We start from the raw sequence: 569,918 nt of genomic DNA on the forward strand, positions 1-569,918 counted from the left end.
ATAAAAGTTCAAACTGGGAACTTTTAAGGGGAAAAGCAGGGAAAAGACCCAAAAAGGAAGCAAACATTTGGTTCATTTGAGCTCAGGAGCGTAAACTCTCTTTTTAGCTGTGTTTCCATGGTTTTATACGCCACGTGGGTCATAATCTGAAGTCGAATCACCAGAGTGGAAAGGGAACCGAGGTTACATCTAACTCAGGGGAGTTCTCATGATAAATGGTGCGCCCTGGGCCTCAGTGTGTCCTTGCAAATAGCCCTCCAACGGTGCTTTTCTTTCTTTCTCTCTCTCCGTTCTTTCTTTTTCCTTCCCTCCTTTGGCAAAAAGGTATAACTGGCTTGTAACATTTCCCCAAAGGCAGGGGAGCTGGGGAGCTGGGGTGAAGGGAAAATATGAAGATTGTAATCAATTGTGTAGCTGGTTTACTGAGCAGTCTCAGACTCAGGGGTATAAACAAAATGGTTTTACACTTTCTCTAATCAATGCTGTCAGCCGCACTCTGTCAAATTCTGCTTTCCTTCCCCTACTGATAGCCCAGGCAGATCCCACTGTTTCTTGATCACTTTCAGTTATTACAAATTCTGCTGGCTTTAAATCACTGCCTCACATCCAGTTCAAAGCTCTCGGGTCCCAGTCTCCCACCCCAGCCCAGTCGTGGCTCTGAGACAGCAGTGGAAGGGGCTCACTGCCCATCTACTCTGACTTGGTCTGGTCCATCTGCCCCAGGTAGTTTCTGCTCTCAAGGTGGTCTCCATGGAGACCATCACCCCCCCCCACCCGAGTTCTCTAGGGGGCTGTTCAGACTCACGCTGGACATCATCTCCATTGCTGAGGACGCCCTCTGAAAGGAACGCCCATGTATCACCTCAGGCCCTTCCCCAGTGGTCCACCTGAGGGCAGCCTGGGCGGTCTACGACTCCCGCCTCTTCACTGTCGTTGGCATGGAACCCCAGGAGGCGATGCAGGCCTCTACAATGCCTTCTAAGAACTGTGAAGATAGGGGTTGGGGATCCCATATCCTTTCTTCCTTGGCAACTGCGTCAGAGTGCCTACTTGCCCAGCCTCCACCAGCTGCTCCGGCCACATTCCTGCCCTCAGAATATTCCAGGTGGAAGCGGACATCTGTTTTTATGTTTTTTACACATGATACTCCAGTGCACCCAGGCCAAGCTCCCCTGGGCACACCTCCTCTGTGCCCCAGTCTGTTCTGAGAGCAGGGAGCAGAGAAGATTGCAGATCTGCAAAAACCCATCTGGGAGTGAGCTGCCTGCGGCCTCTTCTTATAGGGATCCCCAAGGCTAAGAGCCATCCCCTCGGAGCCTCACTTATTTGATTTGCTTGCAAGGGAATGACTCCGTCTCTTGGTTTGGGTTGAAAGGAAGAGCACTTCTCCCCGCCCTCTACTAGAATGACGGAACTGTAGAATAAAGTCATAATGATTCCTCATAATTAATCATGATTAACCATAATAGATTAAACGCTTATCATCAAAGCCATCCCTATACATCATTTCATTTCCCCAGAGAGAAATATTCTATTGTTACCTCCATCTGATGATGAAAAAATTGAAAACTGGCGGTGGGGGGTGGGGGGTGGAATCAAACCGTAGCCAGTGGGCCAAATCTAGCCCACCACCTGTCTTTCTATGGCCCACAGCTAAGAATCGCTTTCACATTTTTAAACGGTTAAAAAAACCCCAAAAACCCAGAAGAGGAATACTTCGTGACATGAGAGGATTATATGACGTTTAAATTTCAGTGTCCATAAATAAAGTTTTATTAGACCCGGCCTCACTCATCTGTTTACGTATTGTCTGCGGCTGCTCCTGTACCACAGTGGCAGGGTGGAGAAGCTGCATCAGAGACTGATGGCCTGCAAACCCCAGACTATTTACTAGCTGGTACTGTAAAGAAAAGTGAGCCAACCCTGCTAACATTTCTGTTTCTTTGTCTTTTAGTTTTCGGCCATGTTGCAGGGCTTGTGGGATCTTAGTTCCCCGACCAGGGCCCCTGGCAGTGAGAGCCCCGAGTCCTAACTGCTGGACTGCCAGGGAATTCCCCAACATTTGTTTTCCTTACTCACAGTTCTCTGGGTTGGCTGGGATTATCTCCAGGCTGCAGGATGGGTTCAGGTGGGCTCCATCTGCATCGTTCTGGGATCAACAGTCTCCCAGGGCATATTCTTCTCAGGGTAGATGGAGGACACGGAGGCAGGACAGATGGCACCTCTGAAGCCCTCGGCTGGACCAGGCTTCCACATCCCACGTACTCTGCCCACTCTAGCGGGAGGGGCTGCAAAGTCACATGCCGAAAGGGCAACAATGTCTAATTCTGATACTGGGAGTGAGTAAGGAATTAGAAGCAAAGATCTTATCGACTACAGTTGGGGATGCAGGATTTGAACTCAGGGCTGTCTGACTCAAGAGCCTGTGTGCTCATCCCTCTGCTATACTGCTACACTCTGGCAAACCATCATAGCTGCACTAAAGAAAAGAGAATAGAAAAACCATGGAGAAAAGGATGCAGAAAGATGTTGTTACCGAGTCCAAACTTGTACTGCTCACTACACAACAGGCCAATAAATTGAGAGACAAATTGTTGGGGCAAGGAGTAGCTACTTTATTCAGAAAGCCAGCAGGCCATGGACTCGTGTCCCAAAGAACCATCTTGCCTGAGTTAGAATTCAGGCTTCTTTTATACTAAAAGAGGAGGGCGTAAAGTCAAACATTTCCTGGTTCCAGTCAGCCTCTGGAGGGGATGTGTTCATTTCTTCCTTCTTGTAGTCATTCACAGGTGGACTTGGTCAGCATGTTTCTTGTGAGCTAAACAGAGGTATTTTAGCTTAATGCTCATTACCTGGGAGGCAGGGTTCCCAGAGATGGGCCATTATGTATAATTTAAGCTTATAGGCAACATCCCTTTAGTGATGAACTTGTAATAGAATACAAAGGTTCTTCCCTATTACAATGTTTCCATCATTCTCTATCCACAAGGACTCTTCCTGAGCACCGCTGGGTACCACCCAGCACATCACCATGTCGAGTAACCAGAAGAGACAGCCAGTGTAAACAAAGTCAAAATGGCTCCTGAAGACCCTTGGAAAACCTCAGCAAGTGCTCGCAAGAGCAGTATATCCTTCAGGAATGCCACTATTGATAACAGAACCCGTAATGACAGGAAGTGGAAAAATTCTGAAGACCGTCGTTTCAATTACCCAGCAGGCATTCGTGGAGCAAGCTTCTCTCAGAGTGAGAATATAAATGAGTCATGTGTGTCTGGAAGCCCTTACAGATGAGAAGAAGGAGATGGGTGAATAAAACTTTCCGATTACCCCTCTGCCAGTTTTTTTCACGAAAGCGGGAAAGAGCAGACCCACTGCAGAGCCTCCCGGTTGTGAAATGCGAAGCCTCGCAGGAGTCGGGGTATTTGTTGTGCTGAGTGACAAGGCTGGGAGCAGCATGGGAGAGGATGATGAATAAATGCCCCGGCATTACAGCAACTCAGGGAGCCTCCTGTGGCCCAAAGTTGATTCTCCATGTCAGGATGGAATCAGACGCTTGCCAAGAAATCGACAGGAGGGAGAAAGAATTTATAAAACATTACATGCTACTCGTCCTGTGACTGCTGTTTTGAAAGGAAGACGGGAGAAGAAACATAGCGAATAATATGGTGACACTGACATGCTGTAAAACGTGGTGAGATGGGGTGGATTTTCTTTTCAAGTTCCACTGAGAATCAAAGAAGCTGAGAAACAGTGGATGAAGAGGATCTTTGAATAACCACATGTCAGAAATATGGTACTTGATGAGATGTCTTCTCGGTTCAAAACCCTATGCTTATTATCCTTCTGAGTTGTGTTCCAGACAAAATCAAATATTTCTGGGCAAGTGTTTTTACTTACCTATGTAGAGGAATAAAAACTATTATTTATTGAGAACATACTTGTACCAGGCACAAACTGTCTTTTTTTTTTTCAAGAATTTTTTTAAATTAATTAATTTATTTATGGCTGTGTTGGGTCTTCGTTTCTCTGCGAGGGCTTTCTCTAGTTGTGGCAAGCGGGGGCCACTCTTCATCGCGGTGAGTGGGCCTCTCACTATCGCGGTCTCTCTTGTTGTGGAGCACAGGCTCCAGACGCGCAGGCTCAGTAATTGTGGCTCACGGGCCCAGTTGCTCCGTGGCATGTGGGATCTTCCCAGACCTGGGCTCGAACCCCTGTCCCCTGCATTGGCAGGCAGATTCTCAACCACTGCGCCACCAGGGAAGCCCCAAAATGTCTTAAAGACAGGATTCAACCCTACCTCCAAGGTGGGCATAACTATGCCCCCCAGTACACATGGAGAGACTGAGACTGAAACAGAAACGTCTAGTGACTTGCCTGAGGCAGCCTAGCTCATAAGTAATAGAGCTGAAGCTAAAAATTGGATTTGTCTGAGTCCAGACCAGTGTTTTCCATTCATTACATGGCCTCCCCAAAGAGTAGGTTAAAACACCTTACCCCCAAGTGGACATAATTTAGGCTATTTATGTTGCTGCAAAAATTTTTTTTTTGCGAGATTAAAAAGTCCTCCTCCCAGTTATGGGCTCCCTGCAGCCCTGACTCACCTACATATCAAACCCTCAAGGAGATCAGAACCAGCCCAAATCAACCCCCAATTTGCTCTGCTCCCTGTGTCACTGTGATGAACTCACTAGATGGAAGTGAACCCACTGGGTTCTCGCCACTAGCTATTTCCCACTCTTTTTTCCAACATTTTGTTATGAATGTTCTGAAATATACAGCAAAGTTGAGAAAATTAGACAGTGAACACATATATCTATCACCTGGTTTTACCACTAACATTCTACTACTCTTGCTTTATCTGTCCATCCCCACATCCATCTATCCATGCATCTTATTTTTGATGCATTTCAAAGTGAATTGCTGTCATCTGTACACTTCCCCTAAATAACTCAGCACACCTATCATTAGCTAGAGCTATTTATTTATAGTTTTTACTTTTGAGGTAAAATTTACACACAATGAAATGCCCAGATCTGAAGTGCATATTTGCTGTGTTTGGACAAATTCATACACTGTATCCCAAACCTCTATCACTATATAGAGCATTACTACTATCCCCCCAGAAGGTTCCCTTCTGTCCCAATCAATCCCCACTCCCAACTCCATGAGGCAAAGGACATGTGATAATGTACAGGTGACCACTATCAGATCCACTGGTCTCACCAGATACTCCATCATCTGGAAGCATCTGGACTCAGAGAACAGTAGGATGGCTCATTAGAGGCTTATCGAAGGCACCTGAGAAGGAGTTAACATCCTGCGGCACAGGTGTGCTGTCCTCCAGGATGTGGTGGATGTACCAGATCGATGGCCGATACATGGTACTGTGTCCACAAGTGCTAGAGGGCGCTGACCCCACACAGAGCCGTGAGTGCACGAGCAAGAATCATTGGGGGCCATCTCGGAGCTGGCTATCACAGCTGGGAACAACCCAAAAGTACTGTAACTGAAAGTGGGGTCCGGCTGCTCACCGCTCAAAAGCCAATGAAGAGGCAAGCCTGGTGGAAAGGAAAGTTTGCTTTATTTCAAAGGCCAGCAACTGGGATGGGGGAGGGCCAGCTCCCCCCAACCGACAACCAGTGGGCAAGAGCTTTTATAGACGGAGGGAGGGGGCTACGTGTAGAAACAGCACAGTCAGCTCTGATGGTCATCTTGAAATTGGTCATCGGTGGTCTGACCAGCATCATCTTGACTGTTTTAAGTACAGTTAATCTTCAGTTCCAGGGTCGGTTTGTTCCCATTTCCTTGAGGCCAATTCTCAGAATTGTGGCAGCTTCTGTTATGGCTCCTACAGCCTGGGCATCATGTAGTTAACCTCTTCCACCTGGTGGGGCTTTCAGTATCTATAAGACAGCTCACAGGATATGGCTCAGAATATTATCTACAGCCCTTGAGGAGGAACTAAAGGTCCTTGCCTTTGCTTAGTGACTAAACTGTTATTATTTAGTCTTGTTGGACTGTTTTCCTTTGCTTCTGTATTTTCTCATTTCTCTGATTAAACTTATTCTTCGGCCAAAGCTTTTCCACAGACAAAAGGCGGGCTGAGGACATGGGAGGCAAGGACCCTAGGGTCCTGCTCCATTTCAGCACCAGGGAGTTAATGCCCAAAAGTCAACTTGGACCATGGGGGGCAGGAGCCAATGGAAAAATGCTTCACCTCTGTCCTTCCAGGCAGACAGTTCTGAGATACATTTCATAAGGCTCCTGAGAAGGTCCTGGTGAAATCAAGCACCAGTCACCACTGGCAGCAGGAAATGGATGATGTGTCTTATATTGATTTTCCCACCTCCCCTGTTCCGCTCCCCATATCCCTCACTCCTGCTCACCGGGATTACTTCTCAAATAAATAAGCCTTGGGCTCTGGCTCTCTGGTTAGTGTGTGTGTGTGTGTGTGTGTGTGTGTGTGTGTGTTGAGGGCGGAGGGGAACTAAGGCTAAGACAGCTGTGTAGTATTTGTTGTTGCCTGTTTATTTATTTATTAAGGTATAATTATATATAGTAAAACGCACAGCTTTTAAGTGTCCAGTTTGATGAGTTTTGACATATACATATACACCCATGTAACTGACACCGCCCCCCCCCCCCGCAATCACTATAGAGTCTTGCCAGCACCCGGGAAAATCCCCTTGTATAGTTTTTCAGTCCATCCCCAGCCCCAACCCCCAGAAGCAACCACTATTCACCTATTTATTCCTGTAGATTTGTTTTGTCTGTTTTGAACTTTATATAAATAGACTAGATGGACAGTGTCTTCATTGTGGTGGTGGATGGAAGATGATGGAAAATTCTTTGTCACTCTCTGACAAGAGGTCGAGTCTATTTCCGGGCTATTTCTCGAATCCGGGCTGGCCCGGTGACTTGTTTCGACAATAGGATGCTGCAGAAGTGATACTGTGATCTCCAAGGCTATGACTTAAGGAGTCTGCAGCTTCTGCATTCTCCACTTGGATGCCCCTTCTGGGCAGAAGTGCTGGCAGCAGCTGGAGTAAGATGAGGGGCCACCAGGGGACTTCCCTTGTGGTCTAGTGGTTAAGACTCCGCGCTTCCAATGCAGGGGGTGAGGGTTCCATCCCTGGTCAGGGAACTGAGATCCCACATGCCGCACGACCAAAATATGATAGATAGATAGATAAATAAACAAATAAATAAATAAATAAATCTAAAAATTAATTTTAAAAAAAGGAAGGGGGGGGCTTCCCTGGTGGCGCAGTGGTTGAGAATCTGCCTGCCAATGCAGGGGACACGGGTTCGAGCCCTGGTCTGGGAAGATCCCACATGCCACGGAGCAACTGGGCCCGTGAGCCACAATTACTGAGCCTGCGTGTCTGGAGCCTGTGCTCCGCAGCAAGAGAGGCCGCGATGGTGAGAGGCCCGCGCACCGCGATGAAGAGTGGTCCCCACTTGCCGCAACTAGAGAAAGCCCTCGCACAGAAACGAAGACTCAACACAGGCATAATTAAATAAATTCTTAAAAAAAAAAAAAAAAAAAAAGGAAGGGGGGCCACAGAAGTGCGTAGGAGGTGTCCACTAGGTCATCAGAACATGGGAGATGCAGCTAACATGGTACTTAAAGGGCGCCGGAAACCCCTAAAAATAAGAAAGGTGGAAAATCTGAGTTAAGCAGGCAATTCAAGAAGCTAGAAAAAAAAGACAGCGGAGTAAAGCTGAAGAAAGTGAGATAAAAGAAATAACGAAGGTGAAAGCAAAAATTCATGAAATATCAATAGAAAACAAAGAGAGAGCATCAATAAAACAAGTTTTTTCTTTGAAAAAGTTTTAAAAAAAGAAAAACTCTAGCCAAGAAAAAAAGCAAGAAAAAAAGTAAAAGACAAACACTATCAGGAATGGAAAAGGGGATCTAACTCCAGATGTAGGAGAGATTTAAAAATTATATATAAATACTATGAACAATTTTATGTGAATACATTTGAGTATAGCTGGGGAGACAGGCAGGTCAGACAGCACAAGGTGATGGAGACAGCGGGATGGCGTGTAGGGGCTGAGGAAGCAGGAAGGAAGGAGCACCCCGCTCACCCTTAGGGGGGCTAAATTATAATTTTCAAAAAGTTGAAAACATTGACTTTCACATATAAAATGGATATATGTAAGTAACTGTTTCCAACTCATTAATTAATGAGGGAACCGATAAGATATTAAGACCAGTTGAAAGGAAAATTTGAAAATCAGCCATGTATATAGGCAATCAGGAACGCTAGAACAAATTTGCTAATAGATGCAAAACTGGTCAATGGGGCAATAAAATGTAATGTTTGAGGTCATCTTCTCCAGATGACAGAAACCAATTGTATCTCTGCGGGACAAAATCCATGTGCATTGTTGTGGACAAGAATTATTTCCATTTTCTACAGCTCAACTTCTCCCCCATCGAGCTGTAAAATAGCCTCGTCAAGAGAAAGGCAAGGGTCCAGGCTCGGCCAGAACAAGGCAGCCCCTGGGGATGAGTTGCACCCGCATGCCCAGTATCACTTTGCCCATTTTCAAGTCTTGGACAATTTCTGTAGACGAGGGGCTGTCTCCGTCTGTTCGCACCTGCAGGACACAGAGTGCCTCAATCCAGTGCATTAGAATGACCCGGGGAACTTCTAAACATCCGGATCCCAGGCCACACCCCAGACCCTTAAAATCCGTATCTCTGTGGGTGGTGCCTGGTGATCTTTAAAGTTCCAGGTGATTCTGACATGCAACCATAGTTGAGAACCACCCCCCAGAGGACATCCAAGCAGGAGCTACGGGCCGGCTGCCCTCCCTCCACTCCCCGCCCCTCCCACACCATCACAACCCTCCCCTCCCACCGCCCACTCCCTGCCACCCACCCCTCCCATCCCTCCACTCCCATCCCCTCCACACCCCCTCCCAGCCTCGTTGCCCACCCCCCACCAGCCCACCCCTCCCTCCTCTCCCTTCCCCGAGCCTGGCTTCCCTTGAGCCGGGGGGTGGGGGGGCAGTCATCCCTACCACCGGGCAGAAGAGGCCGAGTGGGTGCTGCCTGGGACAACTCCCCTTCCAAAGCCCCCTTCCCCGGGGGGTTAGTCCCAGCAGACGGCCTCTTTTGAAAGTGTTTTGCTCCCAGACACAGAAGGAACCGCAGCTTGAGAGCAGCAAATGAGAAGAAATCTATCATCCTCAGGAAATTGGTTCGGGCCGCCCCGCAGAGTGACAATAATCACAGAGGCCCATCAGGTGCCCGGCGAAATGCATAGGTTGGATAGTAACGCACCAGCTGTCCTCGGGACGCCTGTAACCACGAGGTGGGCGGGCCGTGGGGCGAGGGCTTAGATCAGGGGACGTGGGGGGAGGCTCAGTCCCCAGAGGCTCCTTTCACAAAAAAGCGGATGGAGCCGGTCTGCTTTCAGCCTCCAGACACGTCTTCAGCCGGGTGAGCCCAGTGCTAAGCTCCCCACGCTCGCACGCGGCCCACCCTGCAGAGCAGCCAGGGAGGTGGTCTGGGAGGGCAGGGCTGGCCTTGACTGGAACTGGCCAGCTGTCCTGGCAGCAAAAACCCTGAGCAAGCTGACCAGCCAGAAGGCTGAAGGGGGAGCAATTTGTCCAGTGACCTCAGGCAAGCCTGAGCCTCTAAAAATGAAGCACAATAGTACCTCGTTCCTGAGGTTGCTCTGAAGATTAAATGACACCACGGACAGAAGAGCCAGCCTCTGCGGTGTAATCTCCCTCCCTCCCTCCCTGTACACCCCCAAGAATCAGGGCATGGGCTTGGCTATCCTACAGGCCCTGGACGTGCACCTCCCGTGGTGGCAGCCACACGTGACCACTGAGCACTTGGAGCGGGGCTGGTGCAAACCCAGATGAGCTGTGAGTGTAAAATACACACTGGACTTTGAAGACGCAGCTTAGAAAAACAAGTACTCTCACTAATAATTTTTATATTGTATACTGAAACAATATTTTTGGTATATTAAGTTGAATATATTATTACAATTAATTTCACCTGTTTCTTTTTACTTGTTTTAATGTGGCTACCGAAAATCTAAAATTACTGGTGTGGCCCGCATTATATCCACATTGGACAGGGCTGCCTCAGATGGAATCAAAAGGAGTCCATCCCACGCCACAACTACTGAAACCCGCGCGCCTAGAGCCTGTTCTCCAAAATGGGTTCCCACGCCCAGAGACTCGACATCCTGGCCCTCACTCTGCACATCAATGTTATGCTGGTGGTACCTTCCTCGTCCCACAGCCACTTGCTCACACAGGGCTACGTGGTGGCTTTTGCCTTGCAGTTAGGGCTGCCAGGTAAAATAGGGAATACCCGATTAAATCTGAATTTCAGATAAACAACACAGAATTTTTTAAAAGTGTAAGTATATCCCATGCACTATTCAGGACATACTTATACTCAAAAAAAAATTCCTTGTTTATCTGAAATTCAAACTGAACTTGGGCAACCTTCTTTGTTTTGATTTGCTAAATCCGGCAGCCCTGCTTGGACTACTCTGGAGCGGGGCTTGGGGTTTGGGTGTGCAGAGTAGAGAGCATCCACTCTGGGTTCAGGTTCTGGCTCTGCCACCTGCCAGCTCTGTTTCCCTGACCTCGGGGCCTCAGTTTCTCATCTGCAAAATGGAGATGACAGTCATGGTCCCTGCTTCGTATGACTGTCGCAGGGAGGAGACAAGACAGTGCACAGGAAACCTGGCACGTTGGAAGTGCTCCCCTGTCGTGTCGCGGATGAGAAAGAGGGAACGCAGCAGTGGGCTGGGGTCCAGCTCTCACAGCCAGGGTAAGACGCTCTCCTCCCCCAAAAGGGGGTGTGCTGGGGGTGTCAGGTACAAAGGTGCACATTTCCCATGACACTGTGGCATTCAAACTCCGGGACCCCAAGGGGAAGTGTCCTGCCTGGCAGGTACAGAAGGCAGCCCTTGTCTGCTGGACCCTGGGCTTGCTCTTGCCCCTTGACCCCTGAGTGAGGAAAGCCAGAGCCAATCAGAGGGGTGACAGGGCTTTGCCAGGTTCTCCTGGGCCTCTCTGAACCACTAGACTGAAAGAGGGTAAAGAGATTTGGTTAAGATGAGCGGAAATCACCCAGCTAACCATCAGGCAGCATGCCAAGCATTCCCAGGCTTGTCTCCTCCTCCGGATCATAATTTCTGCGAGCCGTGTCACTGCATGATGACGTTGTTTGTTAAATCAAAGCAAAGGGTCCCGACATTCAGTTAATCACTGCCAGTCTGCAAGGTTCCTGTTACAGGTATAGATGTGCTCGGCCTTCAGAGGGGACACTTTGAAAAGAATGACACAGAGAAGCACGTCCGCTGCTTCAGCAAACATCATTTCCTGAGTGCCAGCTGCCGCCTGGCCCTTCCAAGCCCCAGCAAGCTCTCCACATGCCCTGCAAGGCATCGAGCAGAGACCCCTCCCAATTGCCACTCCCCCAACAGGAACAGCCAGGTAAAAGGCTGCGCTTTCCAAATGCCCTTGGAGCTAAGTGTGACACACCTAGATGCCCACAGGACTGTTCCCTCCGGAGGCTCCAGGGGAGAATCCATTTCCTTGCCCTTTCCAGCTCCTAGAGGCCGCCACACTCCGTGGCACGTGGCCCCTTCCACCCCCTTCAAATTCCGCATCACATCTCCTCTCTGTCTCTGACCCTCTGATGAGGACCCTTGTGATGACCCTTGGCCCACGTGGCTAGTTCATGATGGCCTCCATCCCAGATTTCTTAACTTCATCACATCTGCAAAGCCCCTTTCACCTTGTAAGGCGACATAGTCACAGGTTCTGGGGGTTGGGGTGTGGACATCTTTGGGGGCCATTATTCAGTTGACCACAGTAACTGTCCTCTTCATCCCACGCCCACTACACCCCTGTCCCTTTTGGCCTTGAAGGGTGACTGCAAAACCCTCTGGTCCTGGAATTCCCCAGGTGAGAGCCAGCACCAGGCTCTGTGCTCAGGTACACCCCACCTTCAGGGGACACCTGTCAACCTCTCCTGGGGACTCTCTCTTCACATCCCGGTGGTGGCACCAAGATGGGCTGGCAGGGTCTACAGCTTAGCAAGCATCCAGCTGGGGACGAGATGTTGGTTTCTGCTTCCTGCAGCCCTCCCCAACTCTGGGCGTTCTACTGGGGTACCACGCCCTCTCCCGTGTCGGTGGGAGGAAGGGGGGGAAGGCTCTCACTGCAAACCTGTCTTCCCCATAAGCCCGAGGATGCTGGCAATGTCCTGTCTTGAGAAAGAGAGGCCAGATGCAGGGCAGCTGGACCTCATGAAAAGGCGCAGGACAGACAGCCCCAGGTGGCACAAGATGGGTCAGGTGAGTAGGACAGAGAATTGGCACTAAAGAGCCACAGAGAGGAAACTGACAGCTGGGACCAGAGCTGGTCTCGAAGGACAGGTGAGCTCTGCTTAAGTGAGAACACGTGGGGTGTCTCAGGCTGGGCTGACCAGGATGGCCAGAGCGGGGCGTCTGTGTGCGGACAAAGGCGCTGACCCAGGAGGTCAGACTGATGAAGCCGGTGGGCGTGGGCTCTGGAGGGCCTTGAATGCCGAGATAACTCTGGAAACCACATACGTAACAACATGTGTATCATGCGTGTTTGCCCGAGCCTGGAGAATGGTGCACAAGGACCCACACAGGCCACAGGTTGTCTTGGCCTGAACTGGGGTGGGGCAGGGGACCATCAGCTCCTTCCCATGCCTCTCCCCTGCTTAAGGAACACGTGATTTATGTGTTTGTGTTGTTTCATTTTGTTAATACAACGAAGTAGAAAGGGAAAAAGATGATGGATTGGATTTAGCCTACAGCTCACAGAGACTGCGTAGGCGGCGCGTGGCTGGTTTGTTTCTGACCCCGCCTGTGGTCAGCAGCGCCACCGAGAGCCGTGATGGAGTAAAATTTATGTTTCTGAGGCAGGACAAGAAAATGTAAGCATAACAAACTCCCTGCCCAGGTTGGGCCTTCCCTAATGGGCAGTGTATACGTTAACCAGACCTCCTCAAAGGCAGGCATGTCTACTCAACCATAAAGATCAACTTTTCTTCCTTTCTTCAGACACCAGCGATGAATTCCTTAAGAACATTCCTATCCTAACGCTGTCAGGGGTCATGGTGACCTGCTGCTTGCCTCCGATGTGCAGATCTGGACTAACTATGTACCGTTGGTGAACTCTGTAAAATGTCAGTGTGTCATTTCGTCTCAAAAACACATATAACTGTGCCTTCGACTTCTAAGAAGCGAAGCACCCCTCAGAGTTTTCTGAGAAACTGTCTCCTGGGTTGTAATCCTCAGGTTGGCTTGAATTAAATCCTGTTTCTCTTTTCAACCGCCTATTGGTTAATTTTTGTCGACAGTGGCCACCAGCGAGCACAGCGGGGGCCGTGGAGCAGCCCCTCCGGTTTCCGCCCAGGACACCTCTCTCCCCCTGCCTCTGAGGCTCTGGTCCTCGGGGAAAGTCCTCACGGTCTCCAGGAAACTCGGACACCGAAGGCTGACGCTCTTCGCTGGGATGACCCAGGATTCTGCTCCAATCTCATGAGCTGAAGCCTTGCCAAAGCCACTTGTATTTGTTCCCAAACCTGTGCGTGCCAGCTGACCTTGTTCAATAATTACATGATCTAATAAAGGATGATGTAGACTGGTGAAATACTGTAAAACAAACAAAACAGAAGTGTTGCTCCTATTTGAAATAAAAACAAAACAAATCTGTGTCGACAGAAATGATTAATCAATTAACAATCTATAATAGGGATATAAAAAATTTTTATTTGAGCCAAACAGGACTACAGCCTGGGAGACAGCCTCTTAGATAACTCTGAGCAACTGCTCAGAAGCAGCAGGGTTTTCAGCAACATTTTGTATCTTGTCAAAACAAAACATTAAACAAGTCAGGGATACAGTCCTTCAAGGTTTCAAAAAAAAAAAAAACAAAACCTATCAGCAGGTACACAGTGAGTCAGTATAGCCTTGGCACCTGGGAAGGGAGTCTTATCATTGAAGGAGTACCAGCATTGGCCTCCCAGGAAGGGAGGCACTTCATCTTTATTTTTTGTTTATTTACTTATTGTTGGCTGCGTCGGGTCTTAGTTGCAGCACAGGGGATCTTTCGTTGAGGGGCGCAGGCTCTCTGCTTGTGGCACGCGGGCTTTGCTGCTCCGCGGCATGAGGGATCTTAGTTCCCTGACCAGGAATCGAACCTGCGTCCCCTGCACTGGAAGGCAGATTCTTTACCACTGGACCACCTGGGAAGTCCCCATCTTTATTTTTCACATGGACATTCTTTACTTCTGGCCAACGCACCTTTTTCTTTAATGATTAAAGCAGATATACAATGTATGTTTGATAGGCCACAAGCAGGCTGTTGTAGTTAGCATAAAATTCATGTTAAATCATGTATAAGCCATAATGATTTCCCCATACCTCAATATTGAAAATTTCTTCCATTAGTTGAATACTGTGGAGTCTATAAAGCTAAAAATATTTGTTTAATTAGGTGTGAGCGGGACAACTCTACAAGATTGGGGGGGGTCATAAAAATCTAGATGAATTTGCTCAGATTACTTGCAAGCATATTCAAGACCTCCCTAAGAATTTTTAGACCATGCCCACCAAAAATAAAAGGCCTCAGCTTCCTATCAAAACATTAGTGAATGGATGTTATCTTCTTCCATTTTACATTAAAATAAAATGTATGTACCATGTCTGCTTTTTTTAATCCCCGCTTTACCTGACCTTTTGGATAAACCTAATTCCAATCAGATTCCGCTGGTTTAGAAGGTTAAGAATCTCTACTCTATAGTCCCCAGCTGGCTGGGTGATGTGGGGCAGGGGCTGGAGGTCATATTTGAACCCTAGGGGAGGCCTGGATGATAAAAGGATGCAAAGTGCAAAGGCCAGAATCAGCAAATCCAGAGAGAGAAAACAGATTAGAGGTGCCCAGGGGCTGGGGGGAGAGGGCTGGGAATGACTGCTAAAGGGGAGGGGGCTTCCTCTCGGAGTGATGGAAATATTCTGGAACTAGGTAGGAGCTGAAGGTTTCACAACATTGTAAATATACTTTAAAAAAAACCAAACAAACTGAACCGCACACTTGAAAATGGTTAAAATAGTAAATTTTATGTTCTGTGGGTTTTACAAGAAAGTCCTGACTGCTGTCCTCAGCACCCTCTGTACCTCTCGGCTTATGCCGAGCTGTGACTATATACAGCCTCGGTTTTATGGATTTGATCTGCTCTTCTGACTTGTCCTCTCAACACGCCCTTCTTTCCATGTTTGTTTGTAAAATGCACTGAAAATCCAGGGAAGAACGTAAATGACCATCATGATGTGCCAGCTAAGACGTCTGAGTGCTTTACACAATTGGCTAACCCAACCCTCACAAGTGCCATCTGGCAGGAATCACCGTCATTATGACCATCATCCCCATTTTACTGAAACTGAGGCACAAACAGGGAAGTGGCCGGCCGGAGGTCACACTGCAGGCCAGCGGTGGAGCCTTTGGCTACGTCTGCCCGGCGGTACTGCTCCGTCCGGGTCATCTGAGCTGACGAGCTGCCGCTCCCAGCACTGCCCGTGGTGGCCATCCCTCCCCTGGCACCTGCAGCTCTTTTAGATTATTGGTCCGTAAAGACCCACCAGAGGCTGGTCTTGAAGTTGCAAAGCTACATCTCGGCCTTGGTGGGCACCAGCGGGCCAGACCCTCTCGGGAGATGAGCTGCAGGAACGAGGTGGGTGTGAAGTCGGGAGGGTCACCAAGTACGTCAGGCAGGTACCTGGCTCTGGCACGACTAGGTCCAAAGTCCAAGATAACTTTTCTACACCGCATAAAAATATGTATGTACTGTCTGTAACGCCCTGACCACAACACGAAGATAGCATGGAACGCTCTGAGGATGGAACTACGTGTAGAACCACCACCATCACAGCTCAAAAAAACACAGGCTGGTTTTTCCTTTCTGCACATCAACAGATGGCAAAACATTCAAAGACAGTGGGACTTGGGAGAATTCTCTGCTGTGAAGTATGGCCCCAGCCAGTGCCAGCAGAGCCCCCAACCTCTGTAACAAAGCCTCCTGACCCCGCGATACGTGTGCACACTAGGCGTCACGGGGGGGGGGGGTAGATTTCAGATCTTGGAGGGTATTTTATTGTGTTAACTTTTAAATTCTCTGAATGTTCAGACTTGTTGAAGTCGAACAAGTCTGACTCGGCGAGGTGGGGGGATTCTGCGCCCACCGAGAAGCCCGGGGTCGGGGTGCTCGGGGACTAACTTACCGGTCCAGGGCACTGGCAGCACTGAGGGTGTGTGATCGTGAGTCACTCTTCAGTCGGGAACCGTGCTGCCCGCTGTGCCCCTCAGAGGCCGAGGTGACACACTCAGCACGTGGTCACCGGGCGCGGAACCCATAACGTGTATGAAAAGTCTCCTTGGGGTCTGCCTCCTTTTATTTATATTCTCATACAAAACAGGGCGTTAAGCAGGTCAGCACTCAAAAACTATGTAGACAAGAGTTAAACCAAACAAACTTGGAAAGTGCTAAACAAAACAATTACATTTCAGGCACACAGAACCAGGCAGAAACGAACTCAGCAGTTTTTCACCCAGCGCACACACAAATCTTCCAGTGAACTCACCTTCAAAGACAGCACACTTCATCAGTTTTTATTTGACTTCAGCAAGTCTGAATATACAGAGAATTTAAAACTGTTACCACAACAAAATACCCTCCAAGATCTAAAATCTACCTTCCACCAAGAATCCGACGCAGCCGGTGCCCCGCAGCGACCAATCAGCCCCCTCCTTCCAAGTCTACGGGCTCCACCCCAGTGACTTCCTAACCCACCACTGCAGGCACACCTGGACATCTGCCCACCACCACGTGGGGCCCTCCTGGCCCACACCAGGCACAACAAGCCGAACTTTGACAAAGCCCCCCATAACTCAACACCAGCCCATCTATTCCTACCTATTCCTCCCTTTCTCTCGCTGTGCAGTTCCCCAGTTTCCCCCCAACTTTTGAGTTCCCCACACCCTCTCAAGCACTTTCACACTTCCTCCCTTTGGTCACATGTTTCATCGGCTGGAAACGGCCTTTACTTCCTCACAGGGCCGCATTCTGCCGGGTCCCACTGGCAACGCTCCTTCCTGGGGTCCAGGGCACTTCCTGCCTCTGCATCCCAAACCCTGGAACACCAGGGACCGCTTTTCTTGACAGCCCCTCCAAAGCAGAGACGTAACACTTTGACCGCTGTAGGTACTTCGATGAGTTGAAGAATCACTTCTCCATCTGTGTGCTGACAACAAAACAGGCAAAGGTAGAAGGAAGAATGCTGCTTCATGAAGGAGCAGGCTGAACAACACCAAGAAAATGAAAACTAAAAGCAGTTCCACAAGCAGTTACTGTGTGAGATCCCCAGGAAAGATCAACATGTGGATTCTCCCCAAAGTGGAACCTATCTCAGCCTTTCTTCAGGAAGTGAAAGGGCATCTGTGTGCCACGATCTGTCACTGCCCCGTCCAACAGGTTCTAGATCTGCGCGGTCCCACGCGGTCCCACACAGCGGCCATTAGGCACATGTGGCCACTTACATTTAAATTAAAATTCCACTCCAGGCTTGGGGCCGCTCTACAGGACGGCACAGATTATAGACCGTTTCCAGCATCGCAGAAAGTTCTGCTAGACTGTGCTGCTCTGTACACAGGGCTCTTTTGAAGTTATAATTTTCAGTACATCATCTTCTTGTTTAAATCCCGTACTAACCTCCCACTATTCTCTGGACAAAGCCCCAAATCCGAACATAAGCCACAGGCCCTGTGTCGTCTGGCCCTTCCTCACCTTTCCAGCTTCGTTTCACACCGTTTTCCACTTTGCTTTCCAGGCTACAACGGCCTTTTTCCAGTTCCTCTACTAGCCATATTCGCTAGGCCACTGGACCTTTGCACATGCTGCCCCCTGGCCTTCCCACCAAACTCCTACTCATTCCTGAGTCCTTCAGAGTCCAGCTCAAGGGTCTCATCCTCAGGAAAGCTTTCCAGTCTCCATCAGATTCTTTGAGACACATATTCTCATTAGACTATGCTTTCCTTCAGAGCACTCACCTCAGACTGAATTATACCCTCTTTAGGGTGATCACTTAATCTTATCTCCCCAACTGGGCTGTAGCTTCCTGAGAACAAGGGCCGTAACATCTCTGTATCCCTAACACTTAGCATGGTGGCTGGCCAAAGAATCAAAAAATATTTATTGAATAAAACAAATTACATCAACACTGTTTACAGGTTTTCTTCTTTCAGCGAAAGTCCTGTTTGCAGTATCATACATGATCATCAAACTGCTGCTAGAATGTTCACACCTGTTACTGCAAATTCAAAACCCAGGAAAAACCTCTCCTGGGAATTTACTTTAGGTCAGGGTCGGGCTGCCTGGTACAAGGTTGCACCCACAACTGGGCAGGTTCAACAACACAGGAGCCTCTCGCCAGACCATCGGCTTCAGGACACTGCGTCTCCACGCTTGACATACCTGGATCCCCCAAACTGAAGTCACTCCGAATACGCTCACCGACAAGAAGGAGCAAAGAAAGGTTGCATGCCTTCATCCAATCGCCGGGGTCTGGAGAGCTCTTATTGTCTGAGAAAAACCTGGGAAAAGAAAGTGATACCACGTGCTCTAGGCGGATGTCTCACTGGATGTTTACACACCTCCAGAAACTCATGCTGGCCCCCCAGCCGGGGAACCCAAGGCTCTTCTGCGGGGTGCAGTGCGTCCTACAGTAGCCCCTCACCCCGATTTTGGTGCCTACATTCTGTCTCCTCCGTCCAAGCCGCAGTTGCTATGCGGGGGGCGGTCCCTGAAGTCCGGGCCCCCAGAGCTTCGTTCCCGCCCCGGGGCGGGAACCGGCGCCGCGGGCCAGCATCACCCTGCGGGCCGAGGGTCGGCCACCCGTCGGGGGCGAGGGCGCACATCCCCTAGGACACCAGAGATCACGTGTCGCCTCTCTCTTCCTAATCCCGAGCCAAAGCCGTTCCGCACACGCACTTCCGGCCGTACGTGACGACTTACCATAGAGACGGCACCTAGAAGGTCGCCCTTAGCTTTGAAACTGGGTCCTCCATGGCCGCCTTAAAGGGGCCGCAGCCGCGAGATGTTGATTAAAGGGGGCGAGCGCCCTAGCGAGAGGGGAGGGTCCTAGAGCAAGGGAATCAGAAGGCCATCTAGGTGCCTGGTGCTGAGCGTGAATTATCCCTTTACTCCTAATGCAACCTTAGGCAGGGGGTAGGTACAATGATCACTCCTGTTTTCCAGGTGAGAAGAGCGCTGCTGCAGAGAAGATGAGTTACTTTCCCAAGCTTGGCCAGCCAGGAAGCCATCCGCCCTCTGCTTTCTATGTTAGGAATCACAACCCAGCAGTCTTGGAATCTGCCTTTAGGCAGGGCGGCGCTCTGGTTAGCCACAGGCCCCCTCCACTCCCTATTGCTTTTCACCTACTGTTCTCCACATTTACAGCACCCTAGGTCCCAGGAAGGTGGTTGAATTTGTGACTTGGGGCCTCCAGGCTAAAAATCCCAACTCACTGGCACTCAAATCCTTCAGAATCTAGCCTGGTGTGCTGCCGCTCTCTCCCTCCCTCAATTACAAGGAACTTCTCACCATGCCCCCTGAACACCTAACCCTGCCAGCCTCATCTTCCCAGAAGTCTTGAAGGACAGGATTTGTTTTTGCACGTGTAGTTCCTCACAGAGCCGGGCACCTGGGCGCTGCTCACTCCAGGTGCTGAGTGACATGGGAGGAGGTGAAGCAATCTGTCAGACAGGCTCTGTTTTGCTACTTACCATGTGGCTTAACCTCATGGGCCTCTGTTTCTCTGTATGTGAGATAAAAAGGCTGGACCGGGTCCCAGCCTTCATTTATCAGTAAACCTCTTTTTTTTAGATGCAATATTTTTTCAGAAATCCAGTAGTTAAGACAGATAAGCTTTCTAAAACCCAACAACGAAAAGACAAGAAAACCTATTTAAAAATGGGCAAAGGACTCGAATAAACATATCTCCAAAGGAGACATACAAATGACTGATAACCACATGAAAAGATGCTCAACATCATTAGTCATGGTACCACAGTGAGATACCACTCCTATCCACTAGGATGGCTAGAATCCAAAAATCTGAAAATAAGAACTGTTGGGGAAGATGTAGAGAAATTGGAACCGTTGTACATTGCTGGTGGGAATGTAAAACGATGCTGCTGTGGAAAATAGTTTGGAAGTTCCTCAAAAAGTTAAACATAGAATTGTCATGTGACCCAAAATTCCACTCATAGGTATATACCCCAAAGAATTTAAAATAAAGAGTCAGACAGATACTTGTGCACCCATGTTCATAGCAGCTTTATTCACAAAAGCTACAAGGTGGAAACAACCTGAGTGTCCATCAACAGATGCATGGATAAACAAAATGTGGTCTATACATACAGTGGAATATTATTCAGCCGTAAAAGGAACAAAGTTTTGACATATGCTACCACGTGGATGAATCTTGAAAACAGTGAAAGAAACCAGACAGGAAAGGTCTCATATTGTATGATTCTATTCATATGAAATATCTAGCATAAGTGGTTCTTAGCGACAAAGTAGATTAGAGGTTACAGGACTGGGGGGAGTGGAGAATGAGGAGTTACTGCTTAATGGTCATGGAGTTTCTATTTGGGGTGATGAAAAAACTTTGGAAGTAGATAATGGTAATGGTTGCACAACATTGTGAATGTACTTAACGCCACAGACTGTACATTTTAAAATGGTTGGGACTTCCCTGGTGGCGCAGTGGTTAAGAATCTGCCTGCCAATGCAGGGGACACGGATTTGAGTCCTGGTCCGGGAAGATCCCACATGCTGCAGAGCAACTAAGCCCGTGCACCACAACTACTGAGCCTGTGTGCTGCAACTACTGAAGCCCACGAGCCTAGAGCCCGTGCTCTGCAACAAGAGAAGCCACCGCAGTGAGAAGCCTGTGCTCCGCAACGAAGAGTAGCCCCTGCTCGCCCCAACCAGAGAAAGCCCGCGCGCAGCAACGGAGACCCAGTGCAGCCAAAAATAAAATTAATTAATTAATTAATTTTAAAAAATGGTTGGGAATTCCCAGGCCGTCCAGTGGTTAGGATTCTGCACTTTCACTGCTGAGGGTGCGGGTTTGATCCCTGGTCGGGGAACTAAGATCCCGCAAGCCGCATGGCCAAAAACAAAAAATTAAAATGGTAAGTTTTATGTCAGGTATATTTTACCATAATAAAAATTTTTCCTAATTAAAAATGCTTAAAATAGCAACTTTTATGTTATTTATATTTTAGCACAATAAAAAAAGAGAAAGTGGATAGAAAGTCCTTCAAGATACACTTTTTTAAAATTAATAAATAAATTTATTTATTTATTTTTGGCTGTGTTGGGTCTTCATTGCTGCGCGCAGGCTTTCTCTAGTTGCGGTGAGCGGGGACTACTCTTCGTTGCGGTGCGTGGGCTTCTCATTGTCCTGGCTTCTCTTGTTGTGGAGCACGGACTGTAGGCGCACGGTCTTCAGTAGCTGTGGCACGTGGGCTCAAGAGCGCAGGCTCAGTAGTTGTGGCTCACGGGCTTAGTTGCTCCACGGCATGTGGGATCTTCCCGGACCAGAGCTGGAACCCGTGTCCCTTGCATTGGTAGGCAGATTCTTAACCACTGCGCCACCAGGGAAGTCCCAAGATATACTTTTAAGTGAAGAGAAAAGCAAGGTGGAGAAAAATATGTTTGCCGTGCTACCATTTACTTTAGAAATAATAAAAAGAATATTTATGTGTGGGGGAAAGAATAGATAAAGTAAGAGTCGCTCTGGTGGAAACAGGACAGCCCCCTGAGGCCTTGAGCCAGCCTGGTCCCAGAGGTCTCCCGTAAGTTCTGTGGACCCCTCAGCCCACAGAGCAGAGGGTGCCAACCATGGGACACCCCCAGGGCTCTTCCCAGCTCTCAGGTCCTTGATCTCGGAGTGAAATGGCCTGAAAGGGAGTCCTTGATAGAGTCAGACACACACCCCAGCCTTGGGGGAAGCAGAGGCTTAAGGGAAAGATTGGCATGAAACCCAATGCTAGAAACGCTACAGGGGAGGACAGTTCCTGGGAGCTACTAGTGACTTGCAACTGTCCAGACCATTCTACACTATTCCCAGTGAGAAAGGACTTAAGGTCTCCAGTTGAACATTCTCTAGAGCACTGGACGTTAAACAAACATGTCTTTGCATCCTGTTTCCGTCTGCTGAAATGCTGCCCGGATGTGGGTTCTTAACATTGAACCTCCAGCCCTTGTCTGTGACCGCACCTCAAGACAACAGTTTTCGTTTGTTCTCCTACGTGATGAGTGTGCTGGTGCCTGAGGGGGTGATGGAGGGAAACTTCGAACCCACAGGAGGAGACTTGTGAGAACGTGTGTGGCGGATGTCACACCTGCGTGTGGCTCCTGGAATGTTCCCCAGCTGTCTCCTGCCCAGTCCATTCCAGCCCCTTCCTGGGGTCGGCCCAGCTGGTCGAGGCACGGTGACGGCATGCTTGTTTTCCTCCAGGAATACGTGTGTGTGTGTGTGTGTGTGTGTGTGTGTGTGTGTGTGTGTGTGTTATAGGAGGCTATGTACTGTGGATGGGCCTTAGCATTTATGATGTTTGCTCCTCTGGATTATGTAAGAGTGTTAAAGCTGGCAGGAGTCCACTCTTTCAAAAAGATGGTACACTTTAGTAGCAATGGATAATTAAACTGTGGTCTCTAAGAAGTAATTTTTTATGTTAAAAATGGCTGTGGGACACAAAAGCCCTATAGCAGAAAAGTTAATAAAAATTGAGCTAAAGAACAGTTCTATCAAGTCAAGATTTTGAGCTTCTCTTTCTGTCCACTAGAGGGTGGAATCCTACACCAGACTGTTCTCTTTTGTAACTTGGCGCAAAGTTTTTTGGATTTTGTGTTTTGGGTTTTTTTTGTTTTTGTTTTTGTAATTTAGCCAAGACCTTATTCACTGGAAAGTTATACGGAAGGTTGACCTGCAGGGTTGGGCTCTTTCTTAGGAAACTGCCAGGGAGTCCCAGCTACACACAGTTCCTGGGAAGTATTTATCATGTCATGGGTCAGCTGAACCAAGCTTGCTCATAGGACACTTGGCACTTGGGCGTCAGAGCACGTTGTATTGCAGCTTTCTGTCCAGAGTCACTCCCTGTGACGACAGGTGGTTCTACTCAGCATGAAAGATTTTCTTTGTTGAGGAATCCAGTGCAACACATACCAGTATTTGAAGTTCCAGGCAGGTTGTTAAGGGTTTAGAAGCATCTCTGGCCAGAACATTGTTCATGCTTGAACTTGAAAGGGACAAATCAAGACTGAAAAAAGTTTGTGCAAAGTCAATGTGGTTGTCTGTTGGAAAAGTGCTATTGATCTGGAAAAAAAAAAGAGTTACCACTCTGGAAGTGTAATTTTAAGTAGAGTGCTACATGTTTTCTGGTTTATGAACCTGCTTGACAGCTTCCGGATGGACTGAACAAATGCTGAACACTCACTGCTGGTCGAGTGAGGCCAGGACAGAAAGCGAAACAGAGGTAACTCCTTACCCTCACGGAGCTGATAATCCAGTGCAGGGGAGACAGCAACATAACTAGAGTAGTGGACAGTGTGATTGCTATGGGTGGGGGTGGGTAGAAAAGTGGCTAGGAAGGAGTCGAGGGTGAGGTTTGCAATTTTAGTTACGGTAGTCAGGAAGGGCCTGGATATTTGACCTTTAGCAAAATCCTAAAAGAAGTGGGTAAGTCATGTGACACCCTGGAAGAGCATCCCAGGCAGAGGGAACAGCCAATGCAAAGGCAGCCAAAGCAGCCAATACAATAAACGGTGAGCAAGAAGGGTTTACGAGGAGGGATGCAGGGGCCTGGGGACCAGGTCTTGCGGAATCTTGCAGGAAATTGTGAGACTTTGGCTTTTACTCTGAGTTAGCGTCAGTAGCTCACATTTTCTCTTCTCATCTTTTAGGGACCTTTTCTCACACTCACCCCCAATAAAGTAGTTAATATTAGAAGTATTGATATTTCCTGTTCTCATGTTAACAAATTTGCCCATTGAGCTGATCCCAGATCTGTGCAGAGAGAGTGTTATCTTTGCCCTGGCGCCTGAAGGAGCCTCTCACTCTTGGCTCTGTTGAACCATAACTTTGGTGTCCTGAGATGAGTGACATGGAAAAAATGTTTAGACGTGACAAGTAAAGTTCCTGGGACAAATGACCTTCTTCACATATGAAGGCCCTGTGCCCTTCACCTTGTAGACGAAGGCAGAGGCTGCCCGGATGTCTGCCTGTCTCAGCAGCAAGGATCCTGGTCCCTGGCCGCCCGTGCACGCCTCCACCAGAGCTGGCCGTGCTTTGTGATTATTTTCCTGCCTGTTTCCACCTGATAGGAACAGTATATTTGTCTTTTCAACAAAGAGTAGATGTGTGTCATTTAAATCATTCAATTACCATCAAGAAAACTACAAGAAGTACATCTCTCTATAATCTTTACGAGGTACAAGCCTTTTTTGGTTGTAAGTGGATACACATAAGGAATGCATTTTAAAAAATTCGTCATTCTGATTTTTTTTTTCCAATCAGTTTTGCAGCTCCAGCAGAAAAGGAGGTCTTTATTGCAAATTTAATTAGAGTGGAGCTGAGTAAGTCATTGGAAGCTCACGTGTCTCTTCGGCCTGTCAGCTCTGCAGTTATGTGATGGTTGCACAATGCTGCCACCAGCAGCAGGACATTGAGATTACTGTATGGAGGTAAAATAGGACTCCTGGACTTCCCTGGTGGCACAGTGGTTAAGAATCCGCCTGCCAATGCAGGGGACACGGGTTCTAGCCCTGGTCCGAGAAGGTCTCACATACTGCGGAGTAACTAAGCCCGTGCGCCACAACTACTGAGCCTGAGCTCTAGAGCCCGCGAGCCACAACTACTGAGCCCGTGTGACACAACTACTGAAGCCCGTGCGCCTAGAGCCCGTGCTCCACAACAGAGAGAAGCCACTGCAATGAGAAGCCCGCGCACCGCAATGAAGAGTAGCCCCCGCTCGCCACAACTGGAGAAAGCCCGTGTGCAGCAATGAAGACCCAATGCAGCCAAAAATAAATAAATTAATTAATTAAAAAATAAAATAAATAAAATAAAATAGGACTTCTGTTTTCTTTCAACAACAAATTCCTAGTTAACAAAACCAAGACGTGGGTTTTTAATAACTGACTTCCACCAGCAGCTATGTAAGCCGTATTCCACCTGTGTGGGCCGTCCCCGCTGAGTCAAATTTCCAACATTTGTGCCCACTTGCAAACTTTTCTTGGTTGTCATCTTCCGTCACGATGAGTTACCGTAATGAGCTATGGGCAAAGCTCCTGTAAATCCCCTTCACTAATGTGCCATCTTTGTTCCAAATTACTTGAAAGTTAATTACCCCTTTGAAAGTTAATGGGGGAGATAAAAAGAAGATATTAAGAAGTCAAAATGAAATAAAGGCCTCACTTCCTCTGGTCATGTTAGATCTGTGTAAACATTGCTTGGTGTTTGTTTTCAGTTTTTTTCTTAAGGTGATCAATAGTGCACTAGTTTTAAAAGTTCATAGGATGAGGGAATTCCTTGGTGGTCCAGTGGTTAGGACTTGGTGCTTTCACTGCCGTGGCCCGGGTTCAATTCCTGGTTGGGGAACTAAGATCCCTAAAGCCGTGCAGCATGGCCAAAAAAAAAAAAAAAGTGTTCATAGGATGAAAAGGCTGACACTAAACAGCAGTTCCCCACTTCCCACAGCCCTCCACGCTCAGCTTAGCTCCTTCCTAGTTCACTCATCTCCCTGTTTCTGAATAACCTGTATGTGCTGCTCTTTTTGACTCACCATCTTCATCCTGGCCTGTTGCCTTCCTTCCTGGTGGATTCAGGCTGAGCTTTCACCACCTCCCCTCTGCTTCCCTTTGTCCATCTTCCCAATGCAAGCATCCTATATCATTTCTGTTTTCACCATTCAGAGGTTACACTATCGTGCATGTGCAAAATCACTGTTTGCCTTTTTATCTTCCCCCATAGTTGTCTTGCCGTTTCTCTGGCTGAGCTTTCTTTGGACCTCTTGCTGATTCTTCCTGCATTTACAGTAGCCTCTTAGCATAACTTGACGTGAGCGAGGTCAACCACATTAAGTAATCTATCCATCCTAATTTTTTTTTAGATGAGTGAAAGAAGACTTAAAACAATTTAGTTATGAGTATGTGTGAAAGTTTTATCACTATCTCGTAGGCAAGGGGAGAGGCCCCTGTAGGCCAAATCAAAAGTTCATTTTTTTGGATGCAACTAGAGATGATCATACTAAGTGAAGTAAGTCAGAAAGAGAAAGACAAATACCGTATGATATCACTTATATGTGGAATCTAAAATATGATACAAATGAACCTATCTATGAAGCAGAAACAGAATCACGGACATAAAGAAGAAGAGACTGGTTCCCGGAGGGGGAGGGGGGAGGGGGAGGGATGGAGTAGGAGGTTGGGGTTAGCAGATGTAAGCTATTATATATAGAATGGATAAACAACAAGGTCCTACTGTATAGCACAGAGAACTATATTCAATATCCTATGATAAACCATGATGGAAAAGAATATTAAAAAACAGAATGTATATATAACTGAATCACTTTGCTGTACAGCAGTAATTAACACAACATTGTAAATCAACTATACTTCAATTTAAAAAAAAAAAGAAGTTCATTTTTAGGTAGGTATATTTTATAAGAAAATATCATTGTCAGGTTAAATACAGTAAGAATCAATGGCTAATGGTCCTGACAGTCAGTTGGGTGGGTAGGTAATTGGTTTCCCAGATAACACCTTATGAATTTTATCAGGGATGCCAATCTCTTCCCCGAAGGAAGATATGAATTATATCAGGCTAATAAGAAAGAGGGACTATAGTCCCTCTTTTTGGCCTGGGCATCATACCTGTTTTGGTTAAATACCTGACTTGGTCAAGAAGGGCCATCTAGTTGTGTTTTTGTTCTAGGAACAAAAATGAAAGTGTCCTAGTTCAGTGCTACAGAAAAAATGTGCACAAATCCCCTGCAGGTTTATCGGATGCAGAGTCTGGAGCTGCAGGTAGGTCTGGGGCGGGACTGGGACTCTGCCTTTCTCACTAGCTTCCAGGTGCTGCCAGTCTGGGGACCACACTTTGAGGAGTGAGGGAGGGTGTTGTTAGTCGCTTTGCACATTTCTCACGGATGGATGGTGGATTTAACTGTAGTGTATGACACAAGCACAGTTGTGATTACTGGCAGTATTTATACACATTGATGTTATTCCTTTGAGCCAGCGTTCTGTATTGGGGAAGAATTTCCCAGCACAGTTTGTAGTGGTAGCAATTTCTTATAGTCTATGCCCCTGGGCCTCTTAGAGTATGTAAACTGGGTTCTATGAGGCCTCTTACTTATGCGGGTGCAGCAAGAGGCAATGATAAACACCCAAAGTCTTCCTTGCTGTTTGCTTAAAAAATCTGGAGTCACGTGTTGGGGAAATATCATTCAAAACAAAATCTCCCGCCTTTCTGAGAAGCTGGGACTTTTCATCCTCAGGGCAGTGGCTGTGGAGGAGGAAGAAATTTTCCTCTGCCATTCTAGGTTCTTCTGGCTGGTCCAAGAATGAAAGTGACAGGAGACAGATTAACAGGAGAGAAATCACACAAAAGTTTAATAACATGCATACATGGGAAAGACCCAGGAAGACTGAGTAACTCGCCAAAATCGCCAAAACCCTCACCTTAAATACCATCTTCAGCTAGAGACAAAAGAGGATGCTGGGGGTAAGGGTTTGGGACTTCAAAGGGGAGGAAGGCAATTCACCTGGAGACGGGAAAGCAAATGTTTGGTGAACAAACGTTTGCTGGGCCGCAGAGACAATGTGACACAGCGTCGACTCTGACCTTCAGGCCCTGCCGAATTTCTCCATATTCTTTGCAGATACCTCTGGTGATACCTCAGGCCCTTTATCTAAATTCTTTCGGGCAGTTAAGGGGAAGGAAATAAAAACTTTGAGTCTTCTGTTTCTTAAAAGTAATCAGCCTAAATTAATCCTCATGCCAAAGAGACAACTTTTGCGGGGGGGGGGGGGGAGGTGGGGGGGCAAATTGTGTTCCTCTACAAGGTCAGAGGCTGAATTGATTACAGAGAAAGGGCTGAGAAGGAGGGTCCAGGGGTTCAGAGAACACAGAGGGAGCCGGGGGCCTGGAGTGCGTGGTGAGAGCTGGGGTGTGTGGGAGTGGGTGTAGGGAGCAGCTACGGTGCTGAGACCGATGTCAGGCAAGAGAAGCTAAAAAGTGTTCTTTAGGGTAACTTTGTGGCACCCACTCAGTGCAGGTTTGTCAGAGTTAGCAAATAAAAATACAGGACACACAGTGAAATTTCAGACAAACAATGATTTTATTTTTTTTAGTATAAGTATGTCCTAAATATTATACAGGCCATGCCTATACTATAGAAATGTGTTATCTGAAATTCAAACTATGGCTGGCGGTTCTTCATTTTTTCTGTCAGCCATCATTCAGTGAAACCCAAATGATTTGTCAACGCCCCCTTTAAGGATGCTTTTGGCTTCGTCACTAGGCTGAATGGGCTCTGACTGGGCCGGAGACTGTCTTCGATCCTGTTCACTCCCTCAGGACATTTATGACTCCATCTTGAACAAAAGGGGGGACTGAGCTCCTGAAAAACAGTGATGGTTCAGAAACACCCCCTCCACCCATTTTGTGTTTCTGGTGACAGACTTAATGCCACGGAGTTAGAGCAGATTTATCCATGTCCCCCTCCCCACTTCCGTTTGCCTGTGTCAAGGTCTGTCACGGACCCTCCAGTTTCCCCTTCTGGCCCCATAAGCGATGAACTGAACAGCTTGTCCCATTGATCAGTGGGAACAAAGTGCTCGTTAGTGAGACTTTGGTTAAGTCTCCCTTCCTCTCCCAGGCCCCTGAACTTTGGGGTGAGCCCAGCTAAAACCTTCTCTGACCTCCTTTCCCACCCAGCCACCCTTCCCTCCACTTGCGCCCAACCTGCTTTTTTTTTTTTAAAGCCTATTTTTAAAAAATTAATTAATTAATTAATTTATTTATTTATTTATGGCTGTGTTGGGTCTTCGTTTCTGTGCGAGGGCTTTCTCTAGTTGTGGCAAGCGGGGGCCACTCTTCATCGCGGTGCGCGGGCCTCTCACTGTCGCGGCCTCTCTTGTTGCGGAGCACAGGCTCCAGACGTGCAGGCTCAGTAGTTGTGGCTCACGGGCACAGTTGCTCCGCGGCATGTGGGATCTTCCCAGACCAGGGCACGAACCAGTGTCCCCTGCATTGGCAGGCAGATTCTCAACCACTGTGCCACCAGGGAAGCCCCGTGTGCTTTACTCTTTGAGGGGGTCGTTCCTCAGCCAGCTGGTCTGTCCCAGGGCTGTGGTGACTGTCTTGCTCACCCCTCTGTCCCCAGTGCCTGGCACAGTGCCTGAGGGTGCAGTCCATGTTTGTGAGTGACAAGCGGGCACTAACCCGGGACCCTGGGCAGGAGCTGGCCCTCACTGAGCCCATGTCCCCCTTGTAACATGAGAGGCTCAAGGAGGTGACATCTGCAAAGCGCATAGGACCTACTGGGCCTGCAATAAATTATACTTACCATCCTCTTTTCATTATATAGTATCTACTTTTCTCTTTTCATCATATTATATAATATGTTCTTTTTAGAGAACATTCAAATTAACCTCAAAAGGACTAAATGAGGGTAAGTTTATGACAAAGATTCTTTGCTTGACCGAACTTTACTCAGACTCCTGGACCTTCCCTTAGGCCCATCTGTGCACCTCCCTGTAAAATCTAGTTTTAGCAAGAGCCCCGCTGGGTCAGTTTAAACCCTAACCCCCCACTCCTGATAACTGATCAGGTTCCTCACCCTCTACCATCCCCCAGGTGATGTCTGAAGCCCCCTAGTTTGCCTTCAGCAAGAATCCTGTTAGGTCACTTCAGCCAGAACCCCCTTTACTCCTGATGTTTCCTCTTAGTAATTTTCCATAAGTCTCCACTTGCCCACACTGTATCCCGAGTTGAGTCCAGTCTCTCTTCCCCACTGTAAAATCTCATTGCAGTGGTCCCATTCCCACTGTGATAGTCTGGAATCAGTTCTCCTTACCATCTCTAACAAGGGTTTCGAGTATTTTTTTTTCTAACATTTAACAGTAAAGACGTGAACTCCAGTGTCAGGGAGGAAAAATGTTTCTTCTACCTTCTTAGGTCTGTTAATTGGGGGCCTGCAAAAGACAGTTTAGCAAAAGAAAAGACAGATTTTTAAAATTCACACAGGTCTGCAGGAGTTTATGAAAAATGTGATTCAAGGAGGTGGTTAAAATTGGGGGCTTATAAACCATCTTAATAAGGGAAGTGGCACGGGAGGGGAAGAAGGACAATTATGGGAAAGCAAAGGACTTTTAGGAAAGATAAATGGCGCTTTAGGAGAATAGATGGGAGTTATGGTAGTTTTATGTCTGTTTGGGGAATTTTCATCTGGGTGTGGGTGTCTCTCCAGAGAGAGGAGTCTTCCCAAGTTGTGATCCCAGCCTGGGGAGAGGATTTGTGACTGTTGAATTATTTTGGGAAGTTCTGCTTTTAGGCCTATAAGGGGGAGTTCAGAAAATAAAACAATAACAGAACTCTTATTCTGGATCCGTTCACCTGCCTTTGTCTTTTCTAATTTTGGTACAAATCAAGGAAATCACCCTCTACTTCCCTCTTCCCAAGTAAGAGGAAATTGAAATGACTCAGATCTGCTCTAGAGGCAGGAGGTGTCAGCCTCGGGGCCCCAGTCCTGAGTGTCCCCTTGCTCTGACCTCACCTCTGACATCTGACATGCCCGTGAGTCCTTGTGTGACAACAGAGTTCCACTCTGCGCAAGGCCAGGGACTTGTGCGTCACCTAAAAGTTCATTTGTTCCCCTAGGCATGCAATTTACCATCAGGGAATTGCTTACGAAATGGGGGGAAACAGCTGCTCCGTGTGCGGTTTTAATGACTTCAGATTCTGGGGCAGGGATGAAGAATCTTATTTATTCAGCCAACCACGCTGTAGACACACAGGGGAAGGAACCAAGACCTATGAACCTAAAATAGCTTCCACCTAAGGATCACCTAGCCCACGTCGTCGGACAACAGGCTCAGTGTGGCACCTGCATCTCATTTACTCCTGGGAACAGGTTTCTGAAGCCGGACGATTCTTTTCTCTACTTCGTAGAGAGAGAGGGCCAGGGACGCAGGGACGGCCCGGCAGGCAGCTGGTGAACTTGGAGCTTGAAGGTGGGCCGTACCCAACTCCCACCGCCATGCAGAGTAAAGAGAGAGTCTCATTCATTTGGTTTTAAGCCAACAAAATATAAAAGTATTAACAGTATTTTAAGTACAAAATATCTATTCTATATCAATATTTCCATTTTCTGTTAGGCCCAGTTAACGAAGCCGAAGCCGTAGAAGGAGAGAGAGAGGGAGGTTGACTGAGTCCAAGAGACAGGAAAAGAGGAGTGGACACTGTGAGGACCAGACCAGTACACCCTCCCCTCTGCACACATGGGAACAGGGACAGGGAAGGGAGAATGAATCATGACCCTGGGCTTGCTCAGACCTGGGGTGGGGGGTGACCCCAGTGACTTAAAGGGGTTGGTCTTTTTTTTTTTTGGCTGCTCTGCTTGGCTTGCGGGATCCAGGGATAGAACCCGCACCCTCACCAGTGAAAGCATGGAGCCCTAATACTGGACCGCCAAGGAATTCCCAAGGCGCTGGTCTCAGCTCTTGCTGACATCCAGGCTTATTCCACAGTGCTTCTAAAGGTTTTACACATGCAAACGTTCAGGTTGTTGTTTAAGCTTTACCTTGGAGCCCACTAGCTCTGCCAGCGACACCCGAAAGTCCCTTTGACAAGGGGCCTTTGCTGCTGGGTTCCATTCCACAACCTCTGCACAGGACAATTTGGGGTTGACATTTCTGTCATTGTCTTCTACCCCTTCCACCCCACATACTCCCGCAGGTAAAGGAAACAGGGGCCCAGAGGGAGGGGACCCGGTTTTATAAGATGATTTGTATAAACGTGACATTTCATGTTCTGAATGATGTTTCATCTCAGTTCTGCTAAAACCATGGTCATCTCAAGAAAAAAGTCCTGATGACACAGGAGTAAAGGATGTTTAATCAGATTTTCTAACTGCCTCCCTCTGAAAGGAACAAACCGAAACTAACTGTTAAAGGTCTACTTTTTTTCTTTTTTTTTTCCCTGGGCCGCGCCATGCGGCATGCTGGATTTTACTTCCCTGACCAGGGATCGAACCTGTGCCCCTTGCAGTGGAAGGACGGAGTCTTAACCACTGGACGCCAGGGAAGTCCCTTAAGGTCTACTTTCTATCTCCCTTCTGTACCGTTTGTTTTTTGTGCCTGGCATTGGAAGCATGTACTGTTCCATATAGTCTAAAAAGAACAAAATCATCCACAAGTGCTTAGTACTTACTCATTTTCAGTCATCAGAGCCCCCAGTTTCACTCCAGTCGAACAGATTGTTATCTACTACATTAACTAAATGCAGAAAATGCCAATATCCTATATGCACATTTTTGGAAAGCGGCGTCATAATTTGTCAGCCTGCAAACATTTTCCTTGGAATACTCTGGGCTCCCCTGTGCTTCTCGATTCCGTGCTTTCTGTGCAAACAACATAATAGTTGGAACCAACTGCAGGACAACTGCTTCACTTTAACTTTTGCTGTGTTACCCAGAATAGAGGTGCGGACTTATTCACTGAGGAACATTCTTTCCTGTCTAGAACATGAGGCTCTGAACAGTGGCTCTTTGGCTGGAGTAATTAGACAGTTGACTGAGCTCCAGGAGGTTGCTGGGTTGCAGGGAGAGGAAGTGGCCGGTATCGTTGGACTGTAAGAAAACAATTGTTTCAGCGGGGACGGTCCTCAGTGTCCTCCAGAGAGCCTGGGTCTTGCAGGGATCAGTTAAGGAAGTGACTCTGGGAAAAGGGTGATAATGACGTGTGAGGACTCAGCTAGAAGGCTGTGTGGGGGAGGATTTTCATCCCTGGTCCACCTGCCTCTATGAATAAAAGAAGCCTGATGCATCTTTGATATTTAATTCTTAAAATTATCCCCAAACTGGAAGCAACCATACACAAAAGGGGGAAACTGATTAAACTAATGATGGTCCAGCTGTACAGTGGAAAGGTGCTTATGATAATTTAATGAGTGAGGAAGAAAACAGGTTTCAGCATATTGCATGATTCCACTTATATCCACAAAGCCCCAGATCAGGCAAAAGTAATTCTATGGTGATAGAGATCAGCAAACTGGTTATTTGGGGGAGAGGTATATGTGCTGAGCAGAGGAAAGGGAGCTTTGGGGACAGGAAATGCTCCTTATCTTGATTCACAGAGCTGTTAATTGAGTGTCTGCATGTGTGAAAACAGATCTAAAATTTGTGCTTTTCAGTATGTGTAAGCTATACCTCAATAAAAAAGAAAACATTGTGTGCATACCATGTGGTTTCATTTATAAAGTTCATGAGCAGGAAAGCTAGGCTATGTGTAGAAGTCAAGAGGGGATTGCCTTTGGGGAGGGGGTGACTGGGAACAGAATGCGGGGGCTTCCGGGGGGCAATCGTGTTAGAGTTCTTGACTGGGGCTGTAGCCACACAGGTGTTTTCTCTTTGTGATCGTCCAGCTGTATGCTGGGGATGTGTGATTCTCTGTTTCGTTGCTGTACTTCAATAAAAGATTACCCGAAAATATTATGTACAGTATGGTCCTATTTTGGGGGGTTCAAAATACACATGCAAAGAAAAAAACCTGGGTGGAGGGGCACTGTATTCATTTCCTGTAGCTGCTGTGACAAGTTACCACAAAGTTAGTGGCCTAAAGCAACACAAATGTATTGTCTTACAGTCCTGGAGGTCAGAAGTGTGACTGAGGTCTCACTGAGCTGAAATCAAGCCGAAGGCAGGACCCTTGTGCTTACATTGGGCCACTTGGGTAACCCAGGCTAATCTCCCTTTTTTCTCTGATTAGCACCCTTAATTCCATCTGCAGCTTTCATTCCGCTTTGCCATGTGATCTAACATATTCACAGGTTCTGGTTTTAGATGTGGATATCTTTGGGGGCCATCCTTCTGCCAACCACAAGCGTACAATACAAAGTTAAGAATGCTAATTTCCTTATCTGTACCTTCAGAAGTTTTCCTGAGAATACACATACTGCTTCTGAGATGAGAAGAATTAAATCTCAGTTGTCTATATGGATGGTGTCTTTCCAAGGTGTGGTCAGCCTCCTGGCCAGGACAGTCCTGGGCAAGTAATAGTGTGCCCGAGATGTCAATGTTCTAAAGGATGAAACAAAAAGCACTATATATATGTATATATATATATAAAATATGTATATTTATATACTTATATATATAAATAAATATATATATATAATTATATACACATATAAATATATATATATAACCTTGCTGTACACCTAAAACGTAAATCAACTATACTTCCATTTAAAAAAAAGAAGAAAGGCTTCCCTGGTGGAGCAATGGTTGAGAATCTACCTGCGAATGCAGGGGACACGGGTTCGAGCCCTGGTCTGGGAAGATCCCACATGCCGCGGAGCAACTGGGCCCGTGAGCCACAACTACTGAGCCTGCGCGTCTGGAGCCTGTGCTCCGCAACGAGAGGCCGCGATAGTGGGAGGCCCGCGCACCGCGATGAAGAGTGGCCCCCGCTCGCCACAACCAGAGAAAGCCCTTGCACAGAAATGAAGACCCAACACAGCTAAAAATAATAAATAAATAAATAAATAAATTTTAAAAAAGAAGAAATAATAAATAAGAAGAAAGAAAAAAGCACCTAAGCCTTGAGCAGATCACTGCCCTTGGAGACTCTCTGTTCCTTCCAGGCACACAGAGTCATCTTCTTAACCAGAAAAACAGTTTTTCTGCTTAAAATTTTGATCAAACTTTAAAGTTGAAAATTGGAAGTAAAAGGATCTTTACTATGGAATTTTGAAAATATGTGAAACAAGCAAATTACATTTTGGGGATGGAGTATTGGAAACTTGCCAGTGGTACCTTAACATTCCTGTCCGCAGGGGGTTGCCTGGTCACCTTCCCAGGGTCTGTGAGGGGTGGCACGTCTTCTGCCCACAGAACCACTGAGAGTGTGAAGTTGGCATGGGTTTCTTCCAAGTCACCCCTTTGCCTTCCTTGCCAGCCCTCCTCTCTTGGGTATTTTCTGGGTCACAGGCTGAATGCACCCCAAAACGCATCTGCAGCCACAGACTCGATAAAGAACAAGTTAAGAAATGCCAACCGAGATAAGTTTGTCTCCCTGATCACCTGCCCCTGAAATACTGCCAGTCTGAGGTTATCACCGCCTTTGGGACAAACAACAATTCACAAGTGAAGAAGACCCTTAAGGCTTCATGCTTCCCAAGGAGTTACACCTGAGACACAAGTTCTTACTGCGTCTTAATGTGTCTTCTGCCATAGTTGCTCCCAACTCTGATATAATAAACACAGCCTCTTACCCTACTCACAGGCCTAACATACTCCCAGGCACACGCCTTCTGGTCTCAGAAGAGAGATCCCAGCTGCTAAATGTGGGTGCAAATAAGATCAGTAAAGGTCGCCCTGGGTGGAAAAGAGATGCAAAAGCCCAGCCTGCCGCCTCTGCCTAAGTGACATCTTTTTCACGACACTATTTGTGTGGCCACCTGGGTATCTGTGATAAAAGTCATTATCCTAGAGATCCTAGGAGCCACTCCCGCACCCCCATCCCTCATGATTCAAGAGTCAGGCACAAACTTCAAACAAAACATGGGGTCCCCGGAGCATCTTCTGGAGGCTCAAGGGCATCAACTGCAGAATCACAGGTCCTCTCAGTTCGCAGGCACAGAGCTGTACTCTTGTTTTATCTTTAGCTACTTATTTTATTTTATTGATTTATTTTTTAATTTTTATTTTATATTGGGGTATAGTTGATTTGTTAATGCTGTACACTTTGTGCTGTACACTATAGTTGATTTGTTAATGCTGTACACTTTGTGTACAGCAAAGTGATTCAGTTATACACATACATGTATCTATTCTTTTTCAAAATCTTTCCTCATTTAGGTTATTACATAATATTGAGCAGAGTTTTAGCCACTTATTTTAATCATTCACTCCAGAAGACTGCCCCCTGCCAGCTCCTTTCTGGGTCTGACCCTCCACCAGTTTCAAATGAACTGGTAAACTCAAATGTGGGGTCTTTACACCGGGAACAGTCAGGCTGAGAGCATCTGCAGATGCTGTTTGTCCTTTGCATTTGCCGGTGGCAACTAAGTTTGGGCTCAAGGTGTTTTCACCAATGACTGCACTTGTTTCAGGCCCTTTTGGGATCAGACAGACCCTTGCTCTTGGCTGGGGGTGGGAGAAGGGGTTCTTGGGGCCTTCACTCTGGGTGGCTAAAGCCCTTCTCTGATGCCACCCACCTCCAAGTAAAGGGACATTTTGCTCTGACTACCCCGTGAGTTACTGCAACCAAAGCAGCGTGTTCTCTTGCTTTTACAACCCAGAAAACAAATCACTGTCTCCTAAATGAAAAGGAACAAAATCAGCAACGGGAGAGGTCGTGGGAGATGTTTTCCAAGGATCTAAGAGTACTTGTCAGAATCAAGCAACACTTATATTTAAAATCCTCTTTAACAAGGCCTGTTTTGAAGTCAGTTCATTGTGTGGTAAAGAAAATGAAAAGAAAGGAGTGAAAAGTTTTGACTCACGTATTTTGAAATGTTACAAAAATTCGCATGGCTGTTTCGGGCTCTGGCTGCTGGATGGGATGTGTGAGGGGTCTCTATCCAAGGCGTTGTCTTATGAGAGCTTTAATAATGGTGTGAACAAAACCAGATCCAGAACCCAGAGGAAGAAGGAATGAATTCTGACCTTTACATCTGATGGATGGGATGGGATTTCAGAGGGCAGAGATGGGGAAAAGAGACATTCCAGGTGGAAGAAGCTCAAAGTCCTAGAGAGGCGTGTGGTCCTGGGACAGCAAGTCCTCAGATGGCACCATGGACCAGGTTTTCAGCCCTTGGCTCCTGGGACACAGCAAAACTAAAATCTCATATTTTTATCATTGTTTCTATACTTCAACTTTACGAGTTTGAAAACTAGCATAGGCATACATTTGCTTAAAAGTCAGGAGTTTTGACTTGGGATTTGAAAGGACGTTTTTATCAGTAATGGCATGTTCGAACAATCTTAGAATTTCACAGACTTTTCCGCAGAGGAGGTGCCCGGCAGGATACTCAGTAGCCTACTGTAGAATTTCTCACCCCACCTCATCTCGAATGCTGTGGGTGTGATGGGAGCTGGTCTGCGGGTAGGAGGAATTTTTGGAACGTGATTCCAGGCCAACACCCCATCTTTACAAAATTAAATCTTGAGCATCCTTTTCTTTTGCCACAGTTGGTTATCTCTGGGTCTGTGGAATGTCATCTAGCCGACAGTCTCCAGTCTTTATTTTCTGCAGTAAATGCTACTGAAATAATCTCTATGCAAAGGCACTTCTTGGGTGCATGTAGAAACCCAACCAACATCTTCGCAAAAGACTGGTAATTTTAAAAGCCCTAAGCTATTCTCATCAGCTGAATGAATGTTTTGACAGCCTAATGGTGGTCGATGTGCTCTATAGCTTTTACACAGAGCTGATGGATTAGAGAGTAACTTCAAGATCAAGCCCTAGATGAGAATTTTCCCCATGGAGTTGGCCTGTCACCAACAGATTGCCCAAGAAAACTCAGCCCCCTATTGGCACTGGCCACCTCATGCAGGAAGACACATTCGGAAGGGCTGAGGGATTAGAAAGTCCTACATCCCAGTGGATTGGAGGGAAAGGGTTTAGTTTGGGGGCATCAGATCTTTGAGACTCCCTTAAGGCTATCACCCAGTCCTTCCCCCTTCATTCTCATCACTCTAGGTGAGAATCTTTGTAGAGCGGGGAATGATTTGGCTTTTTACAATGGGCCCTGAAACAACCCAGCATGGGGAGAAGACTCTACAAACAAGACCAGCCCCACAGATGGTCAGCACCCCCTGCACAAGCCTAGTTCTGACATTCTCTTGAACTATGACCTTAGGCTTGGAGGCCAGCAGCAAGGTGACCATTTCACCTTGGTCAGCTCCAGGGTCAACTGGATGGCAGGAACCATTTGATTTTTCCAGTCTGGCCATACTGCCTAGGCCAACAGTTCTCCCTGGCTTAGTTTGATCACCCCAATGCCCCAGAAGCTGGGGGTATGTGGCCACTTAGAGCCATTGAGGATGGGTACAACAGACAGCTCTTTAGAAGGGTTTGGAAAAGCTGCTTCTCCCTATTCTTTCCTCAACCTAAAGCCCTCTTACCCAGGCTGGCTCTCAGGGGGTCCACACCTACAAAGCGGTGTTGTCTCCCTCCTTCTCCTTAAGGATTACAAATCAGTGATCTTAAAATTTATCACCCACTTCCCTGGCAGTCCAGTACTTAAGACTCCGAGCTTCCACTGCAGGGGGCAAGGGTTCGATCACTGGCTGGGGAACTAAGATCCCACATGCTGTGTGGCATGGCCAAAAAAAAAAAAATTTATCACCCATAGATTAAGAACAAGGACCTACTGTATAGCACAGGGAACTATATTCACTATCTTGAAATAACCTATAATGGAAAAGAATCTGAAAAAGAATATATATATATATGTATAACTGAATCACTTTGCTGTACACTGAAACGAACACAACACTGTACATTAACTATACTTCAATTAAAAAATTAAATTAAATTAAAATAAAAATTTATCACCCAACCAGGTCACTTCTGAGAGTGAAAGGGGACGTTATTGATAATTCCCTTGAGTCCCTAGGCATCAATTGAGACTATCTCAGGCCAACAGGGATGTCTGATGCCCTAATTATAAAGGATGGAGAAGGGAAGGAATGTGACTAATTAATGAGGCCTATTAATCTCCACCCATGTAGGACAGTCCTTTGAGCCCCACACATTTCCGAGTGACAAAAGACACTTTTCTGTTACGTAATAACATCCCGGGCACCACCAAGTCCAAAGGGTAACAAAGGACAGAGCATTTCCAGCTGCCCGTCCAGGAATGCCATTTAACAGAAGGAGAGCCCTGGGCCCAGCCAGAAAAGTTCATGCTTTCCTAAAGTCAAGGTTATAACCATGCAGCGTGGAAGGCTTCTTCCCGTAATTGTTCTAGTGTTTGTGCAGGCACACATGCACCTAGAAGCTGCCATCTATATTTAGCTGCCATTAGCATCGTCTCTGCACAGCATTCCTATCTTATTATGCAGGGAGCACAGGCTTTGACTGGCAATGTAATACCAGGGGGTTTAGAACAAGAAAGAAATAACTAGTATCTTCCAGTAACCATCCCATCATCTTCCACAAGATGAAGGAAGCCCTGGTTTTGCTGCCTTCCTAAGCAGGGTCCCAAGAGCCACCTCTGCATGCAGCGACGGGGGAAGAAAAATAGTCTAGATGATCACTAGGCCGCCTTTCCTTAGGGGTTATGAGTGAATTTCAGGCCTCTGTCCTACCCAGGAACAAATACCCGCTTCTTTCAGGAGTTGAAAGGATGACTCTCAAATCACTGCATCAGCTGGAGGAAAACCTCATAAAGGAGCTGGTATCCCTGTGGGAGAGCAGTCTGCGTTGTTGTCGAGGATGCCAGCTCTCTGGCAGGGCAAGAGGCAGCATTTCTTTTTATCTGCCCGTCAGAAAAACGAGTCACTATTCGATGAAATCGTTTACGATAAGTGAATGCAAAATATCATCTACAATCGCAGACAATGAATAGTGTCTTCATCTATAAGAAGAGGGCCGTGGTCTGGCTTGTCTCGAAGGGCTGTTACACTCCAGCAGTTCACACTCCTATCATGTGTGTAATCCCTGGATTACATCAGCCAGCCTGTGCTCACACCTACTGGCTCTCATCTCTCTGGGAGCAAAGGCTGTAATTATTAGAAAAATCAGAGCCTGTACAAATATGTTCTGATCCAGTTTTCCAGAGAAAAAGCAGCAGCTTAAAAAAGCAGGAACAGGATTTCCCTGGCAGTCCAGTGGTTAAGACTCCACACTTCCAATGCAGGGGCCATGGGTTTGATCCCTGGTCGGGGAACTAAGATCCCACATGCTGTGGGGCGCGGCCAAAAAAAAAAAAAAGCAGGAAAAATTTCAAAACTCTGCTCATGAGGACTTTTACACGCTGCTCTGACCCTCAGGCTGCATTTGCCCTTACTCATAATATTCTCCTTCACTGCACCGAAAACAATTTCAACTCATTTGTTATACTGCCCAAAATGTCATGAATCGGAGATTAGAGTTGACAAATGTAGGGAAGGAAAAAGTTTTCTTTGACTCTCTTAGGGTCCCTGGCTGGGTCTGAAAATTAAACTGACAAAGATGGATGAACAGGAGAAAAGCATACAAATGTATGTAATATCAATTTTATGTGTCATGGGAACCTTCCTACAGAAATGAAGACCCAAAGAAACAGTAAAACCTGAGTATTTCTTGCTAGGTTTGATGGGGTGGACAGTCGTGGAGGAATATGATAGGTCAAAGAGTATGAAGTGAGTGTAGCAAACTGGTGGAAACTTTGCATGGCCCATTTGGATTCTTCCTGGTGTCCCTTTGTCTTAGGAGGTAAGGATGCTCCTTTCCTCTGGGTCTAGGGTGGGCACCTCCTCCATAAGGGTTTTATGACCTGTTTCAGGGGAGAAGGAGGGGAAGGTCAGTGTGAACTTCCTGCTTCTGCCATTTTCTCAAACTCCTTCAGCTTAAAATATTTAATATACCCAGGGGCAGTATTGCGGGGGAGCATGTCCTGAACCCCACGTCCCAAGCATCTTCTTAAAAGTGCAAGTTGAAGGACCCATTAAACACTGTCCCTAGGGATGGATGTTGAATCACCTGGCTTTGCCTCTCACATATGAGCTCAGCCAAGGATGTAACTGGAGCATCTCACAATGCCGTCTCCGAGGAACAAGGACAGAGTGACAGCACTTCTGAGCATGTGTCCTTGGCCTGCTCCCCACCCAGAATCTGAGGCTGCCCCCAAGGTTTTGAGACTTCTCTCCACATACTGACCATAATCAGATTTCCAGACTGTAGGTATCCCCTTTCTAATGCAGAAATATAAAACCTACTGGGGTTCAGATGTGCGATTTAGATTCAACTAATCACATGCTCCTGCGGGGGGTTCTGACTCAGGACTGACACGTGGAGACAGAGACAGGAAACAGGGCATCATTTTGTTGGCATGGATCGTGGCAGAGGGAGCCCGGTTCTGGAGACCAAGCAGAATTGGCAGCTTCCTGATCCTGGTGAGGTGGCAGCTCCCTTGGTGAGCCAGGGTGACTCGGGGAGTCGGTTGTTCCTGGAAGCCTGCCTAGTGCTTGCAGCCCAGGTCTGCCCAGCAATTCCGTGAGCCCTCTGGCCCTTCAGAAACCCCCTCTGGCTTGAGCTAGCTAGAGTGGATCCTATTGTCTGCTACTAAGAACCCCCTGGCTAATACAGATGGAGTAAAGACAGCTGGGGGTGGTGCGGTGGGATGGGGGGGTGGGAAGAGACGTTCAGGATGTAGTAGAAGAGTCCAGAAAGAGAAATGGGAAGTTGGCAAATATTTTGAATAATGGCTACCATTTATTGCGTCTGTACCACGTGCATTATCTCCAACCCTTACAACTCTGTTAGGCATTACTATGCCCATTTTACAGCTGCGAAAATAGGCTCAGAATGGTTAAGGGACCTGCCCAAGGTCACAAAGCCTTCCACAGTGAATTAGGACTTTGAACCCAGATCCTTTGTGCTCGAGGCCCCGGATCTCTCCACTTTGTTCCTCTGCCCAGGCCAGCCCTGCTTGCAGAAAGGAGGGGAAACTCCTTCCCCCGTTCCTTTTACTCCTCCCGGTTTCCGGCTCTCACAGCCCAGACGTTCTGCTAGTCTGAGTCACACTACAGTTTACCTGCGTATGGGCTCAAGGGGTTAGGTGAGCAATTCATCCTTCAGGAACACCAATTACGTTAGAAAACACTGACATCGTGGGGGAAATTTCCATAATAGATGACAAACTGCCAAGAGTCCGTCACTGAGGGGCTGGGGTTACAGTGGCTATTTCTGTATTCTGTATTTCTGTATTTCTGTATTCAACTGTTGTTCTCTCTGAATTTTTTACAAAAAGCAAGTGTATGCCTTCTGTAGTTATATATCACAATTAGCACCACCAACAGGTGATGGAAGAGCAACAAAACATAAATTATGGTTGTGACTGGATGGTGGGAGGATTGGTGATTTTTATTTTCCTCTTTATGCATTTCTGCATTTCAACACGTTTCTAAAACAAGTGTGGGCTCAGGTTACTTTTAGCGACAAGGAACAGAAAACCCTTCCTCAAGCTGGACTGCACAATGCGGACATTGACAAGGGCACATGACGGGAAGTCTAGCAGGAAGGGGAGCCCCAGGCACGGCGGCGACGTGTCACCAAAGACCTGCTCTGCTCCCTCCACCTCTACTCTCTGTGGCCCCAGGACCACCCCCATCCCCATCAAAGGCCACTTCCCCTCGTGGGCACAGCACAGGTGTCGCAGTCCCAGGAAGCAGAGTGGACACAGCAGTGCCCAGACACAGAAATGGGCTGTCTTTTTCGGTGTCTCCTTTTTAGATGGCAGGAGCCCTTCCGGAACCCGCTAGCAGACTTCCCTGTGGGTCTCATTGATCAGAACTGGGTTACATGCCCACTCCTAAATCAGTCCCTGGGAGAAGGGGGATGCCTTAGATTTACCTGGTCTGCCTGCCAGAGCTGGGGCAGGGTCAGCTTCCCCTGGAGTTCCGCCGCCCCCGCATGTGAAGGAGGGTGGGCACCTGAGCAGAGTCCGGCCTTGGGAAGGAAGACATGGGCAGTGGATGCCGTGTAGACAGTCTGCTGTAGCGTATATTATTTTATAATTTAAAAAATTACATTGATATTTAAAATTTTTAAATCACCCTTGTTGTGGTTGGAACCACAGGTGAGAGCTTTGGCAGGAGCTGTGTCCATGGGTCCCCTCTGTTTATGAAACCTTTCTGCTCCTTCATGGAGAATAATCACGGTCTAAGCTGGAACAAAAGCCTTCTTTTTCTGCTTCAGAGTATTGTTTTATCTCTGGGAACATCAAGAGCCGAACAAGTCCCAGCTGGCAGTCATGGGGCCTGAATTTCCTCAGGTATGTCTATCAGTTGGGTCACAGGGCTCCCTGCCTTGGCTAATAAAATTCCTTTCTTAAGGTGTTATGGCTCAAAATTAAGTTTTATTGTGTCCCTAACCACGAAGAGCACTAAGCTTTTATCGGACATCATTTGAGGCAGACTTCTCAAACATCTAAAAATTTTTTAAAATTTATTTTATTGAAGTATGGTTGATTTACAATGTTGTGTTAATTTCTGCTGTACAGCAAAGTGATTCTGTGACACAGTATATACATTCTTCTTCATATTCTTTTCCATTATGGTTTAATCACAAGATATTGAATACAGTTCCCAGTGCTATACAGCAGGACCTTATTGTTTATCCGTTCTATATATAATAGTTTGCATCTGCTAACCCCAAACTTCCAGACTATCCCTCCCCCACCTCCTCTCCCCCTTGGCAACCATAAGTCTGTTCTCTATGTCTGTGAGGCTGTTTCTGTTTCATAGATAAGTTCATTTGTGTCATATTTTAGATTCCACATATAAGTGATATCATACGGTATTTGTCTTTCTCTTTCTGACCTACTTCACTTAGTATGATAATCTCTAGGTCCATGCATGTTGCTGCAAATGGCATTATCTCATTCTTTTTTATGGCTGAGTAATATTCTATCATATATATGTATCACATCTACTTTATCCATTCATGAGACTTCTTAAACATTTAAGGGCTTGGCCAAGATGAATGAAATGGTTTTGAAGATGTCTTGGATCCCAGCATTGCAAATCTGAGGGTGGGGGTAAGAGGAGCCACTTGGAGGTACGTCGGGTTTTCCTGCATCCATGAATTTTCTCAGCATCACTTTCAGCAAGTTTGAACCAGCTGCAGAGAAATCATCGGTTTCTTTCAGCCTGTTGTACAGTTGCTAAACTGTGTAATGCAAAGGATGCAGAAACTAAGACAGAGGGTTCAATGTCTTCCATCAGAGAGCAAGCTTTGCTTTGTATCGAGACCCCAGTTGGCCTCGTAGTCTTTGCTGCTGGGACAGAAAAATAAGTGGATTTAAAGAAAAAGAAAGGGGAATAAAACCTTTCTATTATTTTCACCAAGTTAAGGGTACCTTTAATTTCATTCAGCATTCTCAAACTTGAACTTAATCAGGGTTTTTTGGCCTCCATTACGTCATGTGCCAGGCGCTTGGGAACTCCATTATTATAAATCTCAGAACAATTAGCGGATGGAAGAATAAATGGAACATTAAAAAGTCACACAGGGACAGTTACAGAAAGATAGAGAAGATGAAAAGGCAGAGGGCTATGTCCCAGATGAAGGAACAAGATAAAAACCCAGAAAAACAACTAAATGAAGTGGAGATAGGCAACCTTCCAGAAAAAGAATTCAGAATAATGATAGTGAAGATGATCCAGGACCTTGGAATAAGAATGGAGGCAAAGATTGAGAAGATGCAAGAAATGATTAACAAAGACCTAGAAGAATTAAAGAACAAACAAACAGAGATGACCAATACAATAACTGAAATGAAAACTACACTAGAAGGAATCAATAGCAGAATAACTGAGGCAGAAGAACGGATAAGTGACCTGGAAGACAGAATGATGGAATTCACTGCTGCGGAACAGACTAAAGAAAAAAGAATGAAAAGAAATGAAGACAGCCTAAGAGACCTCTGGGACAACATTAAACGCAACAACATTCGCATTATAGGGGTCCCAGAAGGAGAAGAGAGAGAGAAAGGACCAGAGAAAATATTTGAAGAGATTATAGTCGAAAACTTCCCTAACATGGGAAAGGAAATAGCCACCCAAGTCCAGGAAGCGCAGAGAGTCCCATACAGGATAAACCCAAGGAGAAACACGCCGAGACACATAGTAATCAAAGTGGCAAAAATTAAAGACAAAGAAAAATTATTGAAAGCAGCAAGGGAAAAACGACAAATAACATACAAGGGAACTCCCATAAGGTTAACAGCTGATTTCTCAGCAGAAACTCTGCAAGCCAGAAGGGAGTGGCATGATATACTTAAAGTGATGAAAGGGAAGAACCTACAACCAAGATTACTCTACCCGGCAAGGATCTCATTTAGATTTGATGGAGAAATCAAAAGCTTTACAGACAAGCAAAAGCTAAGAGAATTCAGCACCACCAAACCAGCTCTACAACAAATGCTAAAGGAACTTCTCTAAGTGGGAAACACAAGAGAAGAAAAGGACCTACAAAAACAAACCCAAAACAATTAAGAAAATGGTCATAGGAACATACATATCGATTATTACCTTAAACGTGAATGGATTAAATGCCCCAACCAAAAGACATAGACTGGCTGAATGGATACAAAAACAAGACCCATATATATGCTGTCTACAAGAGACCCACTTTAGACCTAGGGACACATACAGACTGAAAGTGAGGGGATGGAAAAAGATATTCCATGCAAATGGAAATCAAAAGAAAGCTGGAGTAGCTATACTCATATCAGATAAAATAGACTTTAAAATAAAGAATGTTACAAGAGACAAGGAAGGACACTACATAATGATCCAGGGATCAATCCAAGAAGAAGATATAACAATTATAAATATATATGCACCCAACATAGGAGCACCTCAATACATAAGGCAACTGCTAACAGCTATAAAAGAGGAAATCGACAGTAACACAATAATAGTGGGGGACTTTAACACCTCACTTACACCAATGGACAGATCATCCAAAATGAAAATAAATAAGGAAACAGAAGCTTTAAATGACACAATAGACCAGATAGATTTAATTGATATATATCGGACATTCCATCCAAAAACAGCAGATTACACGTTCTTCTCAAGTGCGCACGGAACATTCTCCAAGATAGATCACATCTTGGGTCACAAATCAAGCCTCAGTAAATTTAAGAAAATTGAAATCATATCAAGCATCTTGTCTGACCACAACGCTATGAGATTAGAAATGAATTACAGGGAAAAAAACGTAAAAAGGACAAACACATGGAGGCTAAACAATACGCTACTAAATAACCAAGAGATCACTGAAGAAATCAAAGAGGAAATAAAAAAATACCTAGAGACAAATGACAATGAAAACACGACGACCCAAAACCTATGGGATGCAGCAAAAGCAGTTCTAAGAGGGAAGTTTATAGCTATACAAGCCTACCTAAAGAAACAAGAAAAAGCTCAAGTAAACAATCTAACCTTACACTTAAAGAAACTAGAGAAAGAAGAACAAACAAAACCCAAAGTTAGCAGAAGGAAAGAAATCATAAAGATCAGAGCAGAAATAAATGAAATAGAAACAAAGAAAACAATAGCAAAGATCAATAAAACTAAAAGTTGGTTCTTTGAGAAGATAAACAAAATTGATAAGCCATTAGCCAGACTCATCAAGAAAAAGAGGGAGAGGACTCAAATCAATAAAATCAGAAATGAAAAAGGAGAAGTTACAACAGACACTGCAGAAATACAAAGCATCCTAAGAGACTACTACAAGCAACTTTATGCCAATAAAATGGACAACCTGGAAGAAATGGACAAATTCTTAGAAAGGTATAACCTTCCAAGACTGAACCAGGAAGAAATAGAAAATATGAACAGACCAATCACAAGTAATGAAATTGAAACTGTGATTAAAAATCTTCCAACAAACAAAAGTCCAGGACCAGACGGCTTCACAGGTGAATTCTATCAAACATTTAGAGAAGAGCTAACACCCATCCTTCTCAAACTCTTCCAAAAAATTGCAGAGGAAGGAACACTCCCAAACTCATTCTATGAGGCCACCATCACCCTGATACCAAAACCAGACAAAGACACTACAAAAAAAGAAAATTACAGACCAATATCACTGATGAATATAGATGCAAAAATCCTCAACAAAATACTAGCAAACAGAATCCAACAACACATTAAAAGGATCATACACCACGATCAAGTGGGATTTATCCCAGGGATGCAAGGATTCTTCAATATACGCAAATCAATCAATGTGATACACCATATTAACAAATTGAAGAATAAAAACCATATGATCATCTCAATAGATGCAGAAAAAGCTTTTGACAAAATTCAACACCCATTTCTGATAAAAACTCTCCAGAAAGTGGGCATAGAGGGAAGCTACCTCAACATAATAAAGGCCATATATGACAAACCCACAGCAAACATCATTCTCAATGGTGAAAAACTGAAAGCATTTCCTCTAAGATCAGGAACGAGACAAGGATGCCCACTCTCACCACTATTATTCAACATAGTTTTGGAAGTCCTAGCCACGGCAATCAGAGAAGAAAAAGAAATAAAAGGAATACAAATTGGAAAAGAAGAAGTAAAACTGTCACTGTTTGCGGATGACATGATACTATACATAGAGAATCCTAAAACTGCCACCAGAAAACTGCTAGAGCTAATTAGTGAATATGGTAAAGTTGCAGGATACAAAATTAATGCACAGAAATCTCTTGCATTCCTATACACTAATGATGAAAAATCTGAAAGAGAAATTATGGAAACACTCCCATTTACCATTGCAACAAAAAGAATAAAATACCTAGGAATAAACCTACCTAGGGAGACAAAAGACCTGTATGCAGAAAACTATAAGACACTGATGAAAGAAATTAAAGATGATACCAACAGATGGAGAGATATACCATGTTCTTGGATTGGAAGAATCAACATTGTGAAAATGAGTATACTACCCAAAGCAATCTACAGATTCAATGCAATCCCTATCAAATTACCAATGGCATTTTTTACTGAGCTAGAACAAATCATCTTAAAATTTGTATGGAGACACAAAAGACCCCGAATAGGCAAAGCAGTCTTGAGGCAAAAAAATGGAGCTGGAGGAATCAGACTCCCTGACTTCAGACTATACTACAAAGCTACAGTAATCAAGACAATATGGTACTGGCACAAAAACAGAAACATAGATCAATGGAACAAGATAGAAAGCCCAGACATTAACCCACGCACCTATGGTCAACTAATCTATGACAAAGGAGGCAAAGATATACAATGGAGAAAAGACAGTCTCTTCAATAAGTGGTGCTGGGAAAACTGGACAGCTACATGTAAAAGAATGAAATTAGAATACTCCCTAACACCATACACAAAAATAAACTCAAAATGGATTAGAGACCTAAATATAAGACTGGACACTATAAAACTCTTAGAGGAAAACATAGGAAGAACACTCTTTGACATAAATCACAGCAAGATCTTTTTTGATCCACCTCCTAGAGTAATGGAAATAAAAACAAAAATAAACAAGTGGGACCTAATGAAACTTCAAAGCTTTTGCACAGCAAAGGAAACCATAAACAAGACGAAAAGACAACCCTCAGAATGGGAGAAAATATTTGCAAATGAATCAACGGACAAAGGATTAATCTCCAAAATATATAAACAGCTCATTCAGCTCAATATCAAAGAAACAAACACCCCAATCCAAAAATGGGCAGAAGACCTAAATAGACATTTCTCCAAAGAAGACATACAGATGGCCACGAAGCACATGAAAAGATGCTCAACATCACTAATTATTAGAGAAATGCAAATCAAAACTACAATGAGGTATCACCTCACTCCTGTTAGAATGGGCATCATCAGAAAATCTACAAACAACAAATGCTGGAGAGGGTGTGGTGAAAAGGGAACCCTCTTGCACTGTTGGTGGGAATGTAAATTGATACAGCCACTATGGAGAACAATATGGAGGTTCCTTAAAAAACTAAAAATAGAATTACCATATGACCCAGCAATCCCACTACTGGGCATATACCCAGAGAAAACCGTAATTCAAAAAGACACATGCACCCGAATGTTCATTGCAGCACTATTTACAATAGCCAGGTCATGGAAGCAACCTAAATGCCCATCAACAGACGAATGGATAAAGAAGATGTGGTACATATATACAATGGAATATTACTCAGCCATAAAAAGGAACGAAATTGAGTCATTTGTTGAGACGTGGATGGATCTAGAGACTGTCATACAGAGTGAAGTAAGTCAGAAAGAGAAAAACAAATATCGTATATTAATGCATGTATGCGGAACCTAGAAAAATGGTACAGATGAGCCAGTTTGCAGGGCAGAAGTTGAGACACAGATGTAGAGAATGGACATATGGACACCAAGGGGGGAAAACTGCGGTGGGGTGGGGATGGTGGTGTGCTGAATTGGGCGATTGGGATTGACATGTATACACTGATGTGTATAAAACTGATGCCTAATAAGAAACTGCAGTATAAAAAAACAAACAAAACAACTAATACTAAACTTTCATTGGGTTATTTGTATGGAAATATGTTAATATAAATGTTTCAGACATTACATGAAATTTCTAAAAATCTTATATTTGTATTTGTATGGAAATATGTATGGAAATATGTTAATATAAATGTTTCAGACATTACATGAAATTTCTAAAAATCATATTTGTATTTGTATGGAAATATGTATGGAAATATGTTAATATAAATGTTTCAGACATTACATGAAATTACTAAAAATCTTATATTTGTACTTGTATGGAAATATGTATGGAAATATGTTAATATAAATGTTTCAGACATTACATGAAATTTCTAAAAATCTTAAAAAAAAAAAAAAAAAAAAAAAAAGTCACACAGGTTATTGCCACTTGCTATTTAAAGAATGTATGAGTCAAGCCTATTTGACTGCAACACAGAGGTCATATGGAAATATCTTAAGGCCAGATACGTTCCCGGTTTGTGAGCTCAGCAGAATGTCCGGGGACTCGCAGGTGTGTCTGTCCATCAGGTGCTCCCACACTGCCAGTCGGATGCCACCTGGGCATCCACATGCCTATGTGCTTAGGGGTGATGGGCATTTCACCACGACACCTGGGCGTTCAGGTCTTGAACCTGGTGAGTTGGAAGAAAGAACAAAAAGGAGAAACAATGCGTTTAACCTCTGCAGAGAGAGGTTAATGCAACGGAAACACTCACGTGAGTGTTGGAGTCAAACAGTATTAGGGTCACATTCTCTGCCCTGGAAGTCACTGTGTGTGTCTTGGTGTCCCAACCTGTAAAATGGGCTCTTATGAGGATCCCTGCCTAGCGGCCGGCCAATACAGTCAGTGTGCAGCAGAGGGGGCTGTTATTAAACCATAACTAACTTAACTAGGGTACCATATTCAGTTACCATATGGGGTGAGAGGCACCACCCACTGCCTCCAAAGATCCGAATTCTCTGTGAGGATTAAGCAGGCCTCCTTGTGCCTCCGTTTCCCTGGGTGTAGAATGAGCCCAGGTTGCCAGCATCACAGGGGTTCCTGGAAGGCTCCCCCGAGCTGCCAAGAGGCTGGTCCTCAGAGAAGCCCTTTGTGTGCCCGAGGGGGTCCCCGGAGACAAGCTCCTCTGCAGATGCACATGGTGAGCCTCTGAGCAAGGCCCGCCCACCGCGGAGGCCGCCCCGGGAGCCAAGGACTTTTTTGTTTGTTTTTAATTGTTATTTATTTATTTACTTATTTATTTATTTGGCTGCGTTGAGTCTTCGTTGCTCCGCACGGGCTTTTTCTAGTCGCGGTGAGCGGGGGCTGCTCTTCATCGCCGTGAGCAGGCTTCTCATTGCAGTGGCTTCTCTTGCTGCAGAGCACGGGCTCTAGAGCGCAGGCTCAGTAGTTGTGGCTCACAGGCTCTAGAGCGCAGGCTCAGTAGTTGTGGCGCACGGGCTTAGCTGCCCCGCGGCATGTGGGACCTTCCCTGACAAGGGTTCGAACCCGTGTCCCCTGCACTGGCAGGTGGATTTTTAACCACTGCGCCACCAGGGAAGTCCCGAGAGCAGGGTCTTTGTTCTCTGGCTCTTTCAGAGCCCGGGCCCTAAAGTGGACTGTAGGCCCGCCTTGGCCTTCTTTTGGCCTCACTTTCCTTAAAGCCACGCTTGTTGGAGGTCAGGCAAGAGCACGTGCCCTCGGAGTCCTGGAGGCCCCCCCATGGGTTGCAAGCACCTTCTCACCTTCAGGCTGAACCAGTGATGCAGTGAAAGGGGAGCGTGCAGGAAGTGCCCCCTTCCCTCCAACCGGACTTCGGTTCTAACCAACTGTAGAGGGTGGAATGGGGGTTGCCCCCAAAAGATGTGTCCAAGTCCTAACCCCAGGTAGCTGGGAACATGGCCTTATTTGGAAATAGGGTCTTTGCAGATACAGTTAAGTTGAGGATCTGGAGGGAAGAGGAGCTCGTTGTGGATTTGGGGGGCGGGGCCCTGAATCCAAAGACTGGTGTCCTTATAGAGAAAGGACATTCAGAGACACACAGGGAAAAGGCAGATGCACAGACTAGAGGACATGAATGCAGCCCTAAGACATGGGATGCCTGGGGCCCGAGAAGCTGGAAGAGGCAGGAAGTGACCTCCCCTAGAGCCTCAGGAGGGAGCACGGCTCTGCCAGCACCTTGATTTTTCCTCCAGAACTGTGAGAGAATAGATTTCTATTGTTTTAAGCCACCTGGTTTGTGGCAATTTGTTACAGCAGTCCCAGGAAACTAACACACCAGCCCCAGGTGCTTCCTGAGCCTAGGTGGTAAACCTGCTGAGTAAAGTTCAGAGGTGTAGCTTGTGTCCCTGGGGGTAAGGAGTGAGGGCGAGCAGGCTCTTGGTTTTGCATCAGAGTGTTGCACGTTTCTGGGGAGCCGCAGAAGGTTGGCTGGTGTCCTGGAGGCAGCCGAGGGTCACTCTTTGGCAGGAGCACAGTACTTGTCAGAGGTCACGGAGGGAGTAAAGCTGGCAGGCACTTCCCTTTTAGGATCAGTTATGCATTCACACTTGGGCGTTTGCTCCAGTGAGCTTTGTGAATTTGGAGGGTGGCAGGGACTGTTGTATCCAGCTAAGCAAGATGACCGTCTCTGCAGGCGTCCCCTGATCCCTTCAAGTCCTATGTAGCTCGTAATTATGGAAAGTGGTTTACCAAGAAAGACCCCGTATTGTTTCAGCATGTCTGTGCTTACAGCCATTCAAGTGAGGACTGATCTTTTGAACAACACTCTTCATATTATTTTTCCGTTTGGGGGAAATTTAAGATGGGGGAAGGACTGATCTAAATAATAGAGGATGATGCCGGTAACCAACCACAGGGGTAGGCAGGAGAATAATCTATGCTTAGAGAACATTCCGGAGGCAGAGCTGTGTAGGATGTCTGGCTGTGGGAAGCATTTACATACAGCCTAACCATTTCCAAAGCGTTTTCACAAATATTTTCTTATCTCAGCTTAGCAACCTTGTGAGATACATTTTTCTGACACCAAATCCCGTCAACTTCCTACTTTAGAAAACTTGTTTTGTTTTGTTTTTTTTCCCTTTAGAAAAGAAAAATCCTAAAAGCTGCTTTGGGCTACTGAGGGGGCCCAATCAGGCACACAGGCCCTGCCATGGTGGGAAGGGAGGGGAGATGGAATTTTCAGCAGGTGTGAAATGAGCAGATGTGTGATTCTCAGCAGGAGGTCACAGAATATTCTGGAGGCAGAGCTGTAAGATGCCTGGCTGTGGGATGCACCCCAAATAAACACTCCCCCCACAGACAAAAAGTGGTTGGGGGGATAGGCGATTTGGGGGTCTGACGTGGCCCTGTCTTTCACCCACGTCAAGGAGGAAGCGGGGGAGCTCTGGGCTCCGACGGGTCCTGTCCATCTCTTCCCTGTGCAGTCCAGTCTCTGCCCACAGAACTGAGGTGGAGGATATTCTCGTCCATATTTAGCCTTGGGAAAATTGCTTTACTAATCGAATTTGGGGCGCTCTGCTTATCCTAACCAGGTCACCCCTTGTTCCGTGGCCTGTGGTCTGTCCCTTGTTAGCGCTCCTTTCCGTGTGCGAGGCCACCCCACCCTACCTGGTGTGACCCAAGGTGGAGTAGCCGGGGATGAATTGCTGACTTGCTAATCTAAGTCCCCATCTGGCCTATGAAAGCGCCACACAGCTGCACCAGGGTAGGAGAAGCAAGGACAATATTCTGTGAGAGAAACAAAGCAAAAAACAGTCTGATTGCGTTGCCTATTTTTATTCCTCTGAGCCAGAAGCTAAAAGGGCTCAGGTCATCCTTTCTTGTCCTAAATCTCATTGGATGAGTGCTATGCTTTCCAGAGCACACGGCAGCAATTCTCTTAAGCTGGGCTGCTTCCCTAAGCTTGATGTCCTCGCTTGGTGACACAGGGGACAGCACAGGGGGGTGGGGTGAAGTGCTGAGAGCACGGCTCCCAAGGACGTATCAGCTCAGTGCAGGGGGTGGAGAGACGTGTTTAACGCACACAGAATAAAGGCCTAATTGAAGACTCATCACTTCAACCCAACCAGTATTTAACAGGGTTCTGGAAAATGCCAAGCGCATAGGCGGAAGAACATGAGTGGATGTGATCCCAGGACCCAAGCAACTTACAACTGGAGGGGAGAGACAGACCCAATTCATTTACAGTCTCATTTCAGGCAGTGTGCCTTACGGTGGAAGTGTCAAGTGCTTAGACACAGAGGAGAAGAAGAGGAAAAGGAAAGGCTTTGGGGAGGGGTTACAGAGCTTAAGAGGCTGTGTGGTCGTCACTGTTTACATGTCTGTCCCATGCAGTAGGCTGAGCTCCTTGAAGGAAAATCTGTTTTTATATAGTGGATCTTCCCACACTCCTGTGCTAAATATGGTGTCTGAATAAATTACGGGGCTGAATACATTTTTGCTGAGTTAACGAAGGAATAAATAAATGAGCAGATAAAGTGGAGATGAAACTAAAATCATTCTGGACAAAGGAAAGATTTATAGAAGACCTCGGATGGCAGGCTTTGAAGCTTAAATTTATCTCTGTTGTCAGTGTTAGATTTTGAGCAAAGGAGTGAGTGTGTGTGTGTGTGTGTGTGTGTGTGTGTGTGTTTGAAAGAGAATTTTGCCAGCAGCATGGAGAGTGCCTTGGAAGAGGAAAGACTCTGAGGTGGGGAAACCAATTAAGATATGGGGAGCTTTGCCTCTCCAGGTTGAAATGAAATATTTTAGAAATATGTAAGGCTGGATGATAACTTTTGCAGATCTGGTTTCTTGGCCTGAAGTTTTCCCAGGTTGGGAATGATGCAATGGTATTAGCTCAAGACCACTGGATGACTGCCAGAGCAGGATGAAGAAATTGTGCCTGTAGGGTAACCTATATTTTTCGTACTTTTCCAGGCTGGAAACTTTGCCAGCTGGTCCATGTCAGGATAATCTGTCATGCCTTGCAAGGCTGTCTTTTACCCTTTTACTACCAAATGAGAAAGTGATCCCTTCCAGAAGTGGAAGAGACCTGACACGTCCCAGTAGCTGGCCAAAGTGCAAGGTGCAAATGCCAAGGTGGGTAGGGCTACCAGAGAATCAGAACTAGGTGTTCTCAGCACAGCCTAAATATTTCATTGACCCTGCCACTTAGTAATGTTCAAAGGGGTCATTCAGACTTACCTCCTATGTATCTCGCTGTTGTGGGGAAGAGGTTGGGTTCTGCAGGCTGAAATTTTAGCTAAGACCGTCACTTGTCTCCCAGTGTCTTTCCTGCAATGACCCAATCCTCTTGGTGTCAACAACTTCCCATGCTTTCCTTGAGATGACTCTTCATATTGTGCTAAGATCAATGGAGAAGATGTGGTCGGAGGGACCAGTAACAGCGTCCCCAGCTCAGGTCAATCCTGTTGGGGAAGAAGTAACAGGCCACAGGGTCTGTGTCCAGGCTGTAGATGCCGCATCCTGTCGTCAGCCAGAGTGACCACCAGGAACGGCAGCTTCAGACTCAGGCTCCTAGTGGGGACTCAGCTGAGCAACACAAAGGAACCAGAGTGTCTTGCTGTGGATGCCAGAGCTTGGGAATCCTCCGTTTCCATCACAAAGACACCTGATACATGGCCTTTACACAGTACCCGGCAGGGCTTCCATCTACCAAGTAAAAGGGGACACAGACACTCCTCAAGCTAGGGACTCACTCAAGGTGTTTCGGATACTCTCATAATATGACCTTAGAGAGAGTCTGTCTGAGGAAGAGAGCAGGTGCGCAGCTGAAGACAGGAGCAGCCACGTGGTCTGTGCTGCAGCACTGTCCTTTGCTCTGCTTGTCACACACCCACTACTGCACACACACACACTGCTTCCAAGGAAGCATCATTCGAGGAAGGACATTTGATCCTCTTCAGCCTTTCTTCCTACTTGCCGGAGGTACAGGATACATCATGATGATGGCAAAGCAGCAAGACAGAAGGAACCCATGTCCCTGATGATGAGACCTGAGGCCACCTGCATCCACATTCTGGTGGTCTTTTGGGAGCTGGCCATTGACAGTGATGGTGGAGGTGTCATTCCCACCCTGGACTCCATTCACATGCAAGGGACACAGACTTCTATCTTGTCAAGGCACTTTTACTTTGGGCTTTTGATCACTGGCAGCCAAACCTGATCCCGATACACGTCTCCACTTCCCCCTCCGTACGTGCTCATCTTTATGCCTCACACAGCATCTGACACATAATAAGAACTCCATGCACGTGTGTTAAAAGGACTGGATCTTTCTGCTTAACTCTGAAGCGTGGTGCTCAGTACTGTTTCTTATAGATTTTGGATACACACCCAATAGAACTGATTTTATTTATTTATTTATTTTTATTTTAAAATGTTTATTTATTTACTTGGCTGTGCTGGGTTTTAGTTGTGGCATGAGGGATCTTTCAGTCGCGGCATCCGGGATCTTAGTTGTGGCATGCGGCATCTAGTTCCCTGACCGGGGATGGAACCCAGGCCTCCTGCATTGGGAGCGTGGAGTCTTAACCACTGGACCACCAGGGAAATCCCTAGAACTGATTGTGAAACAATCAAACATACCATAACTTATGCATCTAGATGAGTATTGTTTCCTTCAAATTACTGGCCTTGGGAATTTGTTCATGTATCTTAATGATACTACTTAAAGATACTGTTCACGTGGGAATATAAATTGGTACAGCCACTATGGAGAACAGTGAGGAGTTTCCTTAAAAAAACTAAAAATAGAGCTACCATATGATCCAGCAGTCCCACTCCTGGGCATATATCTAGAGAAAACTATAATTCCAAAAGATACATGCACCCCAACGTTCATTGCAGCTCTATTTACAATAGCCAGGACATGGAAGCAACCTAAATGTCCACTGACTGAGGAATGGATAAAGAAGATGTGGTACATATACACACAATGGAATATTACTCAGCCATAAAAAAGAATGAAATAATGCCATTTGCAGTGACATGGGTGGACCTGGAGATTGTCATACTGAGTGAAGTAAGTCAGACAGAGAAAGACAAATATCATGTGATATCACTTATATGTGGAATCTAAAAAAATGGTACAAATGGATTTATTTACAAAACAGGAATAGAGTCACAGATGTAGAAAACAAACTTATGGTTACCAAGGGGGAAAGGGGAGGGAGGGATAAATTAGGAGACTGGGATTGACATATATACGTTACTATGTATAAAATAGATAACTAATAAGAACCTACTGTACAGCACAGGGAACTCTACTCAATACTCTATAATGACCTATATGGGAAAAGAACTTTAAAAAGAGTGGATATATGTATATGTATAACCGATTCACTTTGCTGTACACCTGAAACTAACACAACATTGTAAATCAACTATACTCCAATAAAAATTAATTTTAAAAAACCCAAAAAATAAAAATTATCAGACTTTAAAATTTTGCCATATGTTAAAAAAAAAAGTTTGAATGTTCTAAAAAAAATAAAATAAAGATACTATTCGTAGTATGGAGGTTCCTTAAAAAGCTAAAAATAGAACTACCATATGACCTAGCAATCCCAATACTGGGCATATACCCTGAGAAAACCATAATTCAAAAAGAGTCATGTACCACAATGTTCATTGCAGCACTATTTACAATAGCCAGAACATGGAAGCAACCTAAGTGTCCATCGACAGATGAATGGATAAAGAAGATGTGGCACATACATACAATTGAATATTACTCAGCCATAAAAAGAAACGAAACTGAGTTATTTGTAGTGAGGTGGATGGACTTAGAGTCTGTCATACAGAGTGAAGTAAGTCAGAAAGACAAAAACAAATACCATATGCTAACGCATATATATGGAATCTAAAAAAAAAAAAAAAGGTTCTCATGAACCTAGGGGCAGGACAGGAATAAAGATGCAGACGTAGAGAATGGACTTGAGGACACGGGGAGGGGGAAGTGTAAGCTGGGACGAAGTGAGAGAGTAGCATGGACATATATAAACTACCAAATGTAAAACAGATAGCTAGTGGGAAGTAGCTGCATAGCACAGGGAGATCAGCTCGGTGCTTTGTGACCACCTAGAGGGGTGGGATAGGGAGAGTGGGAGGGAGATGCAAGAGGGAGGGGATGTGGGGATATATGTATACGTATAGCTGATTCACTTTGTTATACGGCAGAAACTAACACAACAATGTAAAGCAATTATACTCCAATAAAGATGTTAAGATCACATGACCCAGAACTGCAAAGTGAGAGCTCTGGATCCCCCTGATCGAAAGATTGGTTCAGGGATGGTCATGTGATCCAGGTCAGGCCCTGGGATTACTGTTTGTGTATCTTATTTTCTTGAGACATTTTTCAATACCTCATTTGTGATTATGCCATGATTTGTCATCCTCAGTGGTGACAAACCATCTTTTCTGTTAAAAATATTTTCCTATAGGTAACTTCAAGCACATACAAAAGTGTACAGAGGAACATAATAAACAATGATCAATTTAGAACCAACCTTATTTCATCTAGGCCCTTCCTCCTCTCTTTCCCCATCTGGATTATTCCGACACTAATCCCAGAGATCACATCATTTCACCCCCAAATATTTCAGCGTGTACTCCTAAAAAGAGAAGGCTTCTTTAAGAGATATCAATATTAGCCAGAATACCATTATCCCACCTAAACAATTAATAATAATGTTTTATTTATTTTTTATTGACGTATAGTTGATTTACAATGTTGTGTTAATTACTGCCATACAGCAAAGTGATTCAGTTATACATATATATACCTTTTTAAAAATATTCTTTTCCATTATGGTTTATCCCAGGATATTGCATAGTTCTCTGTGCTATAGTCGGACCTCGTTGTTTGTCAAAAATAATTTATTAATTGTTAATAATGTTTAAGCTTCCCTGTTTCATAAAAGTTTCTTTTACTATTTTATTAAAATCAAGATGGAAATAAAGTTCATATATTGCAATTGGTTGCTACCTCAAGTATCTGGGTTTTGTTTTGTTTTTTTTAGAAATTTTAATTGAAGGGCGGGCACCACGGTGGAGGAGTTGCTTTCAGGAGTGTGGCAGGCAACCAACTTCAGGGAGCAATTCTCCCACTTAGAGAGCGAGAAGCAATGGAAGGTCCACATGGAATTCATCCTGTGTCACCTGTCCGACTACCGCGACCCACCCAACATCTACTGCTGCCTGGCCAGCTGCTGTCCCTCTCCATGGTCTGGGCCAACCACTTCTTCCTGGGTTGCAGTTACAGCAAAGACCTTTTAGACAACGTGATGGAAATGTCTGATGGCGTTGAAGTGGCAGACCAGTCCTAGTTTACTACCAGAAGTGAATTAATGAAAAAGCATCAAAGCTAAGGCAGAAGGTTCATCACATTTTCATCATCAGCTGCAGACTGGGACAGGAGGCTGGCATGAATGCCAACATTGACAACAATGGCTCTCTTAAGCTCTTGGTATCACCAAACTGTAGGAAAGAGGCATTGGAATGGAAGAAAATCTTGTCTAGATTGGCGTTTTAAAAAGTCTCATTCTGGGACGGCCCTGGTGGTCCAGTGGGTAAGACTCCATGCTTCCAATGCAGGGGGCCCGGGTTCGATCTCTGGTCGGGGAACTAGATCCCACATGCATGCTGCAACTAAGAGTCTGCATGCCGCCACTAAAGATCCCGCATGCCACAACGAAGATTCTGTGCTGCAACTAAGACCCGGTGCAGCCTAGATAAATTAAAAAAAAAAAAAAGTCTCTTTCTTCCAGTAGCTATCATTCTAAAAGTATGCGTGGGTATTTATGTATTTATAAATCCTGCCCTCTTTTTTTTTTTTTTCAGGTTTTGAGTGTCTAAATGTTTGTTAAAAATGCCTGTTTATTTAAATGTTAATGTAATAATGGCAGGTGATGATTTTCACAATTTGGATTTTTCAACAATGTACTTTTAGCTGTGAAAAAAATTTTAATTGAAGTATAATATTTACATAAAAAAGCAAACAAATCATAGGTGTATGGCTCAATAAATTTCTCAATCTCTTTTGATCTATAGTGTGGCCCTTCCCCTATTTTTTCCTTTGTCCTTTGATGAGGAATGTGTTTGTCATGCAGTATTTCCCATGATTTATGCTTGGCTGATTATTTCCCCCTGGTATTATTTAACATGTTCCTCTGTTCCTATTTCTTGTAAATTGGCCGTTGCCATCTAGAGGCTTATCAGATCAGGTCAATTTTGGGGCGAGATCATTTCATAAGTGCTGCTGTTTACTGGGTTGTCTCTTTCTCGGACCATCTTTTGAAGGTGGATGTGATTTTCACAAACAGGCAAAAGCCAGCCCTAGCTGAGTCTAGTAAGCAGGGTGGGTGATCAAGCTGGAAAATGATGGTTTGAGTTGAAAAACAAGGTGTGATCAAGTAATGAATGATTTTCTTGTGTGGCTGGTAAACTAGCCCTGAAGGAAATTCCGAAACTGTTCCAAAAATGTGCTGTGCACTGGCAGCGTCAAATGCACAGCCACCGAGGGTGACTAATGCAAACGGAACAACAGAGACATTGATGGAGAAACTGTATGTTGGCTATAAAACCATCCTTGTTGTGTGGGTGGACGTGCGTGCTGTCCTTCTCTAGTCATTAGCTCCTCTTAAGAACTCCTAAATGTCTCAGTGTGTATCACACTTGTACTTCAAAGTTGGAGCTCTTGCCGAAACGTCAGATCCACTTGGCTTAGGTCCATCGAACAGCTCGGACGTGTTGACAAGATGCTGCTGGGGCCCACCCAGCCCCTCCCCAGCCCTGGCGTTTGCCTCATCTGCATTACTCGGCGAGAATGTGGTCAGGACACCGCAGAAGTCAACAAAAAATGAGGAAGTACGGGGAGCCTCCTGCGCCGATCAGACAGACCAGCCTGGCCCTGGGCCCCCGCAAAGCCGGAAGGCCCCGGCTATTTTGATGCCTCGCAGACTTCCCAGTTCCAAGTCAGCGGAACTCCCCGGGGCCACTGCTGGACGCCCCTTTTGTGTCTCGGCAGCCTCCGCCCCGCTACTCGCGAGCCCCGCCCCTCACACTAGGCCCTCCCCGTGACGCAAATCTGGGTGGGGCCAGGCGCCTTTGGGCAGACCTGCCTTGCTTCTGGGCCGACGCCTACTCCGAGCTCCTCCCACGCCCGCCGGCCTGGAGTTGGCGCCTGCGCAGCTCGGCTCGGTCCAAGTTGTCACCCCTTCCCCCTTCCTAGCAACCGTCGTCGCTCCTGCCTCCGCCCCTCGGCCGCTTTCGCGCACGCGTGCCCCTTCTCCCGGCCCCGCCCTCCCCGTCACCCGTAACAACCACTGGAGCCTCGCCGGGCCCCTCCCGCTCCCGCCCCACGGCCCACTCCCCGGAACCGGCGGCGGGGCTGCCGCAGCCAGCAGTCGAACGGCGACGGCACCGCGGAGCCGCCGGCATGAGCACCCCCCGCCGCCCCGCGTCCCCGGCCCGGCCCTTCTGACAAGAGGTAGGCGCACGTCTCCGCGGCGGGCTCCGAGCGCGCCCCCGGCCCGGCCCCTCCGGGAGGCGCGAGGCTCTCGCGTCCGCCTCCCCGCCTTGCCTGCCCTTCCCCGGCCTCTCGGCTCCCCCCGGCTCTCCCCGGGTCCCCCCGGGTCCCCCCAGCTCCCCGACTCGGGAGCGGACTGTCTTCCCGCCCGCCTCCGGCCCGCCGCCCCCCGCGCCGCTCCTACTGTATTGGTCGCCCCCTCCCCGCCCCCACCCGCCCATATTCCCACCCGGGACCCATCCTGGGGGAAGCAGAGTTTGGGGTCCCAGCCGGCCTCTGGCGCACCTCCCCGGGTCGGCCGGGGCTGGGGGCCCGAGGAGCCGCCGCGCCGGACCCCCGGATCAAGCGGAGGGCCCGGCTGCCCCTTGAGCCTGCTCGGGGTGGACTCACTGGGTCTGGCCATTGGCTAATTTTTAAGCACCGATTGTCATGCAGTAGAGGTTGCCCTGGTCCACGGTGCCACTTGGCGGTTGTAACTCCGGATTCCCACGTAGGATGTTTCTTTGGACCAGAGCATCGGAAGCTGGGAACTGGCAGGAGTTCAGAAGCTCGTGAATTAGCAGGTTCTTGAGCGTAGTCGCTTTGGGTTCTGCCGGGCAGTGGAATCCCGAATGGGTGTTACCGAGTCTTAACCGAGCATTCCTCTTTTTTTTTTTTTTTTAACATTCTCCCCCCACCCCTTTTGATACCCCGTATCAAATCAGCCTCTCCTTCTGTGGGAGATATCCTAAAATTAATTTTCCTAATTAAAAATTTAAAAGGTTGTTGAATTCCTGCTGGGCACCAGCATTATCAGGTTGGCAAAGCTAAATAGAACACGGTCCCAGCGCACCAGGACCTGCCGGTCCCAGAATCAAGATTAATGGCAGCATTCCAGTTGATTGTGGTGGATTCAGGAGTTTGTCTCTGAGTCTCATGATTTTAGAGCTGGAAGTCTTTCAAGATTTTCTCACCCCAAACCTCGCTTTGCAGAGGTGGATCTGAGTCCGGGGGAAGTCAAATGACTTGCTTGAGGTCTCCCAGAGTTATTCTTCAGCAGTTTTCAGAGTGCCAGATATGGCTGTTTTCCGCCAGAACCTGTTCTCTCTGAGAGCTATGCGAAACATACCAGAGGAGGTTCCAGACCTGTTTAAATGTAATAATATAGGTAGGAATCTTATGATATAAAACATATCTTTGTAAAGTTTTCTTTTTTTACAGCTAGACTTTGGACTCCTTGAGGATATTACATTTGGTACTTCTGAATATCCTCTTACCATATTCAGCATAAAATAACATTCTTAATGATTATCCTCGGCAGGACAGGTATGCTCTTTGGATTTATTTTTCTTCCTCCCTTTTAAATAGGGAAGTGAAGTCCCATAGAGGACTCCAAATAAAAGTGTGTTTTCAGAAAAATCCAGGTAGGCTGCGGCCAGTGTGTAAATGTGTCCCTGGCAGGAGGATTCCTGACTTTGAAGTAGGCTTCAGCACTTAGTTGATTGCTTCCTGATATTACAGCTATTTGAGGCTGGAGAAGTCAGTGGAGCCTCTAGCCAGAGTGCTTGGTGGTGTCTCTGCCATTTGAAGATAGGTCCCTGAAGTTGTCTTTTTTAAAAAATATATTTAATTAATTAATTAATTAATTAAATTCTTGGCTGCGTGGGGTCTTAGTTGCGGCGTGGGGTCTTAGTTGTGGCAGGCGAGATATTTGTTGCGGTGCGCGGGCTTCTCTCTAGCTGCGGTGTGCGGGTTTTCTCTCTCTAGTTGTGGCGCGCAGGCTCAGTAGTTGTGGTGCGTGGGCTTAGTTGCCTCGCGGCCCATGGGATCCTAGTTCCCTGACCAGGGATGGAACCCACCTCCCGTGCATTGGAAGGCAGATTCTTTACCACTGGACCACCAGGGAAGTCCCTGAAGTTGTGGTCTTGCACTTAGAAAATGGGAATTGACAAGTTTCCTTTGAAAATATCTTTTGAGGAGTATCCCATAATTTGAGACACACTAGTGTTTTTTTCCACTTTTATTTTTGTGTGTCCTGGGCTTAATATCTTGAAGTGACACCATTTTTATTTGGCTTCTAATGGAAGTTGTTGAAGAGAAAATGATTCAAGAACTAATTGTATGGGTTACCAGAATAATGGAATCATGACATTTCACTGCTGGAAAGGACCCAGGGCAGCCCCTGGAGAGGTGGTGAGGCAGGTAGGGCAATGGGGTCCTCCAGCCCTCAGACCAGAGCTGCTTCCCTCACTCCACTTGGGCTTTCTTCACCTTTTCTTACTCTCTTTATCGCCTTCCCTTGTCCTTGTACAATTAAGCCTTGTCTTTTGACTTTTGCGTGCATAGAATTATGACCCACTGAGATTCCTTAGACTGTAGTATGTTGTGTAAATGCAGATTTAATTTTTTCCACATCTTATTTTTCACAAATGTTTGTGTTTTGCAGGTGTGAGAGGATTGCTGTTTTATTGCAATCATGGTGCAAAAATACCAGTCACCAGTGAGGGTGTATAAACACCCCTTTGAATTAATTATGGCTGTAAGTACTTTTCAGTTTACTCTTTAGCTTCTTATTTTTTTAGGTATTCAAATTTGGTGACCTGTTCCACTTTTACTTGTTCTGTTTTTATGCTTTTGAACTTTATCAAGTTTGTGAAATGTTTTTAAACTATAAGTCTCTGAAAATCAAAATCTGCATGTTTATTTTTAAAATAATTCACCTCAGGGTAATGTATGAATTTCAGTTAATTCTCCATTTGAAAAACACAGAAGTGGAATTGTGACTAAATAATTCCTCCTCTGGATTTTGCTCTTTTTTTGTTTGTTAAAGTAGAAAAGGGATGTGGAGAGTGGTTTTTTCCCTCTGCTGCTCATTTAGATTATGGGTGAATTCACCATGTGGAACTGACACATAGGATGGGGTTTAATGTACCAGATTCTAAGGACTCTGTTGAATGAATTTCCTCCGCTAATATCAAATTCATCAGTCATATTAGAATTCTACAAATGGGGTAACTAAAGTCTTAATTTCTTTGTTACCACCTAAAGAGTTTGGTTCAAAATAAGCATTTCACTAGAGGCAAAAAAATCCCCCCAAAACCCAAAACAAACTTTTTGCCAATCCCTTTTAGATTAGTATAAGGTATTCTTTCCTTTCCCTTCTCTTTTGTGTTATTGTTAAGGTGTAATATAAGTGGATGTACAGGAAGATGCCTCTGTCATGAAATATGCCCTGATGAAAGTGTCAGTCTGAACCAAGATGAAGAACCAGAACCTTCCGGCCCCATGAGGGTCCCTCTCGGTTCTCCTGGTCCCGCGTAGTTAGCCCCGACTCTGGCTATGACACGGAGATGAATTTCTCTGTGTCTGTTCCGTGTATAAATAGAAACTCAGGTGTTTTTGCATCTGGCTTCTTCCTACTCAGCATCGTTTGTGAGATTTATCCAGATCAATTTAGTTTTGGAAAACAAAACAAAACTCAAGTCTTCTCAAGGGAAAAATTTAGATTTAGGGCGTCTGTTTTTTAAATTGATGTATAATTTATAGACAGTGAAATGGTCACAGGTTTATAGTTTGATCAGTTTTGACTAAAGAGTGACACGCATCTGTCAAGATGCAGAGCCTTTCCATCCATTACCGCAGAAAGTTCCCTTGTGCCCCTTCTCTGTCAGGTGCGAGGTTTGGGTTTTTTGTTGTTGTTGGGGGCGTATTTTTTAGTTCTGTATGTTCCTTCAATACTAGGACTGTTCAGTATTTTATGTCTAGGGCTTATCAGAAAGGCTTGCTTCCTGTTTGCATGTTCTGGGTGCTGGTTTGGCATTTGGTCACAAGGAGCAGAGGCCCACTCCGGCCTGAGAGGGGGTATTGTCGGTGGAACACATGCTGTGTGCGATGAGATCGTGCAGAAATCCAGGAATGCGAGGCGCCACGGCTGAGCTCCAAGAGCCCTGCATCGGAGGGTGGTTCCCGGCAGCAGTTGTCCCCGGAACTCCCCCCTCTCCCGCCCCCCACCCCGGGACTCTGCCTCCTCCATCTGCCTCTCCCCCCACCACCAACCGGCTGCTTTGCTCTCTCCTGCCTTTCCCTCCCCTGCGGCTTCAGCTCCTGTGCTTTTTCAGCTGGTCATAACCCCTCTGGCTCCAGTTTGCCTTTGTGGCATTTCTTGTTGCCGTCTTTCAGTTTCTAAGTGACCGGTTCTTGTCACATTTCCTAGTTCAGATTCTAGAGAGACTAGATCTGGTCCTTCCCCCTGGGCCCAGGAAGTCGGTTGCTGGCCGGCCTGTGGATTCCTTGTGGGGCTCGGTCACCTATCCCTTTTCGGTTGGCAGGGGCTGGTGGCGCTGGGGGATTTGTGTGGGGCGGTGGAGGGCAGTGAGCCCGGGAGATGCCTGGGGGTGGAGTGGGCAGGCATGAGACTGGTGTCTTATGTTTTCCAGAACGCTAAGGACGATTTTAAAATCTTGATGCAACCCTGATCATTTGAGGCAAAGACTAATCTCTTCTGCAGACACTAGCTTTAATAAAGAGGTATTTTGATTGTCTAATGTTCAGCTTCCTTATTTTCCTTTCTTTACAGTTTTCAGAATGGTACAGTTTGCCTTGTCACTTTTATGCATGGATTTACAGAAGAAATTGAAATTGAAATTCTCAGCCACCCCTCAATCTTTTAAAATTAACTGATTTTTCACTTGCTTTTGTTTTAAGCAGTGGTAAATTTTTTTTGAGTTGTTAGAAATTATTTTTTAATCTGAAAATGAAATATGTTACCTTTTTCCTTCCAGAATTAGGTACAGACTAGAATGTTCGTTAAGCCTGTAGTGATTTTTGTGGTGTCACTTGCCGCTTTTCTGATTGTAATTGCACAGCATAGAATCCTCAGTATTTTCCTTGCTCTGTTTTTTCTCTTGTTGATGAAAACCAGTGGTATAAAAGCGTTACTCTAAAAATGTTCTTTTCATTTCATTCAGGATGAGCAAAGAGGTATATAGTTAATGCAAAAACGGAACTGTAGCTTCAACAGAAATATTTTTGAGAACCGCAAAAAGTGATTGTGCTTCAGTAATCACAGCATGTGACAGTGACAGAAGTGTTCCTCAGGTGACCAGCTTGTGGTATTGACAGGTGGATCCAGGTCCTAATTTACAGGGTCCTGTGATGACCGCTGGAGGAGATGCTGTTCCGTTCACTTAAGGCCTTTGTTTTAACCAAGAGTTTTGTTGTAATTTAGGATTGCCAGGATATGCTGAGGTAGGAAGTGCCTGTGTCAGTAGGTATACAGTGGGTATCAAGTATGTTAATTGATTTTGATTGATTTAATGACAACTGATGATTTGTTTTGGGGTCAATATACTGGTAGAATTAAGAAATCATGTAAATGTTAATGGTAAACAAACAGAATTGAAGTGAAGGTGTTTCAGGAGGCATTTGTGGCATCTGGGGGACATTCTGTTGTTAGATGTGAGCCCAGGAACAATTGTTGGAGCTTCAGTGAGTCGAGAAATCCCCCAGCTCAGCCCCCTTTGAGGGTGAGGCATATGAGCCTCAGAGAAGTTAAAGCTTCCACAGTTAGCTGAGGTAGAGAGTTTGGTGTTCTTTTTATCATAATGTGTATCCTGGAATGTGTTATGAGGGTTCTTGCCCTTGAAGATGTCTGTGACCTTTCCAAGCTCAACCAGAAACATTTCCTGGGGCTGCTCTGCCTGACTTGTGGGAGGAGAACTTAATCAGTGCAGAACATTCCAGTGAATTGTGCCTTCAAGGATCTGTGGTCTCACCCGGGCCTAGTGAGGTGCCCGCAGAGAAGGGACTTAAGGTGGGAGCTGTGGTTCCGAGATGCTTGGGTTTGAGTGTTTCATTTTGAAATTTCTGAGTTAAAATACAAATTTTAAAACTTACAGCTTTCTCCCTCCTGGTGTTCATGGCCCCTTCATAAAGGATACAGAGGGAGGACGAAGGAGAGAGAGTCCATGGAACAGAGTAACGTGCAGAGGCAGGGGGTCGGGCACGGGCCGAGGCCTCTGTGGTCACAGTGGCGGGGGAGGCGAGGACCTGTCTCTGATCCTTTTCTCATCTGGGGACAGCTGCCATTGGAGCGCGTGACAGGAGAGGCCCCACTGCTCTCTGTGACGTGCCACGAGTCGCTGCCTCGTCCAGCCCCATTTCGAGTGGGCTTCCTGTCATCCGACGGATTTGGTCACGTCGCTCTCTCCTCTCCCACCTGCACACTCTCCCTGTTCTCTCCGTCCTGTCATCGTGCCCCCAGACCCCCTTGGCCATCTGTATCCCTAGCAGATGCATCTTTTAGATTGTGCTCTCAAGTCACATCTCTGTCCCTTTCTCTCCTGAGCACCGCCTTCGGTCCAGCCTTTGGAGGGCGTGACCAGAGCTGTTATTTTCTTACTTATACATTCCTCCCTTTGGTCCGTACTGTGTTCTCCTGCCAGACACTGTTTCCACTTGTCAGCCCTCTGTTGAAGTGATCTCTGTTATCAGTCATATCCGTTCTAAACTGCTTTGCTTTTTCTTCAGGGCCCTTCATGTCCTACCCTCTCTGTTTAAGCTTATTTCATAATTATGCAAACTTCCCAGCATGAATGTTTACCTCTACTCTGTGCTGTCCCTGTTTGCCACTCGGGTGTCTTTTCCTGCCCCCCACCCTTTCTTTTGACACTTCCTTCCCCGCATTAGATGTTCACCTTCCCCAGCTGTCTAATCTTAATCTTACTGGCCCACCCGCTTCCCTGATGCTGCTAAGAAGCCCTCCGTGTTTCTCTCCCTTTCCTCCGACTCCTCCTTAACGGTGTAGTCAGTGGCAGGTAATCAGTTTCTTTTATTCTCTAACTATTTTGTATGTTCCTCGAGGGCAGAGGCTTTGTTTTTTCCCTTGTTCCCTCCAGTTTCGGTACCAAGCACATAGCAGGCACTCAGATATCTTTGATCAGCTGGTGGCTATTTGTTCACCTGAGCTTTTCGTGTGAGGAGATGGGAAGTGGGTTTGGTGGCTGAAGCTCAGATCTGTGGCCTGTCTTCAGACAAGGGATTTATGTTTTCTCCATGGAAAAAAAGTAAGATGCTCTGACCCTTCAGTTAACCAATGCCTCCCTTAGGAGCAAAGCCCTTTTGTGATGAAGTTGGCTTTTTTTTTTTTTTTTAACATCTTCATAAATTATGCAAAACCCATTTGACAAATTTCGTAGTAGTTTAAGTGATGTACTTTTACAGGTTGAGTAACCGAAAAGCCCTCTTTGCAAGCGTGTGGTTGCTGATTGAGTGGCCCCCAGAACAACATTTGCTTCTGTTCTTTTCATTCTCTTGTTTGTTTTGTTCTCTGGTTTTTTTCGTTCATTTTCTCTTTCCTCAGATACCTCATGTCTTGCCACCAAGACTAGAGGATGAAGGGAGGAGAAAGAGATTTGCTCTGATACTAGGTGCAGAGCTGGGCCCCGCCACAGACGTGCTCGGTAACCTAGTGACTAGGCCGGTCACTAATGGGGACTGTTGTGAGGACGTGATAGAACTAAGCAGACCACAGACGTGACGGTGGGTGAGGCAGGGCCTGGAAACATCCACCGCCTTCCCCATCCCTTTCTGACAGCCAGCCCCTGTCCCGCTCCCAAATACAAGGAGAAATGAATCAGCAGAGTCATATACTGGCATATAAACTCTGAATGTGTGTCTCTTTTAGATTAAATAGACATTTGTATTTATATTTAAGCTTTATTTCATCCATTCACAGCTTATACATCAGGACAGCTGGGGAGATATGTGGGGGACCCTGGGGTAGGCTCGTGTATCGCAGCACAGTCTGAGGGGAGCCTCACCCCAAGGGCAATCAAGTTGGCTCTTTCTGGGGCGGGGGCGGGGGCGAGGTGCACAGAAATCTGGGCGGTAGAGCGCTTCCCAAGGAGGCCTCCCCATGCATCCGTTTCCAGATTGTTCCTCTGTTGGTTGGGGTCCTGCCGGAGCCCGTCTTGCTCTGCCTTCTTGCTCCGAGGCGGGTGGTTGCCTCCTGAAGCTCCTGTGTGTTCACCCACCCCTTCCTCCTTGCCTGAAGATACTGGCAGCCCCAGTCCCCTTTTCTCTGATTTCGTTTTCTTCCTCTGACCTGAGTCCCATGCATATTGGGTTTTTACCTTTATTTCAGTTATGAAATATTTTCATTCCATCTTTTGCTTTTCTTTTCGAAGCACATCCTCTTCCTCTCATCCTAGATTTTATCCCTGGGCCGTTTTGTAGTTTCCAAGTTTCTGATGGTTAGGTGTGATGTTGAAATACATCTTTTTCATTAATTGAGGTTTTGTTAGATCTTCAGTGAGCCTAATATGCAATAGAATTTGTTTTTACTCAAAGGAATAAGCAGTCTGCATTTTGGGGTCGCTAACTTTAAAACCAGTTTTAGGGCTTCCCTGGTGGCGCAGTGGTTGAGAATCTGCCTGCCAATGCAGGGGACACGGGTTCGAGCCGTGGTCTGGGAAGATCCCACATGCTGCGGAGCAACTAAGCCCGCGCGCCACAACTACTGAGCCTGTGCTTCTGGAGCCTGTGCTCCGCAACAAGAGAGGCCGCAATAGTGAGAAACCCGCAGACCGTGATGAAGAGTGGCCCCCGCTTGCCGCAACTAGAGAAAGCCCTCGCGCAGAAACGAAGACCCAACACAGCCAAAAATAAATAAATAAATTAAAATTAAAAAACAAAACAAAAAAAGCCAGTTTTATTCAGTCTAGGAGTGAAGGGAAATGGTCCAGTTTCTCTAATGTTATATTAAGGATCCTGGGCAGTTTTTAGTGGGGGGAGATTGTACTCTTTTCATTTATCAAGTTTTTGAATGCCATAGTGTAAATGCTATTGCGTTTAATAAAAGCTGGGATTGTAGTCAGACTTGCTTAGCTTTGAAAATGAGCAATTATAGTATACTTCCATTGTACACTGTTTTGTACAGAACCAGGCCTTTTCCGTTCTCTTAAACCTACTCTCCCAATACATTATGCACTCTGAATTACTTTTAATGTGCTAGGGTGAAGACAGTTATGGTTCAGTAGTAGGAGATATTTCAAGAAGAAATAAAGCAGGATCTGATTCAGCTCCTTGCCTCTTTGATTTACCTGTTTTTGTCTAAAAAACCAAACAGGTAAACCCTATATTATGGAAAATTTCAAGCATACAGAAGTAGAGAGAAAGGTACCCATGGCCCAGCTCCAAAAGCATCAACATTTTGCCAATTTGTTTCATCTGCTCTCCCCACTTTTTCCGCTGCTGGTGTATGTAAAGCTGATTTCAGGCATCTTGTTAATTCATCCCAAAACACTAAAGCATGCACCTCAAACTATAAGGACCTTTTTCTTTTTAAAAGGTAACCTCCGTGTCATCATCCACCCGACAAGAGTACTGATAATTCCCCCATGTCATCCAATAGCAAGTCCATGTTCAGACTTTCTTAGCTGTCTAAAACAATGTCTTTTTCTTTTAAATTTATTTTTGGCTGTGTTGGGTCTTCGTTGTTGCGCACGGGCTTTCTCTAGCTGTGGCGAGCGGGGGCTACTCTTTGTTGCTTTGCGCAGGCTTCTCATTGTGGCTTTTCTTGTTGCAGAGCACGGGCTCTAGGCGTGCGGGCTTCAGTAGTTGTGGCACGTGGGCTCAGTAGTTGTGGCTTGCAGGCTCTAGAGCACAGGCTCAGTAGTGGTGGCACACAGGCTTAGTTGCTCTGTGGCACGTGGGATCTTCCCGGACCAAAGCTCGAACCCCTGTCCCCTGCATTGGCAGGTGGATTCTTAACCACTGTGCCACCAGGGAAGCCCCTAGAACAATGTCTTTTTACAACTTGTTTGGATCCTGCTTCAAATAAACCTTTGCATTTGGTTATTATGTTTCTTCAGCCTCCTCTGTTCCCTCACATCCTCCTTTTCCTTTGTTTCCTTTCCTGCCATGGCTTTGTTACAGAAACTGGGTCACTTGTCCTTTTCAATTACCTTAACCTTTTGCTGATTTAATTGTTCATTACGGCAAATAGGCACAGGGAGGAAGCGCAGACCTCAGACCAATCAGTTCATCTACTTTTTAGCAGCTCTGTTTAAACATTCGCTGATAGAGATTGAAGTGAGTGGTTAAAACCGGCTGCTCCTTTTTCATCCCCATGATTATCCTTTGTAATTTTGAGTTGCAAATAGGATGCAAAACATTTTTTTCCCAAATTAAACTGGGTCTTTCCATTTAAAGTTACTTTGTAACCCACTTCATTGATTCTGCTGTTTATAGTGAGCAGTTGAAAGGAGTTAATTTACTGGCAGGTGTGATTAAGAGGGTTTCTATGTAGCGTCTGCTGTGAGCGCTTGGGGACCGCTGAGGTGGGGGCGGGTGGTGGCAGTGGTGCTGGCCAGTCCTTTGTGCTCCTTTCATTAGAGCCCCGGGTGGGGATGTCAGTCTAGCTGGGGAAGTGCCCACAGAGAAGTTCACTGAAGAGAGGATTTGCGTTGGCAGGTGTGATAATTGATCCTTCTATCTTGATTTTTAACCTGTGCGAGAGTGAAACTGACAATTTAATATACTTCTAGTGGAATAATTTTACATGTTGCAACAGAAAGCATGTATCGCATTACAGTTCTCTTGAAAGGTACGATTTGACATTAGGAGTACTGGCCTTGTTTTTGTTTTTTGTATGTACGTATGTAGGTTTATGTAATTATCACTCTGTAAAATAATTGCTAAATATATGGTGATATGTACTGAATCCTTTTTCCATTCCGAAGTCTGCCACGAGTATTTCATAGATCTCTCCTACACGTTTTTGCACTAGAGTATCCCTAGTGCACCGTTCACATGCATAGTGCAGATCTGAGTGATTGATAAGTGTCCGGTTCTAAATGTCTCACATGTTTGATTAGACGGCTGGTGGTAGCTCTCTTCCTCTCGGGTCTCTGGCCCTCCCTCTGGTCGCCCTTGCTTTTGTTACTCCACCCACCTCCTTGCCTTCTTGGGTACAGATGGACTCTTCCTCTAATGATAACTTGTTTTGCTATTTTGAGACCCCCTAGTTGAATATTTTGTTTTCTGGACATCACAGGTGTTTTAATTGGTAGTTAATGCTATTTTAGGAATATCCAGCTCCCTCTCACCCGACATCTCCTCCTGGGCAGCCTCATTTAAACCCGTGGCTTCAGCTGTCACTTTATAAACCAAAGCTCTCAAAGCTTATCTTCAGCCTACACGCAGGAGCTTCCAGATTTCCAGCCAGCTCCCTGCCAGGACATCTCCCCCTGGCCATTCCAAGGCAGATTTAGTACATCTGAAACAGAGTCCACACCTTCCTCCTGCCCCACAAAGAGCACACCAACAGAAAACACACACGCACACACACACACACACACGCAATAAAATTCCTCTGAAAAGCTCTACTTTTCCTCTGAGCTGCTGCTTCTGATGAGTGCCACTGCCACGTACCCAACCCTCAGACCCGGAACCCAGACATCCCTGACAGCCCCCCTACCCACCTCAGCCCTGGTGATGGCTGGACCCTCGCCCGTTGAGGAGGTCTTCTGACCTGGGTCTGAATCTGCTCCTTTGACCCTGTTGGCTCAGCCTCAGATCACAGCTCGTCCCTTCACGTCCAGGTCCCTGCAGTGACCTACGGGCTCTGCATCTCAACCCTGTCTCTCCCACCCGCTCTTTCTCAGGGTTGCTGCCGCCGAGTCTCCCAGTTGTACATCTGACCATGTCACTTGCTAGTTTAAACTTCTCAAGTGGCTGCCCCTCACCTCCGAGACGAATCCAGACCCTTTAGCTCCATCCCGGAGCCCTTCGCCTTCTGCCTGTTAAGGTCTTCTCGTAGCCTCGTCTCTGCAGGCGAGACCCGCACGTGCTCCCCGCTCGAGTTCTGTGGGGTCACTGGCCGCTTCCCAAGTGTGCCATTCTGCTTCCTGGCCTTCGTGCCTAGAGGGCCTTTCTGCATCCTTCTCACCGGTCAGATCCTGTTCTCAGAGGCGTTCCCGCTCTGGGCTCTGGTGTCCCACTGTCACCTCCCTGGTTCCTGCCTTGCCGGGGTCGCTAGGCTTGTCACCTTCCCTTCCACTCGAGTGTCTTGAGGGTGGGAACCAAATGTTCTGCTTTTTACCCCGAGCATAGAGGAAGGCCCCAGAAATTGATGTGTCTAAAGAATAAGCGAGTCCTGGGATGCGTGCTCTCGCTTCCTGCATTACTCTGCTTCTGGCAGTGAAAATTTCAACAAAAGGTCACATTGGAACATACTCTTGTGGTTGGATTTACTGCTTATACTTATATCATGTTTTGAAGGAATCTGATGCAAATTGGTTTTTGTGAGTAAAATAGAGTTTATGTTCAGTGAACTGAAGCCTATAATTACTATAGTTGACTGACAAACGTGTCCTGGTTTATGTATTACTTGGTGTTTGAGTGGCTTTTTTCCCATAGCAGTGAATACCAAGTATATAAAAAATTTTGTTTCTGTGGTTCTCCTACAGAACATAAAATTCATTTAAAAATTCTTGACTCTGATAGAATGGTATTCTAATTTTTCTAATTCTTTTTGAGATCTCTATAGGTTTAAACCTGAGAGGTTGGTGATACATGACTTTTTTTCTTAATGAATAAGTTACTCTGTAACATAAGGTGGTCCTAATCATAAAATGTGTGTTTTTCTTTTTGCTAGTTTAATGCCTATATATGTTTTAAAAACCAAGTCCAGAACTGAAAGCTACAGGTACATTTTTTAAGAAGTAAATTGATTTAAGAGATGGTTGCATTGCAGGATGTATGCTATTAATATTGAGAAAGCTCTTCCCCAAATGCATGTTATCTTCATTTTACTGAACACAAAGTTGGTTTAGAATGCAAATTCTAACAGTCTAAATTCTGATTCTCTACTGAATCAGGATTTCTGGGGGCAGGCCCAGCAGTCTGGTTTCACAAGCCCTGGCGATGGTTCTGATGATGCCTGCTCAGGTTTGAGGACCACTGGTTTAGATGTCCTTAATTTGGTTTGTAGTAAATGGAATAGGAAGAGAGGAAGTTGGTTTCAGTTATAACTTTTTTTAATTTAAAAATTTTGAAAGGATAGATTGTTTAACAGTTGTGTAACAGAGACTCTTACATTTTGTTTTCTTTCGCAGGATTGAACATATACTAAAAGGAGACTATTTGCTTTATGTCCTTCTCTAGACTGCTGTTCTTGAGTTTATTTAGTGATAGCAAAATTATATTAACAAGCATGTGCTTCCTTGAACTGGTCTTAACTGAATTATTTGTATGGCTTTATTTGCTAATTTTCAGGTGGAGTAGATTTGTACTTTTTTTTATGTGGTAAAATATACATAACATAAAATTTACCATTTTAACCAGTTCCAAGCGTACAGTTCGGTGGTATTAAGTACATTCACATGTTGTACAGCCATCCCCACCATCCATCTGCAGAACATTCGCATCTTCCCAAGCGGAAGCTCTGTCCCCATTGGACACTAACTCCCCGTCCCCCACCCCCAGCCCCTGGCACGCCCCACCCCTTTTCTGCTTTCTGTCTCTATAGATTTGACTATTCTAGATACCTCACATAAGAGAAATTACACAACATTTGTCCTTTTGTGACTTGCTTATTTCACTTAGCATAATGTCTCCACAGTTTGTTCATGTTGTAATGTGTCAAAAGATTTTTCCTTTTTTAAAGTTGAATAATCCCACGTATGCGTGTATATATAGATATACACACTGCAATTTGTTTATCCATTCATTCATCAGTGGACACTTGGATTGCTTCCACCTTTTGGCTATTGTGTTTACTGTACATTTTTAAAGTCTAGTTTTTGACTATTATGTCAACCAAAAATAAGTGCATATCTCTCTAGGTTTATTTTTTTGGTCTTTTATATTTGATAGATTCCAGATCCAAAAGACAAGTTCCTTGAGGAGTTCAACCACTGTATTTCATTCCACCTATTCAGAATAGATCTTTAAAGTTACATCTCATGATTGCCATCGCTGTTAGTTTCTTAACAAAGAAAGACGAGCATCTGAAAGTAGATGTAGAATGCTGAGCTGGGGGGCATGCACTGAAGCAGAATGGGGGCTCCTGCCGTAAAGGAAGGGAAGTGATAGAGAAAACAGAGAACCGAACACGTCAAGGTCTGTGAGGTACAACTTGTATCTAGGTGTTTAATAAGCAGTGCTTGGTAGATATTTTCCTGATGGAGTAAACCAACTCCTACTATCAGCCTACTGACGATGGATTTTTTATTCTGGTTCATGAGACCGGATAATATTTCCATAGCTCATTACATTCTTTTATGTGGGCAAACACATGGCATCTTTAAAAGCTGACAGCTGCAGGTCCCTGGAATATCAAATGCTCTTCTGAAGTCCACGAATTTATTTTTTACACTCTGGAAAGTAAAACAGTTCTCTGCCAAATACAGCTTAATTTGAAGAAGAATTTGCAAAACTGCTATTTTTATTGTCACATATACTCAGTTTGCTCTCTATTAGACAAAAAATTTCATGGATTAGGAATATTTTTGGAAAATCATGGCATGTTTTGGATTCCGTTGGGTCATGGATCAGTCATGTGACTGTTTCAAATACAAAAAACGAAGAGAAGAGAAACCCTTCATAGCACTCCAGACATTCTTGTTTGCCTAGGGCTTAAGTAACTATGGCCTGCTAAACATTCGACCTTCAAGATTTATTAACAGAGACAAGATATCTTAAGTATAAAGATCTACTTAAAGATGTGTATACCTCTATTTTTTCTGACTATTTTCCTTTAATTCTCTAACAGGGATTGGTTAATGTTGTACTTTTACTTTGATAATTGGAAAAAATAAACACACTGAGATCATCTGGATACCTATCATATTCATAGCTAAGTGCTATTAGACAGAATATGTTGTGCTTTTAAGTTTATTTTGGGGGCACCAAACAGTACTTTTTTCTTTTTATTGATGTATAATTGATTTACAATGTTGTGTTAGTTTCTGGTGTACAGCAAAGTGATTCAGTTATACGTATATATATTCTTTTTCATATTTTCCATTATGGTTTATTACAAGATATTAAATATAGTTTTCTGTGCTATACAGTAGGACATTGTTGTTTATCTATTTTATATATAGTAGTTTGTATCTGCTATCCTAAACTCCTAATTTATCCCTCCTCCACCCCCTTTCCCCTTGGGTAACCATAAGTTTGTTTTCTATGTCTGTGAGTCTGTTTCTGTTTCGTGAATTTGTGTCATATTTTAGGTTCCACATATAAGTGATATCATATGGTATTTGTCTTTCTGTTTCTGACTTACTTCACCTAGTATGATAATCTCTAGGTCCATGCATGTGGCTGCAAATGGCATTATCTCATTCTTTTTTATGGCTGAGTAGTACTCCATTGTGTGTGTGTGTGTGTGTGTGTGTGTGTGTGTGTGTGTGTGTGCGTGCGTGTGTTTAAACACAAACCACATCTTCTTTATCCATTCATCTGTCGATGGACATGTAGGTCGCTTCCATGTCTTGGCTGTTGTAAATAGTGCTGTGATGAACATTGGGGTGCATATATCTTTTTTTTTTTAAATAAATTTATTTATTTATTTATTTTAGTTTTGGCTGCGTTGGGTCTTCGTTGCTGTGCATGGGCTTTCTCTAGTTGTGGCGAGCAGGGTCTACTCTTCGTTGTGGTCCGTGGTCTTCTCATTGTGGTGGCTTCTCTTGTTGTGGAGCACGGGCTTTAGGCACACGGGCTTCAGTAGTTGTGGCACGTGGGCTTCAGGATTTGTGGCTCACGGGCTCTAGAGCTCAGGCTCAGTAGTTGTGGCGCACGGGCTTAGTTGGTCCGCGGCATGTGAGATCTTCCCAGACCAGGGCTCGAACCCATGTCCCCTGCGTTGACAGGCAGATACTTAACCACTGCGCCACCAAGGAAGTCCTGCGTGTATCTTTTGGAATTATGGTTTTCTCCGGATAGATGCCCAGGAGTGGGATTGCTGGATCATATGGTAGCTCTATTTTTAGTTTTTTAAGGAACCTCCATACTGTTTTCCATAGTGGCTGCACCAATTTACATTCTCACCAACAGTGTAGGAGAGTTCCCTTTTCTCCACACCCTCTCCAGTATTTGTTATTTGTAGACTTTTTGATGATGGCCATTCTGACCGGTGTTAGGTGTTACCTCGTTGTAATTTTGATTTGCATTTCTCTAATAGTTATCTATGTTGAGCATCTTTTCATGTGCCTGTTGGTCATCTATACGTCTTCTTTGGAGAAATGTCTTCTGCCCATTTTTTGATTGCGGTTGTTTGCCAGACAATACTATTTTAATGGTTGAAAGCAAATACAAAAAGAATAGAGGTGGAATTAATATGTAAATGATGTGTTTGAGCCAAGTATAAGCTAAGTTACTTCACAGACAGGGGGCTGTACAAATACAGGTTTAAATAGCGAAAAGTGGCAGGAGTGGTGAATCATCAAACAGCATCCCTTGGTGTGGGCCTGCCAGGTTTGAAAGCAACTGTGCCTTGCTGATCAGTTCCGTATTCATGTTGAAGGAGGAATTCAGCTTCAACAAACTGTCATCCTTCCCGTTAAATGTATATTGTTAGTTTTTTTTTTTTTGGCGGGGGGTGGCCTTGATACTGTGGGTGGGGTTCATGCCATTTTCCTCCATCAACCCACTTCTGAATTTATTTACTTACTTATTTTTGGCTGCATTGGGTCTTCGTTGCTGCACACGGGCTTTCTCTAGTTGTGGTGAGTGGGGGCTACTCTTCATTGCGGAGCGCAGGCTTCTCATTGCGGTGGCTTCTCTTGTTGTGGAGCACAGGCTCTAGGTGCGCGGGCTCAGTAGTTGTGGCTCGCGGGCTCTAGAGCGCAGGCTCAGTAGTTGTGGCACACGGGATTAGTTGCTCTGCGGCATGTGGGATCTTCCTGGACCAGGGCTCAAACCTGTGTCCCCTGCATTGGCAGGCAGATTCTTAACCACTGCAATGCCAGGGAAGTCCCTATATCGATAGTTTGAATTTTATAATTGTATGAGTTTTTGCCCAGTTTGTTTGTACATATTTAAGTAACATTATAGTAAAAATAACTGGTTAACATTAAAGGTCCAAGGAAACTTTTATCTTTTAAAAGGAGTTTGTACGTTACTCAAACCGTTTCTCTGAGATAGATTTTGCTGTACTTTCATGAATCCAAATCAGTTAGGTCCTTAAATTGGGTTTTGTTTGACACACAACCAAGGTTGAAACCAACCAGAGGTTGGGGAGGGAGATAAACATTCACTTGAGTGGCTTGTTGGCTCAGCTGTTTTCACTGCTAGTGGGCAGCCCTTCCGCGCGACGGATCAGGAGTCATAGTTCTTTGACTTAAAATTGAGTATTGACTGGTGAGGCTGAGAATAGAAAATAGGAATAGCAGTGTCTTCAACTTCCGGGTCTGACTTAAATCTGTGGAAATTAACACAACATAAACATTTTGACTCTGCTTTGTCACCATTCAGGGGAATGGTGAGGAAAAAAATATCTTTTTATGTTTGTGATTCTCATGGTCATGTTTGTTTTTCATGAAGGAAATTTTAGATTGTGAATGGCCCTCAAATACAACTGTGTCATGTTTTTAACTTAAAGCTTAAAACTTTTTTTTTTTTTAAAGATTTATTTATTGATTGATTGATTGCTATGTTGGGTCTTCGTTTCTGTGCTAGGGCTTTCTCTAGTTGCGGCAAGCGGGGGCCACTCTTCATTGCGGTGCGGGGACCGCTCTTCATCGCGGTGCGCGGGCCTCTCACTATCGTGGCCTCTCTTGTTGCGGAGCACAGGCTCCAGATGCGCAGGCTCAGTAGTTGTGGCTCACGGGCCCAGTTGCTCCACGGCATGTGGGATCTTCCCAGACCAGGGCGCGAACCCGTGTCCCCTGCATTAGCAGGCAGATTCTCAACCACTGCGCCACCAGGGAAGCCCAAAGCTTAAAACTTTTAAGGCAGTTTTGTTGGAGAATGTTAGTCATGTAATGGGAAGGCAGAGTAGGCCTGGATGCCATAGGGGGATGGGCAACAATTTCAAAACGAGTTCTGCCATCAGAGGTCTTCTTATCTTATCTCCTGGAGGGGACTGGTCGGGCATTCCTCTGTGCTAGGCCTTGAGCATGCAGTGGGCAACCAGACGGTATACAGCCCCTCAAGGAGGCCTGGTTGCCTGGGCCCCTGTGGGCAGAAGGGGGTCTCACAGCTGAACCACCATTTAAGAAACACTTAAAGAACCTCTAAAAGACCTAAGAATAATGACGAGCATGTATCGGGTGCTGTATGCCAGTATCTCATTCATTGCTCACACTTGCTTTGTGGGGTAGGCTCTTCTCCCCTCTCCCCCCTCTTTTTTGAGATATAATTGATATATAACATTGTATTCATTTAACAATGTAATGATTTATGTACATATTGTGAAATGATTACCCTAAGTTTAGTTGACATCCATCACCTCACAGTTACACATTTTTTTTTCTTGTTATGATAACTTTTAAGATCTCTTACCAACTTTCAAATGTACAATACAGTATAGTTAACATTCCCCAGGACTTATTTAGCTTATAACTGGAAGTTTGTACCTTCGGGATAGGCTCTTCTCTTAATCCACTTTACAAATGAGGAAACTGAGATTTAAATTGCTTGCCAAGTGACCGTCCCTGCCCTGGCCGCCTCGCCCACTGACCGTGGTGCAGACGGCCCAGGTAACGTGGCTCTGATCCGGTTGCATGAAAGCCCAGACCGCCTGCAGCTGGCTCACCTCCAGGCAAACCCGGATCTCGCCCCTCCGCAGGCAGCGCTCAGACCCTTGGCTTTCCTGATTCTGGACAGGGCTAGTTTGCAGTCTTTGCTTTGAAGTTCCTCCCCAGTCCTCTTCCCGCAGCCTCATTCTCCCTCTGATCTGTCTGTGTCTGACCTGGTTCCCGGCTGGGCAGTAAGCTTTCCCCCTAATGCTCCACCTTTGGTGGCTCGCAGCCTTTCTTGCTCTTTTCTGTAACAGAAGGCTGGCGCTTGTAGGTGGTACCACTGAGATTCAAATCAAGGCCTGGTGATACTCCAGCCCCGGCTCTCCGTTGGCTCTGCCGTGTGGCTCCTTGGTTTGTGTCTGAGTCCTGAAGCGACAGTGCTGGAGGAGAGGAGGGGAAGGGCGCTGTTGTGCGGCTGAGGTGAATACCTGGTAGTTGGGCGGCAGGGGTGGCAGGGAGGGAGCGGACGGCGAGTCGCTAGGGGCTCTGCGTTTAAAATAGTGTGAGGCCGTGAGCGCTGGCGCCCGCAGGTAGACAGTTGTGCAGGGTTACCCAGAGAAGGCTTTTGTCCTTGGAACAGTAGATGACGTTCCAGGATTGTGGGAACAGCGGTCTGATGTTTACGTTCATTCAGGCCGTGATGGGAGCTGAGCAATTTGTTTCCTGACGCGAGTTCTTTCCCTTCCAAGTATACTGTGTTTGTTCATTCTGCGGAAGATGTTGATACCATTAGCATTAGGCCTGATTCAGGGCTACCTGTAACCCTAACCTTTCAGGGGACATCTTGTTCCTCAGCAACTCCCCTTCCCCCCGTTTATTTTATGAAAGTTCTCTTCCCAGCTTTGGTTGTTTATCTTTGGGGCCATATTTTCTGCTTCCAGCAACTGAGTATAGTATATTTAGCTAATTAATGAGTTATATAACTAAATCCATGTGTTTCTTGTATTTCATATTACAGAGGGAATATTTTACTCAGTGCCTAAATTGAAATAGTATCATCTCTATCTTTATCCCCTCTTGGCTTTTTCTTTTCCTTAAAGAAGGAAAGAGACCTATATGATATTACTTACACCTAGTTCCTTCTTTTTTTCAGTTGGCTAATTATAAACTTAAGATCATTAGTTTTCAACCAAGCCTCATGATATTTACATCCTGTGTTTTTAGGGCCATGGAGGATATAATTATCATTTTAGCTTGGTGAACACATGGATTTTGGGGGTGCATTTTCAAAGTATAGTAGAGAAGGTAAATGTCAAATGAAAATGTTTAGTTTTTAAAACCATTCACATTAGAAAGGTTCTCTTCCTCTTTTTGTGCAGAGCCAAGTTGGTTCCTGGACTGTGGGTGGCAGTGTCTTTGCTTAGTGATCACTTTTGTCTTTGAGAAGTTTGTGCGCAGCCTGGAACAGTAGCTACATTTTTTGAGTTTTGTAATTATCCCATGTCAGGGCTGCTAAACACTCTACATTTTCTTTTTTTAATCTTCCACAATTCTGTGCATTAAAGAAGATGAAGAAACTAAGGTGAATTGAAGATGAAGAAATTGAGGCTCAGTGAAATTGAGTAACCTTCCCAAGGCCCTCTTCTGATGGTAGGACTGGGGTTGAAGGCGGGTCTTCTCTTCCAGGGCCTGTGCTCTGAGGCATGACGTTGCTCTGGGACACGCCTGGGTTCAGATCCCGGGATGTGACTTCTCTCCTCCTCTGTTTCCTCATTTTATTTTATTTTATTATTATATATTTTTAATAAATTTATTTATTTTATTTATTTATTTTTGGCTGGGTTGGGTCTTCACTGCTGCGTGCGCGCTTTCTCTAGTTGCGGCGAGCGGGGGCTACTCTTCGTTGCCGTACACGGGCTTCTCATTGTGGTGGCTTCTCTTGTTGCAGAACATGGGCTCTAGGCACGTGGGCTTCAGTAGTTGTGGCACGCGGGCTCAGTAGTTGTGGCACATGGGCTCTAGAGCCCAGGCTCAGTAGTTGTGGTGCACGGGCTTAGTTGCTCTGCGGCATGTGGGATCTTCCCAGACCAGGGCTCAAACCTGTGTCCCTTGCCTTGGCAGGCGGATTCTTAACCACTGCGCCACCAGGGAAGCCCCTGTTTCCTCATTTTAAAGGGGGGAGAAACTTGTTTCACAGGAAGAGTCTGCCCAGTACATGCGTTAATCTTCATGAACCTGCTTATGGTACGGCCGTGGGGAGGCGGTGCTGCTCCTTCCCCCTTGCCCACGTTGGTGAGAGCTCTTGGCAGGGTGGGCCCTGGCCTTCCATTCCTGCGTCCCTGGTGCCTGCTCTGCAGTGCCTGTCATGGGCACTGGAGCGAATGTTTGTTGAATAAATGATGTTACGGATTTCTCTAGGTTCTTCTTAGAAGAAGTTTTTTTCTTTTCTTTTTGTTTTCTTATACCACAGGTAGTTAATAGGCTTTTACCTTTGGCCAAGGTGTTACTTGATCCCTTTCTTTTTTTTCATATTTAATAGATTTTAGAGCAGTTTTAGGTGTACAGAAAATTGAGCAGATAGTACAGAGTTGCTATATACCCCTCTACAGCTTCCCCTATTATTAACATCTTGCGTGGTGTGTTTGTTTTAATTGGTGAGCCAGTGTTTATACGTTATTATTAACTAAAGTCCATTGTCTACATTAGGATTCACTCTCTGTGTTGTACAGGCCTGTGGGTTTTGACAAATGTATAATGTCACGTGTCCACAAGGACAGTGTCCTACAGAGTAGTTTCACTGCCCTATAACTCCTCTGTGCCCCACCCCTTCATCCCTCCCTTCTCCCCTCCAGCACTGGCAGCCCCTGGTCTTTTTATTCTGTCGCTAGTGTTGCCTTTTCCAGAGCGTCAGATAGGTGGGATCATATGGTCTGCAGCCTTTTCACACAGGCTTCTTTCATTAAACAATAATCATTTAAGTTTCTAGCACGTCTTTTTGTGTCTCGATAGCCCATTTCTCTTTATTGCTGAATAAGACTCCATTGTGTGGATGTACCACACACAGTCTGTTTATCCATTCACCTTTCGTAGGACATCTTGATTGCTTCCAGTTTTGGGCAATTATGAATAAAGCCTTTATGCTGCGTTCCTTTTCATTTAACCTTGAGTTTTCCAGCTGTGCTGTTGATGGCGAGTCAAGCTTCTTTATCAGGAAATACTGGTCACTATTAGAAATGCTTCCCTGAGTTGGCCTGCCAGTTAAAACTATATGTATTTATGTTTTTATTGCTTTTTTCACTTTATTGAGGTGTAAATGACAAATAATAAACTATATGTTTTAAAAATACATAGTTGGATAAGTTTTGACATATGTATACCTGTGAAACCATCACCATAATTACCATAGTGAACATATCCATCACCCCAAAAGTGCTTTATGTCCCATTGTAATTTCTCCCTCCTTCCCATACCAACACACCTCCACCTCCAGGCAACCACTGATTTGCTTTTTGTTACTATAAATTAGTTTGTATTTCCTAGAATTTTACGGAAATAGAATCATAAACTTTTTTTTGTCTAGCCTCTTTGATTCAGCATAATTATTTTGGATTCATTCATTGTGGATGAAAGATAGTTCATTACATTGTATTGCTGAAGAGTGTTCCATTATTTGTATACATTGCAGTGGAAAACATAGGCATTAAAAAAAGATAATACTTTTTGATTCAGTAGTACCTTTCTAATATTTTGGTTGTTAGAATCAAGAGTAAAACCTATCATATATTTTCAAGTTAGGATTAATACTTGTAAACTAGAAAACAAAGGGATACTTTTCAGTCGGTAAACCAAAAAAGAAAAAGAAAAAGAGAAAAAACCAGTTACTGAGGTTATAGTCTAGGCAGAAAACAAAACTAGATCTTTAACTCTTGGGGAGCTATAGAGGGAGGGATACAGTGGGTAAAGTTGGGGGAAGAGTTGAACAGGAAGGGAGCTTGCAGGGGCGGGAGGTGTGGCTTCCAGAGGCGGGCAGGGCCGGTGGCCTGACAGTGGTCCCTGTGCCCCCAGAATCTCTTCAGAAAGGCCTTTGATCCACCTCAGTCAGCTGTCCTTGAAAGAATTAGCTGATGTTTACCTGTAAGTTGGCTTTATGATTGGTGTGCGTTCAGAGGCTGCCTGTTTTTTAAAAAATTTCCCTCTGATGCCAGAAAATTTTAAATAGGTAGCGCAGCCTTCTATTCTGCTTCTAGACAAAAGGCTTTAATTAAAAAAGCCTAGTTGATCAAACAGATTTGAAACTCATACTAGATTCATTTATCAACAAGTATGAATGACTCTTGGGTTTCATGGAGAGAAGAAATTTATCATAAGACTTATTATTTCGGGCATGTGCCACCACAGCCTTACAGACATTCTAAGGACAGTAACGAGGACAGAGATATGTAGTTGTCAGGTCAGAATGTTTGCTGCAGATTTAAGTTATTCATGGTGAGTCAGTCAAGAAGATCAGAGCAACTTCTTGAACTTGAAATGTGGCCAGTGAGACTGAGGGACTGAATTTTAATGTTATTTGCTTTTAATGAAATTTAAATAGCTGCATGTGGCTGGTGGCTGCAGGTTATAAAAGAGATGGTTCTGGAGCGCATCTGTTCATTGAGTGGAATGGTAGGAGTTACCCTCATTATTCACATTCATTCTTTCCTCTCCCCTCCTCCCCACTTCCTTTTTTGGGTTAAATGTACATAGTCAAATTTGTGTATGTAAGTTAGATGTGCATCTGTTGGGACCCTGCTGTATAACGGAGAACAGTTAAGTACAAGTACAGTAAGTGACAGTCCATTGGTTTTATAGTCCTTTCTATTTTATTTCAAGTTTTTGTCCTTCACAATTTTGACTGGTTGGCATTTAAAATAACTCTTGAATTTTTGTGAGAAGATAATTAAATGGAACCTGTTACAGTTAATCTCTTAGATCAGGAGTGGGCACACGATGGCCTGCTGTCTGTTTTTGTACACAAGCTAAAAATCATTCTTACATTTTTTAGCGGTTGGGAAAAATTCAAAAGACTATTTTATGACATGTGAAAAGTATGTGGAATTCAGATTTCAGTCTCTATAAATACAGTTTTATTGGAACCCAACTGTACTCAATTTGTTCACATATTGTCTGTGGCAGTTTCTGTCCTCAAAAGGCAGAGTTGAATATTTACCACAGAGACTGGCCCAGAAAGCTGAAAATATTTACTCTTTGGCCCTTCACTTATGGCAAAGGTTTGCTCACCCCTCTCTTAGATTTTTGAAGGCCTTTATGCAGAAATTGGAAACTTAACTTGAACACTGGACCCTTTGATGAAAGTTTGATAGTAGAGGATAATCACTTGGATTGAAGCTCATTTGCTTGCATTTTGAATAATGTATTTATAGGCAGAGGGATTTGTGAATGAATGAATAAAATTCAAAGCACTTGGAGCCACAGTTCCCAAACTGTGTTCTGAGGCACCCCAGAGCACCCCAGTGCTATGGGATATTTTTAAGTTTTGAGGAAGCGTAGGGATACTCCACATTTCTTAAACACTGCAGACTCCTAGTTCAAGGTAGTTCACGGGTCAGGATCACACTGCATTTCCCTTGATGGTGTGACATCTTGGTGAAGCTAGGGTTGCAGTGGTTGCTCTGCTAAAAGGCAAGTGCCACAGAGGAGTTGGTGTCCAACAGGAAATTAGGGCAGCAGTGTGGTTCCAGCTTGATTCTTAAGAGGTGCACACACCCTCAGGTAATTCTGGTCATTTAGGAATGAAACAAAAACATCTTTTCCTTCAACTTAAGTGCATTATTTCTTTCAAATGGTTACTAAATTATTAAGACACAAATGCTTTTTAAATTGTTTGGACCTAATAGTCTAATAAATGGTATTTCTTTTGGCCTTGGGGCACTGTGAAAAATTTGCTGAGATTCCAAGGGTGCTGTGAACCGAAATTTGGGAACCTCTGACATAGAGCACCAAGTGACAGTGCTTTAAAGGACAGATGACCCCAGATAAGCCAGTCAGAAATGTCATCAATGATTATCTTCAAGAAAATAAACCCACTGGAAGTATGGAGCCCCCAGGCTATTGACTTAGATGTCAATCTTGATATCTTTCAGAAGGTGACACAGTTGGACAAGTGCGGGTGGCTATAGTTTTCTAATCTAAATTAAAATGCAGAAGATGCAGTTAATCAAGCATACTGATTATCCTTTGAGTTTTATTTGAAAACCCAGTAACTCTGTCAGTCTATTAAATTGCGTTAACAAAAGTTTGCAGGTGGTCTTGCCTGGAAATTCTTGAAGAGGAACACATTACAAGAACTTTGAGGTACAATATTCTGGAAGGCCTTGCTAAGTCACGGCTTTCACGATACAGCATCCACATACGTGTTAGCTTTGGCAAGGAGAGAAGGGGTAATGTCTGCTCCGTCTTCAACCAGGGCCCACTTGAGACTGGCTTCCTGTTGTGCATTGTATCTAAAGCAAGAGCCCCGTGCTAGTCTTGCTTTAGCCAATGTAAACAAGCCAGTTTGTAAGTAGGTTTAGATGATTCTTTTTCTTCTAAGCAGAATTCTTTGTTTCCTCCTTGTTTTGACCTCATAGCGATGGCTCAGATACTTAGATGCCATGGTACTCCTTGCTGAACATTATAAAATATTGACATGTAGACATTTCCCATGAACCAGGAACAGTTTGTTAGCAGGACACGTGGCTGTCGTATGTGCAGTGTAAAATCACAACCACCATTCGCTGTATGTTGCAGGGAGAGTTCAGTGGGTGCCGGGCACTGTCCAATTATGCTTTATGGGTGACATCCCAGTTCTTTGCTAATATTTGCCTGCTGCTCTGTTGTACCCACTCCTTTGTTTCTTTGCTCACTGATATTTTTTTTGGGGGGGGGGTGGTAGGTCATGAACTAGTGCTTGTTTCTAGGACCCAAAGGATTAGGAAAATTTGTGGTAGAGAATTTTAAAATGGATAGAACTCTCTAGGAACAACTTGTGTGGCTGTTCGGGAAGAGACCATCACCCTGAATTTGGGTTCAGAGCACTTCCATCCCACTTGCCATTCAGATCTGCAAGAATGCTGCCTTTTGGAGTAGAGTCAAGTACATGGGCATCACGAACCAGATATTTTAAGAGGTCAAAAACCCTACTACTGGGACTTCCCTGGTGGCGCAGTGGTTAAGAATCCGCCTGCCAATGCAGAGGACATGGGTTCGATCCCTGATCCGGGAAGATCCCACAGGCTGCGGGCAACGAAGCCTGTGAGCTGCAACTACTGAGCCCACGTGCCACAACTGCTGAAGCCCACGTGCTGCAGCTCCTGAAGCCCGTGAGCCTAGAGCCTGTGCTCCGCAACAAGAGAAGCCACTGCAATGAGAAGCCTGCGCATCGCAGCAAAGAGTAGCCCCCACTCACCACAACTAGAGAAAGCCTGCGCGCAGCAACGAAGACCCAACGCAACCAAAATAAAACAAAAAACAAAAAAACCCTACTACTGTTTTTTTTTCTTTTTGGATACTATTTAAAAATATCATAGTATGGATAAATCAGATTATTGACCTCTCTGTGGAATTAAAACTTTTTACATGTGAAGTCTTTTGATTTTGTGGGTAATTTTTACCAGGTCCTTTAGAATTGTGTCACTGTTGCCTGCTAGTAGTCGTCTGAAGGTCCGTTAAGGGGCAGGTGGTAAAGGTGGAGTCCAGTGTGAGTGAAGGGCGGAGGACACAGACGGTCACTGGAAGTAGTGACTTTCCTTCATGCAGGCCCGACACGCCAATTGGCACAAATGCCCTGAGTCTGTGTGCTGTTTCCCAAGAGAAAAGATGTGGATTTTAGAAGCAGTTCTGAAGTTTCTTATCCTTTAACAAAAATATTTCATGTTTAGGACTGTTGAAGCAAAGGAGTGGATTTATGAGTGAGAGAAACTGTGACATGTTGGTGCAAAATTCCGCACGTTTCTTCTCAGTGTTTGCGCATTCCCCCTCTGTTGTACAGAGTAATGTATGTTGAAATGGCTCATTTATCAAAAGTAAACAGAGCTGGTTTATATCATTGTGCACTGTGAGAGTGCGTGTTGGGAGAAAGGGATACGTTCCTGGTAAAACTGTCTAAAATGTTTGGAGTTGCAAGAGTTTTGGTGCATGGTATGTGAGCAATGCGTTCACCATCTGTTCTTTCAGCTATAATTGTGCCCTCCACAATATTCATCAAAATCACATTTCAACGAGAAGGTTCTAGAAAAGAAATCAACTTCTTATTGGGTTATGTGATTCTGTTAGATGCCCTTTCCTTAGACATTATGGCACCATAGGTTGAACTCAAGTCTTTTCCAGACTAAATTATTACCACTGGAAAAAGTGTGTCATGTATGGATACCAAGGGGGAAAGGGAGGGGTGGGATGGATTGGGAGATTGGGATTGACACATATACGCTATTGGTACTACGTATAAACTAGATGACTAATGAGAACATCATGTATAGCACAGGGAACTCTACTTAATGCTCTGCAGTGACCTAAATGGGAGGGAAATCCAAAAAGGAGGGAATGTATGCATGTGTGTGGCTGATTCATTTTGCTGTGCAGTAGAAACCAACAGAACATTGTAAAGCAACTATACTCCAATAAAAAATAATTTTAAAAAAAGTGTGTTATCAGGACCATGGAATTTGAGGTTGTCTAAGATGAAATTCATAATTTAAACTTCAGATATGTTTGATCTTAAAGGGAAATGGCTTGGAGTATATTAAATTTTTATATATATCTTTTTAGTTTTAGTATAATCATTTTATTTTCTTGTTTGATTTTACCAGTGGGTATCCAGCCTGTTGTTATGACTTGATATATTGGTCTATCTGAAGACTGGTGATTGAGGGAAATGACTTTGGGTTAAATATAGCACTTACTAATGTAATTGTGTGTGCCATTTTACCATTGTTGGTCCTTTGTTGGTCTTGTACTGGTTTGAAAACAGCTAATCTGGTTGGGTTGTCAATAAGTATTTGGATGAATGAAGTATATCATGACTAACTGGATTATAACTTTTCTTTAAAAGGGCTCAAATTTCTACAAATTTTGGTTTTATCAATATCTTGTTAAGTATGAACACATTTATTCACAAATGGCATGTGATTTGGAACCTCGGTTTAGAGGTGGAGTGTGAGGGCCCACCGAGGGCTGAATTGTGACAAGGTGCAGTGCAGGGCCCCTGGGTTTCCTGGGTACTTGTCACTTTTCACGTCTGGAATTAGCTTGGGTGTTTATCTGCTTTTGAGTTTCAGCCACAGACGTGGAGCTTGCTGCTGTCGGGGCAGCGACCCCCGTGCTCTAGCTGCTCCCAGGGAACCTGGCAGCCTCCCTGGGGCTCGTCCAGCTTGGCTTCCTTTTGGTTCTGCTCCTGTTCCTCCCACCAGGGATGTTTCCTTCTCTTCGGGTTACTTCTGTAAAGCTGCCCACCCTTGAAGACCCCCGCCAGACCTACTTCCTCCGAGAAGCCTCTGGAACCACCCGGCCGGGGCGTTGTTGTCATACAGCCCCTTCCGTGTTGCTCACCTCTCCCTGGGGCCTCTCTGCTGCCCTGTGTACAGTCGTGTGTTTCTGTGTCTTCCACTCGAGTGTCTTCCAGAACCTTAGCCTAGGGCTGCGTTATGGTAGGCCCTCTTTACGTAGCTGTTGTTTTGAGACTCCGTGAATTGTAGAAATATAACTCTGAGGGACTTTGGTCAACTTGCCATGTTTTCTTTTTTTTTTAATAAATTTATTTATTTATTTATTTATTTTTGGCTGTGTTGGGTCTTCGTTTCTGTGCGAGGGCTTTCTCTAGTTGCGCAGAGCGGGGGCAACTCTTCATCATGGTGCACGGGCCTCTCACTGTCGTGGCCTCTCTTGTTGCGGAGCACGGGCTCCAGACACGCAGGCTCAGTAGTTGTGGCTCACGGGCTTAGTCGCTCCGCGGCATGTGGGATCTTCCCAGACCAGGGCTCGAACCCGTGTGCCCTGCATTGGCAGGCAGATTCTCAACCACTGCGCCACCAGGGAAGCCCCTGCCATGTTTTCTTGATATGTTGTATATTTCTTTGAACACTGGCAACTTCTAAGAGAGACTTAAGCCATGGTTAGCTTTTTCACTTACTGATTCTTTCCAGGGTAGAACCCTATCTGTTTATGAGGGTCAAGTCTGGTGCCACAGGATAGCCAAATTGACGGAAAGCAACTGGCTTAGTTTGTTGGCTAAATTGGTTATGAACATAGTTCAACTGAAAGGTAGGTTCTTTAAATGGAATTTCTTTTAAATGGGTTTTCCTGGCACTATGCAATGTTAAGCTCATTAATTCACAAGTTGAAATGTCTTCACTAAAATATGGTTTTCTTTAGCACAGGACTAGCTTTTAATATGTCACAATTGCATTCAAAGGTTGGTTAAAAACCGAAAGTACTGTTGCCAAGCTCCCAAATTGCAGGCTCAGAAATCCCTTTTGAAAGAGGAAGAGTGGGTGTAGGAAGGTAGGCGGGAGTTGTTACCCAGAAGCAACTCTCCTCTCAGGGGCAAGTGGAAAAGGCTTTAGTGCTGCTTTTACCGTTGAAATGATCGCTAAGTTAGACAAAAAGAGTGAGCAAATGACTACAATGGTTATTTCTCTTCCAAAAGTAATTTTTCCTTTTAAGAGGAGACATCAAAGAACATTTCTCCCCCTCTGAAGAAATTACTTCTGGAAGAGTTACTTTTGTTCAGCCTTTCTTGATTTTTGTATTTGTTAAATATCGAGTGTGATTAGGAAATGACTTGATAATATTGCAGATAGTTGGCAAAAAAATAAGACATTTAAAAGTTACCTCTGCTCTTCTGGCGCAGTGATTGGAACCTGGTGAGCGTTGAAACATGGGGTTCTTCCTACTTCTCTCCTAGAGATTTCTTCCTGCTGAGATAAAATTGAAGGCCTGCTAGTGTGGGCTCTTTGGCCCGAACAGGGTTTTATAAAAATAGGGAAGCTTCATAAAATCCGGATTGCTGGCTTCTCTTGAAAAACCATAAGCTGGAGCTCCCTGGGCCTGCGTCTCCTCCAAGCTGCAGTGCACGGCCCCGGGCAGGAGGCCCCACAAGGAGGAGCAGGTGTGCCTTGGGCTAGGGCTGTGGGCAAACCTAAAATTGGTGTACATTTTCACGTGTAAAATGTGACAATGTTGTATTTAATCAGTTACTTGCAAAAGCACTGTTGGTTTACACATGGACTTTTCCCCCCAGGGTTACCTTTTCCTATTAATATTTTTCCCAACTTTCTATTTTGAAAAATTTCTATTAAAAAAAAGTTGAAAAAGGGACTTCCCTGGTGGTCCAGTGGCTAAGGCTCTGCGCTCCCATTGCAGGGGGCCTGGGTTCGATCCCTGGTCAGGGAACTAGATCCCACATGCAGCAACTAAAGATTCTGCATGCTGCAACAAAGATCCTGTGTGCCGCAACTAAGACGCAGCGCGGCCAAATAAATAAATATTTTTAAAAAGCCAACAACAAATGTCATTAAAAAAAAAAGTTGATAAAGTATAGCGAGCACCTGTATACATTTCACCCAGGTAAATTAACACATTTGCTTTATCTCGCTTTTTCACACACACACACCATTTTTTTTTTTTTTCAGAACCATTTGAAAGTAAGCTGCGTATTAACACTCTTGCCCTAAATACTGAAGAATAGACGTTCTCTTACATAACTGTCATCATTATCACACCTGAGAAATTTGACATTGATAGAATAATATTATTTAATATGTAGTACATAGAGCTATTTTTATTCCAATCCAGGAACCAGGACAGCACTGCATTCCATAGTCCTGTCTCTTCAGTTGTCTTTATTCTAGACACTTCCCTGCTTTCTTTGTTCATCTTTCAAGACATGGACAGGTTTTCTTTTTTAAGAGTCCGGGCTGGTTATTTTGTAGAATATTCCATAATTTGGATTTGTCTGATTGCTCCTCATGATTAGCTTTAGTTTGCCATTTGCGTCATGAGGACTTTGTGGGTTTGTGTGTCCTTCCATTGCAACCATTGGATTGTCAGATTGTCCCAAGTTCAATCGTTTGGTTAAGGTGATGTCTACTAGATCTTTCCATTATAGAGGTACCATTGTGCCTTTGTCACTAATGATTGGCAGGACGATAATTTGAGACTGTGGTATCTTCCAACAACTACCTTTCTGTAGCAACCTTTGATGATCCTTGCCTGAATCAGTTATTATAAATTGATGGTTGCAGAATGATGATTTTTCTAATTCTGTCATTCCTTCTATGACTATTAGGTGATCTTTTTCTGTAAAATTTCCTCCCCTGCCCATTTTTCTTGAGTATCAATATATGATTTATAAAGCTTTACCACCTTTTTTCTTTCTGGTGCTCAAATTATCCCGGGATTGGCAAGTGGAACCCCTTCAGGCTGGTTCCCCATCAGTCACTGAGCACTTCCTTGATTTCTGGTAGGAAATACTTCAGACTAACCTTGACCTTTCCTTGCTCCAGACTTGTGATCAGCCATTTCTCCAAGGAGCACAGCTTCCTTTTTAGTAGGGAATGGTATTTAGGAAAGAAGATCTGGATGCCAAGTTTGCTCATTGCAACTGAGGTGTCATCACTTCTAGGCCCTTCCTATGGATAGAGCTAGAACATATATTAATGTTTTTCATAAAATCAGAATGCTGCTATTTTTCAGAGGCTTCAGAAACTTTATAGGTTGTAGTTCATGCTGAAAAACTAGGGTACTGGTATCCTAAGCAGTTTCAGAGACTAAAGTTTTGTCAACTTCTTGCAGTCTTCCTTTTCCTTAACCCTCTAGAAAGTTAGGGTTTTCTATGCTAACTGTACACAGGACTCATTAACCTCACATATCTCTGAAAGATAGGCCAGGGTAAGTGAGCACAGAAGCAAAAAGCTGAATTCATTGGTTTATTTAGGAAGCTTTTATTCCGTATTTCAAAAAATGTTTATTGAACAGTGACTCTCTTCTTACTAGGCATTGAGTAAGGTCCTTGTTCTCCTGGATAATCAAAGAGAAAAAGGACTTGGTCTCTGCCCTGTGGCTGAGTGTCACCCTGCATCTGGTGGCAGGGTGACGGATGTGGAGGGAGGAGGGTAGATGCTTACTAACCACTTTCCACAACGGCAGAGCTTTGGAGAGGAACATACCGATTCCTGTGTTAGTGGCTCGTTAGCCTGGATACCTCAAATGCCATTTGGTTGGGGCATACCGAGGTACAAATGAATGTCTCTGCAAGTATGAGTCTACGTGGAGGGATAATTTTACAGGGAATGGAAAGTTTTTACTATGTTTTAAATTCAGGGCTAGCTTGTGTGGGTAATGCCTTATGCTGACCACTCTATTTCAAGAATTTAAAGATGTGGGTATTTTGAAAATGATACATAATAGGTACTTAAATAGGAGAGATCCGAGCCTAGGTTGTTTCTTGCTAAGTACTTACTCTACCTTTTATGTAACTTAAAAAGAATTGTTTTGTTTGAAGCCCTTGTATTCTCAATTTCTTGATATGTCATAGTGCTGGAATGGACAAAGCCAGTTTTTTTTTTTTAACGTAGTAAAATTTAAAAGTCAGTTTAGACAGTGTCAGTGTGTAGAACAAATGATAGCAATTTTTTTTTCTAGAATTGTGTGTGCAGTACTTAATATTAACAAATTTTAGGGCCTCATGGAGGCCTAAATTATCTATGTTACGATCTCAGCAGCTGAATAAACTTCTTAAATGTTGTTTATTATAATATGCATTAAGAGAATTACCGTGTGATTTATCATCCCATGGTAGGAGTCATGGAATTCAGAATATATTTGAATGGCGGGGAGTACATAAGTATGAAGAATATATTTTCAACTCCCAAAGTAAAAACATTTAAAAAGCAAATGTAATCGGTCACCGTGTGGGTTTTGCCTCCCTTCCTGACCATCTGGTCACATGGTGGCGTTCCCTCCTTCCCTGCAGAAGAGGGCGGGGCTTTCTGTTGGTCCTGGTCTCCCCCCCCAACCCCCGTCGTGCTCTCGGGGCCTGGCTACGTGGCTGGTGCTGAGCAGGGATGTTCCTTGTCACGGCGTCACTGCAGGCCCCCGTTTCCCTCCTCTGCCGGCTGTGGTTCTGTGCTCACACCCCGAGGTATCCTCGAAGTCGCGCTCCTGGGTTCTCTTTCCTGGAAGTGCTCTCCCCTCATCACTGACTATGAACAGCCCTTTCCATGCTTTGAGGCCCGGTGTAAATGCCTCCTCTCCCTGGAAGCCTTCCAAAGCCTCTGTCTCTCTGTTCCTCTAAGCTGTGTGTTTTCTTCTCCTTAAGCCCTTACAGCACTTGCTTATTCTTAGGACACTCTTGTGTATTTCCCTGACACCGTTTCCCGAACTGTCCGCTTCCTCTTCCCCTCCCTCCCATGTTGCCTAGCTTGGTACAGTATAAATATATAGACAGCAGGCGGGCAGCATACATTTTTGAGATTGGGGTAACTTTATAATGTTATGGAGAGAAGATGAGATACCAGAAAACTGAGGATTACTTGGAATGAAATGGTCGTGAACATCCTGGGTGGAGGAATTGCTACGTCACTCTGGTGTTATACGGGGTCTTCTGTGACCGCTCGTGTGATGAGTATACTTACATTCAAATGGTCGAGCCTGTTGAAGGGGAACGTCAGGGAACTTCTCCAAGAAGGCCAACTTTTTTAGTATGATGGTGCTCTGAAACTACTTGCACCTTGTTAGAAGTGCAGTCAGAGCAATCGGTGCCATTTCCACACTTTCATTACTCTTTCAACACCGTAAGTTTCTTCCTTAAATCTGTGCTTGGTTGTCATTAATTTAAGATGGGGTGTCTCAATTCCCCTTGCCCCCGTTTGTACTCCCGCCTAAGAGGGGAGTGGCGTCTGTCAGTCTAACACGACAGCATCTCACGGTACCGTCCCTTATTATAGGGGGAGCAGAACTGCGAGGCAAGCCCTGGGCTTCCTTTTTCAGGTTTCTTCTTACAGCCGGACACTTTGTCATCCCATGCCCTATGGTTTCCTGCTTTTGCACACCTGTGATCCTTTGGATGGCTTAGGTTTGAGTGTGAATCCAACAGTATCTTTAGTTCAGTAATCTTCACAGATTGCTACAGAGCAAACTAAATCTGGTGCCTAAGTACATTTTCTAAAAGTTTGGACGAATTATGTAGCAAGTTTTTTTCTTTCTTTTTTCTAAATTAAGTTTTTTCATTTTGAGATAATGGTAGACTCATAGTATATTAATAACATGTTATTCCCAAGGAATATTATGGAGCGATTCCATGTGCTCTCTACCCATCTTCCCCAAATGGTAACATCCAGGGAAACTGTTGTACATCATCACAACCAGGATATTGACATGATGCAGTCAAGGCACATAACATCTCCCAAGTGTCCCCGTCTTGTTGCCCTATTGTAGTCACACCCACTCCCCTCCCACCCCCCACCCTTCTTTAACCCCTGGCAACCACTCATCTGTTTTCCATTTCTATAATTTTGTGATTTCAAGAATGTTACAGAAATGTTTAAGTTCATAATCCACTTTGATATAATTTTTATGTAAGGTGTGGGGTTATGTTGAGGGGTCGAGGTCTTTTTTTTTTTGCCTATGGGTGTGTAATTTCTCCAGTAATATGTGTGAAAAGGCCATCCTTCTTCCATTGAATTGCTTTTGCAGCTTTGTTAAAAAAAAAAGTCAGTTGGACATGTTTGTGTGGGTCAGCTTGTGGCTCTCTGCTCTGTCCGTTGACCTGTGCGTCTTTCCCTCCACCCGTGCACAAAGCCTGGACTCCTGTAGCCGTGTAGTAAGCTTTCATACCGAGGAGAGGGATGCCTCCCAATGTGGTCTTCTTTTTCAAAATTGTTTTGGCTGTTTTCGTTCTTTCTCCTTTCCATATAAATTTTAAAATCTTGTCTGTAAGCTACAGAAGAAAATCATGCTGTGATTTTGATAGGAATTATGTTAAAACTCTGTATCCATGTGGGGAAAATTGACGTCTTTACTATATTGAGTCTCCCAGTCCATTAACGTTGAATGTCTTTTTCTTTTTAAAATAATGAAAGCTTAAGGTGTAAAGATGAAGATAGCTGTGATGTAACATGTTGCCATGTATTAAGAGATGATTTTATTCCAGGGAGACTGTCAATGACAGACTGCCAGGTTGCATCTTTGTTCAATTCCTTTTTTAAAAATTTTATTCATAGGCCTATGAAAGGAGGTTCCCTACGTGTCCTTTGATTCCGATGTTTGTGGACAGTGACACTGTGAATGAATTCAGGAGTGAAGATGGGGCTATTCATGTTGTAGAAAGGCGCTGCAAGCTGGATATAGATGCCCCTAGACTGCTGAAGAAGGTAACACCTTAAAAAGCAGTCCCCGCAAAACCAAGATGAATTTATGCTTCTAGCTTCTGTTGCTCTTGGGTGTTATTAACCCATCTTCTTTCTGTTTCTGTTTTAAAGATTGCAGGAGTCGATTATGTTTATTTTATCCAGAAAAACTCACTGAACTCTCGGGAACGTACTTTGCACATTGAGGCCCGTAATGAAACATTTTCTAACCGCGTCATCATCAACGAGCACTGCTGCTACAGCGTGAGTAACCCGGCGCTCGGGCAGAGGCGCGGAGCGTGCTGGCGCGGAGCTTCTGAGAGTTGTTGGGCCGCTGCTTGAAGCAGTGCGCGAGGGCTGCCTTTGTCTGAGAGGGCAGCTCTGCGTCACGTAAAGCCCCTGGCTTCTGATGAGCGGAGCGGCAGCGTGGCAGGTGTGGTGGTGTCGCACTTCAGGCGGCCGAGTGATGGCCTGATTTCTTCTTTAATACTGATATGCCACGTCTTTTCTGGCCGCTCTAACACTTTAGAAATGTGTATTGAGGGACCCAGGCTACCGTGTCCCCCGAAGATTGGAGCCGAGTGTGTTTATCTGCCCCCCGTCTTCACTGCTCACCACCCTGTTTCAAGAACTTCTCTGACCAGATTATTGGAAAAACCTAATAGGTCTCTCCGCTTCCACCCTTACTTTCCTACAATGTATCCTCGACACTGAATCCAAAGTGATCCATTTAAAGTATGTCAGATCATGTCATGCTTTCTTTGGGCTCAAACCCCTGCAGTGTCTCTGCATTTCACTCAGAGGAAAAGCCCGGAGGCGTGGCAGTGGCTTACGAGGCCCTGTTTTCTCTTAATCTCTCCTCTGCTGTCCTGCCTGCCTTGGGCACAGCCTGCCCGCTGTCTCGCTGTCTGTGATCGTGTAGGCGAACTCCCCGAAGGACCTCTGCTCCTTCTGCCCCCAGACCTCCGCTTGCCTCCCGTCCTTACCTCCTCCAGGCTTCGCCCAGATCTCGCCTTCTCGATGAGGCCAGCCCTGAGCGCCCTGTTCAGCTCTGTAACCTGCCCTCCGCTCCTTTTAACCCTGCGCCAACTCTCCTTTTTTCCATAGTGCTTGTCTTCCAACAGTGATATAATTTCTTGCCTGTTATGTTTATGGCCAGTTGTCAGTCTCCTCCTGCTAGACTGTAAGCTTCACAAGGCAGGGATCTTGGTTTTGTTCATGATGGAGAACATGGCTTGATAAATATGGTGAATGAATGAATAAATGAATGACTGAACCAAGAATGAAAATGAAGCTCTCCTTTTAATAGTCATTTTTAGACAATTTTAGAAACATTATTTGAGCCTTTTCATGATTTTGAACCTCTCTGTGTAATTTTTCCATCCGCTGTTTTCATGATAATACCATCGTTAGTAAAATAAGTGTTTTTCCTGGGTACCAGTTGACGGAGGAGCAAATGATATTCTCACTTGTCAGTATAATCAGTGGGAATACTTTCTCTTTTACCTGCAGGTTCACCCTGAAAATGAAGATTGGACCTGTTTTGAACAGTCTGCAAGTTTAGATATTAAATCTTTCTTTGGTTTTGAAAGTACAGTGGAAAAAATTGCAATGAAACAGTATACCAGCAACATTAAAAAAGTGAGTCTGTCTTGGGATTTTAAGGAAGGGGGTGGGCGGGAGTCTCTTCGGGAGGCTGGGGATGGGTTAGTCAGGGCTCCCGGGGGTGGAAGGGGTGGGCGGGGCTGCAGGTGACGCTGGTCGCTGGGGGACGGAGGAGGAGGGGTCTGCGGGCACTGGCCTGGCGCCCCCTGTCCGGACTTTCTGGGAAAGGTGAGCGCTGCAGTCAGGCCAGGTAGCAGCCCCCAGCAGCCCCGGTGCCGGCAGGGCCCTGCTGGTGAAGGCGCTGCTGCCCTGAAGAGGCACTTCACGGGGTCTGTCGGGTCCCAGGCGCTGAGAGGTGAGGTCCTCTTCCTTGGACGACTTCCCTTCCTTCTCGATTTTATGCTGCTGCTCATGATTGTGGCAGTTGGGTTGCGAAATGTATCCGTATGGGATTAGGAGTGCTTTCTGAAGGCTTGTTTTAAATGATACTGGAAAGCATTTGGATTGAGACACAAAGCACATGTTGAGTACCAGTGTGGTAAATCAGTGCCTTTAACTAGTTATATAAAAAAATTCCATCTTAGATATGATTTGCTAGACCTTTAGAGAAGAGGAAGTAAGATTATGAAAAAAAAAACAAAAACAAACCCACAAAGGCATTTGGCTTTTCTTTTTCCTGTTTATGTAACTCAGTTTTTATCACGGTTTTAAAAACCCGTGAGGGATGAATAATTTGAAAGCTCAGTATATACTAACTTTAAAACCGGTTTTGCTTCAAAGGGAAAAGAGATCATTGAGTACTACCTTCGTCAGCTAGAAGAAGAAGGCATCACGTTTGTGCCCCGCTGGACTCCACCTTCCCTTGCACCCGCTTCAGAGATGTCCTCATCCTGCAAGAAACCAGCAGCGCCGTTGGCTGTAGTGGTCCCCGACCCTGCGCTAAAGGAAGGGCTGAGCAGCGAGCCCCTCAGCACTCCGAGCGGGGCGCCCGAGCCCGCCGTGGGGACCCCTGACGGTGGGTCTGAGAGAGGCTTCGCTCTGAGAGCAAGACTCCAGGCTTACCTCGAGCCATTGCCTCTCAGGACACTTAGAGGTCACACGAGCAGGAAATTGATCTCGTTACTGTCCCCTTTCCTCTGGCTTATACAACACATTGATTTTATTTTTCTCTTAGAATGAAGAAACTTCCTTCTAAGAAAAAAATAAGTTTTTCTTATTTTTATGAGTTTTTAAGAAATGGGCAGGAAGGGGCGTATCAAGTTATTCTTTTATTGAGACCAGGAAATGTTTTTCATTTTAGTTGAAGGTATCTTCAGGGAATTGTAAGGTAGGAACTGATCTTTTTAACACAATTATATCATCACCAAACACATTTTAGGCTTACTAGATTCAAGGCACCGTTCTGAGCACTTTATGAATGTTCACGCATTTCATAATCGTTCCTTTTAGGTAGGAAATGCTTACCGTCCTCATGTTATACGTGAGTTAACTAAGGCTCAGTGGCAGGCTCCACCATGCTCTGCCGCCTCTCTTGTGCGTTATGCCCGTGCGCGCGTGCACACATACGCGCACATGCCCCTTTTTTATTTCTCAACCTTGTGCCCATGGTAAAATAAGAAAATACAAGAAAATTCTGCCCTCATAAGTTTTGTTGAATTATTGGCATTTATCTTTCATACGTTCTTCTCTGTGGCTCAACTGTGCCCTTGGTTACTTTTCAACAGGTGGCAGGTGGCAGGTATTTTAGTTGGTTTGGCAATATGTTTTATTTTTCACTTTGGGAATTTTTCTTTGCTATGCTTAATTTGAAATCTCATTCTTCCAGTTTATGTTACCTTATGAGGACGATTTCTCGTGTTCTTGAACGTACAAAATAGGTCTAGATCCACTTGTTTGTTTTATTTCATAGTTTTATATGATGTGCGTCCTCCTTATGTAACTTTGAATTAAATATCATTAAATATCTGTTAACACCCGTCATTCTGTCATGAATAGAGTTGATAGTTTGCAAACAGAGGTGATCTGGTGGCAGTTGGGGGATGTAAAGGAATCGGCACGTTTCTGTGTGGCTCCGGCAGTGATTGGGCTTAAAGACTGTCATTGGGGGTCTCTAGGGTGGCTGGTTAGAGTCTCCCGTCCCTGTGGTCCAGTCACCTCTGAGGCTCCGGGACCACACAGGAACGTCACCAAGCAGGAGGACTTTGGAAGCCTTCGAGCTCCAGTGTTCTTTGTTGTAAATGATGTCCTGAAATTTATATTCCAGACAAACTAGACGCAGACTACATCAAGAGATACCTGGGTGACCTGACTCCGCTGCAGGAGAGCTGCCTGATCCGGCTTCGCCAGTGGCTCCAGGAGACCCACAAGGGCAAAGTGAGAATTCGCACTCGTGTGCAGGGCCACTGTTGTGAAACCTCGGAGCCCTGGTCCTGTCCATAGTGACTGGGAGTAAATGTGCCCGATTGCCATAGCTGGGAATGTCCCTTCCAGTCTAAAAGTCATTGAATCCGTATCCCTGGGTGTGGCATCCGAGTCCTTCGTGGCAAGTTATGATGCCCTACTGTGTATAATTAGCTGCACTTTTGTAGATGTTACAGAGAGTGGACTTGCTGAAAAACAATTGTATGTCAAGTTGCAAAGCAATACTGTATTCCAAGTATTCATACATTTTAATTTTCAGAAGGTTTGGAAGTGGTTCACAGGTTATTCAGAGGTTAGAACTGCTTGGGCTTTGATTTTGAGGTTTTTGGTGAGCAGCCTCATAAGGAGTTAGGTTTTTGTGATCCTCCAACTGATGGCGACTAGTGTGGAGCAGAGGCAGATTTGTGTGTCAGGTAGTTACTCACTTGCTGGCTTGCTCTCTAAGTCTGTCAGTCTTGGTCACTAGCGCCCAACATCTGAGGACCGTTTGTATTAGTTATCGAGAACACAACCCCTGTGGTAAGAGCTGCCATTTGTTGTGTGCTGACCGTGCACTAGACTCTGTTTTAAGATCTTAATTAGATCCTCCCAGCAGCCCTATGAGGTGGTGCTATTTTTATCACCCCTGTGGTACACACGGAGAAGTTCAGTCACTTGCCCAGGGCCTGACGTCTAGTGAGTGGTGGGCTGGGGTTTGAAGCCAGGCCTTTTGGTTCTGGAACCGACACTCCTAGCCACTTCCTTGTAACGGTGGTCCTTTCTAAGAGAAGGTGATGCCATCTCAGTGCTTTATTTTCCCAGGAGTGGGGTAGTTAGGGGGTGCCAACCACACGCCCCCTCATCTGTGCGCCAGCAGCATGCGGCAGTGAGTGCGTGGCCGGGGTCAAGGGCAGCCAGTCCACGGGAGACCCACACACAGCCTTGGCCTTGTGTTTTACTCAGGGAAGCCGACCTGTCAAACTTGTCGATTGCCAGGAGCGGAACCTGGAGAAGGTTCCTGTGTGTCAGGACACCAGCACCACTACCAAAACCAGCAACACTGTTTTGTATTCTGGGTTTTTATTCACGTGTAATATATACACAGAAAAACGCACAGATCATAATAACTCGTAGGTTAGCTCAGTGAATTGAAGCATCTGGTGTTTAAGAAATTACTTATACCTTCACTCTACTTTGCTGAAACTATAATGGGAGTAGCATGAAGATTATTCAGACTAATCATGCTGATTTTCTAAAGCATTAAGGAATGTGTTTCTGGTAATGGCTAATTTTACATAGTGCGATAGTGCAGCTCGCTGTTGATAAGAAGTGAGACTTTCAGAGTCTTATTCCGTTGGTAACTTGGTTTTTCCCCTTAGCAGCTTTTAACATTGCTTAGAAACATCACTTTCTCTCAACAGATCCCGAAAGATGAGCATATTCTCCGGTTCTTGCGCGCCCGGGACTTCAACATAGACAAAGCCAGAGAGACCATGTGTCAGTCCCTGACCTGGCGGAAGCAGCACCAGGTGGACTACATCCTCGACACCTGGCAGCCCCCCCAGGTCCTTCAGGACTACTACGCGGGGGGCTGGCACCATCACGACAAAGGTAGCCGGGGACTTGGCGTCAGGACCCGCGTAGAGACAGGCGGGCCCCTGGGCGCGCTGTCCCGCCCTCCCCCGGCTTGAGCAAGTGGAGGCCCGGTTCGTCACCGCCCCCCCTGGGGAACGCCCCGTAGAGCGGAGGGAAGGGCCTGAGGCTGCTGCTAGCTCACCCCTCTCGCTGCCCTCGGGCAGCTTGCTCCACTGCGTTCCTTAGTTGCGTGGAGTTTGCCTTTATTTAAAACACTTTGAAGGCAGAGGTTTTTCAGGAGCACAGTGCTGGTGAAGGTACTTTCCAGTGACTTAACCCCTGCAGTATCTGTAAAAACGTGGAGCCAGGTTTTGTACATCAGAATTTCAGCTCTACCTGGAGAGTGAACGAAACTTAAACCACGAACAGTGATCCCTAAAATGAACGATTAGGTGTGCGTGGGTTGGTCGGATTACCCGACCACGGCGCCCTGCGGGACAGCCTGCACCGTCGAAAGGCGTGCCCGGTGCTTCCTGACTTGACTTGGTGGCGGGTGGAGTCGGGTCACGGCTGAGCCCGGTGATGGCCGCGGTGTGGGCGGTAGAGCCGGGTGGAAGACAGAGCTCCGCTGGGCCCCCCTCGCTCCGTGCAGAGCGTCTCCGGGGCCCTGCTGATAGGCTGCTCCGTCAGCTGGCTTGGGTGGGGCAGGGTTGCGGGGCCCTGTGGGCACCACAGAAGGCAGCTGCTGCTTCTCGGCGGGAGAGCGCTTGAAGCTCCTTTGGAACCTCGGTGAGCCTGCCTCCCTGTCAGGGCCTCAGAGCTGTGTCCCCAGCCTCACGTCAGCGATGGCACTCACAACGCCTGTCCTTCCCCTGCAGACGGGCGGCCCCTCTACGTGCTCCGGCTGGGCCAGATGGACACCAAAGGCTTGGTGAGAGCCCTCGGCGAGGAGGCCCTGCTGAGATACGTGAGTGCTCCCGGCGGAGGACACCAGGCTCCGCTGTGGCTTCGCTTTCTTCCTCTGCCCGCGGGGGCGGGAGAGGACAGCTGTCCTGTTGCAACAGCATGTTTTACTTTCATAATTAGAAAGGAAGATCTATTAAAATATTTCAAAAACTTCAAAAGAGGGCACAAAAATTATAAAAGTGTTTTTCACGGTGGGGCAGCATGAACAAAAAACTCAGTAGAGCCACTTGAGAGGATACGGGGGAGCTGGTTCTGAGTCGCCTTCTCCTTTCTCTCCCATGCTGACTCGGGCCCCGCCCTCCCACCCTCGCGCTCTCTTTAAGATGCCTCTCAGATCGGACCCCTTAACAGTACCCTCTCCTCTGGCACGTCCACGTCCAGGCTCTTAGCGTCTTTCATCAGGGCTACAAATGTCTCCTTCCCTGTCTCCCTGACCCCTTCCAGGGCCGCTTCCACCGCGTGGGCAGCTATGAAGAGAAGAATATTGTCCTTAAATTAGAAACAAACGAGCAAAAACTTTAAAAGGCATATCTATAATCCATTATCCCAAAATATCCACTGTTGGCATTCTGTTGCCTGTTCTGTTAGCGCCCGCCACTGTGCGTGTGCTTACGTGGGCGTACGCATGCATCCACACGTACACACGCGTGTGCACACAGATACGGGTGGACTACATCTGTCCGGGAAGGGCTTGTTACTCCAGATTGAAGGGTTCCCTTCAGCTGGACTTCAAGTCAGTTCTCACACTGCCCTTTCTCTTGGCTGGTACGTGTGGCATCACAGTGTCCCCACTTGACGGACACTTACGTCCGACACTTCCGGACGTGCCTGCTCTGGAGATAGGTCAGCAGTTTGTGCCCTCCCTGCCCACCTGGAGGCTCCTGTCATCTCACTGGGGAGCTGTTCCCTTTGCCACACAGGACAGCGCTCATTCTCTTTGAAAGAGATGTTCTTCGTCCGTGCTGTGTTTTGTGTGTATGAGTGTGTCAAGATTTAAATACATGACTGGGTTTACACACCTGCCTAAAACACGCCGTGTTATTGTCAGTCGCATAGTTTTGATGCAGTCGTGGTAGCTTCTTAGACTCATCATGGAATCTTTATGACCCTTTTGTACGTAGGTTCTCTCCATAAATGAAGAAGGGCTAAGACGGTGTGAAGAAAATACAAAAGTCTTCGGCCGGCCTATCAGGTACCTGTGTGGTGCTGTTTGTCCTGCTAGCTTGTTGAGAATATGAGTTAAGTATTTCTAGTTGATTTTTAGAACCAAAATCTGGTTTGATTTTTTAGGACCAAGTTGAAATAGTTTACTGTTTACCATAATGCCCTAGGAGGCAGATTAGAGAGAAATATGTAGAGCATGTAATATAGTCAGTTGTGAGGGACCATTGCTGGAGTTTGGTGTTTCTGCCCCCAGGCATTGCCATCCCCTCGGTCTGAGTGGATTGGCGTGTCTGAGGTCTGCATGGTCCTTGGGAGCCCAGAGTCACAGGTGGTTGGTTTTTGCTCCTTTTTTTTTTGGTGGTGGGGAGATGGGACAGAAAAAAATTAGTCTGTGCTATTAAACCAAACTTCTAGCTATGGTAAACTCTTTTGAAAATGTGCAGTGGTTCAGAGGTTGGCATAGAGAAGGGTATAGATGGTTAACTAGCACATAAGTTCCAGGAGGGCAGGGACTTTGAGGGCTTTTGCTCACTGCTGTATTCTCAGCTCCTGCCACAGTGCTTGACTCAGTAATGTTTGTCAAAGACTAGGTCATCGCCGTTCAGTCACACCACGTATTTAAATGCCACACACACACCCCGCTGGGTCAGTAGAGGGGGCTCAGCAGGTCAAGGGCAGCACATGGCCTCCTTCGCTGGATTGCTGAGTGCGTCAGACTGAAGCTTTGAGTCACGGTCCCTTACTTAGCTCTTGGTGGCTTTGAAGTTTCAGGGGTTAGTCCTACTACACCCATCCCATGTCTTGATACAAGCAGATATAAATAGCGTTCATTACACTGTGATTTTTAAAACCTGGTGTATCTTTGGAAATGGATACAAATGACCGTATATAACATCGAAAAGAAAAGCAAGTCGCTCTGGGCCGCGGTTTGCCGAGTGTGCCGTGTACTGAACGGAGCTCATCTCACCTGCAGTTCGTGGACCTGCCTGGTGGACCTGGAAGGGCTGAACATGCGCCACCTGTGGAGGCCGGGCGTGAAGGCCCTGTTGCGCACCATCGAGGTGGTGGAGGCCAATTACCCCGAGACGCTGGGCCGCCTCCTGATCCTGCGTGCCCCCAGGGTGTTTCCTGTCCTCTGGACTCTGGTGCGTTTCCCTGCCCTTCTGCGTAACTGGTAGCCGCTTGGAAGGTGCACACACGTGCGTTCATGTACGTGTACGCGTCTGTGACTCGAAGTCATAAAGCAAAATAAGCACGGAGACATCAACGTTTCTCAGATTATTTAAGGAAAGAAAGAACTCCCGAGGGTCCTAATGTCACGCACTTGGACTTTACAGAAAAAGCGTATCAAACTTGAATCCGCCCCCCTGTAATATCACCGTGTAATTTTAATCTTTGAAATACAGACAGCAAAGGAAATATGACTGCATGGCTTTTTCTAATTATTTATAGGTTAGTCCATTCATTGATGACAACACCAGAAGGAAATTCCTTATTTATGCAGGAAATGACTACCAGGGTCCTGGAGGCCTGCTGGATTACATCGATAAGGAGATTATTCCAGATTTCCTGAGTGGAGAGTGCATGGTATGTATCTAGGAAAGCATCTGCACGTTTGGCTGCTTACGAGGGTAGCAGAGGTGGATGTTGGTTTGCACAGAGGATTTTCAGAACTTTTAGTTTGGATTATTTGATTGTCTTTCAGTTTTGTTTTGGCTGACATCTCTCTGATACTGGGTGAAACTAAACAGAACCATTTAGGTAATTTTTGATAACACACATTCTTCATTGTTAAATACTAATGAGAATTTGTTTTAGAATCGGTGTAATTGCAGCTTGCTTTTATTCACTCAGCTTTGTGTGAATCAGATTCTTTAATCGTTTTAGAGGAGCTGTGCATTTTTTTAAAACATTAAAAAATCAAATTGATTCTCAAAAAGATTTCCCCCTTGACAATAAATCAGGATAACATTTTAAAAGGGATAGTTTAGGGAACTAGTTCTCTTGTATGTGATGTGGGGTTTTAAATACATTGAGTTGCTAGGTTATCAGGCAGGTGGCTCCACTTCTTTACCCTGTACTGGGGCGAGGGAGTCAGAGAAGTTTAGTTCCTTGAGGACCGTACAGCCTCGGGGGCACAACGGCCTGACGGGGTGGGGGGTGAAGGAAACAGAAGCATGGGCCACGCACGCATCTTGCCGACGTGACAGGTGACGGGCGCCAGCAGAGAATAATGGTTCTTCTCAGAGAAGGGACTTCCATCATCCTTCATAGTAAATAAGGTTAGCCGTTGAGATGTTGAGATGTGGCCTCCCTGGCTGACTCATGTATTTAGCTAATGATTGGGCGCTCGGGGGAACCTCTCTGGATTGTTCGAGGAATTTAACCGGCACTTGAATCAGCTCTCAGGCCTTCAGTCCTGCTCCAAGGAATCACAGTGCAGCACAAAGGAGCAAGTGAGTTAGAGGACCTTCACTCACCCAGCGCCCGTGAGATTAAAGCGCGAGGTCAGATCTGTGGAAACCCAGAGACGTCGATTATATCAGAGCACGACCCGGTGAGGTCGCTCCCTCCAGCTACGACGAAAGCACCTGGGCTGGAGCAGAAGCAGACCCGACTCCCCCATGAGGTGTTCAGGATGCGAAGAGTCCCGTAATTAGCAGAGATCTCTCCACTCTCTGCTCTTCCGTGCCGCCGTCGGGCTGGCATTGAAGAGACAGTGCTCACGTCTGCCTGCCGCCGTCTAACGGGACCTCGGTGCTGTGGCGTGTTTGCATCCCGCTGCGCTGCACGCTGTCGGCGGCTGTGTTTCTTTCCTGTGTGGTCGCCTCCCAGGGCTGATAATGTAGGCAGTGCTTGGATTTTATGAGCTCGAGTGTTACGTCATTATATCCAGGTCAGTTAGGAAATTTATGAAATGTGCAAATTCTAATTAGCCTGTTTCAAGCAGATTCAGAAGTTGCTGCTCTTTATTAATTTTTGGCTGGCGTCATGGACTGATCATTTGATCTGGCTTAGACACGAAGCTTCCTTTATAGATTATATATCTTGACTGTAATTGTATATAGTAAGAATAGTGCCTGTAGCTGCGGAGAATAAAACTCTTTTCTTAACAGAATGTTTTCTTCTGCAGCTCAATATACGTACTTAACTATTCTTATATAAACCAGCTTCAGTAGTTGGATCCAGGCCCTCATACGCACTAGTGTGAATTCTGTGGCAAATCAGCTTCAACTTGTTCTCATTTATTTAAAGCTAGACACATGTATTTAAGTGGTTTTCCACAATTATTTTGCTAAGTAGTGCAGAGTGTTTTGCGACATGGCAGGTGTTGTCCATTTCCTAAGCGGCTCCGAGGAGTCGCGTGTGTCAGGACGTGGCGCTGCCAGCGTTTGGTTCTCAAAGGAGCGGCCTGCGTTGGCTCAGCTCGCACGACTGTGTTTCCATTTCCAGTGTGAAGTGCCGGAGGGGGGCCTGGTGCCCAAGTCCCTGTACAGGACCGCGGAGGAGCTGGAGAACGAAGACCTCAAGCTCTGGACCGAAACCATCTACCAGTCTGCGAGCGTTTTCAAAGGGGCCCCGCACGAGGTAGGTGCCAGGACGAAGCCACGGGGGCCGGGCCCCCCCTTCCCACCGAGGTTCTTCTGTGGGTCTCCCCAGTGGAGTGTCGTTCAGGAGAATCAGATGCTTCTCTCTGGTCTTGGTCTTTAGGTTTGTGTTGACACTTGATCTGCAGTTTAGGTAGATGTCGACACAGGAGAGCAGGCCTCTCTCAGAGGGGAAAGTGGCTGCCCTTGGTCAGGGCGCCCGGAAGGAGAGTGGGCAGCTCGCCGTCCAGCTCACCCGAGAGCCTGGACACACAGGGGCGCGTAGCAGGTCTCCCCGTGGGAAGATGTGTCACTCTTCAGTTTAATGTATTCAGTGATCAGGACCAGTCGCATCTTCTGTTTTTTCTTGACTGGATTTGGTTATTTGTTACTTTTAAGGAATTTGCCCATTTTTATAAATGTGATGGAGTGAGGAGAAACTAGCACATGTGTTTTCTCTCCTTGCTGTCACGTGGTGGTGCAGAAGCAAGAGTGTGCCTGTGTTTTCACACGCGTGTGTGCTGTGGCGTCATGAGGGACTCAGCACTGACTGGCCCTTCCTGGACTTCGGGCTGAGGTTTGTGGCTCAGGATCGCGGGAGGGGTGGCACCTGGCACGGAGAGGCCGCTCAGCAGGCTGCTGGCTGGGCGGACAGTGGTGGCCGGGAGCTGACGCCGTACTGCTTCCCCCACCCTCCTGGCCGGAGTGTGTCCCACACGGCCCCCCGTGCCTTGTGGGGCAAGTGGACATGGGGCTGTGGTTTGAACGAGCAAAAGAGACAGGTTTGGTGTGCCTTATTCACAGCCTCTGTAGGGGGAAGTCGACTGTGTCTTGAGGATTATTCGTATTAGTTTTTTATTTGGAGGCCGGCAGGCACGAGGAGGCCAAGTTCTTTCCTTAGGTCGTGGTTGCTCTCATCCAGGGTAGAGAACTCAGTGGTGTGATGTGTTCTTGTGAGTCACAGGGTATCTGTGCAAGTGTTTCTACATCAAAACTGAAAACTTCAGTTCTGCTTTGGGGGTTCAGTAAAGCACAAATCGAGGACGGCGGTCTCCTAAAATGAGGACTGAATTCCTCGTCCCCGCTGTGAATGCAGGAGCGAGAGTGCCGGTCCGCAGAGGGGTTGACGTCCAAGGGAGCTCGGCCCTCAGAGCCACTTTGGTGTCGTTGGTGCCACCGCTGTGCTTAGACACAGCTCTTGTGCTTATGGAATCCGCTCTTTAGGGAAATTCTGTGTGGGTCTGTCGGCGGTGAGAAGTGGCCGTGGTGGAACCAAAAGGGCTGCTCGACGAGAAGCAAAGCGCTAACACGCCTCTCGGAAGGCTCAGCGGGCAGGCTTCCAGGGCAGGGTGGGGCGCGGGGCCTGGCTTCTGCTGGAATTTTTTAGTGAATACATAACTTTTTACAGCTGGTTTTAATTCTCACATCCCTCCCACAGTAATCTTTTGAAACTATAACTTTGATCATTCCCTGTGGGGAAGCTGTATGGGCACCGCATGAAATTCAGCTTTTAGGCTGGCACTCGACACCCGGGGCCTTTCCCCACTCCCGGGCCACGTGGCGCCCTCTTCCCACCCAGCCCAGTGGCCACGGGCAGAGGCCCCTCAGCCTGCGCTCGCGTCCACCCGCCCTCCCCGCTTGGATGCTTCCTTCCCGTCCCTCCTGGGCTCTTCTGCGACCTTCCCTGTGCCCTTCAGCCCCGAGCAACCCACGGAACCACTTCTGTGGTGTCTAGCGTTATTTCTGTTTTGTACTCCGACACTTTTTACAGCCAGGACTGGGTGTCTTAAAGCCCTCAGGGAATTGAGGGGAAGCTTGGACCATAGGTGTAGCTGACAGAGCACAGAGCTTGGCCCTGACGCGTAGCAGGAGCAGTTGGGTGAAAGAATGAAAAGAGCGAGCAGAGGCCTGGAAGGTGGAGTGCGGAGTCTGAGTGAGGAGGCCCGGCCGTGCGTACCCCCCTAGCTAGGGGAAAGCCGCTGGGGGGACCTGCTGCCACGGCGTCAGCTCAGAGGCCCGTGGTCATTTTGGTGGGTTGATGCAACCTCTTTTTCCAGATTCTCATTCAGATTGTGGATGCCTCTTCGGTGATCACTTGGGATTTTGATGTGTGCAAAGGGGACATCGTCTTTAACATCTATCACTCCAAGAGGTCGCCGCAGCCACCCAAAAAGGACTCCCTGGGGGCGCACAGCATCACTTCCCCAGGAGGGAACAACGTGCAGCTGATAGACAGAATCTGGCAGCTGGGCCGTGACTACAGCATGGTGGAGTCACCTCTGATCTGCAAAGAAGGGGAAAGTGTGCAGGTAAGGTCTCCTGGGAGTCCCCACAGCTTGGCTCTTCTGTCTGGAGAAGGAAGTGTCGCTTCGGCCCCGTCCTGCGTCTGTAGACAGGCAGTTCAGTGTGTCCTCTGAGTTACGGTCAGAGTCACTCAAGAAACTGAGTGAATCCCAGAAGAACCTAGAGCTCAGCAGAATCCATTACTTGTATCTGAAGTCATGAATTATTTCTGGAAGTATTTTCACAAAAGCGACATGGAAGAAAGGAAAAGGCATTCGGTGCACGTACAAAGCTGGGATTGAGAAGGCTTCTGCTAAAACGGCCTTTGACCTGGCGGCGTTCTTCTCTTCAAGGAAAATCACCCCGAATAGAAGTGAGAGAAACAAGTAATTAGGGAACTATTAAGTCTCATTACTAAGCATCCTAATTTATTTTAAATGCTCCGTCAGCTCATTTAAAATTTTGGCTAGTTATTCTGAGTGCCTGAGCTCAGAATGGTAGCTCTCGGGTGCTTCTGGCCTTCATAATAGATGCATAATTTTGCTGTCTTTACGGTTTTCAGGGATAAGCCTGTCAGTGTTTTGGTGGTCTTAGAAACAGAGTAAAAGAGAGTATTTTATTCAGTTTTTAAAATAATGAACATTTTAATCTGTATCACAGTCTTTAGTTCCAGAATTAAGGGAGAAAGTAGTTTTCACAGACTGGCATTCTACTTTAGATTGCCATCCTTTTAACCCAGAATACACCGGTAAGGTCATTGGAAGCACATCAGAGAGAGCATTGCCTGGTCCAAGTGGCCTTTTTTGACCCCAGGCCCTCAAGGGTGAGCAGAGGACCCCCGGGCGCTCCCACCCTGCGGGCGCCTGCTTCCTCCTCCCGAGGCGGAGTCCTGGGGGCGGACAGCCTCTGAGGGTCCCTCCCGTGGCTTCCCCAGCGCCTGGCGGAGGCCTCGCTGCAGGGCCGACACCCGGGAGGCAGCGTGGGATGGACCCCGATTGTGAATCAGGGCAGCCGGTCCTCCCCCCGTCCAGATGGTCAGTAATCGGTGTTGGATCCGAGTGGACCCTGTCTCCTGGCGTTTGTCAGACCCGTTGTGGGAGGGCACGGGAAGCAGGTCCTCAGCTGGCACCGCCTGACTCGTTGCAGGGCTCCCACGTGACACGGTGGCCGGGCTTCTACATCCTGCAGTGGAAGTTCCACAGCATGCCGGCCTGTGCCGCCACCAGCCTGCCCCGCATGGACGACGTGCTGGCCTCCCTGCAGGTCTCTTCCCACAAGTGCAAAGTGATGTACTACACCGAAGTGATCGGGTCCGAGGACTTCCGGTGCGTGAGGCCGGGGTCCAGGCCAGGGCGGCCTCCGGGCCACCCGTCGCTGGCAGTTCACGGCGTTATCAGTGTGGGAGGGCGGTGGGGGGCTGTGTTCCCCTGGGCCCCGCGCGGCCGTCCCGGCTCTGGGGGGCGCTGCGGGGAGCGGGGTGGGATCGGCCAGGAAGGCGGTGGGCGGCCGCGGTGGGGTCCTCACGCCTCCCCCGCCCCGTGCTTCTTGCAGAGGCTCCATGACCAGCCTGGAGTCCAGCCACAGCGGGTTCTCCCAGCTCAGCGCCGCCACCACCTCGTCCAGCCAGTCCCACTCCAGCTCCATGATCTCCAGGTAGTGCCCAGTGCGCAGAGGGGACGGCCCGCCGCCTCGGACCGCCGCCCGCCCGCCCAGCAGCCACGTTGTGCGGACTCCTCTGGCCCTCTAGGTAGCACGTAGCTCTCCAGGTGGTAAACGTAGGCACTGATCGCGAAACGATCTCGACTGGTAGTTTTAACTCTAACTCAATAGCCATAGATTTTGTATACAGTGTGCACAAAATCCAACCAGAGCACAAGGGCTCTCTCTTCAAAGAAGTAGTTTATATACCAATTAAGAGGTTGACTTTGTCTCAAATGTTGATGCAAAAAATGTTTCCAAGCACCTCCACACCATCCCTTAGTGGATGAACTCCCCACCGCCCGTCAGAGGTGACCCACCTTCCTCCGCGGAGCAGAAGCTGCCAACCCGTCCCCCGCCCTGCATCCGGCCCTCGCCTCCTCCCCGCCGGTCGCCGACGCGGTCCGGGGATTCAGTGGCTGCCCGCTAGGCTCCTCTCTTCTGAGCAGACACCGCTTCATCAGAAGGGCTCAGAGGGGCCTGTGGGCACCCCGGCCCGGCTCCGGGGCCAGACGGACCCACTGTTGTAAAGTGGGTCTGGGGGGTCAGGGGCTCTCGCGGACTCCCCACAATGCCAGGAAGAACACCGCCATCATTAAACATTATTTTCTCTTTCCTCCTTTCAAACCTTTTGGTACTTTGAGAGCAGGCTTCCTCTGTCCATGAACTTGGGCCGACGGCGTCCTCTCCCTTTTCCTCCCGGTGTGTTGCTCTTCCTACCTGCACGCGTTAGTTCCGAACTCATTCTAGATTGGCCTCCCCTGGGCCCCTCACAGCTTGGTAGCGTCAGAGCCCAAATGGTTCTTCTAGTCACTAGGAGGGTATTGCAGAGACAGTGAGTCCCATCTGCCGTTTTGAAACTGTCCTGTGTTCACTGTGTGGCCATGTCGGGACGGCGTGTGGCCTGGGGGAGCCCTGCTTCTTTGTGACAGGGAACTGTGGGCGTGTGTGTGCCTGTAAGCATGTGTCTTGGAGTGGGTGTGTGTCAGTGAGGGAAGGGGCGAGCAGAAACTTAGTTCAAGTAATGAAGGGTTCGATTTCATAGAAGCAGGTCAGATTGTGAGGTTGGTCTGCTTTTTACTTTTTCTTTTTGATTCCAATTACCAAGCCTGGTCTACCTTTTATTGGCCCTCGTTTTCTCAGCTTGTTATGGGAAAAGCAGGTTCTTTGCGAATCTGTCCAGGTGTTGCCTTGGGTCAGTCTCCGTGGTGAATGAAGACGTGTGCCGTGGTGGGCACGTGGCGGAGGCTGTGCTTTTAAGGGTCTGGGCCAAAAGCCAGGCGGCCATCGTCAGCGTGTGACGGGCACGGAAACCCTGAGTTGCGTTGTTGTAAACCTGCCCTGGAGGTGTTAGGTGGGTGCCGCGTGGCGGGAGAGCTGTGTGGACGAGTGTGTGCCCGCGGGGAGGTGTCGGGAGGGCTCGGGAGGAGCGGAGCAGCCCTCCCAGGCAGCGATACTCGGTTGCTGCCTGCACGCCGAGGCCGTTCCTGGGCTTCTCCCGGGGCTGCTGGCCCGTCCGGAGCACGGCTGCGCGTTTCCTTCACAAGAGACGCTCACCATTGGCACCTAAAGGCTTGTTTCCAGAAAGCACAGTAGGGTTAGTTAGTGCATCCTTGCTGCTTCCTGTTTCCAAATTCTCAGGACCTGAAGACGGTCCCGTCTCTCTCTTTCTCTCTCTCTTTCTCTGTGTCTCAGATGGCGATTTTGCTGACAGCTGCCAAGAAAACACTTCACTCGACAGTCCACATGAGCCCAGGGGCGCTTGTAGAACTATCTGCATTGTGGCCACCCCTCCCCCAGTCTGAAGAGCGGCTCTTTTTGAGTTGACTCAGAAGTGGCACTGTTTTATCCCCAAAGAGTTGAATGCATCCTTAAGCGTTCACAGCACATCACTGCACAAAATACTTACAGGGTTACTCCTGAGTACCCATCGCCCTATCCTCCGTGGAAGGGGGCTGTGAGGCAGGTAGACTTCGATCACGCAGTTTATCGTGACTCTACTTCAGTGCCCTGCACTCTTTTTAAAATGCTGCTGTCATTTCACCTGTTTTCAGCACTAACGATCCTTTTGGTTTCCCCTCTATTACTGGTGTCTTAATTCACTTTCTTTCCTAATTTCATTATTTACGTATCAAATTCTGTAAATGTTTTGTAAACATATTACCTCACTCTTGGTAATACAATACTGATAGTCTTTAAAAGATTTTTTTATTGTTATCAATAATAAATGTGAACTGTTTAAAAAAAAGAACGTCTTTTTCTTACTGTGAATCGGCAGTCTCCCTTGAAGAGTGTGATGTCCTTAGGAGACTCTAGAGATTGAAGGAAGGGGGGATGCTGGAGCCACAGGACTGGTGTTCCAGAAGCTCGGGAACAGTGGCTAGCTTGTGAGGGGCCGTTGTACATTGTCCTGCACACAGATCGCAGCTGTGGGCTGCCGATTCCTCAGGCGTGCGGAGCCCGGTACTTACAGCTCCCTCGCTCCCGGAAGAGAACAGGCTGTAGTTTTCCTTAAACTCCATGCGGTCAAGCAGGACTCAGCCACGATGCGATGTTTCTTTAGTAACAAAATGGGTCCTTCCATCCGGTGGCTGGGGTGGACCTTCAGAAACGTGGGCCGCCTTTGTCCCCGGCTCCTGCAGTTGGGCCTGCAGGGGCGGCGCAGATGCAGGAGCAAGGCCTCCCCCCTCAGGAGCCTTGAGGGCCCATCCTTGGTGGCAGCGGCCATGGGAGCGGCCCGGCCGCGGGGCGGGAGCGGGTGATGCCTGCACGTGCCCCCATGCCCGCGGTCCGGCCTGGGTTGTGAGCCAGTGGAGACAGGAGGCGGGCTTCAGTCCTCCCTCAGCAGCACCTGCAGGACATGCAGCTGATGACTCCGCCAGCCTGTCCCCGAGGGAAGGGAAAGGCTTTTTCCACGAATTCCTTCGAGCTCTGCCATCTCCTGGGCCCACTTTACCAAGCCTTTGGTTTAGCGTCAGGTTCTCACAGTGGTGGCCAGAGCAATGTGAAAAGCAGGTGAGGCTGTGAGCACCTGTCCCCCGCTCTGCCCGTCTCTGACTGTCTCAGGGTCACAGTGAAACGGGGCATCCTGACAGCAGGCGTCAGGTTTTTGTACGGGGCCACTAAGCCGTAACATGTTTTGATCCGTAAGTGTGTCGTTCCCTTTAACGCCAGGTCTCATCAGACGTCGACAGAGCCTAACCACAGGCTGCATTGCAGTCCTGAGTCGTGGCAGGGGTGTTCTCGCTAAAGTGTTGGTGTGAAGCAAACCAATGAATCAGTTTTGTTTGAAAAGTTAGGGCTTTGGAAAGCAGGGGATTCTGGGAAGATTGTAGTGTCGTCCCCACATGAAAACAGAAAGACTGGATGTGGAACCTGAAACCTACGTACAACTGACTTGTACCCTAGAAAAGGGTTAAATGGCAAAGCTTAGGATATATATTCTCCACAGTTAAAAAAGAAAAAAGAAGAAACTATGGACATAATTTACAACAAAGCTAGGGGATAAGGTATCCTCATCAGCCCCAAATAGAGGCACAAACCAGCTATAGTCACAAGACTCATGTTAAACAATGGAGTGTCTGGGACTTCCCTGGCAGTCCAGTGGTTAGGACTCCACGCTTCCACTGCAGGGGGCACGGGTTCTACCCCTGGTTGGGGAACTAAGATCCCCCAAGCCATGAGGCGCAGCCAAAATAAATGAGGGGAGAGTGGGGACGGCATATGCAAGAAATTAACATGGTTATTCTGAGCGTCTTGGTATGTAATATATGTGTGTGTGTGGGTACACACACACATGTACACATACACAGACACACATAGGTCACATACTAAGAATAACCATGTTTATGTATATATGTGTGGATACATATATAACATGTTTGTGTGTGTGTGTGTGTGTGTGTCTGTGTGTGTATACAGGTATAGCTTGCTTTTCCAGAGTTCGTCTTACACCATTTTGCTTTTATGAAAGACCTACATTAATACCCATTTTCGGTAACAACTCCGAAGAGGATTTTTGCTTTCATGAAGAAAGGCAGAGAATGAAAATAGCATTCAGCGTTAGTTCTGCAGCAGCCCTTACAGAGGCAGCACATCCCGAGCGGCGAGAGTGGCACAGCCAAGCTCCTTTCCGGGAACCACACTTAGCATCTCAACATCCAGCCGCCGCAGCTTTGAACTGTGTCTGTGAACATCTCTGCTTTATCTCGATTTATTCTGTGCATCTGTTATCAAGATGTGTCCTAAGGTAATTGCTTCTTCCCTTAATGCCATTTCGACTTATGAAGGGTTTCGTAGGACCACTCTACTTTCAGATAGTGGGGGAAACATATACACCTAAAACAATGACCAACCCATAAACATTGAGAATCCCTTGCACCCAGATTGTGGTCTTTAAATACCATTCCTCACTGAAGAAACAAGCCATTCTTGGAGAAATGGTTAATTCTAGGTCTGGGACAGGATATGTATAAGAGGAGCCTGGGACATCTTGTCACATCAAAGAGAAAAGAAGTGATCAAAGACTACTAGGGTCATATCACAAGGACTCAGGAGCTGACTTGAGGCTTTCGCTAGTCAAGAATGGAACACTTTGGATTGCAATCAATTTCCACCCCAATGAATGTGTTAAAATCCATGAATTCATAATTCTGTTACTAAGTTATTTTCATATAAAATTGGTCACCTTCGGAGGATGATAGGGAACCAAATTTGAAAGCTGGTAAGTAAAGAGAAGCAAGGTTTATCCTGCCTTTCCTAAATTGACAGTAGGTGGAGAGAAGTACCCATGAGAGTATTCCAGCTAATAAATGTCAAAGGAATGATAGAATAACACCGTTTTGCAGCCCCAGTGAGTGAACAGCTACAGGTATCACGCATCGTCAGCTGCTAAGATCACAGAAAGGGAGACAACTGGATAGGCTGTGCCTCTGGAGACCTACAGTCCTGTCAGTTCTCCAGCCTGAGCTGATCCAGGCTCTGGATCCGGCTGCCGATTTGCAGGAAGCACAGAAGATAGGCAACAGTTGAACCGCACTGTGGAAAACAAAGGTCAAAAGGCTTGGGTTCTTCAACAGATAAATTGTGAGGGAAAGAAAGGAACTGGTGAGGGGGGGGGGGTCCTATAAATTAAAGAGACCTACTAGATTTTTAATAATGGGCAAGACCAAACTATTAACTAGAGATGCACGTAGCCAGTGTGGTGGTTCCTTCTGGGGTGCAGCCTAGGGAATGGGAGGCGTGGGGCAGTCTTATTCACTGAGTCGCAGATTCGACATGTGTGCTCTCCCATGTCTGTGTTTTATCTTACAATAGAAAGGTTTGTTGTTTTTTGTTTTAGTTAGGGCTTTAGGTGGGTTAGTTTGCCTTCAAGGAAAGTAATGCAGGTTCTTTAATTGGGAGTTTCCTTCTTTTACCCAAATCACCAGGTGGGGACTGCCGGCACGTATGGCCCAGGCACTGTGGCCGGGGACGTACCCTGCAGGAGCTAGTGTTTGATCCTGCTTTTGTTGTGTCTGTGCCCAGGACAGCAAAGCAGAGTCACCCAGCTGGTAACAAGTGACAGCAAGGCTCCTGCAGTTCTCCAGGAGAAAATCTGAGGCCAGTCCCTTTAAAGCTCTGCCCCTTGCCATGTGCTGCCCATGACCCGTCCTTTCTCTTCCTTCAAAGAGAAGCAACTAGACTATTTCCCACTCTGACCTTGCCTTTGGGTTTAAGAGCTCGGTCACTCACCAGGACCCAGTTTGACGGCGACAGAGAGCCAGCTACGAGCCCTGGGATATTCAAATCACTGAGCCTCTGTGCACCAGCCCCAAACCACTCTGTGTCAAAGTGAGACACAAGCACAGAGGGTTTCTGGGCTATTTCTGGGAACCAAAGAGGGGCAAGTGCCTGGCTGCAGAAAGGAGGACCCTCTCAGCTCCACCTGTAGAGCCTTCCAGATTTCCATGGAATTGTCTGGCTGCCAAGTCCTTCTCCTTCCCTTTTGCAAGGCTGGTCTGCACTCTAGATCTGAGTCCCTGGGGCTACAGCCAGAGAGTGAAACCCAACCTCAGCCCCCAGGTGGAGCCCCTTTCCAGCCGGCTGCAGGTGGTCACGGCTCCATCCAGGGAACTGCCTCCGCGGGCGCCACCTCGTGGCCACATGGGAGATGCGCATCCCGGTCACCGAGCTGGGGCGATGAGCTTGTCTTTGCTCCTTTCAGCTCCGCCCCTGGAGTCCAAGCCATGGGAGCAAAGTCTCCATCCTGCATGTCTACCGAAATCTTACCTCGGGAGGGGTGTGATGGTTAATTTTGTGTGGCAATTTGGTTGGGCCATGGGCCAGATATTTGGTCAAACTAAGGTTCTGAGTGTGTCTGTGAGGGTGTTTTTTTTTCTTTTTTTTTTTTTAATTTATTTATTTTTGGCTGTACTGGGTCTTCGTTGCGCATGGGCTCTCTCTAGTTACGGCGAGCGGGGGCTACTCTTTGTTGTGCGCGGGCTTCTCATTGTGGTGGCTTCTCTTGTTGTGGAGCATGGGCTCTACGTGTGCAGGCTTCAGTGGTGTGGCTTGTGGGCTCAGTAGTTGTGGCACGTGGGCTCAGTAGTTGTGGCTTGCAGGCTCTAGAGCACAGGCTCAGTAGTTGTGGCGCATGGGCTTAGTTGCTCCGCGGCATGTGGGATCTTCCCAGACCAGGGCTCGAACCCGTGTTGCCTGCATCGGCAGGTGGATTCTCAACCACTGTGCCACCAGGGAAGTCCCTGTGCGGGTGTTTTTCAATGAGAGTAACATTTACTAAGTAGACTGAGTAAAGCAGATTGCCCTCCCTAACGTGGGTGGGCCTCATGCAGTCAGTTGAAGGCCTGAATAGAACAAAAATGTTGACCCTCCCCCAAGTAAGAGAGGCTTCCTCCTGCCCAATGGCCATGATATGGGATACTGGCTTTTCTCTCCTTTGGACTGGAGCACCGGCTCTTCCTGGGTCTCAGGCCTGCCGGCCTCCAGACGGGAGTTATGCCATCAGCTCTCCTGGGTCTCCAGCTTGCCCACTGCAGGTCTTGGGACTTGTCATCCTCCATCGTCACGTGAGCCAATTCCTTATAATACGCCTCTTTCTGTATATATGCATCCTATTGGGTCTGTTTCTCTGTGGAACCTTGACCGATTACAGGAAGTCTGCTCCGAAGTCCTGGCATTGCAAAGCCTTTGACATTTACCAAAAACTGGTTAATCTGGAATCATCTCTCCTTGTTGTGTGTGTGTGTGTGTGTGTGTGTGTGTGTGTGTGTGTGTTTTGGTTTGGGTTTTTTCCATCAATAGGCTTATCCTTCTTTATTTTATGTAGAATAAAATTCCAGGCTGGGGACTTCCCTAGTGGTCCAGTGGTTAATAATCCCCCTTCCAATGCAGGGGATGTGGGTTTGATCCCTGGTTGGGAAACTAAGATCCCACATGCTGCAGGGCAGCTAAGCTGGCGCGCCACAACTAGAGAGAAGCCCACGCGCCACAACGAAGAGCCCACACGCCGCAGTGAAGATTCTGCGTGCTGCAACTAAGACCCAATGTAGCCAAAATAAATAAAATAAATTAAAAAAAAAAGAAAGCAGCCATTAAATTTTCTAAAAAAAAAAAAAAAAGAAAAAAAGAAAAAAAAATTCCAGTCTTTCAGAGCTGGGCAGAGAGCTTAGCCTGATGTGGTTCCAGCTCTTACAGCTTGAGAAGGTGCAGCCCAGAGGGGTGAGGGGGGTGTTCCCCGAGCAGGTGGCCGTGAGTCCAGCAGGGTAGCCTCCTCTGCCCCGATTCTCATCCGCCCACCGTGAAGGCTGAGCCGGGAGAGCTCCCGCGTCCCTTCCATCTCGCTGTCGTTGCCGCTGATCATAAAGTGGGAAGAAGCAGGTTATCTCCTCGGGTCGTTGTCAAGACGCAACAAGCAAGCGATACCGGAGCACGTCACACACTTGGAGGCGCTCTGCGAACGCGGGGAGTGCGGTACAGCCGGGGCGCACCAAGGACTTGGGGGCACAGCCAGGCCCCGGTCCGTGGAGACACCAGGGCCCGCGCGTCCCCGCCGTGCCTGCGCGGGAGGGTCCTCTGGGAGAAGGACGAGCTCGGCATCAACGGAAGGCAAGCCACCACAGGGGAGATCAGAAAGGGCAAGCAGTAAGACAGCGTCGTGGCGCCCTTTCTTCCCTCTTCAGGGGAGGAAATGAGACAACCACAGGGGATGATTAAATGCCCCTCTGCTCAGGCGCCCGTGAGAACCGGAGGACAGACGGCTTGCTGCTGGAGCCAGGGGCTGGGGGGGGGGGGGGGGGGGTAGGTGGCTGCCCGGGAGAGCTGCTCCCAGGCCTTCCGGCACCTTCTCTCTGCCCGCACGCTGGCCTCCTGCGGGCCTCACTCATCGCGCTGCGTGTGGGGCGCTCAGCACAAGGCGTCGGGGCGGGGCGGGCGGAGACGAGGCCCCCACGCTCAAGGGGCGGGGGTTCACCCCGCCCATGGCTCTGGCCCTGCCGGGGCTTAAGGACAGTGCCTGCCACGGGGCAGACATCCCGAAATATCTGTGCAGTGGGAGTGGCGTTCTCATCGTTCCGGCCTCGCAGTCAGGGCGTTGTTCTGACCCCACGGGCCGGGCACGTTCGCCTTCCTCTGTTCGACAAGGTGGCGGAGGACGTTTCTGTCTGGAGGCAGAAAGATGCACGTAATCCAGTCTGCATTCATTATACACTCAGCCCTGGGACACAGTCGGCCCTCCGTGGCCGCGGGTTTCGCATCCTCAGATTCAACTGGCCGTGGCTGTTTGGAGCGAATCTGCGGATGCGAAATCCGCAGCCGCGGGCGGAATTCTGGGTGAGGGATTCACGCAGCCGCGGGGTCTGGGCGCCACGGGGGCGCCTGGAGCCACTCCCCCCAGAAACCAAGGGACGGCTGTGCTCATGTTTCCTTCTGATTTTAAGAGAAGTTAAGACACGTTCGGGGGCCCCCGGAAGAATCCTGGGCCCTGGGTGCCGGCCTGCCGGGCCTGGTGAGGAAGGCGGTGCAGGCCCAGTGGCAGGGCAGCCCAGAGGGCGAGGGGAGGCACCTGCCGCGTTTCCGGAAGTCCTGTCCGGAGCCACCCGCTGACAGGTAAACCCTGAGCCCTGCCGGGCGGCCCTGTCCCTGCAGCGCTTCCCGGAGGGGATGTCACCCCCCTCGCGGCCCCAGGCATTGGCATGCGTGTGCATGCGTGTGCATGCATGTGTGCGTGTGTGTGTATGTGCGCACGCTGGGTCTGTGTTGACCCTGCGGAGGTCTCTGGAGGATCCGTGCCCTACAGACCATGTAGGAGAAGCCTGGAGGAGGGGAAGGGTCCCTGGTGGTCGGTGGGTGGGTGTATGTGGAGGGTGGCGCTCAGCTTCCTGGGACCTGATTACCTATTTCAGAACCGCTCTCTGCCGACCCACAGACAAGCAAGTAGGAGACCCTTTGTGTTTGGAAGCGAAATAGGGCAAATCGGAGTTCTGCACGGGAAAGAGAGCGAGGACAGGTGTGAGTCTGTGGACAGGCACCTGCTGCTATTTTCTCCCTCACCTGCACTTTGATTTTGGCACCGCAGGACTTGGCTGTTAGGGACGGGGACCTGGTACCGAGGAGATGAGCTGCCTCTGGACAAGCTCAAACAGTGATGGCCCCGTGCCCAGGATGGACTGGATCCCTGAGTCACCGCGTGGAGTGGCTGCTGCCTGCCTCTCACTGGACTTGGAGTGAGTGGGGGTAAATTCATACTGCATTACGCCTATGTGACGTCAGGGTTTATCTGTCACCACTGCAGAAAGGAGCTTGTCCTGGCAAATACAGGGATGAGGTCAGAGTCGGGGGGGGGAGGGGAGGCTAGGTCCCCAAAGGCTGTATGGGTTCTGCGAGGCCACCAGCTTTTTGGCTTAAGCTCTGAATGAGGTGGGAGCAGTTGTCTTTTCTGTCCTTTGGCCTTGACTCTTTTGTTTTGTTTATTTTTGAACAGAAAATTTTAACCTTTATGAGAGCAACTCTATTATCTTTTCCGTAGTAGCTTCTGGGTTTTACACCTTGCTTAGAAAGGAGTTCCCCATGCTGAATTCTCGTACATTCTTGGGGAGTTCCCTGGTGGCCTAGTGATTGGGATTACGGGCTTTCACTGCAGTGGCCTGGGTTCAACCCCTGGTGGAGTAACTGAGATCCTACAAGCTGTGTGGCATGGCAAAAAAAAAAAAAAAAAAAAAAGAAAAAAATCTCCTACATTCTTAAGGTGCTTTCATGGCTTTATTTTTTCACATTTGAATCTCTGATGCATCAGATATTGGTTTCTATGTAGTGACTTTTGATTCATCTTCAGTGACTCTAGATTCAGCCGCTGCAGGGCCAAACTCATTTCCAGCTCCTTGAGACCCTGGTGAGAAATCCTTTAGGGACTGGTGCCGAGTGGGGGGTAGGGAGGGCGGGGAGAAATAGGCGGACAGTAGCAGGTCCCCAGGGAGGGCCAGGGCCAGCTGGGCAGCTGCTTGTGGACAGACAGTTGGTTTTTTTAAATTAATTAATTAATTAATTTATTTATTTATTTTTGGCTGCGTTGGGTCTTCGCTGCTGTGCACGGGCTTTCTCTAGTTGCGGCGAGTGGGGGCTACTCTTCCTTGCGGTGCGCGGGCTTCTCATTGCAGTGGCTTCTCTTGTTGAGGAGCACGGGGGCTAGGTGCACAGGCTTCAGTAGTTGTGGCTCGCGGGCTGTAGAGCACAGGCTCAGTAGTTGTGGCACACAGGCTTCATTGCTCCGCGGCATGTGGGATCTTCCCGGACCAGTGCTCGAACCCATGTCCCCTGCATTGCAGGCGGATTCTTAACCACTGCACCATCAGGGAAGTCCCGACAGACAGTTTTAAGAGTTGAAAACTCGCAGTGCTAATGCCAGTCGGCTCAGGTGTTGACCGTGGACACTTTCCATACGCAGCGGCCACAGTCGTGAGCGCCCTCACGTGGACACACAGCTGGCAGCATCCCCGCGTCAGCGCTGAGTCCCAGAAACATGCGGCCAGATAACCAACCGGCTGTTGTCCGAGGACAAGTGATTTCTTTTATTGCCTCATTTTATGTATTTATTTATTTATTTAAATCAAGTGGTCTTTTAAAAAATATATTTATTTATTTATTTTGGCTGCGTCGGGTCTTAGTTGTGGCATGTGGGATCTAGGTCCCCGACCAGGGATTGAACCCCGGGCCCCCTGCATTGCACGGAGTCTTACCCACTGGACCACCGGGGAGGTCCCTTGCCTCATTTTAAAACACCTCAGTATGCTTCCCAGGACGCTGTTTGGTTTGGAAAAATTACAAGAGAAAGCTGAAGAGAAAATGCAAACTAGAGACAAGTGGGGAAGGCTTTGCCCCGAAACCTTGGCTCTACTTTGCTGTGGGTCACTTGTTAGGGGTCAGTTTTGGGCTTCTGGAGCAGGTGGCTGTTTCCTGGGCAGGGTCTGATTCCCAGTACAGATCTGAAAGAGGCACATGGGTTTTTATTAACCACCATCAAGAATATTGGTTCCACTGCCTCTGGAAATAGGCAGGGAACATCTATCAGGTTAAAGGGGTGCCTACCTGTCTCTGAAGCTATTAGGAAATGAACAAACGAAGGCAGGATGGAGGAGAGAGGGCAGGCCCCGGCCTCGGTCACCCTGTACTCTGCGGAGCCCCGAATGTGACATTTTGACCCCGAGTTCCCAGGGTTCACTGTCACGAGCTCCAGGCTTGGCTGCCAGCTCCTCACATCTTCTGTGCTGTTGCCAGAGCTGGAGGGAATCCCATTGGAATGTCACCAGATTCCCTGGAAAGCCTCAAGGACGGGACGGGGGAGAACTGGGCAGTGAGCCTTCTCCGCCTCCCCGGTCGAGTCCTGCCCGGCCAGGGCTGGCTACGACCTTGGTCCTGTCCTGTCATCCTGACAAGTGGCATCAACTTCAGGCCCACTGACGTCCTGGGCGGGATCATTCTTTGCGGTGGGGGCTGTCTGTGCACTGCAGGGTGTTTGGCAGCATACCGGGCCTCTAGCCTCCAGGTGCCAGTAGCACCCCCCTTTGTGACAGCCAATGATGTCTCCATACATGGTGCACTGTCCCCCTGTGGGGGTGAAACCATCCCCAGTTGCTGTTCTAATCCAACACTCTCATGAGTGGGAGGAAGAAACTGAGGTCCAGAGAGGTTAAGACATTTGCCCAAAGTAACAGCGAGTCCGTGGAGGCAGAGCTGGAGCTTGGCTTCTGGTCCTGGGCCCCCAGATTGGTGCTCTGCCCATTGCAAGTGCAGCAGCCGGTGTGAGGAGCGTGTTTTTAATGAAGGGTGCAACTCGGACTCCTCCAAGGTCCATTTCTCCCACGGCAGCCACTGAGATTGCAGACGCTTGGGACGGGCAGAAATTAGTCTCCTTGGCTGGACCAAGAGCCGAGGGAGTTTGAATTCCAGGCCCCAACGTGGACTCTCCCCTGCCTGATCCTGCACGGAGAACACAGCCTTGCAGATCCGGGCCGGGACATCTGGACCACACAGTATCGCGCTCACCTCCGGACAATGCCCGGGTTTGTTCCAGCTGTTGTGCCTCACGGACCGTCTTCATCCTCATCGTCATCGGTAACTACTCACCGCAGACTCCAAGGTCCAGACGTGACTGCAGGCTCCTCAGTAAACACCTTCCCAGTCGATCAGATCAGATTTGAAGATGTGCTCTGGGAAAAGGGTGTAGAAAGGAGCCCCCAGAAAGAATCCTTTAGTAAAGCCAGATTCCCCTTGTGGTTACTTCCTGATTTTCTGTTTAGTAAATGAAACTAGACACGGAGGGGAATTTCCTTAAATCACGAATACAGTTATTTGGGGGCAGCGATAGAAGTGTGTGCGTGCGATGTGGGGGTTCAGACGTACCCTAAGGCTGAGTCTGTCTGTCCTAGAACAGGGTGCGTGAATCCAGTCACGCATTGGACGTTGTCACCCAGACAGGGTCAGCGGCTCTGGCGCATGACGTGCACATCGGAGGGAAGTTGCCCCAGATAAGCAGAATGTCACTCCTGTTTTCAGCCTGTTCTCCCGACTCCCTCGGGACGGCCTTGGTCAGAGCCAGATGGGGATTTCTTATCTTCATCCAGGCACGTCCCACAGCCCTGGGGTCTGCGTGTGTCCTGTCTCACGCCTGCAGGCTGGACGTCTGCAGACCGAGACACGGGAGCCCAGGTGTCAGAGAGCCGGCGAGGGCTCGGGGACTGCAGGCCTCAGCTCTGCCACGGGCTACCTGTCCGGCATTGGGGAAGCTATGGGACCTCTTTAAATCTCAAGAGGGTTATTCTCCGGGTGGAATGAGCTCACGTGCATGGTGTGCTTAGCCTCGAGCCTGGCACATACACAGCAAGTCTTTTATAAATGTTTGCCACTGGAGGAAGCCCATGATGACGACGATTCAAGGTGACCTGAGGACCTTGCAGTCACACTCAGGGTTCGGTTCCTTCCTCAGATGTGATCAGAGCTAGTCTGAAACTTGCAGGGTCTCGGCTGCACCAAGGCCCCCAGAGCCATTCCGGGCTCCAGCTCAGCCCAGCCGGGTGTTGTCACAGGCTGTCTGCTCCGCTGTTCCTTCCCTCCAGCTTTCACAGCCAGAGGAGGCCTGCTTGGTCTCAGAGGGAAGACAGAAGTAGGGGAGCAGAACACAGGGTGAGGCCCTCCACGAGGCTGTGCACCCCAGCGAGGGCCGCCGGCTGCTTCTGTGGCTGTGGTCCTGGGAACACGGCCACACAGCCCCTCGGGGTCCAGCAGCCAAGGCTCCTCCAGGCAAAGGACTCAGACCAACTTGAGGGTCTCCTGAAACTTGAGAGACAAGCTAATGAACATAACACGGTAGAAGTCTGCATTCTCCAATACCTATAGCTGGATTACATTAGTTCTTAAATGTCAGCAAACCTGACCCCATAGGGCAGCACTCCTTCCTGGAGACCTTCCCCTTGATTTGGGGTGTCACATTATGCCTTGGGCCTTTCCAGAGGGCCAACTCCAGACTCGCCCACTCCCCAGACGGCTGAGCCTTCGAGAGAATCCCAGGTAGACGCATGGCCCCCGAGCTGAGCCAGGGCTGCTAGCGCATGTGCCCACGACACTCCCGTCCTCAGGTCTGGCTCCCGGGATGGCTGCCGTGGGGACAGCTCGCTGTGCCTCCATCTGTGGCCGAGGACGGCTGTGCACACTCCAGGGCAGTGACCTGGGGGCACCCACGGACCAGCCGGGCTGCTGCATTTGCCGCGGGGACCAGTGACCTTTCTCAGAGACCGCAGTTTCTCAATACTTTTCCTGGCGAGGCTCCCACACCCCCAGCCCCCTGGAAACGAATTGAGAAGGTAAATAGCACCTCTTCCATGAAAGTGGCTCAGGGAGAGCCTGCAGCGCACGTCACCAGACAATCCTGCCAGCCTCACACAGGCAGCTCCCGTCCGGAAACAAAGCAAATCCTCCCAATGGGACGATGAAACTGGAGGTGAGTCAGGGGTGACCAGAATCCCCCAGGCAGGGCGCAGACTGGCCTGCGGGGGCCTGTGGCTCAAGGAACACCTTGAACTGGCCGGAAGCCTCAGCAGGTGCTGTGATTGGTCAGGAGCGGAGGTCTCAGGTGGAGGCTGTAGTCTGAGCGCCGGGGCCTCCCCACCCACGTACTCCTCTATTGCTCCTTCCCTAAGTGTCCCCAGGCTGCCATGCTCTCCAGTTTCTAAGATTGTTGTTCAGCACTCAACTCCCTCACCTACTAATGATGTGGTTTGTGACAAGTCATACAATTCCTCCGTCTCCACTCTGGCCGTGGGGTGTGTGAGCCATGGACCGGGTGCTGAGCCCCGGAGAAGGTGCCCCCGGGGCCCGCAGGGCTTTCGTCCCCTGGCACCCGTCCCCACCTCCCAAGCACCCACGTGGAAATTCCAACACGGCCCCTCCCTGTACGTCAGGGTCATCGACTGCCCTTTATTGTTGCCACTATAGTTGTGCGCTATACAATGCCCACGTCCCCCGTGTGATCTGTACTTGATCTTTATTGGAAGTTTAAAAAAAACTATTATGAGAAATTTCAAACATATGGAAAAGTACAGAGAGTAGCATTCCAAATGCCTGTGCATCCATCCTCTCGATTTAGCAGTTGCTAACATTTTGCCATATTTGCTTCATCTGGTTTTTCCAAAATTATTTTAAAGTAAGTTGCCATCTTTGTGACATTTCCGCCCTTAGTATTTGAGTACGCGTGTCTTCAAAAAAGGACATTTTCGGGAATTCCCTGGCGATCCAGTAGTTAGGACTTGGTGCTTTCACTGCCGGGGCCTGGGTTCAGTCCCTGGTCGGGCAACTAAGATCCCACAAGTCGTGCAACGTGGCCAAAAAAAAAAAAAAGACATTTCCTGCTTCAACAATGCCATTATTGGACTTCGCTGGTGGTCCAGTGGTTAAGACTCCGCACTTCCACTGCAAGGGGCGCGGGTTCGATCCCTGGTTGGGGAACTAAGATCCCGCGTGCCACATGGCGCGGCCAAAAAACAAAACCAAGCAAAACAAAAATGCCATTATCACAGCTAACAAAATTAACAATAATTCCTTAATGTCACTGAGTGCCTGGTCCATGTTCAAATCTGTCCACTTATCTCCCAAATGTCTCTCAGAGCTGACTTGTTCAATCAAGATGTGATCAAGGATGGTGCCTTGCACTGGGTTGTTAAGTCTCATATGTCACTTGTAACCTAGAACCAGACCCGCCTCCCCTTTTGTTTTTATGACACTGACTGTGGAAGAGACTGGGCCGGGTGATTTGCAGAGTGTCCGACCTTCAGGATTTGTCTGCTTTCTCTTGCTGTCACTTGCTTTGTCGCCCCACATTGGCTGTGACATGGGTGTCAGATCTGAACGAGGTGTGAACAGAAGGTTAGACGTTTGGCGGGAACGTCTTGTAGGTGATGCGTCACATCAGGACACACATCGTGGCCAGTGGTGACACCCCTCTCGGGGATTCTAAGGTTGGTCCCTGGGCTCGGGGGTGAGAGCTGGCCCTCTCCATTCTTAAAGCCACAGCTCCCCTCTTGGGGGCCATCGGGTAACCCATGGGGGACACTGTGGCACAGGGAGAACATGTAGTTCCCTGCCAGTCTGTCACCAGCACCTGCTGATGACCCTGCTTGAATCAGTCGTTTCATTCAGAGTTACAAAATGGGGATTTTCTAGTTGCTCACTCCTTCTACGTGTATTGCTTGACGTTCTTCTGAAAGAAGAATTTGCCGCATCAGCTGGGCCATTCTGTTGTCCTTAAATACAGTTCCTACTTGAGTGGCAGTGTTGACATTTGATTTGTTCTCTTTATATCCTGTTTTCAAATTAAGGAGCAAGTGTAATCATTTCCAAGAAAGGCAAGGAAGGTTTTATTTGTTTGTTTTGTCTTTGCTTTTTCCTTGTTGATTATAATGGACTCATGGATTTTTATGTATCCAGTGTGTTTCAATCATTATTCTTTCTGATGCTCAAATGGTCACAGCTGTGGCCAGGGGTACCCTCTTTGAGCTGGTTCCTGTGTCCTTTTGACATGACCCTATTAGTCTTGGAAAGCTTCCTTGCTTTCTGGCACAAGATGTCCCATGATCACTTTGTACATTCTCTGCCCCTAGACCTGGAATCAGCCATTTCTCCAAGGAGCCCTGGTTCCTTTGAGGAGAGACTGGTTTTAGAGACCAAAATCTGAGCATGGGGGTGCTCGTGGTCTGCAAAGCATGGACACTCACAATTCTCACTGATTCCTGGTAATTGTACGTCCTTCTTGAGCCTGGAGTCTGGCTGCATCACACATAATATCACTTTTCCAGACCCGAGACATTGGGCCTGGGGAGCTGGCTGAACTCCAAGCCCCTCGGCCCATGCCTGGGGGTAGAATGCTGGCCCAGAGCAGGTGCACTGCCCTAGGCAAGGAGACCTAGTCATAGGAAGAGTAGCAGCTGTGTGGGTAAAGTGGCAATGCTGGTCACCGTGTGGCTAAGTGACACAGGACGGGTTTTGTCTGGCTCTGCAATCTTTCCTTCCCACCTGTAACCTGAACTTCCCAAGGCCTCACCAGGCCAGAGTACCAGCAAAAACCCCCAAACCTCAGAACCTCTGCCTGCCATAAGCCCGTGTCTCCCAGGTGATTCATTCACACCTGTTTACAGCAGGTGTGCAGGTGCGTTCTGTCCAGCTCCACTTCTTAGCGTCCGCAAGTGAAGGAAGAGGGCGCACACCTTCATGGCTGTGTCTCACCAGACCGGAATGCACTGCCCCACTTACCCCTAGCTGTGTCATGGCCGCTCTGTGTGCCGTATGGAAATGGGAGACCTCCTACCCACCAACACCTGGGGGCACTTCTCACCTGTGGCGGGAGTAGAACCATTTGTGCCCAAGTCTCACTGATTCCTGATGAAATCAGCTCATTCACCTTTGCCTCCAGTGCCAGGCTCTGTGGCCGTCAGACCCGGAGCCTGAAGTGTCCTCTCTGCATCCTCACCCTGCCTCCTTGATTGTCCCTCCTGAGAGATCCTGTTCCTGACCCCAAATCTATCCGAGGTAACGGCTTCAACAGCCCCTCCCCTACACTCATCAAGCTGGAGTCTGAACCCTCAGAGCCCCCCACTGCATGATGACTGTTCCCCCTGAGTTTTCTCAGTGGAAGGATCTCCCTCAGGGTATTTGCAGCCTTGGTTCCAAACCTCAGGCTAACCTGTTCATGATCTCCTGTAAGCTTGGTTCCTAAGGATCCACTTCAAACTTTTGTGACCCACTTTGGGTATGAACACTGGGGAATCTGAGCCGATCAGAACAGTGAGAGTGGATGGTGGGCTGGGCAGGGAACTCAGCCAGGAGGGGGCAGTGACAGGACCCAGGGCAGGGTGCTGGGCACCAGCTGTTGATTACAGGGCATCAATCAACCTGTTGATTACAGGGCAGCTGTAATCAACACTGTGTGCGGGGAGAGGGAGGAGTCTGGGGGAAAGGAGAGCGGAAAGTTCAGAGCTTTAGGAAGGAACTGTGGTGGGGGGACTTGAGCTTTAGGAAGGAACTGTGGTGGGGGGACTCGAGCTTTAGGAAGGAACTGTGGTGGGCAGTTAGACTCTGCAAAGTTCAGGGGAACGAGGGGAGCAGAGGCTCTGAGACAGCACATCATGGGGAGAGAAAGGCTGCCCATCCCAGGCCATGATTTTCTAGCTGCGAGGCCTTGGGAGAATGAATTTCTCAGAAGCTCATGCCTCTTTTTTTATTTATGTTAAAAATTTTGTTAATATTTATTTATTTTGGCCGTGCCGGGTCTGAGTTGCGGCGTGCGTGGTCTTTGTTGCAGCAGGCATGCGGGATCTAGTTCCCCAACCAGGGATCGAGCCCAGGCCCCCTGCATTGGGAGCGTGGAGTCTTACCCACCGACCACCAGGGAAGTCCCAGAAGCTCATGCCTCTTATCTACCAAAATGGAGAGAACAGTGTCCACTGGCCAGCACTGAGGTGGAAGATTACACTTGCTGACGCCTGGTCTCTTGTACGAACTTGGTTTGTGTGCAGCTCACCACACTAGCCCTGCTCATCAGCTCAGCCTCTTTGCAGACCCTCTCCCCTGCCTCCCTTCCCTCCCAGAGCAAGTCAGGCTGGTCTCTGCCCCAGGGCCTTTGCACCTGCCGTCTCTCCCCCAGGTCTTGGCCTGATGGCCCCATCTCTGACCACCTGATTTAAATGGCACCTCCTGCTCAGGTACTCCAGCAGTCTCCTTTGAAGTGACCCGCAGACTCGGGCCCCGTGAGAGCAGGGGCCCCGTGTGTCGTGTTCAGTGCTGTAGCCCCGGAGTCTCACAGGTGGGGGTGGTTGAATGGAGGATGAAGATGGATCGTCAAGGTCCTTACTACAGGAGAGGGCTGCAGGGCAGGGAGCTGGGGTCTCCAGGCCCTCCCAGGGTCCCGGGGCTGCAGACTGCGTGGTCGAGAGCATCGGGCTTGGGCTGGTGGGGTCAGACTTCTAGCCCTGCCTCCTAGTCACTGGCTGTGGGCCCTGGTGTGAGTTTCTCAGCCTCTCTGAGACCCGACCTTCTCACCTGCCTGACGAAGACCTAAGAGTAGAGGGAGGATCCCTCTGAAGGTGAAACCAAAGCCAGCTGAAGGCACCTCAGCCCCGGATGGGGGGCACGTGCAAAGGTCAAGGAATGCCAGACCGTTTGTTCCATCTGTGAGATCTCGAAGGCTCTTCTCAACTCCAAATTCCATGGTCCCGGGATAATTAGAAACGAAGCACTTGAAAATGGGCCTGAATTTTCAGCTCCCTCTTATCCGTAGGGAGGGACAACAAAGGATGCTCTCCCCACTTTGCAGATGAAGACAGGCCCGACCCCGCCTCTGTTTGGCTCTTGGTCTGGTCCGCGGGGAGGGAGCCCCGGGCCTCGGTCCGACGGGCAACAGCGCCACCTGCTGGAGTGCGGCTGGCGGGCACTGGGCCATCTCCCAGCCTCTGGCGAGGGTGCCGGGGGCTTACCTGAACCTTCCCACCGGCAGACGGTCCCGGAAGGAAGGACCAAGGCCAGGAGACTGCGCGACACGGGGAAGCGTCTGACACCCAGAGCTGGGCCTTGGGACCTTCAGTGGACACTCCAAAGGTCAGCGGGACTGGGCCTCCCTCCTCCCTCGCAGGGCTAGTCCTCACTGAGCCTCACTGCACCAGGCGGATGACACTGCACTCCTCCCCCCTACCCCCCCCTTCCCCATTGCTTCTCCATCTTACAGACAGGGAAACTGAGGCCCAAAGAAGTCACAGCCTGTGGGTGGGCAGAGGGCCTGGGATTCTGACCCAGGCTGGTTGGCTCCACAGTCACCTGTGGCTCTCTGCCAGGAATGTTCTCTCCCTCAGCCTAACCTGAGGAACTTTACCTCCAGGAGGCCACCTCCTCCAGGAAGTCTTCCCTGATCCCTCCACGTTAGGGCGGGTACTCCTGCTCTGTGCTCGCCTAGCAGCCTGTTCCCCATCCTCGCTCTCGCCAGGTTGGACCATCATTGTTCATCTGTCCCATGTTCACCTTATCCCAGTCTGTGAGCTCCTGAAGGTGTCACCATGTCTGTTTTGTTCACCTGCCTGCTGTAATGAACCAAACCTTTAATTGCATAATTTTAAGTTAATTACAAGGGGGTGGAGAACAGTGAAGGAGAAGCAAGGTCAGAGAACGCACCAGAAGCCCATCTCCTGCTGGGTTTGGCTGGGGGTACCTCTGGGGTTTGCCTCCAAGGAAGACGCTGAGCTGGGCTCTGAGCAGTACAGAGGTAGGACCTGTGTCTGCCGAGCTCACAGATGGGCACCAGGACCCTGGTCCCCCAGTGAGGTCCAGGGGCAGCCCCGTAGCTGGTCATATCTCAGATTCGGCAGGAGCACCTTATTGGTGCTCCTTGCAGGGTGCTGACTTGCAACCCAGATTCCCATCCTCCTCTGCCCTCCCCACCCCCTTTCTTTTTTTTTTAAAATAAATTTATTTTGGCTGCTTTGGGTCCTTGTTGCTGCGCGCGGGCTTTCTCTAGTTGCGGCGAGCGGGGGCTACTCTTTATTGGGGTGCGCGGGCTTCTCATTGCAGTGGCTTCTCGTCGCAGAGCACGGGATCTAGGCACGTGGACTTCAGTAGTTGTGGCGCGTGGGCTCAGTAGTTGTGGCGCACGGGCTTAGTTGCTCCACAGCGTGTGGGATCTTCCCAGACCAGGGCTCGAACCTGTGTCCCCTGCATTGGCAGGCGGGTTCTTAACCACTGTGCCACCAGGGAAGCCCCCCACCCCCTTTCTAACAGGCAGCACCTCTGGCTCCCATGCTGCTTCCAGGCCTGGTCTTCCCCCTCCCCCTGCCCCACTGAGGCCAGGGCTCCCACCTGACTCAGCCCCCACTGCCACACCCTAGGCCTTCGGGCCCTGGTTCACTGTGTTCCTTTCACCCAGATGCTGCCATCTTGATAAGCAACTTCAGTATCTGTGACATCTTAGCTGACACCCTCGGCTGAGTGACAGCCGCCTCCTCCACTCAGTGACAGCTGAGGGCAGACTTCCAAGATGCCCCAGGATTCCCAGCCCACCCGTGTGCTCACACCCTTGCCCGGTGATTCAGTCAAATGCCAGTCTAGACACTGCAGTGAGGGGATTCTGCAGGTGTCATTAAGGTCCCAAGAAGTTCACCTGAAGGTCGGGAGATTATCAGGTTGGGCTAATCACATGCATCCTTTAAATCCGGGTCTCCACAGCAAAGGAAATAACCAACAGCGTGACAGAGCAACCTGTGGGAGGGGAGAAAATATCTGCAAACCACGGTTGCCTTGGGATCAAGCCCAAACTCCTCACCGGTCTTGGAAGGCCCTTTTGCTCTGGGCCTGGCCCTGCCTGCCACTGTCTGCCTGCCCTGGCCAAGCTGACTGGGCCTCAGTGGGCCATGTTCGCCTTTGCCGGGCACTCCTGAGTGTCCAGCTCCCTGATCCCAGAGCTCCCTCTCCCCATTTTAGGGGTCTACCTCATCTGCCAGACTCAGCTCAGGATCACCTCCTCTGAGAAGACTTCCTTGGTTCCCCCAGCCTGGATCTGGCACTGTCTTTGCTCTCTTGGACCTCTGCACCACCCTCGATGGAAGCCTCTGACCACACTGCATGTGAAATCTTTATTTCCTTGCCTCGCTTTCATTTGAGTTGTAAGCCCCTTGGGTATTTTTTCTTTCTTTTTTTTTTGGCCGTGCTGCATGGCTTGTGGGATCTTAGTTCCCTGACCAGGGATTGAACCCATGCCCTGGGCAGTGAAAGTGTGGAGTCCTAACCACTGGACCGCCAGGGAATTGCCCCTTGGGTACTGGTAAGCCCCACTGTCACCCCAGCACCAAGCACAGGACTCATCTCCATAAACACTTGATTTGAGACTTCCTTCATTTTCATGCAAGCATCCAGGGTTATAAATTTCCCATTCAGCACTGCTTTAGCTACATCCCACATGTTTTGGTATGTGGCATCTTTATTTTTGCTCAGTTTTATGTATTTTAAATTTCCCTCTAGATTTCCTTTTTGACCCATAGATTATGTAGAAGTGTGTTGTTTAATTTCCAAGTGTTTAGAGTTTTTCCCATTGTCTTTCTGTTATTGATTTCTAGTTTGATACTATTAGGGTCAGAGAACATACTGTGTATGATTTTAATTTTAAAAAATTTGTTGAGGTTTATTTTATGGTCCAGGATATGGTCCATCTTGATGAGTGTTTTCTGGGCACTTGGGGAAAAAAATGCCGGCATAGGGAGAGAGGGAGACACTGATGGCAAAGGGAAACCCCACCACAAGAAGCACCGACCTGGGAAGCGCTGTCTGTCCCAGTGAGTGGGGAGGCCCTCCTTCCACCTGAGCAGAACCAGCAGAAACCAGTGGGAGCACCAGAAGCACCGGATAAACCAGACCGACCCAAACAGCACTGCCAAGGCTCTGAAAGTGAGATTGTCATTGGAATCATGGCCACAAAAGTACTGAAATAAAAGAACTGTCAACTGGGAATTTTAAATCTGGTGAAACTATCCTTCAGGAATGAATGTCCTCCTCTGATAAAGGAAAACTAAAAGAATTTTTGCTAGCTGACAGATCTAAAGAATGGCTAAAGGAAGTTCCTAAAACAGAAAGGAAATAATAAAAGAAGGAATCTTTTTTTAAAATAAATTTATTTATTTTATTTATTTATTTTTGGCTGCGCTGGGTCTTCGTTTCTGCACGCAGGCTTTCTCTAGTTGCAGCGAGCGGGGGCTACTCTTCATTGCGGTGCGCGGGCTTCTCATTGCGGTGGCTGCTCTCGTTGCGGAGCATGGGCTCTAGGTGCGCGGGCTTCAGAAGTTGTGGCACGCGGGCTCCAGTAGTTGTGGCACGCGGGCTCCAGTAGTTGTGGCACGCGGGCTCAGTAGTTGTGCCTCACAGACTCTAGAGCGCAGGCTCAGTAGTTGTGGCGCACGGGCTTAGTTGCTCTGTGGCATGTGGGATCTTCCCGGACTAGGGCTCGAACCCGTGTCCCCTGCACTGGCAGGCGGATTCTTCACCACTGTGTCACCAGGGAAGCCCCAAGAAGGAATCTTAAAGCATAAGAAAGGTATAAAGAACAATGGAAAGAGCAGAAATGTGGGTACATACGATAGACTCTCCTCCCCACAAGGGTTCTAAATCAAATGTGATGATTGAAACAGAAATTATAACACCATCTGACACCTGGCCACTTAATGTCAAGGACTCCCAGTCGGTCCTCTTGCTGGTTCTGCCTGGAGGAGCTTGTGTTTTGTCAGACTCTGGGTCAGTCCAGCAGAGCAGTGAGCCTGCTTAGGCTGCCTCCTGTTTCGCGGTCAGAGCTTGGGAAATGCACACCTGGGTCACCTGCTTCTGTTGGGTTGCGGGGGAGCGGATCATAGGTGCCCTGCCGTTCACTGTCCTGACCCAGCCTTGGGGTACCTGACCAGCTCGCCTTCTCCTTCCACTCGTCAGAACCCCCTTTGGTTGCCTCCTGCATCATCCCAGGGCTTATAGCTGTGCTTAGCAGCGAGGAGCAGGAAGAGACTAGTCTGCACCGTGCTCTCCAGGCTGGACGTCCCTAATTATTTGTCTGAGTGGTGGAGCATCTGTTTGAAGGACAGTGGTGAACACAGGACCTTGTCCCAGGCAAGACCTTCCTCTGTGAAGAGTGGACGAACTGCCTCCTGCTGGACCCATGAGACACAGGCTGGACTCGCAGGCTAGCCAGCTCCTCCCACCGTCCCACCGCCCGAGGGGCACCACTCTGGAGCGATGGGCGAGGATCCCAGGCTACGGGATGTGTCCTGAAGGACCCGCTACTCATCTGCCCTCCGCTGAAAAGCACTGGCCGGGGGGAAACAGCCAACTGCTCCCCAGCTGAGGAATGGAGAGAAGCAGGGAGAGGTACACCTGCAAAACCACCTCTGCCCCAGATGATGGTCACCCTTTCGAGTGGAGGGTTTGTGAGGATGAGTGTGCAGCCTTTTGGGGTGGGAAACAGAAAAGCTGGGGGGGCGAGCCCCACGGATCCCTCTGAGCCCAGGGACCTCTTAAGACCAAATCTCTTTTCTCTGCTCCTTTCCTACTGCCCCAGTGCCTGAGCCTGGGGCAGTAGGAGGCCGGGGTGGGAGCTGCACAAACCTCTAGAAAGTTCTGTGGGCCTAATGAAACTCAGAGCTCCGTCACGGGCCTTTGTTCCAGAGGGAATAGCTGCTGCCTTTCAGAGCCCGCCAGCTTCCCAGCTCCGTATGGCCTGGAGTCTTGGCCACTGAGTCAGTGTGTAAACACCCCCGCCGGGGTGGGGGCCGGAGGGGAGGCTGCGGAGGCAGGTGACTTTGGGGGGAGAAAGGGAGACCCCAGAGGCCACCCCTTTTTCGTTCTTTTCCATTTCCTTCCAGAAACATAGACAGTCCCTTTCTGTGTGCAACTCCGTGCTGGGAGAGAGGCAGGGTGTGGGGAGTGGGCACACGGATGAATCAGACCCAGCCCCGCTCTCCGTGCCAGTTCGCAAACCCTTGATCCACAGCCCAGCCCTGGAAGAGCACCGCAGGCTCAGGAATGCAATAAAGTGAGAATGCTTCCCAGTCCTGCCCTAGGTGGTCGCAGTTCAGAGCGCTGGAAGGTTCCAGATGCCAGCGTTCGGACAGGGCCAGTCTCTCTCTCAGTTGGCACCTGGCCGGGCGAGGGGTCCCCTCCATCACTGAGGGGGAGCTGAGGCCCGGCCCAGCCCCCAGTCACTGCCCCCAGGCCTGTCCTGTGCTCCCTCCCCCTCTCTCCTGCTGGGGCCTGTCTTCCGGGGCACCCCCTCCTGGGCCTTACTGTGTTCCCCTCACCTCCCTTTGCCGGGGCCCGTCTGTGGCTCCCGGAAGGTGTGACCCGGGTCGCCCTCAGCAGAGGCCCTGCCCCACCCCGGCTCTGCCCCGCTCTCCTTCCCCCAGCCTGTATTTATGCCCCTCTTGGGCCACCTCCTCCGACAGACGCCCACCGATCCTTGGAAGCCTGTAATTTCTGAGGGCTGAGTCACCGCCGCCTGCCCAGAGCCGGGTAAGCGTGCTGCCTACCATGGGCGCTGCAGTGAGCTGCCGGGTCCTGGGCCTGCGGTGAGGAGCCCAGAGGCCTGTTCCCAGGAGGCCTTGCCTGTGAATAAGTCTTTCAATGCTACGAGTCCAGGCTGAGAATAGCCACTCCTTTATTCCCTCACCCCGCCCGGTCAGGCAGCGCTGGGCTCCCCGCATCCAGCGGGCTTTCCCCGATGCCCCCCGGGGTCTGGATGAAGCCCGGAAGCAGAGAAGAATGGACAAAGCCTGCCCGTTTCAGATGGGGTGCTGGCCACGCCGTGCAGGACTCGCCAAGAGACTGCAGAGCGGTCAGCAGAGGGCCAGACAGGACAGCACAGTGGTTACGAGCACAGAGCCGGGAGGTGTGCTGCCCGCGATTGCGTGAAGGCTGCGCTGCTGAGCAAACGTGTGACCTTGAGTGGGTGACTTAACCTCTCTGTGCTTCTGTTTCCTCGTCTGAAATGGGACTGTGATGAGGCTTCAGTGAATTCTGCTCGTAAAGCACAGAGACGGGGCGTGCCCGAGCCAAGGCCACAGGAGCACAGAGGATGCTAGAATCTGACAGTGGGCTTAGCCGGAGGCAAGGTTTTAGGAACAGAGGTGAGGAGTGCGGAGGAGGAGGCGTGCTCCCCCCACCCAAGCCAAGAGAGGGAGTCCTGAGGGAACCACCGCAGAGGTCAGATCCTCAGCCGGGCGTTTACTGAGCTTCAGAATTGCGCCCCGGGACGTGAGAAGTGGGGCGTTCCTGGGAGGCTTGGCCGGTGTGAGTGGGGCTCCTGTGTGCAGACAGGCAGAGCTGGCTCTGCGTGCGTCTGGAGCATTCTGAAGGCTGCCTGGGTGGCCACGCTCTACATTTCTACTATTCTCCTCGTGGCACCGCGGGGTGGGCCAGGTGGGGAGTCTTTGGAGGACTGGCTGCCCGAGTGCGTTGAGCCTCCAGCCAGGGGCTGCGGTGGGGCCTGGAGTGGTCCCTGCGGGCATCTCCACGTCACAGCCTCTGCTCGGACACCCCCCGACCCAGGACTTGACGGGCAAGAGAACTGCACCGGCACCAGCGGAGTGAGCCTCGGCTTTGCCCCCCTTTCCTTCTCCCTCCTGCCCCACCAGAGTGAGGGGAGAGGAGGTGTGGAGGGGGTGGAGGGGGGCCAGTAGGTGAAGGGCAGTCCAGCCTTGGGCCCTGCGGCTTTTTTTTTTTTTAATTTATTTATTTTATTATTATTTTATTTTATTTTATTTATTTATTGTTTCTGGCTGCGTTGGGTCTTTGTTGCTGCTTCGTTGCTTTTCTCTAGTTGCAGCGAGCGGGGGCTACTCTTCGTTGTGGTGCGCGGGCTTCTCATTGCGGTGGCCTCTCTTGTTGCGGAGCACGGGCTCTAGGCACGTGGGCTTCCGTAGTTGTGGCGTGCGGGCTCAGTAGTTGTGGCTCGAGGGCGCTAGAGCACAGGCTCAGTAGTTGTGGCAAAGAGGCTTAGTTGCTCCATGGCATGTGGGATCTTCCCGGGCCAGGGCTCGAACCCGTGTCCCCTGCATTGGCAGGCAGATTCTCAACCACTGCACCACCAGGGAAGCCCAATATAATTTTATATATTTTTAAACATGTATAAATATCCATAAGGAATACCTAGAATTGTGTGTCAATCTTGCTGTTCGTATCATTCTGCATTATTGATATATTTGGACTTTGTTGTTTAATTTTATGTTTCCTATTTACCATGACGCTTTGTCTCCCCTTCCTATCTTCTGTTGGATTGATAAGGGTTTCAACATTCTCTTTTTCTTCTCTGTTTGGAAGTTGCAGGAAGCACCCTTTTGGTAGGAATTAATTAATTATTTAATTAATTATTTTTGGCCATGCTGCGCAGCTTGTGGGATCTTAGTTCCCTGACCAGGGACTGAACCCACACCCTTGGCAGTAAGAGCGTGGAGTCCTAACCACTGCACTGCCAGGGAATTCCTGCTCGGTATTGAAATATAGATATTTAACTATAAATTCTTATAACAAAGTGGAAGGTTATTCAGTATTTCTTTCCTTCTTTGCAAGCTTGAACTTGCCATTGAACATAATCCTTCATAGTCTTTGTTACTGTTTTTAGAATTTCAGTCCCACTGTTTATAACACATGAAATTAGTTATTATTTTCACAATCAACATGTACTAAATCAACCGGTATGTTTCTGTGTTCACCCTTGTTTCTTGCAGTCTTCTCTTTCCTCCTGGGTTGACTTTTCTTCTTGCTAAAATTCACCCTTTGGTAAATCTTTCAGGGGTGGTTTGCGGTAGGGGAACTCTTTCTTAGACTTTGCAAGTCTGAACATGTCTGTTCTGTACTCTCACTCTTGAATGATAGTTTAGCCAGCTATAGAATTCTAGGATGACGATTGTGTTCCTTTAGCCCTTGGAAATATTTCTCCAGACTACAAGAAATCTGCTGAATTTTATTCATTCCTTTGTGGATAATCTGTCTTTTTGTCTCTGTTACCTTTTTGGATTTTCTCTTTATCCTTGCATGTGGTACAGTTTCACTATTCAGTATCTGAGTGTGAATTGATGTTTATTTATCATGTGCTGCATTTTGTGTTCAAAAGATTTTGGCTATTATCTTTTAGAATATTATTTTTGCATCATTCCTTCTATTCTCATCTTCTGAAGTCCCTGTTAGACATATTCGGAAGCTTCTTGATCCACCCTTGTGTTTCTTACCTGTAACTTCTTATTTTGTCTGTTTCACTTATTTATTTCTGAGCCACATTCTCAGTAATATCTGCCAACTAATTCTCTCTTCAGTGTGTCCAACCAAGTGTATTCTGTTGAGTTTTTAATTTCAATAATCACACCTTTTACCTCTGGGATTTCTAGTTGATTCTTTTTCAAGACCACCTATTTTTGTTTCATTTAAGCCAGTTTGGGTTTCATAATTAAAAAATTTTATTTGATAATCCTACATATTTTTATTTGAAAATCATTTTCAGATTCCTCTGTTATTTCCATTTCTTATGGAATGATTTTATATCTCCATGGTTGATTTTTCTTGATAATCTTTATTAGCATTAACTATGCCCATGTTTGGGGGGTCAGGTTTGTAGGCTCATCTTGAGTAAATGTTTCTTTCTCTTTAATCCTCCCCCATTCCACCACCTTCCCCCATTTTCCAGTGGCCTCCACTTGGCCTCCTGGTGGTCCCAGTCCAGAACAGTGAAGTCATTTCCTGTTGGCTCAGAGAACCCATCTCCTGGGGGGATGTTGGGCATATTGGGGGCCCAGTTGCTAAGTCCCTGGGTGTCATGGCTTGGAAGCTATGCTTGCTTCCTCCTGCTTCTCCAGGTACACAGCTGAGAGCCCTGCTCCAGCCCCTGTGCCGAGCGTGGCTCCAGTCCCTGCTTCGTTTAGTGTCTGTTACATGGAGATGGGTGTCTTAGTTTTTATTGTGGTTATGTCTTTTAAGTTTCTCTTTTTATAGTTTATGTGTCTTTCTCTGTCTCTTATGTCTATATGGGATGACTTGAAAAATGAACTTAAAGTGCCATCTATTTTTTTTTTTGAGCTTTAAATGTTTCCTTTTATTGTAAGCCCATTAAAAATGGAAAACCAGTGTACATTTTTAGTTTCCTGGAATGTAATAGGTTTGAAGGTTAATTTTAAAAAGTAAAACCTCATTAAACTGACCCAAATGTGAGCTCAGCTGAACATTTTTGTTCCATAGTGGTTGGGCTCTGCCAGCTGCATGCAGGCGACAAATAATAAATTACTATTCCCACTTAAAAGTTGGAGGTAATAACATTTCCTAGCAAGATAAATCGTGTCAGTTTCTCTCTATTCGAAGCCTCTTTGCTAATTGAACTTAGTTGTTAATTTTTAATAAACGATTTTATTGAATTATAGCATTGACACTAGAAAAGTGCACAGATTATAAGTGTACGACGTGAAGAACACAGCACGTGGATACACCTGTGCAGCCTCTACCCGATCCTGAGCAACCCTGTGGCCTGGGTCATGGTCTCCATCCCAAGGTCAAGAAAGCAAAAGATCAGAGAGGTCAAGGGCTTTTTCCAAGGTTCCCAGCTAGGAGGGCACAGCCAGGCCTCATGGCTGGGGGGTGGGGGGTAGGGGGAGCAGGGGGGAAGGGCTGGAAAGGTGGGAAGTGGCAGCTGGGAGCAGAGAAATGTAACTTCTGACAGGACCTGGGGAGGGGCGAACCCACCGGACTCTGGTGTAGAGACAATCATTTTACTGCCCCTGGCTTTGGGATTTCACAGTCCAGTTTTGTTTGTTTTTTTAATTGGAGATTTTAAGATGGAGTGGCTATGTCTTCATTTCGCCAAAAAGATAAATTTTAAAAGACACACACTACTTCCTATTACCATTATTTTATTTTTTAAAATTTATTTATTTATTGGCCGCACCATGCGGGCGTGTGGGATCTTAGCTCCTGGACCAGGGATCGAACCCGGGCCCCCTGCAATGTAAGCAGAGTCTTAACCGCTGGACCGCCAGGGAAGTCCCGCCATTGTTTTATTTTTTTTAAGGACTTTTTCTCATGTAGGACATTTATACATGTAGGAAGGGAAAATTTCAGAATAAAGACCAGTCCTTTGAACATCTTCAGCTTTACTTGAAAAAAAAAAAGCAAAAACCAAAAAAGCCAGAAACAGAACCCCAGAACCTTACCTCTTTGCATTGTGCTCGCTTGTCTCATTTTGCCTCTGACAGGTGAGGACTTGTCACAGGCTGGCTCCAGTCCCCAGCCTGGTGTTTGGGAACCCTGAATGTGGGGATGATCAAAGCTCCCTTGCAAGGCTACTAGTCTAGGTCTGGGAGCTGAGGCCACATGGTTTCCAGCTTCAGCAAGGAAAATTACAGGATGATCGGTTAAATTCTAATCTCAGATAAACAATCATTTTTTAGCATCAGTATATCCCAAGTACTACATGGGACATACTTATACTACAAAAATTATTGTTGCTTATCTGAAGCTCAGAGCTAACTGGACATCCTGTATTTTATCTGGCCACTTCATGAGGGACACTTAGAGCACAAGAGGACTGTGGGATTGCCAAGGAGAGCCAGAAGGCGCTGCGGGGATGGTCATGTCCCCCCCCAGTCCCGACTCCCCTCCGTGACCCTCGGCCACGCTCAGCTGCAGCCCCTGAGGGCTGCCAGCTCTTTCCCAACACTCTCACTGGCCCTGTCTGGCAGGCCCTATATTTATTTATGTTTTTAATGAAAGTAAATGAAGATTCGCTTACTCTGGGGAACTGTACCGCGATTGCTCTCATGATAAGTGGAGACACCTGGCCTTCCTCTCGGGTCCTGCGTGGGGCCCGTTCCCACCGGCTGCCCTTCACCCCATCATCAAATGTGTATCAAGCGCCTCTGCACACCTGGCTCACCGTCCACTTGGGGACGCAGGGGCGTCACCCAACCCCAGGACAGTCCAGGACAGGCATCTTTATCCCCACGGAGCAGACGAGGAAACTGAGGTACAGAGGTTTGGGGTCGTGCACGAAGGCATAGTGCTGAGAGCCAGCGGTGCTGGGATCTCAGCCCAGACCTCTGGCTTCCTGCCACCAGGCCCGTGGGCTCAGCCCAGGGAGCATTGTAAAAGCTCCGTCCCAGAGATTCTGATCGAATGGGCCTGGGGCGGGGCCTGAGTGGGTGGCTGTAAAAGCTCCCTGGGAGATTCCAATGGAGGGAGATAACTCTAGCTTCTCCCTGCTACAGAGATAAGGTCAGAGGAAACCTCCCCGTGGGAGGGGAAGCCCCACAGAGGAGGAGGAGAAAGAAGAGGAGGAGGAGGAGGAACTCCATCCTGTTCCAAAGACCAGATTAGAGTCCTTGGAAAGGGTGTTCCCGGGGGAAGGGACAGCAGGAGCAAAGGCACGGGGGTGGGGGTGGGTGGGAATGTGCTTGCCGTTGAGTGAACAGGATGGGCAGTGTTGAAGACAAGACCCAAGATGGGGGGTTGCCTGCGCTCTCCTCTAGAGGCTTCTCGGAGATTCCCAGCTTCCCCTTGAGCCAAAGGCGCTGGTGAAATGTCAGTCCCTCCCCTTCCTCATTCCTGGGATGCAGTTTTCCCATCAGAAAGCTCATCCTGACTCCTTCTCCTGTGGGATAGTAGAGGGATAGAGTAGGAGTAGGCAAGGCCAGCAAGAGGGGACAAGGGCCAAGGTTCAGAAGAGTCTTCTAAGGTGTGTGTCTAGCCCTGGCTGAGATATGCCCTCCCTGCCCCCATCTGACCAAGTGTGGTGTACAAGCATCCTTTCCCAAAGGACGTCCCATGGAACAGTAAGGGGCCCTGTGATGAGAGTCCTGGAGTCCAATGAGCTTGGGAAATGCTGCATGCTGCAACCCAGAGATGGAGACTCGCAGCATCTATGAGCATATTAAAGGCTCTGAGAAGTCCTGCAACGAAGAGCAGCCCAGCAAGATTGTTTAATGATAAGTGTTGCCACTTTGTAACCTCAGAGCTCTCTTTTCTGTGAACATTATGGATTATGCCCCCCCCACCGCTGCTGCCCCCGACACCGCCCCCCCCCCCCCCGCCCCTGGAGGCAGGCAGTCGCTACATGAGGATAGTTAGTGGTTGTTCCCGGGAGTGCCACTGAAGGCTTCCCTGAAGAAGTGTGGGCAATGGGGGCGTCATCAGGGTCTGCGCTGCCCAGGCTGATCTTCCAGAAGAGCCGCCCCTTCCTCAGGCTGCTGGTGAGGGAGGGCAGCGTCTCCTCTGAGGAAGCACTTTGTGTGAATCCAGGATGGATCTCTCCCTGGAAGAGGCTCAGTCACTGTTTGAGGCCTGATCTGGGAGACCAAGGGAGTCTGAGTCCCAGGATTTGGGGGTCAGCCCTGGCTTTCATGGTCTGTGGGACTCAGCCAATGACAGGCCCAAACACCTGCTTCATGGGGACGGAAATCCTACTGTGTGTGCACTGGGTAACCTCAGACTCCATGTCATAGATTCTCTATAATGAGGACTTACATGGGAACTGCCCATCTGAAATGAGTGGTTAAAGGTGCTTTGAAAATTGGCGGGCCAAATGGCCCAAATCTAGAAGAAAAAGAACTTGCTTTAGGTCCTAATAACAAATATGTTTAGTTGTAAAAGATTTCAAGATAAAACAAAGAGGCTTTTACAACATACCAACATTGACCTCAAAAAAATGTGTCCATGGATAAAAATAATATTATCCATTGATATGTTCCTGTCCATATGTGTATACATAGCATGTAATCTATTTTTTTTTAGATTATGAAAGTAATATATGTTCATTATGGAAAACACAGAAAAGTACAATAAAGGGAACAAGTCACCCACAATCCCACGACTGACGGGCAGTGCTGTTGGCGCTCAATGTATTGCTTTCCTTTATTTTTATGTTTTTCTTTGATTATTATAAAATTATGTTTTATGTTTCTGTTTTCTACACAAGTAAAATCTTTTTGTGCATATAGCCCTTGTAGCCTTCATTTAAAAAAATAATTTATTGGACTTATCTGGTGGCACAGTGGTTAAGAATCCAGTTGCCAATGCAGGGGACACGGGTTCCAGCCCTGGTCCAGGAAGATCCCACATGCCGCGGAGCAACTAAGCCCGTGCACCACAACTACTGAAGCCCGTGTGCGTAGAGCCCGCGAGCTACAACTACTGAGCCCACGTGCTGCAACTACTGAAGCCCGTGCGCCTAGAGCCCATGCTCCGCAACAAGAGAAGCCACCGCAATGAGAAACCTGAGCACCACAATGAAGAGTAGCCCCCGCTCGCCGCAACTAGAGAAAGCCTGCGCGCAGCAACGAAGACCCAATGCAGCCAAAAAAAGTAAATAAAAGAAAATTAAAAAAATTTTGTTTTAAATTATATGTTTTATGTTTCTATTTTCTACACAAGTAAAATCTTTATGTGCATATAGCCCTTATAGCCTTCATTTAAAAAAATAATTTCTTGGACTTCCCTGGTGGTCGAGTGGTTAAGACTCCTCGCTCCCAACGCAGGGGGCCTGGGTTCGATCCCTGGTCGGGGAACTAGATCCCGCGTGCGTGCCGCAACGAAGATCCTGAGTGCCACAACTGAGACCCGGCGCAGCCTAAATAAATAAATAAATATTTTTAAAAAAATTTCTTGAGGTGAAATTCACATAACACAAAATAACCATTTTAAAGTGAGCAATTCAGCGGCATTTAGAGCATTTACAATGATGTGCGACCACCATCCCCCGTGAGTTCCAAAACATTTCCTGAAGTCCTCAGAGTTGTGTCTGCTCTTCTGCCAACTAAGAGAACTGTTATTATTTAAATCTCAACCTGTCCTTGAGCACTAGCTTGTTTTAAACCTCCCGGTATTGTCAGTAAGACTGCTGCCAGCACCTCTGGGTCTGCCTTTTGTTGGCGAGTCTGTTTCCATTAGGCAGGGCCTGGGCATTCGTGTCCCCTCCCGCACTTCAGTTCCCACCTCTCCCCAGCTGAGACCCCACCTCTGACGCCAAACCACACACCCTGACGCCTTGGATGCTTTAGAGTCTCCTCAGCACCGCGTACCCGGAACCCAGCCGGTCTTCTGTCATTCTTGCCTCTCTCTGCCGAGGGTACCACCTGCCATCCTGCTGTTCCCGTCAGAATCCTGAGCCACCCCGTCACCTCCCTCCCTCTTGGCCTCCCGTGCCGCCCGTCCCCAGGTCCCGGTGATTTTCTCTTCAGAATTCCTCTTGGATACTCTGGAATTTCCCTCTTCACATCTGTCCATCTCCCCATCATGGTCCAAGCCACCATCTCTTCGTGCTGGGAACACTGCTTTAAGGCACCCAGCTGGACTCTCATTCCCTCCTGTCGCTCCCCTGTTTGTCTATTTTTATTTGTTGGTTTGTTTACTTATTTATTTATTTTTTCAATTTTTGGGCCGCACCGCGCGGCACATGGGATCTTAGTTCCCCCACCAGGGATCGAACTCCCGTCCCTTGCAGTGGAAGCATGGAGCCATAACCACTGGACCTCCAGGGAAGTCCTCCCCCCTGTTCATCTAGAGCCTCATTTTCAAAATGCCGATCCGGTCACGTCAGCCCCACTCTTCCCCTCTCGGAACCTTTCCATGACTTCCCTTTTCTTGTAGGATCTTTATCCTAAAGATAAATCCAAGACGTTGCCGTGCCTACCGGGCCTGGTTCCTCCACCATCTCTCCAGCATCTCTGGGCCCCAGCCTCCTGGGTCCTCTTCCGGTTCCTTGTATGGACTATATTTCCTCCCACCACAGGGCCTTTGCTGTTCTCTGCCTGCAATCTCTTTCCCCTTGTTTTTCCTGGTTAATCTCTGTTCATCTTCCTGGCCTCAGCCCAATCTACCCTTCTCCAGGGAAGCCCTCCCTGACCCCAGACCAGCTGCGAACCTTTTAGTGTATACCCTCATTGTGCCTTCTTATGTGGTTATTTGGTTAATGTTTGTTTCCCCTACTAAAGTATAAGCTTTAGAGGGCAGGGACCATAATGAGTAATCAAGAAATATATATTGAATCAACCAACGAGAAAGCAGTATAATTACTGGAACAAAGCACATGGGCACTTTTTAAAAGCCATTTAAATTTTATTGCCAAGTGCTTTCTGGAAAGGTGGGAGCAGCGTACATTCCCACATTGCATAGGAGAACGTCAGTGCAGCCACACCTTTACCGTAAATTGTACACAGGCAGCAAGGCCTCAGTCATCTGACAAGTTCAAGCTTGGGGACTACCAGAAGTCAGAGAACAGTCAGCAGCAGAGATGCTAAGCCAAGCAGGGGAGAGAGCAGCTGAGCTGAGCTTAAGAAGCAAAGGTGGCCACACCCCCAGCGTGAGCCGGCCCCTCTTGGGTCAGGAGACAAAGGCAGTGCCCCCAGTTGGCCTGCGAAAGCCAAGTCTGACCATTCAGGTCTGGAAACCTGAGGGATCAGCTGGGGAAAGGACTAGAAAGAAGTGGACAGAAGAGAAAGAAGAAAAAGTGAACAGAAGCAGCAGAGCTCAGAAACGGAGGCAGATGGCAGAGGCCATGGCTGGGGCAGGAAGCCTCAGACCTGCTGACGATGGGAGAAGGTGCAGTGAGGGCACCCATGAAGGCTCTCTGCTCTCATTTCTGGTACCTGGGCCGGGACGACTCAAAGTCCAGGACTGCCCACCAGGGCGGCCGCTGTGGCCTCCCCATGGCAGGTTGCTTCTGAGATGGTCCCAGTGAACTCTGCCTCCTGGTACTCTGGACTGCCACTTCCATGGTCAGATCATGAGACTGTAATGTCCATTTTGCCAGCAGACCATCTTTCTTACTGGCTTTGATGGACAAGTTGCTACGTTGGGAGTCTCGCATGGCAAGGAACTGAGTTCTAGTCGGCTAAAAAGTGAGGCTTTCCAACTAAGAGCGTTTAGGGAGCTGAGTCTGCCAACAACCATGTGAGCTTGGACGTGGCTCCTTCCCCAGCTGAGCCTTCAGATGAGACCCAGCCTCCGCCAATACCTCGGCTTTAGCCTGTGAGATACTCTGAAGCTGATAACCCAGCTAAGTCGTACCCGGATTCCTGACCACAGAAACTGTGCGACAATAAATGTGTGTCATTTTAAGCCACTGGGTTTGTGCTGACTTGTTATGTGGCAATAGACAACTAATACACCGCAGTGCTCTGGCTTCCTTGCAATACGGAGGTCTCTGGGTGATCAGACCCTTACTGAGTGGCTCAGGGCTCCAAGTTCAAGGGTTACAATCAAACAAAAAGCCCTCCCGGATTCAAAGGGAGGGAACACAGAGAAGCATGCCAAGCTCATATGTGGAGGAGCAGGAGGGGCGGGAGATATTGTTGTGACTGTTTAGGGAAAACAGTCTGACACAACCCGCCCTCGGCCACAACAACTCACATCTCTCCCACGTGCAGAATACGCTCACTCGACTCCAAGACCCCGAAAGTCTCACCCACCATGGTGTGCATGCTCAGACTCGAGGTGCAGGATCTAGTCCTGTAAATCAGTGCAGATGGGTGCTGGGTGAGGGGGGCGTTCTTCAAGGCCTTCACCCCGGGGGTTGTTCTCCCTGCCTTGGCTCTGCCTCTGAGTCATACTTCCTTTTTCATAAGAAAACTGAGTTTGCAACTAAACAGCTTTCCCAGCCTGCTTCCTTCCTCTAATAGTTTGAGTCCAAAATCCTCTTTTTCATTTTGTCCTGCCTTCATCCCACTGAGTCAAAGAACCTAATTAATTCCTCTCAAAACCTGGGGGATGCCTATGTGTTAATTTAAAATCCATTCTATGAGATTAAAAACCTTACCCACAAACCTTTTTCTTTTTTTTAAATAGACTTTTTTAAGAGCAGTTTTAGGACTTCCCTGGCGGTCCAGTGTTTAGGACTCGGTGCCTTCACTGTGGGGCCCCAGGTTCGATCCCTGGTTGGGGAACTAAAATCCCACATGCCTCGCGGTACAGCCAAATTAAAAAAAACAAAAAACAGTTTTAGGTTTATGGAGAGTCAGAGAGTTCCCATACGCACCGCCCCCTTGTCGTTTCCTCTCTTATGAACATGTTGCATTAGTGTGGTATATTTGTTACAATTGATGAGCCAATATTGATATTTGATTACTAACTAAAGTCTGTAGTTTACATCAGGGTTCACTGTTGGTGTTGTACATCCTGTGGGTTTGGGCAAATGTTTCATGTCATGTATCCACCATTACAGTGTCATACAGAGTAGTTTCACTGCCCTAAATATCCCTGTGCTCCACCTCTTCATTCCCCCACCTCCCCCCACCCCTTGGCAACCACTGATTACTGTCTATAGTTTTGCCTCTTCCAGAATGTCATATAGCTGGAATCATACAGTCTATAGCCTTTTCAGATTGGCTTTTTCCGCTCAGCACCACAAACTTTTTGAGTTAAGCCCTCTCTACCCTCACATGAGGATGCAGTGGGTGGATCCCCTTGAGAGTTTAGAATCTACTGCAAGGTATGCTCTGAAGATCCTCAGAAAGCCTTTGTGAAAGCGTTCATGAGGCATCTCGACACTTTTCTCTGAAGTCTTAACAAAGGATCTTCTAGTCCCATTTGGACTTCTTTGTTCTGAAGCCCTTGACTTTGAGACTCCTTTGCTGGCTGAAAAGACTGTCCTGGTCCTTTGCATTCCCTCCTAATTCCACTTGGAATTGGATATTTTGCTTTTAGCTCATCTCTCTCCTTTTTAATTTTATTACATTGCCTTCAACATTCTGCCTGGAAACCTTCTTAGCTAGATCATCAGGTTTGCTGCATACACTTGGTGTCTATTTTCTGTGCTACCGCAGGCAACAGTTGTGCTAAACTTTCTGCCACCAAATTACGAAGGTTTCCTTTCTTCCCACGTCCAATAGCTTTCTCTTTGCTTCTCTTCAAGCTCTCGCCAACTTCCTCCAAGACAATCAGGCTTCTGCCCACCTCGCACTCTCATAGCCAGTGCCACATGTTTTAGGTCTGAGTGACAGCAGCACAGCAAGACACTTAATATACATCACTTTCCTAATCGTTACATCCGCCTTGCACACTATGTAAGGGATTGTAATCCCCGTTTATAGGAGTGGAAATAGAGACAAACTATAGGACTTGTCACAAATCACACAGTAGGTGAGGGAGCTGAATGTTGAAAAACAATTTAAAAATTGGATAGCATGGTAGCCTCGGGACACTTAGTGAAGGGGCAACGTAGTAGTATGTGAATCTGTAATGGTTAAACGTGTCATTTAAGATGATCTTGGGACTTCCCTGGTGGTCCAGTGGCTAAGACACCACGCTCCCAATGCCAGGGGCCCGGGTTCGATCCCTGGTTGGGGAACTAGATCCTACATGCATGCCACAACTAAAGATCCCAAATGCCGCAACTAAGACCCAGTGCAGCCTAAATAAATAAATAAAATAAAATTTTTAAAAAAATTTATTTTATTTATTTTTGGCTGCACTGGGTCTTCGTTGCTGCGCGTAGGCTTTCTCTAGTTGTGGCGAGCCGGGGCTACTCTTCGTTGCTGTGCGCGGGCTTCTCATTGCGGTGGCTTGTCTTTGTTGCAGAGCATGGGCTCTAGGCGCACGAGCTTCAGAGGTTGTAGCACGCGGGCTCAGTAGTTGTGGCACATGGGCTTAGTTGCTCTATGGCATGTGGGAACTTCCTGTACCAGGGCTCGAACCCGTGTCCCCTGCATTGGCAGGTGGATTCTTAACCACTGCGCCACTAGGGAAGTCCAATAAAATAAATACATTTTTTTAAATGTGTAAAAAAAAAAAAAGATGATCTTGAGCCACGAGAAAAAGGGTCACTAACATTTGGTATACTCTACTCATTGAGGCAAGTGATTACATCATACAGTTTACAGAGTTGTACATAAAATTAAAATTTCGTGCTTAAACAGTTTACCTTCATGCATCCTGAAAAAGCACTCATTCCCCCTCCTTCCCTCCCTCTCTCTTGTCTTTCCTTCAGATTTTTGGCAGTTTTTTAATGTGCAATATCACTACAACACAGGTGTCTTGATTCCTGGGTGCTCAGGTACTTGTGAATTATGACTCACAGGCAGAAATGCTAGCATTGAGAGGCCAACCAAACACAGAGGACACCCAAGGGTTCTCCATGACTCCAGGATCCATCTACTCAGAGGATGGAAGTGTACCAGAGCACCTTTGACTTGAGCTAAGCGAAACAACCAACCCCTAACGTGCCCATTAGACAGATTCGTTTTTAAAAATTGTTTTGAATTTTATTTTATTTTTTTATACAGCAAGTTCTTATTAGTTATCTATTTCATACATATTAGTGTATATATGTCAATCCCAATCTCCCAATTCATCCTCCCACCCCCCCATCCCCCCACCGCTCCCCCTGGCCACTTTCCCGCCTTGGTGTCCATGCGTTTGTTCTCTACATCTGAGTCTCTATTTCTGCCCTGCAAACCGGTTCATCCCGTTAGACAGATTCTTGAGAGGTAGTTGGGCCTTGGGAAGCTCAGGCATCAGTATGGGGGTGCTATCACCATGCCTACTGGCCAGAATGAGGACAGAGCTCAGCCTTCTGGCTTGGCCAGACCGAAATTTGCAGGAGCTGGTACAAGCAGCACTTGGGGGTGTGTGTGTGAGTGTCGATATCCCAGAATCCAAGGACAGCTGTTCACCGTTCATCTCTGCTCCCCAGGCCTGTGGCTATTCCCCTCCCTTCGCCTCCTCCCCAGGTCCCCAGATAAGGAGTTGGAGGTTGGCCCAGGTGGAGTCCAGTGTCCACTCTGGTCCAATCAGCTCTAGCCAGGGGTTAGAGGAGGTCACGTGGCTGGGCTGCTCTCTCTGCAGGTCTGTGGCTGGACAGATTTCTTTTTTTTAGAGGAGATAATTTTATTTATTTATTTATTTATTTATATTTATTTTTGCTACTCCGGGTCAGTTGCCGCTCGCGGGATCTTTGCTGCAGCACTTGGGCTCTTAGTTGCGTCATTCGGACCCTTAGTTGAGGCATGCGGACTTCTTAGTTGTGGCATGCATGTGGGATCTAGTTCCCCTACCAGGGATCCAACCTGGGCCCCCTGCATTGGGAGTGCGGAGTCTTACCCATTGGACCACCAGGGAAGTCCTGGACAGATTTCTTACGAAGGGGAACAGGAGAGACAGACAATCTGACGGAACCACATGTGCCTCGGTTCTTATTTATACAGGTTTTCTACACTCTGGCAGGAAATGAAAATGCTGCTTAGACCCCCAAGGAAAGTAAAGGAGAAAGAAAAGGGAAGAGGTGCTTTGGTGACGTTAAGTCTACTTTCGGTCTCCTGTACACTCTTTGGATTGTCGGGCAGAAGGCAGCGTCGTGCCCTTGCTGACAGTTTGCGGCGCTCCCCGACCCCTTTTTTCATCTGGGGGCCTCGCTGCCCCTGCGTATCTCTCTCCGCAGGTTCTGGGATACTACGAGCCTCTGGCTTGGCCACACCCTTCCCTCTGCCAGGAACAGCCTGCCTCCCCATCACCTTGGCTTCCTGGCAAATTCCTGCTCATTCTTTAAAACCTTGTTTTGAATCACCTCAGTAAAACTCTGACAACACCCTCTAGACAAAATTCATCACTTTTTCCTCTGTACATTAAAAAAAGTCGTTTTATTATGGAAAATTTCTTTAGCGTACAAAGGCAGAGAGAATTCTTCTGTACAATTTTTGCTCAGGAACGCACACTCTCCTCACTGCTTATATTACCCGGGCTGTAAAGACGCGTGTCCTTGTATCTGCTCTCCTAGGTCGAGGCCCTGTGCGCGCACAGTACCCGGTGCAGGGGAGGTGCTCAATATTTCTCAGATGGAACAGAAATTATCATCTGGTCCAACGCACCCATTTTACAGATGAGGTGCCCGAGGCCCCAGTTCAAGGAGTCAATGCAGTCTGCCCTCTTGATTACCAGAAAAGTAGCGGGACAAATATGGTACCTCGCCTGCCCTGCCCTGCCCTGGTCCACTAAGCCGGCGTCCGGTCCGACCCCCGGGGCTGTGCCGGCGCGCTACCGCCCGGCCCGGCGGCCGCTCCCTCCGCCCTCCTCCTGCTGCCACCTGGCGCGGCCCCGCCCCGCCCGGACTCCGGACTAGAAAGTGGCGGCGACGCCCCGGAAGGAACCATTCGCGCCAGGGGGGTGTGGCGGCTGAGGACGGCTGTCGCCTTGGCGACCCCCACCCTGGGACCGCTTGCGTCGCGGCTGCAGTGCAGGGGCCGCGGGGACGGGCCCGGGCCGAACGGGGGTCGAGCGCAGGGCCGGGCTCAGGGCTGCTGCCTCTCCAGGCCGGGCGTCAGGAGGCGCGGCCCGCGGGGCTCCGCCAGGTATGGGGCTGCGCGGGGCGGGGCTCAGCGCTCACCTCCGCGCGGCGGGGCGGGGCCGGGGCCGGGCAGGGCCGCCCGTCCTCCCCGCCCCCATCCCTCCCACTCCCGGCCCGGGATTAGCGACCTGGGAGCCCGCGGCCCGCGGCCTCGCCGCCTCACTTTCCTGGGAGCGGCAGCCACAGCGGCACCATGAGGAAGTCGTACTCAGGTGGGCGCCGCGCCCGGATTGGGGAGGGGTGTGTCCCGGGGCGAGCCCGTCTCACCTGAGCGGAGGCGGTCGCGGGTGGCCGAGTGGGTCCTCGAGGCGGGGACACCGCGGGGCTCCGGGCTCCCGGTTCAGATTTTGATGTGTGGGGCGTTCGCGCCGGCCAGTTGACGCAGCTCCACCCCGCATCGGGATCGCGGGGTCCTGGAGGCATTGAGCCCCTCGACGGACTTGGCTTTCCCCTTTGCTCCAAGTCGCCTCCCCAAGGCCGCGGGGCCCGCGCTGGCCCGAGACCACAAGTGCCTGGGGGAGTCCGGGTGCTCGAGACCTCCGACCCCTGCACGGTTGGGCCCCGATTCTGACCTTGGCCGAGGGTCTCCTGCCCCTGTACGTCGGCCACTACTCGCTCAGGTGTCTGGAGGGGCCACTGTGGGAGCCGCTGCCCTGGGCTGGCCGACCCTCCTGCTCGCCCTCCTCCCCCCTTGCACCTTCTCTGGAATCGCTGACTTCACAGGTGCCGCGGGTGCAGGCGTTTTGTGGTCCACCTCCCCCGACACCCCCCACAACCTCCGCGGGGCGTTTGTGTGCGTGGGTGGGGGCTGGGTGGAGGATTTCCTTGGGGTCAGCCTCCAGGACTGGTGGTCCAGGTCACAGCATCCTTTCTTCCCGTGATTTCCTGTTATTCCTCTACCCAGTGGAGCACGGGAACTTCGCCAAATGGGACCATCTAGCTGCACCCCAGCTTGGCAACTCGGATTCACCTTTTAGGTATCAAGATGCCGTCAGGTGTGCTGGCATCCTAGGTCCACTAGCAGGCCTGACCTCACATAGGTGGAGGGGGCCTGACCAGTTCTTATCATGTGCACAGGATCCTTTATAACCATTTCCCCCTTGGGTACTATGAAGTACCATTCTATGGATGGGTAAACTGAGGCCACGAGCCTTGAAGGGCAGGTTAAGTGTAATCCAGATCTCTGTTCTTTTTTTTTTTTTTTTTAATTATTTTATTTATTTATTTTTGGCTGCCTTGGGTTTTCGTTGCTGCGCTGGGGCTTTCTCTAGTTGTGGCCAGCGAGGGCTCCTCTTCGCTGCACTGCGCAGGCTTCTCACTGCCATGGCCTGTCCTGTTGCGGAGCACGGGCTCTAGGCGTGTGGGCCTCAGTAGTTGTGGCTCGTGGGCTCTAGAGTGGAGGTTCAGTAGTTGTGGCGCACGGGCTTAGTTGCTCCACGGCATGTGGGATCTTCCTGGACCAGGGCTCGAACCTGTGTCCCCTGCACTGGCAGGCAGATTCTTAACCACTGCACCACCAGGGAAGCCTTCTGTTCTTTTTTATTTCCCTTTTTTTCTTGGTGATATTTTCCCCAAAGGATCCAGGCAGGATCCTTTGTCTTCCTCAGTTGTCAAATTATAAACAGCATTTCTTCTTCTGCTAACCCTGAAAAATTTGTCCTCATGTTCCTCCCCTTAATCTATTCGGACATGAAGTTTTCTGCCAAGGACTCATGAATTAATTTTTCTTCATAAGAGGACAGAGTCATGGTACTTAGTTGGAGCTGAAGAGGTCATTTGGGCCATTTTGGGGGTCATTTTTTGACCCTTCCTTTGGGTCATTTTTTCCAGTCTCTTCCTGCTTTCCACATTCAGAAAGGAAAACAAGTAAAGAATAACTCGTCTCAAAGAGGGTTACTCAGAACTTCCCCTAAAATGGCCTTCCGGGCCAGTGGCATAGAATTTCAACTTTCACCCCCTGTTGCAAACAGCATGGCCCTCAGACACCCTGCTCACAGCTTGGTCTCAGGAGCGTGGGAGCGTTGATGTAATGGTGGGGGAGGAGGGGGCTTCCAGGTGGCGTGCGCTGGGGTTTGGCGCGCAGCCTCCCTCCCCAACATGCTCCAAATACTTGAGATGGCCCTTTTCCTGGGTTCTGCAGCCCAGTGTGGCCCAGGGACCCCAGCTGGCTCTTGCCCTTGGCTCTCGAACTTTGCCTCCTGCTGGTCAGTCTGGACAGTGGGGGCCACCAGGGCTCCCTCCCCCTCAGCTGGCCTTTTCCTGGGGGGACTTTGAGACCCTCCTACACAGATGCCAGAGGGCCTCTGAGGCAGGCTCGATGTCTGTTCTCCTCCACGCCTGCCCCCTCCTGCCCTGGCAAATTAAAAAACAAAAAAAGAAGACGAAGGTTTTTGCAGTAGTTAGAAGTAGAGTTCATGGGTGGGTAGGAATCAGCTCTTGTAAAGGCAGCCTCCTCCGTGGCTCCAGTGTTTACCTGAAGGGGCAGGGCCCTGGAGGATGGGCCTGGAAGGGCTTGGACCTCTTCCAGCTTGTTCTCCTCCTGGCGATGGTCCAAGGCGAGCTGGGTCACTCTGTTGCAGTTGTGTGGGGTCGGGCTGGAGGGGGCCGGCCCAGGGGCGGGGTGGCCGCTTGGACCCATTCTGAGGGGCTCTGGTTCTCTTAGTGCCGCCCCCGCCCGGTTCCCAGGAGAGGCGTTTTGCAGAAGTCAGACTGACCCCTATGTAGCATCAATGCCATGAAATTAAGGAAAGCAGCAAACTGTGAAAAATTCCCAGTGTCAAAAATTCAAGGACAGCCAACGAGGAGGGCTTTTATTTTTCACCTGGGTTGAGTGGGATGATTGCTTCTGGACCTGTTTAAGGGCTCCAAAATAAATCAAATATGTTCTCGGTAGAGCTGGCTTGAACACTCACGAGTCTCTGAAAAGTGGGGAATTTTCAAAATGTTTGAGGGGATCCCGAGTGCCTTAGATATACATTCACTGGACACACATTATGTGTTAGGCCTGTGCAGCCAGGGCCTCCACGGTACAAAGATGATGGAAAGACGTGGTCCTTGCTTGCAGGGAAGCTGCATTCTCACTGGGGAGGCAGGATGCAGGTGGGACCCTGGCTGGTTAACAGCCCCCAACCCCCTCCCGAGCAGTACGGGCTCCAAATGCCCAGGCGGGAGGTTTCCGGGAGAGGCAAGATTGAACTGGGCCTTGAGGAGTGAGCAGCTCTGAGAAGGTGGAGAATAAAAAGGGCCCTTCTAGGTGGGGAACAAAGCGAATGCCCAGTGGGGCTGCAGGATGCCAGGCGGGTGTGTGGGGGCAGGCTCTGTCTGGTAGCTCCAGTTCTGCTCCACGCCCTTCCTGGATCTACCTCACCTGATGCTCCAACGGGGCAGAGCTGCAAGCGGTGTGGCCCAGTGGTTCATAGCACGGGCTCCTGGAATTAAATCGTAGGCTGGCACCTCCTCGATGTGGGGCAAGGTACTTGATCTCGGGTGTCTCCTTGGCCTCATCTGTTAAACAGGGACGATGCCAACTGGTTGTCAAGATGAAATGAATTGCTGCATAAAAGGCTTGAAAATGCCTGCTCCGTCCATAACTTCCTGCCCTTGTCTTCATTACCCTTATCAACGGCAGGAAGGACGAAGGACGAGGAGGCGGTGTGTTACCGCCTTTGCCAGGATGCCTGGGGGCTGCCGGCACCCTCCCTGGGCCTCTGCTGGTTTGGAGGCCAGGAGGGCGGCCCAGGCTTCTCCCCCAGCCCCTTGGTGTCAGAGCGGGCTGCTCTCTGAACCCCTCCGGTGTCCTGAATTTGGGGCCTCTGGTTGCATACCAGCTCACGTGGAGCCTGCCTTTCAGTGGCCCTGGCTCCCCTGGGAATTCTCAGTGGCGCAGACGCTTATAGCCGAGGCCCGTGAGCCACAGAAATGGGGAGTAAAATCAGACCAGTGTGCACTTGGGAATTATTCGGAGATGCTTGGTGGCTTTCAGGAGATCCCCGAAGAGGTACCTGGCCTACCAAAGGTTAAAAAGCCCTTGCACTAGCGACTCGGAGGCCTGGGCAAGGCGGTAGGCTGCACCCAGAGGAGGCGGGTTAGAGAGATTAGCCAGCGAGAGGCCTTCCCCACGCCCGGCGCTCCGGGAGCTGAGTTCTGGGAAGGAGAGGAGAGCACGTCCCCAGAGCGCTAGCCCCGGGTGAGGGCGAGGAGGGGAGTGCGCGAAGGCCGGTTCCTTCCCCTTCTCGCCCTGCGCCTCCGCCCCCTCCTGCTGCCCCGCCTCCCTCTCCTCTCGCCCCAGCCTGCTTGCTCTGGCTCCTGCAGGGACCTGGGCGGAGAGGAAGAGCCAACTGTGGCAGTCAGTCCATGGCCCCCTTGGACTCGTGCCCAGGATCGTGGACCCCTGTGGACCTCGAGATCCCCCACTTCTTGGGGAGCTGGGGGAGCTGGCAGAGCCTGAATCCTTCCCGGCCTGTTGCAGAGGAGGGAGGCCAGCTCCTGTCTGCCCGCCCTTCTGGCTCACCCCAGACCACAGTCACCTGCCCATCAGCCTATCCCCAGCCTGCCCAGAGGGATTCCGAGAACTGAGTGCCATGCACCCGGCAACGTGCCTGAGTTTGAGACAGCCCACCTTCCTCCTGGAGCCCCCTGGGTGACCAGTTCAAGCCAGGACAGGTGCAGAAGGGACACCGGCTCGCTGCTCAGGAGCAGCGGTCTGGAGTTTATGTCCAGGTGGAAGGGCGGGCTGACCACGTGCCTGGAGCTCCCGTGTGGGTGTCAGCAGCAGAGGACATCTCCCCAGGGACCCCAACAGCAGGAAAAAGGCACTTCCCATCCTCCACCCAGCTGTTTGGGCTGCGCTCCTCTGGGACTCATCCCACATGGATGGGACGTGGGAGGGGGACCTCGTTTCCGCCCGCACTGCTGTTTGTCTGTGAGCAGCGTTGCATGGGCTCTGGAGTTTGCTTAAGATGTACTTGATAAGAAGGGTTCAGCAAACAGCAGTGCAGGGCCTGGCCCTGGGACAACAAGTGAGTGCCAGTTCCTGGGCGGATCCAGCTGGTGGCCTTGGGGGGAGGGGGGCTGGAGAGAGAGACCCCAGGCCTGGGGGGTGTGAGCGGTTGGGTGGGGAGGGAGGTGACATGCTGAGCTCCTACACCCTTGTTGAAGCTATTACTTTGGGACACCCCGGCCCTCGGCGTTGCTGGGGGATTTATGGGGGACCAGTGGGTGCTAATGGCCGGGTGAAGCCCCCAGCGGACCTGCGTGGGCGTGGAGCACACAAGATCACAGCCCCCACTGTGCTCCAGGAGAGACCTTGGCCAGAGAGTCCCAGTGGCAGCTGCCAGAGGTTGCCTGGTCCAGAAGCACTAACCAAAGGGAGCCTGCCCTGGTGGGCACAAGGCCCTGGGGTCGGGGGTACTGCGGTCAGGCCTGGGACCATGGCGCACTGAGCTTCGATGGGAGAGCTGAAGCGTCCCCGAGGCCGGTGGGCTGGCCGTCCCTGCCCCTTCCCTGTTGGGCAGCTGTAACTGGGCCCAGAAGCTGCAGCAGCCGGGTTGAGCTGGGGGGTGCCCGTCTCCCCAAGGTCCCTGGCCTGTTTTGAGTCTCCCTGTAGGTTCAGTCATTCATTCCAGAAGTGTCTGCCGGGTGCCACTGAGTGCCGGCTCCGTGCCTCCTTCCTGCATGCTGGTGGCTCTCAGCACTGCTCTGGAAGGGTGGCCTGGCCTCGCGTCTCCTGGGCTGAGTGTGGCACTCTGCTCCCAGCCCAGTTTCTCTCTGTCTTATCTCCCTGTGCCCGCCCTGGGCCCGGGCCCCTTTGCAGCCCACGTGAAGGGGGGCATTGAGCCGCTGCCCACAGCGGGCGAGGCGGCTCCAGGCGTCCTGCTGTCAGCGGCCTCTTGGAAGCCTTGCAACAACTGAGCTTTGTTCCAGGCCTAATCTGACCTGGTTCTGCGAAGCGTGACTGCTGGCAGCCTGCAGGCCTCCGGGATGGGGAAAGGGGCAACGGCGGGGAGAGTAAGATGATCCCACGTCTCAGGGCGGCCCTTGGCCCAGGCTGCCTCTGGCAGGAATGAGAGTCACGGTCATCCTCTGAACGATGCTGGCTTTGTGATGGGGAGAGGAACCCTGAATGGCCGCTCCGGCCTGCATGTGTGGACCCCAGCTTCCCAGGGGCCCCTCGAAGTGCTGGGTGGGGCAAGAAGGGCCAGATCACTCTCCCTGGGGAGTAGCGCCCTCCCTGGCCCAGGGTTTCAGAGGCGGGGCTGAGGGAGGAGTCTCCCTTTCCCGGTGAGGGATGGGGGGTCGTTGCCCTCTTTCTGGCTCCTGGGGAGGGCTTGCGCCTCCCCAGACTCTTAAAGGGCATGCAGTGAAACCTTGGCTGTGGCTGGGTCCCCCGGGTGCCCCAAGGCTGTACCTGGGAACCGGGGGCTGGCCACGTCCACCCTAGATCTCCCTGAGAGCCGTGCCTGGGCCCCTTGTCCCAGCCGGGCCAGGCGTGTCGGGACAGCAGTGGAGACTGCCCGGGCTGGGGATCACTCCCAGCGAGCGTGGTTACCAGGAAGACCTGGGAAGGGGCAAGCTGGCAGGCCGCCTCGGGCTTGTCCTGCAGATCAGTCTGATCTGATCTGCATCCTGGGGCTTTCACAGCCCTCCCCTGGACTGTGCCTTCTGTTTCCACCAGGATCGGGGCCCAGCGGGAGAATAATGCTTCTGTAACCCAAGCCACTTGGAAGTGGGTTAAATCCAGCCCCTGTCATCTTCCAGCCTAAGGACTAGGCTAATCAACCCGGAGGGATGTGGAGGGTGGTTTGCAAAACTCACTAATGAGCACGTGACTTTGACTCTAGCTACAGGGTCCAACGTGTGTGTTGAAGGACAGGTGGTGGGTTTTTGTGCAGAGGTGACCCGGTGTAGACACCGTGGGGACACCAGGTGGTGGAATAACAGCCGAGTACACACAGTGGCGACAGCATGGGACTGGAGGGGAGGAGGTGGTGGGTTTCTCATCAATGTTAGGCGCCTGAGGTGTGGTCAACAGACCCTCAGCAACGGGGAGTGGGTCATCCTGGTGGCAGCGCCTTCCTGGTAGCTGGGGATTGACACTCTAGCCGCCAAGCCTGTGCTTTATTTTTTAAAGGAAAGCTTTCTCAGATATGCTATGTCTCTCTTCTTTGTCTTTTGCCTTTATTTATTTGGTTGTTCACTTTGTTCATTACTTGTTACCAAACAGTGTGAGCAGGAAATTAAAAGGACAAATTATCCAATCCCATCGGTTACAACATTGCTTTCTGTGTTCCCTTTAGTACTTGTTTCCACACGCACAGGACGGCATCGTTTGATTTAACTATCAAAGGTATATGTTTTTTTTTTTTCACAGAGTTGCGTATTCTCTGTACAAATCGTTTTTAACTCTGCACTTTTCACTTGAAATCAGATCTCACGCATGGATTCCCTGATCACAGTTTGAACGGCTCTTCAGAGAGGATGGTCCCGAATTTACTTAGCCATCCTCTCACCAGAGCTCTTAAACGTTCTGCTGACGTTGGCGCTCTTCCTTGGTGATGTGCACCCACGACCCTGAACGGAGTGTTCCTGCTGTGCTGAGCGGCAGATGTTACAGTAGCCGTGCTTAGAGCTGTGAGACATGAGCTGGCTGGATACTGGAAATTTTTGCTGGCAATTAATTTAATAAAATATTGCCCGTGATGATTCCCTTTTCCAGCATTCCTGGGGTTGCTCCAAAAACCAAATAAGTGTTCTTAACACAGCATTTTATTAAGAGGTTTAATGAACAGAAAATGCCATTTGCCCTGATTATCAGCCTGCTTAGAGCCACTGAGAAGTCCCAGGGTTTACTTGCCCTTTAAAAGATGCACCCGTTGCCCACGGTCTGTGATTCCTCTCTGTGACTGGCGCGTAATGCCAGCGGCTCCCCCCCCCCCCCCACCGCCCTGCCTCTCCTTCTCTCCCTCTCTGCTTTGGCCCCTCCGGGATGTTCATGCACCCTAGGAGGTGTCTCTTTGCTTCCTTGGGCCAGCCTGAATGTCCTAGTCCTGGCGATGGGCCACCTGCCCCCAGGTGACCAGCCACCTCTCCTGGAGATCATTCGTTCTGCTGCCGGGTTACCTGGGCAGTGGTTTCTTCTGGAATCTCCAGGCTTCCCAGGCCAGTCAACAGTGCTGCCTGAACGGCCGACCCTCCATGGCCGCTATTTTGTTTCTCTCACCTCCCATCTTCCCTCCCAGGGCCTCCGCCCCTCAGTCCCTAATTGCACCTCTCTCTATGTATTAATATATCCTTGCATTATAATCTCACGACCGTCGACAGGTTGAGTGAAACACGTGTACCTCTTTGGTGACTTGGTGCCCATTAAACAGAAGGGCTTGAAGACTGATGCAGCCTTTCCCGTATTCTGGGGCGTGCCCTTGCGGCTCCGTTTGCTGTTGTCAGCTATTTCTGATCTCTAAGCATCCTGCACCGTATCCACGATTTCCCCCTTGGTCCATTGGCCCTACTTTGTCAGGCTGCTCATCTTTCTCACCTGTGCAATTTGTTCATGGCGTGTGAACCGGGGTCTAACCAGGAAACAGAAACCACTCCAGGATTTAGAACAGAAGGACTCAAGTGTGCAGATGATAGAAAAGCCAAATCAAGCAAAAGGAGGCAGCCGGGGTTGGGTGGGGGTTATACAGCTCTTTGAAGGTATGAATGGGATTGTTTGTTAAGGGTGAGAAAAGAAGTAACAACAAATTATAAAATTTAAACAACGGGCAAATTTCATAAGCATTCCCAAATCCAGAAAAATAACAATGTTTTTTATCAATCAACTACTTGTCCTATCTCCAAAGTAATTTTTTTCCCTACATCTTTTTGGCTGCATATTGTTTGGATCACTTCTTTATATGATGACTATGTAATATCATTTTCTGTTGAGTGAATAGAAAGTTAATTCATCTTCCTGGTTAATCAGAATTTAATTTTTACTTTTGGTAGTTGGGATGCATGAAAAAGGGTGGCTTAACTCAAGAGTTTGTGGTACTGCTGCTGTTTTTCACCCTACAAACACAAGAATTCTGATAAATTCCATTTTATGTGATTCCCATCCAGAAAGAAATAGACAAGTATGGGGCATTTGTAACTGTATGTGATGCATTATTGCATTTCCTTCTGACCAGAGATACTTCCTGTTTTGAGTCGACATTGAAGAGAATTGAATTCTCTGCTTACAACTTTATGTCTGGTGATTGGAATAATTTCCCATAGACCAGCTTCTGGCTCCATACGTTTCAAATCTTGCTCTCCCCCACTGCCCACGTTTTTCCGGCACCAGGTACTGCAGGACACGTTCGTATCTTATCCCTTCAGATTCTGCACAGTAGACAGATTTGGGAAAGTACACGGAAGGAGTACTCCTGGCCTTGCACATTGGGGCGACGAGTAGTCACTTAACTATGCATGGAAATAACTGTGAACTATGTAAATAAAACCCAACTAAATTCAAGCTTAATATCTTTCCAATTCAACTTTTCCTTAGCAGGAGCCCCCAAATGCCAACAATCCCTCCACTGGTACCTTACACAGGAGAAAGGGTGATGGGCAGGAACTCAGAAGAAAGGGACAGCAATCTTAACTGATTGGGGTTAAACTATCTTCTGTTTTGCAAGTTTTACAAAAATGCTATGGCCCTTCTCAGTGCCTTGAAAGGGATGCACATGAGCCAAGGGCCCTGGTGCTTGAGGTTCCTTAGCTTCCCGGGGACAACCAGAGATGAGCCTGGGGGAGCCACTACCGCACGCCACCACCCGCAATCAGAGGATCAGAGAGAGGAAGGCGTGTTATCAGAATCCAGGGACCAGGGTCACCTGACGGGAGGCTGGACAAAGGCCAGCCTGGTGGGAGCTGCAGCTGCAGAATAGACAGAAACTGCTGCTGGAAAAACCTTCCAAGGCAGAAAGCGGGGGAGAGATCTACCCTGGTTCTCCCTGGCTCCCACCTTCCAGTCTCCTCCCATAGGTTGAATCCAGCCAAAAGGCTACAGACGTGGGGACCTGGAGACCTCAGCCTGCAGAGGCCAGCTCTTCTGCCACTAAAGAGAGCCTGGGAAGGGCGAGGGATGCGGGGTACACTTATGCTTAAAATTGTTCATTGTTTATCTGAAATTCAGATTTACCTGAGTGTTGTGTGTTTTAGACGGCAATGTCTTTTATGGGAGTTGGACCCAGAGTCCAGACGCCCAACTGGTGAACCTTCAAGGGAAGGGCTCTGTGGGTCCTTGGTCAGCACTGATGCCGCGTGATGGACTTGGCCGTCTGGTGGTGCCGTTGCCTGCCGGGCAGAGCCCTCCACATGCAGGAGCTGCTGGCACTTCCCCGGCCTGAGAGGGGGATACCAGTGCTGGCTCCCCCCGGCCTCAGGAGAAGGGGGAAGACTGTGGTCCTGGGGGCAGCCAGAGAGACAGGAGGCTCCCGGCCGAGGTCCTTTCTGGAGGGACTCTCATGATTTTTAAGAAAAAATTGAGAATTGATTCCATTCTGTAGATAAGCTCCTGTCATTATTGAAAATGGGTATTTGTGCACGAGTTTGCACAGCGCCCCTTCCTGCAAAGCTCCCTTTTGAGAAAATGGTGGCTTTCTGACTGGGAAGGGCTGTCCAGCACCACTCATTGCTGGCACAAGAGCAGAAGGGTGTGTGTGTGTGTGTGTGTGTGTGCGCACGTGTGTGCGCACGGGGCCAAGTCACCCTCCACTGGAGACCGCCTGCTTCCTGTTCTGCCCCCCTCCTTGGGTTAAGATGTCTGGGCTGTGTGAGACCCCAGGAGGGTTGGGGACGGCCACCCTGATTATGGGTGGGGACGGTGGCTCTGCGACTCCGGTAGGAGAGGATGCTGGTGCGTGGGTTCCCCATCATTAACGTAATAATAACAATACACTACCTCCGGAGTCTAGTTAGATTCTCAGTGCCCGTTTAACCTTGTATCTTACGATACCAGGATCTATCATAAAAATTTGGCTGAAAGGGAAAAACAAAAGGTCTTCCCAGTAACTGTATCCTTCTCTCTCTTATCCAGGCTCCCCAAATTATATGCCCAGGGGAACTCCCATGACCTGGGTATCCAGGCTCCTAGACGCGGGGCCAGCACTGGTCTGCCAGGCTCCTGTGCCTGGTGGGGCCGCACCTGGCCCGTCTGTGGCGAAGGGGCAGGGAGGGCACGGGGCTGTTAACCTGGAGGGGGGCCCCGCCATCAGGCTGCAGTGGTGGCTCCCCACCCCGAATGCTGGTTCTACCAGGAGACGCTCCGCAGGGCATCCGAGGTCTCCTCCCCCTGCCCAGCATCCTCCCCTTTCTCTCCAGGACCAAGGAGCCCCATCTCTGTGTCTGGCCATCTTCTTTCCTATTTGAAATGCTGCCTTTTCCTTCTCTGTGGGACACCAGCCAGCAGTGAGTCCCCACTCCCTTCTCCTGTCTTTTGCTTCATCTCATCTGAAGTGTGTTTTAATCTCGTGGCCTCCACGTGGGAAACCTGACTGGTGTTTGTCACTGGCCTGTAGTTCATGAACATTTGTGAAATGGCCTTTGCCCTGGCCTAGGTGAGCCCAGACACCAGTTGGGGAGTTTCTGGTGTGGCCAGGTGTGGGAGGGCACCGGGATTCTGAGTCCCCCCCAAATCCTGACTGTTTTCTCTGGATCGCGGAAACTGCCCCCCGCCTCGCCCCCCGTCTTCCTCTGATGTGCCGTCCATCCTGGAGGCTGGGAGGGTTTTCAACTTCCCTTAGTTGGGAGGGAGTCAAATAAGACTCCTGGTAACCTTTCTTGGGGTAGCAGTGTCCTGGCTACAACATGCAAGGTGCCTTGGTTATAACTTACATTTCGTCTAATGCATTAGCACGGGGCAGCCAAGCTTTGTTAATTTCCGATTGTAGATCCCTGGGTCCAGGCTGGTGTATGTGGCTGGCGTATAATAATAATAATAATAATAATTTATATTAGTATATAATATATAATATGCTAATAATGATAATATCTACTGTGTGTTCATTTTGTGCCAGGCACTGTGCTGAGTGCCTACCATGTGTGACCTCGTTTAGTCTTAGTCACCTGTGAGTAATCCCCATCTCTGTCCCCATTCTGCAGATGGGGAAGCTGAGGCTTGGAAAGGGGAGGTTGTTTCCTGGGGCCTGCAGTGAGCACCTGCCAAGGTCTGGATTCGAACCCTGTTCATCTGACTGCAGGCTTTCCTGCCTCCTTGGCCTCTGAGAACTCAAATAATTTGGTCTGGGATGTTGCCAGAGAGCTAAACTTCAAATCATCTCCTCTCTTTCCGAGTATGTTTTATTTAAAAATCACATAAAAATAACTCAGTTCTCAACTGGAAGGACTGAGCCTTTAGATGTCTTGGAGGCTTTTCTGGCCACCTCTTCGCTGGTCTCGGACACAGGCCTCAGTAGTTAGGTCCAAGGAACTGAATTGCAGCTGCTCTTGTTCTGGGGTTTCTCCTAGGGCTGCGGTGGAGGCGGCCCTGGGCGGGACGCTGGTTGGAGCGCGGGAACCCCGGGCGGCTGCTTCCCATTCTTTATTAAGGGAGCAAGCTTGGCGTCTTCTCTGTGCCAGGGGCTGCCTGGCACCAGCTGCACGTTTTGGGAAATCTGAAAAATAAACAGTGTAAATAAAACATAACTCCACCGGAGAAATCTGAAACAGATGCTGTTTTCCTCATTACCATGTCTCCACCCTGACCATGGGTTTGGTTCTTGGGGATCAGATGCCTGGGGTTGGGGTTTAACCTGAACAGACCCTCTTCATTTTTATCTTTGTCCAGAAGCCAGAGGCGGGGGCGAGGGTGGGCGCCCAGCTGGCCTGGGGGGACGCGCGGCCGGAAGTGACTAGATCCCCAGGAATGTGTGGCCGATCCTTCTCCATTCCTTGCCATGCTGTTTCCATACTGGGGATTCACTGGATTTATGGGCTCAGCTGTCGCTCATTGGTGCCACTTTCAGCCCAGACAGCTGACCTCTAAGTAGCTCATCGTGTGCATGTGTGGCGTCGGGGGACAGATGTTGAGAGTTCTCATGTATCATTGTATGCAGTGCAGATCCCACTTAGGCGTGTGGAGGGAGGTCACAGCCATGGCGGAAGTGAGGCTGGAGCTGGGGCCGGGGATACCCACACTCACTCCTCTGCCCTCTCAACAGCCCTGAGACCCGTGCCTGTCCCCACCTCCCTCTCCTCCCCAGCCCTGGGCAGCCCCACTAGAGCCACTCTGGACCTGCCCTCTCCTGGTCTTAAGGGGCGGTCAGTTCTGGGAGCTGGAGGCTGGGCCCTCCTGCCCCCCGCAGGTCTGAGGCTGTGGTCCATCCAGCCTGTCTGTCTGGCAGGACCAGCCTGGAATCACCATTCTGATTGGACTTTTGAGGAAGGATGGAGCGTTCATCACTCAGCAGGGGGACAGACTTCTCATCAGTGTCAAGGGGGCGCTGGGGAAGGATGCTCGCATCTCTGCCGTGTGAGGCCGCTGATAGTCAGGGTTCGTCAGAGCAACAGAGCCAATAGGGGAGAGAGAGGGAGAGAGTTATCATGAGGAATTGGCTCATGAAATTATGGAAGCCGCTGGTGGATTCAGTCCAAGTCTGAGGACTGAGAACCAGGGGAGCTGGTGCTCAGTCCTGGGACAGAAGATGGGTGCCCCAGCTCACATGGTCAGGCAGACAATTCTCCCTTCCTCTGCCTTTTGTACTGTTCAGGCCCTCCAGGGATTAGAAGATGCCCACCCACACTGGGGAGGTGACCTGCTTTACCCAGCCCACCAATCAAACGTTCATCTGATCCAGAAACACCCTCACAGACAGGGCCAGATGTAGTGTTTAGCCAAATATCTGGGCACCCCATGATCCAGTTAAACTGACACGTACAGTCAACCATCATGGTCCCCGTCGTGGCTGGGGTGGGGCTGGGGGCTTTGTAGGAGACTCGACAACTTCAGGGCTTCTGAACCTCTCTTCCCTCATCTGTGAAATGGGGGTGGTGACACCTGCTTCGTGGGATGGTCACGTGGGAATGGATGTCAAGCCCGTGGTTGTCATGGAGCCTTGGCATTGGAAGTGGCTGTGAGAGCCCCGTGTCCACCTGGCCCTCCTTCAAGGGTCAGCTTGCCACCCCCCTTCCTGGCCCCCTGTCTCCTCGAAGCCTCGCCAGTCACCCCAGGCCCCGGTGTTCACCCCCCCATCAGAACTGCATGTCACGTGCATCTCTTGCAGTGTTATTTACATGGTGGGTGAGTTCAGCTAAAACTGGGGCCGTCTTGGCGTCCTCCCCAGCCCAGAAAGAGGCCAGGGCTTAGCGGCAGGTATCTGTCAATACCAGGCCCTGAAGGACAGACCTCTCCCGTCTTGTCAGCTGTTGAGTCATCCTGCAGATGTGGAGAGTGCGTGTGCCCCGGGGGAGCTGGGCCGGAAGACCAGGTCTGTAGGCTGCCCTGCTCAGGGCTCTGGAACCTTTTGAAACAAAGCTGACTGCATTCACTCCTGGTTGGTCATAGTTTAAGGGTGGGTTTGTGGAATGAATGAAGGCGTGAATAATCTCTCTGGAGGACTGCAGGGGAGGAGCCAGCCCATCTGACCCCGGCATTCTGGGTGCATGTTGGATGGCAGAGGCTGCAGGCGGGTGCAACCTGGGCCCCTCCGGCTCTGCAGGCTCTTCTCCACTGTGTCTCGCTGTCCGTGGGGAAGGCCTTCGCTGGGCCAACGTGGGTGTCCCTGCCGTCCTCTGTAGGACGGCCTGGTCATCCAGGCAGCAGACCCTAGAGCACCGTGACCTGGCAGTGATGGGGCGGCCGCCTGCCACTCCCTCTTAGAAAACTCTTGAAGTCTGGCTGGCTTAGCACCTCAGCAAATCTGCTCGAGTTGGGACTTGCCTGCCCTGAGCCTCCCCAAGGACTGAATGCTGGGCCGAGGGGTGCGTGTGGAGAGGCACGAGGCCGCGTTAATCTGGGGCTCTGTTCTTGCTCCGTCCTGGGGGGCGGGGGAGAGAACAGCTTGTCCTCCATGCTCCCCAATCCAGCCCGGCTTCCTCCATGTTACAGACCCTGGGACAGGGAAACCCCAATTCCCAACAAGGTAGATGCAGGTTATACCGGGGCTGGCCCGCGCCTGACCTGTGCCAGCACCTCTCCATCGCGCAGACAGTCCCGGCAGCCCAGCACGCAGGAGCCAAGCCCAGGTTTTGGAGTTTGAGGGACTTGTCTTTATCCTGGGCTCAACTCCTCATAGCTGTGTGGCTTCAGACAAGTGACTCAACCCCACTGAGACCTGGCTGTCTTATCTGCAAAATGGAGTACTGAGGGTTAGGTGGGAGAACGTGTGTAAAGGCTTTGACCCAGTGCCTGGCGCGCATCCGGACGGCGGCGGCTGTTAGCTGCAGGTGGCTGCCGGGGCCAGGCGTTACCTGGGAGGACTGGGGCCTCTGGCCCCACAGGGGACGGGTTTCTGGTTCTGGAGCCCCTGGCAGGAGCGGAGGTGAGAATACGCCCAGTGTTAACCTTCCCCCAGTGGCCTTGGGTGACCTTTGCCCTCTGCCCCTGTCTTTAGGAGTCGCGCGGACCTCCAGCGGCCGTCTCCGGAAGCTTGGCGACCCGACTGGCCCGGGTAAGTGCCTAGGTCAGCCTTGGCCCCCTTGGTTTGTCTGGGGCAGGAGTTACTGCTCACATGCTCCAAAGAGACTCTCCCAACCACGGCCCGGCCTGGGTGGGCAGGGGGTGGAGGGGGTGTGGAGCTCCGCCTCTCAACCTTGGTGCTTCGGGGGCGGGGTCTGTGCGGCTTCTCCCCACCAGCGGCTCCGGCCTCCCAGACCCCCGGCGTGGCCAGCATGGGAGCCTGCCTTGTGTCATTGTTGTCACGTCCAGCAGCCAGGCCCAGGGGCTGTGCCTGATCCGTGGTCTCTTGTCAGAGGACATTGGGGCCCAGAGGTGAAGGAGCTCGCCTCCCCTAGGAGGTGGGAGAAGTGTGTTGAGGACCTGCTGGGTGTCAGACCCCAGGCTGGACCGACAGAGGGACATAACAGCGACGTAGCAGCTGTTCTACAGGAGGGGATGTGCCCACCCGGAGCCCACGCCCCACCTTGTAGACCAACCCTGTCCAGTAGAACTTTCTGTGTCAGTGGAAGTGTTCCCTATCTGCATCGTCCAGTACGTTAGCGACTGTCCACACGTGACTATTGAGCACCTGAAGTATACATTGTCTGTTATTTATTCATTCATTTGCATAGAATTGTTTAACTAATTTATTTTTTATTAATTCCCACTTAATATCTACTTGTGGCTAGTGGTTATGAAATTAGACAATCCGAGCCCATGCTGGCTCTCTGGGACCCCAGAATTCTGAACCCGAATGCCCCTGGGGGCCAGCCCGACCTCTCTCCAAGTCTGTCCTCCAGAGGCAACCCCCGCCAGTGGGCTGGGCACCCTCAGGCCCGTGTGGTGGCCGATGGCGGCTCTTTGCTGGGAGTGGCGGGGTGGGGGGCACGTGAGGTGACATGTGATGTGGAGGCTGGACGTCCACATGAGTGTGTAGGAGGCCCTTGCGGTACAGGACGGGCCGGGTGTGGGAAGGGAAGGGTGACGCCGGCTGGAGGCCTTGGGGTGGTGAGTGATTCACGTCCGTGGTTAAGCGAGAGCTCCGCCCCCTGCAGACACGTTGGGCTGCTGACCACTGGGCTTCCCGGCTGCTGCTCTGTTCCTGGAAGCCTTTCTCGGAGCCCCTGGCCTCTGCCGCTGTCTGCCTCTCCGTGTCCCTCCCTTTCAGCCGCTGGGCTGCATCTCCAGGCCCCTCGGCGTGATGGGCTGGGGGAGACGCCTGCGCTCCAGGAATGAGGTCTCAGGAGGCCGGGCGCCCGGGGCTGCAAGAACGCAGCCTCCCTCTGGCCATTACTTCCCTGTGCTCAGAGAGGCCAGTTCTGTGCCATCAGCACTTGGCAGCCATGACCACGGCTCTGCTTGGAAGCCTAAGGCATAATTTGCCCAAGCGCAAAGCCGTGATCTGGGTTTCGCATGGGACCGCCTGCTGACACACGAAACCCACTCTCTGGGGGCCTCTGCGGGCTCCGGCCCAGACACCCCTCCTCATCTTCCTGCCTCCCTTTTCCAACCCCTGCCTCCCTGCGGCCAAGACCTTGGTCCAGGCAGGCTTCTTTCCTGGACCCCCAGTCCCTCTGACCTCACAGAATGCCCCCATTCGGAGCTGCCGTCCCCCTCCCCTCCTCCCAGCCTGACCTCTGTCCCGTCCTCTGCCTGAGCTCCTGTGTCTGGACCCTGCACCCCGTCTCCTCCCCAGAAGGCCAAGGGCCCTCGTCGTGGTGTTTCCTCCTTTATTTCAGGTTTTCACGAGGCTGGGTTTGGGACTGGGCCAGAAATGGCCGTTTCTGCCATGAGCCACAGTCTGTCAGCTCAGACTACACCCACGGTCACCCTTTGACCAGCTCACTCACTTTCTGGCCTTTTTTTTTTTTTTTTCCCCAAAAAATAGAATTGTTAGACATATAAAAAAATGTGAAGAATATAATAAGATACCTGTACACCCACCATCCCGCTTAAGAAATAAGGTGTTACAGGTGCAGCCCAGGAGCTTGGGTGACCCTGTTCCGGCCGAGGTGAGCAGCCGTCTGAATTTAGAACTGCTCGCTGCCGGGTGTGTCTGCGCCGCGCGCTGTGTGTCTGCAGACGACACGCCGTCTGCTCCTGACCCCGGCAGCATCGCATCACGTGTCCGAGGGGAGTCAGCTGCTGCCCTTTGCTTTTTCACGAGACGGGACGACCGAGATGTATCCACGCAGCTCCGTGTAGCTTAGTTCATTTGCTCTGACCGCGGGCAGGCGGGGGTTCCTCTGCGTAGGGGGGCAGAGTTTTCGCCCGCTCGGCCTGTTGCTGGAGGCCCATGAAGCTTTCCTGTCTTACAGACACTGCTGGACCCACTGTCATGGGTCCCGGGCCTGTGTGTGTTCCCCTGGGCAGATTGCCTGGGCTCTGGGACGCTTGCTCCGGGCCCTCCCAAGTGGCCTTCCTCTTTGCTCTCTCACCCTCACCCCCTTTCTGTGCTATGAGCAGCCACCCTGGGCGCTGCTGGCCGACCTTTGCCCTGGTTCCCACGGCACCCATGGCATTTCCCCTGCATCTGCTTCCTCACCTCCTTGCTGCCCTGCCCAGCCCAGCCCGTCTGTCCCCTGGCTGGGATCCCTGGGGCCTTCTCCTTCTGCCCTGACATCTGGTGTGTGGCCGGGTCCCGCTTTACATCCTTCAAGTACCTCTGGGGGTGGTGGCCTGAGCTCCAGTGCCACCCTCATCCCTTGAGTGATGGGTTCAACAGTGCCGAACCGCAGCCCTGCCACCAATTCATATTTGCTCAGAACCTCAGAAAGTGACTTTATTTGGACATAGGGCTTTTACAGGTTAGTTAAAGGCCTGGAGATGAGGTCATACTGGGTTAGGGTGGCCCTAAATCCAATGGCTGGGGTCCTTAGAAGAAGAGAGACACAGAGGAGGCCACGTGAGGACAGAGGCAGAGATTGGAGTTTTGCAGCCACATGCCACGGGATGCCTGGGGCCACCAGAAGCCAGAGAGGCAAGGAGGGATTTTCCCCAGAACCTCTGGAGGGACCACGGCCCTGCTGACACCTTGATTTTGGATTTCTGCCTCTAGAACTGTGAGAAAATCGATTTCTTGTTATTTTAAGCCCCTCTGTTTGTGGTGATTTGTTACAGTAGCCGCAGGAAGCTAGGGCCCCTTCCCTCTGTGATCGACACCCCACCCACGCAAGGAGCTCCCTGGTACGCTGCTGTCTGGGCTGTGTCCCTGCCCTTATGGGGGGTGCCCAACGTGAGGCCCTGGCGGGTGTCCCCGTGTCCCCCTTCCCCACCCCCGCCTTCGGTCCCGGCTCACACACCCCTTCCTTAGGGAGGGGCCCTGCTCCAGGCCCGGCTAGGGCCCCACCCCAGTGTCCTGTCACTCAGCTGTACCTATTGTCATCCCCGTGGACAATAGGCGCTGGAGGAGGGGTAGGGCCCCTCCAGCTCGTTGCCCACCCTTTCTCCAGGGCAGCACAGAAGAGCCGCTCGCTCTGTCACTGAGGGAGGGAAGGGAGTGTCCTTTGTGGAGGAGCTGGTCCGCCAGAAGGAAGAGGAAGAGGCCGCCAGAGTTTTGGCCGCTGTGCACCTGACACCCGGGCCCCCGCAGGCATCCCCAGCTGTTACTCCTCCCCATCCCCCGACACCCCCCCCTCCTCCACTTCTCTCATGTTTCAGCCTCGCCATCCACCCAGGCACTCAAGTGACAAGTCTCAGTGTCGTCCTTGACCTCTGCCCCACCCCAGCCCCCCCAGGTCAACAGGTGGCCAAGGTCTTGTCGACTCACCATCCCCCCAGATGGCCCTTGGACGGGCCACCCGTGATCTTGGCCGTGTCTCGGTCAGGCCTCTGTGTCTCCCCTCACCCCCACCCTTTCTCCCCACCAGAGGCTCCTCCTCCGTGTCCAGCGGGTGTTTGGGGGCTTTACTCAGTCCCGCCGGTGTGCCTGGGCCTGGGTGATAGGATCCACCCACGGGATTCTTTAAACCAGACCTGGCTGTGGTCCTCTGACTAAAAGAACCCTTGCTTCCCTTCTCCTCATAGGATAAGCGGTAAACCCAGCATGAGGCTTCCCTCCCCTGTCTAGCCTCTCACCCCTGCTCTCCCCTCCCTGCCCGGAAGGGTCACAGCTCTGGAAGCCATTCTCTTTCCAGGGTAATTTGACCCAGCCTGTCAATCCCGTTAGCAGGTGGGTGGCGGGGATTCCTCTATCCTCCCCACCCCGTAGGGCTGGGTGCTCTTATGGCACATGGCAGGCAGCCAGTAAATATTGTTGAATTGAACTTGATAGGAGAAGCTGGGGGGGATTGGCCAAAAAACAAGTTTAAAATAAAAATATCAGTCTTCTTTTGCCTTGGTTGAGAAGTAGATTTTCTCTTTGTTTGCCTTCTGGGGAAGGAATTTATGGAGAACTCCATGTCTCCAGGGAGGACGAGGAGGAGAGGCAGACGGGTCCAACAGGGCAGCCAGTAGGCACAGTGGCTATTTACATTTAAGTTATTTTTTTTAACACAAATTAAAAACTCAGTTCCTCCGTAGCACTGGCCCCACTGTAGGCTCTCAGCAGCCTCACATGGCTGCCATATTGAACGCGGCAGATACACGGCATTTACATCAACGCAGAAAGTTCTGTTGGGCAGGACTGGTCTGGATTAGTCTACACACTGGATCTTCAGATTCACTGTTCATCCAGAGAGCCTTTATTGGGTGCCACTGAGCAGACAGAATGTTGGGATCCCAGTGGAAAGTGAAAGACACCAGCTCTTCGGGGCGTTTTCGTGTATTCTGGAGAGTTTAAACACAGGGCCCTTGGGGCAGACTCTATCAAGGACCCTGGTCTCCACGCCCCTGGATCCTCCTTGCTCTGTACAGGCAGCTGGGGGCCTTTAGGAATAAAGCGCCAGCTCCCAGCTCCGGCAGGGCTGCAGCCAAGGATTGATGGCTGAGCGTGAGGGCCCTTAGCGGTGGAATTTGGCCCTGTCTGGGCTGCCTCTCTCCATTGTCTAGATTTCCTTCCACACTGACCTGGAAGAACTCCCAAAGCAACAGGCCGGCCCAGGCTGTTTGCACCAGTAAACCCTGCAGCAGTCCCCAGGGCAGAGAGTAGCTGGATCGTATTTATTTAGGAACAGCCGAAACTTGAGGCGCAATAAAAAGTGGAGAGAAGATTCCGGAGAGGAATGCAGCAGGCCCTGGGCCCGGAATTTGTCTTGCTCTGGAAGGCTGCTGGCGGCCAGACTGGGGCCGGCCCTGGAGGGTCTCGGCCGGCTGCCTGCTTTGCTGGCAGGTACAGTAGCAGTGACTGCAGGAGGGTCAGCGGGAGGGGGTCTGGGGGATGGAGCTTCTTTATTTTTAACTCAGGGAAGCAAACTCTGTGGTTGAATCTGGAGATGAGCAGGAAATGAACGGAAAAGTCTTTTTTTTAAAAGTGAGCGGTTGGCATTCCCTATAGCTTGGAGCTAACTATGGAGGATTTGCAAGTACCTGAATGAGGGGAGGGGGAGGGGGAGAGGTGGCAGAGAATCTGAGCCCAAAGCCTCAGAAAGTGTTTTCAGCTGAATCCCTCTTCCCCCGCCTCCTCACAGGCCCCTCCCCAGAATGTATCCCAGGAACAAGGTTGTGCCCCTCTTGTCAACCCCTTCCTGAGGTCTCTGCTGCCTGTGTCAGATTCACCTGGAGCGCTTGCCCCCTTTCCGCATGGCTGGGCCAGCCCAGGCCTCCTGGCTTGTGATGGGAGTTCAGGGGTCACTAGGATTGCCTCTTTTTTGTCCCCTCCCAGCCGTGGAAAGGGGCATAGCAGTGTCTTTAAAGATAAAGCAGGCCTCCCTCTTCCTCCTTACCCTGCACTGGGCCCCTCGCTGGTGATGGTGACGTCAGAAAGAACGTGGCTGGGAATATGCAGATCACAGGTACAGGTCTGTGGGGGTCAAGGGTAGAGATACTGCCTTTAGAACTGTCTGGAAGGGGCTGCTGGGCAACGGTCCCCATCCCAGGACGTGGGCAGGCTCCGGTGGCTGGGAGCTGGGGCTTGCTGGCTGGCACAAGCAGAGTTCCCCAGAACTGTGGCCCCGGGGGCGGGTCCTGCCTCCCCAGGGCATAAGGCGTTGGTCAATTTGGGGATGTGCTGAGTTCAAAAGCCAGCCCCCTCACTGGGGCTGCTCACTGGTTTACTATGCTAATATGCTTGGTGAAATCAAAGACCAGGACAAAGTTTTTCATAACCACAGAGCCCTGTCGTGTTCTGCTAGAAGGAGAAGCCACGTGGGGAGCCCTGACCTGGCCAGTTGCCCCCTGAGTGGCCGGTGCTGAGGCCAGGACTCAGTGAGCAGTGGGGGTCGGCTGCCCCCTTCTCGCACTGCCTGGCCTCACCCCACCTCTGCGCCTGGCCTCTTCTCGGCTCATGACTAACACAGCCCCGTCGGAGCCAATCGGTGCTGCCAGGTTTTCGGTTTCAAATTATCCCCCGCTTGGGCCAGAATGCTTGGAGTTTTAGGCATGATTGGGGAATGGACACTGAGCCAGACTATGCCAGGGAAAAACCGAGGGTCAAGCTGTGCTCAGCAGCTGCACCAGCCGCAGCGACAAAATCCACAGCGTGTGCAGCCGGCACCTGAAGCAGGTGGTCAGGATGGCTGAGGCCACGGCTGGGCTCCTCGTCTTGGTCCAGCCGTCCTCCCCGCTGGCCCGGTCTGCCGCCTCGTGGGGCCTTCCTGGGCCTGCTCACCGCAGCGGGAATTGGTGTCGAAGAGTGCCCTGTGGCATTAAAGGGGTTTCTTTTTTCATACGTCTTCTGTAGTTTCTAAATCTAATACAATGAACATATAGTACGTTTATAATCAGAGAAAAACAATAAGGAATATTTTTTTCAAAATCAGAAAGGAGATTAAACAAATCAAAAAACCTCCAAGATTCCCATTGTTCTAACTTAATTGTTGGTGGTTGGCTTAATGTAATGTGTTAGAATGAAACATAATCACCAGAAAACATCGTACAGGGAGCCCTGGCTCTTAAGTCTGTCTGTGGTGTCTGTTTGAGTGTTCTGTGGCTGATGTAACAAATTACCACAAACTTGGGGGCTTAAATCAACAGAAATTTATTCTCTCACAGTTCTGGAGGCCGGAAGTCTGAAATCCAAGTCTCGGCAGGGCCGGGCTCCTGGGGAGCTCTAGGGGAGAAGCTGTTCCCTGCCTGCTCCAGCTTCTGCGGGCTGCCAGGCTTCCTGGGCTTGTGGCCGCATCACTCCGCTCTTCAAGGCCAGCCTCTTCACGTCTCTCTCCGCTCCGTCTGTACATCCCCTTCTCTCTCTGTCTCTCTCTCTGTCAGATCTCCCTCTGCCCCCCTCTATGTGAGTACACGTGATGGCACTTAGGACCCTCCCAACCCCCTGATTCAGGATAATCTCCCGTCTCAAGATCCTTCACTTAATCCCACCTGCAACGACTTTTTCTCCAAATAAGGTCCCGTTTACAGGATCCAGGGATTAGGGTGTGAGATCTTTGGGGCCATTGTTCAGCCTACCACAGTGCCCACCTTCCGTCACTGGGCAGGCGGCCACCTTTGGAGCTGTCCTCCAGACTCTGCTGGGGGTGGGGTGTTGCTATTTGGTGTCTCCCAGAAGGTGTCACCCCCCCAACCCCCAAGAAGATGCCCTTGCTAGCTAGGAGACTGCATTTGGGATCCTGCCCTGGGCAGGAGGGGACGGGGACTTTGTGACATCCAGCAGAGAAGTGTGCATGGCCCTCTTGTGTTGACATGTGGCTCATGTGGCCCTGTAGGGCAGGATTGTAAACTCAGAGGTCACCTGGAGGAGGGGCTGGCAGGTAATGAAAATGAGTGACGGGGCGTGGGGACCACAGCAATCCAGAAAACGCGGTTTCATCTGAAGAGGGTAGCACCCTTCGAGGCAGCCCCTTGGGCCAGGCAGGAAGGCTCATTCCCTGTGGCTATATGCCCTCCCTTTTCCGAGAGAAGAGGAAAATCTGGAGTTCTCGGTGAAATTGCTCGTTTTCAACATGGGCACGAATACACATTTTCTTTAGACAGGGTCAGTTAGGCATACAAAACCTGCTTCTGTGTCTTGGGCAGAGGGCTGCCAGTCTGAACCCTTGCGGTGAACGAAGCTTAAAGGGCAGAGGGGCTGCCCCCCAGCCCTCGCTCTGACCACGTGCTGTCCCCCTCCACCCCCGAGTTGCCAGCTGAGCAGTCCCGGGACCCCAGGTGAATAGCAGGGAGCAGTGCTGGGCCCCCAGCCTGGCCAGGCCCCGTGTCCCCTCCCAGAGAGGCGCTGAGTCTGGGGAAATCGGTGGTGAGAAGCTGCGCTCCCTCCCAGGGGACAGCTGGAGACTCACTGACTCATGAGTGAGTGGTAGGACTCTTCCAGGAAGTCTCCATCCCGCGCTCCCCTCTCGGCCGGGGTGGGACGGCCAGCTGCCTCTGTCTCCGCAGGCAGACGGGACACCCGGGCGTCTGCAGGGGTGACTTCTCCGGGGCTCATCCCAGGCAGGTGTTCCTGAACCTTCCCTCGGCCCCTGCCTGGGGCGCGACTGCCCCTCCTTCCGGCCGGGTCAGGGTGGGAGTGAAGGGCCGGCAGAGGTGGAGGGTAGGGAAGGCGGTCAGGCAGGAACCAGGATTTTCAAACGCTCCAACCAAAGGAAATCGCAGCATCGCGGGCCGGGGGAAATGAAAGACTCTGGAAGTCTCCAGGAATTTGATTCTGTGAGCTGGTTTCCAAGAGGCTAAGTTAAGCTTCTCCAAGTGGATATTAAAAAGGAGCAGCGAGACGAGCCCGGGCGGAGGGGCTGGAGGGGGTGGAGAGAAGGCACCGGAAGCCGCCGCACGCCGCACCTCTGGAGCCACCGCACAAAGCCCCGCCGGCCGGTCCTCGGCCCGGAGGACCCTGGGGACCGCAGGAGCCTTTCAAGGCCCACGTCCGGCCCTTGCTCCCGCCTCTTCTTTTATTTCTCTCCTTCGCTGCCTTTCCCCTCCCGATTCCAAGAGACAATGCTACTTCAGTTTGGAGCACAAACATATGATCAGCACATGGAAATGTGGTAATTTGGATGCATTCGTGATTGCAACAGATTGAAGAAATTAGACCAGACAAAGAGTGTTTTTGGAGGAGGAGGAGAGGAGGCAGAAAGAGGGAGGGCGACGGGGTGAGAAAGGGGAGGACGCCTCTGGAAAGGGGGACGCCGGGACTCCCGCCTGCTGCTAAATATATCCGTAGTGATGGAGAGAGACCGGATCACAGGTAGGCAAGCGGCCCTCCTCCCCCGGCTGCCCCTTCCCCTTAACTCACAGCTTTCTTTATGCTTTGGGAAATAAGCACCCGAGGGTCACTTTGACTCATTTTTGTGGACATATTTCTTTTCCTCTTGACTGTTCTGAGGTCCTGGGACGTAATGTTCCAAAAGTGAAGCTTCGCTAAATTGGGCTTTTATTTAAACTCGGCTCTCCGTCCCCTCACTGTTTCTCTTTCATTTCCCAATGTGCCACTTTTGCATCTTAAGACGGCCCTGAATGCTGAGACTGTGGGCGCCGAAGTCTGGGAAAGGGTGGGGGGTCCTGCTTCTGGCGCTGGGGTCCGGGGTGGTGGCACCGGGATGCCGACTGTGGTTTGTTTGTCCACTGTGTGGTTTGTTTGCTGCCAGCCAAAGTCCGTCTTCAAGGCCGCCTTGGTCTCCTCCCTGAAATAGCATTTCGGTGCCTTCCCGGGTGTTGATTACAGGGCCGGGAACTCCCGGTGCCCAGACAAGATGTGCAAATGCGTGTGTGTGTGTGTGTGTGTGTGTGTGTGCACGTGCGCGTATGCACACGTACAGCGGAGAGAGCTTATTCTATTCTGCCAGAAGCTTGGGGGAGTTGACCAAGGTGACTCCCCCTTGGAGGTGCTGGTGTCATTCGGGTCCTGTACTCACCTGGGCACCGTGGACAGAGAGGGAGTAGCGATGATCATCCACGGTTGGATGGGATGATTTAGGACAGAAAGATCAGAGCTGTGGGCTCCACTCAGATTCTAGGGCAGAATCACTGATCAGAACATCAGAATGTCACGTTGGGGCAAGGAGTGAGGGCAGATGGCTGGTCCTTGGGCTGGAGGGAACTTCCAGGTCCCTGGATCCGTCCCCGCACCCTGTGTGGGATCCAGGCCAAGTGGGTCACTTTGGAGCGGGCTCAGACCCATCGGAGCAAGAACCAAGCAGTGGAGAGAAAAGAGGCCGCCCCTCCTAAGTCACCCCAGTTAGAAGCCCCTCTTTCTCCGGCTTGGCGTCCTGTGTCAGCATCTGACATCATCACGAATAATTCCCATTCATTACGGGGCCTGCTGCTTACGGCACACCCCTCAAGCCAGGTGCTGGGGTACACTGTGCAGGCCTGAGACGTCCTGGGGCATCAGCCTCTGGGCTTCAGGTGCTCCAAGATGACCCCTGGGTCAAAGTGAGGATAAGAATGTCGCTCCCCGAGTGCCACTGGCTTGGTCTGTTGTTTGCCGCTGTGTGCGTTGCAGGGGGGGCTCCCCAAGAGGCCAGAGGGAAGGAAGGCGCATGTCAGTGGCTCCTCTGAACACAGCCCCTTGCCTGCTGCTCCAGGGCAGATCAGATCCCAATGTGATGTCAGGGCTGATGGGGCAGCCACGAGCAGGGGAGCAGCTGGCGGGGTGCGTGTGTGCGCGTGCACATCTGTGCTGCAGGGCACACAAGTGGGCACCGCGACTGACCACAGGAGGTGGGGCAGCCACGGAGACCGGCGGAAGGCACGGCTGGTGGAACCGCATCTCACGTGTGTTTGAGCTCAGTGATGCGGGCCAGCTGGGGTGCACGGGGCGCGAGCCAGGGCGCCTTGCTCTCCGGCTGGCAAGGGCTGCAGGCTGTGGGACCAGGGAGGATGGTTACTCCATTGGCCTGGCTGCCAGGGGCCTCCGGCCCAGCCCTCATTTAACAGATGACCAAGCCAAGGCCCAGCTGGGTGACCACCAGGGGACCAGAGAGCCAGGGCACAGAGGCTGGGAGGGGGTCCTTGGGGAATCAGAAGCGGTGGCAGCGTCTTGGAACCTCCTGGGCTAAGCAAACTTGAGGAGCTTTTCATGAGCTGAACGGACAGTCCGCTTTGCGCCTTTATAACAGTGTTGAGCACCACGCCCTCCACCGAGGACAGCACAACGAGGGGTGAAGTAGGGACCTTCTCCCAGGATGTGCCTGAGGAAAAATTGGTGCTTTCTGTGAAATCCTCATTTGGACGCATTTTCATTAAAAAATACTTACTTCTTTCAAAGCTCGGTTAGAAACTGGTTCCAGAAGAGAGAAGTCCCCAAGCTGTCTCCCCATGTTTCTCAAACCTGGTTAGACCTTGACCTTGGTCTTTACTTGTAACTCAGCGCTGAAGCAGTCCCTGGGGAAGCGAATCCCACCCCGTCCCAGCTGGGACCTCGAGCAAGTCTCGCTCTGCAGCCCTGGGCTCAGTTGCCAACCTGTAAAGGGAGGGAGTTAGATCAGCACAGCCCCCGAGGCCGCGTCCCCACAGCCAGTGGGTGTCTGAGCCTGTTCTGGGGACCCCCGCCGGCTGCGGGCCTGCTTCTCAAGGGCACTGCCCCTTTGTGACACCGTAAGACAGTTGTGGCTGCCTCAGTCCGCACTGGGCGGAGGTGGGGCTGGGGGCCAAGATGCCGAGCGCGTGTGGACGGGGGCCTGTCTGGCCAGACGCCCCACCCGCCAGTTTCCAGAAGTGCCTGTCACAGCCACTGGGCTGGCATTCAAGGCGTGTCTGGCTGACTCTTGGCCGCTGCCCAGCAGCTGTCCAGGAGGGGCTGGTGAGGAGGGGGCTTGGGGCAGGTGAGGGCGGCCTCAGGAGACCTCAGATCTCCCTCCTCCGTCTCTCGCGAGCACCTGGCTCCCACCTGGTTTGGGACGTGGGCCCTGGGTCCTCTTCCGCAGTCAGGCAGCCTCCAGCCCTCTCGAGGCTGCGGCCTTGCCCTGGGAAGATGCCGGAGGGCTCGTCAGCAGGGCGGGGATGAGTCACGGAGCAGTGACTGGCCGCTGAGACACAGGCCGCTCCTTCCAGCCAAGGGTCGGCCTTTTTTCCTTGTTCTGGACTGGCTTTGTGGCTTTTACAAATCAAGCAGTTTTATCTTGTTCCAAGTGCTTGTGTTTCAGCAGGGAGACTCTCCAGGAAGGGAACTTTCCACTGGGGGGCCGTGACTTAGCTCAGCTGGGCCTCGGGGAGGGTGGGAAGGGCCACGCGGTGAGTTGTCTGCAGAGAATGTGGACGTTTCTCCGCTCGGTCAGGAAGGTTGGTGCTGCACCCGGGAGGAGAGAGCTGGCACTGTGCTTGGGGGGGTCCTGTGTCACGGTCATGGGGCGGGCAGGGAGCTGGACAGGCCCCACCGTGGGAGGCGTGCCTCTGCCCTCACTCTGCTCTACCCTCTTGTCTCTGGGTCCCCGGGCATGTCATACTCTTGGCCTGGACGGACGCTGCGGTCATCAGCTTCCTGGACCCTCTTTGCCAGAGCTTCACTCTCCTCGTCTCCAAGATGAGAAGCTTGGCCCGAGGCCCTCCTGGCCCTCTTCCTCTTCCACCTCTGACCGACGAGGGCCTTGGTTTCCCGGGGCTGCTGTAACCAAGTACCACCGCTTGGGGAGCTTACAAGGGCAGCAGTTGGTCCTCTCCCAGCTCTGGAGGCCAGAAGTCCAAATTCAAGGTGTCCGAGGCTTGGTTCCTTCAGGAGGCCCTGAGGGAGCATGCTTTCCAGGCCTCTCTCCTGGCTTCTGGCGGCAGCCGGCACTCCTTGGCGTCCTTGGCTGGTGGAGGCCTCTCTCCAGTCTCTGCCTCTGTTGTCACACAGCCTTCTTCTGTGTCTCAAATCTCCCTCTGCTTCTCTCTTATAAGGACACTTGTTCCTGGATTAAGGGCCCACTCGGATAATCCAGGACGACCAAAATTCTAGAACCTTATCCTAATGACATCTGCAAGACCCTTTTTCCAAATAGGTCCACATCCACAGATTCCAGGTGAACATGAATTTGGAGGGGGGGGGGCACCATTCAACCCACTCCAGTCCCCACGCATCCTGGATGCACAGGATGATTCCATGTCCCAAGATCACTTGCCGTCCCCCACTCTGGCCACTAGCCTTTGCCATTGGGTCCCCTACCCCTGGTGATGTGTGGGAAGCTCAGCCCCATGAGAACTGCAGGAGCCTGCCCACCCCCTTCCAGGCACCTTCTTGCTGGAGTTGCCTCGTGTTCCCCGCTGGTGGGGGTGAGGCCTGGGGCAGGCCCTGGGGACAGAGTGGACCTAGGATGGAGGGCTTTGGTACCTGGGTCAGCCGGCCCGATAAGGGCACCTTCGCCTGGTGCCTTGTAATTTTTTTTCTTTGAGCTCCAAATTGGTCTGTCCAAAACTTTTCCTGATTAGAAGATTTATTTCTATGTAAAGTCCTACTAAGGAATGGCATGACAATCACATTGTTATGCATTAAAGAACCGCCTTCAGTAACATCATAGTGTGAGATTGGGACTGTCCTGAGCCGCTTGTGAGTGGTCACTGCAGCCGTTCTGTACTACAAGGACCTGGGGTGCCTGGGGCTCTGGACTCTTTTTTTAAAAATTGTGGTAAAATGTACACAACATAAAATGTACCTTTTTAAAAAAAAATTTTATTGGAGTATAGTTGATTTACAATGTTGTATTAGTTTCAGGTGTACAGCAAAGTGAATCAGTTATATATATATAACTGATATATATATATCCACTCTTTTTTAGATTCTTTTCCCATATAGGCCATTACAGAGTACTGAGTAGAGTTCCCTGTGCTATACAGTAGGTCCTTATTAGTTATCTATTTTATGTATAGTAGTGTGTATATGTCAATCCCAATCTCTTAATTTATCCTTTCCCCCGTTTCCCCCCTGGTAACCATAAGTTTGTTTTCTACATCTGTGACTCTGTTTCTGTTTTGTAAATAAGTTCATTTGTCCTACTTTTTTAGATTCCACATATAAGCGATATCATATGATATAAAATGTACCTTTTCTATAATTTTTAGGTGTACAGTTCAGTGGCATTAAGTGCGTTCACATAGTTGTGCAACCATCCATCCATCTCCGGAACTTTTTCATCTTCCCAAAGTGAAACTCCATTAAACACTACCTCCTCTTTTCCCCCTCTGACCCGACCCTGGCAAACACCCTTCTGCTTTCTGTCTCTATGAATTTGACTATTCCAGTTTCCTCATATATGCGGAATCATGCAAATTTGTCTTTTTTGTGACTGGCTTATTTCACTTAATGACTTCATGGTTTCTCCATGTTGTGTCAGAGTCTCCTCCTGTTTAAGGCAGAATAATATTCCATTATATGATAGACCACATTTTGTTTATCCATTGATCTATGGGTAGACATTTTGGTTGTTTCCACCTTTTGGCTATTATGAAAATTGCTGCCCTAAACATGTATGTATAGGTATTTGCTTGAATCCTTGCTTTCAAATATTTTGGGTATATACCCAGAAGCAGAATTGCTGGACCGTATGGTAGTTCTATGTTTAATTTTGGGGGGAACCACCGTACTGCTTGTCACTGCAACTATACCATTTTACATTCCCACCAGCAGTGGCCATGGGTTCTAATTTCTCCACATCGTTCTCAACACATGTTATTTTCTGTTATTTTTTTTAATATATATATAACAGCCGTTCTAATAAGTGTGAGGTGGTGTCTCATTGCAGTTTTGATTTGCGTTTCCCTAATGATTAGTGATGTTGAGTATTTCCCATGTGCCTGTTGGCATCTATATGTCTTCTTTGGAGAAATGTCTATTCAAGTCCTTTGTCAATTTTTAAATTGGGTTTTTGTGTGTGTGTGTGATTGAGTTGTAGAAGTTTTTTTAAACATATTCTGGATATTAATTCCTCATCAGACATATGATTTCGAAATATTTTCTCCCATTCCGTGTGTTTCCTTTTCATTCTGTTGTGAGTCTCCTTTGATGCACAAAAGTTTTGCACTTTGATGAAGCTCAATTTATCTATTTTTTCTTTTAGTGCCTGTGCTTTTAGTATCACACCCAACGTCACAAAGCTTTTCCCCTATGTTTCTTTCTAAGAGTTTTACAGTTTTAGCTCTTGCATTTAGGCCTTTGATCCATTTTGAGTTAACTTTTGTACATGGTGTGAGATTAGGCTCCAAGTTCTCGTCCTGGGCTCTTGATTTTTTTATTTCACCCCCAGGCTGGCTTCACTGGGTGGGGTGGCAGGAAGTAGGGAAATCCTGGGTTGGGCTGGCCTTGACCATCCCCTCAGGTTGGCCAGGGAGCCTCAGCTCCGGCCCTGGGCATGGCTGGACAAGTGCTCTGCCCGGGGCAGCCCAGGCCTGTGTCCTTCTGGACTGACGAGGAAGCCAGCCTGGGGTCTCCTGGCATCCACTCTCAGGTGGGCCTCCTATTCTCAGTGGTTTCACTGCCCGGCCTGCATGTGAGACTGGCTGTCTGTGTGTCAGTGTCTGTTGGTCTGTCCCCATGCTCCATCTCAGGAAGCCTCCTCCAGCCCCATTCTCCCTCTTTGCTTCTGCGATCCCAGACTCTGTCTGCCTCCTGCTCGGAGCTGGTCATCCCCATTGTCTCCCTTCCCATCCGGGCACAAACCTCTGTCCGGAAGCTACCACCTAAACCGCCTTGCCCAAAGTCCCCTGGACCACCATCCCGCCTTCACCGCCCTCATGTCAATTCTGCTCTCCTTGGGCTGGGCGCGGGGTGGGGGTGGGACCCAACGGAGAAACTGGGGAGATTTCCTCTTAACCAGAGGCCCATGTTTGGAGACTGTTTTGGGCCCCAGGCCTTGTATGAACTCAGGACAGATAGCAACGCAGATTTCATCTCCTGGAGGCCCCTCTCTGCCTGCGGGCTTGGGACCTGCCTTAGATCTTCTGATCTTCCCTCCCTCTTTTTTTTTTCTTTTCTCTCTTTCTTTTTTCTTTTTAAGGTATGTACGTATGTATGTATTTATTTATTTTTGGCTGCGTTGGGTCTTCATTGCTGTGAGCGGGGGCTACTCTTCGTTGCGGTGCGCGGGCTTCTCATTGCGGTGGCTTCTCTCGTTGAGGAGCACGGGCTCTAGGTGCGCGGGCTTCAGTAGTTGCTGTGCGTGGGCTCAGTAGTTGTGGCGTGCAGGCTTAGTTGCTCCACGGCATGTGGGATCTTCCTGGACCAGGGATCGAACCCGTGTGCCCTGCATTGGCAGGGGGATTCTTAACAACTGCGCCACCAGGGAAGTCCCTTTTTTTTTTTTTTCTTTTTAGCAAATGAGGAAACTCTGACTTGAGCAAAGCTGAATAAACGAAACAACACACCCCTTGGAAATTAGCAAAGAGGCACCAGCTCTGAAACTTTTCTATGAAAAGTTGAGAATGCTTTTGGGCTGGGCCTGTCTGCTGGAGCAGGTGGGTGTGAAGAGCCGCCCAGCTCTCCGTGGCAGGAGCCCACACGCCCAGAGCCCGTTCCTCTGCATGGTCCCGATTCTCCCTCCCACCAGCGAGTGTGAACAATCAGTGACCTCTATCTCTGTCCTCCGCTTTGAGTTCACCTCAGGTCGTGATGTCTCCGGGTGGCTGTTCGCAGGACCACTAGACACCTGTTGTCCCAATTATCTGGCAAATATTTATTGAGGTCGTACTACGTGCAGCCATGTCCTAGGTTCTTGACCTACAGTGAGGAGGAGCCAGTCCCTGCTCCTTTGGGGCTGGCAGTCTGAACTAGATGTCAGACAGCTAACCAATAAACACATCAATTGATGACTTTAGATGAAGAAGCAAAGAACAGGTGATGTGATGTGATTGTTAGTAGGTGTGTGTGTATGTGGGTGTGTATTAATGGACACCTTCCTTGAGGGGGTGACATTGAGCTGAAACTTACGTGGCCAGAAGGACCTGACAGGTCAAGATCCAGAGGAAGGACATTCAGGCAAAGGGAACAGCAAGTGCAAAGGCCCTGAGGTTAGAACATCACGGAGGTGCAAGTGGCTGGACTGCATTGTTGGAGGAGAGGGGCAAGTCTGAGACCAGCAAGATGGGCAGGGCCAGGTCATGCCAGGCCTCGGAGGCCCTGGTGAGGGTTCGTTTCTTTCCTCGGTGTGATGGGTGGAGAAAGTGGCAGGACCTGAGTGCCCCGTGGCTGCTGAGACTCGCCTGTAGCAGGCAGGGAGGAGAAGCAGGGGGGCCTGGAGGGGTGGCCATCACCGTCACTCTATGCAGTTGGAGAGGGAGGACCTCTGATTGCTGGGTGGACTCTGGTGGTTGAAGAGGCCGCTGGACACCCTGACGTGTTGGCCAGCCTTGCCCAGCCCTGCCCAGTCCTGCCCAGTCCTGCCCCGTGGGCTGCTATCTTTAGGAGGGAGTGCTTGCAGCCTCTGAGCGCAGAGGCTGTGGTTTGGTGCATGCTTGGCCGAGGGTGGGGTGGCCTGAGTCCTGGGAAGGTGACCCGAGGAGCGGACGGCCTCAGGGGAAGCATGACTCTGGGCCTCCTCGCTTTGTATCTCCTGGGTCCTGACTCTCTGGCAGGGATATCACACATGCCTGCTCATGCCCCCACGTGGGGTGGTGGCCAGTGTGTCTGAGGACACCGTCCCATCCCACCGGCCCCTCTGAGCCTCAGGTTTCTCCCCAGCTCTGGGCCCCTGACTCTGGGGGAGGCATGGAAGTACGGAATGTTTTCCAGGGCATCCCACTGGCCCTCAGAGCTGGGGTGAGTCAGAGCCTCTTCCCATAACGGAGCAGTAGCCGAGCCCCGGGGATTCTGGCCTGGTGCCCGGTTCCTGGGGCAGGAGGAGCGAGGTGGCCAGGCAGGCAGGGCTGGGGGCTGAGCCTGTGTGACCTTGGGCTGCGGCTCCTCCCTGCCCGCTCTGTCCCAGCCCCAGGTCCCACTGGGGCTCCCTGTGTGCCTCCTCTACTCGCTGGCCTCTGCATTCCTTCTCTCCCCTCTGGGGCCAACCCTCTCCTCTGGCCCAGACTGGCCCTTCCGGCTGCTCTCCCTACCTCCTGCCTCTTCGCCTTCAGACCCTCCGCTGCTCCCCGGGGTCCACTGTGTCCCCTCCGTGTCCCTGGCCACCCAGGGAGGCAGGTGCAGGGAAGTCCGGGACGCACGTGCCGTTTGAGTGCCCGTGGGTGCCAAGCATCTTCCTCTCCGGCTCCGGCCGCTCCCTCGAGCCTGCGGCCCCTCCGCACAGAGCCTGGCCCTGTCCCGCACCCAGAGCTGGTGCAGCAGGAAGGAGCTGCCCTGGGAGCCCGGGCACCCGGCCTGCTCTGCTGGCTGCAGCCTCCAGGGCTCGGGTGTCAGAGAAGAGGTGGTTCTGGGGAGGTGTGACTGCGACGTGGCTCATGGGTCAGGGGACCGACCCTCCCCTCCCGCTGGAGTGGCCTGAGATGCTCTCCTCCAGCCCCTGTTTCCAGGGCACCTTGAAGTTGGCCCTTGGGCAGCCTGTCCCGGATTCTCCCTCTGGCCTTTCCTGGCACTGTTTCTGCTCACCTGGAGAAGGCTGGGTGGGACTTGGGGACAGAGGAGATTCAGGAGCTTCTCTGACAGGACACCCCACCCCACAGAGGGGACGTTTTGGTCAAAGCCCCAAGAGCCCTGCTTGCTACTCAGAGAGCAAGAGGCTCCACCACCTGCGGGGCATCTGGTGGGGGCAGTACAGGTGTGACTGTCAGCACAGGGGCTCAGTGCACGGCCCGAGGCCTCCCTGCCCGTGGCTCTGCTCAGGCCCGTGTCCTTCTCTGGCCCTGATGCCCCTGATGTCCACAGTGGGCAGCCCTCAGTCTGGACTTTGTCCCCCACCATCCGCCCAGCTCAGCTCTGGCCGGCTTGTCCCTCCCCCGGGGCCCAGGTTTCTTCTCCAGGCGGCGTATTCCATCCCAGGATGTAGGGCCCTCAGCCATGCCCGCCCTGGGAGATGTCGGTATATTGTTATCTGATAATAACTAAAGAACTATAGCTTTAGAATGACTGTTTTCCATGTTTTTCCAAGTTCAAGGGTCTTTAGAGTGTCCTAATCCTGATGTCGCCGTGTCCGAGGGAGAGGGAAGGGGCTGGGGGTGATTGCGGGCTGGGGGCTTGTTCACCACCTGGAGAGGGTGGTCTTGGGCTGTGCCTCTGTGATGTGTGTTTTGGGGGGGGGCGTATCTCCAGGAATGCCCCGTAGCCCTCGCCACCCCCCAGCTTGTAGAGAGCAGCTGGGAGTGGAAGGGGAGCACGCATCCCTCTGAGGAGGTGTGGACGGAGGGGCCCGGGTTCTGGAGACGTGCATCTTCCATGCATCTCACCCGCAGATTTACTGCAGCTGGGGCCTGGCTGAGCCTTGGAAGGGAGCGAGGGGACCGCGGTGAAGCCGAACCCCAAAAGGGGCAGGAATTCAGGTGCAGGAAGCCTTTCTTCCAGGAGGTGGCGGTGCAGGCCCTCAAGAGCCCAGTGCCTGCTGGGTTTTCATTTTCGCTGAATTTGTGGGAAGAGGCTGCCCAGGTGTTATTTCCACTCACTGCGTCTGCTGCAGCGACGGAAGTGCAGGTGGGGAGCACGGGAAATAGGTGAGGACGGCACCTCCCCTGGCACCGGGGCTGGAGCACTGCAGACCTCGCCCGGGGTGGTCCTAAACCGGGCCAAGCCAGGGAGGTTTGAGAGCTCAGGGCTTCGGGGAGGGGGGTCTCCGGCCACCTCTTCTTTCTTCCCTATTTCTGGTTGATAAATCTCAGTCTCTTTTAAAATTTCCCAACTTTTTACTATGAAAACTTTCAAACACACAGGAAAGATCACGGTGTGAACACTCCCACGCCCACCACCTTGATTCTGCGGTGCACATTCTGCTGTCTGCTTCCTCACACGCCCCTCCCTCTAGCCACCAACACCCCGTGTGGTTGTTTTGGATGCGTTTCAAAATCAGTTGCTGGCATCAGTCCACATTACCCCGTAAACACTTCAGCTCGCCTCTCCCTAACCAGAGGCCAGTATTTGTTTATGGTTCTTTTTCTTTCTTTGAGGTAAGATGTATGTAACCCTGAAACGCACAGATCTTAAGGGTACCGCTCTCTGTATCCCGGCTCCTATCAGAGTGTAGCACATCACCATCACCCCCGCATGCCCTTTCCCGGTCGGTGTCCGCCTCCACTGCCCCGGGAGCAACCAAATTTCTGATTTTTTTCTACTATAAATGAATTTTGCCAGTTTGACTATGTATATATTTTTCAGATGTACCCATGTTGCCACAGGTAACAGTAGTTGTTCCATGATTGCTGTATAGTGTTCATTGCATGAACTTTCTCTGGGTTTTTTTTTTTTTAGCCCTTCTGTTCGTGGGCCCCTGCCTGTTTCCATTTTGGGGGTGTCATGAATAAAGATTCTTGTACAAGGTTTTGTGGACATATGCTTCCATTTCTCTTGTGTAGATACCAAGGAGTAGAATTGTTGAGCCAGAGGATAGGTATCTGTTTAGATTTGTCAGAAACTGCTAGCTCTTCTCCCCAAGTGACTGTATCATTTTACACTCCCACCAGCAACGTCTGAGCGGTCTGGTTGCTCTGCCTCCCCACCAACGTTCGGTGCTGTCTCTTTCATAATGTAGTCACTCTGGTGGGTGTGTGGCGATCTCATTCTGGCTTCAATTTGCATTTGTCTGATGACTCATGCTGTTGAACACATTTACATGTTCTTATTGGCTTTTTGTATATTTTCCTTTGTGAAATGTCTTTTCAAATCTGTTGCCCATTTTATTTTATTTTATTTTTTTAAAATCCCTTGCAGCTCTGACAATCTTATTCCTTTTTTTAAAATTAACTAATTGATTAATTTATGGCTGAGTTGGGTCTTCGTTGCTGCATGCAGGCTTTCTCTAGTTGCAGTGAGCGGGGGCTACTCTTCGTTGCGGTGCACGGGCTTCTCATTGCGGTGGCTTCTCTTGTTGCGGAGCACGGGCTCTAGGCACGCGGGCTTCAGTAGTTGTGGCTCGTGGGCTCTAAAGCGCAGGCTCAGTAGTTGTGGCGCACGGGCTTAGTTGCTCCGCGGCATGTGGGATCTTCCCGGACCAGGGCTTGAACCCGTGTCCCCTGCATTGGCAGGTGGATTCTTAACCACTGCACCACCAGGGAAACCCTGTTGCCCATTTTAAAATTGGGTTGTTTGACTTGTTCTTATTCTTTCTGGATACTGGTCTTTTGTTAGATACATGAATTGCAAATATTTTTTCCCAGTCTGTGGCTTGCCTACTCTTTTCTTAATGATATAGCTTTTGGTGAGCAAAAGTTTGTAATTTTAATTTTGACTAAGTTTAATTTAACGAAGTTCTTTCTTTGTGGTTACCACTTTTTGTGTTCTTTGTAAGAAAGCTTCGCTTACCCCCAAGTGGCGAAGATATTTTCAATGATTTCTTCTAGAAGTTTTACAGTTAGAGCTTTTATGTTGGGTTTAGAAACCACCTTGAATTAATTTTTCTGTATGGTATGATGTAGGTCCATTTTGTTGTTGTTTTATCTGTATGGACATCCAGTTGTTCTAGAACCATTTACTGAAAAGACATTCTTACCCCATTAAATTGCCTTGGCACCGTTGTTGAAAATCAATTAATTTTGTATATGTGGTTCTATTTCAGGACTCTTGTGTTTTATTAGTATTTCGTCTATTCTTTTGCCAGTACCACACTAACTTGATTAATGTGGCTTTATAATAAGCTTTGAAATAAGATCTCCTAATATATCCAAAACATTGCTTTGGGTATTCTTGGTCCTTTGAATTTCCTTATAAATTTTAGAAGTAGAGTATCAACTTCTACAAAAATGCTATGTGAATTTTGATTGAGATTACATTGAATCTATAGGTCAATTTAGGGAGAATTGGCATTTTAATAACATTGAGTCTTCTAGTCTTATAAACATGGTATGTCTCCATTTTTTAAGTTTTTTTTTTGTATTTCTCTAATCTCTACAGAATTATGTTGTTCTGTAGTTTTCAATGAAAAGATCTTCATGTCAATAGTTAAATTTATTTCTAACTGTTTTTGGTGCTATTGTAAATTGAATATATATTTTAAATTTCATTTTCAATTGTTTGCTGCTAGTATATAAAAATTATATAAAAATACAGTGGATTTTTGTGTATAAATCTTATATCCCATGACCTTGTCCAATTCATTTATTAGTCTAGCACTTGTTTTGTAGATGTTTTATGATTTACTAAGTAAACAACCATGTTGTCTGAAAATAGGCAGTTTTACTTCTTTCTTTCTGATCTTGATGCCTTTATTTTTCATGCCATATTTCACTAGCTAGAACTGCCAGTACAATGTTGAATAGAAGTGGTACATGGACATCCTTGCCTTGTGCCAGAAAGTATCATGTTAAATATAGGTTTTCCATATATGCCTTTTGTCAAACTGAGGAGATTCCCTTCTATCCCTAATTTTCCAGAGTTTTTAATAAGAATGGGTGTTGACTTTTGTAAATACTTTTTCTGTATCTATTGAAATGATCACTTTTTTCTTTATTCTATTAATAAGATGAATTATGATTGACTTTTTTTTTTTTTTGGCCGCGCCGCACAGCATGAGGGATCCTAGTTCCCCAAGCAGTGATCGAACCCGTGCCCCCTGCAGTGGAAGCACAGGGTCTTAACCCCTGGACCGCCAGGGAAGTCCCACAATGATTGACTTTTGAATATTACACCAGGAAATAAGTCCAGGAAACTCAATTTATCTATTGAGCTTCCTTTTTATATATTGCTGGATTTGATTTGCCTAGTTTTTTGTTAAGGATTTTTTTTGTGTGTGTGTAGATTCATGAGGGATATTGGTATGGTATTTTCTGTTAGTTTGTTTTGATATTGTCTTGGTCAGGGTTATTTTGGCCTCAAGGTGATCAAAGTGCTCCTTCCTACCTATTTTCTGTAAAAATTTGCATAAGATTGGTGTTATTTCCTTCCTTAAATGTTTGATAGAAGTCACCAAGGAAGCCATCTTTCCCTAGAGTTTTCTTCTTGGAAACTTTTTTTTTTAAGTTACAAAATTAATTTAAAAATGTGTATTAGGGAATTCCCTGGCGGTCCAGTGTTTAGGACTCGGTGTTTTCACTGCCGAGGGCCCAGGTTCAAACCCTGGTAGGCGAGCTAAGCTCCCGCAAGCTGCACAGCGCAGCCAAAAAAAAAAAATGTATTAAATATATTAAATAAATATTTAATTAAATATATTAAATATAATTTAAATATACATTTATTTAATATATAGAGAGAGCCATTCAAGTTTTTTACTTCCTCTTGTATCAATTTTGGTAAGTTGTATTTTGAAGGAATTTGTCTCTTTCATGTAAGTTGTTGAATTTATCCATATAAAGTTGTTCATAATATTTATTATCATTTTAATATCTATAGGATCTTAGGGATAACCCTTCATTCCTAATATTGGTAATTTATATTCTTCATTTCTTTTCCTCTCTCTCTTATCAGTCTTGCTATGAGTTTGTTGATCTGTTGATCTTTTTAAAGAACCAACTTTTGGCTTTATTTTGCTTCTATTTTCCATTTCCTTGATTTCTGCTCTTATCTTCATTACTTCCTTCCTTCTACTTACTTGGTGTATCAGTCGGGGCCCAGGCAGGAAACAGAAACCACACCAGTAATTTGAAGAGCAAAGTGAAGTATAAAGAATTATTAACTGGTAAAAGGTGTTTAACTACTGCAAGGGTGAAAGAGGACTCTGAGGAACATAGAAACAGCAAAGATGAGAAATAACTACTTTAGAAGAAATCGTAGGGGAAAGCTTTGGAACGTTGCATTTGGCAGTGACTTCTTTTTTTCTTTTTTCTTTTTCTTTCTTTCTTTCTTTCTTATTTATTTTTGGCTGCGTTGGGTCTTCGTTGCTGCACATGGGCTTTCTCTAGTTGCGGCGAGCAGGTGCTACTCTTCGTTGCGGTGCGCGGGCTTCTCATTGCGGTGGCTTCTCTTGTTGTGGAGCGCGGGCTCTAGGCACGTAGGCTTCAGTAGTTGCAGCACGCAGGCTCAGTAGTTGTGGCGCACGGGCTTAGCTGCTCCGCGGCATGTGGGATCTTCCCGAGCCAGGGCTCGAACCCATGTCCCCCTGCACTGGCAGGCGGATTCTTAACCACTGCACCACGAGGGAAGTCCCTGGCAGTGATTTCTTGTATACGACACTGAAAAGCACAAGTAACAAAATAAAAAATAGGTAAATTGAGCTTCATCAAAATTTAAAACTTCTGTGACTCCAAGATGGCTATCAACAGAATGCAAAGGCAACCCACAGAATGGGAGAAAATATTTGCAAATCATATATCTGATAAGGAATTCATATCCAGAATATATTAAAAACTTCTACAACTCAATTACAAAAAACCAAACAACCCAATTAAAAAAGTGGCAAAGAGCCTCAACAGACATTTCTCCAAAGAAGACATACAGATGCAACAGGCACATGGGAAGATGCTCAACATCACTAATCATTAGGGAAACGCAAATCAAAACTGCAATGAGATACCACCTCACACTCATTAGAATGGCTGTTATATAAAAACAAAAACAACAACAACAAAAAACCCAGAAAGTAACACATGTTGTGGAGAATGTGACGAAATTGGAAACCTTGGGCGCCGCTGGTGGGAATGTCAAATGGTGCAGCCTCTATGGAAAACAGTTTGGTGGTTCCTCAGAAAATTAAACGTAGAATTACCACATGATCCAGCGATTCCCCTTCTAGTTATATACCCAAAAGAACGGAGAGCAGGATCCGGAGCAGATGCATGTGACAGTGGTCACCAGGGGCTGGGGGAACGGGAGGGGGAGTTCGTGTTTAATGGGGACAGAGCTTCAGTTGGGAAGATGACAAAGTCCTGGAGACGGATGGTGGTGATGGCTGCACAACAATGTGAATGTATTAATGCCACAGAAATGTACACCTGAAAATTGTTAAAATGGTACCTTTTATGTTGTGGATATTTTACCGCACACACAAAAGAAGCAGCTACTCCCTCCGGGGCTGAGAGAAGGTACATGAGAAGAAATGAGGAACTCGGGGTGTCATCCCCGCCTTGCTTCACCTTGGGCTCGGGCCTTGTTGGAGAGTCTGTGGCTGCCACAGACACCTGCGGCCTGCTGGTGGCAAAAAAAGTTCTTGCCGGAGGGTGTGGATGGAGTTGGTCTCTAGCAGCAGCTTACTGGGTGGCTGAGAAACTTCTGGAGGGGATGCGCAGGTTGGAGCTGGCGCACAGGACGTGTACTGGGACCAGGTGTCCCAGTGTTGGGCAGGTGCGGGGGCACTGGGGGGGATAGAGCTGGTCCACGGGAAGGGCCCTGCTGGCTGCTAACTCTGTGGCAGTTGTGCCAGAGGCCGAACAAGGCCCAGGACCAGGAAGAGAAGCCCCTTCCTCCGCTCGGCAGAGAAAGCCTCCCTCTCTGCTCCCCTAGCGCTGTGCGCGTGCGCGTGGTGCAGAGGAAATGGTTTACAGCCAAGTGCAAGGGTGGCGGTCAGAGCAGGCGGCCCAGGGATTGAAGGAGCCCGGAGGAGGAAACAGGGTGGGGTGGGAACAGGAGACGCAGCAGAAACTGGAGAAACGCCTTTCACACCTAGAAGGACCGATGGAGGTTGCCGGGATGCTCAAGACGGATCTTCAAATTCCTGACATCCGGTCTTGTTTCCCAAGCCCAGAGATCCTTCGAGGCGAAAGGAAAGGAAGGCCTTCCCTCTGTGGGGGTGGGGGGGTGTGCGTGTGTGTGTGTGTGCGTGCACGTGTATGTGCCCAATTTCCGTTTTTCCATCTTCCTGACACCAGAAAGAATTTCCGTGAGCTTCTCCACCCTTTCCCAGGCTGCATGTGGAGGGGGACACACACACACACACACACACGTATGCACACACGTGCACTCTCACACACACACACACACACACACATACAGGGAGCGCTCCTGCGCGTTGTACCTAGGCCTGACAGGAAACTGGACTCTGGGAAACTTCAGCCCCACCTTTGGCACAAAATCATGTTTTTTGTTGCTGTTCATTCAAAGGAACAGAAAGTAGGGTGGGTGGGGACAGTTTATGTTCAGAAGAGGAGATTTTGCCAGAAGTGTCCGGTGCAGTTGAGGGCTTGTCCTGGCGTTGCGTGCCCCAGCTCTGGGGGGCTCAGGGGACCCACCTGTGCCCCAGGGAGTCTCTCAAGGTCGGGAGGGTCCACACTCCAGGTTGGCCCTTGTCCTGGGGTCCTGGGCCAAGATCACCTGGCCCAGAGCCCCCCAAGCTGGCTGATGAAGCCACCCGGGAAACCTGCTAAAATGCAGGTTCTGGGCCTGCCCCGGGGCCCCAGGATGAGATGGGGTGCGGGAAGGGCACTGGGCTGCCCAGAGTGAGCCAGATGAGGGGCACCAGGATGGCGGGAGACCCCCGGCGGCAGGTGCTCGGTGAGCGGCTGGGCTGCCTTTACTGGGGGTGTGGGAAAATCCACGGATACTTGCTGACCGGAACTCGGGGTGAGTGGCCGCTTGATCTTGCCAGTGAGACAGGATGACAGATGAAGACTTTGGCTGCAGGGGTTGAGGGGCGCGGGGCACGGTGCCAACTGAGCCACCCTTGCTCAAGCCCTAGATCGGTACTGTGGCTGCCATAACAAATGACCACAATCCAGGGACTCAAAAAACCGAAATCAGGGTTGATTCCTTCTGGAGTCTGAGGGAGAATCCTTTCCATGCCTCTTCCTAGCTCCTGGTGGCTGCTGGTTCTCCTTGACCCGGGGCCACATCACTATAGTCTCTGCCTCTGTCACCACATGGCCTTCTCCCCTGTGTGTCTCTGGGTCCAAATCACCCGCTCCTTTCTCTTATAAAGAGACCAGGTACTGGATTTAGGGCCCCACCCTAACTCGGGGTGCCCTTATCTTGATCACATCTGCAAAGATCTGATTTCCAAATAAGGTCATGTTCACAGGTTCCGGGCAGTAGGGTTCCAACATATCTTTTGGGGAGCACAGTTCAACCTACAGCAGGGCCTGCCTACAGAGGGGCCTCTCCAGGCCTCAGTCCTGAAGGAGGATGTGGATGGACAAGTGAGGCCCCCAGGAGAGGGGCCTGCACGGCGAGAGGGCTTGAGACGGGTCAGAGAAGGGGACTGGAAGGGGGCTGGTGGTTGCTTGGAGAGGAGACACAGAAAAGAGGAGAGCTACAGTCACTGTCTCCAAATAGTTGGAGAGTTGTCACGTAGAAGAAAGAGAGGGCTTATTTTGAGTTCCTCCAAAATACAAAACCATAACCAGATACTTAGAAGGTAACAGAAAGTGGAGTTTGACTCATTACCTAAAGAGGAGTTTTTCTTGCAAGTTTCACTTTCTGACAGACGAGCGAGCCCTTTTGCAAAGTAGTGAGTTCCCCATGCCTAGAAGTATTGAAACAGGGACTGAATGGAGATCGTTCAGGATTGCTGTAGAAGGGACCTCAGGTTCTTGCCAATGCCAGGCGTCTGTTATTTTATGAGAACTTGAGCTTCAAAGTGTAATATTACTGAGACTATGTCTGTGACAAGGGCCCTCCACCATCAGGCTCCACGCACTCTGCTTTGTCTTTAGGGCAGGGGACCAGGCTGGGCATGAGCCTACCACCCCTTCTCCCCTGCTCTTTCTCTTTGGCTTCCTGTGCCGACCAAAAGCTCGCTTCGCCTGGTTCCTATGGAAATGGAGCCTCAGCCCTGTGGCCCACTCGCCTGGCCCCGACATTGTAATTCAGAGCTATGTCAGACGGGTTCTGGGTAAGCACGTGAAGAGAGTCACGCGTACGTATGAACACACACGCACCCATGCACTTGGAGGCTTGAGGCAACTCTACTCATAGAGGCAAACCCCTCTAGGTAGAGACCCTCCTGTTCAAGGGTCCCTAGAACAGGGCTCAGCATCCACGGCTTCTCCTGGTTCAAATGGGAGGATTCAAGAACACCAGCTATCCATGTTTACGATATGCCAAGCTCTGTTCTAAGCACGTAATAACACGTGTCTTCTGTTATTTTTTTTTGGCTGCGCCTCGCAGCATGCGGGATCTTAGTTCCCCGACCAGGGATCGAACCCGCGGCCCCTGCAGTGGAAGCGCGAGTTCTAACCACTGGACTGCCAGGGAAATCCCACATGTGTCTTATTTTTACTTATTCAGCAAACCTAGAGCAGTGGTTTTGTGCCAGGCCCTGTTCTAAGCATATTATAAATATTAATACATTTTCGTTTCATGACAACTCTTGGACGTAGGTAGTGTTAGCCCCATCTTACAGATGAGGAAACACGGGCATAGCGGGGTACAGGGCCTTACCCAGGTTCTGTAGCTCCCTTACCCACACCTGTTCCCCATTCATATACACTCATACACACTCACACACTCGCTCAGGGGTTGCTGTTTCTCCTCTGATGTGAAGCAGGTCTCCTGCCAGCCAGGGCCCTGTGTGGGTCTCCCTTTGGCCCTGTCCTGCTTCGGGCACTGAGGGGATATTCTGGCAGCCTGGTCCCTCTGGTCTGGCCCAGCTCCCAGGAACTGGATTTCTCCAAATGCCCCTGCGGAGCCTGGAGCCTCCCTTCCAGCTGGAGGAAGGGCTGAATGACCCCCTCCTCCCTGGAGGTCACCGGTCAGGTTCAAACCCGCTCCCGAAAGCCCCTCCTGCCCCCTGGAGCCCCGGCCAGTGGGCTTGCTTATGGGTCCAGGCAGCTGTCAGAGAAGGAAATGGCACTTGAGGCGATAATTTCTCCTCTGGGGGAAGCTTTGGGAGAAGCAGCTGAGGGGCCTGGCCTGCCTCCTGCTGCGATTTCCCTGTGCCTTAGGACGGCCATGGGTAGATCATCGCTGGAGTATTTCCCACCGGGAGCAGAGCACAGCACGAGGCCTGGCGTCTGCTTGTCATGCTCTTGTCCGCAAGGAATGGATCTAGTCCTGTGACCCAGGCCGGTGCTGGGTGTCTGCAGACATCACATTTCTGACACCAGCTGCGGCAGGCACGGGGACTGTTTTACGAGGAAACAGAGGCTCAGAGACATTGAGTAACTTGCCAGGACTCCACCAGCTAATAGTTTAGCCGATCCAGGAGTCCTCTTTAGGTCTGTGTGACACCAAAATCCCAGTTCTTCCTGTTACAATTAGGCCCAGGAAAGGAGCGAGATGTTTCTCACGAGCTGGGTTCCCCGGATGCTCTGGGCTGCTGGGTTCTTCGTAGTTGCTCAGTAAAAGTGCTAAACGAATGGGTTTGTGCTCCCCCGTTGACCTGCGTGACTGACTGCTGATGGCTTTGGCCCAAATGCCTGTCTCCATCCTCCGGTTCGGCATCTCCCTTTGGGGTGTGTGACCTTGAAAACAGTGACCCTCTCCTTTCCACCTTGGACAGCGTCTCCGAGTGGCGTCAGGAGAGCAGCTGGGGATTACCAGCGCCCTGATGCCGGCAGGCTCTGGGCCAGATTCCCAGGCACGGACGTGGGGGTGATCATCAGCCGCACGTGTACGAAGAGCTTGTGCAAACGCTCCCCATCCCCCGACCTCCCCCAGCCCCGTGGGGGGGGGGCGGCTGCCTGGATTCTGTTCCGGAACACTAGCCAATGGGGGGTCTTGCCTTGTGTCCTGGCTGCTGTGCCTGTTCATTTGTGTCACACAGCTGTGTGCAAAGAGCCTGAAGGTGGCTCGTGGGTCACGTGCCCGCCCCATGTTCCTTCTACCTGGTAGGTGGAGACCCGCGTCCCACGCACAATGGCTGCCACGTCTGAAAGGCCTTCACAATGAGGGATGTGATGGGATCCACGCAAAATCCGTGGAGCCTTTAGAAGCACTCCAGGCTGCTTCCTCCCATGTCGAGGTTCTGAGTTTCCATCCTCAGAAGAAAACCAGCCTCTGAATCTTCCAACCATGCAGGGTGGGGTCCTCGCTGCAGGGTGGAGGTCGTTCCCAGACCTAGGGGTACTGCCATGAACAAGGCCCCCCATCCTGGGGGACTGGAGTGCCGGCTGCCCGCTGTGGATCGTCCGGGGGAGGTCGTGCTGCCTCCAGGCCCGGTTATCCCTCTAGATCACAGACGCTGTGGGCACCCACCACACCCCCTCCCCCCGCAGCTTCTCCCGAGCATTGCGGGGACCGTGCACCTGGCCTGGCCTCCCGTCCGCTCTCCCTGGCCTTTAGGACCTCCTGCAGGGGCTCAAAGCCATGGCCCCTGCTGCCCTGGAGCCTTTTTAGGTCCACACGGATGGATGTGGGAGTCGGGCAGGTGGAGCCCATGTCCCAGAGGCTCTACTGGTACCTGGCAGCCTCGGCAGGCCCCCATCCTCCCCGCACCTCCGCTCCTGTGCCGAAACGGGGTACTGGGGAGCCTACCTCCTGGGGGTTCGTGAGGATTAAAGGAGTTAATAATGTAATTAAAGGAGATAATGAATGTAGGAGAGGGCCGGCTTTCAGAAAAGGTCCGCCTCCTGTTTTTCCTCTTGTTCTTATTCCCCCTCCATCTTTTCTCCCCCTCCAGTCTCACTTTCAAAATTTCTCACGGATGACCTAGTCCTTATACTCATCCAGGAAAACTTCTTACACAGCAAGGGCGCTGCAGGAGGAGTAGGGACCCTGGGTTCTAATCCTGGCTCTGTCAGTAACAGCTGTGTGACCCTCAGCAAACCATTCTGCCTCTCTAGGTCCAGTTTTCACACCCATAAAAAACAAAGGGGGTTAAACTGGATGTTATAGATAATAAGAGCTACACTTACCAAGCTTTTGTTTTATGTCAGACACTTTCCACTTATGATCACTAATCCTTTCAATCTAGGTATTGTTGTTCTTAACATAGTCACTGGGAGCTCGGAGAGGTGAAGTAACTTGCCCTCTATCTCATGGCCTGGGGAATGGCCGCCCTGAGTCTGCACCCACCGTCTGGCCGGAGCCCAGGCTCAGCACCTCCTGATGTCCTGGGCACATGCTTTGTTCCTGACGTGACTGGTTCCTTTGTTCCTTTGCTGCTCTGGTCTGTCCAGCACGCATCTGACTGTGTAGGTGACTTTCAAGATCTATCCCAACATATAACTCCCTGGAGCAGTCCCAGCCTACTCTGGGCACGTATTTATTGGGTGTCCTCTCTGCTTTATGTTAGTTAGTGTACGTCCTCAGATCTTTATGTTCTAGTTTCAAATACCAAAACAAGCAAACAAAACAAACCTTGGGTGAACTAGACTGTTCATTTTGCTTTAACTACACTGATCGTATTAGGCTCTGCTAGGGGCTCAGTGCATAATGCTAAGAGCCTTGCCCTGCCCTCTCCTGCCCAGATTGCCAGGATAATGGGCACATACTGTATCAGTCAGGATGCCGTCTGGCTGCATAACAAAGACTAACACAACAGAGGCTTTAAGCAGGAGAGAAGTTCATTTCTCTTCCACTTCCTAATCCAAGTGTAAGCAGTCATGGTGGCCCAGAGCAGCAGGGACACAGTTTGCTCCTCCTTTGCTGCTCTGCCATCCTCAACATGCAGCCTCCACCTCATGAAATAAGATGGTTGCTTCAGCTCCTGCAATCACATCTGCACTCCAGCCAGGGGGAGAGGAAGGGGCAGGAGTACCTTAAAAGTTAAACCTTTCAACTCCCCTCCCAATGGCCAGAACCTCGTTACGTGACCACTCCTAGCAGCAGGGGTGGCTGGGAAATGTATTCTTTATCTGGGCAGCCATGTGCCAACTGAAACTTTTGTTACCGTAGCAGAAAGGGAGGTCAGATACTGGGGGAGCAATTAGGGTCTGTGCCACACACACCAATAACTCCCTTTGTATGTACAGAGTGGTAGTAAATTCTGCGGTAGGGATTACTCAGGAAAAAGGTGAGACTGGGAAAGAGTTTGCCAAGGAGGTGACCTTTGCACTGAACTTTAGAGGCAAGAGAAATGTCTTAGGTCAGGAATGGCAAATGGCAAATACGTGCACCAATCTCCCATCCTGAGGCTGGGGCAGACATCTTCAGTCAATTATCATCACATTCTTTCTCCCTGAGCACTGAGGCAGCCTCAGAAACCTCCCTCACATCGTGATGGTGGGCCATTGATTGGGTTGGCCTGCTGGTTGAACCCTATTTGCTGTTGCTGTTCTGCCTAGCAAAGGGCTTCCTAGACTTCTCACCCTCCCAAGAAGAAAGAATAAGCTGTAGTGATCTGAGAGTTTCAGCTAGTGGTGTGCACATCTCTTGCCAACTCTGTGTTCAGGGAGGTCACGTTGGTAGCCTGAACTCAGCCATGGTGGGAGTATTGACATCACAGCAATTGGCAAACGTTATAAATCACTCTTTCCCTTGTCCACCAGAGCAGGTTGTTAAACATTTATGAGCACGCCACTGTTTCAGCCTGGTCTTTCAACGTTTCTTAACAAAAATCTTGCTGAAAGTTTGAGTACTGATTTCTGTTTTTATAGAGGGTTCCTACTGAACCCTCCTTGGAAGATCTTGCTTTGTCTTGGGGTCACCATTCTGAACGTCAGTTCCTGCTGAGAACTAAAGGTGTAGCGACGAACGGGGGAGATTTGGGAGACCTGTAGGATTAACAACTGTTGTTGCTGTGTTGTGTTCTGGACGACTGACGCTTTGGTGGCAGATGGGATGAGAGGGCGGCGCTAGGAAAGTGACATGGTTCTGCAGAAAGGGGACATATGTTCTGAGGTTTTAGGTCACTAGTTGGACAATGCTGGACTTTTTCCTGGATAAATGTTCTAGATTATTCATAATCAAGTGGTCAAACCTCTCAGCTGCTGGGTTGCACACCCTGCTGGCCCAGAAGACCACATGCACCATATGTAAGCTGCGTCAGTTTCCTTTTCTCCAGTGGTAGGGGGATGGGCCCATGGCCTGTCCAGATGTGCAGACATTTGGTGATTCACTGGCCTAGAATGTCCTCGTTCACCTCCTTGGAAGTGATGCCCCGGGTACCAAAGTCTCCACTTGGATCTGTGAGCAGGTCTGTTCTCCATTTGTGTGGGGGCTTCAGCTAACCAGGCAGATTCCCTGCCCTGCCCTGCCCTTTGGGCCGTGCAGCTCCAGGTGTGTGCTCACTTGGGCAGAGCCAGGTCTGTGGCCACGTGGATGGAAGGAGCCACGGAGACCCAGACTCCATGGTCCCTGTGACCAGACGAGGCCCCATCTGGAATGTCCCCAGCCTGTTCCCGAAGGTGAGAAGTTTCTCTCTGCTGAAGAACAGCTGTGCTGAGAAGGTGGCCCATCTGGCTGGCAGGACCGCTGGGGCGTGGGAGGGGTGATGCTTGTGGCTTCCTGCCTCCTTGGGCTGGGGGCTCCCCGTCTCGCTTCCTGCCCGGCAGTGTCCCTCCCTGGTGCTGATTCTCTGCTCCGGGAAGCCCACCTCCTGATCCCCGCTGCCTGGCTTCCCCCTCCAGCGAATGGTCTGGGTTAGAGGCTGACCCGGCCACTGGGAAAACCCATGGTAGGGCCCAGAAGGGAGTCCCCCCACCCAGGGGTTCCAGGGAAGCTCCCTAGAAGTGCCAGGGAGGCACCTGCAGAAGGAATGAGAATGAGCCAGGTCAAGGAGGGCGGGAAGGGCCTGCCAGGCAGAGGGAACAGAGTCGGACAGTCGCAGAGCTATGACGCCTGGCTTGTCCAGGAACCGGGAGCAACTGGGCATGAGCAGAGGGCAAGGAGAAGCACGGGGAGAGGAGGCAGGGGTGGCTGGCAGGAGATGGAGGCCTGGTTGTCAGCCCTGCTGGGCTCCCACTGTATCCGGAGGGTCACCGGTCACATCTGCATTTTAGAAAGGCTTCAGCTTGGGGGGAGCCAAGACCCCGGGCAGCGAGGCCAGCTTGGGGCCTCCCTCCCCAGAGCCTAGGGCTGAGTGGGTGAGAGAATCTGAGTGTTTAGATTAAGAAAAGCCAGCAAACAAACCCCCAAACCTGCTTCTCAGAGGTGGCAAGGGTGGTAACTGGCCCTCGGCAGCCTCGGCACTCTTGTTTCTGATCTCTGTGGCCAGTTTCCATGTGCGTTAACCCTCTCAGCTCCCTGCCTGCAGGAGTCTGCTGGAAGACGTTCTGTCCCCAGATGGGTAGGGGCATGGCTGCCAGGGTCCCCAGGCACCAGGGAGACACAGAGGGACCTACCCCTGGCTTCGGGGGCCCGGGGTATAGACAGTCCCCGGGAAGCTGTGTGAACCCCGGGCCACTGGCCTCCGGCTGGACAGCCTTTGTCCTCTGTGCTGGTCTCTCCCCTCACACAGCCCAGCCAGGACTGGCAAACCCCTGGCAAGGGCCCTGCCGGGCCGAGTCATCTAGGCGAGTGACTCATGCTGGTGGGGAGAGGGGAAGAGCGGAGGCGGGTGAGTTAATAGCAAACCCATTACGTCCCCGAGGTCACTTCACATGAGGGACAAACGGTCCATTGAGGTTGGTTTGGCTGCTGGCTGGCTCTAGCAGCACTTGGGGTAGGAGAGTTCATTATCCAGGAAAGCAATACCAGATTGTCGGGAGGGGGCCCCGCCAGCACGCCCCGCTCTTCCTCCCTCCCTCCCACGCGGATCTGGCTGTTCCCAAGGCTGCCGGCCAGGACCCGGAGCCTGCATCTCAGGTACCCTCTCCCGTGGGGGTCACGGCGGGCCAACGGGCGCGTCCAGGGGCACAAAACATCCTCTCGAATTCACGGTGGACTGGGAACGGGGTGGAAAAACATCCGGCCCACAGGGAACCCGCACACACATTTTGGCTATGAAGAGGGCGGACACTCCTAATTCCAGGCCCCCAGAAAGATCTCGCAGTAAAACTATAGTCCATGCCCCTACATCTCCTTTTCACTTTTGTATTCTGGAAAAAAGTAAAGTGGATATTTCTTCCATGGGCAAGAGCTATGGTCAGGCAGACTTTAATTCATTCCTTCCCTCCCCCCACCCCATCTCTTTTAAATAGCCCAAACTGGCTAAAGATAGAGTGAGCAGCATTGATAGGTACTGAGCTCCCCGTCACTGGAGGTGTGCAAGGGTAGGTGGATGAGCATTTAGGGGGCAGGCATTGAAGGGGATTCCAGCAGGGTTTGTGGTTGCAAGATAAGCCTTGAAGACACTCCTGAGAGGGTGCAGAAGAGGACGGGAGGGAGCCTGCTTCCTTGCCCTTTCCATGCTGACCGGCCACCGCTCCTGGCAATGGGCTGGGGCATTGTCAGAGCATGTGGCCGCAGTCCAAGGGGCCAGGCCGGCTGGCAGCTCCCTGGGGACAACATCGCCTTGGTCACTGTGGTGCTTTAAACGTGGCCACAGAGGCCCTGTTGTCCCCTCTTCTCTGCTCAGGTCCCGCTCAGATCCCGTTGTTCCCGCTGACGTGGAACTAGGGCAGGCTGGTGACTCAGCCTCGTCCCCACACTGCAGCAGTGGCGAGCTGCTTTCAGCTTTCGAGCCCTCGGAGCAGGGTGCCTGCTTGAGAAAAGTGGCAAGGAGGCCAGGACAGTGATGGCCCCTGGGAACCTGGGAATGTCCTATCCCCCCGGGAAGGTGGCCTGGCCAAGTCTCCTGGCAGCCTTGGGGGTGACGAGTCCGCAGGCTGGCACAGTCACTCGCTGCTTTGAGGCTGGGTCGGTACCAGGCCGGCCACTCCCCTGAGGCCCCTTGTGTGACTTTGCAGAGCCATCAGAAGGGCCTGAGGGATCAGCTGGGGGGTGTGGGAGGCTGAGTGTCCCCCACCCCATCTCTGTACCTACAGCCTCTACTGGTTGCTAGGAAGTTGGGGACTTTAATCTATTCCAAAGCCCTGTCTTGGGGGCTTGGAGTGGGAACGGAGGGTTGTGGGACTGTGTAAAGAGGGAATCATCAGGAATAAAACATGAGTCATCAAAAGAAGAGACTTCCTCCTCCCCCATCGTATCTGGGTGATAACTCACCAAGCCAGTGTCCCAGACAGCCGTATTCGCCAATCAAAAGCCCATTGGCCGCAGGAATAAACAAATGAGTCTCCAAAGCCACAGCCAGAGTTCAGCTGGTGAGTGGTCATCTTGCAGGGTCCTAATTTCCGCCCTGTCCTTCTGCCTTCTGTGTTAGGAGCCGCTTCCCCCTGCTCTGGCTCCCAGGGTCCCGTAGGGTTTAATATCATGGCAGTAAAATTTGCAGCGAATCTGAAAGATGGGAGGGGTGGGCAGCGCTACCCTCCTGGTCATGCTGTCATAGTCAGGACGCAGGGGAACTGCAGCTGATTCAGGCCTGAGCGTCTTGTCAGCTGGAGTCGAGGGCTCCGGCTCGCTGGGGGTGGGGAAGCCTGTTTGCTTGGGGCCCGAAGGCCAGGAGCTTCCTTTGGTGGCTCGAAAGCATGATTTAGAAGAGAAAGATTTTGTTTAAAAAGTCCCCTGCCTCCGAGATAAGGGCCAGGCCGCTGTGGTCAGAGTTTGCTGTAAATGTTCCGAGCAAAGCAGGCTGGAGTGAGAACTGGGAAGTTCGGGGAACAGATTGATCACGTGATAAGAGAACGGCATTCCCCTTTGAAGTGAAACCTTCTGGTTGCGTTTAAGCAGCCGGGCAGATGGTGTAAGGGTGTTTTGTAGCCTACACACCGGTTAAGTGTCAGCTGTACCCGCAGACGGGCTTCACGGGAAGATTCAAACTCAGGCTGCCTGAGAGACTCAGTGGTCTGAAGCACGGTTACTGCTGATTTTGATAAAGGGACACGGGTCCCGGAGGCCTGGTCCGGTGCAGGCAACGCCCTGCCTGCCACCCTGAATGCTGGGGCTGGGGCTGGTCTGTGTGAGGCCGGCAGGAGTGCAGGGAGTCCAGGGGAGTCCCAGAGGGCCCTCTGCCCCTTTGGGCCGGTTCCCTGTCAGGAGTCCCCGCGACCCTGCCATCCCGCAAAGGGAACTGAACTCTGTCATTCCACAGGGTCTAACAGGGTCTCAGGGGAGTCTCGGGGAGTCTCCGTTGCACGTCTGGAGGCAAGGAAGCAACTGGCTCAAGGGGTCTCCTGGGGGGCCCTGGGGTGGTCGCTCTGATATTTAAACGGAAATGACAGGCAGGGAGCCATCAGGGGCAAAACCTGGGGGAGGCCGTCCAGGCAGAGAGGACAGCTATGCAGGTGTCCGGCAGCAGGAGGCAGACCGGAGGAGAGGGAGGAGGCCGGGGGCGCCGAGTGAATAGGTGAGGCTGCAGCGGCGGGTAGAGGCCAGGCACCTGGCACCTCGGCGACCTCGGTAAGGAGTCTGCACTCGACTCTTAAGCTGTGGGAGGTGACGTAGTCTGATCTCACTTTTAAAGCCTCACCGTGAGTTCTAGGGTGAAGGGAAGTGAGAGCAGAACAGTAGATGTATATGGTATGAATTAAATTACTTACAAGTAATTATATTAAGAACAAAGATAATAAATACACAAAGCTCACCCCTTCCGAAGTATCTTACTACATTTAACCATCATCTTTGTTCTTTTTTTCTTTTTGAGTTAATTTATTTTTTATTTATTTATTGGAGTAACATTGCTATACAATGTTCTGTTAGGTTCTGCTGTACAATGAAGTGAATCAGCTATATGTATACTTATATCCCCTCCCTCTTGGACCTCCTTCCCCCCCACCCATATCCCACCCATCTAGGTCGTCACAGAGCACCGAGCTGAGCTCCCAGTGCTATACAGCAGGTTCCCACTAGCTATCTGTTTTATACATGGTAGTGTATTTATGTCAAACCTAATCTGCCAATTCGTCCCACCTTCCCCTTCCCCCTCTGTGTCCACATGTCTGTTCTCTACATCTGTGTCTCTATTCCTGCCCTACAAATAGGTTCATCTGTACCATTTTTCTAGATTCCACATATATGCGTTAATATATGATATTTATTTTTCTCTTGCTGGCTTACTTCACTCTGTATGACAGACTCTAGGTCCATCCACATCTCTACAAATGACCCAATTTTGTTCCTTTTTATGGCTGAGTAATATTCCATTGTATATACGTACCACATCTTAACTCCAAATGGATTAAAGACCTAAATGTAAGACCGGACACTATAAAACCCTTAGAGGAAAACATAGGAAAAACACTCTTTGACATAAACCACAGCAAGATCTTTTTTCACCCACCTCCAAGAGTAATGAAAATAAAAACAAAAATAAACAAATGGGACCTAATTAAACTTAAAAGCTTTTGCACAGCAAAGGAAACCATAAACAAGACGAAAAGACAACCCTCAGAACGGGAGAAAATATTTGCAAATGAAGCAACGGACAAAGGATTAATCTCCAAAACATACAAACAGCTCATGGAGCTCAATATCAAAAAAAAACAAACAACCCAATTAAAAAACGGGCAGAAGACCTAAATGGACATTTCACCAAAGAAGACATACAGATGGCCAAGAGGCACTTGAAAAGATGTTCAGCATCACTAATTATAAGAGAAATGCAAATCAAAACTACAATGAGGTATCGCCTCACACTGGTCAGAATGGCCATCATCAAAAAATCTACAAACAATAAATGCTGGAGAGGGTGTGGAGACAAGGGAACCCTCCTGCACTGTTGGTGGGAATGTAAATTGATACAGCCACCATGGAGAACAGTATGGAGGTTCCTTAGAAAACTAAAAATAGAACTACCATATGACCCAGCAATCCCACCACTGGGCATCTACCCTGAGAAAACCATAATTCAAAAGGACATATGTGCCCCAATGTTGATTGCAGCACTATTTACAATAGCCAGGACAGGGAAACAACCTAAGTGTCCAACAATAGATGAATGGATGATCTTTGTTCTTGAGTTCTTCACCTCTGCTGTATCTCTATGGTAGAAACACTGTATAACGGCAGCTACTGCAATCTCTTCCCAGCCCCAGTTTCTTTTCTTTTTTTTTTTTTAATTAATTTTCATTGGAGTATAGTTGATTTACATTGTGTTAGTCTCAGGTGTACAGCAAAGTGATTTGGTTATACATATACATATATCCACTCTTTTTTAGATTCTTTTCCCATACAGGTCATTACAGAGTATTGAGTAGAGTTCCCTGTGCTATACAGTAGGTCCTTAATAGTTATCTATTTTATATATAGTAGTGTGTATATGTCAATCCCAATCTCCCAATTTATCCCTCTCCACCCTTTCCCCCCAGTAACCATAAGTTTGTTTTCTACATCTGTAATTCTATTTGTTTTGTAAATACGTTCATTTGTACCATTTTTTAGATTCCACATATAAACAATATCCAGCCCCAGTTTCAACGGTGTCTCATTGGTAGCCCCAAATTGGCCAAGATGGGAGTACTTACACCACAGAAATAGGCAAATGCTACATATCAGGTAGAGTTGTTTTTGCTGGTTGTTAAACCTTAGGCAGCATACCTCTGGCAGAGGGGGTGGGCTGGAGAGGGGGAACTTGAGGAGGGCAGAAGTAGACTGATCCACGGATATTTCTGAGGCAGACACTTCCTGATGGCTTGGATGTGGTGGGGAGGGAAAGGGAGAACTCGAGGGTGATGCCTTGATATTTGGCTTGAGCGGCTAGGTAGATGGTGGTGCCATTTACCGAGATGGTGGGCTGAAGGGGCTTGGGGGCTGTGGAAGGCTCAGCAGCTGCTGGACCCGAGGCTCTGCGGCTCAGGAAGGCCCTGCTGGGCGCCAGGTGCACGTAGAGCTGAGACCATATGGCCCCTGCCCCAGAGGAGCCAGATGGTCCACTGCATGGGGTGTCCGGTCCAAAGGCCCGGTTTCGCTGGGCAAAGAGCCACCATCCTCCGTCTGCTCCCCATGCCACCCCCCTGGAGCGTGGGGTCAGGGACACTGACGGGTGAGCCAAATGGCTGTTTCCGCCCATCCATTTCCTCCCGTTCTTCCCATGCTTTGCAAGGGTCACGCCACCTGGGCTGGACCTGTGGGGTTTCCCTTCAGGCCTGCTCTTTCCATCTCCAGAAAGGCTTCATATTTACACCTTTCTCACCCAGCCCTGGCCTCCAGCTTTTCTTATGAAAACTTGCTGTCTTGAGTGCCCCCGAGCCCCCTCAGGACTGCCACCTGCTGGCCAACGTTCATTGCTGACTGCAGGTTTTGTGGCTTATGAGACATCTTTGGGAGAGGCAGCTTTGGCCTAAAGGGATGATTCAGATGGGAATTTAAGGTCTGTAGGAGCGTCCTGGGGCTGCCGTAACAAAGAACCACAAATTGGGGGGCTTAACATGACAAAAAATTATTCTCTCACAGTTGGAGACCAGAAGCCTGAAATCAAGGTGTCAGCAGGGCAAGCTGTCTCCGAAGGCTCTGGGGAAGAGTCTTTCCTTGCTGCTTCCAGCTTCTGGGGTCCCAAGTGTTACGTGATTTGTGGCTGCATCACTCCCACCCCTGCCTCTGACTTCACGAGGCCCTTTTCTCTGCGCCTCTGTGTCTTCTCCTTTTTGGTCTCTATAAGGACACTGGTCATTGGATTCAGGGCTCACTGTAATCCAGGGTGATCTTGTCTCAAGATCCTTAGCTTCATTCATCTGCAAAGATCCTTATACCAAGTCAGGTCTCATTCTGAGGTTCGGAATGGACATATCTTCTGGGGGAACCACCATTCACCCCACTACATGTCTCATGGCGGACCTGTGAGGTAGGTGGCCCCTCTGATGTCCCCCTGATCACACCTTCCCCTTGGGCCAGGCCTACAAACGGTCTTGCCTTCCCCCCATGACCTTGGGAGAGCGCACCATCACAGAATTTGGACGCATTGCAGTTCTTTTTCTCTCGCCAAATTTAAGCTCATTTTCTTCCCTCTGCTGCTGCTGCTGCTGATTTTATCTGCCCAGCACCCCTACCAGGATTGTCTGTCCAGACCCCGGCCCTGACTGCGCATGCCCTGGGACAGGGGGTCAGGGCACCCTCCCCATCCTACAGGGATCAGGCCTTATTAAAGTCCTGGAGCCCCAATTTGGACACAGTCATCAGAAGTGATCAAAGGATGGGGGATGATTAAAGGGCTGGGGACAGATGATTTAAGCTGAGAAAGAGAAGGCCGAGGAGCAACTGGATTGTCTTTGAGTTTGGAGGAGGTAATTATTACTTGAAGAGTGGTGCCCAGCTGTTTCCCATCTCCTCTGAGGACAGAAAAAAAGAGGAAATAAATGATGTACAATTAGAGCGGTTGGTTAGATACAAGGGTGAACTTCCTGGCTGGGAGTGTGGCCAAGTGCCGGGGTCGGTTTCCTGAGGGAACATGGGGGACTCTCCTTACCTGGAGGTGTCTAGGCCTGGCAACGGCAGCCTCAGTGGTTAAGTGAAGGGGGGCCAGAGGCAGGCAGGGGGATGGACTGGATGGGGTTTGGAGCACAGTCGTGCCAACATTCTGGCCTCGGAGGTCCGCTCCCTCCTGCCATTGTCCTTTGGGTTCCCATAGGGGAGCATTTTGGTGAGGCGTGCGCCCTGGCTGGGCTCCCTGAGGAGATAAGCTTAAGTGTGTTTGGCTCCACTGTGAATGGAAGTGAATAATGCACAATAAGCTGAACCTATGCGAATCTGGGAGCACTCCAAGCCAGCTCCCTGGGAGAACAATCGCATGGGTGTGTCTACACTCACCAGGTGCTTCTGATAAAAACACTGGAGAATAATGCTGTGGCCCAGGCTGGATGCTGCCCTGTCTCTGAGACCCAGCATCTTCCCAGGGGGTTATGGCATTAGGCTGTTTCTTAGGGGCAGTGGACCACCAAACCCCCAAATACGGGCTGGGCAGGTGGCCAGAAGATTGGACTATCGGGTGGGCCCAGGTGCTGGTTTTCAGACAAGAAATGCCCCGGGCTGGTGTGGATGCCACCAGGGGTGCTATTAATGACAGTGGCGACTCCATTTCTGAAACCCCAGCTCCCAGGCAGAGGGTGTGTGCACATCTGAAATGTCTGTGGTTTTGCAGTTCCTTGTCCACAAACTCACTTGGTTGAAAATAGTTCAAAATATCCAAAGCATGGGGGAGGGAGAGACTGCTTTTCTTAAAAAGGAAGGACTCGATTTCATCAACTTAAAAAAGCTCCTCATGCCTAGCGCATTGCATTCTCCGCGAGAGGCCCTGAATAACGCAAGAGGCCCTGAATAACCGGGATGGCGGTCAGGCCTCAGCATCCGCTGCGCATTTGGGATCTTTCAGAACTGGGGGCGTGGGGGCTGGGAGGGGAGTGGCACTGACCAGTCTGAGACCCAGGACGAGCTCTCGGGCACTCGCATGCCACCCGGAGGGAACCGTATTGCCGAATTGCCCACCGGCTCAGAGAGCGTCTTTCCCTGCTATTCTCACACGGGCCCCCGACTTGGGGCAGAGGCCCTGGGTCTAAGGAAATGAGGGGAGGATAGGCAGGAGTGCCTAACTGGCTGGGGGGATTGGAAGAGACCCCCCCTCCCCCACATTGTTGGTGCCAGACCTGGAGGGCCCTTCCTGGCTACTCTTCAAGTTCCAGCCCATCCTTTTGTCCCCAGGCCCTGGGACCTGCCTGCCTTGTAGGTAATAGGGCTTAATCAATGTTTGTCGAATGTACGAAGGGTAGAAATTAACTGCCCAGGAGGGCAAGGCCAGGCCTGAGGTGTGGGCCAGATGGGGCCGAGCCTCACCGGCAGGCCCCTTGCTCCCCGTCCCCTCCCCCAACTCCTCCCTTCAGATACTTTGAAATATTTGCTCCTTACCAGGGAGAACACGGGGTCTACGCTCTGCCTTCAGGAAGCCCCTTGTTGTGCAGCGTTGGAGTGGCACGTGTCCCTGGCGGTTCTGACAAGGGTGTTCCGTCCCTGCCCCGCGTCCCCGGTGGGCCAGCGCCTTTTCTGACACCGCCCCCGAGGGTGCAGCAGCGACCTCGGGGGCGGTGGGCTGGGGGTAGGGAGCAGCTGGAGAGGTGCCCCGAGAGGGTGGGATTTGGCGCCCCCCTCCCCGCCCCAGGTCACGTGACTGGCGATCGCCCCTCGGCTCTTGGCCAACAGGCTGGGCTCCTGCCGGCCGCCAGTCCGAGCGCTTAACCCTTGGAGGCGCTGCGCGCGGGAAGGCGGCGGCGAACTTTGTTTGGCTGCGTAAATAAAACCTCCCGCAGAAGGAACCCTGCGCCCCAGGGAAGGGGAGGAATCTCTTCCCCCCTCGGCGCCGCCCCCGCGCCGCCGCCCGACCTCCACATCCGCCCACATCTGGCCGCAGCGGGGCGTCGGGGGGGGAGGGCGCCGGGGCCGCGTCCGTCGCCGTCCCCTGGGCGCGGGCCCGGCGGGGAGAAGGGGGGCTCTCGGGTCGGGCGCCCGGGACTCGGCGTGTCCCCGCGGCGGCCGCTCGGGTCCCAGCCCCCCAGGCCCAACCTTGACAGGCGGGCGGAGCAGCCAGTGCGAGGAGTGGAGGCCGGGCCGCGGGTGCGGGAACCTGATCCGCCCGGGAGGCGGGGGCGGGGGCGGGGGCGGGGCGGGGTGGCGGGGCGGCGGCGCGGGGAGCAGGGAGCGCCGGCGCCCGCCCGCCTCCCCCATTCATTCAGCCGAGCCCGGGGGCCGAGGGGCTCCGGCGGCCAGCTCTGCACGGCGGGAGCGCGGGCGCGGCCCCCCAGCCAGCGCGCAGGGCCCGTGCCGGCCGGGGCGCTTCCTCGCCGCCGCCCTCCGCGCGTCGCGCCGCCCGCGAGCCACCATGTCCGACCCCGCGGTCAACGCGCAGCTGGACGGGATCATTTCGGACTTCGAAGGTGGGTGCCGGCCGGCCACCGCGGCGCGGGCGTGCTCGGGGGCCCCTCGGGGCGGACCTCAGGCGAGACGGGGGCGCGGACGGGGAGGCAGGACCCCGATGGGGCGCCCTCCCGCCGCGCCCCCCGCCCCGCGCCCGCGTCGCCTCCGTGGAGCACCCCGTTAGGGGGACGCGGGGACCGCGCGCCCTCGCTGGCCCCTGCGCTCGCCCTGCGCGCTGCCGCCGGGTTTCCTTCCTTTTATTGTTGTTTGTGTTTGCCGAGCGACGACAGTCTCCTCGAGGGCTCGCGGGGCTTCCTCAAACGGCCCTGGCGCGCGGTTTCGCTCTCAGCTGTCGCTCAGTCCGCTCCCTCCCGCGCTGCCCGTCGGCCTCGGGGCCCTGGCCCTGCGGCGGGTTGGGGGAGTTCGCTACCCGCCCCCGCGTCCCGCCCGCAGGACAGCCCCCTCCCCCACACCAGTTTCGGAGCCTGGGCTGAGCCGAATCCGGGCTGGGCAGGGACCCGAGTGGACACGGCCCAGGCCGCGGCGAGTCTAGAGGGGGGCGTCCCATCGGCCCCCATCCGGGCCTGGGGACCTCCTCCTCCTCCTCCTCCCGGAGTCCGGCTATGGGGGGAGGAGGGGCCTGCTTGCCGGTTGGGAGCGCGTTTTGGTCCCCTCCCCCCTCCGGGGTTTACAAAGTGTTGAGAGACTTGGGGGGCTTCTCCCGCCGGATGCGGTAGGGCATCCCGGTCCTGGGCTCGTGTGTGTGGCTTTCGTGCGTCCTCGTGACTGCCTGTGGCTCTGCGTCCTGCGTCTTGGGGAGTAAATAAAGCGGTCGGAAGGGAAGCTCACACAATAGTCTCCAGCACTTAGGGGCCGGATTTCTGAGGGGCGGGTCTGCCTCTGCTGGGATCTGGAGCCCCCGCCCCTCGGAGGGGCTCCCAGGCAGCCTTGGGCAGAGCCCTCTGGTGGACCTGGCCTTGGGAAGGCTGGGCTGAAAGGAGTTAACAGACGTCCAGGTGCCAGGCCTCGCGGGGAGGTACCCCGCCCCCAAGGGCAGAATCAGGACTGGGATCTGGGGGTCCAGAGCCCAGCCGTGCACGTGGCCCACCTGAGGTCAGCCCCATCTGCGGGGGGCACTTCTCCAGGACCAGAGCCTGGCTGGGCCCCAAGCAGAGCCCCAGAGGCTGTGATTCTGGGCTGGGCCTGGACTGGCTTAGCAGGGGGTGGAGAGACAGGAGGGGGTGGGGTCCAGTGGCCGGCTTGCCCTTTGCGAGGGGTGGGTCGGCTGGGGGCTGGCTCTGTGGTTGGAGCAGTTTTCCGACTCTGACACTGAGCACTGAACACGGGGAGTGTGGGTCTGCAGAGCTGCGATGGCTTGTACCCCAACGTCGGGACCTCTTGGGGCGCATGCTCATACCCAGCACCCTCCCCGAGTCTCCTTCCTTCTGTTTCGCCTTCCGCCTGCCCCCAGCAGCCCTCCCGCAGCTCCTCAGGGGCCTTTCATCTCCTGAGTGTCCGAGCGGGAGAACTGGCCAATCTGGAGACTGCTGCCGCCTTCAGGTTGTGTGCTGTGTGTACTTTTCTCCTGCGGCCTGTGGGAGTTAGGTTGGCTTACGGTCCCTGACCTGGAAGCAGAGCTTTCTGGTGTTTCTGGGGATGCGATGGGAGCCCTGAGGCAGGATGGGGGGGAGGAGGTTTGGGGGTTGTGTGGTCTGTCACAGTTCGTGCCACGTAGGTTGTTAGTGCCTCTCCCTCCCGGCCCCGCGTGCGACTCCATCCTCACCCTGAAGTGCCCCATCTGGAGACGCTGGTGGCCTCTGAGGCTGCTTCCCAGGCGGCTTCTCGAGGCTGTCATTTAGTTGGAGACAATGGCCTCATTGAGACCATCCTGGTGCAGCAGTTGGCAGCCCTGTGCCTTCAGGGGGAGATTTCTCACTCTTAGGGAGCGCGGCCTCGGACCCCCCTGGTTCCCTGTGTGTCAGCCTCTCCATTGTGTGCCCTGGAGAGCCGTTGTGCTCTGAAGACAGGAGAGTTAGAGCCCCCCGAGTGCACCTGGGCATGAGTGTGTGTCTGTGTGTGTGTGTGGGCTCCGCACGGCCAGCTTGGGGACCAGAAAGCCGGCCTCCCTAAGAGCCCCAGGAACTTGGAGTTATTGGGTTTTGGGGCTGATAGCCTCGGACAGATAGACGTGGGAAGGAGCGAGCAGGGAAGGAGGAGAGTGTCTGACCCAGAGCAGCAGTGGGTGATACAGGCTGGCAGAGCCAGGGCAGAGGAAGGTCGTGTGGAGGAGACACAATCTGACTGCAGTGGGAGGAGGAGCGCATTCAGGCAGCGACAGAAGCGGAGGAGGCCGGAATGAGCTGGTCCATTAGGACTGGGGCATAAAGAGGGGCCGGCTTGCCACGGTCGGACGGCGAGGCCACGGAGGCCCAGGTGTGCCCACCCGCCGGGAGCCCGGACCGTCCTGGGGAGGCAGCCGGAGTGGCCGAGATCGGAGCCGGAGAAGTGCTGGTCTGTTTCTCTGGGGCCAGTGGGGGGCCTCAGCCCGGGCTGCCCACTCGGTGTCTCAGTTTCCGCAGGTAGGGTCAAGGTCCCGGTAGTTCCTGAGGCTGGCGGACCTGGCCCCGTCTCAAAGCACACGTCAATGGCCGAAGGATGGAGGCCCCAGGGGCCACCTCCAAAGCCGGGCGAGTTCTGAGCCACGGCGTTGCTGGGGCTGACTGTAAGTCTGAGCAGACTGGAATCTGCAGCAGGGGGTCGACGGGCTCTGATGGGGTGTTTCCTGGAGGTTTGGGGCGATGGCAGTACCCAGGCCAGAGCAGCATGCCCTGCGGGGCAGACAGATAGCTGCCCCAGGTGGATATGTGTGGGGGGGGGTATGGAGCGGGCACCCACAGTTAAATTCTGCTGATGCCCCACGTCCCGGGCACATCCACCCCCTTCCCTGAGGAATGCTCTTCTCTTTTCATCCTATTATTCCTGCCCCGTCCCCTTCCCACCCTGGAGGATTGAGGGCGAGATCCTGAAGCTCCATCACATCACCGAGGTGGCATGGGGATTCAGCCCGTCTGCTACTTTGGACGCGTCTGTGGACTCAGGTCTCCCGGGGGACTGAGAGGGTGGCAGTGTCCTCCATGGATGCAAACCTCCCACACTGGTCTTTGCCCTCGCTCTGAGGAGGGTCTCAGGGCTCCGTGGAGACCCCCGTGTAGGGGCAAGAAGAGTATTTTGTGTTTTGCTGATGCGATTTTTTTTTAGAGAGTCTCATTTTCCACTTTCCCCTGTTTGAAGATGGGCCTCAGGTGCTTTCCGTGCCCGTCACTCCCTGGGTGATGCGGTGGCCCGAGCGGTGACGTAGTCCCCTATCTGGCTCCCAGGCACAGAGCAGTCGAACGGCGTGTTCTCTAGTGAACGCAGGCCAAATCTGCTATCGCAAACGCTATTACAACTCTGGTCTTTGTGTAACAAAAGCCCTTCCAAGTGCCAGCTGTTGGCCTACTTTCCCTAGCAGTGTTTGCTGTAACCAGATTTGCACGCGGAGAAAGAATCCTAAAAGTCCTTGATGTTGGTTGAAACACTCTCTGGCCCAGGACCCAGGAGCTCCGGACCCAGAGCCTTGTTCTCCCGCCTAGAGGACGTGTCTGCCCTTCTGAACCCTCTGCCATCTCCTCGAGGACCCTGCCAGCCAGGTCCTGGAGCCCAAGTAGGCTCTAGGCCCCAGAGCATGAGAACGGGCAGAGGGCAGGGAGAGGGTCTCCTGGGGAGACGAGACCATGCAGATGCACTTGCTCGTCTGGGAGCCCAGGCACCTACTAGACAAGGGCTCCCTCGATGGCTGGATTCAGGTGCCCGTTTCCTCCCAGGAGGACACGGCCTAGCTTTGTGACAGGTGCAGATCTGCCCCTAATTAATGCCAGTTGGCCTCTTGAGGGATGAGTCCTGCTTTTCAGCAAGACTCAAGGCCTCTTGTGGATACAGCCTCCCGCAGTTCTCATCTGGTGGCAGGAGACAGGATCTCTGGTGGCGTGAGGTTACTTGGTGGACCGGAGGAGCCAGCCTTGCCGGCATTCTGCTGGACTCTTGAGGGATGAGTCCTGCTTTTCAGCTACGAGGGGACGGCTCTCTGACGGGTCCGACCACCACCGGCTTCGTTGGCCTGCTGCTCTTGTGTCCAGGGCCCGGGACTAGGCTCACCCACCGTCCTGATTGTGAGGCAGAGGGCGGACACACACGTGCCAGGTGGCAGAAGCGTCCCTCTCATCGGCTGGGCTGAGGGTCAGACGTGGGCCAGGTAGGTGGGTCGAGCAGGGAGGGACACCCCGTGCTGTGGGGCGTCGATCTGGAAAGGCATTCTGGAGGACATGGATCTCTAGGAAGGTTTTTTCTTTTTTGGTTGTGCCGTGTGGCTTGCGGAATCTTAGTTCCCGACCAGGGTTCGAACCTGGGCCCTCGGCAGTGGAAGCGCGGAGTCTCAACTGCTGGACCGCCAGGGAAGTCCATGTAGGAAGGTCTGAAAGAGACAAGTGGGCAGAGTTTGCATCCCAAGGGAGAGGGCCTTTGGGGGAAGTGATGGGTAGGGCAGCTGGGAGCCCCGCGCGGTGTAATGCTTAGGAGGGCAGGCTCACTCTGCCATTGCACAGCTGGGTGGTGGAGGGTGTCTTGGCCCCTGAGCCTCAGTTTCCCCTTCTGTTGAATGGGGTCATAAACACCGCTGTCCGCGGGTCGTCTTGGGGAGATAGCCGACAGCCTGAGCCTGGTGCCTGCTCGCGGGAGCATGGCGGGAGCTGTTGGAGCTTGAGGTGGGGGGTCAGGTATTTGCAAGGACCGGGTGGGCGTGGACGCCTAAATGCGAGAATCTGTGTGATGGAAGGGAGGGGTTCAGAGGCCACCGGCAAGGGTCTCCCCGAGTGGTGACGGGGCAGTGAGTGAGACTGTGTAGCGTGGTCAGCACAGCAGATTCGGAGCCTGCCTGGAGGTCCCCCTGAGTCCAGCAGATACTTGGGCTGCTGGCCAGCGTGGGAGCCCTGGCCCCGGCCCGGTGGACATCCCATCACGCTTTTTCACTGTCAGAGCTTGGAGGCTTGGGTCAGGTGGGCTGCAGGGTTCCTTCACTGGGGAGGTCATTCCAGTCTCCTCTGCATCCCCCCACCCCAGAGCACCCCAGATGGGTGGACCAAGGGCCCATCCTACAGACAGCGACACAGGCGTACGCTGGACGACCTGACTTTGAAGACAGTGGGGTCTGCCCGTGGCTCTGCTGGCTGCCAGCCTTCCTGAAAGGGAGTCGTAACTGGGAGCTGGTGTCGGGGACGGGGCGGGCTGACTGGGGCATCCTCTTCTACCAGCAGCCCTTTGCGACTTCTGATTGTGTTGCAGATCAGGAGCTAGGAGGATGGTCCCATCGGGGGCCATTGGGGAGAGCCAGGGCTCAGAGGCCAGAGCTTTGTGCCTCAAGCTCGCCCCGGGGGCTGGTTAGGTCTGCACCCCTGCGCCGCTGAGGCTGAGGGCTGGGGGGAGGGTGCCTGGGCACGGGCTGGGGCCTCTGTGCCTGGAGGAACGAGCCCACCAGAGTGTGAGCCCCCAGGCTCAGCGGCAGCCACGGCCAGCACTGTGCCCAGCACGTGGTGGGTACTTGCTCAGGCCACGTTTCTGGGCGAGGCTGGCCTGCTGGTGGAAGCAGTGGCCTGGCAGCCCATGCGTGAAGGGACGTTGCCAAGGAAGTACTAACGTGCAGGTGGCGTGCTTGCCTTGCAGGGGCCGGGGACTTGGCAGCTTGGTGACTGTGGCCTTGGCATGCTTCTCAGGGGTGCTGCAGCCCTCATCCTGGCACTGGCTGAGCAGAATGGGGCCTCCCCTTCTCTTTTTCCTTGAATGTTCAGAGTTCGGGGGTGTTGTCACATTCTGAGATCAAGCCCCCTACCACGGTTCAGCTCAGCCATCACTATTGTTGCACACCCCCCACCCCCCATTTCCCAGCTGAATGCCCCTCACTCGTTGTGCTGGGGGTGGGCTGGCTGCTATCAGAAGAGTCTCCCTGGGGTACAGACAGGACCACGGGGCCAGCAGCAAGGACCTGGGGGCCAGGCTCAAGGGATCCATGGTGGCCCCCAAAGCCAGGAGTCCCACCTTCCTGCCAGGCCAGGCGCTCCCGATGGGCAGGAACGTGGGTGCATGCTGTAGACCCTCAAAGACCTGGCGGTGTGTGTAGAAGGGTGGGCTGGGGTAGAGGTAAGGGGTACCGGGCTACCAGATTTATCAGAGATGAAGGCCTCAGGGGAGGTCAGTTTTTTGGTTCATCCCAGAAACCCAGCCAGGAAACCAGTTCCTTTGCTTTCTCTTGACAAAGCCACTGAGGAAAAATGGTCAGACAGTGGCTATCTTTCCAAAGTTCTCTCGGTTTTTCCCAAATTTGGAGGCTGAGTTGTTATGAGACCAAACAGACTGGAACTCTCTGGCACATGGTCCCAGAGGCTGAGGATTTGTCATCTCTCCGGCCAAACAGACCCAGCGCTTGGCCCCTAGACACCCCCGGCGCCTGGGGCATTTCTGGGCTCCGGCTGTTTAATTTGGTCTGGACAGAGCCCGGAGGCTCCGTTCAGCCTGGACCAGGAGATGGTGTAGAAACTTCAAGTTTGTTGTCATTTTTTAAAGTGCTGCCAATGCCCAGAAATTTAGGCGAAGGGACAAGAGGATGGTGGCCTTAGAATATGCACAGCGAGCCCCCCGCCCCACAGGACAGAGCAGGGGCTGCAGGGGAGGCGGGGGAGCCCCTGGGAATAAGGCTCCAACCTGCCTCTGTCAGTTTTGTGTTTGGGGTTCTTCTCTGTTGACGCTCTGTCTCATATTCCTGAGTCGCTGACAGCCCCCCCGGATGCTGAGCCCCCGTAGTCTCCAGCCTTCTCTGCCCGCCAGGGTCTCTGGGCCGGCTGGGGAAGCCCAGGTCTGCCCCAAGTTGCAAAATCCAGAGAATCAAGGGACCTGGCCTGGAACACGTTAGTGTGCCCTCCCCACACACGGCTTAGAGCTTCCTGTGTCCCTGTCCCCAAGAGCGGGAGTCTCTGCCTTCAAACACTGGGAGGGACGGGTGGCATGGGGGAGGGGAGGCAGGCGAGGTGACCCCCCCCACCCCACCTCCTGTCCATTCCACTTGTCCTCTGGCTACAGCCTCCAAGGGACCATCTGGTTGGGGGTTCGATGGGTGTTCCCTGGGTACAGAGGGGGGGCAAGTGTACCTCCAGGGCCTCAGGAGGGTCTTGCGGGGGATGGGCTGGGGTAGGGAGTCGGGTTTGCCTTGCTGCCTGGGCCTTTTATAAGACTGAGTTGGGAGTTCCTGGGTCTGGTTTTTCCCTCTCTCAAACAAGGAGAGATTGGAACTCTGAGCTTTTTGCAGCCAGTGACCAGTCTTTTTTGATAGTTCTGTCTGGCTTTCTACCCCTCAAACCCACAGCCTTCCCCTGCCCTCCGAGGAGTGCTGGCTGATGGTGGCTCTTCTGGCTGCTGGGTTTTTGACTGTCCCCTGGGGCAAGGCCTGGGGGGGTCCCGGACACCTCCTTGTGGGAGGTACTGTGGCTGAGGGTCCCCCTGGGAATGGGGAAGGAAGCCACTGGAACACAGATGGCCCCCTCTCTGTGGGAGGCTAACTGATGGAACTTTTTGGCAGGAAGAGGGTGTGGTGTCCTAGGCAGAGTGGGCCTAGGTTCGGGCTGCCTCGCCGTGCCCCCTCCCCCGTCTCCTGTGAGATGGAGATGTTTCTGGTTCTGCCCATCAGTGGCCAGCAGTCTCTGGCTCTGCAGACTCTTCTAGGCAGGATCTCAGCCTGGACCCTGCTGGCCCCTCCCTGGGTGCAGGAAGCCGACCCTGGGCAGGGCTATCTCTCTGGCCCTCCTTTCCACGTGGGTGGGCAGTTTCCCTGTGAGGGGTAGGCCAGGCCTCTGCCCTGAGCCCCTGGAGACTGATATTATCTACAGTAAAAGCATACCAGTTTTCCTGGCTCCATCCCAGGCCCAGAGGGGTGGCCTTCTCTGCTGTCCCCTGCCTCCTGTCCCCCATCACAAGTCAGGGGAGGAGTGCTCTGTAGACTAGCTGGGTTTGGGTTTTTTCTTTCAGTTCAAAATGAAGTAAGTGCTGGAATCCCTCTGTCTCTGATGGGCCAGGAGGAGGATGGCCAGGGTGGGAGAGACAGTCAGCTCATTCGTTTGTTTATTCAACAGCTGTTTGTGGGCGCCAGCTAAGTGCTAGCTCTGTTCTGCGTTCTGGGGGTCCAGGCATGAGCCCAGGAGAGGGGTAGGTTCAGGAAGGCTTCCTGGAGGAAGGGACACCCAAGCAGAGTCCTGGGTAGGAGCTTACTAGGTAGGGTCTCCAGACAGATGGTGCTGGCTGGCTCCCGTTGCAATTTCTGCCAACTTGTAGTTTGTTTGGAAGACACTGTTATGCCCACACCTGGCACAGGTGCCCTTGGCACCGAGGTGGAAGGTGGTGGGAGGGGCCTGTGCTTTCAAGCATAGGTCGGGGCATGAAGAGGCTCCAGGCTCCATCTTTCCTCCTGGTCAGAGAGCTGGGAGGGACTTGGGTGGTGCATAATCCAGGTGGGAGAGGGGCACGTGATGTATTCCTGTAGAGAGGGTGGAGTGGGTCTGGAGTGGCGAACTTTACTCCCTAGGCCTCCATCAGAAGACCTCAGAAAGGGCTGCTTTGCTTTTCTGCTAAACTACAAAAGAAACCCTGGGGCCCCTTGGGGGTGACATGGGGAAGGCCCCATTCATACCTTGGCAGGTGCAGTGCAGAGGAGGGGGGAGAGGTGGGCTTGTGTCCCCTCCCTCCCTGGCTGCTGTGCCCACCCCCGCTCCTGGCCCTGGAGGAGGAGTTTGAGGGCAGCTGGGGGAGGGATGGGGACACTGGTGAGTGCAGAAATCTTGCCCCTGCCCTGGCTGCAGCTCCAGTGAGGCTGGGCTTGGGTGGGGCCGGGGAGAGTGGCACTCACATATTTACATCTCTCCTAATATTTACACGATGGAGCCAGCTGGTGGGCTCCGGCCTCCCTCCTGAATTTTTTATCTCTGACCCAAGTCCCAGCCCTTCCAGCTGTTCCCCCTTCTCTCACAGGTACTTCCTTTGACTGTGCTGGTTCTTGCTCTTCGTAACCGTCTCCTTATTGAGCACCTACTACATGCCAGGCCCCGGGCTGGGCACTTTGTATCAAGGGCTCTTGGTCCTCCCAGAGCTCAGCAAGGTGGACAGGTCATGCAGGTCATGGCTGGCCCAAGGCCACGCTGGAAGGCAGACCCCAGTGCACCTGCCCCCCCGGCCCTTGCCTGTGCCACCTCACAGGGCTCACCCTGCCTGGCTGGGATGGAAATCTCAGTCTACCTGGCAGTGGTGGGTGGCGACAGCTGTTTGTCCAGAGCCTGGGGTCTGGCAGGGGTTCCCTCTGCTCCCGTCCCTGCCTCGTTGCTTTCCAGCTCCATGGCCACGTTTGTGACATGGGAATCACAGGGCCCATCTTGCAGGTGTGTGTCTGGGGCTCAGCACAGTACAGGTGCAGTGCTGGTGTGTAGCAGGCGCTATACGATTTTCGAGTCTGGCTTTTAGGGGGCGGGGTGGGGTTTGGAGGCAGTGCGGTGTGAAGGTTCAGCATGCTGGCTCAGTTCGGCTTCACCCTTGCCCACGCTGTGATGTTGGGCTGGTCATGAGGCTCTCTGTGCCTCGGTTTCCCATCTATAAAATGGGGATGAGAGTGAAATCTCTCCGTCTCCTGGAGATCATGGGAAGTGAATGAGCTAATGTAACAAAAGCCCTTAGGGTGGTGTTCGGTATGTGGTGAGCACTCAGTAAACATTGACTGTTAAAGATTCAAGGCAACAAACACTTTTTAGAGACTCATAGGACATTCCAGGCAGGGCCCAAGGCCCTAGTGGAAAGTGGAACTGTCTTCGTCTGTAACAAAAAGACCACAGACTGGGGGGCTGACACAGCACACGTTGACTTCTCTCAGTTCTGGAGGCTGGACATCGGAGATCAAGACTCCGGCAGATTCCTTTCATAGATGGCATCTTCTCACCGTGTCTGCACAGGTCGGAAGGGGAGAGAGAACTCTCAGGGGTCTCTTTTATAAGAGCGCTAATCCCATGACGAGGGCTCCACCCTCATGACCTAATCACCCCAAAGACCCCCACCTCCTAATGTCATCACCTTGAGGGGTAGCGTTCAACTTGTGAATTTGCGGGGAGCACATTGAGTGTGTAGCAGGGGCCAACATGGACGAGCCTGGCTCCTGCCCTCAGGAGGGTGACAGCCTCTTGGGAGGAATGTGATGGCCATTCTAGGGAGGAGGGGGAGGCTGGCTGGAGTCTGCCTGGGGTACTGGACGCTAGCGCTGGGCCTCTCTCCTGCCTGTTTCCTGGAGCAGGTGAGTTAGCGTGGAGGCCCTGGGTGGCTTTGACCTTCTCTAAGGTGCACACACCGTGGGCCTTGGGCAGATTTGGGGGCCTTGTGACTGACATGCCCGCTCGTCACACGGGCCTTTGCCCCAGCAGAGCCCAGTATACATCCTTTGGTTTGTGACCGACCCAGGGGCTGAATGGTGGCAGCTGAGGCTGGACAAAGACCTTGGGTGCCTTAGGGGAAGGTGGGGCGGCGAGCAGAGCTGCTGGCCAGGGATGCTTAGGGTTTCCTTCTTGTAGGATTCTCAGGAGGGGGATGGAGAGAAGGCTTGTGAGCCCACGGAGGGCAGAGGTCCTCACCCACCTGCCCCCCAGACATACCCTGGGGTGCCAGGCCCACCCAGCCCTCCTGACAGAACCTCCAGGAGGCGGGGACAGTCTATTTTTTAACAAGCTCCAGAAATGATTCTGATCATCAGTTGGAGCTGAGAATGATCTGGAACCAGAACTTTAGAACCACAAAGGAATCTGGATAACGAGTGCAAGAATATATAGAGATGTGGGCTGCGGGATGCTGCAGGAGAAAAGCCTGGAGCCGTGTCTCCATGAGCCTGCTTTAAAAATATTCATATATACACACAGTGAAAAGATTGGAAGGACGTTTGCCAAAATATTGATAGTGGTTATCTGGGTCATGGGTTTATATACGTTTTTCCCTTCGTTTCTCCGTGTTTTGCAGATTTCCTGCATTGCACATACATTTTCTGTATTGCTTTTAGAGTCAGGAAAAAAACAATAGATATTATTTTTTAAAGTTCATTGTCAAAAAGAAAAACAACTCACCCAACCCAATCTCCCACCCCAGTTTGAGAGACTCAAAGTGACTAGTCCCCTGGCTGATGGTGGCCGAGCCAGGACCCCCGAGTCCCGCTGGCTCTTTCCAGCTCTGGGTTGGGGTGCTGGGTGGAGTGAAGCTTTTGCCCAAGCGCGCAGGCTGTGGGACCACCTCTGCAGGCACCGCCGGCAGCTGCATGTTTGGCTGCAGAGGAATGTGGCCAGAGCCTTGGTCCTCGACCTCGGCCCAGATGGGAGGTGGGCTGGCCGGGCCCCTCCAGCTCTGCTGAGTGTTTGGAATTGCCGGGCCTGTGTCGCAGGAACGATGAGAGAAACTTGGAGCTGGTGGCAGACCCCAAAATGGCCCTCATGGGGTCATTCGGTGTCGCAGCTGGAAGAGACCAGGATGCTGAGGCCAGAGGGGTCAGCTGCCTGGCCCGGGTGGGGCGTAGACGGTACTCGTGACAACTCTGTGCATCGTCCGGCAGCCCCCAGCTCTGGGCTGTCTGCAGAGGCCCCCCGCGCACCGCCCCCCAGACCCTCCTACACCTAGCAGTTCTGCTGAGGACAACTTGGCTGAAATCCTCCATTTTTAGTTAAGAAAAGAATTACTCCCACCTGCAGCCCTGTTTCCTGCAGGCGCTTTCTCTCTGCTGCTCCAGACCTCCCCCACCCAGGGGCTTTCAGGCTGGGGGGTGGTTGTGTCCCTGGTGATGTAGGGGACCCGGGCAGTTTCCTGCTGTGTGTATGAGGGGGGGCTTGGCCCTCTCTGCCCCATGGCCGCTGCAGCTGGTGGCTGGAAGGGCCTGGCTGTCCGGGGGCTTTGCAGGGTGGGAGGTGATGATTGGCAGCTTGGGCCCCACGTGGCCGGCGGCCAGGTCAGAGGTTATGGGGCTGAGTTGGCGGCGCTGGGTGGTAGGGGCGGGAGTGGAGCGTTCTCTGGCACAGAGGGTTTGGCGTATACTGTATACAGCTCTCATCTTTTCCCGCTCCCTCAGGCCAGAAGCGGAACTGAGAGGTGGTCAGTTTTGGGGGTGTGGCTCTGCGGGGGGTGGGTAGTTTACCTGTCCCCTGCAGCTGCGCAGGCCGGTGGCGGAAGGCTCCCACACTGCCTGCCCCAGAGGCCCTTCCTCTCTTGGGAAGAAAGTGTGGGGGGACCGGAGGCCGCCTTACAGGCTCATATTTAAGGCTGGTCACCCTCCGAGAATGCTCGGGGCACAGTGCCCGCCCTGCCCAGAAGACAGGTCTGTTCTGTCCTTCGGGAGGTTCTACCCCAAACCTGGGGGGGGGGGGGCAGGTGAACACTCAGAGGCTCAAAGAACAAACGTAAGGAGAAAAGAATAAGTGGGTCGCTGCCTGGAAGCCGCGGCTGGGTGGCCCCTGGAAGGTGCAACAGAAGAACAGAACAGCTGCGTGGCCAGTTCAGGGAGGCGGGGGGCAGAGATGGGTGAGGGGCTGGGAGTCCGAAGGAGCATGTGAGTGTCCTTTGGCCGCAGCAGAGACCACAGGCCGGGGGCTTAAAGCACAGTTCTGAGTCCAGAAAGTCCAAATTCACGATGTGGGCGGGGCTGGTTCCTCCTGCCCAGCCTCTCCCCCCAGCTCCTGGAGGGGCTGGCCAACCGTGGTGCCCTGGACTGGTAGACACATCCCCCCAGTCTCTGCTCCCTGTGCCTCCGTGTCTCTCTCTCTGCCTTTTTTTAAAAAATAAATTTATTTATTTACTTATTTTTGGCTGCGTTGGGTTTTCGTTGCTGCGCGCGGGCTTTCTCTAGTTGCGGTGAGTGCGGGCTACTCTTGTGTGCGGGCTTCCCATCGCGGTGGCTTCTCTTGTTGCGGAGCACGGGCTCTAGGCACGCAGGCTTCAGTAGTTGTGGTGTGTGGGCTCAGTAGTTGTGGCGCACGGGCTTAGTTGCTCCGCGGCATGTGGGATCTTCCCGGACCAGGGCTCAAACCCGTGTCCCCTGCATTGGCAGGCGGATTCTTAGCCACTGCGCCACCAGGGAAGCCCTGTCTCTGCTCTTATGAGGACACTCACTCTCAGATTTTGGATCCATCCTAAATCCAGGGTAATCTAATCTCAAGGCTCTTAATTACATCTTTAAAGACCCTATTTCCAAATAAGGTCACGTGCACAGCTTCTGGGAGTTAGGACACGGAACAATCTTTGGGGGGCCCCATTTGCCCCTCTGTATCAGCCCACCTTGGGGGCAGCAGAGCGTCTGGGTGTGGGTTGGGAGAGCAGGCTTGGACGGGCTTAATGGCGTGACTTTGACTGATGGTCTCCCCGGGCCTCGGCCTCCCCGTCTGTATCCCCAGAGCGTGAGGGTGCCCCGTCTCCGATCCTCTGCCTGGTGGTGCAGCCGGGCCTAGAGGCCTTGCCCGGCTTGCTTTAGGTTTCCAGGGGTCTCCCCAAGTTCCAGGTGGCTGTGTTGAGTTGGCCAGGATCTGGCTGTTCCTGGTGAGAGCCTGGCAAGGCCTTGAGAGGAGCCCTGGAGGGGGCCTCACTCAGGCCCCACTAGGGCTCTTTGGAACAGCTGGGCAGCCCCTGGGAGCCCCTTCCAGAATCTCCTCAAGGTCCAGCCGTGGCCTGTCTCACACAACAAACCCACTTCCTCCTGTCAGTTTTCTGGACTCTTCCTTCTCTGCCAGCCCCCTCTAGCCCTGTGTCCTTGAGGGTAGAGACCAAGCCCTCCTGAACCCTCGAGTCGGCCTTGGTGCCTGCAGGGCCTTGTGGTCACGGAGACTCCGTCCTCTGGCCCAGCGGAGCTTGGCTGGTCTGGGGTCATGCGCTGTGAGCCGCTCCATTCCTCGGGAGGCCTGGGGAGCAGCTGGGCTCCTGGGTGCCGCTGTGACCGGGGCCTGAACTCTGCTCCCTCGGGTCACCGTCCCCTGTAATTAGGTCAGAGCTCATATGGGCCCGGGCAGCACCCGCCTGCGCCCGCCCTCAGGCCACAGCACGGAGAGCTGCAACTGTCCCTCTGGCGTGATTAATGGAGGGCTCCAGCTGGGCCCAGCAGCCCCTGGTATTAGGCTTTTTTTTTTTTGCATTTTTAAGTGTTTCTACCATTTCCTGCAGTAGTCAGCGGGGTGGTTCCTCTTCCCGGTGGGTAGGGAACAGCCACCACCCGCTACGCTGAGAACAGAGAAGGGAACAAACAGCAGCTCCACCAGGATGGAGTGTCACGCTGACCACCAGCCTGGCAGCCCAGCCCGGTGCCGTGGAGCTGAGACCGCCCGGTGCACCCCGGGGCTCTGGGGTCCTGCTCCGCGCCCAGCCCAGTAGTGTGGGAAAGAGCCAGCAGGGGCGCGGACGGCTGTGAGCCGGCCGGCTTGTTCGCAGAGTCTTTTCGGGGATGGGATGATCCTTGCTCTGTGGTCGGGGGGGTGGGGCTGGGGGAGCATCCGAGGAACAGCCCTCAGCGGGACCCTCTTGTTGCGGGAGGGGCTGTGCTCCAACCTGGAGCCAGCAGTTCAGTTCTCCTCAGTCCGGACAGGACCCCCTCGGGGCATCCGGGGCAGCCCGAGAGGGGCGTTGTGGGTTAAAGGGCCCTGTAACCTTTGAGCCCTCGGAGCTGCAGCCTGTGGCTTTGGTTTTGAAGTCAGTCCCCTCCCAGGGCCTCCCTCCTGCCCTCCTTGGCTGCCATTTATCAGGGGACCTTTGACCCTCGGAGGCCAGAAAGGTCCTCTGTCCCCTCCTCTCCCCCCAGGCTGGGCCGCACCTAGGCCCTCCTCCTCGGCCTTTCAGGAAGCCTGGTCACCACCACCCCCAGCGTCCCCACCCTGGGCCAGGAAATTCTTCCCCTATCTGGCCCGCATCTCCTCACACGCGCTTCAGCCCCGTTCCGTCTGTCCTCTTAGTGGAGAGAGCCCACAGCTGGCCTAAGAGGGGGAGGACAGATGGGTCTACATGTGCTCATGTTCCCATAACTTTAATTTCATCAAGGAAAGAAGGAAGTCCAGTGTCTTAGGGTGACTGTTAAAGTCTGCCCAGAATGACCCCAGTGTCGCCAGAACCAGGGGGACTGGGAGATGGAGGGAGCGAGAAGAGGCCCCAGGTTGAGAAGTGGCTTCCTCGGAGCGTTTGTTTTGGTTTTTCTCTGTGTTGAGAGATTTCTTGAAGCAGAAGTTGCTATGTGGCTGTCCCATGATGCTTGCCAGGGTCTCCACTGTCAGGCTGCTCCCAGCCCTGAGAGCTGTCACCCCAAGACCCTTCTCTGACGGCAGGGAGGGGAACACCGGTAATGAACCCGCCTTAGGTAGGCCGACCAGATAATTCATTGCCCCGATGGAGACCCTGTTGGGAATGAACAGGGTGCCCTGATGGATGACAGTGGAACAACGGGTGTGAGCTGGGACATCCCAGGTGGGCTGGACACAAGGGCCCTGCCCCAGGAAGATGGGGGGGGAGGCTCGGAGGCCAGGGGGCAGCCAGCGGCAGGAAGGGGCTGCTGGCCCAGGCGTTGACAGCTGTGAAGGTCTGGGGTGACCTGATGGCTGACTCAGGCTGAGAGGAGAGAGGTCCTTCCTGCCAGCCAGCCCGATTCCAGGGCACCCATGTGCCCCTCCCAGAGCTGGTGAGTCACTGCGGAAAGTGGCTTCGGCATCAACAGAGGCTGAGGAGGCTGAACAGAAAGGCCACGGCAGCCGAAAAATCGGTTCTCTTGATGCGTGAATTTCCTGCGGCTGCAAAGTGCCACAGACCGGGGATCTTCAAACATAGCAATGTGGTCTCTCCCAGGTCTAGAGGCCAGAAGTCGGATGTCAGGTGTGGGCAACGTTGGTTCCTTCTGGAGACTCCGAGTGAGAGCCTCTTCCAGGCCCTTCTCCCAGTTTCCAGTGACGGCCGAGAATCCTCGGCGTCCCTTGGCTTGTGTATGCGTCCCTGCATCTTCACACGGCCTTCTCCTCTGTGTCTTCCTTTCTGTCTCTTACAAGGACACCTGTCATGGAGTTAGGGCCCACCCTGATCGAGGATGATCTCACTTCGAGATCCTTGCCTTAATTACATCTGCAAAGACCCTTTTCCCACATCACTTTCACAGGTTCTGGGAGTTAGGACTCAGACCATTTTGGGAGCCACTGTTGGACCGGTGTCCTCTGCAGACAGCATGAGATTTGGAAGCCCTTGTGAAGGAATCAGACAGGACCCATTCTGGGTGGATTACACTATGTAGCTGGGCTGGGGAGGGCTGGTTCTGCCCGTGTCCTTGCTAGCCAGGGCGCTAGGGAGCTTTTTCCAGGGAGAAATTAACGTAATGAATTTGGGGGATTAAGAGAAGGTCTGGAATCCGAGGGCTGGCTGTTGACCACAGCTGCCACTGCGCTCCCTGCCCGTTGTGAGGGGTCTTGTTCGTGTCCCGAGTTGAGGGGGCCAGGGATCACCTTTGCACTCTTTTTGTGCCTGGAAATGTCATGGGCGGGAAGGGCTGCGTGGAGGGTCTCCCTGCGGTGAGTGGCAGCCTGGGAAGGGAGGAGGGGGCCTGTTGCTTTCTCTTGGCCCAACTTGGGAACCCAACTGGCAGGCACAGCAGACCTCCTTCCCACGTCGCTGGTCCAGGGTGGGCCGTGGGCCAGGCCTCCTGGGGGGGGGGGGCTGTGAGGAGCAGGAAGTCTCCCTGGAGTGCCCGTGTCCTAACAGCCAAAGTAAAAGACAATCCTCAAGATAAATTGCGGGGTGGAGGGGTTGACCTCACATCTTTCACCTGGGCGTTAAGACCCCCTGGTGAACCTCCAGTTCTCAGGGACACCGGGCTCGCCCCACGTGGCCCCTCAGGGCTGAGTGAAGGTGGCTTAGCTTGGTCCTGTTGTCCAGAGGGCACAGGCCGTCCCTGTGGGACTGTGCAGGGTGCTGAGATGCGGGCCTGCATCTGGTCAGGGCCGGGAGCAGGGGCTGTGTGCCGCCTTCAGCCACGTGTGCAGCTAAGCCCAGGGCGGCCAGTGCCCTTGGCCAGCACGCCGGGACCCGGAGCCGGAGCGGGAAGCAGGATGGGGCTGGCACTGGATGGGGTTCTTAGGCTGCCGCTGGCCCTGCAGCCCAGCCAGGCCTGCCCAGGGAGGGCAGGGGAGAGGCCCGAGGGGAGGGTTTTGAGCTGTGAGTGCCAGTGCTGGGCCTTGTCTCTTCCTTTGTTTGGACTTTGGCTGGTGTCTTGTGTTTCGCAGTGGGAAACCCAGGGCCACCCGCTGACAGCGCTGTTTACCGATGTCCCTATCCAGGCTCTGCTCAGCTGCTGTGTCTATTTTAAGCCCTTCCTTTTGGACTATTTTACTTCCTGAGGGCACCCCCCTCCCACTTTCCCCATCTGCATCCTCTTCCATGCCCTGAGCCTGCTGCCCCCCACCTGCTCTCACCTGCCCTCTTAGCCCTGCCCCTCCTCCACTGGCTGCCCGAGGCAGTTCCTGAGACAAGGATTCAGGTGGGAGGTGATCCCAGGTGGTCCCCAGGCATGGGAGTGAGCACCACTGGGGGTGCTGGGGGACCCTGCACCAAGCCCCCCAGAGTGTTTACCCTCCAGTTACTGCCTAAAGGCTGTGTGCCAGGGAAGCACTGTTAACCCCTTCCTGCCTTCCGGGCCTGGGCACCAGGGGGACGCCGGGGGAGGCCCTCGGGCACAGGGGAAGATACTGGCCGTGGGTGTGATGGACACGGGTAAGGCACGTGCAGCCTCGGCCGCCAGTGGGGTGACCACGCATGCACATGTGCACACCCACCCCCCGGGGTGCACACACAGATGGCAATTATACCAGCAACAGTCGTGATTGCTGCCCGGGCACCACTGTGTCAGCGCCTCAGCATGACACATGGGGAAGCAGATGCCCGGAGGTGACTGTGCTTGTGCCGCCCCCTGTTTGAGCCCCTGCATTAGGCCCTGAAAGCAGGAGCCCAGTGTGTGCCCAGGCTGCAAGGCCCCCACGTCCGGCCAGCTCTCTGCTCATCCGAGGCACGCAGGGCCTTTGTCCTGCCCTGCCCTCTGCCTGGGATCATCCCCCTGGCCCTGCCCTGCCCGGTTTTCCCCAGTGAATTTGTTCTTTCGCCGGGACCAAATCTTGCTTTTGTGGCCTTGGGTTCCTTTCCTTCGGAGGATTGTTATTTCAGGGACCGGCCCGTTGGCCCACCGATTCCTGTTCCATCTTCCCTGCTGCCCTGGAGGGAGCTTGTCCGCCCAGCTGCAGCCCCAGCTCCCTGTCCTCACGGGAGAGCAAGAACTGGGGGGTGGATCCAGCCCACCCCAGGGGTCGCACACGCTCCGGACCCACTCTGTGAGTCTGATGGCCCACGCACTTAGCTTCAGGGTTGAGTTTTCCTGTGACCTTTCCCTGCAGCCTCAGGCCAGGGAGCAAGGAGGTGACCTTCACCTGGCACCCTGTGTTCCCTGGGTGTCTCACCCTGGCTCCCAGGTGGCCATTGTTTCTCAGGACAGAACCTGCTTTGCTGCTGCCTGGAAGAGACTCACTTTCACCGGGGCTGTGCTCCTGGAGCCTGAGCCCAGAATCAGACCCCTGAGCTGGGCAGTGGCCACGTTGCTCCTCCCACTGGAGCTGACCATGGCTTTGTTTTGACCTTGTTCTCTAACATTTCTTTGCATGACATTTGTCCCAGGCTGGAGCAGGGCTTTGTGGCTCACCCCGTCTCCCCTCCCCAGACTGAGGCCCGCGGTGCGCTCCAGGAAGTGTTCCTGGAGCGGGGAGAGGTTTGCGGGCAGGCAGCGTGCCTGCGGTCAGAGCGGGGGCCCTCACAACGGCCTCTTGTGTGCGGCACATTCCTCCTTAAACAGGCCCAGATCCAGGCTGCTCCTGCCTCGACCCCCATGCGCGCGACGATGGGAGGTTTGCATCTGGCCGGGCGGCCCGGCCTCTGCAGCAGCCGAGACTGTAGGTGATGGACCAGGTGATGGACCGGGAGAGGCTGGGCCGGAGGTGCAGTTATCCACACCCTCCCCCTCTTCTTAGCAAGGTTTGTTTTGTAAGAGCAGTGTTGATGGTTTTATCCCCTGAAAATATGAAGTGACCCACATTAGCATAGGCACTTTGGGAAAAGGCAGGAAAGCGTAATGAATTAAACGGCCACCTTAATTCCATCCAGAGACGGCTGTTTTCCTCGAATGTGCGTGCACCCTGCACATGTGTGTGTGAGATGAAGTCAGGCCCCGTGCATACATCTTGGATCCTGCTATTTTTACTTAGTATTCTCAGCATTTCTCATATTCAGAACTGTGATTTTGATGACTTTGCAGGACTCTGGCATATGGGTTCAGAAAAATCTACGTAAACTCGAATTGTTTCCAGCATTTGCTGTTTTAATGCTGATGCAAACATCCCGTACATAAATCTTTCTGTACGTCTGATGATTTCCTGGGGGTAAATTCCCAGCAGTGGGCCAAAGGGCACGACAGTCTTCTGGCTCATGTGCTCGTGGGGAAGGGCTGATTGGGGCCGAGGAGGGCTTTGGGGAGCAAGCAGCGTTCAGGCCCGGCTTTGGGGGTTCTTGACTTCACGAGAGGGAGAACGGGGGCGTTCTTATTTGGGAAATGGTGTGAGGATGGGTGGGCCTCCTGTGCCCTGTGGGAGATGTCAGTCCTTTTCCCTCCCAGTGGCAGTTCGGGGACCCTCCCAGTACAGCCTGGTCCCATGTTTGTTTGGTGCCCCACAGCCATGCAGTTTGTCCTGTCCGCTTCGGGCGGGGTTGTGGGGGGGGGCATCTCTTGCCTGCCCTCTGAGGGCATTTAGCATCCTGCAGACAAAAGAGGAAGCAGCACAGCGCCACTCCCCACTGCCCTGGTCCAGTGAAAGGCCACTTTTCTGCCTGTCGGTCCCCCATCAGATGCGGTCACGTAGGGGCCTCCAGTCTGCACTCTTGCTGGCTTCCTCGGCCGCACTTGGACCCCCTGGGCTGCCTCTCCGCAGGGAGGGGGAGAAGGGTAAAGTGCAAAAAGCATCCACTGCCATGGTGGGTTATAGCCATTCTCCACGGAGGAAGTGGAAGGAGTTTCCAGGGTGAGTTTGACCATGGGAAGGGAGGGATGGCTGTGCGTGTTGGGGCAGGACCCAGAGCGTGTGTTTAGGACTTCCGCTGGGGGACGGGATGCTGGAGGACCCTGTCCTGCCAGCTTCGTGACAAGCCGTCTCCTAATTCTTCCCAGCTGGGTGCTAATTGTGTCATGACATCCTCTGTATAGAGGCGGCTGCTCCTAGGGCATCCCTCGCGCAGCCTGCCTTAAAAAATGATCTTTGGTTTCATCACCAGATATTCCGGTGTAAATCTAGAGCAATGTTATTCTCGTGACGACTTCTCCCACCGTCCGGGGTTTTGTGTGATTCCTGGAAAAGGAGGCAGCTTTTCCTCCTCTGGGTGTCTGATACAGCAGTTCTGGAGCTCGGCCACGCTTCCATTGGTCCATCCGTTGGACGTTTCTACTTCTTTTTTTTTTTTTTTTACGTTTTGGCCACACCTAGCGGCTTGCGGAATCTTAGTTCCCTGACCAGGGATTGAACCCAGGCCCACGGCAGTGAAAGCGCCGAGTCCTAACCACTGGGCCGCCACGGGAAGTCCTTGGACGTTTCTTGAGAGGGGCTGGGTGCAGAGTGGACGTGACAGCACCAGCGGGAAGGGCCCCAGACAACCTTGTAGCCCAGAGGTTTCATCCCTCTAACGGTCCCTGTGTTAACTCCCTGTGGCTGATGTAACAAATAACCACAAACAATGTGGCTTAAACAACAGAAATTTACTCCCATGGTTCTGGAGGCCAGAAGTCCAAAAACAAGGTGTCGGCAGCGCCAGCTTTCTCCAAAGCTTCTAGGAAAGAATCCTTCCTGGCCTCTTCCAGCTTCTGATGGCTCCAGGCGTCTTTGGCTTGCAGCTGCATCACTCCAGTCTCTGCCTCTGTTGTCGCATGATCTTCTTCTCTGTGTCTCTCAGATCTCCCTCCTCTTTCTCTTATAAGGACACTTACCGGACTTAGAGCCCGCCCTAAATCCAGGATAATCTCATCTTGAATCCTTACCTTGATGACATCTGCAGAGACTTTTTCTAAGTAAGGTCACATTCACAGGTTCTGGGGGTTAGGACTTGGACGTAGCTTTTGGGTTGCCGGGGGACACTGTTCAACTCCCTACAGAACCTTAGAGGAAAGTGAAACATCTCAGGCCTGGTGCCTCCCTGCTCTGGGCCCACAGTTACAAACCTGTGATCCGGTCTGGCCTTTATGTTGTGCTTAGAAGAAGCACCCGAGGCCCAGGAAGGGCTGGAGGGCTGGCTCGCGGTGTAACAGAGGAGAGGACTCCTGCTGTCTTCCCAGGGAGCCCCCCTCCCCCAAAGCCAGTCCCAGCAGACTGGGATAATCAGGATGACACGGGAGGGAGTGGCGTGAACTGCATGGGGCCGCCACTGCAGGCTTTGGGAGGAGGCAAGAGTGAGCCTGGCTTTAGAGGGGGGACTTGAAATCCTTGGGTGGGGGCAGTGCTTGTTTGTGGGGACGGCGTAAGCCATCAGGAACCCCCATCAGCCCTGGATGTTTGCTGAGCAGTGACCATCCTGATGGTGGGAACAGCCCTTGTCCTCTCAGAGAGAACTAGACTAATGGGGGTGTTGGTGCTGGCCAGTGAATGCCTGGGTAGATAATATAGCTGAGTGCTAAGCATGCAGATAGTATGGGCCCAGGGAGTGGCATGTGCCAGGAAGAAACACAGAGCAGCCGAAGAGAGGAGAGGGTGGCGGATGGGGCCGGGTGTGTGCGTTCTGGGTAGAGCTTGTGTTCCGGGGAGCAGTGATCTGTGTGCCGGCCAGTCTGGTTCAAAGTCATTGCCGAATCGGGCCTCCCGACTCGGGGAGGCCTTTGCTTTGGTGTAGGGTCTGAATTCATGAGTTGCAGTTGGAGGTGCATTCAAATGGGCTCCCCAAGGAGGGGGCTCTCCAAACAGGGGCACAGACCTTGTCGGGACTCCCAGGAAAAGTTCGTCTTATTCCCGTGGGGCAAACCTGGGAAAGAGCCCTCACCCACCTAGTTCCTGTTCTCCCAACTTGGCCTCAAGGAGCTAACGCCAAGTACTCCTGGACATGCACGTGCCTAGGTGGGTGGGGTGTGGACCCCTCCTCCAGGGAGCTCACAGACAGACAGGAGCCACCATCGGGGACAGTTTGGACAGTGCTCTCGGGGTGGGGGTAGACCAGATGTCTCGGGAGGCCCTGGGAACCATGAGAGGACAGAGTTCCGGGCACTCAGCCCTGGACTTTCTGGCCAGTTTAGCAGGCACTTGACCTCTCCCTGGGCACTTGAGGCTTCTTTGGATGGGCAGTTTGTGCCCTGCGTATCTTGCTGGACAGCCCCCGGTGAGAGGCAGAGCTGCCCCAGGTGGGGTCCTTGCACAGGCACACCCCTGCCGCACTTGGCCATGTGCCTTATCAACCCGAGGTCACGGCAGGGCCCGCTGGCCGAGTGCAGCCCTTGGATGTGATTTCCTTTGACCGCACAGTGTTTTTAAAGGGGTTGTTTTGCTTTGTTTGTGCCAGCATTTAAAAATCAGGAGATAACATATAAAAAAACATCCAGATTTTCAGATTCTCTTGAATCAGGAGCTCTGGCCACATTGCATACACATGCCTGCTTGGCCGCAATGAAGCTGAACAGCAGGTGTGTCCCTGAGTCAGTGTGTGATGACGCGCCCGCTCCCGAAATCTGCACAGCTGCCTCCCTCGGAGGACATTTCCCATCCCTGCAGGGCCTCTGGGACCGTCGAGCTTTGTGACCCAGGATTTTGTGCCCTCTGTCCACCGAGAAGGAGGTGTGCCCAGGGCTTAGACAGGGTCCCCCAGGGGTGTCACGTTTGGGGAACTGGTAGTTCTGGCAGCCAGGTATCAGGGTCTGGGGTCTCCCTTGCTTCCCCCTACATCCAGTGCTTCAGAGCATACACGCCCCTTGCCACCCACCCACTCAGCCACCCACTACACCTTGGTCTTCTGAAGGAGGTAATGTCCACGGGGAAGAGACGAGGGCTGTGTTGGAATTTGGAGGAAGGAAGACTGGAGGGAGGGGCTGCTCAGAATGGCCCTGAGGGCTGGTGTTGGGGGCTGGAGACCAGCTGCGGGCTGGGGGAGGAAATTGAGGGGGGGGTCCCTGTAATCCTGGGCTCCTGGGGCTGTGAGGTGAGGTGGGGAGGGGGGTGGGAGAGACACTGTGGGTCGCTGAGGGCCCGCTGTGGGCCCGGCTGGGGAGGAACTGGTGCATGTTCCTGCCCCGCGGGCCCCTTGCCACTCTGGTCTTTATAACCGGGAGCAGCTGGTTCTCGTTTGCAGCACGCTGCAGGGACTGTGGGGGTAGTGGCTTCTCAGGCACTGTCCCCACCGCCTGGGAGGGAGCAGATCCTGGCGGAGATGGCGGGTGGCCGGGGGGAAATGCTGGGCTGTGGGGTGGGAGTTGGGTGGTCAGCGTCCTGCGTGGGCCCAAGTCCGGCTGGGGCAAGTGGTGTAGGATGGAGGCAGAAGCAGCCGGTGTGAGGACTAAGAAAGGCAGCGGTGTGAACTTTGCCCAGGATCTCCATTATTCCACCAGAAAGGAGTAAGAACCCTGGACCTTGGAGTTAGACACATCTTCCGGCTCTGCTACTCACTCCACGCCACTGGGCACTTTGCTTAAGCACTTGGGCCTCGGTTTTCCCATCTGTATCAGGGGCTTATAGCATCGTTTACACCATGGGGTTAGGGTGGGGAGTAAATGTGCTTACGCACAGTAAGCCCAATGCCTTGCCCGTGTTAAAAGTTCCAGCGTTGGCTGTCCATGCTGTTATTGATTTGGTGGTGACATTCCCATCGAGATTCTTTTTTTTTTTTTTTAATGAATTTTTGTATTTATTTATTTATTTTTATTTATTTGGCTGCGCCGGGTCTTAGTTGCGGCACGTGGGATCTTTTTAGTTGCGGCATGCATGCAAAATCTGGTTCCCTGACCAGGGATCGAACCCGGGCCCCCTACATTGGGAGCGCAGAGTCTTAACCACTGGACCACCAGGGAAGTCCCCCCATCGAGATTCTGATTGGTTATAGTTGTGGCTGTTATTATTGGGGACATCTTCCCACCGCTGCTGCTGCTGGTGGTGTTTGCTGATGGTGTCTGTGTCGGGTGGAGGTGAGGAGGGAAGGAAATCAAAGGCCCCTCCCTTGAGCCAGAGCATCCTTATAGAAAATGTAGCTGGCGGGATCATGGCCACGGCAGGACAGAGAGGACAGAGGGCGTCCTCCAAGCTTCCGCCTTTTCTCTCTCTCCCAGAACACGTGGCTGCTGGTGCCTCAGTCCCCTCGTAGAGTGGGGCTGTCCTCTCTTCTTCCTGAGAGGTGACGGGCGCAAGAGGCTTCCCGGGGGCCCCTTGCTGTAGCATCCCCGCCAGCTGCCTTCTGACGTTCACTGTTAGCGGGATGTTCCCAGGGGTTCCCAAGCCGCCTACTTACCACATTCTCCTCGCTTTCTCTTTCAGCCTTGAAAAGATCTTTTGAGGTCGAGGAGGTCGAGACGCCCAACTCCACCCCAACCCGGAGGGTCCAGACTCCCCTGCTCCGGGCCTCTGTGGCCAGCTCCACGCAGAAGTTCCAGGACCTGGGTGTGAAGAACTCAGAGCCCGCGGCCCGCCATGTAGACTCCCTCAGCCAGCGATCCCCCAAGGCTGCCCTGCGGAGGGTCGAGCTCTCGGGGCCGAAGGCAGAGCCCGTGTCTCGGCGCACTGAGATCTCCATCGACATCTCGTCCAAGCAGGTAGAGAACGCCGGCACCGCCGGGCCGTCCCGGTTCGGGCTCAAGCGGGCTGAGGCACTGGGCCACAAGACGCCAGAGCCCACCCCTCGGAGGACGGAGATCACCATAGTCAAGCCCCAGGAGTCAGCCCACCGGAGGATGGAGACCCCCACCTCCAAGATCCCTGAGGTGCCCGCCATCCCCACCGCCGACGCAGCCCCCAAGAGGGTCGAGATCCAGGTGCCCAAGCCAGCCGAGGGGCCCGCCTCCCCCATCCCACCCCAGACCCTGGAGAATTCGGAACCCACGCCGATGTCTCAGCTGCAGAGCAGGCTGGAGCCCAAGCCCCAGCCGCCCGTGGCCGAGGCCCCACCCAAGAGCCAGGAGGGTGAGTAGCAGGTGCTGGTCATCTGTGCTGCAGTGATTTGGGGGGCGGGGAGCTGGCTTTGCCCTGGAGTCTTGGAGGAAGAAGCTGAATGTTGAGGAGTGGGGGTGCGTATACTTCCGAAGGCTGAGGAGAGGGCACTGGCAGCTCTTTCTGTCCACGGGGGATGGACCGAGATGCAGCAAGTTGGATTTGAGTTAGACTTGGCAAAGAATCTCTGGGTTGTGGAGGGCCCCTGTTAATTGGTCCACAGGGCCGTGGTGTAACCTCTGCTGTGAGCCCAGGACTTGAGGGCAGGAACCGGGGCAGGCTCGTGTCGGGGCTGGATGGGTTTGAGACCCTAGGACAGGCTGTCACATTCTTGGTGGCTGGTGGTCACTGGGCCGCGGGGAGGCAGGCTCCTGCTCGGGAAGGCGTTGTGACTGCCCTGCTGGTACCCCCGGGGCAGCGGGTGAGTAGGGGTTTTCTGCATAGGAGGGTCTTCCTCTTCTTCCTTCCCAGGTAGGGAGGGTCGTGGCCAGATGCAAAGGGAGCACGAGAATGCCTCACCTCTGCATGCTGAGGTTTTCAGGGCTGCCTGGAGGGGGTCCCAGGCCAGGGAGCCCCATGATTCCTGCTCACAGCTCCATTCGGGGGTGTTCTGCTTGGCTACCATCCTTGGAGGGTCCAAACCCGGACTTGTGCTCACGGGGAGCTCCCAGGGGAGGTGGTGCCGATCCCGTGGGACACCGTTACTGCCCCCCACAGGGAGGGTCTTGGCCCCATGGGCTGTGTTAAGGTGCCGGCTGGGTTGTAAGCCCAGTGAAAGCTGGGTCCAGTTCTGATCCCAGGACTCGGGGCTCAGTAAATGTTCAGTAAGTGTCCTTTGGGTTGAACAGGCAGAACATTCTGGCATTTTGATATACCTTTTAAAAATTATTTTTAATGGTGGTAAAATACACATAACAACACTGACTGGAGTAGCCATTTTTAAGTGTACAACACATGGGCGTTAAATACGTTATGCTGTTGTGCAACTGTCACCGTGACCCATCTCCACAACTTTTTCATCTTCCCCACCTGGAACTCTGTCCCCATAACGTACTAACTCCCCATCCCCCCCCCCCCCCATCCCCTGGCACCCACCATCCTACTTTTTGTCTCTACAAATTTAACTACTCTGGGTACCTCATGTAGGTGGAATCCTAAATATTTGTCCTTTTGTGTCTGGTTTGTTTCTCTTTGCACATCTTCAAGGTTCGTCCATGTTGTAGCAGGTGTCAGAATCTCCTTCCTTTTTAAGGCTCAATAATATTCCATTATGTGCAGACCACACTTTGCTTATCCATCCATTGTTGATGGGTACCTGGGGTCCTCCTACTGCTTGGTTCTTGTGAATAAAGCTGCTGTGAACATGGGTGTGCAAGTATCTCGAGTCCTTGCTTTGAGTTCTTTCAGGTTTTCCTTTTTGAATGAGAATTCTCCTGTGGTCAGTGGACCTGGGGGCTTGTGATGGGGTGGGGTAGGGGCGTTGGTGGAGCAGCTGCATTCTGCCCAAATGCACATTTGACCGAGCAGGTTGGGTGGGCCAAGGGGCTGACTGAATTTCCTCTGACGTTGGGCCACACTGTGGGCAGCAGGAACCAAGAGGTCCCTTCCAGCCCTGGTGCGTGAATCTGCATCTCCCCAGACGTGACCCTGCAGAGCCACGCCACCCCCCAGGTGCGCTGGTGCCGATGTCAGGATGCATGGCTGGTGTTTGGGGAGCGGCCAGGAGGCTGTTTCCTGCGATCTTCTGCTGGTCCAGGGCCTTTGCTGCCGGATACAGCCCCGTCACAGGGGGGAGGTGTTGGCGCTCAGCTGAGTCAAGCAGGATGTGGCTGGGGAGACGGTCGTCACCGTCCAGATCTTGATGACAGTTGGCACTGCGTGCCCGAGGAGGTGGTCCTGCTCTGGGGGACAGGCAGGGGGTGTCTGCTCAGGGTGGCACCGGCTTGGCTCGTCAGGGCGGGCACGTCTAAGAACGTCTTCCTCCAGCGGCAGCCGCTGGTCAGGCCGGTCCGTGGGGACCGGTCAGGCCAGCTCTGCCTCGGGAGCGGGACGTGAACAGCGGCCGTGGAACCAAGTGGGCGGGGCTGTGGGAGAGCCCCCGGGAGCCCGGGCCTCATCAGCTGAGTTTTGGAGAGGGTGGGATTGAACCAGGGAAAGACGGGCAGAGAAGAGCATTCCCAGCTGAGGCCGCAGTCCAGAGGTGTTGGGGAGCCTGGTGCTGGGCCTGTGCGGTTTTTCCAGGGAAAAGCATTTCAGTGTCTGAGCTGGGCGCCAGCACCCTGGACCCGCAGCCCCTCTCTGTGCAGATGGAAGTCCAGCTCTTCGTGGAGAGGTCCACGGGCTGGGGTGGGGTGGGGGCTGCCTTCCCGCCCCTGGAGCACGAACTGGGGGTCGGCGTATGTGCCAGTCATGGGTGTGCACACGTGTGAACTCACAAGTGTGCTGAGCCCGCCCCTCCATGTCCTATTGGCTGGATGGGGAGGGGGCTGTCTGAGACCAGGACTCACAGGTTGAGAACCTTGAGGTGCATTTGAACCAGGCGGGGGCGTTGGACAGATACTGCAAAGGGGAAGGATGCTCGGGTTTGGAGGAGGTGGGGGCTTGGATGACTCTGGGAGGATTCTCCTCATTTAAAACAGAAGTCACTGTGGGGTGAGCCTGGAAGTAACGTGGGGTGAGAAGTGGGCTGGGCGGGGAGGAAGCAAGGCCCTCTGTGGGCTGGGAAATTTGGCCTTCACCTGCTCACTTGGATGTCCAGTCCTGAGGTCCCGGGCAAGTCCAGGTGGAGGGTAGGGTCTTCCCGAGGGAGGGGTGTTCCCTGCATCTATTGCAGTGGCTTCTGCAGAGCCCCGGGTCTTAGCTCCCCGCCAGCCCCTGTTCTGAGGCTCCATCTGCTTCTCCCTCCCTCCCCCTCCTCTGGTCTCGGCCTATCCAGCCCCTCCAGGCACAGATCCGGTTGTCCCTCGGCCTCATTTCCTGTCCATCTTTCCTGCAGACCTGGCACTCCCATCCCCTTCCGCGCTTCCATGGCGGGGCTGGGTTGGGAGCTCCCAGGAGCCCCCCAGCCTGCAGGGCCTGCTCTGACTGCCCTCCATGGGCTCACTATCCCTTACCCATGAGGGCCAGCTGGCGCTGCAGGGGCAAAGGATCAGGGAGGTAGGGAGCTCTGTGCCCTCTGATCAGACTCAGCCCTTTGCCTCTACCTCCAGGAAGCCTTCCAGACTGTGACTGTGGGCGCAGGACAGGGTCTCCTGGGACCTCAGCTAAGTTGTTCCTAGATTGACCTCCCTAAAGCACAGCACTGATGAAATACGTGCCCACTCTGAGCCTTCACTGCTCACTCGCCCGGGCCCCCGCCCCCCACAATGGATTCACCCTCTTGTCCAGCTCATACCTCCCTGCTCCCCAGCTCCTCCTGCTCTGGTCCTTTCATGGTCTCCCACTGGCCACCTTTCCTCACAACGGTTCTGCACTGATCTCCTGATCCCCAGCCCTGCTCCTCTTCACATCACTGCTTTTCAAACTCCTACGCATCCTTCAAAGTCCTGCTCAAACGGCACCTCTCCCACTAACTGGAAATAGCCTCACTTCGTCTGATTCCCGTGCCTTTTTGCATCTTTCTCATGTATAGTATCATGTGTTTGTCTTGGAATGTAAATTATTTGTGTATGAACCCTCTTTCCTCTGCTAGATGTCTTTTTTTAATGCAAAAACAGTTTTTCACAGTACTGTTTCTTTAAAATTTGGAAACTATAGACATTAGAAAGAAACTATAATTCACCTGTAAGCCAGCGATACCCACTCTTAACGTTTGCTGTGTCTTCTTCAGAATTCCCTCCATGCCCTTAACTGGATTCTAGGTTACTTGAGGCTGGGGCTGTTGTCTTTTTTTTTTTTTTTGAAAGACTCTCATGAGATACCGAGTGACTTGGACATAACAGGTGCTCAATAAAACAATGTTGGAGGAGTGACATGGGGATGGCTTTGTGGTGGCTCTTGTAGGCAGATGCAGGGGCTGCAGGGACCCCATGGGACTCTCCAAGGATCAAGCAGATACTTTTTTGGTCAACCAGGAACCCACAGGTCTGATCCGCTCCCTCTGGCGTGCCGGGTTCTTGGTTTCCGAGGCTGCTGGCCCCTGTCCCTGGGCCTGGCACCCTCCATCCCGGCTCCTCTCTCAGGCTCCGGGTGGGAACGGCCTTGCCTCCCCTCCCAGGTCCCCCGGCCCCCACCTGGGTGGCTCTGGGTGGGGCTGGGCTGCAGGGCCCGGAGCCGTGTCTGTGTGGCAGGCTCCCCGCTCTCCCTCCCCCGGGAGCCACCCCCCAGGTTCCACCGGCCAAGTTTCCCCAAGGCTGCCTTATAAGGCGGGCGCTGGCCGCTCACTCGTGGGTCTGGTTCTTTGCCGTCTCTGGATGCTCATTGGAGGCCATGGGGGAGGCAGCGTGGTGAGTGGGGTGTCCCCGGACTGGCGCCCAGCTGAGTTCTTGGGTTCTGAGCCATCACTTCGCGTCCCCCCCCAACCTGCCCCCCACTCCCCAGCCTCAGTTTCTTGATCTGTCAAACGAGGGAGGTGTCGGGCTTGCTGGCCCGAGGCAACAGTAGTGGTAGGGGGTCTGAGCTCTCCAGGTACAGCTGCACCTACCCGGCCCCCAATAACCAAGACAGGTATCCAGTCCACGGTGGTGCCAGGAGTCCCTGGTGATGTGGGCGTGACATTGGGGGTGGGGCAGACGCAGCGAGTGTCTTCCTCCGGTTTCCTACGACTAAAAACATCTAGAAATATCCTTGGTCGTGGGTAGAGCCTTGAGGAAGGTGGACGTCAGGCCCCCTACGCCTCTGGTGGTGAGCGTGGCTTTTTGGCAAACAAGGTGAGCCTGCTGGCCTTCCGGGTGTACCTGGGTGCCTGCTGCACCAGGCCTGTGTTAGGGGCTGGGGCAGAACGGGGAAGATCTCACTTCCACGGGGAATCGTGGGAGGCCACAAGCACAGGGACATGGGGACGGAGGGGGCTGGGCAGAGAAGGCTTTGGGGAACGTGAGATCTGAGCTGAGTCTGAAGGGTGGGAAGGCGTCAGCCAGTGAAGTGGGGGGACCGTGACGTGCCCCAGAAGTGTGTGTGGGGATCAGAGAACGTGAAGGTGGGGAGAAGGGGACTGCCATCTGCTTAGGGAGGAAGGGCCAGCTCTGCAAAGGCTCCCTAGACACCCCCCGTGTTCGCAGGACGCCTCACTAACCAGGGTCCACTCTGGGCCTGTCCCTGGACTGTGGACTCCCCACTGCCGGGGTCTGCACCTTGTCTACCCTTCATCCCAGCACCTGGCATAGGGCAGGAGCTTCATAAATGTTGAGGGTCTCGTTTGTGTCTGGCAAAGCAGAGCAGTGAAGTTGAATCTCTCTGTGCCTTGGGCCCTTAGCCTGGAGAGTTTTCTTCTGTGTGGGGCTGTGTGTTTCTATTCTGGTGGGAAAAAGGCTGTACCTTTTTCAGGTAACAAATAACATATTCCTGCAGGAATGTTCCCGCCTGGCTGTCTTGCCCGACAGACCCCTCTGCTCTGGGCTCCTCCCCGTTCCTGTCGTGGCCCCAGAGGGCATCCAGGGACCCTCTCACCTTTGGGGATTGGGTCCCTCTCTCTTTCTGCCTTTTAAGAACAGACGCTCTCCTCTGAGTTGACCCTGAGGCCTGTGCACACCTCGGTCTGAAGCAGGAAGTCCCCATGCATGGGGGGACAGGAGGATGTGGCGGAGGGGTGGCCAGGCCCAGGTGTGTCTCCTTCAAGGTGGGGCAGAGTAGGGGGCAGGGAGGGCCCGGGAGAAAGCACCCACCTCCCCCGCTGGCCCTCCAGCTGTCTGCCAAGCCCAGCCCAGTGGTGAGGAGGGAGGAATGCGGGCCCATCCAGGGAATGCAGCCGAGCAGCTGCGGAATGCCTTACATAGAGCTGGGCACAGCTGCGGGAGCGGGCCGGGCAGGGAGGCTGGCGCTGCCTCCCTGCAGCTTGGGGGCTGCAGCCCTGACCAGGGATGGAGCCCGGGCCCCAGACACGTGGTGCTGGGTGAGGCCTCCTGGGTGCCTGACCTGGGAAGCCGAGCAGCTGCCAGGAGAGGGGCTGTGTCTGCAGCCGCAGCCTCTCTGCCCAGGACAGCTGCTGGGAGCCAGGGTCGGCACAATGGGGCTGCTGTCCGGGGGACACGCCTGCGCGGACAGCCACGCTCTGTGGACAGAGGGCACATTCAACACCGGAGGAGTGGCTCGGACCCCCGCCTGGCGCCCCGAAGTGTGGGCGGCCCTGCCCAGACCCTGGGTTCCAGCAGGCAGCCTGAAGGATGACGCCACGTGGTTCCCACTGGCCTGACGTAGCTAAATGTGGACCTGGGGCCGCATGTCTGAGAGCTGTGGGTGGTGAGGAGGGGACCCTTCTCGGGTCCAGGCATGACTTCCTTTCCATGTTTTATCCACTTTGGCTTTCCCTGACCTGGGCCTTTCTGTGGGTGTTACAGACGCCCCCCTGGAATCCCAGGGGCTCCCGGAGTTACCGGTTGTAGTTAATGAGCAAAGGCAGCTCGTGTCCAGAACTGAGCGTCCAGTTCTCTGAGCAGGGAGGCCTCCCGTCCCCTTTCCCATGCTGTCACTGGGCACACCGCTGTGGAACCCCAGGGCTCTAGGGAACTTGGTTTGGAAATCCCTGGTCTGTCCAATGCAGATCAGAGAGACCAGCGCTGGTCCCAGCAAGGAATTGGGAAGTGGAAGTGGCCTTGAAGGTCACCTCTTCCATCTCCCTCCTAAAATATAACACACAGAGGGTACAACTTAGAAGCACAGAATGTTCCAGCAGGAAGCCACTCGGGAGGCCTTGCCCACTTGTTCGTGGGGGAAATGGCCCTCAGACTGCCCTGGCCTGATGACCTATGCTCTCTGAGTCCTTTTTCTCATCATCGCAATGGGCCTCATTCCTCCTGCACAGCGTTGTTAGAACGAAAGTGCTAACGTGTGAGGACCGCCAGTGCAGGCCCAGCACCCGGGAGGTTTTGTTAAACAAGCTCATAAATGAAAACCAAATGCAGCCTCATTTAACGAACGGGCGCAGCTTGGCCATTGCACGGCGCCTCTCCCTCCCCGAGCTTGTAGCCCATGCTCTGGTCTGTATCCCTGGCTCCCTCGGCCCCGTCTGCCCCGTTGCCTTTTTCTCTTCTAATTCTCAAAAGCAGTGCGTGACCATTGGTAGAAGAGAAAAAGTCAAGGTCACATGAAATGTGAAAAGGAAATCTGTCTCTCCTGATCTCCCACCCTTTCCCCGGGATAGCCCATGTGGATGGTGGGGCGCGCTGTGTGTCCTTCTGGATTTTGCTTGTGTGTGTTTTCCCCATTTAATGACACCGTGGATGTAGATTGGGCACATTCCTCCTAACAGCTGCGTCCTCGGCCCTGACATGGTCCTGCCATTCTTTTTTTTTTTTTAAAGCAAACATCTTTTTTAGGGATATACTTTTTTTTTTTTTTTTTTTAATTTTTATTTATTTATTTATGGCTGTGTTGGGTCTTCGTTTCTGTGCGAGGGCTTTCTCTAGTTGGGCGAGCGGGGCCACTCTTCATCGCGGTGCGCGGGCCTCTCACCGTCGCGGCCTCTCTTGTTGCGGAGCACAGGCTCCAGACGCGCAGGCTCAGTAGTTGTGGCTCACGGGCCTAGTTGCTCCGCGGCATGTGGGATCTTCCCGGACCAGGGCTCGAACCTGTGTCCCCTGCATTGGCAGGCAGATTCTCAACCACTGCGCCACCGGGGAAGCCCGGTCCTGCCATTCTTGCCTGGCTTCCTCTGTGATAAATGAGGCTTCCAGGAACATCCTCACGCTTATATATGTGCACATGTTGGATAAACCTTTAGGAGTGGAATTTCTGCACCAAAGGATGTGTGCATTTAAGATTTTGGTCCATGTTGCCAAATTGGCTTCTAAAGCAAATACATCAGTTTCTGGTCGTGACAGAGAGAGGTGCTGTGTGCCTTGCCCTGGGCGGAGAGGTAGAAAGCTATCTGATGGGTGTTTTATTTTGTGCATCTCTTACTAAGTTGGGGTGGGTGGGTGGGGATCTTTTCCTCTGTTTACAGGCCAAAGGCCCTAGGTTCCCTGCTCATTCCTTTCCTAGGTTCCTTTTTTTCCCAGTTGGGTCGTTAATCATTTTCTTGTTGATTTTTTTGTTTGTTTAAGAGTCCTTGGTGCACCTTTGTTGTAGCTGTTACAAGTGCTTTTTCCCAGTTGTTAACTTTTCATTTTGTGTCTAGTGTGTTCTTCTAAACAGAGATGTTTAACCCTTAGGTTGTCAAGTTTATTCTTTTTCTTTTCTCTTGTGGAAGTTTATGTCCTGCTTAGAGGCCTGCTGCATTCCAAAATCATAGAAAAAAAATTCACTCAGGTTTTCTTCTGGTACTTTTATGGTTTCATTTTTATGTACTGAAATCATTAATCCATTGGAATTTATTTGGGTTTAAACAGCGAGGTAGAGACGCACAATTCTTGCATGGATATACACGCGTGAGCTTGGTCTACAGCGTGTCGGGCATGTGTGCGCCTGCTATTTTTATCAATTTTGGTGTCAGTGTCGTGCTGGCTTAGCAAAAATAATTTGGATGCGTTTCTTTACCCCCCTCTGTGTTCTGGAACATTTTAAGCGGCTACACGATCATCTCTGTGTTAAAACGTTTGAAGAATTCACTAGTGAAACCATCTGAGCCGGATACTTTTGTGGACGCCTCATCCTTTAAAAAGTTTTTTCCATAGGTTTGTTTGAGTTTGGGGTTTGTTTCCTCCTATTTTATACGTTTCTTTCCTAGAAAATCATCCTGTAAGCTATTTAAAATCCCTCAGATCATTCAGAGGTAGTGGTGTGTAGAGGGGGTGGTGAGGGGCCAGCCCCCCATGATTGCCACCATCAGTCTGTGCACCTGGGCTGCTGCCCTGGGCCTGGCACTGTCCTCAGAGGAGAATACGCGTCAGTGGCCAGGACACAGCCCATGTTCTGGGGACGCTCCCTCCAAAACATGCGTGCAGTGCAGTGTGACAAGTATTCTGAGAGGGACGAGTCCAGAGGGCCTTGGCACCCCAAGGAGGGAGCCCCCCAAACCCTGCCAGCAGAGACCTCTTGGAGGTGGGGGGCGGGGGGTAGGGCCCTTGGTCTTGAAGGGGGCAGAGTGGTCCAGGCAGGTGAAGGGCCATTGGCTTTCTGGAATCCTGAGTTTGATGTTGCCCGGAGGGTGGCTTTCAAACTTATTTTGGGCTGCAGCCTCCAGTAAGAAGTACGTTTTACACCACAAACCAGGACACACGTATGTGTAGATGTGTGTGTGCGGTGTGTATACAAATGAAACAATATTTCCATGGAGTACTTCTTACCTTTATTGTGTGCCTGCTACACCTTCATACTTGCTGTGTGTACTTCTTTGGATGGGGGAGCTTTTCTTATTTTCTAAAAACAGCTCTATTGAGATACAATTCACATAATACCATTCAGTTCTTCCATTTAAAGTGTACAATCCAATGGTTTTCAGTTATTTATAGGGTTGTGAAACTGTCGCCACATCCAATTTTAGACCGTTTTCATCACCTCAAAAAGAATCTCTGTCCCCATTAGCTGTCACCTCCTGTCCCCCACCCCCGTTTCTCCCAGCCCTAAACAATGACCGTAGATTTGCCTGTTGTGAACCTTTCTTAGAAATGGGATCATACAGTGTGTGGTCTTTTGTGACTGGCTTCCTTCCCTTTGCATCGTGTTGCAAGGTTCCTGCGTGTTGTAGCCTGGGTCAGGGCTGCATCCCTTCTTCTAGCTGAGTAATATTCCATTTATGCACTGAGCACATCATGTTTATCCGTTCATCAGCTGAGGGACATTTGGGTTGTTTCTACCTTTTGCCTAGTACGAATGTATTCTTTTTAAATGTAAAAAAATAATGCTGGTTATGACCCACTAACTAGCCTTCAGGACCCATTAAAGCGTCAGGACCCACAGTTTGGGACACGCTGGCCTAGGAGGTGGGCTGAAGGCGGGCCGGGCCAGAGGTGGGCTGGATGCTGTGTTATGGGGCCGATCCACCAGAGGTGTTTCACTAGGGCCTGATCAGATTTCCTAGAGATTATTGTGCCGGGAGTGTTTGTTTATTCAGGAAGGGTTGAGCGTTGACATGTACCAGGCACTGTTCGCAGCGCTGAGGAATTCATCGGTGCTGAACATACAGAGAAAAATCCTGTCCTCCTGGGGCTTATGTGCTGATGGGAAGAGGCAGAGGGTAAACAAAGCAAACAGTAAAACATAAAGCCCATTAGCCGTGGTGAGGGCCAAAGAGGAAAGTGAAGCAGGCGAGGCGGCTCAGGAATTATCGCTGGCACCAGGAGGTTGTGACCCTAACCAAGGTGGTCCTGGGTTCAAGGTCGAGCTTGGGTGTGGACCCCTGGAGGTTGGTGGGTGAAAACAAGAAGAACACGCCCGAGATTAGGGCAAGTGGGGCACTCCTCTGGGGCACAAAATTTAGCGGGGGGCGGGGAGCGCCAGAATACTCAGGAATCAAGAGAAATAGTATTTTTATGCAACGCTTTTAAAAATCAAAATTGTGCCCCACAAAATCCTTCATGAACAAATATCCACATTTTCAAGAACGATGGGCCAGGCACGTGCACAACCCTGCTGCGCTCTCCTCGCCCGAATCCCGCCCTGTTGGATTGTGCTCATTAAGGATTTTTTGCAAAAGTTTGATTTTCAAAAACTATTGCATTGAAATATTATGTATCTTGATTCCTGAGTTTTCTGGCGGTCCCTTTAAAATTGGCACCCCCTGGTCTGGGCCCCAAGAGGGTTGAGGTTTGAGGGGCTGAGGACTTTGAACTTGCAGAGTGCAGCACCTGCCAGGGATGGCAGTGGGGAGGGTGGGGCAGGGTGGGGAGTGCCTGGGGGCAGGAAGTTGCTGGCGTTTCTCCTCTAGAAAGCTCGGTGGGGTGGGGATGGGGGGAGCAGTACAACCACCCTTCCAGCCTGTGATTTTGCTGTTGGACGTCTGGCATCTGTGTCGAGGCATCGCCCCCCTAAATGGAGTGTGACGGGGAGAGGAGGGTCCCTTGCGCACCCAGAGATCCAGTGGGAGCAAGAGGAGTGATAAAGGGGGCCCAGAGCTCGGGCCTGGGCTGGGCCTTCTGCTGACGGTGGGAAGGCAGCCCTGCCCACTCGGACCTGCTGACCCGGCTTCTACTGCCCGGCTGGCCTCCAAAGCCCCGAGGATGCAGCAGGGCCTCCTTTCCTGTCTATCCCAGTGAGGTCTCCAGATGCTCTGCCCAAAGCGCCCTTCTTCTGGGGGCTCCCTGAGCTGGCCGAACAGCATATTCGGTTCCAGGCGGCCTCAGCTCGGCCGGGCCCTGGCGGGAGCACAGCCCTGACCATCGTCTGAGACCCGTGCGTCCTGTTTCCCGTGCAGGGCCGTGGGACCGGCTGCGGGGGGCGTGTCTGGTCTGAGATGAGGCCCTTGTGGCCCGGGAGGAGCTGGAACTTTAACCGTGGCGGCCACAGCTTGGAGGTGGGGAGGGCTGGCTGGCATGTCGCAGGGAGCGGCCCGCCCCTCCCTTCTTCTGAGCCCCCCAGTCGCCCGGTCCCTGGGCCGCGAAGGCCAGCCTGGAAGCCCGTTCTCCTAAGTCACTGTCTCCAGGCCCACTTCCTCTCATCTGTCGTCACCCAGACTTCACGCCTTGCCTTACCTCTGACGGGGCAGAAACAGGAGATCTTGGGGGACCCCCGAGGGGTGCGAGGAGGCTGCTGTGGGAACAGAGGGGCTCTGTCCCTCCACGGGGCGGGTCACCCTTGCAGACGCCGCCTCCTGCTCTGGCAGAACTTGCTGTGTCCACTCCCTCCTCGGCACGGGGATGGGGAGCCCAGCTGGGGGGTAGGTAACACCCATGGTCACCATTGTCACTGGTGACCCCAGGGCATGCCTGAGTCATGATGTGACCCCTGCCCGTTCCCCTGGCAGTCGGGTCCACTTCCTTGCACAGTCCAGTGGCCCAGCCCAGGAGGGGGGGCTCTATTTTCACCCCTGGGATGATGCCCTCTCTCCTTCTTGCGGGTCTGAGGCAGGCCTTCCTGAGGTCTGTGGCTCCCTGCCTGTTTACCTGCTGACTAATGCCTATCTGGTGCCTGACGGGAAGAGCTGGCTTGGTGAGGCGTCCAGGGCTCAGGTTACAGAGGGTTGGGGCACCTCCTGAAACAAGGCCCTGCAGTGTCGGCCTCCACTGCCCGCCTGGGTTTCAGGCACCTCTGTCCCCAGCCCCCACCAGGTGAGTTCGGCCTGGGAGCCCCAGGACGTGGCGGGGGGGCTGTGGTTTTCCGGTGGGGGGGCGGGGCTGGGGAGGCTGGGATGGAAGAGGCCAAGCGGGGAGGCGCAGCCCCGCTTCTTCCTGTGGCAGCCGGGGGGCCTGGCCACTCCTGTGTCTCTCAGGTGGGTGACAGGCGGCTGGGCAGAGGCTGTAGGGCAGCTGTATAGACCAGCTGATGCAGGAACGGGGGCGGACCTTGAATCCCAATACCAGCTTTTCGGGAGGGGGGTGGTTTATTTAGTGACTCTGTCAATGGGCTTTCTGTTCAGGCGAGAGAGCCTAGGTCAGTGAGTTGGAAGCTGAATTTCTTGATATTTAATTTAGCAGCAAGTTTGCCTCCCCACACCCCCCCGCCCCAAGCCCTTGCTTATTATACGTGCTTGTTCGGGGCAGGTAGTTGCGCTGTGCTCTCCGTGGGTGGCGTGGGTCCCCCGGCCTTGGTACCTGCCCCCGTGATGCCTGGGCAGCCCCACCTGGGCCTTCAAGCCAGTGAGACTTCTGGCTCCAGTGGTGGGTGGCTCTGTTTGGACCCAGAAGGTCCGGGACCGTTCCGCCTCAGTATCCAGACGAGGCTTGGGGGGGCTAGGGGAGTGTTCTGAGCCGCCTTCCTGTTGCGTGGTTGGTGCGGCCTTGGCGGGGGCCCTCGCTGTTGGCTGTTCCTTCCTTCTGCATGCTTCGCTCCTCCCTTGGCTTTCCCCTTCCCTGGCCCCTGCGCGGGCCAGCTGGCACAAGCACTTTCCGGATGGAACTTTGAAACTGGAAGACTTTCCAGGTCCATCCAGGTCCAGATCCCTGTGGCAACAATGAGGGAAATCCTTATCTCAGCTGGAGAAGGAGGCCGAGTGGTTGATAATAACCACCAGCCTAACAACTCCAGCAGGATAAGGCTAGCTTCCAGGCGCTCTCATTACCCCATTTTCCAGATTAGGAAATCAAGGCACAGGGAGCTCCAGCCACTTGCCTAAGGTCCCCCCAGTTGTTAATAGTCTGAATTTGAACCCTGGGGGATGGAGCTCTCTGCTGGGCGCTGGCCACTCAGGGCTGGGGACCAGGGCTGAGGCATGAAGCTGGATCCCTGCCCCGAAGCTTGGGCTGGAGTGTGGAGCAGCCTAGGCTGGCACCCTCCTCTGGCCTCTTTCTTTCAAAAGGTGCCATGAGATGATGAAATGAAAGAAAAGAAAACTCCAGTTAGAAAGGAGGGACTCTGGTACTCCCCTTCTTCCTCCAGCCCTTCAGCTGCCCTGGACTTTGGAGTAAGATGCTGTTTGTCCGGGGTGAGTGGGAGCAGATTGGAAGTCCCGTTTCTCGCCCGATCACAGCTGCAGGGAACCTGCTGTGGCTGCTGCCACCACCCCAGCCCAGCCCAGCCCGGCCCAGCCCAGCCTGTCTCATCCTCTCTCCTCTTTCTCCTCCCCATCCCGTTCCTCCGCACAAGACCAGCTTGAGTGTTGCTGAAGAACCGGCCAGAGATGTGCTGGCTGGGCTGGGGGCGGAGCAGAGGGGCGGTGTGCCTTCTTGGTTGGGAGGGGCTGAATTAAGACCCCTGGTTGTAGTCTCCTGGTCGGCACTGGAAGAGGGGGAGACCGTCGTCCCTCCCTCGCCCTGGAACAGGTCCCTGCGGGTCCCAGAGAGGCTGTCCTTATGTACAGCATGGCTTCTGCAGGCTCGCCCGGGCTATTGATCTTTCTGGGGCTTGGAGTGGTTCCCCTGATTGGGCTGAGCAAGGCGCTGAGATGGGCGGAGGAGGGATCCCGTGAGTGCGGGCGTCTCTCCCTGGGGGCTTCCTCTAACTAACCTCACTAGGGCACAGGTCTTACTCCCAGGGATTGGCTCAGCTCTTGATTGCCATTACTTTGGACAGCCCAGGCCCTGCCCGTGCTTGCTGGACACCATGGCGGGGGGGGGCGGGCGGACGGGTGGGGGAGGGTGGTGTGCCCTCAGGGCATCAGAGAGAAGGAGAGGCAGGTGGAGAAGCAGTTGGAAACACAGCATCTTCACTCTCGTCAACGCTCCGTCGGGGCCGGGCAGGGCGGCCAGGACAGTAGCGGCCACCGCCCGGCTTTCTGGGAGGTCAGCCCATCAGCACGGCCCAGGGGATGAGGAGGGGAGCTTCTGTCCCCAGTTCCCTTCATTTCTGGCCTGGGCCTCGGGAGCAGGTCCCCAGAGTTCTGCCTGGGGGCCCGAGGTGGGAGCAGCTGAGTGAGAGTAAGGGCCTGGAGGGGCCAGGGCACCCTGGCAAACTATCTCCCCCCACCCTCGCCTGCCCCTGCAGCCCTTCCTTCCCCAGGATTGCTTGGGGTTGGTCCCAGGGAGCGAGGCTGCTGGCCACGTGGACATGGGGAAGCTGATACCCACGGGGTGAGACCCCACAGCAGAGGGCTCTCTTAGTACCTGTTGGGTCCGAGCTCTACCCTCCAGGCCTGTATTTCCAAAGCCCGGTGGGCACCTCTGAATCCGAATGCAGCTTCCTGGGCCCAAACCCAGCCTTTTGGGGACCAGGGTCTGTGAGGGAGGCGTGGGGGCAGCTCTGCAGAGAAAGTTACTAACGTGGCTCTAACCCCTCCCCCGCGCCTTCTAAGGCTTTTCCCTCCTCCCTCTGGGACCCTGGTCAGGGCTCGGCTCCAGGGTGGGCACCGGGAAGACCTGTGGGCTCTGAGGTCACATCTGCCTCCTGGCTACGCCGTGGGTAGAAGATGAGAAGCTTCAGTCGCCCTGAAAGTTCTGTGTACTGATTGCTCAGGAACCTAGCCCTAACCCTGAGCACTACCCCACCCCCGAAAATGGCCGACTTGACGCAGCGCCTGTGACCATGTGTGTGCAGTCTGCCCAGGAGGCTTTAGAGATGTGGCCCCAGGCCAGGCCCTAATGGGGGGGGGCTCGTGACCCCCACTGTTCCCCACCCCACCCCCCGCCGGCCCCCAGTCCTTGGCTCTGCAGTGAGGAGCCCTCCCACCACCACACGCCCTGCAGTGTAACTGCCACCCGGTCACGCTGCAGAGAAACTTTTCCAGGGAGCCAGCTGTCACATTTGGCCTCGATTCTTTGTTTTTGAACAGGAATGAAAGGAGAGAGTGAGTAAGAAAGTGTGTTGGGGGTAAGTGAGTAGGGGAAGGTCAGAGAGAGGAGAGGAAAGATCTGGAAAGTCCAACCATGTGCTTGCGAAGCCGGTGCCAGCTCTGAGATTATCTGGAGGTGGCGTCCTGCCCTGGGCCCTGCCTGCAACCAGGAGGGAATGTTCTGCCGGGGAATTGCCTGACGAGCTGGAAGCGAGACCTGGGAGCCTGCCCTTGGCTTGAGTTCTGCTGCTTTGAGAGCTGCACAGATTTGTTTCCATTTTAGGGACACCGCGGGGAGGCTGTCATTCCCTTCCTAGCCTTTATTAATTTTTCATTAATCACAGTGACCGCTTACTGCGTACTTACACGCTCCAGTGCTGGGCTGGAAGCAGCTTTATGTGCTTCCTGGGATGTTTCTGCGCAACAACCTTAGAAACAGTTACTGTTACGGTGTGTAAAGAAGGTACCGGGGCACAGAGAGGCTGAGTAACTTGCCCCTGGCCACACAGCTGGAAGTGGCCGATCCATCTTTGACTCTGAACACAGGGCCGTTTGACCCCAGAGCCGCGGCTGGTTTGTAACTAGGTGCGTGGTCTCTGTGCCCCTGGGGCAGCCAGCTCGGCTGAGGCTCCTTCTGTGCACAGGCGGCCCCCCCATGGCTAAAATGGGGCCAGGAGAGGCGGGGGCTGCAGCCAGAGTCGCACCCCGGGCGGGCAGCCACCCTGGGGACACAGCCACATCCCCCCTCCTGGATCTCTGGAGCCTGCAGGTGTGGGTCAAGGGCTCCCGGCTGCAGGCAGAAGAGGGCCCCACCGCCGCAGGCCCTGGGAGTCCAGCCTGCGAAACCCTGAGGCTTCTGGAGGCCTCTGGCCCGGCTTCCTGTGCAGCTGGGTCCTCCTGCACGCTCAGTCCCCAGGCAACACGACCTCCCACAGCCGGGTCCATCTTCCCAGGCCCGGGTCACATGGTGCAGGTCAGCCTGCTCTGGGGGAGGGCAGGGCGCCAGGAACAGCAGGGGGGCAGGATTGGGGGGGGCGGTGGTCACACTTCCCGGGAATGGAGGGAGAGCTCACTCGGGGCAGAGCGTCCACTTTGCACACTGCACTTCCATATGCGGTCAAGCAAACTCCCCAGCCCTGCGCACGATCCTCCAGTTACGCACAGGCCCACCCCCCCCCACCCCGTCCTTCCCCCACCCCTCAACCCGTCCAGCAGACATTTGCACCATGCTCGGGGTCTATGCATGGAGCACAGCCCTCTGTGTAGCTTGGAGCCGGAAAGTGTAGCGGTAGCCCAGCTCTGCCTGCCCCTGGTCCTGTGATCTGGACAGACCCAGGCCTCCTGCCTGTGTGTCCTCATCTAGGAGGAGGTGTGACGTGAGGGGAGGCGGTCCCTCTGAGAAGTTAGGGTCTGTGTTCACCCAGGTGGGCGTGGCACAGAACAGTGAATGGGGATGAGCAAGGGTTCCGGGGATGGGGGGCAGGGGAAGGGGGCGGCTCCAGAGTCGCCTCCTCAGGCCCACCCCTCCCTGAGCTGCACTGGGCGCCTCCCAGCCTTCTCAGCCCAGCACAGCCCGGCTCAGCCATTTCCTCCTGAGTCCACACCCCCGGCCGCCTGCTTGGGAAACAGCACCCTATCCGCCCACCAAGTTGCCTGGGCCTCAGAAGTTTGGGAATCATCCACCAGGCACAGCCGTCTCCAAAACAGACCCAGATCTGCGCCCCCTTGTCTGCCTGCTCCAGCCCCGGGCCTGGGAGACGGTCCGCCCCGAACTGCCCGCTGCGGTCTGCTCCCCACAGTGGCCCCCAAGGCCCCTACGCCTTCCCCAGGAGCGTCCACACCTGTAATGTGTGTGAAGGACGCCCCCTGGAGGTGTGCATGGGCTGGACATGGTGAGCCTGACAGTCCCAGTGATTTCCTGGATGGAGAATCGGTTCAGATCATTCCCATCCCCGTGGGTGCCTCCTATACTTGGGACACCTACTCCCTGCTCATGGGTTTGCAACCCCCTGGCCTGGCTGCTCCTGGGGACACAGACGTTTGTCCCCAGCAAGCCTGTTCCTTCCTGGGACATCATTCCCCACATCTTTTCCTGGCTGCCTCATTTGGGTCCCTGCTTATACACTTGTCTGCTTGCTTATGTGGGATCCCAAGACTCTTACCACTGATTTGTTCACACTGAGTGTGAGCTCCAGGAGGTCTGGGGAAGCTGGCTGTGTCCCCAGGGCCTGACATGTCGGCGGTGCCCAGTTCATGCCTGTTGGGTGCCTACTGAGTGCTAGAGGAGCACCGAAGGGCGGGCTCTGTCCAGCTGGAACAATCAGGGAAGACTTCCTGGAAGAAGTGGCATCTGGGGGGCCTTGGAAAGTGGGAGGTTTGGTGCCAAATTAGGACAGAGGGCAAAGGGGCATTGTCATAACTCAGCAGACAGCCTTGAGCAGCGACAGCTGGCACAAGTAAGAGGCAGAGAGAGAAGTACCTGTGAGTCGGAGTCCCCAGGGAGGCTGAGCTCCGGGCTGAGCAAAGGCTGGAGGTAGTAATGACACCCGTGGGTGCAACTCAGTGTGGAGTGGGCCTGTCTGCTCAGGCCGCTGGAGCCCTATCAGATGAGGGGCGGCCCTAAAACCACCAACCAACTAAGGTGCCTCAGGAAGGATGAGGGGGGTGTTTCTGGGGGACTAATCCAGCGCGGGTGGACAGTGGAACAGAAGGGAAGGGACGGGAGCGGGCCCTGAAGCCTGCCCAGCCTGAGGTTCTGAGAGGCTGAGTGAGGGTAGAACCATGGGAACCAAGAGGGCAGGGTGAGTTCCGGAAGCCCCCAGAGGAAGAAGTGTCTGGGGCCGGGCGTCCTACTCCTTATGGGGGATACACCGCTTCACCTCCCCCGGCCGGCCCGGCTCTAGCTCTTGGTGAAGCTGGGTGAATGTGTTTGAAGTGCAGGGCTGGCTCCAGTCCCTGGGTCGTGGCTGCCTGAAGCACTGTGTTGAGAAGGATTCTGAGGCCAGAAGGAAAACCTTCTGCTCTGGTTTGGCAACGTCTGCCTTGGGTGAGGGAGAGACTACGGGCGACCCTGAGTGATCCCATTTGCAGAATATGAGGAGACCAGGCGGGCGAGGGGTGGGGAGAGGGGGCCCTGGACAGCACCCAGGGCCTTGTCACCCCAGGCCCTACCTCGGTTGCTGTTTGGAGCTCTGCTTGACATTTCAGAGTCCCGATCAGCTCGGCTTGGTTTAATCAGCATCCCACCCCAGGCTCGTCTGCCTTTTTGGTTTGATCCATTTATCCTAGTCTCCGTCATCCCTACCCCACACCTGCCACGTGTCCAGCCTTTCCAGCGTGCCAGCCACTGGGCTCATTGCTCTCCATGCATCTCCTGTAGCCCTCATAGCATCTCAGGAGGCACAGAGAGGCTGAGTTGCTGGCCCATAGTCACACAGCAGGCACCAGGATTCAAGTGGGACCTCTGACCTGAGGGCCTTTGCAGGGCCCCAGGGGGATACTGGTGAGGAAGTGTGAGGTATGAGAACTGGCCCCACCTCTGAGCACCAGCAGGATGGCCCAGCAGGCCCAACTGATACAGTGACTGCAGTAGGCTGGTCCGCTGACAAACAGGAGTGTGGGCTCTGAGCTCCGTGCACCCACTTGCAAACCGGGTGACCTTGGGTGCCTTCCAGAACCTTTTAGCTTCCTTATCTAGGAAAAGGGGAACTAACTGTCTCTACCCCGCAAGGCGTCTCTACCCCGCAAGGCAGGTGGGGGAAGCATATGCGGGGTTCAAGGAAAGCTGTGCGCCCTCAATGACCTTTTGAAGCAGTCTGGTGTTGCTGTGTCCTCATTTTCAAGATGCAGCCCTGAGAGGTTAGTGCACTGACCCCGGTCACACAGCAAGAGCCTGGGCTGCAGACAGCAGTGCTGGAAGGGAGAATGCTGGAAGCATGGGGGCGGGGGTGGGATGTCAGTGGAGGGAGGGAGTGCTTCCCAGCTGGCGGGGTTCAGCAGTTCACGAATATTTAATAAGCGCCTACTTTGGCCAGCGCCTGATGGGCTCAAGGAAGGCAGAAGGAGGGAGACTGGAGCCGGGCCTGAGTTCAGATTCTGGTTCTGCCACTGACTCTTCCAGGCTGGTTGTTTAACTACTCCGAATTCATCTCATCGTTTGTAGATGGGGGACACATGTGGGGATTTAACGGGATAACGTAAGAGATGGCCATGGCGCAGCCCTGGGCATACAGTCAGTGTATGATAGATGCTAAGTGCTGCTACTGTTGACAGCATCGGCCACGTTTCATGGGCGCGTCCTGGCAGGCCTCTCGCCCCATGTGCCTGCTTCCCGAGGCTGAGCGTGTGGGTTGGTGGCTGTTAGCTGTGTCCACCTGCGGCCTGACCGGGCCAGTGGGCACATGTGGAAGGCTCGCTGTCTCTGCCGCTGTCGCCAGCACTCACGGGCCCTGCCTGGGCTGCCCACTGGTTCCTGCAGCCGCCTGGCGGGGCGCTGGGCTGGCACCGGCGCGAGCTGTGTGTGGAAGTTGCCGGACGCCTGGGCTGCCGTGGCTCCGTTGGTGGAGGAGCTGCGGGATGATTGCATCGTCGGGGTGGTGGCAGAGAATCCGAGGGGACCTCAGAAAACGCCATGGCACGTTGATGTGGATGGGCTGCTCTGGGCTTCGGGCACCCAGGTGATGTCTATCCTCTTGGAGGGGCCAGGAAGGCTGGAAGCTGCGTTTCAGTTTTCTGTGATCAGAAAAGGGTGGCCTCTTAGGGGATATGTTTGGGGACAGTCTCCTTCCTGGAGGAGGAAGGGTTTGGGGAATAAAAGGCTGGAGGCGAGCTGGCGAGGGAGGCGTCGGCAGGGTTTGGTTGGCACTCTAAGCAGTGAGGGCGGAAGCCACGCAGAGATCCTGAGAGCTGATGGGACGCAGGTCCAGAGAGGGGAGGGGCGTGCGGTGGCCACACGGCGGGCGGGGGCCGATTGGGGGCAGGCTTCTGGTACCCACTCCGTGCTGCCGTTTCGGGGTTCGCCTCCAGGGTTGTGGGTGGTCTTGCTGTGCCGGCTGCTCGTGGAGCCAGGGAAGCCCGGCATCACCACTCACCTGTGAGCTGGGCTTCGTCCCGTGACACGAGTACCGTTCGTTCCCCCGTTGTTGTTCAGGAGGAGTGAGGCTGCGACATCACGGGGCCCACCCAGGGCTGTCTCTGTGCCTGACTGTCCCCGCACAGGGCGAATGGAGGGTCTGAGCGTGCTGGCTGCGGCCTGCCTTCCTTCCCACTGAGGCTCGTAGCTTGTACGTGCCTTGCAGGAGCCTGGCCCATCAGGGTGGTCCAGGCCAGCCTGGAGCCGTGACGGTCACTAGGACAGTGGACGAGAGCTCTCCTTGCCTGCTTTCTCTCCCGCTGCAGAGCTGTGACCACCCCTGTCCCATCCCCCCACCACTCACAGTTGTCAAATCCTTTCCCGGCACAGCCTGGGAACGGGCTTGAGCGTGGGCGCTTCTGGGCTCTGTCGACGCCCCACATCCTCTTCCGCGGCAACAGCAGACCCTGGGAGCCTGCTCTCGAGGGCTTGGCCGTGGGGTGCACTGCCCAGGCAGAGCTGGGCCTTCTCACCCGGGAAGTCGGTGTTCAATCCCAGGCAGCCTCATTTTGTGGCGAGAGAAGGAGGAACAGTGACTTTTTTGGAGACAAGAGCTGGTCCAGGTAAGAAGCTGCCCTCCCAGGGCCCCCAGCTTCTCTCCCTGCCCCGGTGGTGCCACTGTCCCCCCAGCTGTGGTCTCACAGGGCACTCTACCTCCAGCTTCCTCTCTGAGCCTCGGCTGGTCAGTAGGGGGCAGTGGAGGCCTCAAGTCCTCCTAGAGGGCTGGGCACAGTGGAGTTTTTACAGATCTGTCCCTGGAAAGTCTCTCGCATCACACCCACAGTGTCTTCCCTCCCTGCTAACATTTTTCCCGGGGTTGTCATGCCGGGTGGAGTCGGGGTGGGGGGCCACCAGGCTGTGGACAAAGCAGAGCTGTGTTGACACAAACTCCGGTTGAACCCATATCCTCCCTGCAACCCAGCGGAAGTAACCTCATGGCAGGGCCGGCAGAGCCAGGACTCAGCTCTGCACATGGAGGAGGGTCCTGGCCCCTCGGAGCCACCCGGGGAAGTGCCTGGCTGACAGATCCTTGGAACGTTCCATCCACTTGTCTAGGTGATACAGTGGGCAGGTGTTTGGACTTCTGAGAAGCTAAGAAGCATCCATCTTCCTGGTTGAAAAACAATTTTATTGCGATTTTAAAAATTATGCCTCCTTACGACAAAAATAATTTACTTCGAAAGCCATAAATAAGACGATCAGTTATAATTGCATTCTGCAGAAATAAGCACTGTTCACGTTTTGGGGTTTTCTTCCTGTCTTTTCCCTACACATATACTTAATACAAATGATTTTTTTTTTTAAAGAACAAAAGTGGGATCTGACACTTCTCCCTGCCACTGACAAGACCGCCCCTCACTGGGAGATTTTCCTCACTCTTGGCCCAAGCCTTGCCTCATAAAGGGATGGGGATAAATTGCCCTAGGAGGGTATGGGCAGTTGAAGAACCATCTCGCGGCTGGTGGGACTTGGAAACAGGCTGGGGAGTTTTGGCAGAGGGTGGACCCCAGCGCAGGGTGGTGGGCAGGGAGGGGATGCTTGGATGCTGTCACTTTGTATTCCAGGGGGTTATCTGTGAGGCGGTGTGAGTGAGAGTGTGGCCAGTGTCTGGGCCATGACCTTTCCTGGCAGCATGTCCTTGGCCAACATACTTTGTTTCCCTCTGTAAAATGGGCTAATAGAGACGCCCGCTCAAGAGACGGTGTGAGAAACAAGCTTGCTCATACACGCAAAGGGCTTAGGGCGGGCCTGGCATCGCCACCGCCATTGGGGTAAATGGTACTTTCACTGTGTTCTGTCTGCATCCCTGTTGCTCTCCTCCATGGTCAGGCTCTCATTCATCTGTTCATTCATTCATTCACCTGCTGAGCCCTCCTCTGTGCCAGGCCTGGAGCTGAGGATCATGCCCTACTCCCTGACCCCGGGGTTTCTGGATGGGAATGTGATGATCTTGGAGACTGGCCCACCAGGCTGCGCCACTGCCCCCTCCTCAGGGGGGACACTGGAAAGCTAGCAGGGAAGGGGGCCAGCTCTGGAGGGAGCCAGCTCTATCCCTTCTCGCTGTGTGACCTGGGGCAAGTTGCTTAGCTCCTCTGTGCCCGTTTCCAAATCTGTTAAAGGAGGAGAGCCATAGGGAGGCTCGAATGGGGCTGCCCTGAGGACCTAAGGGGGCTGCGTGTTGGGGCTCTGGGAACAGGGCCTGCACTGAGTGAGCACTCACTCAGTGTTAGCTTTGGTCGTAGTTGCTGTTCTGAGAATATTCTTGGATCTCCGGACACTGACAACTGTGGATGGAATGCTGTTTCTGGAAGCCATCAAGGGGGGCACTCAGCGGCTGCAGGAACAGTTACTGGCTTGGGAGCCACGGCCCAGAGCACAGTCACTTTTCTCGAGAGGGAGGCTGGCTCCCCTGGAGTCCCTCCTCCCAGAAACTTCTGTCCTCCTCCGCTTGAGCAGGGGGCAGTGGGGGCAGGTGGCGGTGTGTCTGGACGGCCCTTTGCAGGAGTCTGGTCATCTCCTGCTCTGATGGCCAGGGCCTTTCCTCCCTCGCTGCTCTGGCCTGCTGTGCTCTCAGCTGCTACGACAGGAGGCTTTGGCTTCGAGTAATAGAAAAACCCTAACTCAGAATGGCCTGAGCTCCAAGGAGAATTTGCTGCTGCACAAAATGAGAAGTCCGGAGCCTGGGCAGCCCAAGGATGCTATGGAGGACCCTGCGTTCGGCCATCCTCGGGTGTGGCTTTGTTCCCGGCTGGTCCCCACGGTCACAGACGCTGCAACATTTGCCAACACGGCCGCATTCAGAGGAAGCCGAGCCCCCTTCCTGTGGGCCTCGTCCGCAAGCCGGGAAACCTTCCCCCCAAGCCCCCGGGCGCCCTCCCTTAGACCCCGGGCATAGGCTGAGCCCCAACCTGATGGCTCCTGCCCCGAAGCACACAGTGTTTCCGGGCAGCTCAGGGAGGAGAGTGAACCCCTGAACCAAATTAGGGTCGGCCGGGCAGGGCGGGGCCGGAGGAGGGAGGGACCGCGTGTGCTCTGTGGCCACTGTCCCTCGGCAGAGGGAGCAAGGCGGGACAAGGCCCTTTGACTAGCTGGGGTCCGAGTAGAGACGGTGCCATCAGGACCGGGCCTTCCTGACCAGGCCTCTACAGCTACCACAAGCGGGTGAGCCAGGCCCCACCTGCCACCCCAGGCTGAAACGGGGGCCGGCCAGCCACGCTGGAAGCAGCAGCTGCGGCTCATGGCACCAACCGGCTGGCGTTCTGGGGTGAGAGGGTTGGCTCGGGCTGGAGCCTGACCCCTGAGCGGAATCCAGCTGTCCCAGCGACAGGCTGTAGCTAAGGAAACGCTGGGACAGATCGGCAGACGAAGGGGGCGGGCTGCCCTTCTGCACCCCCTTCCCCGCGGGGTGGGTGGGAGGGCACCCCGCTCTTTCCCGGCCCCCAGCCTGCCCTCCCTGGGCCCTTCGTGTGCCTGTCGGCTTCCTTCCCTGCCCCCTTCCTGCTCCCTGCACGAGCGTATGGTACCAATTAGGGCCTTCCGCCCCCTGCTCCGTGGACGGCCAGAGCCAAGCTTGTGTGCTGCCTCCCCGACCAGCGGGGTGGGGCTTCCCCAGCGCACAGCCCTCGTCTTCTGGGTTTAAAAACCAGACTGTGCGTGTGCACGCGCGTGCGTGTGTGTGTGTGTGCGCGTGTGGGGCAGGAGAAATACTAAGCTGCAGCCCATCTGCGTGTGTGTTTCTCACTTTTCCCACTTGTTCAAGGGCCTTTGGCTTGGTGTTTGCAGGCCGAGCTGCCTTTGCTCGCTGGGAGAGGCAGGCTCCTTCCCCCTTGATCCGGGCTGTTCCTCTTTGGCCTGCTTCCTATAGGAGCTTCCCTAGAACAGGGCCACGCAGCATGGTGGCAGGACCAGCTCGGGCTCTGGGCTCCAGCCCGTTAGCCGTGTGCCCGGGGCTCCCCCGCACTTCCCCTGCCTGGGCCATATTCATCCTGTCCTCCCGGCAGGGCTGCTGGGAGCATCGCTGGAGGGAGGGGCAGAAGGGGACAGGGAACATTCAACATAGAGGGAGCGGTGTGGCGGGCAGGGGTGGCAGGGCCCCATCGGCCTGCGGGGAGACCCTGCACGGCCGCGGGCAGCTCCGTGCCGCCCTGGCTTACTCTGGCAGCCTCACGTCCTCAAGTCCGAGGCATCCCTGTGTCTCCCCCCGCAACCTCCCATCACACACACACATGAAGTAAAGACTCGTTGGGAGGAGGGAGTGTAAGGCGTGGGTTTGATGAGGACGAGGAGGGATGGTTTGATCTGGACTTGACGGGCTTGGTGCCTCTGTGACGGCTAATTCAGGAGGGTGGTGGGTCACTGGGAACCACGGCTGGGCTCCAGCTGTGGCCGCCATCAGCAGAGGGCCTAGAGGACAGGAGGGCAGCAGAGGACCAGGGGTGCTCCGCCTCCGTTCTCCAGGGCTTCGGGTTGCCAAGGCCGGACAGGATCTCTGATGACCGGGACAGCAGCGGTCAGTAACCAGGGCTGCCTGTGGAACCTGCACGGTCGCAGAGCTCTTTACCGGGAGTAAGTACAGTACCTCATTTAATCCTCTTATTGGTCCTGTGAAGTCCATTCTGTCATTGTTCCCATTTCACAGATGAGGAACCCAGGGCACAGACAGGTTAAACAACATGCCCAAGGCCACACAGCTGGTGGGTGTGGCAGAGGAGGGTTGGAATTCAGCAAGCCTGACTCCAGAGCCCCTAAACCTCCTCAGACCTCTGGTTTCACTCCCTCTTGTCTCTGAGGCTCAGAGAGGGCTGGTGACATGGCCAGGGTCACACAGCGGGTTAGTGGCAGAGGTGGAGTCACGTCTCCCAGGCCCTGGTGCTGCAGCCTTTCTTGAGCCGTTGCCTCTTTGGAGGCGGAATGGCCTGCCCATCCTTGGGGTGGGGCCAGAGGTGCCAGCAGCGGCTGGTCTGCACAGCCCAGTCTCCCACACGTCGTTCCAGAAAGACATTAATACCAGATCGATGTGGGCCCGCTGTGGGGAGATGGACGCCTTCGCGCCAATGAACTGTTACAGTTCTGCGGGTGCCTTTGCGTCTCACAGCTCTTCACCTCTTGCATTTGTTGTGTGCGTGTCTGAGAGCAGCACGCGTTTGCAAGCAGCTCCATGGGTGTCTGAGCCCTGCCTTTGTGTAATCGGTGAGGCGCCAACCTCTTGGGGCTTCCTTTCTTCCACCTGCAAAATCCGCGCCCTGTCTGCCTCGTGCAGGGCAAGAGCAGAAAAACCCTTTCCCAACAGAGCGTGTGTCCTCGTACGTAGCCTTGACCATGTGCGCTTTCATGCCTGGGGCGTCGGGGAAGGGCGGCGGCCTCTGCTGTCCACGCTTGGCTCCTCAGCTCGGTGGCCGTGGAGTCCACCGGGCCCCGCTGCCTTCCTGCCCTGCCGGCCTCTATGGGGAGGATGCCCGCAGGAAGTGAAAGAGTTAACAGTGGATCCCTCTCCAGCTTTCCCAGGAAAAGGGCAGGAACTGGGAGGCCTCCTCTTCAGAGGAAGGGGTGGGCGGGGGATGCGAGGAGAGCTAGCTCTTCTGCTCAGGCACCTCCAGCCACCCTGCATATTCAATTCCACCGACTTCTGCAGACCAGCTGTTCAGAGCGAACCCAGAAGGCGGAGGGAGGGTTTCCAATAAGCAAAGAGGACGGAATGAATGTGGGATTCATTACTGGAATTTGGCAACGCAGAGAGCCTCACTTTCTCCCCTGAGATAGGATGGGGGCAGGGTCCTGCAGGAGTCGGAGGCCCTGGGTGGGAGCCAGGGGGGGGGGGGCGGTGAGGCCAGAGTCCCTTCCCTTCCCCCACAACTGAGCTCCGGGGCCCCTGCTTCCCTTTGCTGCGGCTCGCCCTTCCCCTGAGAACCGCAGGCTGGAATCACGTGCCTGCTTTCCTCCACTTCCCTCCTGCCCCTGCGGAAGAGAATGGCTTGGCCCCGTTGGCCCCTGCCACCTACGGCCTCCTGTTGGCAGAACTGGCCTTCCTCCGTGGAGGCTGCGGCGGGCGTGGGCAAAAGCCACTTCCCGGCAGCCAGGCCAGGTCCTGGGAGCAACTGAAGGCCGCCGATGCCCCTGCAGGGAGGGCTGACTGTCCTGGTGTTGGGAGGACGCCAGGGGAAAGGCCAGGGGGCCACTACGTGGCGGGGGGGTGCCACTGGGTTCTGGAAGCTTTGTCTTCCAGACCAAAGCTGGAAGGGGCTGGTGAGCTGGTCTCTGTCCTCTGTGGGTGCAGGAGGCAATGCATCCAGGTACGATTCATGGGATCCCCTGGCCTTGATGCCACAGTTTATGGAGGAGGAAATGAGAGGCCCAGAGAGGCAGAGTGACTTCCCCAAGGCCACACAGCCCAGCACCCCTCTCTCTCTCTCTGCCTCCCTGTGTGGCAGCTACTGTGATGCTGTGACGTGGGGCCCCTCGGCCTGTCCAGCGTGGATGCCTGATGCAGCAGTGGTTGGAAAGTAAGACCGCTGGGAGAGAAGTGAGGTCTGTGGTTCGGGCTGTCAGGAACCAGTGGCCTGGTTCCCAGGAGCAGAGCACTGATCCCTCGCCCACGTCCCGCACCCCACACCCCCGGGACCTCTCTGCCACAAAGCGGGAGCAACCTGGGCTCGGGGATCCCAAATTCATCTCGCTGGACACGAGGCTGCCTTACTGTGAACTGGCTGTGACCAGTTCTCTCCGGTGGTGGAAGGGGGCTCTCTGTGCTCGAGAGGGTCCCACGGGGAGGTGGGAGGAGCTTGGCATCCAGGGAGCCAGCGAGGGAGGCAGACTGCACTAGCTTCCAGTGGTTCTGGTGAGGGAGGAGACCGCGGACAAGCCGGCTGCCGCCATCGCTGTGGCCGTGGCCTGTCACCCTTCTGGGGCGGCCAAGCACCACGCTGGGAGAGCCGAGCTGAACCCCAACATTGTCCTGGAAGAATCATTGGTCACGAGCTGAGGATGGAATTTCTGGAGAGGACCTTCTGCAGCCCCCAGCCCCTCTTAGGTACATTATCCCATTTTACAGATGTGCGTAACTGGGTCCCTCAGCTACTAAGTGGTGGGGCCAGGATTTGAACACAAGCAGGCAGCCTGCTGGGCCTGCCATCCTCCCCTTCATCTCCTTTAAGGACCTGGGTTAGTGGGGTCGGCAGAATGATGATTCCTAAAGATGCCCCTGTCCTAATCCCCAGAACGTGTGACAATGTCTGGTCACAAGGCAAAGGGGAATCAAGGCTGCTGATCAGCTGGCCTTAAAATAGGGAGATTATCCAGGATAATCTAGAAAGATTATCCTGGCTAATCCACACAGACCCAGTGTAATCACAAGGGTCCTTAGAAGTGGAGGGAGGAGGGAAGCGAGTCAGCATCAGTGATGGGGTGTGGGAGAGATTCCACTGGCCACGCCGGCTGTGAAGATGCTGGGAGGGCCAGGAGCTAAGGAATGCAGCGGCCTTTAGGAGCTGGAACAGGCAGGGAAACGGATTCTTCCCTGGAGCCTCCAGAGGGAACCAGCCTTTGGTTTTAACTCGGTGAACCTGTGTTGGACTTCTGACTCCCAGAGCTGTAAGATGAGGAACCTGTGTTGTTCTGAGTTACCACGCTGTGGTGATTTGTTGCAGCAGCAGCATGAAGCAGATACGGTTAGGAAGTGGTGATCCTCTTCTGGAAGAATTCAGGAGGAATTCCCTCTGTATCCTGAGCCCTGGAAGATTCTGGGTTCCCCTAGACGCTTCCAGCCCTGGAGTCCACAGGATGCTCCCCCAGGCAGGGCAGGAAAGAAGCCAGTTGTGAAACTGTTTCCCTTTTTTTTTTTTTTTTTTAATTCATTTAAGATTAATACATTTATTTATTTATTTTTAACACCTTTAATTTTTATTTATTTATTTATTTATTTATTTATTTATTTATTTTTTGGGGCTGTGTTGGGTCTTCGTTTCTGTGTGAGGGCTTCCTCTAGCTGCGGCAAGCGGGGGCCACTCTTCATCGCGGTGCGCGGGCCTCTCACTATCATGGCCTCTCTTGTTGCAGAGCACAGGCTCCAGATGCGCAGGCTCAGTAGTTGTGGCTCACGGGCCCAGTTGCTCTGCGGCATGTGGGATCTTCCCAGACCAGGGCTCGAACCCGTGTCCCCTGCATTAGCAGGCAGATTCTCAACCACTGCGCCACCAGGGAAGCCCTGTTTCCCTTTTATACAGACGAAGGCAAGGGTGTGGGCTTGTGCACCTGCCTCCTTTTTGTGGCTTTTTTCCCCCCTAGACTTAGAACTCTTTAGCTGCAAGAGACTCCAGGGTTCATCTGCTTGATTTGCAAGTGAGGAAACTGAGGCCCAGAGAAGTGAGCCTGCATGGCCAGGGCGTGCCTGGTGGTGGTGGAACGTTTGCGGGTGTGGACTGCCAGGGAGAAAAGCGGATTGGCCTTGGGGGGTGGTGCGGGGAGCTGGAGGAACAGCTGCTGCAGCATCTTCCAGGTGCCCCTGCCTTGGCAGCCCTGGGAGCCCCGGGGACCAGAGGATGCCCAGGCTTGGAGGCCGTGGCCTGAGATAAGAGATGGGAAAGTGCCAGGTGTCCTGCCTGGGGTGGAGGCTTCTTCTGCAGGTGCCGCCCGATTGCAAGCCCTGCCTTTCCCCATCAGTACCCGTGTCCAGCACCTTACAAGAGTTAGGCTCTTGTCTCTGGCCATGAAATAGTCATTTTCTGAGCTGCGTAGGGCCCAGGTGAGCAAATCTCTGCCCCCTGACCGCTGTGATCATCCTATCCTGGGGTCTGGAAAAACAGCCCAGATGACACGTAGTGATAGTTTTCCAGCCTCATCACTTGCCCCTCCGCAGCTCACACCTCCCCTGGCTTCCTGAACGACTTCCCTGAGGCTCCCCTGAGGCTTTGCTGCCAGACCTTTGCCTGCAGGTCCCTCAGCCTGGAAGGTCTGCTTTCCCACAGGGGTGGGGCCTCTCTTCGGATTCTCTAAGAACAGCCTTAATGCAGTGTTCTCAGGCGCCGCTGGCCCTTGCTAATTGTTGCCAGATTCCTTCGCTTTGTGTCTTCTCCCTGAGGCCAGGATCTGAGTGGGCAGGGCCTCTGTCTGTGAGGCTCAGCCCCATCCCCATACCTGACGAGATGCCTGCACGCACTACACGTGTGCATGGGATGAAGGAATGAACAGTTAGGTTGTGAAATCATCCAGTTCCCATTTCTAACTGGTACATCATGATAAAATATGTGTGGCATCTCACATTTTGAATATACTTTTGTGGGTGTGTGAAAGAGCAAAGTGGTTTTATTGCGCGATTCGTGAATCAGGCAGTAGTATCCCCTTTAGCAACTAGACGGGAGCTCCCTTGAATGTACTTAAAAAAATATTTTTTTATTTTGAAATAATCTTAGGCTCACCAGAAACTGCAAAAGTTAATAGGAGAGAGTTCCTGTGTACCCTTTTCAGCTTCTCCCCTAATGACATATCACAGTACATATCAAAACCAGGAAGCAGACGGTGGTACAAGAATGTTAACTCAGCTACACACTTTACTCAGTTTTCACCGGTTTTACAGGCGCCCCCCCTTTTTGGGGTGTATGGTTCTTTGAAATTCTATCATGTACATAGGTTCATGCAATCACTGCCACAATCAGGAGACAGAAATGTTCCATCACCAGTGGAGGTTTTGCCTGGTTTTGAACTTTATCTAAATGTTACCATACAGTAGTATACTTTTATTTTTGGCTTCTTTCACTGAGTCTTATGTTTGCAGGATTTGTTCCTTTTTTTTTTTTTTTTTTTTTTAATGTACTTTTAAAAGAGAAATTTCCCAGAAGATCTTTTGGATCCACCATTAAGGTTTTGAAAGCACAGTTACATGAAACTCATCGGTAATCCAAACTCTTCATGTCCATCAGTAGTCTCTGCTGATTCTTCTCTGCGCTTCCGCCAGAGAGCTGGCAGACACTGCGTTCCTGCAGGCTGTCTTCCCTGCTCCCACGCCCGTGGAGGTACCAAGAAGAGGCAGGGAGGCATCTTTGTGGAACGTCTGCTTGGGTGCCAGGCTCAGCGCCAGTCTGTACCATCTGTACCAGGCTTAGATGGCTCAGTGCCATCTCCTTCCTTTTCATCTTCCTTGAATTCTGGTGACGGAAGAACCCCTTCCCCTTTTCGACAGATGTGAAAATCACTCCCAAGAGATAAAGAAATTTACCCAAAGTCACTCAGCTGATAGGTGGTGGAGTCAGATTTGAACACCCATCCTTCTGACCTCAAAGCCTGGGTTTCCTGGATAAAATGGGAACTTGGGTGGCTTGGACTGCAGGCCCTGGAGCTCTCATAAATGGGACTGCTGGCCCCTGGGCAGGGAGGGTCTGGCACAAGGGGATGCCCAGGTTTGTGAAGCCAGCTGGGAAGGGTCAGTGTCCCCTGTCTGAGTAAACAGCCGGAGGTCATGTGCCCGCTGTTTCACAGCCTTGAATTTCCTGAGCTGCCAGTTCTGGGAGGAGAAAAAGGAGAGGAAAGATCTGGGCTGGGCTGGTTTGGGCAGAGTTCCCAATTAAACAAGCTGCTTAGTTTCCCATGAGTGGCGGTTTTACCTGCCCCAGGGTCTTTGCTGAAGGGAAGAGGGGTTTCAGGCACCCCAGTTAAAAGTGGGTCTGGGGCTCACAAAGCCTCATATCAGATGCCCTAAGCAGCCGCAAAAGCCCTCAGCCCTCACGCCTGACACCCAGGCCTCCGCCCCGAGGGAAAAACAAGGCTTCTTGGGCTGGGGCATTTTCTGCTAGGTCGTGAAAACGGGCCTGGAGTCGCCAGCTCCCCTTGGTTAGAAGTTTCATGTGGTTTTCAAAGCACTTTGACACGGTTAGTGCAAACCACCCTCCCCAAAACCCCACAAGGGAGGGCAGGAAGTTTGAGCCACCTCCTTACGAGCAGCCAAATAGCAGGTGGGTTCATTGCCCTCGGTCTCAGTTGGGTAAATGGAGGCTCAGGGAAGTGACGCCTCGTCTCCGGGGCCCCCTGGCCAGTTAGCCATGGGTAAGCTCAGGACTTTGATTCCCCAGTGCCTGCGAAGATTGCTTGCATTTAAAAAAACACAGGCACTGTCTCAGTGAACACCTGGGTGCCTCTGTCTAGCCTGAGAAGCAAACATTTAACAGTAATCCTGTTTCCTTCTTCTCACCAGACACGCCCTGCATCCGTATTTATCTATTTATCGTTCCCATGTTTACTTTAGAACTTTTGCTACACGCCTCTGTTTCTCTCAGTAATGTATGCTATTGTTTTACACGTTGCAAAACGACATAACCAGGAGCATGTTCTGTAAGTAGCCTTCTGAAGCTTATTCTGTTTGTGAGTTGAGGTCATCTGCACCAGTGCCTGTAGTTCTGGCCTGTGCATTTTCTCTGCCAGATGGTAGTCAGTGGGCAGATACACTATAGCTTTCTATGCTCCCCTTGATGGACATTTGGGTTGTTTTCATATTTTTTTGCCTTTATAAACCATGCTGCTCCGACCATTCTTGTGTCCCCTGGTAATTTAGGAATTTGGACTTAAAAATCTTATTCCAAGACCTGTGGCTGCCCCAGGTAAGCTACCCTCCCCCTCTTTGGGACTCATGTTCTCCACTCCCACCCCTCGCTAACCTGTGTCCAGAGAGGCTGGATTGGTCCGATGTCTGACCTAGAGCAAGAGCAGAGAGCTGATGGGCTTTTAAGTCTAAACCAGGGTTTCCCAAACTGTGTTCTCTTCAGGCTCATTAATACGCATTAGAGAGGCAAAGGGGGTTCCACAGTCCAATAAGTTTGAGAAATAGTTAAAGAATTTGAACTTTTAAAAAACTCACATTGTAGAATTTAATTAAAAAATATATTGAAATGTATTTGTAAATATCCAAAAGAAGGACTGTAGAGGGTAGCAATTGCCAAATCTGTTTGACTGCGGAAACCTTTTGGGATGGGAGCATCCTGCAGAGCAGGCTGTCCTGCTTTAACAAACTTTGAGAAACAGGGGTCTAAAGTGCTGGCTGTGGGTGGGGAAGGTGCCAGTCTGCAGTGAAGAGGGTTTTTTTGGGTAAATGCTGGGGAAGGAAAACTTTTTCTCTACCCTCTTAGGTTCAGTCTTTGGGGGTCTGCAAATTAAACTGACAAGAGCCACGTTAGCAAGAGAAACGACAGACTTAAGCGTGTACATAAGGGAGTTCACAGAAAACTGTGACTCAAAGGGGCGTTAGAATTTGGGGCTTATATACATACCTTCTTAGTAGGGGAAGGGGAGGGGGAGAAGAGCACTTACTGGAAAACAAAGGACTCTGGAAAGATAAATGGGCCCTTAGGAGGAGAGATGGGATACAGGATAGTTTTGTGAGAGTATCTGGTAGGTGTGGTATGTAGACTTCTCTGCTGTGATAGAGTCAATCTTCCCTGGGTTGCTCAGGGGAGGGGATTGATGACAATTGCATTCTTCTGGAAGGCTCCGCTTTTAGGCAGATAAGATTTAAGGAACTCGAATGCCTTCTCTCCCAAATCTTATGTCGCAGTAGTGTATCCTGGACCCCTTTCTGGGTGTCCTCTTGTTCTCTTCCAAGTGCCAGCCAGGCAGCAGGCAGTATGGAGACCCTTAATAAAAAGGCCAAGCCTTGCGCACTGAATTGGCCGGGGCGACTCTGGCCCGCCCACCCCCCCCCCCCCCCGCCACTGTGGGAACTGTTGACCCTCCCACTCCCACCCCACTCACCCCCTGTGTGTCTCTTGGGCACACCCAGCTCTAAAATGTTGTCAAGATCTCACCAAATCTCAGGGGTATGTATGTGTCTGTCAGTCCTAACGGTAGTTGTCAACCTAGGCTACCCATTAGAGTCTCCTGAGAAATCTTTTTAAAATTACCAACCCCTAGATGAGTTAAATCAGAATCACTGGGGTGGGGCCCGGGCATCTGTATTTCCTAGAAGCTCCCCTTGGAATGGTAGTGTGCCACCAGGCTTGAGAACCTTTTTTCAGAGGCCAAGCAAATACCCTGCCCTTTCTGCTTGCTTATCCCCTACCCCCGGGTAGAACCTCAGTCCCCCCTTCTAAATACTGAACCATGTATTGTTTGACTCAAAAATTTACCATCTTAGCTGCTAAGGCTTTTGTTTCGGTCCTTATTTCTGTGAAGGGTAAGGAGGTCCAGAGTGTCACACGTAATGCCAGCCTGGAGCGCCCCCGCCTGGCGGTCCTCCCTCCTGACACCCTGGAGAAAGCCCTCGGGGTTGGACACCCCTGGTGCGATAGACGTCCTCGGTTTCTGTTTGAAATCAATGCAGGATCTGATTGTTTTGTTGCTGGGTGTTCAGGATTCTGGAAGGAGGATGGTGTGGTGGGGTTGGAAATGTGCCGGGGGCTACTGCTCAGCTACAAAGTATCCGTCACACCAGAGTAACAGAGTTGGCTGCCAAGGAGAGTTAAGATATCATCAAATAATTTCTGACACATTGTTGATTTAATGATAGCTTTTCAAGAGGAAAAAGAAATGTGTATTAAAGGTGCCTGTGAGGGGAAGATGCAGCCTGACAGTGGGGGTGGGAGAAGCACTTCTTAGAAAGGAGGAAATGGGGCCTTCCTGCCGCTGAGTTCCACAAACATTTATGGGGCCACTACCTAGGAACCCAGGAGGAGGTAAGTTAGCCAGGCAAGTGCTCCAGGTCAAGATGTGAGGCAGGAAACACGAACGGGGGCGGGGGTGGTCACATCTGATGGAGAAACATCCGGAGGGCTTCCTGGAAGTGGTGACTTCTAACGGGATTTTAGATGGGGTTTGGGAGACTACAGGGCCTGGATGAAGAGCATAGGGTCCTTAGAACACAGCATGTTTGGAGATGTGGCTGGCGGGAAGGTGGTCAGGGCCAGAGGCGGCGGCAGTCTGGGGGTCGTGGCTGAAGCTGGTGATGGAAGTAAGGCCGGCCTCTCCTTTCCTCGAATCTCAGAGGAGACCCCCGTGTGCTGTCTAAACCCTTGCCTTGGGGGCTGAGAGAGGAAGGTCGCCCGGAGAAGTGCCCTTCTAGGAGGAGGGGTGCTTAATGCATGCCACGTGCTGCCTCTGAGGTCAGATGGGACGGAGGAACTGGAGGCTGGCCATGAGGATTGTTTCAAGAGGTCGGTTTTAATGGTGAAATGAGCAGAAGCCAGATAGCAAAGGTTAAGAAGTGAGTGGGTGGTGGGAAGGTGGAAGCCGCAGTGTAGACCAACTGTTAAGAGGCTGGATTGTTCAGAGAGGAAGAAAGCAAGCCTACAGTGGAGGAGGGAGCTGGGCCAAAGGAAGGGGGCTGGCCTTCTTTTTGAGATGAGGGGCAGCCTGAACGTTCTCCTAGTTCAAGTTGAGAAGGAACTGGAAAAAAGAAAGATGTCAACCCAATGTGACAACTAGCCCCTGCAAGCATTGCTCTGCTGCAGAGAGAAGCTGTGCGGTAGGGCCCTCTCTGCCCCGCGCATGCCGGGGCCTTCGCTCTGGGGCTTTGGGGGTTACCCCCAGGGACGGTGGGGGCTTGTGTGTGTGTGCCAGCACCTCTCTGAGGTCTGCCTGCCTCTAGGCACGGGGCTCCCCACCCCCCCACCCCTGGGGGCATGTGGCTGCGCATGCTCCCTGCCCACTTCAGCCCCCAGACCCACACTTCCAACCCACCCAGCCCTTCCCCTGTGCCCCTGTGGGGGGAGCCCAGCGAGCTGCCCACAGAGGAGAGGGAGGGATATTTTTCTTGGCAGTTGACAGGAAGCATCTGCTGCGTCCCGTGGGGGTCTGCCCGGGGTGGGTTGGAAGAGAGTTGGCAAGTGGGCTGAGCTTTGTGCTCACCACCGGGCTTCGGGCTTGGCAGGAGGAACGTTTGGGACCTGGGAACTGGGGTGGGGGGGGCGGTATGTGTGTGCGTGTGTGTGTGCGTGAGTGTGAGTGTGCGTGAGACAGGGAGGGAGGGAGGGAGGATGCAGTGTAACCACTTCCTCCCCTTCCGCTGCTGCTGCATGCTAGAGCAACCGTCTCGGGCATCACGTGAGTGCCCCTGTCCTGCAGGGCGGGTGACTCCCACAGAGGCTGCTATGCTCTTCACCCAGTTGGCCCAGCTGGAGGTGGGAGCCCCGACTCTCTCTCTGTGGCTTCCAGAGTAGGACCCTGCTGCAGGACAGCTGATCAGTGCTGCCGCCCCTGGCGACCCTTCTGTTGGGGGTTCCCCGGGGGGGATGGTGGGCTCTGCTCATGGGCAGGTGGAAACGGCCCACAGCATCCTTGTCCAGGACACCATGGGACCCCCCTCTCCACTGCACGTCACCTGGTGCCCAGCGAGGGGAGCTTCCTTAGTTTTGTGGGGGTGAGTCCAACTCCCTCCCCAAAAACCTGACTTACACCCCATCGGGTCTGGGAAGGGTCCCGCTCATGGATGCACGGCCTGGAGCAAGTTCCCTCCAGCTCTGAGTGTTTGTTTCTTCATCCTAACTTATACGGGTCGAGTTCCAGACTGCAGGGCTGTATGAGTTTCCTGTGGCTGCTATAACAAATTACCACACGCTCAGTGGCTTAAAACAATAGAATTTATTCTCTGGCAGTTCTGTAGGTCAGAAGTCTGAAATCAGGGTCACTGGGCTAAGTCAAGGTGTCAACAGGGCTGGTTCCATCTGGAGACTCCAGGGGAGAGTCTGTCCTCACTTCCTCCAGCTGCTGGTGGCTGCTGGCACTCCTTGGCTTGTGGCCGCATCACTCCACTCTCTGCCTCCATCATCACACGGTCATCTTCTCTGTATTCTTCAATTTTCCCTCTGTGTCCCTCTCATAAGGACCCTTGTGATTATGTTTGGGGCCCACCCAGATAATCGGGATAATCTCTGTATCTCACAATCCTTCATCACCTCTGCAGCGTCCGTCCTGCCATGTAAGGTAACATTCACAGGTTCCAGGAAGAGGGGGCATGATTCAGCCTCCCCCAGGGCTCCTGATTTGTCTCAGGGCTCTTCTGGTTTTAAGGTCTAAAACAGGAGAAGAAACTGGCTCAAGTGAAAAAAGGACACGTTAAATTCTTTTCTCTTTAATCTACCATGAACATATTCACATTGTTGTGCAACCATCACCAGTACCGAGTTCCAGAACATTTTCATCACCTCAAAAGGAAACCGCATATCCATGAAGCAGTCACTCCCCAGCCACGCCTGCCCCCACCTTAGCAACCACTGCTTTCTGTTTCTATAGTTTTTTTTTTTTTAATATTATTTATTTATTTATTTATTTTCGGCTGTGTTGGGTCTTCGTTTCTGTGCGTGGGCTTTCTCTAGTTGTGGCGAGTGGGGGCCACTCTTCATCGCGGTGCGCGGGCCTCTCACTATCACGGCCTCTCTTGCTGCGGAGCACAGGCTCCAGACGCGCAGGCTCAGTAGTTGTGGCTCACGGGCCCAGCTGCTCCACGGCATGTGGGATCTTCCCAGACCAGGGCTCGAACCCGTGTCCCCTGCATTGGCAGGCAGATTCTCAACCACTGCGCCACCAGGGAAGCCCTATAGATTGTTTTTTAATCACTGTAATTCCGTGTGACTTTGAAGTAAATAAAAAGAAGCATGTTGAGGTACTTAGGGGAGGCCGGTGCCTAGATGCCTGTGCACAGGACGAGCAGGAGTTGCAGTAGCTTGGGTGTCTGGAAGGGATCCTGGCTCCACGCTCCCGGGGAAGTTCCAACAGCCCAGCTCACTCTTGAGCCGCTGCTTTTGAGTCAGGGGCGCATCCTGGCCTGAGCACCTGTGAGCCAGGTAAGTGAGGGAACCCTGGAAAGGGGTGGGTTGACAGTCGCAGGAACCGACATCTTTGGAACCGTCTGACGGATGCTTAGCACACATCTGGCAAAGTGATTTCTGAGGAGAAGCTCTGTTCTTTCTGATGGTCGAATCTGAGAGTAATGTCCCCATACGTTCCCAGCAAGGGGACACTGTGATGTAGGGATCAGTGGCCTCAACAGTATCTCACAGTAGACGCTGCTGTGTGTCCTGTACCACCCCCCACGTGGCTGCATGCACGGTGCTAAAAATGATGCAGACAGACCGCTCCCCGAGGATCTGGCGTCACCTCAGGATGCAATTGAGGGTATTGAGAGCTGCACTGTCCAGGACAGTAGCCACTGGCCACGTGTGGCTACTGACCACTTGAAATGTGACCAGTCCAAATCGAGAGGTGCTGTACGTATAAAACGCACGCTAGGTTTTGGTACGGGAAGAAAAAAGAATGTCAATATCTCAAACGTTTTTATGTTGATTCCATGTTGGGTTGATGATATTTTAGCTCTTTAGGTTAAGTAAAATGCTTTAAAATTAACGTCACCGGTTTCTTCTTACGTTTTTTTTTACTGTGGCTACTAGAAACTTTAAAGTTATGTCTGTGGCTGGCCCGTCAGTGGACGGCCTTCCGTTTCGGCCGGAGGATTGGATGGGCAGCCGTACAGGCGTCAGGCTGCTCTCTCTAGATGCCGAGTGTGTGCTGAGCAGCAGTGGGTTCTGAGCGGTTCCGGGGGGGCAGATGTTCAGTGTTGGAAAAGCCCCTGGACTGGGGGCTTGTCAGGCGCAGGGATTCCCTCTCCTGTACTCTGGGGGCCGCCGTCAGTGACAAGTGAGGGAAAGGTACAAGAGGAGCTTGTCACGTGTACAAAGCACCCAGGCCGCCTCCTGGGCCAGAGATCTGGGGGTTGGGGGAGACGGCGGGCAGGGCGAGGGGTGGGCTTGGAGAGCAGCTGGTTGGCGCCCAGGAAGGGGTGGTGGGCCCTGGGAGTGGACTCTGGGGCCAGAAAGCTGGGGGACAGAGTGAGGCCAGAGGCGAGAAGGAGGCTCCAAGGGGAGCGCTGGGGGGCAAGGAGGCTGCCAGGGCAGGCGTGGAGTGGAGGCTCTGTGTTAATTAACCCTGACACCTGGCCTGGCCTCCTTTGTGCTGGTTCCTGGAGCTGCTTTTTAGGGCCCAGTGATGAGGGCCCAGCCAAGTGGGCAGGGGTGTCAGCAGGGGCTGGGCCTTCCCCACTCTCTGCCTAGGATGTATTTTTTGAGTGGCTGCCCATCCTGTTTCTGGACACACATCCCACTTTAATTCTTGCAGCTGGAATTGATTACACCCATTTTACAGATGGGGAAGGTCCAGGCCAGCAGATGTTGAGTAGTGGGCCAAAACTAGTTCTAGTGAAGGGGCCTCCATCTCGTTTTGACTCTGAGGCCCATGTCTCGGATCCACCACGGCCTCCCGCCCACTGAGGTGGCCACTGAGATGCGAAAGAGGGCTCCGGACATGCATTCCCTCCCGCGGACAATCCCCAGGCTCTGGCCAAGTGCCTGGAGACCCATGGCAGCAGCTCTCCATGGCCACTCCACATGAGGGTGTGGAAGGGTGTGGGACACAGCCCCCTGAAGCCTTTGTGGCAAACCCCAAGACCTCGGAGGCCTTTGGGGAGCAAGTTGGCTGTCAGGGGTGGGAGTGGCCGCTGCTGGGGAGAGCTGCCTGCTGAGGGACATGGTGGTGGACGTGGTCAGCCTGCCCATGTGGCTGGTGGGGCGGGTGCCCCGGGGCCTTGCCCACCCACCACGCGGGGGCATTGGGGAACGGGAAACCCTGGGTGTGGCCTGGCCCACGAGGGCCGGGCTGGAGGTCTTTATCCCGGAGGCAGGAGGATGGGCTGGCTGGTGTCACTGGCCTAAGACAGCCTTGCCAGGTGTCACTCAGGCTCTTGTGCCCTTGAACTAACCACTCCCTGCCCCAGGAAGACCCCCACACCGGCCCCCAGCAGCTCTCTCCTCCTGTGGGAGGCGGCCTGAGCGTAGTCAGCCCCGCCTGTGCCTGGGAGTGACTCACTCCCTCGGGGTCAGAGGTCATGACACAGGATGGATCTGGCCGATCCCAGCGTCCAGGCCCAGGCCCAACAGGGTCGCTCCCAAGCTCCCTCCTCTGGGGACCACCTAGCCCATCCCCTGAGGGGGTCTCGGCACTTCCCAGGGGCTTGCAGGGAGGGGAGAGAGGAGGAGACTCCGTGACTCATTCCCAGGCCCTTAGGGGCTGGAGAAGCAGGAGCCGGATCGGAATCGGAGTTCGGAGGCTCCAGGAAGAAGAAAGAGCTCTGGGTGAGCTGGCCACCACCTCTGGCTCCCCAGCCCCTGCCCGTTCCTCTCTTCTCCCTCCCGGGGTCACTGCCACCACCGCACACACAGCAGGGCTGGCTGTGCTCCCACCCGCAGCTGCCAGGAAGCCTGGACCTCCTGGGGAGGGCGGCCTGTCATCCGAGCTGCTAGGGGTCAGGACCAGGTGGGGGTTGCACCTGGCAAAGAGGGAGCGAGGGCGGGGCGGCGGGGAGAGAGGGTGCCTGTGGGCAGCGTCAGATCCTTGGCGTCGCCCTGAACGGACGGGCTGGGAAAGGAGGGCAGCCTCGCTGGCTGTCCAGGTGAGCCTCTTTCCTTCTCTCTCTTTCCCCGACTTCTTCCCCGGGGACCATGTCACTCCTTTTGGGGGTGACTCAGGCTGGCTTGGGAACTGGGCTCCTTGGCATTTCCTAGGCACCCGGGGTGGGGGTGATTGCTGGGGCCGCCCCTTCTCTCCGCCTGCCCCCCCTCCCTCCGCAGCCCCTCGCCCTGCCCCCTCCGCAGGGAGGCCGTCGCGGTCCCTCCCTACCTCGGCCCGCGCTCTGGGAGGCTCCTTGTTCCTCGGCCACAAAGCCTCTTTGATCCTCTGCTCGGCTCCGAGCCATGTGACCCGGTGGGCGGGCCGCGCTCTCAGGCGGCCAGCGCAGCCCGACTCAGCTGCTGGGTGAGTCCTCGCTCCCTTTGTTCCCTCCAGCCTCGCACCGCTTGCAGGGGCCCCTCAGGTGGTCCGGCTGCCCGGCAGCCCCCTCGAGGGCCGGGCGGGAGCGGCGCCTCCCCGGGGGCCCCCGGGTCCAGCCCCCCGGCCGGCGGGACAGCCCCCGGGCCCCAGGAGCGGGACGGTGGGATCTCGGTCTTCACTCGGGGCCCAGATTTTCGGCCGCGGAGCAGAAGAGAAGGGCTTTGTGTGCCACAGCCGTGTCTCTGTAAATATTTGGCCAGCTACCCGAGTGGTTAAGTCCTTCTCGGCCAGGAGTTTCTTGGAGCCCATTTCCCTTTCGCAAGGGGCTTCCCTGACTTCCAGGAGGGCTGGGAAGATCTGCGGATTGGCCACCGCTGCCTCTTAAAATCGTCCCGTCCAGATGGTCAGCCGTTAGGGGTAGGCGGCTCCGAGGACCTGCTGGAGATTAGTTTCAACAGACGCTAGAAATGCCGGAATCAGAGATCTTGCGGCCGGCATTGCGATCTGGGGAGTTTCTGCTGCAGCTTGTCTGGAATCCTGGGAGGTGTTTGGGATGTGCGCGATGTTCCTGGGAGCGGGCCGGGGGGCGGTGGAGGGGTGGCGGTGCCGGGGGCTGGAATGCGAGTGCTTTGCTGGAGGATGGAGCGAGGGCGTCCACCACGTCGTCACGCCGTGCTGAGGAGCAGGGGTGAGGAAGCGGCTTCTCGGGGACGTGCCTTCCAAGGGGCTTTCCGGCCCGGCCAAGAAGTTGGGAGAACCCCCAGACTCAAATCCCACAGCCAGCCCGGCACGTCACCCTAGGCGCCAAAGCTGGAGGGCCGAGGTGCTTCACAGGCAGTGCCATGTGCTCTGAAACTTCATCCCAAACGTCCCCTGGGTGTTGACTCAGCTTCCAGGCTGCTGTCCTTCATCCTTGTCTCCCTCCTTTTCTTCTGCGGTGAAATCTGCTGGCATTTTTGTCCGAGGTTTGGGGAAGCATCTCTGCTCACCAAAGAGACGTTTGAAATTCCTTTCCTGGAGAAAAATGTGCTGCCCAGCAGCGGTCCGTACAGCGGGTTTCTGGTCCGTACAGCGGGTTTCTGGTCCGTACAGCGGGTTTCTGGTCCGTACAGCGGGTTTCTGGTCCGTACAGCGGGTTTCTGGTCCGTACAGCGGGTTTCTGGTCCGTGGGGACAGCACCCTCGTTGGGATTCAGTTTGGATCCCGCATGGGAAAACCTGTTGGGAAGGAGGGAGAAAAAGGCCCTGTGTCCTCATAATTGTGTGTGCTTCCCCCCCCCCTTCATTCATTGTTGTTTTGCCTTGAAACTTAGGGCCTTTTACACAAATGTCATTTCTCTTTGGCAACCCGGGGGCTCCTTTTCAGGAAATAGAAAGAAGAACAAGTTTGTTTAACCATCTGGGGGTGGGGAGCCAGCATCCACATGAGGCCTCTTTGGAAAGGGCGGATTCCCACCTCTCTCCCCTTGGGTCTCTTCTGGGTGAAGACATGGCTGGGGAAGGAGGCCGCTTCTGTGGCTGAACTCTCTTTACGCCCGTCTCGGGGGGACCTGCGTGGTCGCTGACCCTCGCCCACCCCTCCCGGGCGTCCCTGCCGCCCCCATCATTTCCGGGTTGTGGCACCTGCAGTACTATTGGGTCTACTGGTTTGTGTCTGCGTTTCCGCCAGACTCCGCTCCTCGTGGCCGGCGCTGTGTTCGGGATGCCGTCTGGTTCAGCTGGCGCGTGGGGAGGATCGGGGCCCCGGGCATTCGGAGATGGAGGAGACAGAGCCCTGTTCTGATGGGAAGGGGAGGAGCCAAAAGGCAGAACACAGCCAGCGCTGTCATTGGGCCCCACCAACCCCAAGCCTTGTGGGGCCCATGGGGTTACCCCCTGAGTGCCGGGCCCAGTGGCCCAGGCCTCCAGGATGGGGTTCACAAGGGCTTTCACCCCAGAAGCCCTGAACACGTTAGGGTAACCAGGGTCCCTAGGCCGCCTTGCCTCCCCACCTCCTCCCTGATCCCCCGGGCCACCGTGCCCACGCCACTTCCTGTTGTGTCACCACCAGCCTGAGCTGCTCTGGTCAGATAGGGCAGCTTTGCAGAAAAGAGGTTTCCTAGGGGCTGAGATGCATTCGGCAGAAGGAGAGACCCCCACCAGCCTGGAGCAGTGCCAGCTTCCTACGGTGTCAAAGGTCTCTAGGCTGTTTTAGGAAGCCTGTTACCCCCTGCACGGTTCACTCTTGGGCTGGCTTTCCCATACCACCAACAGCTCTGGGCTCCCTCACTTACCCATTGGCCATGTAAGTGTGTAGGAAGGAGAACTTTATTTTAGCGTGTGAGGGTGAGGACAGACGCTTGCAGGCCACCACACGTCCCTGGCTAGGGTCCTCTCAGTGGCCTTCTACACCTGCTGTTCCTGCCCATCCCTCTCTTCAGCCCTCCTCTCCCCAACCTTGGTCTAGACCACTGATACCACTGGGCTTCAGAAAGATGCGGGGTTGGATGTGGCCTGGTGCTGAGGTCCCGGTGGCCCAGCTCCTCACAGGAGGGGCGTCTCGGGGAAGATGACTCCAGCAGAAGTCATAGCCCTTGGCTGGAACTCTCTTCCCAGACTTCTGCCTTCCAGCACCGGGCTTTGATTTGTTCACTGAGTGCCAGCCTGGCTCCTGGGACAGGTAGGGACCTGTTCTCAGAAGCTCAGTGGAGCCCTCTGACGCCTTCCCAGGAGCGCTCCTGAGGTGGCAGCCGGGCACAGCCAGCTCCGAGGGCGAGCTTGCTGGGTGAGCAGGCTGGGGGCCCAGCGACGGTGCAGGTCTAATCACAGCCAGGAGGGCGCCTTGCCCCACCTGGCGAGCCCTCCAGCCTGCCCACCTCCCAGCGGGCTCACCAGGAGCCCTGTTTGGGGCTGGCAGAGGTGGCGGGTGGAACATCTCGCCCTGGGCGTGGGTGGATGGGCGGGGTTCAAACCTGCCACTCTCTTCTCTTTTTATCTGTGTCCTGTGGAGAAGGGCTGAATCCCGAGAGGCCCACGGAGCTTTGATTCCAACTCTGCAGGGGCCTGGGTGGCCACTTGTCCTCATCTGGACTCACCGGTCCACCTTCAGAGCAGAGTTAATAATCAGCTCGTGGGAGCAACTTCACCCCACCCACCCTTCTGGGGTGCGGGGCTGGGCCTCGGTTTGGAGGGAGGGGCGGCTCAGCGCAAAGGTCCTGAAAGATGAAGATGAACCCGTTTGCTCACTCCTCTCTTCCTGGCCGTTCCAGCTTAAATGCAATTTTTTTAACCCTTTAATCTGGGTTTGGTAGCCGGATCATAGCAGAAGCACCAAGTTTCTTGTCGCTCTCCTGAAGCTGGGGGTGGGGTGAAAGGTCAGCTCCTGAGCACCCAGGCCGCCCTCGGAAGCTCCGGGTTGGGGTTCAGTCACCGACGCTGACCCCCACAGGGAAGGAGGTCCACCAGCTGCTGGGGTGCCCCTCCCTCTGTTCCTTTGCGCCTGGTGTGCGGCACCCCCTTCTGGGGCCATGTCCCCCCAGAGGGAATGCCAGCCCCTGTCCTGCTCTGTGAGTGCCAGGCACCGAGTGCCCAGTGAGGCGGTCACTCCCGTGGCACTGGAAGAGCGTCCTTGCTGGTGTCCCTGGTGGAATGTGCCCGTACCTCCTCCAGCCTCCCAGATCCTTATCGCTTATCTTATCTCCCAGGCCTGTCACCAGGCCTGTCACCGGGCTCTGACAGCAGATAAGGTTTTCCTTTCCTGGGAGCAGGAAAGTGAGTTTCCCTCCTGCGTGGAGGACATCCCACACCAGGTGGGGACGTCCGCGTCCTGTCTGTGTGTCCTTTCCCTGGACTGTTCTTGGTCTTGGTGGCGGCCTGGACGCCCCAGGTGCTTGCTCAGTTGCTGTCGGAATGGATGCACGCACCGCGTGGTTGCAGCGTTTCATCTTTTGTCCAAATACTCTTGTGGTTTCTGTGAGACAAGCTCGAGAGAGCCTTATAAGAACAGACATTTGTTTTGCTCTCTTCATACAAGCTCTCCTTGGAGGCTTTTTTTTTTTTTTTTTTTTTAAAGAAAAAGGACCAAAGAACAGCATTTCTTCCATGATTTGAATACATTCTCCTGGGGCAGGGGACTGGACCAGATGACCCCAGGCTTGCCCCCATGCTCTGGTGCTGGGGGAGCCGTAGGGGAGTGAGGACAGGATCCCAGTCTTTTGTTCCTCGTCTGCCGGGAACAGAGGAAGAGCTGCCCGTTGCTGGGGGTCAGTTGTGGGTCCCGGAGACAAACGGCCGCTGGACAGAGGCCCCGTTGAGTCAGAGGGAGAATCGTTGTTGACTGTAGCTTGGGGGTCGGTGGGGGCCAAGGATGGGCAGGGGGTGCAGAGGGCGGAGGGGGTGTCGCAGCCCCCATGGGGGAGCAAGTGGGCGATGCACCACCTCTTGGCCTCACTCATCTGCCCCCAGCCCTGCGGTGACGGAGGGCACACAGCAGAGGCACTGCGGCCACTTTGCAAACCGCATGCTCTGCTGATGTCACTCTGGTCACCCCGGTGGCTTTGCAGTCAGCCTGCCAGGCCCCGAACCCCACAACCAGCTCTGTCCTCCAACCACGGTTTACTCTGGGCCAGGTGCCCGGGGCTCCCAGTCTTAATGTCGAGGAGTTTCATTGAAGCGACCTTTGTCACCAACTGCTGGAGCTGCCTCCCTCCCTCCCCACGTGACGGAGGTGGGGACCAAGGCCGAGGCGAACGGTAGGTCGGGACGTGTCCACGACAAAATGTCATCCTCCCGGACTTTTCCTCGTGGGAAAAAGAACACGTTTTACGAGACTTTTGTTTGCCGTTGGTTTAAGTGTAGTTGTTTAAAAAGTGGGAAGACAGAAGGATCTCCACTGTGTCACCTGCTGCCTGGGAGGTGCTGAGGGCAGGTGGGAAGGGGCCTTTCCGTCGTCTCTGGGCTCTGGCCGCTTGCCGTCCACCCCGCCTCCACGGCCACCCTCCGGGGCTGGAGTGCTGGTGAGGAGCGCGGTCGGGGCAGAGGAGGGGACCCCGGGGGGTGTGGGGCTGCGTGTCCAGGTGGCAGCGGGGGGAGGGCCGATGGGGCAGCTTCTGCTCAAATCGCTCACCTCCGGCAGGGCCACCCCGGCACGGCACCCGCTCGGCAGATGCCCGCCTCCTGCTTCCCTGGCACAGAGTTCCTCAGCTGTCCTTTTCCATCTTCCCAAAGTCTTGCCTGTCTCCCCAGCGTCCTCCAGGGCTCCCTGTGGAACTGGATGGCCTGGTCCCGTCTCCCCGAGGCTCCTGGGACGCCCCCCTCCCCCCGTGCACCAGCGGCCACCTCTGTCCCCATTCACTCATTCACTCCCTCGTGCGTTCATCCACCAGTGCTTTTGGGGGCATCTGCTCAAGTCCTGAGCGGAAGAGGTGCCACCGTGCTTGGGCGCCAGGCCCCCCGTGGGCCACGGAGGGAAGGACAGGAGACCTCTGTGTGCACCTCAGTTTCTGCATTCAGCCTGAGGCCACTTCGTCGGGTTGTGGGGAGACGTGTGAGCTGGGCATGGGGGGTTGGTCCTCCGGTTTTGTGGGGTGGGTGGAGGTGAGGCAAACCCCCCTCCGTGGGTGCCCCCTGAGCCGGCTCCCCGTGGGGCTCTCCGAGGACGGCTGGGGAATAAAGAGCTGATTCACACCACGGGGCACCCGGAGACCCGAGTGCGAAAGTTATAATTAAAGTTGCTCTTGAGCAACCCAGAGGCCCGTCTCCCTCTGCGGCCCGTGCCAACCCTGTAAAAGTGGGACTGAACTGAATTCCCTCTAGTTGTGGCTTGTTTGGCATCCTTAGGGTTTGGGATGGGGAGGGAGAGGACTTGGGCTTCTAGCAGATTTGGGGTGGGTCCTACCAAGAGGGCCCAGGAAATCCGGCAGCGGCCCCCCAGCAGCTCCGGCTCCCCCCATCAATTCCTCCGGGCCTGCGCTGAAGATGCTGACCAGACTCAGCCCCTGACCAGTCCGGCGGGGCTGCAGGTGGGTGCCGGACCTGAGTCCTGCTGCGGCGGCCGCTGCACCCCGCTGGTTCAGGTATGTGGAAGGGGTCTGAGTGGGTGTCTTGGGAAGCAAAGGTTTTCCCCTCTTGTCCCTCCTGCCCAGGGATTCAGGATGAGCCAAGTTCAACCTTTCTGATTGCTGACGGGCTGTGTTTTTATTTCCGCTTCTCCCTCCTTTCAGGGTGAGGTTTACGGCTTCCTTCTATAAAAGGGCCCTGCTCCCAGGTCATTCTGTGACTTGACAGGTTCCAGCCCATGACACTGAGGGCCCTTTTTAAAAATTCACGTTGAGTCCTTATGAGCATTGGTGGTGCGAGAAGGAGGCTGGGCAGGTATAGAGGTCACCAAAGTCACCGGGCTGAGGAGCCACCCACCTCCCCTGGGCTGCAGAATTGTAAGGGGGTGCCTTGCAGGCCAGATGCTGGGTCAGTGCTGGGGGTTGGCCGTGGACCAGAGGACACAGTCCCTGCTCTGGTTCCCTGGGGAGCTCAGTCGCCAGCCTTCTTGTTGTTGATAATAGCTTTATTGAGAAATAATTCACTTTCCAGAAAATCCACTCTTTTAAAGTGTACAGTTCAGTGGTTTTTGTATATTCACAAGGTTAGGCAACCATCACCACTAATTCCAGAATATTTTTATCACCCCTCAAAGAGATCCATTAGCAGTAGCTTTCCATTCCCAACTCCCTGCTCCCAGCCCCTGGCAACCATGAATCTGCTTTCTGTCTCCATGAATTTGCCTATTCTAGGTATTTTATAGAAGTGGAATCATATAGCAGGTGGCCTTTTCTGTCTGGCTTCTTTCACGTAGTGTAATGTTTTCAAGGTTCATCCATATGTAACACGTCCATGCTCCATTTCTGTTTATGACGGAATAGTATTCCATTTTATGGCTGCATCACATTCTGTTTATCCATTCATCAATTGATGGGCCTTTGGGCTGTGTCCGCTTTGTAGCTCTTTTGAATCACGCTGCAGTGAGCATTGGTGTCCAGGTTTGGGTGTGGACATGTGTGTTCATTTCTCTTGGGGAATTGCAGGGTCACTTGGGAAAGCTTGGCTCACCAGCACTGAGTCGGGGGTGCCCTGTTGGTCCCTCGGGCCCCACCCCCAGTGGCTGTGAGCATCTCGCATATCATGTCTCGAATCTGTGTCTCTGTGCAATTTGCTGGGGGCTGTTTTGTTTTCACTGTGAGTCCAGGGCCAAGCTCCGTGGAACAGGGTGAATTGACGTGGAATCAATGCATGGATGAGTTGGGGGCGGGGGGCAGGAGCAGAGGAGCCCGTTGGGTCTGCAGCTGGGGCCTGTCGCTGACTTCTAGTTTCCTTTGCCTGCATGGGGCCCAGAACAAGGCAGAAAGGGGAAATGGAAGGCTTGTGTGTCCTCTCCCAGGGAGACAGGGAAGCGTGCAGCAGTGAGCTAGTCGCAGTGTGAGAGGAAGTGGGTGGATGGAAGGAGTGGGTGGGTTTGGCGTACCCTCCCCCAGGGGGACGTGCCCCTCTCCCCACCAGCCTTGGCCCCGAGCGGGGGTGGGGGGGAGGCGTTTCCTTCCTGGGAGGGTGGAAATGTGGGGTGGGGGGCTGCCTCTGGGATCCAAGGCGGGGGTGAGGGTGGCCGCAGTCCTCCCAGATCTGCAGGAGCTACATGCTACAGCGTTTCTGGACTGTTCTGTGCATCACACGCAGAAAAGTTAAGCTGTAGAGAGAATGCATGTCGGTTGTCTTTTTAAACCACCGCACAAGTGCAGCCGGGAAAGGCCCACCCCTGCACGCGTCTGGGCGCCCGCTGTGTCCACTCTCAGCGTCGCCGCCCGGCAGCGCGCTGGGGAGGGCCCACTGGCGCGGTCTCGCGAAGGCGGCAGCGCGGCCAGGCTCCCTCCCTCCTCCTCTGGGCCCTCCCCGCCCGGCAGCTGGAGGGACCTCTGCTTCTCACCAGTTCTCAGGCAGAAATTACCATATGAATGTGGCTCCTTCCCGGAGCCGGCGGCTGGGGAGACCTGGGAGGGGACAGGCTCCCACCCTCGGGGGCCTCCCGGTTCTGTGCTGACCGTGGCACAGATCGATCCGGTGGAAGACGCCGGGCATTTTCGATCCACAGTAGGTCCCCTCTGGATGCGGAGGGTGCGGGGGGTGGGTTGGGGTCTGCCTGCGGGCAGGGCAGAGCCTGCTGGGTCCCAGCAAGTGTGGGAGGCCCCGGGGACAGGCGTGCTCCCTCCTTTAACTTTCGTCTCAACTTGTAAGAGAACGTGTTGTTACCGTAGCTCTTGTTATTTTGGTCTGATGTCAAAAGGCTCAGCTAATTACAGCAGGAAATGTAGACTCTAAGGAAGGATGTGAGGACGAGGATCGGGAAGGATAAAGCAAATCTGAGCGCTCTGTAAACTGTAAAGTGCTGTGCACAGACCAGCCCAAGGGTCAGCCCTCCTCTGATGGCCCAGCCCGGTCCCTACTTGTGTCTCGATGAATACCCTTTGGCAGTTGACCAAATCACTCTTAAGTTTGGGCTGGTGATATGTCACATTTAACTGCTGGACAGCAAATTAATGGACACCTAGTGACTGGAAGCCTGGCCACTCCACGTAGGGGACCCACGGCTCGCCACAGCACCGGCCAGGCAGGCCAGGCCAGCTGCAGCACGGGTGCAGCGTGCCTGAGGTTTCAGAGTTAGCACAGAGCCCAGGGTGGGTCCAGGTGTTCGGACCTGAGCCCCCTGCACACCAGCCCTGCCTGCCTCAAGCTTCTGGGAGAGACCCCACGTGCCTTGAAGCCCCAGTTAGGGGTGGGTGAGGAAGGCGGTAGGGATTAGGGACCACCCGGTCTCCCCGCCCCAGTGGGCGCCCCCATCCCCCCACTGACTGTTTCCTGAGCGAAATGTCCTGAATGGGCAGGAGCTGTCCCAGGATGTCCATCCATCCTTCCGCCGAGGTGCTTTGTGGCTGCAGGACGATGGAAACCGGAAATTGTTCACATCTCATTCACACGCTGCCACACACTGAAGGCCGAACGAGGGGGAAGCCCATGGGAAAGGATGCAGGCCAGCACTGCGGGAACCTCGCAGAGGGGCCAGGGCGGGAGAGGCGCCCCCTGGATCGACCCGGGAGCAGTGGCCGGCCCCGCGATGCTCTGGGAAGAGAGGAGGGCAGGAGGAAAGGGCAGTGAGCTCACCTTCCATTCATTCATTCATTCATTCATTCATTCAACATCTTACTTACTGGGCGCTTGGATGTGTAAGGTTTTGTGAGCAGCAAAGGAGACAGACCCAGGCGTTCAGCAGAGGAAGACAAAATCTGCAATTACACGTTGTGCGCAGGGCCACTCCGGAAGAGAACCACGGGACCCAACGGCAGTCCCCCTGAGCAGTGCTGAGGGAGAACCTCTCTCAGGAACCTTGTTTGAGCCGCAGAAAGGAGCCAGGGAGACGGTGCACATATCAAAACTGGAGAGGTGGGCGTGTGCTTGTATTTTATTAACAGATGCTTAGAGCATTTACAGTGCCAGGCACTATTCTCTGTGCTTTGTAAATATCTCGTTTGGTCCTCATCGTACTCTTACGAGGCAAGTATTGTTATCCCATTTCACACATAAGAAAATTGAGACACAGAGAGGTTAAGTTACTTGCTCAGGGTCACACAGGGAGTCTGGGATGGAACAGGATCCGAGCCCCAGGATTCTGGGGCCCCGGGATCTCGTGTTTTCCCAGGTGCAGGGAGAACTAGTTAGGGTTTCGAGCCAGGGGAATGGTGCGATTAATTTGTTTTAAACAGGCCTTCCTGGTGCTTTGAGAAGGATGGACTGCGGGGGAGGGCAGTTGATGGCGATGGTTTGGATTGTGGGAGCCGTGGAGGGAGGGAGGCAGGGCGACTGCCTGCAGACGTGTTGGATTCGGATTGATAGGACTTTGGGGTGGATGATTGGATCTGGGGAGATGGAAGGGGGGGGGACCAAGGCTGGCCCCTGGATTTCTAGCTGTCATAAATGGATGCATGGAGATGCCATTACTCACAGGGGCGGGGGGGTGCGGTGGGGAGGGTAGGCTCGAGGTCCAGAGTTCAGTCTGGGGCATGTTCAGTGGGAGACATCTAGACTTCACTAGGGCAGGGGCCACAGATACCCAGTTCTGGACAGGGGGCCTGCCATAGTGGGACATCTCTGCTGAGTCATCAGTGCCCGTCAGGTTGGCACTGGTGTATGAATCTGGACAGAGTTTGGCATTCGATGCCCAGAGCATGGGCGAAATCACTGGGGAGGGTGTCCAGCTGGGACCAGACCTGGTTCTATAGGTGGAGGAGAAGCCAGCGAGACGGCTGAGAACCAATAGCCAGAGACAGCGGAGAATCAGCAGAGGAAAAGCTGGGCCGTCAGGGGCTGCATCCCTGCGAGTTGGGGTGAGGGGTGACCCCTGTGCGTTTGCTCTTCAGAGGATGGGCGGCTCCATCTGGTCAGAGCCCCAAGTCCAGAGGTACACCCAAGCTTCATGCACAGTGGGGGCATGCAGGGGCCGCAGGAAGCTGGGCCCTTCCTGCTTCGCTCTGGTGTCCGACCTGCATGGGGCTCAGGGCTGTCTGTGCACCCTGCCCGCAGCCAGCTTCTCCCCCGGGCAGTGTTTCAAGGATGATGAACGTGTCTCCCAAGGGGTGGCCAGGCGGATGTGTGTGTCTCTGAGGCTGCTTGGATAGGCGGGCCATCCATCCGCATCCTCACCTCAGAGAGTGTTTGAAGTCGTGGCTTAGGGTGTGTCCTAAGATTTCACAGGCCTGCTCTGGCGCATCCGCTCCCCTGAGTGGCCCCCTTGGGAGAACAGGGGCTCAAGGTTGTGTGGGGCGGGGAGCAGTGGGGTCTTTCCGATAGGCAGGGCTCTGAGCAGCCCTGCGGGCAGGTGGGCACAGTCTAGGTGGGCCGTCTGCAGAGCGCACACGGAGGGAGCCATGTAAGGGGCCTTGCAGGTGCCCAGGCCATGAGCACACTGCTTCCTGACCTGCTGCCCGGAGTTGGCAGGGCGGGGCGGGGTGGGGAGGGGGGAACATGACTCCAGCTTCCCCAGCTCACATCAGCCCGGAGCTGGGGCTGCCATTGGATGGCTGACATCGTTCTAAATGGTCCAGAGCTGCTGACCCTTCATTTCTTCCCCCCCAACCTTCCCAGACCCTCCAGCCAGTGGTACGAAGTGTCCTGCCTCCTTAAGGGGTCATTGGTCAGGCTTCCACTCCTGTCCCAGGAATTCCCCCCTCCCCGCTTGTCCCCCTCCCTGGCCCTGCCTTCAGCCTCTGCCTCTCTGAAGGGACCAGGGCAGGGGGAGACCTTAGGCAGCATCCCGGAGCCTGAGTGGACGGATCTGCATAAGAGAAGGGCATTGCTTGATACCTTTGAGGGGAAAAGCTCTTTTCCTGCTTAGCTCCTGGCAGCGGGACGCCCTGTTGCACCCCAGAGACCCCTGTCTAGTTCATGTTATTTTAAATGATCTCATCCGTTGCAGGAGGTGGAGCCCCCAGCGCCCCCAGCCTCCCCAGCCACGGAGCTCTGGTGTGCATCTACTGACAGTCCTGCTGATAGCAGAGGGGGCTGGGGGCGGGACGCTCTGCCCCTCCCCCGCTTAGGGGGACATCCCTGATAAGAGGAAATTCCACCCTGTGACAAATGGCTACTTTCCACCCATCAGAGGGGGAAGATCTTTTCTTTCTCTCTTTAACTTGGCAAGCATTTGCCAAGAATTAACGGAGGAATCTCTCTGTGGCCGGCTGCTTTGGACGCGGTGGGCGGGCTGGCCAGGGCCGGATTCTGGGTTTGCCTTGGGGCAGGGGCCCATCATGCTGGAAGGTTCCCTGGGGTGGGAGGCGGCTCGGGGCCACATTCCCTGATCCTGCGAGGTGAGTGGGCGGTGGAACAGGAAATGAAAGATAAATCCCTTGACACAGGAAGTCGGAGGCCTCTTCCCTGGCCTTCACCGCAACATCAATTCTGCAGAGGCCGCTTTTTAGGAAGTGAATGGGACGGAGTGCAGGTTGGAGCCTGCTCTGACCAAAGATTGATGTCTCAATAGGCCGCTGAGCCCGAGTGAGGAGCTCAGCTGGAAGAGGAGGCGGGAGGCGGGCTGGAAATGAGAGAACAGAAGGGGCCTCTTCCAGAAGGGGGGGCGGGCTCAGAGTTGGATGCCGTCCAAATCTGGCTCTAACGACCGACGCCAATTGAAACCGTGTTGGCAGAAATGAAGAGCTTCTTGAGATTCTTTCCTAGACAAAAGAGAAGAAGTTTGCTTCAAAGGATTTGGCGAGAGAAAAGGGCAGCCAGTAAGAGTGGAGAACAACCCCCTCCAGGACTTTGGGGCGCCCTGGGCCCCTGAATGAATAGAGTCGGGTGAGGATGGCGCTGTTCCTGCCGTGACCTCTCCCAGGTCCCGCAAAGGGCGCAGGGTCGTGGGAACTCTTTCCACCCAATCTCTCCTCATACAGAAACCGTAAAACTGCAGTTTCATTTTGGGTCTCCTCTTGGGAAAGAGCAGGGGCTCCAACGGGGAGAGATGCAGCCCTTGCATTTGCCAACCCTGTCTTTCTCTGGAGAGGCCTTCACCTTTGTGCTGGATTTCTAAGCTGGGTTTCAGGCCAGAGGGCAAAGTCTCAGATTTCTGGCCTCACGCTTACTGATGAGGCGGGGAGACGCTTCCTGCCCTGTACAAAGTGTGAAGTGTAATTCGATTTGGAATTAGTTATCAAATTAGATGAGCCATGTGCACTTTAAAAATTCATGCCTTGATCCCTGCCTGCACAAATTTGCAGAATTTGGTCGTTTATATTCAGTGTTTCCATCTTTAGAAGGGAACAGGAAGTTCCCCTGTGACATTTATGGGGAGTTTGTAGTGGCTTGGCTAGGTTAACGGGGACACAAGGAAAAGCGGAATCCAGTAAATGGGAAAAGATTCTGTTTCAAAGCCCTGCAGAGAATGGCACCCCTTACATCCCTGCCCGGCCCCTCCCCCCGACCCCCCGCAGCTTCCTCCTCGGGCTCAGGGATGGAGACCAGCTGTTCATAGCCTCTTTTCCCGCCTTTGATCATTTTAAAAATTATTTATTATTTATTATTATTATTAAAAAAATGTTTTTTTTTGACTGTGCCATGTGGCTTGTGGGATCTTAGTTCCTTGACCAGGGATCAAACTCATGCCCCCTGCAGTGGAAGCTCAGAGTCCTAACCAGTGGACTGCCACGGGATTCCCTGATTTTTTTTTTTTAATAAATTTATTTATTTATTTACTTATTTATTTTTGGCTGCATTGGGTCTTCATTGCTGCGTGCAGCCTTTCTCTAGTTGCGGTGAGCGGGGGCTACTCTTCGTTGCAGTGTGCGGGCTTCTCATTGTGGTGGCTTCTCTTGTCGCGTAGCCCGGGCTCTAGGCACATGGGCTTCAGTGATTGTGGCTCGTGGGCTCTGGAGTACAGGCTCAGTAGTTGTGGCGCACGGGCTTAGTTGCTCCGTGGCATGTGGGATCTTCCCGAACCAGGGCTCGAACCTGTGTCTCCTGCATTGGCAGGTGGGTTCTTAACCACTGCGCCACCAAGGAAGTCCCTCCCTGATCATTTTTTTAAACTCTTTCTCACCCTTCTCTCACCATGGAGCCCAGAAAATCTTTGCATGTTGAGAAGTTCAATTCAGAGATAATGTGATTAAATTCTAAGTTCTCATTAGACCAAATTAGTTTCATCAAGAAAGCTAGGGGTTCTTTGATGAACCCCCCCAGATTGTCCAAATTTATTTGCATGTGTATTTTTTTTTTAGGGAGAGTGTCCTTACCTTTCAACAGCTTCTAAAAGAGGTTTGTGATATATACACAAAAATCCTGAATTGCTGTGCCAGACTGGGTTCCTTGCATGTAAGGGACTACTGTGAATCTGCCTGGAAGTTTTAGGCTAATAAACATTTGAATAAATGAACTTCATGTTCCTATGTGCCACCACTGTTTTCATTCAGACTGATTTTAAGCCTATAGTGTCTTCTTTTTATTTGTTACTAAGTAATAGGTACTCAATAAATATTTGTTGAATTAATCATCGTTGTGGTCCTGGTCCACCAGGACCCCAGGATCTTTTTCAACCATTATCGTTTATAGCAATTTTTAAAAATTGAAGTATTGTTGATGTACAATATTACATAAATTACAGGTGTACAATATAGTGATTCAGTTTTTAAAGGTTATACTCCATTTATAGTCATAAAATATTGGCTATATTCCCTGTGTTGTACAATATATCCTTGTAGCTTATTTTATATGTAAGAGTTTGTACCTCTTAATCCCCTACCCCTATCTTGTCCCTCCCCCTTCCTTCTCCCCACTGGTAACCACTGGTTTCTTCTCTATATCTGTATCTGCTTCTTTTTTCTTATAGTCACTAGTTTGTTGTATATTTAGATTCCATGTTTAAGTGATATCATACATTATTTGTCTTTCTCTGTCTGACTTATTTCACTTAACATAATACCCTCCAAGTCCATCCATGTTGTTGCAAATGGCAAAATTTCGTTCTTTTTTGTGACTGAGTAGTATTCCATTGTGTGTGTGTGTGTGTGTGTGTGTGTGTGTACACACATACATATGCACCACATCTTCTTTACCCATTCACTTGTTAATGGACACTTAGGTTGCTTCCATATCTTGGCAGTTGTAAATAATGCTGCTACGAACATTGGGGTGTATGTATCTTTTTGAATTAGTGTTTTTGATTTTTTCAGATATATACCCAGGAGTGGAATTGCTGGGTCATATGATAGTTCTATTTTTAGTTTTTCAAGAAACCTCCACACTGTTTTCCACAGTGGCTGCACCAGTTTACATTCCCATGAACAGTGTATGAGGGTTCCCTTTTCTCCACATCCTCTCCAGCATTCGTTATTTGTGTTCCTTTTGATGATAGCTATTCTGACAGGTGTGAGATGGTATCTCATTGTGGTTTTGATTTGCATTTCCCTGATGATTAGTGATGTTGAGCATCTTTTCCTCTGCCTGTTGGCCATCTGCATTTCCTCTTTGGAAAAATGTCTACTTAGTTCTTCTGCCCATTTTTTAATCAGGTTTTTTTTTTTTAATGTTGAATTGTATGAGCTGTTTGTATATGTTGGATATTAATCCCTTATATGTCATTATCATTTGCAAATATTTTCTCCCATACAGTAGATTATCTTTTCATTTTTTTGATGGTTTCCTTTGCTGTGCAAAAGCTTTTAAGTTTGATTAGGTCTCATTTGTTTACTTTTGCTTTATTTCCTTTACTTTAGGAGACAAATCCAAAAAAACATTGCTACCATTTATGTCAAAGAACGTTTGGCCTATGTTTTCCTCTAGGAGTTTTATGGTTTCTGGTCTTTTAGGCCCTTAATCCATTTTGAGTCATTTTTGTATATGGTGTGAGAGAATATTCTAATTTCATTCTTTTACATGTAACTGTCCAGTTTTCCCAGCACCACTTATTGAAGAGACTCTATACCCCATTGTATATTCTTGCCTCCCTTGTTGTAGATTAATTGACCATAAGTGTGTGGGTTTATTTCTGGGCTCTCTATTCTGTTCCATTGATCTATGTGTCTGTTTTTATGTCAGTATGGTACTGCTTTGATGACTGTAGCTTTGTAGTATAGTCTGAAGTCAAGGAGTGTGATTCCTCCAGCTCTGTTCTTCTTTCTCAAGATTGTTCTTATAGCCATATCTCTGACATCTTCTCCAGGGCAGTTTCTTCTCCAAGGTCCACCCGCCTCTGTACATGTGTCTGGTTTCCAGTCCCATCGCTGTCCTGTTCTCTTTCGTTCACCCGCATCTCCTGAGCTGGTTAATAACAGTGTCTCTGTCAACTTAGTCCCTTGTATGAGAAGTGGGGAGTCGTCTTTGAGGCCCCTGTGGGTTTTGTCAGTTCTAGTTGGGGCCTCGTGGAGGTGGAGGTTTAGGATGAGGATGGACATTTTGACATCTGCTTGGCATCGATCCACCTGGAACCTCTGGCTGGGGCACCAGGTGTGTGGGCCTCTGATGTGCCAGGGTTTGCCTTCATCAGCACTGGTGTCTTGGGGGAGCTGTAGGTAACCCCGAGAGGGCCCTGGAATCCTGGACCCTGTGCTGAGCCTGGCGGCTGGCGTTGAAGAGCTTGACCCGCCAGGCTTGGCCTGCAGGCTCCTTTTCTCAGGAGTTCATGGAGACTAAGATGCTAATGCACTCAACAGGCCTGTCCAGGCGGCTGGGTGGGATTCCCTCCCGGCAGCTCCTGGGGAGAGCACCCAAAGGAGGGAGGGGCTGGAGCCCTGAGGCCTCAGAGCGCTTACCCCAGCATCTGGCACTTTCTGGGTCTTTGCTGTAGGAAACCTATACTTCTTTTAGCCTTTTCTTGGCCTGTGGAGTCACCCTGCCTGCCATTCACTAGCTCTGTGACCAGAATAAGTGACAAAAGCACTGTAGGCCTCAGTTTCCTCATCTGTGAAATGGGGAAACTAACAATACCTGACGTATAGGCTTGTGATGTTCCCTAAGTTGGTGCGTGGAAGGCGTTTAGAATAGCGCCTGGTGCAGAGCAAGCCCAGCAAAGTCTGGCTGTTGTGATTTGCGTCATTCCTTTGTTTGTTTGTTCATTCGTTCGGCAAACATCTAGTCTTGGACTTGCCACGTGCCAGACCCTGCTCCAAATGTGGCAGCACAGGAGTGAGCATCATGGCTGAGGTTTGTGGCTTCGTGAATCTTACGTGGGGGGGACACGTGGTAAAAGTAAACCACACACATCACTGTTTGTTTATCATTGTGGAGACTGTATAAAGTGGAGCGCAGGCCCAGCAAGAGAGCAGTGAGGCCCGCCGATCTGGGTGCCAGGCCGGGCCCTGCAGGCCTGTGCAGCACCCAGGGAGGTGGGAGGGAAGGAAGGGGCAGCTCTGGTCACTCTGTCCCCCTGGCACTTCCTCCACCGGGGACACGCCCGTCTTTAAGAAGCCTCTTTGCCGGGGGCAAGGAGCATCAGCTATCTGGTCCTGGCCATGGGCTCCGGTGCTCTGGTGGGGGCTGCGGCTGTCCCCTCTGCCTGCAGTGCCGCCTTCCCCGTGGTCCCAGAGGGTGAACTCCAGGGCCGCTGGGGATGGGGGCCCCTCTGCCGTGTGCATAGTTGCCAGATGAAGCCAGGAGACTGCCTGCCTGCGAGGAGCACCTGGGCGAGGGTGGGATGGGGGAAGGAGGGCTTCACTGAGGGCGGGGTACTGGCGGGAGACACAGTTTCCTGCAGGAAGAGCACATGGTGGTCGGCTCCCTAGGACCCCCAACATCAGACCTCTGAGTGGGTCCACCTGGATCTGCCTGGTGACACTGGCTCCTGTTGGGTGGCCTCGTGGGTGTCTGTAGACAGGTTGGCTTTGCCTTCTGCTTGGTCACTGTGGGCAGTGACTGAGCAAGGCCTGTGCGGGTGTTGGCACCGCTGTGCCTGGGGAGGATCGGGTGAGATCAGGAGCACTGAGTTGGCTTTACCCTGAGAGCTTTGTCCTGGGCTGTGTCCCTGCCTGTGACACGGGTGCCACGTGGCTGCCCCCTCTGGCTGGGAGCAGCATCAGGCAGCGGCCCAGGGGCCCTTGCTCCCATAGAGCCGCCTCTGCATTTGGCAGATGGGGCTGATGCTCGGGGAGGATGGAAGCTGCGGGGACGTTTCTGGGCAGCAGGACAAACAGGGAGGGGCGGGCGGAGAAGGGTGACCCCTGGGTGCTGCAGGCCTGCCGTGCCGAGCCCCCTCCCACGGCCGCCTTGGGGCTGCGATGAAGTGTGAACCCCCCTGGGGGGCGTCCCACCTGGGAGCAGGCTTCTCTCTGGGCGGTACCTCCCAGCCAGATGTGCGTCCCACCGCCCTGGTCCCGGCGAGCCGAAGACAGCGATCCCAGCCCTGGGGGCGGGGGGAGACTTTCTCACTTGGAGCAGAAGTCCGAAGCTGGCGCTGGTGACTTACAGTCCCCGTGAAGGCGTGTGGAAGAGGATGGGACTCCTGCCTCCCCGATTTAGAAGCACCGACCCCTGCCCCCCATCAACTCCTAGAACAGGTGGCCCAGCAGGCCCCTGGGGGGAAGGAGAGGGCAGCCCCATCACCGGCGGGACCAGCTGCCACCAGCCTGTGGGGACAAGGGCTCCCCACCAGGGACGCGGGCCTGGGCTCAGAATGGCGGCCTGCGGAGAGAAAGTGCCAAGGTTTCCTCTGGCTGGTCTGGACATCCTTGCAGGGTGATGACGGGCTGCTTCCACAGCCAGACAGCACGGGGGGTGCGCAACAACCTCAGGCCTGAGTGGGGGCGTCTGGGCCTCAGCTGTCCTCCAGTTGTGCAGCTGGCTGGTGGGCACTCATGGGCACAGCGGGTTCTTTTCAATCCGTCTCTACCAGCAGCGTCGTCGCTTCTGTCGTAACATAACAGCTCATTGAGATATAATCCCCATCCCATACAATTCACCCATTGAGCGTGTGCGGTGTGCGTCAGTGGCGCTTCTTCACAATGTTGAAACGCCGTCCTCGTCACCTAGCTCCAGAGCGTGTTCGTCACCCGAAAGGAAATCCCATAGGCCCCTGGCAGCCACGCATCTGCTCTCTGTCTCTATGGATTTGCCTCTTCTGGACATTCATTTAAATGGACTCATACCGTATGTGGCCTTTCACGTCTGGCTTCTTTCATTGTGCGTAATGTTTTCAAGGTTCATCTGTTGTAGCCTGTCAGGACATCAGTGCTTTTTTTTTTTAATTTTTTTTTTTTTTTTTTGGAGTATGGTCAATTTACAATGTTGTGTTCGTTTCTGGTGTACAGCAAAGAGATTCAGTTTTTACATAAATATATTCTTTAGCATATATATATGTTCTTTTTCAGATTCTTTTCCATTTTAGTTTATTACAGGGTATCGAATATAGTTCCCTGTGCTCTACGGTACGACCTTGTTGTTTATCTGTTTTATTTATAGCAGTTTGTATCTGCTAATCCCAAACTTCTAATTTATCCCTGCTTCCCTCCCCCACCCTTTCCCCTTTGGTAACCATAAATTTGTTTTCTATGTCTGTGGGTCTGTTTCTTTTTTGTAAATAAGTTAGGTCATTGTATCATTTTTTTAGATTCCATGTAAAAGTGATATCATGATATTTGTCTTTGTCTGACTTACTTCACTTAGTGTGATAATCTCTAGGTCCATCCACGTTGCTGCAAATGGCATTATTTCATTCTTTTCTTATGGCTGAGTAGTATTCCATTGTATACATATGCCACGTATCCTTTATTCATTCATCTAAGACATCAGTGCTTTTTTTTTTAACGTCTTTATTGGAGTATAATTGCTTTACATTGTTGTGTTAGTTTCTGCTGTATAACAAAGTGAATCAGCTATACATATAATTTATATCCCCATATCCCCTCCCTCTTGCGTCTCCCTCCCATCCTCCCTATCCCACCCCTCTAGGTGGTCACAAAGCACCGAGCTGATCTCCCTGTGCTATGCGGCTGCTTCCCACTAGCTATCTGTTTTACATTTGGTAGTGTATATATGTCCATGACACTCTCTCACTTCATCCCAGTTTACCCTTCCCCCTCCTCGTGTCCTTAAGTCCATTTGCATCTTTATTCCTGTCCTGCCCCTAGGTTCTTCAGAACCTTTTTTTTTTTTTTTTTTAGATTCCATATATATGTGTTAGCATACAGTATTTGTTTTTCTCTTTCTGACTTACTTCACTCTGTATGACAGATTCTAGGTCCATCCACCTCACTACAAATAACTCAATTTCATTTCTTTTTATAATAAATGAGTAATATTCCATTGTATATATGTACCGCATCTTCTTTCTCCATTCATCTGTCGATGGACACTTAGGTTGCTTCCATGTCCTGGCTATTGTAAATAGAGCTGCAGTGAACACTGTGGGACATGACTCTTTTTGAATTATGGTTTTCTCAGGGTATATGCCCAGTAGTGGGATTGCTTGGTCATATGATAGTTCTGTTTTTAGTTTTTTAAGGAACCTCCATACTGTTCTCCATAGTGGCTCTATCAATTTACTTTCCCACCAACAGTGTAGGAGAGTTCCCTTTTCTCCACACCCTCTCCAGCATTTATTTGTAGATTTTTTGGTGATGGCCACCCTGACCGGTGTAAGGTGATACCTCATTGCAGTTTTGATTTGTATTTCTCTAATTACATCAGTGCTTTTTATGGCTCATATTCCATTGTGTGGATTTACCACATTGTGTTTATCCTTTCATCCGTGGGTGGACCTTTTAGGTATTTCTCGAATAGCTACTTTGTGCCACTCCCTGGGCTAGGATTGGGGGTACCGCTGAGCGAGCCATGGCCTCGGGTTTGAGGAGCTTGTGGGGTAGGAGCTGGGGGGGAGTGCAGGGCAGGCTGGAGGGACCCGCAAAGGACCACGTGGAGCCAGGACGAGAACCCGAGGCCCCTGGTTCCTGGCCTCGAAGCCTTCAGGGGGGCGCCGCACCTCACTTTGACTGCAGGATGACCGTGTCACCTATTGTCCAAACCGCAGCCTTTCTGAGCACCACCTGGGTTCTGTTAATAATTAGGCTGGATACCAGAAAAATTGAAAGCAGGGACTCAAACAGACACATGTCCACCCATGTTCATAGCAGTATCATGCATCATAGTCAAAAGGTGGAAACCACTTAAGCATCCATGGACAGATGAATGGATAAACAAGTACTATTCAGACGTAAAAAGGAACGAAATTGTGACACAGGCTGCAACAGGGAGGAACCTCGAGGACATTATGCTCAGTGAAAGAAGCCCGACACGAAAGGACAAATACAGCATGACTCCACTTATATGAGGTTCCTAGTGGAGCCTGATTCACAGAGACAGAACGTAGAACAGAGGCTACGAGGGGAGGGGGGAGTTAGTGTTTGATGGGCTCAGAGCTTCTGTACAGGTTGATGAAGGCGTTGGAGGTGGGTAGTGGTGGCGGTTACATGCCATCCTGAATGTATTTAATGACGCGGACTCAAACACTTAACATGGTCAAAATGGTCAAGGTTGTATGTTGTGTCTGTTACTGCAGTAAAGAAAGTGATTAGGAAGTGGAGGGAGGGCTTAAACTGGCGTGTTAAGGTCACCCCCCCCCGACCCTAGGTGGTCACTTGGGCTTTTCTTCCCCAGAGGAGGGTGGTGCTGTGGTGGGCAGGGATGTTGCCCTGGGCCTGGGAGCCTGGGGAGAGAGCGGCTGACCCAGAGTGGCCGACCCGGTGGAGCAGGGGGTGAGGCTGCCCCAGGGGTCACCACCCCCACCGCAAACCTACATTCCCTCCTCAGAGTGTGGCTCTAGGAAGGAGGGGATATGGTGGTCCACACACCGCCCCCCCCACCGCCCCGCCATCCCCTTTCCCAAGGGGTTCCCAAGTAGGAGCAGTGAAAAGTAGCAGCAGCTCGTGCTGTGTGACCTTGGATAAGTTACTTAACTTCTCTGAGCCTGAGTTTTCCACATTTAAAGACCAGGGCTCCCTCTTGCTCTACTTGCCTGAAGTGAGAGTCACCTTGGACATAAATGTGAAACCTGTTATTTTTCTGTTAAGAACTTCCCTTTCCTATTAATAGCATTTGATGAAGTTTGGGTGTGAAACAAAAACAGGTAACAGGGCCATGGGGAAGAGGGTGAGGCCTCAGCCGCAGGCAGGTCACTGGAGGAGGTGGATTGGACATAGGTCTGGGGGGCGGGTCAGGAGGTGGCGTCTGGCCTTCGTGGAGGGTCTGCGGGCAGCCTGGGGCAGCACAGCCCTCCTCCCTGTCCCCCCCACCCCACGCTGAGGGGAGACTTCTAAGACCCCATTCGTTCAGGAGTATTGGTTGAGTGTCCCCTCCTTGTAGGTCTCTGGAGGCTCAGTGGGGATCCATACATGTCACTGCCATACTCACTGGAGCTCACGGTCTGTGGGGGGACATGGATATTAATCAAATATCGCAGAAGTGAATGTGAAGTTACAGGGCTGATTAAATTCAGTGAAGGTCTCAGGTTGGCCAGACCACTTCCAATGCATTTCAGAAAAAAATCACTCTGGGGACCTCAGTTTCCTCATTTGTACAATGAGTAGGTTGGACAAGAATTCTGTGCTGTCCAGTATAGTTGCCATATGCCATGTGTCATTCTTTATTTGAAGTTAATTAAAATTAAATAAAATAAAAAATTCTGATCCTCCGTTGGACCAGGTGCATTTCAAGCACGCCAGTCACATGTGAAAGCAGTTGGTGATTCTGCAAAAAATTAAACATACGATTACCATTTGAGCCAGCAATCCCACTTCTGGGTTTACACCCGAAAGGTTTGAAAGCAGGGTCTCGAGGAGATATTTGTACACCCATGTTCCCAGCAACACTATTCACAGGAGCTGAAACATAGAAGCAACCCAAGTATCCATCAAGGAATGAATGGGAAAGCAAACTGTGGTCCATCCATACAGTGGAATATTACTCAGCCTTCAAAAGGAAGGAGATCCTGACACGTGCTACAACATGGATGAACCTTGAGGGCATTAAGCTCAGTGAAACAAGCCAGTCAACAGAAAGACAAATACTGTATGACTCCACTTATATGGGCTACCCAGAGTAGTTAAATTCATAGAGACGGAAAGTAGAATGGGGACTGGGGAGTTCGTGCTTAATGAGGACAGTTTTAGTTTTGCAAGATGAGTTGGGAGCTTGGGTGCACAACATGAATGGACTTAACACTCCTGATCTGCACACTTAAAATTGGTTAAGATGGTACATTTTGTGTTATGTATATTTTATCACAATTTTTGAAAAGTCACACGTGGCTGCCACACTGGATGGTTATGGTGCTGGAGTCGCCGGTCTCCGCCGTCCCATCCAGCCGGCTGGAGCCCCCCGGGACCTGCAAGGGGTCGCGGACAGCGTCTCTGGGCGAGCTGGCCTGCCAGGGCCTCTACTCTCGCCCACGGGGTCCTGAAGGCAGACCCCAAAGCCTCCTGGCTGGGTGGGCATAGAGGGAGGGTCCCGTGTCTGCGGGCCATCGGGGTGGGCACAATTGGGGTTGCCCACCAGGGGGCCTCCCAGAGGAGGAGGGACCTTGCAGGAATGTACCCTCACCTGTGCAAAAGGCCAGGCCTTTCCCTCAGCGGGAGGGATGGTGCTTGTCATGTTTTTATGATTATTTCTCAAGCAGGGCCCTGGTGGGCAGGATGTTTGCTTTGGTTTGAGTTTCTGCAGTGGATGTTGGTGCCTGTGGAGGGGCCGGCTGGAGTCTCTCTCGCTCTGCTGCTCCCAGGGCCCGTGGAGGGAAGTGAGGGGGTTCAGGGGACGCCTCCCACCCCCCCGTGCTGCTCGGGAGGGGGCGAGGGATGGAGGGAGATGTAGGGGTGGGGTGGGGGGCTGGCCCAGTCCCGGGCAGAATGGCTCCCAGACCCGCAGACAGATGGAAGCAATTTTCAGTCACGTGGGGCAGGGCTGAACTGCCATCCTGAAAGACAAGGCCCCATGTCTGTCTCCAGGAAACAGCCCCAAAGCCACACGTTCAGGCCAGATGCAGCTCTGGTCTTTGTTTATTTAAAGATGCCGGAGCCCGGGGGCAGAGTGTTTCTGAAGAGCGAACAGAGGCACAGCCCTTCCGGGCCATGCAGGGAGGAGGCCCGCGAATATAGCGGTCGAACGGGGGTCCTTGCCTCCTGGGCCCTTCGCCTTTCCCCGGCCTAGGGCGGTAGTGGGGGTGGACCTGGAACCGAAGCCTCAAGCATCAGCCTGTTGTTAGGAGAGATGCGTGGGCCCCCTGGCAACCCCTGGCGCTTTTATATGCATTATGTTACTTGCTCAGCACCCCCGTCCTGTGAAGCAGGAATGGCTGTGCTTGGTCAAGGGCAGAGGAGATGGGGAAGTTGCTGGCTGACTTGAGGATGAACCAGCGACACCCCAATTTCTCGGATTTGTAAGCAAACGGTGCCCGTCATCTTTCCTGTCTTACTGGCCTGGGCCTGGGCGTGGGAGGAGAGGGTGCTGGCCCCCATCTCGGCTCCCTCTGACGCTCCTGAAGACACATGTGGCTGCAGAGGTGCGAGCCTGGGGACGGGGTAGAGTCTGGTTTTTTCCCCAGGAAGTGGAAAAGCAGTTTATCTGAAAGCTCAGCAGTGACCTTCCTGACCTGGCGACCTGTGTCCTGCTGCTTCCTGGGGCAGGGTCGGAGGGGGTGGGCAGGAGGGCATGTTTGGGAAGGCTGCTTGCCCACCCTGGCGGTGGGGCACGCCCCCTGGAGCATGGGGCACCCGGAGCCGATGCCCACGGAACCAACAGCCTTTCCCCAAGGGCTAGCGGGAGGGGCTCGCGGGGCTGGGGGAGGCATCTGGACTCACTGTGTGGTCGCTTCCCATGAGCTCAGGGTGCCCCAGGAGGAGAGACGGCGATCCTTCCTGGGAGGTAGGATGAAGCCGAAAATCCTTCTTAGTGGGAAGAGCTTGGACCCAAGGGGGCAGGGAAGGGGAGCTGGGGGGCCAGTCGGGGAGGGTGTGGCCTGGGCATGTGCCACGTCGGGGGCTCAGCGGGACGCGGCCAAAGTGCTCCAGCCGGACCCTGGTGGGGAACCTGCACCATCCTGAGCGCCCTGACCAGCCCTGCTGGCCGGGTGCACCTCAGGTCCCCACTGGGGGTCTTCTGGGTGGCATCCCCCCACCCCCAGACCTCCAACCTGGGCATGTGGATTCTTGAGGGCAGCCCGGGAGGAAAGGAGGAAGGCTCTAACCTATAGACCGCAGAAGCTTGAGATATTTCGAGCATCTCAGCCCCGGCTGCCTGTCCGCAGACATGAAAGCAAAACCTCCTCCTGGCCTGTGGGTGTGAGGCCCACAGGTGCTGGGCGGCCAGAGAGAAGACTGCCACCTGGATCCAGTCCAAGGGGGGGAGGCGGGGGCAGTGCCCCGGGTGCTGCCCAGGGCCCTCTCCTTCCTGCCATCTCCCAGGAACGCTGGGCCCGGAGGAGCTAGTTCTGCATCCAGGCCCTCCTGCCTCGAAAGAACGCCCCTCGTCCCAGCACTCCTGCCGCCCCAGGGCTATTGGCTGGTACCTGGGACTGAGCCAGTGCCGGCCCCCTCCATCCTTCCTTCAGAGGGCTGTCCTCTCCTTTGTCCTGGCTCATGGGTTCACCCAAACCCTGGCTGTTTGACCCCCAGGGCCCCTTCGGCCGTCAGGCTGCAGCAGGTGTTGGGGCCAAAGGTGAAGGAGATGGGGGGGGCCCACCTGGGTGCCCCGGGCAGGGCAGGAGGGTGGGGGGAAAAGAGCGCTCCCCGCCGTGCTCAGGCTAGTTCTCCTGGGTGCAGCTCAGGTGAGATAGAGGAGGGTTCAGGGGTCAGCCCTGCCCTGGAGCCTAGGGGAGGGCCCCAGCCTAGGCAGGGCTGGTGGCTTGAGAACTGGAGTGAGGCTCTGTGGGCCAAGCTGAGTGGCTGCAGGACAACGTGGGCCTCCGGCTGCAGCTCCGGGGCATTTCTCAGGGCTCTCCCGGGCAGCTGAGCCTCAGTTTCCCCGCCTGAGGATGTGGGGGCTTAGCAGACGCCTGCATGTGACCCCCTAACGCGCCCGCTCCTCGTCCCGCAGCCACCGAGGCAGCTCCCGGCGGCGCTGGCGACATGGCCGACACCCCCAGAGACGCCGGGCTCAAGCAGCCGCCCGCGCAGAGGAATGAGAAGGCCCCCGTGGACTTCGGCTACGTGGGGATCGACTCCATCCTGGAGCAGATGCGCAGGAAGGCCATGAAGCAGGGCTTCGAGTTCAACATCATGGTGGTCGGTGAGTGCCCAGTCCCCAGCACTGCTCAGAGCCACACGGGAAGCCTGTCCCCGGGCCAGCCACACGGGCTCTGGTGCATCTTCTCTTGTAAAACGGGGGCGACAGACCTGGCCTGCAGGACAGATTGCGAGTGGCGTCGTGTGTGTGTACGCGTGCCCGCCGGGAGCGTCTCAGCCTCCATCAGCTCTTCAGCAGGGCCTCTGCCCATTACATTAAGAACCCCGGAGACAGCTCGGCCCCGGGCCGGGCAGGGGCTCAGGAGACGACACCTGTCTGACCAGTGGCCTCCGCCTTCTGCTTTTACCTTCTGCTGAGGCATCCCCATCGCTGTGGCTCAAGCCCTGGGTGGGCTGACCCCCGCACCCAGCAGGCCTGGCTGGAGGCTCCCCTGTGCCCTCTGCAGAGCTGGATGGATGGTCACGGGGAGGGGGTGGTCATTGATCAGCCCGGCCCAGACAGGGTTGGGGGGCTAGGCTGGGGGAACAGTGGGCAGCCCTTGTTCCCGAAGACTCTCAGGTCCTGTTCAGTCCTCACAGTAACCCTGTGAAGGGAGCGCCCATTTTACAGGCAGACATGAGGCCCAGAGAGGGCATGATGAGGTCATTCAGCTCACAATCCGGGCTCCACGCCTCCACCCTCCTTCCCACAGCAGTGCCCCCGCAGAAGATGCAGCCGGGGTGGAAGGGCGCCTGTGGGGGGGTCCGCAGACAGGGGGAGAATCCCAGCCTTGCCCCTGCTAAGCTGCCTGATTCTTGCCCAGACTTCCCTGGGGTTTCTATCAGCCTCAGTTTCCTCATCCATAAAATGGGATAGTCCTGGGGCAAATGGGAGAACGTGTTCGGCCCCTGGCACGGTCAGGGGCACTCAAGAAGATTTCAGAAGCAATTATGAGGATGGTGGTAATAAAAATAATAATAATTACAGGATAAACTTTAAAATATCCTGGGTGGCATCTCCCAGGTGTCAGGGGCCATGGCTGGAATATTTGATGTAGCCCCTGGCCTGAGCTTGGTGGGGACACAAAACCATTGGGCAGAAGGGGAGATGGATGAGGAGGAGGGCCAGTCCTCGGGCTGGTAAACAGCTCAGGCCAGGGATTACCGACGCCACCCTCTGGGGGATCCACACTTTTCCTTGAAAGGCTATCAAAGTTGAAAAATCAGTGTGATTTAATTTTTAAAAATAACGTTGGTTACCATGGCCTAACGCCAGCTCGGCGCAGAGGCAAAACGATGGGGCCCCAAGTCTGGAGTGTGTGAGCCTGTGTGCATGCGTGTGCGGGTGCGTGCATGTGTGTGCACGTGTGTGTGCGTGTGTGTGCACGTGTGCATGGTACTGAGGTGTGCCTGGTTCATAGGAGGCATCTTATAAGTGTCAGTGGCCATTGCCGCTCTTAACCCCGGAGGTGGAAGGTCCTGGCTGGGGCCCTGGAGCTGGGCTGCTGCTTCTAATCCTCAGTCTGGACTTGGCCTCAGTTTTTCTCATCTGTCTGATGGGCTAATGACAGCACCTGGTTGTGAGGGTTAAACTGCCGCTCTTAGGACAGTGCCTGGCGCACGGCGAGGTCTGCGTGGGTGGGACGTCGTGGGTCAGCAGCCGCGAGGCGGACCCTAGATTCAGGGTGACTTAGAGCAGGAGGGGCCTTCCAGTCATGACTGAGTCCAGGTCCCCTCCCTGTTGTGCCCTCTGCCCTCGTCCCTCTTGCTGTAGGAGGGGACTGTGGGTGACGTGAGGTTTGGGCTCAGCCAGGCCAGAATCTCTTCTGGGGCCACACCAGGGGGCGGCTGATGCCCCGGGGGCTCACTGGCCCCTCGGCCCCTCAGCTGCCAGGTCTGTTGATGTGGGCACTGGTCAGCGCTGTCCCTGCCCTTGGCAGTGAGGCACAGCTGCCCACCATCCGGGGGCCCGGTCAGGCCTCCTGTACCAGGAAGAACTGCAGCAGTGGCCTTTTTTGGAGCCTGGCGGTCACTTGGCTGCAGGCTGTGTGTGCTGAGTGTGCCGACTCTTCAACCGAGATGATCCTGGGAGGCGGGGAGCCCGGCCCCCGGGGCTTTGGACTGGAGCCCCACAGTGTGGGCAGCCTGGCCCTGGGGGATGCAGACCCTCCAGCCTGAGGTCCCAGGGTGGGGGGCTCTGTAGGGCTTTTCCTTCAAACCCCACGTCGATCCCAGTATGCCCAACAGCTAAGGGTGGAGCTGCACTGGAGGGGCCAGCCCCCCACTTTGCCTCCCCAACAGTGTCCTGCATCTCAGCTCCTCCCGGGCACCCCAGGACCTCGCGTGGGGCAGTTTGGCCATCCCTGTGGTCAGAAGGCGAGGGGTCCGTGTCCTGCTCTGCCACAACGCACTGTGAGGGCTCGGCCACCACCCGGGCACCCTCCTGCCTCCTGACCTCCCCCTGACCCACCCCCAACCAAGGTGTGCTGGGGGGCGATGCCCAGGCATCACTGCATCGCGGGCCCGTGACCTGCCCTCTCTGGAGCGCCACGCCAGCCAGCCCCGTTCTCTCCCCAGGGCAGAGCGGCTTGGGAAAGTCCACCTTGATCAACACCCTCTTCAAATCCAAGATCAGCCGGAAGTCAGTGCAGCCCACCTCGGAGGAACGCATCCCTAAGACCATTGAGATCAAGTCCATCACACACGGTGAGTGCCGGGCGGGGCCTGGGGGGAGGGATGCCAAGTCAGGGACCTCAGGTCCCCTGAGCTGGTGACTCTCGGCAACACCTCTGGGCACGTTGAGACTCAGGGTGAAGGGTGAGGGGTCGGGGCTGCTCTCCGGGACCCCTGCAGGCCCTGGTCAGAGCCCCCTGGAGATAGCTGAGTTTTCCACCCAAAATCATGGGCAGGGGGTGCCCAGGATAAGGGTCATCAGCTCTGCTGGACTTCCCTGCTGCAGGCTGGCATCTCCCTGGCAGCACCCTGGGGGCACCCCAAGTGGGCTTCTTTGGGGCAGGGTGGTCAGGGAGCCTGGCTGGAGTGTCTGTACGGGTCCTGGGTCTCCCCCTGAGCTCGATGGGGCTGGGATTCTGTGCAGATATCGAGGAGAAGGGCGTCCGCATGAAGCTGACGGTCATCGACACGCCGGGGTTCGGGGACCACATCAACAATGAGAACTGGTGAGGGGCTCCGGGGGCCACTTCCCTGGGTGGAAGAGCCCTAACGGGGCTGCTGGGAATCTTGCCCCTCCCCCCGACCCCTGAGGTCAAAGGTCAGCATGGGAGGCTAGTGCGGGTCTCTGCTCTGCTCAGAATGTCAGACGCCTCCACACGTGTACGGGCGTTGGGCTGGGACTTGGGGAATTACGGACCTGTGGGTGGGGACGGGGGCCTGCCCCCCAGCTCAGGTGGTGGGGGTCCCGCGTGCAGGCTGACTGGGGCCTCTCCATGCAGCTGGCAGCCCATCATGAAGTTCATCAACGACCAGTACGAGAAGTACCTGCAGGAGGAGGTCAACATCAACCGGAAGAAGCGCATCCCAGACACGCGCGTCCACTGCTGCCTGTACTTCATCCCCGCCACCGGCCACGCGTAGGTGCACACAGCCGAGGCCTGGGGCTGGTCTGCCCTGAGTGCAGAAGGGCTGGGCGGGCCGTGGTCAGCAGCCTGTGTGCCCCAGTCTCCCTCTGCCCCCAAACCACGTCCCACCCACTTGTGCACCCTGCAGCTTGCCTGGGAGGCTGGAGGACCAGGCGGGCCCAGGATGGTTCGGGGCCTGGACCTGCCTTCTCAGGCCAGCCATCCTGGTAGGCCTGGCAGGCGGGTTAAGACTCCGGCTGTGTGTCCTTAGCACCTACCCGCTCTTCCAGGGTGGCTGTCGGTCCCTAAGGGGGGTGATGACGATGTGATAACAGTCCCCGGCGGGGACCACCAGGAGGGTTTAAAGCACAGAGAACGGGCTTGGCCCCTGGCAGGGCTGGATAAGGGCTGTCGGTCGAGGCCACCTTGGTGAGAGCTGTTTTCTCCTGCGGGTTCTGTCTGCAGCTAGAGGTGCACGCACAGGTCAGCGAGGCTGGCCTGCGGTGGGTGCCCCGGAGCAGGGGTTGGGGGGGGTCTCCTTGCCTCCTTTGAGCAGGGGTGGTCTCCCCTGTGAGGGCAGCTGGGCTCTTGATGGCCTCATAGACCTTTTGTCCTTGGCTCCCTGTGGCTCTGTCTGTGCCGGATACCTTAGTGCCTTTCTGCCCGCTGGTGGACACCCTCGGGCTTGTCCTGAGTCAGGACGTGGGGAGGAGGTGGACCCAGCACCCAGAGAACAGCAGGAGCAGTGGGGTGGGGAGGCAGCGTGGGTGGATGGAGAGGGAGAGCTGGGGCCCGGCGTCCTGCTGGTCACCACGGCCTGAGGCTCTGGCTCTTTCTGGCTGTTCTACCCTCGGTTCTACTCGGAGCAGGGAGCCCAGGGGTTGGGGGCCTCAGCCCCGCAGGCACGTCCAGGAAGGAGCCCGGCAGGAGGTGGCAGGCCTCGGCTGGGGCCTCTGTGGGAAACCAGGCCAAGTCCCCGAGCTGCCCGCAGCGAGGGTCAGCTCAGGGGCGAGGAGGCCCGGCACCAGAGCAGGGACCGTGGCCGAGCCTCTCCCTCTGGGGGACAGCGGGCTCAGCCGTGGGCCCCATGGCAGCTGGTCCAGCTGGTCTAGGCTTTGCTCCACCGAGGCCGACGCTGGGAAGCAGAGCCGGCCGGCGAGCTGAGGGTGGGCACCGCTGCTTCCGCAGGGACCCAGCTGGGCGCTGTGCCGTCCCCTCCCTCGGGTCCCGGGCCCGTGGGGCTGGGGTGGCCCCTCGCCCCCCTCGTTCGGACTTCCTCCTGGAACCCGCCTCAGCCCCACCCCATGTCTGCGACTGACTGAGCCTTGACGGGGGAGGAGAGCGGACCAGCTCTGCTCCTGGTGGGAACGTGGTGCCCGCCATTCGGGGGTCCTGCGGCCCTGCCCACACACCTGCTGAGCAGAGGTTTCGAGTCGGTGGGGGGCAGGGAGGGGCTGGAGGGTAATAAGCCTCTCTCCACGTCAGATCTCAGGCGCACTGGAGCCTGTGGGCGGGGGGCTGGGACCGCCCCAGAGAGCAGCCTCCCAGCCCCTCCCAGGAGGTGGGGCCGAGTGAGCTCCCATCCCTCCTTCCTCTCCCCCGTAGCGAGGACCCACGGCACGATGGCCACCTGAGCCGGGGTCAGGGGCAGCACTTCTCCGAGTGGACACACTGGGGGCTTTGGGAGCTTGTGTACGAGGGTGCTTGGAGCAGGCCTGCCCCTCCGCCCCCTGCTGCCCGGGCTCAGTGTGTCCCAGGAGCCCTTTTCCTTCTTCTGTCCCTCACTCCTGGCTTGGCTGGAGCCCTCAGCCCACAGCCTTGACCTTGTCGGCGTGCACCCACCTGGGAGCCCCTGCAGGCACCCCAGGGGCCTCCCTCAGCTCCATCCAGGCTGGAGTAGGCCCCCCTCCCTCGTTCCTGCCCCCAGTTCCCACGTCCCTCCAGCCACACCCTCACCCATGTCCTTCCGCTCCAGCCTCAGGCCCCTGGACATCGAGTTCATGAAGCGCCTGAGCAAAGTGGTCAACATCGTCCCGGTCATCGCCAAGGCTGACACGCTGACCCTGGAGGAGAGGGTCTACTTCAAACAGCGGGTAGGGCTCCATCTCCGCCCAGCTCCCTGGCCCCCTGCCCCTCTGTGGGAGCGAGGCGGGTGAGGGGCCATCAGACAAAGCATGCCACGTTTTTATTAGATGGAAGAGATGGTCCGAAAGGGACGGTCTCCGCTAGGGGACAGCTGGCTGCTTTCTTCTCTGCCACTGTCCCGCTTTGGGCTGCTGTCTGGGCAGGAGGGTGAGCCCAGGGCCGCTTCTTCCTAACAGGGCCGCACGTCAGAACCACCTGGGGAACTTGAAAAACCCAGGTGCCCGGGCCCCCGCAGAGCCTCCGCCTCAGTGGGCGTGAGCAAGGAGGCCCCTCAGTGTAATCCCCAAAGCTCCGCCCTCCCCCCCCCCCCCCACAAACCGCCCCACGGGCCTCCGCTCACAGCCCAGGTGCCAGGGATTTTCCCAGCATGCTCAGGGGAGGACAGTGCCCTAGTAATGGGTGCGTCTGGAGGAAAAAGGAACGAGAAAGCTCCCAAAGCTGCACACAGGCATTTGCGCTCAGGGCAGAAATGACAGCTGTTCACCGGGATGTTATCACTGAACATCACCCATATGGGTAACTGTCGCTGCAGAGGGTGGTGACGGTTTAACACAAGCAGGTGCACCTGTGCAGGATGGTGAGCTGCAGGGAGAGGCTTTCCAGGTAGAGCTCAGGGAGGGGAGGACTCGGCAAGCCTGAGTGATTTTCTTGGGGGTGTGATGAGCTGGAGGACAAGGACAGGGAGATACCCGGGACAGAGACCCGGGTCCCTTGGGCGGCTGCGGCCTCCGCTCCTGGCAGGCAGGTCTGCAGCTGCCCCTCCTCCACTCGGGAGGCACAAGAACTGGAGAGTAGCAGGGTCACCAGCCCCCCAGAGCCCACCCCTGATCCCGAGCCTGGGGCCACTCACTTCGTGGAGGCTGTGGCATGAGCAGATGCCCCAAAGCTGGGTTTGTCCTGCTTGCTGCGTGGACGGTGCCCGCATCTCTCCCCTCTGGACCCCCAGATCACCGCAGACCTGCTGTCCAACGGCATCGACGTGTACCCCCAGAAGGAGTTTGACGAGGACTCAGAGGACCGGCTGGTGAACGAGAAATTCCGAGTAAGTGGACCGACCAGGATGCCGTTCCCAGAGGCCTCTCACTTCCTGCTAGAGGACATGGGTGGGGGTCTTCCCGCCCCCTCCAGGGCGTCTGGGGAAACGAGTGGGAAGGGCTTGAGCCATGAGAACGCGATGTTCTGGGCTAGGAGGAGTCGGTGCCAGTGTCCACATGCAACCTTCTCAGGCCAAGGGTCTTAGTGCTGGGGGCCTGGACTCCGGGCAGCTCCACCCAGGGGCCCAGGGAGTGGACTGGCCTTTGCACGCTCGCGTGACCAATGCTGCCTGCCCTTCCCCCAGGAAATGATCCCGTTCGCCGTGGTGGGCAGTGACCATGAGTACCAAGTGAACGGGAAGAGGATCCTTGGAAGGAAAACCAAATGGGGCACCATTGAAGGTAATCGCTGAGCTGATGTCTGGGGCCTCCAGACAGGTCAGAATAGAAGCTGCTTCTGCTGACTGGGAGCTGCGTTCATCTATTGCATTGCCCACCTAGCCATGGCGAGGGGTCCCATGGTTCCCGCTCGGCTGGGGGGAAATGAGGGGGCAAGTGGCTCGTCTGGGACCCACAGCCGTTAGCTGACGGAGCTGCGCCTCCACTCCCATCTCCCATGGGCGGGGAAATATCCAGGGAGGAAGGAGGTATGACGGGCACTGTCAAGTTCTATGTCCTGGTGCTGGGGTTTCACAGGCGTGCTGTGTGACCCTGGACAAATCACCCCGCTTCTCTGGGCCTAGGAAAGGGCTGGGCTATAGCTCTGTCCAGCTGAGAACCAGATGCCCTCCCCACTTCCCACCCCCAGAAGTTCCTGGGACCCCCATCTTAGTGTTCTGGGGCTGCTCTGACAAACCAGCACAGTCTGGGTGGCTTAAAACAGAAGTTTATCCTCAGAGTTCTGGAGGCCCTGAGGGAGAATCTGTTCCCTGCCGCCCTCCTGGTAGCTGCCCGCTGTCCTTGGCATCCCTTGGCTTGTAGACATGTCACTGCAATCTCTGCTCTGTCTTCACACAGCCTTCCTCTGTGTGCCTGTGTCTTTCTTTCCCTCTTCTTATAAGAACACTTGTCACTGGCCTTAGGGCCCACCCTAAATCCAGGATGACCCCCTCTTGAGATCCTTACTTTAATTATACCTTCAAAGACTTTTTCCAAATAGGGTCCCATTCACAAATGCCCAGGGTTGGGAGTTGGACGTTGTTTGGGGGACACAATCCAACCTACTACGGTGGCCATGACCCTGGGTGGGGTGGACCTGGGCATTTCTTTACCCCCCCCCCCCCCGACTCTGTTCTGTTGTCCCTCTTTAGAACAGAGTAGAATAGGCCACTTTGCTCCTTGTTCACTTGGCTGAAAGGCCCAGCGTAGAGAAGAAGCAGAAAATCCAGCAGTTGCTTTCAGCTCCAGCTGCTGCCACCCCAACCCATGCCCAGCTCACGACCTTGGGCATGTCCCTTCATCCCCCAGGGCCCCTGTTTTCACCATCCATAAAGTGGGTACCATGTGCCAAGAGTTTAATAAAATGAGAGAATGTCTCAGAGACCATTGGAGCTTTTGGGGAAGCAGATACTTTTAAGTAACTGATATAATGGAGCATTCCCAGGCTGGCTCATTTTTCCTGGATTAATTGTTAAGTTCCTTTGCCTCCCTGACCCACCTGGGCAGTCTCAATTAGGCTTCACCCTGGGCTCATCCCGCCTTGGCTCCACCTCTTCCATTTCCTCTCTTCCTGAAATCTTGCTGTTTAGGAACCTTTTTGTGAAGGTATGTTTTGGAGGGTGGAGAAGTTCAGGATAAGAAAGGGCCAAATGGTGGGGGTGGGGGTGGGGGGACTTCCCTGGTGGTCCAGTAGTTCTCTGCGCTTCCACTGCAGGGTGCTCAGGTTCGATCCCTGGTCGGGGAACCAAGATCCCGCACGCAGCCCAAAAAAATTAAAAAAAAAAAAAAAAAAAAGGGCGGGCCAGTGGGGACCTGGGAGGGGCAGGGAAGAGCAGCCTGGCAGCTGACAGGCCTCTGCTGCCCCCTGGTGGCCAACTAGGGCCCTGCAGGCAGCCGGTAAAGGAAATTGTCAGGAAATGAGCGAGGCTGGTTTTCTGTGTCCCCCTCTCCTGCTCTGGCCCGGATACCACGCATTGAATGACCTGTGCGTTGTTGTGGTGCCACCAGCTCACGTTAAGGGTGGTGATGAGAAACAGCCCCATGGAACCTGTAAAGACAGTGGTGGGGTGGTGGTTCTCACATCCCAGCAGCCTTCATGAGGCCCTGGAGGGAATTTCTGCCCTATCTTAGAATAGTTGAACTTCCCCAGGACCTGGTGGACTTTTTTTTTTTTTTTTAATCTCTGGGATCTTGTGAATTGGGAGCTGACCAGAGAGCCGGCCACTCTGTGCTGGCCCTCAGCCAGAGTTATTAAGTGCTTCTCCTCATCCCCACCCCCACCAGTCCTAGTTCTTTGTTCTTCCTCCGACTTGGTGTATGTACACCAGCGTCCTGAGGTACTTTACTCATCCTTAGAAGCCTTCTGAAATGTTTCAAGAGGTAGGCTGGGGTCATAAAGCACACAATTAACTCATTTAATTCTCTCATGTCCCTGAGAGGTGGTGGCATTATTATCCCCATTTTACAGATGAGGAAACTGAGGGTCAGAGAGGCCAGAATAACTTAACCTAAGCCAGGAAGCGGCAGAAACGCACTCACTCCAGGTTCGGAGCTCTGTTCTTCCCACCAGCTCTCACTGCTTCTCCAAGTTAGATTAAAAGGCTGCGTGAGAGTCAGCCGGCAGAAGGTTCTAGTGTGGGCACAGCCCTGTAGGGGTGGGGGGTGTGGGAGAAAGGAGGGCAGGGGTGTGGAGGGCAGAGCCCAGGCAAGAGGCAAGTGAAATCCAATCAGGAGCACTGGAGGCCCTGCGTGCTGGCTCATCAACCCTTTAAGCTTCAGAAAGACCCTGCTGCTCTGGGATGGGGAAGCCTGGACCAGGGAGCCAGGCCTCACGGACTGTGGAACCCGGGCAGACCTCTTTCGCTCTCTGAGCCCCATCTCCCTACAACCACAGAAGAGGGAACCTTAGTCGCTATCCTGTAGGGTGTGTGAAGGTCGGATTAAGTCCCCCGGGCTGGACGCCTCCACAGAATAGCAGAGAATAGCCTCTCCTTCTGCCTTCTCCGCCCACCTCCCTCAGTCCAGGTGATGCCACTCACCACCCTTTAAAAGGTGTGCTAGTACCTGCTGACCACACAGCAGGCAGAGTGTTCCCACGTAGTTCTGGAGTGTGGCAGTAACTGCCACCAGCTTCAGCCCCAAGGCATTACCTGCCTGCTCCAGGGTGCCCGTGGGGACCTGGGGACCCCTCCCTGCCCTCTTCCCGCGTCCCCAGAGCTGTCCGCTGCTCTGCGGCTTGTCAGTCTGGGAGGCTCTTGTGTGTCCTCGTGTGCACCTCCCCAGGCAGCGTACGGCTCAGTTATGCTGGTTCTTGAGCTCAGTGTAAACACTCACCCCCGGTGCCTGGTCTCTGTACACGGGTGTCCTTGTGTGTGTCCTGAGCACGTGGGGGAGAAGTCCCAGCCCTGATTCCTGCCTCATTCCGTTCCCAGCCCCCCTCTCGTCTTCAGGTCTCCCCTGGGGCATCCCCCGGTCCCCCCGGCATAGCAGCCGCCCCACCGCCACTGCCTTCTTAGCCTAGCGCTCTCCCCCGCGGCCGTCTTGGCCGGGTGACGGTGCCATCTCCCTGCTAGAGCAGAACCCTCCAGAGGGCAGGAGCCAAGGTGCCCACTGCTCACCTGTGCGCGGTGGACCCCTCCTCCGCTTGCCTGCCCAGCACTGGGGGAAAGGGGCTTTGCCTGACGTTAAAGCCCCTTCTGTCTCTCCGCAGTCGAGAACACCACGCATTGTGAGTTTGCTTACCTGCGGGACCTCCTCATCAGGTGAGAGCCGGGCTGGTGCTGACAGCGCCGGAGGGGCCTCCGTCAGGGCCGAGGGAGGGGTGGGACCGGGCGGAGGTCTTGAGCAGCAGTCGGCACGCCCCACCTATCTGCCTGCCTTCCCGGGAGGGACCTCGGAGGCCCATTTTTTCTAAAACACCTTCTTGGAAATGAAGCAAGAAGTGAAAATCCTTTCTACTTCTACTTGAAAAGGGTTGAGTCTGCATCACGGCAGCCTGAGCCCATTAGATTCAGGGCCCCCGGAGGTCTCGTACGCTGGACGTGTGTTGGGGGTCCCCAGCTCCCATCCCAGCGTCCTCTGACCTGGGAGGCCCCTCTTCAGTTTCCTTGAGCCCAGGCAAGGAGTAGCCCATCCTCCGCCCATTCGCGAGGGTGCCAGGTGGGTGGGTCTGGGCCTGGGCAGGTGAACAGAGAAGGTAGGGGCTCCCACCAGGGTACCAGGGGCTCCCAACTTCTCAGCCAGCAGGATGGATGCTAGGGGCAATGTCAATAGGAGGGACGGGACCATCTCTCGTGGCCTCCAGGTTGGGGGGCTCTGGCTTCCAGGAGCAGCCCTGCCATGCTGGAAAGCCTGGCTGAGGAAGGACGCCCACCTTGGGCCCTTTCCAAATCTCCTGCTGAGCTGCAGAGAAGGGAAGGTTGAACACAGGACTAGCGGGGTGCCAGCGCCCCCAACCCCGGCCGCCTGCCGCAAGCCGCTGCCCCTTACCTGCCAGCACACCTGGCTGCCGGCCTGGCTCTTCTAAACTGGAGCAAGGACACTCCAGCCCTGCGCACTGCCCGGGGGCCTCTGCACTCAGCGCCTGTCCCTGGACTGGCCACTGGGTTGGCACAGAGAAAGGGGGACATGTTAGAACACTTGGTCCCGAGAGCAGCTGGGGTTGCCCTGGAGACCCCACACACACACCCCTGCCCAGGCTTGGTCTATCTTGGTGGGGCTAAAGCGCCCCACTGGGGGACCCCCGGGAGCCAAGCAGTGGGGATTGGGGGTGTGGAGGGCAGGCCGAGTGAGCGGGCCAGCCTCCTGCCCTCGCCCGTGGCCCTCCTTGAGACGCCCCCCCGGCCCCTCCCAGGACACACATGCAGAACATAAAGGACATCACCAGCACCATCCACTTCGAAGCCTATCGCGTGAAGCGTCTGCACGAGGGCAGCAGCGCGGTGGCCAACGGCGTCGAGGAGAAGGCGCCAGAAGCCCAGGAGATGTAGACACCGCCTGTCCCGGGACCCCGCCCCGAGTCTTTTCCGTCTCCCCCCACCCTCCCCCCACCCACCTGCCCCGTTTTATTTTATATAATTTTCTCCATGTGTCCTCCATCTCCGCCCCTTTACACCTGCCAAGTAACAAGATGACGAGTGCCCTCTGAGTATGTTTGTTATTAGCCCGCTGACTACGGGGACCCGGGCTGGGGGGTCCTCGGAGTGGAGGCCGGCTCTCTGGCCGTCCCTGAGGTCCAGGAGGGGCGGGAGGACCACTGACTCAGTCCTGACCCTGCCCCGGGGCCAGAGGAGTGGCCTCCAGCTCTTGGTGCCCCTCGGACACAGCCTCTGCGGCGTGGCAGAGTGGTGCCCGTGGGAGGATGGAGCCATCCTCGTGGACCTGGAGCCCCTGCCTGCCCCTGCCTCCCCACACGGCCCTGGCCGTAACTCAGAGCACCCCACCCCGCCCCTAGGGGAGAGCAGTTCATTCCATGAGACCCAAGTTGCCAATTGCTTAGATGCGGCGAGGCCATTGGCTGCTGCCCGCCCACCTGCCTGCAAGCCTGTCCTGGAGCAGGAAGTGCCTTTATCTCAGCCGTCCTCGCGAGCCAGCAGCTCTGCCCCGCTGTCCCCTTGGACGAGAAATTGGGACAAGTTGGAGAGAGGGAGGTGTGTCTTCATCTCCCCTCGTGTCCCACCACCCTCCCCCCACCCCCGGGATCTGATTGCGGATTCACAGGAAGGGAAAAGATGCACCCCAGCCGCCTGGTTTTTGGGAAGGTCCAAGTGAGTGAATCAGGAGCAGGAGCTAAGGGAGGAAGTGCTGGCAGGTGCCCGAAGGAAGGGGGGTGCCGTGTGGACCATGGCTGGGGACGCTCAGAGTGGCCCTTGTGGCCTTGGTGGCTGCCCTGCCCCACCCCGTGTGACTGGGGAAGCCTGTGTCTGTCTGTCTGTTTAGACATCCATTGGGCCCAAGATGCTCTGGTTAAGTGAATGCACCCCAGATGCACACTCGGCCCTCGCAGCCCAGGCCGTGCTGATGCCACCACCAGGGAGGTGGAAGGCCAGGGAAGCCTGACTTTGTGTTGCCCTAAGTTTGCCTGGGCCTCTGTTCACCCCCCGCCCCACCCTGGAGCCCATCATAACGACCCCCAGAGAGGGATTGGCCAGGGGTCAGGTGTGCACGGCCCACTGTTGGGCTGCAGAGCGGGCTTCACGTCTGCACGGCTCAGGCCTGTGAGATTAGACACGGGGAGATGCACGGCCGTCCGCAGACCCCTGGCTTGGTGAGAAGTGTGGTGGGAGGGGTGGGTGCAGACTGACCTGGCACGTGCGTGTGTGTGCACGCGTGTGCGTGCGTGCGAGTGTCATCGCTTTGCGTGTTTGCTCCCTCCCCACCCAAGAGAGGAAGGACCCCTTAGCGAAACAGTTTACTTGCCGACTTGCCATTTTTGCCAAAACCAAGATGTTGAAGGACGCGTCTGTCTCCAGCGTCGGGGTCCCAGCCTCCGTCCCGGGATGCCTTCGCTTTCCTCCTCTGTAGCCAGATTTTGAAACATTGTTAGTTTCCCTGGGATCTGTTCCACAGTGGCCTTTCGCTATGTGCCTCTTGAGAAATTCGTCTCTTTTTGTATAAATAACAAAGTGTTGAAAATGTATTTCCTGAAATAAATGTTCCAAATGCAAACCCGGAAGACTCTGGAGTGGGGAATTTTTTCTCTTTTCTGACCCCGGAAGTGCAGATGAGAGTGAAGATAGCATGAAAGTGATCACTGGGGAACTGTTGAATCTCCTTTGAGGGGGGAAGAAAGGTTTCAGGGACTTAGAAGCACTGATTTAAGGGGATGATTGAAAAGAGAACAGAGAATCTTAATTTATTCATTACAAGGAGGCTTTGCAGGGTTTCCACAGGGTAGTGCTGCTTAGAAGTGAGCTGCTTCTATTACTGTATCCCTGGAAATGTTTTTCTTCTTAGAATTGAAATCTGTTGCAGTGAGCTCTATGAGCTGGTCGATATTTGACAATAATTTCATACCAATTTATTCCAAGAGAACTTGGCCCCCAAAAGACTAGAATATAAGAGGCTGCCATGCGAGGTTTTCTCTGCGTCCCAAGAGCCGGGGAGTGAGGCCGGGGGTCCGGGTCCAGATTCTTAGCCGTGCGCAGGCCTCACCAGCCCCTTTCTCCCTCGTGGCGGGGTGGCCTGGGGCTGCCGTCACAAATCACCACAAACTGGGGGGCTTAAAGCAACAGAAATGGATTCTCTCATAGTCTGGTGGCCAGACGTCCAAGGTCATGATGTGGGCAGGGCCTTCCTGCCTCTTCCAGCTTCAGTGGCTGCATCACTCCAATCTCTGCCTCCGTCTTCACGGGACCTCTGTGTCTCTTTCTGTCTCTCATTGGATCTCGGGCCCACCCTAATCCCGGGTGACCTCATCTCGGTCCTTATCTTAACATCTGCAAAGACGCTGTCTCCGAATAAGGCCGCATTCTGAGGTTCCAAGTGGACATGAATTTGGGGAGTCAGGGGTCACTGTTCAACCCACGATACCCCCCATGCCTGCCCCCACCCCGTCTCAGGCTTCAGGACAAGGCAGGCAGCCGAGGTGGGGAGCAGGAAAGCCCTGAATTGGGACTCTGGTGACTTGGGCTCGAGGCTCTGCCACCAGCAAGTCGGGTGGCCTCAGGATTGTCTCAGCCCCTCGGGGCCTCCCGGGCCCTTTTGTCAGGCAGGTTGGCTCATTCTGGAGAAGGCAAGTGGATTTCATCTCCAAATGAGCCGATGGGCAGTGGCCACACGGAGCCTCTACTTCCAGGATCCGAGGCATGTCATCGATGCCCACGTCTGCTGTGGGCTCAGGAGGGGAGAGGAGGGGAGAGTTGGCCCATGCGCGGGGCCGCGACCCTGCTGGCCAGCATCTGAAGGCGCTTCTGGCTCTGCCGGCTTTGCCCAATCCCTCGATTCGTCGTCTGTAGCTCTTGGCAGTTCCTGCACTTGAAGCCCCCGTTCCTCCTCCAGATTAAACCATCCCCGTTGCGCCCCTGCCGGCCATGCCTGTCCAGCAGCTTCTCTCTCTGGCCCTGACCCTCCGGGGCTGACACCGTCTCTGAGCCCTGGTCTCAGCTCAGAAATCCCGCTCCGCCTCCTAGGGGCCCACTTACCATGTCCAGCCGGCTCCCTGACCCTTACACTGCTGTCACCTCGATAGCCAGCCTGACTCCAGGGCCAAGAAGGACCCGGGCCATCATCTCCACCCAGCTCATCTGCACCTCCCGTCCAAGGGCAGCCCAGGAAGGCCCAGTGATGAGTTCTCCCGCCTTCTACCCACCCAATCAAATCCCCTGCTGTAGATCCAGGTGACTGAATGTCCCAGTTTGCCTGGGAATGAGGGGTTTCCAAGGACACAGTACTTCCCGTGCTAAAACCAGGGAGATCCTGGGAAGACTAAACGAGTTTGTCCCTGCATAGGCCCCACACCATCTTCTCCTGCCCCTTGGAGCCCCGGCCTCAGGCTCCCTGGCCCAAGGGGCTCCTAAAGGACCTCAAGATCCAGGCTGGTTTGTTGCCAAGAAGTCCCAGGGGGATGAGCAGGAGGCCCTAAGGATGGGCCACAGCCTCCTGCTGGCCTGAGCACCTGCTTGGGGGTGGGGGTTGGGTTGGGATGTCCCAATGGGGCTGCAAGGCCCAGGTGTCCCGTGTCACCTCCTCCCCTGCTCTGGGCTGCAGGGTTTGGACAAGCCAGAAAATCAACAGGTAGCCTTTGGGCTTGCCCAGACCTACTTCGCCTTGTGTGCATCCGGCGAGAACCCAAGGCGGGTAGGCTCCACCTGGGGAGGAAGCCAGATGGAAATCAGCCAACTCAGGGCTCTCCTTCTGGATCTGTATTTATGGGTGTGCCCCTCCCATTTGTAAACACTACTTTCTGACTACAAAATTAGCACGTACAACATAGGCCATCCGGAAAATGCCAGACAAGAAGGCCCCAAGGGCCCGATGGTTATGTATTGCCCGTGGTGGTAAGTGCTGGATGGAGGACTTCGGGGCTACAGGGTCATATAATGGGGGGACCCAACGCATTCTGGGGCGGCATCAGGAAGGTCCTCCTTTGTGCAAAGATCTGAGACACGAGGGAGCTCAGAGTTGGAGGAACCAGGAGGCCAGAGAGGCTGGAAGGTGGGGAGAGGTCGGGGGCCAGGCCGCGATGGGGGCCGATTCTCTCCCAGGCCAAGCACTGCAGGGCGAGCGCCCACCTGCACCAGGCTCTCCTCCCCGCGCCCCTGGAGGTGGGAATCATCCTCTCACAGGTCCAGCCAGCCAGAGCCAGAGCGGGGTCTGTGTGAGCCCCCGTGGGCTCGCCTCCAAGCCTCTGCCCCGCGCTCCCAGGACTGGCTCCGGGGCCACGCCTGCTACAGGCCATCCTCCACGCTCGGGGGCCTGGCCAGCCCTTGAGGGTCCTGTGGGCAGCCCCGTCCAGCTGCGCAGCCGCTGCTTCCCCGGCAAGCAGGGGGTTCCGCTGGGCCTTGGAGAAATCACAGCTGCAGGAATGCCAAGACCCCGGCGGAGAAAACATCTTCCTTCCAGTTCAGAGAGGACGACTGTAAATAATGAGGATAAAAAGGGAGTGTAAATAATTAAAGCTGCCCAGAGTGAGTGGGTCTTGAACCGTCTGCATGATTTAAAAACTAATTACTTGGAGAGTCTGCACTGCCAGGAGCTGCTGCCCGTCGCCCACAACGCCTCCACCTCCTCTTCATCCACCACCTCCCCTTTACTCCCCTTTCCCCCTCCCCCTCCCCACTCTTGGGTACCAGGGGCACAGGCATCACGCAGTCCCGGCGCGTGGAGGACAGCCATGGCCTCTCCATCTCCCTGATTAGTAACGTCATCAGAGCCCGTTCCATGGAAAAATATTAAGTCTCCTGAAGGAAACAGCCATGTGGAGTGACCACGTGGGAGGGATGCCAAGGACACCATCCAGGAGGAGCTGAGTCTAGGGCCGGGACACTCAGGAAACCCCAGGGGCGACCTCGCCGGCCCAGCCAGTGTGGGTACCACTTAGAATCAGCCTCTGCCTCCCATCAGGGGCCCCATGGGGGGTGGGGTTTGGGGCTGCGCACCAGGTGGCATCCTTCTCAGCCTCGTCCTGGCTGGGCATCTTCAGAATTTCTTACCCTCAGAACATCCTTGGCTAGAATGGTGGGTGCCAGGGGCTGGGGCAGTGGGCAAGGGGGAGTGTTTAATGGGGACAGAACTTCAGTTTGGGAAGAGAAAAAGTTCAGGAGGAGGATGGTGGTGATGGTTGCACAACAGCACAAATGTGCTTAACGCCACTGAGCTGTACAGTTTTACGTGGCTGAAATGGTAGATTTTATGTTACGTGTATTTTACCACAGTTTGCAAAATGAGTGTTAAAACAAAATGTCTGTGTCTCAGCCCCACTGGGCCTGGAGCAGGCCCATCTCACGGCGGCGGATGTGGCTCCAGGTGTACTCCTTGGGTGATGGGGGTGCAGGGAGGGTCCCCCGCACCTCGGCAGGATGTGGTGTGAGAGCGGAGGGGGGCCTGTCTCGGAGTAAGAAGCAGCCCAAATCCATGAGGGCCTTGGGAGAGGCTGCTGAGAGCAGGGCTGGCAAAGCCACGGGGTCCCTGGAAGGCACACAGAGATTGAGGGAGTGGGAGGGGTGACTGGGTGGGGTGGGGTGTGTGTGTTGGGGGGTGAATGGGCACCTCCCAGCCGAGTTCCTAGGGCTGCCAGATTCAGTGAATAGAAATGCAGGACGCCCAGTTAAATCTGAATCTCAGATAAGTCACAAATTTTTTTTTTTTTTTTTTTTTTTTTTTTAGTATATGTATGTCCCAAATATTGCAGGGGATTTACACTACACTATTATTCATTATGTATACAAAGTTCAACTTTAACTGGGTGTCCTATGTCTTGTGTGGCAACCCAAGTTTTGGGTGTGACCTCTGGAAAAGAGCTCTGATAAGAGGGGTGAGGAGGTCTGGGCTCTGACATGACAGAGGGGGACGCTCTGTCAGGGGGACATCCTGGGGGACGCTGAGCTGACTGATTGGGCCTCTTGGGACTATAAAGTCACATATGTGCAGGAAAGACAGTGTGTATTGGGTGCGGGTTAAGGTGTGTATCGGCAGTCTCTCTTGTCCTGAGCTGTATCTAATGCTGGGTTTTAAAATAAAATGTAGGGCTTCCCTGGTGGTGTGGTGGTTAAGAATCCGCCTGCCAATGCAGGGGACACGGGTTCGATCCCTGGTCCGGGAAGATCCCACATGCCGCGGAGCAACTAAGCCCGTGCACCACAACTACTGAGCCTGCGCTCTAGAGCCCACGTGCCACAACTACTGGAGCCCGTGCTCCTAGAGCCCGTGCTCTGCAACAAGAGAAGCCACCATAATGAGAAGCCTGCGCACCGCAACGAAGAGTAGCCCCTGCTCGCCGCAACTAGAGAAAAGCCCACGCGTGGCAACAAAGACCCAATGCAGCCAAAAATAAAATAAATAAAAATAAAATAAATTTTTTAAAAAATTAAAAATAAAGTAAAATGTAACCCACAAATCTGGTTATAACACACAAGAGAACTGGAAAACAGTACGGAGGTTCCTTAAAAAACTAAAAATAGAGCTACCATATGATCCAGCAATCCCACTCCTGGACATATATAATATGTATCTGGAAGAGACTAACACTGTAATTCGAAAAGATACATGCACACCAATGTTCATAGCAGCACTATTTACAAAAGCCAAGACCTGGAATCAACCAAAGTGTCCATCAACAGATGAATTGATAAAGAGGATGTGGTATATATATACAATGGAATATTACTCAGCCATAAAAATGAATGAAATAATGCCATTTGCAGCGACATGGATAGGCCTAGAGATGATCACACTAAGTGAAGTAAGTCAGATAAAGAAAGACAAATATCTTATGATATCACTTATATGTGGAATCTAAAAAATAGTACAAATGAACTTATTTACAAAACAGAAACAGACTCACAGACAAAGAAAAACTGGTTACCAAAGGGGAAATGTGGAGGGGAGGGATAAACTGGGAGTATGGGATTAACAGATGCACACTACTATATATAAAATAGATAAACAACAATGTCCTACTGTATAGCCCAGGGAACTATATTCACTATCCTGTAATAACCTATAATGGAAAAGAACTGAAAAAAAAGAATATAGATATACACATATATGTGTGTATAACCGAATCACTTTGCTATACACCTGAAACTAATACAATATTATAAATCAACTATACAATATTATACAACTAATCAACTAATACAATATTATAAATCAACTACTTCAATTAAGAAAAAAAAACCCAAGAGAACCGAGCTGCCTGGTGGAAGGAGGGGACAAGGGCCCAGCCCCCCACCTGCCTGGCCCCCCACCAGCCCACCCGCCCCGAAGGCTCTAGGGGAGGATCCTTCCTTGCTTCTTCCAGCTTCTGGTGGCTCCTGGCATCATGTGGCTTGTGGCAGCGCCGCTTCAGTCTCTGCATCTGTCCACGCTGTGTGTCTCTCCTCTTCTCATAAGAACACCTGTCATTGGATTTAGGGCCCCCGAATCCAGTACGACCTCCTCTTGACTTAACTAAGTACATCTGCAATGACTCTATTTCCAAATAAGGTCACATTCTGAGATTCCGGTAGACGTGAATTTTGGGGGACACTGGCCGACTACACTCATCATCGGCCCCAAGACTCCTGCACTAGAGCAGAAGCCTCATGAGAGCAGAAGCCTGTTGGACCCGTGGAAATGTCCTAGGATTTCATTTAAAGGTGCCTAGAAGGCCACTTCCTTAGGGGTTAGGATGGTTTAGAGGGGGCCGACGTGTAGGTGCTAGTCTTGAGAAGCAGGCAAGGACCCAGTGTGGGGCTGGCCTCCACTTGGCAGCCCTTCAGGAGAAGCTGTGACCTGAACCTCTCCCCCACCCTCCCGCATGTGACCTGCTTCCTTGCATGTCATTTATTTTTTTTGGCCACACCAGGTGGCATGTGGGATCTTGGTTCCCTGACCAGGTATCGAACACATGCCCCCTGCAGTGGAAACACGGAATCCTAACCACAGGACTGCCAGGGACTTCCCTGCATGTCATTTTTTGTTTACTCCATATATCATGTGTAAAAAAACAGTAGTATGTAAAATAGATATATTTTCCCTGGAAAAAGAACCTGCCCCTTCCTCCATCAGGTCCTGACCGTGAGGAGCTGTCAATCTAATATGCAGGTGAGCTGCGTCTGGGCTTTGACGAAGCTTTAGGTTCACCTCCCCACTCACTATAAATGTTTTGAAGGTGGGATCAGGTCTTTCCCTTTAGTGCTTGGAGACAGCATGAAAAGCATAATGTGTGTCTATATGAACGACGTAGGCGGGACACATCTGTATGTAGCTGGTGTGTCCGGAGCCACCGAGGATATGAACATGGTGTGTGGAGGGGGGGCGTGCTATTCAACAGGAGACCGCTGGTGTGCAGAGATGGGTGGTAATTCTCAGGGGAGGAGAGAACTTATCCTTGAAACTTTAGATGTTACAGGTGGGAATGGTGAAAATAATGATGGAGACCGGCCTGAATTCAGTGCCTTCAAAGACCCTGGAAAAATTCTCAGGATTTCCAAATCAATTGGCCACAGGCCACTGCTGCTTCCACATACAGGAAGTCCCCTACATACGAACCTTCAAGTTGCGAACTTTCAAAGATGTGAACGTGCCTTCGCATGTCCAATCACGTAAGTTAGTTTACGTGTCTGGCGCACATTGTCACTTGTGGGCATTCTCTACAAGTGGTTGTGCTTTTGTGTACTTTACTGTACAGTGCTGTATAGAGTACAGTAGTACAGTATCTTTATTTCAAGCCCAAGATGTTGGAAGCAAGCGTAAAAGCAGTGGTGATGTAGCTGGGACTACTGTACTTTTCAAGGTACAGTACTGTACTGTGAGATTAAAAATGTTTTCTTTATTTTTTGTGTTTGTTTTTTATGTATGATTTGTGTGAAAAGTATTATAAACCTATTACAGTACAGTACTATATAGCCGATTGTGTTAGTTGGGTACCTAGTCTAACTCTGTTGGACTTATGAACAAATTGAACTTCTAAACGTGCTCTCGGAATGGAACTTGTTCGTACGCAGGGGACTTACTGTAGTCAAAAAAGGCCAACATCCCAGTTCTGTCTGCAAACCCCAGCGCAGGCTGCACCGTCCCCCGCAGAAATTTGCTATTACAGAACAGAAACTTCCCTGGTCCTGGCTCATCTCTGTATTCCAGCTTCGCCCGTAATGGGGGCTCCCAAAGCCCCACTCAGCTCCCTGCCAGACTTCCCACCGAGCTTTTTGGCTTTTGTCAACTTGAGACAGCCCTTGAAAACTGGAAGCTGAGGGGGTGTGTGTCTAATAAAGTTGGAACTCTGTAATTTAGCAATTACTGTAACCCACACTTGTAATTTAGGGGGTTTCTTGTAATTCTTCTTTGTACTCGCTCTTCTAAAAAATATGCTGCTTTAATAGTTTTCTCTTTAACGTGCCGAACCAAGGCTGGCATTTGCCATCTCCACCCCCAGTCAGCTGCAGAGCACACAGAAGTGCAGATCAGGGTCTGTGCTGCTTTTCGAGGATTACAAAGGTTAATTGAATGTTCAGCAGCTCCCAAAGGAAACCCCACTTGCTCTTTGCCACCGTGCGTCCCTCCGAAGCTCTGAATTCAGCTAGTTTGATCATCGGTGTGGATGGAAGCCCACTGAAAGGTGTAATCTACCCATCTCCCCAGGTTCTATTATTCAGCCAGTCCCTTTACTACTCCCTGACGCACGAGTGCCCCACTTTTGCTCCTTTCTCTCTCTCTCTCTCTCTCTTTTTTTTTTTTGGCTGCGGGATCTTAGTTCCCCAACCAGGGATTGAACCTGCACCCTTGGCAGTGAAAGTGCAGAGTCCTAACCACTGGACCTCTAGGGAATTCCTGCTCCTCTCTCTGCATTCATGTGATTAGCTGTTTATTTGTTTATTTAAAAAAAATTTTTTTTAGATTTATTTATTTATTTTTGGCTGCATTGGGTCTTTGTTGCCACGCTCTGGCTTTCTCCAGTTGCGGCGAGCGGGGGCCACTCCTCGTCGCGGTGCTTCTCATTGCAGTGGCCTCTACTGCCACGGAGCACGGGCTCTAGGTGCACGGGCTCCAGTAGTTACTGCACTCGGGCTCAGTAGTTGTGGCTCGCTGGCTCTAGAGTGCAGCCTCAGTAGCTGTGGCACACGGGCTTAGTTGCTCCGTGGCATGTGGGATCTTCCCGGACCAGGGATTGAACCCATGTCCCCTGCATTGGCAGGCGGATTCTTAACCACTGTGCCACCAGGGAAGCCCAGCTGTTTATCTTAGGAATATTTTTAGGGGGGGAAACTCCATGTGCCAGGCAGTACGATCCCTATGGGGAACCTAAGTCATAAAAGATGGGACTTTGTTGTCTGGTGGGGAAGACAGATGACTGTATCATGACTACAGTTGCAGATGGAGTTGGCATAGAGGGCTGAGGAGCCCAGGGCATGGCACCCAAATCAGGTGGAGCTGTGCTGTGCAAAGCAGTGACGTGGGGATGCGGGAGCTGGGTTGTGAAGGATGGAAAGGGGGTGAAGAGATGAAGCAGGGGAGGCGGGAGCACTCAGTTGAGGGGAAGGGGAGCCTTAGGACCTGAAGGCGTGAAGCAGCACAAGTTGATCAAAGGTGAGTTAGGAATTCCATGGAGCTGGAGGGGCGGCTGGAAACTGGCAGGTGTCGGTGGGGGGTAGAACGTAGGCAGGGATCGTATTGTGAAGAGCCTTGAGGGCTCATAACAGATACGGAAGGAACCTTTGTTGCGCGCTGTGTACTTCTTGTGATTCTACCGCGATCAGCTCAGAGAACGTTTAAAAAAATAGTCAAACCAGTCTCAATGACTAGGGCTTCCCTTTCCCTGGAAGTGGGCATAAGGGAATGTCAGGGAGCTTACCAGGGGAGGTCCACAAATGGGTGAGAGACATCTTGCTTGGAACCAGATTGCAAAACTTTTGCCACTTGCATTGCCACACCTAATGTCACCTTCGAAAGCATTCTTGACCACATATATCTGCACAGGTGTTCAAATGTTTCAGGAGCATAGGTTCCAGATGGCGGAATAACTGAGCCAAAGGGCATGCATTTATAATTTTGATATATATTGCCAAGTTATTCTCCAAAAGGGTGGACCTATATATATGCCAAAGATGGATAGGACAGATCATCTTCCTATATTCTTACCGCGCTGGATGATCTCGTTTAAAGAGTAATTTGCCAAAAAAAAAAAGAAGAAGAAAAAGAATTTGCCAAACTGGGCTTAAACTCGTATTTTGACATTGAGATTTATTCTGTGGGAGTGCGATATAACTAGCCCTTGGGTCTTGGATGACTGGGCACCTCTGAATAGACTGAGAATTCATGAAGCCTATCAGAGCAGCTGCCATGGGATGTTCACACTGGTTATAGCCGCTATTGAAACTCTTTATGGAGTCATTTTATTTTTGGTACGTTTGATCTGCCCGTTCCTGAGACGTGTGTTGAAGTTTCCCACTGTGATTACGATTTTGTCAATTTTGAAAATTTCTAATTATATTTGCTTTACCCAGTCCGTGCTATGTCATTCAGAAAGTGAAAAGGCATGTCACCAACTGAGAGAAAATACCTGCAAAACATACGTCTAACAAAAGGCTTGAACCCAGGATATATAAAGAATTACTAAAATTCAATTAAAAAACAATCCATTCAAAAATGGGCAAAACAACCAAAGAAAATATTACACAAAAGAAGATACAGGATATAGATACAGGTCAGTCGGCACATCAACACCTGGGCAACATCATTTGCCATCAGGGAAATGTAAGTGAAAACCACAATGAGATACTGATTCACATCCAATAAAATTAAGGCTCTGATAATGGTAAGTATTGGCAAAGATGTGGGAAGAGCAGAACTCTCCTAATTTCCTGAAAGTTCCTTAATGGAGTTAAACATACATCTACTCTGTAAATCAGCAGTTCCGTTTCTAGGTAGTTATTGGTTGTTTCTATGATCTCAAATCTGCTGTTGAGTCCATCTTGTGAATTTTTCATTTCAGTTATTTTACCTTTAATCTCTAGAATGATCATTCCTATTTCTCTACTGAAACTATTTGTTGAGTGGTCATCACATTTTCGTTAATTCTTTGAACATAGTTTCCTTTAGTTCTTTTTTTCCCCTCCCATATTCAGGTTAAAAATAGTGGTAAAGGATACATAACATACAATTTGTCATTTTAACAGTTTCTCTATCCTTTAGTTCTTTGAACAGATTTCTAAGAGCTGCTTGGAAACTAATCGCAACATCAGGGCACAGAGCCACTGCTGTGTTTCCCTGGATGTGGCTCATGCTTCCCTGTTTGTTTGCATGTCTCATAATTTTTTATCAAAAGTGGACATTTAAAATAATACAGTGCAGTAACTCTGGATTCTCTTTCTTTTTCTTTTTTCTTTTTTTGTTTTTGGCCACGCCACGAGGCGTGCAGGATCTTAGTTCCCCAACCAGGGATTGAACCTGGGCCCAGGGCAGTGAAATCAGAGTCCTAACCGCTGGATCTCTTTATTTTTCTGAGTTTTGTTTTTTGACTCACCTGTAGGATCTGTTCCCCCATGGTGTGTGGTGCTCATATCTGTTCTCACATTTTTGACTTTTCAGCCTGCCTTTCTCAGAGTCACCCCTGAGTCTGCATTGCTTAGTGGGCAGCCAGTGATTTTGACAGTTCGTGCTCGGACACCCGGAGCCCTAAGCCTCTTCCCTCTGGAGTGGACTCAAAGCCCAGCCTCCCTTGGCTCGTCCTTTATGGCGGCCTCCCTCTGGCCTCCCTCAGGTGTCCTGCATGCACGTGGTTCCCCATTCAGCCAGGTATTTTGGAAAACTGATTTCAGGGCTCCCAGAGCTCTCTGCTTTCCAGGTCCTCCCTGGTAAATTTCTGAGTGGTTTGCTGCTTGTCTCAGCTCAGAATGCATTACAAAACTGTGGTTTATCCCCTTGTCCCAAATCAATCCCCACCCCCGATACAACTGTACTGCTGACCTCACGCGGGGAGGGTGGGGTCAGCCCCAGGTAAGAAGACCACAGCCCTTGCTATTCTTACCTGAAACTCTAGCAGTTTTCCAAGAACAAGAGCTTCTCAGCTTACTGTTTGCCTTTACTTGACTCCCAGTGCCCCCAAAAGGTTGATTTTTTGACAATTTTGTCCAGTTTACTACTTAAAGCCCAGAACCCCACCCTAGCCCAGAAGTACCTCCCACAGATTCAGGTTTAAACACCATAGGACTAGACAATCTCAACAGATACAGAAAAGGTACATGGTACAATTCAATGGCCACTTTTGAATCATTATAATGAAGCCTTAATCTAATAATAATGGTGGTCTACCCAAAACTGACTGCTAAGTGTTGTACTTACTGATGAAATCTTAAAAGTTGTGACTTTAAAGTCAGAAACCACTCTGGGTGTTTCAAGTCAAAAGGGATTGAATATGGGAAAGTAGGGGCTTATAAGATTAATGGAAGGTGGAAACAGTGGGAATGAGGGGGCATCACTAATTTCAAGCCCGTGCACTGCAGCTGTGGTCCAGAGGTCCTGGCATCACCACTGCTTCACACGTATGGAGCTGGAGACCAGGCAGTGAACGGTGGGCTCGGGAGCCCAGAAACTCACTCGTGAATCTCCACCACCACAGAAAAGAGTTAGGACTTCTCTGCTCAAATATTACACAAGTGCACCTGTTGGCAGCCCCTAAATCACCCTAATCTGGTGTTCTACAAAAGTCAGGCAGTCTGGGAGATGTGGCTTTTAGCATTCTATCTCCCCTGACACAAAGTGGTAGGAATGGGTGCTGAATGAGAATATCCAGTACAAACGGGCAGAAAAATTCTCCTTTGGTCTTTGGAGAGAATAATAGGATCTGCTTTACCTCCAGATCTGTCTTGAATTTCCCTGGGTCCCCAGCCCAGGTGATGTAAGGGAAACGGCTTGTGAACACACACGCAATGTCTGACATTTTATGGATGGTGCTTCAGAACATTTAAGCCCTGGTTCAGTCTGGCAGAAAGAATCCCTCTTAGTCCGTTTGGGCTGCTTTAATAAAAATACCATAGACTAGGTGGCTTATGAACAAGACACTTAACTCCTCACATTTCTGGAGGCTGGGCATCCAAGAACAAGATGCTGGCGGATTTGGTGCCTAGTGAGAGCCTGCTAACTGTTCATAGAAGGTACCTTCTCTCTGTGTCCTCACAGGGCAGAAGGGGCAAGGGTGCTCTCTGGGGTCCTTTTTGTAAGAACACTAATTCCATCTGTGAAGGCTCTACCGTCATGACCTGGTGCTCTCTCAAGGCCCCACCTTCTAATACCATCACCTTGGGCGCTGGAATTTAACAAATGAATTTGGGGAGAACACAGACATTCCGTCTATAGAGAATCCCTAATATCAAATAAAGCAGAGACCTTGTACCTAAGCATGATGTTAGACTCTAGCATCTGACCAATGTTCATATCAAGGAGAGAGAAAGCCGAGGGGGCTTCCTGGCAGAGGAGGAGGGTGGATTACAGGGGACCGGTGTGCTCTGCTCCTCCCTCTTCCTTCCCTGCCCCCACCTGGTGACTTAGTAGTTTCCACCTGCAGCCGCAGGCCTGTCCCTGCAGTGACGGTTGTGACAGCGTTAACGCAAGAGTCCCTTCAAGCGGGGAGCCTCTCCAGCTGTGTCAAAGCAGTACTTGCTGCAGGCGCTCCCCTCCCCTGAACTCAAGTCTTGCTGCCCCCTGCTTCCCTCACCTTCCAGGTGGACCTAATTCAGACAGACCTAACCCCACTACCTACACCCACAGCTCATGCCTTTGGGGGGGTCTCTGGACCTGACCTCTGGCTCCCTTCTCTGCACCTGCCGTGTCTCTCCCCGTCTGGCCCAGATCCTGCTGGTGGGCCCCCCGCCCCGCGGGTCTGCTCAGCTCCCTGAGGAAATCTCCTGAAGGTGGAGGTGCTCAAGTTGGAAGTACTGGGAGGGGTGCCAGTATCCAAGAGCCACCTGGGAAGTGGCCGCTGACAGCTGAGCGGTTTAAAGCCCAGGCTGCGGCGTCCTCCTCCTGATTTTCAAGTTCAGTCTTACATTTCTCCTCAGAAGTGTCTTTTGGTGTGTGTGGGGGGTGGCAGGTTTCTGTGGCAGCGGCCCCGACCCCAGGGACTCAGAGTTGGAGAGGGAGGTTTAAGAGGCCCCTGCAAAATATTTTGGAGAACAATCTGCCTCTAGCCAGATTTTTCTAAATGGCTCTTAAAAAGCAGTGAAGACCCTACTTGCTTGAGCCTTGCAGGGTTCAGGGCTGGGAGCAGCCGGTTTAGGGCATATGAAGTGGGTTTCGACCCCATGCTGCCAGTGAGAGGAGATGACAGCCTGTGCCAGGGTCCTCCCTCCTCTCCCCCCTCCTCCACGCGGATGCCACCCCCAGTGCCCCCGCTTTCCTCCTCTGTAACGGAGCCAGAAGCTTTCAACCCTGTATAGCCGCATCTGCAGCCGGCAACGGGCCTCCACGTTCTTGAGGGAGAAACAATAAGTACGTTTCTACAGCATCCCTTCCTCCCCGGGGTCTGCGGGGCATTCCTATCTCTCCACCCCCCTCCCCTCTCCCACGTGGATTTTCATGTAATTAATTAATATCACATTCATCAGAGCTTAATTCGTGTTCTTGTAATATACAAGGATTAAAAAAAAAATCCTACCAAGAGAGCAGTAACAGGCTCTGGCTTTCTATCTGGGATCGAGGTTAATGAGCCCCTGTGATAATATTTCTCACATCCCGAAGCCTCCCCATCTCAGGGCGCGGAAACGTTTACCACCGTGAGTGCCTTCCATGTTCAGAAGCACCACAGCCTCCCCCTGGAGCCGTGGCCACCCTGGGGCCCCTCCTGGGGATGCAGTCAGCAGCGGCAGCCAGCCGGGGGCCCCGGGGTGCTGCAATGCCGGGTGTGGCAGGGGCGTTTCTGGTAGAGCTGATCTGAGGCTGGGGCGGCCCTGCACCTTGCTCCTCCCCTCCCCGTGCCAGGTATTTTTTAACCACTGTTTACATTCCACTGCAGCCTGAGGGCTCCTCTGCGCCAGTCACTCTGTTGGATAACGGGAAAAGGAGAGGTGGCATCTTCAGGGTTTAGATTTTGCTTTATAATTAATCGCGGGCAAATGAACTTAGAAGACCAGCATGGTGAGGGCTGGGCTGTTGAGGGCGATTGGACGGCGAGTCCCATCTGTGTGCCCAGGGGCAGCATCTGGGCACCGGAGCATCAATGCTCTTGCTGCCTGCTTTGCTCAGAGCCTGAGTCGTGCTGGTGAGTGTGGGCACAGTCTGAGGGGGACCCGAGGGGCCAGTCAAGGGCTCTTGCTTCAACCAAGCCTCTTCCTGACATCCTCCAAGCAGAAGAACCTCTGTCCTGTGCGTGGTCCCTGCGGCCCTTGTCCCCACTTTAGAACAAAGCACGGCTACTTTGGGAAGAGAAGAACAAAAACTGGGAGGGCGGCACTCCGAGTGGCAGTGGCCAGGCAGCGTGCCCCATGGTCACCCAAGAGGCAGGTGCACCAGGCTGTGGGAAAGCGCCCTGGGGGTAGGGAAGGCAATGCCAGGGCCCTGCCTTTGTTTGCCCCTCTGCTCCCCTCTGGGGTTCAGTGTGGCCAGAGAGGATCTCCTCTTCTTTCCCCACTTCCCACCCTGCAAGCCCTTCCCTCTTCCCTCCCCTCTGCTTTTTAACTTCTTCTTTTCTGCAAAGCTTTTTGTGTCAGCGCCCTGGCCTCCAAGTTGCCTGTCCTGGGTACTCAGGGCGCCCCTCTTTCCTCCACCCGCTGTACACGCAGCCACACTTGGTGCCCGTGAGCTGTTATTTCTTCCCTCCCTCTGCCCCTTCATCTCACCGTCCTCTTTCCCACGAACTTCCCAGGGGGTGGGGCCCCCAAAGGAGAGAGGGGATGGGGGGCAGAGGGACCATTGTTGGGAACGAAGGCCCGCCCACCTGCCCTGCAGTAGCAGCTGCCAGGACGCAGAGCACCTGGACGCCCCTCCAGCTGCCCGTGCGAGGGCCAGGGCCAGTGTGGCCGGCTGAGGAACCTGCTGAAAAGCCAGTTCATACAATAGCAGAGAGCATTCAGGAGTGGGCAGGGGGCACGCACGCAGGGGCTGGAGCATGCGTCTCTGTCCTGGTGCAGAGTCTGAAATGCCAAGGTGGCAGCAATGATAATAAATAGAATAAATTCGGTGACAATGATACAGAAAACAGGGCCATGGGCCGCACACACAGGTGGGGGCCACTGTGGACCGGGGCTTCAGAGATGCTGCGACCATGCAGTCCCCTGGGAAGCGGGTCCCTCCTTTTCTCTCTGCAGCTTGGAAGTGCTGGGCCTGCTAGAAAGCGAGGGTCCTCACCCCTCCAGCCACGCCACTCTGGATGCCCCGCTTTTAGCCATGCTTTGTTCTAAAGTGGAGGTGTGGGCCCCAGGGACCACACCCTTCATGGTGACTATTCCGCTGGCCTTTGGAGGGCCAGGAGGACACTGCTGTGGGGGCCGCCTGCCTGGCATCATTAGGGGGCTGTCTGTCTGTCTGTCTGTCCACTGCTGGCGCGGGCTGGCTGGGGGTGAGGGTGACAGATGAGGAAGATGTTTTCAGGAGAGCTGGTGATTTGACCTGACACATGTCACATAGGCACTGGTCTCCTGCCTGCATCCCCGCGGGGAAGAGCCGCCAATTCTCCCGGAGCAGGAGAACGGCCCCCAGGAGCAGGGATGGCTGCTAATGAGGCTGCAGAGGGGCCCGCGGGGGCGAGGCTGGCCTGGGGGTGCCGCCTCCTGCGCCCTGCGGCCGGGCTGCCCTCTTCCCCTGCCCTCCCGGCCACCTCATGGGGCGTCTAAGGTTGACTCTGGAAACCAGCTGCTTGCCTCTCTTATCAGGACAGTCCTCCAAGTCTGGGATTTTCTGGAATGTTCCTTCTTCCTTTGAGGCATTTATTTTATTTATTATTATTTTAAAATCACCCTCTGGCATATTTCTCCTTAAAGATAAATAAAGCCAGTGGTCAAAACCAGGAGAGCTCTCGGAACTGTGCCCCACACCATTCCCAGGAAACCCTTCCTTCCCTGGGCAAGGCATGTTTGCAGAAGGACTCTGTTACGGGCTGGGCCATGCTCCCCCCAAATTCATATATTCATGTTGTAACCCCCAGGACCTCAGGTGTGAGTGTATTTGGAGAGGGGGTCTTTAAAAAGGTAATTGGGTTAAATGAGGTCCTTAGGGTGGGCCCTAAGGCAATAGGACTGCTGTCCTGATAACAAGGGGAGATTAGGACACACACGCACACTCTCAGAGGGAGGGTCACGGAAAAGGAGGAGACGGCAGTCAACAAGCCAAGGAGAGAGGCCTCAGAGGAACTGACCCTGAGGGCACCGTGATCTTGGTCCAGCCTCCAGACTGTGAGACAATACATTTCTGTTGTTTGAGCTGCCCTGTCTTGGTGCTTTGTCATGGTAGCTGGGCCAACATGTGCAGAATCTGTTGAAAAAAAATGAATCCAAAATGTATCTCTGAAGACACATTCCAGGTCCCTAAAAACCTCTGCTCTGATCGGAGGGGAAGCGCTTCACGAATGTGTGGCCGGGAGACACCAAGATGCTCTTAGGAACAGTTTCCACGCCCCACGCCCCTGACCAACAAGCTCCCCCTTAACGACGGCTCCTTAAAAATGTGGCCTTTTAAAAAGTTATCAACCCAGGGACTTCCCTGGCGGCGGTCCAGTGGTTAAGACTCCGCACTTCCACTGCAGTGGGCACGGGTTTGATCCCTGGTTGGGGAACTAAGATCCCGCAGGCCACACGGAGCAGCCAAAAATTAATTAGTTAATTAATCTAAGAATACAAAAATGGTATCAACCCAACAAATCAACATTTCAATATACGTTTAAAAAACAATTCTGAATCAACCCACCTGTCAGAGGGGTTGGTTTCGCTCACGTGTTTCCAGTTGGTTGCATAAATAATCAGCTTTTAAACCTGCTGCCTGCTGTAATTATGTATTTACCTTTATGATAATGTCACATCACTCTCAGTTTTAGCTACTAATGGGAATGAAGTTATTCCAGTGAAAGACAGAGGAATGAATTTGTTAGAGGACTGACCTGCTTCCTGCCCACCCCTATCCCGTCACGCAATGTTTTGTTTTCCCAAACCCTGGGGAGCAGTTGAGAATGTTAATGCCCTTCCTCAAGCAGCTTTTTGTGTCTGTGACCCACTTCCTGATGGGGCCTCCAGTGTGGGGACCAGAGGATGTGGCCCTGCCATCCATGCGGTCACTGGAGAGGGAAGGGGGCCTGTGAGACACAGCCAAGCATGGCTGCTCTGGGGGCCTGGGGCAGCCGGCCCTGAGTCCTATCTCCAAGCCTTTCAGAATCACGTGATCTCAACTGGTCCTCACAACCTCCCTCCTTTTCTCATGGAGGATTCCATGATGGTGCCACACCCAGAGGTACCCTTGCCTTCGTTCAAATTTCCAAACCACTCGGGATCTTGTGCCCTTACCTCTTACCCTAGACTCCAGAGCACCTGAGGGTTGGGGAAGCAGATTCCACTATCTCCGCAGCCCTGGCCGTTCAGCACCTCTGCCCTCCACCCATTCTTATTGTAGGAAACGAAAGAGGTCATATCATGCCCATTTTACAGATGGGGAGAGAGAGGCAGAGAAGTTCAGTAACGTGGCCCTGGTCAGGTGTTTGCGATTTTTATATCTCACATATAATCTGGTGCTTTCCCAAAAAATTCCACGTTGGAAATTTTGAGACATGAAGCCATTTGACCATGGGGTCATCTATCTAGGGAGGCACTAGTGCTGTAGATGTCAAGAAACTTTGCTTTAAGAAAATGTTCAGTCCTCATCTACTTACCAAGTAGGTCAGAGATGGCTGCTTTCATTAAGAAAGCATATCTGTAAGATATCTTGGAAGGATGAATTCCTTAATGTACTTTAGATGGCTGAGGTCACACACAGCCCACTGGAGGGAATGCCCTCCTACTTGGCAGCCTGCTAGCTGAGCTGGTGTGTGTGTCGGGGGGAGCACAGGTGAGGTGCTGTTAGTTCTTATTACCTGGCCTTTCACAGGCAGAGTGATTGTGATATGAACCAGGAATGCTAAAGTCAAAGGAAATGGGGGAAATTTTTTTCCCTAACAGCAAAAGCAGGCAGGAAAAAAACCTCCAAAGTTTTACTTCTTAACGAGTCGTTTTTAGGTAAAGGAGAAAAACACTCAAGTTGGAATCTAAATTCCAGCCAGTCTGGGGCCTGGGGGAATCTCACTGAAGGCTTCCTGAGCGGGTTTGGAAAGTCTAACGAGATGAACGTGTCTAAGTGCCTGGCCTAGTCCCAAGGAGGGCAGGAGAGGTGACCAGGCAGCAGGCTAGGCTGGGAGTGGCCTGCCCAGCACCCAGAGGTGGGCTCAGCTGACAGCATCTCGAAGGCCGGGGAGCAAGTCCTTCTCTGACCATCACACCAGCCAGGTGTCTCTGAGGACCTCTGGGGCTTTCACAAATATTCCCAAAGTCAAACTCATCACAATGAAACCCAGGTCACTCAACAGCATTAGTCATTAGGGAAGTCCAAATCAAAATGAAAATTTGATGTCACTTCACACTGACTAGGATGACTTATTATTTACAAAACAGAAAATGACAAGTGTGGGAAGGGATGTGGAGAAACTGGAACCCTCATGCATTGCTGGTAGGAAGGTAAAACGGTACAGCTGCCGTGGAAAACAGTTTGGTGGTTTCTCAAAAAGTTAAATATAGAATTACCATATGATCCAGCAACTCCACCCCTAGGTATATACCCCAAAGAATTGAAAGCAGGGACTTGAATAGACATTTGTGCACCCATGTTCATAGCAGTGTTATTCACAGTAGCCAAAAGGTAGAAACAACCCAACTGTCTATTGACAGATGAATGGATAAACAAAATGTGGTCTATAGATACAATGGAGTACTATTCAAATATAAAAAGGAATGAAATTTTGGCATATGTACAATGTGGATGGACCTTGAAAACATTATGCTAAGTGAAATAAGCCAGACACAGAAGGACAAATATGGCGTGATTTCACTTATACGAAGGAACTGAGTCATTAAAATCGTAGAGACAGAAAGTAGAATAGAGGTTCCCAGGGGCTGCGGTGGGGCAAGGGGAGGTAGTGTTTAACAGGGACAGAGTTTCAGTTGGGATAACGAGAAAATTTTAGGTAGTGGTGATGGTGACACAACGTCGCGAATGTATTTAATGCTAATGAATTGCACTTTTTTTTTGGGCCGTATCTCACAGCTTGCGGGATCTTAGTTCCCCTACCAGGGATCGGACCCGTACCCCCTGCAGTAGAAGCTCAGAGTCCTTACCACTGGACTGCCAGGGAAGTCCCTGAATTGCACTCTTATGAGTGGTTAACATGATAAATATTATGTCATGTATATTTTACCACAACTTTTTAAAAAAGGAAAACAAAAACCCCAGGTCAGTTATCTAGTGAGATCTCTGGGAGGGGTGGCTAGATGGGTGGATGGGAGAGAGTGAGGTCAGGGGCCTGGAGACCCTTTGTGCTTGGGTACGGGGTTTGCTATACCTCCCTGCTGTCGGTCAGGGTCTGGACAAGAGCCAGCCCCTGGCAGCGGAGTCTGGCAGCTCTGTCCCTAAAAACCTGTAGTCTTCAGAAGGAAATGACCTTGATGTTTCAGAAGCCCAGGAGTCCCTGACACCCTGCTGCCCACTCAGCAACCCCTATCTGTTCCCAGGTGCCTGCTGCATCAGAGTTCATTGTTCCTCACGGCCAAAAGCCGGTTTACTCAGGGTTCAAAGTGGATCATTTAAACTTGCCCTGGGGCGTGCATGGTAGAAGCAGCTCTGAGATCCTTTCAGAGAGACGGGCTTCCTGTAGAAGCTCATCATCAGAACCAGCAGAAGTGCTTCAACATGCAGATTCCCGGGCCTCATGCCAGCCTGCTAAACAGGAACGGCAAGGTAGGGCCCCGGTTGCTGCTCCTAAACGCATCTCTGCTGACTGGTGCACAGCTGTGGTTAACAGGGAGGCCTGAGGGCAAGCTGGAGGGCGAGCTGGACGGGGTGAGGGTGCCGATACCAAACCTTGCCCGGGATCCCCCCAGGAAACTTGTGGCCTGGCTCTCTCCGAAGGAGGGCTGGGGAAATCTGACCTGCCTGAGGATGCCGGGGTTGCCATAGCTGCCCCACCTGACAATGGCTAGTCTGAAAAGGCAGGGAGTTTGTGGGCAAAGATTATTCTTATCTCTGAATGCAAAACTTATTCTCTGAACACAAAACTCCTTGGGCTGAAAGTCGGAGCCTGGAGAACCATGGGTGCTGGCACCACTCACCACCCCCAGCCGCTCCCCTTCCAGGCTCTGAGCGAGGCAGCCAAGAACAGAGCACCAGAGGGCCGTGGGCTCCGCGTGCCCTGGTCTCCGGGAAGCAAGGAGAATGCGGCTCACATCCCCCCGGAGCAGGGGGTGCTGGGCTGGGCGAGTGGCATGTGCCATTTGGGGAGCGTGGTCTGGCGGTAGGGGCAGCAACCCCTTGAACACCCACCCTTGGTTTCCAGCCTAGCTTGAGGTGGGGGGGTCTGATTGAGGGGTCCTTTCTGCTGTGTCCTTACATTAACCACTTGAGGAGAAAATGTAATTTGTAATAAATCTGTGTCACAGTGGAAGTTCCACTGCTCCAGTGGCTATAAAAATTAATTCCTGATCCTAAACATTACTATGTGGCTTTAAAAATGAATTGACCTGTGGTTGGGTTCCTGGTTTGGGCCATTATTAGTAATTAGTGTAATCAAACAGCATCTCTGTTATGTCCCCCACTCCCACATCCAGCCCTTTGCTGGCCTCACCCCCGTGTCTTGTTGTGAACTGGATTCTGTGAAGTAATCAGACCTGGAAATGGGATGTGATGGGTCGAAGCTGCCTGATGACTTGGATGACTAAGAAAGATGTTTTCTTTCTACTCCCAAATGGTCAGTTTTGCTCGCTGCTTTTTTTTTTTTTTTTTTTTTTTGTCTTTCAAAGTACTGTGTATGCTTGGGGATATCATGACAATTTTCCTCTTGGAGTAAGCTGCTGAGTGGTTAAGGATTCGGACGTCTGTTTAAGGAGGAGGGCTCCTTATTCTGGAGTCTGAGCGGGGAGTCTGAGGGTCTGGGGACCACCTACGATTGTCTGGCAAATGCTGTGTCCACGCACATGGATAAGCATTTATGTTCCCCTGAGGAAGTAAGTCAGTCGTCTTCAGCAGAAGTTCAAAGGGAATCCACGTCCCAAAGAATAGTAGCTGACGTTCATTGAGAAGCAATAGAGACCTGTGGTCCCTGACCTGGAATTAAGGTCTGCAGAAAGAATTCGGGAAGTCCAGGAGCTTGGGTGAGGCAAATTTACATCTTTAGTTTCAGGAAACTTCTGAAATCGAGCATTTCCTTCAATTGTAAATGGAATCAACACAGCACCGTGGTGTTCACAGCTATTTCTCCACTATATTAAAATTGTTGCAGATATCTCAAAATATTCTTACGCTCGTCATTACTAAGAAACTGTGGTGGATTTAAACCAGCAGCTATGCTTTATTTAATGCATTACTAAAGGAGAACATATATTATAGTATCTTGCTTTTTAAAAAATATTTTAAGAACTGGTATTCAGGATCATTGGTTACCATTGCAATTCTATGTATTTAATTTTATACATTTAAATGGGTCCATAGGCTTCACCAGATGTCAAAGGGGTCCATGGCAGAGCCACAGTTAAGAACCACTGGTGTGCACTAAAGCAAGTATGCCCATCTGAGGGTGTATCGTGTCTGGGTTTGAACTCTACTCTCCCACTGCATAGCTGCTTGATATGGGCTCTGACCTCTCATTGCTCACCTTGAAATTGGAATGACAGCCACCACACAAGGTGGTTGGGGTGATTCAAAGAACTAGTACTGGTATCAGGCACTACATCATACTCTTTACATGGGTTATCTTATTTCATCCTCCTGCAACCCTATAAATTTTGTCCTAGAATTATTCCCATTTTACAGATGGGGAAATTGAGGTCTATTTTAAGTAAGTGCCCAAGGTCATATAGCTAGGAAGTGGTAGAACTGGGATTAAAGCCCAGCCCTTTGGACAACTGGTCCCATGTGCCACACCGTACGGCCTTCCAAAAAAGCCAAGCACTCTGGGTCAGTGGAGATTATCATCTGGGCCACACAGAGTCTGGAGAAGGCCAGGCTAGAGTTTCTAGGCTCCTGGAGCCCTTATTTGACCTTGAGCTCTAATTCGGTGCCCACAAACAAGTGCTGTTGTGTGAACGTGAGGTCCAGACCTGCCCCTGATGCCCGGCCTCATCTCCATCCACTGCGCTGTGTTCTCTGCCCTCTCCCTGTCCTGGTTTCTCAGTAGTTCTCAGCCAAGCCATGGGATTTGAAGCCTTGCTGCTTTCTCCAAGGACTTGCCTGTCAAGGGGACTTAGTTTGAGAGGAAAGGGAAATAAGGACTCGATGTGAATTTAAGGTAAAAATCTCCTGGATCTGAAGACAGTAGGTGTGACAGCCAGCGTGGGCCTCAGGGACCCCGAGGGAGATGCTCACACAGGTGCTTCACTATCGCGCTGTTGTGCTGACCCCGACCAGGGAAGCACCTGCTGGGACCAATTAGAATCCTTCCTTCTGGACTGCGTTCTTTTGCATAAACCAGAAGGCCTCCTATTCTTCGCTAAATGAAAAAGGTTCTTTTTCTTTCCCTAGCTGTCAGCTCACACATGGCTTCCCTGGGAAGCTTCTGCTGGCTCCTCAGACCAGGTTCCCCTCGTTTGGCTGCATTCATCGCCCCCCGCCCCCCCGCAACCACCCCTCAACAACACCTCAACTCACTCTTAATAGTTCATGTTTACTCCCAGACTCCAGCACCAAGGACAGGGACTTTGCATCGTGTTGTCACCATTAAACAACCAACACCTAGTGCATAGTAGGCATTATTTGCTCAAAGAACACATGGATTTCATTACATGACACCCGTCTGCCCCCTTGTGAGCCAGACGCTCTGCAAGGGCCACTCTTGGGCCATTCAACAGAAGGCCTGTTGGTACTTTCTTTAGCTCTTACCATGGTTTAGTCTCTCTGCTAGTTTCTGGGCCCGCCCCTTAAGGAGCTTACAGCTGAGCTGGGGAGATAAGATGCAAGTCCTTGAAAAGATTATTTTTCATTTGGAAAGTTGAACGTTTGAAGCCAGCATCCCATGAGACTGTGGGGTTAGGCTAGAGGTAGACCATGCTTATCCAATTTGGAATCACTGAAGACTTCCAGAAAGGGCTTAATTCTCCATCCATTAAAAAAATATATATTCTGCAGAGATTCTGAGATGCCAAGGTTAGGCTTGGGAGAAAAGCAAATGTCGAAGTGTCAAATGATGTGTTGGAGGGAGCGAGTGGGAACTTTGGAGATAACGCCAGAGGGGTTGGGGCTGTCTTGGGGTCTGGCTACGCATCTGGTAGAGCACGGCTTGTGATAAGCTGTGTGCACATCCTGGCTCCCGACTCTTAGCTGATGGTGCATCCGGCTGCTGGAATTCGTGGTATAAAGGGCACACAGTTGACATGTTCTCAGGTGCTGCCTTTGTCCCCAGAGCGTAGCAGAAGATGATGGCACATCTAACGAGGAGCGAACCGCCCCTAAACTGGAGGAGCATGAAGACACCGCCCCCACGGTGAGGAGATCGCAGGTTGCCGGTGTGGGAACTTGAAGACACCAGCTGAGGCTTGTGTCCCAAGCAAGCCTCTGAAGGAGCTGGGGCAATTGCGCGGAGTGGCCATGGGGTGGCAGTGTGGAGCCAAATCCCTGATTGTGTTCAGGAGATACACTGCTGTCTTGAGTTAGATGCTCCCTCCTGAAGTCAGGCAGGCTGGGAGCTGGGGCAGAAGCCGGGAAGGTTCTCCCTTAATTTAATCGACCTGGGCACTGAGCTGAGACCGTGACTGCCATCCTCTCAGGCTGGGTAGCCGCCCTTGTACAGAGGCTCCCGGGCGCTTATTCTGGGCTGGGAACACGCTGATAAAAAGTTAATTTCTATTTGCTGTTGCTTGGTAATTGGATGAACATGAAAGCAATTAAATATTAAAACATACAAACAAATAACTAAGTCACTGTAATTAGCCAAAGTTTGATCACTGTCATATTTATTTAAGAAGAGGTGATATGTCTCAGCAGGTGACATTTTAAATACCCTGGGCCTCTCTGGTGTTGCCTTTGGAGAATGCTGAATAATGTACTGAGAATTTAATTAAACCCTGTTATAAATCAGCTATGATGACAGGGAAATGACAGCCACATGTTGAAATGAGAATTAGTCCACAGCAAGGGATATTAATTAACTCCTTTTCTGAAGGCCTTTGGCACAGAGTGGCGTTAAAAAAAAAAAAAGTGGCAGCCAGCGCTTTGACACGGGGAGGGACTGCGCCTGTTATTTCTATAATCATCATTATTATTTATGGCTGGAATTTCTTCAATGGCCAAAGTGCAGCTAATAACCACCATGCCATACAACGAGATTAAATAATTCTTTCCCCGGGAGCTAGGAGATACAGGTAGAAAATAGCAGCGTAAAAGGCTGCCGGGGAATGAGAGAGAGTCCCTCTGGAAAACACGAGCATGTGTATTATTCTCTTCCAGATTTGGACTCAGGGAGAATATACAGAGAGATATTAGACATGTATGCACGGACCGCAGAGCTGGGAGACACCATGGAAATCAACTAGCCTAACCCCGCCCCCCTCACAGAAGAGGCTCGGGGAGATGTGAGGATTTGCCCTAGGTCACGGGCTTACTGGGGCTGAGTCAGGGTGCGCTGCGACCCCGAGCCCAGGTCAGTGGAGTTTCTGTGAGCTCTTCCCCTGAGTTTTTTTTTTTTTTATAATTTTATTTATTTATTTATTTATGGCTGTGTTGGGTCTTCGTTGGCTGCACGTGGGCTTTCTCTAGCTGCAGTGAGCGGGGGCCGCTCTTCCTTGCGGTGTGCGGGCTTCTCATGGGGGTGGCTTCTCTTGTTGTGGAGCACGGGCTCTAGGTGCGCGGGCTTCGCTAGTTGTGGCACGTGGGCTCAGTAGTTGTGGCACACGGGCTTAGTTGCTCTGTGACATGTGGGATCTTCCCGGACCAGGGCTCGAACCCGTGTCCCCTGCATTGGCAGGCGGATTCTTAACCACTGCGCCACCAAGGAAGTACCTCCCCTGGGTTTTGAAAGGCAAACTGCACAGGATGCGGATGTGGTGGGAATGGAAAGATGCTTCTGAGAAGGACGGGGCAGCAGAGAGGCTGTGTTTGTTCCTGATGTTGAGGCTACTTGTGCAAATTGGAGCAGGTGTCTCCACACCCATGAGGACGGCGTGAGGTCTCTCCCACTCGGACTCTGTTGGCCTTGGCCCCGGAAAGGAGGTTGGGATTGAGGAGTTGGTTCAGTCATTCTTTGCCCAACTGTGAATACAAACACTCAGCAAATAGGAGGTGTCTTGTGCAGTCCCTCTGCAGGAAGGGAGACCTCATCAGTCAGAGAAGAATTGGGGCCTTCCCTGGCAGTCCAGTGGTTAAGACTCTGTGCTTCCATTGCAGGGGGCATGGGTTTGATCCCTAGTCGGGGAACTAAGATCCCACATGCCCTGTCATTTGACCAAAAATTAAAAAAAAAAAAAAAATCAGAGAAGAAATGGACCCTTCACTGAGGGCCGGGACCAGTGAAACCACCTGTGCCTCCCAAGACCTTATAGGAGCCACGTTACTTACTCCTTTGGTGAATGCGAACGGGGTCAGGGAACGTGCACTTTCCTTCCACCAGGAATTACAGTCACACCAACGTGTATCTAGAGGTGTGGATGCTACGTCTGTGAGAGTCCTGGGCACTTGCTCCAGGAGCCATTAGCCAAAGCAGCCACACCTGGACCGCAGACTGTCACCCTATTGGCTCCCTGGGTTGGTGATGGACAACTGTATCAGCCAATTAAGAACTCAAAAGGCTGGGCTGTCAGTTGCAATAGAGATGGTTGTAGGTGGTCCCGACCTCACGTAGAGGTAGAGGCTTCCTGAATGGCTAGAGCAGCGGTCCCCAACATTTTTGGCACCAGGGACTGGTTTCGTGGAAGACAAGTTTTTCCGCGGACGGGGGAGGGGATGGCTCAGGCGGTAATGCGAGCAATGGGGAGCGATGCGGAGGGGCAGATGAAGCTTCCCTCGCTCCCCAGCTGCTCACCTCCTGCTGTGCGGCCTGGCTCCTAACAGGCCGTGGACCGGTACCGGTTGGGGACCCCTGTTCTAGAGCATCTCCTGAGCGTCCCACAGAGATGAGAATCTGGCCTTGAGGAAATTATCAGGACACAGTCTTTACAACGTTCCCCAGGGTCGGAAGTGGTTGGTTCAGACAAAAGCCTGGTGTTTCAGAGAGGCAGCTGCACTGACTCCAGCGTTTCAGGTGTGTGTGTGCCTAAGTGTGTCCCCAGACGGTGGGACCCCCACAGATGCCCAGAGGAAGAGCGGCTGACGGCAGATGGGGAAGTTATCCTGAGAGATTTCTTGGCGGAGTCTGAGAAGCATTTGTGTTCAGAGGAGAACCACAAATGTCCCGTCGGTTTAGTTTGGATGATGTTATCTGGAAGGTCAGGGACTTAACAGAAGCTGAGCTTAATCCCCGGGGCCCTGCAGTCCTTGTGTCAGAGTCACCGACACAGAGGCCCAGGGTCTTGGCTTGTGGTGGGGAGCCCATCTCATCTGGGCCAGCCAGAGCCTACAACACAAGGCAGTAGCGTTTTTGCCGCTTCCACATGAAGTCTGACCGGCAGTCAGAATTAAAGGTTCAGGTTACTATTTTCACCCTAAGCTGTAGTTCCCATCCTGGCTGTTCCAGAACTCGGCTGCTATGTGGCCTTGAGTGACATCTTCCTGGGCCTGGGACGACTGGCAGGAGGGGAGCACGGGAGGAACCAGAAGGGTGAGAGAGTCCCACTCTGTGTTCCTAACCCCAGTGACCTGCAGAGCTCTGTCATGGGGTGCCAATAGTTATGGCAGAAAAAGGGATTCTGGGGTCACACGTGTGTAGCCATAAGTCTGCCCAATGCCATACACTATAAGCCTTTCTTAGAAATTCCCCAAGCTCATTAGCATAGGAAAGGCCCTGAACAGTCCTGCAATTGTGTTAACTTGGATTAGTAGAGTGAGTCACATTTAAATGATCACCGAAACAGCCCCACCCACTTTTGTTGTTGTTCGTAGTACACTGTGATAGGCGGAATAAAGGCCTTCTGAACGTGTCCACATCCTAATCCCCAGAACCTGTGAATATGTCACCTCACATGGCCAAAGGGACTTTGCAGATGTGGTTAAGGACCTTGAGATGGGAGGTCATTTGGATTTTCCTGCCCCCTAATCAAATCATGGGTCCTTAAAAGCAGAGACTTTTTCCTGTCTGTGGTCAGAGGCAGATGTGGTGACAGAAGAGTCAGAGACATGCAACGTTGCCAGCTTTGAAGAAGGAGGAAGGGGCCAGGAGCCAAGGAATGCTCTAGAAGCTGGAAAAGGCAAGGAAATGGATCCTCCCCAGAGCCTTCAGAAGGGGCACAGCCCTGCCAACACCTTGATTTTAGTTCAGTGAGACCCACGTCAGAATTAGAACGTAAAGAATTTGTAAGATAATAAACTCATGTTATTTTAAGCCTCTTAAGTTTGTGGTGATTTTTTTTATGGCAACAATAGAAAGTGAACACATGTACCTACCACACACTATTACACGCTGACATCGTTCTGAGAATGATGCCTGGCTGGTAATCCAATCAAGCAAGTACAAATGATTGACTTCTCATCACCTGGGTACCGGACACTGTGGACCAAACCAAGTTGCACAAGACACACTCCCTGCCCCTGAAGGGTTTGCATTTCACTTGGGAAGTCAGGACACACATGTACAGAAGGGAAGTTCTGTTTTGTTTCTAGGGCATTCTGACTCAGTTACAGAATACAGGGAGCTAGGCAGCGAGCAGACCACACCCACCAGGGTGAAGGGGGTGGTTTCCTGGAGGAAACATCAATTCCAGGTTCCTGGGGTGGGGCTCCTGTCCATCCACCTGGCAGGAGGGGCTCCTGTCTGCCCACTTGGCATTCTGTCTGTTGGCTCCTGGAGCCTCACCTGTACCCAGGGTGGTTGTGAGCCAGGCAACCCCCCTGAGTGTTAGAGACACCCTCCCCAGGCGAATGTGCATCCACTTAATAAAAGCAAGACGCTGTGTTTGGAGACGATGGGCCCCCAGCGCGGACAGAGATCTGGGTCTCCCTCCTGCCTGTTCCCCCAGCGCCTGCACCCTGGCCGGGCACCTGGGCCGTAGGGAAGTCTGCTCCTCTACGTGGAAGGAAGGAGGTCTCTTTCAGGGCTCTGGGCTTTGCAGACCTTTCCTTAAACAAGCAGGAGAGCTTATTTGTCTTCGGTCAAGCTACACGGAGGTCAAAGGGCTGGTGACCCCTTTTAGTTGGAGTGACAGGGTCACGAGGTTATTTGCTCCTGGGCCGGGATGATCCCCAGTGGGGGGAACTGGCTTGTGGTAGATAGACCTCAACTCCGCCCGCTTCGCTCATGAAATCCCGGTGGAGGAGACAGCCCGGGGCTGCTGAGGGACACACTTCTCAGCCACGGTCTCTCTTAAGTGTCCCCTTCCCCTCTGCCTAGTCCCTCCACACCTGCCCCCCCCCCCCCCCGCCTGTTCACCTAGGCTTTCACCAATCCTGGGCCCTCGGTGAGTCTCTCCTGGCCCGATGGATGACCTTCAGGATGTTGGCAGGTGAAGACGCCCCCTCCTGCCCTGCTCGCCCCGTCTCAGTGGATGGCACAAACCATCACCACCAGGAGCGGCACGAAAGATGCTGCCCCGGGACATCAGCCTGCGGCCCCGCCATCCGGCTCCAAGTGCACAGCCCACCTGCCTTCCCCATTTGCACGTGTGAGAAACAAGAAAGCCTGTGAGGCTGTAGAGACCACGCAGTACCACTGCAGGGTAAACCGTTTTGAAAATAACTTGAGTATCGCTAAGATTAATTATTTGACTCGGTATTAGCACCCTGACCTGATCACGTGCCATATTTATTGATAATAAATTGCTTATATTCCTGTTACAAATTTATATTTTAACGTGGTCAATCTGACCTACTGTATTCTTTTTTTTTATCTGGCAGGGTTATTGGGGGTCTAATTTGCATACAGTAAAATTTACCCTTGTTAGTAGACAGTCCTGTGAGCTTTTTTCTTTTTTAATTAATTTATTTATTTTTGGCTGTGTTGGGTCTTCGTTGCTGCGCACGGGCTTTCTCTAGCTGCGGTGAGCGGGGGCCACTCTTCACCGTGGTGCGCGGGCCTCCCATTGCGGTGGCTTCTCTTATCCACGGAGCACGGCTCTAGGCGCACGGACTTCAGTAGTTTTGGCATGCGGGCTCAGTAGTTGTGGCTCGTGGGCTTAGTCGCTCCGCGGCATGTGGGATCCTCCCAGACCAGGGCTTGAACCCGTGTCCCCTGCATTGGCCGGCGGACTCCTAACCACTGCGCCACCAGGGAAGTCCAGTCCTGTGAGCTTTGATGAATGTGTACAGTGTTGGAACCAGCACCACAATTAAGATGTGTAACCATTAATTCTCTTAGCCCAGAACATTCCCTCATGTTCCTTTGTAGTCAAGAGCTGCCCTCCCCTTGGTCTCTGGAAACGAATAATCTGTTATCTTTCTCTATAATTTTGCCTTTTCCAGAATGTCCTATGAATGGAATTAGACAGTATGTAGCCTTTTGAGTCTGGCTTCCCTCACTTAAAAATATGTTTGAAAATCAGTCATCTGTGTTGTGGGCATTTATGGGTTGTTCCTTTTTATTGCTGAGTAGTATTCCATTGTGTAGATGTACTACTGTTTCTTACATCTGTTATCAGTTGAAGGATATTTGGGATGTTTCCAGTTTTGGATGATGATGAATAAAGCTGCAGTAAACACTCACAGACAGGATTTTGTGGGAATACACGTTTCCAGTATGGGTTGCGTAATAAGTATACGCTTAACTTTATAAGAAATTTCCGCACTGTCTTCCAGCGTGGCTGTACCATTTTGCATCCCCACAAGCAGTGTGAGAGTTCCACATCCTCACCAACACTTTGCTATTGTCAGATTAAAAAAGAATTCCAGGCTTTTTAATATCTGTGTTGTGATATCACATTGTGGTCTTAATTTACATTTCCTTAATAATTAATAATGTTGAACATCTTTTCATGTGTTTATTTGCCATCTGTGTATCTACTTTAGTGCAGTGTTTTTTCAAATTTTTTGCCTTTTTTTCCCAAATTGGGTGGGTTCTTTGTCTTTCTATTATTAAGTTTTGAGAGTTCTTTAAATATCCTGGATATGAGTCCTTGAGCAGATACGTGTTTTGAGAATATTTGCTCCCAGTCTGAGGTTTGTCTTTTTTGTTTTCTTAACAATGTCTCTCAAAGAGTGGAAGATTTTAGTTATGAAGAAGTCCAGTTCATCCCTTTTTTTCCTTAACGAATTGTGTGTTTTGTTTTATATCTAAGAAATCTTCCCCTAATCCGAGATTTTCTCCTATGTTTTCTTCTAGAAGTTTTGGCTTGTGTTCCATTATGAGTTAGTTTTTATATATGGTGTAAGGTATGAGTTGAGATACATCTTTTTTGCACACGGATGTCCAGTTGTTACAGCACCATTTCTTGAAAAGACTGTCCTTTCTCCACCGGAATGCCCTTGTACCTTTGTGGACAATAAATAAACCGTAACTCGTTTGTTTGGAAAACTTTGGCTTAACGCTGAATGTGATTTGAAGGTCTACTTTTTCTTTTTTCTTTTTTGGCCGCGCCATGCAGGTTGTGGGATCTTAGTTCCCCGACCAGGGACTGAACCCAGGCCCCCGCAGTTAAAACACCGAGTCCTAACCACTGGACCACCAGGGAATCCCCTGAAGGTCTACTTATAAATTGTTTATTTGAACACTTATTCATGGTGATCATAGGTGAAAATGACACCTCACAAAGATGTGTAGATCCAACCAGAAGAATCGAGTTGGTGGCTGAAGCTAATAAACCAAGACAGTTGTTTTTCAATCCCATCTGACAATTGTGTAAAGTTTTTTAAAATTGAAATTTGGTGGTTTAATTTCTATCTTTCCTTACGTCAACCAATTGTTCTTGCAATCTTGGAAAGCGTTATACATTTCATATCTTTAATAAGTGAGTTCAAAACCCACAAAACTCTTCATATGAAATATTTTTGAAAATGTGTTAGGAAATTGCTTCCAGGTCATATATGCAAGCATGAAAAATCATATATGCAAGTATGAAAAATCTTTTAAACAGGTGTGATGCATTGCTTTCGTAATAATGTTGCCAGCCTGACTCTGTTGAGGACTTTCTACCTTTCCTTCAGAACACTCAAGACCATGCAAGAAATGCAGCACATGGATAAGGCGAGGTGCTAATGCCCGAGCTCTAATCAGTAACAGTGATATCTACGTTCTTTATAAGTGTGACCTGTTCCACACCTGTAGTGTTTAAATTTTCTATTCAACACATGGCCTTTTTTTTAAAAAATTTATTTATTTTGGCTGTGCTGGGTCTTAGTTGTGGCTCACGGGATCTTTTTGGTTGCAGCATGTGGCTTCTTAGTTGTGGCATGTATGCGGGATCTAGTTCCCCGACCAGGGATCGAACCCAGGTCCCCTGCATTGGGAGCTCAGAGTCTTACTCACTGGGCCACCAGGGAAGTCCCCACATGGCCTTTTTATTTTTCTAACCTGTTAAATGTTGATGGCAGGTTGAGTCTCCGCATTTGGAGATTGGGGGTCTGATGGTCTCAATAGCATCTCCCAGGTTCCCTGCTCTTCCTTCCTTGGGAGACTGTGTGTTCCTGAGGCTCTTGCTTCTTTGAATCCTGCTCTGTTCCTCCTTGTGGTCCCCTAGAGCCTCTATTGAACACGAGCGAGTCTGTCTTTGACCACTGAGCGAAATGCATCAGGCAGTACTAACTACAGAGGCCCTTTCTCTCACCCAGCAAGCACCGGAGAGCTATCAGTCCCGCAGGGGCAGCTCTGAGCACTCCAGCCTGGTGGCCCCTGTGGCCAGCTTCACTGAGAGCCACACCCCCTGCAGCTGGGTGTCTGGGAAGCGGAGACGGAGCTCCTCAGCAAGCCTAACTGTGAGCACCGGAGTGATGCGTCTGCACATACGCTCCTGGGTTTCCTATGGGTCACATCCTGAATTGAGGGTTTGCAAACTTTTGCAGCATCTTCTCACAGCCCTTGGGTGGGAGCCAGTAGATTTCACAACACCAAGTGCAAACTTGCTTTTCTCTGGATCCTTTTCTCCCCTGGACAGCACCTCAGTTTTTGGAAAGGTGCCCTGGGGATCTCACTGTACTTTGGCTCGCCTGAGCTCTGCGAACCCCCGTGAACTTGTCAGGGTCCAGCAAGCGCTTGAGTGTGGACTTTTACGAGCTCTGCAGGCTTAACGGCTCAGGGACTCTGGAGCGGCGCGGTGTGGCCAGAGGACACAGAAATGAAGCAGGGAATGAAGAGAACTTGGTTCTCCACTTCTGGAACCATCGGGAGGCTGGGATTTGCTTTGGAGGGGGCAGCCTTTGGCCTCTCCTTGCCAGGGGATGAGAGTTCTTCCTAAGGAGGCCTGTCTGCTCCAGCCTGTCTAGATGCCTCCTGCTGTTCTTGAACACAGAGAACGGATCTGGGAGCTGCCCAGCTTTTGAGGAGCAGGCTGAGTTGGGGCCATCTGCTGGCCACTTTCCCCAAGGGGGTCTGTGTGTTCTGCAACCAGGACCCTCTGATGCACGAAAACCACGGCAGCTATCATGGGTGTGTGCATGCAAGTGGGTTTTCATCTCTAAGTTCTGCCTTCAGCAGGTCCCAGATTGCTGCTGGCACCTGCTGGGGGCTCCATGCTTCCTTGATCATATCCAGTAAGGAAGAGCGAGGCTCTTGTTCTAACATTCCAAGTAAAGGTTCTGAGTTTGCATTAATTAGGCTGCGTTGGTTAATGAACCCATATTTGGACCACTCACTGTGGCAAAGGGATGGGAAACACACTCGTTGGCTTAGCCTACATCATGTGCTTTATCCCTGTACCCAGGAATGGAGTTGGGTTCCTGGGACCCGCATAGACCCCTGACTTGAGAGGTGGAGGCTGTTGGGGAGAGGGGATATAAGTGCCAAGGAGGCAACCAATAGGTGTCTGTCTTACTAAGGTTAGGGAGACCAAAGGTTGTTAGTCAGGTGATCGCAGGAGTCGGGGAAGGGTCACCTCAGGAGAGTGGACATTGGTGAGTTTGTGATGTGCGAGGGGGGTGGTACCCTGGCCCCGGGCTGCTGGCACATCATCCGTTCAATACCGGCATAAAGGTGGCCTTGGTCCAGTGACCTTGTGCAGGTGGGATGAGGGAGAGCACATAGATGGAAGCCAGGCTTGTCTCAAGGGAGCTCATCCAAGGTGCCCCAAGGGGAGACGAGACTTCCTTTTCCTGGGCTGCTCAGATCCACGGTTCTGTCCACTGGCAGCGTGGCTTCTAGCAGTCCCATCTCTCCATGCTGAGAGGGTGTCTTTTAGTCAAAGCAGTACTTGTGCATAGGAACAAATCCCAGTGCAGAGGAGCCCATGATGAGAGCACAGCCCCCTGCCGCTCCCCACCTCGAAGATTTACTTCTTCAACATTTCCCTCCATGATTGCAAACTGGATGCTGAGCTTCGCACATCCGAAGCATGGCTGTGGATGACGAGTTTTTGTCCACCTCCCACCCAATTCTCTCCACATTCCTTTACCATGTTTGACAGTTATCATCTCATTCTCCTATGGTCTGTCTTTGCAATGAAAATATTCTACCTGCTGACATTTCTCTGCTGCTTATTTCATCAGCCTCATGTCGTGATACTGGGATGGATAATGCAGACGTCCGCTGGGCATGAGATCAGACTCTCTGACTTCAAATCCCAGGGCCTCGGTGTTCTCCATGTGAAATGGAACTATCGATCCAACCTACTTCTGAGGTTGTTTGGAGGCTTCAGTGGGCACATTGTCTCAGTGTATTCGGGCTGCTATAACAGAATACCATGGACCATGGAAATTTATTACTCATACTTCTGGAGACTGGAAAGTCCAAGACAAAGGTGCAGGCAGATTCAGTGTCTGGTGAGGGCCTGCTTCCTGTTTCGTAGCCGTCTTCTTACTGTGTCCTCTGATGGTGAAAAGGACAAGGCAAGTTTTGGGGGTCTCTTTTATAAGGGCACTAATCCCATTCATGAGGGCTCCACCCTCATGACCTACTCACCTCCAGAAGGCCTCACATCCTGATACCACCACATTGGGGGTTACAATTCAATCTACGAATTTTGAGGGGGGACACAAATATTCATTCTGTAACACATGTCAAGGGCTTAGCTGGGGGAGGGGGCGTGATCTGAGCACCAGAGGAGCAAGGCAAGCAGGATTGAGGAGAGAGAAGGGGAGGGAGAGAGAGAGAGAGAGAGAAAGAGAGAGAGAACCCCTGGGAGCCGGGAGCCCGTGCATACTTACCCTGTCCTCCCATGTACCTGATGCAGCCACTGTTAAAAATAGAATTGTACTTTGCAGAGAGAGCCTCAAATGACACCCACCAAATGCCCATTAACTCATCAAAGTGGTGATTCCAAATTGATTACTTCAAGTATAAGACATAATAACATGTTCATCATGGAACATAATTAGCGGGGGAGTGGGGCCCAGGATGGCCTGCTGCCTGCCTGCCTGGCTCTCCAACCCTGCGGCCGAGGGGCGGGGAGAGGGTGGGTAGAGCGCACTGCTGGCTTTCACTGGGGGGGGTTGGTTGGTGGCTGAGGATTAATCCTTGTCCTGTGACCCAGTCCTCCTTCAGCCCCACTGGCCCAGCCAGGCCCTCTCCCCGGGGCGGTTTAGTGCTCCCCGGCCCCTGGCCCCTCTCCAGCTCCGCTGTAGACCAGCCCCTCCATGTTCTGCTGCACCAAGTGGGCAGTAATTGGCTGGGCTCCAGCTGGGAGCCGGGGCTACCAAGAAGTGCATTTCTCACTCGCTGAGCGTGGGCAACAGCCTGTGCACCTTCACACCGTTTCCTTGGAAACCAAATTGCTCTGGCAGCATTCCGCAGCGACACACGCGTGCACACGCGCATGCGCGCGCGCACACACACCCGCATGCACACACACTCCCCACTGGAAAATCAAGTGCCACAGAGAGCTGTCACTGACCAACCCCCCCCACCCCCCGCCCCGTGCTCACCCTACTGCCCCCTGTGCACCCCAGCCCCAGGCTCAGACCCCACAAAGGGATGGTCAGAAATGCCCACCCCCTAGGGAAGGGAGATGAACAGGGCTGGCATCTGCTGGGGTAGCAGATTGAGGAGGAGGATTATGGGCTCTTGGATGGGAAAATGGCTCCTGCTGGTGTGGAGATGAAACAGGTCAGACTCTGGAAGAACCCCCGCTCCTCTGGGGGCTTTGGTCCAGAGCTGCATCCTCTGGTGGGGGGGCAGGCAGTGAGACCTGCACAAGAGGGGTCTCTGCAGCCATCCTGCCCCCCCCATCGCTCACCCCCCTCCCTCAGCCCCTCACTGCATTGCATGCCTCAGGCAGAAAGCATCCATAGCAGGAAATGTTTGGGAAGAGGCTGTCCTCCCCATGACGGTGTGAAAACTGCAGGGGACGTGGGTTTGTATAGTAGATGCTGCGGTCCAGGCCCGGGGGGCTCATTCCCCCGCTCAAGCTCTCAGCTGAGTCTTTCCCCTGGACTTGCCTTCAGTTGGAGAGTGGCCTCTGCAAAGGGCCGGGCCTACCTGGGGCAGCCTGTATCCCAGTCCTGGCCAGCGCAGGGGCACAAAGGCCAGGCCACCTTGACTCAGCTGAGCAACTCTGGGGGGCCGCCCAGCTCAAGCTCCTAGGACGGAGGGCCGGCTGAGGCTTCACTAGGGCTGCTGGGAAGCTCTGAGGTCCCAGACCCAGCACATAAAACTCCATCTCCCGGCCAGCTTCCCGGACCCTGACCGTGACCCTGACCGCGGCCGCGTGTAGGTGTGTGATTTCTGAGCACCTTCTTTCCTTCCATCCCCCCTTCCAAAATCTGTTGGATTTGTGCCAGGCACTGTCAGCCAGACAGGCACAGTTTCTGCCCTCGTGGAGCATCTATGCCGACTGGCGAAGACAGAAAAGAAACACACAGTAAGAAATATCCCACCCCAATGCTCATGGCAGCATTATTTACAATTGCCAAGATATGGAAGCAACCTAAGTGTCCATCGACAGATGAATGGATAAAGAAGATGTGAGATATATATATATATATATATATATACGTATATATATATATATATATATATATATACACGTATATATATATATATATATATATATATATATATATACAATGGAATATTACTGTCATAAAAAAAGAATGAAATAATGCCATTTGCAGCAACATGGATGAACTTGGAAGGTATTATGCTGAGTGAGATGAGTCAGACTGAGAAAGATAAATACTGTATGATATCACTTATATATAAATCTAAAAATACAACAGACTAGTGAATATAACCAAAAAAAACCAGACTCACAGATCCAGAGAACAAACTAGTGGTTACCAGTGGAGAAAGGGAAGGAGGAGGGGCAAGATAGGGGCCGGGGATTAAGAGGTACAAACTATTATGTAGAAAATAAACAAACTACAAGGATATATTGTACAGCACAGGGAATATAGCCAATATTTTATAATAACTATAAATGGAGTATAATCTTTAAAAATTGTGAATCACTATGTTGTACACCTGAAACTTACATAATATTGCAAATCAACTATACCTCAATAAAAAATAAATTAAAAAAGAAAAATATCTGGTAGAGAAATGTGTTCTGTGCAGTTAAAATAGGGTGATGGGCTAGAAAGTGGCAGGGGTGGGGCTACTTTATACAGGGTAGTCAGGAGGGCCTCTCTGAGGAGGTGACATTTAAACTGAAATTTGAGTAACCAGAAGCCAACCCTGTGAAGAACTTTCCAGGTAGAGGGAACAGCAAATGCAAAACAGCAAATGCAAGGTAAGGACAAGCTTGGCACATTCAAGGGACAAAAAGAAGTCTCTGGGGTGCAGCAGGTGGGGGAGGGGAGAGAAGAAGGAGAGGAAATGGGCGGGGTTGGGGCCAGGTCTCTGAGGTTTTGTCCTCCAGCAGAAGGAGTTTGGGTTTCCTTCCAAGTGTCCTCCTGGGCAGGCACTGCAGGACGGGGCTAAGTGACGTTATTGAATTTGTGTTATTTAATTTTTTATTGTGGTAAGATACACATAATATAAAATTTACTATTTTAACCATTTAAAAATGTATAGTTCAGTGGCATTTAGTACATTTACATTGTTATGCGACCATCACCCCCATCCATCTCCGGGACTTTGCATCTCCCAAATGGAAACTCTCTCCCCATTAAACACTGACTCCCCCTCCCCTCCCCCTCCTCCCCCAGCCCTGGTAAGCTCTGTTCTACTTCCTGTCTCTGTGAATTTGATTATTCTGGGTACCTCATATAAGTGAATCATACAGTATTTGCCCTTTTGTCACTGACTTATTTCACTTAGCTTAAGGTCTTCAAGGTTCATCCATGTTATAGCAAATGTCAGAATTTTCTGTTCACTGAGGGTCTCCAGCCTGCAGAACAGCATGAGGCACATAGTAGGTCCTCAGTAAACCAACAGGAAACTAATGGGAACAAGGAGATGTGATCCTCCCACCCCCTCTCTCAGACCCCTCAGTTTTTGCCCATTTTAAGAATTGAATTATAGTTGATTGTACAATGTTGTGTTAGTTTCAGGTATACAGCAAAGTGATTCAGTTATATATATATATATATATATATTCTTTTTTCAGATTCTTTCCCATTATAGGTTAGTATAAGATACTGACTATAGATCCCTGTGCTATACAATAAACTCTTGTTTATCTATTTTATAGGTAGTGGTGTGTATCTGTTAATCCCATACTCCTAATTTATCCCTCCTCCCACCTTTCTCCTTTGGTAACCATAAATTTGTTTTCTATGTCTGTGAGTCTGCTTCTGTTTTGTAAATAAGTACATTTGCATCATTTTTTAGGTTCCACATATAATAATATCATAGTATTTGTCTTTTTCTGACAGACTTCACTTAGTATGATAATCTCTAAGGTCCATTCAAGTTGTTGCAAATGGAATTATTTCATTCTTTTCTATGATTGAGTAATATTCCATTGTATATATATATATATACACCACATCTTCTTTATCCATTCTTCTGTTGATGGACACGGGTTGATTCCATGTCTTGGCTATTGTAAATAGTGCTGCCATGAACACTGGGGTGCATGCATCTTTTCAAATTACAGTTTTCATCTTTTCTGGATATATGCCCAGGAGTGGGATTGCTGGATCATATGGTAGCTCTGTTTTTAGTTTTTTAAAGAACCTCCATACTGTTCTCCATAGTGGCTGCACCAATTTACATTCTCACCAACAGTGTAGGAGGGTTCCCTTTTCTCCACACCCTCTCCAGTATTTATTACTTGTAGATTTTTGGTGATGTCCTTTCTGACCGGTGTGAGGTGATACCTCATTGTAATTTTGATTTGCATTTCTCTGATCATTAGCGATATTAAGCATCTTTTCATGTGCTTGTAGGCCATCTGTAGGTCTTTTTTGGAGAAATGTCTATTTAGGTTTCTGCCCTTTTTGCCCATTTCTTAATGCCATGGAAACACAGTCTATATCAGTGTGGAAATGGGAGTGAAATTGGATGGGGGAGGACTGTATCTCTTGACTTCCACTTACGGAAAATAGAATTGCTCCTGGACCACTGTCTCTAGCGGGAGTGCCTGGACCAGCCCTGCATGAGTCCTATTGGGCTTCCGGAGCCTGCTGTGGGTGCTGTGGGTTCCGCAGCTGTAGAGGATCCTGGCTGGCGGAGATAACACTTGATAAGCAGGGAGAGCGGGCCGTCCCCTCTGCCCTCTTTTAGATATCCAGCGTTCTTTATAGCTTTGCTCAGGTAGATCATTCATTGCCGTAAATTTTCTTATCTCCAGTGCTTTTCCAATTATGGATAACAACAGAAAAGCAGTCATTGGTTTCTAAAAGGTCATCAAGATATAGAGCCCACTGGGGAAGGGAATGACTTATGCAGCTGGCTGTATAAATCTGGAGAAGTTTTATGCACAAGTCAGACAAGAAATGTAAGTGAGATTCATAAAACATATAAAAATTTATGGTGTCTTGGCTGATGAAAATCGCCTCCCCTTTTGCTGTTTGTGTGGGAATTATTTGTTCCTTCCAAGTGTTTTACACATGGCACACGAGCCAACAAGTCCTCATGAAGCCCCCGTGAGTGGCTAGTGGCCTCCTAAGGGCACAGTGACAATTAGTCATGACATCTTTGAGCAGCAGGCTGGAGGGGATCTTAGAAGCCATTGCTCCTCTGAACGCCAAAGATGCTCAAATTCCTGCAGGCAGCTGTTGCACTTTTAGCGTCTGTGGGCAGAGAAGACAAATATGCACATGGATGCCCAACTAGCAGGTCATGTCATCACTCCCCTGAGATCTGGGGGGTGGGACACGTAGGCCTGGCTACCTGGCATTTCCCAAGGTGGCTTTGAGAGTCCCGGGCTTGGACTCAATGCAGATTCCCAGCCTCACCTCCTGAGAGTTGGATTTTTTTTTTTCATGCTGCATGGCTTGCAGGATCTTAGTTCTCCGAGCAGGGATGGAACCCGGGCCCCCTAAAGTGGAAGCATGGAGTCCTAACCACTGAACTGCCAGGGAATTCCCAAGAGTTGGATTTTATTAGTTGAGGTTGGTCTGGGAATCTGCATTTTTATTTAGCAAGTTGTGCAGGTGTTTCACATGCACGCTAAGGTTTGAGAAGGACTCGTATAGCGCCCTGTCTTCCCTTTTGTGGACATGGGGGTGACGGTCCAGGGAAGTAAAGTGGCACAGTTAGGACCTTCTGCCTTCCAGGGACTCAGAATATTATAGAGGAAAGAATTATCAGAACCTGCAAAGCTCTTCCATGAAAAAGATGCAGGCTGATTGCGAAACACCATTTCTCCGGGAAGACCCTCTGACCCAGCCCGAGAGTCTCTCCCTTGCCCTGCCAGATCAGCAGCTCTGCTCACCCTGAGCCTGGCACAGTGGGAAGCTCGCTAGCATCCTGTATGTGTGGTGGCGTGTTGCTAAGTCTCTAACAACTGGCTCTCGCCGGGGGCAGGGGGGAAGCCTTGACATTTGCCAGTTCCTCTGGTGTAAATACTCCCACCACAGCCAATTTCAAGCTTAGGAATAGGACTTCACTGATGGTGGAGTTGGGAAGAGATGTACAGATCCAGCTCTCATAATGGTCTGAGTCACCTCCAGCAACCACTGCATCTTTGTGTCCCAGGAAAAGAGTTGGATGCAGCCAGAAACGGATCAGGCCAGAGGAAGGGTTATGTCCAGGAGGCCGGTTACCCATATGCCCGGGGTAACTCCAGGGGACGGGTACCTCCAGGCCCAGGATCCAGGGGAACCTAGGAAGCCCACGTGGCACTGGTGCTTGGGGTTCAATGCTCCCCCAGGGCACAGGAGGGTGACAGCCCAGCCCCCTGACCTCAACCACAGGGCTGCTGGTCACCAGGTCACGGGTGCGGGCGTCTTATGCTTCCGGCCCAAGAGTCAGGGAGAGGTCAGGGGTTTCCTTCCTGATCAGGCTGATGCCCCCCGCGGGTGTGAGGCAGAGGTTAGAACCAAGTGCTAGCCCCTCCGCCTTGCATTTGAGGTCACCCCTTCCACGAACTGGCCCCACCCCTGTTCCATCCGGTGCCGCCGTCCTTCTCCGCCCGCCCCACACCCTGGCGAGAAGCCAGGGCCCAGTGAGCCCCCCGGCAATGTAGCAGACGTGTGCCCATCTCCTGGGTCTTGCTTAGGCTGTGGCTTCCCCTCACAGTATCCTCCACACCCTGCCTTTTGGTCTGTGGAAGTCCTGGGCTTTCCCAACAGCCCTCTGCAAATACACTGTCCCGTGGGACCTTCCCGTCCCCCTCCGCCACGGAGAGCCCCTCCCTTCTTTGACCCCAAGACACTGTGTGCCTTTCCAACGGCATCGATGACATCTGCCCTGCATGGTCACGTGGCCTTTCCGGGGACAGCCAAGGCGGCTGTTTATTTGGCCAGAGCCTCTGGGACAGGCAGCTGGCCCATCCCTGTGGCCACCACAGCCCTCGCCCTGCATCCTGGGACCTTGCTAAGGTTTAGTTTTACCCCCTAAGGACCCAAAACAGTTTGCCGCCACTAGCAGTGCCTGCTAAGGTCCTGGATGGCTGGTGGGACCAGGCACGTCCACTTGAATCCTCATGGCCCCCCACGCCCTCACGTGTGGCTACTCCAGGTAGCTTGTCCTGCTGACCAGCGTCTGAGACTCACGGCGATGACGGTTGGGGGCTGCAGTCCGAGGCTCGGGCCCGTGTCCACCTTTCTCTGGAGGCCTCTGGTCCACCTCCTTCCCAGCTCTCCTTTCCTGAGATGCTCCGCAGGGCAGGTTCAAAAGCCAGCTGCTGATGTCAGGCTAAGTGTGGGTGTCAGAACAGGTTTTGGGACCAGCTGTGGCCACGTAGAGATGACCACGGCCCCCGTCACCAGCCAGAGCCTCTTCTCGAAGGCCAGGCCCGTCCCTCCCGCCGCGGCTGCTGGACGGGACCCCGTGACCAGCAGTGCCTGTTGATGCCACATGGTCTGAGGTCACCTTGGAAGCGGTCGGTCCTTGGGCCGTGACCTCCTTCTTTCCTTCTTCCCTCCCTACTTCCTCTCCTCAATCCATCAGAAGGAAGAGTAGTTTCATAGTTAAAAACACAGGCTCTGGAGCTCAAACCTCAGCTCACTCACTTGCGATCTCCGTGACCTGGACAAATTCTCAAAACTGTGCTCAGTGGCGCCATCCACGCGGTCAGTGTTAACAGTAGTATCCATCTGATCGGTTTCTGTCGGCCTTAAGTGAGACAACACAGACGAAGCACGCAGAGCCGTGCCTGGCACACGGCAAGTGCAAGGTGCATGTTATCCAAGAGTATTGTCCTGATAACGACCATGACCATCACTGTGGGGCAGCCCAGCTTCTGTGACGGCAGTTTCCCTCATTGCTTCTCTGCTCCACCTCTTTTTTTCCTCTCGCTTTCTCATGTGTGCGCCTTATTACTATTTGCTGAAATTCAATCAGGACACACAGGGACGTGCGTAACCGTGCCCGCACATAGTAGGCACCTTATAAATTACTGTTGCTTTCCAGGAGTCCCGGCACAGCCTCCCCTTGGTACCTGGCACGGTGCTGGGCATGTAGTAGGTCCTCTGTGATGGAGCCGAGGGGTTAGTCTGGCCACCCTCTCTTCCTCTTGTGCCCCCTCCTCAGTCCCCGGACCCTCACCCGTCATCAAAGCAGCAGCGCAAATGAGCTCTGTGTCCCACGAGGGAGTGTGGCAGGGAAACCTGTTCTCAGTTCTGGGGGTGAAGGGGCTCATTTTAGCAGAAACAGGGGACGTGACTGTGTTTTGGATTGCCTGCCTGTTTTAATAACGGGCCCAAGGGGACTTCCCTGGCGGTCCAGTGGTTACGACTCCGCCCTTCCACTGTAGGGGACGCGGGTTCGATCCCTGGTTGGGGAACTAAGATCCCGCATGCCGCGTGGCGTAGAGTGGCCAAAAATAAAAATTAAAAAAATAACGGGGCTTCCCTGGTGGCGCAGTGGTTGAGAATCTGCCTGCCAATGCAGGGGACACGGGTTTGAGCCCTGGTCTGGGAAGATCCCACATGCCGCGGAGCAGCTAGGCCCGTGAGCCACAACTACTGAGCCTGCGTGTCTGGAGCCTGTGCTCCGCGATGGGAGAGGCCGCGATAGTGAGAGGCCCGCGCACCGCGATGAGGAGTGGCCCCTGCTCGCCGCAACTAGAGAAAGCCCTTGCGCAGAAACGAGGACCCAACACGGCCAAAAATAATAAATAAATTTAAAAAAAAAAAGAAAAAAAAAGAAAAATAACGGGCCCAAGGTCAGGAGGCAGCTGGGTGGCCCACCCACTCAACTGAGTCCTTTCCCCCCCGTCCGACTCCCCAGCTCCTCACGGGGTTCACAGCTCTGGCCCCCATCCAACACTGGGCTGGAGTGAAATCTCTGACTGACGCGCCTTCATAGGATGCAGGATGGAGGGGACAAGCTGTCCCCACCAGGCTCTTCCCTGGGACAAAGCCCAGCCGCGAGGCTGTGTTGGCCAGCAGGCAAGACCCTGGGAGTCAGTGTGCAGGGGCATTTGTCACGTTGGAGAATGACAAAGAGGAGGCGGGTGTCTGACCTGGGATGACAAAAACACAGAGCAGTGAAGGGCCGCCCCCCGAGGGGGGAGGGGGCAGAGACCCAGTGTCATTTTTCAGCACGATTTTCCTCCATTTAATGTTCCCATAGATTATGGGGCCCGATCATCCGATGGCCTGTAGAGATGGTTTATGCTGTCAGGGTGTAAGGTTTTAGGAGAGGGAAAAATTAATTGTGAACTTTCTGTTCTACAAAGACCCTCATCATCTGTAGAATACAAAGTTGATTTGGTTTTGCTTTTCTTAGAAATGTAATCAAGGTGAGAAAGATAAATAGGATTTACAAACCTCCTTCTGCAAGTAAAAAAGATGAAAAGGAACTTCCTCTCTAGAAACTTCCTTTTGGCTTGGAAGAAACCAAGGATGTGTCTTCTCACGCTCATGAGTGGGAGGTTTAAGAGGTTCCTGGAACAGCAGAGAATTTGATGCTAAATATTTTTCAAAACCTTAGGGTCTTCTGTTACAGTTCTCTGTCCTGGTTCTGTGATCAGGAAGGTCTGAGGAAAGAGGCAGAAAGTTCTCTCTCTCTGATGGACCCTGGTCTGGGCCACATGTGCCCCAGGGTCCAGTTTGTAGTTCTTGACCCTGTGAGTGAAAATCTTTATTGAAAAACCACACTTCTTTGCAAAGGAGGAAAAAAAGAGAAACCAATATCACATCCTAGTAGGGGCCAGTGAGCACATGAAAAGATGCACAACATCATTAATCATCAGAGAAATGCACATCAAAACCATCCACCTCACACCCGTTAGGATGGCTAGAGTCAAGACAGATAATAGCAAGTGTTGACCGGGATGTTGAGAAATTGGAATGCTTTCACATTGCTGGCAGGGATGGAAAATAGTTTGGTGGTTTCTCAAAAAGTTTAACACAGAATTACCATAGGACCCAGAAATTCCACTCCTAGATACATACCCAACAGAACAAAAGAAATGTATTCAAACAAATACATATATGTGTATGTTCATAGCAGCACTATTCACAAAAGCCAAAAAAGGTGGAAACCATCCAAGTGTCTGTCAACAGATGAATGGATAGACAAAAAGTGGTCCATCCACATAATGGAATGGTATCCAGCCATAAAAAAGGAATAAAGTTCTGATGCATGATAAAGCTCAGAAACATTATCCTAAGTCAAAGAAATCAGTGTGATTCCATTTATGTGAAATACCCAGAACAGGGAAATCCAGAGACAGAAAGCAGGTCGGTGGTTGCCAGCAACTTGCGGGAGGTGGGTGGGAGAGGAAGTAACTGCTTAATGAGTAGGTGCAGTTCCTTTTGGGTGATACAAATGTTCTGGAACTACATAGAGGTAGTGGTTGCACACCACTGTGAATGTACCAAAAACCACTGAATTGCTTGTTCACTTTAAAACGGTTAACTTTACGTTACGTAAAATTCATCTCAATTAAAAATATACATATAAAAAATTGCAAGCAGAGCCCCGAGAAGTAGCCTCAAAGAGCCAGGCCGACTCAAGGGGAACTGCCGTGAATGGGTGAAGAGTCGGCTGTTTTCTCCTCCAGAATTTCTTGCTTCCTCCATCTCAGTAGTGGTGGTTTGGGGAGGGTGTCAGGTAATAGATAAACGCTCCCTTGGGAGAATCTTGGGACCCAGGCTGGACAGAGCCAAGAACCCAGGGGGGACACAAAGTGGCAAGCTCCCCAACCCTACTCATTTCCCCTGCAGCTAATCGCCCCCCACGACCCCATGCACATACAAGCGCCTGCCCAAACTGCCAGACCCTTCCGACAACCCCGTCAGTGAGAACCAGTAAGGTGAGGGTGCTGGCAGCCGGTCAAGGAGAATGATTCTAGGAAGCTGGGCATATGGGACACATGCTTAGCCAGCCGGGGACTGCAGTGTCCCTGTCTCCTCCCATCTGTGGGCTCCAGGAGGGTGGCCCGCTTTACCTGGTTCCCTCCCTGGAGCTGGTACAGGGCTGGCCCACAGGCTGGCTCCGTAAATGGTGTCTTGATGGTGCTTGGGTCCCAGGCAGCCCCTAAGCTCTCCTGGAGGGATGGTGGATGTTTTCCCGCCTGCTTATCGCCCTGCCCTCGGAACATTCCTCAGAGCTCTCTTTCTGGCTTGGTCCCAGGATGGCCTGGAGTTCTGAGCCGGCTCCGCCTGAGGGTCCAGGGGGAACTGCAGGTCCTCAGTGGGGGCTGGACGGGTCCAGGAGGCAGAGGTCACTGAACTGCTGGAACCTGCAGGCCCTGATCCACCCTGGATGCCTGACACCCTCCCCCACCGCCCCCCCCACCCCGGCTCCCATCATCACCCCCATCTCGGGACTGCCGAGACTGTCCCCTATTACAGTCTTTTCAAGTGGCTCCTGGTACCCTGGGGACTCCCTCTTTCCTCCACTACATCCCTGCGTCGGGGGGAGGGAGAGGCAGGTCCCCAACTCCCAGGCCTCAAAGAAGCCTCTCAGAACAGAAGTGGCTCTTGAGGGTCGTGCTAAGAGCCCACTCTCCCTGCATTAACCAGTGAAGAGAGAGACGCTACAATGGACGCTGCTACCCCGCAAGCTGGAAGACCCAGGTACGGATACAGAGGAAAATCGTACTTTATCTTCATCTGCTGCAGCCCCCGCCCCACCCCCTCTGCCCCTGGCATCGGAGCCTGAGTTATCCGTGGCAAGAGAGGATAATTAATTCAAAAAGGCCCACATCCCCGGGCCTTGGCCCTTTGACAGAGAGAGGAGGGGAAGCGAGGGAGAGGGGCTGAGCGTCTGCTGGAATAATCCCTGTCTCGGGGCTAGATCGTTCCAGTCCTAATGAGACCCCCAGCCATTATCCCTGCGTGTATTGTCTATCTCGGCCAGGAAAAGGGCGAGACCAACTTTATTTCTGAATTTGGACTGACTTAAAGAAGTGGCATCACATTTGAAGGGCACCCAATCAATCTGTTACTCTCGCTGCATGAAATTGTATTTGCTTGCCACTTCCTATCTCGCTGGGCGCAGCTGGGCTGTAAGTCATTGGTGATAACATTCTTTATTATGCCATCCTGTTTATGAACTGCGCCTGGAAAGAATGATAGAAATATGCAGCAATATGCAAAGGGATGGGGCGGGGGGGGGGAGGAGAAGGGGGGGCAAATGCTAGTTGCCAGGGCAACAGTGGGGCTATTTTGGGCATCGGATTTTGCAGATGATGAAAACCATTTTCCTGCGAAGGTTGGACTCTCTCTCCCCCCCTCCTGGAGGCCATAAATGCAGAACTGAATATTTAGGAAGGGGATGGCTTAATTTCTTAATTAAAAATTATTATGTATATTTTTTCTACCTCCGTTAAAAATGGATGAAAAAATCTAAGGGTGTTGATAAGCATTCTTGAGTGGAAGGTGAGCTTTCGTCCTGGTAGAAAGAGATGTGTGAATAATTTACTAATCTTCACTGATCCCCTGCTGCCTCCCCACCACACACACTCACCTCTTTTTACCTACAGCTGACTTAGCTCTGATAAACTCCCCAAGCAAAATCCCCAAGCCCTGGACCTCAGCAAAATCTCAAAACTTGCAGGTGTTTACGAGCAGCCTGAATTCCAATGAGTCTCAGGCAACCTGGCTGCCAAGGAGACGGCTGGGGCTGGGCAGATTCTCCATCTCTGGGCACACATGTCCCAGAGAAACAAAGGTTTGGGAGCACACCTTCCTCCTGCCCCCTCCGTCCAAGTCTGAGATTTCCTGGAGGACTGGGGTTTCTTCAGTGGTTCTGCAAGTGGGGTCCCCGACCAGCAGCAGTGACACACTGCCTGGGGACTTGTGACAAATGCAGATTTGGGAGTCCTCCCTCCAGACTTGCTGAATGGGAAACTGGAGGTGGGCTCGGTACCCTGTGTTTTAACGAGCCCCCTGGGAGATGCTGAGGCCGGTCCGGTGTGAGAAGAGCTGTGTTAAAGAAAGGCAGTGACCGGGTATTTCATACACCAGCACGCAGCACGTATGCACCACAGGGTTGTAGGTGCCCAATAAGTAGGGGCTGGGTGATTGGAGCTGGGGAAACGCTCTTGGAATCTGCCCTCTCCCCAGCGGGTGTGCAAAGCAACAAGGGTGGTGAGCAAACAGCAGGTGGATTTCTGGGGGTCACAGTCCAAGATCTGGGACTGGAGGGAGGTGGCTCACAGCAGTCTCTTTCTTTCTGATCTGGGCGGGTCTTTGGCTCATCCAGCTCTCCATGGCCAGGCCCCGCCCCCCTCGACCCTGCCCCCGGGGCAGGGGACTTACCTCCCAGGGGGACTCCGTGAACTGGGACACCCAGATACGTTCTCCCTGCCTGTTGAGCTCTGGTATCAGGTCTAAGACATGCTCCTGGACCTGGGGAGCATCTTGCAGGGCTGGCTGGGTTCTGGAAGATTCTATAGGTGTCAAAGTTGGTGGGATGGGGCTCTTATTCTGTAACTGAAATGGGTTTGTACCATTAAAGTACTTTTGTGCCCCTGGCTTTGTGGCAGAGCCATGTGTGTTCTCCCAAGTGGCCCCTTCTGCCCACTCCTGCTAGCAGAAAGAAGTCCCATGAAGATGTCCTTTGTGGGCTAATCTGCGGGAGGTTCTTTGTGATAAATTAGAGGAGAAGGTAGCTGGGCTCTTCTTGTGGGGATATAACTTATAAAAGCATCATTGCCCTAAGCCTGAAGAGAGAGAGAGGATTTAAGCTTTCTTTTTTTTTCTTTTTAAATTTTTATTGGGGTACAGTTGATTTACAATGTTAAGCTTTCTTTTTAAAATGATCTTTTAATTACATATTATCCAAGTAACATATACTCATGTGGAAAAATGGGAAAATGTAGAACAGTGCAAAAAAGTAAACAGATTATACTTTTTCTGTCTGGAGATGAGAGATAATGTTTTTCTGCTTTTTTTGTTCTATGCTTTTTTTTTCTCACTCTCTCCCTGTTTATTTTTACAAACTTGAGATCATATCGTATTCTGCTTTTTTTTTTTCCAGCTAGCATCATAATGTGAGCATTTTTCCATTTCCTTAAATAGTCTTCAATGCTTTTTTTTTTAGTGGCTGCATACTATTTTATAATGAGGATGTATCATAGTTAAGCTTTTTCTGCGAATAAATTATTTTCCACGTCTCTTTCAGGATGTGGAAGTGGCAGCTTGTGATTTTAATAGTAAAGGAAGCCAAAAGCGCAGAGAGGCAGAGGCGAGTCCCTTTGTCTCTGACGCCTGGCATTCGAGTCGGTGCTGAAGGAGGAGAAAGCAATCAGTCAGTGGGGTTTGAAGTGAGTTTCTGCGGTGACATTCAGGGTAAGAGATGAAATTACTTCCCCCGGGGCAAGTGGCAGCGTTTGGCATTTTGAAGGTTGGCAATGAGATAAATGTAGTAAAATCGAAGTTCACGCAAAGCTTCCTTTTAATGCACTGGAACGGGGCTGTCACAGGAGGGAAATGGAAGAGGTGCTGGTCTGGCAGGGCCCGCGCTCCGCGGCTCGTGGACCACCTACCCCCTCAGGGACGGGGAAGCCCTCGGCTGGGCTCTCTACAGGCTTCTCGTGGACCTGCTAGCAGGTCCTGTGGAGAGAGCAAAGATCTGCTCGGAGTTTCCTGTGGTCTCACATCTGTTCCGTATTTCCCCTCTGCTATTGCATTTTGGGTCCATACACCTGTGAATAAGAGTGGGAGAAATGAAATCCCTTTCATAAACAAAATAATGGGTGTCAGCCTGCAGAGTCAAATTTCCTGCCCGGTGACACTCCCTCGGCTCCCCAGTCACGCCTCTAACTTTTCATGACCCTTCGCTGCTCTGCTGTGCAAGAGTTTGGACTTGGCATTGGTTTCCAAAGCCCTATCAGGCCGACTCCCCTTCTTTCCATCATGCCCGTCACAGCCACCTCTGCTAAAAGGGAACCCCCAGAGCCAGTTGCTGTGGATAAACAACACTCGGACCATGGGGACTCTTCTTTATAAGCAGTTATGTCAGCAGAATTTATTGCAGCCTAAGTGCAAATGCTCCCTTGATCCTCGGGGCAGGGGTTCTCAACGGTGGCAGTGTTGATCTTTGGGACCTGATGCTTCTGCATTGTGGGGATTGTTCTGTATACGATAGGATGTTGACAGCATCCCTGGTCCCCTCCCACTTCGTGCCACGGCACCCCCTCACCCACAGCCATGACAACCAAAAAGCTCTTCAGATATTGCCAGATGTTCCCTGGGGGCAAATCACCCCTGGTTCAGAACTACTGGTCTAGAACAGTGTTTCCCAAGATGTACTGTGTGAAACCCAAGTTCAGTGGGATACCAATAGGTATTTTCTGGAAAACAGGGTTCCAAGATGAGCTAACCCTGGGCAACCACCGATCTTTTTACTGTCTCCATAGAGAAAGAGCTGCCTTTTCCAGAATGAATCGTACAGAGTGTAGGCTTCTCATATTGGCTTCTGTCACTTATTAATATGCATGTAAGTTTCTGCCATGTCTTTTCATGGCTTGATAGCTCATTTCTTTTTAGTGCCAAATAATATTCCAGTGTCTGGATGTACTACAGTTTAGCCATTCACCTATTGAAGGACATCTTGATGGCTTCCGAGTTTTGGCAATTATGAATAAGTTGTTACAAACATCTGTGGGCAGGTTTGTGTGTGGACATAAGTTTTCAGTTCCTTTGGGTAAGTACCAAAAAGCACAATTGCTAGATGGTGAGAGTATACTTTGTTTTGTAAGAAATTGCCCATCTTCCAAAGTGGTTGTACCATTCGGCATTCCCACCAGTAATGAATGAGAGTTCCTGTTGCTCTACATCTTCACCAGCATTTGATGTTGTCAGCGTTTTGGATTTGGCCACTCTAACAGGTGTATAGACCTCATTGTTATTTTTGCCTTCCTCTGATGAAATATGTTCTGGAGCATCTTTTCATCTGTTTATTTGCCATCTGTATGTATATCTCCTTTGATGAGGTGTCTGTTAAGGTCTTTGGCCCCTTTTTAAATTGGATTGTTGTTTTCTTTAATCGTTGAATTTTAAGTGTTCTTTCTTTACTTTGGATTACAGTCCTTTCTCAGATGTGTCTTTGGCAAATATTTTTCTCCCAATCTGTAGATTCTCTTCTCATTCTCTTGACATTGTCTTTCACAGAGCAGAAGTTTTCTAATAAATTTATTTATTTATTTATTTTATTTTATTTTTTTAAATTTTTGGCTGAGTTGGGTCTTTGTTGCTGTGCGCGGGTTTTCTCTGGTTGCGGCGAGCGGGGGCTACTCTTCGTTGCAGTGCACGGGCCTCTCATTGCAGAGGCTTCTCTTGTTGCGGCGCACGGGCTCTAGGTGTGCGGGCTTCAGTAGTTGTGTCTCACGGGCTCTAGAGCGCAGGCTCAGAAGTTGTGGCACACGGGCTTAGTTGCTCTGCGGCATGTGGGGTCTTCCCGGACCAGGGCTCGAACCCGTGTCCCCTGCATTGGCAGGCGGATTCTTAACCACTGCGCCACCAGGGAAGCCCGAGCAGAAGTTTTAAATTGTAATGAAACCCAGCTTCTTTATTTCTTTCATGGATCAGACCTTTGGTGTTATGATATAAACTTTTTTATTTTGAAATAATTTTAGATTTATAGAATGGTGTAAAGATAGTACAGAGAGTTTCTGTTGGCCAGTGATTCTCCTCACGGGACATCTGGCAGGGTGAGGAGACACTCTTCATTGTCACATCTGGGGGGCGGGGGTACTTCTGGCGTCTAGTGGGTAGAAGTCAGGTATGCTGCTCAACACCCTGCAGTGCACAGGGCAGCCCCCACGACAAAGAATGATCTAGTTCAAAACATGCCCTTCATCAGCACCCCTCCTGTTCACATCTTACAGTAACCATGGCACATTCATTAAAACTAAGCAATTGACATGGGTGCAATACTATTATCAATTGGCTTCTTTCTTTTACCCTCTTAACAAATTTTTAAGTGTACTGTATATTATCATTAACTATAAGCACAGTAGTTGTACAGCGGATGTCTAGAACTTTTTCATCTTGCACAACTGAAACGTTATGCGACTCTCCATTCCTCCTCTCCTCTCAGCCCCTGGCAACCACCATGCGACTTTCTGCTTCTATGAGCTTGATTACTCTAGGTTCCTCACATAAGTGGAATCACACAGTATTTGTTCTTCTGAAGCTGGCTTATTTCACTCCAACTAATGTCCTCAAGGTTCATCCATGTGGTAGCATGTATCATAATTCCCTTTCTTCTTAAGGCTGAACAAATAATATTTCTTGTATAAGTAGACCATATCTTCTTTATCCATTCATACATCAATGGACATTTAGGTAGCTTCCACATCTTGGCTATTGTGAACAATGCTGCAACGAACACAGGAGTGCAACTATCTCTTCGAGGTCCTGATTTCAATTCTTTCAGATTAATTTCCATACATAAGATTGCTGGTAGTTTAATTTTTTGAGGAACCGCCATACTGTTTTCCATGGTGGGGGCAGCAGTGCACAGGGGTTCCAATTTCCCCACATCCTCACGAACACTTGTTATCTTTTTTTTTTTTTAAGTGGCCATCCTGACAGGTGTGATGTGGTAGCTCATTGTGTTTTGATCTGCGTTTCCCTGATGATTAGTGATGTTGAGCACCTTTTCATGTCCCCGTTGGTTGCTTGTATGTCTTCATTGAAGAAATGTCTGTTCAGATCATTTGCCCATTTTTTAATTGGGCTATTTGTGGGTTTTTTGTTTTGTTTCTTTTTTTTTTTTTTATAAGTTTATTTTTATTTATTTATTTTTGGCTGCATTGGGTCTTCATTGTTGTGTGCAGGCTTTCTCTAGTTGTGGCGAGCGGGGGTTGCTCAGCAGTTGTGGCACAGGGGCTTAGCTGCTCCGCAGCATGTGGGATCTTCCCGGGCCAGGGCTCGAACCCCTGTCCCCCGCACTGGCAGGCAGATTCTTAACCACTGTGCCACTAGGGAAGTCCCTGTTTTGTTTCTTGCTATTGAGTTGTAGGAGTTCCTTGTGTATTATGGATATTAATTAACCCCTTATCAGATCTGTGGTTTGCAAGTATCCTCTCCTATTCTTAGGTTGCTTTCTCTCTCTTGATTGTTTCCTTTGCTCTCAGTTGGCTTTTTAACACTTTTGTTTTATTTCTTTATGCCCCATATCCTTCTGCTGTCAGTTCAGCCACTGGTGGCCTGAAACAAAATGTAAGCATGTGAAGGAGGCTTCTTCTGGGGGGGGTGCATCATTTTATCAAATAAAACCTCTGTCACATGGATCACCTTTGCATCATGGGTTTGTTTGGTAAAGATCACCTTAGGTCAGGTGTTATGAAATCAGAACCCAGGTGTACTTTCCATGAAAACATTAACAAACCTGCGTTTGGGAGGCGAGAGATCTGAGTGGCAAGACTTGGAGTGGTGGGACCTTCTCAGGGACACAAGTCCCCTCTCTTGAAGACAGGCCATCATCTAGAACTGGGGCCCACGGGGACTCTTTGCATCCGTCAGGATGTGGATGTGAAGGACCATCCCATAGTAATGACCAGCAAGCTCACCCCAATGGATATTTGCTGAGTGTCCCTCAAGCCCTGGGTTCAGAGGGGGTCATGGTGAGGGCAGGTGCTCCCTGACCTTGGCTGATTGGGCCTCTGTGGTGCCCAGTGCAGTAGGGTGAGCTCTCAGGACCCCCCACCAGGCCAGGTTGAAGAAAGATTTGGGGAGAAACCAACAATGGCTTCCATTGTTTTCACTGGCTCTCCGTGGTCCCTGGTGCCACTGCAGATCCCAGAGAAGGAGAGCCCTGAGCCCTTGTCCCAGGGAGCTGATGCCAGGAGGGCCAGAGAGAAGAAAAGCTCATTCAACCGGACGGCATATACCCCCAGAGAAAAAGCGCTGTGGATCAGGGATCTCAATTAGGACATGCACATGGTCCCCCGGGGTTCTTGTTTAAGGCAGGTTCTGATTCAGTGGGGCAGGGTGGGCCCGAGAGTCCGCATTTCCAACACGCCCGGTGACCGGTGCTGCTGGTCCTGAACCGCACGTTGAGAAACTGAAGGGAAGGGCACAGTGAGCCGAGTGATCTTGAGATGCTGCCCTGGGCCTTGAAGGATGAACAGGATGGAGGTTGTACTGTTTGTACTGGGACAACCTTGCAATTTCCGGGAAGCAGAGGTCTGCCTTGTGTGGACCCAGAATGTGAAAACCAGAGTAAGGTGGGGTGGGCCAGCTCCTCCTTGCTTGATTCATCAGGATTCACCTGAGACACTCAAGTGTCTGGCAGCAAAGCAGCGGGAAGTCGGTGGCTACTTAGGGACTTTGCAGTGCAGGGGAGGGCTTTCTCAGCCAGGCAGGGTCCTCACAGCTGGAGAGTGAGGATCCAGCTGTGTGCAGCCCAGACCTGGCCGCGTCATTGCCCTCGGGCAACCAGTGGGGCCACGTGCCATCCAAGGGCAAAGTTTATGCTTTCAGAAATTTCTTTCCAAGGAAGCGATTAGCCAAACAGACCTGTTGTCCTTTTGCAAGCAGCAAATTACCCAGGAGAATGTAATTACCCGTTTGCTTTGTTATTAGTGCGCAGCTAAGAAGATTGAAGCAATCGCCCCTTTCATGGTATTTCAAAGCTTACTCACATGATGCGTCCCTGATATTAAACACAATGAGACTTTTTTGAATTCAATTAAGCATTTGCCTACTGTGACTCTTTATTCATTGCAAATTGTCTCAGTAAATAATCTTCATCAAAAGTCAGAACCAATCCCCATTAGTTGTTTAGATTAATTAATGGGTCCCCCCGGAGCCACCCAAATGAATTCAATTTGAACGTCAACAACTTGCCGATGGAGTTTCCCAGGTTGGCATTAAGACAATATTAAACCTGCAATAAGTCACATTTAAAATGTTAATTCAGAGAAGCTCTCCATTTAGAGCATTTAATTAAATCCTTAAATAAACTGCACGGGCTCAGTACCAGATGGTTCTGCGTTTTCATTGCAGCACCGAGCAGGCTCGGTGAAGATAACCGGGATATATAGAGTAATAAAATCTAATCTCGTTTCTAGCGGGGAGATTCAGTGTATGTACACAACCCGGGCTCAAATTGTAAGTTAATTACATTAACCCTGGTGTACTCCGGGATCTGAGCAGCCAGAGATGAAATTAGTCTTTTTCCTATCATAAGATTCTTTTCAACTTCACTATATTAATTTTTAGCCAAACACTAACTCATAAGGAAAATGGAAGTTAATGTAACCAAAGATAAAGTAATGCAGCCTTAATATTCTGAAGGGATTATGGAGACCCGTAAAAATACACTCTGCAAATGTCATCAACTTGGAATGGATTTATGGGGCAGGAGAGAAGAGATGAAGATGCCAGGCAGCCTCTTGTCTCCACCCATTTCCCCCCTCCCAACCTGGGGTTAATAAAGGACCTAATCTAGAAAATCCAGTCCTTGGAATTAAACAGTCTCACAGGGGTAGTGGAGAGTGTCTGTTGGGGGAAGGGAAAAGTTGCTCCTTCATCTGAGATGCGAGCCTTGGGGCCCAGGGGTCCCCCGGCAGCAGGAGTACCTCTGCCTGCCCTGCGAGCTCCGTAAATCTCCATGGCTCAGCCTCTTAATCTCCCCGTCCCGAGATCATCAGTCCTCAGTGAGGAGGGACTAGGAAAATTGCTCTTCCTAGCTTCCTTTTCGGACCATTGGTCCCCCATTTGGCAGCCCAGAGACCCTCGGGATCACCCTGAGTTATCACAGCGATGTCTAGTCATGTGGTGACTGCAGATCTGGGGCAAACCTTCTGAAGGAGTTTCCCCCAAAAGTCTATCAATTCTCAGACAACTAAGAAAAGCCCTCCACTTCATCCACTTGGCCCTGGGAGCCTGGTGTTCTGGAGTAGCTATATCTCGAAGGACACTCTGCCCCCTACAGGAGTGGGGAAACAAGGAAACCCAAAACCTTTTAAATTTGTTGTCTCAAAGGCACAACTTTCTGCTCCTAGGGTTCCGAGAAACACAGCAGGAAATGTATTGAATTTCCAATGGCCTCGTCCTCATCCTAGACCATCTCTGGTCCCCGCCGATGGGCTATCACAACCCTGCACCTGCCTTGCATTTGACCTTCTTTGATTTGAGCTACTGAACTTCCACTTAGCTCCCTTTTTCCTCCTGACCTTGACTGTTATCCTTATAGCGGAAGGATCTCATACTGAGACGACTAGTAGATTTCATCTGACTGCCCACTGTAATTGACAGCGGCTGTTCAGAGGGCTGTGTTGAGAAGGATGCTGAGTGTGAATGCAACCTCCTAGAGGAAAAGAAGGCTGCATACTATTAGCAACACCTGTCATGTACGTGGGTGTGTTTGTGTTTATATTATGAATAATTTCCAATGTTTTCGAGTATCATTGAAAACATTTTAATGGCTATGTCATAATTTATTTTGGTTATATCCATTTGGGGGGTTATTTTTGCCTTTTTATCTTTGCTAGTCAGGATAGATGGCTCATCTTTGTATATGAGTCTTTGTCTCAATGCCTCACCCTTTATTCAGACTCCTTGAAGTGGAATTACTAGATCAAAGATAATAATAAGAGAACAAATTGTTTGAAAGTTGAGCTCTTTATTATGACCAGCATAATAACTTAAACAGATATCCCTAATTATTCGAATGAAGAGATCACACTGGGAGAGCAAGATTTAAAGAAATAAGCAGGCAGCCTCATGTGTTCTTTCTACTAATCCTTATTTTCTGTCTATTCCTAGTCATCGAATTAGATTTTAGAGCTGGAAAGAAAACAGGAGGTCAAGTCCAGCCATCTCATTGGACAGAGGAAAATGAAGCCCAGAGAAGTTAAGTGACTTAACAAAGCCACACAGCCAGGCTGTGGCAGCCTGAGTCCTACTTTGGTGTCCCACCACCTCAGCTTGCTTCCAACCATGCCTGTTGGTTCTGCTGCATACCCGCTCAGGGTCCAAAGCACCCGCTTTTCCTTGCACCTCCAGCTGTGGACACCTCACTGCCCTGCCTCCCCAAGTTGGGGTCGAGCCTAATACAATTGTCCCCACATTCCTCTTGCTCTGTCTCTCTGCCCAATTCTACATGGCAAAATGGGAAGAAATAGATCCTGGTCACGCTGTGTCTCCATGAAGGTAGTGTGTGCCTGCTGCACTTTTTAAGGTAAAAAAAATAAAACAGGCTTGGCTTGTATTTGGCTTGGATTGGTTTTGCAGAGAGTGTCATCTCCCCACTCCCCTCCACAGGAACCACCATGAAAGGAAATGGCAGGCACTTTCCAACAGCAACCTAAGTGTGACCGGAGCTGCAGTAACAAAGATGCCCTCTTCTGCCAGAAACACTTTTCTGAGCAGTCAGGGCAGCAAAGGGGCTGAGCAAGAAGGAGCACTGGCAATGCACGTTCAAGTCTGGGGGGCTGAGTCTGTCCTGGGTGGGGAGGATGGGGGCAGCTGGAGGGTGAGACACAGCACCCACATTAAGCTCTAGTGTCCTGCATCGTGCGGGAGACTCTTCCTGGGGGAACTCAGCACAGGGACCACTCTTGTTCCACCCAATCCAGGGCAGCTCTAGAAGCTGCTTGTGGCTGCAGGGCCTCTCATCCCAGCCCCGCACAGGTCTGTGCTGTGGGAGGTTAAGTACAGCAAGAGCTAAAGCTGCAGAATTGTCATCGGTAACGACACGGGCAGTGGGACTTCCGCAGTTAGCATTGAAGAGCAACATCCACCCCCCCTCCCCAGGCAAGGAGTTGGCTATTCCATTTCAGGCCAAAGCGAACCCAGCACAGCTTGGACCCCAGAAGGGGACCAGCAAAAAGGGCCACCCCTGCTGTTTCAGGATGAGCCCAAAAACCGTTCCTCTGACCCCACTGGGCTGAGGTCTCACCAGGCGCCTGGTGGGGGAGGCCTGGAGTAACAGTGGCGGCAACCTGTCTGTTGTTTGTAGTTTGGGGTGTACTGATTTTAGCCTGAAATGAACAGCTCGGCCTCCAGCTCTCCATGCTGTGGGAGCATTTATTTCGGAAGCAGCTGCCCTGGCTCTGTCTGTCTCTGATTAAAGATGACGATTATTACCCTGTCACCTTTTCTTCTCCAGGGAGACTCATTCCCTCCTTGAATATTCTCGCCCTCAGCAGCCTGTACCTGCGTCTGTCGCTGGAGGAGGTGCAGGAGGTCCTCCTCGGTCACATCAACGCCTCCGCCTGCAGCCCGGGCCGCGTCTGCGTGACAATCTCCTGCTCCCGCTGCCAGCCTGCGTGGGGCTGGGGAACTGGGCACCCCTGGCCTGCTGCAGGGCTGACGGGGCTCGTGGTCCTCCTCTGTGCAGTCTCTGGGGTGGTCCCTGTGACTTCAGCCCCGCTGCCTAACAAGCCAGCTGGAGCTAGATTAGCTGGCACGAAAGAGAGCAAAGGCATGGGTGTTTTTGTTTGTTTGTTTTGTTTTTAAAATATAGAAAAGGCATGAGACTCAAAACTTTTTTTCTCCTCCTCTTTCTCCAAAGAGAACACACAATAACAGTGTCCATCCTGTGGCTGGTGCAGGCCTGAGGTTGACAGATAATGAGGTTTCTTGGCTTGTGTTCTCTCCAGCTGCCTCTCCCCAGGACACGTCCTCAGGTCCAGGTGGTGGGGGGAGGCGGGGTGGGAGGTCACATAAGCCCTCTGTCCCCTGGCATTGTTTTGACTGCTCCTCCCTGAGCTGGGGGACACCTACAGCCGTCAGACCTGGCGTCGTGGTGACAGGTGGTAGAGACAGAGGTGAGCAGTTGGTGGAAACCATGAAATAAATGCTGCATAGTTTTTATGCACTTAGCCTAGATGTAGGCTGCCCAGGGGAGGAGGGCCATTGGTCTCCTCTGGACGAGAAACAGGCGTGGTGGGTGGCCCTGGAATGAGCCAGTCTTCAGGAGGCCCCGGATGGAGGCTTCCTGGCAGGGTTGTGTGCTGGGATAATTTTTGCTTTGGAGCAGAGTGGGCTGTGCTTCCCTCTCAGACTCCACCTGCTGGGAGCAAACCTTCCCAGAGTCGCAGAGTAGGTTCTACCTTCCCCGAGGCTCCGCCACGCCCCCTGCTCTGTTGTATCCTAGGCCAGGTGAGTCTCGGTCCTGGGCAATGCCATGCGGCTCTCATTCCCCAGCAAAGAATGACCCCCTCGGTGATGGGACCACTGCTCTGTCAGGATGCACCATCAGGAGCTGTCTCTTCCCGTATCCCTGAGTCGGAGGGAGGCTGCTCTGTCCCCCAGGGCGGGCGCTGCAGTTAGGAGCCCCGAGCTGAAGCAGCCTCCAGGAGCTGCGCCAGTCAACAAGTGTTAATTGAGCGCCTCTGGGATCCCCTCCTGGTGACGGAGTAAACAGATGATCTGGCCGCCGTCCCCCAGGGCCTTGGGCACAGGCGAGTTTGGCGCCTGGAGTCGGAGTTCCAGCTCCGACCTGTCGCCATGGCTGTCAGGAGGCCTCTCTGCACAGCTGTGGCCCCAGCGTTGTCAGGTCAGGCAAGCGAGTCTTGTCATCAGGGGCTTTAGGACCGGAAGGGGCTGCAGAGACGGTGCCATCCAGGGACAGGCTGGGCTGAGGCAGATCTTGGTTGCAGGAGAGAGTCACGCTGAGGGCAGATGTTACCAAAGACGTGCTTCTCCTTCTAGGAGAGCCGGGCACCGACCAGGTGGATGACGAGACAGAGCGGGGCCTGGAGCCAGGCTGGGCGCTGAGCTCACGTTCTTCGTCCTCCCGGTGGCCTCTTGCTGCAGACACCTTTGCTGGTCCGGATGGTCGTGGGAGGATTCGCCCCGGGATGGTTTAAAGGGCTGTATCCCTGACATTGCTTTCCCTCTTGGACTGTATCTGCTGGGGGCAAACTTCCCTCCTTTCTCCCCCGCAGGGTGCACCCACACTTCCCACCAAGCAAGGCAGGATTCCCTCATTCAAGTGCGTGGGTCTCAGACAGCTTGGTGTGGACTGTTCCTGCGCGAGGTTGATGCCACTTGCCTGGTCCCCAGAGGCCAACTCTGTTGGGATCCGGGACCTTATCCCCAAGTATGCAGTGGTGCCAGTTAGAGACCCAGATGTCGGGGTAGCCACCAGCAAGGAATAATAACACCTCAAGGCAGATTGTACTTGATCTTGGCTTTTTAATCAGAATTGTGTTTCATTAAAATAAAAGAGATGCCAAATAAACAGTAATCACCTACAGCCACTTATTGATAGTGGGAAAAAGCTAAGATTTTAGGAATGTCCCTCTTAGGCTGAGAACAAGGCAGCACCAGCCTTGCTCTCTTATTAGCTATTTTCTCAGCTTAGCCCAGATCTGGAGAGTGAGAAAAATGGTCATGAGCTTTTGAATTAGACCAAGCCTGAGTTCTGACCCCAGCTCCATCCTGTTCTTATCAAGGGGATTTAGTGAAATGATGCCTATGGAGCTCCTGGCACACAGCAGGGGCTTGTTACTAATCAGGAGCCTTTGTTGCAAGGAACCAAAATACCAAACTCAAACAAGGAAAAGGAAAAAATCATTGACTCCTATCCTGAAACAGAAACTTTAAACAAATCTGATCTTATTAAAGTCTTTTTCTGGTTGTTTTTTAAAAAAATCATTGACTCCAATAGCTTCAGGTATGGCTGGATCCTGGTGCTCCAACAATGTGGTCAGGAGCAGGCGCTGTCTGTCTCTCTCTGATCTCTGTGTCAGCTTCATTCCCAGGTGGGCTCTTTTCCCATGATGAAAGCTGGCAGCTCCAGACCTTCACCTTCCCACCTCTAAGACCATCATCTTTTCCAAAAGTCAGCTGTTCTTTCCCAACAGGTCTTTGGGGAGACTTTCACCAATCACAGAACCTGCCTGACCTATGGGGCCACATGGGGCCAGGCAGGTAGCGAGGGAATAGCAGACGCTTTCTGGGCCCAAATCCTCTTGGCCCACCTGTGAGTTCAGGTGCAGCTGTGGCGGCAGGTCTCACCTGCCCCCTGCCCCGCCGTTCTGCCTCAGGGCATTTTCCCAAAGGAGTTAACATTCCCAGGGGCAACCATCTGCCAACGTTAGCTGAACGTTAGTTCCCATCTTGGCCTCCCTGTCTGTCTCAGGGTGAGCAGGTCACGTCCCATCTTCCTCTGGCCTCCATATTTCTAGGCCAGATCACTCTGACCTCTGCAGGTGGTGGCCGCCTCTCCTGTTTACAGGTTGGACAGAGGAGGTTTCTTTCACTTCAGGGTCTTTTTCCAGGAATCATGAAAGGGAACACAGCTAGGAGTTCTAACCCCCAAACCCCGAGAATGAAGGGGAGCCCCAGGTGGACCTATCCCATGTTTGGGTGTGTTTTGTGGTCCCCTCTAGTTCACCAGGTGATCGGGTTACTAAAACTGCAGTTTGGGGAGCGCTCTGGGAGATGTGGGCGGGGTGGGAGTGAACCTGGGAGGAGATAGCTGCTAAAGCCCCTCCCACTCTCTCCCTTCTCAGGATGGGTGCTGACTCCTGCTTAGTCCCATTTGGGGAATGACTCCTTGAGATGAAATTGTTTCCCCCCTTTGCATAAGTTTCCTCTTGCTGCTGTAACAAATTACCGTCAACTTGGAGGCTTAGAACAACACAGACTTGTTCTTTCATAGTTCTGGAGGCCAGAGTCTGAAATCAAGGTGTAGGCAGGACCACGCTCCCTCCAGAGGCTCAGAGGGAGGATCCTTCCAGCTTCCAGGTATCCTTAGCTTGTGACTGCATCACTCCATTCTCTGCCTCTGTGGTCACAGAGCCTCCTGTGTGTCGCTGTTTCAAATCTCCCTTTGCATCGCTCTTATAAGGACATTTGCAGTGGCTTTCAGGGTTCACCCAGATCGTCTAGGGTAATTGCCTTATCTCAAGACCCTTAATCACATCCGCAGAGATCCTTTTTCTAAATAGGGTAACATCACCAGTTCTGGGAATTAGAACGTGAAGGCATCTTGGGGGCAGGTGGGTATTTTTCGACCTACCACGCCCTTCTAGAGCATACTTCCCAGAGTTGTTTATAACTTGGAGGCCAAATTTCCAGTCGATTTCTGTCTCCCATTTTCTTTGGGGATCTTGTTTTTCATCTTTCTGGAACTTTCAAATATAATTTTAACTGTAACCAAATGTAAAGCCCCAGGCAGGGCGCATGGCACCCCCCCCCCGGTATGTAAATGAGTTGGGCTCATCTAGCTTTCGTGGAGCATCTGCTCTGTGCCAGGCTCCCTCACTCCTCACAATGACCCCATTTTCTAGATACAGACACAGAAGCCCGGAGTGTAAGGAGGTCACCCAGCTGGTAAATGGCAGGGTGGGGACTGGGGTCTGGGTCCTCTACCTGGAAGTGCAGCCCCTTGTTCTGGATCTGCTGGGCCTGAGTTCCCTCGCTGCACTGGACCCATGTAAAGCATTCCTTGGTCTCCTTCAGTCCAGACTGGACTTTCTATCCAGCACTGGTCACTTTCCTTCCTCTGGACTTTCCAGCAACAGGCTGGGCTACGAGATCCCCGAGCAGCAGACATCTCCCTGTATAGGCACAGACTCCCCTGTCCCGAAGTCCCTGCTGGCGTGGGGCTCCCTCAGCGGCAGATGGGTTCACAGCTCTTCCCCCGCCCCGCTCGCTGCCCCCGTGGACCCCCCGTGTGAAGGGTCCTCTCAAAGCCACCAGCCCACCCGCAACTCTGTCCCCGTTTTACCACTCTAAGTGACAGCGCTCACCCTTCCCTTCCCCTCTCAAACCCCAAGCATCACCTTCTAGGGTTGTCCCTGCCCATCCGGGTCACATCCCCTGCCAAGAACATGGAAGCATCAAATTCTCCATCCTCATCAAATATCATTAGCCAGGAGCAAGCTACACATGGATTTTCTTTTACTTCTGGTTCTGGCGACATGCAGGGGCCTCGGGCCACCGTCAGGGAGGGCGGGTTCCTGCTCTGAGGCTCTCCGTGCTTCTCTGCCCTTTCTTTCTGGCCACCTCATGATTCCCACGATGTGATGCTCCCGGAAGTCCCAGGGCCCGAAAACAAGACCGGCCTTGAGCTCCCGGGCAGGGGTGGGCGGCGGGTGGGGATGGAGAGGTAGCTGAGCTGCACGTGCTTGCTCTCCTCCCACCGGGCCCTACACCGAGCCGCTGAGAGGTTTCTCTTATTCTTGTGATGTCCTTTTCCCAGATGTCCCCCATGACACACCTTTTCTCCAGGATCTTTTATGCCATTAACAAACCTATCAAACCGAGTGCCCTCAGATCATTTTAAATTCTCCTTCTGGTCCTTGTGCTGGGGATGAAGGGCCCTAAACTTGCTTTTCTGAAATGTGGCCTGGCCTGTTCCCCAGCCTGGACGATGCCAGCTTTCCGAGAGGTCTGAGGTCTGGCCCTGCTCTGAACTTCGTGCTGGAGAACGGGTGCTGGCACACATGCGCCCTGTGCCCTTAACCACGGCGGGCCAGCGGCAAATAAAGCAAAATCGGATCCTCCGCTCCGCCAGGCAGCCTTGGCCCTGGGTTTCGGAGCCTGCGTGCCAAATAAACTTTTTGTCCAGCTGTCACATGCTCCACGTGTAGATTCCGTGGTGGTTCCGAGGAGACCCAGGTGGAGGCCCCCAGGCTCTTGCAGACCGCCTCTATAAATAGCCAGCTTCAGGAATTAACTAGCACTATGGGCTGTTTTTACAGGTTTGCGTCTTTGTTTTTTCCAGCAATCCAGCTGAGTGCTCCTGGGCCACAGCTGGGGTAGGGACAACCCCACATCTGTCACAGGCAGAGAACACCGGGGGCAAGGGAAGCTCTTTCCCCGCCTTTTAGGAGGGAAAATTGGAGGCCAGGGCTGCTGTTGGCTCACGAGTCCTGGACTGTCTTTGGCGCTGTGGCCAGCACGTGACCGTGGTTATATGGGACAAGCCTTGGTCCCCAAGTCCACATGCATCTTCCCCTGGGCCTGTCCCTTGCCGATACATCTGGTAAGCATCACAGTGAGACAGAGAACACTGTGTAACAGGAACCAACTCTGGGCCATTCCAGGCATCCCTTATGAGAAAACCCTTTCTACCAAGTCGGAATTCTGCTCTTAAGTAAACTGCGTGAATTTCTTCTAAGCAACTGGTTACCAGCCAGCTGTGGGATTTGGGCAAAATCACCAGGGTTCCTTTCCTCCACAGTGAAACAGGGGTGCACCCCAGGGGGTCTCCAGTCCTACGCGGATTCAATTCAATAGCCTTGTTTGAGCGCTGGTGCTCCAGGCACCAGCCAGCCGAGAGCCGGGACCAGGAGTGGGGTCCTCTAGGCCCTGCAGACGGAAGGTCAGGGGTGGCCAGAGCAGGGCTGTACCTCTCACAGGAGAAGGAAGTCTGCTCTCTTGTGAGCGAGCGCTGCTGGCTGGCCCTGGAGAGGAAGACTTCGAGGGAAGTGAGATTGTGCTCCTGAGCGTGAGAACAGGAGACCCTCCCGGCCTGAGCAGAGGGTCAGGACAGCACAGTTTTGCACCCGAGACGAGTGCAAAGGTCAGGCAAGGACTTGGGGCCTGGAAGGTCAGACAAAGACTGGGGCCTGCACCTTGGATCCCTGGGGCCATGACTTGATGAGAAAGACCGGCGCACCCCCGTGTACCATCCTGACTCTGAGCCTCTGGCCCTGAATCTCTCTCACTCTCTGCCTTGGACTAGTCCTGATCTCCCAGCTCCTGTTCCTTGGCTTCATTCATTCGTTCATTCACCCACTCATTCATTCATTCATTCTCCCACTCATTCATTCATTCATTCACCCATCCACTCAGGAAGTATCTACCCAGTGCTTCCCACTCCCTGTTCATCCTCGACCCGGACCTCAATGCCCACCCCCAAACCCAGTGATGACCCTGGCGTCCCTCCCCCAGCCGCGCTCACCTTTGCCCTCACCAGCCACTTGCATGGGGAGACCCCTTCCTGGTCTGGTCCAGTCCCACGGGAGCAGCTGGAGATCAGAGCAGGCCCGGCAGACGGGAACGCAGGCTGCCGACAGGACAGTGACCTTCCCTATCCCTCCCTCTGGGACCAGAGGAATGAATGGTTTTGGGGTCACGTGGGTTCTATAGCAGAACAGCAAGTGATATTAAAGGGGAAGAAGAAATAAATTCAGACACAGACAGCTAGAGGCTGAGATAAGCCAAATTTTTACTCTGAAGAAGGCCTCCTCCCTTGTTGGTGACCTGTCCCCAGTTCCCCAGGCGACGGCTCTGCAGGGCCTCAGCCAGCCTCTGGGAGAGGCTCCCTCTCACCTAGCTTGATGCTTGGCAGTGGTAGGCGATCTGTGACTGCTGTTGATTTAATGGTTGAATCCTGCAAAACAAGGACGGTACCCCAGACCACAATCACTCACCTTGCACTGTAGCATCCTCTCAAAAGGAGCCCAGTGGACTCCAGTCCCTGTTAGGTTGCAGAACTATCTAGAAAGCGGCTAAATGTGTCCCCTTTGGGGGCTGAATGCCAGTTCTGCCATTTGCCAGCTGTGTGACCTTAGCCCCTCACCTGATTAATGGCGACAGAGGTGGCCACAGTGCAGGGCTGTGGATGGACTAAATGAGATAAAAGATGGAAACTGTCCAGCACAGGCCGGGCCTGTACAAACATCCAGCAGGCGACATTTGCCAGCTTAGTAAATGGCTGTCATGGGAGTGGGGCTCTCAAGCACCTACAGACAAGAGGCGGAGGTCCTGGTGGAGCAGGGGCAGAGGATGTCAGCCCAGAGGATGCCCAGCAGGTCCCTAGGGTCACAGGCGTCCCACGGAGGCTGACAGAGAGCAGGAGTGCGTCAAGGCTCTGGGGGCGCCTGTACCCCTGGCCAGCTTGGAGGTGAGGTGTCACCCACTTTTCAGAGTGACACCCGTGAGGGCGGACCTCCTTGACATGTGGGCAGCCCTCACTTCTGGTCGCCTCTCCCGCCTTTGACTAATGGCTGACCTGACATCTTTCAGTGAGTGACCTTGTTGCAGCTGGTAATTCAAATATCTTTCAGTGTCAGAAATAATAAGCACCACCATGAGATGAACAAGCAGAGCTTAAGCTGAGCGCAGATTAATGGGGTTTTAATATTCCTAATTTAATCACTCCTTTCTGTCGCACTGTGGGCAACATGATGTAGCAGCTAATTATTTTTTTTAACCATGATGGGGATCTTTCCTAATCAATTTTATATTTAACATGAATGAAGGGAGGGTAGTGATTAATGAGAGAATAAATCTCACCAAACAGGCACACGCAAGCAATCAGTTAAAAATACGACGCGATGATATTTTTTTTCTTCTTCCCATGTAGTAAATTCTTCAGGGATGGGATGGGACACAACTTTGAGTCCATTTCATTGTGAAAAGGGGAAATACATCCAAGTTTTTAAAAATGTGTTGATTGGATGGGACTTACCTGGTGGTCCATTGCTTAAGACTCCGAGCTTCCACTGCAGGGGGTATGAGTTCAATCCCTGGTCAGGAACTAAGATCCCACCTGCCGTGTGGCGCAGCCAAAAAGAAAAAAAATGTGTTGGTTGGAAAGGAATACACACGCCTGTGTTCATAATCTGAACCAATGCCTTCTGGTAAGTAGAGTCACATTTCATAACTGCTGTCTTTTGTAGGGAGCATCGTACAGAGTGGTGAAAGTCACGGACATTCACGTCGGGACAGCACTTATATTTGAGTGTTGGTGCTGCCCTTTACCATGGGACCGTGGGCCTCGGTTTTCTCATCTTTGAAATGGGTGTCATGGTGTCCCTTCCTTGGAACATTGTGAGGACTCTGCAGGTGAAGGCACACAGCATAATGCCTGGTGTGTACATGCCCTCAGTCTAACTTGAATTCTCATGACCCTGGAAGCTGTGCCCTCGGCTGAGGTCCCAGGAGCAGGTCCTGGGATGAGGAGCCACACACAAAGGGTTTGTTAGGAGGTGTTCCTGGAAATAGAGCTGTGGAGTGGGAAGTGAGACCAAGGGGAACGGGGCCACATGAGGGCACGGGATCAGGCCAGGCCTGATCAATTTGGAGGTGATGGTCACAGCCAAGAGTGGTCCCGATCAAGGGCTCGGGAGCTGAGGATGTCTAGCTCACCCTGTCAGTCAGGGGCTGAGGGAGACAAGTTCCCAGTCCTCCTGCAACTCAGCCCCCGATAGCTGGAAGACAACCCTCCCAGCGAGAGGCCAGGTACATGGAAATGGGGAAGGGACTCCCAGCGAAGTGGGCGGAGGTGGACAGCCACTGCCCAGGTGGTTGGGCCCATCGCTCCAGGTCACTCGGTGGGGCTTGAACAGGCACAGACCCCTGAGCAGGGGAGGAGATGGTTGGGTCAGATGGGAGCTTGCACCAGGTGAGGTCTGTGCCCTCGCAGCACCCTCACGAGGGGCAGACGCAGGACCCCACAGGCCGAAGGAGCCCAGCTGAGCATTTCTCCTAGCTAGCAGAGTGGGAGGTCTTTGCCAGTGTTGTCTTCATTCGTTAATTCACTCATTCATTCACTCATTCATCCATTTAACCTTTACTCAGCAGATGCCTATGCTAACCAGTGACTGTTCTAGACACAAATGAGGCAGCACAGCAAATAAGGATCAAAAAACCCCTGCTCCCATGGAGCTGGGGAGAAACTCCATAAATACAGTACATCTCAGAAGGTGAGAGTCTCTGCGCAGACAAGTCAAGCAGAGAGAGAGCAGAGGGGGCCGGGGATGGCGGAAGGAATGCAGTGTTGAGGTGGGCGTCGAGGGGAGCCTACCAAGGAGGTTTGAACCGACACAGGATGGAGATGGGGAGTTGCTGCGGGATGTTTTGGAGAAGAAGTTCAAGGCAGTGGGAACGGCAAGCACAAAGGCTCAGAGGCAGGAAACTGCCTGGCCCGGGGAGATGCAGGAGGGGGTAAGGGCTTGGTGAATGGGCAGGTCTGGGTGAGGCCTTGGGTCCCCATTGGAGGGTGAATGATGTGGTCTGATGTAACTGGCTGCGAGGTCAGAGAATAGCCTACGCGGGGTGGGCAGGGCGGCAAGGAGACCCACAGGAGGCCTCTAAGAGCATCCACACCGGGGTGGGAAGGGCTGCATTCCGGGGGGAGGGGGGGAGGGGAGAGGGAGCCAGCAGATAGGCTGTGGGGTGTGAGCTACAGAGAGCAGTCAAGGAGAAGGCCAAGCCTTCTGGCCGGAGCAAGTGGGGGGCTGGAGCGGCTGTTAATCCAGATGGGAAGACCTGGGTGGAGCGGGCTGGAGTGCCGGGGAGACCAGCGGCAGGGTAGGAGTGTGCGTGTGTTAAGTCTAAAACAGCCCTCGGGCATCCAAGTGAAAATGTTGAGGACGGAGTTGGATGGAGGGGAGTCTGGAGTGTGGGGGGAGGGAACGAGTGGCAGATATGCAACTTGGGAGTTGCTCCTGGTGGGTTCATTTTTGTGGAAAGCGGGGCTGCAACCTTGCGGTCACACCTGCTTCAGGCCCTGGGTCCTGTCCTTCGCAGCTGTGAAGCTGGAGCATGTCATGGAAACCCTCTGAGCTTATTTTCTCCAGAGGAGGGAAAGAAGTTGGAGTGGAATGAGGAAGGAATAGATGAAAAATAAATAAATCATGGCTGTCATCACCGGGGGCACTGGAGCACGTGGGCGACACACCCTCCGCAGGTAACAATCATGAACATTTGCACCGTGTTTAATCATTTTAAAAAAATAACGCTTTCATATACACTTAGCTTTCTAAACTCAATATTATTTCACCTTCTCTTCCCCAACATTCCAGATGGGAACTTAGTGACGCAGTTTGCCTGAGAACAGGCCCGTGAGTCGCTGAGCCTGGAGGGCACCCCAGCCTGCGCCCCTCCCTCTCGCCAGAACGTGGGACACTGTGGAGGGCAGCCTTGAACTCCTCATTTCCTTCTGCACTTGGAGCTGATGGCTTGTTTCCCATTGGACCTTAGAATTTTTATATAAACATTGTCTTGTGTTTAATTTCCTTTGTTTGGGGAGGTCAATTAAAGGTCTCAACATAATTCTGTTAAAACACTCTTGTCTCCTGAGTGAATTGTTGAGGCCAAGTCATAAAACTTTGCAAGGGGGAAATGGACATTTGCTTTGAAATCCCTTCCTTCGCCTCAGGGAAAACCAGAAGGAAGAAAGCTTTCTGCAGAGAAAGAGCCCCAGGATCCAGTGGGCTTGTCTGTTTCATTTCTTTGTTTGTGTCCTTTTTGCCCAAAGACAGTCCACATGAAAGCGGGGGCCTGTGTCCCCGCCCGTCCCCCTGGAAATGAGCTCTTTCCTTCTCAACCCCAGGTGCAAGGCAGTGGGTTAGCACGCGATACCGCGGAGTCCTCTCCCTTTGCCAAGGCCTGGGGGGTGGGGGAGGGCTCTGGCGCCATGGGGACCAGTGCAATAGCTCTGCCTTCCTTCCCGCAGGCTTGGGGATCACAAAACTCAGAGGCGATTCGTCCCTCGGCATTTTTCTCCCTTGCTCTTGAAGCCATTTCTGTTTCAAGGAAATTGAACCCATGTGTGTTTGGATTAATTGCTTCATTCCTAAAAATGTTATTTTGTAAGAGCAACTCGAGGTCCAGAAAGCTTTTAATTTACTCTCCACGTGGCCCCGGTTGAGGCATCTGAGCAGCCCTCTTGGGCCAGCGCTGTGCTTACAGCAGGATCGGGCTAATGAGTAATTAGCAGCCCAGGAGGTGTTCAATTCACCCCTCGATCAGGTGGGCTCACAAGTCCCACCCTGACATCCAGGAAGTGCCCTGGGTCCTGCTGGGTTTGGGGCTTTGGAGAACCTCCTGTGGTCTCACGTGTAATTGGAAGTTTCCTTTTCTCCAGGTCTGATTTCCAGAACTTGGCCGCTTCTCTGGCAGTTTACGTTGCCCTGGAAGAGCTTCTTAACATAGGAGGTGCTGCTAAGGTGAGTCATGCCTTCTCCTCTAGAAATTATTCTGATGTTCAGGCCTTGAGACGATGGGCTGGCCCTCTGTCGTGAGTTGAAGAGGAAGACCGTGGCTGCTTGAGTGGTCACATCCATCAGGGGCCCGGGGAGTGAATGCCTAGCGAGGAGCCTTCCTTTAACATCCCTGGGCCTCGGTTTCCCCATCTGTTAAATGGGAATAACTCCTGAGCCCAGGGCTCTGAAAGCCAGTGCTCCAGCCCTCAGGCCAGCCTGTGCCTGCACCCTCCCAGGGGTGCCTTGCTCAAGCCGATCCCTCCCTCCTGGGCCGTCCGCAGACCCTCCTTCTCTCTGATTTCCTCTTCCATCTGCAGCCCCACCTGGCCTCCGACACCTTCCCCGATGACTTCACTGGGCAGCCTTCCATCCCGAGCTACCACTGCAAACTGCAGAGATTAGCACCAGAGTGTTTTTTATTGGCTTCCTGCACGCCCTGTTCTCTTTTCAGCACCCGTTCTCTCTCACACCCTCCCACACACACCCAAGAGCAGACCAGGACCTCAGCACCTTCTCATTAAATTCCTTTCATTGATAAACTGCTGGGGGTGGGGGGGGAGACTAACGGCGGTGGGGGCGGGGAAGGGGGGGCGTGATGGTGACACTGGTTTGCCTGCCCTCAGGTTCTGCATTCTGACCTAAGGAGGTAAAAGCGTACAGTTCCTCCTAATGACTTGGCCCAAGTTCAAAGGCTTCAATGTCCATCTTTATCTGGATTTCCCCCTCAATCCTAGCCAGGAGTTTGCTTTTTAGCAAACAAGGAAGGATTTCTCAAAAGGGCCAATAGGCATAAAGCATGAGTATCTTCCCCTGCACCCCCTGCCCATCTCCCCTACTTCTGTGCAGCTTTATATTAAAGGCATCAGGAAGAGGTGGTCTGGGGTGATACCTGTAGTGCGATGCTGTCCCCGACTACCCGCAATTAGCACCGACTTCACAGGTCAAGGGGTCAGTCCTACAAGACTGCCCCCCTAGGATGCCAGCCACAAGTCTCAGGGGGTCTCAGGCCGCCCAGCCTCCCAAATCTGAGATGTATTCCCTCAGGTTCAGAACTCGGGAAAGCACTACACGGGTGACTGCAATTTTATTACAAAGGATACAAATCTGAGCCAGCCACAAAAAGAGACACTCAGCCTGAGGTCTGGGAGAGACCCAGACACAAAGCTTCTGTGTCCTCCAGGCACATGGTTGTGTGATCACCAACCAGGAAACTCACCCAATGTCCAGAGCTTCTACTGGGGCTTCATTACATAGGCAGGATTGATTGAACTCAATTTCCCTCTAATCACGTGGTTGGTCTTTCTGGCTTGGTCTGCCCTCACCAAGGGTCACCTCCATGGCATAAACTATCAGGCCCCCCCATGAATAACGATGGCATGCCTATCACTCAGGGAATTCCAAGGATTTAAATGTCACCTCCCAGGAACAAAGGCCAGCCAATTCTTCATTATAGAGCAACACACCTGCATAAGTAGGTGATACACTCTTACCCCCCCTTGTCACTACCCATCCTGACTCCTGTAAGGAGGTGTCCCTGACCCAGCTGGCAGCTGGCAGAAGCAGTGTCCCAAGCGCCATGCAGAGACAATAATGGAGATCTTGTAATGAGGCCACTTCAAAGGCCAAGTGCTGTGTTCTGAAAGAAGTTAGAGCTCAAGTTCACGTGGCCATGATGAAATTTCAAAAACATTTTTTTTCTAAAAACATGGTTCCCTGAGACCTTCCTGTCAAAGTTGTATGACATTCTGCTTCAGAATTAAAAGTCCCTAAAATAGACCTCCTGTACCTCAGCCCAATAGACTAATGAGTCTTGTTTCAAGCTGGACACCTCTCCGTGGTGGGATGGATTTTCAGATCAGGGCAGCATCCACTGTGCACCAGGAAGTGCGGACAACATGGGGGTTCAGAAGGAGGCAGACACGAGTCCCCACCAAGAAGGGCTGCAGCCTCCTCGTCATGTGGAGAGTGAGACTAGGGACATGGACCCTGAATAATAAGTTCAGTTTGGTCTGGTAAGAGTTGTGCACGCAGAGCCCTGGGAACACGGGGCATGGACCCCTGGCTCAGACAGGAGGCTAGGGTCGTCTTGGAGGATCTAAAGGACAAGGGGGCTTGGATGGAGGAAAGTGAGCTGAGGGGACAGTAAAAGCAGAGAGGAAAGAAACAGCAAACATAGGACATTTCAGAATACAGGAGCTTCGAGTCAGGGGCAGGTGTATCAGGAGACAAGTCAAGGGAAGCTTGGATTGTCCTGTAAGATGAGGTAGAGCCATAAATGGATAAATGGTTTAACACATTGTGGTAGACACACACAGTAGAATGTCATTCAGCCTTAAAAAGGAATAAAATACTGACACATGCTTCAACATGGGCGGACCTGAAAATATTATGCAAAATGAAAGAAGCCAGACACAAAAGGCCATATATTGTAAGATCCCCTTTACGTGAAATGTCCAGAATAGGCAAATCCATAGAAATAGTAAGCAAATGGGTGGTTGCCTGGGGCTTGGGGGAACGAAAAATGGAAAGAGCTGCTAACGGGTATAGGGTTTCCATTTGGGATGATGAAAACGTTTTGGAATTAGGTGGTGGTGAAGGTTGCACAACATTACTTAATGCCACTGAACTGTATGTAATGCCCCTGAATTGTACACATTAAAATGGTTAATCTTATGTTATATGCCTTTCATCTCAATTTTAAAAAGAAGGTGGGGGACTTCCCTGGTGGCGCAGTGGTTAAGAATCTGCCTGCCAGTGAAGGGGACACAGGTTCGATCCCTGGTCCGGGAAGATCCCACATGCCACGGAGCAACGAAGCCCGTGCACCACAGCTACTGAGCCTACGCTCTACAGCCCGTGAACCACAACTACTGAGCCCATGTGCCACAACTACTGAGCCCACGTACCACAGCTACTGAGCCCACGTACCACAACTACTGAAGCCCGTGTGCCTAGAGCCCGTGCTCTGCAACAAGAGAAGCCACTGCAATGAGAAGCCCATGCACCACAATGAAGAGTAGCCCCGCTCGCCGCAACTAGAGAAGGCCCGCGCACAGCAACGAAGACCCAATGCAGCCAAAAATAAATAAATAGATAAATTTATATTTTAAAAAAAGTGCGGTGAAGCCATGGAAGAATTTTCAGAAGAGGAGGGGTGGCCACAGTTGACTTTGAGAAAGCTCACTCAAGTGGCAGTGTGGGTGACAAGTTCTGGGGGCAGGGGAGCGGTTGGGACATTAGACTGCTCACCCAAGAAACAGTGAGGCTGGCACCAGGAGAGGGTTGCAGGGACAGGATGGTGTTAAGAATATTCAGGGGCTTCAATGGGTATATATTGGTGATTGATCAAGGAATACCTTTCTTCGGGCAGGCCGACTTCACTAGGATTACATTTTTTCCCAATGGGGTGTAAATTGAAACAGACCCAGTGAAAAGCTTTACCTGATGGACCTTACCGTCTGCTCCATGTCAAGCCTTTATCCTGTGTACCCCAAGGGTTCACGCCCCACCTGTAACAGGGCCACCTGCCCTGCTCTGCTCTGGGGCTAGAGCAAGAGATATTCACACCCTTTCTGAGATGCTCACTGGTTTTAAAAAGTATGACCTTGAGAGCAGTTCTGGGAAAGGTTAGATCTTTAGCATCCAACATAGACACACAGGTAACTTCTGAGTCTCCCTTACCTTGGCCTCCAGCATCAGAGCTGGAATCATTTCGGCACAGAGTCAAGCAGCTGTGGCACAATAATGATCCCTTTCTTCACCTTCCTCTGAAACGCCCTCTGTTGTATAGTCTGAAACCTTTGTCTAGCTCTGCCCAGTCTGAAACCTTAAGACTCTCCTGGAGAGTACTTTGTGCTAGTTCTGTGTGCCAGGAGTTTTGAAAATGGCATTGAGCCCCAAGCAAGAAAGTTCTGGCCTCATCTTAGTAAAATTGTTTTTAAAGTGGGGAGGGGCAGTATTTAATTATGCACAAGAGACCCTAACTAATTTGAATATCAAGTCTGATAAGAATGTGAACAGGGACTACAGAAAATCAGGTAATGTGTTTTGTTTTGTTTTTTAACATCTTTATTGGAGTATAATTGCTTTACAATGGTGTGTTAGTTTCTGCTTTATTGGTAATGTGTTTCTAAGTCAACTAACCCATGATTTGCTCAGTTTTTGCTATGTCTTTGGCTCTCTTTTGGGTCTTGGAACACCCAAGAGGTACAGAGTCCTTGACTCTGAGATGGAAAGTTGTCCCACGTCATCCGGTCAAGCCCCAGGCGCAGGGGGCTGTTCTCTGCCCTCACACTCACACCTGCTCCAGAGACGGTCACCTGGCCCAGGCCTGGCCAATCAGAGAGCCCCGTCCTCCTGATGTATTCGAGGTAGAGGCATCAGTCTAACATGGGTCGGTCCTGGGACCTCCGTGGAAACGAAGAGGAAAGCCTTGGTCCCTCGCATGGGCTTGCTGGGTCGGTGGGATGGAAGCCTGGGGCCGCTGTTTCTACTACTACTACTCGGGTAGGAGCTGCCTGGAATGAGGCTGGCACAGAGGAAAGCAGAGGTGAGAGACAGATAACGGTTCTTGAAGACATGTTTTCCACATTTGGTCCAGCCATGTGGAACATTTGGGACTTTCAGTTATGCAAGACAAAACATCCTGGTCCTTTTTTTTTTTTAACTTCAGCCAATTAAGCTGGTCTTTGGCCCTTCATCATCAAGCATCCCCTCCAGCACCTGCATCAGGTGGCGGCTGTCTTCTACTGAAACCGCGCAGGGCTGGATGGCTGCTCACAGGTGGTCCGACCCATCATTGGATCCCTGCACCTGGTGTCAGAGGCTTTCCCTGCCGCGGCCTCCTTCTGCATCCTAATTCTCTCTAGGGGACAGCACCAAACTTGGATCAAACCTCTTTGTCCTCTGAACTTTGGAAAAACTTGCCTCAAACTCCCTTCGGCATGTGGTGGGACCCCACCTCCCTCCGGAACTTCCTGGGGACATGGTGGAGGGAGGGGAGGGAGTAGCATCTGTTTCCCCCTCCATCCTGCCTTGGCTGGCTGGGCCCTGGGTACCGATCATCTCAGTATCCCGCACATTGTCCCCATACAGTCCCGTGACCCAGAAACACAGGGCGTTTCCTCCAAACATTATCACAGGAGCACCTGTGTGCCAGCGAGGAAGGAAGGCAGTCCACGATGCAGCAGCACCTGGACTCAACCCAGATTCAAGCTTACTGAGCCAGTTCCTAATCCTCCTACGGCCTCCCTCCGAACAGGCACCCCCTCCCACCCCACCTGCCCCCCGCACACGGTGGCCCAGGCACCTGCGTCCCTCTTCTTATGCTGGAGCCCTGCCTCAGGTGGGATTTATTTTCCCACCAACAGGGTTTACACCACCCTCCCTGGGAGGCGGGTCCAGCCACAGTCACGTTGGGTTTTCAATAACCATTTGTTTTCTCTCTGCAGCCCTTGATATACTCGCAGCCTGTGGTAAAGTCCCACCTCGGCTGTCCCTCCTCCAGGTCCAGCTGACGTCGCCTCTTCATCATCCCTCCTGCTTCCAGACCCTTCACCTTCCAGCTCCTCTCCCTGGAATGCGCTCTGGCTTGCTCCTGTCCTTAAACAAAGCTGACTTCCAGCTGCAATATGCCCGGTGCACGGAGTTCCTAGGAGCTGGTTCCATGTGTTAGTGATACAACCCAGGCTGTGCTGGCTTCTCTTCCCATGTGTCCCCAGTGACCCCTGTGAAGGCTGCCACCTCTATACATTGTCAGCAACTTCCTTCTGCCAGGTCAGGCCTCCCCGGCTTGTAATGGTGCAATAAGAAATGTGAATGATCTCAGCAATGTTTGACCCACTGGTTCTGGGACTTCATCGTCATTCATTTTAAGCATCCCTCCCAGGTTTATACCATTTCCAAATTTGAAGAGCATGCCTCTGCTTCTCTCCAAGGTGCTGTAGAAGTGCTGACTGGCTGTAGAACAGAGCAGAGCCCCGTGGCCCTCCACTACGGCTCTGCTTCCAGGCTGACTCATTGAGTGCAGTGTTCAACAAGCTATGGATTTCCCTACGGTTCCATCATCTAGCCCTTGTATGACCACCTAATTTACACATGTTTATGCAAATCAGTGTATTGCCTGAGACATTCTTTGCATCCATCAATCTGATAACTCATTGAAAATGGAAATGAGATTCGTGGGGTGTGTTTTAGTTTCAGAGCGTTTCCAGCATTGTGTTGTGTCTCCTTCTGCGTTCATGAACGAACTCTATAATAGTCTTATCCTTTTCTAAAGATTTACATCACATTCACTGGCCTATTATTTCTAGAATTTTCTTTTTGAGAATCAGGTCAGGAGTGGTTCATGGCCAGTTTTCCGACACCTCCCTTGCCCTCCATAATTTCTCGAAATTACCAGTAAGCCGCTCTGAGATGATGGCTGCTGGCTGCTTAAACACGCTGGGATGTGGTTCATCGGGCTCTGGGGAAAGAACGCATTTCTAGCAGCTCAGGTTGCTGTGTTTCTCTCTTCACCTGGGTCTGTTGTAATCCCCTCTTTGCATTTAATTCGACAAGCAGTTCCCAGCTCCTGTAAGATGCCTGGCATTGGGCATTGTTAACCCTGCCAGTTTGAAGACCATTTTCTTTACTGGAACAGGCAGAAACAAGATGAGAATTGAGCTTTTCTACCTTCTCTCTCTTCTTGAGGGGAGACCTTGGGTATCCTTGTTCACTTTGATCTGAAGGTTGCTTTAGAGCAGTGGGCCCCAACTTTTTGGCACCAGGGACCGGTTTTGTGGAAGACAATTTTTCCACAGATGGGGGCGGTGGGGAGCAGCAGATGAAGCTTCGCTCACTTGCCCGCCGCTCACCTCCTGCTGTGTGGCCCCGGGGAGTGGGGGGTTGGGGACCCCTGCTTTAGAGGGTGTGTATTTGTGTGTTGTGTGTTAGTACTTTGAAGGTTCCAGGTTGTTCCCAGCTCTCTGGTGCTTGTCATCAAGTTCATACCCTCTTCTCTTCCCTCCAGCTCTTTGGGTTTATTTTTATTTTTTTTTTTTAGTTTTTTTTTTTTTAATTTTTAAAAACATTTTATTATAGAAAACAACAAAAACAATAAAATATAAACAAAAATAGCAGTATAATGAACTCTTCTGTATCCATCATCCAGGTTCAACTCATAGTTAATCTTTTTTATTTTATTTTATTTTTTTTATTTATTTATTTTTATTTCTGAGATATACATTTTAAAATAATAACTAGAATTATGACTTATAACATTATACCAGAACATATAAGATTTTTAGAAATTTCATGTGATGTCTGAAACATTTATATTAACATATTTCCATACAAATAACCCAATGAAAGTTTAGTATTAGTTGTTTTGTTTGTTTGTTTGGTTTTATACTGCAGGTTCTTGTTAGTCATCAATTTTATACACATCAGTGTATACATGTCAATCCCAATCGCCCAATTCAGCACACCACCATCCCCACCCCACCGCAGTTTTCCCCCCTTGGTGTCCATATGTCTGTTCTCTACATCTGTGTCTCAACTTCTGCCCTGCAAACCGGCTCATCTGTACCATTTTTCTAGGTTCCACATACATGCGTTAATATACGATATTTATTTTTCTCTTTCTGACTTACTTCACTCTGTATGACAGTCTCTAGATCTATCAACGTCTCAACAAATGACTCAATTTCGTTCCTTTTTATGGCTGAGTAATATTCCATTGTATATATGTACCACAACTTCTTTAACCATTCGTCTGTCGATGGGCATTTAGGTTGCTTCCATGACCTGGCTATTGTAAATAGTGCTGCAGTGAACATTGGGGTGCATGTGTCTTTTTGAATTATGGTTTTCTCTGTGTATACACCCAGTAGTGAGATTGCTGGGTCATATGGTAAATATGAACTCTTTGGGTTTATTTTTAAAAAAACACTTTATTGAGGTATGATTGACATACAAAAAGCTGTACATTTTTAATGTATACAACTTGATGAGCTTGGAGATAAGTGTACACTGTGAAACCATCACCACAATCTATGCCATAAACATATCCATCCTCTCCAAAAGTTTCCTCCCACCTTCTTTATTATTGTTATTACTATTATTATTAGAACACTTAAGATCTACCATCTCAGCAAATGTTTAAGTCTACAACACAGTATCATTAACTCTACGCTGTACAGTAGATCTTAGGACTTACTCTCTTGCATACCCAAATCTGTGTGCCCCGTTTCCCTCTCCCCCAGCCCCTGACAACTACCCTTCTAATCTCTGCTTCTATGAGTTTGACTATTTTAGATTCCTCAAGAAGTGGTTTCATGCAGTATTTGTCTTTCTGTGTCTGGCTTATTTCACTTAGCATCATGTCCTCCAGATTCATACATGTTGCCACAAACGGCAGGATTGTCTTCTTTTTTAAGGCTAAATAATATTCCACTGTATGTACATAACCACATTTTCTTTATTCATTTGTCTGGGCTCATCTTTTACAGGTAGGCGCCTCACACAGCCCCATCTACTTCTGTAGCTATTGCTCCCATCTCCCGCCAAAGAAGATTTACAGGTGCAAGGCCAGATATCATGTACAGAAACGTTCCATGAGTCATGCATCTTGGGAGAGCCTCAGACCGTGGGCTTCTGTCTCTCTTTAGAATCTGTTTCCCTTCAGCTGGGGGGACAGTGTGGTCCACACCAGTTCCTTTGCTTGTCATTTTGGAATGAAGTGGTTAGAGTCATTTTCTCAAGGTTTCTGTCACTTCTTCATTGCCAACTAACCTTATTACACAAGTCATGGGACAGTCCGTTAATCCCATTTATGAAACACTCTGCTAAGTTTGTGCATATGTGTATAAATAAATGCAAAGAAAAGTCTGGAAGGATTTACACAGATGATGTTAATACAAGCGGCTTTGGTAAGGGGTGGGGTTGGGGTTCAGAAGACAAGGAGAGGGGGCCGTTCACTTTTACTGTATATTTTTTTAATTAAACTTTTAATTTTGAGATAATTGTAGGTTCACAGTTGTAAAACACAATGCAGAGAGATCCTGTGTACCCTGTAGCCAGGTTTCCCTAACGGTAACACCCTTACAAAACTCTAGAACCATGTCACAGTTGATACGGTCAAGGTACAGAACATCTCCAGGGGGCTTCCCTGGTCGCGCAGTGCTTAAGAATCCGCCTGACAATGCAGCGGACATGGGTTCGAGCCCTGGGCCGGGAAGATCCCACATGCCGTGGAGCAACTAAGCCTGTGCGCCACAACTACTGAGCCCGTGTGCCACAACTACTGAAGCCCGCATGCCTAGGGCTCGTGCTCTGCAACAAGAGAAGCCACCGCAATGAGAAGCCCGCACACCACAACGAAGAGTAGCCCCCGCTCGCCACAACTAGAGAAAGCCTGCGCGCAGCAACAAAGACCCAATGCAGCCAAAAATAAATGATAAATTAATTAATTAATTTAAAAAAAAGAACATCTCCATCAGCACAAGGACCCCACTGTTACCTTTTTACAGCCACACCCACTTCCCTCCAGCCTGATCCTCTCCTTAACACAGCAACCATTACTCTGTTCCCATTTCTATAATTTTGTCATTTCATGAATGTTATATAAATGGAATCATACAGTATGTAACTATATGAATCATGCTTTTAAAATTTTTAATTTATATTTATTTATTCACTTATTTTTGGCTGTGCCACATGGTTTATGGGATCTTAGTTCCCCGACCAGGGATCGAACCCAGGCCCACGACAGTGAAAGCATGGAGTCCTAACCACTGGACTGCCAGGGAATTCCCTGAATCATGTTTTTTAATTTTTCTATATTTTATGATGCTTTGACATCTCAGGGCTTTGTGGACCCAGAGACGGACTGCCTCTCCCAGGGTTGGCTAATTACTGGAGAAAGGGAGGGTGCCTTTGATATGCAAACCAACCAGTCCTGAGTTCATATCCTCCTCTGCCTCCTCTTATCAGAATCCTGCAGTCTGGGATGCTATCTGCTTGCCCTAGATCACCCAGGGTCAGGTGCCAGATGACTAGGGACCACCTCTAAAGCCCAGAGCCCACCAAAATTATTCAAACTAACCAAGCCTGAGACTGCTTCCCATGCCTGCCTTTTTCCCCCCATGGAAACAGCACTAAAGGCTCATGCCCATGCTTCCCCTCGCTCCTCCTGCCTACTGATCGACGCTGTGCTTCCGTGTGTAGCCCTGTGTGGTGTACAGCGCCTCCAATTTCCAGGAATCAGAGTGTAAACTTCTTCCTAAACGACAGTCATTGTCATGTCTGCGTGTCTTGCCATACCTGATTAAAACAAATCCTGGGTACATTTTCAACCAGTTACTATTTGGGATTGGCTTCTTTTACTCAGTATAATTTCTTGGAGATTCACCCAGGTTGTCGTGTGTATCAAGAGTATGCTTCATTTTATTGTGAGTATGTCCCATGGTATGGATGTCCCTGTTTGTTTAGACATTTACTTATTGACATAATCTGAGTTGTTTCCAATTTTTCACTATTTGGAATATTTCTGCAATACCTATTCATGTACAGGTTTTTGTGTGAACCTAAGTCTTCATTCCCTTGGGACAAATGACCAGGAGTGCAATTGCTGGGATGTGTGGTAGCTACATATTTAGTTTTTAAAAGGAACCACCTGGACTTCCCGGGTGGGAAGTGGCGCAATGGTTAAGAATCCGCCTGCCAATGCAGGGGACACAGGTTCGAGCCCTGGTCCGGGAAGATCTCACATGCCGCAGAGCAGCTAAGCCCATGCGCCACAGCTACTGAGCCTGTGCTCTAGAGCACACAAGCCACAACTACTGAGCCTGTGTGCCACAACTACTGAAGCCCTCATGCCTAGAGCCTGTGATCCACAACAAAGAGAAGCCACCACAATGAGAAGCCCCCGCACCGCAACGAAGAGCAGCCCCCACTTGCCTCAACTAGAGAAAGCCCCATGCGCAGCAACGAAGACCCAACACAGCCAATAAATAAATAATTAATTTAAAAAAATTATATATATAAAAAAAAGGAACCACCAACTGTCTTCCAGAGTGTTTGTACCATTTTCCATTCCCACCAGCAATGTAGGAGTGATGTAGATTCTCTGCATCCTTACCTGTATTTGGTGTTATATTTTATTTTAGCTATTTGTAAAGGTACGTAGTGATATCTGATTGTGGTTTTAATTGGTATTTCCTTAATGCTTAATGATGTTGAGTATCTTTTCATGTGCTTATTTGCCATCTGTATATCCTCTTCAGTGAAATATCTCTTCATGTCTTTTTCCCATTTTCTAATTGGGTTTTTTCTTTCTTTCTTTCTTTCTTTTTCCTTTTTTCTAATTGGATTTTCAGTTGTCTTTTTTTTTTTTTTTTTACAGTTGGGTTTTGAGAGTTCTTTATATATTCTAATTACTAGTCTTTTGTTTGGTATGTAGCTTGCAAATATTTTCTCCCAGTCTGCAGCTTTTCTTTTCATCCTCTTAATAGGATCTTCCATGGAGCAAAAGGTTTTAATTTTGATGAAGTCCAAATTATCAGTTTTTCCTTTTATGAATTGTACTTTTGGTGTCAACTCTAAAAGCTTTTTAGCTAGCCCTAGATCTCTAAGACTAGATCCTAGAATTTCTTTTTTTTTTTCTAAAAATGTTATAGCTTTACACTTTACATCTAAGTCCATGACCCATTTTGAGTTAATTTTTGTGTAAAATGTGAGAACGAGGTTTTTTGTTTTTATGGGTGTCCCATTGTTCCAGCAACATTTGTTGAAAAAGCTGTCTTCCCTCCGTGGGTTTGCTCTGGCACCTTCGTCAAAAAATCATTTGGGCACATTTCTTTTGGTCTATTTCTGAGTACTCTGTTCTGTTCCATTGATATGTGTATCTAATTCTCTGCCAATACCACATAATCTTGATTACTGCAGGTAGATAAAAAGTCTCCAAAATAGGGTAGAGTGATTCCTCTCATTTTATTGTTTTTCAAAATTGTTTTAGCTATTCTAGTTCCTTTACTTTTCCATTTAAATTTTAGAATAATCTTGTCTATAGCTACAAAAAAATCATGCTGGAATCTTAATAGGAATTACATTACCTCTGTATCAGTTTGGAAAGAATGGACATCTTTACTACGTTGAGTCTTCCAATCCATGAACACGATATGTCTCTCTACTTATTTAGGTTTTCTTCTATTTCTTTGATCAGCATTGTATAGTTTTCAACATACAAATCCTACACCAAGTTTTGTTAAATTTACACCTAAGCATTCCTCTCCCTCTTTTTTTGGAGTGGTTATTAATGGTATTGTTTTTTAATTTTGGTGTCCCTATGGTTATTGTTAGTATATAAAACTATGATAAATTTTTGTATGTTTGTTTTGTGTCTTGTCACTTTGCTGAACTCACTTATTAGTTCTAGGAGGGTTTTTGTTTGTTTGTTTGTTTTTTAATTCTTTGGGATTTTCTAAGCAGACAATGATGTCATTTACAAATAAGCACAGCTTTGTTTCTTCCTTCCAGATTTGTATGCCTTTTATTTCCTTTACTTGCCTTATTGCATTGGCTGGACTTACAGTATTATGTTGAATGAATAGTAAGAGCAGACATCCTCACTTTATTCCCAATCTTAACAGGAAAGCATTTGGTCCTTCACTAGTAAGTATAATGTAATCTGCAAAGACCTTTTTTCCAAACAAGGTCCCATTCACAGGTTTTAGGTAGACATGTCTTTTGGGGGCCCCCATTCAACTCACTGCAGCTGGTGACTTGCCTTGGTTGTGCTTGGGTCCAGTCAGGGACTGACCATGGTGGCCTAGGAACTCAGCAAACATATGAGGTGGGCTTGTCTCTGAAGAGACACCATGTCCTACCAGTACTCAAGGTGGAAGTTGAGACCTAGCTGTGCAAGGTGGGGAAGTTCTTCAGGCAGGAGGGATGGGCAGCCTGCTGTTCCAGGGGCCGCTCCATCTGAGGGGCAGTGACGGAGAAGCAGGAGCCTCCCTCATCAGGTACAAGGGGTGCCGAGCTGGGGCCTGGGCAGGCCCAGGGGAGACTGCAGTCATTCAGGGGCCCACCTGGGAGGGCTGTGAGCTGGGCCAGGAGCAGGCTGGGTGTGGATGGCTGGGCAGTTTTCCCAAATCAAGGTATTTTAAACCAAGACTTAAGTCCTGAGCTGGACACCAAGAAAGACTCTATCTCCTCACCATCTGTAATTGCTTGTGACCTTATAAGTCCCCTCATCTCCTGGGGTCAGGTTTATCTCTTTCCTGTTAGCTGGCTGGAGGCTGTGTCGTTGTCCATCCTTGGCTATCAAGACTCTATTTCGCAGCAGACAGAGATAAAGTACAGTCCCTGTCTACCAAAAGTCCCTACCCTAGGGGAGAGAAACGAAGGAAGCAACATTAAAAGGCAGCTTGGTAAGTGCTGTGACGGAGGCTGCGTGTGGATGGCTGCGGGGTGCCAGGTGACTTCTGCATGTTGACTCACCCCCATTTTATAGATGAGGAAACAGAGACTCCCAGAGGCAAGGCCCCTGCTGTAGTCACACAGCTGCTAAGGGGTGGGGCTGGAATTCCACACACCATCTTCCTGACCCCAGAGTCTTGCCCTTTCTGGAACTGCATGCTGCTCATGAGTGTGAGAGGGGTGATGTTGTTTGGGGTGATGCCTGCCAAGGGAGCAGGATGGGGCAGGGTGCTCCCCAACCCCGTGTTGCTTTCTGGCAAAGCCTGGGGTCACCCAACAGGGAGCTCCAGAGTAAAGATGGCCCTAGAAGGGCCACGTGAGTGGTGCACCTCCCGGCTGCCTCTGTGATGGACGTGTGGCCGGAAGTATCGTGCTCATATCGGGGGTCCCTGTGTAAGTGTCCTGGGGCTGCCTGATAAATTACCACAAGCCGGGGAGCTTGAAACAACACAAATTTATGCTCTTACAATTCTGGGGACCAGAGGTCCGAAATCGAGGTGCATGCAGGGTCATGCTCTTTGTAAAGGCTCTAGGGAAGAATCCTTCCTCACCTCTTCTGGCTTCGGGGGGTTCCAAGCACTTCTTGACGTTCCTTGGATTGTAGCTGCCTCACTCCAATCTCTGTTCTGTGTCTCGTGGACTTTTTCCCCGTGTGTTTCCAATTCTCTTTCTTCTTATAAGGACACCCATCATTGGATTTAGGGCCCACTGTGATCCGGTACCGCCTCATCTTAACGAATTACATCTGCAAAGACACTATTTCCAAATATGGTCACGTTCTGAGTTTTCAGGTTAACATGAATTTTGGGGAGACGTTATTCAACCTGGTATAGTCCTTATTCAGAACTGGAAGAAGTTTTCAGAAGAACTGAGCTCTAAAGGAGACCTAGAGCAAGGAGAGGGAGGAACCAGTGTATGCAAAGGCCCAAAAGCACAAAGCTGTTTCGGTATGATTAGAACATTCTAGAAAGGGGGCAGAGTGGAGGTTGCATTACAGTAGGGCCAGGTTAGGAAGGGGCCTCCAGAGCCGTGTTCTGGAATCTGGCCTTTATCCTGAGCTGTGGGAGGGCCCTAACTTGGGTGAGAGGGCATCAGCTTCTTCCATCTCCCCAGGGGGCTGGGATATCCCTGGGATACGGCAGGGGAGCAGAGTCTGACCCTGCTTGGCTGCCTGGCCTCCCTCCAGGGGACAGACACTGAATCCAGCCTCCTACCAGCTCCTTCCACCTCCCTGCCCCCAGTGCCCAGGGCACCAGTGACCCACACTCCTAATTAGAGCACCGGAAGGAATTGGGCCAAGAGAGCAAAGACGGAGGATGAGTGTAGCAGTGCAGGGGTGGGGGTGGGGGGTGGCTGGAAATGATGTGACACCCATCCTGCCTCACAGAGCAGGTGGCAGTGCAGGTGGCAGTCAGCCTGGACAGCAGCCCACAGGTAAGGAAGTGGAGGTGTGTGGGCTCAGCTGCAGGAGTTGGAAACCATCACCGTCCTGTGGGGCCTCCTCTCTGAGTTGGGAAGCAGGAGAGGAGCGATTGGGAAATCTCAGGGTGGAGCCCTTCTTCCCAGATGGTGGATGTCAGATCAAGCAGCCTGTCTCCGGCCTCTCTGTGCCCCTCTTGCCTCCTTGGGGACTGGGCTGTTCCAGGGCCTGGAACGGGAATCCCTTTTCCTCTTGGGGGATATGCGCTGTTTTAGAAACTGGGTTTCCTCCTGCTGGTTGATCTCAACCTTGAGAGGTCATGCAATTCATATCCTGCCTGGGGGTTAGGACCAGACCCAAGCTAAGCCAGGGCGGCGAGGCAGCCCCCCCTCTGGGTGCCCCCCGAGGAGACGTTCCTGAGTAATCAGCAGCAGCAAGCCACCACACAGCGCTGAAAATGCAGACCCCCAGCCGGCTCTGCCTCCCTGCTCAGCCAGGCAGGTTGCCATAGTGACAAGCCCATGTTAGTTTCTCCATCGTAATACCAGAGTCTTCCCAGGCTCTGCCCAGCCTGGCCCCAAACACAGCCCGGGGTGGGGAAGAAACCCGGGGAATCCCCACGCAGAGGCGATTAAATAGCAAGGAGAGGAAGTGGGAAGGGGCGAGGGCAGGGGAAGTGTCAGAGATGACCGCGTCTTTGCCAGTCAAATCCTGACACCGCCCTGAGTTATTTCCTTGGTGGGAAGTGGACAAAGATGTCCCGGAACACAGACTATGGTGCTCACCAGACTTTTATTTGGGGGGTAGGAGGTGGGGGTAGAGGCTGTGGGTCTGTCTTTGAGGTTGTAAATGTCTGTTTGAGGCCTTACTGATCGCACAGGGGCCACGGAGGCGGCCACCTGTGGGTGGGAATCGTTCACTTCTGCAGCCCCTGGAGGAGTAAAGGGAGCGGGAAGGGGGAGCTTTCGACCCTGATCTGATGTCTGCAGAGAACTGAGCCCCAGCTTGAATTCCGTGCTCAGTCCTTCTGAATGTAACAGCCTCTGCAGATTCAGGTTTGTAAAGTGATAAGGATGGTACAGGAGAAGAAGGCTTTTCCTTTGCTCTCCTGCCTTTCCAGGCATGAGTTAGTCGCCCTGGGAGACCACCCTCCAGCTGTGGGCTACCCCCGAGGGGGTGTGGTGAGTCACAAAGGGTTGAGGTGCCGACAGGAGGCAGCAGAGCTGGACCACCCACCCAGCCCTCATCCAAGGAGGGCAGGTCTCTGAACAGAAGCCAGGGCCCAGGGGCCCAGTCTCCAGACAGTCGGAGAGTCCGGATCCGACAGCCAAGATGGATTATAGGGGATCCATTTCCTAACCCCAGCCGTGCTTTTTGGAGCCTCCAGTTTTCCTGTATGCAGTCTCTAACTCACGATGTGGTGATTAGTCTTGTGTGTCAATGTGGCCGGGCTGTGGTACTCAGCTTACTTAATCAAACATGAATCAAGGTATTGCTGTGAAGGCATTTGGTAGATGCAGTTAGCATGTGCAATCAGCTGACTTCAAGAAAAAGAGACCACCCTCGATGATGTGGGTGGGCCTCATCCAATCAGTCGAAGGCCTTAAGAGCAAAAACTGAGGTTTCCTGGGGAGGAAGAAATCCGGCTCCAGACTGCAGCAGCTCCTCCCGCCTGAGGCCTGGCAGGCCTGCCCTCTGAATTTTAGACTTGTCAGTCCCACAGTCACCAGAGCCAGTTCCTTAAAATAAACCTCTCTCTGCAGAACACTGGCTGATATTCCGATGGCTCAGATGCCTGTCCCAGCAGCCGTCAGTTCTCTCTCTGCTTTCACTGTGCCTGGGGCTCAGTGTGGACATGGGGTGGCCGGAGAAAAGACCAGGAGGGGTGCTTGGGCCACATATGGACGGCCTTACAGTTACGGTGGCTGAGTTTGAGTTTAGTTTGGTAGGCACTGGGGGAGTTGAAGGTTTCGAGCAGGAGACTGGCATCCCTGGGGTAGGACAGGGTGGGGACAGCCATCGGGAGGAGGAGAGGGGCGGAGGGAAGACATGGCTTTTCCAGTTGGAGCTGTTCAGCCACGGCAGAGGGAGAAATGCAACTGGGGAGTCACTCCCCAAGAGGTGAAACTATATTAGGAGCAATAGATTCCAGCAAGAAACACAAATCAATAGATACTTGAAATGGACAAAGGGGTTTCTGTTTAGAAGAGGCTGGTTGTAAAGCAAAGAATCATCTTACAATTAGACTAACCATGACATCCCACGTCCTTGTTAAGCTTGGATTCCATATTTAGAATTTTTAAAAGATCAGAGCCTGTCTGCATTCATCCCCAATGTCACTGGCCTTCTCTTCCCCCAGGCCTGAGCCCAAGTGATGGAACGGGGATCCCCGCTCCACCTCACTCCCCCGCCGCCTCCCTCCCAGTAGATAGGGTGGTGAGCCCCCAAGCACAGGTGTTGAATGCTATTGCAGAGAAAGGGGACTGGCGGGGTCTGGCATAACTGGGGGTGGGAGCAGGCTCTGCCCGCAGCATCCTTCCATGACATTGTCACAGAGAGGGGACAGGTGACTTCCTTTGGTGCTATAGTTGTTTCCTGTGGCTGCTGTAATGAATCACCATGAACTGAGTGCCTGAAAACAACAGAAATGTCTCCTTTCACAGTTGTGGAGGCCAGAAGCCCGATATCAAGGTGTCCGCAGGGCCGTGCTCCCTCCAGAGGGTTTAGGGGTGATTCTGCTCCTGGCCTCTTCCAGCTTCTGGTGGCCACTGGCATTCCTGGGCTTGTGGCTGCAACACTCCAGTCTCTGCCTCTGTCTTTTATGTGACCTTCTCTCTCTGTTTCTCTCCTCTTCTGTTTCTTATTAGGACACTTGCCATTGGATTTAGGGGCCAGCCAATAATCCAAGATGATCTCATCTGAGATCCTTAATTACACCTGCAAAGACCTTTTTCCAACTAAGGTAACATTCTCAGGTTCCAGGAATTAGGATGAGGAATTTGGGGGGGACTACTATCTGCCCGCTGTGGGCTTGGAGAGGGGTGGGCCCGTGGCGGTGCCAGCCTCCTGGAAGGTTTACCGCAGACCTGTCTCTCCTGTCTCTCTGCTCAACGCCCTCCTTGGCTGTTCAGCGCCCTCCTTTCTCCCTGGGAGGTGCCCCCACCTGGGTCTCCCTTTCTAAGCTGCACCCGTTTCCTCACATGCTTCCCGCCAATAAAATTAACATATCTTCCATCCTATCCCTTCTCTAGCCTGAGAAATCATTCCGTTCTCATGTCAGGAAGGGGAAACATGTTTTGTCTGTTCCAAACAGGGGGCTGGATCTAGGAAATAAAGAGATGAGGGTTTGAATCCCATCTCAGAATTGTTATCAGCTGTGTGTTCCAGGGGGCGTCAAATCCTTCAACTTTTTGCGTCTTCCTCTCCCCACCTACAAAATGGAGATAATAAAATGCTATACCCTTTGGACGAGAAAAATAGTTTCTGGAATACATTTGCTCCCAACCCCATCCTGGCAATCTCTCTCCGCTAATAATAGACTTAATTATTTAAATTTAATTTGTTAGAGGTTTGATGTTTAATTTGAAAATCCTCATGAATTATTAATATTTAATAAATAATAAAATTTAATACATATTAACTGGGGTTTAAATACATAAACTATTTGATTTCTAAATTCAGTGTCTATTTAAAAAAATAAAACAGATAAGAATTACTCCTCCGATACGTCAGACCCTGGGGTCATCCTCGTGGAAATCACAGCCCCTGTTCTCTGTCCGTGAAAGCAGCACGAGTGGGCACCCCTGTGTCTTCAGGCCGACTGCACGCAGAAGAGGAGATTGGGAGGTCACTCCCTTGCCTCCCCGCAGACCCAGACCCGGTCTAAGTGAGCCCACCGCCTGCTGGGCCCCTCTCTCGAAATTTCCCCCATGGTAGCTGCCTGCAAAGTGGACCACCGTCCAGGGAAGGAAGGAGGCTGTCTCAAGAAGGAGGTTTCTTATAGGGAAATCGAACTGCACATAAATAGACACACCGTGCTTTTTATTTGAATATTAACTGGCACTGAGATACAGCGTGAGTCTAGTTATATCAGCAATTAGTTACTGGCAAGGTTCTGGGACGGCCGCGGCCCCTGATTCTGACACAGAAGTTCCTGTAAAGTGGGCTGACTCTGTCCCCCAGCAGCCGTGCCATCGCCATCCTCGGGCGAACGGGGTCTTGTGTGTCTCCCCAGAGACAATACCTTTGCCTCTCACAGGGACAAGGAGCCAAGTGACCACCCACAGGACTGGTCTAAGCGTGTCTCACCCTTTGGAGGGAACCACTCGGGGCGGGCGAGCCCTTGGGGCTCTGGGCCCACTCTGGGCCCTGGCGGCTCTCTAACCGTTCCTTGGTTCAGGGGTTCTCCTGCTCTCTGAAGATGCACAGGACTCTCCCTGGTCTTTCCATCCTCCGAGGAGGAGCGAGGCAGCTGGACACGGGTGCCCAGAATCCCGGGCAGGGCAGGGTCCTGGTCAGGGCACGCCTGCGATGCCGGGTCAGCTGCCCCAGGACCTCCTGTCGTCTGGCAGCCCAGCTGGCGTGGGCTGCGCTGCCATCTCATGTCACAGCCTGCATGTCGGCCTCCTGCTCCAGACTGGAAGCCCCTTGAGGGCACCTGCCTGGCCTTGCCCACCTGTGCCTGCCCAACCCTTAGTGCGATGCCTGGCACACAGGAGGTGCTCAGGAATTCTCCAGTAGTGGAGCGTAAAAGATGGGGGGACGTCCTTTCTCACAGCTTCCCTTGGGGCGGCAGTGCCCGCAGCCCTTCCTCAGCATCTCCCTCCATCCCCAGGTGCAGGTCCCCCGTCCTCCCTCCCGGCACCCCTACCCCACTGGCTGGGGCAGGACTGGCTGAGGTAGCCGGAGAAGGAGCCGGGCCGCAGGTGTCCTGCTGTAGGGGAGGATCTGCGGGAGAAGCCGATTAAAAGCTGCCTCTCCGGGTGCTAATTCTCTCACCCCCGAGCTTCCTGCGGCTGCCTCGCTGCTGCGTCTCAGACTGAAGGATTGCGTGGAGTTTTAAATGGGAGAGAAGGAGCATTTCTGATCTCATTTTCCAGTATTTCAGCTGTGCCATAATCTATTTACCACACAATTTGTGTCACTTTGATAAGCGGCTGCTTCAAGAGTGCATTTATTAAAATCAAGAGCCGGGACAGCTTTCAAGTCTCTCAAGAATTGTAATAAATGTTTGAAATTAGTCATTATGGTGTTTGTCATGGTTCACGTCATATATTCCATCGCGGTGACAAACAATCACAGCCTGCACACGTTCTCTTTGGTGACGATGGTGGCGGCCTCGCTTTGATGCCCGCATGCCCGGAGTGTCAGGGCAGGGCTGGGTTGGATGGTGCAGGAGACCCGCACCGGCAGCTCAGCCTGGTGGAATGCTCTTTTAGCCTAAGCTTTCATCCTTGAAAAGGAGCAAAATGGCCTGGAGCAACTTTGCCTCCCACCCCCCTCGAAAACCCTCAACTCTTCTTTCTCTCTGGGCCCCAGGGCTTCCCCTCCAGCCCCCACTCCTGCCCAGCGGTGCTATCTGAGGATATTGTAACATCATGGCTGGTTTACCATTTTCTTTGGGGTTTTTATAGCTTTGGGAAGTAACCCTGACCTCAAATATGTCACCTTCTGAGAGGCTCAAGTTCTGCAGGCTTTTGAGCCCCAGGAAGTGGGGAGGAGGGTCATTGAGGCCATTAGAGGGATTGGATGGGATCAGGGAAGAGCCGTGTCCTGCCTCTGTGGTGTCTTGGGGTGCATGGCCTCAAAGTGACACCCCGGAAATGAGGATCAGAGCGTGAAAACCATTTTTATTAGAGACACCGAGAATGGGCCCAGGGCAGCCGAGGCTTGGTGCTGGGTGGGAGAGGTGGGAAGGACCAGGGGACATACATTTTCTGGTTGGCTAGGGGACGTTCCTTCTGAGGGGTCGTCAGAGCTGGTGGCGAGGCCCCTGGGTGCCCTGGGAGCCCCCCAGGCCACTTGCTGTGGGTACCGTCCTGCTGCCGGGCCTAGGTCCATCCACAGAGGAAAAGCTGAGGGGGCAGGTGTCCCCAGGTCCCCTGGGGAACAGGAGACACGGGGACACAGGGGTTCAGGGTGGGTAAGGGAATGGTGGGGCCCCTTTGGGTGACAGGCTCTCTCCTCTGGGGAAAAGCGTCCGAATTTTGTTTGTGTTCAAGGGCTGGTGAAAAGTCCTTTATGTTCTACTAAAAGTATTGAAAGCAGTCATTCAACCTCCCTTGAGAAAAGGGTTTTAGTAGCGCAGCGACTGAAGCTCACCTGTTGCGGGGGGTGTGGGTGTGTGTGTGGCAGTGAGACAGACAGACAGACAGACAGAGACGTGTAACTAAAACCCCACAGTGAGAGATCTGAACCATTTGCTCACGTCCTGTGTTTCTCAGGTGAAGCTCTTTCTCACAGATGTGAACAGGAAAAGTGGCTTTTTCTCTACTATAGTTTTATATATAAAAAAGGAAAACAGTCAACCTTTTGTGAGTCTGATTTTAAAGGAGACATACCCTCATTTGCAGATATTTTGAAACATATAGAAAAGAATAAACATAAATATATTTTTCAAAGAAGAGCCATGATTCACTAGACAAGGTGGGGGTGACCCTTATCTTACTCAATAATGGCCCCAAAGCACAAGAGTCAGCAATGCTGGCAATTCGAATAGAAGCCGTAAAATGCTTCCTTTAAGTGAAAAGGTAAGGGACTTCCCTGGTGGTCCAGTGGTAAAGAATCCGCCTTCCCATGCAGGGGACACGGGTTCGATCCCTGGTCGGGGAACAAAGATCCCACATGTCGCGGAGCAGCTAAGCCTGTGCGCCTCAACTAGAGAGCTTGCGTGCCGCAACTACAGAGCCCTTGCGCTCTGGAGCCCGCGTGCCGCAACTAGAAAGAGAAAACCCGCTCGCCACAACTAGAGAGAAGCCCACGCACAGCAACGAAGAGCCTGCATGCCGCAACTAAGACCAGACGCAGCCATAAAAATAAAATTAATAAATAAAATAAACATTTTGTGAAAAGGTAAAAGTTCTCAACTTACTAAGAAAAAAAATCGTAGGTTGAGATTGTGCAATCTTCTACCTGTGAAGTTGTGAAGAAAGAAAAAGAAATTTGTGCTAGTTTTGCCGTCACACCTCAAACTGCAAAAGTTACCGCCATGCTGCGTTATAAGTGCTTAGTTAAGGTGGAAAAGGCATTAAATTTGTGCAATGAGACATTTTGAGAGAGAGAGAGAGAGAGACCACATACACAAAACTTTTATTACAGGGTATTGTTATAATTATTCTATTTTATTATTAGTTGTCGTTAATCTCTTACTGTGCCTAGTTTATACATTAAACTTTATCATAGGTATGTACTTACAGGAAAAAACAGTCTATGTAGGGTTCAGTACTATCTGTGTGTTCAGGCATCCACTGGGCATCTCGGAAAGTATCCCCTGCAGATATGGGGGGACTCGCGTACATTTTTCAAAATGCAGATCTGATCATGTCACTTGTCCCTGCTCAAAGCCCTCGGTGGCTTCCTCGTAGCTCGGAAGATGAAGTCCAGCCCACTAACCTTCCGCTGCAGCCCTCGGCACAGGCTGGGAACGCTTCCTGCCCTTCACTTCTTCTGATAAGCCTCCCTGGCCCTCCGTCGCTGCGGAACCCCTTTCTCTTATTCCTCCGGGCCCCCAATCCCCGGGCCCTCTTTCCTGGCCAGGCACAGCTGCACATTTTCATGGCTGTAGGGATCATTCGGTGAATGTGTCTCTACTTCCCCTGGGGAGCATGCATCCCAAGGGTGAGACGGGGCTGTCTCGCAAAGCCCTGGGCCCCAGCTCCGGAGGCACCAAGGATGGCAGGGGGTTAGCCCTGCTCAAGGGAACAAATTGGCAGTTCCCGGTGGCAGCTGACACCTTGTCCTCTCACTGCCCTGGGGCTCACGTCCAGCCGGCAGGACATCCTGGCAGCACCTCCGCTGGGGGGAGGACTTGTGCCTCCCAGAAGTGTGCAGGTCTCTGCCCTGAGCAGGGCAGAAAGGGCCAGGCCCCACCTTTCACCCCTGACTCTCATCTCAGGCCCGTGTATTGAGCTCAGGTCACTCTTGACAGTGGCCAACTCACTTTCTGTGTCACTCTCGCCCTCACGCCCGCTCCCTGGGTCAACGTCTCGGGCAGGTCCTTCCCAGAAGCCCCGTCTCAGGTTGTTTCTGGGTCACCCAAGCTAAGGCACCAATTTTTAACTCTCACCCTTGGCTTTTTACCCATTCAGATGCTCAGGCTTCTGTGTGGAAAGCCCACTTTGTAGCCTTTGTTTGGGGAGCAGGGGGCACCCCAGGTTTTCCGGCTGAGTGTCCCCCTGTAAGCATCACTATAACCTCACCTATGTTCTTTCTTCCTTCCCCTCCATGAGCCCTTTCGTCTTCTCCCTTTTTGCTTCCCTCTTCCTTCTCCCCTCCCGCTTTTCAAAATTGTCCTTCAGGCCTTCCCGATGCTGGTGTTTAGACATGCAGATCTTGGCTCCTGTTTTGCATGAAGGTTTGACCTTGGGCAGAGCTGCCGCCCAGGATGGATGTGTTGTGGCTGCATTTAATCATCAGGAGCGGCTCAAGCCTTGAGAAACCACGGAGACCCAATTCCCCGTCCCCTGCCTCGAGATGACAATGAACTTCCGAGAAATAGCTAATCAATAAATTGAACAAACCATTCAGGCAGTTAACCCTCTCTGTCAGGACCTTCATCACAATTGCAGAAGTAAATCGGGGGGTGGGGGGTGGGGGGTGGGTGTGGGTGGGGATCCACACCTGGGAGTCGGGGGTGGGGAGCTTGTATTAACCCTTGATGTCTTCGATGGTGGTGGGGGGCTGGGGTGGGTGGAATGAAGCCCTGCCCTCTGGGGATTTGATTTCTGAGAGGGGACGAGAGACACAGCTTGGTCTAGCCATCTGTCTGGCTCTCTCTACCCACACTGAGCTAGGAGCATGGATGATTTTCTCAGCTGCCCCATGAAATTATTTTTGAAAACCGTAAGGTGCCTCTTAGCTGTTCAGAGCTGATGACTACATCAACCGTCCCCTCGGCCAAGAACCCACCAAGTCTCCCCTCCGCCCGTCCGAACCTCGAGGTCTGCCTCCTCCCTGTCCAAGAAAGGATGATTCTAGACGGGTCAGCTGGAGTGGGGGACTATTGCCTTTCAATAAATATTTTATTTAAAAAAGTAAAAATTCTGTAAGACAAAGTAAAATTCAGCTGAGCAAAAAGAAAAAAGAAATTAAATGTAAATCATTCTCAGACTCACCTCCCAGAAAGAACTGATAAGACAGGGGGTGTATGTTTTAGTGTAATTTTCTCAGGGTCTTTCCTGCTCCCAGCTTTATAATCATAGGAGTGTGTGTGTGTGAGTGTGTGTGTGCAAGAGAGAAAACAGGCAGCAGCAGCAAGCAGCAAGATGCTGAGACGCTGGGTCATGGCGAGCTGCCTGCCTTGGGGCTGGAATTTTCCATGGCAGTAAATAAATCTCCTCTGCGAGGTGGCAGGCACAGAGAAGACATGAGTGAGGTGCCAGCGTCAGCCCGGTGTTTACTGCACAGAGAGAATATTTACAGCTCCATCTTTGGTGTGAAATGTGGTTCTTCCAGACCCCACGAAGGTCACTGGAATGTCAGGAGAATTTATAGGGTATTTTATGGCACATTTGTGCTGGAGAGCAAGGCGATGGGATTCTGTGCCTCAGTACCCAGAGCAGAGAGACACCCAAAGAGGGAGAGAGGGAGCAGCTGACTGAGAGTCCCCTCCCCCCCCATCACGCTCATTTATGCCAGTGTGATTCTATTTGTCCGTGTGTGTGTAGAACATATGTTACTCTAAGGCTGGGGAGGGGAGGTTAAAATGTGCAGAAGGGAAAAACAATTAGAAGATTCATGAATCACGATTCTGTTTCTGCTTCTACTGTCAGGGCTAATTATTTCTTGGTTTTACGTAAAGGATTCTGCATTCATTAAAGCCAGGAAAGTCCCAAGTAGATTATAGTTTTAGATTCCAGAATCCTAGCGTGGGGCAGGGACCTCCAGATAATAAAATTTATTGTCATTTTCAGTTGAGAAAGCCGAAGGCTGATGACTTTCTGTTTAATAAGCTTTCATGTTATCAGAATTATGGGGGGGAGTGGTTTGGAAGGTCTGAGGGAAGTAGGTTGGGCTTATGTCTCCAGAGGGTCTCCTGATAACCTGCAGTTGGTCCCATGCCAGGTGCTTGCACGCTTCCTATGGTCTCACTGGGTGGTGCTTTAGTGCAGGTGCTTGTCTGGCTCCCCTTGAACCAGTCCTGTGTTTATTCATTCATTGGCTCCCCACACATCATGCTGGAGGGCATCCTATGTCGAGGGTCTATGACATGGCACTGAGACCACAGAGGAGAAACCCAGAAAGCCTCTGCTCTGGAGTTTCCATCTCCCACGCCCTGCGACCACGTTGCTAAGTCAAGGGCAATGCATCCTGATCAGCTCATAGCTCTGTCCCTGGTGCTTCTTAAAATACGATGCAGGACAGGCGCCCAACTCTGCCCTGGAGCTGCTTCTCTCGGCTGGCAGCTGTGTGACTCCGGGCATTGCCCTTTTCTCTTTTCAGCCTCGACTGTGCTATCTGTAAAAGCGTGTTCTTGCATTAGTGATCCTTTCCTGATTCTGGGTTTTTCTAACTCCCTAGAGGAAGCTGTCACCCAGGATGAAACTCCCTGGAGGAAGCGGTCACCCAGGATGAAACATTCTCGACGATTGAGTCTGTGTTAATGTTCATAAGTGTAGTGTTGGTATGGAGAAGAGTTTGGAGATGACAGAATTGTCAAAATACATGAAAGCACACAAATAGGGTGAAGGGAAAGGTTTTCTCTACAGCAGATGTCAATTAATAAGTATGGAAGGGACGATGGAGTGATGTAGTTAGAAAAATCATCCACGGGTGCTAAAACCAGTGGGTGAAAGTATGATTAGGGTCAGGATATTTATATAGTCTCCATGTATCTGCCCATAAATTACATATCAAATACAAAGAGTGCAGGGTGACTGGACAGTGAGAAGGTCTGGCAGACACTTCCTGGACTAAGGGATCAAGGCTAATTTCACCAACATGGGGACAAACGTGTAGGGTGTGCCACCTGCTATGATGCACTGAGGACACACACCATTTCTGCGGTCGTCCCTCAAAAATGCACAACCTGGGGGCTTCCCTGGTGGCGCAGTGGTTAGAAATCCGCCTGCCAATGCAGGAGACACGGGTTCGAGCCCTGATCCGGGAAGATCCCACATGCAACTAAGCCCACATGCCACAACTACTGAGCCCGTGTGCCACAACTACTGAAGCCTGCACACCTAGAGCCCGTGCTCCCAACAAGAGAAGCCACCACAATGAGAAGCCTGCACACCACAATGAAGAGTAGCCCCCACTCGCCGCAACCAGAGAAAAGCCCACGTGCAGCAAAAAAGACCCAATGCAGACAAAAACAAAATAGATAAATTTACAAAAAAAGAAAAAAAATGCGCAACCTGCATGTGATTGTGAAGAAACATCAGAAAAACCCAAATTGAGGGGCTGTCTATAAAATCACTGGCCTGTGTTCTTCAAAAACTTTATGGTAAAAGAAAGAGAAAGAAAGACTGAGATGTTATTTCTAGTTAAAGAAGCGAAGGAGATGTGACAGCTAAATGCAACTTGTGAGCCCAGGTTAGGGCCTGGACCAGGCAGCAAATGGCAATAAAGGACATTATTTGGATAACTGATGAAATTTGAATAGGGTATTAGTTTGCTCAGGCTGCCATAACAAAATGCTATAGACTGGGCAGCTTAAACATAGTTCTAGAGGTTAGAAGTCTGAGATTGGGGGGCTGGCATGGCTGGGTTCTGGTGAGAGCTCTCTTCCTGGCTCGCAGACAAGCCACGTGTGTGTCCTCACATGGGAGAGAGGGAGAGAGAGAGAGAGAGAGTGAAGGAGAGGGCTCTCTGGTGTCTTTTTTTATTAGGGCACTAATCCCATCATGGGGGACCCATCCTCATGACCGCATCTTAAACACATTACTTCCCAAAGGCCCAGCTTCTTACTACCATCACATTGGGGGGTTAGGGCATCAACATACGAATATTGGGGGGAACATTAACATCCAGTCCATAACAAATATGGACTGTGGATTAGATAATAATATTTTATCAATGGTAAATCTCCTGATTTTGATAATTGTCCTGTGGCTATATAAGAGAAGGTCCTCATTCTTAGGAAAATGCCCACTGAAGCATCCAGAGGTTAGGGGGCACGTTGCCTCCAACTTACTCTCAAAAGATGCAAGAAAAAAAAAATAATGCGTTCAGAGAATGAGGGAGTTCATGGTAAAGCACAAAGTAAATAAGCAGTGAATCTGGTAAAGGGTATGGGAGTTCCTGTTGCTATTCTTACAACTTTTCTCAATTGGAAACTATTTCAAGATTAAAATTTACCCCAAAATAAAAAATAAAAATAAAAGCAGCTCAGTACACTGTGTAACTGAAGTTATTGGTCTTGAATCAAAACCGACCTGATTTGGGATCTGAGTTCCCTAGTCTTCTAAAGTTCATCTTTTTGTTCATGACCTTCCAATGAAACCATTAAAAGTATTGATATTATTCCAAAGGAGCAGTCGACCAGGTCATCAAGATCACTTTGCTCATTTGCCCTTTCTCCTGAAAGTACTCAGGTAGCAAAAGAAACAATTATGAGGTGCTTCCACCTGGCCAGCTAAAAATTTGTCCCAAATATGCCTTGAACCAATCATCTTCCACTCCCCCCTCTGTTTCTCCCTTCCTTCCTTCCTCCCTCCCTCCCTCATTCCCTCCTGCCTTCCGTCCACTTAGCTTCCAAATCAATAATTACTTTGATGTGAGAGAAAGGTTTCTTCCTTCTCATCCTTCTGGGCTCCAATTTTTCCAGATAAATGTGGAAGAAACAATCTTGAAAGTGTTCTGTGGGACAAAAAAATTGCAGAGTTGAAATTAAATATTGTAATGATGTAAAACAGTAAGCAGCTCTGCTTGACAGCTCTGACAGCTATTTGTTCTAGAAAACAGCATTTATGATGTCAGTCCTATAAGGGAGTATGTTTGAATTAAAATAATTACAGCTGATAGCACAACAAAGATCCCTCATCGTCAATCATCCTTCACAAATACCCCGGGTAGAACTTTCCGAGTGGCAGGAAAAGTCTCTGTCAAGGGGAAGAAGAAAGTAAGTGCTTGCTGTCGGTTCCTTCAGAAACCTAGAGTCCTCCAGACGCCCGTGCATTTCACCCTTGAAAGGAGCTCAAGTGTGGGGACGTCTCTTGGGTCGCCGTGTCCGTTGGACTGAGTGGACGGTCGCTGCCACTTCTGGGATACAGTTCTTCCTCCTCTTGTCAACTGTTTTGGCTGAATTGACCTGTTCTTTTGATGACACCATGTTGATGCTCAAAGCGAACTCCTTTATCTGCAGCTCCTTTTGGAATTCTGAATTTGAAATTACAGAGGGTTCAGTTTCAACTCCTGGGTGAAACTGATGAAGGACCTGGTCGAGTCGTTGTGATGCCCAGAGAAACTTCTCTGCCCGCAGGTAGATCCCTTCCTGCTTACCCCTGTCTAAATTCTTCCCAGAATAAAATGCCCCTGAGAGGGTCACTCCTGGGAACCCATTTCGGCTTGAGGGAAGTTGCTGGCATCAGGACTGGGGAGTGTTGAAATCTGGAGCCTGAAGGGCTGAGGGCGACGGAGCAGGAGGAAAGCCTAGAAGGGGTCCAGGAGCCAAGGCAGAGGAGGGGAGGGCTTCTTGGGCCTGAAGCTGGGCCCTGGCTGACAGGAGCCCCTCCCCTCCGTTCACTCAGCTCGGAGCTCCTGGACGGGGAGGAGCTTCCTGACTGTCACCTGGATCAGAGCCCCCACGAATGCTGCCCCCTCCGCACTGCGGCCTCTCCCTCCCTGGGCCTCCGCATTCTACACCTGCTCCTCCCGGGGCCGAGCCTCGGGGTTCAGCTCAGGATGATCAGTCCCTCTGCATGTGGGTAGCTCCCCTGGCGTGATCACCGGTCTCCCGCTGCACTGGGTTGGCACGTGTCCCCCAGATGCATGACCACCTGGAACCTCAGAATGGGACTTGGTTTGGGAAAAGGTCATTGAAGATGTTACAGATGTAATTGAATTAAAGATTCGAGATGAGATATTCCTGGACTGGGGGATGGGAGGCTCTAAATCCAGTGACTGGTATCCTTTTAAGAGAAAGGAAAGGGAGATTGGAGACACAGATACAGGGGAGAGACGCAGAAAAGGCCACGTGACGATGGAGCAGAGATTGGAGCGATGTATCTACCAGCCCAGGAACGCGAAGGATTGCTGGCAACCACCAGGAGCTGGAGAGAGAAGCCTGGGATGGATTTTCCCTCAAAGACTCCAGCGGGGACCAACGCTACCCTTACCTTGACCTTGGACTTCTGGCCTCCAGAACTGTGAGAGAATACACTTCTATTGTTTAAAGTCCCCCAACCTGTGGCCCTTTGTTACACCAGCCCTAGGAAACTTTCCTCTTTTCATGACTATTTGTTGACCTATGTGCCAGGGGTTCTGCAATGCCCTGGCAGCAAAATCAAGACCAGACTGTCTGGGCCAAGCCATTGCTCCACATGGAAGGGTGGGGCTATAGGGGCTGGAACTCTAGACCCACTAGACTTCAAATGCACCTTCTCCAGACCTGGGCTGGGTCTGCCGTAAACAGATAAGGGCATCACTTGGCTGGCCCGTGGGCACTAAATAAATCGTAGCATTATCCTTCTTATTCCAGCAATGTGATGCTTGTTCTTTCCCTGGTCATAAACTGTCCTCCTAGTGCTTTCATGATGCCCAGCTCTCAGCTCTTAAAATTAAATGCTTTTCTTTTACAGAGCCAAGGAAATTGCCCAGGAAGACCAATAAAATAGAATAAAAATGAAAACTTCAAAAGATTTTGTTTTTTTAAATTTGAAGCCCACTGTTTTGTTTTGTTTTTATTTTTTTTAATTAATTAATTAATTTATTTATTTATTTTTGGCTGTGTTGGGTCTTCGTTTTTACGCGAGGGCTTTCTCCAGTTGCGGCGAGCGGGGGCCACTCTTTATCGCTGTGCGCGGGCCTCTCACTGTCGTGGCCTCTCCCATTGTGGAGCACAGGCTCCAGATGCGCAGGCTCAGTAGTTGTGGCTCACGGGTCTAGCCACTCCGCGGCATGTGGGATCTTCCTGGACCGGGGCACGAATCCGTGTCCCCTGCATTGGCAGGCGGATTCTTAACCATTGCGCCACCAGGGAAGCCCTTCAAAAGATTTTTAAAGGGCAATCTAGGAAAGATGTAAGATGGTGATAATCATGCAAGAGACCATTGCTGGAGACCACTCCACCAGGAGGCATAGCACTTTGAATGTATAATGAACAATGGAACAGGAAGAAGGGCCATATCGAGCGGAGAATCAAAACCCAACTTCTGAATGTAGAAGTGGTCCCAGATGAGCCTGGGTAGTAATTGAGGGAAGAGTGAATAAATCAGGGAAAAGAACGTTGGCTGGCAATGATCTTGGGTCTTAATCAGGCATTGCCATGCCTGGTGGAGGGAGCTGGGTCGAGGGAGGCTCACTGCGGGGCGGGGAGGGCTGCAGCGGCCTCATGTCTGTGTTTTCGACATTCACGTGCTGGTGGGGCAGAATAAACATGTGTTTTGTGGCTCCTCTTGCGCACACTGGCCTCAGGATGTCATCAGCTTAATGCTGTTTGTATTCGTCATTTGTCACTGGGCATTAGCGTGTTGGAGGCTGTATCACTTCCCTAGGGCTGTCATAATAAGTACCACAAACTGAGTGGCTTAAACAATAGAAATGTTCTCTCTTCCAATTCTGGAGGCCCGAAATCTGAGATCAGGGTTGGTTCCTTGTGGAGCCCTAAGGGAGAATCTGTGCCAGGCCCCTCTCCAGCTTCCGGTGGTTTGCTGGCCATGTAGGGCATCTTTAACCTGGAGATCCATCACCCAGTCTCATCCTTGATCTTCACAGGACCTTTTCTCCCTGTGTGGAGTTTCCGTGTCCAAATATCCTCTTTTTGTAAGGACACTCATAAGATTAGGGCCCACTTGAATGACCTCATTTCAACTTGATTAACTCTGTAAAAACCCTCTTTCCAAACAAGGTCATAGTCTGAGGTTCTGGGGGTAGGACTTCAACATATGACTTTGAGGGGACGTAATTCAACCCATATCAGAGGGTGTTGGGGAATTTCCAGTTCCTGTTGCTGTGTTAGAAACTACCCCAAAATGCAGTGGCATAAAACAATAACTGCATTATGCTCTCAAATTCTTTGGGTCAGGATTCAGACAGGACCCAGCAGGAATAGCTTTTCTCTGCTCCACAACACCTGGGAATCGGCTGGGAAGGTTTGCTGGGGGCTGGGATCAACCTGGGGGGGTGTCCCTGACGCACACATCTGGCGTCTGGCGGTTGATGCTGGCCGTTGCATGGGACTTCCCTGCTGTGGCCTCCTCACGTTGCCTGTGCTTCCTCACACCATGGCAGCCTCAGGGTATGGCTTGTTTTCGTGGCTGCTCAGGGCTGCAAAGGTGAGCGTCCAGTGACCAAGGAGGAAGCTGGGGGTCTTTTCTGACCCAACCTCAAAAGCCCTGCAGTGTCACTTCTGCCTCAAGCTGTTAGTCCAAGTGAGTCACAAGCATGCTCCAAACTTCACTAACCTGGGGGGAGAGTTTTCAATTCCACACCCCGCTCCAAGGAATCTGGGCTGGCTTCCTTCTCCCTCCCCACCTCCCCAAACCTCAAACTGTGCCTACAACAGCAAAGTGGAGAGGGGAAGTGTGCTCCGATCACTCAGAAGCAGTCAACTCCTGCTGATTCCCTGGACCTGAGTACTTACCAGCCAAGAAGGTCATTCCTTCCTTCCTTCCTTCATTCAAGACATGTTTCCTGAGCCCCCGTTACACACCAGGTGCTGTTCTCAGCACGGAGATTCAGCAAGGACCAGGACAGGTGGATCCCTGCTCTCATGGTGTTGAAATTCCAGCAGGAGAAAGCAGACAAGAAACAAACAAATAAATAAACAAGACGATTTTAAACAGCAGTAAGTGCAGGAGAAAAATTAAATTAGATAAAAGGAGAGAGCCACTGGGCAGGGTCCTTTAGGTTGGGTGTTCAGGGCAGGTTCATCTCTAAGGCACAAGGCCTGAGAGGTGGGTACCAGCATCTGGCCGGGAGGACCCTCAGGCCCTGGGGAGGAATTTGAGTTTTATTCTAAAGGGGGTGATAAGTCACTGAGGATTTTAAGTCAGGACCACAACCCCTGCCCTGGGGGCTGGGGCTGGGGGTGTGGGGTGGGTACGTAGAGCCCAGGACCCTCGGAGAGGGTCCATGCCTGTGTACACGTGGGCGTTTGCTGAGTGAATGGTTTAATTATTGCAGTACTGGGCCCGGGCTCCCCTTAATAATGCAGTGAATTTCAGCGGCAGATTAAATTCTGTGAAGGAGTAAATGGCCCAGGAAAGTGAAGCGAGGCCATGGTGGAGGACGGTCAGTACGTTATAGCTCTTTATTAGACAGAAGCCCACAGCAGCGGGCAGTCGGGCTCTTACAAACGCACACATACAAGAAACACAGAAACTGCCTCTGTCAACTTCTCAGAGTCACTTGGAAGAGCTGGGCTTGTGCGGAAGTGTCAAGGGCCGGGGACGGATGGGCTGGCCCTGGAGGAACGTGGCCCTGGCATCAGCACCAGGCGGGACTGCAGCTTGCTGCCCGGCCAAAGTTCCACCGAATGTGCCTTTAAAAACTTTATTTTTATAGCCGTGTTAGAAGAACACCATAAAACAATGTTAGAGGGAAGAGCTGGCTGTTTCTTGATCCGTGTGGCTCCTGACGCCAGAAACACACCGCAAAAGGGCGGCCTGAGTGAGGATTTTCTGGATCCACTCTGCTCCCCACGGGAGGAGTGGGAAACAGGGAGCAGCTGCCCAGGCCTGTCCTGACTCTTGGCCCGAGGGACGGAAACCCAGCCCAAGCAGCTCTGGCAGTTCCATATTGGTCTTGAATTCCAACTTGGAGGGAATCATAGCAACGAGGTTCTGGGGGTAAGACGTGGGTGGCAGCTCAGAGGCAGGGAGCTGGCAGATGGGGTTGAACTCAAAAGGATGCTGGAATGTCAGCCCCTGAGGGCAGCAAGGTCTGGTCCTCTCACTGATGTTCCCACTCCAGGAACGACTCCTGGCATAGAGTAGGCACTGGGCAAATATTTGTTGAGTGAATAAATAAATGAACAAACTCCCAGCAGCCGAAGACGGAGAGACAGAGGAAGAGGTAAGAGATTCATGAAAGCGTTCCAGGGTCTCGCCCTTTCTTTCCTTCTGGTCCTTTGCGTCCTGGGTCTGGGTGACATGCCCTTGTCCCGAAATTCTAGATGGCCCATCCAACAGAGAAGCCACTTGCCACCGTTTATGAAATACCAATCCGATCAATCGTGACCATGTTTTTCTAATCTGCTGTCTTATATTGAGAGCCTTTCCTGCGTACGTGTTTTGTCACCCTGGATTTTATGCTCCTGAGGGCAGAGGATGGCCTTGTATCCCAACATGTCTCCAAGACAGCGGTCTTAGAGAGGGTGTACATACTCTAGGGCAGGGGTCCCCACACCCCAGGCCACAGACCGGTACCAGTCAGCGGCCTGTGAGGAACTGGGCCGCACAGCAGGAGGTGTTGCCACTCCCCATCGCTCGCATTACCGCCAGAGCCATCACCCCCCGTGCCCCACCGCCACACCGGCTGTGAAAAAATTGTCTTCCACGAAACCGGTCCCTGGTGCCAAAAAGGTTGCGGACTGCTGCTCTAGGGGCCACACCAGGGCATCCGCTGGGATGCCGGAAGGGAATGTTAAAACTATGAGTTACATTTAATTTTGAGTATTATGCTTTACATTTTTCCATATTCTGTGTGTATATTTTATAATGTGTATCCTGCTAGTTACTTTAGGCCAGTGGTTCTCAACAGAGGATGATTTTGCTCCCAGGAGGCATTGGGCAATGTCTGGAGATATTTTTGATGGTGACACCTGGGGTAGGGGGAGGGGGTGCCACCGGCGTCTAGTGGGTAAAGACCAAGAGTGCTGACAAACATCCTACAATGCACAGGACAGCCCCACAAAAGAGACTGATCTGGCCACAAGCGTCAACGGTGCTGAGGTTGGTCTAGCCAGCTATTTAAATCTCCCTGTCCCCCTTTTTGTTCTTTTTTTTTTTTGGTCTTGCCACTTGGCTTGTGAGATCTTAAGTTCCCCAACCAGGGATAGAACCCATGTCCCGTGCAGTGGAAGCACTGAGTCCTAACCACTGGACCACCAGGGAATTCCTGAATCTCTCTGTCGCTTAATGTTCACATCTGTAAAAAAAGGATAAGACTAGTGCCTACCTTCTAGATTCCTATGAAGAAAGTGAGCTAGTGCATGTAAGACATTCAGAACCAACAGGACCTCTTACAGTTGTACATGTATTAATTTATAAATAATTGCACACATATTGCTAGTTGGGTTAAAATTTTTTATCCTATACTCCAATAAAGATGTTAAAAATAAAAGCTACGAAGCCTTTCTCCAGAACACGACATATGCATATGCGTGCATATTTTTGCATAAAATTTCATGAATCTCCACATTCTTTACACACAAATATACCTCTTGTTTCAAAAGTTAAACTATAGAAGCTATAAGCTTTCAAATCTTATTAACAACCAAGAAATTCTGAAAAATTCTTTAATCATAGCAACTTTTTTATATTAAAGAATTTTCTTTCTCCAGAAAAAAAAACAATTGGAAATTGTTACCACTCCTGGGGCTAAAAGGGGAGAGGGCAATATGCAGAACTCACCAAGACCTGTAGCTATAGGGAGGGTGGTCGGACAGAAGCTGCATCCTGAATCAGCTATGGCCAAGAAGAGATCCAGCAGGGAGGGGGGGGGGGGAATAAATACCTTGACCTCTTTCTCCTCCTGACCTCTACATCTGCTGGTGTTTCCCACTGGCTGAAGCCAACCGGAAGACAGAGGGCAAGGGAGACTGACTGATGCAGTTCCTAGAGGCCAGCCTCCAGGGACACAGAGCAGGGTGGCTTTGGGGGGCGGGTGGGACAGAAAGAATATCCAGCCCATCTGGAAACTTGGGAAGAAGTAGATGTCAAAAATAGGAATCACCATCAGCAATGTAATTATTGGATTATATTACCCTATGCCTATGTCGGCAAAGTGAATTTTTATATTCAGTATTTCGTTTATTTTTACCCTTCAAGTATGTTTCGTCAGCCCCATTTTCGAATGAAGAAACTGGAGTTCAGAGAAGTTAAGTCCCTCACCCAGAGTCATAGGACCAGGAAGCCGTAGAACTGGACCCAGCCCACCTCCCTCCTGATGGATGGATAGATGTGGAGGGACTGGACACAGCTGCTGAGCACCCGTGGAAGTTGTGGTTTCTGAATACCCGCCAAGCACGGTAGGATGAAGATCTCTCTCTGGATCAAGGGCGTCTCAGTAGAAATGCAGTCAGCGGCCTCACTCCCAAGTATGCAGGGCCAGCCTGGTCTGAGCGTGGTGTGAGTACAAATGCCCAGAAATGTAAGGAACGTGCTTCCTTGCCCTCTGATCAAGAAATTCTAGAGATTCCACTTGTAAAGCTTATTGCCTTTAGTGGGAAAGTTTCTGTTCCTGTTTCGATACGACATCTAGGGACGCTTTGAGGCATAAAGTTTAAGCTATTTTTTTCTTCTCTTGCATTCAATAAGCATTTCTTGAGCTTCTGCCTTGTGTGTTCAGCCCCTTCTCCTGAAGAGCTATGCAAATGAAGGGCCCTGGTCCACCTCAGATGTTCTCGCTTGTTGGATACGGATGTGCAAACCAAACTCCAGTGGCAGCTTCTGAGAGGTGGAGGAGAGGGGCTGCCAACACAGCAAAGGGCACTGAGAGTAGGGACTGGGGTGCAGCCCAGCCAGAGAGCCTGGGATGCATGGGGGCTCTGGTCGAGGGTAAGCTGGCTCTGGGCTCCTGTTTCATGTTCTTGGCAGATGGGCTGATGAAATGCAATAAAAGACAAGCAGCAAATGTCAGCCAGTGACACACATCCTTATGTGTGATCAGAAATAAAATCACGGGCAACCCAAGTACTGTTTTAACTCAGTGTGGGGACAGCTGTACGGAGCAAAGGTGATTGTTTTATACATTCAGCCACTGGAAAGCCCTGCTTTTATATGTTCGCTTTCTAATTGTGTCCTGTTTTATTGGCAGCCACAGTGGACAAAGCCCCCAAGAGGGAAGTAAATGGTACCTGTGATCTGGGAGATAAAAAGAATCAAAGAAAAGCAGAAGTTGCTGTTTCCTGCTCTCACCACATCCCTGCTGGTTCCATGGAGGGATGTTTGTTCAGCCATTAGATCATTCACTGGCTGATCCAGTCATTCACTGGTCCATCCATCCATCCATTCATTAACTCATTCTTTGTTTTTCACATGCATTGACTAATCTACAACTTTCCTTACTCACTGGTACTGTTGACATTTATTGAACTGCTGTATTTGATTTTAGGCAATGCAGAAAAGATCAAGATCAAGACAACAGTCATGACCTCAGTAAGCACCCTGGTGGGTCCATTGTTCTCTGTGCTTTCCATCTTCTCTGCCTGAATTGTGTTCTGGTCCAGTGGCCAGTGCCACATGCAGCCAAAGGGAGTACAAGCGACGCTGTGTCTCCCAAGACCAACTCACTGGGACTTCTATGGAATTACAAACTGAACACAAGCACTCTCCTTTGCAAAGCTTGAAAAATCTTGTAATCAGATAATGTTAAGTCCTCCAAATTTGTTTTTTTTTAAGATTGGGTTATTCTAGGTCCTTTGGCTTTCCATATAAATTTTAGAATCAGTTTGTCAATTCCTACAAAAAAAGATCCTGCTGGAATTTTAATTGGGATTTTATCTATAGAGCCATTTAGATGGAATTGACATCTTAAAATATTGACTCTCTTAATTCAAGGTTATGGTATATCTCTTCATTTATTTAGGTTTTCTTTATTTTCTCTCAGCAATTTTCATAGTTTTCAGTGTAGAGTTCTTATATGTCTTTTGTTAAATTTATCCCTAAGTATTTTATAGTTTTGGTCCTCTTGTAAGTGAAATTGTTTTGAAATTTTCATTTTCTACTGTCTCTTGCTAATATAAATATTTGATTGACTTTTGCATATTGACTTTATATCCTAATACCTTTATAAATTCATTTATTAGATGTGGTAGTTTTCAAAAAATTATTCCTTAAGGTGTTCTGTGTGAACAATCATGCCTTCTGTTGATGAAAGACAGTTTTATTTATTCCTCTTTAATCCAATACCTTTTTTTTTTTTTCTTGCCTTGTTGCACTGACTGGAACTCCAATACACTGTTGAATTGAAGTAGTGAAAAAGGACAACTTTACCTTATGTTATCTGATCAGAGTTTTGCCATTAGGTATAATGTTAGCTGAAGTTTTTCTGTTGTTTTTGTTTTTTGTTTGTTTGTTTGAGAAAGTGTCCTTCTATTACTAATTTGCTAAGAGTTCTGATTATGATATTTTCAGATTTAACTGCAGCTATTGAGATGACCATATATATATTTTTAAGCCTGTTAATATGGTGAATCACATTAGCTGATTTTAGGAAGTTAAACAAATCTTGCATTCCGGGGATAAACTCTATTTGTTCGGGATGTATAATTTATTTTATATAACGATGGATTAATTTTGCTAAAAATTTTTAAAGGATTTTTATATTTGTGTTCATGAGGAGTATTGGTTTATACATTTCTTTTATTATAATATCTTCGTCTTGTTTTTGTATCAGGATAAAGCTGTCCTCATAAAATGAGTTGAACAGTATTCCCTCCTCTTAAGATTTGGGAAGAATTTATGCAGAGTGTGTATTATTTCTTCCCTAAATATTTGTCAGCATTTACCAGTGAAACCAACTGGGCCTGGATTTATTTTTTCGTGTGTGGGAAGGTTTTGACTAAAAAATTTAATTTAAAAAATAGGTATAGAGTTATTCAAGATTACCTATCTCTTCTTGAGTGAGCTTTGATAATTTGTGAGCAGCATTTATTTGGGGGCTAATTTGGTCCCAAATTACCCCAAGGCTATGTTAAAAGGTAAAACCATAAGAAATTATCTTATTATTTATTATTTCTTAATTTTTATTATTTTTATATTTTGCTTTATGTTTGAAGAATATTTTCATTGGGTATAAAATTCTAGGTCAATAGGTTTTTCTTTCAGCCTTTAAAAATGTTATTCTTTTGTTAACTGGCTTCTAGTTTTTCTTATAAGAAGTCAATGGTGATTCTTGCTGTCTTTTTCCCTTTATAAAATTCATCAGTTTTTGGACTACCGTTCAGATATTCTCTTTATATTTGATTTTCAGGAATTTGATTCTGATATATCTTTGTGTTTAACCTGTTGGAGGTTTGCTGAAATTGTTGAATGTGTGGATTGATATTTTTTCATGAAATCTGAAATTTAGAGTTCCTATTTCTTAAAATATTTTTTCTGGCCCATTTTATTTCTCTCTTTCTTCTGGAACTCCCATTATACATATCTTAGGTTACTTGATATTGTCCCACAGATCTCTGAGATTCTACTAATTTTGCCCACTTCCCCCACCCCCACTCCCATACTTCAGTTTGGAGAATTTCTATTGACCTGCCCTCAAGTTTACTGATCTTTTCTTCTGCAGTGTCTCTTTTGCTGTTAAGCCCATAATTTTTAAAAATTTCTAAGTTCTAGAACCTCCATTAAAAAAATATATATAGTTTCTGTTGAGATTCTCTCTCTCTCTTTCTTTCTCTCTCTCTTTTAAAAATCTTGCTTGCCAATTCCAGTATCTTTGTTACCTCTGGGTCTGTTTCTATTGACTTAGTTTTTCTCCTGAGAATTTCATCACATTTTCCTACTTCATATAGCTAGTAATTTTCGACTGTATGCCAGATATTGTTGAGATTACATTATTGGTCATCTGTATTATTTTGTCTTTAAAGTGTTGCATTTTGTTCTGACAGATAGTTAATTTACTAGTGGATCAGCTTAATCTTGTCGTGGCTTGGTTTTAAGCATCATTAGAGAGGATGTAAAGTAGCTCTTACTCTAAGGCTAGTGTAGCCTTATTCCTAGGGTGTAGCCTTTCTGGAGTCTCAACAAAATTTTTGAGTATTCAGTAGTGTGTCTCCACTTTGGGTGGTCAGAACTTCAATGTCTGTCAGCACTGTACAACCTTTGGAATCTCCATTTAACTCACAACCTCCTAATAGTTGTTCTGTGTCAGGTCTCACGTAGTCTTGCCCAGTGCATATTCTGCTTAGTATTTGGTTCCAAACTCAAGTGAACTCCATGCCAATTTGGGGACATATTTCTCTGTGTAGCTCCCTCACCTCTGGTATCCTGCCCTGCAAATTCAAGATTCCTCAGCAATCCTGAACTCTGTTCTTTGCCTTTTCCACCCAATGATACTATGGCTCTACATGCCTTAGTTTGGAAATGCTCCTGGGAAGAAATCCCAGGTGAAGGTGGAGCTTACCTTGTATGTTTCCATTCTGTCATGAATCTCAGCCCTGCACTGTCTACAGTACAAAGCTTGTGTCCAAAGCCCATCCAAGGTAAAACTGTTGCTTTACTTATTTTACCCAACTTTGTTGTTATGTATAGCAGCAGGGTTAGTCTGATACCCATTATTCTGACATGGCAAAACTGCAACATCTCCTTTTAATCATGGAAATGTTATTTCTCAGAAGCCACCCCACCCCCATCATACTTACCTTTAAATCTAATTGGCTGGGGTGGTATCACAGGACCATGCCCAAAACAGTCATTGGCAAGGTGGGTGGAATCCCCATGATTAGCTTTGACTAAACTGAGCTCCCTCTTGGGCTGGGGAGGTCCCACCTCCCGAAGCACATGCATGCCCAATACTGGACAGAATCAGTTTCCGTTAGCAAGGAGAAGGGGACAATGGGTGTGAAGTGGCCCAACAGTGCTGCCACCCACGGTCCCCCAACTTTCCAGTCTCCAACTCTAGCTTCAGGGAAGTGCAGCTCTGCTCTAGTGTCAATCCCAGATTGTTTGTATCTTTGTTATACTCTTCTGTACTGGGTTGAATGGTGATGTCCACCCAGAACCTGTGAATATGATCTTATTTGGAAGAAGGGTCTTTGCAGATGTAATCAGGTTCAGATGAGGTCATACTGGATTAGGGTGGCCCTAATCCAATGGCTGATCTTTACAAGCAGAGGGAAGTTTGGACACAGCAACATGCATAGAGGGAAGACCATGGAGGACCCAGAAAAGCAGCCATGTGAAGATGGAGACAGAGACTGGAGTGATGCCTCTATAAGTCGAGGAATGCCGAGGATTGCTGGCAGTCACCAGAGAGGATTCTGGAACAGATTCTCCCTCAGAGCCTCCAGAAGGAATCAACCCTGCTGACACCTTGAACTCAGACTTCTAACCTCCAGATTGTGAGACAATACATTTCTGTTGTTTTAAGCCATCCAGTTTGTGACTAACACATCCTCCAATAGTAGACCATTTTATTGAGCTGGTTTGAGTAGGTTTCTATCCCTTTCAACCAAAGGGAATGTCTTAGCCATAAGGCTCCCCTTTCTCCTTCACGTGACTTTGGAAATTCTACTTCCTCCTGACCACAGTTCACGCACACGCAGTGCCCTCACCAGCCCTCCCTCTCTCTCACTAGTGACCTACTCTTGCCCTTCGCATACCCTTCGGTCACATGACCTCCTCTCTGGGCAATGCTGCAGACCCCAGAGGACACCTGTGCCACCTTCTGCCTCCCCCTGTTAGCCCACAGGGAGTAGAGGCTGGTGGGCAGCCCGGGGCCTCCCACAGTTTGACATAGACAGGCGTCTCTTAGGAACGGTTTAGGGAGGGTGGATGATGAAATTGTCTGTGGATCTGAAGCAAGTCAACCAGGTTGAGTCAAGAGAGGCCAAGAGTCCCTGTGCCCCAGGGCCCTTCCCCCACCCCCAGCCTCTGCGTTTGGGGCCGAGGCCCTTCATCTGCCCAAAGCAAACCCAAAGTGAAGGACTTCTGGGACCCAGGATTATGGACACTTACAACTAATGCCAAATAAACAAGACAAAATTATATGTGATTACTTCTAAAGTCATTTACTTGTCCTAGTAATTGACCTGTGCATTCTTTAATCTTTAATGCTCTTTTAAAATTCAGCCTCAGGGAGTCATCACTGTTACTGACGTTTGTCATGGTGAGGACTCTGGAGGCGTGGGGCTTTGGTTAAGACGTCTTCAAAAGAAATAGCCAATTTAAGAAGACATGACACTCACACCCGGGGGTGAAGAGATGCAGGGTGAGGGGCTGTGGATGCCTGTATTTTCCTGGGTTGGATAACAGTGGCAGTGACGATGATGATGGTGATGGTGATGGTGATGGTGGCAATGACTATGACACGAAGATTTATTGGTGGCTCAGCATGTGCTATAAATGATCTCCATACATCCTCTTAACAAACCTTTGCAATAGGTGCTATTATTCAGTAACCTGCATGAAGATACACAGCTCTTAGGTGCTGAATTCAAGCGGGACCTCATTTCTTTGGGATCCTCAAACCCTTCCCCGCTATTCCCCATAGGGTGGCCCACAGCCACTGCCCTGCAGAGACACCCTCCTAGGACGCCACACCTACAGGTAGCCTTGGACAAGAGAGGTAACTTACCTCTCTAAACTTGGTTTTCTCATCTGCAAAATGGGAGCAATGGTTCCAATTTTATTGTATGTCGTGAGGATTAAATGAGATCCTATAAATGCAGGTGCTTATTATAAGGCAGTTCTCTCTGCTTCTTTCCATGCAAGATGGGAGTAAGGGATTCAAGCAGAGGGCCTAGCTTTTCCTTCTCACCTGAAGATGAAAATGTGGAGAGACACCTTGCTAACTTCCTGTTTTACTCCTTTGAGTGTTGCTAAGCCGGTGTTCTGAATGGGCTAGCTCTGTGCGGGCGTTACAGATTTCCTTTCAGATAGATTTGCAATATTAGTGATATCAGATAAATTGCCTTTGCATCCCTATCTCAGCCTCTCAGCAGCCAGGTGTCATTAGTGCCACCTTATCTTACCCCATCTTATCTTATTATGGTGAGAACATTTAACAGAGATCTACCCTATTGACAAATTTTCAGGTGTACAGAACAGTATTGTTAACTACAATCACAATGTTGTAAGCAGACCTCTAGAACTTTTTCATCTTGCGCAACTGAAATCCTGTACCCCTTGAAGAGCAACTGCCTCCTCTCACTTCCCCCTGGCCCCTGACAACCAGCATCCTACTTCCCGCTTCCATGAATTTGATTGTTTTAGGTCTTTCATCTAAGTAGCACCACGCAGCACTTGTCCTTCTGTGGCTGGATTATTTCACAGAGCATCATGTCCTTCATGATGATGACTCTTCAAGAGTCATCTATGTTGTCCTATTTGGCAGGATTTCACTCATTTTTAAGGCTGAATGATATCCCATTTTATGCATATGCCACATTAATTTATGCATTCGTCGAGCTATTTCTCCAAAGAAGACCTACAGGTGAGAAAAGGTGCTCAGCACCACTAATCATCCGGGAAATGCAAATCAAAACCACAATGAGATACCACCTCACACCCGTTAGGATGGCTATCATCAAAAAAGCAAACAATAAGCACGTTGGTGAGGATGTGGAGAAACTGGAACCCTTGTGCACGATTGGTGGGAATGTAAAATGGTGCAGCCGCTGTGAAAAACAACGTGGAGATTCCTCAAAATATTGAAAATAGAACCACCACATGGTCCAGCATCACCTTTAAAGATGCCCTGTGATCCTTCTCCCTCTCCTCCTGGTTCCAGGTCCCGAAGTCAAGGACAGGTGGAGGCCGAGGGTATTAAGCAAATGAATGGAGCTGATGGACCGTTATTTTGGCTCTGCTATTAAAGCTCAGTCAATTAGGAAAACGAGCATCCGAGCCTCTGGAATTTGGACTCCTCCTCCGCCAAGGTGTGCTTTGAAGAGGGTCAGAGAGGAAAGGTTCCTCCTGAGGATGTCGCCGCCTGAGGGTGGGTGAATCCTGAGCCTCTGGACCCCACCCGGGGCCCATACCTGCCCCTCCTCACCCTCGGCATCCAGAGCACGTTGCTTTCCCCATGATCACTGGCTCCCACAGAGCCCACGGAGCAGCTCTTACCCCAAAGCCCCTGCCATCCTCGCCCACATCCTTTCTCCCTGGTGGATTCCCTCCTAGAGAGTCGGCTCAAACCCCAACACCTGCCTTTCTCTGAGCCTCATGTCTAATGAGGCGCCCAGCTTGTGATTCTTCCTTTGAATTCTCCCTTGAGTTCCTCCCTGCCTTCCTCTCGGCCCTGAGACCATCGCAGGCACTTTCTTGACCAGATTCAGCATCAGCTTCCTTCCTGGTCTCTAACCTGGGATAAGCAGCACACGTGTGTCCCTCCCTTTGCTGAAAACACCTGGCAGGTCCTGCGTCCTCCTGGAGCTGGCTCCCGCCCAGCCACGCCTTTCCCACCCTTCCCATCATCAGTTTACACTCCATCACTAATAGGACCATGCCGTACCCAGGCCAGACTCCTGCTTTTACTGCTCTTACTTCAGAGATAACACCCGCTCCCCCTGTTTCAAGCAGGGCATCCTCTAGCTTTCAGCTCAATTCCCCCATCCCCGGTGCCAGCTTCAGCGTACATCTCCCACCATCCACGTCCCCGCCACCTTCCACGAGAACCAACCCATCCTCCTCCCTGGGCTTCCTCAGGAGCTTGGAGTCCGTTCCACGCTGGCCACTGAATCCTTTTCCTCATTCCCCCCTGGACAGCAAGCTCCTCGAAGGCAGCAGCCGCATCCTACGTTCATCTTGCCTCCCCTTCAGCCCCGAGCCCTGGGCTGCACGAGTACGCAGCACACAATGCACGCCTGCCTAATGAATTGGCTGAATAAATTAATTTGGGGCTCGTTTTCCCGGCTTCCTGCCTGTGTGAGGAAGCCACCTCCTTGACCCGTGGGGTCAGGCCCCCAAGGGTGGGACGTGCACCGCCTGGCACATTAAGCCCGGCCCCAGAGCCTATTAAACGGAGGGGGAGGGAGGGCTTGCGGCAGAGACTGGCCCCAGAGACCCCGCAGGGGGTCGGGCTGGTTAAGGAGGTGAGCACGCAGGGGCAGGCTCTGCAGATAGCTGCCCTCGCGCATTCATCACAGCTGCTGCTGGGGGCTCGCCTGCTAGAATGTGTTAATTTGGTAATTACTGAGGAGGGGGGAGGCTGCTCTGTAACCTCTGTCATCATTTTTGAGCTGAAATATGAAATGGAAATGGGCAGAGTGAGACATTCCAGCAAGGGTTTAAGCATAGGTGCCCTTCCTCTCCAGCCGTGATTCCCTCAGCCTGGGATGTGAGCTGTCTCCTCCCGCTCTGTTTCTGCCCAGCGTCACTGTCTTTTCCCCCTAAGAAGGGAGCGGCCCCAACACGGAGAGGGGCCCCAAGTCAAGGTCAAGTTCTGTTTCTTGGAGTGACAGGACTGGAGCCCACACTTCAGGGCAAATATCACAACAGCCAAAAGATTCCAGACCCCAAGGCCTCCAGCCCTGCCTACGTCCACGACAGACTTCCCTAAGGGGCTGGGGGCTCCCCACTCCCCCAGTTGGGGGTCTTCATCCCAAATCCCTGCTCCGACAAAGCTTTCCTTCACCCCCTGCCCCAACCTTTGCCCTTGAGTCTCTCTCTCTCTTCCCCGCCTGCCCCCCACCCCACTGACGGCTAGGTGACAACCAAGACCTCTGGGGTGCTTCGTGGGGACCGTGCTGGGTCTTTGTATGTGGACCTTCAGCGCTCAACAGTGCTGCAAGCAGGTGTGCAGCTTTACAGATGCATGCAGCAAGCAGCTGGAGAGCCCCGCTCTCCCACCTAGATCACCCAGGCATGATCTGTTTTCCGACCCGTCAAGCCCTCCATGCACCTTAGCTCTCCTATCTTCTAAAGAATCACCTGCCGAGTAGAGAAATGGGTTTTATACTATGTCTTGTAGGGTCGTTGAGAAGACTAAATGAGATACTGTTTGTGAAGCTTGACATGTAATAAATTACTTAATAAATGTGAGTTCCCTTCCCTCCCCACATGCCCCACCCCCTGCATTCCTCAGGGGCCATGTTCCTTGGGGACAGTAAGCACATCTTCTATACTCCGCCCCCAGCAGAGAGACTGGCATGTAGTCGGAACTCAATGCATATCAGGATGATGAAACTCACATTTCTGGTGCTGTCCACCTAGTTCCCGCAATGTCAGCACTTTTCTCCTCCGTTCATCCACCTTTCCATCCATCTACTGATTCATCCAGCAAATTAAACACCTATCGTGTGCTGGACACCGTTCTAGGCATAGGTCCGTGTCCTCAGAGAGCTGACACTGCAGATGGGGAGACAGAGACCTGGCTGCAGAGTATAATCCCAGGTAGTGAAACAGGCGATTGATAAAAATAAAGACGATGAGGGGATGGAGGTGGTTTCCTTCCCTGCAGGAAGGGGAATGTTTCCCATACAGTACTGAGAAAAGTCCTCTCTGCAAAGGTGATATTTGGTCTTTTTAAAAGTTAATGATGGGCTTCCCTGGTGGCGCAGTGGTTGAGAATCTGCCTGCCAATGCAGGGGACACGGGTTCGAGCCCTGGTCCGGGAAGATCCCACATGCCGCGGAGCAACTAGGCCCGTGAGCCACAACTACTGAGCCTGTGCGTCTGGAGCCCGTGCTCCGCAACAAGAGAGGCCACGATGGTGAGAGGCCCGCACTCCGCAATGAGGAGTGGCCCCCGCTTGCCGCAACGAGAGAAAGCCCTCGCACAGAAACAAAGACCCAATGCAGCCATAAATAAATAAAAATTAAAAAACAAAACAAACAAACAAAAAAAAATTAAAAAAAAAAGTTAATGATAACTTTTCAGAAAGTACAGAAGAACATAACGTTCTTCCATAACCATCATTCAGAAATCACTCCATTCCCAACACCTTGTCTTTTGTCTTCATATTTAAACATGCAGATTTGTATCTTACTCTTCAAAATTTAACATCACACTGGAATCATTTTGTAGCTATGTTTATGTTTTTCCATTTCCTGTGTATCGATATATAACATGTATTTTTAAAAAATTGGTACCATAAATATATATGCAGTTTCCCCACCTTTACATAGGAGGTGCGTATTATTGTACAAATTCTAGAAAATCAAGATAAGGAAGAAAAGAAAAACAACTTCTAATCCTTCCATTTAACATATTGGTCTACATTCTTCCCATTTTTTCCCCATCCTTATAAAAGTGGGAAGACGCTAGGCAGAGAGTACATTCAGTTTTTGCACCTGGCTTTTTTGTGATGGTGTTTTAAAGCGGGGAGGCGGTTGGATTCAGGTGGCAGAAGAAGATATCAAAGTCCAGGAGGAGTCATGCAAAGTCCAGGACACAGCATCAGAACCCACACGCTTTGGTCCATTCTCCACGACTGACTGCGCCAAGTCCTTTCATCTCTGAGTCCAGGTTCCTCGTGTGCAAAAGGGAGTCAGAAGCCCTCCCTGGATCACAAGCCTGGAATACACACTGGAGACCAAAGGATGCCTGCCCGCAACCTGCCCTGGACGAACATGCAGAGAGTTCAGTAAAGACCCCGAGCACCAGGGATGGGACGGCAGGAAGCCCCTCCAAGAATACATTGTTAAGTCACACTTTACACTTTCTTCTTTACCCCTCACACCATCCCCTCAATGTTGGCATTACTCTGCCCATTTTACAGATGGGGAAACTGCCTCAGAGAGGTCAGGAAACCTGTAAGTCCAAGAGTCCTAAGCTTGAGAGCAGTAGGGCGGTTCGCACCCACTTGGCCCGAGGCCACGCTGTAGAAGGTAAACTGGCCCAGCACATCTATGAAGTGTGATGGGCAAAGTGCCCAGGGTGTCCTGGAGAACAGAAATTGTGTTTGCGGTAAAACTACTCAAATTAAATTGTGGGAGAGAATCTTGCTAAATGAATCCCAGTGTTTACTTTCTCTGAGTTGACGAGGGCCCACCTGGAAACAGGATTCAGGGTCAACGAGACATCAGCCAGATGAGGCCCTGGGCTCTGCTCCAGCCCCTGCCCCTTAAACACCAGCGCGCGGGGTTCTAGTGTGAAGCCCAGCCTGTGAAATCCTGATCCAGACAGGGAGGCACTCACCTCTGGACCCGCCTCAGCTCATCTATTTTTTAAAAATTCTTTAGAAATACTAATTTTATTACTGAAAAAAGTAACACTTGCAGAACCTAAAAATTAAAATAGTGAAAAGAAACATTTACCTAAGAGTCCCTCTCCCTCTTGCCTCCGGCCCCCCAGAAGGAACTATTGAGACCTGTTTGCGTATCCTTCCAGAAACTCTGTGTACACGTCATCGTGTATGTTTGTGTATCTTTATACAATATACACTGCTCTGCATCCTTTCTTTTCAAACAACGTATGTCTGATATCTCCTAAAAGCAGCATATTTGGATCTACCCCCAACCTTTTTATTGGCTGCATAGTATTCCACCGCCTGGATGGGCCCTGGTTGATTTACCCAGCCCCACACTGATGGGTATTTTGGCATTTTACAGGGTTTTGCTGTCGCAGATGCTACTGTAATGAATGTTCCTGCACAGGCATCTTCACATACATTGTCCAAATATGTCTATCTGTAGAATAATTCCTGAAAGCAGAACAGAAATCATTATCGCTCTGGAGGTCCTCGCAGAGGGAATGGGAGATAAGAAGTAGAAAGGAGAGGTACACAAACTAGAAAGCACAAGACTGATCTGTCATTATTTGCAGACAAGAGGATCTTCTACCTAGAATATTCACACAAATTATTAGACCTAATGGGAGGGTTCAGCAATACGACCAGATAGTAGCTCATCGTAAAAAATCAATTGTCTTCCTATTCTCCAGCAGTAACCATTTAGAACATGTAATATTAAAAAAAAGTAGTGGAATTTTGAGCCAAACTGTCCTCTAAGCCAGTGCTTTTCTTTAGACTACATGAGCATCACCTAAAGGGCTTAAAACACAGATTGCTGGGCCCCACCCCCAGTTTCCAATTCAGCAGGTCCAGGGTGGTACCTGGGAATCTGCATTTTGACAAACTCCAGGTGATGCTGGCCTTTGGACCCCACTCTGAGCAGCAAGCTCTAAAGTCACTGTTCCCATTTCCACTGCACCCAGTCACGTGTGAGGGAACACATCCCGCCCCCCACTTCTTCACCAAGGCTGGCTACCGTCAAAGTCTGTGCTGTATAGTCAATTGGATGGATGAAAATCTTATTTTATTGTTTCAATTTGCATTTCTTTAATTATGAGTGAGGCTGGGCATCTTCCCACACGTTTGGTCTTGGCCTTAATTTTCATGCCACCAGATGTTAAAGGGCCATCCATTGGTGATAAAGTGTTCACATCACAAGGTGGCAGTGCCATCTCCCGTTGAGTCCTGCCCACGCCTCCAGCTATGTCCCCCCCCCTCATGGCAAAAAAGAATGTAGAAGGCCCTGCTGGCCAGGGCCCTGCCTCCAGCCCGGCACCCCGTGATTCACAGCTCTCACGAGAGCACTTTCCAACACTGAACCATCTCTTTGGTGGCAAGAGCAAAGAATGTGAATCAAGAAAACTTAGTATCTCAGACCACAATGTCTTCACTGAAAATGCAAAGTGATGCCAGAGAGGCAAGTCAGTGGAATTGCAGCAACGCCAGCATCTTAACCAAGGGCTTGATTGCATATTTAAAGCAATGCTCTGACACTCAAGAAATAGTAAGATGGATCGTAGGAAGCTGGCGAGCCGCCCTGTGTGAGGTGGGGGTCTTCATGCCATTCCAATCGTGCAGTTTTAGCAATGCGTCCTGGCATGTTTGTTAATAAAGACACAGAGCTAAGGAAACACATCAGGTTTTTGTTTCAGCCCATTGTCTATCTCCAGAGAAATGTTATTGGAATCATATTCCATTTTCAGGTCCGATGAAGCTGCAGTAATATAAGCATTTTATGCAAATGTGTTATAGTGGAGAGAAGAGCATGTCATGTACCATAAATCTTAAGGTAACGGAGCCCTTGTTACTTCTCAGCTTTAACACATCCTGATAGGAGGCGATTATTTTGGACCAACAAACTGCCTTTCATGGAAGTTTGTCTCTGCTTGAAGCTAGAGCCTGTTTACTAGTACAGATCTATGGGGTGCGATGACAGGCAAGCCCAGGTGGCCGTGAGCAAGGCCACGGGAGGAGAGGAAGGCTCACCCGCTCACCACGTGCGCACCCATCCGTCTGTCCTCCTGGGCGGCAGCATCCTGTCGTGGGCACGAAGGCGGGCTCTGAACTAAGGTTCTGGGGTTAGAGCGACTGAGGTAGAGACTTTGCTCTGCCTTTTACCACCTGGATGGCCTCGGACGGCTTTCTTCACCTTTCTCAGCTCCAGTTTCCTCATCAGCAAAACAGAGATGATGATGGTCATTGGGGGGGGTCAAGTGGGGCAATGCACATGAGATGCTCAGGGCAGGTCTGGCATTGCACACAGTCAGGATGTTTGCCGTTATAACATTTGTCCATTTGACAACAATGCCATCAAGTGCTTATTCCTTAGACAGCCTTGTGGGAAGAACCTACGGAGTGTGAGTGTGAGTGTGAGTGTGTGTGTGTGTGTGTGTGCGCGTGCGTGCTGGGCTGGCTGGGGACGCCCTGCAGCTTGGTGAGGACTCTGCAGGCTCGAGGGCTGGGTCCCTCACTGTTGGCACGTGTATGGCTCTTGCCATACATTGTCCACAAATCACCTGCAAAGATTTGTCACCAGGCCGGTCACTCCCAGTCCCCTCTGTTCCACACCACGACCATCCTTTATTTGGAAAGCTGTGCTGACAGAGCGAAAAACTGAAAGATCGTCTGCCGTTGGGACTGTCATGTGTCCGCAGCTGGGCAACGGTCCCCCTTACGCTGCTGCCTCAGCTCACCTGGTCCTGGGACCGAGGGGGCTGTCCTCTTGGCACTGTGCAACCCATCTGGAGATATCTATTGACCACCTGGTACGTGAAGGTCACAGTGTTAGAGCAGGGATGACTCACAGGTTGACAAGACCAGCCTCTTCCTGATGGGAGGGGTGTCCCAGGTGACCGTGACACCTCAGGGTGTGCAGCATGCGGGGGTGTGGGGGGTGGGGCGGTCAGGAGGGAGCGGTGCTTCCAGCTGGGAAATCGGGGAGCTGCCTGGGCAGTGGTTCCGGAGCAGCCTTCAAGGACACGGTGGTCTGACTCTACCCCGGAGGCGCAGAGCTGCCCGACGCTCTGTTGAGCCTGTCCCGTCCTGACTTCGTTCCGTGTCCTTCTCCTGCCCCACAGCCGAATCTGAGAACCCCTTCGTGTGTTCCAGGATGGAGGAGAGAAGGATGAGAGCAGAGAGGGGGTCTGCCCTCCCTCACTGGCGTCACCCAAACCATCCTTTACCTTTCCTCCATATCCCTTCTGCTGTCTCGGGTCTTCTTGAATTAAAAAAAGAAAAAAAGAGAAAATCCTGAGTGCTCAGGCTGAGACATGTAGAAGGCAAGGAGAGTATGAAAGAGGCTATAGTCGGGGGAGGGGTTAACTTAGAAAAGTGGTTTTCAAACTTCTTAAACCTTGATTCATAGTAGGAAATAGATTTTGAAAAGCAATCCAGACTCCATAAAAATGTCTATGAACCCCCAAAAAAATCTTTCATGAAATATGACCCTTTCTATGTGGGAGACACACTGAGAGTTTCTAGTTCATGTTTTAAAACTCTGCCTGCTGCCTGTGGCTCCCGCGGGGAAGTGGGAGCATTGCCGGCAGTCACGTGGGCAGGATCCAGATGGGGGCCTCTTGGCGGTCACGGGGGCAGAACCCAGGTGGGAGCAGAGTGGGAGGTCACGTGGGCAGGGTCCAGGATGGAGCACAGTGCAGGTCACATGGGCAGAACACAGGTGGGAGAATAAGGGAGGTCACGTGGGCAGAACACAGGTGGGAGAATAAGGGAGGTCACGTGGGCAGAACACAGGTGGGAGAATAAGGGAGGTCACGTGGGCAGAACACAGGTGGGAGAATAAGGGAGGTCACGTGGGCAGAACACAGGTGGGGAGGCCCCAGTGGGAGGTCACATGGGCAGAACCCAGGTTGGAGGGGTGCCCAGCAAGAGGTCACGTGGGCAGCGTTCAGGCTGGGACCCAGTGGGAGGTCACACGCAAAGGCCTCTTACACGTGGACGTACAGTGTCACTTGTGCAAACTGAATCCACTTCCAGTTCCTTCTCCCACTCCTAGAACCTCCCAGGCATTTCCCGCCCTTAGCCACCTCTTAGGTGGACCTTTGGTGATGGAACTTCAGGGCCAAGGGTCTCTGGAGCCCCTGGGAGGTGGCTTCTGTAACTCTGTTAGAGCCAGCCCAGCAGGGCGGGAAGTGTGTCCTGTGGTCAGTGTGTCTGCCCGGTGAGTGCATTCAGGCCAGGCCCGCCAGCTCCCGGCCCTCCTCTCGGCTTAGAGGCAGGAGGGGCCCCCTCCACTCACCGACCCAAATTTGGGTAGCTCAGAGGACCATGGTGCCAGCCGGAGGAGTTCCTCACTCTACTAGCCCCTGTTTTGCTTCTCTTCCGGAGTTCTGACAATTTGGAAGCTTTTTTTTTTTTTTTAATTGGGGTAAAAATCACATGACGTAAAATTAACCATTTTAAAGGGAACAGTTAGTGGCATTTAGTACCTTCACAATGATGCGCAGCTGTCACCTCTATCTAGTTCCAGGATGCTGTCATCACCCCCCAAAGAAACCTCACACCCATTAGCAATCACTCCCCATTCTCCCCTCTTCCTAGCCCCCAGAAACCACGAATCTACTTCCTTATTTCTATGGATTCTCCTATTCTGGGACATTTTATATAAATGGAATCATACAATATTTGTGTTTTTGTGTCTGGCTTTTTTCACTCAGCATAATGTCCTCAAGCCTCATCAGTATCATAGCCTGGGTCAGTACTTCACTCCTTTTTATGGCTGAATAAGATTCCATTGTGCGGATGCACACATCTCGTCTATCCATTCATCATTTGGGTTGTTTCTACCTTTTGGCTACTGGGAAGAGTTGTCATCATTTTACAAATGGGGCTGAGGCTTTACTTTCTTGTCTATTTCTCTGCTGGACCGAAGGCTCATGAGGTAGGTGTGGGTTTGGTGTCCTTGTTGTTGCAACCCCCAGGTTCACAGGTTGTACAGCGAGCCCACGATGAGTGCAGGTGGGATGGGAAAGGGAGGAGGATGGCTGCTACCTTAGCGCAGAAGCAACCAGCTTGCCCAGCACCCGCCGTGCAGTCGTTCCTCCATCCTCCCGCAGCCCCCGGCTGAAGAAATAACAGCCTTCCCAGCCTTCCCTCTGCCCTCTACCTGGGCACCCGGGATCCAACAAATGGAGGCTGGACCAGGGCAGGTGTCTGCCCGCCCACCCTCTCCTGACCTGGGGGGACTTAGATCCACGCCTCCCTTTTTTCCCCACACAGAAATCATTGGGCTAGACTCTTGAGGAAAGCAGCCACGTGCTTGTGGAAAGAGACCCCCACGAAACTGCGTGACGTGGACAAAAATGCATCTGGAGTTCTCAGGAGGGAGAGAGTGGCCACTGTCATTCGCAATCTCGAGAGACGTGAGGCAAAAACGGTTGTGGCTCAGACCCCCGCCTCTAAGAGGAAACCAGAGATCTTTTCTCTAAATGTCTTGCTGATGTGGTTTTTTTTTTTTTTTTTTTTTTTTTTTAAATCAGTGCTCTGTTGCCGTAGATGAGCATGTCTGTTCTGGTTAGGGAAGGCTGCTGCAGTCTGGGAGAAATACGGGCGGCTATAAATACGGAGAGTTGGCAAGTTAACCCCATTTGTGGGCACTGAGAGCCAGGCACATGGGGGCGCTGAGGGCCCGAAGGGGTGCTCTCAGCTTAGAAGGGACAGAGTGGTGATAAGTGAGCATCGCCTGGGACCATACATGGGCCGGGAACCGAGATAGATGCCTTTACCCTGCATCTCCCCGAGGACCCTGCTGGGCAAGTGCCTCTCCATTTTACGGATGAGGAAAATGAGACACGAAGTGAATGAGCAATAGCCAAGCTCACATAGCTCCCTAGAGGCAGATCAGCCTTTAAACCCTCCGGAAATGCTGAGTTCTATTTACTGCATCACGTCCCCCAGAGGGAAGAGGCAAAATTTCCCTTTCCAAGACCCAAGATGCTGCCTCTGTCACCCCAGCTCCATCCATCCAAGGCCCACGCGCCCAGGAAGCCCAAGGAGGCCCTGCCCCGCCAGGCTTCAGCCTCTTTTATTGCACTAATTTGCAGTGCAACGTGCTGCCTGCCACATGGTTGCACGGAGCTTATATAAATTACCCCACCAGTGCGATTAACTGTTTGTCCAGGCTAATCGTCAGTATTAAATCTCGCTCAGTCGCAGTTTTAAAGCTTAATTTAAAATCTCTATCTTTACGAAATCCGTACTCCCTCCCACCAAGGGGAAAAAATAGATTTAACGGGTTTAGTTCATTTCCATTTGTAGCAGCCCAAGTCATCATTAGGAGGGTACCGAGTGGATGAGGAAGGAGCCTGCAGACCAGCTCCTCTGCTCGCTGGCAAGTCCTGCCGGGAGATGCCCTTGTGTCCGCTCTCGTGGATGAAGCTCTGAATTAAGAGTTATTGCTTGGAGACCCCCGAGCCTCTGTGGTGGCCCCTCCTCGATTCAGCATAAATCTTCTCTGCATGCTTAGAGACAGGGACGGAATTCATCCTCGAAGGCAGGAAGGCACAGCAGGCACGAGGAAGCGGCCAGGAACCCCCTGTGCTCGCTAGACAAGGACTGAAGGGCAGCCAGGGAGGGAAGCGGGTAGGCGAGGCGCTCCTCCTTGCTGGGAGGAGTCAAAGACCCCAAGAGTGCACCCGTTCCCACCGCCTTCCTGAGACCTGCGCCCCTCCCTGCACACCCCCCTCCCTGAAGACTGATGTTGCCCTTGCAGCTTCTTAGGAGTGAGGAGAGGTCCCTTTCCTCTCACGGGACCAGCCCTTCCTTCCTCTTTCTTCCTGTTACCAGATCCCCCCTCAGAAGCAAGCAGGAGCCGCCCCTAGGGGAAACCAGGAAAAGACAGAATTCACTGGAAGGAACCGTCAAAGCCCCTAGTCTCCACCTCTTCATTGTCTCGGGGGGGAAACTGAGACCCAGAGAGGGGCTGTGACCTGTCCAAGGGCACACAGCTGGGTTGGCTTCAGGCTGAATCCCGGTGGCGTTGACACCCATCACCCTGCTATGATGGCCATGCAACTCATCATTCCAACAGACAGACTTGGGGGATGAATATTACTAATGCTCATTACTAATGATATGCATTATATATGCACACATGTACCTGTATTTGTGCCCACTGTCCGTCATCCTGTCACCTGGGTGTGGAGGGCGGGCTGCAGGTAGCAGAGAGAGGGGATAGGGCGCTCAGAAGTCTTGGTCTGTGGGGGGAGGACGTGGACCAGCATGAAAAGAGAAGAGATGGGAAAGAGGGCAGCCCCCAGGGAGACGGGCAAGACACGGGCATTGGGGAGCTCCAGGGAAGACTCAATAATAACGTTAGGGTTTGAGGCCAGTGGTACCAATGACCCCATGGAGCCAGCGGTGGGGACCCAGTTTGCTGGGAAAGGTGAGGCTGCCGGCGATGGTGCTACACGGACCTCTGCCAGGCTTCTAGACTCCTGCCAGGCAGGCCCATCTCCACCTTGGTGTCCCTAGTACCTGCCAAGCAGCCAGCAAGGGTCCCACACTCAGCAAATGTTGGTTGAATAATCTGGGTGGAGAGCCCGGCAGGAGCCGAGGAGAGGGGCCGGGGCTGCAGGAGATCGGCAGTGTGCATGGCTCACTCTTGAGTTGCCCTCAGCCTCTGAGAGCGTCTACGCTTAGACGGTTGAGGCTGGGCTCTGGTGGCAAAGCAAGGTGGCCGGGAAGCAGGAGAGGGAGTCGAGCACAGCCACGCACGGAGGGAGAGCAGAGCGCCCAGGAGAAGGGGTGGCCAGCGATACCCAGTGACCGAGGTAGATGAGGCGGAAGGCCAAGGCCAGGACCTTGGATGTGAGGTGTGGAGCATTGGGGGCACGCTCGGGTCTGCTGTACAAGTCGGCGTATATTCAGGGTGACCAGGTTAGAAGCAGAATTGCTTGGATTAAGAAAGGAGATTGGGAAGAACCTGAGTGCATGTCTCTCTGGAGAAGTTGGGGGGTAAGATGGACGAGGCACAGGATGACGATTTGGGAAAGAGAGACATGAGGGGACCATGAGGACCATGGATGGAAGGAAGGAGGGAGGGAGGGAGGGAGGGGGAAGGGAGGAGGGAGGGAGGGGGAGGGGGAGGGGGGAGGGAGGGGGGAGGGAGGGGGAGGGAGGAGGGAAGGGAGGAGGGAGGGAGGGAGGGAGGGGGAAGGGAGGAGGGAGGGAGGGAGGGGGAAGGGAGGAGGGAGGGAGGGAGGGAGGGGGAAGGGAGGAGGGAAGGGAGGAGGGAGGGAGGAGGGAGGGAGGAGGGAGGGAGGGAGGGGGAAGGGAGGAGGGAGGGAGGGGGAGGGAGGAAAGGGGATGATGGGGCAGCTCACTCTGGAGGCTCAGAGCCCCAGGAACACTGGAGTGAACGAGCTTCAGGGCAGGATGGAAGGTGTTGCTGTCCTCAGCTGCAAGCATGCGGGAAGGTGGGTTCCTGCCCCTTCAGCAGTTTTCTGTGTTGAACCTGATGCCCTCAGAGGGTCAAGGAGGGGCTCACCGGGCAGGGAAGCAAGGTGTCTGGTGCTCCCACTGATTGTAGGCATTTTGCAGCACAGGAGGAAACAGCCTCCTAATTTCCTGCCTCTCAGGGCAAAGCCAAAAGAATCAGAGCGGCTGCCTTCCCCGTGGAGCTCGTACTGCAAAATTAGGGGAAATGAGGAGGAGAAATAACAAGTGAGGCTGGAGGAGAAAAAGCCTTAGAAACAGTGTGCTTGGCAAAGGTGAAGGGGGGAGGAGGGAAGGAGAGGGGACGCAGAAACCTGGAAACGTGGTCCTCAGGCAGGATGCTGGTGGCAGGATGCTGGTGCCCGCTGGCAAGGGAGAGAAGGGCCTTGGCTGAGAGGTACCGTGAGGGCAGGAAGCAGGGGTGCCCGCCCACACTGCCCCCCTTCTCTCCTGGCTCCTGGTGGCGGCCACACAGTGTGGGGGGCACCAAAGCCCACCATTCCTGCCCCAGCGGGTCTCCCCACGGCCTGGCCAGCCGAGCCTCCCTGAGCTGCACCACAGCCTGAGGCCCTTCCCCAGGCCACGCTCCTTCGGCCTCTTCCTTCTCAGGGTCTGTTCCTCCGGTCACCCTTCGCAGGCATTTCCCCCAGCAGAGCTCCTGCACGTTTGATTCCATCCTGGCATCTGCTTCCCAGGGGACCCAAACTGACACCTTCCTCGTGGCTCAAAGACAGCAGCTCCTACTGACCGCCCCCCCCCCCAATTCCCTTCCACCCCCAGCAACACGCCTTGCCCTTGCCAGGGCCACCAGACCTTCAGTCCGCCCGAGGGCACTTCAGCACCTGTTAATTTCTCAGGGGTCTTGTCTGGTGCTGGGGTAGGGTAGGGGTCCCGGGGCTCCTTGGCCAGACCTTGAGGAGGTTGCCAGCTGGTCGGTGATGTGGGCATTTAAGGTAGCAACAGAAGTGACTAGTGATTTCTACTCTGGCTTCATTGGGTCAAAGACCCATATGTGAGGAGGAAAAAGTCCTTTTCTGCCACCTCAGGGCACGTCCCAGTCCTGAGTCAAGAGGCAGTGGGACAGAGAGCTCACCGGCGGGCACCCCGGGAGAGGTGGCAGCCCCAGCCCTGGACCCTCACTGGCCTGGCCACACTCCCCCTGAGGAGGGGAGGAGAGAGAAGCCTGCAGTGCCCTGGAAGCTTCTGTCCTTTCTCTGCCCAGGAATCTGGGGTATAGGAGGTCTCCAGGGCTTGGACCTGAGCTGTTTCTTGCCGGGAACCCCAGCATTCACAAGGAAGGGAGGAGGCAGGGTTAGGGTCCTGGGGCTGCCAAAACAGAGTACCCCAAACTGGGAGGTTTTTTTTTTTTTTTTAAAGTTAACACCTGGTGGGGGAAGTAGAGTTTTTTTTTTTTTTTTTAATTAATTAATTATTTATTTATTTTATTTATGGCTGTGTTGGGTCTTCGTTTCTGTGCGAGGGCTTTCTCCAGTTGCGGCGAGCGGGGGCCACTCTTCATCGCGGTGCGCGGGCCTCTCACTGTCACGGCCTCTCTTGTTGCGGAGTACAGGCTCCAGACGCGCAGGCTCAGCAATTGTGGCTCACGGGCCTAGTTGCTCCGCGGCATGTGGGATCTTCCCAGACCAGGGCTCGAACCCGTGTCCCCTGCATCGGCAGGCAGACTCTCAACCACTGCGCCACCAGGGAAGCCCAAACTGGGAGGTTTAAAACAACACAAACATGTTCTCTCATGGTCCTGGAGGGCAGAAGTCCAAAATCAGGGTGCCTTCGGGGTTGGTTCCTTCTGGAGGCCCCAAGGGGAAGTCCATTCGAGGTCTCCTGGTTTCTGTTGGTCACTGCAATCCCTGGTGTCCCTTTGCTTGTGGCCACACCAACAGATGTTGCCTCTGTCATCAGGCGGCCCTCTTCTCTGTGTCTCTGGGTTTCCTCCTTGTCTGTTTCTCTTTGGACTTCGGGCCCACCCTGAATTCAGGATGATTTCATCTCCATCCTTACCTGAATCAATTCTGCAAAGACCCTTATCCCAAATAAGGTCACAGCCTCAGGTCCTGGGTAGATGTGAATTTGGTGGGGGGGACCCCTATTCAACCCACTGCTGCGGGAGAGGGTCCTGAAACAGTGGGGTAGAGCTATGGTCCCCGAGGGCAGATGGGGTACCCACGTGGGTCCCAGCAGCAGGAATGGGCCTAGCAGGGCGTGCCAGGGTCCAGAGGGCAGAGGGAAAGTGAGCCCCTACCCCCCACCCTGTGCAGCTGGCTGAGCACCCCCTTCCGGAGCCTTCCACCAACCCCACTCACCCCTGCCTTGTGGGGCGGGGGGAGGGGACTGTGATGGCGCCTTTTGATTTAATCAAGTTATTAAGACTCAGTGATTCGGGAGCAAAGACAAATGCTCTTCAGGAAGGTGATCAGGACCCCAGGCAGCTGAGAACAAAGGATGACGTGCGCCCTCCACCACCGTGGGAGCCGCCAGGGTTGGCTGACGATGGGGGGAGGGCAGAGGGAGGGGAAGACTGGGGAGGGGGACGTGGAATCTCCCTTCACAGCCAGGCAGGGAGGAAGCCCACCCTTCCCTTCCCTTCCAGGGAAGCTTGGCCACGATTTAATATGCAAAGGTGGAGAGGCTGGCATCGTGGCGTGCCATATTTCAAACAAAGAATATACAACAAAGGGCCAGAGGACGTGGGGATTTGTCAGAATTCAGCGATGGGAGAGATTTATCTAAGCAAGCCGAGTGGAGGGGCCTGTGACCTTGGGCTTGAGAGCTTTAGAGCGGAGAGGCGGCTGTTGAAGACGGAACAAAGAGATGCTTGTGATTACATTATTTAATAGAATGGTCTTAAACTGTTGGGAGGGGGAATTAGGTGGCACAAGAGAATTGTTTTTTATTCCAGGAGATGTAAGGAAGATGTAATGGAGGGGAAAAAGCAGGGGGGAGGAGGAGGGAGAGGGTGGAGAGATTTCTGAGAGGGGAGGAAAAGAGAGAGAGCAGTGAGGCAGTGAGAGGCAGCAGGAGATAAACACGGAAGCCTCCTTCCCTCCCTCTCCGCCTCCTTCCCTCCCTCTCCTCCTCCCTCCCTCCCCCCCTGCAGGTTCAGGCTCAGCCCCAAAGAGCTGCGGCGTCAGGGAGGAGCTGGGCCCAGAGGAGAGGGGCTGGGGCTTGGGGAAAGTGATCAGGGATGTGGCAGGGCTGTCAGCTCCCCAGGCTGGGGGGCCAGGTGGCCGGGAAACCTGGGCATCCTGCTCAAGGAAGCTTGGCACAGGGGGAGGGGTGTGTGTGCAGCCTTAGGGTCAGTGAGGACAGGGTCTGGGAAACAGAGCTGGTAGGAGGCAGGGAGCTGTGGGGTCCTCTCATCAGGTCCCCGAGAAGCGGACTGGGCCCCCTGGTGCAGGCGTCCTGGAAGTGCCAGCCCGCTGAGCTGTGGCATGCAGTGGGACTGTGGGCGCAGGAGGAGATGGCTGGCTGGGCCACCTCGCTGCCGGGTTGTCCCAGGATCGGACCCATCCGCGTGTGCCGGGTGTCCCTGGCTTCCCGGAGCCTGAGCAGAGGATCCCTGCTAGGACAGAGTCCAGGCCCTTCACTTTCATGGGGCTTGTCCCCCCTCTCACCATTTGTAACTTGGCATTCTTTTTCTTAAAGTGCCCCGCACTCTCAAATTGTCTAAGTTTCAGGTCCCACTAAGACTGGAACCAACCAGGTGGTCCTCCCAACCCATCCATGGCAGAATGGCTGTGGTTCTTCCTGGAATGTGCCAGAAGCCTGATCCCCATGCCGGTGGGGCTCAGTAGAGGTGGGGATGGGGTAGGGGTGAGGGAGGGAGGGCCGGCAGCTGGAGCAGCTCCGTCCCCAGCAGTGGCAGTGGAGACGCCCAGGTGGGCCAGACAGGGACCCTCATTTCCCACCCCGGGGTGGCCAACCACCTAGAATATATTTCCACTAGAATGATTTTCCTCATTTCACACTAGCTGCTCAGGCCACAGGCTAACTCACACCCCCGAGAGCTGGGAAACTAGAGGAGAAGAAAATAGAGTTTCTAAGTCACACTGGGGGGGATGAGGCCGGGCAGGACGAGGCTTCTGGTGTTGGGGGGGGGGGGTCCCAGCTGTGGGGGGCATGCTCTGGGGAGGCATGGCACGGTACTGAAGAGGGATTGTCTCTGCTCCCAGACCTGGCTGTGCCCCAGGGGCGCTGGACTCGCTGAAATAAACCCTGCAGTGGGGGCGGGTCTCTGTGTTCTAACAGGTGCTCGGGAGACTCTGATGCCCCCGGCCCAGCACCAGGCCAAGCACTGATCCTGGGGCCAGTGGCAAAGGGCCCTGTACCTGGCAGGTGCCCTGCTTCGCTCCAGAGCAGGTGCTTTTGGGGCCTCACCCTTGTTCCCGGGCTCTTCTCCCAGCAGCAGGAGGGGCTGGGAAGCATGGGACCGGGAAGAGGCAGCTGTTTCTCCTTCTCCTCCACTCACTAGGGAGTGGGGGGTCAGGAAACAGTAAGGGAACGTGTGGATGCGAATGGTCCAGGAAATCCCCCTTTAAATGGGCTGGGACTCCAGCCATGGGGCCCTGGGGTCCCAGAAGCATCCACGTTAGAGACCAGCTCCAGGAGACCAGGATGATGTAAACGACACAGCATGAGGCCTCCCGCACAGGTGAGGGACACCCAGGGCTTTTTTGGTGGGTGGCAGTGTGGCCTTGGAGGAAGAGCAGGGCTGCAGTCAGGGCACCTGGACCAGTCACCTACTCCAGGTGTGGCCTTGGCCTCAGTCTCCTCTTCTGCAAAATGGGGGTAAGGATGGGACCTACTCATGGGGTAATGGTGAGAATGGGGTGAGGTGATGTGCGGGAGAGGGCTCTGCAGGCTAGAGGGGACTCTCACCCACCTCTGTCACTGCTTCCGTCACCCGTGTAGTGGGTGACGGTCATAGATCATAGATCATGTAGTAGATCATGGTCATCATCTCCAGAATCAGCATAAGATCAGCTCCCTCCGTCAACCCAGAAGGAAACCTGGCTAGGGATGGGGTGGGGGGTTGCGCTTACCAGAGGGAAGACAAACCTGTGCTTTTTCCTGCATCACTTTAACCTTTCTAGAGCCCAGGTTCATTAAGTACTCCATAAGGCCACCTGGGGAGTGTAGCTAGGCCACTGGAAACCTGGTCAGTGGTTAGAAACCAATGGTTGAGCCGAAAATAAGCCCCTGTATCTCTCTCTCTCTCTCTGATTCTCTCTGTCTCTGTCTCTCTCATCTATTCCTTACCCCAATGCCCCCAGGACATGTTTCTAAAGCTATTGGTGGGTCTGTGAACTCCTTATTATTTGGTCTTTTAGCTGCTGTCCTGGTGATTTTCTGTTCCCCAGGATAGAAATTCCCTCCAAAAGGGAACTTCTCCCCAGCCTGGTTGTGAAACATCCTGCCCCCCGGGGAGAGTTGAGCGTGTCTGCCCTGCCCCCTCCCACTGGAAACCCCTTCTCCTCTAAGCCACATCCTTCAAGCCGTCGCTTAAACTTATTTCATGTTCTGCTTTTAATTTTCATTCATTTCTCTGCTTAACAGACTCTGATAGGCGGGGAACAGTCCTTTACCAAACTCTTAATTCTGTCTCTGGACCTTTTGTTCTTTTCTGTTTCAGAAGAGCCCAAGCCCATGGGGTCTGGTGCCCCGGGATCCTGGCTGAAGCCTTCAGCTTGGCCATCACCTGGCCTTGGCAGGATCCAGGCTCAGGGTTCCTCTTGCCGTGTCCAGGGTCCTCTCTCCCTTCACTTTGCATCACTATTAAGAGATGATGCTGGTCTGGGAGCAAGAACCCTTTGGCTCTGGAAAAATTATTTGTGACACTTTGCATATGGATCAGGTAATTAATGGACGCCCTGATCTCCTCCTCCAGAACATAAAGCAGGCGAGGACACGACTCTAATTCCAGATAATTAAAGAGTGATCAAGTTCGCTCGCGCTGCTTGGGGAGTGCGGGCTGCTGTCATTAACACCAGCGAGGCTTCTCCATCCTCCACACCTCACTGCAACCGCGGGGCCTCGGCTCCCCGGGGGCTGAGGAGCTGGAGAGCCCACCCGCCCGCCCATCATGTAATTGAAGTGGCCACATCTGCGGCACCAACGCAGCTTACGGAATAGGGTGGAGCATTCTGTCACCAAGGGGAAGCGGCCTGCTGCCATTGTCCCCTCCAGGGTCGGCCAGCCTCTCTCTGCCCTCCCCAGATGTGCATTTGCCTGTGTGTGTGTGTGCGTGCATGCGTGTGTGTGTGCGTGCGTGTGTCTGTGTGTGTGCGTGCGTGTGTGTGTGCGTGTGTTGTGTGCGTGCGTGCGCGTGTGTGCGTGTGTGCGCACGCGCGCGTGTGTGTGCGTGTGTGTGTGTGTGATAGAACCCCAGAATGACCTCTCTGGGGCAGCCACACCTGATCTTAGAGCCTTGGCTCCTGGGAACTGCGCAGAGCTCAGAGTCTGCGGCTGCCACCTGGGAAAAGTGAGTTGCACGGTGGCAGGGCGGCCCCAGGGAGGGCGCAACGTCCCCACTCCAGCCCCAAGTCACTGCCCCTCGCCCCGCTCGGTCACAGGAGACTTCCAGGACATCTGAGGCCATTGCCGCCCCGAGAGCTAAGGGCTCCCTGGGTTTTTGAAGTGGCCATAATTGGTGCTCCATGAGATAAACAACAGACAACCCTGGTCCAAAGGGTCATCATTCCTGCTGACATCCAGGGTCACCAGGCTGTTGTTCCTCCGGGGGAAGGTGCAGTTGTGGACGGGCGTCCCGTGGCGACCATGGGCCAGTCCTCCGCAGCCTCCCAGGAAGAGGGGAGCCGCGGCTAATTGTGGCTGAGAGGACTGACAGATCCCCGTTCGCTCTGCGCATCTGTCACGTTTCCTGATAAATATCAGCCGTTACTCTGTCAGCCGGGGCCTCTGGGGTCTCCGTGCTTCTTTGCCTGTCTCCGCTCACTCCTGGTTAGTGGCCTCCAGAAATACGAGTGTGCTGGTTTCCACAGATACTCACTGAGCGTCTGCTGGGGGCCAGGCAGGCACTGGGCTAGTCACCGGGCCGGAGATGGACAGAGCGAGCTGTGGGCGACTGGGAGCAACCGTGGAATTGAACCCAGGCAGCAGAGCTCGGCGGCCGTGCAGGGTGAGCAGAGCTGGGTCTGCTGGGGAAGCCTGCGGAGGAGACGGAGCTGGCCCGGTCCCTGCCAGGCAGAGAAGGCCAGGGGAAGGGAGGGAGCCCACGCAGGGTGTTCACGGCGGGCATGACGGTGTGCGTGCCAGGATCCGGGCGTGTGCGAGCCAGCGTGTGCGAGCCAGCGTGTGCCTTGGGAGCTCCAGAGATCACCCCTCTGCCTCCGGTGGCTGACTTCCTCCTCCAGGAGGGCCATTGGCCACTCCTGCTGGGAAAAGGCCTTGAGAAGTTTCAGGGCCTGGCTGGCTGGTTGGCAATCACTGCCTGGTTTCCTACAGATTCAGGACAGTGCGACGTTTTCACGGAAACCCCCTTTCCTATAAGCCTGGATACAGGGTGGGGGGCAGTGCTCACACAGAGTGAGATTTTTGTTTCAGCCTAGACCTGTCCTCCAAACTCCAGACTCTTATGTCCACCTGCCTATTCAACACGTTCACGTGGACGGCATCTCAAATTCAAGGTCAAAGCTAAACCTCTTCTTTACCTGCTAATCTGCTCCCGCCAAAAGCCCTGGAGTTATCCTTACCCACTTCCTCCTGATTCATCCCTAAACCCAATGACAAGTGTCCTTCATAAGAGAAAGGCAGATCTGAGGCTCTGAGACACAGGGAAGAGGACCACGTAAAGTCAGAGGCAGAGACCGGAGTGATGCGGCCACAAGCCAAGAACCCCTGGGTCACCAGAACCTGGAAGTTACGAGGAAGAATCCTCCCCCGGAGCCTCCTTGGGGGAGTGTGGCCCTGCTGACACCTTGATTTCAGACTTCTGGACTCCAGAACTCTGAAAGAAAAAATTCTTGTTATTTTAAGCCCCCAGTTTGTGGTGCTTTGTATGGCAGCTCTAGGAGACTAATACAATCAGCACAGGGCCCAAGGAATGTCCTGATAATTATAATATTGTTTACCATTTGTTGAGAGTGTATGTGCTTTAACCTGACAAGGAAGGAAGTACTGTTGTCCCATTTCACAGATGAGGAAGCTGAGGCTCAGCAAGTTTACACAACCTTGCCAAGCCCCTCCTCCAGGAAGAGGAATCCCTGGTCGAACTGGCCTGAGTCTGTGGGCACAGCTGCTATGCTCTGCTGCACACACCTGTGGGCTCCAATGAGCCATGACATGTTGGCTCTAGCTTTGCAGAAGTTCTAGAACTCTAGTGGCTGAATGGAGACCCAGGGCATGGGGTGCTGGTCTCTGATTTTAGGTCCGAGAGCCTCTGCAGCCCAGCCTTGGTACCAGGGGCTGCCTTGGCCAAACGCCATGCACACTGCCCTGGGCCAGGGCCTTAGGCAGCTGCAGAGATGAGTGGAGTTTCCAAACTGCCCATCTGTCCTTCCAGCCTTTTCCCCACCTGGCCCTGTACCAACTGCTCAAAATGAACAGTGGGTCACTTGACTCCCAGCCTCTCCCTCCTCCCCAGCCTGAACGGCTATCTTATTTGTTGCTCTCAATGACCACATTGCATGGAAGCAAAGAGGAAAATGGTTTCAGACTCTGAAGCCACGACCAGGGGTGGAGGTATTAGGAGGGATTCTGCAATGATTTAGAGCAGCCATTTCCTGGCCTCGCTCAGTCCTGTATCCAGCAGACCTGCCCTCCAATATAAGCATCCATGAGGTCCTTTACCATATCACCACCCCCGACCTCTGAGAAAAATGCTGCAGCAGTCAGCGGGGGAAATTGTCTTTGTAGACCCTCGTACACACAAGGTGCTCAAGACATGTGGGCTGCATCGATCCAAAACCAGCATGAGCTCCCCTCCGTCTGCCGGAAGCCTGGCGTTTGAAACCCTCCTCCTCCTGACAGTCTTTTCCCAAAGCAGCAGGAAGGCTCACCCAGGGCACCACTCCTTTAGGGCGGGTGTGGAAGTCATTGGCAAAGCAAATGCTCTCAAGAGAAAGCTTATCATCATGTCAAGTGGGAAACGCAGGGTACACAACTGCTCTGGCAGTGTCATCTCAGCCACGTGAAAAAATATGTGCATAGAAAATGCCTAGAAGAAACCATCCCTTTGTGCAAAGAAAAAGTTTATATAAATAAATGCATAACTGCAGGTGGATGCATTTTTAAATTTTCTGGAAAAAAGAATCACAAAACTGTTAACACTGGTTAATTTGAGGGAAAGGGGAGGGGAGGTAACAGGAAGGCAGCTTTCACGGTGCCCCTTCTGTGGCCTCTCTTCTCTAACTCTGTGTGTATGTGTGTGACTTTTCAGATGTCGGTGGGGTTATCCGGGTTGCACAATGAGGTTTCTTTTGCTTGTTTTCTTCTCCACACCTCTGCAGAGTAAAAGCATTTTTAGAGAGAAATACATTTTTGTTCATGTTGTCAAATGAACGAAATAGAAAATTAAGGAACCCCCCTCCCAAAAAAAAGACCAGAAAAAATATGTTAAGGTTTTAATAATGATTTTCTCTGGTTTGGTAGATTATTGGATTATAACTTTATTTTTTCCCTTATAGGTGATCTTCCTTGCAGCCAGAACCAATAAAAGTCATTTTAAAGCGAAAATGATATACTTAGGGAGCAGGCAAAACCATGAATTGGTGAGTTTATTTGCGGGGAAGGCTCCCAACCTTCCCATCACCTGCTGTGTCCTTAGCTGCAGATTACCTTTTGGATCTGAATTCATTGCACCAGAAAATCCAAATTCAAGGTAAAATCCTACCAGTCAACTGTGGCCCCTAGGGGGTGACACTAGATAGGGGAGCAGGACAAAAAATGATGAAGAACACAGAGTTTGCAAGCAAAGCGCCTGGACTGAAGTCACAAGCTGTGTGACTTTAGGCAAGTTACTTAACTTCTCTGTGTGTCATTCCTCATCTGTAAATTGGGTATCATCAGAGTTCCTAACGTACTGAGTCGTCTGTGAGATGTTCCATAAACCCTGGAGACGATGGGTGGCGTACACCGGGTGCCCGCTGGAGGGTCGCTGCGGTTGTGATGAGTAGCCAGTGCGTGTGGGAGGGCTTCCCAGCAGCGGCTCTCAGCATCACAGCACTGGGTACCCACACTCATGCCCCTTGCACACAGAATCCAGCACCGGGCTGACTGCATACCGAGCCAAGGGCCCAAGAGAGAAAAGCAGGATGTCCGGTGTGACTTCTGTTGCCTTGGGGTGGGGTCTCTGAGGATCTGCGGGTGACAGGGAAGGCCGCCCATGTGTTGGGCAATTTCCTCCAGCCCAGGAGCAAGGGACAGCCTGGGGGAGGCTGCCTGCCGTCCTGGAGTTGCGGAGGCTGCAGACAACGGTCTGTGCATCTGCAAGAGGCGATGTCCTGCTGTGGGTTTGTTTTACTTTTTGTTGTTTGCTTTTATTTCAGCAGAATCAAGGTTGTCCTTGCACAGAACAGCCACAGAGAGAAGCTGAGAGGTTCAGATCTGGAGGTGTGAAGGGTGCAATTTGCTCCCCCCGAGGGTTGCAGGAGGCGGTGGGGGGGGACGTGTAGGTTGACTTCTCTGCAGGCCAGTGGTTTCAGCAAGAGGCTGTGTCTCAAGGCCCCCGACCCAATCCATGGGGCCCAGGACGGATCTCTGGTCCCTTCACCTCTCAGCATCTCTGCGGTCAGCAGGGCGGCCGGGGAGCTCATTTCTCATCCACCTCCGTAGACCCCTGCCTTCCAGGACCTCAGGAGCCCCACAACTAACCCAGACCCGCTGCATCAGCTTAGGGCTGGGGCCTGGGGGGGTCTGTATTTTAGTGCCTCCCCCAGGCAGGATCCACCACAAGGGCTCTGGACAGCTCCGGCTCCTCGGCTGGCACGTCCTGGGGAGAGGGCTGGGCCTGTCACCCTGTGTGTGTCCCCAGGCCTGTCACCCTGTGTGTGTCCCCGGGCCTGTCACCCTGTGTGTGTCCCCGGGCCTGTCACCCTGTGTGTGTCCCCGGGCCTGTCACAGGACTGGGCGAGCAGCCGGCTCCCAGTGGGTGTTTACTGGGTGAACCAGCGCTGTCGGTGGCCTACAGAGGGACTTGGAAGGGAGAATTCAGATCCAGGGACCCGGCATCGTCCATACCACAGGCACCTCTGTTGGCAGGAGCCGATGAGCCCTGGCGGCTGAGGGTGGGGACACGCACATTGTACAACAGATTGACAGAGGGCCGGCTGGCTTTGCGCTCTTTAATTTTTATGGGGTGTGTCTGCATGCCTGTGTGTACATGTGCACGTGTGTAAGTATGTGCCTGCGTGTGTACATACCCGTGTGCATGTGCGTATGTGTTTGTGTGTGCATCTGTGTACCTGGTCATATGTGCATGTGTGGCAAGAGGCGAGGGGCAGGAGGATGGGGGAGGCGTGGAGTTACTTTTGTCCCTGAGTTTTGAAATCCCCATTGTTCCTCCTTCTGCGAGGTACAAGTCCAGGAACCCCCAGTTGGGTTTAGGTTGCTTGTGCCCAAAGGTCTGGGGAGGGGCAGGACATAGAGAGGGATAAAGGGACACGTACTCAGAGCAGCTGTGATGCGGGGCCAGCGGGGCAGAGGCTCGTGGAAGACGTGGAGAGAGTGGACCATGAAATCATCATTGCCTCATGGAGCTACGCTGGTGCCCGCCAGATCTGAGGCTGCCAGTTCTGCCCAGGCCGGGGGGACTCCTGGCTCAGCCTTGACCTCCCCGGGGCCTTCCCCAGGCTGGGGTGCAAGCGACCCTCCCTGGGACCACAGGGCTCTCGGGACACCGGGAGGGGAGAGGGAGATGGCAAGGCCGTAGCCCCGGCTTCTTTCTGGAGGAGCCGCCCTGGGATGGAGGTCTCCAGGGGCAGATCAGAGAGTTTTCCAGTGGCTCCTGAAAGGGGCAGGCAGGCTTCTCCGACCCCTTTCCTCCTGCCCTCCCCAGCCTCCCAGCCACTCTGCCCTCTCCCGCCAGCATTCCCCTCTCTCCTCCCACCTCTCTCTCCCCCTTCCCCTTTGGCCCCTAGGTCTCCGTCTCCCAGTCGCCCTCCCTCCCCTCCCGCAATCCCCAGCCTGCCGCCTCCTCTCTCCCCTCTTCTCCATCCTGCAGCCAAGAGAAGCACGACCAAGCTGACAACGTCAGCTGTGCCTCTAATGAAAAGCGAGTATCCACGGGCTGCCTCTGCCTCCTGCCTTATTAATGCAAACTTTCCTGAGACGCCCGCCTCCGCCTTTTTCCTGGGATCTGTAAATAAACGTAATTAGCCGGCAGCAGGCACTTTCATCTGTGCTTGCCCAGCGAGCTGGGTCCATCGGGTGGGTGCCAAGGTCTTCGTTAGCTCCCCAGGGGTTGATGGGGCCCGTTGATGACCCCTCCTCCCCCGTTGCAGGCCTGGGCTCTTGGGCCCTTGCAGGACGGGCCACACCTTGCTGTGATGCCCGGGCCGGGACGCAGCCAGCACAGGCCAAACCCGTGTATCTGGGCTGAACCTGGGCTCTGATGGGGCTGGTGGGAGTAGGTGGGTGAGCTCGGGGTAGGGGGCTGGGCCCATACCCGCCTGGCCCGCGAGGGGAGGGAGGAGGTGGTTGGCTTTGGAAGGAGGGGGGCTATGTTTCTAGCTCTGGTGTTAAGTCTCAGGAGGTTTTACCAAAGGGGAGGTGTCCGACAGGTGACTCCAAACGGTGGGGGGTTTCCAAGCCCATTCCCTTCTGGTTTGGGGGTGATTTTCTTGGCTGTGCCAGGGTGATGGTGCAGCTCTTCCGCAGCCAGCCTGCATGCTTCCCACCGACAGGACAGTGCCAAGATGAGACCTAGGGAAGCCTAGCCATGGGCTCATTTAAGTGGAGGGATCCAGGAAGCAGGGGCTGCACACAGGGTTTTGCCCTGAGACACCTGGGGTTTGCAAAGGTGGAAACAGAAATGTATATTCTGTACGTGGGCATCTGTGTCAGTGTCCTGTGGCTGCCGTAATAAAGCACCACAGACCAGGTGGCCTAAACACAGAAACCTATTGTCTCCCTGTCCTGGAGGCCGGAAGTCTGAGGTTTCTTCTTAGGCTTCTCTCCTTGCCTTGCAGATGGCGTCTTCTCCCTGTGTCCTCACATGGTTGTCCCTCTGTGTGTGTCTGTTTCCTAATCTCTTCTTATAAGGTCACCGGTCATACTGGATTAAGGCCCATCCCAATGACCTCATTTCAACTTAATCATCTTTTAAAAGACACTCTTTCCAAATATAAGCTGAGGCGCTAGGGGTTAGGACTTCAACATACGAATTTGGGGGAGAGATAATTCAGCCCACAACAGCATATATATGATAACAATACATTCTTAAAAACCAGAAATTCCCTTTGATCATTCTGCACAAGTTAAACGAGCTGCCAGTTTTCTTACTTTGGACGCGATTGTTGTCTGATGACGCATGCTCTAGTGGACACCCAGCCTTTCTTGAGCCCCTGCAATGTTCCAAGTCCTGTCCTGGGCACTAGGGCACATGGAAGATATTATGATTCCACTTTACAGATTGGGCAACAGCAACTGAGGTTAGGGGACATGCCCAGCCAACAGGTGGCAAAGCTGGGATTCAAATCCAGGTCTTTCTGTTCACGCCTGCTCTGTCCACACTGCCTTAACAGGCCACCTCTCTGGCTAGCTGCTGGCCGATCAGAGCTCTCTCCCATCTGCGCCCTGTCTCCGGATCCAGGTGTCACTCCAGGTGTGGATGACTCGGAGTCCCATCCACACTGAGATGACTGGCTTTCTCCCTCGTGTCCTACCTTGGATAGCCATTGGGTCTGGGTTTGTTTCTGCTACAGATCTTCAGTGGAGCAGAGGTTAACTCTACTGGAAAGTATATAATTAAGGTGGCAACGGAGGAAAGCAGGCAGAGCGATTAACAGATAACGGCCTGATGAAAAATCACCCCATTTCAGTTCGTCTGCTAACTTCCCTCCAGAATGTGGTTATATGAAAGGCCACGGTAGGTCTGCCTCTGCTGTTGCTTTGTTGTAACCTGCTTCCAAAAAGGACTCAAGTAAGGCGAGCCCCCCCACCCAGGCCGAGAGCCCCCAGCTATTCAAAGTGGATATTGGTATTTGGGGAGAAAATTGTCCTGGTTTTATAAAATAGGAGAGAGCTCTCCAGAAGGAACCTGAGACTAATTTTCAATGACTACCAAGGTGTTTGGGAAATTCCCTTGTCATAGTCTGGGTTTATGGGAAACGTACTCTAAGACAGAGATTTGTGTGACAAAGTCTGTTGGGGAGCGGCCTGAGGACCAACATCTCTGGGGAGTGAAGGTAGCAGGACTGAGCAGAGGGAGAAATGAAACTCTGATGCAGTCACAGCAAAGGCCCCTCTGATCCCGGGGAGCTCCAATGATTGACGATGCTGAGCTTGGCTTCAGCTGCTTTTATATATAAATAAATAAATAAATAAATATATAATATATATTTTTTTATATATAAATATATATAAAAATTTGGTGAAGCATCTGTCCAAATCATTTTCCCATTAAAAAAAAATCGGGGGCTTCCCTGGTGGTACAATGGATAAGAATCCGCCTGCCAATGCAGGAGACACCGGTTTGAGCCCTGCCCCCGGAAAATCCCACATGTCGTGGAGCAACTAGGCCCATGTGCCACAACTACTGAGCCCGTGTGCCACAACTACTGAAGCCCGTGCGCCTAGAGCCCATGCTCCACAGCAAGAGAAGCCACCGCAATGAGAAGCCCACGCACCACAAAGAAGAGTAGCCCCCGCTCGCCGCAACTAGAGAAAGCCCGCGCACAGCAACAAAGACCCAACACAGCCAAAAATTTTAAAAATTAATTTAAAAAAAAAAAAGGGTTTCCTGGTTACTTTAAAAAAAAAAAAAATTGAATTGCACCTGAAACTAATATAACATTGTAAATCAACTGTACTTCAATTTTTTAAAAAAATCCCTAAAAATTGAAAGAAAGAAAGAAAACTTAAAAACCGAATTGTTGATCTTATTATTGAGTTGTATATTCTGGATACATGTCCTTTATCAGATATGCATATGCAAATGTTCTCTTTCAATCTGTGGATTTGCCTCTTCTTTTTGTTTCTCCAGCACCTCCAACAGTGCCTGGCACTTAGTAGGTGCACAAAATCCTTGGATGTTGAATGACCAGAGGCAAACCTCTCCCGCTGGGGGCTGGATGGAGAGCAAGAGCTGTAGGTGGCAGGGACAGATGTCTTTGATTAATAAAAATGGGGAAACACATGTCCACTTCCTTAACACATTCAGTTTTGTTGGCACCATATTTCAGAATATAGAGGCCATGCAGGGGAGGCAGTAAGGGTTAGAACAACCATAATTGGGAACATTGGGCTCAGAAGCAGAACAATCAGCCCTGGATTTGAGGCCCGTCCTGCAGCCCTGATCATTCACGAGGGGCTTCCTGCAAGTCCCGTTCCCTCCTCACTTCCCCATCTGTAAACGGGGATGCTGACATCCACCCTGCGGGCCTCACAGAGGCATCATAAGGATTCGAGGAGATAATCTGGGCAAAAAAACCCATGAACTTTACATAAAACTGTAAATTCACTACCTTAGTCATTTGGGAAAGAGTGATGTCAAGGAAAGACTCTGGATCATTCTGCATTTGAAACCAAACTCTCCCTTAATGAATTGTGTAAGCCTGGGTAAGGTAGACTAACAATAAAGCACACTCTTGGCCATGCCAGGCATTGTGGCAGCCGGGGGTGCCACTAACACATCCGACAGTCCCGGCAGCACGTGGGGTCTAGCAGGTATTGGTGCTGAACAAATGCGTGAGTTAAAATGCAGCCCCCTGGGCTTCCCTGGTGGCGCAGTGGTTGAGAATCTGCCTGCCAATGCAGGGGACACGGGTTCGAGCCCTGGTCTGGGAAGATCCCACATGCCGCAGAGCAACTAGGCCCGTGAGCCACAACAACTGAGCCTGCGCGTCTGGAGCCTGTGCTCCGCAACAAGAGAGGTTGCGATAGTGAGAGGCCCGCGCATTGCGATGAAGAGTGGCCCCCCCTTGCCGCAACTACAGAAGGCGCTCACACAGAAACGAAGACCCAACACAGCCAAAAAAATAATAATAAATAAATAATAAATAAATTTAAAAAAAAATGCAACCCCCTGTGACGCAGTGGCCTCGATTATAAAAAATACCAATTGCACAGGCACAGAGGTCCCTCTTCTCATAATCTGGTAGTGGAGAATAATTACCATGAATGAGGAAGCGAGGAAGAGGGCAAGACCCGGGGCCTTTGTCCTAACCAGACCCAAGTTCCTACCACCCTGCCACGTAACAGCTCCGTGGCTTTGGGCAAATGACCACCGCTTTGTCTCCATTTCCTTCTCTGTTGGGCAAAAATGCAGTGCCTGCCAGTGGTGGCTATGAGGACCAGGCTCATGGTTTTGGAATCCTAGTCTCCATCCCTGATTTGAGAGATAGAATACAGCAAACGCAGCTGGTCCTGCGAGAAATGCGTGGCCTGTCACCTTGGGTCCTGCCACTGTCGTCGGGCAGCGTTTCCTGGGGCTCTATACGTGCTGTTCAAATTTTGCAAGTGTCAAAACCGGCCACCCTCCGTCCCCGATGAGGGCACGTCAGCGGCCAGCCTGGGTGATTTAATTTGGAAATAGCACCATTTCGACTTCTCAGACACCACTGCTTTTGCTGCTTTTGGCCCACGCGGCCCAAGCTGTGGGTCACTTGCCAAGTGAGCAGTACCCTGGGTGGAAGGCGGCTTTGTGCTCCCATCTCCTGAGACTTGCACGGAGACTGAGCGAGGTGAGCCTTTCTCCCTTTGGACACGTGCGCACACGCCCCCGAGAATCCCTGCCCCTCTTCATCAACAAGGAGCCTCCGCAGTTGCTGGTGGGTTGCCCGCTCAGCTCTCCAGCTCCATGTCTGCCCTGGTGCCGTTAGTCTGGGCGCCACTGCCGGGGTGCTGTGCATCGGCTGGCCCAGAGGGATGCTGAATGTCCGTCAATGTTGGGGAGCCCGGGTCCCAGTTGGAGTGGGTGCCCAGGTTGCCCAAGAAGCTGGCAGCAGGGTGAGCCCCCAATCCCTACTCGTGAACCGTCAGGCTGGCGAATTTGAGGTTCAGGATTCTGACCCCTGCGGTTTGGTTCCCAGGCTGTGCTTTAGCCACTCCACTGCCCAGCCACCTCGTCCCACCCAGTTATAATTCCTCTTCCAGTGAACCAAACGTTTCCATGGCCATTCCTCCCTCCCCTGCCTCCTTCATTGACCATCGTTATGGCAAACTTAGCCAGACACACAATGCCCGAGACTCCCAGAGGAAGGGACCCCATCAAGCTCAGTGGCCATCCCAAGCCACCCAGACAAACCTGCCAGAGCCAGGGGTGCTGGCTGCAGCATGCAACAGACCTGAGTGGGGAGCCTGGGTTGCAGGGTGACTGTGACGCTGAAGGGACGGTCCCGCCGCTCCCCAGCCCTTTCCGTCCTTCTAGTTTCGGCCCTCACCAGTTGGCCGGGCTGAACCACCAGAGTTCCCAAGGCTTCCTGGAGTCCTCCTCAAGGTCGAGGTCACCTTCTCCTCTCACCCGGCCTTGCCCCCTCGTGACCTCTCCTACGCACTTGCCGCCCTGGGCCCAGGACAGTCAAAGTTGTGGATGCCAGGGTGTGTGGCTGGCCTTCCTTATGCGGACGGCCGTGGTCTGGAGCGCCCAGCGCAAGTGTCCTCTCTGTTCTATTAGCCTGGGAGAGAAAATAGAGAGGGGGGTCAGGGGTGAGGTATAGAGTCGGTCAAGGGTTTCTTCAAGGTGGGATGCAGACGTGCACATTTGTAGAAAGAGGACGGGAGAGAGAGAAGCAGGAAGGAGCATCACCGAGATGGAAGAGAGAAGAGACTGATGAGGGTCATAGGGTAGGCCGCAGGTGAGAGCGGGGGACACGCCGGAAGCTGAACTTGGCAAGGGAGGGGACTCGGCCATCACTGCCTGAAAAGCCATCGGAGCAGAGGTGCTCCCTAAGACCTTTTCCGGCTGAGAGGCAGGAAATCCCTCTGATTGTCTGCCTTCCCTGTCCTCATCGGGGACGTCTTACCCTGTGACCACAGTGACTATCCCACTGCCTTCCTGCAGCCCAGCTCGGCTCCCCAGCCGCTCCTTAGTGCCCGCATATGGGTTCCTGCAGGTGTGTGTGTAGGTGGCGGGAGGGACCTGCCCAGCTTCGCTTTGCACCTGGAAATCAGCACAAACCCTGCGGGCAGCCTGGGAGCTGAAACCCTGGGGTATGGGGAGGAGAGCGTGGAGATGAGTGGGGCAGATCCTGGGGGGGTCCAGGGCAAAGTGAAGGCCCCCGGTGACATGCAGTGGCAGCAAAGGGACTCGGGGAGCCCCTTCTGCTCAAGAGACATTAAGGGGCGAGAAACTCCATTTCTGGAGCCTCAAAGCAACAGGAAAATCAGTCTCCTGAGCCAGGTGATGTCTCCAGTTGGACAGACAGCTGCCATGTGCCCTCAGCAAGCCCGTTTCTTGCTGTGAAATGGGGGACTGAGACTAAGCGTGGCCCCGGGCCCCTTCAGGGGCTAAACTGCCCGGCTCTGCAGCTCGGAGCTTCTCCTCACTCCCCTAGAATTCTCTGTGCTCCTTTGAAGGCAGCACCAGGCACCAGGCCCACCTGTTGCATTGAGGGGACACAGGTGCTGCTGCCGGGGGCCTCGCATCCTGTTACGCTCACCACCGAGGTGAGGAAATGGAAGAGTCCTTGGCTGCAGACACAGAAGCCTCCCCGGCCAACGGAAGCAAAAGAGATTTATGGGCAGGCTCTGGTGGGGGAGGGGTGCTCACAGAGTTTGGGGTGCTGGCAGCAGGGGCTGCAGCTGTGGCAGCACCGAGAAGGACATCACCCAATTCCTGACCATCCTGAGCCCCCTGTTCAGGGATCAAAGTCCCAAGAGATTGTCTGGCTAAGCTCAGGACACGTCTACCCCTGGCTGTCCCAGGGCAGGGGATGCAGAACTGGTCCCTCTGTCTTCTGTGAAGGGAGGTGGGCACCCAGCATCACACTGCCCTGGGTACTACACCTCATTGGAGGAGGAGATGACACCCCTGGAGGAAAGCAGGATCCCCTTGTGGCAGCGTGAGCTCGGAGATGGTGACAGGAACCCCACGTCCGTTTGGCAAGATATCAAAAGAGGAAGCCTTGAGAGCAGAGACCAGGAAAGCAGGACCAGGTGAGATGCAGGATGTGGGCGGGGTGGGGCATGGGGGAGAGTGCAGAGCCGGGCAGCGACCCTGCGGCAGACCCTCGCCGGTCCAGGTTCCAGCAACTTCTGCAGACCGTGTATTGTATTTAGAAGCTTTGGCAGCTTGGGTTGAAGTTCAGACAGCGGCTCCACACTGAGGACTAATCTCTGCTTCACAAAACATCCCTGAGAACACGAGTGCTTGTTCCCACACTCAGCCTGGGCAGGGAATCAGCGGGGCTCTGCCTTCTCTCTCGGTGGCTTCTGAGGCCAGCGTCCTGGGGCCCTGGTTTCACGCAGCCAATCGGAGCGCATCTGCCGTGGCTTGGGTCAGCCTGGATTGGGAAACCTCTAGGAAAAAGGGGAAAGTCCCGCAAATCTCTGTTCCACGGAGTCAGTCCTTATTTCAATCAAGAAGCCTCAGGTTCACATATTTCTATTCTTGGGGGCTGCGGTTTTTCCTCTTGAAAACTGAGCTGTTCAGTTGCCTCTTTGCACAGCCAGACGCCGGCGGAAGAGGAAGGGCACAGACTATTTCCAGAGGGAGGGCGTGGAGGGGCCTGGCCAAGCCTGGGTTTGGACCCGGGTTTGGACCCGGGTTTGGAGGGCTGATCTTTCCTGGCTCATCCCAAAGTGGCTGTAAGGCAGGAGTCTCCTGGCCAAGAGGGCCTCGCCTAGCGTGGGGGTCTTCTCCCAAAGCCAGCTCCCCTCTGCGTGCCCGGCACCCACTCCCAGCCCCTGTTAATGCTTGAGGCTGGGTAGGGGGAACCAGCCCCTCTCTTTGCATTTTCCCAGGCTGAGAGGTCTTCGTAGCCTCAAAGTCCTCCTTCTCCCACTGGAGTCTAGATTGGAGCCTCCTTGACCTGTGCCCAGACCCTCCGAGAGCCTTTTCTTCCTCGAGCCCCGAGCCCCGAGCCCCGATGGGTGCGGGTGGAAGCATTCCCGGGCCCTCCTCCACCCGCCCCACCGCCTGCTTCTCCCTGCCCTTTCCCGCTGTTATTGCTTGTGTTGATTTGCATGCCATTTTGCTTGTGGTCTCCATAGCAACAACTACCAAATGGCCTAAGGATAATAGAGGGGCTCTGGGGATGGTGCGGGAGCCCAATGACGAGGGATTTGACTTTTAAAAAATGAACACGGTGACTCCACTGCATGCTTGGCACGAGCTGGCAGCCCCTCCCTGGCCTTTCCATCCCTCCAGCCCCCTGGTGTTCCTCCGCCAAGGGCCTGGTCCCTACCTTCCGAGGGGGAGGGGAGGCAGGATCCTACAGGGAGCAGCGCCTCTGGCTCTAGAACAATGGAAGGAACAGAGGGAAGCAGAGGAGGCCAGGGAGGGGATGGGAGCACCCACCGAGGGCAACCAGAACCCTCTGAAAGCGGCTCCATCTTATGATAAAAATCTCAAGCCAAAGTCTCGTCTTTTCTCCGCTGTCCATTTTGTCTCTGGTCCCACCACTTCCTTCCACCCTTTCCAGCCTCCTTTCTGCAAAGAAAAACAAAACAAAACAAAACACAAAGCATTACTTCATGTCTTAGGGCCTAGCTTCTAGGTCCAGAATCAAGAAAAATAACCCTCTAATTCCTTACATGTGTCCAGCCCTGAGCTGTTTACAAAATGCGTTCATAGCCGCAGACCTCAAGTCCTGGTGAGGCTGGAGCCAGGACTGGGGGGACTTTCCTCGTTTAAAGATGAAAAAGTAGAGGCTTGGGGCTGCAGGGCAGGCGGGCGGTGGGGGGCCTGGCCTCCCCCAAGCCTGTGCGTCTTGCCACAGGAAACTGGAAACCTGTTCCCTATTTTGAATGTTTTACATATTCCCAGATAATTTCTCACTTCCTAGTCCCAAAGCTCTGTGAGTCAAGATCTACCCCGGACAGGGCTCCTGTCACCCCCTCCAACTCTGCCGTCCTTGGCCTCTGCCGATGGCACTGATGTCATCTGGGACCGTGATGAGAGTGGGGGACGGGGAGTGGAGAACGTGCTGTAAAAAAACAAAAGAAGAAAACAAGCATTGCTTGGGGAGCGGGAATAAACCCATGCGTTGATCATTCCCTTAACAGATGCTGAAATGAGGCCCAGGGAGGTTAAGCAACTTTTTTGAGCATATGTGTGAGTGGACACAGATGCACACAAACACACACATACAAACACACACACATGCACGCACACACACACACACACACACACATACAGTGTTTCTGTCGGGACCATAAGTGACCAAAGGACAGGCCCCACCTGATAGAAGTCTTCCTACTACGTCCTCAAGCCCAGCCGTGTTTAGTGTAGGGCAGGGGAGGGCAAAGTATGGCCTGCAGGCCACATCCAGCCCTCTGCCTGTTTGTTATAAACAGTTGTTGGGGGCTTCCCTGGTGGCGCAGTGGTTGAGAGTCTGCCTGCCAATGCAGGGGACACGGGTTTGAGCCCTGGTCTGGGAAGATCCCACATGCCGCGGAGCAACTGGGCCCGTGAGCCACAACTACTGAGCCTGCGCGTCTGGAGCCTGCGCTCCGCAACAAGAGAGGCCGCGATAGTGAGAGGCCCGCGCACCGCGATGAAGAGTGGCCCCCGCTTGCCACAACTAGAGAAAGCCCTCGCACGGAAACGAAGACCCAACACAGCCATAAATAAATAAATAAATAAATAAATAAATAAATAAAATTTAAAAAAAAAAAAAAAAAAAACAGTTGTTGGAGCAGTGTGCCCATTTGTTTGTGTATAGTCCACGCCTGCTTTCATGCTGCAAAAGCAGAATTGAAGAGTTGAAGCAGAGGCTGTATTGCTCACAAGTCCTAAGATATTAATTATTTGTCCCTTTAAGAAAAAGTTGCCCGACTCCTGGTATAGGGGATTGATTACAGGACTGTTCTCAGGTTCATTAGTTTTCATTTCTACACAGTTGGGTCACCTGTTGTCCAACCACTATCTGTCAATCACTATTTGGGGAGAACTACTTATTTAAGGAATATTTATTGAACCTCTGCCACGTGCTAAGAACTAGAATAATCCAAGAACTACACAGAAGGAACACAGTGTCCTACCCTCAAAGGGCTCACAGGATCCCAAGAGACTGACCACAGACACAGACACAGGATACAACACGGAAGGTGGATGGATGACCCAGTGCAGGCTGGGGCTGTGGTGGGAAAGGCGGGAAAGGCCAGGAGAAGTTAGGGGAAGTTCCCAGTGGATGTGACAAGGAGTTGAATCTCAAAAGACCACTAGCCAGCAGCAGAGAGGAGAGTCAGATGCAGAGCTGGAAAGAGGCATGGGTGTGTTCAGTCTGGGATACACGGAGTATGAGGTGCTAGTGACATAGCCAAGTGGAGATGAACCCAACACCATTGTGTGTATAAGGGTCTGGCGTGCGGAAGCGAGAGTCTGCAATGTAGATGTGGGGTTATTACTATGTGGCTGGTGCGGTAGAGCATGACCAACGTGCTAGAGAGAGGTTACGTTGGGAGAGGAAACTTTTTTTTTTAATTTATTTAATTAATTAATTTATTTATTTATGGCTGCATTGGGTCTTCGTTGCCACGCGCAGGCTTTCTCTAGTTGCGACAAGCAGGGGCTACTCTTCGTTGTGGTGCACAGGCTTCTCATTGCGGTGGCTTCTCTTGTTGCGGAACACGGGCTCTAGGTGCATGGGCTCAGTAGTTGTGGCTCGTGGGCTCTAGAGCGCAGGCTCAGTAGTTGTGGCACACGGGCTTAGTTGCTCCGCGGCATGTGGGATCTTCCCGGACCAGGGCTCGAACCCGTGTCACCTGCATTGGCAAGCGGATTCTTAACCACTGCGCCACCAGGGAAGCCCCGGGAGAGGAAAACTTTAAATGGGAAGTTCAAGGTGGGTTTTTCTGCAGCACAAACCGTGTCACAGCCTTACACAGCCTTCGTGGTGATCTTCTCAGTAACCTGCCAGAAAACAGAGCAGAGCCTTGCAACACCTCACAAAAATCCAGAAGTCTGACTCTGAACCCCAGGTTTGGCCAAACAACTCAGCCCCCATAGATTTCCACACTTGCCTCCAGGACAGCCCTTGCCCCACAGAAGCGATGGTGACATTATCGCTGTGCACGTCGGGGCTCCCAGCTCTCTGAGAGTGCGGGACGGTCTCCCTCAGCCCAGCAACCCCAGGGCTCTGCACAGCGCCTGATGTATACATAACGGGGGCTCAACAAATGCACCTCAGTTGATTGGCGCGGTCTCAGTGCAGGGTGCATGTTCGCTTCTTCTCCTAAGGTTCCATAAGAGTAACGTACGTGGATTTAGGCTGCAGTGAAAACAATTGTTAGGATGATCGCTGCAGGCATAAGGTGGGCCCGTTGCTGAAGATTAGCCAACAGGATATTCTGTGACAATGGAAAGGTCCTGTATCTGCACTGTCCAGTATGGTGGCCACTGGCCTCCTATGGCTACCCAGCGCTTGATATGTGGCTAGAGCAAAAGGGGAACCGAATCTTACATTTTATCTCATTGCAGCAGATTTTAGTTTAAAGAGCTACATGTGGCCAGAGATTACCGTACTGAACAGGACGGCTCTGGAGGCTGTTCTCGTGTGCCAGGAGCTTCTAGCAGGGGGCCTGGGTCCCCTTCCTCCTGGAAGTCCCTGGGAAGTGCCGGCTATGGGGACAGACACCCCGTCTGCTGAGTTGACAGATGCAGGCAGGGGAGGGGGAGTTGACCTCGAAACAGCTGGCTTTGCTCAAGAAGGATTCCCGTTCCCCCACCTCCCACTGCCGCCCCCCAGACCTGGCACGTGGGCAGCGTGTTGGACACTTGGCAAATGCAACCACTCTGCTTGCCAACTTCCACCCGCCGGCCTCCCTGCCTCCTTAATTAGCTCAGGGGCAGCAACTTCATTTCCCTTTGCCAAGATCAGGAGCCGGTATCCTGGCATGTGCCAGACCTGATGGAGTGGAGAGGAAGCAGCTGGCACAGGCCGGGCACCACCCCCTCGTTGGGGCAGCCTCCCCATCCCACCCTCCCTGCACCCCCAGAACCTCCGCCAAGCTCAGACCCTGGGCTCAGGGATTTGCATCTCCGTTAAGGGCTGGGTTCTGGCGTCTCCGGATCAGGCTGTGCTGAGTGACATCTCCATTCTGGGAAGGCGATCAGCCTGGGGGAGGGGCTGAGCGGAGAAGGGAGAGGCAGGGGGTGGAGGCCAGCTGGACCCCTCTCCTTCTCTGTTCTGCCCTCCAGTTTCTAATGGGCTTGGATTCACTCTGCAGGAGAAACGGAGGTTCCTCTCCAATTAACAAGGGGCACCCCAGCCTGCACTGCCTGCCCAAACCTCTCTGCTGCCTCCACCCCGGGTCCTGCCCTTGAAGCATCTGGTCCTGCAGCCTCACCAGAGGGTGCTGGTAGGCCTGCAGATTTCCAGGCCCCAAACCCAGCCATTTCAGCCCCGAGATTGGGAACAGGGCCTGGGAATCTGCCTGCTTAACAATCCCCCAAGGTGCTCCTGCAGCTGGAGGTCCAGAAGCCACTCCGAGAACCTTAGCTCTGCCAACCAGGGCGTGGCCGGGCTGGAAGGGACCCCGGCCTCAGCTCACCAGGCCGCTGGTACAGACAGGCAAACAGTAGAGGGACTGACCGTGGCAGCCAGCTGGAAGGGGCGGAAGAGGAAACTGAGGATCCTGGGGCTCCCCTGCCTCTCAGAGGCAGGACAAAGTGTCCTGAGGCAGAAGGAGCCCCAGGAGGGGTCATGTGGCCTGTCCCCTGCCCCTAATCATCAAGGAGGTGAGGAGCTGGCCCGAGGACCGAAGCCCCCTCTGTGTCCCCGCCCCCTGCAGGTTAACCGTGTCTGTGCTTGCTTCCCCTCAGGGATGACGTAGAGAAGCCGTCTGACCTTGGTGTGTCCCAACCCTCAGGTGACCCTTCCTGGCCCAGGCCCTGACTGGGTCCCGGAGGCCCTGCTCTGACGGGCAGGTGCTCCCCAGGAGACGGGGACGTGTGGACAAGGTTAGGAGCCAGGAAGCAGGACCACAGCAGAGCAGCGTGCCTCCAGACCTCCCGCCTTCCGGGCCCTCCAGATACTGCTTCTGCTACATGCGGCTCACCCCTTGAAAGGCCCCAGGTGGCCGTCTGCAAACAGGGCTGAGTAAATAAACACCAGGGAGTACCTGGCATGTGGAAGGCTCCCTGCTGTCTGTGAAAAGGGAGGGAGAGCGGGGAGGTGAGGAGGGGGACGGAGAGGGGAGGGAGGGGAAGGGGGACGGAGGGGCCATTTTGTAAAAGCTGGTGGAGGAGCAGAAAAAAATGCTGAACTGGAAACTAGAAGCCTCGCATTTTGGTCTCTGCCCTCTCCTTAACTAGCAGTGCAACCTCGGGCCTCCTCGCCTCCAGACCCTCTGCTGAAGGGTGGGGGACTCTCTCCAGGCCTCGGGTGGGCCCAGGTGCCCTGACATTAGCTTTGACATCCTAGGATTCCAGCCTTCTCACTGCCACGGGGACCTTCTCCGGAAACGGATGGCGTTTCTGGCATCTGGGCCCCCTCCCAGGCTCCCTAGTGGGGCAGGGAGGAAGCACCGCCTTCCAGCCCCAGGCAGGTGAGGCTCATCAGTAATGACAGGGAAGGATGTCAGGCTGCGTCTGAAGCCACCAGAGGCCCAGCAGCCTGCCGCGCTTTGTCATAAAATATGTTGTCACCTGGGGAAGGATCATCACCGATGAAATATTTCAGGAGACAAAAACAAGAGGTGCATTGATTTTTCCATGAGGTCAGACAACTTCTGGGAGGCCTCTTGTAACTCAGTTGTCACGGGGTCTCTCCCTGAACATCCATTTAGCCTGTGATGTCAGCGGCCTCTGACCCAGGTGGGCTGCCTTCCCTGACCACAGGCTGCTCTTTGCAGAGACCAGCGCCATCCTCTGGCCTTCCCGGACTCTGCGGAGCAGAGATGACCCAGGTCCAGGGAAATTTTCCTCTCCGGACTCACCCAAAACGGTGCTGAGAAAGGTCTGCAAAGGTGACTCCAGGACGACCTCTGCTGATGAGCACAGTTTGTCATTAGTTAAGTTAATGACTCAGGCAGAAGCACCTGCCAGCCTCCCCGACCTCCACCCCCATCTGCAAAGCTGAAGCCAGAGTGCTCTAACATACAGTATAGTAAGAGAAAAGTTGAGGCATAGTGAGGCCAACAGATCAGGAGGAAACTGCCATTGAAAAGATAGTTTGTGACTCACTCATGGTTCCCAAGAGGACGGGGCACACCAGGCCATGCAGGGCCACATGGGAAAACACCAGAGGCAGAGAGGAGAAATGTGGGCAAGAGCCTGTACTGTGGTTTCCATGGGAAGGGATGGGCGAGGCAGGGTGATCAAGCTTAGGATTGGGTAGTTTGAGTAATTTCAGGAGGCTGTGGGGCATAGGGGCTGCCTTAGTTGTTTGGTACCTGGCCCTGGGGTGATTAGGGCAGGTGTTCAGGGGCCCAGAGTGTGAGAGCCCCATAGAGGAGGTGGTTGGAGGCATGAGCTCTGGATTGGTCTGTTTGTATATAAAAGCACACTCAGGTGAGTTGTTTACAATCTCTAGAAACTGGCTAACCCTGGAAGGGTGTCTCTCCAGTACCTGCAAAGACCCAGATGTCAAAACATCAGAAATCCAGACCATAAAAGACATGGTTAATACACAGAGCTGAAGTGGCTGTCCTTTATTTGCAGATGGAAATTGGAATCTATACAATATGGCTGACACCTAAGCAGACTTTCTAACCTTTTGTGGGTCACAACAGGTCCCTTTCAAGAATAGGATGGATGTCGAAAAAACAAACAACCCGGGACTTCGCAGGCAATCCAGTGGTTAAGACTCCGTGCTTCCATTGCAAGGGGCACGGGTTGGATCCCTGGTCAGGGAACTAGATGTATGCCGCAACTAAAGATCCCGCGTGCTGCAACTAAGACCCGGCCCAGCCAAATAAATAAATATTTAAAAAAGAAAAAAAAGGGCTTCCCTGGTGGCGCAGTGGTTGAGAATCTGCCTGCCAATGCAGGGCACACGGGTTCGAGCCCTGGTCTGGGAAGATCCCACATGCTGCGGAGCGACTGGGCCCGTGAGCCACGGTTACTGAGCCTGCGCATCTGGAGCCTGTGCTCCGCAACGAGAGAGGCTGCGACAGTGAGAAACCCGCGCACTGCGATGAAGAGTGGCCACCACTTGCCACAACTAGAGAAAGCCCTCGCACAGAAACTAAGACCCAACACAGCCAAAAATAAATAAAATTAAAAAAAAAAAAAAAAAAAAAAGAGTAAGCCCAAAGATTTGGGCCTGACCTGAGCTCTGGTTGCATGGTTGCCACTGACCAGCTACTGGACTTGGAGCAAGTTACTCTCTCAGCCTCAGCCAGCTCTTGGTTAAATGACAATGATAAGCCCTCCATGGTATAATGAAGAATATATCTGGTCTTTGTGCCCAGTTCCTGGCACAGAACTTCAAAAACTCTTGGAATTTTCTGAATGATGGGAGAGTCTTTGTTGCTAATGAGATGACCCAATGGTAGGTTCCTAGATGGCTTCAGGATGGGGGCTGGTCACCAGAAAGACAAACCATGTGAATAGAGGGTTGGAACTTTGGACCCAAGGTTTGGAGAGGGGAGGGGAGGCTGGAGATTGAGTTCAATCATGCAATTAATGATGTAATCAACCATACCTATGTAATGAAACCCCAATAAAAATTCTGGACACCAAGTTCTTGATATATTCTGGATATTAATCCCTTATCAGATACATGATTTGCAAATATTTTCTCCCATTCTGTACCTTTTTACTCTGTTGATAGAATCTTTTGATGCACAAAAGCTTTCAACTTTTATGAAGTCCAGCTTGTCTATTTCTTTTTTTGTTGCCATGCCTTTGGCATCATAAGAAGTCATTGCCAAATCCAATGTCATGAAGCTTTTGCCCTATGTTTTATTCTAAGGGTTTTATAGTTTTAGCTCCTACGTTCAGAACTCTGATCCATTTTGAGTTAATTTTTTGTATGCGGTGTTAGGACTGTCATTGGCCTTGACAAATTTGTCGAAATCATTTGACCACGTGTGTGTGTGTGTGTGTGTGTGTGTGTGTGTGTTTATTTTTAGGCTCTCTGTTCTATTCTATTGGTCTATATGTCTGCCTTTATGTCAGCACATTGCTTTGATCACTGTAGTTTTGTAGTAAGTTTTGAAGCTAATGGAGCTTCCCAGTTGGTGAACACATGGATGTACCAGGAGAACGATGTGTCCTGATTCCACAGAGAGAGGGCATGGAAGCTGTGTATCCAGGACCCTTCTGGATCTTGCCCTATGTGTAACCTTTATAATAAAACTTTAAGTAAAAGTATAGCACTGCCCTGAATTCTATGAGTCATTTTAGAGAATTGTCAAACCTGAGGTGGTCATAAGATAAAACCCCTGAATCTATAGCCAGCTGGTCAGAAGTGACAGTGGCTTGGGGAGCCCTGGCTGGCCTCTGACATTGGAGCAGTCTTGTGAAGGACTCAGCCCTTAATTTGTGGGGTCTGACAATAACCTGGGGTGGGTAGTATCATACTTGAGTTGGAGTCCTCCCAGCTGGAGTGGAAACAGAATACTCATGAGGTGTCATAAAGATTCAATGAAATAATGAAGGTAAAAAGTCAGCCCAGTGCCCTGCCCACACTGAAAACTTTGCAAATGGTAGCTCTTACATTTGATTGTTTTAACAAATTTCTTCTTCTGTTTCTGTCAATGGAAGGAGGGCTGAACACTAAGGCCAGTCGTGGCTTCTAAATGACCACAAGGCCTCGAGGGGGCCACACCACCTCTTAATCCTCTGTTTCCTTGTCTGTGAAATGAAGATACTGAACAAAATCACTTCTAAGTTGGCCTCGGGCTCCAAAATCTATGAATTGGCATGCCAAATTTTACCGAGAAGTGTGCTTTTAAATCTCAGAAAGATAGCATTCTATGGTATTCTGGGCTTCCTCATTAATAAAGAATTCCAGTTCAAGAAAGAGATCCATTGTCATGGGAGACCATAATTGAATGACGGCGTACTCATCCCCTCTGTAACTGATGCTGATGTTCAAACCACAGGGGAGGCAAAAGCATGGCCACTCTCCAGGTGAGACTCCCCCAGACTGCAGGCAAAGTACCTGAAAAATCCAATGTTATGGAGACAGCTCCTTTCTTACACGGGAAAGTGTCTGTTCTCCCAGACTCGAGATAACGAGGTGCCCAAGCAGCCGGGATTTGAGCAGGGCTCTTCTGCAGCCCATATTTGACGTCCGTCATGGGGGTTAGCATGATTTTAAAACACCATGCAAATCATCCAAGACTGAATTGGGCTCTGCTGAGTGTGCTAAATATACTTCATTGCATTCTGATCCTTTTAAGCCCGTAACTGTGAGCTCTTCAGACGCAGGAGGCCTACGTGCCCCTGTGAAGTGCTGTCTCCCCAGGTCACCACAAGCATCCCCTCCTCACCCTCCCGCTCCCTGTCACCCCTTCTTTGCTGCCACCCACACGGCAGACCTGTCTCTTGCTCTCGCCTGGCTCCCTTGGGCCAATGCCTCAAAATCTTCTTTGCTTCCGGTCCAGGCTCAAGGTTTACTTGGGGTCCACTTCCCTGCACAGCTGACCTGGGGTGCAGGCCGGGGCCCACTCCTCACTGTGGAGGGAAGGGTGACCATCAGGCAATGGGGCTTCCCTCCATCCTAGAAGGTTTAGTGGGGATGGGACAGTGGTTGTTTCCACTGGTGACTATCCCGGCTCCCCCAAATCATGCCACAGATTCACACTGTGTTCCTGCTCCAAGGATCTGAGGCACCTTCTGGGGGAAAAGAAAGTGTTTACCAATGAGGAAGGGGCTTGAAGCCTACAGAGGGGAAAGGCCTGGCCCCAGCTTACATCTTCTACATGGGCAGGTGTGAGTTCCGGGGTCCCCAAGGCCAACCTCAGGTTCAATAATTCACTAGCAGTACTCACAGAATTTGGCAAAGCCGTTACACTTCCACGAGTACAGTCCATCCCAGGGAAAGGACACAGATGAAAGTCAACAGTGGGAAGAGGCACCCAGGGCAGCGTCCAGGCAAGACCAGGCATGAATGTCCAGGATCCTCTCCCAGTGCGGTCGTGTGGACGTCCCCCAATCCTCCTACAACAATGTTCGACGGTGCTCACCGAGCATTGCCAACCAGGGATGCTCACCTGAGCCTTGGGGTCCAGAGTGTTCACTGGGAGTTGATCACGTAGACATCACTGACCACCCACGTGGCTGACCTTTGTCTGCGGCCCCTCCAGAGCCAAGCAGATGCCATGCAGCCCGAGACACCCACCATTGTCAGCACGGACTATCCAATGTGGCCCAAGGTCCCCAGGTAAACAAAGACCCTCCTATCAGGCAGGACCTTCCAAGCCCTCAGACATGACCTCCCAGGAGTCAGCACCAAGGCTCAAACCTCTCTCTGGGTAAGGTTAACCCTTTACTGCACAGAAGGGACCCCATGGTCCTCCTGCATACCTACTAGAGCCTGGAGGCACACAGCAGATGCTTAATAATAAATGCTTAGTGAACTGAAGGCATTACTTATTGGTTCTTATTTTCCTCTGGACTCCTCAAACGTGATTCTCTTAACTTCCTTCCCAGACTGTCAGACATCTCCAGCAGCACACTGCCAAGGAACAGGAAAGAGGGGGGAAAATGTCCCTAAATAGCCAAAATCGGTGTAATACAGTCACATCCTTATCAGCCAGAAACTTGGGTCTCACTCACAGACTACTCATTTTCATATCCCTGCTCTGTTTGAGTACAAATGGTTGGGTTTTACAACCCACAGCACATTAATTACGGGGGAGAGGAAGAGCCAAGAGACAGGGCAGAAGCATTCATCTCGGTACCAGCAAGAATTGAAAGTAGACAAGATGGAGGAGGGAGTTGAAATCATGAAAAATACTTGTGAAAACGAACATCTTGAGTCTGGGACCGTTTTGTGTAGGGGCGGGCAGTTCCTTACAATTCAATCACCATGGGCGTGAGTGGGACCAACCAGAGGGTGGTAATGAATCACCAGAAGCATCATTCCTGAAACTTCACCGAAAGGTTAAGTGTGATTTGTCATTTAGGAAGGTCATGCATTTTCAAGGGATGATGGTAAACTTGTGGTTGGCGGGAAATCCTCGGGCCTGGGGTATTTACCTTCCCAGCAGCGCTGGTTAAGAGCAGCCGTGTGTACCTTCTACTCTCTTAGAAATTTCTGCTCCTCTTCCACCTACCATTGCATGTTACTGTAACTGGACACAAAATCTACTGCGAACTCAGTCCCCAAGCACCACACACGCTTCTGCCTGGAAGGGCTCCCCTCCCAGCTGGGCCAGCCTTGGCTATTCCCGGGATAGTACCTGTGAAGGTCATTTCTGGACTGCAGGTGACCATCAGGCTCCCAGGAAATTGCGTGTGTGTGTGTGTGTGTGTGTGTGTGTGTGTGTGTGTGTGAGGGGGGATGATATAAAGACAGACAAGGGGCCACACAACGTGTTGAGGCCTGGAAACGCCTCTTGGTACCATCGGCCCAGCCCCTGGGCCCCCCCCTCCCTCCCCCGTCACTTTGGGCCAGCATCCAGCAGGGTGACAGGTCTGGTACATTTTCAAGCTCCCAGGAAGAGTAAAGCTGGCTCCCAGAGGACCAAGCAGAAAGTTCTCACTGCACTTTGAAGCTTTGGGACTTAGATTCTCTGAAACAGACCCAGAGCTCTTGGGGGTGACTGAGGCCTAAACCCAGGATTGGGGCCAGCTAGCGGACAACAGTCTGATGCCACCCAGACGGGCCATGTTTCCCTGCTGGGGAGCGAGCATGGCTGTCTTCCAGCCCTGACTTCCTGTCGTCCTGCTCCTGGTCCCCAGCAACATTTTCCTCCCTCGAACCCTCTTCTAAGCAGCCTCCGATCCTCTCCAGCCCAGACCCAAACGCCCTTGGATCTGCTCAGACCTTGCCTGTCACCGGCCCCTTGGCACTGGCCTCTGTCCACACGGCACCCTGCCTGTGTCCTTAGTCAAGACTTCTGTTTAGCAAACTCATCGCCTTCCCACCCATCGGAACCCTGTCTGCATCACGGACCACTGTGAAAATGTGATGGACACCATAGACCAGAAGAGAGCCACACATAGCATTTCATGTGTAACCTTAGGGGGCCTCAGACCTCCCCAAAGTTCATCCACAAGCCCCTGAAGGTCTACAGACCCAACTCAAGGCCAAGACCCCTGAATCCAGCTCAGAGGTCCTTTCTACACGAACGTCTCTGTGGCCCATCTCCTCATCAGCCAACTTTTATCGAGGGGCTGCTGTGTGCCACGGATTGGGGTGGGCACCCCTGGAACCGACTGACTGAGGGGTGCCCCTCCCACTCACTGGGCCCTCGGCTCAGGCCTTTATCGGGGCCCCGCTCATCCGTTCGCACATTCTGCGTTCATGTGACCATCTCCCAACCACACCACCAAGTCTCCTAGGGCGGGCATGCAATACATCTCTGTCTGAGACCAGCGCGGGGTCACCGCTCAGGAAAAGTTCTCCAAGTGCATGAGCGAATGCAGTCACGGGAAATGTTCAGTTGGGGGTGCTATGTCCGAGGCTAGTTCGTTGGAAGGAGATTCCCTTCAAGGCCTCTGCCTGCACTTCGCCTGACTACCACCAAGGACCCAGCAGTTCCTGTTAAGAGGCGTGGCGGTCTGGCTCCAACGCTGCCTTCATTTCTCGCTTGTGTGCTTTACCCAAAAATGCTCTCTATTATGTTATTATTTTTACTCATGTGTGGGTATATAAATCGTTCTCTCTTTATGTTACAGTGCAGTCAGGAAAATTGAGTATTTGTCTCTCCTTTTAGCTTGTGATCATAATACCTTTACGGGGGTAACTCTGCAGTTTTGCAAAGTGATCGTAGACACATCCCAGCCTCCCAACAGCTTTGTGAAATACGTGGGTGATGGCTATTCTCTCCAGTGTTAAGACAGGCAACCGGCAGCTTCCAAAGGTTAGATTACTTGCCCAGGTCTCACTGTTACTATGCAGCCATAGTAAAGACCCCCTCCCGCCCCTTAGCTCCCTGGCAGCTCTCTGCCCCCGGCCCACAAAGCCCCTTCCCCTCTTTCTCTGCCCTTGCCCTCCCTCCTTGGAGAACTTGATCATCCCGGCCGCCCACCCCCAAGATTCCACCTTGCAAGAGCTGATTCTGCACATCCAACGCCGTGTTCAGTCATATCACGTTGGCAGTGGGGATATTTACACCATGGAAATTGGCAAAGGCCCGGTGTCCACCCCCAGCCTCTATCCAGTTCCCTTTATCTCATCCCTCTTCCACCAGCTGGTTCTGGTCAGAACCTGGAGTTTTTGTGTCTCAGAGAGAAACGCACCCTTTCCTGGAGCCCCTTGGAGTAAGGGCTAGGCTAGGCTGTGTCGGGAAAGGTGGGCCTGCCAGCTGGAGGTGAAAGGAGCCTCTCTGGGAGGGGCGGCAGGCAGCAGCCCGGAGTTTAACCGCAATGAGCCCTTGAGCTCATTTTCTCCCGGTCAAGCCTCCTTTAGAGCCTCCTTGTAAATGCCAGTCAAACCTTACGATTTTCCGCTTTCATTATTCAGCGAGGAAGAGGCAGATTAAAAATACATGATGGCATCTTCCAGGTCGGATCGCTCAGCGTGGCAAGGGTGTTTATCAAGGGTCCTTGTTCCCGCTGCGACGTCTGGGATATGAAGCTGGGCCCCCCTCCCTCCCAGCCCCCTCAGCCTCTCCAGACCTCATGCGGGCGTCTGCCGTCTGGGAAACGCAGGCACAGCTCCTGCCAAAAGAGGCAAGGCCTTTGTGCTTTATTGAAAGAGACAGGATTTATTTTCATTTTCCTTTGCCTCCTATGCTTTGAGGTTCCCTAAAGCCAGGGGATTCGGGAATAAGCAGAGAAATCAGATCCCCCATCAGAGTGGCTTTCTGGCTAATTGCCTCGTGAGGATTAGCTGTGCATCCTCTCCTGCTTTGAAATCTGCTTTCTCATTAGGCCTTATTGATCCTCAGGTAGGATAATTCCCAGCTCCCCTCCCCTTTTATTTTAGGGAAACTTCTAGGAATCTCACTCTTGCTTTGGACAGAGGTTCTGTGCAGGGGTGGGATGTGATGCTTTAGGACGGCCTGGGCCACGCTGGCTCTGTTCCCATCCTGGGCTCACCTTTGCCCCCAGCCCCTGCTCAGGCCTCCCTGACTGACGGACCCAGCACAACTTGGCCCCAAAGGCACCAGGCAGAAGAACAAAGGCCCCTTGTGCGCCAGGCAGGGGGCGCCTGGAGAAGTTGTGGTGGGTTCTGGAGCAGGGTTTCAGGACCATACATCGCTCTTGGACCCACCAGCGTGTCGCAGCTGCTCGCACAGACCTGCGAGGGCCGATTCTGCACGTCTCTTTCCAATTCCATGTTTAGTGACATCACGATGGCAGTTTGAAATTGGCCGTGGTGGGGGCATTTACACCACGGAAATTGGCAGACACCACCACCGGGGCTTGCATGTTTCTGGAGAGCCAGTTGTTGGGCATTTACCAGCACACCACCTCATTCCTATGCATCTCTTCTCCCCACCCCGGGGCATAACCCTCCTGCCAGGCACTTCTGCATGGAAGCAACAGGGCGGGAACTACAGGAGACAAGCTGGAGCCACGAAAGGCCAGTGGGTGCGTCTGCTTTTCCAGGTAACAGAGCTGGGACTTAAATGCTCCTGACCAGGCTTCTCTATTTACCCAAACTGATGTGAATGGGGGCAACTGAGTAAGGCTAAATTACAGCCCCACCCCTAGCCCCCTGCAGAGGCCCCCATGGGTGAGACAGAGAGAGGTGAGGCCACAGAGAGACAGGTCTCCTCCCTCAACCACAGGCTTTGGACCATCTTCACTCCCCATGGGGAGGGGGGGTCTCTGGGCCCAGGGTTTTGGAGCAGTGAGGTAGGGGCTGTGTTGGGGCACTGCTGCTGGAGGTCCCACCTGGGGACACAGAAAAGGATTAGGGAACTTAGTTCCATTTTGGTCTTGCCCACCTTGGGCAGCCCAGGGAGGTTCCAGCAGAGGAGATGGGGACACGCCCAGTAACCAGACCAGGATAGAAGGTCAACTGGGCAGCCAGGGCCCCAGAAGGAACAGGAGGTATCTGTCTCTCCATCCCCTCTGGCCATGTCGACCAGTGGATCATCTCAGAGCTGCAAATCACTTGCAGCTTCCAGGAAGCAGCGGCCTAGATAAGAGACCCGCCCCAGTTTATTCCAGTTAAACGGAGGCCCAGGGCTGGCTCCTAGGAGGAAACAGCCCCACAACCTTGTGACGCCTCCAACCTCCTCCGCCTGCCCCCCTTTAAATTAAAGGGGCCCTGAAGTCCGATTACGGCAGAGAGGACGCTGCCTCTTTAAACCAGAGAATCTGACTCTGCTCAAGGGATATTTGCGACTGCCTCCAGCCTCCCCCCGAGCTAAAAAATTATATCCTTTCTCTCTTTGCTAAATTACCACATCCTCAGATTGGTACTGAGGGGGTCCCTACCGGAAAACCCAAGTGTCAATCCTCTTTGCAAACTCTGAGCCCGTAATTGGTTTGGAAATACTGAGTGAATAGCTCAAAAGGCTTCAGGGGGATTAATGTCAAATACTGAGTCCCCTTGATGGCGTGGGGAGTGCTGTGTGGGCATAGGTGGTGGCAGGCACTGTTAACGTCAGCCCATGGCACAGAAACATCATTAGGATTCAGGTTCGGGCACGTGGCTTCCAAGCCCCAAACTAGCCCGTGGAGCCAAAGGATGCTGCAGACATCTTCCAGCCACACCCTCTCCTTTCCTCAGAGGGCCTGGAACAGCGCCAGGGGCTGGGACTCACCTGGCGCCAGAGCAGGCCACATCCACACCTGCCTCTGAGTGGCGTTGGGCAGGAATTTCCTTTGCCCAAAGATTATTCCCTGAACAGAGTGGCTGTAAGCAACTCAAGGGCAAGGTCCTTTCTGTTCTTCCTCCTTGAGCAGGGTCCACGCATGCTGGAGAAGAACGGTCGTTCATGTCAGAGACAAATCACGTAACCATTCAGAGCCTTGGTTTGTGAAATGAGAAGAATGCTTCCAGTGAGTCATTATGAGGATGAGATGATTCCTTAGACCTTCCCCCAAATCACCCAACCAAAGTCCGTATCCTATAATAGATTCTTCCTAACATCCTGTACTCAGTCATCTCATGATTCCCCAGGGTGTGTGATCTCTCTCTGCAGCAAGTAATAAATCCGACTTGTTCAGCTGCAAGTATATTCCTGGTGGTCTTTGGCTGGAGGACATTGACCCTAGCTACATTTCAAGTGTTCAATAATCACGTGTGGCTAGTGGCTACCATGTTGGACAGCACAGATGTAGAACAATTCCATCACTGTAGAAAGTTCTATTGGGCAGTGCAGGTTGACACTATGTGATTCCAAATCTCAGCTCTGCAGGTAACCCACGCACCTAGAGCCCGTGCTCTGCAACAAGAGAAGCCACCGCAATGAGAAGCCTGTGCACCGCAACGAAGAGTAGCCCCCACTCGCTGCAACTAAAGAAAAGCCCGTGCGCAGCAATGAAGACCCAATGCAGCCAAAAATAAATAAATTTATTTTAAAAAAAGGATTGTGTCTTCCTCCTTGTCCTCTTCTTGAATCACTCACTCTGGGGGAAGTTGGCCACCAGGTTGTGAGGACACTCAAGCAGCCCTGTGGAGAGGTCCGCATGGCGAGGAACTGAGGCCTTCAACCAACAGCTGTGTGATCTTAGGAGTAGCTCCTTCTGCCCCCGTTAAAGCTTTAGATGACTGCAGCCCTGGCTGACATCTCAACCACAGCCTCATGAAAAACCCCAGGCCAGGACCACTCAGCTAAGCTGCTCTCAGACTCCTGACCCCCAGAAACTGTGTGAGATAATAAATATTTGTTATTTTAAGCCACTGAGGTTTGGAGTAATTTGTTACACAGCAACAGATAACTAATACACATGGCCTATGGTAGCGCTTAATTCATGTTAGCCGTTCTAGCCAACTGGCCATAAAGTTGGCCTCCAGGGAAAGAGCCCAGGTCTGCTGGTTCAAGCAGTATGGTTTGCCCAATCCTCCTTCTTCTAATTGTAAATGAAGAAATTGGTCCTCGGGCCTTGGATGTCAATCTGTGAGTATGGTCAGTACAGCCATTCCAAGTGTGGTCTTTGGACTCAAAACATCAGTTAAGAAATGAGTGGACGCTGGCAAGTTGGGGATCTGGGTGTCCAGGGCCAGCCCTTGGGTCCAGCCCACTTTGGGAGGCGCCTTACAGCCCCAGAGGGCCTTTTTAGCAGGACTTCAGTGTCATCCTGTGTCCACACTTCAGCCCTGAGCCTGTAGGAGGCTACCCAGGGGCCTGTGAGTGAATTCACACTTTGCAAGGGAAGGTGCTATGAGGCTGGAAGGGGAGAGGGAGGTCCAGTGCTCCCCAGCTTTGGCACCAGCCCTTCCTTAGCTCTGTCCTCCCAGAATTTCACTCATCCCAGGCCAGGCTTCAGACCTCATCATCTCGGTGCCCCCCACCCCACTACCTGCGACACCACCAAGTCCCAAGCAGATAAACAATCAGAGACGGTGTGTCCTACCCCATACCACTCAGGGACCCCAATGGCTCAGAACAGGCAGAATTCCCCAGGACCCCTCCCTGCCCCACTGAGCAAAGACCCTGGAGAGAAGAAGGGGCACCTCCAAAAGTAAGAAGACAGATGGGACCCGTGTGGCCCTCTGCCCATAATTCTTGGAGAGCCATAGTGTATCCTTTCATAACTGCGTGTGAGCATTCCCGGCCGGGGAGGGGGGGTGATCCTGCCAGCAAGCACTTAACAAATTGGCCTGAAATGCCCCATCCTTGGCTCCCAGACCTCCAGACGCCCAGAGAGAGTAAGGAGGGGAAAGCCGAGAACACAGGCGAGAGAACTAATTGAAGGTTGAACTCGGCTCTCAAAGGAAGAGACCGTCCTCTCGGGTGAGTGAACATTCTAGAGGCTGCCACCTCCTCCATGGGGCCTCCCTCCCCTGATGGCTACGCAAAGCAGGGGGCCCCCTCCTTTCTGAGTAAGTGAAAGTAAGCCGTCTACACCGGGGTGAACAATATATACTTATGAGATGTTGCCAGCTGCTTCTGTGTTTTCACATGTGTTTGTTAATGAAATGTAACCTAAGGTCAGGTTATTATGTAAATAACTGCTGGGGGAGTGGAGGTGACCACTCCCCCCATGAAGCATCTCTCTGCAGCTTTCAGGAGGCACTAATGAATATTGGATCTTGTCACTTTACTGAGTAGAAGGATGGAAAGGTCCGGCTCAGCTCCACCTGGGCTCCAACCAGCCACTTCTCCCTCCACTCCCGCAGGACCAAAGTGAATTCGAATTCTCCTGCATCCTCTTCCCTGCTCTGCCAGACTCTCGCATCCCCACGCAGACAGAGTGGGGCAGACGGGCCATGCTGGCTGCGGGCCCTTCTGGCTGTTCGCGGTTTGCAGTGTGGAAATCACAAACCATCTCCACTGCCTGGACCCTGAAACCATCACCCTAGGCCTCCTCAGAAAACAGAAGGAAAAAGCTTGGCCAAGGAGCGTGGCATCCAGGGTCCCAGGCAGGAGGCTGGACACAAGGTGGCAGACAGAGGTGACGGGGGTGGGGTGGGGGGGAGGAGGTGAAGCCCTCAGTGCCCGCCGGAAGCTGGACCCAGCGCCAGGGGTGGTGGGGCCCTGGACACCGGCAGCCCACCCCAAGAAGAGATAGCCAGCCCCTTTGCAGGAATGTCCTGCAGGCAGGAGCAGCGAAGCAACGCCAGGCCACGGGGAAGGCCATCCGTGCCTGTCTGGCGGGGACGGAGACACAGGAGCTGGGTGGCCAGGAGAGGCTGCGTGGAGGAGACCGGCGTGTCGGGGAGGTGGGTCCGCTGTGCTCTGAGGGCTCCCGGCATCTCCCGGCAGGCTGGAGGGTATTTTTCCAGCCTTCGAGCTGGAGAGGCAACCGGTGCTGATGGCAGAGGGGTCGCCCTGCCCTGCCCTCCCCTCGCACTGTCTGTGCCAAGCTCACACAGGGCTCTGGGTGATGGAGTGGTACCACTGGGGTGTCTCTGCAAACGAGATACTGTGACCTCCCTGGGTAAATGAAAGCCAAATATAAATAATGTGCCTGCGTCGCACTCCAGCTCTGCCTTTGACTAGAGGGAACACACTGAAATGGTTGATTAAAGATAAATAAAATTAGGCTATTCCAGCTGCTCCAAACAGCAAGGCAGGGCTCCCCTCTCTCTGTGTGGCTGAGATAAAGCGCCCAGCGCACTGGGAGCTCTGGGCAGTGGGGGAGGGGGGTGCTGACTGCAGCTGGCTTCGTGGTTACCAGTGTGGTTTACGCAGCATGCAGGCCTGGAGCAGACAGAGACATTTTTAACCGGTAATTGTCACGTATATGGAGTCCTCGGGTGTCTGGTTGTCGGAGAACCATCTCTCCAGAGGAAGGTGGGTGTTCTCATCTCTTCTGTCAGGAGAAGGGATGGCAGGAGACAGGTAATGCGGGGTGGCTTACAGGGGCCACCCTGGGAGACTAGGGGGTCAGGGCCACAAATGAGGCCAGCCTGGCCTTCCTCTGTCACTTCTTGGACAAACAACACCTTCCCCACTCCACCCTCCACCCCAGCCTCCAAGACAGGAAGCCCCTCCACTGCCGCTTTCTCCAAAGCTGGTGGGAGGGCACCTCACCTTTCTGAACAGGTGCCTGGCTCTCCTGTGTGGCTAACTCACCGACGGGATGGAGACACCCAAAGGAAGCAGCTTCCTTGTGTAATAACAACGTGATGATAAAACGAGACTCATGGCTGACATTTGTCGACTTCCCCGTGTTGCCACATTTAACCCTCGCCACCGCCCTTAACGCAGGCTCTGTGGGTGCAGACACTTAAGCAGTGTCAGCTTCGAGAGCCGACAGGGCGTGTCTAGGATCCGCAGATAACAAGCGGGAAAGGCGCATCCGGACTCACATTTATCTTCCACCAAAGCCTATGCTTGGGACCAACCAGGCTGGAAGCTCCAAGAAAGAGACTGTGCATCCAGCAGATGCCCAATCAATGTTCCTTGAATGAGATGTTTGATATCCAGTCACTGCTTGGGCTTTGTCAGTACGTGTCTTGCTCTCAAGTTCTAGATGACATGAGATCCACTCTGTTTCGTTTCCGCCTCGTGGCTGCCAATCCCGGCTCCGTGTCTTGTCCTTGGGAAGGTCTGCTGTGTGAGCTCGGATGGGGCACTCCACCTGGCTGGGCCTCAGCCTTCCCATCTGTAGGATGAAGGGGTTGTATTATGCAGAATGAAAGGAGCCAGACACCAAAGGTCACATACCGAACGATTCCATTTATATGAAGTGTCCAGAATAGGCAACTCCATAGAGACAGAAAGCAGATTCAGTTTGCAAGGGCTGGGGGGAGAGGGGGGGGTTGGAGAATGACTGCTAATGGGTCTCTCTCACGGTCTCTCACAGGGTCTCAGAGACCTCCCAGGGTCTCTCTCCGGGGAGATGGAAATGTTTTGGAACTAGATAGAGGTGATGGTTTTACAACACTGTGAATGTACTAAATGCGACTGAATTGTATACTTTAAAATGGTTAATTTTCTCTTACGTGAATTTTACTTCCATATAAGAAAAAGGAGGGGATTTGAGGGAGACAGGTGCAATCTTCCACGGTTTATTATTTTGTGTGGTCCTATTACTGCTCCCCTCCCTTGGCCAGACACCCCTCGACATCCTAATGGCGCCCCATTGGAATGGAGCAACTGGTCCTAACGCCTCACTTATGGGAGGGGAGGGGCTCCACCTGCACGCTTCAACGTCAGAAGCCGCACGACTCAAGGTACAAGTGGTACAGGAAGAGAGCACGCTCCAGGATGTCAGAGAAGGTGGATAGTGACATGACAACATCACGAAATGAAGGATGCCAGCTCTGCTGGGCACTGTGGCATCTGGGACGGGTCAGGAGCTGTCTGTGCAGCCAGGAAGCAGGACGAGCCTTTAGCACTGAGGGATGCGAGCCCCAGGCAGGGGGCAGGGACAAGAATGGAGGCTATAGCAGATATTCAGACTGGCAGGAGGCTGGGAAGGGAGGTCAAAAACACCCTGAGTATTCTGGTTCTTTCTATCACACCCGGATGTTTTGTGGGAAAGCGTGACATTTTCTTTAAAAGGTTAGGATTCTGTCCCTAAGCATCCCTGATTCCCCTCAATGGCCCACTCGTGCATGAGGGAGACACTTCTTGGATCGACAGTTACATAGTGTTATTTGTCCAGAGACGGCTCACGGGGGGAGCTCTTGACACTTTTCTCCTGCGACCCAGACCTTCAGATGTATCCTCATCAAGCCCCAATTTCCCTTTAAAACAAGTCAGTTGATGTGCGGGCGAGGAACCGGTTCTCCACCCTGCAATCTTCATCCCAGATGACTCGAGTCAGGACGGGAGGTCCGTGAGCCCTGGTGAAGGTCGGGGGGCGCTCACTCTGCCCACCACACCTGCCCCCACCCACCCAGCCACAGAGGGGGCTGCGCTGTGGGTTCTGTTTGTTTTAAGACATCCATCATCCTTTTCTTCTCTGACGAGAGCAACACGTGTAGTGGCAGAAAATTTAGAGCTTATAGAAAAGCATGAAGAAGAAAATTAAAATCCTCTCCAGTCCTACCTTTTAGCCCTTTGGGGAGCATCTCTGTACACAGATGCCGGTGGCTTCACGTAGGGAATTCCTGTGCAGAGAGGTTTCCAAGGGCTACACCCCCTCCACCTCCCACAGCTCACACCCAGGGAACAGCCAACCGGAGACCTGGTTTCTACCTTTTCCAGAAACTTCCTTAAGTTTTCAACTCTAGCTCATTGTTTCATCTCTGGGGAGCCTAGATGAGGCAGGGGTGCCATCTTCCATGAGTTTGAGGAAGGCACAGAAAAGAGTGTTAACGGATGAGGCAGGACAACTTAACAAACAATGAGCTCCACCCCTCCCCCTCCCCCCTCCCTCCTAATTTACATGGAAAGAGCCCCAGCTTCCTGGGCTTGCAGATTGGATCTGCCAGGGCCCCTCAGTAAGCACAGGTGAGCAGGGGCTCAGGCACCATAAATAATGGGCAGAACAGGGATTTGCTGATGATGGAGAGACCTTTGGAGAAGAAAAGCAACAAAATTCAGAAGGAACCTGTGTTTGCCCAGCAATACAGATGATCGGCGTAAGTGGGGTGGACATGTCATTAATATCACCTTGGCAAAATAATTACATGCAAAGGGAACCCATCAGCAAAAAATGGAAAACAGGTAACAGCTTTGCGATGCACGGTTTTAAGAAGCATTGTGGATTTCCCAAGTCTGCTGGTGTTGTGCGCTAATGCCTGGGCAGACCGTGAGAGTGGGTGGGATGTGCTCAGCGTTCCACCCCAGTGGATGAGCGAACAGCACCGCTCTGGGAACCAAGAGACCTGTGTGGTTTGGGACTAGTTACTAAACCTCTCTGAGCATCAGTTTACTCATCAGACGTGTATATTTACCTCAAAGTGTTGTAAGCATCAGAAGTTGACCTGGGCATTTGGCTGGAAGGAATGCGAAGCTTCAGTTCAAGTTGAAAGGGGTACCTCTACCAGTAATAATCATGATAAAAAGTTTTTGATAATCCTTTTTGAGGGAGCTCATCCTCCCACCGTCCATCCATTGCTGACATCAGTAACCTTCCATCGCCCACTCCACTCACCACCCGCAGGGACATATTCTGCACCAAAGGCAAAACACGCCAGGTGCTCTCAGGGTGTGTCCAGGGGAGTGGGAAGGATGCTCCTCTGCTTTCCACTGATTTCTTTGCCCGGAGTCTGCACTGGGATCGGAATGGGGCCGCCGCCTTGCTCTCATGCTGTTCCGTCCTCCATAAATACAATTCCCTCCTTTTGTCTAGCCAAAAACTGCAAAAACTTCAAAACCCAGCACATATGTTATCTGCTCAGTGAAGTCTTCTTTACCGCCCACCATCCCGGGAGGTGGATTACATTTCTTGGCCTCTATGTCCGCCCCACTTGCTGCACACTGGCTGCACACATTATAGTTGTGGGAGCAAGAACGCTATTTCTGAGGACACGGGCATGCACGTACACATGGATGGGTGGATGGATGGATGGACGGATGGAGGACGGATGGGGGATGGTTGGATGGATGGAGGATGGGTGGATGGATGGATGGAGGATGGATGCGGGATGGTTAGATGGATGGAGGATGGGTGGATGGGTGGATGGATGGATGGAGGGTGGATGGATGGATGGAGGATGTATGGATGGGTATGTGACAGCAGCCACCAGAGAGAGTTAGTTCCTAGCTTTGGCAGCCCAGTGTCAGCCAATGGGAGTAGGTCATTCCAACCCAAGGAGGTCCAAGAACATTTGGGAGCCTCTCCGTCCCCATGCAGTGTTCTCCACGCCCCTGGAGACCATGGAAACTGACTTGACAACAAGACACAAGCTCCCAGAGGGAGCTTGTGTCTTCAGGCTGCAGCTTTTAAAATCCTTCTCCCATCATCAGAGCCTGCAAATAAAACAGTAGCTATGCCTTGCAACCTCAGAGGATCAAAGGCAGCTAGAGAAAAGCAAAATCAAATTACCTTGAAAGGCAACAGCCCCTGGAAGAAACATGGCTTTCAAAACTGAAAGCAGGGCTTCCCTGGTGGTGCAGTGGTTAAGAATCGCCTGCCAATGCAAGGGACACAGGTTCAGAGCCCTGGTCCAGGAAGATCTCACATGCCGCGGAGCAACTAAGCCCGTGCGCCACAACTACTGAGCCCACGTGCCACAACTACCGAAGCCTCCACGCCTAGAGCTCGTGCTCTGCAACAAGAGAAGCCACAACAATGAGAAGCCTGTGCACCGCAACGAAGAGTAGCCCCCTCTCACTGCAATTAGAGAAAGCCCGCACACAGCAACGAAGACCCAACACAGTCAAAAATTTTTTTAAAAAATAAATAAATTTATAAAAACTGAAAGCAGGAAGACAGGAGACTGGCCCTCCGCCCCTCCTTTCCCACCACCCCACCAGCCCCTGGAGGTTTTCAGCAGGAATTGTAAACTGGGGCGTGGATGGAGAAGCCAGCCCACAGTAGGCTTTGCTTTGTCCATACTGTGCTTTTTAATTTAAAAGTTTTGGTGCCAACACCTAAAAGCATATACTTTCACCTGTCGGTGCAAGACTGGTTGCCGGGGACTTCCCTGGTGGCGCAGTGGTTAAGAATCCACCTGCCAATGCAGGGGACATGGGTTCGAGCCCTGGTCCGGGAAGATCCCACATGCCGCAGAGCAACTAAGCCCGTGCACCACAACTACTGAGCCTGCGCTCTAGAGCCCGCGAGCCACAACTACTGAAGCCCGTGCGCCTAGAGCCCCTGCTCCACAAGAAGAGAAGCCACCGCAAAGAGAAGCCCGCGCACCGCAACGGAGGAGCCCCCACTAGCTGCAACTAGAGACAGCCTGCGCGCAGCAACGAAGACCCAACGCAGTCAAAAAGGAAAAAAAAAAAAAAAAAAAGAAGGGTTGCCAGGAAGAGGGAGGTGGAGAGAAAAGAGAGGAACGGGCAGGCATCCTACCTGTTTGCACTTGGATACGCAGTGGGGTTTGTGTGTGAAGAGGAGAGAGGGCGAGGGCTGTTTGTTCTGGGAATGGTTAATCCTTCTTCAAATTTATATCCTGAATCTTCACTGCAACTGTGTCAATGCAGGGTCCCCAGCATCGCTCCACACAGCTGGGCCCGACTCAGGAGTAATTGACTCCTGCCCGAGGGGCTCTGAGCGCGGGATCCCCATCCCAAACACTCACACTTCTAGGAACCCCTGGAGCCTCTGACTTCCAGGAAGGTGGGCACAGGGACAGGAACAGGTGAACGCCCCACGAGACTGCACTTTGTAATGAGCGGTGCTAAGCCGGCTCTGTCCCCACTCACTTGTAAAGCAGTCGTGTTATATGGCTCTGTGTGGGAAGCTTGTTTTGTTCCGTTTGCAAGTATTTATTGTTTAAATAAGTTCTGGTGTTGGCTGGGAGTTGAGTAATCTCAAGCCAAGTTGAAGCAGTGCAGACCATGCGGACAGTTAAGTACCAACCTTCAGGGGTGTGGCAGTCTGACGCAGGCTCTCTGCAGAGGCAGGAAAGGAGGAACAAGAGCCCAGGGCACCCTCTCAAAGCGGCCACGATACTAACTGGAAAAGAACCTCCACGGGGTCCCCCCAGTGTGTACTGGTTCATGTTTAACAACCAGCTCTCCTTGGAGACAAAAAAAGTCCCTGATTTGTAACATTTGCCAATGCCCATGCTGTAAATACTCCCGCTATGGCCGATTTCAAGCTACCAATGTGAAGTTACTAATCTGTGCAAGGCGGCTCCAGCACATCTCCGAAGTAGCTTGTGCGCTACCCTGAGTTTTATTCTCTTTTCTGTTGAGCTGCAAACAGAAGAAATAGAAAACTTGGAAGGAAAAGCAGGATCTTTAAACAAAAAAACAATAAACAGACAGCAAAAACTTTTGTCTCCTAGTGAAAGGGCAAGAGGACTGGCCAGAGGCCAAATGCAAACACAAAACTATCCTTGAGCCCCCAGACCTCCTGGCCTAAATCCAGCCAGGCCCCCACTGGGGGTACCGGGCAGAGAGCAGTCAAGGCTGCTCAAGCCCTCCAGGCACAGGTAGGGGGTGGGCCAAGGCATAGGGATCTATTCTAAGGAGGAATCCAAAGCTGGTGCTGGGCCAAAAGAATGGGGGGAGCTCGGTGTCCTCATCTGTAAAACGGCATGATCGTGGCACACCCTGAAGGGAGTTGTCGAAAGAATTAAATGAACTAATGCATTGAGGGCATGGCTGATGCTTAGCACACAGGATGTACCCACTCACTGTCATCCAGCGATGCCAGGGGTGAGGACCGGTGAGGAGTCACTGGAAAGCGTGGCTCTGGTGGATGAGAAACGTCCCTAGATCACTGGGACGCTCAGCGGGGACATCCACCCAGTTCTTGGAGAGTTTGTCTCCAGCCAGAAGTGCAGGGTGGGAGTCAGAGGAGCTTTACTGAGATGGGAGGACGGAACGACTGAGGCAATACCCAGCGGGGATGGGAAGGGACGAGGATTATCTAGCTGAACCAAGTAAAAGAGCAAAACCACATGGGAGGAGAGAACAGCCAGGTCCTCCGTGGGAAGCACTGAGACAGGCACCGCTGTCACCAAGGCTTGGGGCAAAGTCTTGACCTTTTCTTCCACTAGGATCTCCCAGGCTGAGTTCCTTGGGAAACAGTGGTCGTTCATAGATAAATAGGTGTCCACCAAAAAGGGTTCCACGGCTGACACCAGCTGGCCTCCTGGCACAGCTTCTCCACCTGGTGCCCCAGTCCTTCTGAGTCCCAGCTGAGCGGCGGGGCTACCTGGATCTCTAATTCTCGCTATGGTGTTCATGGTTGCCAGTGAATTAATGCATTGCTCTTCTCAGATATTACTCTGACGTTTTAAGCTAGGTCTCTCAGTGGCCTTGCTGGAAATATCAGGGAAGGTGAAGTTCTGTGACAGAGACCTATTTGGGGCAGAGTCTTTCTGATTCTTCAAATTATAACACCTAGGTAAGTGGTCGTGTTGCCCACACAGAAGGCTCTCTCTCTCTTTCTCTCCTTCTCTCCCTTCATCTCCTTCCCCCCACCGCCCACTGCTTTTTTTTCTCCCCTTTCTGAAATTGAGGAATGCCCAGGGACAAGAGGTCCCCTGCAGAAGACTGAATTTGCAATGTGGGTGGAGGGATTGGAGCTGGAGCAGGAGGGCCTGGGGGCTGCCAGGCTCCTTAAACTGGACGATGCTGGCAGAATTGTCATGAACAGCCAATCCTATGTCCTCAGGTGCCCCATCTCTGTGGGACTGGTGTCCTCCTCCTGCCTGGGGGCAGGGCAGTGCTTCCAAAGGTTCTCAGGTCCGTCATGGCCTCTCCTGGTTTGATTTTCATCCCACCAGCTTGCTGTGGGCCCCAAGCCCAGGCCCAAGGAGAATTCCTTCCTGCCTTCAATGCAGACCCCGAAGAACTGAGGACAGCAACCCCACCCCAGGTCCTCAGATGACCCGAGGAGGGTGGGCTTCCTCCAGCCCATCCCCTGCCCTCCAGAGCCTGCCAGTAGCCCGCCTGCCAGACCGTCCTCATCCCGCAGAGACTGGCCTTCAGCGAGGGTAGAGTCAGCCCAGCTCAGTCGTCTTGTTAGCATGATTCAGTGCTAAATGATCTGATTAAATGGGGCTTTCTGCGGCCCAGCTGGAGGTGAGCAGCTCCAGCGAGGAATTTGTTTTACCTCAAACTGGGATGTTTAACCCCAGGAAGAAAAAAAAAAAAGTCCCTGCTCACTCCCTTCCCCTGATTCATTCCTTTTGCTGCCTGTGGATGGGCTGAGCTGAGCTGATGGGCCATTTGCCGGGACGGTTGGATGGAGCCAGATTTTGTAATGGGAAATGGCATCTCTTGTGGCCACTTAAGAGAAAGTAAAACGTGAACAAGGCAGGGGCTGGGAATCTCCCACTGTGCGGCGGCATGGGGCCCGCAGGTCGTGGTGGGGGCCCAGCCTCCCCATGGAGGCGCTGATCACGGGCCAGCCTCCGTCCAGGCAGCCTCTACCATCCCAGAGACGCGCCCCAGAAAGCTAGGCGTGGGGTGGGGGCGGCAGAGGGGACTTGAGATCAAGGAGTTTGTCCCACGCCATGGGATCTTTGTTTGGTTCTGGCCCAGCCACTTACTAGCTATGTGGCCTTGAGCGAGTGACTCATTCTCTCAGAGCCATAGGATCCTGGTCTATAAAATGGGGATAATAGAACGTCCCACACAGCATGGTTTTGAGAATGAAGTGAGGTGCCCAGCACAGAAGCTGGCGTTTGACAGGGGCTTAGGAGATGGATGCTGGTGAAGAATGGGTTGGAAGAGAACTCATCCTGGACGTTCTCATGGCCTGTGACCCAGCCACCCCATTCTGGAGTATCCACCAAGGGAACATCTTGCACCCACAGATCCAGAGACGTGTACAAGAATATTCATAGCAACTTACATGCAGTAGCAAAATGCTGGTCCAAATGTCCACTGATAGGAGAAGAGATAAATAAATTACACCGTATTCACGCACCTTTAACAGAGCAGGGACTCCTGCATGCCATGCCCTGAGTGAGTCCTTCAAAAGGGATACTGAGCTAAAACTAAACAAGACCCTGACCAGAACATGCACTCTTTTTAAGAAAACTGAAAAACAAGCACAATGAATATCACAATGTTGATGATCGTATATGTAAGGACAACACCTTTTCTGAAAAGGCCAGGAATGGTAAACACAGAATCCCTGTCTATTAGGTTTACTACTTACACGAGTATATGACAGATTCCTTTCCATGTATCAAAATCATTTTTTTCAAGACAATGAGAAAAGATGTACTGAGCCTGCGCTCTAGAGCCCGTGAGCCACAACTACTGGGCCTGTGAGCCACAACTACTGAAGCCCGCATGCCTAGAGCCCGTGCTCCGCAACAAGAGAAGCCACTGCAGTGAGAAGCCCGCGCACCGCACCGAAGAGTAGCCCCGCTCACCGCAACTAGAGAAAGCCCGCGCGCAGCAACGAAGACCCAACGCAGCCAAAAATAAATAAATAAATAAAATAAATTTTATTAAAAAAAAAAAAAGTTCATCCTGGCTTGCAGATGAGGGAGTGGGGAGGGGCAGATGGGACTTGCGCTCTCTGTTGGTGGGAACCAGGAAGGTCCAACCACTTTGGAAAACAGTTTGGTCGTTTCTCATAGAGTTTAACACACACAACACCGTATGACCCAACGAGTCCGTTTCTCAACATTTATCCAAGAGAAAAGAAAACATATGTTCTTACAGAGACCTGTGGGCAAATAGTCACAGCAGCTTTATTCATAACAGCCCCAAATTGGAGCCAATCCCCCTGTCCGTCAACAGGTCAAGGGATAAACAGACAGACCTCTCCATGCAATGGGACGCTACTCATGAATAAAAAGGCATGAACTGCTGATACAACCACGCGACAATGGATGTCCAAACCCTTATGCCGAGTGAACAGACGCAGACTCAAAGGGCTACATGCTGTATGATTCCATTTATAGGAAATTCTAAAAAAGGCAAAACTTTAGAATGAGAGATAGCACATCAGTGTAGTCAGGGTGGACTCCCCAGGATGGGAAAGGGAGTGAGGTCCCTTTTACCTGGATCCAGAGGCCCAGGGTGATCCAGGCTGACATCCGAGCCCATCCCTCTCCGGTCCAAGGTCCCCCAGGCTTTGTTCCACCAGGAGACCCCAGGGGTTTTCCTTCTCACTGAAGCTATCAGTCTCCCATCCCCACCCCAGCCTCCTACTCCCAGGTCCCTCCAGCCTGGTCCTTCTTAACATGCCTTTGCCTTGTGTCCTTGTGTCCAAGCCTACTCAGACCTCAGACCCCACTGCCCTTGTCCCATGTGACCCAGGCCCCTTCCCAAACTCAGAGTCTCTATCTATCTACCTGGGTCTGCCCTCACCCCCAGCGCCGTGCCCTGGGTCCTTGTGAAACCTCTCAGGAGAAGCAAACTGGTCGTTGAAAGGCAGCCCTCAGGCTGGGCCCTGCCGCCTGGGGCCACACCTAATGCTGCCTCTTCTCTGCCCGGTTCCTGCTAGAGACACTCCAGAGGCCACCCCTGCCCATCCTCACCTCCCTTCACCTTCCTACCAGGAAGTCCTCACCCCCCCCAACCCCACCCCAACCCAGCCCAGGGCTGGCACATGCTGCCCCCCACCCGCCTCCCCCCCTCCCCCACCAGGCCGGGCTTCGGGCTCTCACTCCGCTCTGTCTCTGCTGCAGCAAAACCAGCTCCGGCCTTGCCCTTCAGCCCTCCTGCGGCCGGCGGGCCCAGCCCCGCAGCTCCCCTTGAGGGATGGTACTTCTCTGGCATCAGGGCTTATGCGGAAGGTCCCAGAGTCAGACACGCAGACCTCAAAGCCCACCTGGGTCACTAAGAGCTGAGTGGCCTCGGGCAGCTCAGTCCTGCCCCTTGGAGTTTCAGTTTCTGAATGTGCAAAACAGGAATATTACTCTCCCAGAGCTGCTGTGACGCTGAGCAGACTAACGTGGGTAGTCAGGGCCACGCGTGAACTGAGGTTATGATGAACCCCGCTGCAACAGACACACCCCAACACCCCAGCACGAGATAGTGGGGTCACACCCAGCGTCTCCTGGGACGCCCTGCTCTTAGCGTCACCCCTTCCTGTGCGGACAGTCACAGCCTGGTTCCTCCAGCACCGTTTCGGCTTTGCAGACTTTCCCTCTCGTGCAGCTGGGGTAGGGAAGGTCTTTGCAGGGGCCCGGATTAGCGGGGCCGTGGAGGAGGGAATGGGGCATTTGTGAGAGGTTTGGCAGGGCCACCAGCGTCCAAACAAGGATGCTGGGTGGGGACGCTGTGCAAACCCGCGCTCCGGCTCTCGGTGGCGCACACACCGGCTGCTGCTGCCTGAGCCCCTGTGCTTCAGGGAACCGCATGTCAGTGATGGATGAGACTTTAATTAAAGTAATGAGACATTTATAACGGTGGTTATCTCCAAAATTAGGCCTTTCAGCAATTATTCCTGGGGAATGTTCCCCGGGTAGATAACTCCCTTTTTAGAACAACTATGGGGCTGGGGAGGGGTCTCTGCACCTGACAGGGATTTTCCCAGCATCCCCTGGGCTGTGATGGGTCAATGGCAGGGCATGGCTTCCCTGGAGAACAGGATGTGGCCTCTGCCTGAGATTTCTCCCCAGAGGAGCAAAGGTTCGATGACCCTTGGGCCCTGGTCAGGTCATAAGATGCTAGTGGATCTCAGAGACGGCACCTTCGGACTCAGAAACCAAAGATCTGGGCGCAAGTCCTGCCTTTACAACACTTGCTGTCTCTGGGACTGTGGGCAAATCGCTACCTCTCTGAGCCTCATTCCCATCTGTAAAATGGGACGAAGACCTCACCGGCTATAGGGAAAAACAGATGAAGTAAGGTGAACAGAGTACTGTGTAACCTGTCAGGCATCAGATCAGTGATCTGTGGCTGTAATGTGCTCTAATAGCACATTCCAGAATATTCCTATTCAAACTCCCTGGGCAGGGCCTCCTACACGTTAGCATCAATTGTCTGGGTTGCTAACACCATAGATGGCCATGTATTAAAAACCAACCAACCAACCAACAGGTCTCATAGACCCCACAGGCTGTGAGGCCACGGGAACTCTGGGCAAAGTTTGGAGACTTGGGTTCTGGCCCTTCGTGGCCAGGAAGGCGTGATTTTGGCAAGTTGTTAACTACTTGGGCCTTCGTCTCCTCACTGGAAACATGATGGTCATGGTCACTGGCCAGTGTACGGCCCAGAGAAGGCGTGAGGATGGAATGTGATTGCTCTTAGAGCAGCAAGCTGTGAGCCTGAGACCTCTCATCACTTAACGCGGAAAGGTCACAAGACCAAGTCAGGACCCCAGCAGCCACCTGCCCAGACCCCTCCGTCCCTAACCAATAGGGAGTTCATCCGGAGACCAGAGAGACAAGCGCATTTCCCAAGATCACACAGCCAGGTGTGGTTGTGGGGTGTAAAATCCAGGCCTCTTGTTTCCTGAGGCTTTTATCAACATCCACACTTTGGCTATTATTATTACTGGCAACTTTTCTCTAAAATCTATTAACAGTTAGCCACGTGCCAGGCACTATTTTAAGCATTCTCATGCATCATCACATTGAATCTTCGTAATAACCCTGGAAAGGCTGTCGTTATTGCTGTTGTCATTCCTATTTAACAAAGGGGGAAACAGGCACAGAGAGGTTAAGAGATCTCCCCAAGGTCACACAGCAATATGGACCCAGGTCTGTGTCCCTGCAAAGCCTGTGCTCTAACCATTACACAACACTGCCTCCTATTCTTGAAGGTACTCCAATGGGGTGGCCTATCCAGCCACTCTGGCCAGAGGAGGGGGCTCCTGATACCTGGGAGTCACTGCTGATCTACCCTTTCTGGAGTTCTCCAAGGTCTGCCCTCACTCCCCTGCCTCTCCCACCCCTCAGCCTCTCTGCCATCTGTCCCACCACACACCTTCCGGAAGTCAGGCTTCTGTTCCATGGAAAGAGCGCAAATGTGCCCATCCTGGCTGGGGGAAGGGATGTGGTATTGTCACCTCTCCGATCACTTATCTGTTCATCCATGTGCCCTGAGCCCTGCTCCATGCCCAGTGCTGCCCTGGGTGCTGGAAGTGCAGCCATGGAGAAGCCAGTGGGGCCTGCCCTCGGGGAGCTGGCATTCCAGAAGTGTGTCCAGTTCCCCATTGCCTGAGCTAGCGCCAGGCTGCCCATGGCCACCAGACACTGCACTCCAGGAGACAGGATGGAGGGAGAGCCAGGGCCAGGGTGCCTGCCCGCTCTTCCAGCAAGAACAGGGCACTGGGGAGGGCTGAGGCCCTGGGGAGGAGAGAAGGAGGGCCGGCCAAGCTGGCAGCAGACAGGATAAGTGACACTGCAGCTGCTGCCCGGAGGCCCGCAGCACAGCGGCCAGGCTGTCCTGTGCGGGGCTGGCCAGGATGGCCCCCTGAGCTGGTGGGCATGGCCTCCACTGGGCAGCCTGGGTGATGGAATGGACCAGCCGCCTGGGAGCAGGCATCGCTCCCCGCTCTGTCCGGAAGAGGCAGAAGGACCAATGGCAGCGGTGGGGGTGGATTCTTGCCCGGGAACAGCTGCCAAGACGCCCAGGGCCGGAAGCTGCCCCTCCCACATCCTCTCAGTGCCCTGGCTTTGCAAACGCAGGAAACTGCCAGCTTGGGCTTGACAGATCCCACAGTCAGAGCCAGCTGCCCGGGCTGGACCGCCACAAGCGAACTGTGGTGCGTGACTGTCCTGCCGGGAAGCAGCACCTGAAATCCAGCCCCGAGATGCCCACTTACCAGCGCTCGCAGGGGGAGCAGGAAACGCCCACTCAGGATCCACGACCTGCAGTTGCAATGAATCAGCCGCCAGGCACCCCGGAAGGCGGGCAGGGGCATCAATGTTTCTGCCCAGCCACAGCCGGCTAAGGCCGCCGGCAGGAGCCTATCCACAGGGCTCTACTCAAGACCCTCTCCCCTGCAGGCCAGGCGCTGGGCCCAGAGCCCCCGGGAAGGGGCCTGCCCCTGATTGCCCTCCTCCAGGACCAGAGCCTTGTCACCTGGAGGGACCTGCACCCCCCTGTCAATGCATTTTTCAAACCAGAAATGGGGATGCGTCGGTGGTCAAAGTGTTTGATCAAAAGCATGTGAAAGTGCTATACACGCATTCCAATTAAACTGCATCTGGCCACGCGGTTAATGAAAACTGCCACTGAAAGACCACAGTTACGTGAAAGCAGAATGCTCTGGAGCCCCTGCTTCTCAGGTGCCCCAGGTGCCCATAGAGAGGACCTCGCCACGTGGTTTGGATAGGCCAATAGCTCTGGCCGCAGGGAACAGAGTTCCCAGCCAAGGATTCCTAGACTCCATGTAGGCCCTCCCCATGCCCACATTTGTCACCAGACAGCCCCGCCCTGCAATGTCCCCCGTCTGTGAGTCAGCATTTACGGGCACCCTCCTTGTTCCCCTGACATGACAGGAATCTCACCCCACAGGAGGGCATTGGTGGCCTTGACTTCCCCGAGGGCCCCACTGGCTGGGGGTGGGGGTCCCCTCCCTGTAGGAGGCCCCTCAGGGCTTCTCTGAGTCTTTCTCTGGACTTGCACAGAGCCGGGCTCCAGGCAGGCCCTTGGCGACCCAGAGAAGGCGGGGGTGCCCAGAAGGGTTGGCCACCTTGCAGACGGAAGAGGGGGTTACTCTGCTGGGTTACAGTGTGGAGTACCCAGCCTGTAGCAGGTGGGGCAAAGGAAACACGGGAGAGGGGAGGGGAAGAGGGAGAGGGCAGTCGCCCCCTCCTGGCCCTCCGGAAGGACCCCTCCCTCCTCTGCCCCCCTCTCCCCTGCGCAGAGTTGGAAAGACCAACCCTGGCCATGGGTCCTGGTGGGAGGGGGACACGCTCAGCCCCTCCCCTTGGAGAGAGAGCCCTGCACCCCTCCCGCACCCCGGCCTTAAGCTAAATGTGCTGCGTGCTGCGGGACAGGTGAGGCGCTGACTCACAGCCTCTCTTCATTGTTAGGGCCCAGACTGGCACGTTTTCAGACGGAACCCTCCGTGCCACCTGCCCCAGGGGCTCTGCTGTGATATTCCCCGAAAGCAGGTGGGGGCGGGAGGCGGCGGAGGGCTCCCCAGGGACCTCGCTCGCCTGCCATCAGCGCCCAGCCCCCTCATTCCCCCCTCTGACCCTCCCCCAGAGGATCCGTGGGGTGCATTCCGTGTGGACCCCTGCCCCAAACCCCTGGCCTGGCTCTCCCCAGAGCTCTCTGCCTCCCTGACTTAGAACGGTAATAGCACGAGCGCGCTTTTTCTCTCTCCCTTAGTCAAAATCAATGACAGTGACAGAGTTATAAAGCGAGCCGTGGGGAGGAAGAAGAAAGCGCCTGGTGTCAAAATTGAGGCAGGAGGCGGTTAGAGGAAGCTGTTAGGATTTCAGTTGCCTTGGGGTGTGCTGCTCGGCATGGACCAGCGTGATGTCAGGAAACCCGCCCACACCTGTCATTAATGTGGAAGGTGGAACACCGCGGCTATTAGTCTGGGGGGGTGGGGACACGGGGGGCCCGGAGAATTCCATAGGGAACCTTAAAAATGCGCTTTCCTGGCGGGGGAAGGGGGAGCCCGAGGCTCTGCTGTGATCCCGGGAGCCCCAAGTTGGCGGCTGGGCGTGTCCTTCCGGCTGTCTTGGGGCCTCCGAGGAGGGGCGGTGCCAGGCACAGGGGCTGATCCTTGCAGGTAGAGGGAGCCTGGAGGACACATTAGAGCGAGGATGCCCAGTGCCAGCGAGAAGTCCCTTTGTTTTCGCCTGTTATTCCCGCTGGCAGGAGGCCAGCACACCTGCTCACCACCTCCTTCAGGCAGCACCCAGGACCCTCCCTCCCCCTGAGCCGCACAGGGAAAGGGGGTGGGAGGGATGGCTGAGCCCCACCATCCTCTTGGGAGAGTCAGAGTAGCCGGGGTCCTTGTCCCTTTGCCAGAGTCCCTTTTCAACTTCCACCTGAAAGAGGGGCTGTTGTGACAGCGTTGCCACCTGTCCCCTCACCCCTCCCAAGAGAGAGAGAAACAAACCAGGGAGAGGGAGTGTTCACGTGGCAAAAACTCAGGCTTTGGACCCGCATTACCTGGCAATCTTAGGAAGCAGCCTGTCTCCTCGTCTGCGAAATGGGGGGTGCTAATATCTGCTGAGGCTGAAGGCAGGGCCACCCCGCCCCCCGCCCCACACCGTAAGGTGGCTGCCTTCCCCTCTGTCACAATTTCTCGTGTTAACCGAGTCCCCTCCCACCAGGGAAACGCATGGAGAGCCAGGAGGGCTGGGCTGGGACTTGGTGTGGGATCGCGTGTGGCTAATATTCCCATTAAATAAATACGTTTTGCTAATTGGATTACTCAGACGGTATAATATACTACTGGATTTCCAACATGATGCTAATAAATTGTGTGAAGAACTTAATCATGTTAGAATCCCGAAAGCTTGTACGAGATGAAATTAGAAAATCAGGCCCAGTTGACATCTAGGGCTTCTGTAAGGTTTTCAGACTTGAGGAGTTTCCGTGAGCTTCCCTGCACCGGAGTCTTTGAAGCTGTGTATTGGGTCCGGGGAAGGGGATGGGGGAGGAAGGGAAGGGAGAATCGGGGGTATTGAGCCAGAAAGTGAGAGCCCCTGTACCAGGAGTGGGTCCCTGGGGTGGACCCCTGGGGCTGGAAGCAGCGGGGGGAGAGGAGTGAGGCGGAGGAAGGCTCCTGGGTGGGTGAGAGCAGCTCTCTCACTCCACTTGCATCCACCAAAGTCCACTGTGAGGTTGGGCAGGACCAGGCAGCTGTGGTTCCCTTAAGGGTCCCTGAAAACAGCACCAGGACCCTGCAGACTGTTCTCCCTGTTTACCCCCACCCCCTCTCGGCAGACACCCACCATCGTCCTGGTGCCTCTAAGACATGCGTTTCCACTGAAGAAGTGGTGGTGGGAAGGGCCTGGGATTTGGGGGAGGGAAGGAACAAGGGCTGAGCCAATGGCTGAGACAAGGCCTTCTCCTCTTCCTCCATCCCCTCCCTGGGGGCCCCAGAGCAGGAGGGCCTTCCCTTTCATTTTCTAATCTGGAAAATGGTGACTGGTGTTTAATTAACCTTGGTAAGAGACCTGAAAAGTGAGCACCAGAATCTAAGAGCTCATTACTTCTCCTGCCTTCTTGCCCCGCCCCCCCCAAGGCTACCCAGGAGGGGCTGAGGGAGAGGATTTGTGCGGGGGTGGGGGGGCAACAAAACATGCCCCCCGCCCAGCCCAGCTTGCAAATGTCAAAGCACAAGGCAGACGCTTCAAACAACATGCAAACACACACACACACACACACACACACACACACACACACACACGCTCTCACGCACATCTGCACACACACCTGAAGTCAGCCCCCTAACAGGAGCATCTCTTTGAACCTCATTAAAATAATAGCTGGCTTTGTGGCAGCTTCCCAGGTATTAATGCAAATGTTTCTCTAACTCTCCAGGTTCAACAGCAACAACTTATACAACTCTAATTAGCATAACAAAATCCAGCTAAAGAGGAGGGAAAAAAATCTCTTGTTTGCTGCTTCCTGGCAATTAGCAAGAACAATTACTACAACATCCGGAATTTCCAGCCCCAAAGATGCCAGGGTCCCACTTGAGCACATCAGGAGCCAATTTAGAGAAGCCAAAATAAGGCCATTCTGAAGGATGCTCACCCCTGCACGACATGCATGTTTGCAAGCCGGAAACACACACCTGTCCCTCCACCCAGGCAGCCGCTCCCCACATCAACACACGGCCGCACTCACCTCTGCTCACACACGCCTCCCCATGTACCACTCACCCAGCCACCCGTTCATTCAACAAATGTCAGTGGGTGCCCACCACGGACCTTCTGCTTTGTACCCAGCCCTCCAAAAGTCTTGTTCCATTTTCTCAAGACGCACTTGGCGCTGGCCTTCTGTGTGCCTGTGCTGAGTGATGACAACGTGAAGGTGAGAACAAGACAGCCCCTGTTGGCAATTCCCTGGCGGTCCAGTGTTAGGACTCCGCGCTTCCACTGTTGGGACCAGGTTCGATCCCTGGTCAGGGAACTAAAGATCCTGCAAACCTCGTGGCAAAGCCAAAAAAAAAAGACAGTCCGTCTTCACAAGGGAGCACGGGCAGGGGCTCTTGTCTCTTCTGGGTGGGCAAGGTATCAGGAAAGGTCTCTGGAACCAGATGGCAATGGAGCTGGGTTTAAGAATAAAAAGCAGTTGCCCCGATGGGCATAGGTAAGAGGAGCAAAAAGAACGCTTATTGAGCCACCATGATGAGATAAAGCCATGAAGGCAAGAAACAGCGGGGAGACAAGTGGGCCTGGCAGAGACACCAGTGAAGGAAGGACCCAGCAGGAGACGGGGCGGGGGAAGCAGGTAACTGAAGGATTGTAGCAGGTCTGAAGCTGGGCCTGGGGAGCAGGAGAGAGGGACCTAGGGAAGGAGAGGAGGTTGGGTGGGAGAAGCAAGGCCACAGTCAGCAGGCCCAGGGAAGATGCCATCGTCCTATCAGCCCCTAAACCCCAGGCAGAGACCCAGAAGGGCAGTGAGGGATTCTGGACTGTCTGGGAGAAAGAATCCTGAGCGCCTGGATGTGAGAAGGGAAGGAGAGGGAGAAAAAGTCCAGAGTGACTGCGTGTATGCTAGAAGGAGAAGCTTGGGGGAGGGATGATATTGATGACATGGTTGGGGCCCCCAGAGAAGGAGGGGCCCGATCTAGAATGAGGAAGGGGAAAATCCTAGTTTCCTTGGTCTTCTTCATACTTCCTTTTCCTACTCCCTTGGCCACTTTTGTTACTCTCCTCTAAGATTTTTGTTCTTGACACGACCTTCTGATAATGCCTTTGTTGAACGGGAAAAGCTGAGGGAAACACAAAGCCATTCAAATGACATTTCTTGTTCAACCCGCAATCCAGCCCTTGCAGTACAGGGTGGGGGACTGAGTGGCCAGAGGTAGAGCGCTCCCCTGGCCACCGACGCTGTTTCTCTGTCTCTGCACTGCCCAAGCCCTGGCTGCGCAGCGAGGGCAGGCGGAATCCAGGGTAAATGCAGAGAAGTCTCGGTGACAATTACAAATAGCAGGCAGTGATGTTATTTGCTGCAACTGGAAGTAAGATAATAATGTGAGTAATTTAAACCCCGGGCTCCAGGTTGGAATCTACAAGCAGTAGAAAGGAAAAGGAAGGGAAGGGAAGAGGAGGAGAGAGCAGGGGAGGGGAGGGGAAGGCAGGGGTGGCAGAGGTATCTGGGCAAAGGGACAAGGAGAGGAGAGTTCCAAGCAGAAGAAAGAGGAGGTGTAAAGCTCAGAGGGCTGGAAGAGCTCAAAGAAATCCTGGCCAAGCAGAGTAAAGCGCGAGTAGCCTGAGGTGAAAGAGAAGACCAGGCAGAGGCAGCTTTCAGAGGCCGGCAGTGGTGTGCTGGAGCCAGCTTTTACCTGCTCCAGAGACCCGACTATTAAATCTTCAGGAATTTTGTGAGCTGGTCGTTAAATCCCACAATTAAAACTTAAATCATGGGACTTCCCTGGTGGCGCAGTGGTTAAGAATCCGCCTGCCAAGGCAGGGGACACGGGTTCGAGCCCTGGTCCGGGAAGATCCCACAGGCGGTGGAGCAGCTAAGCCCGTGAGCCACAACTACTGAGCCCGTGTGCCACAACTACTGAGCCCGCAGCCTAGAGCCCGTGCTCCACAACAAGAGATCTCAGCCACCACAATGAGAAGCCCGCGCACCACAACGAAGAGTAGCCCCTGCTCGCCACAACTAAAGACAGCCCACACACAACAACGAAGACCCAACGCAGCCCAAAATAAATAAATAAAATAAATAAATTTTAAAAAAAAACCTTAAATCAGATAAACTCCCAATTGAATAAATTTTATTAAAAACAATGGAAATAAAAGTGCAAAACTCTCCACTTCCTGATTATTCCAATACATTTTATTATTACTGATTCTGTTTCTTGTAGCTGTATGGTAGAAATAGTATATAATGGTGACTAGCCCGCATCTCCTTCCAACTCCGCGTTTAACGACTTCATCGTTTGAAATTGGCTGTAGTAGGAGGATTTACACCACAGAAACCGGCAAACCCTACAAATTAGAGCTTGATTCATATAGTTTTGTTGATTGTCTAGACTTAAGAAAGTGATAGAATGTTAATATAGAGTCAAATTAAAATGAGCTTATTGCCATTACACTGGGAATAGCACAAAAAAGACGATCAAATTTGGGTTGAATTGCAACAGAGTCAAGAGTTGGCTACAGATACAAGAGTTCAGCAAAAATCAGTGAAAGCATTCTGCGTATCAACTCGCTACATAGAATTTACAATAGGGAATATTGTGTATTTTATTATTCTTTGTAAATTTGTGCCACACATCCTTCCTATCAGTAAAATTTGTAATAAACACACACACATTTGTTTTTCAGAGCTGATTGTCAAACATTTACCAGAACACCACTCTCTGAAAGCCATTACTAGGTGGATGGACTTCATCCTGGGTTAAAAGGCTATTACCATTCCCTAGGACTGAAGGCCCAGAGGGATCTGTAATTGGATTTGGTTTGGGGACACTGGTCCAGGGTGGAAAACAGCAAGGCCACCAGTGAGGAGGCTGTGAAAGATGTCCCAGCACTGTGTGTGCAGCAGTGATGGGGGGTAAGTGGGTGATAGGGGGTGAGTGGGTGATGGGGGGTGAGTGGGTGATAGGGGTGAATGGGTGATGGGGGGTGAGTGGGTGATAGGGGTGAGTGGATGATGGGGGGTGAGTGGGTGATGCGGGGTGAGTGGGTGATGGGGGTGAGTGGGTGATGCGGGGTGAGTGGGTGATGCGGGGATAAGTGGGTGATGGGGGTGAGTGGGTGATAGGGGGTGAGTGGGTGATGCGGGGTGAGTGGGTGATGGGGGTGAGTGGGTGATGCGGGGTGAGTGGGTGATGCAGGGGTGAGTGGGTGATGGGGGTGAGTGGGCGATGCGGGGTGAGTGGGTGATGGGGGTGAGTGGGTGATGCGGGGTGAGTGGGTGATGCGGGGTGAGTGGGTGATGCAGGGGTGAGTGGGTGATGGGGGTGAGTGGGTGATGCGGGGTGAGTGGGTGATGGGGGTGAGTGGTTGATGGGGGGTGAGTGGGTGATGGGAGTAAGTGGGTGACCGGGGAAGAGAAAGATGCAGCTGAGAGCCAGGAATAAAGCCCTCTGATCACTCGCGTGGCCTGCAGCCCACCACCCTGTGCTGCTTTACACACATCTTGGACTGTGAGCCATCCTCCCGGATCGTGGCTCATCAGACTCATGCTATGAGTGGCTGAGACGGCGGGTTGACCTTATCTTGCAGGTCTCTCCCACAGCTCCCGAATCAGGGCATTCCACAGCATGGGTTTCTACTCTGTGCACGTAGACCAGTTGTCCAGTCATCTGCCTTCCCTGGTCTCAGTCAAAATCTTTCCCATTCATCTCATTCTTATCAAGCAGACGGAGCCACGTCTGAATTCCTGCGGAGGCCACATCATCCGGGGGCCAAGCGCCAGACTGGGCAGCTAAGGCTTGAGAAGAGCACTCCTCCCACCCGACCCCCAGCCTGACGGGGGAGGCCCCTCCAAAGCCATCCAGAGGAAATCAAAGCTGGCGAGAGCAGCTGCCAACGTTCAGCGGAACTTTCTTTTCTCCGAAGCTTTTCACAGGCTGTGGGGCCTCGTGCCCTGTGCCCGCAGACACAGTGAAAAGCCGGCAGCCAATTCACTGTATTGTCTGAAGCCCCCGCGTGGTGCCATTGCCTGGGCTTTCATCCCTCTTGGCAAAAAAATCCGCTCCATCGGCCCCTCTGAAGCGCAGGAGATGGCTCGCTGATCTGCTGAGGAATCGTGCTCTACAAGGTTAAGCATGTTTGCCCAAGAAATACGGATAATGCTCTTATCATGTATGACCTTTACTATGTGTGGAACACTGTCCGTGACAAAAATGCCATTTTTTAAATGGTTTTCACACCAGGGTATCCTGCCGTTAATCATGATGTATGTGAGTGACTGCGGGCTCTGCCCGGGAAATCCTGGAGGCCCAGGTTAGGTTCCAGGCAGGCTGCTGGCTGCGTGCGAGCCTTCACTTCATTATGATGGGCACGGCCCCAGTGGCATCCTGGGCCAGGCTCTCCCAGAGGGCTTGGGGAAAGAGCCTGCGTTCTCAGCATCCCCGGCACCTGTGTCAGTGGGGGTCCTCCTTTTAAGGTGTCTTTGTATCCTCAGAGCTGATACCTAACTCATCCCAGGGTCTCTGCCAAGGCTGTATATTTAGCGTCAGCTGCGTCTGAGACGCTGGGGGCTGCACACCCTCTCTTTCCCTCTCTCCTGCTGCAGCCCTGGGTATTGTTCAGCGGGGGAATGGCTGATGCTGGCCCACTCCTGCCTCTCCCCGCATGCCTAATTGGAGGAGTGGCAAGCCATAGAATTCAGGATGCTCATTTCCACAAAGGCATTTTCTGATAGCAGCCGGTGAACCCCTGTACTGTCCAATTATGTAGCCACGAACCACACGGGGCTCGGGAGCCCTACTCCAGATGGAGAGGGGCCGCCAGTGTAAAATACACACCAGATTTCAAAAGCTTCATCCAAAAACAAATGCAAAATATCTTACTAATAGTTTTTATACTGATTACATGTTGAAATAATAATGCTCTGGATATATTGGGTTAAATAAAATGCATTATTAAATTTAATCCCACCCTTTTCTTTTCACTTATCTAACGTGGCCACTAGAAAATTTAGAATTACAGATGTAGTTGGCATTATAGTTCTGTTGGGAGTGCAGCTATAGACCAAACACACGCGCTACGCATGCAGAGACCTGGCCTGGGTGCAGGACAGTGGGGAAGCCCAGGTCCCTGCCACGCAGGTGGGTGCCCCCAACCTCATGGGGCTGGGGCAGTGCTCACACAAGCATCTGTGCAAACCAGCATCTTCTGCAGATCGTCTGTATCTTCCAAGTCTGATGCTCTGTCAAGGAAGAGTCACGACGCACTTCCCCTTATGAACAGATACCTAGTGACGCACTTGGGGATAGATAGGCAGAGGCAACCAGGGCCCCCCGAGTCCCCCCCCCCTTTTTTTTTTTTAATAAATGTATTTATTTTATTTATGGCCCTGTTAGGTCTTCGTTGCTGTGCGCAGGCTTTCTCTAGTTGTGATGAGTGGGGGCTACTTTTCGTCGCTGTGCGCAGGCTTCTCATTGTCGTGGCTTCCTCTTGTTGCGGAGCACGGGCTATAGGTGCGCAGGCTTCAGTAGTTGTGGCACTTGGGCTCCGTAGTTGTGGCTCGTGGGCTCTAGGAGCGCAGGCTCAGTAGTTGTGGCGCACGGGCTTAGTTGCTCCGCGGCCTGTGGGATCTTCCCGGACCAGGGCTCGAACCCGGGTCTCCTGCGTTGGCAGGCGGATTCTCAACCACTGCACCACCAGGGAAGCCCCCCCACCCCCGAGTCCCCTTTTGGAAGGGAACTGGAGTGACCTCAGCAGGCAGCAGACAGTAGGTGCCCACCCCAAACAGCCAGCAGTGCCCCCACCCCCGGGTGATGCTCAGATCTCCCCCTCCCTCCTGCAAATTGATGCTTGGATCTATCCTCGGCCACTTCTTAAAATGACCAGGAGACAAGCACCAAGGAGCTGTCACCACTGAACCAGGAATTTCTTGACACCTTTTGGGTAGTTTCCAGGTCACACACAACTATAACGCAGTTTCCACCACTGTCCAAAAAAGCACCAGGGAAGCCTGGGTACCCGCCCTCTGACTGTGGGAGTGTCTCTCCATCAGGGCCATCCCGGGTCGAACTCACACACCGATGAAGATTAAGAGCCTCCAAGGGCTGAGGACAGCAGAGGGTGAACTCACGCAGAGCGCCGGGGGGTCCGTGGGCTGCCGTCCCCTCTCCCTGGCAGAATTTTTGGAGCATCCCTGTATGTCAGACTCTGCTGGGTGCTGAGGGTTCAGACATGGACACGAGGTACCCCAGACGGGCATGTTCACTGATCATTCCAAACACAGCAGTGAGTGAGAGAAGGAGGCCCGTGAGATGCCTGGGGCATTTAGCCCAACCTGCGTGGAGGAGATGGAGGAAATGATGCCTCCTTCCGCTCTAAAGGACAGGTTACAGGTACATGAAAAAGTAGAGGTGGGAAGAGCATTAGATAAGCAAGTCTCTGAGGACTGTGGCAGGGTTAGATGTGAGAAGTGCATGGAGACTCCGGGCAATTTGGTTTTAGCGGACAGTAAAGGCCAAGGCAGGGAGTGACAAGAGACAAAGCTGGAAGAATAGAGGGGCAAGAGGGAAGGGCAGGAGGAGCCTTGAGTGCCACACCCAGGAAGCAGTCTTTCTCCTATAGGCAATGGGGTTCCCCTGAAGCGCTCCCAGCTGGTGCAGAGAAGGTCAGGTCTAGATTTTTCATAAGCTGCTCTGGCAGCCAGGGCATGAAGTTGGATTAATGCCAAAGGGACGAAGTTTGGGGCCTGAACTCGGACACAGGTAATAGGAATGAAAAAGAGATGAAGATCCAAGCACTATTTAAAAGATATAATTGGCCAGACTCAGTGTCAGATTCAACGTGGGGGTCAACGGAGATCCCCTTGGGAGCACTGTGTGTCTCCCAAATGTGGGCTCCGATTTCCACATATGAGAAAATCATAGGCAGCTTCAAATAAATCCTGCGGGCAGAAACGGTAGCCGCCGGTGATGTGTCCCTGGGACAGAGCAGCCTCGCAGCCACTCACCGGCCTCCTGCTGACCTCTCGCTGGCTGTCAGAACAGACCAGGGCACCGGGGTGAGTCCCGAGCTGCCCAAGGCAGCAGGTCAAACCCAGCTAAGTAACTAAATAAAGATGTGATTGTAATGATGGTTAAATTGCGGCACCCCATTAATTTCATGTGAGAGGTGGGGAAACACGAGATAGTACTTCCTGAAACTCATTGTTTGCCTGGCCCCAAGACATCCCCATGCGACGTCTGGTTGGGTCTAATTTAAGTACGTAAATTTAATGGTTCAGTAAGTAAAATTGCCTTTATTGTTTGGAATGGTTTGTGCAATAATTTATGGGCTTGGCTGTTTCATTTGATGGATCTCTACGATGGAGTAGGTGACGGCCATGAAGTGGGTATTTATATAAAGAACTCAGGAAGGGTGTGGGGAAAAATTCAGCCATGCAATCCAGAGCATCTTATTCCCGGCCAGCAAGAGCAGACTGGCGGCCACCGAGGCATGAGGAAGCGTATTCTGACCCAGGAGAGGCCAGCTGCCAACAGCCAGAACGGCTGCAGCCTTGCATATTCTGGAGGGTCAGTGGGCAGGAGCCCAGATGAGCTTAAATCCTTCATTCCTTGGTTTTAAAATGCATTGAGTGTAACCTGGCATGCAGAAATTGGGAAGAACTGGAGCACTCTGAACGGGCAATCATCTAGGCATTTCGGTGTTTCATCTGCCACCCGCTTCTGACACAGGCCTGCGTGCTGGTCCTTCACTTGGATTCTGGCAGGCAGGCGAATCCCTCCCCCAACACACAGTCCACTCCTTGCCTGCTGGGGGCAGCAGGTGATGGTGGGGGACACGGGAGCTGGCAGTGATGAGTGGAGACGGACCAGCAAGTTGGGCAGACCCAAGGACAGGTCATGACCAAGCCTGAGCAGGGCCAGGGGCTGGTGCAGAGGTCAGCTGGAGGACCAGGTTGAGGGTCCACAAGGGACCCAGTTTCTCGGTCTTACTACGGATGGTGCCAACACAGCATTGAGAAGATCGAGGATTGGGAAGCAGGGGCTTGAGGCTCTCCCAAACTCTATGGATTTAGGAGTTGGGAGGGCAGAGCAGGTTGCCATAGAAACTTGATCTGCTTTATTTTTGCCCAAGATAATTGGTAAGTACCCATGACCACGTGCCAGCTTGATAGCAAGAAGATGCTGTGCGCGGGGACTTCAGGCCCACTTGTGCCGTTGATTGATTCCTTGATCGTCCCTGCCCCTCTGTCCTCTTTCCACCTCCCCCAGTCCCCTTTGAGCCCCCGTTACGCCCCCACCCCCAAATTGAGTAGACATAGAAAGTCAGGCAGAGATAGAATCCTTTATTGCTCCGCTTTGACAATGTAATTTTGTCCTGGGCCAGAGGTAAACTGAGTCTTCGCAGGAAGAAAGTCTGGTGGGTAAGTGGAGTTTGGGGAGCCTGCTAAGAATGTGAAACCTGGGAGCCCTGTTAAAAAATATTCCATCTTTGGGCTTCCCTGGTGGTGCAGTGGTTGGGAGTCCGCCTGCCGGTGCGGGGGACACGGGTTCGAGCCCTGGTCTGGGAAGATCCCACATGCCGCGGAGCAACTGGGCCCGTGAGCCACAACTACTGAGCCTGCGTGTCTGGAGCCCATGCTCCGCAACAAGAGAGGCCGCGACAGTGAGAGGCCCGCGCACCGCGATGAAGAGTGGCCCCCGCTCGCCGCAACTAGAGAAAGCCCTCGCACAGAAACGAAGACCCAACACAGCCATAAATAAATAAATAAATAAATTTATTTAAAAAAAAAAAATTCCATCTTTAAAGGATGGGAGCATTTTAATTCAGGTCCCAAGGATACTGCTTTTGACATATCACGGTGGGTCTTGCCTCTTAAAGGAAAGATGAAGTGCGAGTGAGGGGCCTGAGATGTGTCCATTCCAGCACTCAGCTCCAGCTGGCAGCCTCCCCATTCCGGAAGGGGCTACTGAAGACCCTGCAGAGCTGAGCCCCTCCGGCTCTGTCCTGGTTTGAGCCCTTCCCCCCTTAAGCCTCCTCCCCCAGTGAGTATCCCTATCAGGATGAGTATAAATAAGCATGACCACCTCTCAATTTTCCATGGCTGATTACCCACTTTGCGGATTATCTGAAGCCAAGTTTTGCTTCTAGACCAACATTACCGCACCCAGCAGCCCTCCCCACCCCGCCTGAGTGGGGAGACTCAGAGGAGAAGTCTGCTCATTTGTGATCTGGCCTCACAAAGGGGCATCTCAGGGGGACAAACCAAACCACTGTCGACGTTGCGCGCTGTCCTCATGAGATAAATGCCCAGGATTTTGCATCACCCGCCCCATTGAGCCTCGTTAATGGAATAAGAAAACTGTGCCCAAATCCATCCGCCTCCACATTTGTTTCCAGTTCACTTTTCCCTGTGGGAAGATGCCCGCCCCCCCAAACCAAACTGACAATTAGAAACTGCCCATTTTAACGGTGATGAGGACCCCTGATACCCGTGGAGGGCTCACCGCGTACCCAGCCCCGAGCCGTTTCAGGTAGATGTTCTCATCCTTACACCCAAGTCGCGGCTGTGTCCCCAGGAAGCGGACTCGGAGGCAGGATTGGAGTACAAATCATTTAATCAAGAGGGGGAAGCAGGGAGGTGAGATGCGGACAGGAGGCAGCCAATCAGAATGCCCCATCTGTACAATTACCTCAGCAGACAAAGGGGGCTCCACCCCCAGTGACTCTGGGGGACAGAGGCTGGGGGGCCTATCCATCCACTCCCTGAGCACCCTTAGCCGAGGGCTGCTCCCAGGGGCATAACTCATCAGCACTTCTGTCCTGACCTCTTCCCAGGGGGACACTGCCTCAGGCATCAGAGTAAACAGAGGTGACTGTCAAGGGGCTATGGGTGGGACACCAACTGGTTCTGTGACACCATTTCACTGAGAAGAAAGTAAAACTCATCAAGGGTCCTTGCCCAAGGCCATGCAGCTGATGGCAGACGGGGGATGCCCCTCCAAAGCCCAAACCCTCCAAGACCCACCAAGGGTCCCCCCACCCCAGCCTGGTGACTCCCCCAGGTAACCCTCCCTCTGCGGCTCCCCTGAGGCATCTGGCTCCCAGGTTAGAGGATTTTGCAGCCCTCCTTCTGCTAACACTTCCCTTCACCTGTGCCGGAGTAAAGGCACCACAGAACGAAACATTCACAACATTCCCAACCAAGGTCAAAAGTTAGGTAATGGCAAGAGCTTGACCTTCAAAATCCTGTTTTCTTCACCGACACAAAGAAGAGATGACTGGCCAAAAAAAAAAATCCGGCTGACAAGTGCTGGTGAGGATGTGGAGGAGTTGGAATCCTCATACACTGCTGGTGGGGATGTAAAAAAATTGGAGCCGCTTTGGAAAGAAAACAGCTAAAACAGTTAAACAGAGAATTGCCGTGGGACTGAACAACTCCACTCCAGAAATACACCCAAAAGCATTGAAAATAGGTGTTCACATAAACACCTGAACACAGATGTTCACAGTAGCACTGTTCACAACAGCCAAAAGATGGAAGCAACCCAAAGGTCCATCAACTGATGTGTGAATGGATAAACAAAATGTGGTCCATTCACATGATGCAATATTATTTTTGCCATAAAAAGGAATGAAGTTCTGCTACCTGCTACTGAAACAGGAGGGAAGGGGGCAGGGCACAACATTTAAAAGAATGACATAGCCCAAGGACACAACATAACCTGATTAGAACCAGATAAGTCCAAGATGGAGGACGAGTCGACTTCCACTAGACCTTGAGCCTCAGTATAGGCTCACTGTAACACATCAGCAGGCTAAATGACACACCCACAGGCGCCAGGACAGTTCCAAGGCCCATCATAAAGGTCAAAAAGTAAGTGGTGGCCCAATTCCTGGAAATCCCCGCCCCTTCCTGAAATAGCTGGAATACTCCTCCCACTCATTAACCTATGAAATTACCCACCCCTATAAAAACTGACAACCCCACACCCTGGTGCCTTTCTCAACTTCTGAGATGGCCCACACTCTGTCTATGGAGTGTGTTTCTCTCTAAATAAATCTACTTCTTACCCATCACTTTGTCTCTCACTGAATTCTTTCTGCGATGAGACATCAAGAACCTGAACTTCATTAAGTCCTGAAACCAGGTATGTGATCTCAGTTAAAAGAACGTGGGTTCAGGTTCCAATCTGAGTTGCACCGTTTCACTACCACATGGATGAACCTTGAAAACATTATGGTCAGGAAGAAGCCAGACACAAAAGGATACATATTGTATGAGTCCCTTTATATGAAGTGTCTAGAATGGACAAATCTATAGAGACAGAAAGCCGATTCATGGTTGCAAGGGCTGGAAGAAGACAGGAATGGGATATAACTGTTACCTGAAAATTGGGTTCACCTCTTGGTGGATGTCAAACCAAAAGACACAACCAAGCCAAAGAGTGGGAGAAGGAAGGATTTCTTATTACTTGCAGCAAGTAAGGAGAACACTGGGGATCTTTCCCAAAGTAGTGCCTCCCAAAACAGCAAAATTGGGGAAGTTTTAAGTTAAAGGTGTATGCATATTCATGAAGGGGCTGGAGCAGGGGAGAATTCAGCATAGAATTGGGGCAAAGGTCAACAGAGTCCAAGTTCTAGTTGGTTGAAGTCAAGAGGGTCAGCAGCATCATTCCGTCCTCCCCCTGGGGGGGTGCTTAGTTCCTGGAGAACTCAAAGACTGTATCAGATTGTGATGTATATCCTTGAGGAGGAACTAGGACTCTGTTTTATTGCTGACCTATTGTTTCTTGACTGCATTTCTTTTGTTCCTGCATTTCCTTTACTTTCCCTAAGATCAGTGATTACTGAGACCTGTTCAAGGGCAAGCATCATGGCCGGGCTTAGATCACAGAATGGCTTAGACCAAAATGGCCTCTCTTATGTCAAGAAAGCCACGCCTGGTTCTCTTGCTCTGGGGACCCCCTACCCTATCTGCCTACCTAACTGCTTGTGGTGGGGAGTTCCTTTTGCAGTGATGAAAATGTTTTGAAACTAGATAGTGGTGATGGTCACACAGCACTGTGAGTGTTCCAAATGCCACTGAATTGTATTTAAAATAGTTTAAGTGGGAACTTTTATGGAATGCGTATTTTACCACAATTAAAAAAAAAAAAAAATAGCCACCCACCCCAGAAGGGAGGAGTGATATTGAGATTATAAACTTTTACTGCACATAATTCAAAGGGGGCACTTGAGAAACATGAGAAATCACGACTCTTTTTCATACCCACAATGGAGCCTGGGGACAAGCCCAAACCAATAATAATAAAATAATAAGACCTAACAGCTGTGGGGATAAAATCGTCTCTTTGGCTCACATGTGGATAATCAAGAGTTAACTCTTAATAAAATGATAAAACGCAGGAGCAGCTGGAATAAAGATTACCTCCTGAGCCAACTGCCAGAGACCATCTTCATAAAATAATGACTCCCTTTTTTATTTCCCTCATTTTATTGTACAAGATGTAATTGTAGCCAGGCTGTTCCCCAACTTCCAGGGGAAGGTAATTGTCAATCAAGATGAAAAATGTCATAATTTAAGTCTGTCCCGGCCTGACAGGAAGGTCCATATGGCCTACGAGGGAGGCACGTGGAGTGGTGATTTACACCATCACTAGCAGGGCGGCTTTCTTCACAACAATCAGGGGCCACGTGGGCTGGAAGGTCACCTTCAGCAGCTGGGGCCACCAGGTCGTGCTCCACGCTCGGCTGCAGAGAATGACCAGATGACATCCACCACTGCAGGGTCCTTGGTGAGTCCCCCGAGATGGAAGAAAGGGGCAGGGTCCCCACCCAGAAAACACTGGCGGAGAGATGACAGTGAAATAAAATAATTGGTTTCCGCTGTCCTCTCCTGCTGCCGCCGAAAGCTTAAATCTCGAGAGCAACCGACAAAGTCTGGAAGTCTGGGGGTCTGTCGTATCGGGTTTTGTCTTTGTTGCCTTGTTGCATTTGTCTTAAGTTTGGAAGTGTTGTTTGTTTCCTTTGCAGGGATGCTTACCTGGGACTGAGTTTTCAGGGGTCCGTATACTGTTAAGTTTCCCTCGAACCTGTACCCAGCCAGGGCCTGAGGAAGCAGGACACTCCTGCAGAGAGCCTGCCCACCGCCCCACCAGCCTCCTACAAGCTTAAACCGAGGCTCTACGGGCTGAACCCTGTCCCTCCCACCCCCCTACCCCAACCAGGAAGCCGGAGGTCATGTTGTCAGACTCCAAAACCCAAGAATCAGAGGCGTCTGGAGTTAGTAGATCCTTGAAGCAGGACCATCCCTGACCTGTCTGATGTCCAGCCTCACAGAAGGAGCGTTCCCTGTCCCCCGCCACCCCTGACTACCCCCAGGTAACCCTTCCCTGGATACCCTGTGCTGGGGCTGCTGCTTGTCAGGATGAACAGAACAAGTCCTGGCTCCTCCTCTTTTGGAGCCTGTCAACTACCCCCCTCGTCCCACCCCGTGCTGTTTTGGGGTGTTTGTTTTAATTTTTTTTTTAATAAACACCATCTGAATAGCAACACAGTCACACAGTAGGGGCTGCAGCCTGTCTCCTCCATCCCCCTCGGGTCCACTGGGCCCAGGGAGACTGGCAGAGTTTCTCCTGGGCAATCAAGAGACCGGGGAAGCTCCAGGAATTTCTGAGGACAGCAGCAGGAGATGGCAGAGAGCATGCCCACCGCCCCCACCGCGTGCGCGCGCACACACGCACACACACTTTCGCACACGCACACAAGCTCGCGCGCTCTCCCTGCTCTCAGGAGCCCCACACACACACACACACCTCACGGGCATCCAGTCCCGTTAACTGATTGCTTCTCCCCGTCGTAATATTCTAGGCTGTTCAGCAAACCTCCTTCTTTTGTTTCTGCTTCCCACTGTCCTTTGGAGAGAGGCCTGTTTTGATTAATATTAATGCTCCGTCTGAACCTCTTTCCCAACCATTGTAAAGGGCAGTTCCTCTCTTCGGCAGAGGCATTGATCAATTGACACAAAGCAAGGGGCAGGGATCAATACGGAGGGCGGGCCGAGGGAGCAGATTCCGGAGTCTTTGGACGGCCAAGATTTGATATCTTTTTCCTCCCCAGAAACGCCCCCTTCTGCTGCTCAGACTGAGCTTCAAACAGCGGGGCTGGAGGGGCTTCTCGGACGCAGGGCTCGGTGCCTGAAGCCGACCAAATTACCTCTGAAACAATGTGATAATCAGCTGAGCAGGGGCTGGCCGCCTCCGGGCACCATCCTGCTAATCCTGTTTGGCAGTCTCCTCCCCTCTCCTCCCCACGGCTCCGAGCCCCCTGCTCTGGGTGGCAGCCCCCTCGTTCAAGAAGCTAGCCTCCCTGCCGGCTAGCTCGCCTAGGCCAGGGCACCAGCCTGGGGTGGGCAGCGGGACGAGCCCCCCAAATCCCCGCCAGCTGGTCCTCCCCCTCCCCCTCTCCCTCCCTCCGCCCCACCCCTTCTTCCTCTCCCCAGATCTGCTCTAACTGACATTTTCCATCTGACAGGTTCTGTTTTCCCTGCCTCCGGTTGCCGGGGAAACAAGCAGAGAGGACCGCAGCCAGGGAGCCGTTAGCTGCCTTTTTAAGGGGCCCTGGACGTAAACAGCACTCTCCATAATGGGAGCCGGGCACAGAGGTTTAAAAAAACAAAACAACACCGAAGAGGAGGCTAAAGTGGGAGGAAAAAAAAAAAAAAATCAAGGGAAGGGTCCCCCCACTGGGATAATGAGAGAGGAGAGAGTGAAGGAAGAAAGATTCGAGAAAGCCTCACACTCCTTTGGACAAAACCAGCAACCTTTGTGGAAAGTTCTAATCCTCTCCCTGATGTGCAAAAAAGCAGACACCTGGCCCCCAGCCCTCTGTGGGGCCGCCTCCTAAGGTCTTCAAGACCAGGAATCTCTGCAGGTAGGACTCGGCCAGCTACCTGAGACTTTGGCTCCATTGAGCTGCACGGGGGCTGTTAGGATTGAAACCACCTCAGGGTTGAAAAGATGCTCTCCTGGAAGTGATGGGGACCATGCAAGCCTATCCTTGCACGCAGGTTTGTCAGCACACCTGTCAACTGTCAAGAGATTCTATCTCTTGAGTATTTCTGACCTTCACCCCTCCTGCCAAGGTAGGCTTCTACTATTTTCCCTGGGCCTTTGCAATTGCCTCCTAATCGGTCCCTGCACCCTCCTGGCTCACATGCTGTTGATGTCCAGGACGGGACATCTCAGCACAAGGGTTGCTCCCCTTTTGTGTGTACCAGGGGTTCAGGGGTGTCCTGTGGGCCTCCCAACAGTACAAGGCAGCCAGACAGAGGGTGAAACAGCTCTGAACTAACAAAAGCAGCAGCTATAAGGAACCACCTCTCTATGGGATCCGACCCTCGGAAATCTCCTGCTTTTCTTTCCAGGAGCAAAGGGAGCCGATCTGTGATGAATGACAAGTTCTTCTCAGGAAGCTCAGGCCCACCCAGCATCCAGGTGGCTACATCCCAGGGGGATGAGAATTATCATGCACTTCATTTGCATCATGCTTTTTAATTTACCAGAGTGCTTTCACATCTTTATTTCATTTTGTCTTCCCTACAATCCTGTAAAATAATCAGGGAAGACACAGGCTTACCCTTCCTCTATGTGCGTAAAGCTCGGCCACTTCACCACATAGATTGTCAAATGATTATATAGGGAAACTCCGTCCCCAAAATGTTAGATCAGGGCTTCCCTGGTGGCGCAGTGGTTGAGAGTCTGCCTGCTAATGCAGGGGACACGGGTTCGAGCCCTGATCTGGGAGGATCCCACGTGCCGCGGAGCAACTGGGCCCGTGAGCCACAATTACTGAGCCTGCGCGTCTGGAGCCTGTTCTCCGCAACAAGAGAGGCCGCGATAGTGAGAGGCCCGCGCACCGCGATGAAGAGTGGCTCCCGCTTGCCGCAACTGGAGAAAGCCCTCGCACAGAAACGAAGACCCAACACAGTCATAAATAAATAAGTAAATAAATAAAATTAAAAAGAAAAAAAAGAAAAAAAAATGTTAGATCAACTGTCCAAGGGGCCAGAGACAGAGCAGACACAAAAAGGGTGGTGTGTATCTTCTATGTCAGGGCTTTTCTTGAACAATACTGCCTCCTGGAAGAGGTCCTTAATAATGATGACGGCAAATACAGCGATGGTGATGACAACGATTGTATGTATCAGACTCCTGTTCTGTAAGTTTACAATAGATGAAGAAGTTGGAGAGGGTCAGGAACCAGACTGAAGAGGATCTTGGATGCCAAGGTCAATAGTTTCAGCTTTTCCCAGGAGCAGTGGGGACCCAGCATGTTTCCAGCTGGGAGTGTGTGCTGGGTTGAATGGTGGCCACCCCCCACTGCCCCAAAAAGATATGTCCATGTCTTAATCCCTGGAACCTGGGAATGTGACCTGATTTGGAAAAAGGGTCTTTGCAGGTGTGATTAAGTTGAAATCTTGTTTTATGCGGTGGGACCCAAATCCAGTCACAAATGTCCTTATCAGAGGGAGGAAGAGGGAGATGAGAGAGACAGAAGAGGAGGCCATGTGACCACGGAGGCAGAAATTGGAGTGATGCGGCCACAAGCCAAGGAACCAGGGTCTGCAAGAGGCAGGAAGGATCGTCCCCTCGAGCCTCCAAGAGAGCATAGCCCAGCCAGATGCCAGACTTCGAGCCTCCAGAACCGTGAGAGAATAAATCTCCGTTGTTTTAAGCTCCCAAGCTTGTGCGGATTTGTCACAGCAGCCACAGGAGACTGATACAGGGTGACCCACGCCACACCAGCAGGTCGGGTTTCATTGCATTTGCTGCCCCCTGCACAGGCGGGTCAGGCCTGGCTCATCGCCCAGGATGGGAGAGCAGGAACCTCAGGGCCTTGCCCAGGTTCCCGAGGTTGGCGAGCACAGAGGCACGACCAGGGCCCACGTGTCCTCACCCCGTCCCAGCGTCTCCCTCACCAAGGTCCAGAAGGCCCCGGTGCCCCAGGCAACTGAGGACTGTGCCCCCAACCCCATTTTGTTCCTTAACACAGACCCCACTCCTCAGGAGCTAAAGATATTTTCACCTGATTTGCATCAATTAAGTAAAGGCTCAAAAGAAATCTCTGCCTTAGCTCAGAAAGAATCTACTTAAAAAAAAAAAAAAAAAAAAGAGCATGAGCTGGGAGGCAGACCTCAAACTCCAGGAAATATTCTCCTTTTCTCTGGCCGTGATAGTTGGTCACCCCTCAGAGGCCTCCACTGAGCCCAGGGGAGTCCAGGGAACTCTTGGGAATTGCTCTCATCCTCAGGTTACCCTCTTGGAGGTCAGACCCAAATCTCTCTGGTCTTCAGTTTATTCATCTGCAAAATGGGATCATTTTAGTGGCTACTTCCCAGGGCTATTAGGAAGGATAAAGACAATGAGATAATATGTGCCATGTGTTCAACAAGGTGCGTGCATGAGTCAAGATCTCCATGGATGATGGGGATGGGGATGGGGATGGAGATGGGGATGGGGATAAGGATGGGTAGGGGGATGATGGATGGAGATGGGGATGGGGATATGGATGGGGAGGGGAAGGGGGATGGTGGATGGGGATGTGGATGGAGATGGGGATGGGGTTGGGGATAAGGATGGGGATGGGGATGGTGGATGGAGATGGGGATGGGGATGGGGATGGGGATGGGGATAAGGATGGGGATGGGGATGGTGGAGGGGGATGGGGATAAGGATGGGGAGGGGGATGATGGATGGAGATAGAGATGGGGATGGAGATGGGGACAGGGATAAGGATGGGGAGGGGGATGATGGATGGAGATAGAGATGGGGATGGAGATGGGGACAGGGATAAGGATGGGGAGGGGGATGATGGATGGAGATGGGGATGGGGATGGAGATGGGGATGGAGATGGGGATGGGGTTGGGGATAAGGATGGGGATGGGGATGGTGGAGGGGGATGGGGATAAGGATGGGGAGGGGGATGATGGATGGAGATGGGGATGGGGATAGAGATAGTGGATGGGGATGGGTATAGGGATGGGGATGGGGATGGTGGATGGTGATGGTGAAAAATCATGTGACTAGTGTGGGCAGGACTCCCAGGAGGCCATGCGGCTTGTTTGGAGGCTGGAGGACTCAAGAGGAAGGAGTCCACTCTTCAGCCTTTCCAAGTGGAACAGGCTTGCCCTGAGCCAGGCCAGTGTCCACAATGTCCAGGGCTCCAGGACCATGCCCACCACCCACCTGGAGAGGAAGCTCCACTTTGCTGCCCAGGAAAAGCCTTGGAACATGTCCATCCCGGGGCACCGCCAGCCCTACCCACCAGTCTCTTTCCTCTCCTGGATCCAGGAGCACTGCCTGGCCAGCCCTCTCCCTGTGTGTTAGATCCAAATTAATTGCCTTTGTTAGGTTAATCGTGCAAGTGTCCCTTTGATTCTTTTTCATCCAGCAGATTCCTGTGTGTTGCTAAAAATACAAACGCATGACTCACAGCTTCTGAGGACCATAAAGGAGAGAGAACACTGCATGGCCTTTCTGCGCTTTGGAGTCAGGCCAGGGTACCAGCCGGGGCGGGGGAGCTGAGAATGAGCGCTGCACTTGCGCCCAGCTGCGGAGGGCAGAAAGAGGAGGGGTCCAGATGGGCCAAGAGCTCCGAGCTGTCTGCAGCGTCTTCAGGGCATGGCACCATAGTTGTTAAGAAAACTTTTTCCCCTTTTCTTTGAGCTCTTCATCTGCTCTGCTATGTAGGGTGTTATCTTGCGAAAGGTCAAGATCTCAAGATCCCGGTTCTTGTTTATGGTCTTTTGTATTCCACCTCCCACCTGCTCACACCAGCCTTTAGGAGGCAGTAAGAGGTTCTCAGATGTATGCCCGGATGTGCCCGCTGTCTCTGGGCCCTCCACAGCCTTGCACCAGTGGAGAGAGATCCGCAGGGCACCAGCCTCACCCGAGATGAGCAACACAGACCCATTCTCACGCCTTCCCTTCTGATGTCGCAGCGGTCCTCCAGCAGCCCCCCACCCCAGCCCTGCCCTGGGAATGTCTTCCACGTTCTGTGAGGTTGGCCTTCATTTGCTTCAAGGAGAGACCCCGGGACCAAGAGGCAGCATCTCATGACCTTGAAGAGATGGGACTTTGGAGTCAGAGACATTCTCTCAGGAAACCTCTGCTTCCTCCTCATTCAAATGGAGGCATTGGTAGACGCCCCCCCCCCCGCCCCACCCCCTGAGGGTGATGTAATGAGGATTAAGGGAGAGCAAACATGCAAAACCCTCAGCCCAATGCCTGGCCCAGAGAAAGGCTCCATACACATCACCACTGATCAGCGGGTATTGATACGGTTACTGCATTCATTGCTCCCACACGCGGGGCCCACGCTTACCCCATCCTCACCCCACATCTGGGTCTTCTGCCCTCCCCTTCCTGGGCACCTCGGCCTCTGAGTCACAAAGACAGTTGGCTGAAAAGCAAACACCATCCGTCCCCGCCCCTGGGAAGCAGCCTCTGAAAAACAACAAAGCCTTCAAGAGAATTTCCTTGGCAGCCAAAGCCCTCCGATGAATCAGGGTTCTTTTCTGATTACTTACTGTATTCCAGGCGACCTGCTGGGTCATCTCCGATTCCCCTCCAGGGTGCAGAGCCAGCAGGAACAGGAATGCAGGGTAGGTGAAGGGGAGAGGAGATGTGTCCCGGCTCAGAAATAAGGGGCTGACCAATCCCTGTCAGGCTCCCAGGGAAATTTGTGTTGCTGTGACTGGAGCTGAGGGACCAGACATCCCTTCCTGCGCGCCTGAAGCCCTTCCACAGAGGCCGCCGCCTCCTTCTCCCTGAGGCAAGGGCTGTATTGGGGTAGCCTATATGCCCAGCACCCTGGAACGCTCCAGCCCTGAATGGGCAGAAGTGAGAGCATCCGGCATCCGGTGAGAGCTGGCTGCTGGGGCTGCACCCACGCCTGCCCCGCTGTGTTCTCCTCTGTGATCATTATCTACACGGAGCAGGACAGCAGGACGCCCGGTCCCCGGGGCTCTACTCCCCAGTGCTTCCAAACTCACTGGAAAAAGCTTAAAGGTAGGTGTTAGCAGAGAATCACAGTAAACAGCAAAATGACCCAGCTGGAGATGTGGTGGAGGGCACTCCGTACCCCCAACACCACCACACGTACCCCTTTTATGAGCGCTGGCTGCAGCCGCACTGACCCACAGGCAGCTAAGTTTCCTGCAGCCGAGCCCATAATTCAACCTTTGAGGGTGAAATGTTCTTCCCATGTTGAAGACTGATTGATCCAGAAAGAGTTCGGTTCTATCGGAAGGTCAGTCCCCATACTGGCCACTCCTGGTCTACCTTGGGAGTTATGTAGGATTTTTTTAAATTATTAAGAAGGTGGACTGTTCGAATTTTATTTTATTATATTGCCTGCCAAAGCAGTTTCCATCTTCTTGCCCCTCTGAGGCAAATTGTTGTAATAATGGCCCCTACTTGCTCATGCCTGCCTCTGCGTCCATGCCCTTAGCCCCTGCACTGCTGATTCTGAGCCTGGCCATGTGACTGGCTTGGCCAGTGACAGAACAGCAAACGTGACATCGCAGAGGCTTGGAAAGCCCTTGTGCACTTTGGACCCCTGAGGCCAGAGTGAGGAAGCATGGGCTCACCTCCTGGAGGGTGAGAGGCCACGTGAAGCAGAGGTGGGGCGTCGCAGCTGGGATCCCCGGACAAGCAGCCTGCCACTGGCCGGAATGTGAGTGAGGCCATCCTGGAGCCCCCAGCCCCAGCCCAGCCACCAGCTGATCATGCAGATCAGGTAAACCTGCCCAGAAAAGATCTACCCAGCCAACCCATGGAAAACTGAGAAATAATAGGCACTAAATTTGGGGATGGTTTATAACTGATACACTCTCCAAGCTCTACCCCACTGTGAGCTGCTGGATGGCAAAGACTGTATTATTTCAATGTGTATTTCTATGCCTGGAGCAGTACATTGTAGAGAAAACACTCAGTAAAAGGGGGTACATGGAATACGCATGTACACACACACAAACACAACACACACGCATGCAGCAGACACGCACACGGACACACACACACACATTTCTCACGCATTTATCTTCTAAATGAATTGTAGATGCGTGAATTTCAAGCATCCCTCCTGCGACTTTCCCGGTGGAGATTTTTGCTGTAGGTACCGCACCTGGCAGCCAGGTCAGTGGGCGTGGCAGCCCTGCATTCTCTGGCCTTAGAGCAGGTCACGGTCAACGCTGCCTGGGACATACCACCACCTCAGCTGGTGCTCCAACATCATACATGAAGAAGCGCGTACATCACCGCGTTCTTGACTAGCTGGGCAATGAGACCTGCAAGAGGGTCCCTGGAGATAGCAATGGAGGTCTCACAAGGCAACAGAGACTAGGCCACCTCTTGACGCCCCTTCCAGGAGCAAAATTTATGGGGTCCCAGGCTGTCTGCGGGGACCACCTCTTTCCACACAGTTAAGACCCACCCCCGACTGTTTTGCCCTAAGAGCCCGCGTGTACTTAGGTGTGACTGGAGTTTCTCCCTCCAGCATAAGTGGCTTTTTTTACAATCTGAGTTATGGTCTGAGCCAGAGAAATAGCCCCCCTTCCCTCCCCCTGTATCAACAGGGCTCCCACCTCACCTTCCTCTGTATATAATACTTCTGAGAGCATCTCAGAGTTTACAGGGTCCAAGGTCAGGTTTTCTTCTCAAAACAGCCCAGCATTCAGAGCTGCCCAACATAGGCTGGTGAGACAGGAGCCGGCCTGGGGCGGGGCTCCCGGCAGGATTCCCACCTCACCTCCGACTCCTCAGCCTCCAGCCTGGTGGCCGGTCACATGGCAGCCACCCCGCTGCCCTGGGAGCACCAGGACCTGGAGTCACCCTACTTCTCTCTCAGCCCAGGCCCCACCCAGTTCCACGGGAAATGCTCAAAAACCACTGAGCTTAATAAAGTGTTGCCCACGGGTACTGTCATAGACCGCTTTAGGAGAACAAATTGCTAGAAGCTTTACGAGGGCAATTTGGCAACATATATAAAATTTTTAAGTGGCCATCCCTGTTGACATAGCACTTTTCCAAGTTAACCTCGAGTATAAAAAATTTAAGAATGTTTGTCTCAGGATTGTTTGTAATAGCAAAAGAAATTGTGAGTGGCTGATCATCTATACAACACAAACCCAAATATCCAGGGAACCAAATGCAAAGGCACAAAAAAAAAAAAAGGGATTTTATTTTTCAAGGGGGGAGAGGGGAGAGACCAATTGGAATATCTCTTTTTTAGGGTTATAATAGCATACTGGGGGCTTCTCTGGTGGCGCAGTCGTTAAGAATCCACCTGCCAATGCAGGGGACAGGGATTCGAGCCCTGGTCCAGGAAGATCCCTCATGCCGTGGAGCAACTAAGCCCGTGCGCCACAACTACTGAGCCTGTGCTCTGGAGCCCATGAGCCACAACTACTGAGCCCACGCGCCTAGAGCCCGTGCTCCACAACAAGAGAGGCCACCACAATGAGAAGCCCGTGCATCTCAACGAAGAGTAGCCCCCGCTCACCGCAACTAGAGAAAGCCCACGCACAGCAAAGAAGACCCAACGCAGCCAAAAATAAATAAATAAATAATTTTTTTTAAAGTCTTAAAAAAAAAATAGTATACTGAAATTTATCACCTATAATACTTATTTTCTTGATTAAGTTAGATCTTTTAAAACATGTTCTACAAAATAATAATTTAGAAATACGGCTCTTTTCCCACCCATATATTTTGTGCAGCGACCTCTTCCTGTTTATCTTCAGCCTGTGTCCTCAGCACAACCACATCCTACATCCTCTTTTGGGACCTCGAACAATTTTCAGAAGGCATCATTTCCCTGGAAATTTCATCCTAGGCCACAGGGGCCCATTCACTTAATATGAGGACAGTGTTTCATTTTGTTTTGTTTGATTCATTTATCCTGTCGGGCATATTCACAGTTTCCACAAGATAACCACTTATTGTATTACATTTTAAATTGATATTTAAAGTTGTTTACAACAACATTGATTGAAGTCTAATAGATCAAATATAAAATAATTCCTGTGTTTAAAAACTCTTGCTTTATACTAAATCATACACAATAAATGTCTGTCAACAAGGGATTCCTTAATCAGTGATGGCACCTCCATACAATGGAAGACTACCTCACCTTTAAAAAGAATGCGATAAGGAGATTGGTTCAAGATGGCAGAGTAGAAGGACGTGCGCTCACTCCTTCTTGCAAGAATCACAACTAACTGCTGAACGATCATCGACAGGGAGACACTGGAACTCACCGAAAGAGGTACCCCACATCCAAAGACAAAGGAGAAGCTGCAATGAGATGGCAGGAGGGGCGCAATCACAATAAAATCAAATCCCATAACCGCTGGGTTGGTGAAACTGGAGAACAATTATACCACAGAAGTCCACCCACTGGAGTGAAGGTTCTGAGCCCCACATCAGGCTTCCCAGCCTGGGGGTCCAGCAACAGGAAGAGAAATTCCTAGAGAATCAGACTTTGAAGGCTAGCAGGATTTGATTGCAGGACTTTGACAGGACTGAGGGAAACAGAGACTCCACTCTTGGAGGGCACACACAAAGTAGTATGCACATAAGGACCCAGGGGAAGGAGCAGTGACCCCATAGGAGACTGAATCAGATCTACCTGCTAGTGTTGGAGGGTCTCCTTCAGAGGCAGGGGGTGGCTGTGGCTCACAATGGGGACAAGGACACTGCAAGCAGAAGTTCTGGGAATTACTCCTTGGCATGAGCCCTCCCAGAGTCCGCCATTAGCCCCACCAAAGAGCCCGGTAGGCTCCAGTGCTGGGTTGCCTCAGGCCAAAAAACCAACAGGGAGGGAACCCAGCCCCACCCATCAGCAGACAAGCAGGTTAAAGTTTTACTGAGCTCTTTCCACCTGAGCAATCCACAGCTCTACCCACCACCAGTCCCTCCCATCAGGAAGATTGCACAAGTCTCTTAGATAGCCTCATCCACCAGAGGGCAGATAGCAGAAGCAAGAAGAACTACAATTCTGCAGCCTGTGGAACAAAAACCACATTCACAGAAAGACAGACAAAATGAAAAGGCAGAGGAGTATGTACCAGATGAAGGAACAAGATAAAACCCCAGAGAAACAACTAAATGAAGTGGAGATAGGCAACCTTCCAGAAAAAGAATTCAGAATAATGATAGTGAAGATGATCCAGGACCTCGGAAAAAGAATGGAGGCAAAGATCGAGAAGATGAAAGAAATGTTTAACAAAGACCTAGAAGAATTAAAGAACAAACAAACAGAGATGAACAATACAATAGCTGAAATGAAAAATACACTAGAAGGAATCAATAACAGAATAACTGAGGCAGAAGACCGGATAAGTGACCTGGAAGACAGAATGGTGGAATTCACTGCCGTGGAACAGAATAAAGAAAAAAGAATGAAAAGAAATGAAGACAGCCTAAGAGACCTCTGGGACAACATTAAATGCACCAACATTTGCATTATAGGGGTCCCAGAAGGAGAAGAGAGACAGAAAGGACCCGAGAAAATATGTGAAGAGATTATAGTTGAAAACTTCCCTAACATGGGAAAGGAAATAGCCACCCAAGTCCAGGAAGCGCAGCGAGTCCCATACAGGATAAACCCAAGGAGAAACACGCCGAGACACATAGTAATCAAAGTGGCAAAAATTAAAGACAAAGAAAAATTATTAAAAGCAACAAGGGAAAAATGACAAATAATATACAAGGGAACTCCCCATAAGGTTAACAGCTGATTTCTCAGCAGAAACTCTACAAGCTAGAAGGGAGTGGCATGATATATTTAGAGTGACAAAAGGGAAGAACCTACAACCTAGATTACTCTCCCAGCAAGGATCTCATTCAGATTTGAGAGAGAAATCAAAAGCTTTACAGACAAACAAAAGCTAAGAGAATTCAGCACCACCAGACCAGCTCTACAACAAATGCTAAAGGAACTTCTCTAAGTGGGAAACACAAGAGAAGAAAAGGGCATACAAAAACAAACCCAAAACAATTAAGAAAATTGTAATAGGAACATACATATCAATAATTACCTTAAATGTGAATGGATTAAATGCTCCAACCAAAAGACACAGGCTCACTGAATGGATACAAAAACATATATATGCTGTCTACAAGAGACTCACTTCAGACCTAGGGACACATACAGACTGAAAGTGAGGGGATGGAAAAAGATATTCCATGCAAATGGAAATCAAAAGAAAGCTGGAGTCTCAATACTCATATCAGATAAAATAGACTTTAAAATAAAGAATGTTACAAGAGACAAGGAAGGACACTACATAATGATCAAGGGATCAATCTGAGAAGAAGATATAACAATTATAAATATATATGCACCCAACATAGGAGCACCTCAGTACATAAGGCAACTGCTAACAGCTATAAAAGAGGAAATCAACAGTAACACAATAATAGTGGGGGACTTTAACACCTCACTTACACCAATGGACAGATCATCCAAAATGAAAATAAATAAGGAAATAGAAGCTTTAAATGACACAGTAGACCAGATAGATTTAATTGATATTTATAGGACATTCCATCCAAAAACAGCAGATTACACTTTCTTCTCAAGTGTGCATGGAACATTCTCCAGGATAGATCACATCTTGGGTCACAAATCAAGCCTCAGTAAATTTAAGAAAATTGAAATCATATCAAGCATCTTTTCTGACCACAACGCTATGAGATTAGAAATGAATTACAGGGAAAAAAACGTAAAAAACACAAACACATGGAAGCTAAACAATACACTATTAAACAACCAAGAGATCACTGAAGAAATCAAAGAGGCAATCAAAAAAATACCTAGAGACAAATGACAATGAAAACACGATGATCCAAAACCTATGGGATGCAGCAAAAGCAGTTCTAAGAGGGAAGTTTATAGCTATACAAGCCTACCTCAAGAAACAAGAAAAATCTCAAATAAACAATCTAACCTTACACCTAAAGAAACTAGAGAAAGAAGAACAAACAAAACCCAAAGTTAGCAGACGGAAAGAAATTGTAAAGATCAGAGCAGAAATAAATGAAATAGAAACAAAGAAAACAATAGCAAAGATCAATAAAACTAATAGCTGGTTCTTTGAGAAGATAAACAAAATTGATAAACCATTAGCCAGACTCATCAAGAAAAAGAGGGCGGGGACTCAAATCAATAAAATTAGAAATGAAAAAGGAGAAGTTACAACAGACACTGCAGAAACACAAAACATCCTGAGAGACTACTACAAGCAACTCTATGCCAATAAAATGGACAACCTGGAAGAAATGGACAAATTCTTAGAAAGGTATAACCTTCCAAGACTGAACCAGGAAGAAATAGAAAATATGAACAGACCAATCCCGAGTAATGAAATTGGAACTGTGATTAAAATCCTTCCACCAAACAAAAGTCCAGGATCAGATGGCTTCACAGGTGAATTCTATCAAACATTTAGAGAAGAGCTAACACCCATCCTTCTCAAACTCTTCCCAAAAATTACAGAGGAAAGAACACTCCCAAACTGATTCTATGAGGCCACCATCACCCTGATACCAAAACCAGACAAAGATACTACAAAAAACAGAAAATTACAGACCAATATCACTGATGAACATAGATGCAAAAATCCTCAACAAAATACTAGCAAACAGAATCCAGCAACACATTAAAAGGATCATATACCATGATCAAGTGGAATTTATCCCAGGGATGCAAGGATTCTTCAATATACGCAAATCAATCAATGTGATACACCATATTAACAAATTGAAGAAGAAAAACCATATGATCATCTCAATAGATGCAGACAAAGCTTTTGACAAAATTCAACACCCATTTATGATAAAAGCTCTCCAGAAAGTGGGCATAGGGGGAACCTTCCTCAACATAATAAAGTCCATATACAACAAACCCACAGCAAACATCATTCTCAATGGTGAAAAACTGAAAGCATTTCCTCTGAGATCAGGTACAAGACAAGGATGTCCACTCTCGCCACTATTATTCAACATAGTTTTGGAAGTCCTAGCCATGGCAATCAGAGAAGAAAAAGAAATAAAAGGAACACAAACTGGAAAAGAAGAAGCAAAACTGTCACTGTTTGCAGATGACATGATACTATATAGAGAGAATCCTGAAGATGCCACAAGAAAACTACTAGAGCTAATCAATGAATTTGCAGGATACAAAATTAATGCACAGAAATCTCTTGCATTCCTATACACTAATAATGAAAGGTCAGAAAGAGAAATTAAGGAAACAATCCCATTCACCATTGCAACAAAAAGAATAATATACCTAGGAATAAACCTACCTAAGGAGGTAAAAGACCTGTACTCAGGAAACTATAAGACACTGATGAAAGAAATTAAAGATGATACCAACAGATGGAGAGATATACCATGTTCTTGGATTGGAAGAATCAATATTGTGAAAATGACTATACTACCCAAAGCAATCTACAGATTCAATGCAATCCCTATCAGATTACCAATGGCATTTTTTATGGAACTAGAACAAAAAATCTTAAAATTTGTATGGAGACACAAAAGCAATCTTGAGGGAAAATAAACAGAGTTGGAGGAATCAGACTCCCTGACTTCAGACTATACTACAAAGCTACAGTAATCAAGACAATATGGCACTGGCACAAAAACAGAAATATAGATCAATGGAACAGCATAGAAAGCCCAGAGATAAACCCATGCACCTATGGTCAAATAATCTATGACAAGGAGGCAAGGATATACAATGGAGAAAAGACAGTCTCTTCAATAAGTGGTGCTGGGAAAACTGGACAGCTACATATAAAAGAATGAAATTAGAACACTACCTAACACCATACACAAAAATAAACTCAAAATGAATTAAAGACCTAAATGTAAGACCGGACACTATAAAACTCTTAGAGGAAAACATAGGAAGAACACTCTTTGACATAAATCACAGCAAGATCTTTTTTGACCCACCTCCTAGATTAAAAACAAAAATAAACAAATGGGACCTAATGAAACTTAAAAGCTTTTGCACAGCAAAGGAAACTATAAACAAGATGAAAAGACAACTCTCAGAATGGGAGAAAATATTTGCAAAAGAATCAACGGACAAAGGATTAATCTCCAAAATATATAAACAGCTCATGCAGTTTAATATTTAAAAAACAAACAACCCAATCAAAAAATAGGCAGAAGACCTAAACAGACATCTCTCCAAAGAAGACATACATATGGCCAAGAGGCACATGAAAAATTGCTCAACATCACTAATTATTAGAGAAATGCAAATCAAAACTACAATGAGGTATCACCTCACACCAGTTAGAATGGGCATCATCAGAAAATCTACAAATAAGAAATGCTGGAGAGGGTGTGGAGAAAAGGGAACCCTCTTGCACTGTTGGTGGGAATGTAAATTGATATAGCCACTGTGGAGAACAGTATGGAGGTTCCTTAAAAAACTAAAAATAGAATTACCATATGACCCAGCAATCCCACTACTGGGCATATACCCAGAGAAAACCATAATTCAAAAAGACACATGCATCCCAATGTTCATTGCAGCACTATTTACAATAGCCAGGTCATGGAAGCAACCTAAATGCCCATCGACAGATGAATGGATAAAGAAGATGTGGTACATATATACAATGGAATATTACTCAGCCATAAAACGGAATGAAATTGGGTCATTTGTAGAGACGTGGATGGACCTAGAGACTGTCATGCAGAGTGAAGTAAGTCAGAAAGAGAAAAACAAATATCATATATTAGTGCATATATGTGGAATCTAGAAAAATGGTACAGATGAACTGGTTTGCAAGGCTGAAATAGAGACACAGATGTAGAGAATAAACATATGGACACCAAGGGGGGAAAGTGGCAGGGGTGGTGGTGGTGGGATGAATTGGGAGATTGGGATTGACATATATACACTAATATGTATAAAATAGATAACTGATAAGAACCTGCTGTATAAAAATTAAATAAATAAAATACAAAAAAAAAAGAATGTGATAGACCTCAAACACAGAAGACATCTGCACTATATTTCTGAACGAAAAAAGCACACTATGGAACAAGACGTACAGTGTGATCCTATTTTTAAATACATTTATATGTTAGTAATTGCATTAAATGATATAAATTAAAATAGATCATATTATTGAGTTATTATCAAGGCAAGTAGGATGGTGAAAGTGTTCACTTTTCTGAAGTGCTGGCATTGCCTGGGAAGTGGGAAAATATTATATTTCCTTTATATTAGTCTTTAATAAATCAAGGCAGAATGTTGTAATCTCTAGTAGGATAACCACTAAAAGAATAGTAGAAGGCAGTTTAACTAACAAGCTAATGGTGGAGGAAATGAAATAATAGTATTAACTTGATTCATCCAAATGAAGGCAAGAAAGGAAATAAAATGGAACACAGAATAGGTGGGACAAGTAAAAAACCCATAGTACAATGGGAGATTTAAACCCTAACACATCAGTAATTAGATTAAATGTAAAAGAATTAAAAGACACAGATTGTCAGACTTGATTTTTTTTTTTAAATAAATTTATTTATTTTTGGCTGCGTTGGGTCTTCGTTGCTGCGCGTGGCCTTTCTCTGGTTGCAGCGAGCGGGGGCTACTCTTCGTTGCGGTGCGCAGGCTTCTCATTGCTGTGGCTTCTCCTGTTGCGGAGCACAGGCTCTAGGCACACGGGCTTCAGTAGTTGTGGCACGTGGGCTCGGTAGTTGTGGCTCACAGGCTCTAGAGCGCAGGCTCAGTAGTTGTAGTGCACGGGCTTAGCTGCTCTGCGGCATGTGGGATCTTCCCGGACCAGGGCTCGAACCCGTGTCCCCTGCATTGGCAGGCAGATTCTTAACGACTGCGCCACCAGGGAAGCCCCTGATTTTTTTTTTTAAATTAAACTATATGTTTCTTATAATATCACAGAATGTTGAAAGTAAAAGGATGGCAAAGAGGACAGGGTTATTTGTGGCTCCTGGGAGTACGCTGGGGGGACGGGGTGCCTTCCAGGGTGTGGCTCAGCCTTGCTCCTCCCAGGTGCTGGGGAGTCTCACACAGGCAACTCAATGCTTCCCTCAGGATGTGGCAGGAATCACCCTGCTCACGTTTCATCACCAAAGCATGTCACGTGGCCTCGCCTACCTCAAGGGGGCGGGAGGTGCAGCGACAACATGCTCAGACGGAGAAGAATCTAACACACACAGCCAGCGGGGGACAGCAGGACACGGCGGGGGGGGAGCAGCGGGACACAGTGGGGTGCAGTCTTCTAACTCAGATCTCTGTCCTCTTAGAGGGCCCTCCAGATGGCTGGCTGCTTTGCTGTTTTGTGTGTGCGTGTGAAAGTCAGAGAGAGACACACGTCTGTAACGTTAACTGCAATCAGCAGAACTCCAGCTGGCCTGCTGGGCAGGTGTTGGCTGCCACCAGGTCCAGGGAAGCTCCCTTCCGAGGCTTCGTTCAACCTTGTCGGCTGGAACTGGGTCACAGGTAGAATAAGTCACGCGCCAGAAAGAGGCAGATGACCCAGGAAGCTGAGGGGAGCAGCCCTTCCGGGCCTCAGTGGCCCACGAGCAGCCCGGCGCTCCCTGTCTTGAAGGACGCTCACTGCCCCAGCCACGTCCTTTCAAAGACTGCTTCACGCCTCCTCCTCTCAGCTGAACTCATGTCCGCGCTGTCCTGGCAGGTGGGAGGGCAGTAAGTGTGGGCCAGGGTTATGCCTTCAACCAAGTACAGTCATGTCTGTTGCTTTCTTCCACGGCCAGGTGCCTTGCTGTGGCCAATCTCCAGCACGTGTCCCTGCTGGTCACAAGGGTCAGGATGAGCATGGTAAACGGGCTGGTGGAAACTGGACTCCACGCTCGCTCTCCTGTCTGTTGGTTTGGGGCCTCATTTGGTCCAGCTTTGCCCAGGTTATCACCAAGGGTTTCAAATGTGGATGCTTCAGCCTAGGACACTTTAGTCTAATCCACCCATGGAAGATTCCAGGTACTTTGGAACCTTAGAAATGTCCACCAGGCAGTAGGATGTGTGGATCAGAAACCCAGAAGAAAGGCTTGGCCTCGAGATACACATACAGGGACTGTCTCAGTTATCCGTTGCTGTGTGACCGGCCACCCCAAACATGGTGTACAATAATCCCTTTATTACGCACAGCAGCGGGGCAGGAATGTGGATGGAGCGTGGTGTGGGTGGCTTGTGTCTGTTCTGCAATGTCTGGAACCTCAGCTGGAAAGACTCAGTGTACAGGGGTGACCTGAATGGCTGGGGCTGGAATGCGCTGGAAGCATCTCCCTGGCACCTGGGCTGGATGCCTCTGTGGGACCGGTCCATCCGAGCACTTACCACTCGGGCCTCCACGGGCCTTCGGTCTCCCACAGATGGTGACCGAGTTCCAAGAAAGATGTCCCAAGAGCGTGTCAGAAAGTCACTGTTCCAAGGGACCAGACAGAGGCTGCTTGGCTTTTTCTGACCTTGTCTCAGGAGTCATGTGATCCACAGGGTCTACTGATGACAAGGGAGTCACGAAGGCCAGCCCAGAGTCAGGGGAAGGGAATGAAACCCCAGTCCTCAATGGAGAGAGGCAGGATCACGCTGCAGGAGACACGTGGGGAGGGACAGGAGATGTTGATGAGGCTGGAGTTATGGGGCCCCAGGCGTCATCAGCGCGCGGTGGGATTTGGAATAGTGGAATCAAGATGTAGAATGAGAAGAATGTCGTGCAGGGCAGAGGGAGAGAAACCTCACGGGAGACGGGGAGAAGCATCGCAGGGAAGGAAGGACCAGGGCGTACGGCATCTCCTGCACATGCGCAGCGGCAGGGCTTCCAGTTCACCTGCTATAAGCCGACCAGTGATTTATGTGCGGGCTTCTCAGTTCCCCATCCATTGGGAGGGGACGTGGAAAGGAGTTCTGAAAATTTAAGGTATTGACCCCTTTAGATTGTTCTCACCGAATGTCATTTAAGTTATAGTCAGGGTTGGGAGGGGACAGGGAAGGAAGGGTTCACTGAGATGGAAGAACAGGGTGGGGCTGAGTTGTCGGAAGGAAGACAGAGCACCTTGCAGAGACTCCTCTGCTAATCCCGCTCCCTCTGTCCGAATAAGGACCCAGCTGGAGGTCCTCAGCGCCCCTCCAGCCTCTGGAGAGTCCTCACCTCCTGCCTCCACTTGCCCTCATCTGCCCTCACACACACACACACACACACACACACACACACACACTCACTCACTCACTCACTCTTCCAAATAGACATGACGGTGGCTCTCGCTCCATAGACCTGGAAGCTTTCCCAGATCAAAGGACAAGCAAAAAAAGCATGGGCTTGATTCTTCTTTATCCAATTACCACTTTTATTGGAGCCCGGGATCCTTCAGGTGATGAAGAGGGAGGAAGGCACTGATGAAATCTCGCAGAGAAGCTCGTTAGAAGCAGCAGCTGGGAACGTCCCACTCCTGGGAGCCGCTCTTCCAGGGACAGGTCACCGGAATTCCCTGCTTGGAGGAGGGAGGTTAAGGCAAGGCCACCTCCCTCCCCACCCCACCACCCCACTTCTTGGTGGGGTGAAGAGAGTGCCCTGCGCTTGGGGAGTTTGGGGTCACACCTGCCTGGCATCTCGCCACACCTCTGGCCTCTCTGTGCTACCAGTCACTTATTCCATGCCAGCCTCAGTTCCCATATCTGTAAAATGGGAATTGTAACGTCACAAACCTTCAAAGGTTATTTTCGGAACATCCCAGGGCCGTGCCCATGCGCGCATTTGTAAATCATTAATGCATGCACTGTAAAAATATTGTGTGTTAAAAAAGATATTTTGTGTTCATGGAGAGGGAAAAACAACAGATTCTGGAAACTGTGAGTGTGAGCTCAGGACATCTAGAGCAGGGCATGGAAATGACTTCCGTGGCCCCGGGGCCAGGGCAGCGGATGAAGGATGCGTGGACGGTGAGGCGGCACCACAGTCTCCGCCCGGCCCGACACTGTACAGCTCTGCAGCGGCCAGTGAGCCAGAGCTGGTCCCTCGCCTCCTGCCTTCCCCTCCGAACGGTTTCCAGGAAAGGCTCTGTTGCCATGGGAACACATGTCCAATTATTCTACTTGCAGAAAATCACTCATCAGCCAACTTGGCTGGAACATATTCCTTTCTACAGAACAAAACTGCCTCTTGTTTTTTTACCTCTGCCATGACCAGATCTTTGAGCGAAGAAGTGGAGAAGCGGGTCAGGGGATTCAGGCCACAAGAGAGATGGTCTTCTGGGCAGAGAAGGCAGAGGGTACTAGAGAGAAGCAGGCCCTTTAGTAAAGCACAGGCAGTCTCCCCATGTCTGCAGGTTGGTGCTCAAGCTGGCGCCTCCTGAAGGGGCTGAGGGATGGCCGGTGGGCAAGGACTGGGGCCTTCGATCCCCTCTGGTCACCCGCTCTGAGCCAGGCTCTACTAGACACTGGGCAGAAAGGGATGCTTCCAACACCTGTTTATGCCTTCAGTGGGGGGAATCAGAGTCCAGATGGGAGTGGAGACTGGTGAGCAGATCAACAACAATAAGTGATTAGGACACAATAGAATATGTTCAGAGTAGTCAGAAGTAGACCAAGGAGGCAAGAGAATGGAGGAAGGTAAATTGGAGGCTGGGTTTTGATGTATGAATAGGAGCTTGCCAAACAGACAAGTGATGAGGGTGTGTGCTCTGGGCAGAGGAGACATGGTTAAGGAGTGGAGTCCTGGAGCAACAAAGTGCATTCAGAGAGCCAGTGGTCGAACACTACCCCAGTGGGGCACTCAGATGGGGAGGGGAGGGAGATGGGACGGGCAGGATTAGAGGTTGGAAGCCACATGTGCCCTTCAAGGAGGGTGGCCTTCAGCCTGTGTACAGCTGGAAGAACTCAGTCAGGTTGGCATTCGGCAGAGGCAGGCAGGACAGAGAGAAGGATGGAGCCTGGAAGACTGGCCAGCAGGTGGGACCACCATCTGGGGAGAGGAGAGGAGGCCCAAATGGTGTCAGCACAAAAGGAACAAATGAGGATCTGCAGGTGGGAGACCCTGAGGGCGGAGCCCCAGGACCAGAACTCCACCCAGTTCTCAGCTCTGGGAGACCATGTTTGGAGACAGCCTTGACCAGCTGGGGAACAGCGGAGGGGTGGGCCTGGGGGATGGAACAATATCAGATGGGGTCACGCTGAGTGGGAGGCAGTGAGGTGTCGATCGCCTGAGTTCAAATCCCAGCACTGCTGCTTAGCGGCCACCTCTGTGGCCTTAGGCAAATCACTGACCCTCAAGGAGACTTGTTTCCTCTTTTGTAAAATGACACCCATTTCCTTGGGTCCTCGTGAGGATTCACTGAGGTCAGCATGAAATGTATGTGGTAAGTACCCCAGGACGCCAGCGGCTCTGAGCCCACGGCTCCCAGGGTTCCAGGTCAGGGTCCTCCTGCAGCTGCCGCAGCACGCGGCCCCCGCGAGGTTCAGTGAAGGAGCCGGTCCCCTGCACACATTCCAGTGCTCACCCTGCCATCTTAGACCTCGCATAGGTGAGCAGTCCTCCTCCCGGGATTGTGCCCTCCTGGACAGTCGCTGCAGGAAGCCCACCGGCCTGGCATTCCCAGCCTTTGGGCCCCAGCTTATCACTTGGAGCCCATTGACTGGGCCTTAATCCTGGGTTAGGTGTCCTACCTGCCTAGGGTGGCGTGACTTCTCGGGGACAGAAGCTTCTCTCCCAGCTGGCCCACTCGGAAGACCTCGTGTGTTCGTGTGTGGCCCCCTTCCACTGAGGACCTCCTGGCTCTTGGGATGGAGCAGTCAGGTCTCTGGACCTGCTTCTTGTGTCTTGGGAATGCCCCAGGAAATGACTTACCTCGACTGCCTTCACCCACCAGCACCTCTCAGCCAGACACGCCACTAGTTCCCCCCAAGCAAAGCAATAACAGGGACTCCAGCATGGTGGGCCTTCCAAAGGTGCTGCCCCCACTCAGGCGCCTTCCTCGGCACAGCGCCCACCCGTCTGAGACCCTCGGTAAATGTGTGTTAGTGGATGAATTAATGAATAAACATAAAACTCCGTCCCTAAGGCGGCCTCAATTCTCCCTAGTGGCCAGAGTTCATCTGCAAGGAATAGGGTGGGTGTCTGAGTAGGAAGCCCCCAGCTGAGACCTGGTAGGGCCATCAGGTTATTTCAGGGCAAAGTGGAATACCAGGTGAGCAGGACCAGGCAGGGCGATTCCAGGGAGCAGGCATCCCAAGGGGCAGCTCAACCCAGGCTGGTGGCTGGCAGTGGGGGTGGAGGGGGGCATGGACTGGGCGGAACCACAGCATGAAGGTTAAAGCACAACCTTGACCCCAAGGAGAGGAGGAGGGGCTGAAGCAGCAGGACCCTTCAGTTGGGGCAGACAGCCCAGGGTCACTCCCTTAGGGTGATCGGTCAGTGCTCTAGAGGGCATTTGACTGGAGCTCCAGGGGATCTATCCCCCCCCACGTCCCCAGTACATCTGGGACCACCCAGGGAGCGAAGACTGACTTCTACAGTCCAGATATTCCTAAATCCCCAGACCGTCTGGGACCATCTCTATCTGCATCTCTGTCCTCCCAGGATGAGGACCTCACTGCTGGCCTCATGGGGCTTTTCCTTGTTGGTATCTGCTGGAATGGCCCCTGGTTCTCCAGCTGGGGGACTTCCAGGGCCTCAGATGCTCCACACACACCCCACCCCAATTTCCCAGACCATGGAGTGGCCTTCTTGAGACATATCCTTGCAGGGAGGAAATCATGAACTTTGGGCTTTACAGAACTGTACTTGAAAACCACCACTTACAGCTAATTGACCTTAGATAAGTCAGACTCCCAGGGCTGAGATTGCCTGTCTATTCAGTGGAGGAGATGACACCTGCCCCCCAAGCCCCGGCACACCACCGCAGGGAAGGGAAACCAGGAGCAGACAAGCTGGGAGCGCTTGACACAGGGCTTCCCTATCCCCGCCCCCATCGCTCCCACCCCACCCTGCTCTGTGGTTTAGTAAGCACGCCTTCTGAACCAAAATTTGGACCACGTGGCTTGACAAAGGATTTCTGTGCTCTTGCTTCAACATACACAGGAATTCAGACTGATTCCCCTGGACGGACACACGCATCCATGCCACCCTGACCCCGGAGGCCAGCCCTCCTGCCTCACCTGTTACCTGGGCCGTGACCCCGACACCTGATCCTTGACACAGCGACATCCATCAGCCTGGATTTCATGGCTCAGCCCTGAGTCAGGCCAACAACAGCCCCTGAAGAGAACCAAGTCCCACCCCCACCCCAGAAGCAAAATGATGCAAATAATAAGGGCATCAAACACTCGCCGGACCCTCCAGGTAGAGCCAGACAGAGGCTAACACAGAGGTCCTGGGGTTCAGTTACAAATTACTCTATTTGCAAAACAAGGGTGGGAGGAACCTTCACAAAGGAAAACCCTGTCTCATTTTTGTGTGTTTTTTAGGGCAAAGCTCTCAGCTCTGTGGAACCATCCAGCTTCCTTGTGATTTTATCACAAAAGTGGGCTCTTCTGGTCTACTGCAAAGTATATGGCAACATTTTCCGGCTTTCTATTCCCTTCCAATAAGAAGGAATCTCTTCCTTTCTAAAACAATATAAAGGTGGATAATTAGCGTGTAATGGTTAATGGATAATTTTAGAGGGGTGAGCCGAGTTCATAACATCATTCTGAATATATTTGCATTTAGCTGATCTCCCTTTTTTTCCCCCCTATTCTGTGATTTTTTTATTTTTTTTTGTAACTGTAATTAGTTTAATTGCGATCTTCCCTAATGAAAACAAAGAAAAGTGTGGGAGAATTGGCTCCTGGGGAGGCCATGGATGCTGGCAGCACCCCCTTTCCCCAGGCAGCCTCCGGGTCCCTGGGGACCCACACTCAGCCTCCGGTGGCTTCTGCCCTCCGTCTGCCAGCCGAGCAGGGGCAGGTGGGCTGTGTATGTCTATTTGTCTTCATTCATTTATTCCCCCTGTTCCAGAAGGACAAAAGTCCAAGAGCTCTGGATTTTTATTCCTATTCGCTACCCTTACCCAGGGGGTGGCACTGAGCCCGTGGCACAGGAAGAGAAGGCTGCCGGCATCCCACCCTCTGGGTGTTTATGTCAGGACTCGAAGGAACAGCAGAGGGGCAAAGGTTAGCGGGCAACAGACGGAGGGGGGACCCCGGCCCCGACCTGTGCAGCCAGGAGTTCCGGTCCTTGGACTCTGGCCCTGCCCACCTTGCTCTGGGCAGGAGCCTGTCCTCTGCCCGCAGGCAGCTCCAGGCGCTTGGCCACTTGATTCTGACTCAGCAGCAGCCCAGTTCTCAACTCCCACATTCCTAACCCCGTGCCCCATGCCGCGGACTGCCGCACGCGGGGCCCCGATCCCCGGGTTTCCGCCGCAGCCCCTGAGCTGCTCACCGGCCCCTGACTCTTGGAGGCATCTTCCATTCAACGGCCCTGCCCCTGAGCTGTCCCTGACGCCACTTGGCCGGCTCAGGTCTCTTCCTCTGGCAAACACAGGAGTGCGGGGCGCATGGGGGTGTCCCCGCAGACCTGTCTTGGTGGCTCCCAGGCAGGGAGGCCTGGTCCCTGTCTCTGAGGACTTCCCAGGCCAGACATTTCAATGGGTCTTTCGAGCGAAGGCTGAGGGCAACTGTGCAAAGGTATTAAAGTAAATGCTCAGGAAGCTCAGAGTGAGGCCAGTGGTCCACGGGAGAGGCAGCCCCAGCCGGGTGCCAGGGTGAGAACTCTAGGGCATACATTGTGCATCTACCACCCACAGATCTGGGGTCCTAGATGGGCCAAAACACAGCAAGTACAGTGGGGTGTCCCTGCTCAAAGAAACGTTTCCTCCCCGACACCAAGGGCGGCTGTCCCTGCCACCCCAGCTCCCTGCCTCGTCAGCATGGGCCCAGCTGCCTCTCCCCACGGTCACCAGGACCTTTGCCACAATGGCCAGTCCCGGGAAGATAACAGTGACCTTCACAGAATGACAACTATGGTCAAGGCCACCACGTGGCCAGTTGCATGGTGGGCAGGTCCCAGGTCAGCAGAAGATGCAGCAGGCGGCGGGGCCAGACCCGTCTCCAAAAGGACGGGTGCCGAGGCCCTCCCTGCCTGCCCAGCGGCAGCGGGGCGCCTCTCTCTCCAGCCAGGCCCCTCCCTGCTCCCTGCCCACAGAGCTTTCCTCCCCAGGGTGCTCAGAGGAGGAAACTCCACCCTGATTTTTCATTGTTTTTACAGAAAACTTAGTTTCTGCCAAAAAGGAAAAATTAAAATGGGAACAGCCTTTCCCCACCCCCACCCCTCTGGGAATCGTTATTCTCTTCATGAAACCCTCTGGTCTGGCCTGGCTGGCCACCGACCCCGGGCCTGGCAAGTTCTTTCTCCTCCTTGGCTGAGGAAGGCCTCCCCTGCTTGGAAGGCCCAGGCCCCCTCGCTGTTGGGTCAGAGGCAGGAAGAGAGGCAGGACCAGTCGGGACGGTCTTGAGTGGGAGAGGCAGGAGAACCGGCTGCAGAGAGAGTGACAGGCAGGGGACCCCTCCAGACGCCGGCCACCCCCGTGAGGCCGCTGCCACTCCGGACACACGATTCCAATTTTGAAAGCCCATCAGTGAGTTTCTGTAGCCGCCCCCAGCCCTGATCACGGAGCACAGCCCTCTTTCCTGAAGTCTGGACTCCATCCCGCTTCTTGTTGAAATCCACCAGATCCCGAGCTCCCAGCTGCCACCGGCTCACCTTCAAGCCCGCTGAGCTGTGGGTGGCTTATATTCCCTTTCCGGTTTCCTCTGACTCACATGGTGTTGGGGGCGGGGCGAACAGCTCTCTGAGGCAGGCCCTCTTCTGCCCCCCAGCCCTGAAGAGGTCCCAAGGGTAGCTAGGCTTGCATCCCTGCCCAAGCCAGATCGCAGGCCTCCCAGGTACTCTGTCGTCTGTTGCTGCTCAGGGAGGTCAGGTGAAGGGGCGGGAAGGCACCTGGGCCAGCAGATATTGAAATGATGCTGCCTTCACACACTAGGGGAGAGAACAGAAGACCTCCACCACCTCCTGCCCCTTCCGGAGAACTCCAAGGAAGAGTGTGTCAGAGGCTGGCATGGCTTTACAGGAGGGCAATGGGGAGGCCCGCCCACATCCCTGCAGCCCTTTCCATTTCTGGGCTCACTGACCGGACTTCCCAGGGCCAGCGCCTGTGTCTCCTTCTCGGCCCTGAGAACACAGAGCGGAAGACCAGGGCGTCCACACCTTCTGCCCAGCAAAGCAGCCGCAGTCAAAACCCAACAAGATTTGGTGGGGACATAGCTCTGGTCTCTTGCTCTGGCGGGAGATGACCTCTGCGCCACACCATCTCCCAAGAGACCCACTCATCCCCCTGCCTCCCTACCGATGCTCTCGGGGGTCATCCCCCGATATACCACTGGACTCAAGTACTTGCTTCGGAGTCTGCCTTGGAGGGTTCCAAAATAAGTTGGGGGGAAAGGCAAGGCCACAAGCTCCCCTTTCCCTGCTCCCATTCACTCAAGTCACACAAATAAGAGGACTTTCCACTGGTCAGTGCACTCTGAGTCAACAGTGCAATAGGGCTGCCTAAGAAAACACATAATAATGCGATGATCCTTGTGCGTAGAAACACAAAAAATTGTGTCCAGTGAAATGCAGCTGAATATCCAGTGGAATGCAATTGACTATTGCCCTGTGGATGGAGACCAGTTTTGCCTATTTGTAAATTTGCTTTAGCCTTCCCGACTGCCTATAGATAGATGTGAGGTTCTTAGAACCAGTTGTAACATCATACTGGTGTCTTCATTAATTAATGAGTTAAATAAAATCTTAGGCATGTATTCCTTTTGAATTTGTATGAGAGTCATGGTCTTACCTTTTATCAAAAATGTCCTTTAACCAGTGTTTTGGGGGAGACACAATTCAGCTCATAACATACGGTCTGTGAATTATATCTCAATAAAGCTATTTTTTTTAATAGTGAAGGTTCCCCACAGCCTTTGCCAAAATAGGGGATCAGACTCCTTTCCACGGGAGGCCACAATTTAACTCCCTCCCTATTTCTCTGGATGCTGAATCAGAAGGTGACTCTTGGCTGCCCCACCCTCAAAACGGCCAGACCAGGTGGCAGGCAGGGAGTGATCACTAGAATCTAACAGGCAGATCCTCAACCCAGTGGAGCCGGGGAACTCGATGGGGCTGAAGCATCTCCAGGAGCTACAGCTCATGGCCAGGCGACAGGTGTCTCTCCAAACGTCCACAAGAAAAGCTGATCGAGCTCGTGGACATTTACTGAGCTCTATGGGAAGTACAAGGAGAAGCAACACACAGCAAGTCAGCTGCCAGAGCCCCACCCTGAGGCGGGGGCACCAAGATAGGTTTGGCTCTGACCTCAGGCAGCTCACAGCCTGGCCAGCACCACCCAACACAATCCTGAAAGGCTGTGCCCCAGACCGTGAGCGTGGGTGGGATGTTGCCGTACACTGGGTGGCAGACATTTTTCATCCTCTCCTCTCCTCGGCCTCCCAGGGGCTCCACAGAGAAGGCCTGAAATTCAGAGCAGAACTGGGGCTCCCCCAGAAGCAAGTGTCCGGGACAAGCCCTAGGAGAGCTCTGCTCCCTCTCCAAAGCTGGCTCACCCATCAGGCTGCTCGTGAGAGCCTGCAACCCCCTCGTGATGCCCCGTGCGGTGCACAAGGTGGGAGGCGGCCTCAAGATTTTGGCCGTCTCTCCTTTTCTTTTTTTTTTTTTTTTTTTTTTTTTTTTTTTTTTTTTTTTTTATTAATTTATTTTCGGCTGTGTTGGGTCTTTGTCTCTGTGCGAGGGCTTTCTCTAGTTGTGGCAAGTGGGGGCCACTCTTCATCGCGGTGCGCGGGCCTCTCACCGTCGCGGCCTCTCTTGCTGCGGAGCACAGGCTCCAGATGCGCAGGCTCAGTAATTGTGGCTCACGGGCCCAGTTGCTCCGCGGCATGTGGGATCTTCCCAGACCAGGGCTCGAACCCGTGTTCCCTGCATTGGCAGGCAGATTCTCAACCACTGCGCCACCAGGGAAGCCCCGTCTCTCCTTTTCTTATGAATCACTCTCCTTGGCAAACGTCTCAGGCTCAGGCACCTTCAAAGCCCTCCATGGATATTAACTAATTAGTGTAAATACAGGAATGCGGAGACTACATGTTAGCAGGCTGCTGCTGATATTAGATCATTAAAGGTGATGAAAACCCTCCCTGAGCGCCCCTCTGGGACTCGGCTCCAACTTTTTCCCTGCAAGTCTGGTCTCAGGGCCAAATGAAGCATAATGAGGTGAGAGTCTGGCGGGTTTGGAGTGGGTACGAAACAGCAGCTCTTTCTGTCCCCTCCAGTGGACTCTACGGCCATGGCTGGTCAAGAGGAAATCTCGGCCTGGACTATGGGAGGCGAGAGAGGCGGACCCGTTTGTGATGGCCACTGGGTGTCCAGGGAACCTATGAACTCTGGAGTGTCCACAGGTCAGTACTCACCTGGTGCCAGGAGGATTCTTGTCCTTGGGACTTCTAGAAGGATAGCCGTGGGGCAGGGCGGGTCACGGAAGCCCATGGTTTCCATGTCGTGCAGGGGTACTGACCAGCTCAGTATCCCTAGAAAATCACTTCGTTCACTCATTCATTCAACAAATTCTCTAAGGCGTTCAAAACAGAGATTCTCACTTGACAGCAAAAGCAAAAATCAACAAGCGGGACTATATCTTACTAAAAAGCTTCTACACAGCAAGGGAAACCATCAACAAAAAGAAAAGGCAATCTATTGAATGGGAGAAAATATTTGCAAGCCATCTCTCTGATAAGGGGTTAATATCCAAACTATATCAAGAACTCAAACAACTCAATAGCAAAAAAACAAACAATCCAATTAAAAAATGGGCAGGGCTTCCCTGGTGGCGCAGTGGTTGAGAATCTGCCTGCTAATGCAGGGGACAGGGGTTCGAGCCCTGGTCTGGGAAGATCCCACATGCGGTCTGGGAAGATCCCACATGCCGCGGAGCAACTAAGCCCGTGAGCCACAACTACTGAGCCTGCGCGTCTGGAGCCTGTGCCCCGCAACAAGAGAGGCCGCGACAGTGAGAGACCCGCGCACCGCGATGAAGAGTGGCCCCCGCTTGCCACAACTAGAGAAAGCCCTCGCACAGAAACGAAGACCCAACACAGCCAAAAATAAATTAAAAAAAAAAAAAAAAAAAAAAGGCAATTAGTTTAAAAAAAAAAAAAATGGGCAAAGGATCTGAATAGGCATTTTCCCAAAGAAGACATACAGAGGGCCAACAGGTACATGAAAAGGTGCTCAACATCACCGATTAAAAAAACCACAAATCAAAACCACAATGAGATATCACCTCACACCTGTTAGAATGACTATCATCAAAAAGACAAGAAATAACAAGAGTTGACCAAGATGTGGAGAAAAGGGAACCCTTGTGCACTGTTGGTGGGAATGTAAATTGGTACAGCCACTATGTAAAACAGTATGGAGGCTCCACAAAAAATTAAAAATAGAACTGCCCTATGATCCAGCAATTCTACTCCTGGGTATTTATCCAAAGGAAAAAAAACACTAACTCAAAAAGATATCTGTACCCCATGTTCATTGCAGCACTATTTACAATAGCCAAAATATGGAAACAAGCTAAGTGTGCATGAACAGGTGAAAGGATAAAGAAATTGTGAGATAGGGAATTCCCTGGCAGTCCAATGGTTAGGACTCCACGCTCCCACTGCCTAGGGCCCGGGTTCAATCCCTGGTAGGGGAACTAGGATCCCACAAGCTGTGCAGTGTGGCCAAAAACAAAAACACAAAAAAAGAAATTGTGAGATACACATGTACGTGCACACACACACAATGGAGCATTATTCAGCCATAAAATAAAATAAAATCTTGTAATTTGTGACAACATAGATGGACCTTGAGGGCATTATGCTTAGTGAAGTAAGTCAGACATAGAAAGACCAAAAAAAAGGAAAAAAGTCCATAGATACAGAGAACAGATTGGTGGTCGCCAGAGGCCATGGGGGAGTAAAATAGGTGAAGGGACTCAAAACATACAAACTTCTACTTATGAAATAAATAAGTCATGGGGATATAATATACAGCATGGCACTATAGTTAATAATACTATATAGTTAATAATACTGAAAGTTGCTAAGAAAATAAATCTTAAAAGTTCTCATCACAAGAAAAAAAATTCTGTAACTATGTAGGTGACGGATGTGAACTAGTCTCGTGATGACCATTTCACAGTATATACAAGTACTGAATCATTACGTTGTACACCTGAAGCTAATATAATGTTATATGTCAATTATACCTCAATTTTTAAAAACTCTGAGATTCTTATCCACCAATCCTGGCCACTCTCACCTTGTAAATTTACCCAGAATCGGCCACTTCTCATCTTCTCCAAGCTGTCTCTGTGGTCCAAGACAACTAGGTTACTGCAGTAGCCTCCCAACAAGGCCCCATGCTCTCCCCTTGCCCCTGCTCGCAACACACACACACACACATACACACACACCATCTACGCATCTGCTTCACTCACTCCCACCGGCCTCCTTGCTGCCCTAGGCCACAGATGGCACATCCCCACGCCTGGAACATCCGCTCTCAGGGCCGTGGCACCTGCTGCTCTGGGGCCTTGAACCGTCTTCCCACAGACATCGACAGGGCACACTCCTTGCTTTCCCTGAGCAGCCTTCCCTGACCTCATCCTCTACAGAGGGGTCCACAAACATTTTCCATAAAGGGCCAGAGAGTAGATCGTTCCCGCTTTAGGAGCCGTAGTCTCTGTGGCAACTACTCAACTTAAAAGAAGTCTTAGGCAACATGTAAAGGAAGGAACGTGGCTGTGTTCCAATAAAACTTTATTTATAACACGGGCTACAGTGAGCCAGATTTGGCCGATGGCTGATCTGAGAGAACAACACCCACCTTTCTCTCGTCTCTCCCTCTGCTACTCATTACCACATGATGACATGTATATCTGTCCACTTCTTCGTCATCTGCCTCACCCAACCCCCAGAGCATCAGTGCCACTGAAACAAGGACTCTGTCTATTTTGCTCATTGCTGTGTCTCCAAATCCTAAAACACTGCCTGACACATAATAAGCCCTTGATGTATTGGTATAAAAATAGATAAATTAAATAGGCACAAACTGTTAAAATTTTAATGAGAGTAGCAGAAAATCATAGTTAACATATAGATAAATATAGATAAGTATAATATATATATGTGTATACACACGCACACGCCCCCATATAGTGCTTATATGCCAAGGCAATAAGAAAGCAGAGTGAAGGAAAGGTTAAGTAACTTGTTCAAGATCACAGGGCTAGAAATAACACAGCCAGACAAACCCAGTTCCGGAACCTGTATCTCACCCCTTTCCTGTGAAATGAAGAGGTGGGAATAGATCTGCGCATGCGGCACCCATGCATCGCGCCCCCACCCCCATCTCTCAAGGCAGACACCCTCCTTGATGACAGCCCTCCAGGCAGCCATCACCAGTGGATCACATGGGTCTTTGGATGCTTCTCTCTCCTGCTCACCTGGAAAAGCCCATCAGAGAAGTCCCCCCACCCCACCCCACCCTGGACCACTCGGGCAACGGTCTGATTGCTCCCTGGGGTCTTCTGCCTCTGCCTGAAGCCCCTGAAAAGTCATGAGGACTTCAACTCAGGAACAGAAAAGAGTGCTGGTGTCTTTTAAATCAAATCTGCCCTGAATGTGAGATTGAAGTGTTGATATCAACTATGATTTGCTGCAAAGGGTGGTGAATAAGTGTGAGAAGGTATTGCCCTCCAAATCCTGGCAAGAAAATTGGTTTCTATCTCCCGGTTACTGTTCTCCCCATCTTCCTCTCTGTCTTTTCACCCAGAAACCAGCCCCCAGTCACCTCATGTTCGTGAGGGTGGCTCGTGACCCCGTTCCATCTGCCCGATGCAGGGGGGAGCCCTCATTAACCTCGGGGAGACAATCCAGCAGTTTCAACAAAGACTCCAGAATCACATCTCTTCAGGACCAGTCTCTCTTAACAAGAGAGGAGGGCCAGGTAAGATTAGCAAGGCCTTTAGACCAGCTCCCCCAGCTCTCAACAAGAAGCTCCATCTGGGCCTTATTTGGAAGGGAAACTCTCCAAGTCCCCAAGCCCCGTGAGTCACCCAGCAGGAATGCCTGTGACTTTTCATAACAAATAATAACAATTCCTTACCTCCGTGGGCCTCTTAATAGGCTGTCCCATTAGCTCACTCGACCAACACAAACCTGTGAGTGGGTCGGTCCGATATTTTATCAATAAGGTGCACAGAGCACAGACTGCCTTGCCCAACATCCAAGCCAAGCCAGACAATCCAGGCTTCTGGCTCCCATCCCAGGGCAGCTCAGACGCTTCCTCCTCATAGGCCAGGCCTCCTGCTTCTCTGATGCATAAACCAGTGCTAAGGCAACATATCACTTAACAAGTATGCATCAAGTTCCTATTTTATGAAAGAAACTGAGCTAAGCATCAAGGAGGAGATGAGTAAGACATGGCTGTAGAGCAGCGGTCCCCAACTATTTGGCACCAGGGACTGGTTTCGTGGAAGACAATTTTTCCACGGACGGGGCGGGCAGGGGAGGATGGCTCAGGTGGTAATGCGAGCGATGGGGAGCGATGGGGAGAGGTAGATGAAGCTTCGCTCGCTCGCCTGCCGCTCACCTCCTGCTGTGTGGCTCGGTTCCTAACAGGTCGCGGACCGCTACTGGTCCGCGGCCCAGGGATTGGGGACCCCTGCTATAGAGTCTCCAGGATGGAAACAGACCCGTAAGCGAGCCAGTCTGGCCTTCTGGCTGATGCACCATCTCTTCTACAACATCCTGTCTTTGTGACCTGTTGCTGCTTCACAGTAACACCATGACTTAACCGCTTAAGAAAAATAGTCACTTATATCTCGCATCTCTGTGGGTCAAACCCAGAGTGGGCATCCTCAGCTGGGCCCCAGACCCTGTTCTTGAAGGTTCTTGTGGAGGCTTATTGGGCACGTCAGCTTTTTTTAGAAAACATTTTATTAAAGTATAATACACATAAAGAAAAGTGTAAAACTACACATCCAACTCCATGAATTTTCACGAAGTAGCACACCCATGTGAGCGACACCAGATCAAGAGGGGAACGTTGCCAACCCCCCAGGTACCCTCCTGCCTCCTCATGTCACAGACCCCCGCACCTGGACCAACTTGGCTCCCACGCCAGAGACTGATCTTGCTTCTTCTTTTAACTTTCCGTAAAGGGAATTACACTGTACGTATGCTCGTGTCTGCGTCTTTCATCCAGCTGGTGGCTATGAGATGCACCCCGTGAAGGTGTGGAGTTGCCCCTTGGTTCTCACCGCGGCAGCACGGTCCATCTTGTGAACAAACCACAACGTACCCATCCTCCGCTGCTGGGCATCTGGCTTTTCCAGTTTGGCTGTTGTGAACGGTGCTATTGTAAACAGTCTTTTGGTGAACATTTGTACACATGTCTTTAGGGCATATGCCTGGAACGGAATTACCGGGTTGTAGGGCAGACGGATGTTTGGCTTTAGCAATACTGCCAGTTGTCAAAAGAGGTTGTACCCATCTCCACTCCCGCCACCGGCGTGAGGGGTTCCAGTCGACCACCCCTTCACCCACACTTGAAGGTCAATCTTTTTCATTTTAGTGTGTTTAGGGTGTAACTGTTATCTCGTTGTGATTTTAATGTGTATTTCCATGATGATTATGAAGTTGAACACCTTTTTATACGCTTGGTTTTTGTCTTTTTCATATTGATTTGTAGAGGTTCTTTATGTATTTTGCACACTAAACGTAGATATGGGTGTGGCTATCAATGACAGAGATAGAGATGAACACAGACTACAAATGCCCTCTCAAACTCTGTCACGGTGATCTTTCTCCTTTATTCCATTAATGCAATGAGTTATTCTGATAGAACTTCCACTGTTGGGCTTCCCTGGTGGCGCAGTGGTTGAGAATCTGCCTGCCAATGCAGGGGACACAGGTTCGAGCCCTGGTCTGGGAAGATCCCACATGCCGCGGAGCAACTAGCCCCGTGAGCCACAACTACTGAGCCTGCGCGTCTGGAGCCTGTGCTCCGCAACAAGGGAGGCCGCGATAGTGAGAGGTCCGTGCACCGCGATAAAGAGTGGCACCCGCTTGCCACAACTAGAGAAAGCCTTCGCACAGAAACGAAGACCCAACACAGCCAAAAATAAATAAATTAATTAATTAATTAAAAAAAAAAATTAAAAAAAAAAAAAAAAAAAAAAGAACTTCCACTGTTAAAACAACTCTCCATTCCTGCAATACTGTAGACCCAACTTGGTCATGGTGCATTCTTCCTTTCACACAGCATTGGGTCTGATCTGCCGATGTTTGGTTCAGGACTGTTGTACTCACATTCATGAACGATGTCAGCCTGTAATTTTCTCTCCTGGACACGACCCTGTAAGTTTAGGGCATCAGGGTTAGACTCATACAGTGAGTCGGTCGGCCCCCCCTCCCTGTGTCCTGCGAGTTAGTGGAAGATTGGTTCAATGGGCACATTAGTTGTTTATTCAGGGAAAGGGCCACACAGCTCATCTTTCCAGGCCTGGGGACAGTGTCTGGGGATCCTGAGTCTGTGGCCTCATCTGTCTTCTGAGTATGGGGGAGGGGGACTTAGGGTCTCACCTGACAAACATCCCCGAAATGAACAGGAAGTCAGGGCTGCGCCCAGGGGCCCCCTGGACGCTCTGCTCTGCCGGCTTCCTGATCCTTCCTTCCCTTTCTGCTCCCAGCTCTCCTGCCCTCTTCCTGCTCCCTCTTGCTCTGTCTCCATCTCTCTCTCTCTCTCTGCCCTCCAGGACCACCCATAGACCTCTCCTCAACACTGTGTGTGTGTGTGTGTGTGAGTGTGTGTGGTCAGCCGCAGTGCCCAATGCTGGAAGATGCTGGATGCTGCTGACCCCGCCCCAGTCACTCACCTGCAGTGGTAGGGGCTCAGGCTTAAGCCTCCTCCAGGCCCCTTCCTGTGCCCCCCACCCTGCCCCCTAGGGGCTGCCTCTGCCCCCTCCATCTTCCGGCTCTGCGCTGGAGCTGCAGCCCTGCAGCGCCCTGTGCCGTGTGCTTCAACAGCCTTCCAAGCGCCATGAAAGATTCATGAGGGCAAGTGTGTGTATGTGTCCGGATGTGTGTGTGTGGGTGTGTGTGTGTGTAAAGGCTGGCGCTGGGCTCTGAGCTGGGGGGGAGGGGGGTGGGCAGGCAGGGAGGGCGAGCCCTGGCCATGGGCGGGGAGCTGGGGAGGGCAGCCTGGCACCAGCGCTGGCCACAGAGGAGGGTGCCTCACTGTGGTGCCCCCAAAGTCAGCACATTGCTGCCAAGGGAGGGGGGAGGGGCGCAGGTGTTCCATCTGCGCAGGCACGAGACCTGTGCCTTGAATGGCCTTGGCAAGATGTTGACGGCTGTCTTGGAGGCAGTGCCTGGGTAGCCACTGCCTTTTGAAGGGGCTGCTCCCTAAATGCCACTTAAAGGTTTAGCGAGACAGCGTGGGCCGTCACCCAAACACCTGCGTGTGTCTGTAAAAACGCAGCTCTCTCAAGGATGTGCTGAAGGTGGAGAGATTAAAGTGAGTGGGCGGGTGCTGCTCCAGGAATAGTGAACCTAGAAAAGGACATGCGTTCCAGAACCTTCCATGCCGGATTCAGGGGGCCGTGATGACAAATAACAGTGCCGCAGAATGGCCCTCCCCGTCTCCTGGCTTCCTCATCCCGCAGCGGCCACCCCCCACCCTCAGCAAGACCCCAGGCAGAGGCTGGTGAGGACGAGCGCTCTGGCACTTGCTGGGTGGGAGTCTGCCCTCCCCTTTGGCTGGCCTGTGTGGCTGGTCTGAGAGGCTGGCCCTGAGCAGGGAAGCAGCGGGAGGGAGCCCAAGGCCGGAGCCACGAAGGTCTGACTCAGGCGCTATGGCTAATTTGTGCGATGCTCCTAAACACATCCCTTCACTCCTTCTGTGAAGGGACACAGTCGCCCCAAGTGACATGAGCCATTCCTTCCCACCCTGATAGTCCACAGCTCCATGGGATCTGGGATCAGTGGAGCAGGCACGTGGCACCAGGGCCCCCCGGGGCCACAGGGGGTGGTGGGACGCTGCCCTACATCCCTGGAGAAGGGTCTCCGTGGGCTTCCCCCGAGCTAGGGGCTTTGCAGGCTCTCAGCAGAACTTGTCTCATCATTACTGTTAATTGCGATAACGAGAATAATAGTAATCATCCTAATCAGAGCCTGGCCGAGTGGGACGGCAGCTGCATTAAGGGAAGCATTGACACTGAGGAGAGGATAGTCTTAGAAACGAGAGGCATTCCCCAGGCTCCAGACCGCTGGGGAAGTGACTGGGGAGGAAACAAAGCCCGCGACCTGGGCTGTAACCGGTGGCCACGGGTTGACACCCGTGCCGGGAGGCCCTAGTGATGGCACCAGTAAACAGGAGGGCTTCCTGTCTGGGCCCAGGCGCCGGGGACCTGTGCTGGGCCTTGATCTTATTACTAGAAGCCCCAGGTGCCATGGAATCCCCAAGATCAGCCATCCCGCTGCACCCCCAGGAGCACACCTCCTGCTGGCTTCTGCCCGGGACACCTGTTTGCAAAAGAGATTCTAACAAACTACAGTTTGCCCATTTGGTGGTGGAGAGAGGGAGGCAGGTAAGGATGGGGAGGGAGAGAAGGGAAGTCAGAGAAACTGTGCTGCGGACAAAGTCCGGTTGCTGGAGGGGAAGCTTCGCTTACGCAGGGAGTGGGCTGGTTTTCCGGTGCCTCGCAGACCCCACGGGCAGAGCTGTGCCAGCCCTCAGGGAGGGTGAGAGCGGGGCTGGCTAGTGTCGGGCAGCAGGTGGTGTGGTCTCTCTGCCTCCTTCTGCCCGGTCGCTGCTCCTGCTTCCTGCTACCCGGCCGGCCCAGCAGGAGGGCGCTGCCCTCAGCAGCTCTGCCCTAGAGCCCGGCCTGATCCAGTGACATCCGTCCCAAGTGCCCAAGACAGAAAGCTGATGGGCACGACCTGGGTCCAGTTCATCCCTCTCCCAGGCGCCTGTGGCCAGGGGAAGTCACACAGAATCCATGTGGGGTAAGCAGTTAAAGGGTGGGCCCCCGGCATTACGGGCTGGGCTGTTATCCTCGGAGGTGTCTGCTACGTGTCACATCCTATGAGACGTGGAAGGAGGAGTGTGGTCCACGAGGCAGAGGGAAGTCTTACCGGAGGCAGTGGGGGGCCTTCGGGGGAAAATGAGGGGCGGCCGGGGGAAGATGAGATGAGTTCTGTGGCCCCGGGACCCTGGGAGGGCAGGGAAGGGAGGGAAGGTGGCACTGGGGAAACAGGCTTTAGCTTGATGTCAGGAGGCTTCTAGTAACTAGGTGAGCTGAGCCGACTCTCATGGAAGGGCTGCCTCGGCGAGGCTGGGTCCTGCACCACAGCAAACGTTCGGGTGAACTCACGCCCACCTGCCAGGAACACTGAACAGCAGGGTCCCACGTGGCCTCTGTATGGGTCAGGGGTCTCCAGAGAAACAGAACAACAGGAGAGAGAGATAGAGACAGAGATGAGAGAGAGACTGATTTATTATAAGGAATTGGCTCCCACAGTTATGGACACCGGGAAGTCCCACCATCTGCCATCTGCAAACCAGAGCCCTAGAAAAGCCAGTGGCGTAAGTTCCAACCTGAGGGCAGGAGGAGACGTGTATCCCAGCTCAACACTCAGGCAGAGAGAACTCTCCCTTCCTCCACCTTTCTGCTCTACTCAAGCCCTCAACGGATTAGGTGATGCCCACCCAAGCTGGGGAAGGCAGTCCGCTTTACCCAGTCCACCAGTTCACATGCTAATCTCTTCTAGAAACACCCTCACAGAAACCCCCAGAAATAACTTTTCACCAGCTCTCTGGTTGCCCCATGACCCAGTCCAGTTGACACATACAGTCAACCATCACAGCCTCTTTGGGCCGCTGCATGGCAACCCTGGGTCCTTCATGGTCCTCACAACCCCGCGTGACCAGGCTCCTGTTCACCTCTCCCGCATCCTCCCTCCAGGCCCTCAGCATCCCTCAGGGCCACATTCTCTCCCTTCCAGGGCTGGGCACCTGCTGGTCCCTCCGCCTTGCTCCTACCCACCCTTCACTTTTCATGGTAAGCATCACCTCTTCCAGGGAGCCTCAACTGTTAGGGTCAGAGACCGCCCTCTCCTCACCATACCGAACTCTCTCAGGGCGACTTGCAAACTGAGATGAAGGAAAGGAACCAGCAGCTGTGAAACGCTGCAGGGGTGGGAGGTGGGACAGTCTAGACAGCGTGGGAGGGTGGCCAGCTCCCTCAGGGCACGGGGCGCTAACACGGCATCCAGGAAAATCAAAATTGTATTTTCAATCCTCCTTTATCAACATGTTACATGATCCTGAAATCATTTAATAAAAGGACAGCAAGATGCAAAGTCCAACTCCAGCTCCTGAGCAGCTTTCAGAAGACTGAGTCCCCCGGTCCACCCAGCCTACCTCCCCGGGCAGGTGGCCACATTGCTGGCCAGAGAAGGGAGTGACAGCTGAGGCCCCGCCGAGCCTCCTTTGCCTGCAGTTGCATCATGACTGAGCCCTGGGTGCCAGCAGGGAGGGGAGACGGAGGAGGAGGAGGCCACAGAGGGAAGGAGGGAGTCGGGGAGGCTGGGGGTTGCGTGCGGGGATAGAGGTCTGCTTCTCATTCCCCGGGGAGGCCGGGATGCTGACGTATGCAGTCAACCCAAATCTAATCTCAGAAAGGAACAATGAAAAAGAAAAAGGCTGACCCAACTCCCAGGCTTTTGCATTTTCTGCTTTGAGATCTGCAAGGAATCCGGACATTTGAGGAGTGGTCCCCTGGTAGAGGCCCTGCACCAGCACAACTCCTCGCTCTGAGAGCCTGGCTGGACTCCAGGAAGAAGCGCCCACCCCAGGGAGGCCCCCAAAGCCAGCCAGGCCCCGGGCAGAATCGGTCAGTCTCCCTGGGTCCCTCCTCGGCTCTGTCCTCTGACCCTTCTCGCCTCAAAAGAAGTGATGGGCTCCTCCCAGCCGTCTCCCCGTCCCACCTCTGCATGGGCCCCTCCAGGTCTAACTGGACCAATTATGATCCTTGGTGAGCAGAAAGCACTCATGGTGGGGCCCCCATCCGAGCCCCAGGCATCCGGCCCCTGCTGAGCGCTCTGCTGCGCCGACCTTCTGCCCCCGTGAGCGTGGGAGCCGTGGCAGGCCAGGCACAGGCCGCGCCAAGGAGTCCATCCTGGGGCGTCATTGCAGGCATTTTCACCCCTCCCGTTTCTGTCTTGCCAACAATTCCCATCGGGTCTCTCTGCTTACTGTCCTGTCTGCTTCTGTCTTATGTCACTGCTGTCCAAGAGGGATGGGGAAGCAGGAGTTGTTGGCTTTGTTGAACATGGAACGTAGATTCACAAGGGCCAGTGTGTGGCCTGATCCCTGGGGGCTGCGGTCTTTTTTTTTTTTTAATTAATTTATTTATTTTTGGCTGTGTTGGGTCTTCGTTTCTGTGCGAGGGCTTTCTCTAGTTGCGGCAAGCGGGGGCCACTCTTCATCGCAGTGCGCGGGCCTCTCTTGTTGCGGAGCACAGGCTCCAGACGCGCAGGCTCAGTAGTTGTGGTTCACGGGCCTAGTTGCTCCGCGGCACATGGGATCTTCCCAGACCAGGGCTCGAACCCGTGTGCCCTGCATCGGCAGGCAGATTCTCAACCACTGCGCCACCAGGGAAGCCCGGGACTGCAGTCTTAATGCAGAGACCAAGATCCACCCACGTAACATGTACTGGTAGACGGAATAAATAATACCCATCTCAGGGTTATTTTTCAGATGCAGATACATGTGGTTACGAATAATCAAATACAAATTGATTTTAAACCACTACTGAATTCAAAGTAGCTTTTTGTCCTTGTGAGTTTTCTCAACCAATGAATCCTAAAAATAAAAGCACCAGAATGTGAAGATCCTCAAAGAGTCTGACATTAAAATGCAGCTCACAGACTCGAAAAGATGGGGCACCTCTACTCCATGGCAGATCCTTACTTTTTGCTGAAGAAAATACAGTTCAGGAAGGTTAAGAACCTTCACCAGGGTCACACGGTTTATGAGGACGATGGTGCCTGGACCAACCCAGGTTCTGACCTCAGACCAGGGAATTTTAATCCCTCTGAATCTCCATTCCTCTTCTGTAAAATGGGATTGTTGCAAGGATTCAGTGGAAGGATCCGGGCACAGGGGTTGACACGGTGTCCAGCGCATAGTAGGCACTCGATGAGTGATGAAGATCATTACCATTATTATTATCACTATTGTTATTATAACCTGCAGATTTGTGCATACTCCCCCTGCTTCTAAGGCACACTCACCCTGTGAATCACTGGCCACACACACACACATATCGGAGTTGGGTGCAATGTGGTCAGGTAGTATGGTCCCCTTTAATGCTACCCATCCCTACCTGCATGTGGGAGCTGAGAAATAAACATCTCTCAGCACAGAGCCCTGGCTGTGAGCTCCAGTACTTTTCCTACCACGGCTCTGCTCTTTCTGAATTGCCTTCACCTGGGTACAAGTCTGTGTGCCACAACAAAGAGCAAGCAAAGTGGGATTGAGAACCAGGTGAAGAGTTCACTGGTTACCACTAGTGCTTAACAGAGTAATCAATCAATGGGTCGATGGATAGATGGTAGAAAGATGGATGGATGGATGGGTAGGTCAGTGGATGGAAGGATGGTAGATGACGGATGGAAAGATGGATGGATGCGTGGATGGATGGATGGATGGATAGATGGATGTGGATGGGTGGGTAGGTGGACGGGTGGATAGATAAATGGATGGACCATTTTCTCAAGATACTTCCTGGAACTGAAGAGAGAAAAGGGTTAAGCAAGAGGGTGAAGAAGCCAGGCACAATACTTCAGGTAGACGCCAGATGACATCTCCAGAGAAATGGAACACCATGAACAGCTGCCCAGAATTCCAGCATCTGTGTCCACTCTCACAGGTCAGCACTGCCTTGGAGATAAGGATTGGGGGGCAGGTGGGGGACATAAAGAACCCATGGAACCTCATCCCCGTGCCAGGAGCGAACCACCTTCTGCCCTGAGCAGTGGAAGGCACGTGCAGAGAAGGCCAGGCCTGCTTGGCCAGGGAAGGAAGGAGGGACTTGAACGGTGGCTGAAACAATACAGCAGTTGGAAGAAGGGGTTTTCTCTGAAGAGGAACTCCAGGCTCTGGCCCTGGATGAAGGTGGAAGGTCGAGGGTGGGCCTCTCCCATCCCCAGCCCAAGGCCAAGGGCAAACGTCTGGGGCTGTGGAACTGGCCCCATGGCTGCTGCTCCCACGTGGGGAGGGAGTGGGCAGCTGCCTGTAAGCTCATCTTGCTTTCATCTATTTATAACCCGGGCTGCTTGTTTTATTTATTTGTTTTCTGGCTCCTGCATCCCAAGATCCTGTGTGCTTTGTTCTTCTGGAAGGAACACAGCTTCATGGCCTTGGACACTGCCTCCACCTGGGACCCGCACCTTGGTGTGACAACAGAAAGCCACCCACACACTCACACACTCACGTGTGCATACCCACAAGGTGACCACTCTCGGGTCTGGGTCCTCCCCTCCCTCCCCTCTCTCGAGCCCGCCCCATCACTCCGAGCCCTAGCCCCTCATCCACCTCCGCTGACCAATGCAAACCTTGTCTTACATAAAAACTTATCTCTGAAATGTCCACACTGGCGTCTGATTTTGAAAATCAAATGCCTTTAAGGACTGAAATTTCAGGTCCTTCTGCAGAGGAAACCCTGGAGCAGGTCTTGGAGTAAAGTTAGAAATTCTTTTTGTAAGCAAAGGCCTGGCTGTCCATCATCTGCTGGGAACCCATGGTGGGAACTCAGAGTTTCATCGTCACCTCTTAGAAACAGTCCATTTTGCGAGCGAATGGGTTTGGGGCCTCGAGTTTTTCCTGCCAGCCCAAAGGGGTCAGTTTTATGGGTTCATGTCCAGGCTCACTGGGGCACCTGGGAGCCAGCCCCCCTGTCTCTCCCCTGGTCCCCTCAGAGCGGGTCGCGGGCGGGTTTGCCTGACCCAGCGCGGGCTCTCCACCCTTTAGCGATGCCTGGGCAGGACCTGGTCCCCGCACACCTGGGGCTGTCACTCCTTTGGGGAGGGAAGGCAAAGAAGGGACCCTGCCACCGTCAGCAGGGGTGTTGGGGAGAGGCGGGCCCCTCTGGATCCCCGGGGAACCCCGGTGGGAGTGAGTCCTACTTGACGTGGACACCTTGGGAGCCCCTCTCGCCTCCACCGGGCAGACTCGGACCAGGTCCGGCTGTTGGCAAAATAAAAAGATGCAGTTGTTCTAGAAATGTCATGGATGTCCTTCGTTAGTACTGGACCAGGAGGGCTGTGCGGAAAACCTCACCAGGTGAGAAGCTGAGGCTGAACCTAAAAAGTCCGTGTGAAGTAGGGGCCATGGTGAAAGCGCTGGGCAGGGGTGAGCGGACCCAGGTTGCCTCCCCCACCCCACTAACCTCTGGTGGCTTGTACAGCATGTGACAGTCTCTGTGCCTTGGTTTCTGCATCTGTAAAGGAATGGGAGGAGGCTGGACGAGGGTAGCTCCAAGGCCTTCTGAACCTCAGGGTGACGCATGCCGGGTCCCCTCAGTTGCCGTCTGTGCCAGAAGGAGGGGCAGCGGACTGTCTGAGGAGCAGCACGGGGCGGGCCTGGAGCCGCCCACCGCCGTCCGCTCAGCCTCCCCTCCAGAGACCACCTGCCTTCTCCGGGCCCACCTCCAGCCCCCTGAGACTCTCAGCCACAGCTGCCTCCCAAGCCCACCTGGGAGAAGGGCTTCGAAGCTCCTGGCAGGTGGGGGAAGCTTAAAGAACGTCACAAAGATAAGCAGGACTCCTGGGTACCAGAGGGGACAGACACCAAATCCTAAGGCCAGCCGGGAAGTGGACACCCGTCACCCCACTCCTCACCTAGCTGGGTGCTGGTGGGGTCCACGCTGGCAGGTCCCCATGCGTTCCGCTGGCCGGGCCAGTATGGGGGTCTCAAGATGACGGTGGATGGTCTTGAGGGTCTGAGCCGCAGGACGCATGGAGGCCAGGCAGTCCCCTGAGAATTCCCTGGAGCAGGTCAGTGAAGGCGACATCCAGCCCCTCCACTGCTCTGGGCCCCGAGGAGACAGCTGACTGCCTCTGAGGCCCTCCCAGGTCACGAAGACCCTCACATCTTCCCGTCTGTGGATGGGCAAGCACAGACACATCCACAGGTGCGGGTGACCCAGGGACCCCTGTAGTGGCTGTCCAGGTAGGGGACCTGCCAGGGTGGGAGGGTGTTCAAATCTGGCCAGTGAGCCACTGAGACTCAAAGACCCTGGCAGAGGCGTCCTAGACGGGGAGGTGGAAGGGGCAGTTTGCTCTGGACGGTCAGGGAAGGATTGGGGTGAGCGGTGGCAGCATTGGGGGTGGTATTTAAGGCATTTATACAATAAGCAGGCTTGTTTTTCCTTAGGTCCGCTTACTGAGACCCATAGTTCTGTGTGCACACGCATGTGTGTGACCTACGTGCTTTGGATCATTTCTTTCTCTGCAGAGAAGAAAAATACCAAGATAAACAATCACCCGAGCTTGGCCCCCTCTGGCCAGATCTCCCACTAAAACAATGAAATGCCCAGAGAGCCACCGCTCCCCACCTACCACCCACCCAAGTCTCCCAGGGCCCCCTCCCCACTCCCTTGGAGGAGAGCTCTGCCAGCCTGACAGCCAGGCCCAGGCCGGACCCTGCACACGGAACGGCCAGTGCTATGAGGGCGGATTTCTCCTTTTTCTGTCTGTGACGCTCAAAGAGGCCTCTTTGGGGACCAGCCAGCTGCAGCCAGGTAGATCTAGCAGCTGAGCCTCCACAAAAGGGTCCTGAAGGAGACCTGTCCAGTGCATGTCCCTCCAGGCCTTTTTCCATTATTGTTAAATGACAGTGTGTTCTAGAGGTTAAGAGCCAGGACTTTGGCTCTGATAGGGCTGGGTTCAAATTCTGCTCTGACACTTCTTAGCTGTGTGACTTGGAGCAAGTTACTTAACCTCTCTGTGCCCCATTGTCTTCGGTCTATGGAATGATGATAATGCCACTATCACCTCCCTGGGTGGACAGGACAGGAGGACATGTAAAGCAACCAGCACGCTGCCCAACACAGATAAGGTATCAATGATGAAGATATTATTGCCGTTTTTATTTACAGCTTACTATTTAGTGAACAATATCATTCTATTTACAGCAAGCTGCACCTAATAGATGACCTGGACCCAATGCCAGCTTCCAGCCCCGTCCAGTAAGCAGCACTCAGCCTGCCTTGAAGTAGGGCTAAGGGGACTCAAGGCCTCCGCCCTGGCCTGGCCCACCCCTCATCTTCTTCCTCCAAATCCTCAGGCACTGTTGTTGCACATCCACGCTGGGCTGGCTGTTCCCGGCACGGCCTCCACCTGCAGTTTCCCAGATTCAGACATGCCTTCCACCTGCAGTTTCCCAGATTCAGACATGCCTTCCTCAGGGCATGCACTGAAGCTAAAGAGGTAAGTCTTTCTGGGGCTGCCCACATCCCCCTGGAATGGGCTGCCCCTCCCTGGGAAGAGGAAAGGAAACGCTTGCCAGACCTCTAGTCCCTCTTTCTCCATTTACTATTGAGCCCAGAGAGGGTAAGCCACTTGCCCAGAGACATACAGCAAAGCAGTGGCAGAAGATTCTCAGGGTTCTGAGTTCCAGCCTTTGATCTTCTCCACCGGACTAGTTTATAACGGAACTGCTTCATGTTCTGGGGACACGGAGGGTAAAATGAGCCCTCAGAAAATAGTAAAGGTCCCCTCCTCCCTCCTGAGGCCTCCTGAGGGCTGCTCACACATTTCCTGCTGTCTTCATTCTGTGGTCAAAAGCTCATCTCTCTTCTCCACCTGCAGGAAGAGAAGCTGCTCTGCTGGAGAAGACATTAAACCGAGCCGGGGACGGGGGAGGGCATGGGGGGACAGGGCGCTGGGAGAGCTGACAGCCTCGCTGAGCAGCCCCGAAAGCCACCAGCCACCTCCGCCCTCAGCCTGGAGCCCGGGGTCCTGGGCCAAGCACATAGGGTGTTGGGCAGGCCTGCCTCTCCCGGCCCGAGCAGGGCCCCAGGGAGCTCTGGCGTTGCCTTCACTCCCCAGAGGCCTTGGGCATCCCGGGGTGGGGGAAGCTCCTCTCTGCTCAGCGGGCAGCCTCTCCGCAGTCTGGGAGCCTGTGCAGCCTCAGAGGACCGTCAGCAGATAAAAATAACTGCGTGAATCCCTCCCCCTCTCCACATCCCTGGACCTTCTGTGGTTCCAAGCCCTGCAGGGGAAGCTCAGGATGCGTGGCCGCAGCTCTGAGTTGGGGAGATAGGCAGGTCAGAGGCACCTAGGGCAGCAACTCCCTCACTTCTCTTCCTTGGACCAGTGAGAAAACAGAAGGCTCATTAGCCAGAAGCTGTTTCAGGGTTGTACTCTTATTTGAGCCCTGCAATAGCCCCTTGGGGGAGGCCAGGGCGGGTGTACCCATCCTGCCTGTCAAGTGAAGCGATGGCGTGGGTGCTGCCCCGGCACCCTGTCCTGTGCACACCGGGGGCTGAGGCAGGTGCCAGCAGCATCGATTCTCTCCTCACTGTCCTTCCTCCAGGAGAAGGTCAGCCAACTGAGCACCTGGGCAGGGGTGATGGAACTGATAAAGAACATTAGAGAAACAGGTGGAGCCCCATCTTACCAGCTGAGGGGTTGGTTAAAGGAGCACTCAGGTTTGCATGGAATCAGGGCTGCCTTCCTGGAAGAGGAGGACTGCGAGCCAGGTTTGGAAAGACAGGCTCCACGACTAACCTGACTCTTGGCATTAGAGTGTGTACACAGTGCCACCCGCCCACTTGTTTGGCAGGGCAGCCTCCTGCCGGATGCCGTTCTGTGTCCTCCAAGAGTTGCTGTCACCTCCGAGGGATCCAACACAAACCGGGCTGGGGCCTGTGTTTGGGGTGACTCTAGGGTGTATCTGAGTGTCATGGGTGAGAAGATGAAACGGCAGTCTTTTCCACTGACTCATTGTCACTTTTCCATTGTGACCTTCTCGTTGCCCCGAGCAGTTTTGAGACTCCAGGAGCCGGGCCTATCAGAAGCCGCAGGTGGGTGGAGCCGCCTCCTGCCCGCAGCAGCTGGGCATGGGAGAAAACCAGGGCCTTCCCGGGACTGGGCACCCCCTCCCTATGGCCTCTGCCGGCAGCGTGGATTCCCGAATAATCTCTGGGTCCCAGATCCATGGCTCAGGGGAGGAGAAGCTGTCCACAAGCACCACCGGCCTCTGCATACACACACACACACACACACACACACACACACGCGCGCGCACGCACAGGTCTGGGCGGGAGGCCCTCCTTGGCTGAGGAAAAAGGGAAGGGCAGACACCATGTCTGGGAGTCATATCAGCCAGGAGCCCCCATAAGAGCAGCAAACTAAGTCCCAGGTGCTGGGTGGACCTCATTTAAGTCTGGAAAAAAAGGGGATTCCGAGGAGGGCCAAAGCAGGCAGCCAGCTACAGGACTAGGAGCCCACAGAGCCCGCCGTACAGACCAGGAAGCTCCGCAGGCCGGGCCCCGAATGCCACGGAGGCTGGGTCCCTGGGGAGGGCCCTGGGGAGGCCTGGGGGACCCTCCCGGCCCACAGCACTTTCCTTAGGGATGTTTAGCCTCTCAGAGCTGTTTCCTAATTATCAGGTAAGGAGACGGTGTCCAGACTTGAAGCCAACTGGCCCACTTGGGAACCGTCTTGCCCCATCAGCTTTGGACTTTACAGCCCGCAGGCCTCTCGATGGAGGAGGGTGTCATCTCCACCTGAAAGGCCTTTCTGAGAAGAGCCAGGGACAGCCAGCTGTCTGCACGAGGAGAATGGAAACAATCGCCCAGATTGCGCAAGCCCACAAGTCCACTCTGTCTCCATCACCTGTCCTTGGGCTGAGCGCCGTGACCATTGGCCCATTGGGCCCCCTCCCAGGCTGTCTGTGAACTTCTGTGAGCCCAGCCCTTACAACGAAGCCCATTGTCTTTCTTTAAAAAGCAATAGTAGGGACTTCGCTGGCAGTCCAGTGGTTAAGACTGCGCTTCCACTGCAGGGGGCACAGGTTTGATCCCTGGTCAGGGAGCTAAGATTCCACGTGCCGGGCAACACAGCCAAAAAAAAAAAAAGCAACAGTAATGGATAAACATCATATTTAATCTGTGGTCCATCCAGACAATGGAATATTATTAAGAGATTAAAAGAAATGACCGATCAAGTCATGAAAATACATGGAAGAAACTTAAATGCATGTTGCTAAGTGAAAGAAGCCAGTCTGAAAAGGCTACAGACTGATTCCAAATATATGATATTCTGGAAAAGGCAACACTATGGAGACAGTAAAAAGGTCAGTGGTCACCAGGGGTTAGCAGGGAGGGAGGGATGAATAGACAAAACACAGATAATTTTTAGGGCAGTGAAACTATTCTGTATGATACTGTCAGGGTGGGTACATTTGTCACACAAATACCATCTGTTTGTCAAAACCTGTAGAATGTACAACAGCCAGTGAACCTTAATGTAAACACTGGACTCTAGTTAATAATGCTGTATCAATATTGGTTCAGTTATAACAAGCGTACCACACTAACGTAAGATGCCAATAATACAGGAAACTGTGTCTGTTTGTCTGTATGTCTGTCTGTGTGCTGGGAGTAGGAGGTCCATGAGAGGTCTCTTTACTTGAAGCTCAATTTTTCTGTAAACCTAAAACTGCTCTTTTAAAAAGTTTATTAATTAAATAATAATAACAAATTTACATGCAGCACATGTTTTGTTATGTTCCTGTATTAACTATAGTTTCTTATTTTCTATATTCTTGATGCTCTGGTATCCGGGGCCTTGCTGACCCTGGAGGGCCTGCCCCTCCCAGGGCGGGCTAATTCCTGGAGATAATTTCCAGGGAGGCCGTCTTTCATGTACAAACCAACAAGCCCAGAGCCCACATCCCCCTCCTCTATGGAGCTCTCACACTCAGGGCCACCAGCCACCTGCCCTAATCACCCTAGTACCAGGTGCCTGACACTTCGGGACAGCACCTGTGCCCAGGGCCCTCTGCAGTTATTCAAAGCAGACAATCCTAAGCCTGCTCACCAGGCCTCACATATTCCTTCCCACGGAAAGCACAATACACGCTCTTGCCCACATTTTTCCACTCCCCTGCCTCCTGACCAACCTCGGTGCTTCCCTGTGTGGCCCTGCGTGGCGCAGAGTGCCCCTTCCTCCTGGGAACTGTGAGTAACAAACTCTCTTTTTGGTGGCAGTCAGCTCCTAATCTGTTGGGCTCTCCATCCTTGAATAATAAGAAAGCCTACATCTTAAAGCAGTGCGGACCCGGAGACCAGCACACTGTGAGGCCCTGGACAGTGTATCCACCAGGACTCCAGTTGCAAACGTGACCTTGGCTTAGTTTCCAGGGCAGCACCAATAGACCCTAAACAGAAAGCAGCTTCAACCTGCAGGGTAATAGCAAGACCCACGCTCTCTGGAGCTCCTGGGAGGTGGGAGCAGCGGTGGAGTTCCCCCCGCTTCATTTCCCAGGTGAGTAAACTGAGGCCCAGATCGGGGAGGATTTGCCCAAGGTCTCCAAGCTAGTTGGCGGCCCAGCTTGCACTAGGCCTGTGTGGGAAACCACAGAAGCCAAGTGTGGCTGTGTGTCCCTGTGGCTGCCATCCCCCTGGGTGGGTGAGGGTCGGTCCCTTCTGCCAACACTGCTGCTGGGTTCCATTCAAGCTCCTGGAGGCCCCACCCACGGAACAGAAGGCGGGTCCCAGGGCATCTCACTCCCCTTCCCGCTCCCCAGTGTCCTGGCTTCCCCTGGCCCCGGCACCTCCTAGAGCCCCAGCCCTTGAGTTCGGGAGGTCCCAAGGCACGCAGGTGGGGCCTTAGCATTGACACATAGGAGGACCCTCTGTGCTCACAGCCAGCCTCCCCTTCCTCACCCTGTGCAAGCAGCAAAGCCAAGAGGTGCTCTCAGCAGAGCAACCTGAGAAAGCGGCTGGCTCTTGGGGGCTGTCGGCAGCTGTGTGCCACCCAAAACTGAATTCAGGGACACCTCCAGAGCCGAGATGAGGCCGGCCAGAGGGTACAGAAAAGGGGACCAGGCTGTAATGTAATTATATCAGATAATGGGATGTATTAGGTAGTGGCCTGAACCCCAGTGGGCCTGTGGAAGTGGGGTCTGGGGCCCAGGTCATGGGTGTATGTGTGTGCATGTGTGTGTGTGTGTGTCTAGAGGTGGGTGGGGCTCTCCTTAAGAGTGTTCTTAAGCAGATCTGGTGAAGTTATCAAGAAATACTCAGAGGGACTTCCCTGGTGGCACAGTGGTTAAGAATCCACCTGCCAATGCAGTGGACACAGGTTCGAGCCCTGGTCCAGGGAGATCCCACATGCCGCAGAGCAACTAAGCCCATGCGTCACAACTACTGAGCCTGCGCTCTAGAGCCCGCGAGCCACAGCTACTGAGCCCGCGTGCCACAACTACTGAAGCCCACGCGCCTATAGCCCATGCTCCGCAACAGGAGAAGCCACCACAATGAGAAGCCCTCGCACCGCAATGAAGAGTAGCCCCCACTCGCTGCAACTAGAGAAAGCCTGCGCGCAGCAACGAAGACCCAACGCGGCCAAAAGTAAAATAAATAAATTAAATTAAATTAAATTAAATTAAATTAAATTAAAAATTTAAAAAAAAAGAAGTACTCAGATGAGCCGCAGGAAAAATAAATAAATAACCATTTAAATAAACAGCAAGAAGAGGCAGACACTATTTTTGGAGAGAAAATTGTTGGGGAAAGACTGCGAGCGATGGAAAGTGATAAATTTCACGTCGCTCTGAAAATTGCTGCTCTCCAGGGGGCTTTAGGCCAACGAACCTCGATACAGCTCTGACGGGCCAACACAGGAGGGACACCAGCTCATGGTGCCACCTCCATAAGACCACTTCAGCGGCGCCGGGCTTGGGACGGGGCTTTTTTCCTCCCCGCAGCTGCAGGCCTAGGTCCCCAGCTGTGCCCTGTTATCTCTACCCCTTTAACTCAGCCCAAACCACAGGGAGTTCAGAGAGTTCAACGTCTGTAGGATGGGAAGCTGGGGACCAGCTCGCTGACATGGTGACACCAGAGGAACAAGCTTTGTCCGGAAGCAGTGTCCCAAGCAGAAGGGAGGGAGGTGGCTGCAGGTGATGACGAATGAAGAGGGTCCTTCTTCACGCAGGGGTCGTACAGCCATCTGCAGCTGACTGCAGCCTCCAGGCGCTGGTGGGATACCACGCACCTCCACGCTTCCCCTAATTAGTTCCAAACTTGGGGAGGATAGTTCTGTCTGCTCAAGGTCAGGATGATGCGTCTACCTTGCAGATGCTTCAGAACCCAGAGCGCGCACTCTGCAGAATGAGGCAGCGTGAAGTGCTGCGTGGCACCTTAAACACAGATTCCCAGGCCGGGCCTGGGCGAGGCCACCGGGCAGGCAGTTTTGAAAACCACGAGAGAAGCGATGGGGTGTTTGATTTGGGCCTACGAGGCCAAGATGGTTCCCAATTCACTCATCCTGCCCTAGCTTTGACCTGCTGTGTGAACTCGGGCATGCCCAATCACCTCATTCCATCTTGGGTTTTCTCCTCCATAAAATGGGAATCACGGCTTCAGCTCTGCCAGCCTGTCAGGCTACAGGCAGATTGAGTGAGAAAATGGGACATGAAAGCGCTTTTGTAAACCATCCAGCACTGAACAAATACAAGATGCTGTTGTTATTATGTCACTTCCCATGTGCTGTACTGAGCACACAGCCGCACCCACGCCAGCCTCGGGCTGGCCCTGACCCTCTGCAGGCTCCTGGGTTCCCAGCCTCCCCGCTGAGGCTGCATCGTGGAGTCTTCCCAGTTCCTCTTGCGTTTATCCCACCCCTGGGGTCCTCCCCGCAGCAGCGGATCCTAGTAATGGCAGTCGCTAACTTGTGTTCTGCGCATCAGCAGGTTTTATTCTCCCAGCAGCCCCATTTTTCAGATGAGGAAACTGAGGCTTAGAGAAGATAAGAAATTATCCAAAGTCAGCATGAGCTAGTGGTGAGGGTGGACCTCAGCCTCGGGTCTGTCTGGTGGCTTCCGTACCAAGTGTCACAGGCATTTGCCCTCCACCTTCAGGACATTTGCCAGGTCTATACCCTACCCGACTGTTACGTACAACAGTGCACATAAGTGGATTCTGTACAGTTTACTCATTCATTCAACAAATTTTTATTGCGGACCTAAGATGTGCCAAGCACCATGTAGGGACTGAAGGCAGAGAGGGAACAAAACAGACAAAAATACCTTGTGGGGTCTACCTTCCAATACGGTCCTCTGTTTACTTAATGGTTTTTAATCTTCTTTTAAAGTAACACTTACTGTAAAAGAAAGTTTCTGTTGCTACTACAGATCAAAACCCAGTATTGGATTTTCTGATCCTTTAAGCATGAGTACCATTAAAAATCAATGTCACCATAGTCTAGCTGAGTGTTCTTGCCTACTGGAGGTTTGGATCCCGAAGCCTGCTCTGGTTTGATGAAAAAGGGAGATTTCCATTCTTAGAAAATGTAAATGTAGAATTACTATATGACCCAAGAATTCCACCCTTAGACATATACCCAAAATAATTTTGAAAAGAGATATCCAAATAAATACTTGTACACAAATGTTCACAGCAACGCTACTCACAAGAGCCAAAGGGTGGAAACAGCCCTCTGTCCAGCAGTGGATGATGGACAAACAAAACACAGTCGACCCATACAATGGAATATTCTCAGCCAGAAAAAGGAATGAAGCTCTGACACAGGCTACAACAGGGATGGACCTTGAAACATTATGCTAGGTGAAAGAAGCCCCATAGAAAAGGTCACGTATAGTAATATTGCATTGCTATGAAATATCCAGAATATATAACTCCATAGAGACAGAAAGCAAATGAGTGGTTGCCGGGGATGGGAGGTGGGGATGGGGGGTAGGTGGGGGGAAGGGAAATGGGGAGTCATTGCTTAACGGGGGCGGACTTTCCTTTTGGGGGTGATGAAATGTCTCAGAACCAGACAGAGGTGATCATTGCACAACACTGTGAATGTAATAAATGCCACAGAAGTACACACTTCAAAACAGTTTACGGTTAATTTTAGGTTATGCGAGGTTTACCTCCATTTTTTTTAAAGGGAGATTTCCAAGTGTTAGTAAGGCGGTAAAGACGTATCTTTGCCAAATGAGACTTTCTCCTTAATGGAATAAAAAAGAAAGGAAGAGAATTACATATTGCCTACTAATCGTCACGGTACTGTCACTGGCAGTCTCTCATTGGGTCCTTACAATGACCCTGGGCTGTAGACAGAAAGGTGATGGGGTCTGTATCAGTCAGCTCAGGCAGCCATATTAAAGTATCACAAACTGGGGGCTTAAGCAACAGATATTTATTTTCTCACTGTCCTGGAGGCTGGAAGTTCAAGATCAAGTTGCTGGCAAGTTTGGTCTCTCCCAAGGCCTCTCTCCTTGGCTTGGGGATGGCCACTTCTCCCTGTGCCCTCACACGGTCTTTGGTCTGTGCGTGCGAATGCCTGGTGTCTCTTTGTGAGCCCAAATTTCCTCTTCTCGTAAGGAAACCAGTCAGATGGGACTAGGGCCAACCTGAAAGGCTTCATTTAACTTAATCGTCTCTTTAAAGGCCCTATCACATTCTGAGGTGCAGGGTGTAAGGACTTCAACATATGGGTTTGGGGGTACACAATTCAGCAGTGTCCCAGGTGACTTATGAGAAGAAGCAGGCAGAGAGAAGCTAGCGCAAGTCACAGAGGTGGCAGGGAGCAGAGCAGGCCAAGAACCCACATAGTCTTTTTTTTTTTTTTTTTTAAGAATTATTTATTTATTTATTTATTTTTGGCTGTGTTGGGTCTTCGTTTCTGCGCGAGGGCTTTCTCTAGTTGCGGCAAGCGGGGGCCACTCTTCATCGCAGTGCGCGGGCCTCTCACCGTCGCGGCCTCTCTTGTTGCGGAGCACAGGCTCCACACGTGCAGGCTCAGTAGTTGTGGCTCATGGGCCTAGTTGCTCCGCGGCATGTGGGATCTTCCCAGACCAGGGCTCGAACCCGCGTCCCCTGCATTGGCAGGCGGACTCTCAACCACTGCGCCACCAGGGAAGCCCCCCACATAGTCTTATCCCCCATCGAAATATTTTCCTCTATGCTGGCTGCGTCTAGCAGTGTGGACGGCTGCAGACGCGGCTGGGGTCCCGGGAACCGTGCTAGTGGGGGCAAGGTCATCCATTCACACGGCATCTTGTTTCTGCAATCAGGTCCCTCGCCGTTATAAATCCCTCTCCATCCAACAACCAGGCAGAACTTCACAGAGGACCTGATCTAGCGTCTGGGCAGTAAGTGTATGATTAGCTAATTAAATCTAATGAATTATGTGTCCACAAACCTGGTGGAAAGATCCCATGCCGAGGATGCCTGCTCTAAGCCGAGCATTTGTACCTGGAGAGATTGATAACTGTGGCAAGTGCTCGGAATTCAGAGCTGAGTCTTTGTTTAATATGCATCTTTCTTCTTCGAAGAGATTTATTTGTTAAACAGACTTCAAAACATCTGGTCTCTGAGAGTCTGTACCTGATTTGGCAGTCCTGGCTCAGACTGCCCCAAGCCTTCATCATTTTGCAAGTGGATGAAAGAGAGGGCGATAGTGGAGGGGCAGAGGGGAGGGGGAAAGAGGATGCCCAGGGAAGTGCCATGTGTGCTGGTTCTGCTCCTGCAACTGAAGCCCAGGAGCTCTGAGCCAGAAACAAAGGGCATCAAACAATGCAGAGGAGACCAGCCCCCCGGCTCGCTCCTCCCCACACCCACCACCTTGTGGGAACCCTGTCTCCAGATATGTTGCCGGATATGTCAAAGGCTGTGCCCATTTCATTCCAGGCTGTTTTAAAGGACATCCCCTGAAAAGATGCTCAACTGGAGAAGCACGTTTTCTCAGAATCAGCTGGTTGCCTCCCCCTCAAGCAGCCCTTTCCTCCAGGAATGGCCCCTCCACACTGCTAAAACCAGAAACCGGGGTCCCCTTCAAGGTCTCTGTGCCCCTTGACCCCGGCAGCCAGCCCCCAAGCCTTCAGAGACCACCCCACCCCTCTGAAACCCCTCATTCATGTAATAACACAGGGCCCCTGCTCACGTCCATCACCCTGCCAGCCACTTGGCTCTGCCTACCCTGCCCTCTCCCAGTCTCCATGCAGGGCAGCTCCTTTGGCCTTGAGTCTTTTTTTTAAGGTTATACTCCATTTATAATTATTATAAATATTGGCTTGGCCTCGAGCTTTAAACACACTGCTCCACCATCAATACTGGTTTCCTCCCCCCGCCAACTCCTCTCCACCTGCAGAACCCCGCTGTCCCATCTCCACCTCCAGGGTGCCTCCCCATCAGCTTAAAGGGCTCCAGGAAGACAGTATCTTGCTCACTCTGTATGCCCTCCTGCACCAAGAACAGTTGAATAAATGCTTAATTAATTAAAAGCCTTGGCTGCTTAAAGACAAGCCAGTCTAACAGTAGTGGGAGTTTACAGCACATCTTCAGAGACCCAGAAGTCTTCTTGGCTCCTGGACTCAGTAACCATCGCCCCACCCATCCTGTAGGGCATCACTCTGGGATACATGGCTGCCACCTGGTCATGTGACCTGGTGGGTCTAGAAGACCTCGGTGAGAAAAGAGGCACAGTCCCCGCCCAGGCTGCCATCCCCTCCATCCCTTGATGTAAACACCGCTTGGCGCTTCTGTGTTGCCAGCTGGCTCTCTGAAATGTCTCCTCCACTAGCGTCCTGTTTGCCGGCAATCGCCAAGGGGTAAAGGGCCTCCTGGGAAATGGGTCTAGCTCTTCCCTATTCAAACACCAGGCAGATGATTAAATGATTAGAGGGACTGGGAAAAGTCACAGACCCTTTAAGAAGCAGGTTAGGGCAGATATTCTTGAGGGAACCAGATCGTAAAAGGCAAGTTGCTTTAATAAGCCAGGGCTAAGCTAGGGGAGAGGAGAAGGGGCAAAGGATGCTGGCCAGAGCCAGGTGGGAAGGGGTCAGTGCTGGGGCCAAGGGACCAAGGTCCTCATCTTTTTCCCAGCACAGGTGCTGAGACTTAAAAGGGCAGATGGAGCTTTTCTTTGGAAAGTGGTGATGGATATGCAACTGCAGAAATAGACTCCGGGCCTCATTTATGATCACCGGGAATTAAAGAAATGCCACTTCTAGGGCTTCCTTGGTGGCGCGGTGGTTAGGAGTCCACCTGCCAATGCCAGGGACACGGGTTCGAGCCCTGGTCCGGGAAGATCCCCCATGCCGTGGAACAACTAAGCCCATGTGCCACAACTACTGAGCCTGCGCTCTAGAGCCCGCGAGCCACAACTACTGAGCCCACGAGCCACAACTACTGAAGCCCGTGCACCTAGAGCCCGTGCTCTGCAACAAGAGAAGCCACCTCAATGAGAAGCCCGCGCACTGCAATGAAGAGTAGCCCCTGTTCGCCGCAACTAAAGAAAGCCCGCGCACAGCAACGAAGACCCAACGCAGCCAAAAATAAAATAAATACATTTTTAAAAAAAGAAACGCCACTTCTGTACCGAGCTGCTGCTCTCCCCGCCAACACATGCAAGGTGCACAGACCAGGCCGGCAACGCCCCACAGTGTCAGGAACCATTGCACAGGGCCACCACACCCAGGATCCTGTACCTCCTTTCTCTTCATGTACTTCCCACGCTGCTGAATTCCCCCATAGAGGGAGAGCCCCTGAAGGTGTGGGTGCAAGTCCCTTGCTCACTGCCCTGTCCCTCCTGCTTGGCTGCACGCCAGGAACTTGGTGGGCACTGGCACACCTTTGTTGAATAAATGAATGAGTGATTTTCCACATCTAGAAGAAGCATGGAGAAAATAAGCCCCGGTGGCATCTCATGGGACTGGGGCCACCATGAGGTATAAAATAAGGAACACCGAGAGCAAGACCCCGTTGCCTGCCTGCACGTGAGGAGGTCTCAGCACCACCTCTTGCCAGCTCAGAAGCCAGGACGACATCAGGCCTGCGCCTTAGGCCAGTGGGCTCAGGAGCCCCCTCGGTGAAGCGGAAATGAAGAGGCCCCCTGGCCTGCTTATCAGACCCTTGCCCAAGGAGGGTTAGGCTGCTTATTCTAAAACAGCTGAGTTTGGAAAGGGAAGATCCAGGATTTGGGGCACTTGAAGCTTATACATATGCAGGGACTCTTTAAGAAAAGAACATAAAAATATCTGGCATAAGTTTTATTAAACCCGGCGACAAGTGAACTCCTTGCTGGACGCCTCCCAGGGCTTCATGGTCATCCCAGGAAATCCACCTGGAATGCCTGGAATAGAGAGGCCAACCTGGACCCGTTTCTCTCCTGCTGCCCCACCCTCACTTGCTCTGTGCCAGCCAGGAATACCACACTGTGCTACTCTAGAGATGTAACTTAACTTCTCTGTGCCTCAGTTTCCCCATCCTTAAAACGGGTACAATATCAGTGCCTATGTAGTAGTTGTGTTGGGAGGGTCAAAGGAATTAACACAAGGAAAGGATTTCATCCAGGTCCTGGCACATGCTAAGTACGCAAGGAGGTGTTGCTCTAAATTGCTGTTTCTACAACCTTCCACCCCTCGTGGGTCAAACAGGAAGTCACAGCCATCTGTAACTAAACAGTGGAATTGCAGCATTAAAGGCCTGCCTGGTGTGACCACGCATTGTGGTCACGGTATTTTAAAGGGACTTTATCTTTTAGAGACACACACACAAAAAAATTTTTCTTAATTACTCATGTATTTCTGCAAATTTTGCTCCCAATTGGGTGTGATTTTTGCTTCTACCTTGTAAATAGACATTCTTAAATAAAATAACTACACCAATAGGGAAAAATCATAAGTGACTCAGTCATACCTGATTGTTCTGACATCCCAAGAAGCCCCTGACCTACGGTTCATGAGGTTGTGCCCTCCAAAGGCTGCATTTCTATGAAATACCCAGAATAGGTAATTCCACCCCTAAAGCGCCAGCAGAGTACCCAGAAAGACCCAACCGGCCTCCAAAACCCTCCCAGCCCCCCTGAGGAGGAGGCAACCACCTCTCTGCCCGTCCCCATCACTATGGATGGCTCCGGAGCCCATCCCCGCCTTTCCTCACCCGCCTGCCCCTGGCCTTAGTAGCGGAGGCGTGTTCTGTACTGGCCCGTTGTCTGAGAACAGGTCGGGAGGAGGGGAGGCACCATGTTATGGGGAGACCCAGCTCAGCCCAGCCATGCTGGTTCAGGACATCCCTGTGCTGACATTGTTGAGCCCCATCCTGGACCCTGTGCTGCTGGGCCCACCCTCAGAGGCCCGGGTCGCCCTGCCTCTCCCCATCAGAGGGCTGGACCCTCAGCACCAGACAAGCAGCACCTAGGGCTGGGCTGGCACCAGACAGACCTGGTGGGATCCCAGCACTTCCTCTGGGACATCATGGGCACGTTCTTAACCTCCCTGAGCCAGTTTCCTCTTAAGAAAAATGGAGATGGTAACCAACCGTCCCTTAGGAAAAGTGGAACAGGGAACCACTCCAC

General features: G+C 51.7%; 2 protein-coding genes, 1 long non-coding RNA gene, 1 other non-coding gene and 1 pseudogene across 16 annotated transcripts; 3 read left to right on the forward strand and 2 right to left on the reverse strand.

Moving 5' to 3' along the window:
* Nucleotides 1-18,333: 18,333 nt before the first annotated feature.
* Nucleotides 18,334-18,520, reverse strand: LOC132356260 (small Cajal body-specific RNA 16). The gene has a single exon (XR_009499785.1). It is a non-coding gene; the product is annotated as a small Cajal body-specific RNA 16 (non-coding RNA).
* Nucleotides 18,521-27,163: 8,643 nt separating this feature from the next.
* Nucleotides 27,164-58,968, forward strand: LOC132355858 (CDKN2AIP N-terminal-like protein; annotated as a pseudogene).
* Nucleotides 58,969-60,904: 1,936 nt separating this feature from the next.
* On the forward strand, nt 60,905-113,658 carry SEC14L1 (SEC14 like lipid binding 1). 3 transcript variants are annotated; one of them, XM_059907107.1, is made up of 18 exons: nt 60,905-61,088; nt 62,328-62,432; nt 63,553-63,645; nt 96,049-96,198; nt 96,307-96,438; nt 97,687-97,815; nt 98,560-98,794; nt 100,043-100,152; nt 101,601-101,790; nt 102,633-102,721; nt 103,842-103,912; nt 104,858-105,029; nt 105,337-105,471; nt 107,338-107,472; nt 109,529-109,780; nt 110,901-111,079; nt 111,306-111,407; nt 113,148-113,658. In XM_059907107.1, the coding sequence occupies exons 3-18, from the start codon at nt 63,583-63,585 to the stop codon at nt 113,161-113,163; spliced, it is 2,160 nt and encodes a 719-aa protein (XP_059763090.1). In that variant the 5' UTR covers nt 60,905-61,088; nt 62,328-62,432; nt 63,553-63,582; the 3' UTR covers nt 113,164-113,658. The 3 variants fall into 3 exon arrangements, with proteins under 3 accessions (XP_059763090.1, XP_059763089.1, XP_059763091.1); XM_059907106.1 differs by lacking the exon at nt 62,328-62,432; XM_059907108.1 differs by lacking the exons at nt 62,328-62,432; nt 113,148-113,658 and having other exon boundaries at nt 111,306-112,067.
* A 7,422-nt stretch (nt 113,659-121,080) lies between these two features.
* SEPTIN9 (septin 9) lies at nt 121,081-316,424 on the forward strand. 9 transcript variants are annotated; one of them, XM_059908647.1, is made up of 12 exons: nt 121,081-121,174; nt 167,883-167,939; nt 236,159-236,800; nt 302,715-302,906; nt 305,420-305,548; nt 305,940-306,021; nt 306,295-306,432; nt 308,396-308,513; nt 309,512-309,607; nt 309,905-310,001; nt 313,468-313,519; nt 314,611-316,424. In XM_059908647.1, the coding sequence occupies exons 1-12, from the start codon at nt 121,096-121,098 to the stop codon at nt 314,744-314,746; spliced, it is 1,818 nt and encodes a 605-aa protein (XP_059764630.1). In that variant the 5' UTR covers nt 121,081-121,095; the 3' UTR covers nt 314,747-316,424. The 9 variants fall into 9 exon arrangements, with proteins under 9 accessions (XP_059764630.1, XP_059764631.1, XP_059764635.1 ...); XM_059908648.1 differs by lacking the exon at nt 121,081-121,174 and adding an exon at nt 152,411-152,522; XM_059908652.1 differs by lacking the exons at nt 121,081-121,174; nt 167,883-167,939 and adding an exon at nt 152,412-152,522.
* Nucleotides 316,425-550,600: 234,176 nt separating this feature from the next.
* Nucleotides 550,601-557,490, reverse strand: LOC132355704 (uncharacterized). 3 transcript variants are annotated; one of them, XR_009499681.1, is made up of 5 exons: nt 557,132-557,490; nt 556,957-557,047; nt 555,219-555,479; nt 554,768-554,818; nt 550,601-552,180 (listed from the first exon to the last, which is right to left on the reverse strand). It is a non-coding gene; the product is annotated as an uncharacterized LOC132355704 (long non-coding RNA). The 3 variants fall into 3 exon arrangements; XR_009499682.1 differs by lacking the exon at nt 550,601-552,180 and adding an exon at nt 553,910-554,565; XR_009499680.1 differs by lacking the exons at nt 550,601-552,180; nt 554,768-554,818; nt 555,219-555,479 and adding an exon at nt 556,441-556,751.
* Between the last annotated feature and the right edge of the window lie 12,428 nt (nt 557,491-569,918).

Source organism: Balaenoptera ricei, chromosome 20, assembly GCF_028023285.1.
Source record: "Balaenoptera ricei isolate mBalRic1 chromosome 20, mBalRic1.hap2, whole genome shotgun sequence".
Classification (NCBI taxonomy): Eukaryota; Metazoa; Chordata; class Mammalia; order Artiodactyla; family Balaenopteridae; genus Balaenoptera; species Balaenoptera ricei.

Excerpts from the sequence above, each read along its gene's own strand:
- SEC14L1 (XM_059907107.1), top strand. The coding sequence starts at position 63,583 with ATGGTGCAAAAATACCAGTCACCAGTGAGGGTGTATAAACACCCCTTT. Across the intron at positions 105,030-105,336 it reads TTCCTGTCCTCTGGACTCTG|GTTAGTCCATTCATTGATGA; the intron begins GTGCGTTTCCCT and ends AATTATTTATAG. Across the intron at positions 107,473-109,528 it reads TCAAAGGGGCCCCGCACGAG|ATTCTCATTCAGATTGTGGA; the intron begins GTAGGTGCCAGG and ends CTCTTTTTCCAG.
- SEPTIN9 (XM_059908647.1), top strand. The coding sequence starts at position 121,096 with ATGGCCCCGTGCCCAGGATGGACTGGATCCCTGAGTCACCGCGTGGAG. Across the intron at positions 167,940-236,158 it reads TGGCGACCCGACTGGCCCGG|CCTTGAAAAGATCTTTTGAG; the intron begins GTAAGTGCCTAG and ends TTTCTCTTTCAG. Across the intron at positions 310,002-313,467 it reads CAAATGGGGCACCATTGAAG|TCGAGAACACCACGCATTGT; the intron begins GTAATCGCTGAG and ends GTCTCTCCGCAG.